This window comes from Eschrichtius robustus, chromosome 21 (genome assembly GCF_028021215.1).
Source record: "Eschrichtius robustus isolate mEscRob2 chromosome 21, mEscRob2.pri, whole genome shotgun sequence".
Taxonomy (NCBI): Eukaryota; Metazoa; Chordata; class Mammalia; order Artiodactyla; family Eschrichtiidae; genus Eschrichtius; species Eschrichtius robustus.
The window spans coordinates 17,654,289-18,193,333 of NC_090844.1; the positions used below are offsets into that span (position 1 = coordinate 17,654,289).

At 40.0% G+C, this 539,045-nt stretch overlaps 6 protein-coding genes, 1 long non-coding RNA gene and 1 other non-coding gene across 14 annotated transcripts; 3 read left to right on the plus strand and 5 right to left on the minus strand.

The window, feature by feature from the left end:
* Positions 1–32,647: 32,647 nt before the first annotated feature.
* MTUS1 (microtubule associated scaffold protein 1) lies at positions 32,648–190,004 on the plus strand. Its single transcript, XM_068532323.1, is given in 18 exon segments — positions 32,648–32,728; positions 40,224–40,337; positions 50,336–50,399; positions 87,499–89,750; positions 94,749–94,944; positions 115,040–115,201; positions 124,201–124,335; positions 126,639–126,677; positions 156,314–156,528; positions 164,617–164,683; positions 180,226–180,440; positions 181,832–181,937; positions 183,371–183,444; positions 183,608–183,703; positions 186,418–186,534; positions 189,071–189,168; positions 189,733–189,930; positions 189,932–190,004. Coding segments are annotated over 15 exon segments (3,873 nt in total). The 5' UTR covers positions 32,648–32,728; positions 40,224–40,337; positions 50,336–50,399; positions 87,499–87,653; the 3' UTR covers positions 189,990–190,004.
* LOC137756137 (U6atac minor spliceosomal RNA) lies at positions 147,431–147,550 on the minus strand. The gene has a single exon (XR_011072193.1). It is a non-coding gene; the product is annotated as a U6atac minor spliceosomal RNA (small nuclear RNA).
* A 2,672-nt stretch (positions 190,005–192,676) lies between the features above and the next one.
* PDGFRL (platelet derived growth factor receptor like) lies at positions 192,677–239,105 on the minus strand. Of its 2 annotated transcripts, none has more exons than XM_068532266.1 (6): positions 238,849–239,102; positions 229,391–229,688; positions 204,453–204,604; positions 199,938–200,231; positions 194,682–194,821; positions 192,677–193,190 (listed from the first exon to the last, which is right to left on the minus strand). In XM_068532266.1, the coding sequence occupies exons 1-6, from the start codon at positions 238,901–238,903 to the stop codon at positions 193,002–193,004; spliced, it is 1,128 nt and encodes a 375-aa protein (XP_068388367.1). In that variant the 5' UTR covers positions 238,904–239,102; the 3' UTR covers positions 192,677–193,001. The 2 variants fall into 2 exon arrangements, with proteins under 2 accessions (XP_068388367.1, XP_068388368.1); XM_068532267.1 differs by having other exon boundaries at positions 193,046–193,213; positions 238,849–239,105.
* Positions 239,106–248,957: 9,852 nt separating this feature from the next.
* On the minus strand, positions 248,958–320,766 carry SLC7A2 (solute carrier family 7 member 2). Of its 4 annotated transcripts, none has more exons than XM_068532392.1 (12): positions 320,583–320,766; positions 278,507–278,897; positions 277,872–278,027; positions 274,503–274,668; positions 273,212–273,345; positions 271,657–271,879; positions 269,681–269,820; positions 260,427–260,529; positions 258,693–258,898; positions 257,506–257,672; positions 256,667–256,775; positions 248,958–254,223 (listed from the first exon to the last, which is right to left on the minus strand). In XM_068532392.1, the coding sequence occupies exons 2-12, from the start codon at positions 278,880–278,882 to the stop codon at positions 254,027–254,029; spliced, it is 1,977 nt and encodes a 658-aa protein (XP_068388493.1). In that variant the 5' UTR covers positions 278,883–278,897; positions 320,583–320,766; the 3' UTR covers positions 248,958–254,026. The 4 variants fall into 4 exon arrangements, with proteins under 4 accessions (XP_068388493.1, XP_068388496.1, XP_068388495.1 ...); XM_068532395.1 differs by lacking the exon at positions 320,583–320,766 and adding an exon at positions 320,111–320,441; XM_068532394.1 differs by lacking the exon at positions 320,583–320,766 and adding an exon at positions 320,102–320,441.
* Positions 320,767–377,041: 56,275 nt separating this feature from the next.
* On the plus strand, positions 377,042–471,562 carry MTMR7 (myotubularin related protein 7). Of its 3 annotated transcripts, XM_068532108.1 has the most exons (14): positions 377,042–377,111; positions 414,096–414,218; positions 415,434–415,596; positions 423,696–423,853; positions 432,811–432,939; positions 439,610–439,744; positions 449,299–449,431; positions 461,229–461,338; positions 462,402–462,527; positions 464,395–464,444; positions 466,541–466,741; positions 468,372–468,512; positions 469,829–469,955; positions 470,669–471,562. In XM_068532108.1, exons 1-14 carry the CDS (start codon positions 377,088–377,090, stop codon positions 471,029–471,031), a joined length of 1,983 nt encoding a protein of 660 aa, XP_068388209.1. In that variant the 5' UTR covers positions 377,042–377,087; the 3' UTR covers positions 471,032–471,562. The 3 variants fall into 3 exon arrangements, with proteins under 3 accessions (XP_068388209.1, XP_068388211.1, XP_068388210.1); XM_068532109.1 differs by lacking the exons at positions 377,042–377,111; positions 415,434–415,596 and adding an exon at positions 412,941–412,984; XM_068532110.1 differs by lacking the exons at positions 414,096–414,218; positions 415,434–415,596 and having other exon boundaries at positions 377,097–377,111.
* A 7,851-nt stretch (positions 471,563–479,413) lies between these two features.
* On the minus strand, positions 479,414–517,953 carry VPS37A (VPS37A subunit of ESCRT-I). Its single transcript, XM_068532102.1, has 12 exons — positions 517,511–517,953; positions 505,188–505,262; positions 503,162–503,276; positions 502,521–502,621; positions 491,931–492,156; positions 490,413–490,483; positions 487,651–487,778; positions 487,512–487,570; positions 487,365–487,433; positions 483,497–483,640; positions 481,600–481,680; positions 479,414–480,010 (listed from the first exon to the last, which is right to left on the minus strand). Exons 1-11 carry the CDS (start codon positions 517,633–517,635, stop codon positions 481,600–481,602), a joined length of 1,194 nt encoding a protein of 397 aa, XP_068388203.1. The 5' UTR covers positions 517,636–517,953; the 3' UTR covers positions 479,414–480,010.
* Positions 517,954–517,984: 31 nt separating this feature from the next.
* CNOT7 (CCR4-NOT transcription complex subunit 7) lies at positions 517,985–533,950 on the plus strand. Its single transcript, XM_068532106.1, has 7 exons — positions 517,985–518,160; positions 519,682–519,892; positions 521,747–521,940; positions 525,263–525,424; positions 528,181–528,325; positions 530,553–530,663; positions 532,307–533,950. Exons 2-7 carry the CDS (start codon positions 519,776–519,778, stop codon positions 532,433–532,435), a joined length of 858 nt encoding a protein of 285 aa, XP_068388207.1. The 5' UTR covers positions 517,985–518,160; positions 519,682–519,775; the 3' UTR covers positions 532,436–533,950.
* On the minus strand, positions 530,325–532,431 carry LOC137755958 (uncharacterized). The gene is made up of 3 exons (XR_011072133.1): positions 532,228–532,431; positions 530,906–531,047; positions 530,325–530,644 (listed from the first exon to the last, which is right to left on the minus strand). It is a non-coding gene; the product is annotated as an uncharacterized lncRNA (long non-coding RNA).
* Positions 533,951–539,045: the final 5,095 nt, after the last annotated feature.

Consider the following 539,045-nt stretch of genomic DNA (forward strand, 5'->3'; position numbering starts at 1 on the left):
GCTCAGCCCTCTACAAATGTCAAGGTTTCATCACATGTAGCTGATTGGGTTTTCAGATTAAGATTTGAACCATGTGTTATTCATTCAATAATGCTGAAATGTATTCCAAATCATCCTGGAGGCCACTTGCTTTTAGCCTCCCATCAAGGGTTATATTGAAACTCCTTTTTGAATTTACTTGTATTCTGTTCTCCCACACTTGGCATGATGTCAGCTCACTTTCGGCTGAAAGACACAGCCATATTCTCCTTCTTTATTCTTTTAGCAATATTGCAATCCTGACACTTGATCTCTGCAAACAATTATCTGGTTTCTTCAATTCTCCTTTTAATATTCTTTAAAGGAGTTGAAACATTTACAATAGCCCTTTGGTCTGTGCCAAAACGTTCCCAGCTGTCTCAAAATATGAACCAAATTATACCAAGGGGCTTATCTTTTTAAAATAAAGTTTTACAGGAGTGATTCTAAATTCCCTAACTTAGAATTCATGGCCTGCAATAGTCTGCTTTTTTTCAGAGATATCTCCCTTAATTGAGCTTTCAGCTCAATAGATTATGTTGTTTTTAGTTTCCTGTATCTTTGTGGTGTATTTCTCCTTCCATGACCTCATGAAGGCCATTACCCATGCTAGCCTTTTGTTTGCAACCCGTATATCAAGGTTTCACCATGCCACTGAGATGCCTTGAACTCTTTTTTTAAAAATAAATTTACTTATTTATTTATCTTTTTTTTGGCTGCGTTGGGTCTTCGTTGCTGCATGCAGGCTTTCTCTAGTTGCGGCGAGCCGGGGCTACTCTTCGTTGCGGTGCACGGGCTTCTCATTGCGGTGGTTTCTCTTGTTGTGGAGCACGGGCTCTAGGCATGTGGGCTTCAGTAGCTGTGGCGTGCAGCCTCAGTTGTTGTGGCTCGCGGGCTCTAGAGCGCAGGCTCAGTAGTTGTGACGCATGGGCTTCGTTGCTCCGTGGCATGTGGGATATCCCCGGACCAGGGCTCGAACCCGTTGGCAGGCGGATTCTTAACCACTGAGCCACTAGGGAAGTCCCCTGCCCTGATACCTTAATGATGCTATTTCTTATTTGTAAGTGGGCATAGTTTATCTTCTTGAACTTTACAACTGCCCTCTGAGATAAAAGGTGTGAGCATCGTTACCCCGTGTTACAAATGAGGAAATTGAGGCTTAGAGGGCTTAATCCTTCTTCTGAACTATTCTGCACTAACAAGATTCTCTACTCACTTGGCACTCACTCTTTACTACCTCCTAATGTTATCTTTTTACATGTGTATGACTTGTTATGACAGCCTAACCTCCTTAAAAGCAGATGGTTTAGGGGCTTCCCTGGTGGCGCAGTGGTTAAGAATCTGCCTGCCAATGCAGGGGACGGGGGTTCGAGCCCTGGTCTGGGAAGATCCCACATGCCGCGGAGCAACTGGGCCCGTGAGCCACAACTACTGAGCCTGCGCGTCTGGAGCCTGTGCTCCGCAACAAGAGAGGCCGCGATAGTGAGAGGCCCGTGCATCGCGATGAAGAGCGGCCCCCGCTTGCCGCAACTAGAGAAAGCCCTGGCGCAGAAACGAAGACCCAACACAGCCAAAAATTAAAAAAAAAAAAAAAAAAAAAAAAGCAGATGGTTTATCTGTTTCTTGTATTCTCCCCCTGTGACTTGAACAGGAAAGGAACTCAGTAAATATTCTTTGTTTGATAAGTTACAATTAGAGAATCATAAAACTTTGAACAAAAAGGGAGCCTTATAGATCACTTAATGAGTGCTTGTGTCTCTTGGGACTTCCCTGGTTGCACAGTGGTTAAGATTCCGCACTTGCAATGCCAAGGGCCCAGGTTTGACCCCTGGTCAAAGAACTAGAGCCCACATGCATGCCTCAACTAAGGAGCCTGCCTGCCACAACTAAGGAGCCCCTGAACCACAACTAAGGAGTCCACCTGCTGCCTGCCACCACTAAAAGAGCCCACATGCTGCAACTAAGGAGCCCGCCTTCCACAACCAAGACCTGACGCAACTAAATAAAAATAAATAGATAAATAAATATATTTTTAAAAAATGAGTACTTGTGTTTCTCAAAAGTTTTGAGGTTTGTATAGCCCAGCAGGTAATAGGTACAATGCCATTCATCTTCATTAGAAGAGTTGAGATAAAAGTTACTTTAGTTTTAAATAAGTGCTGATATATAATGGTGTAGATTGTAAAATTTAAACATGTTTTAAATGAAACATGAAAAAAGTTTTTAAGATGAAACATGAAACAAGTTTTTAAGATGAAACATGAGGGACTTCCCTGGTGGTCCAGTGGTTAAGACTCTATGCTTCCAATGCAGGGGGCATGGGTTCAATCCCTGATCCCACAGGCCGTGTGGCCAAAAAAAAAAAAGGATGAAACATGAAACTACGAAACCAAACTTGGGTTTGCTTGCCTGCTGCACAGCAAAGGCAATCTACCAACACCAGATTGTGGCAAAGGAAAGTACAGCACTTATTTGCAGGCCACCAAGCAAGGAGAATGGGCTGCTCATGCACAAAAGACCCAAACTCCTTCATGGCACATATATATAGATATATATATATGTATGATTTTTTTTTTTTTTTTTTTTGCCACACCACGCAGCATGCAGGGTCCTAGTTCCCCAACCAGGGATCAAACCTGTGCCCCCTGCAGTGGAAGTGTGGAATCTCAACCACTGGACTGCCAGGGAAATCCTGGCAATGGCTTTTATGGGAGGGTTTTTAAAAGGCAACATTTGGAGTGAGGGTTGCAGCTCATGGACTTTCTTCTGATTGGTTTCTGGTGAGGCAACAAGGTGGTGTTTCAGGAATCTTAATCATCAACCTTTTGGTTCTATCCAGTCTGGGGTCTACATGCTTGTTTTCAGCATGTAGTCACCATTCGCCACCTGGAGGGGGGGGTGGTCTTAGTTTCTGCAGAACAACTCAAAGATAAGTGTCATATTGTTATGTATTATCCCTTGAGGAGGGGCTAGAACTCTGTTTTAGCTGCTGACTATTGTTTAAGCTAACATTACTTTTCTTGCTTAACTACTTTTCCTTTGTTTCTGCATTTCTTCACTTCCCTAATTAGTAACTGTTTGAGTCTGTTCTTTGGAACTCAGGGAAGGCCTAGGAAACTAAAGCCTCTTTCTACAAACAAGAAGTGGGGGACATGGAAGGGCTTTTGTACCTGGGAGGGCCCCTCAGGGTCCTGCTTGGTTTCAAAACTTCAAAGAATCTTCAGAGATATATCAGAACTATAATTGGATGCTTCAGGCTACCCCAAACTTCTAGGGGTAATTTTTTTCTTTTTTTTCTCTTCTGCAGTTGATGCTATCTATTGAAAAAGTCGAGAAGCATAAATTGCAATGCTAGTTAACACCTGGAGAGGCTAAGCAAATTGCCTCAAATCGCACATTAGTTCAATCAATATTGATTCAGCATTTGCTACTAATTGTGCAAACACCAGGGCTAAAACAATGAGCAAAACACATAAGGCCACTGACCTTATAAAGTTTGTATGCAAGTGGGGGTGAGGAGAGGAGAGAGTTGTTAAGTTAATATTCAATATGTGTAACCTGTATAAACCAGCCACCATCTTGGTGAGTCTAGCAGAACATATTAAATAAAAGCAACTCAAAGCTTTATTGCAGACTCTGCAGATAATACCCAAGGGTGAGTCCATTCTTATTGCACAATAAAATATCTTTTATTTCCTTTATCTTAAATTCTCAATATGGCACCCAGCCACTAGTACCTGACCAAAATTGATTTTCCCAAATTTCTTCCTGACCCTCAGCTTGAAGATCTCCTAGCTTCTTGGCCTCCCACCCTCTCTCTTTTTCCATCTAGTCTATCCTCAGTACAAATGAAGTTAGCTTCTGGCAAGAGATTTCAGTGATAATGGTAGAAAAAAATCTCATGAATAGATTTTTGTACTTTTTTTTTTCCTTTCCACAGTCATGCAAATGTAAAAGTGCAGAGAACTTGACCTAGGCTGAGGGATTAAGGCAGAACTCTTTGAGAAAGGGACCTATTAAGCTGAGACCAGACTGTTAAATAAGCATTAACCAAGAAAAGGAGGTGCTGACTGGAAAAAAAAAAAAAAGCACAACCTGAAAGTTGAGAATTATATTTTATTCAAGGACATTACTGAGGACTATAGCCTGGGAAGGCAGCCTCTCATATAGCTCTGAGGAACTGTTCCAAAGAAGTAAGGGAAGAGCCAGGATATATAGGAGCTTTTGCTAAAAGCAAAGAAAAACAAAAACAAAAACAACCCTTAAAACCCACAACACATGTAGTTGAACATCAGAAGACTAATGCTAATCACAAAAAACAGACATCTCAAGTCAATGATTTTAGTGCTTTTCTTTTCTTTTTAACTTTTTATTTTATATTGGAGTACAGTTGATTAACAATGTTGTGTTAGTTCCAGATATACAGCAAAGTGATTCAGTTATACATATACATGTGTCTATTCTTTTTCAAATTCTTTTCCCAATGAGGTTGTTAAATAATATTGAGCAGAGTTCCCTGTGCTATACAGTAGGTCTTTGTTGGTTATCCATTTCAAATATAGCAGTGTGTACATGTCAGTCCCAAACTCCCTAACTATCCCTCCTCCCATCCTTCCCCCCCTGGTAACTACAAGTTTGTTCTCTAAGTCTGTGAGTCTGTTTCTGTTTTGTAAATAAGTTCAAAACTTTTTTTTTTCAGATCCCGCATATAAGCAATATCATAGGGTACTTCTCTTTCTCTGTCTGACTGATCACTCAGTATGACAGTCTCTAGGTCCATCCATGTTGCTGCAAATGACATTATTTCATAGGAAGATGCAAGAGTCTGGGCTCATTGAAATTATTCCTTTGATACGTGTCTTAACTATCTAGGGCCAATATCCTGCTTTTCTTCATCCTGAATTCCCCTCAGGGCACACTGTGCAAAGATTTGGTGGGGCCTAGAGCTTTGGGAGATTTGGGGAGAACTTCTAAGTAGACTTCTGTTGAATTGAGATAGGGTCAGAGGAGATGGAAAGACGAGTGAAAATTCAGAAGCTATTTGGTAAGAAATGGTCAGGACTTAGTGCTTGACTGGATATGGGTGCTGAAGGAGAGGTCAAGGATAATGCCCAAGCTTCTGGCTTAAGCAACTGAGTGGATAAGAATGATAGACATGGAGACAGGAAATTCTAGAAGAAGACCAGATTGTGGAGGAATTTTGAAGGTTAAAATGCCCTAAAAATGAGACAGCAAAAAAAAAAAAAAAGAATAGTGATTTTGGTACAGCAGGTCATGATGCTTCAGAATTTTAAATCTATTCTTGCTTTAATTATTTCCTTTTATTCTTTTTTTCCCAACAATGAGAAGCACATAACAAAGCATTTTGAGTTTACTTGGTTATTTTTTTCATTGATTTTAAAGAATGACATACACAGTATCATTTAGCTTGGTAAAATTGATAAGCAGATTTCATTTTAATTTTCACATATTGTATAGTGAAATGTAAGTATAAATATTATCTGTGTTCACAAAATGAGTAGATAAAAGATGTTCATGTTATGTCTCTGTATAACAAATTACTCTAAAACTCAGTGGCTTAAAACAACTCTGTTATTTTGTTTCTATTCCTCATGATTCTGGGGGTTGGTTGGAAGAATGGAGTTATTCTTTAAAGCTTCCTTAGTCTTTTGCCTGCCCGTATCGCTGGGCTTTTGCCTGGAATACCGGCATGATGGAACACATGATCCTCTCCATGTGCCTGAGCTTCCTCATATTATGGGAGCTGGTTTCCAAGAGTGATCTTCCCAAGAGAATGGGGCAGATTCTGTATTGACTTTTATGACCTAACCTCAGAGGTCACATAGCAAAACTACTGCACTCACAGGCCTGCCTAGATTCAGAACAAGGGAATATAATGGGAAGAGTGACAACTTTACACTGTAAGATGAGCAGGTAGGGTTGGAGATTTTGTTGTAACTATCTTGGGAAACACAATCTGCAACAGAAGATAAACGCAGATGGAAAAAGACTCTTCTCCTCTGGCCAATGTCTACAACAGTACTGTACATGGCACTCAATAAATATTTGTTCAACAAATCAATAGGTAATTAGAATAAGATATGCTATCTTCTAAAATGGGTTCATGTTTATTATTTTTCATGATAAACTACTCTTTATAATCTTAAGTGTAGAGAGAACTGAATTAATGGAAAAAATAAGATTAATATTATAAAAGTGATCATTATAAATTTAGCTTTGACAATTTTCTTAAAGATTTTAATTTATAAGAAATAAACTAATTCACATTAAGAGTAAAAGCATAGGCCTAAATTATTATAATTCCAAATTATTCCTAAATTATATAAATATTCCCAAATTAAATTCCTGAATTATTAAAATTCCAAGTATTTCATTTAGTTTTGTGGTGGACAGAGATGGAATAGTTAATCAATATTTTAGGTTTAATAATGGCCCCCCAAGATGTCCATGTTGTAATCCTCAGAACATATGAATTTACCTTATATAGGAAGAAACTTTGCAGATGTGATTGAGGTAAGGATTTGGGGATGAGGAAATTACCTTGAATTATCCCAATAGGCCCTAAATGCAACTGCAAGAGTCCTTACAAGAAGGAGGCAGAGGAACGTGGAACTTCAGTAGAGGAGAAGTCCATGCCACTGAGATTAGAGTGATGGGGCAAGGACACGAGGAATGCAGGCATGAAAAGGAATCTCTCCTGGAGCCTCCAGCTGGAACCAGCCCTGCTGGCACATTGACTTTAGCTCCTTAAGACTTATTTTGCACTTCTGCCCTTCAGACTGTTAGAGAATAAATTTGTGTTGTTTTAAGCCCTTCAGTTTGTGATAATTTGTTACAGCAGCAACAGAAAACTAATACAATCAGTAGAATGATGAAATCAAAGAAAAATGTTTGCATTTCAAATAATTCAAAGCTGTATGTTCTTCTGCTGACATAAAGAGGAGATTGATATGGTGAATAAAAATGCTGAATAAAGATTATAGGTATTGAAATGAGTATATACGGTTATAAAACCCTATGTAATCTATGTTACAAATTTCCCTTTTGAGGCCTGCAGTACAGTAATTAGTCTTCATCTCTTTCAAGTTACAAGTCCCTGCCTTTTAAATCTTAGTTATAGCTTTTGTGAAGTCTTGCCTATGTTCCAGCTCTAAGACCAAGATACATGGGCCCAAGGGTTACATAAATTTAGATGACCACTTTTTGCATAATGTTTTATTTTGATCTAATTCTGAACTTATAGAATGGTGGCAAGAATAATACAAGAAACCTCTGTAATCCTTTACCCACGTTCACCAGTTACACTTTGCACCATTTACACACATGCTCTCCCTCTCTCTCTCTACACACACACACACTAGATTTCTGAAAAATTTGAGAGAGTTGGAGACATTTTTTTCTCTTTATCCCAAATACTCATGTATATTTCCTAAAAATACGGATATTCTCTTGCATAACCACAGTATTAATTTCAAAAAAAAATTTAAACTTTGATAAAATCATCTAACCCCAAAATCCATATTCAAATGTTGACAATTGTCCCCCAAATATCTTATTATCGCTATTGTTTTCTGCCAGTCAAGGATCCAATCCAGTAACACTCATTGCCTTTAGGTGTCATATCTTTTTAGACTTCTTTCCTGTGCAGTTCCTCAGCCTTTCTTTGTCTTCCCAGTCTTTGACACTTCTGAAGAGTGCAGATTAATTACTGTGTAGAATATCCCTCAGACTGGGTTAGTCTGAGGTTTCTTTCTAGTTCAGTTTTGCATGCTTGCGAGACACATGGCACAAAGTACATCAAAAAGTGCATCTCAGGGCATCAAATCAGGAGTACTTTGATGTCAGTTTATCTCAATGTTGGTGATGATCATTTTGATCACCTGCTTAGGGTTATGTATAGGAGGTTTCTCCACAGTCAAGTTATTATTTTTTTCGCCTCTTAAATGAATAAGAAAGTTGTGGGGAGAAACTTGGAGACTCTGTAAGTATCCTTTTCTCACCACACTTTCATTCACAGCATGATGATTTTCTAATTCCACCATTCCCTCAATATTTATTAGTTGGCACAGTAGAAAGCATTTCCTTTTTCTCTTTCTTCCTTTTTTTCTTTCATATATATCAGTGTGGACTCATACTTTGTGTCTACCTTCTTTCTTTCACTCAGCATAATGTCTGAGATTCATCCCTGGTATGGGAAGTATCAGTAGTTCTTTCCTTCTGGATAATTTCCCACTGTTTGAATATACCACAGTTTGCTTTTCCATTCACCTGTTAATGAGCATTTGGGTTGTTCTCAGTTTTTGATGCCTGTGAATGTTCTCATGCCTTTTTGTGGATGTATATTTTCTTTCCTCTTCGGTAAATATTTAGGAGTAGAATTCCTGAGTCATGAGGTAGATGTATGTTTAACTTTATAAGAAATTGCCGCAATGTATGGGAGTTTCATTTCTTCCACCTCTTGGCCAATATTTGGTATTTTCAGTATTTTTCATTTTAGCCATTCTAGTTGGGTATGGAGTAATGTCTCATCATAGTTTTGTGTTTTTTTTTGCTGCACGGCTTGCGGGATCTTAGTTCCTTGACCAGGGATCGAACCAGGCCCACAGCAGTGAGAACACTGTGTCCTAATCACTGGACTGCCAGGGAGTTCCCTCATTGTAGTTTTAATTTGTGTTTCCCTGTTGACTAATAATACTGAGCTCTTTATCGTATGCTTATTGGACGTTCATAAAGCTTCTTTTGCCATGTGTCTCAAAGTTTTTTATCACCTTTTCTTCTTGGATTTGTATCTTTTATTACTGAGTTACAGCAGTTATTTTTTCATTCTGGGTACAAGTCCATTTTCCAGTCTGTGGTTTCCTATTCACTTTCTTAAGTGACTTTTGATGAGAAGTTTTTTAATTTTGAGGAAGTTTAATTTATCAATTTTTTTTCTTCTACGGTTGTTTCTCTCTCTGTTCTATCTAAGAAATCTTTGCCTTTTCCCAGGTTTTGACAGTATACTGATATTTTTCCTTTAGACTCTCTAGAGTTCTAGCCTTTACATTTAGGTCTATGATTTGTCTTGAATTAATGAGGTAGAGGTCACAGTTCTTTTGTTTCCACATGAATATCCAGTTTTCCAGCATAATTTATTAAAGACTTTTGTTTCCTCATTGAATTGCTGTGGTACCTTTGTTACCTTTGTTTGAAATCCGGAAGTGTGGTAACTCCAGCTTTGCTGTTTTATCTTAGGATTGCTTTTGTTTTTCCAGGTCTTTTGTGGTTCCATAGAAATTTTAGGATTGTTTCTTCTATTTCTGTGAGTTGGCATCTTTGCCCAAAATGAAATAAACATATAGGTGTTGGCCTATTTCTGCTCTTTATTCTGTTCCATTGATCTATGTGTCTATTCTGTTGCCAGTATTATACATCTTGATTACTATAATTTTATATTTTAGGTCAGAAACTACATTTTATACTTTGTTTTATACTTTGTACAGTGGATATTTTAGAGTATCTGCACATGGTAAAGCACACAGAGAACATAACATCCATTTAGTAAATATTTTTGGATTAGCTATAATAAAAAGCAAATGAAACACCATAAAGTTACAAACATTATATCAATTATATCTCAATAAAGCTAGGGAAAAGAAAAGAAAATAACTATTATATGTATCCATGTATTTTTTCCATTATAATTGGCCCCTCTTAAATATTTACCACGTCAAATATATAATGAACGTAAAATAAAACTATTTTATTTAAATCCACTTTATGGAAGATAAGACATCGTACACTCAAACCAAAGAGGGGTCTCATAAGAACCTGGATAAATATGTGATAAGTATCCTGTAAAAAGGCACTGAGGCTGCTTGGAAGGATTTTATAAATCACAAGCTCAGGTTTAAACCAGTTTTAAGTAAATCTTGATAAAGGGCCTTCTCAATTAAATAAAACTATTTAGTTATTCCCCAAAGAAGTTAAAAATGTACCTGAAGCCTTTAACTTCAGGGCTCTCTGAAGGCTCCATTCTTCACTGTTTGTATAACTTCCTTTTAAAACAATTGAAATCATGTCTGGAAGTATGCAAAGTGGTCCTGTTTCCTATTTTAATATTTTCGTAAGTAGATAGAGCTCATTTACAGTTCAGTATCATTTAAGGTCTTCATTAATAATGAGAGTATAGACAAGATGAAAAAATAAAGATCTAAGTTCTCAGATTCCATTTTTGAAGTAAGAAGAAAGAAATATATTTGCCAATCACGGAGTAAACCTAAATATCTTTCAAAACTATTGAACCTACTGAAAGCTTTTCCTAAGGACAACCCAGGCAGGAATCAATATAAAGCAGTAAAGTGACTGCTTTGTTTGCCTTCCAAAAAGTGCTGTAGAAAATGAATATTTAATGGTAGATAAACCAATATGCTGAATGGAAGGAATAATGCCTTGGATAGAAGGATATTGTTACACTGGAGGATCAAGTGAATTACAATTAGTCTAATGATGAAACTTTTAAGTCTTTGCTTTATGGCTGTTGTCCTGAAATACTAGTCATGAGTCTGTTATAAATCCTACTTTCATGGTCCACAGAGCTTTACCACATGCATACAGATAACTCATCCTTATAATTATCTGCAGTGGGTCCATGAACTTAAGATTGAATTTACCTATTCCTTTTCCTTGGCTTAGCATTTTTACCTGATAAAACAGAAGATATGTCAACAGTCTACAATGTTTTTAAAAAGCCATTTCAAAGATCTCTTAGTTTCCAGTTCACCTTGGTCTCTCAAAGATAAGGAATAATTCCATTAAGCAGCAACAAAGATGTCTGACAGGTCAGGCTTACCCGGGAAGAGTCAACCTACAAGAAGGTTTGAAATCAAACTAATTGGGAAAATTTCCCCCTTTTAAAGTGATGGATTTGTTAGTCCATTTCCAGAGAGATGAAACGGCCAGTCCTTTTATTCCATGAGGATTTTTTTTCTGGAGGTACTAAACTTTTTCTCAGAGGGAGCCACTTGATTTTCTCAAAGCCTTAGAATTGTTGGGGTCCATTGGGTGTGTCTGTGCAAGTTATTGAGTCAGAGAATGAAGAGGGAGATGACTGTGTGTGTGTGTGTGTGTGTGTGTGTGTGTGTGTCTGTGTGTGTGTGGTGGGGAAGTGGCTATAGAAAAGCCTCTCTTTTGAATCCCAGAATATGTTTACTATATCATTTTTATTTTTATCTCCCTAAATAAACTCTTTTGGGATATGGTTCTATTTTCTCCTTTCCAGTTCTATATTCAAAAATTCATTGTTTCGACTTACTGGAATAGTCTTGAGATTTTCAGTTCTTAATGAATGGGGTTATTGACAAGAGATGGAAGGCCCAAAATTTGGGGGCAAGTTAAAGCAATCAGCTAATAGAAGTCATATAAGCTCTTCTTAAGACACTGTCATTTTGGAACAACTAAGCAAAGCTGTATAACCTAGAGTAAATTATTTCACCACTCTGTGCCTCAAATTCTTCATCCATAAAATGGAACTTAAAAATAGTACCAAGCACATAGGGTTGTTGCAAAGATCAAATAAAATTATTACGGGCTTCCCTGCTGGCGCAGTGGTTGAGAGTCTGCCTGCCAATGCAGGGGACACGGGTTCGAGCCCTGGTCTGGGAGGATCCCACGTGCCGCGGAGCAACTAGGCCCGTGAGCCACAACTACTGAGCCTGCGTGTCTGGAGCCTGTGCTCCGCAACAAGAGAGGCCACGATAGTGAGAGGCCCGCGCACCGCGATGAGGAGTGGCCCCTGCTTGCCGCAGCTAGAGGAGGCCCTGGCACAGAAACGAAGACCCGACAGAGCCAAGGAGGTGGATAAATAAATAAATAATAATTTAAAAAAATAAAAAATAAAAAATAAAATAAAATTATTACATGGGAAAATACTTAGAACAATGCCTAGCACATAGCAAGTATTCTACAAATGTTACACATCATTATTATAATTGCATTTTCTTTAAAAAAAAAAGAAATCTAATGAACCATCTTGTGCCATTTATATCAGTCAAAGTCCTTTTCTGATCTAGATCAATTATATTCCTACATTTCTATATAATTTTGTAATATAATCATGGGTTCAAGTTGTTTTACTTTATTTCATGTAAACGTATTCACTATTACATCCTCCACTTGTCATTTTAATTTGTATATGACAATATATCACGGTTTACTTACTTATTTAAATATTTTGGGGCATTTGAACTGATGCTAATTTTCCCTATTGTAGGTAATGCCTCCCTGACAATTTCAACGTAAGTTAGTTTTCCTCCCTTGAAGAGAAAGAATGCATAATGGGTCAAATAGCATGTTACAGATTATCCTCCAGAAGGATCTAACCATTTTACCACGCATTTCTACCATTAATGTATAAAGTATACCTTCTGCCTCTCCCCAGAGACTAGTCAAGATAGGGTTTTGCAATTTTAAAATTTCTTCCAGTTTAATATGTCTGTAAGGGAGACATGAAGTTGGCTGGATTTGCCTTTTCTTTTTCACTTTTAATACAACTGTGATTTTTTTAAAAAACATGATGATTTAGTCTACATTTTCTTGACTGTATACTTTTTGACCATTTATCAAGTGGAAAGTAGTTATTGACTTACATAATCATTTATTTCCTCATATATTTTGGGAGAAATCTATAATCAGGTTATGTTTATAACATATCTATTCTATATTAGAAATTTTCTCTTATAATACTTTAATTTTATATTTTGTTACATGAAAATTAAAAGTTTTAAAAGCATATTCAATTAATCTATTTTATTCCTGGTAACAACCTTCATTTTTCCAGTGATTAGAAGTATATGTTCTCTCCACATCTGGGATAAAGTTTTTAAAAAATTCTTTTACTCTTTGATACAGCTGGAATTTATTGTAGTGTTTGGGTCTCATGCGTTTATCTAAGTTGATTCTTTCCAACTTGTTAGCCAACTATTTGAAAGACAATGTATTAAGAGGTTATCCCTTGCCCAATATTCGTTTTGTCTCTGTTATAGGTCAGGTTCATATTTCAAACTACATTAATTCAATACCATATGATTTTGATCACTGTGGCAGTGAGTTCAGTTTTCCAAATCTGCTAGGCTGAATCCACCCTTATTACCTGTGAAAATGTTGATATTGTCATTCATTTATTTTCCACTATTAGTTCTCTCAGGAATTTCACTTTTACTGCAAAAAATCTATATATTAAAATAAAAAATATTGATGTCTTTATTTAGTCTCTCTGAAAAAACACATGGCCCAATTCTTTAGTTATGTTTTTAATTTTTTTCCCATTAGGACTTAAGCATAAAAAAAATGTTGCAATTAAATTACTTCCAGGTATCTAATGCATTTGTTGATATGATGAATTCTGTTTTCTAGTTGTGTATAATAACTAATTTTTATTTGACTCCATTGAAATTTTAAGCATGCAGCCATGCAATATGCAAATGTATATTTGTTTACACTCTCTATTTAGTGATGTGGTAACAGAATTACCTCATTATGTTTCTGTTTTTTAAGTAACTTGACTAAGGTGTGACCTGACTCTAGTGTTTCCTCACTAAGAGATCTTTAACAACAGATTATACAATTATTTCTGATCCTTTCATTTAAAACTTACATTTAGTTTTAAGTTGTGTATTATTTTTGAGCTATAGATCTGGGGTTGGAGCACAAAAGTAAATCTAATGGAGAATTATGAAGAGTTATAAAGTACAGTTGTTTGGTGCTTGGAGGTCAGATTGACCTGGGTTTCCATCCTAAACCTGTTATTTATTAGCTATGTGACACTGGGCGTATTTCTAACCAAACTGGGTTTCAATTTTTCATTTATAAAATGGGTAAAATAATACCTACTTAATAGGGTTGCTGTGAGTAATTAAATAACATATGTAAACTATAAAATGCCTATAACAGTGTATGGCACACAATCAAGGTTTGGTATTATTATTTTTATAATCATAATTAATCTTAATGACTCCGAATTTTAACCAAGAAGTTCTTGAATCCATGCTACCTATCAAGCTATCATTTTACTGCTGTTTAATCAGTAACTTCTCAAGTGTATGTCTCTATATTTTCTTTTTTAATTTTTTATTGAAGTATAGTTGGTTTACAATGCTGTGCCAACTTTTCTATATTTTCTGAATTGCCTGCTTTGATAGTAGCATCTCTGTTATTAAATCCACTCCTTTTACATCTTAGTAAACATATTTTTCCTATGCATTTTAATTTTAGTTATGTCATCCTTTGCATTTAAAAGATTTTCATAACCTTACTTCAAGATTCCAACCAAACAACACAGTTTTGACTAAAACAAAAGGATCCTCCAAGGTTCTCTCATGCTGAAGCAGCTATCTCTACTGTCGCATTTTAGTCAATTCCTATTCCTTCACAGAGATTACATTTCTCATAATTACAAATGAAATGAACATGGGGCTTATGAAGACCTGGGTTTAAATTCTATTTCAGAAGATCGTGGTGATGATTAGATTAAAGCAAATGGAAATAACAGATGTGGAAACTACTAGCAAAATGCCTGGCACATAGTAGACTTCAAGTAAAAGCCGGTTGCCTTCTACTCTTTCCCTTTGATTTCTCTATGGATCCCTTTTAGCATCCACAGGGGCTTCTGCCAACCTGTCTGAACATTTCATTCTCTGTGCTGTCAAGAAGTGTCCACCATACAGGGTTTGTGGTGACCAAGAGCTTCTATTTGATAGTCACTGTATCTGCAAGATGGAGGGTCATCAATCTCCCCATAAAAACAGCAGACCACGGATAGCAAAATCAAAACCCATGCAGAGCACCTATAACAGGTTTGTTATAGGTGATAAGGTATTTGCATGAACCCCAAGATATGAGTAATTGAGGAAAGGTACAGCCACAGGAACTGGGTGGTATCTGCAGCTGTACAGTAAAAGCAGAGGGAAACAGTGAGGCATTCATAGATCTGAGAGTCTCAAAACAGCCAAAAAATGCTTACTAGAAAGCTTGCTGGTTCATTTTGAGGATCGTAGCTAAAACTGGAAGAAATTTTGCCCACGCTGATGGCAGGGGTGTGCAAAGTGTCTGGAGGGGCTCAGTGAATGTTCAAAAATAATCAGACAAATTTCCACTCCAGGACAAGCACAGCACAGAAGAGAAACTTCTGGGAAAATAATGCTGAGTATAACAGGGACAATAGAGACAAAGAAAAGAGGAAGTCCAATAAGTGAGGAAGGAGAACAGCTAAAAGATCTCAGAAAGTAAGCTGCTGTATTTTTAAACATTACACAAAACAACAAAAAAGAGAGTAATAGAGCTGTGAAATTGGAAAAGCTATCTCAAATCCTGGCCTCCTTCTAAAAGTTCAGGAAAACATAAAATGAGCAAAAAAAATTATCAAGGTTAAATTCCGTATAAAATCACTGTAAGAAAAAAGAAAATATGAAACTGAATAACATCTCTACAGACAATAACAAAAATGCCTACCTACCAAAAAGAGATAACCATTACCTACTTTTTCAATATGAGCTAAAAACATTAAAGAAATCATACAACATACTTCAAAAACAAACAAACACATAAACTCACAGAAAAAAAAAGATCAGATTTGTGGTTACCAGAGGTGGGGGTTAGTGAGAGTGGGAATTAGATGAAGGGGGCCAAAGTTATAAAATTCTGTTTACAAGAAAAATACATTTATCTTATTTAATAAATACATGTATGTGCAACATGATAAATATAATTAACACTGCTGTATGTTATATAAGACAGTTGTTAAGAGAGTCACACCTAAGAGTTCTCATCACAGGGAAAAAAATTTTTTTTTCCATTTCTTTAATTTTGTATCTATATAAGATTATGGATGTTCACTAAACTTATTGTGGTAATCATTTCATGATGTATGTAACTTAAATCTTTATGCTGTCCACCTTAAACTTATACAGTGCTGTATGTCAATTATATCCTAATAAAACTGGAAGAATATAAAAAATAAAAAATTTTAAATAGTTTTTAAATTAAACAATAATAAAAAGACATTGTACAAGATATGGGACAATAACAAAAATAAGAACTAGAAAACCTCAGAAATGAGGTGATAAATCTCAGGAAAAAGTTAGAAATAGAAACAAAATCAATTCAGAAATGAAGACTAAACTAAAAGTAACTGAAGAATTAGTAAACAAAAACGGGACTTCCCTGGTGGTCCAGTGGTTAAGAATCCGCCTTCCAATGTAGGGGATGTGAGTTCGATCCTTGGTTGGGGAACTAAGATCCCACATTCTACAGGGAAACTAAGCCTGCGTGCCACAACTACTGAGCCTACATGCTCTAGAGCTCACGTGCTGCAAATAGAGGGAAGCCCGTGCACCACAACTAGAGAAACCCGCATGTTGCAATGAAGAGCCCGTGTGCCGCAACGAAAGATCCTACGTGCCACAACTAAGACCCAATGCAGCCAAATAAATAAATTAATAAAAAAAAGAATTAGTAAACACAAGAGGTGTGACTTAAGAAAAATAGAAGATGAAAGAGAAAAAAATTACAAGAAAAAAATAATTGAAGGAAAGATACTGAAAGAATTTGAAAGAGACAAATTTAGAAATAGGCAAAGAAGCTATAACAAATGTTTAATGGGAGTCCCTAAAGAAGAAAACCAAAGCAAGGGACAGAATAACTACAAGAAAACATAATCAAGGACACTTCCTTAAATTTAAAAATATACATATTTGAAACTACATTTGAAAAGTTATACTATATACCTGTAAAAATTGACCCAGAACTAGCAAAATCAATACATATTATAGTAAAATTACTAGATTTTAAAGAACAATATTCTTATGGACTTCCCTGGAAGTCCAGTGGTTAAGACTCCATGCTTCCAATGCAAGGGGCATGGGTTCGATCCCTGGTCAGTGAACTAGGATCCCACATGCTGTGTGGCATGGCAAAGAAAAAAAGAGAAAAAAGAACAACATTCTTTTGGGCATCCAGGCAGAAAGTCCACTTATAAAGGAAAAAAATCAGATTTGTCATCAAACTTTTCAACAGCAGTGATTTAGACAGAACCAAATGGTATAACATACTTAAGATATTTAAAGTAATCAAATGTGAATCAAGGGCTCTTAAGCATAAAGGCTGCATACAAAATGTTATCACTGTGGTGCAAAACTCAGGGAATGTTCCCAGGAGCACTTCCTAAGGAATCTATTTGAGAACCAGCTTCAGACAACCATAATGACAAGAGACGTTCGCATATGGACTGGGGTAAGCATTAAATACACACATACACATATGCATATATATGTATGAATGTATATGTGTATTTGTACCTATGCTAGCACAAATAAGACTAAATAAGGATGTGTGAGGCTACAATCTGCAATGGCAATACACTTGACAATGTAGATAAAATACAGCTATAAAACATGAAAAGATACTGGGGATAGCAAATACAAAAAAAATTTTAGAAGGAACCAAGATGGCGGAGTAGAAGGACGTGCTCTCACTCCCTCTTGTGAGAACGCCAGAGTCACGGCTAGCTGCTGGACAATCATCGACAGGAGGACACTGGAGCTCACCAGAAAGGGTACCCCACATCCAAAGACAAAGGAGAGGCCACAATGAGACGGTAGGAGGGGTGCAATCACTGTAAAATCAAATCCCATAACTGCTGGGTGGGTGATTCACAGACTGGAGAACACTTATACCACAGAACTCCAGCCACTGGAGTGAAGGCTCCGAGCCCCACATCAGGCTTCCCAACCTGGGGGTCCGGCAACGGGAGGAGGAATTCCTAGAGAATCAGACTTTGAAGGCTACTGGGATTTGATTGCAGGACTTCGACAGGACTGGGGGAAACAGAGACTCCACTCTTGGAAGGCACACACAAAGTAGTGTGTGCAGCAGGACCCAGGGGAAGGAGCAGTGACCCCAGGGGAGACTGAGCCAGACCTACCTTCTAGTGTTGGAGGGTCTCCTGCGGAGGCAGGGTGTGGCTGTGGCTCACCGTGGGGACGAGGACACTGGTGGCAGAGGTTCTGGGGGGTGCTCCTTGGCGTGAGCCCTCCCGGAGTCTGTCATTGGCCCCACCAAAGAGCCCAGGTAGGCCTCAGTGTTGGGTTTCCTCAGGCCAAACAACCAACAGGGAGGGAACCCAGCCCCACCCATCAACAGTCAAGCAGATTAAAGTTTTACTGAGCTCTGCCCACCAGAGCAACAGCCAGCTCTACCCACCACCAGTCCCTCCCATCAGGAAACTTACACAAGCATCTTAGATATCCTCATCCACCAGAGGGCAGACAGCAGAAGCAAGAAGAAATATAATCCTGCAACCTGTGGAACAAAAACCACATTCACAGAAATATAGACAAGATGAAAAGGCAGAGGGTTATGTACTAGATGAAGGAACAAGATAAAACCCCAGAAAAACAACTCAATGAAGTGGAGATAGGCAACCTTCCAGAAAAAGAATTCAGAATAATGATAGTGAAGATGATCCAGGAGCTCAGAAAAAGAATGGAGGCAAAGATCGAGAAGATGCAAGAAATGTTTAACAAAGACCTAGAAGAATTAAAGAACAAACAGAGATGAACAATACAATAACTGAAATGAAAACTACACTAGAAGGAATCAACAGCAGAATAATTGAAGCAGAAGAACGGATAAGTGACCTGGAAGACAGAATGGAGGAATTCACTGCTGCGGAACAGAATAAAGAAAAAAGAATGAAAAGAAATGAAGACAGCCTAAGAGACCTCTGGGACAACATTAAACGCAACAACATTCACATTATAGGGGTCCCAGAAGAAGACGAGAGAGAAAGGACCCGAGAAAATATTTGAAGAGACTGTAGTCGAAAACTTCCCTAACGTGGGAAAGGAAATAGCCACCCAAGTCCAGGAAGGGCAGAGAGTCCCATACAGGATAAACCTAAGGAGAAACATGCCGAGACACATAGTAATCAAACTGGCAAAAATTAAAGACAAAGAAGAATTGTTGAAAGCAGCAAGGGAAAAATGATAAATAACATACAAGGGAACTCCCATAAGGTTAACAGCTGATTTCTCAGCAGAAACTCTACAAGCCAGAAGGGAGTGGCATGATATACTTAAAGTGATGAAAGGGAAGAACCTACAACCAAGATTACTCTACCCGACAAGGATCTCATTCAGATTCGATGGAGAAATCAAAAGCTTTACAGACAAGCAAAAGCTAAGAGAATTCAGCACCACCAAACCAGCTCTACAACAAATGCTACAGGACCTTCTCTAAGTGGGAAACACAAGAGAAGAAAAGGACCTACAAAAACAAACCCAAAACAATTAAGAAAATGGTCATAGGAACATACATATCGATAATTACCTTAAACGTGAATGGATTAGATGCTCCAACCAAAAGACACAGGCTTGCTGAATGGATACAAAAACAAGACCCATATATATGCTGTCTACAAGAGACCCACTTCAGACCTAGGGACACACACAGACTGAAAGTAAGGGGATGGAAAAAGATATTCCATGCAAATGGAAATCAAAAGAAAGCTGGAGTAGCTATACCCATATCAGATAAAATAGACTTTAAAATAAAGAATGTTACAAGAGACAACGAAGGACACTACATAATGATGAAAGGATCAATCCAATAAGAAGATATACCAATTATAAATATGTATGCACCCAACATAGGAGCACCTCAATACATAAGGCAACTGCTAACTGCTAACAGCTATAAAAGAGGAAATCGACAGTAACACAATAATAGTGGGGGACTTTAACACACCACTTACACCAATGGACAGATCATCCAAAATGAAAATAAATAAGGAAACAGAAGCTTTAAATGACACAATAGACGAGATAGATTTAATTGATATTTATAGGATATTCCATCCAGAAACAGCAGATTACACTTTCTTCTCAAGTGCGCATGGAACATTCTCCAGGATAGATCGCATCTTGGATCACAAATCAAGCCTCAGTAAATTTAAGAAAATTGAAATCATATCAAGCATCTTTTCTGACCACAAAGCTATGAGATTAGAAATGAATTACAGGGAAAAAAATGTAAAAAACACAAACACATGGATGCTAAACAATACGTTACTAAATAACCAAGAGATCACTGAAGAAATCAAAGAGGAAATCAAAAAATACCTAGAGACAAATGGCAATGAAAACACGACGATCCAAAACCTTTGGGATGCAGCAAAAGAAGTTCTAAGAGGGAAGTTTATAGCTATACAAGCCTACCTCAAGAAACATCTCAAATAAACAATCTAACCTTACACCTAAAGGAACTAGAGAAAGAAGAACAAACAAAACCCAAAGTTAGCAGAAGGAAAGAAATCATAAAGATCAGAGCAGAAATAAATGAAATAGAAACAAAGAAAACAATAGCAAAGATCAATAAAACTAAAAGCTGGTTCTTTGACAAGATAAACAAAATTGATAAACCATTAGCCAGACTCATCAAGAAAAAGAGGGAGAGGACTCAAATCAATAAAATTAGAAATGAAAAAGGAGAAGTTACAACAGACACAGCAGAAATACAGAGCATCCTAAGAGACTACTACAAGCAACTCAATGCCAATAAAATGGACAACCTGGAAGAAATGGACAAATTCTTAGAAAGGTATCACCTTCCAAGACTGAACCAGGAAGAAATAGAAACTATGAACAGACCAATCACAAGTAATGAAATTGAAACTGTGATTAAAAATCTTCCAACAAACAAAAGTCCAGGACCAGGTGGCTTCACAGGTGAATTCTATCAAACATTTAGAGAAGAGCTAACACTCATCCTTCTCAAACTCTTCCAAAAAATTGTGGAGGAAGGAACACTCCCAAACTCATTCTATGAGGCCACCATCGCCCTGATACCAAAACCAGACAAAGATACTACAAAAAAAGAAAATTACAGACCAATATCACTGATGAATATAGATGCAAAAATCCTCAACAAAATACTAGCAAACAGAATCCAACAACGCATTAAAAGGATCATACACCATGATCAAGTGGGATTTATCCCAGGGATGCAAGGATTCTTCAAAATATGCAAATCAATCAATGTGATACACCATATTAACAAATTGAAGAATAAAAACCATATGATCATCTCAATCGATGCAGAAAAAGCTTTTGACAAAATTCAACACCCATTTATGATAAAAACTCTCCAGAAAGTGGGCATAGAGGGAACCTACCTCAACATAATGAAGGCCATCTACAACAAACCCACAGCAAACATCATTCTCAATGGTGAAAAACTGAAAGCATTTCCTCTAAGATCAGGAATGAGACAAGGATGTCCACTCTCACCACTATTATTCAACATAGTTTTGGAAGTCCTAGCCACGGCAATCAGAGAAGAAAAAGAAATAAAAAGAATACAAATCGGAAAATAAGAAAAACTGTCACTGTTTGCAGATGACATGATACTATACATAGAGAATCCTAAAGATGCCACCAGAAAACTACTAGAGCTAATCAATGAATTTGGTAAAGTTGCAGGATACAAAATTAATGCACAGAAATCTCTTGCATTCCTATACGCTAATGATGAAAAATCTGAAAGAGAAATTAAGGAAACACTCCCATTTACCACTGCAACAAAAAGAATAAAATGCCTAGGGATTAACCTACCTAGGGAGACAAAAGACCTGTATGCAGAAAACTATAAGACACTGATGAAAGAAATTAAAGATGATACCAACAGATGGAGAGATATACCATGTTCTTGGACTGGAAGAATCAATATTGTGAAAATGACTATACTACCCAAAGCAACCTACAGATTCAATGCAATCCCTATCAAATTACCAGTGGCATGTTTTACAGAACTAGAACAAAAATTCTTAAAATTTGTATGGAGACAGAAAAGACCCCGAATAGCAAAAGCAGTCTTGAGGGAAAAAAACGGAGCTAGAGGAATCAGACTCCCTGACTTCAGACTATCCTACAAAGCTACAGTAATCAAGACAGTATGGTACTGGCACAAAAAGAGAAATATAGATCAATGGAGCAGCATAGAAAGCCCAGAGATAAACCCACACACCTATGGTCAACTAATCAATGACAAAGGAGGCAAGGATATACAATGGAGAAAAGACAGTCTCTTCAATAAGTGGTGCTGGGAAAACTGGACAGCTACATGCAAAAGAATGAAATTAGAACACTCCCTAACACCAAACACAAAAATAAACTCAAAATGGATTCGAGACCTAAATGTAAGACCGGACACTATAAAACTCTTTGAGGAAAACATAAGAAGAATACTCTTTCACATAAATCACAGCAAGATCTTTTTTGATCCACCTCCTAGAGTAATGGAAATAAAAACAAAAATAAACAAATGGGACCTAGTGAAACTTCAAAGCTTTTACACAGCAAAGGAAACCATAAACAAGACGAAAAGACAGCCCTAAGAATGGGAGAAAATATTTGCAAAGGAATCAACGTACAAAGGATTAATCTCCAAAATATATAAACAGCTCATGCAGCTCAATGTTAAAGAAACAAACAACCCAATCCAAAAATGGGCAGAAGACCTAAATAGACATTTCTCCAAAGAAGACATACAGATGGCCAAGAAGCACATGAAAAGCTGCTCAACATCACTAATTATTAGAGAAATGCAAACAAAACTACAATGAGGTACCACCTCACACCAGTTAGAATGGACATCATCAGAAAATCTACAAACCACAAATGCTGGAGAGGGTGTGGAGAAAAGGGAACCCTCTTGCACTGTTGGTGGGAATGTAAATTGATACAGCCACTATGGAGAACAGTATGGAGGTTCCTTAAAAAAGTAAAAATAGAATTACCATATGACCCAGCAATCCCACTACTGGGCATACACCCAGAGAAAACCATAATTCAAAAAGACACATGCACCCCAATGTTCATTGCAGTACTATTTACAATAGCCAGGTCATGGAGGCAACCTAAATGCCCATCGACAGACGAATGGATAAAGAAGATGTGGTACATATATACAATGGAATATTACTCAGCCATAAAAACGAACGAAATTGGGTCATTTGTTGAGATGTGGATGTATCTAGAGACTGTCATACAGAGCGAAGTAAGTCAGAAAGAGAAAAACGAATATCATATATTAATGCATGTATGTGGAACCTAGAAAAATGGTATAGATGAACTGGTTTGCAGGGCAGAAATAGAGACACAGATGTAGAGAACAAACATATGGACACCAAGGGGGGAAAGCTGTGGGGGGTGGGGATGGTGGTGTGCTGAATTGGGCAATTGGGATTGACGTGTATACACTGATGTGTATAAAACTGATGACTAATAAGAACCTGCTGTATAAAAAATAAATGAAATAAAATTCAAAAATTAAAAAAAAAATTTTAGTTGTTTGCAGTAATCTCATTGGAGTTGGTGATAATGATATTGTGTTCTGGGGCCATTGTGTGGTGTATGTATACTGTGTGATTAAGTAAATAAATAATTACGTAACATTCTAGTTCTATCATCTCCTTTGTCCTTGTAAATCAAGATTATCAGTGTGGAAAATTTATATTTGTTCTAGGTATAGATAGAGACAATAGATAACAGCTATATATTTAGAATATTGCCTAGCTCTGTCCTAGATATAGTGACTAACCCAGCATCGATGAACTTCCTCAGCACCCAGATTGTGATCTAGGAATACCCCTTACCACTAAGAGAAACCAGCTTCTTAGAGAAATGACTAATTCCAAGTCTGGGCTAGGAAATATACAAGATAATCCTGGAAATTATTGTTTTATCACATAGCAAGGAAGTTCTCAAAGGTTTCTAATATCATGTGACAAGGCCTCAGCTAATTTTAAGATGCTCCCAAAGGCCAAAGATGAGAAAATTTGATAATAACTGTAATGGACTGAAACATAAGAGTTTATAATGAAAACAAAAACAGAGACCTGTATGGTTACCTTTGTAGGATTCCAGGGAAATAGCTCATTGTTTTATTAAAGGTGGTAAATATAGGGAAAGAACTGAGTATTTTTCCCCATTTTTCCTATATGACATATTTCACTGGGTAATGAAATATTAGTGGAGAATTATGTTTCTTTTTGTAGAAATATTCCAGTCAATATGTGAGGATGGAACAACTGAATTAGAATATCATTTGCTTTTGCAACCTCTAATGAATTAATGGATGAAGGCATTGATCATCCATGGTTGCTAACATCACAAGAAGTGAGTCAACCAGTCATTTTACGCCTCCTGGTGAAAGAACACAATACCATCAATGAGGTATTCTTCCCTCAACCATGATCAAACCTGAATCTGATCAAGCCTGTAGGCCCAACCACCTGGAGATAGAACAAAGGAACAGGGGTGCATCAGCAAAATCCAGACGGTGGGGAATTGTACAAGTCAAATGATCCCATTTCTTCAGCAAACATATTGCAAAGAGAATGGGGGAGCGGGAGGGAGAGAGAGAGAAAGAGAACATGCAGATTAAAATAAATATTTAAAAGAACAGGCAAAACTAAACTTTACTGTTTCAGAATAGAAAAATAGATGATAAAATTACAAAGAAAAGCAAGGAAGTGATTACCATAAAAATCAAAATGTGTTTACCATTAGGGCTGAAGGAGGGGTCATGATTAGGATGGGTGCTTGGCAACATTCTATCTCTTTCCTTTTTTTTTTTTTTTTGGCAACAATCTAAAACCTAATATTTTTTTCCTTCCAGTTTTATTGAGATATAATTACATACAGCACTGTGTAAGTTGAAGATGTATTCACACGTAATGATTTGACTTACATATATTATGAAATGATTATCACAATAAGTTAGTGAACATCCATCATCCCATTTAGATACAAAATAGAAGAAAAAAATGATTTTTCCTTGTGATGAGAACTCAGGATTCACTCTCTTAACATTCATATATAACGTACAGCAGTGTTAATTATATTTATCATGTTGGACATTACATCCCTCATATTTATTTATCTTACAACTGGAAATTTGTACTTTTTAATTACCTTCATCCAGTTCCCCCTCCCCGTCCCCCTCCATTTATTTCTTGACCGAGGTAGTGGTTTAAATGATGTGTATTTTATAAAATGTACTGTTATGAATTTGTTTCATGCGGTTTTCTGTGTCTGTTATACTTTACAATTAGACTGTGGTGTAATAAGAATTGGATTAGGTCTTTGATCTGGATCCTGGCACAAAGCTCCTTAAAACTCTTGGAATTTCTCAGATAGGAATACCTTCCGTCATTCATAAGGTTGGTGAATGCATCCAGGTCCTGGGAGGGTGGTGCATCCCACTTCCACGGGGGCAGAAATTCCTGTGCTCTGGATCCTTCTGGACCTCACTCTATGTACCTCTTCATCTGGCTATTCTTCCTGTTCTTTACAATATCCTTTATAATAAACTGATAAATGTAAGTCAGTGTTTTTCTGAGTTCTGTGAACCTCTCTAGCAAATTAATCAAACCCAAGGAGGGGGTCATGGGAACCTCCAGTTTATAGGCAGCTGGTCAGAAGCACAGGTAACAACCTGGACTTGAGTCTGGCATCTGAAGTGGGGAAGTCTTGTTGAGACTGAACCCTTAAACTGTGGGATCTGATACTATCGAAGAATTGAGTTAAATTTGTAAGACACCCAGTCAGTGTTCGCTGAGAATTAAATTGCTTTTGTTGGAAAAAATACATTGGAGAAGGTTAAACAAATTCACCCGTATCTTTCTGGACACAAGCTTTGAACTAGTTAAATTCGTATTTAAAGGGTTTCTTCCAGGTACATTCAATTTAGTGGAAACCTGTTGGAGTTTACCTAGAATGCCAAACTGTTAAAAGAGGCAACTCTGGGTATTTACAGTAAAAGTGGCACTTAGTTTTGCCTTTTAACTTGTCAGCAATGGAAAATTCCTCCACACTAAAGACCATTAAGAGGAATGGGGTTGTTTCTTGGCACCAGAGGGTACTTGGTGGGGTATGGAAAGAAAACATGAGAACTTTTATCTAGCTATCTGTCTATTTTTTTTTTTTTTGAAAGAAAACATTTTGATTTCTTTATTGTATATGTAAGGACATCTTTTCAGACTGGGATCTATCTTGTCTATTTTTAAATCTTATCCTTTTCTACTTTTGTGTGTAGTTTATTGCGTATATATCAGTACTCTAATGCTATATATAATTTATAAATAAATAAATGTTAGGCATGCATACTCGGTATAAAATAAACATCATTTAAACAAGGAATGGTGTTGGGGAAGGTAAGTCTTTCCTTAGCCTCAAGTTCACAGGCCAATGGGAAGGGAAATGAGTGATATCAGCAATTCCAAACATGAGCTCACACAATAATCATAAGTACATGAATAATAATATCCTATATTTTGTCCTCACAACAACCCCATGAGATCTAAGGAACTAATTTTATAGAAGAGACACAGATCTCAACAGGTCAAATCAATTAAAACATATCTAGGTATCAAAACTAAGTCCAGTTTTGTCCTCAGTTTTGGAGGGATAATGGTATTTTTATTTTTTATTTTTATTTTTTGTCCATGCCGCATGGCGTGTGGGAGCTCAGTTCCCTGACCAGGGATTGAACCAGTGTTTCCTGCAGTGGAAGCACAGAGTCTTAATCACTGAACAGCCACGAAAGTCCCAGTGGTATTTTTGTTGTTCGTAGTAGATTTATTCTCCTATTTAAGATTTGCAGACAATAAAATTTTTTTTCCCCCTGGCATAAACAACAAATAACAAACACATATATATATGTGTGTGTATATATATATATACATATATATATGATAATTGGATTGTAAATTAGGAGAAATTAACCATAATTTTGTAGGTACTCAAAAAGAGATCAGAAGTATACTTATCCAAAATAGATAAAGCTTTGGTGGTGTTAAATTACCACCCTGGATTATCAACCTGACTTCTCAATGTTCTAGAAACCCAAAGTTAAGATTGTCTTACTTCCTGGTAACTAACCAGGTGCTGACTTGACAATGTTGGCGCAGGGCAAGGCGACTTAGGCCCACATAATGCTAGTGCTACTCACTGTATGGATAAAATAATGATGACAATATTTCCAGTGGCTCTTTCCTGAATTGCCAGCCTATGCCTAGAAAGGTGATTATATTTTGAGGAACGCTTATGTAACAGCATGAGGGCTAATGTCCGTTGTTCATTTAGTACAGGGCTCTTCCTACATCATTATGATTTTCAAACATTTGTTAGAACTTAGAGCACTAGGCCCACTTGACTGCATATCATTTGCAAGGAGGGAGATCTCAGTGTCAAGTACGGATCAGCAACTCTGAATCAAGACCAAAAGGTGCAAAAGAATTGAACCAAAAATCAATCAGTAGATGAGGCCTGGACACAGGGTATCGGTCACAATGAAGCAACACTGAACCCATTAAGCTCCATGGTTTGCACCCTTTGCACTCTTTTTAGGTGATCACTGATCAATTAGAAAGGCCCAAGGGAAAGGGCGGTGAGTTGGAAGGCTGCCCCCAGCTCTCTAAGGGTTTGCATTTGGCCAAGAGCATAAGGCCAGAGGCATAAATTAAAAGCAAATTCAAAAAGTCCAAGTAGACCGTGATAGTCTCGAAGACATGAGACTTCAGAGCTACACACTTGTTATTATATTTGTCATGAAGCAGTAAATACTTTGAAATTGAAAATACATCCACTTTTTAAGGGAAGACTCTGTCAGATCAGAGCAAAGGCTAACCAAGTCCAAGTGTGACACAGTTATGATTGTCAAGAGCGGATTATGAAGAACAGTAGTTTCTTTAGTCATGACATTTTAAGCAGTCAAAGTAAACATTTTCAAAGTGGTTTCATAACAAACTGATGGTGCTATATATTTTTTAATTTCTTCCTAACATGAAGTGGTCAAAAGCAGAATTACAGAACAACTTGTTTGTGTGTGAGCTAAAATAATTTTAGCATCATGCTATAAGAATGATTCCTTCTACAGAGTCTATAAATGGAATAAAAGGACTGTTGAAGATGCCTTCCATGTTATGGGAGGATGGAAAATTTCTCGGATGTTCTCACATCATTTTGATAAGAGAAAGCTATATTTCCTTGTTATTGCTACTGCTCTGGACTTAACAAGAAACTCTTTTCTTTCTTGAGATACTTAACTTGTTAATCTGCAGACTTCTACCCAAGAACATCCCTACTCTGAGAGTCACCCTTCTGGAACATTGAGAGAAGAGTCCACGTGAATCTCCAAGTCCATTAAGAAGAAAAATGGATAATTAGGAACCCAAGAATTATTTATAAATAAATCAAGACCATTCACTGCTCTGATGCTGTTTTCTTGTTGTGCAATCACTGCTACAGCTGGTCAGTGTACATATTTGACCATGCATATGTCATCATCTTGGGATACAAGTAACAAAAGTCATGTGGCAATTTGTAATGTACATTTTTCTCTTAACAAAAATAGGGAAAAAGTCATCTACAATATCACAGAATACCAGCATTCTGGGTCTCTATCACTTCTAATAATTTTTTATCAAGTGGCCAACTAGAAAATTTCTGGAATGTTGTATAAAGCAACTATGTCTATCTCTGAGATGAGGGATGTGTGGAGATGTTAGAATTTGACCATGAGCATATTTGATTTTCTGACGCATATATGAAGGAACTGCTATCCATGCACATCTATTTACAGTCAATCCTTGATCGCACTAGGCTGTTATAAGGTTTGATTGACATTGGCCTGGTCCCTGATTGGGTAAATACCTTTAAGTTGAGTTTTATTATACTTTGGGTTTTATTCAAAGTCACTATAAAAAAATAACCATATAAAGTTCCTTACAGTATTATCAACAATATATTGTTGTTTTCCATTCAGTAGTCTTGATTGGAAACATGAGTGAGAAAAATTTTTCTTTGAATTCAGTGCTAGGAAAAGCTTTGCTTCCACTGAGGAACTATCAGTCCCTTTTGAAAAATGGTGATTATGTAACTGGCTGGGGCACTTGGCTACCAAGAAGCTCACTGGTTTAATTTGTTACTCAGTGGCACGTTTACTCTTACCTGTGTGCTTTTCCTTAGATTCTATTTTATACTTATAAATATTTATTTAAAAATTTTACTGTGCCTGTCTTTGTGAGTTGTTCAAATCCCTTGTTCAATGAAGTGGTGGTATAAGTAAATATAAATTAATACCAAATTTTTAAAGAGATCAAGTTTGGGAATAAAATAAATGACTCCACGGAATTCCCATGGAATTACTTCCTCCCTACTCAAATCAATGGTACTAGAGTTTCCCTCTTGGGAATTAAGGCTGGAATCCTTTTTCCATTTCTGATTGAATGTGACTTTGGGAAAATTAGCTGGAAGCTCTACCCCAGAGAGATGTCAATGTTAATAAAATTCTAAGGTATTTGCTAACTCATCATTTTCACTATAATCACAGCATGTTAGAATTTTGGGTACTAAAGTTTTCCTTTTTAGATAAACTAGAGAACAAATAGTTTGAAAGCATCTGTTGAGCATTTTGTTTTTTTCCCCCATTAATGCATGAGACATTTGATCATTTATTTTATCTATAAGTGAAATTAGTAGGGAGGGAATATGAGCTATTCCTGATGGCAAAACTTGAGGTGGTGAAAAATTTTAAGTTTTAGAATGGGTACTATTATTTACATGGCTCAAAATTCAAAAAATACAAAATTATATCTAGTTCAGTTTATCTTCAAACCCTGCCTTCCAGTTGTCTAGCTCCCTTCCCAAGAAGCAACCAATCTTATCAGTTTCTGGTATATCTTTTCAGAGACATATTATGCTTCTACAAATAAACAACTGTATACAATTTCCCCTTTTTAATAGAAAATAACATACTATTACATAATTGTTTTGCATTTAAAAATTTGTGCACATAATGTATCTTGGAGATCATTTCATGAAAGTTCAAAGAGCTTTCTCATTCTTTTTTTTTAAGCCTTCATAGGATGTCATTTTCTGGCTATATCATAATTTACCAGTCTTTTATTAATGAATGTACTTTTTAAAAAATCTTTTGTTATTAAAAATGCTGAAATGGACAAGCTTACCTGCCATTTCTCACGTGTGTTGTAAGATAAATTCTTATAGGTAGACTTACTGGCTCAAAGGATATGTGCCTTTATAATTTTGTGAGGTATTGTGAATTGCCCTTGATGGAGATCATTCTAATTTACATTCATAATCTGCATTGTGACTGCTTGTTTCTCCACACTTCTGCCAACACACAGTGGTTATCAAACTTTCTAATCTTTGTCAATCTGAGCAGTGAAAAAATGGTTTCTCAGTATAGTTTTAATTTGCAGTTTTCTAATGGAGAAAAAAAATGCTAACTTTTTTTTTTTTTTTTTTTTTTTTAGGACAAAGGACCACAAAGTTATGTTGGGTTATTATCACCCTTAGTATTGTTCCTGGAGTCTGTAGCAGGTCAACATTAGAGTTCAGAGATCAAGAACATGGCAACATGCCCAGAACCAAGATGGAAAAAAAAGTCAGCAGGCCCCATTTCAAGCATATTTGCCTTGTCAGAATCCCAGATGATGTCCCTAGAAGGTAACTTCTGTTTTTATGTGGATGCAATTAGAAGCTAAGTTTCAGATTCCCCAATGGCCCCAAAAGCTGATTCTTAATACTTAGGAGAAAGTTTTGTTTTGTTTTTGTTTTTTCCCTTCAATCTATACCATGGAAAAATGAGGTAAAACAGGTTCTATATTTATAGATATAACTAAGCCACACAATAGAACTTGTGGGGGGTTGGACCAAGTCACCTGGGTCACAGGAGGGTTATAAAGATTAAATGGTACGTTTAACACTGGAGTATTCTGCTTAGGGAGGAGGCATGTTGCTAATTAGCATATTTGCCTGGTGACTTGCAGAAACAATGTTAGTGCTTTGTTTTATTTTGGTTTGTTTTTTGGTGCTTTTGCATAAGGGAGAACCATTCAACGGTGTTTAATGCTGTACCTCTTTAAAAATAATCACAAAGGACTGTCAACATGTAATGGAATGAAAAGATCAGGAGTTAGGTTAGCTGGGTTTGTGCTTGCCCCTCACTAGCTGTGTGACCTTGAGCAAATCGCTTCACCTTTCTGAGCTTCCATTTCCTCACTTGAAAAATGGAGGTAATAATCCGACCTACATACCACTGGATCTTGCTGAAGAACTAATGGAACACTGTGCGCATGAAAAGGCTTTATAACAGTAAATGGCAATACATCTGTTAGTTGATCTGATATTGATAGTATAGAAAACTTTGTCAATTACAGTATCCTCAGCTGAATTCTCAGAAAAAAAACTTACTTCTCTTAAAAATCTTTTGGCAAATCCAAACCAGGTAATTAAACATTTCAAAAAAATTTCGACTCAAGTTGCCCGACATTTAATGGTTCAATAATGTCACATCCCTCGTAGGTGGACTAGCCCCTTTGGAAAAGCTTTGTATTAAAAATATGCCGATAGATGAAAATATTCTATGGGCCTAATAGACAGCTATGGTTGAAATTTGTTCAGTTTAGCAAAAAGGACGTAATTTGTGTTTAGAGAAAAGTGGGTCGGGCCTCGTTTCTGCCCCTGGTGTGCTAGCCTCCTTTCCACTTTTTATTCGAAGATCTAACAGCTGGAGCTCATGGCTTTAACCTTTAATAGGTGTTTGCCGGTAAACCTCTTAGAAGCGCGAAGATAAGACAGCGGGAGTCGGACACTCCGTAGAGACAATCTCTGCTGGTTCCTTGCAAACCTCCGCCCAGATAATTCTGCCACCTTCCCACTCCCTATCCCCACCCCGTCCCGCCCTCGCGGCCCTGCCCCACGGCTAGCGGGAAGCGCGGGAGCTCGCACGGAAAACACAGGTGGCAAGAGGGGGAGTAGGAGGCAAGATCCACTCGGCAGCAGGCCAGGTTTGGGGCCCCAGCTCCGGGCACGGCTGAGCCCCGGTCTCCCGCGGGGACCTGCGTGGTTTCGGACCTGTGAGGTCTCGGGCCTGTGTGGTCTCCGACCTGCGCTTCTACCAGGTGCGCAGGCAGCAGCCCGGGGCGCCGCGTCGCGCGTGGCAACAGGTGCATCGCGGCCCGGAACAGACTCCGCAGGCGTGGGGCGGGTCGGCACTTAGCCCGGGAGCGCGCGCGGCTCCGGGATTGGGACCCGGGAGCGCGAGAGGAGGGAGGGAGCTGGCGGGCGGGCCAGGCCCGCCTACCTGCAGAGCGGAGCCGAGCTGAGCGGAGCGGAGGGCGGCGGGAGCCTCCAGGGCCGGTGTCTCGAGGTACAGCCCCGCGCGTCTTTCAAGTTTCTTGGGGCGCAGCGCCCTTGGCTGCCGCCTGGCCTTTGTCTCCAGCTGCGAGGCGGCGGCGGGCGAGGGGGGCAGAGGGGGCCGCGTTTTGCTATTTACAAGTTTCCTGAGCTCCCCGCCCTGGCTCCACCCCCCGCGGCCGGAGAGGCTGGGAGGTTGGGGCGCCCCGGACTCCGGGTTCCCGCCTGGCAGTTGCAGCGGCGGGCGGGGGCGGGAGTTGGCGACAAGCCGTGTGTCCCCAGGTGCAGGCGCTGCCCGCTGGGCACTGGTGGCACCCGGGCCTCCCGGGTGGGCCTGGCGCGACTCCGCCGAGGGTCCAAAGGGCGCCCGGGCTCGGAGTGCTGGTCTCCCGGCTCCCCGGGGGGCTTGGGGTTGGCTCGAGGCGCTGCGGGTAAGTGCGGAGTTGCGTCGATTGCCGCTGCCCAGCCGGTGCGCAGGGGGGATCGCGGGCGAGCGTGCAGAGCGGACCCCCTGAACGCGACCGTCACAGGGTGCCGGACTGGCTCCGAGGGAGGGGGCGGGTATTCTGGGACCTTGTGTGCCAAAGTTGGGGGAAAGGTGGGGAGGCTGCGGAGGGCTGGTCTCACGGGGTGGGGGGTGGGGGCGGGCAGCGCAGCTCGTGCGGAAGGGACGGATGCGGATCACGTAGCTGTCACCTTGAAAGTGACCGAAGGCATTTACTTTAGAGTTAGTTACGCAGACTGACAAGCTCGCAGCCGGAAGCCGCCTACCAGACACTTGACCCGCCTGGGCCCGTCCGGACCCCCCTGGGCCTGGCACTCAGCCTTCCTGCTGGGCGGTTCGCTTGGGCCCATTCTCAGCATACGCAACCAGGGCTGAAAAGATGGCATTAATGAGGTTGCTGTAATTCCCAAGGTCCTCTCGCCTGTGTCTTATTACTTCCTGCGGTTCACATGTGCTTTTCTAGCTCTTTAGAAAAATCCACTCTTAACTAAGATCACCTGATTGACTACAGTAATTAGTGGACTTAGGTGTTTACCTACCTTAAATAAATCTTTGTCCTTTTTTTTTTTTTTTTCAGAGATAAACTCTTTTCTGCTAAGTTATTTACTGATTCTGACTTGGACTAATTTATTTTGGAGTAAGAATGGAGAGATTAATTCTTCATTTAGCCTGCAGAAGTTTTACATGCCCCATTAACTACTGTTTGTTTCAAGTAGTCAGTGTACTAAGAAAAGAAATCCAGTGTGTTTTGTTTTCTTTGTTTGAATAAGGTCTTAGGCGAAACAGGGGAGATGAAAGCATTTGTGTTTTGCCAGGTGATAGGAATTCAATCGTCTTCACATGAAACCTTGAGCCCTTGGGCTGGAGGGTGAGCGTGTTAGGCATGGAGGGAAGGAGGCAGACCATCTAGGAGGCAGGGGAATTTTAAAAAATGAGAGTAGCTCCTTCCTGGGAACCTATGACCTCCTTAGGGAGTTTAGATTCACTCAGATAACAGTGTGTGGTTAACCCTGAAAGGAATTGCATAGTTGGAATTGCAGTTCTGTAGGCAAACCTATTTTTCAGGGATAATTAGGGCAGGAAATGATGGGCAATTTAAATTGAACCAATGATGTCCTGTTTGTATAGTGCTTTACAATGTATAAAGTGCTTTTATTGATTTTTTTTTTTCCTCCCCTCAAGTACAAAATTCCCTAAGGAAAGTTAGGCTCTAGAGCGCAGGCTCAGTAGTTGTGGCGCACAGGCTTAGTTGCTCCGCGGCATGTGGGATCTTCCCGGACCAGGGCTCGAACCCGTGTGCCCTGCATTGGCAGGCGGATTCTTAACCACTGCGCCACCAGGGAAGTCCCACAGTATTTTCTTTATACTTGCTAACCTATGGCAGATTGACTTATTACAACATATAGTTTATATAAAACTGTATAACTGTAGTTAATACTGTTGCATGATGTTTTCTTTTCTGCTTAACATATCATGAGAAACTTCCCATGTCATTACAGTTCTACATAATATTAGTGACTACATAATACTACACTGTATAGATGTAACAATTTATTGAACCATTTCCTTATAGCTGAACTTTTCATTTATTTCCAATTACTATTATTAAATATATACTGATGCAACAAATATCCTTTATAAAACTTTATATATCTCCTGTATTTCCTTAGGATGGAGTCCTGTGGAATACAGCTGATGGCTCAAAGATCTATCGATACAGAGTGACCACTGCTTTCTAAAAAAAAATGTTTTACCAAAGTTTGTTCCCACCAGTTCCCACTCCATGAGAGTACTTGTGTTACTGTATTTTTGTTAATACAGGGACTCATCCTGCAAAGGAAAAATAATTATTGCCAGCCTTATAGGTGAACAGTGCTATCTCACTATTTAAATTTCATTTCTTTGATTCCAAATGATGTTGAACATAAAAAATCTCTCGTTATTTTCCATTTTTATTCCCTTTTAATTGAATGTAGTGCCCAATTTTTCTCCTGGAGATACTAGTATTTTTCTAGTAATTCATAAGAGCCTTTGATAGTAAACTTTTGCCTTTCGTCATGCAGGTATTCCCCCCCACCCCAATTTTGTCTTTGTCTTACAAACACTTAGCTCATGTTTATAGTAGCTTTGACTTATAGAAGTTCTGTACTTTAATGTAGCCAAATCTGTTGACTTTCTCAAAAACAAAAATTTTAACTCTTCTGAATCATAGCCCAAGAATGATGTATGACCGTGGCACAAGATAACTTTTAAAAGAATTCTCCAGAATTCTGAATTACATTTTTTTCAAATCCATTAGGAGAATCTCCATGTCTTGGAGTAGAGACTGTTGCAAAACAGATTGCTCTGTTGATGAGAGATAGTTGTGCATGGTATGTAACCTTAGGAACAGCATTCTTTGAAATCTGAGAAGAAAGTTTTAAATCCCAGGGAATGAGCCTTTCAGATCTGTTCTGTGATTATGTAAACTGGGCTCACAATCCATTTATCGTCAATAGTTCATTTATAGTATTATCTTGTCACAATTCTTCTTTTTATATTCATTATTGTAGTTTCATACTGAATTGTTTTTTTTTAATGTTAACACTTTTTAAAGAATTTATTTTATTTTTTATTTTTTGGCTGTGTTGGGTCTTCGTTGCTGCGTGCGGGCTTTCTCTCGTTGCGGCGAGCCAGGGCTGCTCTTCGTTGAGGTGCGTGGGCTTCTCATTGCGGGGGCTTCTCTTGGGGCAGCATGGGCTCTAGGCGCGTGGGCTTCAGTAGTTGCAGCACGCAGGCTCAGTAGTTGTGGCTCACAGGCTCTAGAGCGCAGGCTCAGTAGTTGTGGCACACGGGCTTAGTTGCTCCACGGCATGTGGGATCTTCCTGGACCAGGGCTCAAACCCGTGTCCCCTGCATTGGCAGACGGATTCTTTTTTTTTTTTTTTTTTCACACACACACACACACACACACACACACACTGTATTTTATTTTTACAAGAGATAAATTAACTGACACCGAGCATTGTAAATGGATGACCACAACAAAAGCAACAATGATTGCAATTACCAAACACGAAACATACTCTTACTATGTCATAATTCAGTCCAGTAATCCTCCACTGTAACAGCTCCTTTACTTTGCAGTGAAAATTGATTTGTATATTTTTTGCCTCTGAGTCCTTGTGGGATTTTTTTTTTTAATTCAAACAGAAAGTCACAAAAATTATAATCATCCTCATCAGTTCACTCAGTCCCATGTAATTAATTTTTTTTTCATCTTGATCTTTTGTTAGCACTTTTATGAATTCATCAGATTTCCATTAGAGTTCTGAAAATGCTTATTCAGTTCAGCAGTATAGTCAGTTACCAGAAACCTGTACTTGTCAGAGTCTTTTCCATGAATTCGTTGAAGATGAAACCCTTTTATAGGAACATTTTTGCAAAAGCATCAGAGTACACCCAGAACTGTCTGTAAATGACAAAAGACTTAAAAATGACCAGGGTTAAAGTTTTGAAGAAAGTTCATAATAATGCAATTGACAAGGAAATTTAGTTATTTCTGAGATATACATTTTAAAGTAATAACCAGAAATTATGACTTATTATACCAGAACATATAAGATTTTTAGAAATTTCATGTAATGTCTGAAACATTTATATTAACATATTTCCATACAAATAACCCAAAGAAAGTTTAGTATTAGTTGGGTTTTTTTGGTTTGTTTTTTATACAGCAGGTTCTTATTAGTCATCAGTTTTATACACATCAGTGTATACATGTCAATCCCAATCGCCCAGTTCAGCACACCACCCCCCACCCCACCGCGGTTTTCCCCCCTTGGTGTCCATACGTTTGTTCTCTACATCTGTGTCTCAACTTCTGCCCTGCAAACCAGTTCATCTGTACCATTTTTCTAGCAGTAGCCACTGCTCCAGCACGGAAGCTCCATACTGAATTGTTGATATGAGTCTTTTTTTGTTCTTTTCTTTTTTTTTTTGTGAATTATGACTGTTTATTTCACATGTCCCCCCCCTTTGAACAACCACAACATAGACATTCAAGAAAAAGAAGAAAACAGTCTTCAGCTGATTCAAACCAGTGATACCAAAAGACTCACTATCTGTATTTATACACAGGATAGCTATATTCTTAAGTAACCAGAGTTACTCCTACACCTTTCGTTTTCTTTTCCTTACCCATCCTCATCTCTATTTTTTTTTTTTAAACATCTTTATTGGAGTATAATTGCTTTACGAGGGTGTGTTAGTTTCTGCTTTATAACAGAGTGAATCAGCTATACATATACATATATCCCCATATCTCCTCCTTGTTGCGTCTCCCTCCCACCCTCCCCATCCCACCCCTCTAGGTGGTCACAAAGCACTGAGCTGATGTCCCTGTGCTATGCGGCTGCTTCCCACTAGCTATCTGTTTTACATTTGGTAGTGTATATATGTCCATGCCACTCTCTCACTTCATCCCAGCTTACCCTTCCCACTCCCCGTGTCCTCAAGTCCTTTCTCTACATCTGCATCTTTATTCCTGTCCTGCCCCTAGGTTCTTCAGAACCTTTTTTTTTTTTTAGATTCCATATATTTGTGTTAGCATATGATATTTGTTTTTCTCTTTCTGACTTATTTCATTCTGTATGACAGACTCTAGGTCCATCCACCTCACTACAAATAACTCAATTTCGTTTCCTTTTATGGCTGAGTAATATTCCATTGTATATATGTGCCACATCTTTATCCACTCATCTGTTGATGGACACTTAGGTTGCTTCCACGTCCTGGCTATTGTAAATAGTGCTGCAATGAACATTGTGGTACATGACTCTTTTTGAATTATGGTTTTCTCAGGGTATATGCCCAGTAGAGGGATTGCTGGGTCGTATGGTAGTTCTTTTTTTTTTTTTTTTTAATAAATTTATTTAGTTTATTTATTTATTTTTGGCTGCATTGGGTCTTTGTTGTTGTGCACAGGCTTTCTCTAGTTGCGGCGAGCAGGGGCCACTCTTGTTTGCAGTGTGCGGGCTTCTTGTTGTGGTGGCTTCTCTTGTTGCAGAGCAGGGCTCCAGGCGCACGGGCCTCAGTAGTTGTGGCTCGCGGGCTCTAGAGCGCAGACTCAGTAGTTGTGGCACACGGGCTTAGTTGCTCTGCAGCATGTGGAATCCTCCCGGACCAGGGCTTGAACCCGTTTCCCCTGCATTGGCAGGCGGATTCTTAACCACTGTGCCACCAGGGAAGCCCTGTATGGTAGTTCATTTTTTTTGAATTTTTGAATTTTATTTTATTTATTTTTGTATACAGCAGGTTCTTATTAGTTATCCATTTTATACATGTTAGTGTATATATGTCAATCCCAATCTCTCAGTTCATCACCCCCCCCCCCACTTTCCCCTCTTGGTGTCCATACGTTTGTTCTCTACATCTGTGTCTCTATTTCTGCCCTGCAAACCGGTTCATCTGTACCATTTTTCTAGGTTCCACATATATGCGTTAATATACGATATTTGTTTTTCTCTTTCTGACTTACGTCACTCTGTATGATAGTCTCTAGATCCATCCATGTCTCTACAGATGACCCAATTTCGTTCCTTTTTGTGGTTGAGTAATATTCCATTGTATATATGTGCCACATCTTCTTTATCCATTCATGTGTCGATGGGCATTTAGGTTGCTTCCATGACCTGGCTATTGTAAATAGTGCTGCAATGAACATTGTGGTAGATGTTTCTTTTTGAATTATGGCTTTCTTAGGGTATGTGCCCAGTAGTGGGATTGCTGGATCATGTGGTAATTCTATTTTTAGTTTTTTAAGGAACCAGTATGAGTCTTTTCTTGATGTTTGATAAGATATATATGTAATTTAAAATGTTTTCCAAATTAATTTTTAACACTACTCATAAACTATTGATTTGAAGAGGGGGAAAAAAAAAAGCCTTCCAGATTTCTCAAACTTGGGTTATCTTTCCATACGATGGAAGCTTAAATATACCCTGAGGATGTTTAAAGACCTCACTAAGAGTGCTCTCCATAGGAGCCTGAGTTCCTGCCTTTCACTCCCCATCTTTTCTAGCCTAACAATAAGCCATAGGCCCATATATGAGCTGTGAGGATGTGGTTGGTATGTGGTGTGTGTTTGGAGGTACTTAGAAATGGGCCCAGACTCTCTGGAGGTAGGTGAACCTAGGCGGAAGTGACCATCACCACTTAGCTGGCAGGTACTTGGGCAGCAGTGGCTTGTGGCCGCCGCAGGAGATAAAGAGTGACCAAGAATGAGTGATCCTACCCTGCAGGAAAAGAAGGATTAAATGGTTTGGTATGACATTAGCCAGCCTGAAATGTGGTTCAGAAAAGCCTGCTTTGATCAGGGTTCTCCAAACTTGGCTTGGGACAGTCCAATATAACTAGGAACTGAGTTTGCCAACTTCTAACAATTTACTTCTAAACAAGTTTTATAAAAGATTGCCCTAATGGTAGTTTCCTTTTTTTTGGCCGCACCACGCAGCATTCGAGATCTTAGTTCCCCGACCAGGGATCAAATCCGTGCCCCCTGCAGTGGAAGCGGGAGACCACTGGACTGCTAGGGAAGTGCCTGGTAGTTTCCTTTTTAAAATGACTTCAGTGTTCTTTGAAATCAGCAGTTATTACTCTTCTATGTGGGTGGTTATTCATGATATTAATGCATGACTTTTTCTTGTTCACTTGGCTCCAGATGAAAAAGACGTTTCCATTTTGGGGATGACAGATTTGGGGACTAATCTTTACTGTGTAGATAGATACAATAATACTTCATTTTCATATACCATAAGTAAATTTGCAATTTGTGATTGCCCTGATGTCTAACTTTTACACAATCAAGGAAAAAATGGTTTGCTCCACAAATTTATAGAGTGTAAACAAGGTTGAACCTAGTGGTATTTTACTTAGGTAAATAGCTTTCAAGCATTTTAGAAGTACATACTTGCATACAAATCTGATTCCCAAACAGCCTTGTTTGTTCATTAAAGCTAGTAGGTTTTCCTTAGCCTTGTGTTTAAGTCCCATACTGAAGAGAAGTAAAAATGTATTTACTTAAAGATAAACTGTATTTAGGTCTTGCGAGTAGGCCCAGATCTAAATTAATAAATGTTTTTGTGTACACATTACTTACATGAGTAAAAGAAAAACCACACATCCTACCTGTAGTCTAACCTAAAACTTTTGTTTCATTTTGAAGTTGTAAAACTATAGATAGTTTTAAAGGCAGTTAAGGTTTCTTTCAAGGAAACGTTTACTTCTTTAGTAGGGTTGAATAGATTCTTCTTGAGCAGTGAAGGAAGATGAAGAGTGGGTCATAAGTTTCTCAAGCTAGCTGGAAAGGGCAGAGTGGTTGTGAGGAAATTTCTTCCAGGTATTGTCATTTCGTTTGAAATTGTACTGATTTCATGTTTCAGTAAGAGCTGTGCTGAGCTGAAGGGCAGGCCTGGCCATCCCCCTACTGTGTGCACACAGCAAGAGGAAGAGCCGAGACTAGGAAGAAAACAGCTGGGAATGAATCGGTCTTCTAGGTAAGGTGCCATGGAGAGAGGGTTTTAAAGCCCTTAAATTACCTTATCATTCTTTTAATTCGTGCCTTGTCAATTTATATTTAAGTTCAATGCAAAGAAAAGAAAATCAGTGTTTAGTTTGAGGGCGAATCATTCATAATTACCCTGATCTTCTGCAGTTAACCAAAACATTTCAGGACATTTTGTGTCCTCAGTTAGCACTGAGGATGGAACCCCTCTGGGAGAGAGTCACACTTATCAAAAGAGTAGGAAGGAGAGGTGAAAAAATATATTCTTGTGTGAATAAACATATAGCTTAACTAATGTTTATGGCAATGTTCACGTTTGACTGTTGGTTGTTAACTCATCTTCTATGCTTTTTCTGCATTGGAAACTTGGTAATATTTAACTTGGGCATTATTTACGTACACCAGAATTCTGAAGGAAAAGTCAATATTTCTTCACCTTATTTCAGATAAGCAGGTCATATAATGTGTTCAGCAGTGTTCAGTGACAAATGAGAAATTCCCTTTTATATTTATCTTGTAGATTGTCTTGATGGTTGGTAACAATTAATGATTTCAAGTTGAAACTGCATCTTTTAAAAACATAGTTCCCTTGGCTAGCTTCATGGAACAAAAATAGAAGCCAGTATAGATCTAAGCAGTCTAAGATATGACATCCACACATGGACTCACCCCCTTTTCCCAACCTCTGTGTCAAGTTGATTGGGTTGTATTTACCAGAATAGCTACCAGTTAAATCTCCCTCTGCTATAAAAAGTCTTTTTTCTTGTGCAGTAAACTGCTACACTCTAGTCATCTTATTCCTAGGCAGATTATAGAGTTGAACCATGTTTGCACACTTCTACTAACCTAACCTAACCTAATAGTCTATAATTCAGATGAGGATTTCAGATGTCTTGGTGGTGAGAGAGTAAGAAAGATGGGAGAAATGGGTTACAAAGGGTAAATTTTTTTATTTACCAAGAAAAATGCGCTTGTTTTGTTGGGTCTTCAATCTAGACACTATATGTAGAACCAGGCCACTTATACATAGTGTACAGTTAGGATTATGTTTTTATGTTAAGTGATGAATAGAAGGCATGAGTAACAATCCTTGCTGTTGGAATCTTAAGTTTGATTTTCATCCGCCTCAAACCATGTATTGAGCACTTTCTACAGGCCAAAGACTGTGCAGGGTAGATATGGGGAAAAAAAAGGAAAACTGCTCCAGTTCTCAGAGGAGTCAGCCAGAAAAGCCTCCACCGTTGGGAAAAGGGCAGTTTTGGACAGTTAGTAAGTGTGTCCAGGTTACTAGACATATTCTCTTGAGTCGTTACCATTGTGTCATACATTGGAAATTCTGCTTACTACATTGACCAAATTTAGGTAGACATAAAGTTTTTTTGACATTTTTGGTTATCTAAAGACTCCTGATCCTTAATCACTCTTATTCTTTTCCTTCTCACCAAAAGATACTTAGCACTACGGTCTGTGGTTTCACTTACTTTCTCTGGATAAGCTTTTTAGTGACTTTTTCCCAGATCTTTTTATTACTTCTTATGAGCTTCTTGAGGATAGGGTCTAAACCTGATGATGCTGGGTAAGATTGTACTTTGAATAATTATTTGTACCATATGTAGCCTGGAATAAATCATCTAGAGCTCTGAGCTCTGATGGCATGGAAGTTTGAAATTCTTTCTTCAGTTAGTCACAGCTACTAGAGGTCTTTTAAGCCTGAGATATTAATTTCCTCCCTGCTTTTCTCGACTTCCCTCCTTGTCGTCTCCTGGTGCTCCCTCCCCTCCATCCACTGTGATGTACTCAGCAAGCAGCTCAGCCTGTCACTTCATGTCCCTCTGGAAGACTGTACCGTTAGGAGTTAGGGTCCCATAGAGCTGGAAGGCATGAGGCTCCTATTCCTTCGGAGTTATAATTCTGTTTTATTATGAAGTGCCATTCTCAGAACATCTGGCATACCCATGTGCAAATACTTGTACAGAATTAATTCCACTTGTGATCATTTTATTCCATTCTCCATTTAGGCAGACAGTCACAAGTTGACAGTTTCTCGTGAATAGAGACTTGGGCTGTTTCTTGTCTGGGGAAATATGTATTTACATTTTAAAGAGGGATTTAGATGAATTTTCAGTCTGGGATTGTTTCTCTTAATACCTTTAATAAGATTTGTTTCAGAGTAGTTTTGCGTTTCTGTAGAACTTTTTGATGATTCACTAGAATTGCTGGTTATTGAATTTGATGTAGTACTCTCAAGTATTGAATTTTGTGTTTAACGCTTAAAAATTTCTGGCGTTGCTTTATGGAAATATTAAATGACAACTATGCAGAGTGAGTTACTAATTCATTTTAATGCCAGTATAAGAAGAATGGGTCCAGTCAATGAAAAGGGAATGGGGATAGGAAAAATCCTGCATTTCTCTTTTTATAAAAAAAACTTTAAATGATTTTATATTGCAGATGTGACTGTTTTTTCTCTTAGTTGTGACTATTATGTTAGAAAATGTTGGTTACATCTTGTTACGCTGAACATTTAAAATTTATAACCGTATAGGTACATAATCAAATGAAAATTGTTTTCTACTTATATGGTATATGTGGAAGCCTCCAGGGCTGGTTATTGTTTTTTTGTCTCTGCTTGCTCTTGTTTTTATTAAAATTGGAATAATAAAACAAATAGAGGTATTTCAACCTTGAGCTAGATTTTGCTCACCCTGATGTCCATTATGAAACCTTGGGGGCATACTATGTTATAGAACTGGAAAAAATGTTACTGGTATCCAGAACATTTGGCACAAGGATGTACTAGAGAGCGCACAGACTTTGAAGTTAGACCAAATAGGATTCGTGTCTGAGCTCTTCAATGTTAGCTTCGAGGCTTTGGATAAGTTAACTCAATGCCTTTGCGCCCAGTTGCCTCCTCAGGACAGTGGGGATAATACCTGTCTCCTGGAGTTATTCTACCACACTGCCCAATATATGAAAGGTATAAATGCTAAGAATTTCCCTTTGTTTCTTGTTTTAAACCTCTTCTGATTCATGGATAGGAAGTTTCATTAATTTTCTCCACGCAATTTTGGGGGTGTTGCTTGGATCCTCTGGTGCTGTCTGTAGGGAATTAAATTCCAGAAACAGGAGCCTGATAACTTTCCCTCTTCCTTAAAAAGAATTGGTTTATACCAGTACCAGTTGAGATTATTCATTATTTATTCTTCAACTCCACCTTTGTTACCTCTTGGTTTTCTTGGAAGTTTGTGTTTAGTGGAGTTGCTGATTTTTTTTATATTTGAGCTGTATTTTTTTTAAAAATTAAAATAGATACTTTCATCTTTGCTAAAGTCTGTAAATTATGTTGCCAGTTTGCTGTCAGCACATTCTAAAAGCACTCAGAATTGAATCATCACTTTGAATCAGTAAAGCGCTTGTGGATTTTAAAGTACTGCCATCCTCTGTTCTAATTTTTAACCTGTAACTTAGTCCAACAACATTCATATTTGAGAGTTTTGGTTTTAAAATGTTACCATTAATATATATAATTATTGAGGTAATGCTGAATTTTCATCTTTTGGACAAAGTGAAATAAAACAGCACCATATGTTTTTGGAAAGTAACTTGTAAGTACGACATTAAGGACGTTTTCATTCAATTATCACATCAACCCTATGAGGTAAACAGGGCAGGTTGTGAGAGTTCTGTTTTATACATGAGGAAACTGAGAAGCAGAACTCTTTGGATAAATGTTTTGTATTATGATGAGTAAGTTATGGAACCAGGACTAGGACCCAGATCTTCCCTCCTGGTCCATTCCCCACTCCAAATAGGATACTGTTACTTGACTACTTCTAATGCCATAAGAAGTAATAAATTACTGTTGCTAGGATTTTCTTCACATTGCTGCTGCAATGGGATCAAAGGCACATGGTAGTTTGGAAATGTAAAATTTCAAATGACATAGCTTAGAATTATGGTTTGTTGTTTTTCCATTTTCTAGCCACAGAACATAAAGCAGAATGTTAAATCTTGTAAGCCATTATGATTAGTAGCAGAAATGGAAAATTGACAGTTACAGATCATTACAACAGTATCTTACATTTCTATAAGAATTTATAGTTTTCAGACTGCTTTTTCAAAAAGAACCTAATTAGATTCCTTTGAACGATCATCTGAATCATTTGATTATAGAACAATACATTGTAAAGTATACCCATTTTATATATAGTAATGCAAGGTCATGCATGTTGAATAGCGACTAATATTTGTTTTTCTGAAACATTTTTTTTTTCCTATGGAAGTTTTGAATCCTATTTCCTTATTTTAAGCTACATAGAGGCAGGTAATTCTTGGGCAGATGGAGTTAACCCCAGGTAGAAATTTAACTAGGAGGTGAGGCCTGTTGTCAATCAGAACTGGGAAGAGAATGTCCCATAAAACCACAGTTACGCCTTGGGTATCAACCATGGTTTCTAGCCCTAAAGGTCAACAGTTCTTATTACCAAAGTGACTTCTAAGGAATGTCTGCTGTTAGGACTTGGAAAGGAGGCCCCTTCAGGGAGGTTGGCTCTTCCTTGGGCTGCCCCTGTGAGTTACATGTGTACATACATTGACCTTCTGTTTAGGCACTCATATTTGCTGGTGGAAAGCCCAACACAGATAATCATTCTCAAGTAAAGGCTACAGGAAGTCGATGTTTAATGAAGTTTGGGAGATAAAATGTGAGGTGCTGACTTGCGTAACTGCACCCACACATAATGACACACACACACACACAGTGACGTTTTTCAATTGGTCTTGGAGTGATTCAAATGGAAAATTATTTCCTTTTCGCCAAGTGGACTTTGAAAGGATATGGCAAGTGTCTGAAAGAGTCTAAACATGTCCCTGTTCATGATCATTTAACACTTTCAGGAAAAGATTTTATTTTAGCTTTGAACTCTACCCTGCGCACCTGGTCTATGCTTATTTCCCTCAAACAGCCTGGGCTATTTTTTGGGTAATTTCTTTAAGTAGCTGTACATAATTAAGAAATGAAAAGGATGCACAGTTTTTACATCAAATCATTTCTTTAGCCCAGTTGTACAAAGCTTGACAGTGGCCTTTGATAGACACTATGTGTAAATGGTGGTTAGGTTTTAGTTATTTTACTTTCATAGAGACAGTCCCTTCTGTGTTGGCTCAGTACTATCCTGAAACTTTGGCTTACTGTTTTAACTCATTCTTTTTACTGATTTTCATGAAAAGGCTTACTTTTTTATGGGATTCTGAAAATTATCTACACCGTGATGTAATATCCACAAAAGTAAGAATTTAATTTTGTTCACCTCCCTTATCAGGAATACTTAGAAGAGTGCTTTATATTTAGTTGACCCAAAAAATGTTGACGAAATGCTGACTTAGACTGAGAGAGAATATTTTAGATTCTTGGGGGTCTGTTGGTTTGGGTTATAAGCACCTGGTACATGGTCCTGCTGACCCGCTGTTCAAGGTGACTGTTTAGGTCTGAAGCTATAGTGCCCTATAGGGTCATGGCCAGAGACTTACTCCTCTAGGAGGGTCAAGGTGAATATGTTACAGTAAAATGTAAAAATCTCCATAAGTAGAGCAGGTTTGATGTCCATAAGATCAAAGATGGTAGTGGGCATAGTCAGCCTTCAAGGTTTCAGTTGGGTAGGAAGGGTTAGTTGGAATGTAGATTATAGAACAAGAACCAGGAAAAACATCTCCCCCCGCAGCCCCACGGAAAGGCATTTTATTTTAAATATAGCAGTGAGTACATGTCAATCCCAAACTCCCAGTCTATCCCTCCCTCCACCCTTCCCCCCTGGTAACCATAAGTTCATTCTCTAAGTCTGAATCTGTTTCTGTTTTGTAAAGTCATTTGTATCATTTTTTTTTTTTTTAGATTCCACATATGAGTGATATCATATGATATTTGTCTTTCTCTGTCCGACTTACTTCACTTAGTATGATGATCTCCAGGTCCATCCATGTTGCTGCAAATGACATTATTTAATTCTTTTTAATGGCTGAGTAGTATTCCGTTGTATACCATATCTTCTTTATCCATTCATCTGTCAGTGGACATTTAGGTTGCTTCCATGTCTTGGCTATTGTAAACAGTGCTGCAATGAACATTGGGGTGCATGTATCCTTTCGAACCATGTTTTTCTCTTTCTCTGGATATATGCCAAGAGTGGGATTGCTGGATCATATGGTAGCTCTATTTTTAGATTTTTAAGGAACCTCCATACTGTTCTCCATAGTGGCTGTATCAGTTTACATTCCCACCAACAGTGTAGGAGGGTTCCCTTTTCTCCACACCCTCTCCAACATTCGTAGATTTTTTGATGACGGCCATTCTGACTGGTGTGAGGTAATATCTCATTATAGTTTTGATTTGCATTTCTCTAATAATTAGTGATGTTGAGCATCTTTTCACATGCCTCTTGGCCATCTGTATGTCTTCTTTGGAGAAATGTCTCTTTAGGTCTTCTGCCCATTTTTTGATTGGGTTGTTTGCTTTTTTGATATTGAGCTGCATGAGATGTTTGTAGATTTGGAGACTAATCCCTTGTCGGTCTCATCGTTTGCAAATATTTTCTTCCGTTCTGTGGGTTGTCTTTTCATTTTGTTTATGGTTTCCTTTGCTGTGCAAAAGCTTTTGAGTTTAATTAGGCCCCATTTGCTTATTTTTGTTTTTATTTCCATTACTCTAGGAAGTGGATCAAAAAAGATCTTGCTGCAATTTATGTCAGAGAGTGTTCTGCCTATGTTTTCCTCTAAGAGTTTTATAGTGTCCAGTCTTACATTTAGGTCTTTAATCCATTTTGAGTTCATTTTTGTGTATGGTGTTAAAGAATGTTCTAATTTCATTTTTTTTTTTTTTTTTTTTTTACATGTAGCTGCATAAGTAGAGCAGGTTTGATGTCCATGAGATCAGACAAAAATGGTAGTGGGCGTAGTCAGCATTCAGGTTTTCAGTTGAGTAGGAAGGATTAGTTGGAAAGTGGATTGTAGAACAAGAACCAGGAAAAACATCTTTATGTTCCAACCTGAATTAATGGATGTGTTCTGGAATACATAGTGCTGTTTATTAGCCATGTGATCTGTGGAAAAAAAAATTTTTAATTGAAGTAAAATTAAGTAACCTGAAATATGCTTAGCTTAAGTGCACAATTATGAGTTTTGACAAATATGCACGTGTGGAACCAACACAGTAATCGAGGTATAGAACGTGTCCATCACTCCCAGAAAGTGCTTTCAACCATGCGAACAAGTTGCTAAGCTTCGGTCATCAGTAAAGTGAGGATTATAATAACGCTTGCTTTACAAGGTTGTTGCCATTATAACAGTAGCAAATAACAATTGTGTGTGAGTTAGAAAGTTTCCAAAACTTTCATGTAACTCTTAATCCTATGGGATGGAATGTTACTGTCATATCAGTTTTTACAGATGAGGAAAATGAGGCCAAGATTATTTTTGGCTTGATCAAGGTGGGTAACCCAGTTACCGAGTAAATGTGGGAACTCTCCGTGAGTGATGCCTGCCCTCCGTGTCTAGGCAGCTATGGGTCTGTAGCTGTATAGCGCTACCAAATGTTAGTTGATTTTATTTCTGTGAAAAGGCGAGTTCGGAAAGAGATCAAGAGTACACATTTGAACTGAGTTTAATATCCATTGCTATTTATTAACTGTGTCTCTTGGGCAAGGTACTAACTGTCTGGAAACATCAGGTTTAGCATCCAGAAGGGGTGGAGGGATGGGAAGGAGGTGACTGTCATGGGACCTGTCTGTCCCACTGGGCTATCAGCTGAGAGGGTGACTGTGAGAACACTTTGAGGACTTTCAAGTGCTACACGCCTCTGTCGTTGTCGTTACCCGTGGAAGAGGTAGCTGCCTGCTCCCCCGTCCTGGCCTCACACACTGGCTGACTGTGGGCAGACAAGTAGGACTTGACGGTGTGTCAGGGAGAGGCAGTTCCCACTTGTCGGTTTCTCGGTGCCATGAATACTGTGTTTACACAGCGTTTTCTGTCTCAGGTCTTTCTGACATTCAAAAGCCTCAGACAGTTTTTCAGCTATTAGGTCAGCCTCACTCCACAATACTTGCCATTTTATTTGGAAAGTGTCTTTAAAGAGAATTCTATTTTGATTTTCTTTCTGAAAAGTATACCCTTGGTACAAAACAGTATGCGTTGGTTTGAGGTGGGTGAATCCCTAAGTAATCCGAAGAACTGCAGGATGTGTTCTGGCCTGAACAGATTCTCTGGTGCGTGCTTCCGTATTCCTGAAGATGAGCCATTCCCATCCTGTGTTTAAATGCCAGTGATTAAACATAGCCCTTAACTTCAGGACTTAAATTTGGTCCGTGCAAACATCCTCTTCAAGGCTGTTCTCCTAAGGATTGTTTCCCCCCCACCCAGCGCACCCACTCCTGGGATGGTTCTCAGTCCTGGAGGAGCGTTATAGCATCATAACATCACAGCAACGGCTGAGGGTTGTCTGGTCCAGGTGCTGCCTTTCAAGCTGTTGGCCTCTGCAGAGGCAGCTCCTCAGGGTTGGTCTTTAGAAGCCTCTGTCCATGTGTATCCCATGGGGCTTTTTAATTTTTTTTTCTTTTTTAAATAAATTTATTTATTTATTTATGGCTGCATTGGGTCTTTGTTGCTGCGCGTGGCCTTTCTCCAGCTGTGGCGAGCGCGGGCTACTCTTCGTTGCGGTGCGCGGGCTTCTCACTGCGGTGGCTTCTCTTGTCGCGGAGCACGGGCTCCAGGCACAAGGGCCCCAGTAGTTGAGGCTCGTGGGCTCAGTAGTTGTGGCTCGCGGGCTCAATAGTTGTGGCTCACGGGATCTAGAGCTCAGGCTCAGCAGTTGTGGCGCACGGGCCCAGCTGATCCGCGGCACGTGGGATCCTCCCGACCAGGGCTCGAACCCATGTCCCCTGCATTAGCAGGTGGATTCCCAACCACTGCGCCACTAGGGAAACCCCCATGGGGCTTTTTTGTGTGCTGGCTTCTTGGCCTCTGTCTTGGCTTCCAGTGGAGGGGTAGAGCATACGCTGACCCTTCCGTGAGGGGTCCAGGGCCTTTCTGATCCATTGGCGTCTCAGCACTTCCTTTTGTGTGGGTCTTTCTGGCCCCCCTCTTCGACCTTCCTGGAGAGTGGGAAGTAGCTCCCTGTAGCCCAGCCGGCATCCTCGCTACCCTGCCCGCCCTCCTCTTCCTCACTGCCCTTTTCACCTGACTCAGAGGTTCCTTGCGAGAGTTTATGAACCAGGTGTGCTTGGTGACGAAATGTCTACCGTGATATACTGAAGTGGAAAAAAAATGCAATGTACTAAGATTTTCATCAAGCTAATTTATATAATCTAAACTGAAAGAATGTTCTTTACTCTGCAATTATGTACTCCCTTCATTTCTGTGTTAAAATGCCCTTTTATAATGTGTTGGTAGTAGTAAAAAGTTATTTTGTCTGAAGTATCTTTAGTGACAAAATTAAAAGCTGGCTTGCCCAAGTTGTCTCTCTAGATTTTTGGAGGGGAAATTTTACCTGTCTATAAAATCCGAAAGGCTGAGAAGCACTCATTGGCCTGTTGCTCGTCTTCAGCCCGAGCGTCATCTTCTCCAGGGAGCCATGCTTAATCACGCCCTCCAGACCTGCAACAGTGGAGTCCATCCCCTGGGTTCCCTTAGGCTGTGCCACTTCTACTTTTTTTTTTTTAAAATATTTATTTAATTAATTAATATTTTTTTTGGTTGCGCCGGGTTTTAATTGTGGCTTGAGGGCTCCTTAGTTGCGGCACGCGGGCTCCTTAGTTGTGGTACGCAACTCTTAGTTGTGGCATGCATGTGGGATCTAGTTCTCTGACCAGGGATCGAACCTGAGCCCCCTGCATTGGGAGCGTGAGTCTTAACCATTGCGCCACTAGGGAAGTCCCTGTCGCTTCTACTTTTGCAGTTTTTGTAATTATTTATTTGTACTTTCTTGTCTTAACTGAACTACAGGCTCTTTGAAAACAGGGACTGTCTTCACCATTGTGTCCCTAGCAGAGCTGCTGGCACATGGTAGGTGAGTAATGAATTTTGTTGAATGAATGACAGCTCTTTTAGTAAAAGGGCACTTTATTGCAGGGATGAGGAAACAGGCAGGGTGGTGTGTGAAGTAACTGACCCTCACTTAGCTTCTTGGGACTGTTCTAGTGCTCTTGTATGGGTTTTTTGTTTTTTGTTTTTTGTAGCTAATTGGAAGCTTTGAATATAATAAAAATCACATATGGATTATTTCATGCCTTGAAAGTCTCTAGAATTAGGAGAATAGTTCTAAGGAAGTTGGTAAGGCTTAGATGGCTAACTAAAACATCTTACATTTATATGTTGGTGGGGAACAGAGTTATTCTCAACTGTAAATGTGGATTAAGTTAAACCACACTGCCCTCTTGCTTATAACAGCTAAGCTAGGAAGTTAGTATCCTAAAAGAATGGTGTTATTTTATATATTCTGATTAAAATATTTTGTACAGGGGTTACAGCCATGTGGAGAAAGGCATGAGTGGATACTGGAATTCTTCACTTAAAAAAAAAAAACTAGGCTATTGAATTTCACAAATTATTTTGTGAAACAGTCCTCTCCTGTTTTTAAGTACAAATCTTCATTGCATCCATCTCTGCTTTTAAACTCCAAGCCGGCCTGCCTTTGCCATCAGGGCCACAGGTCTGTGTAAAGGGAAGCAGTGGTCCTGGCCTCAGTCAGTTTGGAATTTGTTGACCACAACTGTGCTGCAGGTTGGCGTTGAGGCTGGAGTCTTATTATTGAATTATTTCTGCTGAGAATTTATTGCTGAGAGTAATTATTTAGAGGTTTCTGTCTCAATTGACTTTCATGTACCAATGATTTTAAAGGCTGTCACAGTCAGGCTGTCATTCGATTGGGAGCCAGATTTGGACCATTTTCACGGAGCTAAAAACTTGGCATTAAACACGTTCACTTTAGAAATATAAAGCCAGGGCTTTCCTGGTAGTGCAGTGGTTGAGAATCTGCCTGCCAATGCAGGGGACATGGGTTCGAGCCCTGGTCTGGGAAGATCCCACATGCCGCAGAGCAACTAGGCCCGTGAGGCACAACTACTGAGCCTGCGCGTCTGGAGCCTGTGCTCCGCAACAAGAGAGGCCGCGATAGTGAGAGGCCCGCGCACCGCAATGAAGAGTGGCCCCCGCTTGCCGCAACTAGAGAAAGCCCTCGCACAGAAACGAAGATGCAACACAGCCATAAATAAATTAATTAATTAATTAAAAAAAATAAAAAAGAAATATAAAGGTAAACAGAGTCCAGCTTGTGAATTTCCAAGTTCTTCTATAGCACAACAATCTGCATATTCAAAGTCTTTTTTTTTTTTAATTTCACTGTCCATGCCTCCAAGTCTCTGGAGGACAGAGTCTAAGATCCCATAGGCTTATTCTTCCTACACCCCTATTTGAGAAATGCAAAAAGTAGCCAATTTTGGAGCAATGACCTTTTGTCCTGCTTATGAGGGTAAAGGAGGAGATGTGGCTGTGTTTCTCACTTCCTGAGGTCCATGTTGTATTCCTTTGTTCTCCTGGCACATTTCTATATTTAGCTGTCCTGGAACTCCGGAGTACATGGAGGGGAGGATACCTGACAGAGGGATACTCACCTTCAGGGCCGGAGACCCCCAATAAGATGCTAAATGCCACAGCCAGGACCAGTGAGTGAAACTTCTTTAGTCCTTGGATCTGCGGCTCTGGGTCAAGCCTACCTGTCTTCTTCTCAAATACTAGAGCCTATGTGTTGTTCTTAACGTTTTCATGAGGTCTCCATTTAATGTTGTCAGTAGAAGTCTGGAGAGCAAATATTTGACACTGTAAACTTGTGGGTTCAGAAAACATGTACAATTCTTTGTAACATCCAAGTTGGGGGTGAATGAAAGAGATAAATTTTGATATGGCATGATGTCCTTGAAGGAGAGGTACAAGGTGAAATACATAAATGTATTTTTCCCTATTTTTTTTGTATGTTCTCCCTTGAAATTTCAGTTGTTAAAACATTCAAACCTAATTTGAGGTTCTTATGCTTCATTTTAGCAGTGAGATGGAAAAAGCAAACATTTAACTTGACATTCATGTTACTGTAGCTGTCTTTTATAGAGGTGTAGCAATAGATGGTGCAAACTTTTAACATCAGATATATTTAGTGTTTCTGGTAGGCCTGTTCCAATTGCAGAAGTTATAGTATATGGTTATTTTTATAAACAGCGCAAGGGGATATTTAACTTATTATGGCGTCTTGGTGTGCTATTCTTTTTTTGGAAGGTGACTAAAATTTTCTTTGAATAATTTTATCAATACCTATCTCTTCCCAAGGCTGTTACACAAATCTGAAATCTCAAGGTTGCTGCTGGACATGATACTTCAGGGAAAAAAAACTCATCACTGAGTTGTTTAAAATTTCCTGGCACATGGGTTAAAATTCTCACAAGAGTAGGAAATCTTTCAGCCTTTTTTTTTTTTTTTTAACCCTGATGAAATCATGGGCACTATGGGTTGCATGTTTGGAATGGAAGCACAGCCTTGGTCAGGCCAACTGAGGGCAGTGTGTGTGTGTGTGGGGGGGGGGGGTTGGGCTATAAAGGTCATGACCGTGCTATCCTTGGAGGACATTTGCCTTTGCAGCCCTTAAGAGATTCTTGCTGTGTTAGCAGAGGAGTGTAGCTAATCCTACTGAGACTTGCGTGGCTTCTGAAGAGTTTCTCTCTAAGGACATGATGATCTAGGGCCAAGTTCAGAATCAGAGAGGGGCTGCTGGCCTAAAAATAGTCACAGTTTAGGAGGAGGGCCTGATGGCACAGAGCCACTGCTGCCTTCCTGCTGCCAGAAGATGACCCGGAAAGGAGGCAGTCAAGTGGGGAGGCTGTGTGTCTGAAGACAAGTGTGAAAAGTGTAGGGGAGAGGAGTGTTTTCTTCCTGGCTTGTGTCAGGGGAGGTAACAGTTTTAGTGATTGACTTTTTAAAAACCCCAGAAAAAATAAAAGTAAATATTGGAGGTTATTCTTTTTATGAGGCTGGGCTTGGTGAGATGTATTTCTAGATGTTTCTAATTTGCAAGAAAATATTTTGTATTTAATGTTAGTCACAGTATGTTTGAGGAGTGGAAACAGTAACGTGCCTTGTTTCCTATACTGCCTGGGAACACAAAGCGAAGCATTGTTTGAAAACTTGCAGACAACAGGTCATTTAAACAAAGACCTATACATTTTAAATTGAATTTTCTGGGAGGATTATTCAGCACACGTACTCATAACTCTTTTGGATACATATGGTGCACGTTTTATGACGTGGGCTTGAAGAAACTTCAGTCTCAAAGTGAGACACAAAAGAATCTTTTCAGAAAGGTGGCTGTTTTTGTTTGGGTATAACATATTCAAAACTTCATATTTATTTTAGAGACTTTTTTTTTGTTATTTAAGGTGAAACCAGATCACTTTAGAAACTTAATCAGTGGTCAGAAGGCCAAAAACACCCTTTTCCCTCCCAGCCTTCAGGTAATTGTGGAGGTCTGAGTGGCGAAGAGGTGGAAAGTATTCTGTTTGAACACATACCTATTTTTTTTTTTTAATTTAACTTAATTTATTTTTGGCGGCGTTGGGTCTTTGTTGCTGTGCGCGGGCTTTCTTTTAGTCGCGGTGAGTGGGGATTGCTCTTCGTTGCAGTGCGCGTGTTTCTCATTGCTGTGCCTTCTCTTGTTGTGGAGCACGGGCTCTAGGTGGGCGGGCTTCAGTAGTTGTGGCATGTGGGCTCAGTAGTTGTGCCTCGCGGGCTCTAGAGCGCAGACTCAATAGTTGTGGCGCATGGGCCCAGTTGCTCCGCGGCATGTGGGATCTTCCCAGACCAGGGCTCGAACTCGTGTCCCCTGCATTGGCAGGCGGATTCTTTTTTTTTTTTTTTTTTTTGGATTTTTTTTTTTTTTTAATTCAGACAGAAAGTCACAAAAATTATACTCATCCTCATCAGTTCACTCAGTCCCATGTAATTAAATTTTTTTTTCATCTTGATCTTTTGTTAGCACTTTTATGAGTTCATCAGTTTTTCATTAGAGTTCTGAAAATGCTTATTCATTCAGTTCAGCAGTACAGTCAGTTACCAGAAACCTGTACTTGTCAGAGTCTTTTCCATGAATTTCTTAAAGATGAAACCCTTTTATAGGAACATATTTGCAAAAGCATCAGAGTACACACAGAACTGTCTGTAAATGACAAAAGACTTAAAAATGACCACAGTTAAAAATTTGATGAAAGTTCATAATAATGCAGTTGACAAGAAAATTAGTTATTTCTGAGATATACATTTTAAGGTAATAACTAGGATTATGACTTATAACATTATACCAGAACATATAAGATTTTTAGAAATTTCATGTAATGTCTGAAACATTTATATTAACATATTTCCATACAAATAACCCAATGAAAGTTTAGTATTAGTTGTTTTGTTTGTTTGTTTTTTTATACTGCAGGTTCTTATTAGGCATCAGTTTTATACACATCAGTGTATACATGTCAATCCCAATTGCCCAATTCAGCACAACACCATCCCCACCCCACTGCGGTTTTCCCCCCTTGGTGTCCATATGTCCGTTCTCTACATCTGTGTCTCAACCTCTGCCCTGCAAACTGGCTCATCTGTACCATTTTTCTAGGTTCCACATACATGCGTTAATATACGATATTTGTTTTTCTCTTTCTGACTTACTTCACTCTGTATGACAGTCTCTAGATCCATCCACGTCTCAACAAATGACTCAATTTCGTTCCTTTTTATGGCTGAGTAATATTCCATTGTATATATGTACCACATCTTCTTTATCCATTCGTCTGTCGGTGGGCATTTAGGTTGCTTCCATGACCTGGCTATTGTAAATAGTGCTGCAATGAACATTCGGGTGCATGTGTCTTTTTGAATTACGGTTTTCTCTGGGTATATGCCCAGGAGTGGGATTGCTGGGTCATATGGTAATTCTATTTTTAGTTTTTTAAGGAACCTCCATATTGTTCTCCATAGTGGCTGTATCAATTTACATTCCCACCAACAGTGCAAGAGGGTTCCCTTTTCTCCACACCCTCTCCAGCATTTGTTGTTTGTAGATTTTCTGATGATGCCCATTCTAACAGGAGTGAGGTGATACCTCATTGTAGTTTTGATTTGCATTTCTCTAATAATTAGTGATGTTGAGCATCTTTTCATGTGCTTCGTGGCCGTCTGTATGTCTTCTTTGGAGAAATGTCTATTTAGGTCTTCTGCCCATTTTTGGATTGGGGTGTTTGTTTCTTTAATATTGAGCTGAATGAGCTGTTTATATATTTTGGAGATTAATCCTTTGTCCATTGATTCGTTTGCAAATATTTTCTCCCATTCTGAGGGTTGTCTTTTCGTCTTGTTTGTGGTTTCCTTTGCTGTGCAAAAGCTTTGAAGTTTCATTAGGTCCCATTTGTTTATTTTTGTTTTTATTTCCATTACTCTAGGAGGTGGATCAAAAAAGATCTTGCTGTGATTTATGTCAAAGAGTGTTCTTCCTATGTTTTCCTCTAAGAGTTTTATAGTGTCCAGTCTTACATTTAGGTCTTGAATCCATTTTGAGTTTATTTTTGTGTATGGTGTTAGGGAGTATTCTAATTTCATTCTTTTACATGTAGCTGTCCAGTTTTCCCAGCACCACTTATTGAAGAGACTGTCTTTTCTCCATTGTATATCTTTGCCTCCTTTGTCATAGATTAGTTGACCATAGGTGCGTGGGTTTATCTCTGGGCTTTCTATCTTGTTCCATTGATCTATGTTTCTGTTTTTGTGCCAGTACCATATTGTCTTGATTACTGTAGCTTTGTAGTATAGTCTGAAGTCAGGGAGTCTGATTCCTCCAGCTCCGTTTTTTTCCCTCAAGACTGCTTTGGCTATTCGGGGTCTTTTGTATCTCCATACAAATTTTAAGATGATTTGTTCTAGTTCCGTAAAAAATGCCATTGGTAATTTGATAGGGATTGCATTGAATCTGTAGATTGCTTTGGGTAGTATAGTCATTTTCACAATGTTGATTCTTCCAATCCAAGAACATGGTATATCTCTCCATCTGTTGGTATCATCTTTAATTTCTTTCATCAGTGTCTTATAGTTTTCTGCATACAGGTCTTTTGTCTCCCTAGGTAGGTTTATTCCTAGGTATTTTATTCTTTTTGTTGCAATGGTAAATGGGAGTGTTTCCATAATTTCTCTTTCAGATTTTTCATCATTAGTGTATAGGAATGCAAGAGATTTCTGTGCATTAATTTTGTATCCTGCAACTTTACCATATTCATTAATTAGCTCTAGCAGTTTTCTGGTGGCAGTTTTAGGATTCTCTATGTATAGTATCATGTCATCCGCAAACAGTGACAGTTTTACTTCTTCTTTTCCAATTTGTATTCCTTTTATTTCTTTTTCTTCTCTGATTGCTGTGGCTAAGACTTCCAGAACTATGTTGAATAATAGTGGTGAGAGTGGACATCCTTGTCTTGTTCCTGATCTTAGAGGAAATGCTTTCAGTTTTTCACCATGGAGAATGATGTTTGCTGTGGGTTTGTCATATATGGCCTTTATTACGTTGAGGTAGGTTCCCTTTATGCCCACTTTCTGGAGAGTTTTTATCATAAATGGGTGTTGAATTTTGTCAAAAGCTTTTTCTGCATCTATTGAGATGATCATATGGTTTTTCTTCTTCAGTTTGTTAATATGGTGTATCACATTGATTGATTTGCGTATATTGAAGAATCCTTGCATCCCTGGGATAAATCCCACTTGATCGTGGTGTATGATCCTTTTAATGTGTTGTTGGATTCTGTTTGCTAGTATTTTGTTGAGGATTTTTGCATCTATATTCATCAGTGATATTGGTCTGTAATTTTCTTTCTTTGTAGTGTCTTTGTCCGGTTTTGGTATCAGGGTGATGGTGGCCTCATAGAATGAGTTTGGGAGTGTTCCTTCCTCTGCAATTTTTTGGAAGAGTTTGAGAAGGATAGGTGTTAGCTCTTCTCTAAATGTTTGATAGAATTCACCTGTGAAGCCATCTGGTCCTGGACTTTTGTTTGTTGGAAGATTTTTAATCACAGTTTCAATTTCATTACTTGTGATTGGTCTGTTCATATTTTCTGTTTCTTCCTGGTTCAGTCTTGGAAGGTTATACCTTTCTAAGAATTTGTCCATTTCTTCCAGGTTGTCCATTTTATTGGCATAAAGTTGCTTGTAGTAGTCTCTTAGGATGCTTTGTATTTCTGCAGTGTCTGTTGTAACTTCTCCTTTTTCATTTCTGATTTTATTGATTTGAGTCCTCTCCCTCTTTTTCTTGATGAGTCTGGCTAATGGCTTATCAATTTTGTTTATCTTCTCAAAGAACCAGCTTTTAGTTTCATTGATCTTTGCTATTGTTTTCTTTGTTTCTATTTCATTTATTTCTGCTCTGATCTTTATGATTTCTTTCCTTCTGCTAACTTTGGGTTTTGTTTGTTCTTCTTTCTCTAGTTCCTTTAGGTGCAAGGTTAGATTGTTTATTTGAGATGTTTCTTGTTTCTTGAGGTAGGCTTGTATAGCTATAAACTTCCCTCTTAGAACTGCTTTTGCTGCATCCCATAGGTTTTGGGTTGTCGTGTTTTCATTGTCATTTGTCTCTAGGTATTTTTTGATTTCTTCTTTGATTTCTTCAGTGATCTCTTGGTTATTTAGTAACGTATTGTTTAGCCTCCATGTGTTTGTCTTTTTTACGTTTTTTTCCCTGTAATTCATTTCTAATCTCATAGCATTGTGGTCAGAAAAGATGCTTGATATGATTTCAATTTTCTTAAATTTACTGAGGCTTGATTTGTGACCCAAGATGTGATCTATCCTGGAGAATGTTCCGTGCGCACTTGAGAAGAACGTGTAATCTGCTGTTTTTGGATGGAATGTCCTATAAATATCAATGAAATCTATCTGGTCTATTGTGTCATTTAAAGCTTCTGTTTCCTTATTTATTTTCATTTTGGATGATCTGTCCATTGGTGTAAGTGAGGTGTTAAAGTCCCCCACTATTATTGTGTTACTGTCAATTTCCTCTTTTATGGCTGTTAGCAGTTGCCTTATGTATTGAGGTGCTCCTATGTTGGGTGCATATATATTTATAATTGTTATATCTTCTTCTTGGATTGATCCCTTGATCATTATGTAGTGTCCTTCTTTGTCTCTTGTAACATTCTTTACTTTAAAGTCTATTTTATCTGCTATGAGTATAGCTACTCCAGCTTTCTTTTGATTTCCATTTGCATGGAATATCTTTTTCCATCCCCTCACTTACAGTCTGTATGTGTCCCTAGGTCTAAAGTGGGTCTCTTGTAGACAGCATATATATGGGTCTTGTTTTTGTATCCATTCAGCAAGCCTGTGTCTTTTGGTTGGAGCATTTAATCCATTCACGTTTAAGGTAATTATCGATATGTATGTTCCTATGACCATTTTCTTAATTGTTTTGGGTTTGTTTTTGTAGGTCCTTTTCTTCTCTTGTGTTTCCCACTTAGAGAAGTTCCTTTAGCATTTGTTGTAGAGCTGGTTTGGTGGTGCTGAATTCTTTTAGCTTTTGCTTGTCTGTAAAGCTTTTGATTTCTCCATAGAATCTAAATGAGATCCTTGCCGGGTAGAGTAATCTTGGTTGTAGTTTCTTCCCTTTCATCACTTTAAATATGTCATGCGAGTCCCTTCCGACTTGTAGAATTTCTGCTGAGAAATCAGCTGTTAACCTTATGGGAGTTCCCTTGTATGTTATTTGTCGTTTTTCCCTTGCTGCTTTCAATAATTTTTCTTTGTCTTTAATTTTTGCCATTTTTTTAAAAAATTTATTTATTTATTATTTTTATGGGTGTGTTGGGTCTTCGTTTCTGTGCAAGGGCTTTCTCTAGTTGCGGCAAGCGGGGGCCACTCTTCATCGCGGTGCGCAGGCCTCTCATTATCGCGGCCTCTCTTGTTGCGGAGCACAGGCTCCAGACGCGCAGGCTCAGTAATTGTGGCTCACGGGCCTAGTTGCTCCGCGGCATATGGGATCTTCCCAGACCGGGGCTCGAACCCGTGTCCCCTGCATTGGCAGGCAGATTCTCAACCACTGCGCCACCAGGGAAGCCCCAATTTTTGCCATTTTGATTACTATGTGTCTTGGCGTGTTTCTCCTTGGGTTTATCCTGTATGGGACTCTCTGCACTTCCTGGACTTGGGTGGCTATTTCCTTTCCCATGTTAGGGAAGTTTTCGACTATAATCTCTTCAAATATTTTCTCTGGCCCTTTCTCTCTCTCTTCTCCTTCTGGGACCCCTATAATGTGAATGTTGTTGCGTTTAATGTTGTCCCAGAGGTCTCTTAGGCTGTCTTCATTTCTTTTCATTCTTTTTTCTTTAGTCTGTTCCACAGCAGTGAATTCCTCCATTCTGTCTTCCAGGTCACTTATCCGTTCTTCTGCCTCAATTATTCTGCTATTGATTCCTTCTAGTGTAGTTTTCATTTCAGTTATTGTATTGTTCATCTCTGTTTGCTTGTTCTTTAATTCTTCTAGGTCTTTGTTAATCATTTCTTGCATCTTCTCAATCTTTGCCTCCATTCTTATTCCGAGGTCCTGGATCATCTTCACTATCATTATTCTGAATTCTTTTTCTGGAAGGTTGCCTATCTCCACTTCATTTAGTTGTTTTTCTGGGGTTTTTTCTTGTTCCTTCATCTGATATATAGCCCTCTGCCTTTTCATCTTCTCTATCTTTCTGTAACTGTGGGTTTTGGTCCACAGGCTGCAGGATTGTAGTTTTTCTTGCTTCTGCTGTCTGCCCTCTGGTGGTTGAGGCTATCTAAGAGGCTTGATGGGAGGCTCTGGTGGTGGGTAGAGCTGACTGTTGCTCGAACACATACCTATTGATTTAGGAATGGGTGGTCGTTTATTTTCAAGGATTCTTCCACTGTATCTTAGAGTTGACTATTAAGTTTAAGGAATATCATCTGGTTTGGGGGCCGCAGCGAGGACTCCCTTGCCTTTGAAGATATTTCTTGTCACCTTTAGCACAAAGGCTAATCTGTTGCTCATTGGTGTTCTAGATCAGTGGGTCTTTTTTTTCTCAAAAGTGTGATGAGAGACCATAGAGGGCTTTGGGAGGGGATTTGCGTGAGCTCACAAATTCAGAAGGATCATTCTGGTCGCTGTGTGGAGAATATATTGTAAGGAGACAGGAGGCTAATGATTTGCTCAGTTAGTTCTTCAGGAGAGAGACAGTAGTGGCTTGGACCTGGGGTAATGGTGAAGCTGAGAAATGGCTGCGTTTGGGATGTATTTTGAAGATAGCACCTATTTAGGAGTGGCTATTGGGGTAAGAGGGAAAGAGAGGAATGAAGGCTGACAACTGGGTTTTCGGCATGATCAACTTGGGTACCTGGTGGTACAGGTATTCTCTTTCAGGGAGAATAAGGAACACTGGGGCAAGAAGGAAGCTGGGGGTGTCTAGAAGCCCAGAGTTCTCTTTTAGATGCAGGAAGTGTGAGATACCTATTAGACAAGCAAATGTAGGTGTTGACTGGACAGTTGGGCATTAAAATCTGGAGCTTTAGGGAAAGATCAGGGCTAGAGATATGTTCGTGGGAGTTGTTATTCCAACAGAATGTATTTGTAATAAAACCACGCGTTAGGAAGAGCGGCTGAGCCCCACCTTACTCCCAGCATTGGAAGGTTGGTCAGAGAAAAATCCAGCAGAGGCGTTTGCCAGGAAGCAGCCTATGAGTTTCAGAGGATAAAGATAGAGTAGTGCCTCTGAAGCCATGTGAAGGAGGTGTCTTGGACTTGAACCCTGTAGGGTGGGTGAAGAGTTTTGTTTACCAGACAGAGAACACTTTTGTTCACCTTTTGGTAAGTGTGTGTGTGTGTGTGTGTGTGTAACTGTCATTTAGAATCTTTGATAAGCCTGAGGAAAGCATGGTAGAATTCAGCCAAAGGTAAAAACAAGTACAACAGATTTCTTTAAAACACCAGAATGTGAGATTTAGTTACCCTTAGGCAACCTCATTTCAGAGAAATGTATACATTCTGTTAATCATTTTTGAAATATTGACAGTCAATGGAGGAACCGTAATGCTCTTTGAGGGCCCCTGAGGTCCAAAAACACTTCTTTATATCTGGCCACTGCCCCTAGTGCTGTTTTAAGACCTTGGTTTGTCTGGGCTCTTACTTCAGAGACCCCATTCCACATCACATTAAAATATAGCCACACTTGATATACTTAAACAGTTGAGTTGCTGTTGACTGCTTATAAAACACTACATTTAAAACCTTTCTGTTCTTCGCCTCCTTACCTGCTACTTATAATACTTTTCAGGTCCCAGCTGCACATGTGACTTGCTCAGAGACCCCCCACTCCTGTAATAGCAACCAGAATGCCCCTGCCTTTCTTCATTGACTACAATTTCTGTTTGGACAGTTGTGTTATTTATTTTTTGGTCTATTTTGTTCACCCTATAGTAACACCTAGTAGCATGTTTGGTGTACAGCAGGCACCCGACAAATTGGACGAGTGAATGTCGTTTAGAAAACAGATCTCTTAGAGATGCCTCCATAGCTTTGGTTTCCAAGCTCAGTGTCTTCTTTATTTTAAAGTTAGACTTACTGGGGTATAGTTTATATACAGCATACTTTGCCTTTTTTAGTGGATAGTTCATTGAATTGGGATAAACATAGAGTTGTATAACCACCAACCACAGTTAACAAAAAATAGAAATTTCCATTATCCCCCAAAGTTTCCTTATACCCCTTTCAGTGCTTTCCCCTTACTCTCAGGCAAACACTGACCTCAGTCCTGTCCTCATGGTTTTGCCTTCCAGATAGTATATAAATGGATTTATATACCTTTTGGGTCTGGCATCTTTCCATTTAGCATATGTGTTTGAGATACCTTTCTATTATTTGTTATTTTTTAAATTAATTGATTAATTTATTTTTGGCTGCGTTGGGTCTTTGTGGCTGTGCTCGGGCTTTCTCTAGTTGCGGCGAGCCAGGGCTGCTCTTTGTTGAGGTGCACGGGCTTCTCATTGCAGTGGCTTCTCTTGTTGCTTCAGTAGTTGTGGCTCGCAGGCTCTAGAGCGCATGCTCAGTAGTTGTGGTGCATGGGCTTAGTTGCCCCATGGCATGTGGGATCTTCCCAGACCAGGGTTCAAACCCGTGTCCCCTGCATTGGCAGGCGGATTCTTAACCACTGCGCCACCAGGGAAGTCCTCTTTCTATTGTTTGAATCAGTGGTTTACCTTTTTATTGCTGAGTGCTATTTCATTACATGGATGTACTGCAAAGTTTTTATTCATCCACTAGTGATGGACATTTGTGTTTACTTCTAGTTTTGGGAAATTATTAGATTTTTCTTCCTGGTTTTAATTAATAACACAGACAGGATATTAAACCAGCATCAGTAGCCCATAGCACTGTATCCCCTTTCACATCTAATGTATTCATTTTCTCATGTTCTTTTACTATATATTTTTCATGATTGTAATCATAAAACACAAACATTTTTCCTAGTTGTTTTGTACGCATTGTTTTATATGGTTGTATTTCATTGATACTCTACTGTAATTTTCTAATCAGTCCCTTGTTGGTCACATTTAGATTGTTTTCTAAGCCAGTTGTAGAAAATATGCCGAAAAGCCTCAAGTCTCTCCTGTGAAAAATTCTTGGCCACAGTTTACTTAAGACTCTTAATTTAGAGGTGATAGAAATCAATCCAAGCGAACTGGGGCAAAAACCAGATAGGCGTTATAAGGGTACGGAAAATTGCTCAGAACCCAAGTGTCAAGGAAGTTGTTAGGAACCAAGTCAGGTCAGTCACTTCGCCTCATTGTTTTCACTTCTGCTTCTCTTGGGACATTGGTAGCTGCCTCTTTCTGGAGACGCTTGCTTCCTCCACTTCTGGGCTCGTGGAAGAAGGGGGTTACCTCTACAGGGCTTGGATTGATAGGATTTTCAGTTCTAGGGAATTCCATGGACACACTCTGCCTGACTGTTTCTTTCAAATCCAAGTGCTTGTTCAGAAGAGAGAATCTGACCTCATTTAATGTAGGTGTCTACACCAGGGCTAGTTCATCTAGTGGAGCCACCTCGGGAGTAAAGGGGCTGTTGGCAGAGAAAGGGGGTGTTGTGACCTGAGCCCACCCTCAAAGTTTCCCATTTCACATAAGGTTACATACAAGTCATTTTTATGACTGTTGAAGTTGCTTTCCAAAAGAGCAATAACAATTAGGTCTTAAAAGAGGAGGGGGTTGGGGGTTATCGTATGTATCTATTGTTTTGTATTTGTGTTTAGATATTAAAAAAGTTGTTTACCACTTCTTAGTTTTGATCCGTTACCTGTGAGAGATGTGTAATGGATAGCTAACAAAATCTGATTTACAGTCAACCTTTATTGAATGCTTACTTTGTGTAAGCATTGTGCCTGAGACATCTGTAAAATACGAGTAATTTATTGGAAGCGCTTATTCTCTGAACCGTGCAATCAAGTTGAGATTTGTTTAAACCCTGGAAAAGGAGTTTCTTATTAAGTGGGCCTTGAATGGGACTGTTCCATGTAACAGTAGTTGTGTCAGCCTCGGTCTAGAAATGATATCGACAGTGAGTGGTGCTGGGAATTCCCTGGTGGTCCAGTGGTTAAGAATCCACGCTTTCACTGCCATGGGCCTGGGTTCCATCCCTGGTCGGGGAACTAAGATCCCACAAGCTTCGTGGGGCTGGCAAAACAAAACCAAAACAAAAAAACCCCACAAAAAACAGTGGTGCTGAATGGTTTGGAGGCTCGGTAAGAAGCTAAGCACCTCGCTTGAACTCTGAGATGCCTGCCTAGAAGCCTGTTCCTAAGCTGTGTGATCGGTGCTGGGGTGTGTGTCTTGTGCTCACTTTGAGCTTGAGGCCCTGGCTGGAGTCCCCTAGGCTGACCATGCTGCTTCTCCTGGGGTCCCCACCCAAGCCCCCCAGCGACCAGCCCCGTGTATTGGCCACGGGTCCAGATGCTCATCCAAGTGCCTCCTAATCTCAGATAACCTCGTCTAAAGATCTTTGTCAGCAAACGTGCCCTGGTTGCTATCATAATTTTACTCTTCTCCGAAATCATGTATCTCTTTTATGACTCTTATGTTGATAGAGTGAGAATTTAAATGAAGATTTTAACAACAAAACTTGCACACTTACGGGTGTCTGTTCAAATGGATTGTACAAACGGATTCTTTCTATGTGACTGTCTAGCTCAGAAGAGCTTCTACCTGGTAGCTGTGTGGTGCCACAGTGGTCCGTATGGTGCTGTAGTGTAGACCCTTTGCATTGTGGATTGAACGTTTGAGATCTCAGATATTCATGAGGCAGCCCAGCGTTCTGAGATACGTGGTATAGTATTTTTCTCCTATTTTGTAGATTGGGAAGGTTGAGATAGCAGTGAAATTAAGCCGTTAGTTCTAGTTCTTCTAGTTTGTGGTCTTGTCTTTTTTTTTTTTTTTTAATTATTGTGGTAAAATATACATAACAATTTACCATTTTAACCGTTCTTAAGTATACGATTCGGTGGCACGAAGTACATTCACAATATTGTGTAACCATCATCACTCTCTAGTTCCAGAATTCATCATCCCAAACAGAAACTTTGAAGTCATTAAGGAATAATTTCCCATTCAATTTTTTCACCAGCCCCTGGTAACCTCTGTTCTACCTTCTGTCTCAATGAATTTGCCTATTCTATGTGCCTCATGTAAGAGGAATCATACATATTTGTCCTTTTCTGTCTGTTTTTTTCATATAGCATGTTTTCAAGGTCCATCTATTTGTAGCACTATTAAACTTTCATTTCTTTTTACAGCCTAATAATATTCCATTGTATTTATCTACCACATTTAGTTTACCCATTTATCTATTGATGGATCCTTGGGTTGCTTCCACCTTTTGGTTACTATGAATAATACTGATGTGAACAAGGGTGTACAAATCTCTGTTCAAGTCCCTGCTTTTGGTCCTTTTGAGTATATGCCTAAGGGTGGAACGCAAGATAATTCTGTGGTTAACTTTTTGAAGAACCACCAAACTGTTTTCCACAACCGTTGCAGCATTTTACATACCCCCAAGCAGTGCAAGGGGGTTCTAATTTCTTCACATCCTTGCCAACATTTTGATAATGGCCATGCCAGTGGGTATGATGTGATATCTCATGGTTTTGATTTGTGTTTCCCCAAAGACTAATAATGTTAAGCATCTTTTCATTGGTCATTTGCATATCTTCTTTGGAGAAATGCCTCTTCCAAGTCCTTTGCTTACATGGCATTACACTTTGAATTAAATTTTCTGCTCCTTAATTAATTAATTAATTTATTTTTGGCTGTGTTGGGTCCTCATTGCTGTGTGTGGGCTTTCTCTAGTTGCCGTGAGCGGGGGCTACTCTTCTTTGCGGTGCATGGGCTTCTTATTGAGGTGGCTTCTCTTGCTGCAGAGCACAGGCTTTAGGTGTGCGGGCTTCAGTAGTTGTGGCACACGGGCTCAGTAGTTGTGGCTCACGGGCTTAGTTGCTCCGCGGCATGTGGGATCTTCCCGGACCAGGGCTTGAACCCGTGTCCCCTGTATTGGCAGGCAGATTCTTAACCACCGCGCCACCAGGGAAGTCCCACCTGCTGGGTTTTGATACTACATCAAAGTGCAGCATCTTATCCTAAGTCTCCTTTGTGCACAGAGGCCACCCTGGACTTTCTGAATGGCTTCCAGCAACTCCAGAGTATCTCTGTCTCTACTGACCGTGTGCTGGGATGGCTCTTGCAGACTCTTCTCCACTGCCACACTTGAGTTTAGTGGTCTGAGGCACCACAAAATGTTTTGAAAGTTTGACTCAGAGACATTAATTTCCAGTGATGTTTAAGCCATTATTTTTTCCCTTGGGTTCTGATTTCTAGTCTTTCTGTATAATTTGCAAGGAGGAATAAATTTTCTTCTACCCTTCTACATTCTTCTGGCTGTTCTAAGAATTAAATTGACATGAGACAGATTAACAGGAGAAAATCATGCAGAAGTTTAATAACATGTATGAATGGGAGGGACCCAGGAAAACTGAGTAACTCACCAAAATAGCTGAAATCCTCACCTTAAACACCATCTTCAGCTAAAGACAAAAAAGGATGTTGGGAGTAATGGTTTGGGACCTCAAAGGGGAGGAAGGCAATTGACATGAAGTTGGAAAAGTGAATGTTTGGTAAATAAACGTTTGCTGGGCCCTGCAGAGACAGTGGGACACAGAGAGGAATTTTACAAGCAGACTTTCCTAGGTTCCTCCCTGTCTACACACCTGGTTCATACTAGGTTATCTATGGTGACGCTCCCTTCCTGGAAGAGGTCCTCTATCTACATTCTTTAGACAGTTGGTCAGGGGGAAGGTCCAAGTTTCTTCCTGAGTCTTTTGGGCTTTGATTGTTTTCAGCTTGAAATAATCTGCATGCCGAAGAGATATTTTGGGGTGGCAAATTTTGTTCCCCTATAACTGTATACCTTTATTCCTCTTGGAGCCTTACTGGCGTCTCAGAAAATAAAAAGAACTAGTTCTCAGCCTAAGTAAATTTTTCAAATCAAGTAGGGGAAAGGAGGGAAAATTATGTGCGCATGTTTGTTGCACATGCTTTGAAACTGACAGGATGATTTAGTTTCTAGTAGGTAGTTTTCTCTTTCTTAGGAACATATCTTGGGAGGTTTAATCTCTTTTTGATTGATTCTCTTATATGGATTAAATAGTCTTTTATATAATCTTCACGAAGTTCCTAAGCCACTACTTTTTCATAGACTTGTGTCCATTTCATTTCTCCCTACCTCTTATCCCTCTGTTTCTTTGTGATGCATCACAGGTAGTTGTGTAGTTTCAGAAATTGGAAGAACTACTCTGGTTATTCAGTAAATAATGATCTGAAATGTTTTTACTCAGGGCCTAGATCTTTATCATTGAGTGATACTGGATTACAAAAAAGGTTGAACGTATGGTGTTTAGTTTTTGGCCTAGTTTCTCTTTGTAGAAAAATTTAATCTGTTTTGAGAACAGTACTAAATGTACTGGTTTTCTTATCTTAATTGGCATCAACAGTTGTAGCCAAAAGTACTTCCTTGGTATGACATCAGTACAGATGAAGCTGGCCTCTTGTACTAGCAGGACCAGATAATTTTGTTTTAGCAGATGTGCATGACAGTCGTAATTAAGACTCTCTATTCATCTCCTCTCTGTAGTCAGTGGGAGACTGAGAATGATAGGGATTCAGGTTTGGATAATACAAGTGAAATGTTTACTCTTGCTTTCACCTGTAGCTTTAGGACACAGACTATTTATTTAATATGTTACACTGGTGTAGACCCTCTTTAATATTTTTAAAAAATTGTTTTATTCTTTAGGCTGGTGTCTAGTTTCCGCAGGCTTTTTTTTTCTTTGAAGTGTGTTTGATGTTCTTAATGCAGGATTAGTTTGTGGTACTCATGCTATTTCCCCTAAGGTGGTTAAATGCATAGTGTTAAAGAAGATAAAAATTTGGGATAGGGTTTTATCCTAAATACACCATTAAATTTTCCTCCCACCCTTCCACCCCCCTGCCCATACTTTTATGAGGCAGGATGGTGGTGAGACAAAGGGTCTAGAGATTAGAGTATCTAATCTTTTTTTTAAAATATTTACTTATTTATTTGGTTGCACCAGGTCTTAGTTGCGGCAGGAGGGCTCCTTAGTTGTGGCATGCGAACTCTTAGTTGCAGCAGGCATGTGGGATCTAGTTCCCTGACCAGGGATCGAACCCAGCCCCCTGCATTGGGAGTGTGGAGTCTTCACCATTGTGCCACCAGGGAAGTCCCAAGAATATCTAATCTTGATTTTGTCTCTAAATAGTTGTATGAACTTGGAAGTCGTCAGGGCTGCCTCCTTGCATGATTCTTGCGGCTCCATTACCATCATCATTAATGTAACTGGTACCCCTAGGGTTTCTTTTTCACAGAATATGGTGTGAATGGTGACCTTTAAAGTCATGCAATAGAGACACCACTAGAAGCCATAACTTATTCTCTCTAGACCACAGTCTTCTTACATATAGGATAAGTAGATTGGATTCAGTGAACTCGGATACTTGAGCCAATCATTAGTGTTAGTCAGCCCCTCTTCCGTGAATGGGCCCTGTTTACAGGAGAATAGTAAAATTATCTTTGTTAATAAGAGTACTGTTTTATTTCAAGAGAAGTTCATCTGTTGTAGTGTTTGGCTTCATGTGTAGACTGCCTGCGACAGACTGCTTGGAAAGTGTTTCAGTTGTCTGAATTGGACGGTCTGTTGTTGGAATTTGAAAGACATTTATTTAGGGACTACATTGACTGTTTTGTAAGGTACAGATGTTCTTTGACTTACAGTGATTCGACTTGATGGTGCAATAAAGTGTTACGCTTTCAGTAGAAACCGTATTTTGAATTTGGAACTTTTCCCTGGGATGCACTCCTCCCTCATGACGCTGGGCAGCGGCAGCCACAGCTCCCATCAGCCACGTGATCACGAGGGGAAACAACTGGAACACTCGCAGCCTTTCTGTACCCAGGCAACCATTCTGTTTTTCACCTTCAGTACAGTATTCGGCCATTTACATGAGATATCACTTTATTATAAGCTAGGTTTTGTGTTAGATGATTTTGCTCAACTGCAGGCTAACGGAAGTGTTCTGAGCAGTTTAAGGTAGGCTAGGTAAACTATGATGTTTGGTAGGTTGGGTGTATTAAGTGCATTTTCAGCTTATGCTGTTTTCAATTTGTGATGGGTCTATTAGGACGTAACTCCATCATAAGTCAAGGAAGATCTATAACAGCTTTAATGACACTAGTTATTCATGTTGCAAAGAGCAGATATGCTGGCCCAAGGTTCTGAATAAATGACCTCCAAATCTTTTAATTTAAGTTTCTATGAAAAAAATGTTGATCAAAGAAGTAGTCTGGGGCTTCCCCGGTGACGCAGAGGTTAAGAATCCGCCTGCCAATGCAGGGGACACGGGTTTGATCCCTGGTCTGGGAAGACCCCACATGCCATGGAACAGCTAAGCCCGTGTGCCACAACTACTGAGTCTGCGCTGGGCCCGCAGGCCACACTACTGAGCCCACGTGCCACAACTATTGAAGCCCACGAGCCTAGAGCCCATGCTCCGCAACAAGAGAAGCCACTGCAATGGAGAAGCCCGCTCGCTGCAACTAGAGAAAGACCACGCACAGCAACGAAGACCTAACACAGCTAAAAATAAATAAATAAATTAATTAATTAAAAAAAATACAGTCTGTAAAGAATGTGTTTTATTCCACTGGAGCATCAATATGTCTTTAATATTGAATATGTTGGTATTTAAATAAGATTCCAAAAGTAATTATAAATATTTAAATAATAAAAGAAATGTATAACGCAAATGTATAATGTGGAGATCTCTTCTACACCCCCTGCCCCAACCTAAGGGGATGGTAATGAACTATTGTAATGGTATGGTACTTATCTTTCTAGAACTTTCTCTTACACAAATGTTACTAAGTTGAGAATTTCTGAAATATTCACTTTCTTAAGTTTAAAGGATATGAAATGCCTAAGAATTTATTAGTGTAGGAAATGAGAAGTAAAATTGTAGATAGATTAATAAAGATTATACTTTAAATCTTAGTTTTCCTATTGTGGTATAGATACTTACCATCTTTACTTCAAAAATTTTTTATCCAAGTCACTGGAATATTTTGGTTTCTTTAATCCAGAAGCAGTCACCCAGCAACGGTGAATGCTGATTTAATCTGACAAGTGAAAGTAACTCCTGTTTTCAGAGATGGTCTGGATAGACCAGGAAGTTGCTTACTTTACAGAACATTTCGTTTTTGTTTTGTTTTTGAGTCTTACTGTTAGTGATGTACAGTATAACCAAGAAACACACAAGTTTTCCGTCTGTAAGACTTAAGAAAGATCCTTGATGTTTTTTTGGCAGAGAGTCCAAGGGAAATTCTTTACTTTGGAAAAAAATAAAGTCATTACACTTAATTACACTTAACCGTATTATTGCTGCAAGGCCGAGCTGGTCTTTGAATAACCACGGTCTCTTGAGAGGATTCATTGTACGGTCTGGTGTTTGGATTTCTTTTAGTCTGGTTGTAGTTTCTGCATTGCTGTATGAAGAAGACAATCCCTAAGGCACAACCAAGTATGTTTTTGTTTGTTTGTTTGTTTTTGACAAGTAACTTGAATAAGACATCACTTGCTTATATTGATAGCTGTAAATTTTGATTTCTGAGAAACGTAGGTAAGTTACCTTGACATAATTGATTTGGGGCATTAAGTTAAGCAAAAATGCTAGAGTTAATTATGGTTTAGAAGTGGTACTTTTAAAAAAAAGCTGCTTTTTAAGCCGTATACACGTTTTCATCTCCTTATATTTGTGAGATTTATTGTATTAAAATACCCTTACTTCAGGATAAATTCTAGAATGTGTGAAAATGGAAAGATTATTATGAACAAATGTGAATATACTCTGACCACTTTTTAGAGAGGAAAAGAGATCAGTGTGGTGCTGTGTTTTGCTTTTAAGTTGTTAAGTAAAAATTTCACGTGTTGCCTAGTCAGTTTTTTTAATATAATGTATATAATATTATACATTGTAAATTTTCTATATTGTCACACATGGTCATTTTATGGGTTTTCTACACCTACAATAGCATAGAGTATGGTAGGAAATGATTCCATATATACATTATAATCTGAAGTGCCTAGATCCTTGGTTATTTAGTCAACTTTGCATTGTGATTCTGGTTATAGCTCTGAGCCCGTGTGTGTAAACAAAGAAGGGTGGGAGGGAGGGAGGAAGGAAGGGGTGGAAGAAAGCTAGAACTACTGGAATATTTATGATTTAAAATGCTCTGAGCATGTTTAACCTGGCAATTTGACTTTCACACTATCTTAGCGACAAGATAGGAGAATTGTGGGAGCACAGCTTTGTTATTTATGCTGTTTTATGATATGTTTAAAGAATATAGGATGTCCTGAAACATAGTTATTTGTAAAAGGAAAACATTAAAACATTTTACTTAGTGGAATTACTGACTAAGCTTTCAGGAATGAGGTTTTAAGAGTTTGTGAGCGTGTGGGGTCTTCCACATGCTGGTTTTGAGGTTTTAGGAAATTCTTAAGCCAGAAGGTCTTGGGATAAATGTATATTTTTGGAATAAAGTCCAGGGATCTGAATTCTTGAAGCTCAGGAGGTTGTTAATGGGCTTTTATGTCACATCTTCTAGCATCTTCTTCCTCAGTGGTGGTGTCCTTATTCTAATCAGCCAGGGCTTCACTCTCTCTGCCCCCCGAAAGGCTTTTAATCGCAAGTGTGATTTTTTTCTAAAGAAGACTAACTATGCCATGGTCCCTCCATATCCATGAGGGATTGGTTTCGGGACCCTGCAGATATCAAAATCCATGGATGCTCAAGTCCCTTATATAAAATGGTGTAGTGTTTGCATATAACCTATGCACATGCTCCCATATACTTCAGATCATCTCTAGATTATGTATAATACCGAATACAATGTAAATGCTTTGTAAATAGTTGTAAATAGAATATTAATTCTATGTAAAAAGTTGCTGGTGTGCAGCACATTCAAGTTTTGCTTTTTTGGAACTTTCTGGAATTTTTTCCAGTATTTTTTATCTGCTGTTGATTGACTCCATGGATTTAGAACCCACAGATATGGAGGGCTGACTGTACTGTTATAATAATAAGTATAGAATAAGTCAGTTTTCAAATGTCAATTCTCATTAAAATGCGACCATAGGTTTAAAATTATTTAACCACGAGGCTCAAACAGAATATCAGTTAATTGTTTAGTCTTTATTTATTAGTGTAAAAATGGTTTTTTTCCTTACGATGCTTCTTTTATGTTTCTGGTGTGTTTTACGTCAGTTTTGTGTACTTTGGGATGTCATCTGTCCACCACTGCTGTCACCTGCTGATAGTCTTTAACGGGTTATTTGAGGGGTCTTCTTTTAGGACACTTGGGAATACTAGATTATTCCTATAAACATATCCTAATCAGTGAAATACAGGGTTTTAAAAGTATTTTAAATGCAAACTTCATGTGGTTTTGGGCATGGGTGGGGAATAGAGGTGATATATTTTTGTTGAGATCTTTTTAATTTTATCATGGCATAAACAAAGTTTCTCTGATAGCATTTATTGTTGAGTAGTATTTTCACTTAAAAACTCTAAAGTTGGGGTGTTTTTAAAGAAAGAAGTGAATTACTTTTCCTTGGGTGATTAAACAGTATGGCTCTATGCTTAATATTATTCATTTTAACTTAGATCTTTTATTCATTCTTTGAATCTCTCCTTTATTTGTTGCTTGGAATGGTTAAAAAGCCTTTTAACACTTATTGCACCCAGAATAAGCATCCTAAACTCATATATTAGTTTATTTAAAGAAAAAAGAGAAAGAATATTATAAAACTCTTATAATTTACACTAGAAGCTTAGATCTTTTTTCATAGCTACACAGTACGTGATTATTTGTGCAGCTTTTCTGTACTATTTGCTGTAGCTTCCATCTTAAAATATGAATATAAATGAAGTAGCCTTTTAAAATAACGTTTCTTTCTAGAGTCACATGTTGGGCACTTATTGTGTGCCAAGCTCTCTGTTGCTCGGTGCAGAAAACAGAGAGATGTACTTTTTAAAGCCTCATCTGGCTTTTCGTCTCCTTTCCATCTTGACACTGCTGTGTTAGTGCAGATCCATCCTGATAATTTCCTGCTGTCTGTCTTTCCTCGCTGGGGCATGTTCCACACTCTATCCAAACCAGTATGTTAGTATCCTCTTAACAGCTTTGGCAGACTTGCACTGTTCCCAGAATAGAGTCCAAACTCTGAGCGTCCCCGGGGGCTGCCCTTTACCCTGTCCGTGGCCACTTTGAGCTTCTTACTCTTTCTAGTCATTCCAAACCCTTCACACTTTAGAGCCAGTGGGATTCCTTCTGGCCGCATTGCCTGTCTTTCCATTTCTACTGGATATTTTCTCCTGACTTTGCTAGGCAAACGAATCTCTCCACTGTGGTCTGTTCATTACTTCTGTTGTACATTGATCTTTTCTCTAGGAAGGCACTTATCTCATTGTTACGTCTCATATCCTACACAGGTTCCCCTAATCCAGTCGATAGCAGCCCTGGAACCTAACTGTGCCAGCACATGGTAGACAGGAAATGCATATTTCAAATAGTATCCCTAATTGTATTCATTTTGTGATTTTAGTAGTCTACAACTTTTGATTGAATACAGATTTTAGTCCAAGATCCAAAAGCACAACTGCCATGAATCACAATTAAGAAGTGGACCATGCAAGGGGTTTGATTCATTGAAAAGCAAAACCAGACCGAAAGTTAGCTTGATAGACCATCTTTATGAAAAGGAACTAAAATTTTCAGTTATATCAGAATACTTCAAAGTGATCCACAAACTTTCCTTAAGGTCTCCAAGCCCACCTCCATAGCTGTCAGAACTATCACATCTATGTCATAACGGTGAAGGGACCATCTCTCTCCAAGATCTTCTCCCCCTGAGCCTAGCAAGGTACTTTCAAAAAGGACCTGAGTTTAAGGCCTCCGGGCTTCTAGAACACATGGAGGTCTAAGTACAGACCTGTTCTCTCGTTAGTGAAAGCAGTACCCTGTGGAGTGGAGCATTGGGTCTGTGGTTAAGTGCGGCAGAGACGGCTCTTTGTCCCTAACTCTCTCCTTCTCCCCTCTTCTCTGTTTATAGGATTTTTAGTCAGGTGTGGGTAGCCTGTATTGGTGTCCATGTCCCAGCCTGCCTTGTAGGCAGGTGTGGCTGTGTGATCAGGCATCAGTGTGGTGCGTTATATTATATGGAGGTGGCTTCCCTCTTTGTTGCCTCTTGACCCTTCTACCCTGTTCAAGGAAACACAGATAATGCCATTTTGGGCCATAGGCTGAGGTCTTGCACAGCAAAGGAACGAGAAAGGTGGAGCCCAGGTCCCTGAGAGCTGGATCCCTTAATCCTGAACAACCCAGACTTTTGCCCGAGACAGAAATAAACTTGTCTTTTGCCACTTATCTGAGGTTTTCTGTCTCCTGTGGCTAGAGTTTTGAATTCCAAATACTATCATATACTTTATGGCTTTGGACAGGGAGTGTTTAGATGGGGGGAGGTAGGAACTGCCAAGAACCATTGTACTTTCTCTGGAGGGGCAGGGATTTGGTTGATTACAGTCTTCGACGATTTAAATGTCAGATTAGTGTTGAGATTCCATAGATCACTTTTGAGGTCTCTTCTAACCCTGAGAGTCAGTGACTTTGAAGTGTTGAGCTTTGCTTTAATAAATTATGGTATTTCATCATTTGTAAGACACACGTTTTCACATTTTAATGTTTCTGATACAAGCATGTGTTTTACAAGACAGCCTCTTAGCTTTGACATGTAATTAGAGCAGAATTTGACATTTGACCTTGGTCCATAGGTATCCTTCACAGTGGCTAGTGTTAGCAGGAAAATGTTGAAGCATGAATACTGGTTTAAAGTGGGCAGGGTCACTACCAGGATAGAGCAGCAGCTGAATAAGTCACTAGTTTTAGGTTCAGGAAAAGGCCCCTTGCAGCTCAAGTTTGTGTTTCTTCGTGAAGCCTGTCTGTGGTCTTACTGGCTTCTCCCAGGGCTCAGCCTCAGAAGAGCTAAGCTGTTGAGGGTTTTAACAGGAACTAAGACAACAGCCTCATTTGATAAGAGGCTTCTTAATGGAAGGAGAAAACAAGATAAATAGAAAAGGTTCAAAGTAATCCTTTTACATAATTCCTTAATTTTTATCATATGTTCAGAGTTTAAGAAGATAAGTAGTGCTAAAAGGATTATATGAAAGAACAGCCCACTCTTTTCTCAGAGGCAATCATGTTTCTTCCCTCTTCACTATTTCTTTTATTTACTTCCATCTTTTAAATCAAAATATGACTGTGAATAATATCTCTGTGATCCAAGTGGTGTGTTATGATGAAGTTTCTTTCTTGTACAACTATTTTTTTCTGTTTACTTTTTTTTTTTTTTTAATATCTGGCAGAAACAGCTCACATCCTTCAAAAGCACTCTCAGATTTCTCTCAGTTCAGTTTTTCAATTGGTTAAAACTTCCCAGTATTGATTAGCTCTGTGTGTTTTCCTGGAGACATCCTTGTTGGACCTCTGACTTCCTGCTGCCATCCAGGTGTAGGACACAGCTGTCACCCAGGCATTTCTGGGGATTCCTTTCTCTTTTCTCCTATTGGATTCTCTGTTTCCTAGATAATAATCCTCCTTGGTTTCTTTCCTCACATTGGCAGTGTTCATAGATTCCCAAGAAAGCATGTAGGAGAGGTAAGTGTGATGCTTTCTGTGCCTAAGAACCCCTTTATCCACACTCATGTTTGATTCGTGGTTTGGCAGGATTGGAATTCCAGTTTGAAAATTTCTCTCAGAAATTTGAAGATATCGCTTCACTTTTCTTCTAGCTCTCAGTATTAATATAGTAAAGTCTGTCATTCTGATACCTGGTCTTTCGTAAGTCCTTTTCTTCGCGTAGGAGTGAAAAGGTGGGCACGACACCAGACTGCTTAGCGTTGCTACCTTCTAACTACATGACCACAGCAAGTTTTTTAACTCTCTGTGCCTCAGTTTCTTCATGTGTGAAATGAGGATAATCGTACTTTATGCCTCTGAATGCTTGTTTGTGGATTGTACAAGAAGTCATGTATATCGCTTAGAACAGCTCTTTGTGTGTAACAGTTGTATATTGGCTGCTATTCGTCACTATAATCTAGCTTTTCTAAACTGTCATTGACATAACAGTGGTCAAATCTTGTTCATTTACTGTGTAGAACAAACAATGCACCTCTTCAGTCTCGAGGCTTTAGTTTGTCAGCTGTAGGAAGAACTTGTATTATTTCTTTGATTATATTTTATTACAAAATTTTTTCTTTTCCCTTTCTGATAACACTATGAGTTGAATACTGAATCGCCTGGATGAATCCTTAATTTTTTTTTAAAAAAATCCTTTTTCACTTTTGTGCGTGTCTTTTGCTTAAATTTCTGAGCTAGTTTCTTAAACTTTTTCTTCTAAAAATTTTAATTATGGCTTTCACATTAATTTCTGAGCATTCTTATATCCTGCTTATATTTTTTTAAATATCACATTTTTTGCATGAGTATGATGTATACTTCAGGCTATTAATTACTGATTTTCTAACTTTTCTTCTCTTGCCTGCATTGCCTCAATTTCCTCTGAGAATTTTTTTTTCTTATTTGTTTTTCTTTTATATCAGAGAATGTCTTCAAATATTGGGTTGATGCTTGGCTTCCTTTTTAAGGTTGAGCATCTAGAATTCTAAGGAAACTCTGTGTTGGGGGTAGGGTTTACCCCCCAGTGGGCGGCACGGTAATGTGAGACCTCTAGTGTCAGTTTCTGTAGGTCTTGTCTCTGGACTTTGTTTCTGCAAAGAAAGATCCTATCATTGTTTGCATGGGGCCTCTAAGCCTGGTGATTATAAGCTTCTTATGGAGCTGAGCCCAGGAAGTGGGCTGGCAGTCCCACCACTCAATTGGAAGAATTTCACTGTTTGCACCCGCATGCCTCACCCGCAACTTCTTTTGGGTCTGCTAGCTCTAAATTTGGAGTGTGTCACCAGTTTCTTCTAAGATTATATGGCTGTTTCCAGAGTCGGGATAGTTGTCTAAATGTATAGGGTTCAGGTAGGTACCTGGGGGAAGGAGGTGTTTAGTGGATCCTTACAGAGAATTACGAGGCCCCCCCCAGCTCCCTTCTGTTGTTTGTGTGTCTAATTCCTGGGTCACTCTGGGCTTCTGCAGCCTGTCCTGCCCTGCACCCTGCGGTATGTTCTCTGAAACCTTGTTTCACCTCTCTGTGCTCTAGTAAGTCGGTTCTGCCTTCAGATATTGAGGTTTGTGATTAAAGTGTCACATAATAGTGAATTTTTGTTGTCGTTCTCATTTTCTTCTATGACTGTGTTAGTTCCTGTTACACAACATAGTGATTCAGTTTTCCTATACATTTCAAAATGATCACCACAGTAAGTCTAGTTACCATGCAAACACAATAAATCCTAAGGACCCAGGTCACCTATGGATGTTCTTAGATTCCATGGAAAATCAGGGCCTCTGTGACTGGCTTAGACCTGTCAGAATTTGCCCCTGAGCTGGGATGGCATCTTTTCCTAAGTTATATGGGGCAAGGTGGATGTCAGTACAAGCTGAGGGTTCTGCTGGCAGGGAAGAAGGGCAGGATGAATAGCGGGTAAGCACCTACCGTAAGTAGTAGTTATAGACACAGGAGCCCAGGAAAGGCTGGAGCAACAGGAAGAGACCCAGTGAAGGGATGGGACTAGTACGTGGCCTTTAGGATGGGTGGGATTGATGCACTTTCCCATTTCTTCAGAGTCTAATCAAGGATGGTGGTGGTACTCTGTGGACATTGAATTACCAGATTTCTGATCTTGTCCTTAAAATTGCATTGACACTGATAGGATTTGTTTTGACTAATAGAATGTGCTTTCAGATTTATTGTCTTGACAGCTATGTCAAAGTTGAACTTGTTGACAAAAATTCACTAAATGGGCACCCAGTGTCAACTAGTCTTTTTTTTTTTTTTTTTAATTTATTTATTTGTTTATTTATGTATTTTTTGGCTGCGTCGGGTCTTCATTGCTGCACGCGGGCTTTCTCTAGTTGCTGCGAGCGGAGGCTACTCTTCGTTGCGGTGCGCGGTCTTCTCATTGTGGTGGCTTCTCTTGTTGCAGGGCATGGGCTCTAGGCATGTGGGCTTCAGTAGTTGTGGCGGTCAGGCTCAGTAGTTGTGGCGCTCAGGCTCAGTAGTTGTGGCTCACAGGCTCAGTTGCTCCACAGCATGTGGGATCTTCCCGGACCAGGGCTCGAACCCGTGTCCCCTGCATTGGCAGGCGGATTCTTCACCACTACGCCACCAGGGAAGCCCCCTTTGGGTACTTTTCTAGCACCTCTGGGCAGGTGACAGTTTGAAGGCTCTGACGGGTGCGTTAATTATATTAACTCTGGCCACTCTGTGCCCGGGGCTTAATTTTACTTTCCTCATTGTGGTCTCAGATGATATACAGCCATGTTGTCCCACAAAGTACAGTGAGATCCAATGGCAAAGTTAAGTTGCCAGTAACATAGTGATGCCTAAATATGAATATAAACCTCTACCACTGTCATGTTCCCAGGGGAAAATTGTAGGACTGCCTAACCTTGCAAGTTAAAATCCAAATATGTTAAAGAAGTTAAAGTCCAAAATCAAATTCTCTTGGCCCTTTCATACATTCATTAATTCAACAACTGTTTATTAAAAAACCACTCTGTGTACTCTTCCAAGTGTTGGAGATATTTAAAGGGAAATAAACCAGACCAGAGGGGGGGAAAAAATCCTGCCCTTCTGGAGCTGACTTTCTGCAGACTTTGAGTTAAAAGGCCAGAATTAAATTTCAATAAGCATCCTTACTGGTATCTTAGTCTGGTCCTGTCAGGCTAGAGTGGTCTTGAAACCTAGGCGGAGTTCATGTTCTCTCGGCGGCCATTGTCTGGGCTGCTTCACGGGAAGAGGTGCCATTACTGCAAAATTGTGCTAGTTCAGCAGCCAATGTGTGAAGAACACACCGGCGGGCACAGAACTATCTTGTTCCCTTTTTTCTCCCCCGCTCTTCCCAAACTACCACATTTTGAAAACAGCCCAATCCCCTAACCCTGAAATAGTCATGCAGGGAGTGTTATATCTGAGCAATAGTTTCTAAAACAGTTTTTGGTGTTTCCGAAGGTCATCGTGCTACACCAGGACAGCCCCGTCTAGGACACACCTTTCCCTCTCTTCTAAGCAGTCATTTTCACGTTTGTGCCATAGAGCTATTTCTACTGTCTCTTTCTCTGGATTTACTTAAATCTAAGAAGCCTGAGTCTTAGGGAAGACTTACCCCTAGTATTTAATTATCCAATCTAGTGCTAATTGGAAGCACTTTGTTTTGGGGGGGGTGTGACTTGAGACTGTGGAAGAGCCACGTGGATTCTAGCTCACCCCCATCCACTTTCCCCCCCTGGTCTTTGAATACAGAGTGGCATTCGGGATAAGTTGTCTAGCATTACCTGCCAGGTCTGTTGTTAACAGTTGAAAGCTGGAAACATTCTAGGAACACAGGAACACACAGGAACCTTCTGCTTTGCCATTCTAACGCCGTGAATGTATTCCGTAGACCACCGGTGTCTGAAAGGGCCTGTCGCGACTCTCTTCCCTGCGGTTGTGGTTGAGCCTCACCCGAGCTGCCGATCGGCTCGCTGCTGCCTTGCTGTGCCCTCCGAAGCCTCTGCTTTCCACACACGCCTGCCAGGGGTGGTCCAAGGTGCAGCTGTGTGCCTTGCACGGGGGGGCGGCCTGCTAACAGCCTGCCCTGGTGCCGGGACTCAGGCGGCTTTGTGTTGGATGTGCGTCCCAGGCCTTGTTCTCCTCAGGTTGTGGACCTGGGCAGTTGCCTTCCATGGAGACAGTCACCCACCCAAGGACAGTGCTGCTGTGAGCTGGAGTTTCTCACTCAGGTCAAAAGAATGTATGGTCTCAGGCTTAAAGCCTCTCGCCCGCTCTGTGTTATTTTAAAACCAGCATCCCAGCTGAAAAAGGGAGCCGCCAGTGCGCTAGAACCTCTGGCCGATGCCTTGAACCTAAGCACGTCCACCTTGGCCGCGGTAGAAGCCCCAGTTACCCCACGTGTGTTTTGTTCCTGCACACTTTACCCCTTGTTTATTTCTCATGGTTTGTTGCCTAGTGTAACACATTTGCGGTTTTGAGAGGGCCCAATAAATAATACCTTGCTTCCGTGACTGCTCTTCAGAGCTGCTGAGCTGGGGGTTACAGTACGCACGGTCTCCTGCAGTGGTTGGCGTAGATCCGCAGCCCAAAGCCCCGTGAGCTTCCTTGGGTTGCCGCAGCAACGGTAGCCCTTCCTGGGGGATTCTGTGGTGCCCCCCCCCTTCAGCAACTGAAGGTAAATGTCTGGCTCTCAGGGGCCTCGCCTCCTGGACTTTGTTCCAGAGTGTGTCCAACACGTGGTCAGGGTTGGCTGTTGATTCTTGGGTATTATTCTTGCCTTCCTCCTCTCTCTGGTTATGAACCATTCGAGGAATAAGAAACACAGCAAGGTGGATAGATGATTATAGACGAATTATAATTACAGACTATAATTATAGAATTTCATCTGTAATTATAGATTAGTTACAGATGAAAGTGAGTTTGAGGGACAGAACTGCGTTTGAGAGACACTTCCCCCGGGTCACTAGGCGCAGATGACAGGGCAGGCCTCCCACCCTCACTGTCCCCTTTCCACTGTAGGGGCGGGGCCTGTTCCTGGTAGGGGTGGGGAACAGAAGAGAGCTTGTGTTCTCTGTGGGCAGCGGGGCTGGGACTAGGGTGAAGAGAGTAAGGCCAGCAAAACCTTAGTGCTTTAAATGTTGTTTATCTCGATCGCTATTTTTAAAAATCAGAATTCATGTTAAAAAATCCACGATGAATAAAATCTCAAAAATTTAAAGGAAAGACAGTGTCAGTGTTACTGACTTTTCTCTTGCCTCAGGCTCCGGTGGGGACTGTTACTGAGACGGTCTTATATTTAGTGCCCACGGCAGATGGTACCCTCACCTCATCCTAGTTCTTGCCCAGCTAGTTCTTCCTGAATTTACAGAATCCAGTTAAGTCACTCTCTTGCTTCTGGATGGAGTGAGTAAAAGGACAGAAAAAGGGCAGGAATGTTACACTCACTGAACTCCCTCCACATGGAAGGAATAAACTCAAGTAGGATTTAGAAGCAACATTTTCCACGACTATAAAAATTTTTCAGTTATTTTCCATAGAGGGAGTATTAGCTATCTGAGAGGAAAGTGCAAAAGCATAAATTAAGGCTTCAAAAGTAAGGGGCGTCCGTTTCCAGTTAGAGAACATATTATAAAGTTGGATGTGAGGGTAACTAGCTCTGACAGTACAGTTATTCTGTTGATCTGGTTGGCCAGGTGGGCGATCTTTTCCCAGAGCTCCCTGCTACATCCTTGCTACTCCAGGGATGGTCCATGGGCCAAAAGCTTCACCATCACCAGGGAGCTGGATAGAAATGCAGAATCTCAGGCCCCACCCATGACCTACTGACTCAATCTGCATTTTTTCAGAAGCAGCCAGTTGATTTGTACTTGTTTTGTAAATTATTTAAAGTTCAACTTTGTTGTGGAACGTCCGTAGCCTTCATTTATAAATTCATTAAACCGACTCTAGATTTCCCCCTACTTAAATGGCTTCACTGGAAATCGTTATGCTCTTAGGAAACCAACAACTAGGTATGCTTGTACCAGTACTTTGTTCCTAGGTGTAAGATGTACTTTACTAAGCTCAGTGCTTGAGGAAGTTGAGTTTGTCAAAAGGTAGGTTGCAGGAGCTAATTTAGGGCTTTAACCCTGAATTGTGAAAAAAGTAATATGATGAGGCTTAGGTGTAAAATTATTAGCCACCTTGAATGGTTTTAACAGGAGGTAGAGCTTTATGAATTTATTAGTAACACATGCAGGTGACTTTTTGTTCAACTGCTTTGTTTTTGACTTTAGAATAAAATTTGTAGTTTAGGTATTGTGCATGTGTCTTTTTGTTTTACAGTACATTGAAGATTAGGTAATATTTTGGGCTTTAAAGCCTCGAGAGCTGAACTACAGTTGTGATTAGTGAGTTCTTAAAAACTTAAGACGACTGACATGATTCTGTGATTTAAAGCTGTAAGTCATGATTGTATTAAACAACTGGTATGCCATATATTGACATAAATAAGGAGTAAAATTAAAGTTGTTTATGGCTTCAGAGAAATGTGACTTGTGGAAACAAATTCTTTTATTTCATACTTATCATATGGGATAGCAAGTTTAGCTGTGTTAAGTTCAAATTATTGGGTTAGACATTACATGTAATAGGAAGATGTAGAAAATACCTACTGATGTGTAAGCCTCTACTGGGTTTATAGTTCAGTTGACAAATAAGGCACATAACTATTGTATAATCTAACAGTAAGCTGCCATTAGCAACTAATTTGGTCCAGCCATGGAGTTTATTTCTTAGAAGTGGTTTCCTCATTTTACAAATGAGGAAATTTGAATTGGATCTCTAAAATGTCTTTCAGTATTAATGACAATGTTAATGAATTCACTTATATGATAATGGATTTTTATCTGTGGGGAACAGTCATTCTTCTCAAGCTAAGATTTAGAAACTAACCTTATTTTTTCCCAAAGGTGTTGAAATAGCTCAAATCTTGCACTAGTAGTGCTTTTCATTGACAATTTCTTTTAGTACATATCTATCAATTTTTAACCTTACAAATCATTATAGAAATACATATTCTGCTAATCTTTTTATTCAAGAGGAGCTACCTTCTCATATTCCCAAATCTTAATAAGTAGGGAAATTGTTCTCTCTCGTACAAATTGTTCTCTGAAAAAGATCTCTTTATTTTCCCAAATGGCTCTCTTAAAAAGGAAATTTAATCATTCTACTTTGTTCTGATAGATGATGGTACTGAACGACAACTTGAGAAATTAACCCTTTGGGTGAGAATGATTTAGTCCAACCTTCTCTCTTTTTCTCTTCTTTAAACATCTTTGATTTTTTTTTTAATAATTTATTTTTATTATTTATTTATTTATTTTTGGCTGTGTTGGGTCTTCGTTGCTGCGTGCTGGCTTTGTCTAGTTGCGGCGAGCGGGTGCTACTCTTCGTGCGGTGCGCGGGCTTCTCATTGCGGTGGCTTCTCTTGTTGCCGAGCACAGGCTCTAGGTGCGTGGGCTTCAGTAGTTGTGGCACACAGGCTAGTTGCTCCACGGCATGTGGGATCTTCCCGGACCAGGGCTCAAACCCGTGTCCCCTGCATTAGCAGGCGGATTCTTAACCACCGGACCACCAGGGAAGTCCAACATCTTTGATTTTGCTTTAGTAAAAAACGTTCCCAAGATAGTAACTTTGAAGGCTTTACAAATTACATTGTAATCGTAGAAATATAAAGACATTGCGTCATGGGTCAGGTGAGATTAAGTCAAAGAATATGAGTCCAGCACGTGGTAGAAATTTAGGTGCTATTCTTATATCAGGAGAGGAGTGAGAGTGGCCATAAGACAACAAGGCTAAATTTTAATTTTTTTGACAGAATTCCTGAGGGAAGGCTGGTCATCCCTTTCCTGCCCATGGCTTTATGTCTGTAGTGATGAGACGGAGACTTGAAGCTATTTTTTTTCCTTAGTGAATGTTGAGGTTGATCTTCCAACTAATCCTGGAACTGATAAGCTTAACTTCAGAATTTGTTTGGTATCCAAATCTCTGTACCTCTAATTCTTTACTCTTATCTACAGAAGTAGCAAAGACTTCAGTAAATTTATTTCATACCAAAATTCTCCTTAAGTATTTCTTCAGAATACATTTTTGTGTGTGGGTTTTTTTTTTTTTTTTTGGCAGAGCTGCGTGGCTTGCGGGATCTTAGGACCCGGACCAGGGATTGAACCCTGGGGCCCGGCAGTGAAAGCACCAAGTCCTAACCACTGGACTGCTAGGGAACTCCCTGTGGTATTATTATTTTTTTTTTTTGATAGCTTTGCTCATCGAGTTTGGGATTTCTTTTTTTCTTTGGATGTGTGAATTAAAAAAAATTATAAACCCAAGTGTGCTAAGCAGTCATGTGAAGGCTGATGGTTTCTTTACTTTCCTATTTCTCTTTGTAATCTACTGAATTATTTTTAATTTTTTTAAAATTTATTTTATTTTATTATTATTATTATTATTTTTTGGCTGTGTTGGGTCTTTGTTGCTCCGCGCGGGCTTTCTCTACCTGCGGTGCGGGGGCTACTCTTCGTTGAGGTGAGCGGGCTTCTCGTTGTGGTGGCTTCTCTTGTTGTGGGGCACGGGCTCTAGACGCGTGGGCTTCATTAGTTGCAGCACGGGGGCTCAGTAGTTGTGGCTCACGGGTTCTAGAGCGCAGGCTCAGTAGTTGTGGCACACGGGCTTAGTTGCTCCGTGGCATGTGGGATCTTCCCAGACCAGGGCTCGAACCCGTGTCCCCTGCATTGGCAGGCGGATTCTTAACCACTGTGCCACCAGGGAAGCCCTTTAATTTTTTTTTTAATATTTTTATTTATTTGGCTGCATCGGGTCTTAGTTGCAGCACACGGGCTCTTTAGTTGTGGTGTGTGGGCTTAGTTTGCCCCGTGGCATGTGGGATCTTAGTTCCCGGACCAGGGGTCGAACCCGCATCCCCTGCATTGGAAGGCGGATTCTTAACTGGACCATCAGGGAAGTCCCAATCTATTGACTTATAAATCTAAAACATTTATCCTTAACTTTAGTGGAATTTCACAGTTGTTAGAAATGTTTTTGTATTACAGTAGCTTGGGAAAGTTCTTGGGAGACAATGCTGAACAAAATGCACAAGCTTTAAAAGAAAACTCAGGTTATATACGTTTATTAATATATACATTGTTAATAATCCTGCCTTTTTATTCTATTAATGATTTGACAGACTATATTAAGAGCCTTCAAAAATCGTCATTTGACTCAGTAATGCTTTTATTTCCAGGAAGTTTTTCCAAAGGCAACAATCAGAGGTAGTCAAAGATTGCAAAGATATTTAGTGCAGTGCTGTTTATAAATAAATAATACTTAATAATAAATAAATCTAGAAACAACCTAAGCATAGAAGGACATGGAACTGGTGGTGTAAATTATCCTATTATACGTTTATTTAAAAAATAACTTGAGATGCTTTGACATACGAACCATTTTCTTTACTTTTTTTCAGTTTTTTTAAAATCATATTTTGTATACTTTGAAAGAGGGAGCTCAGGAAGTAAAGCTCCGTCAATTGAATTTAATGACTCTCTTTATACAGGCAAACAACTTCTACGATTTATGTTAAATGCTTTCTGTTTGCAGTGCTCCTATCTGCTTATACCAGGATCTCGTAAATGAATATTGGCCTTATGGAAGCATAAAGGTGTAGCATATTTCGTGCTTTGTGAAATTATACCCACCCCCCACGTAACTCTAAAAAATGAATAAATGGACTCTCTGATTTAAACATTTAGCTCTAACCTGTTTTATACCCAAGGATTAAAAATATAATTTGTGTTTCATAAAAACTTTTATTAAGGTGCTAGCCAAAATCTGTTATTTCAGTTATTTCTTTATTACCTAAAGAGCTATGGTGGGGAAAAAGAGACTAATTTAAATTTTCTACCAGCATATAAATCCTATAGCACTTATTTTGGGATCAGAATCTCTTGTATGCGTGTGCCTGCGTGCTGTTGACATAAACATTGCAGCCTTTCTTCTTGCCCCTGGTACAAGCTGGTTTCAGGATGCATGGCTGGAAGTCCAGAGCACTGTTAGCAAAGATACTGATCCTTTGAGTTCTTCCATCATTCCTCTTCTCCTCATTGTATTTAGGTCACTGAAGTATGTTTGAATACAGAGAAAAGATTGCAAAATAGAAAAATGAGATCTACTCTTAACTTACAAATTTCTAGGTTACAGAATGTCATTTTTTTCCTCATGGATATTTTATTTCTTCAGAACAGAACCATGATACCTGGTTGACATTAAATATCAAGATTAGAAAGTCAGTTCAAGCGAATGTATATCTATATGAGGTATTTGCAGTCCTAGCTTGAATATTTGGGCCTTTCTTAAGCACTTCAGTATAATCAAAAGCATAATAAAATTTTAGTTTTTTGCAAAAATCCTTGGATTTGAAAGCTTTCATGGGTTGTTTTTAATGATTTTTTAAAAGTGTACAATTCAATAATTTTAGTATATTTATAGCTCTGTGCAACCATCACCATAATCATAACCCTTAGAGCATTTTTATTACCCTCAAAATAAACACATTCCAATCAGCAGCCACTCCTCACTCCCTTCCCTCGCACCCCTTCTCAGCCCTAGAGAACCACTCATCTACTTTCTATAGATTTGCCTATTCTGGACATTTCATGTAAATAGTATCCCATAATATGTAGTCTTTTGTGAGTGGCTTCTTTTACTTATATATTTTTTTTACTTTTGCTCATAATATTCTTTTATTTATATTTTAAGTCATAACATTGTATCCATGTTGTAGCATGCATCAATACTCCATTTGTTTCTCTTGCTGAAAAATATATTCCGTTGTATGGGTACACAACATTTTGTTATCTGTTTACCAGTTAATGGACACTTGGGTTGCTTCCACTTTTGAGCTGTTATGAATAATGCTTCTATTACACATCATGTACACTTTTTTTTTTCTTGGTGACCCGTAGGGAGACCGAACCATGTACATTTGTGTACAAGTTTTTGGATGTATTCCTTTCGTTTTAGTAGATACCTAAGAGGAGAATTGCTGTGTCGTACAGGAACTGTGTTCAACATTTTTAGGTACTTTCAGTAGAATACCACTTTAACTATGAAGAAGCAACAGCTTTTCTTTTTTTCAACTTTGAAATGGAGTGTGTTTGAGAAAGGCAATGAAAACGGGAAAGAGAAACGCTAGTGCCCTAAATCTTCATTGATCTTTAGCTTATGTGCTGTGCCTGCTTAATCTGTCTGGAAGTCATTCTTCATGGAAACAATAGGGGACTCTTCTGAAAATAAAAAGGGCATTATTTCTAATTATGTTGGGACAACAGGCATAAATTGGGACCGTCCTAGGCAAATTAGGACCAAAAGTCACTCTGTCAACCAAAAAGAAGGAAAGGCTATTGTCAGATTTGGCTTCCTTCTCTATTATGGTGAGTAAGGGCAGAGGCATCTCAGATGGGAGGGGGCAGTTTTAGCAGCCCATTCTGCCCATTTCCTCAAATGAAAAAGTATGTTTGAAAAGAGGGTGATTCTTTAGCTAATATCTTAATCACCCCTGTCCATAGTTGTAGGTTCTTTAAATGTAAAAAGAAAGCAATTGAAATTAATCAAGTGATGACTTGTTAATTTTCTAATATTTACTTGAGTGAAACATTTTATTTCTTCCAGGGAACAACAAATCATTTCAAGTTCAAGACAACTTAGACTAAGAAACTTTCAACTGTGCTGAAAAACTTAGGAGATGGACAAATTTTCCTTCCCTCTCATTTGAAAGGTTTTAAAGAAGAAATAAAATGGCAGAGGTTTAAAGTTAATATTTCAGGATGAATGATGATAATTCAGATGACAAGACAGAAGAGGAACTGCAGTCCTTATTTATCAGTGATAAAAATGGAAACACATACGCATACAACCAAAAATCACCATGTACCCAAAACTCTTCAACCAATAATGTGAGTTGGAATTCTGCCAACCCAGATGACATGGTGGTTGATTATGAAACCAACTCTGCTGTGGTCATTGGTGAAAATATTTCTTTAAACCCTCAGTGTGTTGAAGTACTTGAACACCAAAAGTCTTCAAGTGATTTTGTTAGTAAGGAGATGTTAGATATGCACAAGGATTCCACATGTCTGTCTTTTGCACATGTTGTAAATACAGAGGAACCCAAAGATTTGCATAGCAGTTGTCATTCCCTAGAATCATTTCAGGACCAGAGCGTTGAGACATCTCTGCCTTTTGTGTGGAATCCTAACGATGATGATTTGAACTGTACAGAAAACCCTACTGCCTTGGCGCTAAACCAGACATTTGACATGAAAGTGGATAATTGTAACTGTACCTTCATAACACATGACACCACCGGAAAGAGTCAGTCTTTGCCTACCACTGCAAGCCTGCAGCCAACCAGCGTGAGAAGTAGAAATACATCTTCATCCTGTTCCATTCCTCCATCTTCCCATTCTGATAGGATATATGTGAGAGAAATGAGTTATGATAGAGACAGCTTCGAAAACCCTCAAGCTACAGCATCACAGGCCCAAGACACAACTTACACAGCGTTTTCTGACATGGTGATGCAAACTGATGTTGTTCTTCCAGATACTGCAAATCACTGTCACTGTTCTTCGGGAAAGGTCACCAGTGAGTACCCAGATGGGGCACAGCAAAGATTAGGCGGAGAAAAGGAGATACAAGCTCTAACACCAGTTTCTCATGGTATGGACGTTCCCAATGGGTCTGTATTACAAGAGTTCTTTTGTTCGTCTAAAGATGAACCAAATAGTGAGAGACATTCACAGAGCTCATATGGGCAAAAGGAAGTGGGCCAAAATGTAAGAGAAACAGTGTCCAATTGTCTTGTAGATGATGAATGCCCTTTACTGGTGCCAGCTTTTGATAAAAGCAAAACCCAAGTGCTGGACCCAGAACATCAAGTCACTGTGGCTAAAGACACACCAGTTGCCTCTAATGAAAAGGATTTGGGAACCCGAAATCATACCGTAGAATTGATACCGAATAGCCCCCCAGGACAAAGGGTGGCTTCATCATTTGAACTGACTTGGGATGCAGATGATATGGTCATTAGTACAAATAACATAGTTTGCATGTCCACGCCAGTCCTAGAACCCACAAACGCAACCTTTTCTATCTCACCTATTGAAGGGACGGAGAAATGGAGTAAAGTGCAGAAGAGTAATCGAGAGCTTAGACGTCTACCAAACTTGAAGGGGGCACCGATGAACATGTCTAAACCTAATCTAGGAAAATCAACCACCAAAACGAATAGCCCCCTAGGCAGCAAAGTTAGAAAAACTGAAATTATAAGTTACCCAAGACCAAACTTCAAGAACGTCAAAGCAAAAGTTGTATCCAGACCAGTGCTACAGTCCAAGGACCCTGCTCTATCAAAGGCTGCACCCCGACCTCAGTTAACTGGGGTCTCATCACCCTCATCCGTGTCTTCCTCAAGACCGTTGACAGCTTTGAGAAAAACACCAACATCTGACTTGAATGCAGACACAAAAGCAGAAATCCTAATTAACAAGACACATAAGCAGCAATTTAACAAACTCCTTACGAGCCAGGCTGTGCATGTTACAACTCACTCTAAAAATGCTTCACACAAAGTTGTAAGAACAACATCTGCCACGAAATCGAACCAGGAAGATGTTGACAAAGCAAGTTCTTCCAATTCAGCGTGTGAGACTGGGTCCGTGGCTGCCGTTTTTCAGAAGATCAAAGGTGAACTCCCTATTAAAATGGAAAGCACAGAATGTTTGCAAATGTCCTGTACTTCCAACATCGATAGGATTAGCCCTGAAAACAAGGGTGAAGAAGAAGATGGAACACTGATGGCAAAACAAGAGCTAAAAAAGGAAGTTATGAATGAGACCTTTGACTATGGTTCTTTGTTTTTGGTAAGTGAAATTTTTGCCCGCGTCAGGAAATGGTGGTGGAAACGGAGAGATGTATTAGCAATTGCTTATCCACCGATAGTCAATAATACTGCTGAACTAGGTGTGCAGATTTGCTTTCAGGTATGGCTGTGTTATTCAGTAATTCTTCGTCTTGTCAGTCAGTACATTTTAGAGTGTTAATTGGTTACCTGCATATTGGGGGGAAAAAAACCCCAAAAACCCTCAAGTCCAGTATTTTGTATTGAGTATCAACATTCCTTTTAATGGTAAGCTGAAAGAACAGGTTACTTTAGTAGTTTAGTGTAATTAGTTATTTGAAGTCAAGCATCTGATTATATTTTATATTTATGAAAAACTCAACGCTTTGTTTATGAATTTAACAAACGTATTGGGCCACATGTGAGAAATGGCTAGGCAGTGCTGGTAAAGAGTATCAACATGAAAATAACTCCTGGTCTCCTGTTGAGGAAGCCGCTACAGGTAGTGGAGCCCTGTCCTGTGAACAAGAGGATTCTGGATTCTGCCTCTGATTAGCTAAGGTGACTCTGGGCAAGTAACCTTTTGAGACGCAGAGGTGAAAGGATTGGGCTAGTCGATGTCTGAGGTCTCTTGCAGTCCTCATGTATTGATTCCCGGTACTAAAATAAAACCCATTAATATTCATGTATAGTGAAAAGGCAGTATGTTTTATACAGTACCTGGCAGATATTTAGGGGTTCCATTTAAACAAGAATTCACATGCAGTTCAAAGATTTTTTTTTTCTTTCTCCGGCATGGATATAGCTTTGACCCTAGCATGAAGAAACTAGCTTTCTGAGCGTTGGAAGCATTTGGGAGGCTACTCTGGGCTTTGTGTGTTCATCCCCAGTGCTGTTTCGGCAGTGGGGGCGTGCATGCATCTCTAGCCCCACATAGGCGTTTCCTGGGCGTCTGTCCTCTGGGCCAGGAGTGGAGGCCGGTGCCAGGGTGGGAAGGCAGATGGAAGTCATCTGTGTGGAGGGCTCGTGTCTGAGAGGAACGAAACGTGTAGTTCGGTGAAGTGTTAAAAGGCTGTTTTAAGTGTTTTGAGGGCGCATAGGGAATTGTTAGGTCCTTTTAGGAAGATATTCTTGAGCTAGTTCAGTTTAGAGATGCTTTGGCGTTTATAGTAAATCTTCTTTTTAGGAAGAACGGTCCACCGCAATGACGTCTAAGCTACTGAGACTGTCCATTATTTCAAAACTCAGATTTTTATTTTTAAGTCCTTTTGAAGTCAGACTTAGGAAACTCATTTTATACAATTTTTAATTAGATACTTTGTTAAATTAAATAACAACCTCTGGTAATTCTAAGCAACATTCTTAGTTTGGTGTTTATAGATACATATACATGAAAAGAATACATTTATTCCTCCTTGATTTACGGGAGACTTTTACTGTGCACTGATCTCCAACTGCCAGAAAACCTAGCATAAAGTTTCTTTAAATAACATTTGCCTTGCATATAAATTGGCTGTGTAATTTTGAAATTAAAAGTTTTTCTGATATGTGCATTGAGAGTAAGTCTTAGCTTTCTGTTTCCCACGTGCGGAATGGAAGCCTGTCTTTCAGGCTTACGGTGTGATGCTGAAGTAAGGTGATAGAATTAGAATCATCACGTTGAAGTGGATCCCAGTACTGGAGAAGAAGCACTTTTCATCTTAGGAATCTTGCAGTTAGGATTTCCATATTTTCAGTACTGACACTTTTACTTGTTGATGAGTATTAAAAACTCATTTTTCCCATGATAATGTTTCATGTGCAATTCCCTCTAATATCACTATTCACCTCTTAACACATTTCCGTGTATCATGGGTAAGGGGCCCAGCAAACCGTCACTGGCCACAGGCTTTGTGTTTATTGTAGAGGGTTGAATGAGTGAGCCTTTGCGTCGTGTTGTAGGCAAACCCCTATGTTTCTTAGTCATTTCAGCAGCACCCAAAGGCTCTGAATCTGCCTCGTTCTGTGATGAGACAGTGCTGGAGAAATGTGCATTTTCAATGTGCTCTGTTGGTCTTGAGACAAATTAGGCCTTGAGTTCACTGAATCCTTAGGTTGCCTGCAACCTCCCAGCTGTTTGGTTGGGGTTTACCTGAAACTTCAGAAAGCTTCTTCTGTTGGAGAAGGAATTTGACTTTAATTTGATGCAGGTTGAGTATAGCTCCCCGTTATAGAGGTTATATATTGGTGATAGTATGTTAGATAAAAGGAATGGTGACTTATCTAAATGGAAAGAAATTGATATTTTTTTCGTTGACTGCTCTGGGCCAAACCCTTTGCTCAGGTGCTTTATGTATATTATGTCGTTTAATTTTCTCAGAAATGTTCAGGTGCTTTATACACTGTCATTTACTCTTGCCAGTAACAATGGGAAATTTGTTAGCTACAGTTTAAAGCTTCATAAGTGGTTACTTAGCACACACACATAGCTGGTAAGTTGTCAAATTGAGATTCAAACTCAGGTCCTCTGACTTGAATCCTGGCCCTTCCGGCTCCACACACCGCAGGCTTTCAAAATTCTATGGAATGTTGGTTCTGAAAGGCAGAACAAATCTAATTTGTTAAAGAGTCACTTTGTAAGTTGGTTAAAAGTTTGGTTTACTTTTTCAAAGGTTTTTCTGGGGGATTACCTTAGCCGGTTTTATGGTGGAGGGAGAAGATCTTTGTGTCCATCGCCTGCTTTTTTTGGCCAATTTTAGGTTGCTTTCCAGTGTTCTCTTAGGATATTGCCCTATTTAATTTAGTTTTTAATACACCTAGTGTATGTCATCAACATGGGGCTTTACGTATCTCTAGGGGAAATTATCCACTTATGACTTTTATAAAAAATAAATTTATTTATTTATTTTTGGCTACATTGGGTCTTCGTTGCTGCACGTGGTCTTTTCTCTAGTTGCGGAGAGCCAGGGCTACTCTTTGTTGTGGTGCACGGGCTTCTCCTTCAAGTGGCTTCTCTTGTTGTAGAGCACGGGCTCTAGGCACGCGGGCCTCGGTAGTTGTGGCATGTGGGCTCAGTAGTTGTGGCTTGTGGGCTCTAGAGCACAGGCTCAGTAGTTGTGGTGCACGGGCTTCATTGCTCCGCGGCATGTGGAATCTTCCCGGACCAGGGTTCGAACCTGTGTCCCCTGCATTGGCAGGCGGATTCCTAACCACTGCGCCACCAGGGAAGTCCTGCACTTATGACTTATTAAGCAAAGAAAGAATGGTCCTGGTGGGCAATAGGCAACGTATAGGTTAGGAACATCAATTTTGGAGTTTGATATGGTTTCACATTGTAGCTCCATCCATTCACTGGCAAAATGACCCCAGGCAAGTTACTTAGTCTCTGTGAGGCTCAATTTTTCTTTAATGGGAGAATACAAATTATAGCTTATGGTGTTGAACTTTGTTCTTTGAGCAAATCTCAGGCTCTCATTTCCTACATGTAGAATGAGAACCTTTATTGGGTGCTGACTTTGTGCTCTATATGACGGTGATTGTTGGGATTTAGAGACGGAAAGACACAGCCCCTGGCCAAACCTAGTGCCTAGTAGAGTGGGTAGTATTAGAAGGTGAACAAAAAGGGACCGTTAAGTCCTCAGTTGGGAGTGTGTATAGACTCCCTGTCCTGCTCATGGCAGAGTAGGGTGGTGGCGATGGGGAGAGTTGTCAAGGAAGGGAAGGCTTCTAGGGGAGAGAGCATGTTAGTCACTAGCTGAAGCTTAAAGATCAAGGATGAACGGAAGGGTATCCTGGGTGGAAGGAATAACATGTACAAAGATGAAGAAACATTCTCATTTAGGGGACGCGGGGTAGTGAGTATCATGGGAGCTGGGGGTGCAGAACCATGAACAGTAAGGAGCAAGGTGAAGAGGGTGGCAGGGCGGCCACATCCAAAAGGCCTTATTTGGAAGAGTCGACTTTATCTGGGAGACGGAGGGAAGCCTCCTAGCCCAGTTTGGACTTTAGAGAGATCGCCTTAGCAGTGGGCTGAGAGGTGAATTGGATATGGTTCCAGGCATCCCAGAAATGACGCAGCCTGTACTAAGGCAGATGGAGAAGGGTGAGAATGACATCCAGAGGGGCTTAGGAGGTAAGAAAGGAAGCCCCTAGAAATAGCTTTCATTGTGTAAGTTGGGTGCCTGGGCACATGGTGGCGAATATGAGAAGAGCTGAGTTTTGAGATGGACGGGTAAAATTAATCTGATTTTTAGAAACTGCTTCACGTTCTTCTGCTGTGAAATGCGGTATGATGAAAGTATCAACCTTGTAGGGTTATTAGGATTAAATGAATTGATACGTGCATTTCGAACTTATTTTTCATTCTGTAAGGGCTGTATGTTGATCAGTAAAAACAACAATAATATTATTGTCAACATTGTTAGGTCGAGGTGCCTGGTGGACGCTAAGTGAAGCAGAGGAAGAAAGAAACTGAATATATGGGGAACTCGGGAGAGAGTGTTGGCCTGGACATGAGGACTTGGGATACAGCGGTGTTTAGGTGGCAGTGGAAAGAGTGGACAGGATCACGTGGGGAGAGTATATGGTGAGAAAGCTTACAGGGCCAAGTTGAGGACCCTTGTGATGACCAGCATTTGAAGGTATAGAAGAGCAGGACCCAGAAATGGAATAACCAGACAGATAGAAGGGAAACCAGGAGAGAGCTCTGTGGGAGAAACCAAAGAACGATGATGGAATCATCGGCATTGGAGACCATGTAGAGGGCCTCTAGGAAAATGACTGAGAGCTGTAGCTTGAATTTAATTTGTGGCATCAGTCACCTTGGGAACAGTTTCCCTGATGGGGACAAAAGGCAGATCATGACAAATCAAAGAGTAAACTATGAAGAGTTTAAATTTCTTTATAGTAAAAATGAGAATTAAATGTCCATCTGGCATATCTGCTTAGGCAGAAATTGTGCCTTTCTGCGTACCTGACGCCACCAGGAAGTGGTGTGGGGAAGGTATGATCTGGACTGAAACCTTCATTATTTTTTCCACAGGGTTCTGCTTCGAAAACTGCAACCATCTCAGGTAGGAGTCTAGCCAAGCCCAACTGCTCCATTTTGAGGAAAGCACCTGGTCCGAAAGCCAAAGTGGGGCCTTCTGTTTCTTGTTTGAGGCGGAATAGTGACAGTAGAGATCTCAACTCTGATCGAGCCGTATCTCCGCAGAGGATAAGGCGTGTGTCCAGTTCTGGTAAGCATAAAATAACTCAGTTGTGTTTTATAGCAGCTTATGAATTATTTGAATGTAAAATTAGTCCTATCAGGAAGCAGAGAGACAGGTTTTGGTTATAGAACTCTAATGCATTGTGTCACTAAAGCATTTAGCCTTTTGTGGACCAACATCTTGCACAGGGAAGACTGAAAAAGAAGTCTAAGACACAGCCCTGATCCTTGAGTGACATAAAGGCTTGTTGGGGGGAGAGAGATGTGCATAAAGCAACGTGAAAGCTATTCAGAAGCATGCATACACACACACACACACACACACACACACACACACACAAAATTGGGCACTGGTTATATATGAGTCACTTCACTTTTTTTTTTTTTAAGTTATTTCTGAGATATACATTTTAAAGTAATAACTAGAATTATGACTTATAACGTTATACCAGAACATATAAGATTTTAGAAATTTCATGTAATGTCTATCATTTCACTTTTTAAAAAAATATTTATTTATTTATTTATTTTTGGCTGTGTTGGGTCTTCGTTTCTGCGCCAGGGCTTTCTCTAGTTGCGGCAAGCGGGGGCCACTCTTCATCGCGGTGCACGGGCCTCTCACTATCGCGGCCTCTCTTGTTGCGGAGCACAGGCTCCAGACGCGCAGGCTCAGTAGTTGTGGCTCACGGGCCCGGTTGCTCCGCGGCATGTGGGATCTTCCCAGACCAGGGCTCGAACCCGTGTCCCCTGCATTGGCAGGCAGATTCTCAACCACTGCGCCACCAGGGAAGCCCTGTCATTTCACTCTTAAATGTTTTACAGGTGGTTAACTGCTTAATAATACTGGTGTGTGATATACTAGTTTCATAATGTGCCCTCATCATGTTTGAGGAGACTAGTTTTTTTCTTGAATTTTACGGAAAGGTGTATTATAAAATCTTCAGGGATGTGAGGGTGACTAAAAAGTTAAACTTTTCTAATACGAACTTTGATTTATGTTGGTTTGTATATTAGAAGTAGTAAAGTCATGTTCGATTTATAAAATTTGAGAGCTTCCAAAGTAGCTGTTAAGTGTCTTCCTAAACTGGCAGAGGTTTGCGTTTCTCTGTGTTAAAATAAGAACAGGAAATGGGAAAGGCAGCCCTTTTCACAGGGACTAAGACAAAAAGCCTGCTGGCCATTCCAGTTGAGCAAGAGCACTCTGCAGGGAATGCCCCTCACTTGAGCAGGTACAACACTGAGCAAATGAAAGGCATGCCAGACAGATTTAGAAGTAAGTTCCCATATAAAAATAGTGACTGCTGTTGAATGGTCTGGGGGAAAAAAACAGTGCCTCAAGACTTATGTGTTCACACATGTGAGAACGTTTTGCAGAAACTAACAAAACCAACTAAATCCTCAGGGGATCTCTTTACCTGTCTACACCTTAGTATTTTTAGGTTTTATTTTCCAATCCTGTTATGAAGCTGTCGTGTGAGAAGCTTATAACACTCAGACGTGTCTTAAGGGTGATTTACTTAGGTTCAGGCCTAAATAAATCAGGCCTTGTGCATCAAGGTCTTGAGGGTCCTGAGGAGCAAACCCAGGAAGAGGTATGGCTGGCAGAAGAGGGGTTTGCACGCATTTCCATTTCTCTCCCCAGAGGAGCTGAGTGGGAAGAAGGAATTTGTCAGCCCCAAGTGTTCATCCTTTGGGAGGAAAACAGAAGAGACGCTAAAGACATCGGGAGAAGCAACAATCCTTATTTTGGATGTTGCCACAGTTTGGGGAGTTGGGGCATAAGTGAGATCAAAGCTTCGGTTCTTACTGTCGCTGCCGTACAAGGCTTATGGATTTTCCAGATGACGGGGAGCCCCTTCCTGCTTGGGTGTCAGCAGCACCTGTGGCTTGGCGGCCCAGAGGGCCCTGGCCGCTGGCATCCTGGCCTGTTGTTAGGAGTTCTGCGTTCTAGCACCGCCATGGCCCCAGGGAGGTGCACGAGCTAGTCGTTTCCGCTCCCTGGGCTTCTGTGAAGTAGGAGGGTTGGAGAATGTCAGGCTCCATCAGCTTTTGCAGTCCTTATCTTTCTAGGGGCAGTTTGGAGCTCACCTAATTTCCTGAGCAGTGGCTGCTGCTAGTGTGATTCTCTGGACCACATGGTGCTCGAATCCCAGAAACCCTGAAGCGCACACTTTTAAGAAATTAGGCCAGTACCCAGGATGTATTGTAAATGATGGGATTCTTTTATGTAGGTGATCCCACCAAGGAGTGACACAGTTTTGAAGTCCCTTTACTGTATGCTACATAATGCCATGCCTTAAAGAGGGGAAACTAGGTCTGCTTCGTCTTAATGAAAAGACAGGAAATTTATTGAGCTTTTATTAACTTGTGTAAATAAGCTTAGTAACTAAGCTATGCATTCAGAGTTTTCAATCCAAGTTAAAAACTAAATTATCTCTTACCTGGTGATTTTCCATATATAAATGGAAAAAAAATCAGTGTAACCAGAAATTTTGTGGATTTGCATTTGAGTTTTTTTATTTTAATGGTTGGAAGACTAACTTGATTATGCTGTGTTATGTTTTTGAAATATTAATAGCAACTAACTTGTTTGGACGCTCACAATAGATTGAGAGGTGTTTTGTCGTGGAGAGCAGGAAACTTAATCGTCACAGAGTTAAAAGTAGAACAGAAAATCAAGAAGCAAAAACAATGTGCTTTTGGATCATTGAGCGCATATTGCCATTTACTGTACAATGAAGTGTTTGTGTCTTAGAAAATTGAAACCAAATGGATATCCTCTGTGCTCACACAAAGTTAGTCTCCTGAAAGGTAACCAGCAGGAATGTTCCAGCCAACTTGGGGTTTTCAATAAATCCTTTCAGAGAACTAAGTAGAAAACCAGACCTGGAGTTGAAATTGCCATTTTCTTGAAGCTTTGAAATGAATATGAGAAAGAATTGTAATTAAACCCAATGGCACTTTTCCATTTCACTTGTCAAAGTCTGGCAGTTCTAGTGTACAGCATGATGACTGTAGTTACCTCTGCTGTGTAATATATAGGAAAGTTGTTAAGAGAGTAGATCCTAAGAGTAAATCTCATTATGAGGGAAAAAAATGTTTTCTAATTGCATCTAAATGAGGTGATAGATGTTAACTAAACTTACTGCGGTAATCCACTTCACAATACACGTCAAGTCAAATCATCATGCTGTACACCTTAAACTTACACAGTGATGCATGTCAGTCATCTCATTAAAACTGGAAATAAAAAAGTAACTTAAAAAAATCTGGAAGTTTATCTGAAACCAGATTATAAGTGATTATAACAAACCAGATCCAAACTATCTTTGTTTCTTTGGAGTATGTATGTGTTTCAACCACTTAATTAAATAAGATGAGATAAGCAAGGAAAACTATTTCTAATAATAATTATAATGCCAGTGATAGAAGCTAACACTTATTAAATGCTTACCAAGTTCCAGGCTTTGTCTTTATCATTTCACCTATAAATTCATTTAATCTCATAAGAGTTCTGTGAGGCTTATCTGCATTTTATAGAAGAGGAAGCCATCACAGTGAGGTTAAATAATTTGTCAAGGTTATGCAGCTAGAAAGTGGCAGAGGTAAGTACATTCAGACCAGGTAACAGGACTCTGGAGTCCATGCTCGTAACCTTCACGTTATTAGTCTAAAGAAAACACTTTCAGTCTGACCGTGAGTTTTGGAAAAATTCAAATTCTTATGCTCAGATGGATACTTCGGAAACTGTGGCATGTCTCTTTGTCGGGCTCTTGGCTTAACATTCGATATCAACTTACCATGATGTAAACGATTTTACATGGTCATTGCAGATTAATGCTGCTGAATAAATAACTGCTTAGGAAATACTTGGAGATCCAGTCAGGCACCTGCAGAGAGCGCCTGCCACCCTCTTTCAGAGGGAATACCAGTTCTTACCAGGTTTTAGATTATAAATGTGTGTGTTCCTTCATGCACACATGTGATTGACCTGCCAGTGACCAGCCTGAGCCAGGTAGGATTACGGAAATAGAACAAAATATACCCCCCGCCCTGGGGCTCCTTTAAACTGCCTGGGGAGGGTGAATGCATGTTCCTGCAGCAACCGAAGAACAGCACAAAGGGATCCGTAAGGGGTGTGGAAAAGGCCCTTAAGCGCTTTAGGATTTGGAGGAAAAGAATGTTCAGGGGCCCATCTGATCATAGCAGAGCCTGAAGAAAGGCCTCATGAAAGAGATGTTTCTCTAGAAGAAAACTGAAGACCATTTCAAAAGGGTAAACCTTCGTGTTAATTCACTTTATTGTGGGTTAGTAAAATAAATTCCTCTCAAACCAGGAGTACATCCCAAACCTGTAATGACTTGCCTACCCTTATAGGTTTCTCTTCTTTCCTGCTCAGTTGTTTTTGTAAACTGATTTCTTGTTTATTTAGTGTTAGATTGATTTTAAAATCATTTCAATTTACTTTTGTATCATTTTGGCCTTTCTAGGCAAGAGTTTGAGAGACAGCAAGCAGAATTATGAGAAATGTATTCACTCTTGCAGAAGTTAATTATTAAAACCCAGAAATGATCATCTAATAACTATTTCTAAAAGCCAACTTTAATGTGTTGCTTATAGATGTTTCTGTATTTGTATGTAGTTAAACCACGTGTTAAAGAATGTATCTCAGTGTTTCTTGCCATAGGAAAAGTAACACTAGTAAGATGTTTTGAATGCTAATGAAAGCTGTGCTAAGTTTTCTGAATGTATAAATCTCACAACTCAAGAAGTATACGTACTGTGATTATTCCCATTCTACAAATGAGGATTTTGAGGTTTTGAAAGTTTAAGCAATTTGCCCAAAGTTACAAAGTTAATAATTGGTGGAGACAGGGAACGGGCCCGACAGCCTGGTCCCAGGGTCTATGCTTCTGACCTCCGTCCATTGCGTACACGCGGTAGTTCTGACACACTCACTTCGTCATTTAACAAGGATCTATTGAGTGCCTGCTTGTGCTGGGAACTGTTCTAAGTGCTGGGCATGAAGAGGTGCACAAAAGAGACAAATTCTTGCCCTTGTGGAGCTTAAATTCTGGTCGGAAAATCAAACACGTGGATAAAGTGTTTAGTGTGTAAGATAAGTGCTAAGGAGAAAAACAAAGCAGGGAAGGGAGTTAGATCTTTAAATAGGGTGACATTTGAGCCAACACATGAAGGAGGTGAAGGAGGGCAATATTTGGCTCTCAGGTGGAGGGAACAGCAAGTGCGAAGATCAAGGTGAGGCAGTGGAGGGTGGAACCTGAGGACCAGTGAGCTGCCCTGTGTGTGTGCGGGGGGTGGGGGGGAGGGCCAGGGACTGGGCATGAGGCCAACCACGGAGGGTCTTAGAGGCACCTGGGAGACAAGCGTCTTCTCTCTTCTTCCTCATTAACATAGTCACTGTGAATTCTTGATCGTTTTGCAGGCATTCCACACAATTCTCACTTGGTAAGTAATTCTGAGAAGACTGTTCCAGATATGGAATGACTCATAAACTGTGCGGTCTGTCTTATTTGTCCATTCAAGAGATGCTTTGAGCGCCTGCTGTGTGCTGGGCAGCCTACTAGATCCTGAGAACATACACGTGACTTATAGGCCCTTTTAATGAGCTCACTAGTTGGAGGGTGAGGTGAAAGGTGTGTGGCTTCGGAAAACCATTGGAGGGCAACCTCTTCATTCTTCAAACCCCAGCTGAACTGTCCTGTTCTCTGTGATACTTTGCATTTATTACACTGTGCTATAATTATTTCCTTCCATATCTGGAAGATATCCATAAGGATGGAGCCCAGGTCTTAGTTATTTTTATATTTTCCAGCTCTCAGCACAGTGTACCTCTTACACAACAGGTGTAAAATGTTGTCTGGCTTGATTTGAATGGAAACTTGTATGAAGTACTATGTGTCCACAGTAAAGGAAACACCACTAACTCAGCCCAAAGGAAGGCTGGAGAAGGGTGGTGACATTGAACTGGCCTTGGAATGTGCCCATAGGGGTTTGCCAGGCATGGAAGGTTGCTGGCTTTCCCTGGGGTGCAAATGTAGCCTTATGAAAGACCTGGAGTGTTTGGGGAACATGGTGGAGGGCAGGGTCAACATGCCTTGAGTAGGCTGTGTGTTGGGGTAAGTGATGGGTGAACCCCAAGGAAGGTCGAGGCAGATTAGTTCTAATAGTTTAGGCACAAACTTGTAAGAGTTACACCAGTATTTGGTAATAGAAAGTAGAGTGAGGGACTTCCCTGGTGGCACAGTGGTTAAGACTCCGCACTCCCAGTGCGGGGGGCCCAGGTTCGATCCCTGGTCTGGGAACTAGATCCCACACGCATGCCGCAACTAAGAGTTAGCATGCCACGACTAAAGAGCTGGCGAGCCGCAACTACGGAGCCCGCCTGCTGCAACTAAGACCCGACGCACCCAAATAAATAAATAAATATTTTTTAAAAAGAAAAAAAGCAGAGTGAAAATGTTAAAAATGTTTTGGAGGACAAGGGTCTGGTCAGCTTCGCTGGTGGTGAACAGTCCCAAGTGTCTCCTCAGCTTTCTTGTCTGGGTGGCCATGGCGTGAAATAGGAACTAGAGCAGCAAGAAGAAGTTGTCGGAAAGAGAATGATGGGATAGTTTGCGGCATGTTGAACTTGAAGAGACTGAAGACTTGAGAAAGCGCCTCAAAGGCGCGTGTGCATGTTTGAGGCTTAAGACTGTAAAACACGTGGAGGGTGAGGAAGCCTGTGGGAAAAGAGCTGGTAAAGAGATGAAGGACGCGGATGAGTGGTAGCCGGGCGATGGGGCATCGAGTGTGTCCAGGGCACAGGCAAGGTAGTCTCTGAAACAGACACGGGGGTGCAGAGGGTGCAGATATAAATCCATTTGGAGATTAAATAGTGGGAGTTAAGAGTGCAGATTCAGACTAGCACCTGTGGAGAATGGACAGCTTCCTCTTTCAGATTTTCTGGCTCATTTTTATGAGGTTGGGTGATTTCTTTCAGGGGAGTTTGTGCAGATTTTATTGATTTATTTTTGTAGCCTTAGAAAGGGAAATAAGCTGAAGACAGTGTTCAGTTTTGAGTCTCAGTGACCTCGTTGTTCAAAGTAGCTCTGTTCGTGAACCTTGGCTTCTGATGAGGCAGGAGGCTCCCCAGGTGCCCACCTCGGTTCATATTAGGAGTTTTCAGTGTGAGTGCCAGGTGAGCTCACTCACGACCAAGTCAGTGCATTTGCCGATGAACATGTGAAGAACCTTGCTCATCTTTGTGGTACCTGGGAAAGGATGCAACCTAAGCCTTTGACTTACTACACCCTTAGTTGCGGGACACATGTTCCCAGGCCCGTGACTCAGGAAGTTATTTTTGTTTAATCTCCACCTGAAGCAGCAGACACCTTGTGAACATACTTGTAGAAACAGGTACTGACGGTATCACCGTGAACACTATGCTTCTGTGTAATTCGAGTCATCATGAGAACCTTGTTTTGTGGGATGCTCTTTTTTCTCTGTCAAATTACTGCCCTCTTAAGAGAGACTTGCTGTGTTTCTCTTGTGACTCACCTGTACTGCCATGACTTTATCTTTTGAGTTTACTCTCGAATCTAAGCAAATGGTGATGGTTATGCAGAGTACAGTTTCTTGTACCCTACTGATACAATATTGCCTTAGCTAACTCAAGAATGTGACTGAAGTCACATTTTGCAATATATAAACGTAGAATATATACTACTGGAATTCTGCATTTTGGAAGGTAATTTGTTCCCTTAGCAGACTGAAAGTGTAAACTGTGCAAGCCATACTCCAGAGCCTGAGGAATCGTGGGATAAGTAAGACATGATTCGTGGCCTCAAGGTACCAGCCAAGATGGGGCAATGGCAAGTTCATCCCTCATCACATCTGTCCTTATAGTACTATAAAAAAAGAGCTGTAGGATTTCAGATGAGGGTAAGATTACAAATATCAAATTTTGTTGAAATTCTTCTTTGGAATAATAATGTAGGTAATTCTGTAATATAGTAGAGGTACACCTTTATTTTACAGAAGGGCCAGTCTTGGTATAGTATTGATGCTCTCTGCTGTTTAATTTTTGACACTGAAACCCCAGAATTAAAAATAAGAAGAATACATGTGGATTGAGGTGTTTTTGAGGACTTGGCTGGTACACTAGGAAGTAGAAATGAAGGCACAGTTGAGGTTCAGATTATGGAATATAAGGATTGAGGACAGTCAGTACAGGATGTATGAACATACAGAGGTGGGCAGGTGGGCAATTAGGATGTGATGCATTGGTGTGCAGGCAGTCAGCAAAGAGAAGAGGTTCCAACAGAGCCCAGGTCTGTCCGTGTCAAGAAAGGAATGTGGGAGGCATTGTCCCAAGCAAGGGGAACCTTACTCTGCCCCTCTCGTATCTTGAATTTAACCAGTTAATTTGAATGTCACATCAGGTTTCCAATGTCCCCTTCCCAGCAGGCTATTTAAAAAGTATAGCACTTTAGAAGTGGGAAGGGGTAGCGGGGGAGAGAACATCCGTAATCTCGTCAATGCCCAATAGTCTCTAACTTCACAATTTATAGCTATTCAATGCCTTTTCTTTTTGCATATTCTCATGCACGTATGCTTACATATTTCTAATGGGGACAAACAGTTCCTACTGTTTTAAAAACCCCATACCTAACAGTCAGTAGGCACTTCCTTAGTTGATTGAATTTTCTTTTTCATTTTAAAAGGTGTGGTGCCTATTTTCCTAGATTCTTAAATTTTTAAATATTCTTTAAAAATGTGGTTTAAAAGGACTGTAGTCATCATCTCAATGTGCTGTGATTTATTTCTTCAGACTTCTTTGAACATTAGGTTGTTTCCAGTGTTTTTCAGTATGTTAAACAACTCTACACTGAAGAACTTTGTATATCAGTACTTACGCTGGTCAGGTAAATTACTGAGATACATTCCTTTAGGTGGAATCAGAGGGTGTGAGCATTTTTAAGACTTCTGGTACACGTTGCCAAGTTGCTCTTCAAAAATAGTGTGCAAGTCTGTGCTCCTACTCCGAGTATATAAGCGTGTTTCCCAACACCCTAGCCAATGTGTATTTTTTTAATTTCTTTTTTTTTTTTTTAACTTTGGGTTTATTTATTTATTTATTTATTTTTTATGGCTGTGTTGGGTCTTCGTTTCTGTGCGAGGGCTTTCTCTAGTTGCGGCACGTGGGGGCCATTCTTCATCGCGGTGCGCGGGCCTCTCATTATCGCGGCCTTGTTGCGGAGCACAGGCTCCAGATGCACAGGCTCAGTAATTGTGGCTCACGGGCCTAGTTGCTCCGCGGCATGTGGGATCTTCCCAGACCAGGGCTCGAACCCGTGTCCCCTGCATTGGCAGGCAGATTCTCAACCACTGCGCTACCAGGGAAGCCCTAATTTCTTTTTTTTATTGAAGTATAGTTGCTGTACAATATTATATAAGTTACAGGTGTATAATATAATGATTCACAATTTTTAAAGGTTATACTCCATTTATAGTTTTTATAAAATATTGGCTATATTCCCCGTGTTGACATTTCTAACACTCTTGCCAAATATTCACTGTGTAGGAAAGTGCAAAATGGTATCTTATTTTAATTGGAATATGCTTGGCACTCAAATATTTGTTGGATAAATGTAGATATAAGGGTCACAGTGCTGAGGTACAGAGTGAGTGCAAGATCAAAACGTGCCCTCTGTGAAGTTACATTCTGGTGGGAGAGACAGGCTATTCATAAGTAAATAAAGTATAAAGGATGCTTGACAGCGTACAGTACTAAAGAGAAAAGATACTAACGCAGAATGGGGGGTGTGAAATGTTGGGGTGTATGGGCATGGGAGAGAGAGAGGTAGCTTTTGAGTAAAGGCCTGCGGGGAGCCAGCTGTATGAACATCTGGAAGAAAATCACACCAGTCAGAGGAAAGAGCAAGTGGAAAGACCCTGAGGTGGAACTTAACTGACAGCTCTTAGGAGTAGCAAGGAATGAAGTAAGGAAAAGTGAAATAGGAGATGAGGTTTGACAGGTAGTGGAGAGCCAGATCATATACAGTCTTGAAAATCATAAGGACTTCGGCTCTTAACCAAAGTGATTTTAATTTTAACAGAATCACTATTACAGCTGTGTAGAGAATAGACTCAGCAGAAACATCCAAGAGGAAGCATGGCTATAATCATGGCAGGAGACTGTGGCTCCACAGGGTTGTGGAAGGGTTGGGTGGGGGGATGAGAGGGGGGCCAGGTTTAGATATACGTGTTGAAAATAAAGACAACAGGATTTGCTGTTGGAATGAGGGTTGAGAGTAAAAGAGAGGAATCAGAGGTAACCCTCAACATTTCGGTGTGAGCCGAAACTGAGTTCGCCGTGAACTGAGATGGGGAAGGATGATGGAGACACGGACGTTGGGAGGTGGGTATCGGGATCTCAGTTGTACCGACATCACGTTGAGAAAAATAATAGGTACACACGTGAAGGTGTAGAGTAGAAAGTTGGATTTACAAGTCTAGAGTGCACAGGAGAAGTCTGGTAGAGGGAGATCAGTTTGGGATTCATCAACAGTTAGCTGGTATGTAAAGCCACTAGACTGGATGAGATTGCCCAGAGAGGACGTGTAGAAAGAGGACAGGTCAAGGGCACCTTTGGGGAATTGCATGTAGTCTCTGAAGTACCTCTGGGGTCCTCTTCAGCTTTAAAGGGCTAGAGAGTGGGGGAGGAATCACAAAGGAGACCAAGAAGGAACAGCCAGGAAGGTAGGAGGGAAGTCAGTGGAGAGTGGTGTCCTGGAGGCCAAGTAAAGAAAGCCTCTTAAGGAGAGAGGAGGAGTCAACTGCACCAAATGCTGTGGACAGGAGCATGTGTGTAAGACACAGACTGTTTTAAACCAGAAGGCTGTGCGTTTACTTAACAGGAAGCTAGAGGGAGGCAGTTCCTGGGTTGGTGGTTCAATTATGTCATCTTTCTGTCCTTCCACTCATCCTGCCTCAGCACTCGTCCTGCTTTTGTCTGTGACTTTTCAGTTAAAGTATGGTCGCTAGGAGTTCCAAGTGCTAAGTCCTGCTGCTGTGCACAGAGGCTGGGAGCGAAGGACCTTTCTCCTGACATGCCTGCCTACCTTTATCAGGGAGGGAAAGTCTTACTCAGCACCTTACCCTCTGGCACCCTTATCTTTAAGTCTTATTGGCACAAACCGGATCACACCCCTAATTTGAAGAAAGGTTAGGACCGCAAGTATTTGGCTTTTTAAACCCTTCTATAGGATGTGAGCAAGGGAAATGGGGATTAGGAGTGACAGTTGGGGAGCCAGGAAAGATGTGAGCCACGATAAGGCTAAATTGAAAAAAAATTGTATTGACTATTTTAATTTATTCTTGTTTAGAGCTTTTGCTTACTTATACTGTTGGGGTATATGATTCTTCGTTATTGATTTGATATTATCTGTTGTCCTTTGTCCTGTGTTTTACTGTATGACTTTTTATTTTGTATACAGTGATTTAAAAATTTTTCCATTTTTATAGTCATATGCATCTTTTAAGTTTTCCTATATTTTTATGATTCACAAAACCTCTACTAAAAGAGAAGATTGATCTGTATTTTATTATGCTTAATTTGTATGGTTTTGGTTTCCTTTTTAATCCAATTTTAATATCTTCTTGGTGTATGATGAGAACTAGTAGCTAATATTTATATGTCACTTACTATGTGCCAGGTGCTGTTCTAAGCATTTAAAAATACACTCATTTAACTCTCACATGCACCTATGAAGTAAGTACCACTATAAACTATAATCACCCCCATTCTTACATATGAGGACAAAAAAAAAAAAGGTCATGAAGAACCTAGGGGCAAGATGGGAATAAAGACACAAACCTACTAGAGAATGGACTTGAGGATACGGGGAGGGGGAAGGGTAAGCTGGGACGAAGTGAGAGAGTGGCATGGACATATATACACTACCAAACGTAAAATAGATAGCTAGTGGGAAGCAGCCGCATAGCACAGGGGGATCAGCTCGGTGCTTTGTGACCACCTAGAGGGGTGGGATAGGGAGGGTGGGAGGGAGGGAGACGCAAGAGGGAAGAGATATGGGAACATATGTATATGTATAACTGATTCACTTTGTTATAAAGCAGAAACTAACACATCATTGTAAAGCAATTATACTCCAATAAAGATGTTTAAAAAAAAAAAAAAAGAATAAATAGAATCCTTTCAAAAAAAAAAAAAGAAGGCTGCCTCCAGCCTGTGTTGGCGGAGCTGGGTTTAAACCTAGGCAGTCAGGCTCTAGATTGTTGACTTTTAACTGCTACACCATGCTGCTTCTCACATTTTAATTTTTTAAAAATTCAGCTATCTTATCACAAATAAATGTCTTCACTGATTTGAAATACCTCCACTATCTTATTCTGAATTTTTGTATTTCTGAGATTGATATATACCAGTTTATTAATCTGTCAATATAATTTTTTACCATTAATAGACTGTTTTACTATTTTATAATATACTATAATAACTAGTAGCACAAACTCCTTCTAACTTTTTAAACTTTAAAAAATTGTAGTAAAATATATATTACATAAAATTTACCCTTTTAACAACTTAAGCGTACAATTCAGTGGTATGAAGTCCATTCCCATTGTTGTACAGCCCGTGCCACCCTCCCATATCCAGAACTTTCCATCTTCTCCACCTGAAACTGTCCACTGAACATGGACTCCTTATTGTCCCCTTCCCTCAACTCCTGGCAACCACCATTCTATTCTTCTGTTTCTATGAATTTGACTACTGTAGGTAACCTATATAAGAGGAGTCATACAATATTTGTCCTTTTGTGACCGGCTTATTTCACTTAGCATAATGTCTTTAGGTCCATCTATGTTGTAACCTGTGTCAGAATTTCCTTCTTTTTTAAAGGCTGAATAAATATTTCATGGTATGTATATGCCACGTTTTGTTTATCCAGGCATCTACTGATGGGCACTTCGATTGCTTCCACCCTTTGGCTATTATGAATAATGTTGCTGTGAACCTGGTATTCAGATATCTCTTGAAGATCCTGCTTTCAATTTTTTGGGGTGAATACCCGGAAGTTGAATTGCTGGATCATAAGGTAGTTCTATTTTTAATTTTTTGAGGAACCCAACATACCATTTTCCACAGCAACTACACCATTTTACTATTCTCGCACCAATGCACAGGGTTCTAATTTCTTCACATTCTTGCTGACATTTAATTATTTTCTGTCTTGTTTTTATAATAGCCATCCTAATAGATGTGAAGTGGTACCTTATTGTGGTTTTGATTTGCATTTCCCTAATGGCTCATGATTTGGAGAAATTTTTCATGTGCTTCTTGGCCATTGTATATCTTCTTTGGAGGAAGGTCTATTCAGGTCCTTTGCCCATTTTTTTTTTTTTTTAAGTCTTTATTGAATTTGTTACACTATTGCTTCTGTTTTATGTTTTGGCTTTTTGGCCCTGAGGCATGTGGGATCTTAGCTCCCTGACCAGGGATCAAACCCGCACCCCTTGCATTGGAAGGCAAAGTCTTAACCACTGGACCGCCAGGGAAGCCCCTTTGCCCATTTTTAAATCATTTTTTGTTGTTGCTCTTGGTGTTGAGTTATAATCCTCATTTTTATGTTCTAAAATTTTTTGACTATTCTTACTTATTCTTGACTAGTTTAAATTGTTTTTTAAAAAAACTCTCCCAATTTCCCCTTTAAAAATAATCACATATGATTTAGATAGGAATAGTAATCAATTAATATGTTAATTCAGGGAAGAATGAACATGTACGTCCCACTTATTCAAATCTTTTATGCCCCCATTTTTGTAATTTTTCATCATACTAGCACTATTTGATACATTTATCCATAGAAATAGTGTGTGTGCATGTACATGTCTGTGTGTGCAACTACTTTTTGTTGCTAAAGCAAAGGATCTTTCTCCTTTTTTTTCCTGGTCCATCAGAAAGCTGTCGATTGTTGCACAGTACTTATTTTGTAAGCAGCTTATCAGGTCTATTTAAATAATTTTTAGACAACAGTACTCTACCATTAAAGCAAAATTTTTAAACATCTACATTAGCGTTAACGAGAGAATTTGGTCCTTCCAGGTTGAGAGTGAATCTGCAGCCACAGTTTCACATGTGTATGATTTGTTTCTCCCGTAACTTATTGTTGATATTTTTATCCCTTTGGGTAGCTTTATTTTCATTTCATAATAATAATTCGTAGTTACCATAGATAATTACTCCAAAGGTCACTTCCTCTATATAGCTGTATTTAAAGAGTTATAATTATATTGGGTTAGCCAAAATGTGCCTTTTCGGTTTTTAAGTAAAAATAAAAGACACATTTTTCGTTTTCACCAAGAACTTTATTAAACGATGTATTCACCCTTTTGTTCCACTACCTTCTGCCATTTTTCAGGCAACTTCATAATTCCATCTTCCCCAAACTTCTTATCTTTTTGAGCAAAGAACTGTCCCAGGTGCCTTTTATGGTCTTCCAGGGAATTGAAATTTTTTCCATTAAGAGAATTTTGTAAAGACCTAAATAAATGGAAATCCGAAGATGCAATGTCTGATGAATACAGCAAATGAATCGGAACTTCCCAAGTTGTAACAGTATTTGCCTGGTCATCAAAGAAACATGCAGTCTTGCATTATCCTTATGGAAGATGCGTTTTCTGTTGACTAATTCTGGATGCTTTTCATCGAGTGCTGCTTTCAGTTGGCCTAACTGGGAGCAGTACTTGTTGGAATTAATCATTTGGTTTTCTGGAAGGAGCTCATAATAGAGGACTCCCTTCCAATCCCACCGTATACACAATATCACCTTCTTTGGATGAAGACCAGCCTTTGGTGTGATTGGTGGTGGTACATTTCTCTTGCCCCACGATCTCTTCCGTTCCACATATTGCACAGTATCCACTTTTCATCACTTGTCACAATTTGTTTTATTTATTTTTAAAATAAATTTATTTATTTATTTATTTTTGGCTGTGTTGGGTCTTCATTGCTGTGTGCAGGCTTTCTCTAGTTGCAGCGAGCGGGGGCTACTCTTCGTTGCGGTACGTGGGCTTCTTATTGCGGTGGCTTCTCTTGTTGCGGAGCCCGGGCTCTAGGCGTGCAAGTTTCAGTAGTTGTGGCCCACGGGCTCTAGAGCGCAGGCTCAGTAGTTGTGGCGCACGGGCTTAGTTGCTCTGCAGCATGCGGGATCTTCCCAGACCAGGGATTGAACCAATGTCCCCTGCATTGGCAGGCGGATTCTTAACCACTGCGCCACCAGGGAGGCCCCACAATTTGTTTTAAAAACGGAACATTTTCGTTACGTTTAAGTAGAGACTCACCTGTGGAAATACGGTCAAGAAGGTTTTTTTCACTTATGTGGAACCCAAACATCAAAGCAATTAATATAACCAAGCTGGTGCAAATGAGTTCATTCTTTGGCTTTAATTTCAAGTCCAAGGAAACATCCCATTATGGTATCATGAAGAATTTTCCAGCAGTAAAGTGACTTTTCATCATGGCCTATAAAAGTATCAATTTAAGGCATTGACTTCTTTTTTCTTTTTCTTAGTAAAATTAAAAGAATTAAAGAATACCTAATGCTTACAGATGTATAGGAATAAGAATATTAGAATCTACTTACTTTAATTATTGATCCAATTTATCTGTTTTTAGTTTTTTAATCTGTTTTGTCTTGAGTATCTTTTATCTGATTAAATGTTTGACCACATTGACTTTAATAATATTTTTTAGTTTTATAAAAGTAGGCTTATCGTTAAAAAAAAATTCACATGGAGTGTATAAAGTATGAAGGGAAAATTCCCCCTTTCTGTCCCTTTCCTTCTCTTTTCCCCCATGTCCCACTGTGCTCTATGCTATAAGAGGCCCATAAAAAATTTGCTATATCCTTCTGGAATTTTTCAATATATAGATAAGTATAAACTTAAAGAGATAGGGTAATATTAACATTGTCCTTTTTTTTTTGACTTAATCTTTCTTATGGATTTTCAGTTTTGTAAGGTATTCCTTAATGATTTTTTGTTGTTGAATAACAGTGCATTTAATTGGATTTTCCAAGGTGGTTTTCTGAGTAAATGGTTTGTTTGATGAAGGTATGCTTCAAATCCAGTAGAATCTCTGTGTTAGACTATATAAGGCAAAGTGAAGATGTTATTCTTTCCAGATTTTTCCCTAGACAAAAGATGATTATAATTACAGAATCAGAACAAATGCGTTGTCTGTATGTAGGGTTATGCTAACAGCATGAGCTTAAAATAAACCACTAAGGTCAATACTATCTCTGCAGGTAGATCTTAAAACGGTTATGATTCACATCTGGGATAAGTTACATGGTGTGAAGTAAACTGGTAAATGTCATCTTTTCAGAACTTGTAAGAGCAGTCCTGTATTGATTTCATTGTTGAAGAATTTTGTGTTTAGGTTTCTCAGAGATGCTCAGCCCAGGGTTGCAATGTCTTACTTTTAATACTGCTTATGATGTGTATGTTTTACTGCTTCTTTATGTAAAGTCCAGTCACAGGTACTTTAGGTCAACTCTGCTACGAAGTTAAACATTAGGACCGTTCGTGAAGCAGCTAAGTACCTTTGTTGTGGTCCCACAGTTTTAGCATTCACTACAGGAGCACCTTCCTAGCAAGAGGGGTTCAGGCTGGCCCCCAAGCCTGGCATGTCTGTCCACGGCACAGTAGAGGGAACAGTGGGCAGGTGGTAAGTTGCCTGCATTCTAGGCCCTCTGTCACTGGTTATAGGTGTGCGACCTAAGTAAGCCGTTTAACCACTTACGTAGGTTGCTCATCTGTAAAGTGGGGATGGTAATAGTAATGCACTGTTAAGATTCTTCTCCGTTTCAAAGGAGTAATCCTTTGGTGAAGTGGGCATCATTCTGTGTCCTCAGTGACCGCTCGTCAAGAGTGATGGTAGAACAGGGAAGACTTTGGCTGGGGCACAAATTGCCATTAGATGGAAGGGGTGGGGCTGGATGGGGGTGACAGTGAGACTTGTGAAAATGGGAAGGGCCAGTTCAGGGGAATGATAATTGGGTTTGGGGTAAGCTTGCTTCCGGTGCCAGGCTGTGTGTTGGAATCAGAGAGGATACAGGTGTGTAGTAATTCTGAGGCACACTGAGAAATGTCTCTAAACCTACGATGCTTTCAGAAACAAAGCTATGAGATATCCCTTTCTGAAAAAAAGTTAATTTTCCAAACGTACTGAGCCTTGGCTGCCTTGTGGCTCTGACACACAAATTTTCATCCATCCCTTGCCCAGCCTTGCTCATTGTTTCCAATGATGACGACTCATCAGAATGTTTTTGCCGAAGGAGCAGCAATTTGGTAAATTTAAATTCTAAAAATCTGTTTATCCCTCCAAGAGCAGGTAAAACCAGTGGCCAAATATAAATTAAAAAATCAAATGGTTACTTGAATATTGGTTATATTTGCTAATTATTATAAGGAATGTAAAGAAAAATGTCTCCCTTTAATTGATAGACTGAAGAGTCTATTAACAAAGGACAAATAAGCTTGTAAAATTTGGTTAAGTGTTGAATGCTTCAATGTAGATGATGAGAGAAAACATTATCAAAATTTGTCCTTCACTCTTGGCCTTTAAAATTTTTTAAATAGCTCTATTACTGTTATTATAATTCTGTGTATAGTTTTCGGTTTCATTGAGGTATAATTGACAATTGTAAGATATTTGATTTATTTACATATACATTGTGAAAGGATTTACACCATCTAGTTAATAAACATGTTATCACCTCACATATTTATCGTGTGTATGTAAGAACATTTAAGTTCTACTCTCATAGCAAATTTCAATACAGTGATAACGCTGTGTATCACCTCTAGTTCCCGTGTCTTACATTATCCTCAGACCTTATGCATCTGAGAGCTGACAGTCTATCTATACCCTTTTCCAACCTCTCCTTATTTCCCCCATCCTACTTTTGGCCTCAAAAGAAAAATTCATTCATTCAGCAAACATTAAGTCTCACACCACGCTAGACACTTTGCTAGGTCCTCAGGGATGGAATTGAATCAGGTTCTCTTCCTGTTCTCAGGGGCTGTAGAGACTAGTCTGAGAGGCATATTGAAACAGATGCCATGACAGAAGGAAGTATGGGTCCGAGCATAAAAGAAAGTATGGTCCATGGCACTCAGCAGGGAATGTCCTGGAAGGAAAGGCTTTACAAAAAGAGGTTGGGATTCTCAACTGTACTTCTCAGACTTAATGTGTATTTAAATTACCAGGGGATCTTGTTAAAAGGGAGACTGTGATTCAGTAAACCTGGGGTGATGCAGCAAGGACTTAAAAGAGAATCATCAACTCACTTTGTACTCACTGGGCAGAGTTTGAGGACTGGAGGGAAAGAAGGCCATTGCATTCACAGGGTTGGGCAGAGCAGAAGAATAGAGTAAAACATCCTGGAAAAATAAAAAGAAGGGGTGTGTGTGTGTGTGTGTGTGTGTGTGTGTGTACGCACAGAGAGGTAGGGGCATGGCGAAGTATAAGGGGGAAGAATTGGGTAGGAATCAACCAACCCTAGGGCTGCCTTTTATGTCTTTAAAATTAAATATTGATTAAGAGGCTTAAAAATAATGTCATCCTGCAGATAATGGGGAATCACAGATTATAGATTGGGTCATGACCTTAGTTTTCACATTCAGATCAACATGATGGAGCTGGAAAGGATCGAAAGAAAGAACTTTGGGGTCTAATACAGTTATTCAGGCAACGCGTAAGAGGGTGAATAAGGATTTGTAGCATTTGAATTGAGGGGAGGAACACCTCTTTGAAAAGAAATGATGTACCTTGTGAATTGAAATAGCACATCCTGGTGTCAGGGAGAAAAAGAGAAAATGGGTGATTGGAGCAGGGCTCACACTAATGTACAAGATTCAGTACAGGGTGAGGCTGCAGACAGGAGAACTTTAGATGCCAGGCCTAAGGCACTTCAGCTCTTTTTCTCTATTAAGATGAGATTTTTATAAGTGAAATAACTGGGACAAAGCAGTGAGCATTACTTTTTAGAAACCCTACTTTACTCCCTTATGGTGCCATTAGTAATATGCGACACTATCATTTGCAGGTAAGGTCCTTTTCAACTCTTGATATTCTTCACTTATATGATCCAGGTGGCATTGAGAAACTTAATGTTAGATTAAATGAGACTGATGGGGGAAGAAAGATGATTCCAATGTTTTGGGGCTGGGAAAAAGGAAAATTTAATTATGGTTAGCATCAGTAGGTAGGAGGTTGTCTAATTGTCCGAGTTGGAAATGTTCAACAAGAAATTGAAAATGTGAGTGGCATTGGGATTCAGGAAGACAGAGCTGCAGATGAGAATTTGGGATTCATCCCTATAAGGCAATGGTTAGAGTAAAGTAGATAAAATGGACTCTCCTGGAGAGATGGATATGAAGAAAGTTGGAGCAAAGGCATGGACGTGCGAAATGCCCATGTTCAGGCGTGAGCGTCAGAATGGTGTGGTTTCAAAGATGACAGGGAAGGGGAAGCATCCGTACATGTTTTGCTGTTAGGTGGAAACACTTTTGCTGCAAGCCAAGAGTTAGGAGTTTGAGTGAGGACCATTTAAGTTTGGCAAATAAAGAGTAAAGATGAAAAGGTAAGATGAAAAAGATGCTAATAATATAGCAGCACCTGCTGTTAGACATTAGGCATTTTAAAATTGTTTTTCTCAAATTAACTTTTTCTTCCTTCCTGTTTTGGTTGTTTTTTAATTTTCACCTATTTTTTATATGGTAGCCTGGTGTGTGAATGCACTAATGTGTTTACTTTTTAATCAATGATATGGGGGGAAGTCATGTCAGTTTGTTTATTCCTTGATTTCGACTTTGCTAAAAGCTTCTGTCTCAAATGGCTCTTCTGGTCTCTGTGTCACAGAAGACGTGAGTTAATTACTTCAGGATTACAGGAACCCCTCCTGCGGGATTCTGAATATTCATTTTACTTTTTGACTCACTTGTTCATGTAGGAGTTCAGGTTTACAAGCTTAAAGCTTTTGGAGTGAATAGCAGTGGAAACTTTTTTTTTTTTTTTTTTTTTAACCCCCAAGGAAAACCTGCATCCTTGAAAACTGCACCGCCGTCTTGGGTGAATTTGCCTAGACCACTTCCTAAATCCAAAGCATCTCTGAAAATTTCTGCGCTGTGGAGGACGGGAAGCACCTCCTCTGTTGCCAGCACCCACACTGATCTGAGCACTTACAGCAATAACTGTAAGTCAGTCTTATGTCAGACTTTGGGGCTTGTTGAAACTGTAGTTGTAAGAGAAATCTAATGCGCTACAAATTATCAGAATTTTTGGTTCTGTGATTTAGGGGAAAATATGCATCTTGCTTCTCCCTTGGAATTGCTCTAAAAGTTTGGCAGGAAAAACAAATTCTTTCAACGATATTCTCTTTTGATGAATGTGCTATGAAACACAGAAATATTTGTCTGTTGAAGGCACCTCGTATTTTTTTGCATGAAGGATTCTTAAGTGTATAATTTGAAGATGGTGGGTTTTTTTGGCTTGTTTAAGGAAAGAAAGCAATCTAGGGGCTATTGGAACCCAACTGGAAGTCAGAAAAAAAGATAACTTCAGTTTCATTTATTTTGTAAGCGGCTATATTTTGTACATGTGTTTTTTCTAATCTTAAACTTTGGATGCTAGATTCAGTGTATTAAGAGTAGTATAGGGCTTCCCTTGTGGCGCAGTGGTTGAGAATCTGCCTGCCAATGCAGGGGACACGGGTTCGAGCCCTGGTCTGGGAAGATCCCACATGCCGCGGAGCAACTAGGCCCGTGAGCCACAACTACTGAGCCTGCGCGTCTGGAGCCTGTGCTCAGCAACAAGAGAGGCCGCGATAGTGAGAGGCCCGCGCACCGCGATGAAGAGTGGCCCCCGCTTGCCGCAGCTGGGGAAAGCCCTCGCACAGAAACGAAGACCCAGCACAGCCAATAAATAAATAAATAAATTTAAATAAATTTAAATGAATGAATGAATTAAAAAAAAAAAGAGTAGTATATTATAACTTCAAGCCTAGTTTTAAGTAATTTAAATGGGGTATATTTTGGGGGTTTTCAGTTAGTGTGAATTCAGTTTGCTGTGTATAAAATGAGTGAATTGAGTTATCCCTTTTGTTCAAAAGATGTATTTGGCCTTAGTCTTTATTTGCTCATTTCCTTTTTAATTTCTTTCACAAAATTTATGGATTAACTAATTTGAACAATTTTGGAGTGTCTACTGTGTACAGGCACCACTGTAGATGCTGTGAAGGGTATGAGATATCAAAGAAATGGTCCCTATTCTAAAAGGTAGTTGAGAAAGAAGATATTTACATGGATAACTAGAATATCAGATAAAACAAGATATAAGGGAGTGGTGGGGAGGAGGGGAGTTCTCTCTGCTTTAAGGGGGGATCGGTTTCTACCTTCCGGTGAGGGGGCAGGGGCAAAGTGGAGTCATGGTTATGAACCTTCTGGGTGTGGGGCACTGTGTAAGGTTACCATACATTCTTTCTTTCGTTTCCTCGCAAATAACTTCTGTTACCCTCATTCTATATGCAAGGTAATTGAGGCCCAGAGAGGTTGTCGCTCGTCCAAGGGCACTCAGCCAGCATGTGACAGAATTGAGGATGTGTTTGTGGAGGGTAAGGCACTGAATTAATGACCAGATTAATGAGCATGTTTCCGAGAGGGCACTTAGCAGCAGAAGCTGGTCTCCTCTGAGAGTCAGCTGTATACGGGACCTTTAGGAGCACTGAAATTTGTTACTTGAAATTAAATGGGACTGTTATCCGCTTATGATTTGAATTTTGAAGTTGTGGCATAAGATCAGAAGGGTTTGCATGTATCCGTTGATTCTTGATGATTTGAAAAGGTAATTCACACGTGTATTCTTTTAAGGTCATTTCACTTGCAGCGTTCCCTGTTTGTAATGGGAAGTTTTGAAAACATTCTGCCAAGACGGAAGCACCAAGGTGCTCTCGGGGGCTGGAGGGCTGTGTAGCGCTGGCACTCGTGGCCCTGGCAGGAGGCACGTCCCGTGGAGCCACTGCCCAGCGTCCCTGCCGACGGCCATGTTGCGGTGGCCCCATTCAGGACCGTGTCTGACACTCCTAAGGAGGGTGTCAAATGCTTTTGTCCATTCCTTTTTGTCTTTTAACAAAGGGGCTTCCCGTGTACCCACAGAGCCTGTCTAGGGGCTGTGCGTCTCTGTCGCAGATGAAGCATTCAAATTAATGTCTCTTTCTTAGTTGGATTTGCTAGCTGGTTTAATCTGTTCTGTGTAGTGCCTTGGAGCTTACAGATTTTTTTCCTTCTCCATTCTAATTCACTGAGAGCAAGCATGAGGGATAGGAGAGTGAACATGGCTGCAGTTTTTCCTGCCTAAGCTTGCTTTGATCCTTTTAAATGACTATACCAGGAGGATTTCGCAGTTGTACAGAAACGGATACTTCTTCGAAAATATTTATCAATTCTACACTCACCCCACCGACTGGCTCAGAGAGGCACTATGATGCTACCTTATTGACTCTGCTGGTTCTGGGATCCTACAGCCTTTGTATAGTTCCTTTGTTAGCCACGTTTACTGGGAAAAGAAGTAGGTCGACGATTTCTGGTTTGATTCTTTCTTTGTAAGCATGTTTAAATTTTATTCAATAAATTGATTTAGCATCTCTTGATTGCTATCTTTATAACTTGTCATTTGTTAATTGTATTTCTTGGGCATGTTTATATTTAAGTTGTGAATGATTCTGTCTACCAATTTATTGTGTGTTTTATGTGTTTTGAGACTCGGACTAAATATAATTCAGCAGCGTTGTCGAAGTTCGTTGCACATGAAATTATTTTATAAAAGCCTAGTTAATGGTCTCATTTTTGATTAAATAACTGGTTGTTTTTGTGTGTGTACCTAATCGTTGTACGAGGATAGAAGAATGCTTTCCTAGAATTAAAATGAAAACATCACATTTTATTTTACTCACATTATATCTAAAAATATTTAAAATGTGCACTTTTTAAAGGTTACCTTAAAACATGAAAAAAATCATTTTGAGCTGCAGTTTTCCTATTTCTGATAATGATGGGTCCTGTTAGGAAATAACTTAATCTTTTGATCAGTGTTTTAAATTCATATTGGGTTAAGCCTTTGAACGCTTTTAAAGCATGTTTTCTTGCTTTGTCCATTCCTTTCTTTGTGACGCGATGCTGTCGGTGTAATCACTTTTGAGACTGCAGAGTGCTGTTGTAAAATTAGCATCTGGTTCTCCGTGCTTAGGGATGCTATAGAAATAACATGACCAAGTTTTAAAGTGACTGAATCAAGATATATAAGACAATAAATCTTTCTTATTTGGGGGTTTCAGCAGGTTCTTTGTGTGTGTTCTTTTCAGCATAGAAAATTTTTAAGTTACAGTATTGATTTTTTTTTAATATTAGCATGAAACATTGCACAGTAGTTTCTATATCAAATGTGCTCATTTTTAGAGGTTAATTGTTGTAAGCTCTTCCAGACTCAGATAGCTAAGGTCCAGTCTTTAAGATCATTGGATAAAAATGTTATATATATATATATGTCTTGAAAAGAGTTGAAGCTTTGAGGACCTTTGTGTGAGTGTAGAAGAAGGTCTCAGGAGAGCTTGTAATTTTGCCATATTAGCAAATAGGAAGTCCAAGCACTTCCTACTCCTACCAGTTTGGCCACAAAAACGTAAGCATATTTATTTTTGAGAGACAGGTGGTGAGGGGAAAGAAAAGGATGCACACCAAAGCTCCTTGCACCGTCTGAGAGATAGAACAGGCGGAGGTTAACTGAAGAAACGGAGCTTTCTCTTCCCTCACCTTCACGGCCAGCCCTGGCATCAACAGTGTGATACAATAGAAAAGGGTGTTCATCTCGGACTCAGTCCTAGCCAGTCTTACTAAGTCACTGACGTTGGACAATCTTACACTCTCTCAACCTCAGTGTTCTCACCTGGTGAACGGGCAGGGAGGCTTAGATCATCTTCAATATCCTTGCAGCAGCAAAGGTTTCTGACCACCTTTATTTTCTTCACAACAATAAGTTGGTGCCTAACAGTTTGGAAGGAGGGTGTTTTGAGTCAAAGGGATCAAGGTGATAGAAGGATTAGTCTTATTCACCTTCAGTCCCGTCCTCATCGCAGGATGGCAAGTAGGTATTGTGTCGCCTGTCAACACTGGTCAGTTGGTGAGAATCACCTGGAGAACAGTGTTGAACGGTTTTCTGGCTGCTTCCAGGTTCAGAGCAAAAATGTGTGCTTTACTAGTGAGGCCTGCAGGGGGTGAGGAAGGGGTGAAAGACAGGCGGTACCTATTCTGACCCCATATTGCAAAACATGCTCAGTACTTACGCACGTCTGAATGGACTATTTAATAAGAAAGTACTATTATCCAGACTGGTATTAATTTCGTTTTCATTCTTTTAATGTTTTTCTAGGATATATATGAGACATTCTTGTTATTACAAGGTTGGGTAATTTTGCTTTTGGAATTTGAAAGCTTAGACTTAAGCAGTGATTTGATTTTAAGCCAGGTGGCAGATGATCTGGCAGAGTGGGGAGTGTTAAGCTGATTCACGGAAAGTTCAGGAAATGAGCAGAACATTGGCTCCGTGTGTGTGTATATACATATTTGTTAAACAAAACAAAAACCAGTGTTGACTAGGTGCTAGAGTGTAATGTGAAGTGTTAGTTTGCAAATAAAAGTCTGGAACAGCGAGAAGCCTTTCTCTAACAGGAAAATCTTTTCTCCTGCTTGGGCTGCTCTGAGCATCTCTCTTCATTTTCTCTGTAGACTCAGTCATCTGTCATTTCACTTGAACCGCACTTTGACCGTGGGGAAATGAAAAAGAAGGATTCTAGAGCATCTATTATTCTGGCTTAATCGAGGCAGCTAGGACCGAGGATGACAACAGCATGGGGGCAGTTTTAAAACTGTATGTTAGAACTGGCTGAGACGTGGGCAACCGCTTGTGGGATTTCACACATTGATTGTGCAAACCAGCCATCATGGAGTGGTTGTACCTCCTGAACCACTGGGTTTAGGAGAATTCTGAGGGTGTGTTCGGCCTCAGTGGGACCGAGCACCATAATCAGTGAGTGGGGACCCTGTGACACCATATGCGCTGTCTGTTTCCACACTTGGTGTTCAAACCCTCTCATGCACAGAGAGGTGAAGTGATTCAGCACAGCTAGGCAGTGGCCCAGTCAGGACCAGAACTCACATATTATAGGTTCCATTCCATTCCATTCCTTGAAGCTAACGTGCTTCTCTTATTATATTGGAGCTTGTGCCACTGAAGAGTTTATCATTTGCATATAATAACTCTAGAAGAGAGATCGTCAGGATCCCCGACCGGCTGCCCCATTAGGAACTGAAATAGAGGGCAGGAGAAATACTTGAAGGGCACCACGCCTCGTAGTAAAGTACCTCCTTCAAGTTAGGGTCAGCCTAGAGCAGAGCCTTTAGAAACCGAAGGATGTGGGAGTGTTGGTCATAAAACTGTGTGCTGCTCAGCACACTTTGTCTCCACCATTAGTAAAGCGGGGAAGAATGAAGGGGGAAGTGTGTATAATAGATGATCAGAGAGAGAGTGTGTGTGTGTGTTTATATGAGCCTGTGCATATGTGTGTATATATATATATATGTGTATATATGTCACATATAAATGTAAATGTGTGTGTGTGTTTGTACCCTGGGTCAAACTCATTTTATCCTTGAAATATGGATTTTGACCCTCGTGTGTAACAAATTGATGCGAGAAGGGCGGCAGTGAGACAGTTTGTTTCCAGGACAGCACCTCCGTTCTGAGTGTGACAGAGCCAACAAGACAGGAATATTGTGCCTCGTGAGAAATGTGTCTTTTGCCTTAGCGAGAAATCCTTTCACTGAGTCCTTTGGAAACTGAAGGTCTTTGTGTTTAAAGCTTAGAAATGAAAAGCATGGATTTAGGATCATACAGATTCATAATAGGTCTGTAAATTAAACTCAATTCAGTTTTTCAAAATCTATGTAGGTGACTTATTTGCTGCTGAGTATAATTTTTTAAATATGTCAAGAAAAGTAAGACTCAAATGCAGATTATTTTATTTTATTTATAAGCTTTTTAAAATAAATTTATTTATTTATTATTTATTTTTGGCTGCGTTGGGTCTTAGTTGCTGCGCACGGACTTTCTCTAGTTGTGGCGAGCGGGGGCTACTCTTCGTTGCGGTGCATGGGCTTCTCATTGCGGTGGCTTCTCTTGTTGCGGAGCCCAGGCTCTAGGCACGCAGGCTCAGTAGTTGTGACTCACGGGCTCTAGAGCGCAGGCTCAGTAGTTGTGGCACATGGGCTTAGTTGCTCCGCGGCATGTGGAATCTTCCCAGACCAGGGCTCGAACCCGTGTCCCCTGCATTGGCAGGCGGATTCTTAACCTCTGCGCCACCAGGGAAGTCCCCAGATTGTTATAATACATGGTTGAGACTAATAACATCATGTACTTCCTTTCTTGGATTTTGATTTAGCATAAGTTGAAATGTTGATTGAAACCCTCTACCATTTTACATGAAAATCTAAAAAACCTGCTCTATGACATTTTGGTTCCATTTCTTTAAGACTCTGAAGTCATTCCCCATCCATCCTTTAAAAAGTTATGTTGAATTTTATAGTAGTAGTATCTTCAGTATTTATCATTTACGTTAGCTCCCTGTCAACTTGGGAGAAACCAAGTCTCCAGGTTCTGGGGAAAGAGGGAATTGGAAAGAAGGATAGGAAATTGGCAGAAACTTGTCAGCAGGAGGGAAGGCTCTGTGTGGATTTGGCCTAATATTGGAAGTGTTATCTGGCACAGGAAGAACTAATAGGTGGCCCCTTGTAGGGGGACTTGACGTAGATCAGGGGAGAATGACAGCATGTCTTTACAAGGTTTAAATGTGACATCTGTAAGCACTGCTGTAGGAGTTGGGACAGTTTAGCCTAGAGAAAAATTTCTAGCTGTCTTCAAATTTATAAATATTTGTAAATAATGTTGACAACTCACCCCTTTCTAGAAATGTGAGGTGAAGAAAGGGATCAAGGTTGGTAATAAAGAAATGTGTGATTATTAAGTGTTGATTATTAGAATGGAATTGGATGGTTAGAATTGGGTGTTGAAGATTATTTAGAAAAAAATTATAAAAAAATCCAATCTGGGTTGGTGGAGGGGAAATTAAGCCTGGAAACCAGGTAGTGAGAATGAATGAACCTCCAGATTTCCCTCTGGCCCAGTAAGTATATGGTGACATAAATATACTAGTGGTTTGTGTGGCTAGCAAGGGGAGATAGATAAAAAGGTTAACTTTTATGGGAATAGAGAACCATAAAACTTTCAAAGTATTCTTGTTAGGATTTTTTCCTCCCAAGTTATGGAGAGAAAAGGGCAAAGTGCTGTGTTTACACTCTTCAGTGTTGTGTATAACATGATAATCTCTTAGGAAGAGCCAAGCAGTGCTGTTAAATTCCTCGTAGGAGCTAAGCTTCTGGACACTGTACTTTTTCAAAGATTACTCAATTATGGAGAACTAAAAGGAGAAGTTTAGAATGATAAGGAAATACTGATTTTTTTAATCTTTAATTAGATCTCTGCTGCTACTCTCCTCACCCTCCTTTTTTGTTATCACTTAATAAAATTTGAAACAGCTTTCTATGTTGTTATCTTTACATGCGGGTACTATTTTTTTCTTTTCAAGCCTTTCGTTTAAGGTTTTGGACCCTTAGGAGATTTTAAAATGTAGATACCCTCAGCCGAAAACAGTGCAATAAGTGATGGTGATGCTGGTTAAATTCCCAATACAGAATCCTCTCAACTGTACCAGAGCCGGGAACACTATTTCATAGGACCTTGTTATGGACCCGATACACCTTTAGCAAAAATATAATGTGAAAATGCATTCTCGTTTTGAATTCAGGGCACAGGACACAGGCCCTGCTCTTTCTTTTCCCTCTGCCTTTCCCCTGTCCCATACAAATCTTAAGGATACAGTAGAAGAATTGGGTTATTTTTTTTTAAATCCAATGAGAAGCCATACATGTGAAGAGGAAGTTCACAGTTTACAAAGAACCTATATAAACATATATAGGTTTATATAGTCTACATAGTTGTCTTATGCAACTGAAAGATATTGAGTTTTTTGATGCCGAGGGCTTCAGTCATTATTGGGCAAAAGAAGAAACAAGAGTAAGCAAGACATCTACAGAAGGCTTTGTCTAAATGTTTCTCTGTGGTTTCAGATTTTCCTTCTGGTAGAAAATCAACAAGTTACAAATTATCACTATTTTTTTAAAGCTGTGTTCTTTATTTCAAAGTGTCACTGTCTTTTGATATGCTAGGATTGTCTTTAGATTCCCAGTGAGGAAAGAGAAGCAAAATCAGAGACTAGCAAAATAGCAGATGCCCTTTCCAGGACCCGTTGACATATTATACCTAAAATATAGTATTTGCTCACCTTCACTCTGACCTTTTCCCAGGAAATAGTGTAGGTCTGCTTCTGTGGGAGCCCCCTTTGCCTAGTTAACTGTCGTGGACTCAGAATTATACCACAGCCTAAGCACAATTGTGCTTTCTTCAAAAAGTCCTTTCTTCCAAAAGGACTTCCAAAAGTCCTTTCTTCAATTCTTTTAGTGCCTGGAAACTTTTCTTCCCCCCAGAGATGATTCCTGTGTGAGTGAGAGAGGGAAGGTTTACGTGTAATATAAAAGATGGTTTTTATTATTTAGGTGGAATTCCCTTTTATATTTTAGCTTTGGGGCTTAGGTGCCTTTGTTCTAGGCCAGATGTTGGAGTTTCAGCTTCTTGCAGTGGCAGAGAAGGATCAGAACCAGATCTCATCTTTCAGCTACCAAGGAGCTTGTACATTATAGTCGTCCCTTGGTACCCACAGGGGATTGGTTCCAGGACCCGCAAGGGTACCAAAATATCTCCCAACTTTTATCTGGGATGGAAGCTGCCCTGGACAAGAGGCATAAACTTGGGCTGTGCCAGGATGTACGGTCACCATGGTTACCGTTCACCCTGCATCCCTGAGGACGGGAACTACCGATTATCCATCTTTGTATTCCCAACATACAGTAACGACTGGCACGTGGTAGGTGCTTAGTGAGCACTTGTTGATTCAAAGAGGAAAGATAGGTCGTGGAAGACTCATACTGTGTTTATCTGTAAAATAAAATGTACTTTTCTGTTTTATTCCAGCTGGTAATAATGCTGTCATCAAATATGAGGAAAAACCTCCAAAACCAGCATTTCAGAATGGTTCCTCAGGATCCTTATATTTGAAGCCTTTGGTACCCAGAGCTCATGCGCACTTACTAAAAACTCCTCCAAAAGGTATGGACCTCACTGTGGAGAGAAGAGGAAGGCAAGGCTTTTTAAGTCCTTGGCTTATAGGAGGTTAAATTTTGGCATTTAGGTTCATGGTATATTGAATATTTATTTACAAAAAGTCTGGTGAATAAAGACATAATACATTTTTACACTGATGGAGCTATTCTTGTTCTGAGAGTCTGTAGGTCCTATAGCTAAAACTTGATACATATAAATCAGCAGATAGAGCAAAGGTATAAGGTGAAAATAAATGAAACTTCTGGAGTTAAATTATGCGAAGGTGGTGATCTAGAATAATGAGATAGAAATGCATGGTTTACTTCACACTTTGGGTCCAACCATGTCCCCCTGCGCCCCACCCCCATGTTCTTTATCTCTTCTTCTCTGTATCGCCCACTTCGTGATTGCTACAGCTATGAAGGTTAACTTTCAAGTTTACAACATATGTGGTATATACTTCATATGGAATGTTTTCATGCAGCTTTATCACAGTGGAGCTGAAGCACATTAGCAGTTGTTGCTTAGTGAATTGAAAGATTGCTTAACTGAAAGAATAATTGTGAATGAGAAGCTTGAGCTGTAATATGTGATGCATATTTATATTAGAGGGTTTAAAAAGCGCAGAAACCTACAGCATCCTCCTTCATCCCGTCAACCATGAATAACTGTTGCCTTTCCTCCTTTTCTTTCCCTCTGCATATATAATAGCTTTGTTTTTGTTTCAAGAAAACTCAGGGCATAATATGTACGTTCTCTTGTGTCTTGCTTTTTATTAATTTAATAGTATATCATGAGAGTGTCTTCATTTTAAATGGCTATGAAATAGTCTCCTGTTTTCCAATTCCCTGGTTCCTGGACAATTTCTGACTTTCACCATGGCACGTGATACTGAGATGAACATCTTTGAATGTGAATACTGTTCATTGCTTCAGGTTCTAGTTACTTCCGTGGGGTATTCCTAAAAGAGGAACCACTGGGTTAAACTGTGTGAATCTTTGTGAAATTATCATATTACTAAATAACTTTCCAGAAATGTGTTAGTCTCTCAAAGCAGTGTGTGTCTGTTGCTCTGTGTCCTTCTCAACATTTGTGTGTATGTGTTACATATGTATGTAAAGGATCACGTGGTAACTTGAGGTTAATTACCTAGTGAATGTTTATCAACACTGTCTTTTCTACTGAATTCAAGAGAGAATAGGCATAGATATTGGCAAAAAGATTCTTCTGGGTACCAGCAGGTTCTCATCTTCCAGGGTTTTAAACAAATTTCTGATGCATCAAATTTACCCCTCGGTGGGATGACATCAGTATATGAATCTATGGTTTTTATTGATAATGATACACATACACCAGTAACTGGAAAGAAATGTCGAACTTTGATACTAAGATAACTTTCAGAGAGTTAGAACGGCATGATTTCTCTGATACGTTTGCAGAACAGAGAACCCCAATATTCTAAAATGTCTTGCCGTTGAATTTGTAAGCTTTTGTATCACAGAGGTTTTACTCGACTGGGAATCAATGCTGTCCATTTATAACAGCCACATATTTTAAGAGATTGTCATCTCTGTAAAATTCCACAGAATGTGGCAGCTGTTCTAACTAAATAATCTGCAGGTGACTTGCCCTAGAAATGACTCTGTCATGTCAGGAAGACGTGCTCATAGTCTTCTAGTGGCTTATCTTTGTAGCTCTGTACCTGTTACCACTCCTGGTTGAATTTATTTTTCAGCTTTATTGATGTATAATTGACAATTAAAATTATATTTGATTTAATACACATATACATTGTGAAAGAATTCCCCTGGTTGTGTTTTATATTGTATCAGTTTGGAGGAAAAGCTTAAGTATGTTTTCCTTCATAGCTGAATAGCAAGAGAACTGGATTTAATACTTGGCAATTTTAGAAATCACACCCTAGTAGCTGTGTTTTGTAGTCTGGGCCTTTTTGCTCTGTCAGCAGTGGAATAGCATAAAGTGTGTAATACATGTATAAATTTAGTACTGTTAACATTTGAATTTCAGCAGTTCTTGAACTGAAAAAATACTGTAGTTTGTCCTAGCATATTTAATTTTGACAATGAATAATATCACCCTTAAACTACTATTTTGATGTTATTTGGAATATTTTATCCTTAGATATTCTAAATATAAACTCAATAAAGTTGATTAAATCTCAGTGGAATTTCCCATCTGGAACCTAAAATTTAGGTGTTAATGGATTGTTTCTGGAAAAAAAACCTTAGTTTTTAAATGGTTTATTTTTGTATGATATTTTCTATAAAACATAAATATTTCTATTTTAGGTCCTTCAAGAAAAGGTCTATATACAGCTTTGAATGTGGGTAAGTGACACCTTAAATATGGATGGAGAAAAAGAATCTTTTTGTAAAGTTATATTATCATTACAAGTATTCAAGTGTATTTGCAGTGATTTTTTTCACTAGTGTGCTTATAAATATAATTTCAGGTTTGTAGCATAAACATAACTGCTTATGACCTTGATCAGCATAGGGTTAAAACTTGGTGGGCACAATTGCCAAGCCATCTGATGCAGAAGGACGTTTTATTAATCACAGATAATTTGTTTTTTAAATAATGATTTTTTTTCAAATATGGAGCATATTTAATAGTTAAAATGTGGAGATGTAGAGAATATACTTTTTTTTTTTTTTTACAAGAAATAGGCTATTTAAAAATTGGATAGTCTTTGATTGCTAAATAATCTCAAGATCCGGTTTTAACACCTTTAATAGTTCAGCCATTTAACATTTTTCTTTTCTTTTTTATACTTCTATTGAACAAAGTCACATCCATCTCTTAAGACAGCCTGCAGCCTCACTCACTGAACCTTTGAACGTCAACTGGAAATCAAAAAACTTTGTCTCTTGAGAAGCCATAGAAGATTCATTAAAATATAGAAGTTTCTATATTTTCTCTATAGCTGCTTAGGTCCCCATCCACTACTTGAATTCTCTTCTTTAATATGCGGTTATAGGACAGTTGTATGGCTTCTAAATCCACTGAGGATTAGAACAGCAAATCAAAGGGGAGAAGGGTATTATTATAACACACTGACTACAGATTATCGTGCATCGTGACAGTGTTGGCTGCTAAGGTTATAAAGGTTTGCCCAAAACGAGCAAGGACCTTGTCTCAGAAAGCTTACAAGAAAGTCAAAGGACTGCACAAACAAATATAAAATCACAATTGCAATAAGTTTTAGGAAGGAGGGTTACTTGTTCCTATGAGAGGCCTGGGTAAAGGCTATGATCTAGTGAGGGAAGCCTGGGCAGGAAGTATAAATTTGTGACCCCCTGTATATAGATAGTAATTAAAGAAAATGGGGTGGGTAACCTTAAATACGGAATAATTAATATCCTTGAGGCTCCCAAGACATGTTTGGTTTCCTTAGCTTAATAAGGCAGGGAAGTGTGACCTATTATAGGCTCTTAAAGCTAGAGAGGGCCCAGCCATGCAGAGCGATTTAAATTCTAAAGGTTCGCAAGAGCCTGAGTTTGAACATATATGTTTACCAAACTAATTTTAAAAGCCAAAAGAACTATTCTGCACACTGAGATTTTCATTTTCTTTCATTTTAAATTTCCAGTGCATCCTAATATTTAGGCGAAAAGGATAACTAGTATGCTATAAACGACTATATGTTAGAAAATCAGATAACCTTTATCTGAAAGCTAGATGATATGATAATTCTGTGTTTAACTGAGAAACTTCCAGAGTGTCTTCCAAAGTGGCTGCACCATTTTACATTTCCACCAGCAATGTATGAGGGGTCTAGTTTCTCCACATCCTTGTCAACATTTGCTTTTGTCTGCCTTTTTTATTATAGCCATTCTAATGGGTATGAAGTGGTATCTCATTGTGTTTTCAGTTTGCATTTCTCTGATGTCTCATCAGATGTTGAGCACCTTTCAGAAGCTTATTGGCCATTTGTATACCTTCTTTGGGGAAACATTTATTCAAATCCTTTGCCTATTTTAAAATTATTTGTATTATTATTGTTGAATTATAGGAGTTCTTTATATATTCTGAATATTAGGCCCTTATCAGATATGATTTGCAAATAATTTTCTCCCATTCTGTAGTCTGTCTTTTCACTTTTTGATAGTACCCTTTAAGGCATATTTTTAATTTTGATGAGGTCCAGTTTATCTATTTTTTTCTTATGTTGTGTATCTATTTGGCATTATATCTAAGAAGCCATTGCTTAGATACAAGGTCATAAAGACTTATGCCTATGTTTTCTTCTAAGAGTTTTATACTTTTAGCTCTTACACTTGGGTCTTTGATCCATTTTTGAGTTAATTTTTGCATTTGATGTGAGGTAGGGGATCCGACTTAATTCTTCTGCATGTAGATTTCCTGCTGTCCCAGTACCATTTGTTGAAAACACTATTCTTTCTTCCATTGGAATGTCTTGTCACCTTTGTTAAAAACAGTTGGCTGTAAATGTGAGGCTATGTTTCTGGACTCTCTCTTCATGGATCTATGTGTCAATGCCACATTGTTTTGATTACTGTGGTGTAATAAGTTCTGAAATCAGGAAGTATGAGTCCTCTAACTTGTTCTTCTTTTTCAAGATTGTTTTGGCTATTCTGAGTCCCTTGAATTTCCATATGAACTTTAGGGTCAACTTTTCAATTTCCATAAAAAAGTCAGCTAGGAGTTTGATAGAGATTGCATTGAATCTGTAGATGAATTTCTGGAGTATTGCCATCTTTACAATATGAAGTATTTTGATTCATGAGTATAGGATGGCTTCCTTTTTAGTTAGGTCTCCTTTAATTTCTTGCAACAATTTTTTTGTAGTTTTCAAAATACAAGTTTTGCAGTTTTGGGGGGAAGTATTTGTGTGTGACATTTTTGTGCTTTGGAAACTGCCATTGATATTGGTCACAGTAAAGGGGCTGGTTAAATAAGTCTAATATGCCTGTTTTATGAAACTTGGAAAGGCAGTCTTAATACATGTCTCAAGTGTATGATTATATGAAATATTGTAAAGGATATTTGTTTTCACAGGCATAGTACAAATAATCTCCAATATATATCTTCTTTCTACACACGGAAAAACTATTAGCATTAGGTATTTTCCTTTGGCACCTTGTGGGACTGACATGATATCTTGTTTCCAAAGCCTATCACTGACCCTCAACATATCAGTGACCCTTGATAGGTAAGGTTACCAGAATGGCAAATTAGCAACTGATTGAGAAAAGAAATGAACAGTATGAATCTCGCTGTGACTTTGCTTGGCAAAGCCTCTAACCATGGAGTAGAAATGGGGCATATGACAGAGTTTGAGAATGCCTTCCTTCAATTCACCCTGAGTAATCAATGCTCTAATAATTGCAGTGGAAAAAGATGTATTTTAAGGGGGTCAGCATGGTGATTTAATCTAGATTACGGGGTATGAACATGTATTTTCCAAAAATCATAAACTTCTAGTTGATGGGGAGTTATCATTACTTAAGACTAACCTAGTATTATGATGAGCCCACTGAAGAAAAGTCACAGTGTGTTGCCCTTTGGAGGAACAGCTTGGTTGCTAAGAAGTGGTGTCCAAGCAGCCAGTGACTTTGGGTGGGTCATGTAACCTCTTAATATTAGCTCTCTTTTCTGTGTAATTGAAATGATTGATCACTAAGGTTTCTCCCCGCTCTGATAGCCTATGACTGCAAAGCACCTTGGCTTTCTTTATATTCTGCTTGCAATGGTCATCTTTTAGATGGTACAGAAGACGTTGCCTCCACATACAAACATGTTCCTCTGAGCATTAAATTTTGTGGCTTTCAGATAGGTTTTTTTTTTTCTTTTTTTAAGCAACAAACTGGTGGAGATTAAAGTTGACCAACTTCATATGTTTTCATTAGAGTACAATAATCACTTTTTAGCGATTTGCTAAGTTCTAAAAACTTTAGCATGTAGAGGTTTAGAAATCACCCTTTAGTTTTTTTTTAATTTGTGATTTTAAATAAAATTCAGATAACTTTATATCCTGTTGTCACTTAACATAAGTAATCACTCTTTAATGACTATTGCATTTAGCATATGCCGCAGCATTTAACTACTCCTCTAATATTTGGGGTGCTTCTGTATCACATTCACAGATGATTCTCTGATGAACATCTTTACAGTTATCACCTTCAAAGTTTAGGGAAGTTTTTTTGTGATAGATTCTTAAAAGTAGTATAAACAAATCAAAACATATGCATATTTATAGCCACTTCATTCAACCAAATTGCTTTCCCAAAGCTTCATATCCATTTATACAATGACTGACAACATAAAAGAGTGCTGGCATCACCATACTCTGGTCGACGTTGGGTATTATTATTTTTTTTAATTTGACTAGTTTAATAGTTGAAAATTCTGTATCATTGTTTTAGTTTTAACCTTTAATCAGTAATTGCAAAGACAGTTCCATTATCTCGTAAGACAATGAAGAGGAACAGAAGGAGAATGAACTTTTCAGGCATTGACTATTGGTTGACATCTTGGGATTGCCGCATTCCACTTGTGTCCTGACCTTGGGCTAGTTGCTAAGCCTCTCCAAAGCCTCAGATTTCTCATTTGGAAACGTGAGAATATTTTGGGAAAAAATCCCAGTATAGAAGTAATTTTGACGTCACAGAGTTGTTATATAAAAAGCTCTCCAATGATAGCTGCTTCTGCTACTGGGGGCAGTGATGAGGATAATCCTTTTCATTGTTCTTATGGTTCCAGTGGCTTTACTTCTGGCGCTCTTTTCCAGGAGGCTGAATTATTTTAAATCTTTCAAGCAGGAAAAACCAGTGAAAGTCAAGAACCATCCTCATGGGGTCTAGCTGTTGTAATTTATTTAAAGATTATGGTGCTGTAAGAGTCTAGCCAACATTGGCTCTAAATAAAACTTGGCTTACTGTTTATAAGGAAGATGCCACACATATCATTACTATTATTGCCATGGTTCTACCACACATGAAAGCTCTTAGGAATACCAGAGCACCAGAGTTGTATTTACCCTGCCCCTTGATTTTTTTTACACAAGATCATCAGTCTCAGGTGCTGTGGTGTCTGCCCTAGAAAGTAGGAAATGCACTGCTCCTTCCTTCCCCACCACTAAATCCAGCACAGGAGGATAGGGTTGCTTTCTGTACCCCCTCTTCCAGGTGTTGGGAGATGGTTGAGAGTTGCACACCTGCTCTGAAGAGGTAATACCGGTGTGACCAGCGCTTTCTCCGGGGAGAGTAAGGGTGAGGCTGTCTCTCTGTGTTGGTTTATGATTATAACTCTCCTCTCACACTTAAAAAGTAAATGCTGTTTTGGCATGTGTTAAATTTAGTGTTCAAATCAGGGGAAAGTATGGATTGTTTAGTAAATCTTGTTGGAACAAGGACTATCTTTTTATCAGGAGCTAGAGTCCTACTTCATATACTACATGCAAATATATTCCAAACTGAAGTTTTAAACAAAAATTAGAATGATAAGAACACTAAGAGTATATATAGACTTGTATAGAAAAGGCCTTTCCACGAATGTCACAATGAAAGAATGGGTTACTAATTATGACAACAAAAGTTTTAGACCTCCCGTTTGTCAAAAACATTCTAAGCATGGTGATGGGTGTTAACTATAACTAGACTTGTTGTGGTGATCATTTCACAATAGAGACAAATACAGGCATACGTCAGAGATACTGTGGGTTCAGTTCCAGACCACCACAGTAAAGCGAGTCACATGAATTTTTGGTTTCCCAGTACATATAATAGTTATGTTTCCACTATAGTGTAGTCTATTAACTGTGCAATAATAGCATTATGTCTAAAAAAGGTACATATCTTAATTTAAAAATACAAAACAAAAAACAATTACAGGGCTTCCCTGGTGGCGCAGTGGTGGAGAATCCGCCTGCCAATGCAGAGGACACGGGTTCGAGCCCTGGTCCGGGAAGATCCCACATGCCACGGAGCAAGTAAGCCCGTGAGCCACAACTACTGAGCTCACACGCCTAGAGCCCGTGCTCTGCAACAGGAGAAGCCACCGCAATGAGAAGCCCACGCACCGCAACAAAGAGTAGCCCCTGCTCACCGCAACTAGAGAAAGCCCGCGCACAGCAACAAAGACCCAACACAGCCAAAAGTAAATAAATAAAATAAATAAATTTATTTAAAAAAAACAACAAAACAATTACAGTAGTAACATCAAAGATCACCAATCACCATAACAAATATAATAATAATGAAAACGTTTGAAATATTGCAAGAATTACCAAAATGTGACATAGACACATGAAGTGACCAAATGCTGTTGGAAAAATGGTGCCAATAGTCTTGCTCAACGCAAGGTTGCCACAAACCTTTACTTTGTAAAAATACAATATCTATGAAGTGCAATAAAACGAGGTTATGCTTGTTTCGAATCAAAAAAAGACAAATACTGTGGAATCTAAAAGATAGAATGAATGAATATAACACAACAGAAACAGGTTCACAGATAACAAACTAGTGGTTACCAGTGGGGAGAGGATAGGGAAGCGGGACAATATCATAGAAGGGGATTAAGAGGTACAAACTATCAGGTATAAGATGAGATACAAGGATGGAATGTACAGCACAGGGAGTATAACCAATATTTTATAATAATTTAAAATGGAGTTTATAAAATATGAAATCATATTTTGTACACTTGAAACTAACATAACATTGCAAATCAACTATACTTCATTAAAAGGTGGGAAAAGAAAAAATTAGACACAAAAAAAGAAATATGAGGGTCTAAGACATGAGAAAAGTTTACGAACGTCAATTAAAATAATGTGCTGTCAGTTCTTGTCTATTTTTAAGAGTAATACCCACTATTGGTGAATGCGTGAGGACCAGGTGCCTCATACATGCCACTGAAGGGGTATAAATTACTACAGCCTTTCTGGACAGAGACACTTCGGTGACATGTAACGAAAGCCTTCTACCCTGGAATTCCATTTATCAGAATTGATTCTAGGAAAATAGCTGATTGACTTATTTATTGCTTTTCAGAAATGTTTAGAAGGGGGAAAATTGGAAACAGTATGAATGGTTTAAACAACAGGTGTTGTTTATGTTCACCGACATTTTAATGACATTTTTGAAGCCATTAAAATAACAACATAGAGGATTATTTAATGCCATGGAAAGATAAATGTGAAATTTTTAAGTTTAAGAAAACTGGTTACAGAGCACTATGATGTACAGGTAATTTAACTTTTTTTTTTAATAATTTTTTAAATTTGTTTTTATTTTTGGCTGTGTTGGGCCCTCGTTGCTGTGTGGGGGCTTTCTCTAGTTGTGGCGAGCGGGGGCTACTCTTCGTTGCGCTGAGCAGGCTTCTCATTGTGGTGGCTTCTCTTGTTGCAGAGCACGGGCTCTAGGCACGTGGGTTTCAGTAGTTGTGGCACACGGGCTCAGTAGTTGTGGCTTGCGGGCTCTACAGCGCAGGCTCAGTAGGTGTGGCGCACGGGCTTAGTTGCTCCGCGACATGTGGGATCGTCCAGGCCAGGGATCAAACCCGTGTCCCCTGCATTGGCAGGCGGATTCTTAACCACTGTGCCACCAAGGAAGCCCCTAATTTAACTTTTATTTTTTTTAAAATTATACACTGAACATGTTTTTTTTCTTAGTTTTTAAAAACAAACATTGTACATGGATAAAACATTACTGCTCTTATTTTGGGAGACCAAAGAAATAGAAGGCAGTGCCACTGATCTTGAAAAACTTATAATCTTAAGGGTGGGTGGAGGTTGAAATTTTTTCTAATTGTTTTATGTGAATTTTTGGACAGTTATTCACAATATATCTTAGACATTCTTTTCCCTACTAAGGAAGAGGACATTATGGAAAAATTGGACTCTTGAGTTGAAGTTTCTACCATTGGAATAGAGATTTGAACTTAAAAATTATGATGCATAAAAATGAAGAAAATGTGGCAATTAGTGTTGTGTTAGGCAGAGGAAGGAGGTAAACGTTAAGACTGATACTCCATGTTGGAGTTCTGGGGAAGATTGGTTGGATAGAGATGCTTGAATCCCTGGTTTAAATATTAATCTCCAGATTCTTGAAGATCATTAACAACAACAAATAAATCTGTCCTAGTTGGATGTATTTCCTAGCATCTAAGCAACCCTGCACAGCATATGCTAGAATCATAACATCATTGTTTTCTAAAGTCCAGTCACTAATGAAATGCACATATTTCTACACAGACTGCAATGGGATCTGTGATTCTTGTTTGAACCTACTGTGATATAACACATTGACCTGCCAAACACTTATATCATCCATAACATACCTTCTTTAGTTTTTTAAGCCTTACCAAAGACCTTATACAATTATTTATTCATTGTTTTTGTTTGTATCATTAATAGAAACTCAGTCCATATCATGTGCTTTTAAGAAAGGTATTCTGTCACTTAAACTTTTTAAAAACTTTATTTTTCTGACTCTGTGATCTCTGTTTAAAAAAAATTGGGAAAATACAGAAACATAAAGCAAGGGAATTAAATATATGCCTACCCCAACTCCCAGAGTATTGCTGATATTTTGGTATATTTGCTCCAGTATTTGTTATTCTTTTTGTTTAAAGTTGACATCCTAATACACATACAAATTTAAATCATGGTTTTATTTTCCCACTTGACATCCTAACACAGGCTTTGCTGTACTTCATAAAAATGCATCTTATTCCTAATATTTAATAACTGTAATTACATTTTTCTCTTAGGTACCAAAAGTTCCTTAAATTTTTCCTTACTGTCCTTGGTGATCCTTATGTTCTCTTAATTCAAATTAAGACTTTGTATAATAACAAAGATGAACACTTTCTTAAATTTGGGTACTTCTGTATTTAGTATAACTAAAGAAACTACAGTGTGCGCACAAGTGGTAACAGCTGATCAAATAAGTAATCAAGGAAACGTTTTGAGCCAGTTTTAAAATCTGTGCTTCCCCAAGCCCCTGAAGTATATATATTATAAAAGTAATTGGAACTATACAATAATTGCTTATTCGATTATTTAAAAGAGTGCATACATATAAAGTGTTCAGGAGTGTGCTTGGTGTGTAGTTATTGTATGAGTTGGCTGTTAACGCTTTTGCTTTGGTGCACTTGTGCTCAACTGCCACCAGGGGGCAGACTGTGTTTGGGAAAGAATGGAAACCCAGCTTGAGCTGTTCTTAGTCTTTCATCTCAGACATCTTTTCCCGTGTGTGTGTGTGCGCGCGCGCGCGCGCGTGTGTGTACACTTTGCTGTACAAATAAGAACTACTCCTCTGACTTTTGACTTTTCCTTCTGACTGGCACTGCTTGTCTTTAGTCTTGTAGTTCCTTGCTGTGCTGTTTTTTGTTTTGTTTTTTTTTTTTTCTTTGTTTTTTGCCTTTGAAGGAAGAGTTCCCCAGAGGATGGGAGACACTGCAGGCCACAGTCACACAGGGCCACGCAGGGTCACTCACAGGGAGAAGCAGGGAGCCTTGCTGTGCTGTTTACAGAGATCCTTAGCGACATTACTGTTACTCTGTGTGGTGTAGCTTAGGGTAGTTCAAGTAGACTTTCTAATGAGTATGAAGAATTGGTGGCATGTTGCTAATTTCTTCTTTTGGGTAGTCTAGGCTAAAGGATTTCCCCTTTAACCAGAATACGTTAGAGTTTACTGTTACTTAACTAACAAAACTAAATAAACAAAAAAACTTAACAAAACAGAAAACATCCTACAGGGGGTGGTGTTCTATCTTTAATAATATCAGTGTTTAGTCTTCTATTTATAATTTTAATGCTGATTTTTATCTTAGTTTTTTAAAACTTTTTATGGGGGTGTAGTTGTTTTACAGTGTTGTGTTCATCTTAGTTTTTACAAGCTTTTTTTCTTTTCTTGGTGCGGGCGGGGAGGAGAGGTGGTTTATGGCAAATTAATTTGCGGAATCCAGAAAAAAGGTTGCTGTTTAATAATAACAAATTGTGATAGAGTGAAAAGGCACCACCTAAATGTAGCTTTTCTAGACTTCAATTCCTTGATTATTTGTGCTTTTGTGGCCATGGGTGCAATATTTACAAAACACCTTGTCTGTGTAGGAACAGGTTGTAATTTTCCCACAGCTAACCCCTGGCAGGTTATTGGCTTGGTCTCTCGACAACGTCTAAAGTGGCAGGCTGTGGGGTGAGTGAAAAGGGAGAAGGAATTACTCAAAATTTCCTTTCCTGCCTGTCTCCTTCCCTCTTCACACTCTAAATGCTCTACAGAATTTCTTGAAGAGTAACTGTTTCCTGCACATTCTCATAGCATTTAATAGTTATTTATGGTTAACAGTTAACTACATTCATTTCTGTTACTGAGTCTTGGAAACACACATCGATCATTTTTCACACATTGTTTTCTTGTGCTTTTTTAACATTAAAAGAGTTGGACTCTTCCTGGTTTAATAATATTAGCTTTACTTAAGCGATCATTTTGCAGGTGCAGTTTTCTTATGTCCATGCCTTTATCTTTTCAACCTCTTTTGGTTTTTTTGCCACCATATTTTAATGTGCTTTTACAAAGGACACTACTCAAACATTTACCAGATCTCAGTTCTTACTGATAAACAAAAATCACACCTTCCTGATGTTCCTAGTCTCAAAACATTACTATCTTGAGAGGTCACCTGATTTTCTATAAATGCAATTAGTCAAGCAATAAGTGGAGTCCTTAGAATACTAACTAATTTTTATTCCTCTGGAACTATTATATTACATCTGGTAGAGAGATTGCATTAACCCTTTATTGCTGGCTATTAGTAAAGTCCTCAGAATATGAGTGTTAAGTGTTGAATTTTAACCTTTTATCAATCCGTCATTAGTGTATTATAGTAAAAACATTTTTTTGAAGTATAACTGACCTACAACACTATGTTAGTTCCAGGTGTTATAGTAAGAATTTTATTTAAAATTGTAATTGAGAACATTTATTGCTTGAAGCCATTAAAAATTTTTTTGTCCAGGGTATCAGGTTTATATATAGGTTTACATGTAAAATATCTGAAAAAAATGCCCAGTGCTACTGGGCATATTCACGCTAGTAGCGTGAATATAATTACAATTTAAAAAATCAGAACACAGATTACTTTAATGAAGTCTTAATTTTTTCTAATTACTACATAAATATTAGGCACTCCTCGAAGTAGTTATTTCGCCTTAAGGATCCTTCAAGTCATTACAGAACCTGTGACATTATTGGTTGTTATATAAAGCGCCTAAGACCACCCACTTTCTCCTCCCCTTCACCATCTCTGATGAAAACCATAACAACCCCATAAGCACGTTTGGTGTGATGTCATTCGGAGGCTGCTGACTGCGGGGTCTGCTAGGAGGAGATTTTATTCAGAGGAAGAGCATTGTTTTGGCAACATCTGGGAGTAGAAACGGAAGCCAGAAGCACTTGGATAGCTCTGGGGTTTTTCTTTTGTGCGTGTACGGTGGAGTGACGTCTGGCATGTAGGCATGTTTCCTCTCGCTGTATTTCTTGGCCTCGAAGAAGGGTGCTGAGTTTAAAAAGACAGTATGTGAGAATCCACGGAGCTGGTTCTTCTGTGAAATCTTCCCACCTGCTCTGAAGACATGTTGTTGTCTCCCAAGTTCTCTTTGTCCACCATTCACGTTCGACTCACTGCCAAAGGATTGCTGCGAAATCTTCGACTCCCTTCAGGGTTTAGGAGAAGCACTGTCATTTTCCACGCAGGTTTGTCTCGCGCAGATCTCTCTTTACCGTTACGCGGGGGGCATCTTGATTAACCTGCAGGTGTTTATCAGAAATTTTCTAAGGGGATAGATAACTGGCGAAAGAAAGCTCTAATGAGAGAACGAGGCGTAATTTGGAAGAATAAGCGGTTTTCTCTTATGCTTCAACACATGTGTATAGTACTTTTACTGTCTGCAAGCTGCTGTGTGCTCGGTTTGTTTGTTGAAAGCAGAACTGTTGCCTGGGGGGCTCCCAGCTCTTTGCTCTGACACCAGCTGAATCTGGAAAAATCAACACCTGTTCAATTACATTTTCCTTCCCATGATTTTGGAAATAGGACACAGGTAAACTAAGACAAACAGTTCTCTTTCCTTTAAAGAAGGAGATGAAATGAGAGGGTTTCTGTAGGTTTTCATTACGTAGTTCCTCACTGAGATTGGGCAAGGCTGGTTTGGTATGCTAAAAGATTTCCACGTTCTAAACATTTCTGAAATAAAACATCGTAATGGCCGTGGAGAGGTAGGAAATGAACCACAAATTAAGTTTTCCAAGCTCCACGGTGGAAACGTTTGCAGTCACAAAAGACTGCCTCTGATCTTAATGCTTGTATCTGCTTTTTATCTTCTGTGCCTGAGATGGAAATAAATGTAGGGTATATTTTAGGCACATGTAAACCTGTGTGCCCACTTTTAGAGGATTCATTTGCCTACTGTTGCTACCTCTTATTTAGATATAATTGCAACTGTGGTAAATTAAGTTGATTCTATGCTATAGAAACTGGAGTCCTATTATATTGAATTCGGGCTGGTTAGTGGTGTCTGTGCTAGGATCATGAGTATGTAAATAGATGATTTATTGTTTCCTGTGAATGCCAGCCCTTCTGGGTCTTGTTTTCCATCTCTGTCCCCAGTGATTTTTTCCAGCTGACTGCTTTTAGTTTTCCCAGGGGCATCTCCCTGCTCTGTGGGATAACTCTTCCTCATGTTTCATAACTCCCCTTGACCTGTCACTGGGAGTCTGCCAGCCTTTCCCTCTCGATCTGAGCTGACAGCTGAAGGTAAATGGAGTAAGTCAGGAGGGAAACAGTGGCTCTGTCTCTCCCAGCCTAAATGCCACTGTCACTTTTTCAACCTGAAAGAATAAAAAGGTGAAAAATAAAAATAAAAGGGTGCAATAATAAAATATTTGCAATAATTTGTGTAATCTAAAATAGCTCCAAATGCCTTTTAACTTTTTTTGACTTTAAAAATTATATTTCTATGTTTTAATCAAAACCAGTAACATTCATTTAGATTTTATATTCATATATTTGTTTTCCATTAACAAGAATTTTAAAAATCTTGCAAGACATGTAAGTTTTGTTTAAATAGAATAACGGAGACGCCTCTGGTGGTTCTTGACCCACGGCACTTTAAAACATTCATACAAAGTTGTCCAGCATTTTGTCATGGCTTTTAATTTTAACTTAAGAAAAAAAAATCAATCCACGCTCCAAGTTAAAAAGAGAATCAAACAGTACAGAAGGTTGTACAATTCCAAGTGAGCCTCTTTCTTACCCAGGCCCTGCATCCTTCCACAGAGGAAGCACCCTTCCACTCTCATGGGTGCTTGTTTATCCTTCCGGTAATTTGCTAGTCATATATAAGCCTATGCAGGTTTTCCTATATCCCTTTTTGTTTTACAGAAATGGAAGCTTACCATATATACTCTTCTATAGCTTACTTTTAAACATTAATATATCTTCGATTTTCAGGTTAACACACTTACCTACCACATTCTTTTTAGTAGTCTTGTAACATCCCGTTGTTGGATGAGCCATGGTTTATTTAACCAGTCTTCCATTAGTGAACATTTTAGGTTGTTTGTACCATTTTTGTGAAGCAGATAGCTTTCCAAGGCAACTTAAGCAAAAGGCACAAGGCTTTTATTACCAGAGTTTGACTAACTAATAGTGATATTTTGGGTACACTTTACTTTTTAAATTTACATAAAAATATTTTGAAACATTCATTTGATTGCAGTTATAATTTTTAGAGCTAGAGTGTACTTAGAGGTGCCCTAGTTTACCTGATTTTACACCAGGAAGTCAGAGGCCCAGAGAAGTGAATTAACTTGCCCAAGGACACACAGTCAGTGGCAGGGATGGAACTAAGACCTGGGACGTCTGTTAAGAATTTTTGGTTTTTTTAGATTTTTCCAGCTGTGAATTTTGCTGTAATTCTGTTAGATCTAGTGAATAGCAGTGATGGAAAAAAAGAGTTTCGTGTGTGAGAAGCATTTTAAAATTATGTGAAGAATATAATTCTACTTACCCCAGTAAGAACCTTTTGTGAGCTTATCCATATTACATAACTTGAGGGTCTGAGGAATCTTCCAATAAAATAGATATCGAAGTCATCGCATTTCTTCTCATCCGCATGGGCTGCGAGCAGTAGCTTGTGTTTGTATTCTTAATAAAAGAAGTGGTGTTGGTGGCTGCAGGGGCAGTGGAGCCGGTCTGGATACCGAGAGCCCAGGGTTGTAGCCTTGGTTCTGCTAGTAACCAAGTCATCGACCTTGATCGCATAACCAAACAAGGCTACAAAATAAAGGAATCAGATGAGATGATTTCCGAGGTCTCTTCAACCTCAAATTCTGTGAATTTTCTGGCTACAGATTTAAAAATCCTGGATGTGTTACTGAAGATTCTTCTTATCTAAACTAATTCTCTCCTTATTTCCCAAACTCAGTGGATACTCCTGATTTCTTTCTCTTCACAACACCACTGTTTGCCCCCTATTCTGTCCTCACACCTCGGTACCCTTTGAATCATTGTTCTTCCTCATTTATCCACAATTAATTGGTTGCAAGAATCTAAGACTCTATCCTTTGAAACCACTATTGTTTTTACCCTCTGCCTACTGTAGTTCAGGCTTTATTTTTAGATTGAAGAATTTGAAAATGCTCTTCTTAGAGGTAGAAAATGGTCAAATATTGACAGTTTCATATCACCCAATCTAATACTTCGGGACTTTTTGAAGGATTTTATATTTTTGGTCTTTGCCACCAACCAGTCTTTCCCTTGCTTCCAAAATGTCTTTCACATTGCAGGATTAAGTCATTCGTTTCATAAACAAATATGTATTAGACATGTACTATGTGGCAGGTGCAGTGCTAGATGCTGAAAATGTAGCCAGGACTGAGTCACTCGTGGCCTCCTGCCTTCACACAGCCCACAGTTTTTAAATTTTGGCCGTACCACATGGCTGGTGGGGTCTTAGTTCCCCAACCAGGGATTGAACCTGGGCCACAGCAGTGATAGTGCCTAATGCTAACCTACGATCACCAGGGAACTCCCCTGCGCAGCCCACAGTTTACCAGGGAGACAAGCAGAGAACATGAGGCAGTCGTGGTAGGGCACGGACTAGGTACACAGGCAGCGCCCAGCAGGTGAGGCTGGCTTTATCCAGGTCCTCCAGAAGCGCCATTTAAGCTGGGACCCCGGGATAGGAGGAAGTAGCCAAGAAACAAAAAGCGTTCCAGGCAGAGAAAACAGCCTGCGAAAGCCTGGAGGTGAGGGAGAGTTTGGCTCCTTTAAGGAAACAAAAGAATTTTAATATGTCCGAGCATAGAATGTGGAGAGAGAGGTGCCAGCAATAGGATAGTGGTTATATGGAGCCAGACAGAACAGGCCCTTTGACCAGCCCTTGCACAGGACACTGTGCACTGTAGTATATTGACAAAGTGTGTTGTCCCGTCCAGGATGTAATTTCCTCTGTAAATAGGGGCAAGGAAAGAGAGTGACTTTGTCAGGGTTTTGGGTAACGTAGCAGCATGTCAGGCATGAATGAAGATCTCAGCATCAGAAGAGTGCTACATCTTCTAAGAAGTCCAGAAGTGATCTCACTGACTTACCAAAGCTTTCAGTTCAGTCTAGTTCAGAATTCTGCCTCATATTTTGGAACCTATTCGTTTCAATTTTATGAGTCAGCGGAGGGAAAAGAATCTTCCACGTAGAACTATTCCTTGCCTCTAGGTTTATTGGAATTCAGGTTTTCTATGAAGCTGGAGATGAGATACTTGTATTAATTATTATGAAAAGCGTCATTTTGAACCTCAGAGTTAATATTCTCATTGATTCAAGTGAAGGCAATTCACTGCACTAAGAGAGAATTCTTTTTGCTGAGCTAATAAGATTAAAAGCAATTACTCTAGCAAAGGAGAGGGGTGTATGTACATATATTTTGAGGAAAGGCAGGAGAAGTATTATTAATAGAACAAAATATTTTCATTTACTTGAAGCTGCGCTAAAGAGAACCATTTTGCCTAGCTATTTGGTAAGAGTGAGGCAGAATGCAAATAAGTTTGTTTAATTAGAATGAAAATCACCAAGTTACGTGCTTATGTTTGGTATTCATTTTTCAGACTGTCAAGAAGAACTCCTTTTAGCTGCAGTTTCAGATAGTTTAACTAAGGAGGAGCTTATTTGTCTCTCTTAGAAAGCAGCAGCTCTGACGTTCAGAGGCTCAGTAACGTCAGGATCAACACCTGTGCTATTTTCTTGGCCTTTTCCTCATGACTGTTGCCTCATGACCTCACAATGCCTGCTGCAGGCAGGAAAAACAAGACCCAGGGAAGGGGTGGTGCTTACATCTCATTGGCTAAATCTCAGTCACATGGCTGTTTCTACCTTCAAGGGAAGCTAGGAAATTGAGTGTTTGACTTCTCCAATCACTGTAGTACATGCAGGTATAAGAGGGATTAGAACCCTATTATAGAGACTGCCACAGAGAAGGCAAAACGGTTATTTCTCAAAAGCTAACTCTGGCAGCTTATAAATAAGGGAAGTATATCAGTCAACAAGTTGAATCTTGCAACAGACGTCATTGTTTCTTCTCTTTTATGATATGAATTTTTTTTTTTTTTTTTTTTTTTTGGCTGTGTTGGGTCTTCGTTTCTGCGCGAGGGCTTTCTCTAGTTGCGGCGAGCGGGGGCCACTCTTCGTCGCGGTGCGCGGGCCTCTCACTATGGCGGCCTCTCCTGCCGCGGAGCACAGGCTCCAGACGCGCAGGCTCAGTAATTGTGGCTCACGGGCCCAGTTGCTCTGTGGCATGTGGGATCTTCCCAGACCAGGGCTCGAACCCGTGTCCCCTGCATTGGCAGGCAGATTCTCAACCACCACGCCACCAGGGAAGCCCGATATGAATGTTTTTTCGTAATGATTACCTATTTTGTAAATGTGTCAATTAAACACTTTCAAGTCATTTTGTTGTTTGGACATAGAGGTTAATATTTGATTTGGATCTCTTGAATTAATTTTTAGTTACAAAATAATGCTTATACTGAGAAAGAATGTTCTCAACCTTATGTGGTTTGTATATATTTAAAATGTGTTAACAAGAGATGAATATTAGCAGTGCATTTATGGTGGGGATCCTAGTCGTGCATTAACGTGATGCTAAATAAACCTCGATTTCTCTTGTGTTTCTCACATTGCAAAATATAGAAGCCAGTGAAAGCATTTTAGAAAGCTTTCATAAAAAACTATATATATTAGAATTTTTTGGTAAAAAGTGTAAAAATATTCAGTCATTTGTAGAATGCAAAAGGACCAAATTCAAGAACAACAGATGAGAGATGTGGCCTTCCACCACCCCTTTGTTATCTCACTGTGAATCCACATTTCTTCTTTTTAGCTTCCTTGAAAGCAGTCTTGAAAGTTTCTCTGGCCTCTTGCTACATTGATAAACGTTTACTAAGAACTGGTGTTGTGAATGGCATTATGCTAAAAATGTTGATACTGAGCTCATGTAGCTATGGCAGTCTTAACCGCTTCAGCTTTGCTATGACATTAAAATGTGCCCTTTCATAGTTATAGCAGTCTATTTAAGAGAACAGTTATGTGTTAAATGAATTTTCACTCATAATGGATAATATTTTTGATAAGTCTTTAAAAGTTAGATGTTGAGAGAGAAAGTTAGTGTATCTTAATCTCACAAGTTTCACATAGCTAGTCTTACTGTGCTAAATTGTGTTTTAATGTAGTGTCTGTTTTCACACAAACATGGAAAATAAACCATACATTATAGCCGGGAGTTGGATTCAGGATGGGAAGTATAGCAGTGTTTTTCATGAGGAGAAAATGGAAGAATAAGGCAAGTAAAACATATATAGTAAATGCTTATTTAATTAGAACCACTGAAATATTCGGGTTAACTGAGTTTTGGATAGTAGAGAATCACCCTATACATGAAATAATATAGGTTACGATACTTTTTATTAGCTCTAAAGCATGTTTTAGAGCTAAAAATAGTATTTTATTAATAGTATATGCATATTACTGTTATCTTAGGTAAAAAGACAACAGGTGTGGTTTTAAATGTATGTAAAATTGAACATCACTTTTCTGTATTTGGCTTAGGTGATACTTTGGATTATTTTAGTACATGAGGGTCCTTTATAAAAGGCATCAATTATATAGCTCTGGGGAAAATTAAGACTAATAGAGCCTTCTTTGGGGTGAGAGACTAGGCTTTTTCCTATTGTTCCCTGGTGGCCTGAGTTTTAGGCATCTCTCACTCAAATTGCTTTTCCTTAACTGGTTAATGTTTTGAGAATGACATTCTCTTTTTATTTATTGTTTGTGTTATGGAAACTCCTAATGTTGAATGTTTTAATTGGCTATTCTAATTTTTGTTTCTACTGTCTATTAAAGATAGTCTATTGTCTTAAATTTGCAATAAGGACATTTTTGACCCGCTTTGGTGAATTTTGGGGACTCCCCCCTGCCCCAGGTCTTTTGTCTTCACATGTCTTGTTTCAGCCATGCTGCTTTGCTGGGGGCCCTGCTTGACAAAGAGCATGTGATTGCTCATGGCTGCGATGGTTAGGGACACCACCTGTGGCTGTGGAGCACTGACCCACAGGGCCTGGCCTCGCTGGCACAATGGTGACATCCCCTGAGCTGGCTAGCCCATGGTGGAAAAGTCCAGAAGAAACAGCTTTTAAAATTCTAAAATGGTACATGTGCTTGAAGTAGATACTGCAAGAAGGGCCTTGTAGACTTTTTGTTTTTGTTTTGGAATTGGTTCCTAGTGGTGACAATGTTATTCTTGGTACTGTGTTCTTCCACGTGGTAAATTAAAAGGGACATCTTGGTGTATGTCATCATCACTGAAATCAAAAACACTGCTTGCCTTTGTGATGCCAGGCATCTTTTTAGGTACCTATTAAATTGGTTAATTCAAAATGATCGTTAAGGCAAAAACAAAAATATGAAAGTCCACATGAAGGCTAGCATTTAATATTTTAGGTAACTTGCTTAATAACAAAGGGGAAAAAGCCAGTTCCAGGGATGCTGTCTTGTGAAACAGCACCTCAGTCACATCCGTGAACTTGGTGGGTATATATATATATATATATATATATATACTTTTTTTTTTTTTTTTTAATTTTTGGCTGTTTTGCTACGCGCGGGCTTGCTCTTATTGTGGCGATCGGGGGCTTCTCTTGTTGCGGAGCATGGGCTCTAGTCGTGCGGGCTTCAGTAGTTGTGGCTCACGGGCTCTAGAGTACAGGCTCAGTAGTTGTGGCGCATGGGCTTAGTTGCTCCACAGCATGTGGGATCTTCCCGGACCAGGGCTCGAACCCGTGTCCCCTGCATTGGCAGGCGAATTCTTAACCACTGTGCCACCAGGGAAGCCCCGGTGGGTATATATTTTATCCCTTTCCTTATGCTCTGAGAAAAGACCTATCCAATTTGTTCATATACAGTGTGAACAAGTATAACAAAAGCTACTTTTTCCTATTTTAAGTTGAAATAAAAATTCAGATCTTTTTTCTCTACTAAAATAATGAAAGTTTTGCTTGTTAGATGACTAAAATAAAAATATTTTCATTTGACATCTGCAGAATTTTTAATGATACAGGCATGAAATTGCATTACTTGCAAATTTTTATAGTATGTTCTTTTAGTCTGGAAACAAATCCATAAACTATTTTTTTTTTTTGCTCTAATCCTTTTTTTTTTTTTTTTTAATTTATTTATTTATCTTTGGCTGCGTTAGGTCTTCACTGCTGCACGTGGGCTTTCTCTAGTTGTGGTGAGCGGGGGCTACTCTTTGTTGCAGAACGCGGGCTTCTCTTTGCGGTGGCTTCTCTTGTTGCGGAGCATGGGCTCTAGGCGCGAGGGCTTCAGTAGTTGTGGCGTGTGGACTCAGTAGTTGTGGCTCTTGGGCTCTAGAGCGCAGGCTCAGTAGTTGTGGCGCACGGGCTTAGTTGCTCCAGTGGCATGTGGGATCTTCCCGGACCAGGGCTCGAACCCATGTCTCCTGCATTGGCAGGCAGATTCTTAACCATTGCGCCACCAGGGAAGTCCCACAAATCCGTAAACTTTTAGCACATTAAGGTGGACTTTTAGATTATTTAGAAAGCCAACAAATTGGCAGATGTGATACCTTCTTAAAAGTATTTCTCAATGTAATGAATTTCTATTAACTTTCCTTTACAGTTAGTAGTCCATTTTAAGAACATAAGTGATCTGCTTTATTCCCTGCCAGCCACATGGAAAATGTCTATGGTCAATTTTGGATTGTTTTGCAGGAAAAATTGTCTAAGCAATAGTTATCTGAAATAGGTATATTTAATATGAATATGCCTTCTATTCTGTAATCTGCTTTTGAAATTAAGAAAGTAAAACCACTGGGGCTTCCCTGGTGGTGCAGTGGTTGAGAATCTGCCTGCCAATGCAGGGGACACGGGTTCGAGCCCTGGTCTGGGAAGATCCCACATGCCGCGGAGCAACTAGGCCTGTGAGCCACAATTGCTGAGCCTGCGCGTCTGGAGCCTGTGCTCCACAACAAGAGAGGCCGCTACAGTGAGAGGCCCGCGCACCGCGATGAAGAGTGGCCCCCACTTGCAGCAACTAGAGAAAGCCCTAGCACAGAAACGAAGACCCAACACAGCCATAAATGAATGAATAAATAAATAAATGAATAAATTTAAAAAAAAAAAAAAAAAAAAAAAAAAAAAAAAAAAAAGAAAGTAAAACCACTGTATATATAATACAAATCATTGCAGCACTTCCAAAAATACAATACTGTAAAATTTTAATAGGTGTCCTAAAGTAGCCCTCCCCAGCCACCTCCAAAAGAATTAGCTTGGGTAATGTTAAAAGTCTAAACACTGTGCTTTGCTGAGCTTGAAATGTTCCATAGTCAGCAAATGCCATACTTACCCAGAAAAAGAAAAATATTATATGTGGCTCCTAATTATGACTATTAACTTTTCTAGAGCAAACACATAATGAAAGGAACCCTGAAAAGGTTTATATAAATTTAAGCTAATAATTGATAACACGAACATGTTCGTTTGTTTGTTTAAAATGATGGTTAGATGCCATGAAGTAGTTCTCAGTGCCTTAACTGTGTGCCTGTTGTCAGGCCTGAGGGCCTCTTCCATCCTTGTCAAGGGGAGTGCTTTCTCCTTTCATACAACACTGAATAATAATTCAAAAAAAAGATCTTGGTAAGATTGTCTAGATTTCTGTGGGTGTGCAGTTCAATTGATCAAGCTGGGAAAGTGTGTTAATAGGCTTGTGTTAGGGGCTGCATTCAGGACAATGGGAAATAAAGAGCTGATTTGCTCCCCAGGAAAATGCCCCTGCAGACGATTCAGTTTGGAGAGCATGATGGAGCAGGTGAGGATAGAATAGAGTCTCTTTGGAGAATAAGGAGCAGAGTGTTAGAGAATGTCAGTACACTTCCCCGCGGGTCCCACGCCACACGCCGCCTCCCTCTGCCCTCTCTCTCATTCTCACGTGCTCATCTGCTTCTCTTTGTGCTATCTCCAAGCTGGAAACTGCGACTTATCCTTGATAAGTCTTGATCCAACTGGTCCAGAAGTCTTCCTGTTCTGCCTCATAAACATTCATCATCTCCTGCCTGTTCTCACTGCCCCGACCACCAGTTCCCCGCCCTGGGCCTCCCTCTTGACCACTCTGCTCACCAATTCAGATCTTCTTTCACTGTGTCTCCAGACCCCTGCTTGGCACCATTCTGTATCTCCTACGAGAGAGAGAAAACCTTGTACAGCACACACGTCTTGCCCCTGTTTATGCTTCCAGCCACGTCATCTTACTTTAATTTCAGGAGAGCTTTGCTGTCAGCACTGAATACCAGGACCTCCGGGGCCTCCCATACCTCTATGCCTTGGTGTTTTCTGGCCTTTTCTGTTTATCTGTCTGCCAAACATGCAAATGTCCATCCAAACTCTGTCTCTAGAACCCTTTCTTGACAGCCCCAGATCTAGGTGTTTCTCCACCTGTACTCTCACCACACTGTGTACATAATTCTGTTACCCAATTATCAAATCATATGGCCATTGGTGATGGCCTGTTTTGGTCTCTGCTGCATAAAAAAAGTTCCTTGAGAACAAGAACCAATGTGTTAGAAGCACATCCAACAGACGTTTACTGAGTGTACAGTGGTCATGTGGGTGATCGTTTCATAACTGGATACTCCCTCTTATCAGAACACATATTTCCTGGTAGTTCATGTTTAAGGCTTTCTTGTCATGGAATATCCCAGGGTAAGCACCCATAAATACCCATCAAATCCTGAGGAAACACTGACGGAAAGAACTTGTGTAAAGATAGGTGTCCCTAGGAAGGGCTTTAGATGTGTAGGTTCAGATTAAGGCAGAAAGACGGGAATCAGTTGTCTGTCCAGGCTGCTGGTAGAGCCCATTAGCTCATTACTTACATTTTATTAACCCACAAGCATTAGTTTTCAATGCAGTATGTAGTAGAAAGCATATAAGAGCCAATGACTGTCACCTTCACAGATAGGTGAATATGTGAGAGTCGAACAGGAAGAGATTAATACCGTAGAAACAAGGTGTCTTCATGCATCCTTGTAGAACACCACCTTCTTCTACGTGTCTCCACCGCCCCCAAAACACGAGTCTGGTCCACCTGCCCCACAGCAAAGCCACGTGGTAGATTTTGATAAATATTTGGCGAGTGAGTGAATAATAAGTCAATAGGTACATAAAACACTAGGCAAACATTAGTTACTGAATGCTATGTATAGTTTTGTGTTTCATTCAAGTTAAGGCAAGCTCTCCTAGTAAGTCTTGTTTCTTAACTTGATTTTAATATTCAGAAAGCCAGCGGATTTCTGAATATTAAAGTGGCTTGTTTTGCCTTAGGATGGATGTGTCCTCAGCAGCTAATAGGTTAGTCCCTGTCTGAATTGTTAAGTCTCTCCCACAAAAATTGTGTTTAGCCTTGAGGTGGGGATCTGTATGCCTGAGTGACTTGAGCCTGAAACATGGGCTTATTCTTCTTTCCCCAACGATTTTCTTTAAGAAGATGATAAATAACTTCATTAGTCTAGTTTTAAATTTTATTAAATTGAGGTTTCTGAGTAGAAAGAACAAAGACAGTAAACAGTGCTATCCAGCTATTTTTCAAGTGAGCAAATGTCTTGGATTCAGGACTTTTACTTTCCTGATGGAGGTTTCAGTTTCATTGGAATGAACCTCAGGAATGTCAGACCAGACATGACAGTGGTAAGTATCTTGTCAACACGCATCCGAATCTATGTAGAAGTTAACATTTAATTTTTTTTTTTTTTTATAATTATTGTTTTGAGACATGGTCCCAGGTCTTTTTTTTTTTTTTTTTTTTTTTTTAAGAAATTCACGTTCTTTTATTTATTTACTTATGGCTGTGTTGGGTCTTCGTTTCTGTGCGAGGGCTTTCTCTAGTTGTGGCAAGTGGGGACCACTCTTCATCGCGGTGCGCAGGCCTCTCACCATCGCGGCCTCTCTTGTTGCAGAGCACAGGCTCCAGACGCGCAGGCTCAGTAATTGTGGCTCACGGGCCCAGTTGCTCCGTGGCATGTGGGATCTTCCCAGACCAGGGCTCGAACCCGTGTCCCCTGCATTGGCAGGCAGATTCTCAACCACTGCGCCACCAGGGAAGCCCTAACATTTAATTTTAAGGTTTCTGAGTAAGTTGATTCTTTGAAATTAGACAGCCTGTTAATAGGTATAATAAACAAAATATTTTATAGTTTTAAATACAGCTGCATTATCAAAACAGTAACGTTAATAAATGGAACACAAGGGCAAAGTTTGGTTCGTATTAAGCTAATTTCCTACAAGTAATGAATTTTGTAGAATTTAAGGGAAACTTGTTTTTTGGCATTATGAGGTACTCTGTTTATGAGCATTAGGGCTTTGAACGTCACTGGAGATTCTTGCATCATCTCTGTTCTTCCGCTGGGCCAGGAGTGAGGAGGAAGGGAAAGATGCTCAGACTGGATCATCAGCTACCACGTGGTCCAGTTTTGTCCTCAGGGAGCCCGGTATGTGGAGCGGAAGATTGAGGTCACAGTGTGCTTTTCCAGCTCTAGGTAGAGTGCAGGCTGTTTGCTTATTTGCTCTTAGGTTGAAATTTGAAGACGTCTAAATCTATTTTAAGAATTCACATTCAACAGAAGCTGCGTTATTTAGATTTCTGTCCAGATTCCCCATGGAAGAAACATGGATTGACTTATGTTTGCTTGATGGTGAAGTGTTAAAGATTGAAGCTCACAATTCATTTTAACCATCTTTAAAAAATGTTACCTTCTAATTTTGAATAGGTAATGTATTTACCCTGTGGTTAAAAAATATTTAAAAATGCATTAAAACACCTTATGTCTATCTGGTTCTTATTTCCTTCTCTGAAAAGGTAAACGTTGTTAGTACTTTCATATGTATTATACGTTAGTTTTGTTATGAATTTATAAGCAAAAAAAAATGTGTTTATATTCCCATCATCTTGACACAATGGGGCACATCATCTACATTGTTCTTCACTATGTTTTTTATTTACCACAGAGAGCTTCCTAGTTCTGTTACAGCTGTGACATTTCACTATATAAATGTACCATACATTTATTTAACCAGACCTCTACTTATGGACATTTGGGGTTTTTTTTTTTATCTTTTCTTTGCAAACAAGTTTGCAGTGAAACCCCTTCTATAGGTGTTATTTTACTCCTGTGTAGGATTCATGATAGAATAAATTCTTGCTTACCAGCTGTGAGTCCAACAGTTTGTGTGAGGGTGTGTTAGAGAAGGCTTATCACCAAATTTTATGTTCTTAAACATCAATTTGGGTGTATGACACTATGCAGACAGACAGACATCAGAATTGTTTTAAATGTTTGAATGAGATTCTCCGTGGGTAGCATTGAAAACTGCATCGTGATGTACATGATGATTTCAGATGATTTCTATTCTATTACTTCCTGAGGCAGAGAGGTGTTTGAGTTCTAGGTGTGGTGTTTGGGGTTTCCATGGCTGGACACTTAGGAACTGATGTTGATGTGTGAGATTCCAGTTCTCCAGCTATTAAGAAAGCCTGAGAGAAAAAGAAGGTGGTACCGTCTTGAGTCTTCTTGACAGCTTGACTTTTCCTGAAGCAATAGCTTTTTCTCCCCTACTTCTCTAGTTAGATGGAGTTCACACCCTAACACTTAACTGCAAATGATGGTGAAACTAACCGGTCAAAGCACAAATGAGAAAGCAGCTAAGAACCAGGAGACATGCATGATTGGAATGCAATCAAACTTGGACAGTTGATGTTTTCCAGGGTGTACCTTAGCAAAAAACTGCTTAAGTTCATTCTCGAGTGATCTTAGCAGCGTTCCTAATATAGTATTAGGTCCTAGAGAATTTTCTAAACTTTCAAAAAGTAGATATGCCTTGACACAGTTAACAGTTACAAAATGTGGAGAATAGGACTTTTATAAGCACAAATGCCATTTTGTTACCAAAAGCTAATGCAACCAAAATGTAATAAAGGAAATGTATAGATACTAACTCACTTGTGGATCTAAGCCATCTGAATTCTCAGCAGCAAACTGGGGAGTAGCTTACACTGTTACACTGACAGATTTGAAAAAACTAAGTGTTGGTTGGGCCTGGGGGACAAGGCATGAAATGGGGGAAGGGGGTCAAAAGGTACAAACTCCTAGTTATAAAATAAATAAGTCATGGGGATGTAATGTACAGCATGGTGACTAAAGTTGATAATTCTGTATTGCATATTTCAAAGTAGCTGAGAGAGTATATCTTGTTCTCATCACAAGAATAAAATTTTGTAACTATGTATGGTGACAGATGTTAACTAGACTTATTGTGTTCATTTTGCAGTATATACAAATAGTGAATCGTGTTGCACACCTGAAACTAATATAATGTTATATGTCAGTTATACTGCAATAAAAACATGTCAAATTACATTTCAGATGGTAAAAAAAAAAAGTTTGTCTCGGGAATTTGAAGCCACAATTGCATAAGAAGAGCCTTTAACTAAATTTATTGAAGTAAAATAAAAACCATCATAATGGTTTCAGAGGACTAATTCAACGCTTATTTTTTACAATTTTTTATACACTTTTTCAAAAAGTATTGACAGATTCTTAACATTATATAAATATATTATTTTAAAATCAACTTTATGTCCACGGAGAAACACTAGCGTTAATCTCTTTTAAACCAAGAAAAGATAGAGAGACTTATCTTTAAAATAACGTTAGAGGATGGGGCTTCCCTGATGGCGCAGTGGTTGGAAATCTGCCTGCCAATGCAGGGGACACGGGTTCGAGCCCTGGTCTGGGAAGATCCCACATGCCGCGGAGCAACTAGGCCCGTGAGCCACAATTGCTGAGCCTGCGCGTCTGGAGCCTGTGCTCCGCAACAAGAGAGGCCACGATGGTGAGAGGTCCGTGCACCGCGATGAAGAGTGGCCCCCGCTTGCCGCAACTAGAGAAAACCCTCGCACAGAAACGAAGACCCAACACAGCCATAAAATAAAAATAAATAAATAAATAAAGTAATATTTAAAAAATAAAATAAAAAAAAATAACATTAGAGGTGGAATCAACCATTCAATAAGAAAAACAGATAAAGGAAGGTATATTATATACATATAATCAAGGAGTTTAGCCAAACAATATTACTAAGCAAATAATTTCCGTAGACTTGTAAGTTCAAAAAGACTTGATGATAATCCAGTGAAAAAATTTTAGTTTATAAAGGAACCAAACATAAATACTTAGCTGCTGCCTGACTTTGGCATAAGAGATAATTTGAAGGAAAAAAAATTTTGATGTTACAAAAAGAGTACCTATATTCTGAATGTGAGTGTAAAAAGCAATGCTTAATAAGTTAATTTACATTTGATTTAATATATTTCCTTAGAAATAACTTATTAGAACATGACTAGTTAATACTAAAATGCATCTGAGAGACTAGGCAAGAAACTTAAAGAATGTTTTCTCCAAAAATGTTAATATAAAAGATTCATTTCTCAGATTTTGTAAATAATTATAACCTAACAGTTTAAAAACTGATATTGTGGTAAATAATAAAACTGATTAACATAGAAATTCTAGGAAGAGAATGGAAAGTTGTTAAGGATTCAAGAAATGGTAACTTCAGAGCAATGAATAATAAATGAATACATATTTCAATAAGTATTGGTAGGACATACAGTGGTGATATCGGTCAGGAAAGTGAACCTGTACCTACATATGCTGCAGTAAATTCTAGATGGTCAAAGAGTTAGAAGACGTTTGTTGCTCTTCTGTTTGTATAAAATCATATAAAACACTATATAAAAGGTAGGTATTTATCCATAAGTAGGTTTATTGAAATGAATAGTTAGCAGATAATGGGCTTGGATGAATTAAAGTAACATTTTGTTAAGATTATTGCATAAATGTTTATTTTTAATTATATAATATATTACATCCCCACCCCATCTCCACTTTCCAGAATGGGTGGGAACAGAAGCCTAGGTTCTGACTTGGAGTCTGTCCTGTAGAAGCTGTCTATGCCCCGGGCTAGGCCCTTCACATCCTTGAACTTCACCTTCCTTACGGAGGGTTACTGGGCGGACCACAGAGAGGGAAAGTGAGAAAACACTATAAACAGTAAAACAGTATAATTATTATATGTTATATGACAAATATAATTCCTGGGAACATTTTATTTGTTTACTTGTTATTTATTTGTTTGTTTATTTATTTTTATTTTTTGGCCACGCTGTGTGGCATGTGGGATCTTAATTCCCTGATCAGAGATCAAACCCGCACCCTCTGCAGTGGAAGCGCAGAGTCTTTTTTTTTTTTTTTTAATAATTTGTTTTATTTATTTATTTATTTATTTTTGGCTGTGTTGGATCTTCGTTGCTGTGCGCAGGCTTTCTCTAGTTGCGGCGAGCAGGGGCTACTCTTTGTTGCAGTACGCGGGCTTCTCATTGCGGTGGCTTCTCTTGTTACGGAGCACAGGCTCTAGGCGCACGGGCTTCAGTAGTTGCGGCTCATGGGCTCAGTAGTTGTGGCACATGGGCTCTAGAGCACAGGCTCAATAGTTGTGGTGCACGGGCTTAGTTGCTCCGTGGCATGTGGGATCTTCCCGGACCAGGGCTTGAACCCATATGCCCCGCATTGGCAGGCGGATTCTTAACCACTGTGCCACCAGGGAAGCCCGAAGCACAGAGTCTTGACCACTGGACTGCCAGGGAAGTCCTTGGGAACATTTTAAATTTTAGAAAATGACATAGAGGAATACTAATCTCAGATATTTGGATAAATTGTAAAATATTTAGATTATTTTTCATCGATATGTGACTCTATAAAGTTCTCCTTTCAGGACTTTAATGTTATGACTGTGAAATTGGTCACTGTCTCTGTCTGCTTTGGAAGTGGCAATTATTGCTAAGCAGTGAATAATGATTACTAACAAAGACTAATGCATACTTTCCCTTCTCTTTAAGTATTTTTAAAACACAATAAATATTTTAGTCATTTTAGAACTGAGAATTATCAAATATTAATACAAATATTGAGTTGTTTAACCATGGAAAGCTACCATAGAAAATGAGAGCCCTTTTCCTGTTTTTTTTGTTTGTTTTTGTTTGTTTGTTTTTTTAACTTAAAGAATATATTGAGTGTATTTTGCCATTGCTTCTTGGAACATGAATACTGAGGTTTCATTCTCCTTCAAGAAATTGCTGTTTTCTTCCCTCTAAAAAATTAGAGAAAATAATTACTGTTTATAAAATTGTCTTAAGTTTGTTTGTCACCATAGAATGTGGATGCCATAGGGAATGACTTTGAGAATAAGGAAACATTTATTTTTTTAGTTTCTTGTCTTTTTTTCCCCTAGGTTTAGATTTGTCTTGGTTATTCAGCCTACTTATTTTAAGAAACTAAGCAGCTTGTTTCCTGTTTTTCCAATTCTGTTTGACATTTAAAGTGACTGAGACATTTGGAATGGTTCCAAAATGGAACAGTTTTTTTCATGTAAAATAGAGTAGAGTAATTCCCAGGGCACCATGACAGAAAGTGAGAAATCACTTAGCATGGCATCTTAAATGGATTTGGAGTATTAGCGTGTGCTTTAAAATAAAAAATTTTTAAGCCATATTACCGCTTGAAGGGGGAAAAGAAACAACAAAGCTTGTATTTGATAGAAAATGGCAGAGTGTAGTCAAGAGTATAATACTCTTACTGAATCACTTTGCTGTACACCTGAAACTGACACAACATTGTAAATCAACTCTAGTCTAATATAAAATAAAAATTTTTTAAAAAGAGTATAATACTCTTAGCAATGAATTTAAAGATCAGGGGTTAAATAGGAGTAGATTTTCAATGTATATGTGGTGATTTATCAGGAATTAGGAAGTGATTCATTTAGAGTATAAATCTTTGTAAGGACCAGGCCATCAGCAGGGAGAGGACAGGAAGTTGGTACGAAACGTATAAGAAGAGGGAAAGGCATTTAAAGTCCAATCATTCGTGTGGTTTTTTTCAGCCTGTGTGATCAGAATGGACAGTCAGGGTTCTTGTCACAGACAGATTTCTGTACCAATTTACCTGGAAAATTAGAAACTATGAAATCAACGTTATTTTGCACGCAATTTTCATGTTTCTGGATTGGTAAATCTGTTTGTTTCATGCCCCCTAGTTCTCTGCCCCATATATAACTTATGTCAGAATTAAAGCCGTCGTCTGTGTTTCTGAGTTCCAGAAATCTTGATATTTGATTAATCCCTGTTCTCATCCATATGCTTTCCTTATGTAAACATAACTTAAGTGCATTTCTGTGGCTTCTCTAGTTGTTTGTGAAGCCAGATGGTGGTAGTTATAAAAAAAAGTCACATATTTCCCTACCTATATTCATTCCTTTTGCAGTTGAAAAGGGCAGACAGAAGAGTCCCAGAAGTTTATGTATCCAGACCCAGACATCTCCAGATGTGCTCTCCTCAGAAAAAACACTTGAGTTGGCTCAGTATAAAACAAAATGTGAAAACCAAAGTGGATTTATCCTGCAGCTCAAGCAGCTTCTTTCCCGTGGTAATACCAAGTTTGAAGCATTAACAGTTGTGATTCAGCACCTACTGTCTGAGGTAAGGATGTGTACCCTCTAAACAGCCTTCTCACTAAGGTAGGGGCGGGCGGGGGGATGGGCAATGCTCGTACTCCTGTCTTGTGAATATCTTTAAGTTAATGATTGGTAAGATCACATATAATTCACCCAATTATGCTTTTGTCAACTCACTTGATACCTGAGTCACTCTCTAGAAATCTGGGATTGAAACGTTTCTTAGTACTTCTCTTTCTCCTCTGGGGTCTGTTAGACCAACGACAGTGAAAACGTAGTTGCCTGTTAAACTTCTATATACCTCTAGACTATATTAGCATTGCCAATTAAACAAAATTAATCAGTCGATCTAAGAAAGAAATGCAAAATTTTATTTGAGCCAAATTGAGGATTTTAACCTGGGAACAGCATCTCAGAAAGCTCTGAGAATTGCTCCACCCCTTAGAAGTCAAGGCACAGTTATGTATAAGTTTTTTGGGATGCGGGCGACACATTATTAACAGTTTACACAATCCAGATCTGCAAGTACAAAGTGGTTGGTCATGTGACCCCTTACAGGATCTAGAGGGAATGTTATCTTTAAGGAGTTGGCTTGGTGCTAGGAGAATGTTGTTCTTTATGGTTGAGTAGGTATTTCTCCTGATGGGGGAGGTCTGGTCAATGTATAATGCAGATACACAATGCACAGTAGAAGGGAGAGAGGAGGCCAAAGGGCAGAGAAAATTTTTTTATGTTTAAATTTTTCTTGCCATAAAATATGAATTTTATTTCACAGCATTAATTTTTTTTCACTTAATTTTTTTATCTATGTGTAGTTTTCCATATCACACTGAACTTAATGCTTTGAAAAATGAGGTTGATTATATTTATGGGTCAAAGAACACTTTTGAGATAACTCCCAGTAGTGGTCTAGGGAGTCTTCAGAATTTCCATCCATTCCTAAAATAGTTTGTGGTACAACAAACATGAAACAGATTTTCTTTGCTTACTTACTCTTCCCTGATATTCTACAAGGACGTTAATTCAGGAATTAGTTAAAATTCATTGAGAAAACCAAGTTTCTATGAACGTATGCTACTGGCATAGCAACAAAAAGTGTAATTATTTAAGGGGAAATACTGGCTTGAGAATGTAGCTTGAGCTCTCTAGATATTTTTAAATCACTGTTTTAAAGATGAGGATACCTGACATCTCAAGAAGAATACTGTTCAATCTGCTTGTTCTGTAGTTCAGTTCAATCCAACAAACCTATACTCATTTCTTACAGAGGCTGCTCTAATGTGGTTGCCCGTCTGGGGCAAAGGGAGATGCAGGTGAATGAGACTTGGTCTGTGCCTTTGACGAGCTGCTAAGCTAGTAGCCAGTTTAAATCAGTATTTGGTGACCATTTTACAGCTTTGTTCGAATGAACTTTTTTGAGGGGGAGATGCAGACATTTACCTAGTTTTTAAATTACAGTAGCATACAGTATTTTTGTTTTTCTTTATTATATAAGAAAGGAATTTTGAGAGTTGGTTTATGTAACCAAGTAAGCTAAATTGGAAACTACATAACGTCAAATGTAGGGAACAATTAGTTTGTCTATTTAGTGATAAACCAATTATTTATTTTACTATATCTAGCCTAACAACCCCATGTTCAACTCTTTTCTCTCCTTTATCTCCCACATGAAAGCAATCAAGTCTGGTGAGTTCTCATCCCACAGTGTTTCTCCCCTTCCTTCATCTCCTCTTTTCCGTCTCTACTGATGCCAAACCTGTTTAAGCCCTGGATAACTGTCTCCTGGATTATGATAATAACTTCTTAACCAGTCTTGAGGCTTGCACTCTCTCCTCTGTAATCCATCCCAATCACTGCATCCCAAAGCATTCCACTGTACTGATTACCTTCAGTGGTTCTCCATTGTCTACAGCCGATTTGCCCAGTATGGTAGCCACTAGCCTTCTGAAGCTATTGAGCATTTGAAGTGTAGCTAGGCTGAACTGAGATATGCGGTAAGTGTAGAATACACACAGATTTCGAAGACGGTATGAAAAAAGGACGTGAAATATCTCACTAATAACTTTTCTATTGACTGTATGTTGAAATGATAATTTGGACATACTGGGTTGAATAAAATATATTGTCAAATTAATTTAATCTTTAAAAAATGTGGCTACTTGGAAATTAAAATTACATACATGGCTCACATTATATTTCTCTTGGATGACTCTGGTGTGTAACTTGGAATATAAGACTCTCTGTAATCTGGCACCAACTGCCCCTTTTAACCTTCCCCTCACTGCCGGTATGCTCCAGCTGTATAATCAGGAAGGTAAAGGAGAAGCAAGAGGGGTTTAACATTTGTTGAATATTTACTAAGTACCAGACGTTCTTACTTAATAAAATCCTCTCCAAAATGCAAGTTGGAGTTCACAAATAAGAAAATTGATGCATAGGGCTGTTAACTACTTGACTATCATCAGATAGCTGATAAGAGGAGGACCAGGACTTGAACTCAGGTCTAGGACACTCTGAACTCAGAATCCCCTATAAACTTCCTGTACTTTTTCATCTTTTGCTCAAATACCATTATTGGGCTACCACCCTTCTCCCTAATACCTACGTGTTCAGATCTTTCTTATATTAGCATCACATTACTACCTGGATTTAATTTACTTGGATTCATTATACAAACCGCCAAAGTTAAAAATGCAAATTAAATAGATGAGGCCGTCCTGCCTTCCATGCCTGTCAGTGAGCAAAGGCCCAGGAGTGGACGTGAGGTGGGCAACAGGAGTCTTGCTTCAGCTGTATTCTCCATCCCTCGGTACCCCGTGTGGCATGACCCTTCCACGCTCCATGTGGTCCTAGTGTTTAAAGATACTTTCCTTCCATACGACTTGGCCCTTAAACACAAACTAAACATTTTATCAAGTGATCAATTGGAGAAAGATTAGGTCCAACACTAGAGAAAATATTTCACTGGGTCGGGCACACTGAGAGATGCTTCAGTCCACTGGCAGGGCAGACTCTTAATGAGTTTCATGGATTCTTGTATCGCATGTGAGTTTCATCTTACACCCAATTTAGATCAGCTCAAAAACGCCCTCTTTTACGAAAACTTTCCTGGTCCTTCTAGCTCTCTGTTTTATCTACTCTCTGGATTCTAGGAGCACCTATATTTCTCTGTCACTCTCTACCTGATAGGTAACCATTTCAAAGTTGTTTTTACTTTTTAAGACAGTCAGCTCACTGAGAGCTGGATCTGTTTCTGGTGCTTTCTAAGGAAACCACCCCAGCTGCTATGGCAGTGCCTTGTACATAATAGACACGCAGTGTGTATCTGAATGAACAAATGGATCAATAAAGAGGACGGAATCCCAGATGTAAGATGAACATATAAAGTCTTTATGTAAATGTTCTTTGCTCTTTTCTAGCTCTTTGTAATCAATCAGCAAATATTTACTGATTGCCTAATGTGTACAGGGCACTGTTAAAAAAACAGTTGGAAAGGAAAGATATAACCAAGGGAAAAGTTAAGCAATTTTTTCAAAATTTTTACTTAACCCTTTGGTTCTCTCATACCCATTATAGAAGTGATTGATATATAGATAGGTAGATATAGATTGTAGATCTATACTGATCTATATATACATATATATCTCGTTATTGCTAATTTTTCCTAAACCGTTTCAGAGCATTAAATTTTAGGTAAAAATCATTGATTATAGGGAATCCTGGAACTGTCACTTATCCTTTTGTTGCAAGTCTATTTAATAACTACAACTTTACCACTTTAGTGGTAGACATCATTCATCACAGAGCAGAAGTTCTAACGCATGTCTCATGAATCTGGAAACCAATACCACACTTTCTCAGAGGACGCGCTCTTGTTACTTTTAGTTCTGATTGTTGGTTTATCCTTGCATAGCTGTACAGTGTTCTGTGCAGGCAGACCGAGTGCCAGACGGTGTTGATGGTAGTGATCCCAGTTTCTTCGTGAAAGTTTCTGCGTACCCCACCCCAGCCTCTGACCAGTTATTCAGTGTGCCTCCAATTCTGTTTTTGATAGTGGAATCTAACCTAAAGTAGCATCTAAACACAGATGAATTTTGAATGACACTAGCAGTCTATAAATAAAAATGTCTCAGACCAAAAAAAAGTGGACACGATTCATCGTGTGGTAGTGGGGATGGAGGAGGTCAGAGAGAGCATACATCTGAGCCATCCGACGTGGCTCTTTCCTGCAAAATCCCCTGTGCTTCTGACACTCTCCCAAGCTAGCAAATTGAGGCTCACCGATGGGATGACAGCCAGAGACTTAAGCGCCTGTGTCCCAGGGACTCCTAATTAAATTATGGTGAGTCCATTTTTTTCTTGGAGCACTTCATATATTTAATGTATGAGTATAAAAACATTTTTCCCAACCAGATTCCCACTTCCCTCTTTTTTTTTTTTTTTTTTTTTTCCTTCGCATTGTGTGGAACTCTGCATGTTACAATACAAAGAAAATTAAATAAACTTGTTATCTGGACCATGAAGAGTTTATCATCTAAGACAGAAACACTGATACAGGAGCAGCTAAATAAAAAGAAACAGGCAGTCAGTATCTAAGTGACAAAATGCATTTTGTCATCTACAGAGAAAGGGTAAATGTCTTTAAAGGGCAAGCTACCAGGAGAGTCAGGTAGAAAGTAACACTGAGTATGTGCCTATTATGATATGGGCGCTGTGGTCGGCATTTCACATAGGATCATATTTAAAGCCCTTGGTTTTTCCATTATCCTGTACTGCTTCCCCTCAGATGAGGTCATCTGCCTTGAGTTACTGGGCCTGGATGTCTTAGTCCTACCTAGGTCCCAAGCTTCTTGAAGCAGGAACCATGTCTTAAATTTTTTCCATATTTTCCCCAGCATCTGGAATGGTACTTGGTAAGCTGGTACTGAGTAATAACTTGCCAACCAATTCCGAAGGATAAATGTCCTCTCTAGGTGTGTGGGGGAAGGGAGTAGTATCTATGATTGACAGTTAGTAGTCCCTGAAGGCTTATAGAATGGGTCAGGTACAGAAAACCAAGTATTCCGGCTTGTGGAGGTGGGACATGCATGGCAAGCATGACTTGGACAGAAGAGGAGTAGGGTGTCTAAACAGGAGCTGGGTGATTGAGGTTCATGGAAGTTTATTTTCTATGCACTCAATGGAAGACTCTTGTTGAGCAAGGGCATTTATTTGTACCCAGAATATGGGATAAAAATCTACCAATCCTCTGCAAAATAGTGTGGAGGGAGGCTTTCCATAGTTCAGGAATGGGGTTGGCGAGGATGAGGACTAGGGTGGAGGCATCACTAATAGAAAAAGTGCAGTGGATTCAAGACACGTTAGGAGGGAAGAACTGATCGACTGTGGCACAACCCATTAGACAAGGAAGAGTCCAAAACGATCCCATGGTTTTCCTGTCGCTGCCACTAGGATTGACAGAGGTTGGAAGACATTGATGGCTTCTGGGCACTGAGGAAGGCTGAGTGCAGTGGAGCTGGGGGCAGTGTCCCCATGCATACAGTCGGCCCTTGGTACCTGTGGGGACTGATTCCAGGACGCCCCCCGCCCCAACAGCAGGTACCAGAATCTGTGGATGCTCAAGGCCCTCATATAAAGTGACGGAGTACAGGTGGTCCTCCACGCCCACAGGTTCCACATCAGGGATTCAACCAACCTTGGATTTCAACTGTACTGAAATTGCTTGTCCGCAAAGTCCCTTTAATAAGCAAAAAGACTGCCTTGTAGATACTTGTGATAGGATGTAAAAGTTCACAGAATCTCTCCTGGAAACTTTATACCAACTTAATTTTTCAATTTTCCATATTTAAGGATTTCTGTAAATTTGAAAAGTGATTTAACTCCTTGCCAGCTTTTCCTTCTATTAAGGATTTAGCTCTTAGAAAAGAGTGAATTTTAAGCAAGGTCACCGAATGTGTTACAGGACTGCTTGCGTGTATCTAGCAAAACAGTCTTCTGGGTCTCTTGTCACTCGAGTGACAAAACTTGCTGATACTTAACTTGAACTAGATCACAAAGGCTTAAATTTGAGATTAAGAGAAGTATAGAGTGTATATATATTTTTATTCGCTTTTTTCCCCAATTTTATCCGGGTTGGTTTTCCTCAAACTTTAATTTCTACATTAGAAAACTCATTGCTTGTTCACTTAAAAAAACTGGACTTACTGATTTGTGATTTCAGAACAACCTAATACTGCGTTTTAAAAATCAAGCATTTAGAATATCATTAGGGCCAAAATGTACTCATTGAGGAAGTGTTCCTTAAATTCCAGTCACTGTTAAATGTCCAGGACAGTGCTCGTGTATTGTTAACTTCCCTAGCTCTTTCGTGAGAGACTATTACAAAGTAGAAGGTAAAAACCATAACATATATCTGATCTCCAACTCTCAATTCAGCAGGTCACACTTCTTAAAATGCCAGGGAACCACGTTGTAAGCCTTCAAATGAATTTTTCCGGAAAACATCATTCATTTTATAATGTCATGTTAAATTCTACGTCACAACACACACGTTTCACCGTTCCTCACCTCGTTCATAACTCACTTAGCACACAGGTTTGGGAGAATAAATTTCCTTTTTCTATTAGCAAGTATGCTCATCTAATGACCCCTAATTAGAGAAGGGAATAAAAAGGTTCACAAGTCTAAAAATAACTCCATTATCCACGCGGAGGCGGCCGGTTTTTCTTTCCCCTGTACCAGCCGATATTTGAAAGTAAGTGGCAATCGATCAGTCTAAGCGCTGGCTCTCGTTTTTCATAAATGAAGGGCTGTGGCTTTAAGCAGTCGCAGGCAGCCTGTGCCAAAGGCAGAAGCTGCAGCCTCAGCTCCTGTGAGGAGGGAGGCGTCCCAGGCACACGCTAACCTGCGGGACGCGAAGTGAGGCCAACCGAGGACCAATGGCGCTCCTCCTGGTGGAGCTTTGAGTGTAGACCGACCGGACCGGTGGCTGGCGTGGCCACCTGCGCGGGGGCGGGAGGGGGGACTTGGAGACAGAAGCTGGAAAATGGGCTGCTCCGGCAGCAAAGTGTGCCTCTATTCTCCATGTGCAGCAACGAGGGTAATTAGCATTTGTTTCTAGTGCTTTTCTGGAAGAACGCCAAGGGCGAAGGCAGAGGTGGTCTGGCGTGATGGGGAAACGCTCTGAATGACAAGCAACTCTCGCCTGCAAAGGCCGGTCTCATGATCTCCCGTCCGCAACGCTGCGACCCAGCTGCGGTGGGAGCTCTGTCCGGGGCGATCCCAGGGAGGGCATTTCCAGAGAGCTTTGAATCCTGCCTTTTCCTTCCTTACACGCTGGTGGGAGGGAAACTGCCGCGTAAGAAACTGTATCTAATTGCTGTGTTTGTACAAGCATGTGTGTCTGTGTGCTTGCGGATGAGTTGCGGGTAACTTGGAAATGGTTCTTGGCAAGATTGATAATTGCTTTTTTGATGCTGAAACAGCTGCCTGATTGTCTTTGATTCATTTCTCTAACATCTCCTTAGAATGATAGCTGCTCCAACATATTTTCATCCTTAGAAAATAACGTGTAGCTGAGTAAAATTAATTTCGTTTTGTTTTTAAAGGATTATTTTTTTCGCCGTGGCTTTGTAAGAGACTTTCGCGTCTTCCTTTTAGAAGGATTAGTCTCCTAAGGAAACTTTTCTATTTGCAAATATAGGACAAAGTTCATATAAGTGCATGTGTTCAGAACATTAAACGTTTATCTTAGACTGATTAGGCCTTTATTGCCCTTGGAGGAGGAGAATGCATTACGTCTTAAGTATGCCTTAGCTGAAAGATTCTGGGATCAGTAGTGAAGCATAGCTCAAAGTAAATATTTTTAAACGGGCCATTCAGTGCCTCAAATGAATGTTTCACGAGGACCTGAGAAAATGCGGATTTTTGAAATGTGAATTTCCTTAACAACTAAGGGACATCTGTGTTTTTTAACAACACGAACTGTTAGCCTAAATGATTCATATCTTGGCTTCTCGATTCTGAGTCTCATTTTCCTGGTGATAACAAATGTGTGCTTTACTGAAAGGGACCCTCTTGAAAACATTAGTAACTTGATGTGTGTTTTCCACAGCGGGAGGAAGCCCTGAAACAACACAAAACCCTATCTCAAGAGCTTGTTAACCTCCGGGGCGAGCTAGGTAAGAGCTTTTTTTTTTTTTTTTTTTTTTTTTCCCCCCTTCTTCCAAGTTTTTCCGGTGGTGGAGGGGAAAATTGTCAACGTTGGTTTTCCTCTCTGCGTGGTGTCTGGAGCTGCATGCTGGCAGTGTTAGCCACTCACTCCAGTATCTGTGCAAACACTGACTATCGACGTTTCTGTTGAATCTTGGCAGTTTGACCTCAAGTTCACAGAATTCTGGGCACTGATCTGACTAAGCCTAGCAGAGTTTCTGATGACCAAAACATTTCTTTTCCCGAAGAGAAGGACGGAATGGTTTTTGTAATTGTGTGGATTCCTGTTAGATAATCCCATCAGGTTGTTTTCTTTCCGGAACCATCTTTCATATGAAAGAGTGGTGAGAAAATTCCCTCTCCAGTGGCAGTGATTATATTACACTTCCTTGGGGGGGGGGGGGGTCTGTGAGTAGTGGGTATGGCATTAGAAGGCACACTCTGTGCTGATCTTCCAGCTGGTCTGGCAGTGAGTAAGGGCCCAGCTCCACAGGAAGCCAGGTGTCTCTCCTGTCTGTGGCGCTCACCCCCCGGGGCTGCTGTTTCCAGGCCGAACTCTCTTCTAGTTCTTGTCTTTCCTGGAAGAGCCCTGGGTTCGTGCAGCAGAGACGACGCTGCCTTTCCTACCTCAGCCTGGCGTGTTGGAGTCAGCTGACCGCCTTGGGAGCCCCATGCGGTGTAGGCTTCACGGCCCTAGACAGTCAGCTTCCTGCTGTAGCTTCAGCCAGGTCTGGAGCAGTTCATTGCAAGGCTGCCTTCCTTGCCCTTTGCGGCTTTCTGTGTGTGCTGAAAGCGTGTGTAGGTACGTGTATAAATAATGCAAAGGCAACGGCCAGAGTTGAAAATGATGTTCGTCTAGTTCCAGGAGAAACTGCTCGTGTTTCTTTGGACAACACCAGAGTTTAAATACTGTCAGTATAATTTGCTGGACTTGAACCCTCTTAAGTCCCCCTCCCCTGCCATGCCAGGGCAAAGATCAAGTAGCCATGAACGTGGGGTGAAGACTTCCTTCTATATTCCTCTTCTCTTTTCACTCCCCGAAGCAGGGCAGTGCCAGACTCCTGACTCGCCCTAATACCTCGCCCTGGGCATCATTTTCTCCTGATCTTAGGAAGGACTCTTTTGGGAAGAGTAATTGTAAGACAGATGGAACTTCAGGACCCCAAAGACTTGAGAGTTCTAGGAGAACAGTTCAAGGAAACCACAGATAAGAAACAGCCTGGCTCCCAGGGACGTTTAAGGCTCTCTGCCAGGTTACTGAACGTGACTGGTGTCCTTTTGGTTACCCGGATGACCAACTTAACTCGCTTTTGTCTGCGCCTTAAGCAATGTAATGGATATAGGGTTAGCAGATCGGGAGAGAGGTCTCCTTTGTGTGTTTCAGGGTTCGCTCTAAGCCGGTAGAGGTGGAGAGGAGCCTCCCTGGGGGTTCACGTTTCAGCCCCCACCCCACCCCCCCAGGACGAGGCAGACACGCCAAGGGAACACTTTGCTCATTCAGTCAGTTTGAATGGGGGAGTCCTCTGTCCACCTTTCCGTGGATAGCGCGATTCAGTGATCTCAACGGGACCCAGGGACTCAACACCCCCCGTTGGTTACTTAGCCCGACAGGAAATAGCTCTAGCCGTTGGCACCCACTCTCACCTTCCCATCTGTGATAAGGAGCCGGTGCCCCAGTGTGGCTTCACTGCTGCTCTCGGAGTGTCAGTATGCAGTGGTTGGCCCGGCCATATCATCCGGTCACCCGAGGCTACACTCTCAGGAAGTGTGGCATTACTGCTGGTGAATCAGATCGAATTGTTCACGTAACAGCGTAGAGCATTTGGGGGAAGGTTTTTGGTTCCATGAGGGGAAGGGAGAGAAGCCTTCTTCTGATGGAACAGTCCGGGAAGAATGTTCTCAGAGCTGCCGGTTTGATTGATTGTGCGTGAGCTGCAATAGAAATAAGTTCACACCGCAAAGTTTACAGCTCAGTTGTAAAATGTGAGGCAGTGGTACAAAGCGGTTAGACCGTGTGGTCATACTATCCAGGTTCAGATCTTTGGTAGCTGGGTGACCTCGGGCGGGGGTGACAGAGCACACGCCTTCTGTCCCAACTTCATTCTTTGTGAAATGGCGGCAGTGTCTGCCTCAAGGGTGGCCACGAGGATTACATGAGGTAACTTGTCGCAAAGCGTCTACCACCAAGTATTAACTGCTATTAAATAGTAGTTGTTAAGATGCATGCAGTCGACAGCTGTGTAGTAACTGCATTTGCTATTTTGCGAGGGCAGAGACTCTGCCGCAGAAAGGAATAGTAATTCGACTAAATATTATGAGAAATGCCTTAGGACAGGTTATTTTTGCTCTTCACGTACAAATGGAAAGGTGAGACGTGATGGATCCCTTCCTGATATGTTAGAAGCGCTTGGGGTGCGGAGTCCACCGTCTGGGTTTTTGTCCTTCCACTCCTGGTCAGAAGTTACCTGACTTCTTGGAGCACAGTTTCCTCACTGGTGATAGGAAGTTAATATGCATTTTGCTGGATTGTTTTGGAGTTTGGATAAGATGGTAGTACCTGTGAAGTGACTGGCATAGTGATTGGTCCATCACAGGCAACTCAAGAAAAGAGAGCCGCCACCATCAGTGCCATCAAAGTACCCACCTTTCCCCTCTGACATAATGGGACATCGTTGGTGTCGCTTTCCCACTGAGTAGTTTTTCTGTACCTCCTCTATGAAAATTGAGGCAAGGTTCCCAAACTGCTAAGAACTGCAAAGAATAAAGGACAACTCATAAGCTCAGGGGCACTGAAACCCAAGTAAAGTCTGCACTTCTGATCGTCAGACCTCACTGCCTCCGATGATCTCCTCCCCTGACTGACCTGCCCACTGTGGTCTCACTTGTTTCCTGACAGGTGCCCTCTGCTCCCAGGTTAACCCAGCTTATTACCTCCCGCACAGCCTGTGTGTATCCGCGTCTGAGCCACGCCTGCTTTGTGGAACAACGTACCATTTGCTTCTGCACAAAACTCTTTAAAAACCCCCTCTCAGTCTCCTCAGAACCAAAGCATGAGGCTCCCTTTGCTCCAGAGAGCCCTTGATATTTTGCATTTGTGTATATACTATATCTTGTGTTTTCCTATTGTCTTTAGACAGTAAACTCTTTTTTTTGGGGGGGGGGGTCTTTGTTGCTGTGCACGGGCTTTCGCTAATTGCGGCAAGCGGGGGCTACTCTTCGTTGCGGTGCGTGGGCTTCTCATCTCAGTGGCTTCTCTCGTTGCGGAGCACGGGCTCTAGGCACACAGGCTTCAGTAGCTGTGGCATGCAGGCTCTAGAGCGCAGGCTCAGTAGTTGTGGCTCGCGGGCTCTAGAGCATAGGCTCAGTAGTTGTGGTGCACGGGCTTAGTTGCTCCGCGGCATGTGGGATCTTCCCGGACCAGGACTCGAGCCCATGTCCCCTGCATTGGCAGGCAGATTCTTAACCACTGCACCACCAGAGAAGTCCCCAGACAGTAAACTCTTTAATTGCAGAGATCCATTCCTGCTTCCTCTGAAAAAAAAATATATGCTTTCCATTTTCACGGGTAATTGATAAATATTTATGGGCATTTTAGGTTTTAAAGTTTCTTTTCTTTTTTTTTGGCTGTGCCACGTGGCTTGTGGGATCTTAGTTCCCCCACCAGGAATCGAACCTGGGCCCCTGGCCGTGAAAGCATGGGGTCCTAACCACTGGACCGCCAGGGAATTCCCTAAAGTTTCTTTTTATTGAAGAACAATGTGTGAAAATTAACGAAAATTGTGGAGTGAGGGGTAAATAGCCCATAGCTCCATATTTTGGCATATTCCTTTGTTTATATGAATATATACCACTTTGCACTCTTTTATTATTATTATTATTACTAAGGTATAATTTACATGCAGCGGGATGCTTATTGTTCCATCAGTTTGACAAACACACACACACTCATGTAACCTACACCTTTAGGTTACGTTTCCAGTAGACCCTCTTCCCCTAGAAGCAAACACTGACCTTATTTTTATCACTCGAGGTTAGTTTTGTCCATTCTACAATAGAGTTTCATGTAAATGGAAACACACAATAAATTCTCTTTGTGTCTGGCTTCTTTCACACATAATGTTTTTGAGATCCTTCCATTTTATTGTAGATACTCTGATTTTTAAACTTATGTCAAGCACTTTCCCATTTTGCCTCATGGTCTTCATACGCTCGTGTTTAATGATCATGGTAATGCCTTTTGAGTGGATGTAGCATAATTTCACTTACCCCTTAAATAATGTCATCGTAAGGCTTTCATCGTCGGCTGTTTTCCTTACCCATTCCCATGGTTTCAACTACAACCTATAGGGTGACGACTCACAGATTTATTTTTCTAGTCCCCTCCTTCCCAAGCTGTAAATACTTTTTTCCCAGTGAAGAGCTGCCTCTGGATGAGCCAGTCCAGTGTAATGAGACCTTCCTGACTCCCCAGCCCCTTGCTTCCGGAATACTCTGCAGTGTCTCCTCATTCAGACCTATTCCTCAAAGTCTGTTCATCACCTTCTGCACTGGATTATTATTCACTTCCCACCCAGGCTGCCAACTAAGGTCATAACCCTCTTCCTCCATCCTCCACATGATACCAGTCTGTGTTCTGAATGTCTCCCAGATCCATCTCTCTTCAGCATTCTGGCTGCTACTGTCCTAATTTAAGTCCTGTAATATCTCACCTGCAGTATATCCCAGTGGCCACCCAACAGGTCACCTTGCCTCCAGGCCTGCTTCTCTCTTCTCCAAGTGCTACCAGGACTATACATGTAATAAATCTCATGTGTGTCCTCTACTGGACACCTTTAACAAACATAAGTGACTCCATTTTGGCTTTGGGAAGAAGTCCAAGCATACTAAAGGCACCGTGTATGATGTGTCTGTAACCTTCCGGTGTAGCTTCATGGTGTCTGACCCTCGTTCCCCTCTCTGCACACCTCCTTTTCCCTCCCAAGGTCCCAGGCAAAGGCTCATTCATGCCTCGTTTGTACCTCCTCTCTGTTTGAAAGGCTGTCTCCTCTTCCCACTATCTTTCTATTTTTGCCTCTCAAACTCCTTCTTCTTCTCGTTACTTATTTTTAAAGTCTTAGCTAAAATACCTTGTCTTCAATTCAGTTTCACCCAAATCCTTCAGACAAGTGAACTGCACCTTCTACTATACCCTTCAAGTACCTTGCTCTTATAGGTATTTGTTTATAGACCTCTTTTCACAGTGCAGAGCTGTGAGCACTTCAAGGGCAAGGCCAGTATGTCCTTCATCTTTGTAGCTCTACCAGCTAGTACCTTGGGCCTGGCAGTTAGTACTTCTGATGCTTAGTACTTCAGAGAATGAATGAATGATTTTACTGCTGAGGATGGTAGCTAGGGAAAGTTGGTTTTATCCTTATAATATGCTTCTACTTGATGGTTTCTGTACACAGATATTTTCCTATAAACTGTTAAAAATAAGTAATAAAGTAAGATGAGCTATAATTCTCTTGAAGACATTTTACATTGTGCCTGACAATCGCAGTTAATCAGGTCATTTTGAAAATGTCAGCCCTCAGAATAAATGACAGTTCAATTTAATGTTCTACATAATCCACAGCAAACATTTGACCTCTGAGATGTGGAATAAATGTGTCATTCTGATTCTTTCTTAGGGTCATGTTGGTGTAATGGAGAGCCATAATTATGATCTTTTAGGGTTCCTACTGTATTTTTATTAATCTTAATCATTGGAATAACATTTTTTCATCTAAATTAACGAAGAAAAAGGTAGTTTGTATTTCACAATTATTTTCTAGCCATCAGAATTAATAGCTAACTCACATCTTTTTATACATTTGTCCTGATTGTTCCTATGTCATGATACAAATGAGATTTTAACCCTTTATTCACTAAAAATTCCTGGAATTCCCATAATAATGATTCAAAAGACTAGTTGATTTTGCCCTCTGTATGTAAAAATGATGGGTATGGCAGCAACATTTATTGAGTGCCTACTGTTTCCTAACATCAGTGTTCATCTCTAAGTCTACTGGTTTGCATTGTGTAGGAAGGGAGGGAGGGAGGGAGGGAAGAATTGAGGCTTAAAAGTTATGTAACTTTCTTAAGGTCAATAGGCTAGAAAAGCAAAGCACCTGGATAAAAACCTAGGATGGCCAGACCACCAAACTCCTGTTAATTACAAAAAAAAAAAAAAAGAAACCATGGTGAAACTGTTGGAAAGATGGGGGAATCATTTGATATAAACACTAGTTTGCATTGATAACTACTTTTGGGATCTTTTTATTCAAGTCAAGAGTTCAAGAAGTATTATTAGATTAAAATATCTTGTTATTATGTACTCGGAAAAAGTGACTTGGCTCTGCCTAAAGCGGCGTACACATTGTCTAATCAACACTTGACTGTGTCTGTGAACTAACCTCCCTTCACACCTTTATGGAATGTGTTAATTCTTTCACTAGTTTTGTGTACAGTTGTGGTTTAACAAGGTTGTATATTTAGAGTAATTTTAAAACTCTTTACAGTTAAGCCACTTTTGAGTTGCAGAATTCCAGAAGTGATTTTTGAAGTGGGCTTTAATGAAAAATCTATTAATATGTAATGAATACCAACCGTATGCCAAAACAATTCTTCATCTCACTGAGTTGATTGAAGATGGAGTTGATTCCGTCTTAAACTTGGCTTGTTCTTTTTCTATCCTTGCCTGTCTGTCCTAAATTTAGACTTTGGCTGGCTGTCTCTATAAGTGAAAGGTTGGGTTCTTTCACCTGTACAGATGCACAATATTACCAAGCGTGTCTGTTCTGAAAGCCTGTTGAGTCTTCTTCCTTGTCCTGGTCTTTTTCCTCACTTGTCCGTGTCCACTTTTGATATGTTCGGTTTTTCCTGATTTAATGTAATTTGTCTAGAACGGTGGTTCTCAGACTTCACTGTGTAATAAAGTAGGCCAGATTAAAGCTGCAGATCCCCGGTTCTGACTCGGGTGGCTTGGGATGGAGGAGTCCACTCGTAATGATCATCCAGGTGACTCGGATGCAGGTGCTGCCTGGGCCACACTTCAGCAGCACACTAGCTGTCCAGAATGTTGTTCATTTAATGTAAAAAATACATGTAAGACTTAAGTGAGCAGAGTAAGAGAATAATACCAAATAGCTCTAACTGAACTGAGTCCATTCTTGTACATAGGCATCCAAATCATAGGCATACCAGTAACTTTGGGTTTTTTTTGTTGTTTGTTTTGTTTTTTATAAATCCCAGGTGGGTTTTTTAAAATTAATTCATTAATCTGGTTGCATCAGGTCTTAGTTGCAGCTCTAGGGCTCCTTAGTTGTGGCTCACCGGCTCCTTAGTTGCAGCTTGCCGGCTCCTTAGTTGTGGCATGCAAACTCTTGTGGCATGCAAACTCTTGCGGCATGCGTGTGGGATCTAGTTCCTGGGCGGATCAAACTGGGGCCCCCTGCATTGGGAGCGTGGAGTCTTAACCGCTGCACCACCAGGGAGGTCCCTGCCTACCAGTAACTTTGACCTGCCCTTTTGAACCTTGCCCCCTAAAAATGAATCATCAGGGAGGAGACACAGAATAGTATCAGACTCACCTGTTCATTAATATTAAATTTATTCTTTTGATTGAAATGTGATTTCCTTAAAGTCTTAACTTGCTTTCCTCAGGCCTGAAGCTTAGAACATTTATGCCGGTTATTCAGCCAGGCTTTTGACTCAGATCCACTTTCCAGCCTAAGTGTTTTGATTGGTCCATGGAACGTTTGCTGTTGTGACTATGAGAGCATCTGTTTTGCAGCATGTTGTTGGCCAGTGACTAAGCTGAAAAACAGCAAAGCCTTTGCAGACTTTTATTGGCAGGGAGAACCCGGGGCTCTGTGGAGGCCCAGCTGGCACCTTTGTACTAAGATCTGTGACTGGACCAGACCGTCATCCCGCATGTGAATAAGATTTCATCAGGACTAATCAGTGTAGGGAGAAAAAAGGTCATTCTTTTACCTGCCTTACTTTGCAGTCTCTCTAGCTTGCACAAGAGAATTAAGCCCTATTATTCTGAGGCGTCCATTGTATGAATGCATGAACTTCTCTCTTAATGCATCTCAAGTTGAGAAAACAGCCACTCGGATCCGGTTCCGTGTTCTGTGCTATAGAACCTGCACTGAAAAGGGCTGAGCGGATTGAGTTCTAGACCCAGTTCTGCCACGTCCGTTCCCTCTGTAGTCTAGTAAAGTGAGATTTAAGATAATAGCTATGTCATTAACTCAAGACATGACTATATTCTATTACATGGAATAATAAATATGAGAGCACTTTGTAAAGTATGAACTGAGTTTTAAAGGGAAGGTGGTATTATTTATGGGAGAATGGATTTGACGGTGCTGGAGGTTTGTGAAAGTAAATTCCTAGTAAGTTGTGATTAGTGGAAGGCTTTTGAAATCAGTTCTTGTCAATTCATATAATGCCCAAGAGCAATCTGAAAGCTATTTGTAGCTAATTTCGAAATTCAGAAAGAGACCTTTGTCTCTCTCGCATGTCTGCCAAATTTCTTGGTCTTGTGAAAAAGCAGTACCTTTGGGGAGCAAAACCTGGGGCTTTTCTGAGTAGATGATCATTCCACAGAGAGTCTGTGAAGACTCACTCTACATAATAGAGCACTCTTTCACTTTATCCTCACCAAACTGTAAGGTTAGCAGAGCAGGTGGTATTTAGTCCTACCTGGCGTATCAGGAAACTGATCTGCAGAAGTTGGAAATGCTTGTTGTTGATAGTCTAGGTCCCTGCCCTTCTGTCGTTCTTTGGGCACCAGCCTCTCCACAAAGTAGCATTTTACTTTTTAAAAAGGGCTTCTTGGTTACTTTGTTCAGGTATATTATCTCCAATTTGAAGCAGATTAGACCCCAGTTTAAGAGAGTAACCAACATGGTCTCTTGCCCTGGAAGTGTGTCACCAGCAGATTTCCCTTCAGAGAATAATACTATGAAATAATCGTGCTACTATGATAGAAGGTTATGTCCCCATTTATGGTTCTGGGGCTGGGGTACAAGAGAAGTAACGTAAGATAGATATTTGTTTCCCCTTCCTTTTTATACACAGGTGGCAGAGTATTATACATGCTGTTCTGCACCTTGTTTTCTGCTTAGCATTTCTTAAAGATCAATACACAAAGAACTTCCTCAATATTTTTTTAAACAGCTGTAAAATTATTTTTTGGAAACTATTCCATTATATAGATATACCATAATTAATTTAACCAGTTTCTTCATGGTGGACATTCGGCTGTTTGTAATGTTTTGCTCTTACAAAAAATGCTCTAGTGAATAGCTTCGTATGTCCCTCATTTTATATGTGTGGGAGTATGTCCCACACATATATTCTTAACAGTGGAATTTCTGGGTCAGAGGAGTATGCAGAGAAAATGTCAGACAAACCCAAATTGAGGGACATTCTGTAAAATGCCTGACTTCAAAATTGTCAAGATGGTGAAAAGCAAGGAAAGACACATTCACAGATTAGAGAAGACGAAGGAAATTTGATGAGTAAATGCAGGTCGCTATCTTGGGTTGGAGCCTAGAACAGAAAGAAAGTTAAAGTTAAAGTTAGGGGAAACTGGGAGAGAGGTATCCAGGAACTATTCTATCCTTACGAGTTTTATGAAAATCTAAAATTATTCTAAAAAAGTTTATTCTTAAAAAAAGGGGGGCATTAGTAGAAAAACTGGTGAAATTGGAATAAAGTCTGTAGTAGAGTTAATAGTATTGCTTCAATGTTAAAACCTTCGTATTGACAAATGTCCTGGCTTTACATAACATGGTAACATCCGGGGAACCTAGGTGAAGGGTATACGGGAGCTCTTGGTACTGTCTCTTTGTACCTTTTCTATCAATCTAAAATTATTCCATAATTATAAGTTGTTTTTTTAAAAAGCATGTCTGCCCTGAGAAGTGTGTGCTGTTAAAGGAAGGAGTGGAGAGGTGCCCAGAAATAAAAGCAGGTGAGGTGGCCAGAGAGAGAGACTGAGAGAGACCCAGAGGAGGCAGGAGAGGCTGGACCAGACACCTCATTGCCCTCCTGGATGGTGCGGAGAAGGGAACCCTGCTCAAGGAAGGGCTGGCACCCACAGCAGGCCTGCTGGAAGCGTCTAGGGAGAGTGTGGGTGTACAGCTGGGGAATGAAGTCATCTTGCTTTCCTGTTTGTCTCTTCTTTCGGTCACGAACTCTTGTGTGGCATCGTGAAACTTTGCATGATCTTCTGAGTGACCTTACCTCCCTAGTTTTCTTTTTCTTTTTTCTCTTTTCATATTTTATGTCCAATTTAGATAAAATTACCTAAAAGTTGGGGAAATTCTATTGCATATAATGTCAAGAACAGTAGTATTAGAAAGTGAAGCTTTGGGGTGGATGTGTACCCTATCCTCGTGTGTGTGTGTGTGTGTGTGTGTGTGTGTGTGTGTTTACCTTCTTTGAATACTAGACGAGCAGTGCATCTTTGTAACTGTCACATTGTGTCATGGACACCCCTCCCCCCCAAGCATGACTTTTAGGACTCTTCGGACACATCTGAAGGTGGACTTTGGCAAAGCTAGCAATAATAACAGTAACATTTGTTGCATACTTAACTCTGGTCAGGCACCGGCCAAGCGCTTCACATATATTCTATTTAATCCTGCAGGGAAGGCACTAATATTAGCACCATTTTAAAAATAAGGAAGTTCAGGCTTAGAAAGCTTAAGTCATTTGCTCAAATCACATAGCAGGTAAGTGGTGTGGCTGAGATTTGAACCTAAGTATTTAGCTCTATTCTGTTAAGACATTTATTTATGTTCCTGAGAATTAAAGTATTTCCAGTTGTCTCAATGATGAAACCTGCTACTCAGATATAAAAATTAAGAAAGCCGTGTATCGTTTCAAAAGAATACTAACAATTTAGGGCCATGGTTGTGTAATGTTTTTCATTGTAAACAGTACATTTATCAGTCACCAAAGGGAAATTGGTCTCCATGAGATGGAAATAACAAAAATCTGACCTCTTCCTCTTAGGAAAGGCCACCAGGACCAGTTAGGTAATGGCTGTACTTCACTCCTGGGGAAAACTGCTGAAGGACCCAGGACGAAGCCAGTTCTCTTCTCAAGGTTACATTTGATTCTGGCATTGGGCCTTCTGTAGATGTCATCCAAATAATCGAAAAGGAAAAATTTCAAGCATTTCACCACTTCTGAAATATTTTTCCCTTGCTTAGTTATCCATGTTTTAAATTGTCAGGGGAGTGTCCCTCTGTTTTTCCTGTTCTGTCCTTGGCCTCGAATTCTTCTAAGGCCTGGTTCATCTCAGGTTGAAATGTCAACTTCCAGCTTGTAATGTGGCCTTATGTTTTAGGGCTGATCTTGTAAATGAGTTGGTTTCTTTCTTTTGCTTCTTAATTCTGAAAACTCTGTTTCTCATTTTAATTAATAGATTGCTGGAGAGGACTTCTGCATTTTACCAATATGGGCACAAAAATGATAATCCATCAATTTTTCTGCAGGCAGTGGTCTCTTTGGTGTCCTTTATCACAGACATGCTTTTAAAAATTGCCCAATAGAATGATTAAAACAGCAAGGACAAAAGGACTACTTTGTACTCTGTGGATTTTGCATCTGTGCCCTAACTTCATGAAAACAGTATCGCCCAACACTGTGCGAAAACTCCTTGCTTAGTCCGAATTCTGAAAGATTCGTGTTTGATTTTGGCTGTCTTGGGTGTTTGATTAATTGACTGAGAGTGAGTGGAATTCTGGAGAATAAGCAAGGAAGAGACAAAACTGAGAACAGGAGTAAGAGCCCAGGTGGCATAGAAATCGCTCCTAAATTGAAATAAGTACAAGGAAAAGTCCAGGACTGCAGCCCCGGGCTGGCGTCCCTGATTCTCCCCACGAGTGTGTCCAGCCAACAGGGGTACTGAGAACCCTTGATACAGCGTTGACATGTGTGTCCCTTAGAAAAGTATTTCATGCGTCTTTATGCCAGATAAGTGCTTCCCCAGGAGCCCAGGCCCGTTAACTCAACGTAGAGCCATTTGTGTGAGGGATCACTTCAGCCCAGCTGTTCCTGCACAGCTGCAGGCTGATGTCACCACCTGGGGCCGGGCCTGCCCTGGGACTGTTGTCCTAACAGCAGTAACCACCGCTCCCCCGTCCGACCCATTTTTTTTTTCCCTGTACCCTTCCTTCCCTCCTGTCCTCCCTTTACCTCCGCACAGTGGCCAACAAAATCAAACACTATTTAAGCTTCTTTAAAAAAAAAAATAAAGAGGAAACACCTTGTCCGGCCGCCAATGTGAGAGGATTTCCATCTATCCTTTTTGATTTGAAAGTTATACAGTTACCCATTCAGACTGACAGTCTTTGATTACAAGAAGATGTGTTGAAATCCGGCAGGTGTAGCATACTGCTAACTTCCACACGGAAGCTCTTCTAGTTTTTGGTTCACTTAGACATTTTATCTCAAATATGAGCATTCAGATGAGCTAGAATTTTTTGTTTGTTTTGTTTTTTACTTTGCTGTTATCTGAAATCCTGAGGGAATTAAGTCAGAAACCTGTGTGAAATCAAGATTTCTCTGACTAGAAAAGCTATTTTGATTCCTTTATTGACTGCTCGCAAATAGTTTTCTACTGCCTTCTTTCATATAGAGCTGTAACATGGAATTCACACAAGGAGGCTTGTGGCCCTATAATTTTATTTGTATTATTTTGGAAAGGCAGTGGAAGCGAATACGTTTACTTCTTTGGCTAACATTTGCCTTCGTGAATCACTGTTTCCTCCTTTGATAAATAAGTAGTGATATGAGGAGGGTATTCTGTAGCAATCGGCCTGGCCATCATCTTTTAATAAATTCTTTTAAAGAAAAAAATAACTTCCCAAACAGAGTCCCAAAGGCCTGAGCTGTCGGTGATGTTGATGATCTCTATAATCTCGCCTACATCTGCCTTGTTGAGTCTTCTCCCCAACTTTTCTGCCTTGGGAATGTTCTAGTTCCCAAGGTGCACTGTGCCGGCTCCCCATTGCTCATCGTGGAATACAGTTCTTACCCTCGATATCAGGGTAGTAGTTCTTGCTTTGTTTTTGCCTTTACTGTTAGTTCAGTAAACATTTGTGGGTTTATTTGAATTTTAAGGGTTCTCTTTAGCAGACACTATGCTTGTCATTATTTCAATATGACTTATTTTACTTCTGAAGGAATACTGATATGGGACAAGTGTGGGCTGGTATTTCTACTGCCATGTGGCATATTCCCAAGAAAACAAGTCTACGTCATTGCCCGAAATTCATCCCAGGAGCCAGCCAATTTCCCACTACTTAGGTCAGAATAATCATTGATCTAAACTATCCTCTTCTCCTCCCTAAAACAATCTTTTTCCTTCCACTACTCCAGAAATACATATTCCTTACCAAACGAGACATAAGGATTACTTTATAATAAACAGACTTACCAGTACCCATTTTGCATGAATCCATGGGCACTCTGGGGTGTTGAGAACATGCATCCTCCTTACAGACAGAGTAGCACTCCTTTCCCCCATATCTAACATCAGTACAGGAAGGCTGCAAAAGTCCAAAGTCAGGCTTCCCAAGAAATGATAGAGCTCTTTCAGGATTTTAAAAAAATTTTTATTGGCATATAGTTGATTTACAATGTTGTGTTAGTTTCCGGTGTACAGCAGAGTGAATCAGTTATATATATACATATATCCACTCTTTTTTAGATTATTTTCCCATGTAGGCCATTCCAGAGTATTGAGTAGAGTCCCCTGTGCTATACAGCAGGTTCTTATTAGTTATCTATTTTACATATAGTAGTGTGTATATGTCAGTCCCAATCTCCCAATTTATCCTTCCCCCACCATCCCGATAACCATAGATTTTTTTTCTACATCTGTGACTCTACTTCTGTTTTGTAAGTTCATTTGTACCCATTTTCTTTTTAACATTCCACATATAAGCGATATCATATGATATTTATCTTTCTGTGTCTGACTTACTTCACTCAGTATGACAATCTCTAGGTCCATCCATGTTGCTGCAGATGGCATTATGTCATTCTTTCTTATTGCTGAGTAATATTCCATTGTATATATGTACCACATCTTCTTTATCCATTCCTCTGTTGATGGACACTTAGGTTGCTTCCATGTCTTGGCTATTGTAAATAGTGCTGCAGTGAACATTGGGGTGCATGTATCTTTTTGAATGGTGGTTTTCTCCAGGTATATGCCCAGGAGTGGGGTTACTGGGTCATATGGTAGTTCTATATTTAGTTGGTTTTTTTTTAATTATTTATTTTATTTTTGGCTGCCTTGGGTCTTCGTTGCTGCGTGTGGGCTTTCTTTAGTTGTGGTGAGCGGGGGCTACTCTTTGTTGCGCTGCGCGTGCTTCTCATTGCAGTGGCTTCTCTTGTGGCAGAGACTGGGCTGTAGGCGCATGGGCTTCAGTAGTTGCTCAGTAGTTGTGGCTTACGGGCTCTAGAGCGCAAGCTCAGTAGTTGTGGCTCACAGGCTTAGTTGCTCCAAAGCATGTGGGATCTTCCCGGACCAGGGCTCAAACCCGTGTCCCCTGCATTGGCAGGTGGATTCTTAACCACTGCGCCACCAGGGAAGTCCCCTTCCGCCCATTTTTTGATTGGGTTATTTGGGTACTTTTGATATTGAGCTGCATGAGCTGTTTGTATATTTTGGAGATTAATCCCTTGTCGGTTGCTTCATTTGCATATATTTTGTCCCATTTCTTTCAGGATTTATTATAGTGTGTGTGGGTATGTGTTTATGTGCAAGTTCTGCAAGGTATTGTTAGTACTTCTGTTTTTGGTAGTGGTACTGAAGAGTTAGGATGCTCTGATTTTATGTTTATCAAATTACTTTGCCTTTTAAAAATGTTAACCTTTCAATATATTTACATTATATTGTAGCTTCTCAATGTACTTTTCCTAAAGTTTTTATGTTCTGGTGATTTGTGTTCAATATATTCTAGTGTTTTGTTTTTATTACTGTATTTTTGAAGTAACGAGTCTAAATTCGCTTCAACTGCGTACAAGCTTAAAGTCTATTTATTGCTTCTCTCTGGTCTTACCTGTTCCTTCTACATCTCAGCTGCCTCCTCTAGTGGCTGGCCCGCCTTAGAGATGCCTCGGCCAATCAGAGCTTCCTCTCGTTACAGCCCCTGCACTGATTGGTCACCATGTGAAAGGGTGCTCTTCACTTGGGAACCTGGCTCTGCTCAAGGACTTCTCTTACTGCTTGATAGACAATTGGCTTTTTGCTGTCAGAGACCATTTCCTCTCATTCCCTTTTATCGTTCACCTCTATACTATTATGTTTGAAAATCTGGTCCTAAGAGAATCGAGTACTCTGAGAGCCCTGTGTTTATGCTTCCAGAGTCATCACATCTGTGTGTGAATGTTATGAATTTAGGACATTTAGCAGGTTAAGTGTCATTTTCCCTTTTCTTTTTCCATCTCTTTTCAGTCACTGCTTCAACCACCTGTGAGAAGTTAGAAAAAGCCAGGAATGAGTTGCAAATAGCTTATGAAGGATTTGTCCAGAAGCTAAACCAGCAGCACCAGACTGATATAACAGAGCTGGAGAATCGGCTTAAAGAATTTTACACCGGGGAGTGTGAAAAGCTTCAGAATATCTACATCGAAGAAGCAGAGAAGTACAAAACTCAGTTACAGGAGCAGGTCTGTGCTTTCAGAACCTGAGCATGTGCTTGGCCATGGCTATTAATTTGAATTCTAACTGTTGTCTGATGATGGCCTTCCTTTGATGACCTTCTCTTTGTTGGACATCCCTTGATGAACTTCTTTAAAATTTAAATAAATGAAAAGTTTAAATTAAATTTTTTATGATCAAAGCAATGTACGTACGTTGAGCGAAAGATCAGAAGAAAAAAAGATAAAATTTAAAACCCTTTAAAAAAATTTTTTTAATTGAAGTATAGCTGTACAAGATTATATGTTACAGGTGTATGATATAGTGATTCACAGTTTTTAAAGATTATAACTCTATTTATAGTTATTATAAAATATTGGCTGTGCTCCCCATGTTGTACAATATCCTTGTAGCTTGTTTTATACCTAATAGTTTGTACCTCTTACTCCTCTACCCCTATCTTGCCCCTCCCCCTTCCCTCTCCACACTGGTAACCACTAGTTTGTTCTCTATATCTGTGAGTCTGCTTCTTTTTTATGTTCACTGGTTTGTTGTATTTTTTAAATTCCACGTATAAGTGATATCATACAGTATTTGTCTTTCTCTGTCTTATTTCACTTAGCATAATGGCTCTCCAAGTCTATCCATTTTGCTGCAAATGGAAAATGTCATTCTTTTTTATGGCTGAGTAGTGGTCCATATATATATAGTGTATCACATTTTCTTTATCCGTTCATCTGTTGATGGACATTTAGGTTGCTTCCATATGTTGACAATTACAAATAATGCTATGAACATTGGGGTGCATGTATCTTTTCAAATTAGCGTTTTTGTTTCTTTTCGGGTATACTTTAAAAAATAAAATAAAACATCCCTTTATCCTACTACCTAGAAATAATCCCTTTGCAAACATTCTGGTGCTGCTAAAACATTGGCTTGCATTTCTTCTTCTTTTTGAAAATGGCTCTTGTTTAATAACTCGTATTTTTCACTTAATAGTATATCCTAAACCTCTCTTTAATTTCCTTGTTCCCATTTAAAATCAGTTTTTCATTTAGCTGATATTTACACAGCGCCGACTATATGCCAGGCATGTGCTAGGGACCGAGAATATAGAGGCCAGCATGACAGGCGTAGAGCTTGTATGGTCCCGTCACCGTGGAACGTATCCTCGTTCCGTATGGTGGACTCAGCCCTTTCCATCCATGAACCCTGGAGAGCTGCGTGTCGTGTTCCTGAGGCAGGGTGGAGTGGGGCATGGGGGCTGGCAAACCCCAATGGGTTGTTCTTTACGTGTGTCCGGTAGGCCTTCGACTTGAATGCAGGCTCAGGTGTCGGATTTCCTAATGCTGCTGCTTGTTATTCACCTTAGGACTTTTTACTGGTAAACTATTGTCTTGTTTTGGTTTTTTTCTTATAGTTTGACAACTTAAGTGCTGCCCATGAAACCTCAAAGTTGGAAATTGAAGCAAGCCACTCAGAGAAAATAGACTTGCTGAAGAAGGCCTATGAAACCTCCCTTTCAGGCAAGAATGCTTTTTTCTATTGAAGTAGAATAAGAGCTAGTGGAACAGCGTGATATGTTTTAAAACGGAAAAGATTCATAACTTTCCCCTCTGGAGAATACCCTGTGGTATTCAGTTTGGAGTGTTTTTTGGTTTCTTTTCGCATTGTTCATTGTGAGGAGATCCCCTTTCCCCTAAGGATGCAAATAATAGTTTGTTACAAATGCCAGCCTTTTAGGAAATATAGTTTTGTTTTGGTTTTTTTTAATGTATTTTTTGGCTGTGTTGGGTCTTCGTTGCTGCACGTGGGCTTTCTCTAGTTGTGGTGAGCAGGGGCTACTCTTTGTTGCAGCGTGCGGGCTTCTCATTGCGGTGGCTTCTCTTGTTGCGGAGCACGGGCTCTAGGTACACGGGCTTCAGTAGTTGTGGCACGTGGGCTCAGTAGTTGTGGCTCGCGGGCTCTAGAGCACAGGCTCAGTAGTTGTGGCGCACGGGCTCAGTTGCTCCGTGGCATGTGGGATCTTCCCGGACCAGGGCTTGAACCCGTGTCCCCCTGCACTGGCAGGCAGATTCTTAACCATTGTGCCACCAGGGAAGTCCCCCTTTTAGGAAATAGAATGAACTTTTAAGGAACTTTAAGGCCCTTCTGGTAATAGTTGTGCTTGACCACTTCAGATCCTGGGAAGTTGAAAGTGTCAGTTTATATCCTGACCATGGTGAAGGATCCGTGCCAGGCACTTCTGCATACCAGCACTGCTGTGAAATGTAGATGGCATTTGTTGAATAAAAAGATGTGTTTTATTATTTCATCATGATTGGAAGGGTTGAAATAAAAGAATAAGAAGCCATTTTTTTACAGAAGATAAGTGCCCATGTAGCTGAAGTTGTTACACCGAACCCATTGCATCTACAGAGAAACATATGGACATGTGGTGAGAACTGACCCTGTGAACTTTGTCAAGGGCCTTCTCATCAGAAAAACAGACTTGTTGTGTGAGGTCAGAGATGAGAACATGTAAAAGTGACTGGCCCAGGGTAGATGTTGGGTAAACGTTGTTTTTCTTCCTTCCTGCTGGAGATGGGTTTAATTTGAGACTTCTGATGGTTCGTGAAGGGCAACTGGAACAGAGCACAGAGCCTTCTGCCCAGGAGTCTGAAGGCCAGTGTCTGACCGCCTCCATCCCCATTCCCCCCAGGCGTGCTCTTTGTTCCCTGAGGTCTTTTGGCCTCTCTGGGCCTCTATGTTCTCATTCATGAAATGGGAATTATCTGCCCTACTCACCTCATGGGCTAATTTGAGAACAAGTAGTTTAATTTGTACAAAAGTACCATACAAATATAAAGTAACGTAGGCTCAGTGCCTCATAATCAACTGTTGAATCCATGTGCTTTAATGACTGTAGAATACAGTGATCTTGTTGGATGTTATTGACTCAAAAAAATATCACTTCCAGAGATCAAGAAAAGCCATGAAATGGAAAAGAAGTCACTTGAGGATTTGCTTTACGAGAAGCAGGAATCACTAGAGGTAGGTAAATCTCAATCACCACCACCCCTCCTGCCCACCCCCCCCATCATCATTCTCGAGGCTTGTGTGGTTTTGGTATTTTGGTACGTTTCTGTGCACATTTGCAATGTTTCTGGTGCCCGATTGTTTACTTATGTTCCACATTTCACTGTTTGTGTTTTAGAAACAAATCAATGGTTTGAAGAGTGAAAATGACACTTTAAATGAAAAGTTGAAATCAGAAGAACAAAAAAGAATATCAAGAGAGAAAGCAAATTTAGTAAGTTGTGTATGCTCCCCCATCACTAATGAATTTTTCTTCTGCTTAGCTGTCTTTTAGAGTCAGTTAAGTGTTCAGCAGCTAGAGAAATAGTATGGGTTTGGAATCTTTTTCATATCTTGCAGTATGATTTTTAAACCATATAAAGTGGCTGCTACTGGTGTCTTTTTTTTTTAATTCTAAAAACTGACATAACAGCTGAAATCCAATATATTGCAAGTGATCTAAGCTAATACCTACAGGAAGACAGGAAAACTATCAATTAGGGTCAAGGTTTTATGTAAAGACTTCATTTTTTAATTAACTTGCTATATTGAGATATAATTTACATACCACGATATTCACCCTTGTAAAATATACAATTCAGCAGTTCACAGGTTATACCTTGGTCACCAGGATCTAATTACAGAACACTTTTATCACCTCCCCCCCCAAAAAACACCCTGCACCCTTTAGCGGTCATTCCCCATTTCCCACCCCCCCCCCCCCCCAAACTCCCTAACCCTACGGGATCACCAGTCTCCTTTCTGTTTCTATCCATGTACCTGTTCTAGAGATTTCATTGACATGAAATTGTGCTATATGCGGCTTTTTGTGTCAGCTTCTTTCCCTCAGCTTATGTTCTCAAGTTTCGTGCATATTGTAGCAGGTACAGACATTTCATTCCTTTTTATGGCTGAACAATATTTCATTGTATGAATAATCCTCACTTTTTAAAAACCTTGTTTATTTTTGGCTGTGTTGGGTCTTCGTTGCTGTGCATGGGCTTTCTCTAGCTGCGGCGAGCGGGGGCTACTCTTCGTTGTGGTGCGCGGCCTTCTCGTTGCGGAGCACGGGCTCTAGGCGTGCAGGCTTCAGTAGTTGTGGGCTTCAGTAGTTGTGGTGCACGGGCTTAGTTGCTCCACGGCATGTGGGATCTTCCCGGACCAGGGCTCGAACCTGTGTCCCCTGCATTGGAAGGCGGATTCTTAACCACTGTGCCGCCAGGGAAGTCCAGTCCTCACTTTGGAAAACGACAAATTTCTCTGGTAAACTCAACTTTCTCTTGCAACTTGTATCCTTACTCCTCTGCATCCCCCCAACTTTTTTTGGCGGGGGGATGGGGGCTGCTTCTGTCTTTTCATTCCATGTATTTGTGTCTGGGGCTGCAGAAGCAGAGCTTTTGTGCCATTTAAGACCTGTCGCAACTCTCGAAGTACCTGGGTCCCTCAGTGAGCTCTTTTGCTGATATGTCATTGAGAGACCCTCTAGACATTTGAATGCAATTGGATGAGGTCCTATTCAATGAAATTTCAAAGCTATTTATTCTGGAAGATTCTTAGAAAAATTCGATTGCAAAAGAAATCTATAGACTTCACATGCAGGGTGTAAATCTTGGGTTCAGGGAAAGCTTTTAAAGAGCTTCCTGATCCTGCAGAAGCTCCTGAAAAAGTTCAGAAGGGAAACAGGTTGAGGAAAGCAGGACTGTCTCTTGCCTTACCCCACCTAAGCCTGCCCAGGTTGTGGGAAAAGAGCGTGTATGAGAGTGAGGGAGAAAGGGCCAGGTGGGCAGAGAAGTAGGAAAAGGTGCAGTGGGAGCGAGGCTGCATGCGCTCTGACTTTAAAAATCAGCAAGATGGGATTTGCTCTCTTTATGGTTTAAAAAAATCATATGTAAAAGGATCACAGTATATGAAATGTAGAAAGTTTTTGGAAGAGCCCTGGAGTTGAGGATCGGGGGTTGGTCGCCACCCCAGCACTTTCGGGCCCTGAGCAGGTAGGTCGCTTGAGCTGTGGAATTCTGTCTCCTTCTGCGAAGTGAGGGGTTTAAGTGATCCCCCAAGGGCACCTTCCCTGATTCTCCCTGAGGGTTGCTCCAGAGCGTTAACCACTGTCTGGGAGGATAGTTTTGATGATCAACCCCACTGACTCTTGTCTGAGAAATTCCCTCGCTGAACCCCAGATCAATAGATTTTGTGCCTTTAGCTTGTGTCATGCATTTTGGAAGGTTCACTTGAATTTCAGTAATTAAAGCAAGGAGTTGGGGAATCCACCCTGGTCTCGTGCTCTCAGAGGATGATCTCCCCTTACATAGTGTTTATCTTGCATAGACTTTTCGTAGTGCACGTGCTCTGTGCCATGGAGGTGTTCGGGTGTCACAAAATGATGGGGTGTTAATCCTGCTCTAGGAGTATGGCCGGGCCAACCTTGTCCCATCGTAGCGAACGTCCAAAAGACTCAGCACGTGATTGCCATTCCTCTTGTTTTCCAGAGAGCCCAGTAAACGCACTGCCCGTTCATTCCTCATGAGTTACTGACTTTGGATAGAGAGAACTATTGTTCCCTTTCTCCCCCCAGACACCTGTCCAAGACTTGGAATTGCGTACTCTCTAGCCAGAGTTCTGTTTTGTATTGTAAACTGTGGTTTTTATCTTACTTCCAATAAAATATTTGGTGCTACCAATGTTTTTTCCATATTAAGTTCCTGATAAGTCAGTGAAATGTTTGTTTTCAAATGTGAAATGTTTTATTTCATTCTTAAGACCAAAGACTTTGAAGTTAAAAATATCTTAACCCTTCTTTTCACCTTTCTTTGAAACTGCTGTAAGAAGGTTGATGTCTCTTGCTACTTGTTTAATTTCTAAATCTAATCAAATGTCTTTATATTAAGAGTTTGAACCATGTGATTGTGTTAAATGATCAGTCACAGCCATATTCTGCTGTGTGTTTTCCAGAAAAACCCTCAGATCATGTATCTGGAGCAAGAGTTAGAAAGCCTGAAAGCTGTTTTAGAGATCAAGAATGAGAAGCTGCACCAACAGGACATCAAGTTAATGAAAATGGAGAAGCTGGTACATTTCATTCAGAACCTTAAACGGGGTAATACCTGAGGCACAGGAACCGGCCTCTGAACTAGACCTGTGGAATTGTCTTAATTGCTATTTAAAGATAGGAAACATAGGAGAGGTAGAAGAGGTTAAACTTTCTTTTCCATGTCAGCTTAAGGCTTATTCATTGCTACCTTCTAGAACATTCTTTTCAAGGAACGTGTAAGGTAGCATTCAGTGTTTGGAAAAATGACAGCAGGCAAGTGTCTCCCGTTTCAGTGGTCTGGGAATATCCACCTGCGTAAGAAGAATTTTTAAATAATGTAAAAGCTGTCCTTTAATATACCACCACCTCTGGGTGGGTTTCTTTTGCTCAAAACTGTTGAGTACATAAATTAATTCCATCAGAGCAATTGAATCTTGCTATCTAAATTCTTCATCTTGCTTCGTGTGAATTAGACTGTGATAAAAGAATTGCCCTTTTATGAAATTAATCCGGTTGTACAAGTAGCCAGCACTATGCACAATATGAATAAAGTTTAGTTTGCGGCCTCTAGGACAGAACTGACGTTAGCAGACGTTAGCATGTGACGAGTCCATCCAGGACTGCGTGTGTGAGCAGCGAGCCCAGTGCTGTGTGAGCCTTGGTCCAGCCCTGGAACACGACTGCTGAGAGCCAGGAGTCTAGCCAAGCCTGCAGGGTTTGCCGCGGCAGCACAGGTGTTCCCAGCCACTGCTGTACTTTGTGCACCACTTGTGACTGTGCCAGGCCCCTCGCACTGCTTGTCCATTCTCCCCCTAATTCTGGGCAACTCAGGGTTGAGTAAGTACCTCAATTCAAACCCAAACCAGCCCTGGACAGTAGGGGGGCATGGAAGTCACTCATCATTAGTTTGTTTGTTTGGGTTTTGGTGTTTGGTTTTCTTCTAGAGACTATTACCTATCAAGGGAGGTAAGAGCTAAGCCCCCATGTGGATAGATGGGCACTTTGAATGACCAGGTAGTTTTGTTTTTGTAAAGGAGGGAAAGGACTCATGGTCTATTAATGGGCCCAACCTAGTATATACACCAGTTCCTGCCAAAGGTCATCCTGTTGTATCAGGTCTCATGACTGCCAACGTGGCCATCAACAGTGACTCAGATAATCCTGTTAATAATTGGTTGCCCCGTATGCCATGCACACATCAAAACTCTTCAAACCATCAGGTGCAGTAAGAACAGACTCTGCTGTAAAATTACTCATATGTCTTGACCTTTGTTGATGCACAAGTATTTCTGTCCCTTGCCATGCCCAAGAGATTAGTCAGCATGGCATGGTGTATATGCAGAAGAAGGGGTTAATACGGCGACAGGTAAACCCACTGTTACCTTATTTGTAAGCTCCAGGCCTTTGTTGAAAATAAGACACTTAGAAAGCAAGGAGGCTTTCTCAGTGTAAAAACTAGCTCTGCTGATAATTAGCTCTAAGAGCGAACTTCCAGGGCTAGTTTCCTCTCCAGTAAAATGAGGAATTGGATGAGATTAATATTTTAAGGCTAATTCCTACCCACAGTCTTTAATTCCAGATTTTCCCACCTCATGTTTTTATCTTGAATTCCTTTATACTTCCTGGAAATTCCAATGCCCCCTTTTTCTTACACGCTAGTCACATTTTTTTTTTTGGATATTTCACTTGGTTGGCTTGGCCTAAGCTTTTTCTGGATAATAAGATGTTAAGAACAGTAGGACTGCAAACTAAGAGCCAGAGTGACAGTAGCTTAGTCACGGGCAGCAGTGACAGGGACTTAGAATGAATTCTGACAGAGCTGTGCTGTTGCCTCCGAGCAAGTAATAAAATCTTACCTTTAGAAAGTAAGCAGGGATGTAACTGGCAATTCATCAACTGATTCAATGTCTTCTGGGCTTTTATCCTTCAATCTGTCAACTGATCAGTTTGAAAGTTTAGCCTGGGCAAGCCATAGGCAAACAAACGTATCTTTAGTTCGACTAAAGAGGAATGCTTTCTGTAGTGTCACTTGTTTATTTTAAGGCTCTATAGAGCTTTGTGGATTGCTTTATGTGGCCACTCGGAGGTAAACGCTGAAGAGTAACCGGGAGACCATGATTAAAGTCATATTAAACATTGCCACAAACTGAATTTTCATCAAACGTGGGATTCTTTTTTCCTTTCAGAATTTACCACAAGAAGCTGTAGTGCCTCTGATAAAGAAAACGGCCGCTAGGCAGCCAGTGTTTATCACCTTGAAACTGAAAGAGGCACAGCCCCCAGGGTTGCCAAAGGCAGGGCACCAATTCTTGGGAATTCTAAAACCATGTGAACTTGAACAAATCACTAACCCCCTGGGTTTGTCCATTTTCACGTGGCCTGGCAGACCTTTAAAAAGTAATATCCACGTGCTCTGTTTTGCTGCGCGTCAGTGTAGAGACAGTCAACATACTATTCAACTTTCCCGAATTAAGTCTCTCCAGTGTGTGCTGGTGTCAGAAAGGTACCTTAGGGAAATAAGGGGCTTTATGTAATCTATAATGTGTAAATGTTGGTCCTCTTGTTGACACCAAGGTGGACAACAACACAGCACTGGTGGACAAACTGAAGCGGTTCCAGCAGGAGAATGAAGAACTAAAAGCGCGGATGGACAAGCACATGGCAATTTCAAGGTAAGAGTAAAACTGTCCTATTTTCCCCGAGCTCCTCCCTTCCTCGAACATCGAGTGTTACTGTCTCACCACACTCCACCCATGCCCCTCCTGGAAATGCAACAGAAGCGGGTAGTTAATGAGGTTCTGATTTCTATCCGGAAAAATACGATTGTAGCATTTAGTGCCTTTACCACAGTGGCCTGGACCAAAGGCTGAGTCCTCAGCGGGCAAGCCTTCCCTTCCCTTCCCTTTCAGAGAAAGAGCACCACAAGACCAAAGAGGAAACAGACCAACACGAACGAGGCTCTTAAGACATGCAGCATAGCTGTGGGAGCGTCACTCACCCTACTATGAAATTGCCCCAAAGTGCAGCTTTCTCTTTGGCTCTAGGTCACACTTCCCGGGTTTCTCTGCCAGCCCAGTACCCACGCATAGTAGCTCCTTTTATTCCAAAGAGATCATTTGGGGCTCTCAAATTTAAAATAGTAAGATTTTTTTCAACCTTTAAAAAAAAAAGAAAAAAGCAATTCAGAGTCACAGGATTTCTGGCTTTTTTTTTTTTTTTTTTTTTTTGTCTTCCAGGCAACTTTCCACGGAGCAGGCTGTCTTGCAAGAGTCGCTGGAGAAGGAGTCCAAAGTCAACAAGCGCCTCTCCATGGAGAACGAGGAGCTGCTGTGGAAGCTGCACAACGGGGACCTGTGCAGCCCCAAGAGGTCCCCCACGTCACCCGCCATCCCCTTCCAGTCGCCGCGGAACTCCGGCTCCTTCCCCAGCCCCAGCATCTCACCCAGATGACCTTCCTGGGAGCTGGAGACAGACTGCGTTTCTGCAGTACTGACCCACCCACGATCGTGGCAGTGGGGGGCTGAAGCCACCTTCGCTGACACGCACAGCCTGCCCTAGAACTGGAAAGTCATGGCCCAAACCGGCCCCTTCCAGACAAGACCAGAACTCTGGAGGAAGGCTTCCGACTCGGTCCGGGAGACCCCCTCCCCCAGCGATGCCGTCGGAATGGATCTCCGTGGACGCTGTTGCACAAAGCACTTACGGAACGAGAAGATCTTGTTCGTTGCCTTTTTCACCTACGCGGAAAGGGGAAAACTCTCAGGGGCCTGTTAAGATGATAAAGATTTATATAACCTTTGTAACGTTCTTCACCACAGACACCTTCTTGTGATTTACATTTTGGTCTGACTGGGGATGTGTGAATGAAGTGGATGTAACCGAGTGTCACGTGTCTGATGCTGCCTCCTTTGCCGAGTCTGTCTGGAGATGTGCTAATCGAACAATAGTCAGCGTATGCATCTCTGCCAAAGCCATAGAAGAGCGAGCAATAGTTGCTAGAACGAGGATTCTTTACCACCAACCCCGCTCAGCCCTTTGCCGTGGGGGGAGAGGGAGAGACAGAAAGGGCTCTGTCTTGCCCGCGTCTGTTCATGCTTTGCATCCTTTTGGAGTAACTTGTTGGCAGCCTTTCAGTGTTCAGCCATGTCACCTGAAACTAGCTAGATTTTTTAAACTTACCCATGTGGACGTAAAATACTACAATCCATTTTCTCAGGCTATGAGCAAATGTAGAACCCTAATTTTGCTTAAAAAGAAATCTGTATAAGGAAAGGGCAGTACCAATGGATTGCTTTCTGCCTTATTTTTATCTTGATCTGAGCCATCCTCAGTGATTTCAACTGGCTGCTTCTCTTCCACTATCCCCATTCCCCCCTCTCCTTTCTCCCCCATCCAGAGCCACAAAAGCAAACCTTCTACCTCCTTCCTACTTTTCTCTGGGACAAGGAATATGCTTTTCCAGAGCCAGCTCATCTTCGAGGTGCTGAACCACGTTCCAAATAAACCAAGGCCTGGATCCGATAGTACAAATTTTGGGAAATCCTAGAGAGATTAAAGAATGAAAAAGAGTCATTGGCTAGCAGAACTAAGAAAGATAGGACTCAGTGCTTATGGATGAATAGGAGCACCTTGATAATAGAACAAAACAGTCTCTGGAGATAATGCTAAACTTCCACGTACCTTTGAGGAATCCTTCTGTCCTTGGGAAGGTAGCAGAATGACCAGCTGATGAGAGAAGAATGTGGCTTGTACAATTCTTCTCCAATTTGCATTTCAATTTCTTTTCTAAACTTCACTTATTACCTCCCCCACTTCTACTACTTTGGGGGAGGTGGAAGGAAGAACTGTGGCTTTTTTCTCTGTCTCCCTGCATGTGTCAAGCTTGTGCTGTCAGTATTTACTAATCAGCATTACTGATGTTTGATGGCTGTACAAATAAGCCCTATAGTAAGAACAGATTCAGGCTACTAGAGGTGGACCTTTGAGTTGACATTTACACATACACTACAAAGCAGATTGATATTCATGATGCATGTTTTGTTTTTGTTTTTGTTTTACTAGTGATCGTGTCTGAAGTTTTTAACCTCCAACCGTTGATTATGTGTGTACCCTTCCATATTTGTTTCTGATAAATGGGAACGTAGGTTCACTGCCACCTCCTGGAATCTCTCTGCTCGCATTTCCAAGTTGTTCTCAATGTCCTTAGCCAAAGTTGGGTTTGCCGTCCATTCCCTGCACATGGTAAATCTCGTGCTGTTCCCTGCTGTGCTCCATGCCATTTAGGTGTCTGGGGAAAATGATCCTTACACAATTAATGTAAAATGTCTTCAGAGAATGGGAGACAACAGGAGAGAAGATAGGAAACAAAACACGGAACTGTAAAATTATCTTCAAACCAAATGTGATCACTTAGGATGCAAAATGTTGGCACGTCATAAAAATACGGATGTGTAAACAACTGTAGTTGTGCTCAGTTTGTAGTGATGGAAAGTATTTTACTTTGATCGAATAAATAATGCTGGAATATTCAATAGAAGAATTGAATCCTCTGACATACTTCACTCTCCAAGGTGTTACCCAGTTTATAGCAGCATAGGAATTGACATCGTGTCTCCTCTTAACCTATTTCCCAGGAATTTCCAATGCAACCACAAAATTGGTCATGGGCTGAAATTTGGCTCACAGAGCCAGACTTAGAGCTTTTCTTTTCTATATTCAAAGCTATGTGTATTTGAGAAATAAACTTTTACTGGTTTTAATAATAAGTTCTGCTGTATAACGTAAGAAAATTGGAACAGCTACAGTCTAAATATTTTTGAAGATGGTAAAAAAAAAAAAAAAAAAAAAAAAGCCTAAATGAAGTTGAATCTTCCTTGATCTGTGCATCTATTTTACATCAAAAGTTAAACTTTTAAAAACACATGCTGTGGTTCTTATAGAATGTCTTATCTAGAACTAGTACTTTTGAGTGCAGCAGTTAAAAGGTTTACATATTTTTTGATACCTTCATATCATACAATAGTTCACGTATAGTTGAACTATATATTACTCCATTTTTAGATTCTCATATTTTGTGGTGGTTATATCAAAGAGAATATTAGGTATTGACTCAGACATTGCTGCCAAAAAAATCCTTCTGGATGTACTTCAAGCCAACTTAAAAAACGAGCACTTAGCCCATTTTTTGTTTTTTAGAAAAACTTGCTCGTTTAATAGAAATGATTATATAAAGTTGTTTACATATAGGCCTTCTTAGTATAAACACTAGAAACCCATATACGTAGGTCAGCAGTCAGAATACATGCTTTCTGTTAGAATTAACACTTCTATAATTAGACCGGGTGACTTCCTTTTAGTTTGGAGGTCTGGGTCTGACTTACAAGGCAGGGCCTGGGGTTTGGCGCTTGACATCAGCCTCTGGCAAAGCGCTCGTCAAAAGAACCCTGGAGCTGGTTGTGTACACAAGTGGGCTTTCCATCAATTCATTTATACTTCGTCTTCCAAGTCAGGAAGACTCCACAGTGGTAGCTACTGAGGTCTGTCCTCGGAGATTCTGAGCGGTGCAAATGTAATAACCTGCGTCAACCGTCTCAAAGTCTTCAAGGATCAGAACGCTCTGGGAGATCCTCGTGGTGTGGCCCAGTCCTCTCTGGATCAGCCGCCAAGTGTCTTGAATCGTCACGGGCCTTTCATCCTGTTGAACGACACCCGCAGGGGCTGAAGCACAAACCACAAGCTGCTGTAAACAGCTCCCATTCATCCTCCGCTGTTGAGTATCCCTTTCAAAGTGCAAAACACATGCTTCTAAAAAGACTATTTGGTATGCGCAGCTCATGGGAGCTCTGACACACTGTCTAGTCAGTTTAGGCTGCATTTTTTCCAAGCAGAGTCTTGAATTTCATTATGCTGTTTGGCTTTCTCTTTCTGCCCTTTTCATCAATGTTTCTACTTAATATAAATTTTATTCTTTTGGAACTCCAAGAATGTGGGACTGGTATTAGGCATAAGAATACAGATAAAACTTTCCACTGCTCTCCTGTTGACACTCCCCACGTTCACCCTTTCGCGCAGGGGTTCTTATTCACAGAACTTAAAGTCAAAAAGAAGCCCGAAGCACTCACCGTGTAAATGAATACGAGCTCCTAATTGTTCAGACTGGGAGAGGGAGACATAAGATTAGTCAAATGTGCCGTAGGACTACAGTGGGAGAGAAGTTGTACCGAGGATGGATAACGTGATACCCTAGGTGACTTAACTTCGTCTTTCTAGAAAGTGAGATGGTCACTTTTGAGATGCTTCATCCAACTTTGGTGATAAGTGGTGTTTTCTGGATTAGTTTAAAATAATTGTAATATTTATAGTATTACTAAATTAATACCCTTTCTGCTAATAATTAGCAACGTAAAAAAAACCCACCTCTAATGAAAATTATTAATGTCTTCTAAATGGAACAACACTTTTTAAAAACAAGTACCTAGTACTAGAAAAGTACCATTCTCCAGGGGGAGTTATTTTCCACCAATCACAGCCCTTAAACCAGAAGTGTATTGGCTACCGAGTACATCTTAGGAGGCCAAATCTCTCCTGGCAACAAAGGGATTATTCCATGTTGGTAGCAAAGCTGTTTATTTTTGTGAGCAGAACAGGCCCAGAGGCTACATGTGCTGGAGTTGTTTTTATGGGAAGTCTATTTTAAAATGATCTCGGCCTCACAGCACCTTTTTGAAGGCCTGGGTTTATATGCCAACTTGGTGGTTGTCTGTTTAGAGCTCCTTGCCCTGGGGCCCAGCTTTTATAGGGGAGAATACTGAAGGATTCCAGAAGGAGGTTAGACTGGCCTCCAATCGACCCAGAATTAAGATTGAAGATTGAGGTTGCGGGTGAAGGAAGGAGGCCCTCCTTTCCTGTTCATGCCCTGTCCCCTTCCTTAAGGGTCATGAAGAAAAATAACATGGAGTACATTGACTGAATTGCCTAAGGGAACCCAGTAACTTTTTTCCTGTACTTAAAAAAAAGCCATTTGTAAATATACTGAAACATCTTAGGAGAAAACAAGTGAGCCTTAGCCCTACCATAGCTGCACACGTCTCTCATACGTCTTAAGTTATGGTCCATATCAATGAGTTGGGGGTGGGTAGGGAACAAAACAAGTAAGGTGGCTGGCTGAGGCCCGGGGTATGCTTACCTTCTGCCCTGGGTAGATCCACCTGAATTCCACCTCCACATCCGGCTCCCCGAGGACCGTGCAGAGGATGCTGATGTCATCCCCACCCTTCACTTTGTTCGCAGATGCCAAGATGGTTGTTGATGGAGGACCACTGGGAACTGGAAGTGAGCAGGGGACAGGGGACGTGAGATGAAATCCATGGGGCATGGCAGAGACAAACCAACAGACGTGTTCTCTTCTTTGGGCAGGTATGGAACATTCCTGCCTTTCTTCAGCTCCCCAGCTAGCATCGGGCCTAACCTCTCCACCACTTCTGGTTTCCTCTGACACCTCCTCTTTCTCTACCTTGGGGGTCCAGAACGGGGTGGTCATCCAGAAGTCCCCAGGTCCAGGCATTACACTTGTAATGAGGAGAAGAGCCCAGAAGGTCTGCCAGGAGCTCACGTGAAGGGAATAAAAAGGTAGAGGGAGAAGAAGGGAATAAAAAGGTAGAGGGAGAAGAAGGGAATAAAAAGGCAGAGGGAGAAGGGGATTGGGGGCAGAGCAAGTAGAAGGGAGAGAAGGCAGCCTGGAGGGAGAGCCACTGACGGGTGAAGACGGACAGGTGTGCGGCCTCAGGAAGTAGAGGAGAGAGTCTGAATCTACCAAAGGGAGAGACATTTGTAGGAAGGGCGCGTGATGTTTCTACTTCACAGCATTTCAGAGACAAAATTCTTCATTAGGCTCAGTCCACTCGAGTAAGTTTGACAGCAGCGTTGAGCAAGGCAACGTGCTGGGAGTGGAGGCTATGGCAGCGAACCAGACAGACGTGGTCTCTGAGCCCCGGGGCCTCTATTCTAGTGGGAGAGGCAGACACTCAGCAGGTCACTGTGTGGTTGGTTTAGAACCTGAGTTGTGGGAAGAACTTGAAGGAGAAGCCCAGAGAGCTGGGGAGGTTCAGGATGGTCTGAGAAGCAGGAAAGGCTTCCTTAAGGGATGTGTGAACTAAAATCTGAAGGAAAAAGGGGAGGCACCAGCAGACAGGCCCGGAGGGGAGGTGGGGGAAGCCTGGGAGAGGGCAGAGGCCGGCCATGCAAGAAGACTTTCAGGCCACGGGGAAGGTTTTGACTTTGGTTCTAGGAAAAGCAGAAACCCACTGAATGGTTTTAACTGGAGCTATAATCAGCTACAGTGTGGAAGATGGACAAAGCATGGGCACAGAAAAGACCAGATGGAAAGGTATTCATATTGGCCCAAGGAAGAGATGATGATAGTTGAACTCTTTGCAGTAGGATGGAGAGAAACAGCAGAATTTGGGGGACTTGATGGAATAAGTCAAAAGGACTGGGAGGAGCCGGGAGTGTTTCGGGCTCCTGCACCCTGGAACTGCAGTGCCATCACTGGGGTGAGGAAAGCTGGAGAACCAGACCTGGGAGGAAGGCCCAGAGTTCAGGGAAGGGCCTGTGAAGCATCTCAGCACAGATGTTAGGGAGAGAATTGGATACACGAAGCTGGCACTCCCAGATCCGGGCCACATACATTCCCCTGGGAGTGATTAGTGAATAGATATGCAGCAGAGCACAGCTATGGTTGAGACCACCCAGGAAGAGGATGAGGACAGACAAAGAAGGTGCCTTGGGGAACTCCCAACATTTAAAACCTGGGAGAGGCAGCTCAGCTCATTCTATGAGGCCACCATCACCCTGGTACCAAAACCAGACAAAGATACCACAAAAAAAGAAAATTACAGGCCAATATCACTGATGAACATAGATGCAAAAATCCTCAACAAAATACTAGCAAACCGAATCCAACAACACATTAAGAGGATCATACACCATGATCAAGTGGGATTTATCCCAGGGATGTGAGGATTCTTCAATATATGCAAAGCAATCAATGTGATATGATACACCACATTAACAAACTGAAGAGTAAAAACGATATGATCATCTCAACAGATGCAGAAAAAGCTTTTGACAAAATTCAACACCCATTTATGATAAACTCTCCAGAAAGTGGGCATAGAGGGAACCTACTGCAATGTAATAAAGGCCATATATGACAAACCCACAGCTAACATCATTCTCAACAGTGAAAAGCTGAAAGCATTTCCTCTAAGATCAGGTACAAGTTAAGGATGTCCACTCTTGCCACATTTATTCAGCACAGTTTTGGAAGTCCTAGCCATGGCAATCAAAGAAAAAGAAATAAAAGGAATACAAATTGGAAAAGAAGAAGTAAAACTATCACTGTTTGCAGATGACATGATACTATATGCAGAAAATCCTAAAGACGCTACCAGAAAACTACTAGAGCTCATCAGTAAATTTGGTAAAGTTGCAGGGTACAAAATTTAATACACAGAAATCTCTTGCTTTCCTATACACTAACAACAAAAGATCAGAAAGAGAAATTAAGGAAACAATCCCATTTACCATCACGTCAAAAAGAATAAAATACCTAGGAATAAACCTACCTAAGGAGGCCAAAGACCTGTACTCAAAAAACTGTAAGATGCTGATGAAAGAAATCAAAGATGACACAAACAGATGGAGAGATATACCACGTCATTGTCAAAATGATTATACTACCCAAAGCAATCTACAGATTCAGTGCAATCCCTATCAAATTACCAATGGCATTTTTCACAGAATTAGAACAAAAAAATTTTACAGTCTGCATGGAAACACAAAAGACCCCAAATAGCCAAAGCAATCTTGAGAAAGAAAAATGGAGCTGGAGGAATCAGACTCCCTGACTTCAGACTATAGAAAGCTACAGTAATCAAAACAATATGGTACTGGCACAAAAAACAGAAATATAGATCAATGGAACAGGATAGAAGGTCCAGAGATAAACCGAAGCACCTATGGTACCCTAATCTATGACAAAGGAGGCAAGGATATGCAATGGAGAAAAGACAGTCTCTTCAATAAGTGGTGCTGGGAAAACTGGACAGGTACATGTAAAAGAATGAAATTAGAAAACTCCCTAACACCATACACAAAAATAAACTCAAAATGGATTAGAGACCTAAATGTAAGGCCAGATACTATATAACTCTTAGAGGAGAGCATAGGCAGAACACTCTCACATAAATCACAGCAAGATCTTTTCTGATTCACCTCCTAGAGTAATAAAAATAAAAACAAAAATAAATAAATGGGACTTAATGAAACTTCAAAGCTTTTGCGCAGCAAAGGAAACCATAAACAAAATGAGAAAACAACCCACAGAATGGGAGAAAATATTTGTAAATGAATTGACCAATAAGGGATTAATCTCCAAAATATACAAACAGCTCATGCAGCTCAATATCAAAAAACAAAGAACCCAATCAAAAAATGGTCAGAAGATCTAAATAGACATTTCTCCAAAGAAGACATTCTGATGGCCAAAAAGCACATAAAAAGATGCTCAACATCACTAATTATCAGAGAAATGCAAATCAAAACTACCATGAGGTATCACCTCACACCAGTCAGAATGGCCATCATCAAAAAGTCTACAAACAATAAACGCTGGAGAGGGTGTGGAGAAACAGAAACCCTCCTACACTGTTGGTGGGAATGTAAATTGGTACAACCACTATGGAGAACAGTATGGAGGTTCCTTAAAAAACTATAGACCTACTGTATGACCCAGCAATCACACTTCTGGGCACATATCCAGAGAAAACCATAATTCAAAAAGATACACGCACCCTGATGTTCATTGCAGCACTATTTACAATAGCCAAGACATGGAAGCAACATAAGTGTCCATCGACAGAAGAATGGATAAAGAAGATGTGATACACATATATATATAACGGAATGTTACTCAGCCATTAAAAAGAATAAAATAATGCCATTTGCAGCAACATGGATGGACCTAGAGATTGTCATACTGAGTGAAGTAAGTCAGACACAGATAAGACAAATATCAATGATAGCGCTTATATATGTGGAATCTAAAAACTGGGCACAAATGAACTTATTTACAAAACAGAAATAGAATCATAGATGTAAAAAACAAACCTATGGTTACCAGGGGAAAAGCAAGGGGAGGGATAAATTGGGAGATTGGGATTGAGATATATACACTACTATATATAAAACAGATAACTAATAAGGATCTACTGTATAGCACAGGGAACTCTACTCAGTACTCTGTAATGGCCTATATGGGAAAAGAATCTTAAAAAGAGTGGATATATGTATATGTATAACTGATTCACTTTGCTGTACACCTGAAACTAATACAACATTGTCAATCAACTATACTCCAATAAAATTTTTTTTAAAAAAATTAAAGAGCTGGCAAAGCAGAATGAGAAGGCCGTGGGGAAAGCAGGAAAAAAAAATGGGACCGGGGAGAGAGGGTTTCATGTAGGCGAAGTAGAATCTAGAAGGACAAGGACAGAAACTTGTCTGCTGGACTTAATGGCCTGGGAGGGCCTTTAGCCAAGGCTGCTTTGGTGGAGCTTAGGGGAGAAAGCTGAGGAGCATGTGGGAGGGAAGAGGACGGATGGGGACCGGGAGGGCTCTTTCAGGGAGTTTGGCTGTGATGGAGGAGAGAGATGGCTGCAGTGGAGGGTGGTGAATGGAGGGCTGAGAGGGTTATTTGGTAGCAGAATGTTGGAGATCGTGGCCTTGTGAATAAGTCTCACGGCTGAGAACAAGGGGCATGAAGGAGCCTAAATTCTCATCTCAGAGAGCAGCTAGCTCTGGGGCCACTCACCCCATCACAGGGTCCCTGAGCAGGACCACTCCACCCCACACGCAGACCACTCACCGGGCTCATGTCAGAGTTCCTCAGAGGGGGAACAGTCATCAGTGAGGGACCAGAGTGCAGGAAGAGGAGCTACCTCCACTCCTCCCTCACAGGGCTGGTGGGGGTGCTTTCTCTCCTGCAAGTCGGGGGAGGGAGGCCCGAGAGAACCACTTGTCAAGGAAGGGGAGGTGACGTGTGGTGCTGTAGTAGGAGAGCTGCTTGCTGGCTGACCGTGTGCCCGAAGCTCAGGCTGGAGAGCACAGGAGGGTGACACGGGGATCTGGGATCCCCATGATCAATCACACGGAGGCAGGACCAGAGTGAATGTTGCAAGGACTTGAAGAGAAGGGAGTTGGGGGGAGTTGGGTTGGGGTCACGGGCAAGGAGGTAGAACGTTCTAGAAATGGCACTGCTGCAGAGGAGCCTTTAAGAACAGCATTCTGTGCCTAATTTCCCTCCATAATTGGGAAGAGCAGAACCTGATGCTGACCAGCTGGAAGTGACTCAAATCTCGGCCCCGGAGGGGAGCGGGCTTACCTTCTGCATAGAGCAGCTGGTACTTGACAGAGATCTGAGACTTGCCCCCGACCTCCGCCTTGCAGTAGACCACCCCCTGGTGGTCGGAGTGAGGTTGCAGATACACAAAGCCTCTCTTCATATCGTAAACGATGTCTGTTCCGTTGGCCTGGATCTCCTTGGCCGGGAACTCCCTGTGGAGCGTGACTTTGGCCGACAGGACAGTCACTCGACAAGGAACCACAGCCTGTCTGTCCGGGTTCAAGTAGACGACATCAAAGTAACTGGGAGAAGGTACAAAGAGTTCTCCTTTCTCTGCAAAGGGAAAGACACAGGCTCATTTATTCTGGAGAAACAAGGTAAGAGCACTTAAAGGGATTCCTATATTCAGGGCACAAAGATGAGGGCGGATTGGCAATATACTCGGATCATGGAGTCCTTCTGAATTGAAAAGGCTATTTTTAAAAATGCTTTTCCTTTTTTGGAAGAAGGATGTTACTTCCCATCTTCTTAAAGGAAATAAAATAGGTATTACTTCAAGCCCAAATCAGGCCCATTGGATCGTCCCACTGAGGAAGCAGGGAAGGAGGCCGATTTCCTTGTGTTAAGAGCAGTTTTAACACCTGTGAACAATCTGCCGTGTGTCTAGAGAAGTCAGCCCCACAGTCCTTGCTTAGTATCTGCCCATTGGGAGGAATTTCCTGGCTCAGCAGAACCTCTCTGAGACGGGCCCAGTGAGGGTGCTGGTGTCCTCACAGCCCAGAGGACTCGTTCCTGGCAAGGTCAATGGAAAGGGAATCAAGCAGGGACAGATGAGGAACCCGCTGGTCTCAGGCTCTGGGCTCTGCTTGGCTGCCACTCGGCTGGGGACCTTCAGCCATTTGCTTACACTCCTGTTGCCTTTGAAATCACTCTGCATGTTCTTTAAGCTCTAGATGATGGCATTTTTATCTTACAGAAATGAGGACTGGTTTATCCATACGTTCCTCAGGACAGTCAAGGGACTCTGGATTGGGTTTGGGGGGTTTTGTTTTTTGTTTTGGGCACGGCACATTAAATACTTTGTTTTCTGGATCATTCTGTGAGAGATTACACAAGCGTCTAAGAGAAATCTTTGACTTGAATCACACCTCAACATTTATTAAATTGTTTCCCATGTTTTCCTACAATATTCCCGAAACAATTATTCTTGGCTTTCTTCACTAGCCTTTGTGCCCCAGTTGTATGATTTTTTTTGTTTTTTAGGTTGGGGACAGAATTCCTGGACACAGTAGCAAAATGTCTTCACGGGCCAAGAGTTCTTTGGCTCTGAGTGCCAGCCTCTGTAACATGGAATCATGGCTTCCTGAGTCTCCATTTTTGCAAGACTTTCCATCAGTCTGGGTGACTTGTGCCACTTCATGATAAACTGACTTTCAGGCTCAGGCAAGGGCACCTTGATCAACGTCGTACCTAACAGCCCTGTGTTCACACAGAATAAGTCCGTGTGGCCTTGAATGTGTCACTTCATCTCTCTGTGCTTCAACATCCCCATTTGTAAAGAGGAGAATCTGGAGCAGATAGTATTAAAGATCTCTTTTTAGCAAACATATTTAAGGAATGTATGATTGTCAGGTTCAGAAACAACTTTTGTTTTAAGGTTTTATGGAGGAATCTGAACCAACGAGCAAAGCCAGTAGAAGAAGTGAACAATCTGAACTTGAGAACACAAAAATGAGGTCTTACTTCCTGTACTATAATCCATGCTTTGAAAGAAGTGACCACAGCAGTTGCTTTAACAAACAGAAAAAAAATATGTATTTGCCAAGTGAATGGAGTAAGCAAGGCTGCAGGAAGAATATATGAATGAGTAAACAAATTATTATCTATAAATTAAATCTGTCAAATTTTCATATATTCATCACTTGACATTTATTAAGCATGTACTACCTAAAATATTAATTCATTTGATTATTGTAACTTGAAAAATAATAATACTGAATTTCCTTTAAAATAAAAAAAATATTTGCCATCAGTAGATTCCATCTACCAAAAAAAAGTATGTTCAAGTTTATATTTAAAATTATAGATCACATATGCCCCCCCACTCAAAAAAATTAGTTAATAGGCTATAAGCTAAAATCCAAATTATAACAAACTCCACGTTTGGTAAAGTGCTTGTTAATGTGGTTTTACTACATTTGTAAACTGGAGCCCATGGCCTTTTACTATGAAGAAGCCCTACTGCTGGTAATCTCCTCCTCCTTGATCTGGGTAGTGGTTACATATGTACAGTTCCCTTGAGGATCATGCACTGAGCTGTAGAGTCATGATTTGTGTATTTACCTTTGTATATATTATACTTCAATATAAAGTTAGAGAGGGGGGAAAAAACCCTCTGAGAGCCTCCTGGATGCAGATTAAATATAACATGTGGCAGTTGCTTAATCAAAAATTGCACAAATTAACCACAGTCAAAAGAAGCTTCACAGTGTTTGCAATCAAACCGTAGGAAACATAAAAACATAATGAATGCCAGACGTTTCTGTGTGGGTGGTAGGGAAGCATATGTTCTGAAAGACTCCAGAGCCAACAGCCTCCATTACAGCCCATCTTGGTTTTCCAAACCCACCCAATGCCTGAAAAGACACATCGCTAAACCTTATACCGAAAATCCAACTGGACTCCTAGTGCTGAGGAATAAGAAAACGATACAACGCTTTAGGTCACGTCCCTGATCCAGGTTTCTTGAAGGTTGAAATAAATATTGATTTTGTTCAGCCTTCCTTTGATGCACAAAAGGGCTTCCGTAAGTTAAGAAAGAGGATCTACCTCCAGAACTCAGAGAACCTATGACCCTAGTGAGATAGTCTGCTCGAGGCAGGTCTTCAGTTCAAAACCTCAGCTCCAAAAACCACTATTTGGGGAAGACATGACAGTGCTAATCACGGCAAAGAATTTTCATTCTGCAATTTGAAATATGGTATCAGTCCTTGTCCAGAACAACAGGCTCTGTTAGTCTTCGTTAGTTGCCTTTTCCACTGCTGCTTCCTGGTGTCGTATCATACTAAGGGCACATGGGCACTTCTGGGTGGCACATTCCAGAATGAGGCTCAGAAGTGATGGCCCATGAACAACTGTCAGCAATTCTGACAACACCATTTATGCTAGCTCGTGTGTGCCTGTCAATCTGTGCATCACCTTGTCTTAAAAGTGGATTAAGGCAGTAAGAACATTGGATCCTGGATCAGAAAAACGGGGTTTGACTCTTTACTCCGCCACCTGAAGTCATGGAACGTGGAACAAATCACCTTGCCCTGTTGCGTCTCAGCATCAACATTATTATTTCTAAAACAGATAAATTAAGTAGTTCCTACTTACTTCCTCATGGTATTGTGGAAATGAAATGAGAGGCATGGGTTTCCAGGATTGCAGAGCACTCACCTGCTTGCCAGAGAGGAGCTGTTTGGGTAGGAGGGGAGAATGTATGAGATTTTGCTAAAGCATTCATTAATGGCCAGAGACAAAGGTCATTTGAGTTGTAGACCTAAGTCACTGCGGCAGCCCCTGCCCAGACACTAAGAAAGCCTCCTGGCTTCACCTGAAATGCCTTGGACAACAGCAGCACTAGGGCATAGCGTTTGAAAGATTCCTGAAAGCTGTTCCTGACCTCTGAGCCTTGCTGGAGAACGTCTTCCTCCAAAGTTTAGAATTTAGAGATCTCAGCAGAGGAAGGAGGCTGGCAAGCTACTCTGCAGGGCCCATTTCTCCAAGTGCAAGTTCCACCTGGCAAACCCAGATCTGACCCTGCAGGGGAGAAGGTCTGCATATTTTCAGGCACCTCACTTGGATTCAGGCATCAGGATTGGAGCCACACAGGCTGCAGCCGTTGGGAACACTGCCCCAAACCTCAGCTCATAGCACTCACAAAGACAAACGCGAGGAGGCCTTTAGCCAGGCACCCTATGACTACGGAGCTTCCAGAAAGGAGCTCATCGGAGATTCTGAGAGCACAGTGACCGAAAGTCTACAGCAACGCTGTGCAATAGAGCTTTCTGTGATGATGGGTGGTCCTCTGTCCCCACCGTCCATTAGGACAGCTACAGCCACATGTGCCAGTGGAGCACTTGAAGCGTGGCAAGTGCCACCGAGGAACTGAGCTTTTAGCTTTAATGTTAACTAATCCCCATTTACATTTAAAGTCACACATGTCTAGTGGCTACCATATTGGACAATGCGGTACAGACTCTGGAACCAGACAGTTCTGGGTGCAAATCCTGGTTCAGCCACTTACTTGCAGTCTGACCTGAAGGACTTACTTAATCTCTCTAAACCTTAACTTTCCCATTGGAAAAAAAAGAAATGATATTAGTACTGACCCTGAAGGGTTCTTGTGAGACTTACATGAAATAATTGATGTAAAGCATTGAGCCCAGAGCCTGGCAAACAGTGAGCGCTCTGATTGTACTTATTTGATGATCAGCAGACAGTGGGAACCTTCAATATGGACTAAGTCCAGAGGTCTGAAGAGTTCCACTAACGCAGCCAACCTTTTACCTGTAAAAATGATGTAGGTGGAGCCCGTTTTGGCCTCGTCCCTCCTGCAGATGTAGCCGTTGCAGAGCTGCCCCCAGCAGCTGAATTCACCCGTGTCGGCCGCAGTGGAGTTGACCAGGGTCAGCTGGCCGTAGCGTTCGTGCTGCTTCACACTGTCAACAAGAGCAAAGCCGGGTCGCGGTGGGGCTGGGGCCTCGCGCCCATCTCTCCCTGCTCCATCATCCTCGCAGATAAAGCCCCAGCGGCTCCAGGCAGAGCGCTCTTTCTCAGATGGCCCTGACTAATAAAAGAGTGTACTTGGGGAAAAGTGTGTTGGGGCGGGGGTAGATGGCGGAGGCAGAGAGAAAGGCCTTTCCTAGAAGGAAGTCACGTTTTCTAAGGAGAAGACATTCTCTTCAACCTCAGGACTGGGGTTTCCTTAAGTAAAATCACTGGTGCATTGCAACGCAGCCTCACAAGTTCAGCCACAAAGCCTCGGGCAGGCGTCTTGCTTTCAGCTTTTGTTTCTCATGAGTTTATTTAAATAGCAGTCAACAGGAATGAAAGCACATAGCACTATCCAGGATGCAAAACCTCTTTGATCAATAAGAATAAGGCTCTGAATACAAGCTTGGAATCTTTGAGATGCTACACTATGAAAAATAAAAACTTCCCTTTCAGGAAAAAGTGCATTGGTTGCTGAGATGCGGAGCCCCTATCATGCACCCACCTCTGGTCAAGTATTTAGAGCTTTTGGGCACGTCTCCTCTGGCCTCACACTATTATTTCTACTTTTAATTTCTCATTTTTTAATCTCTTGTATTTTTATCTTGTTGCATGTGAATATATTTGCAAACCCCTTCAGGTCCTTTTAGAAATGAGGAGAGATAAATATTTATTATTATTAAACACTGGTGTTAGCCGACTGTCATGGTAATTAATTGTATTTTATTATGTGAGGAACCCAGATGTGTCATCCTCAGGATGGATGCCCCCCCCCTCCACGACCGTGGCCTTGGCATGTGAGGATGCCAAAATAAATGGTTTCAACCTGAGGATGCACCTCAGATCCCCTCTGGGATCCACATACTTTTCTGATGTGGGTGAGATCCTCCTGTGACGGGTTGCAGTAACGCCAGCACAGTCGCCACTTTGAATTTAGCACACAGCAGAATGGCTCGCTGGTTGGTCTATCAACACAGCCTGTTCTGGTCTCCGCTGAGTAGCTGCTTTGCCCACCCGTTCTGCCAGGAGTTGCTCTGTACTCCCACTCCCTCCACTGCCTCCTTTCAACTGAACGGAAATCTCTCCTCCTTCAGGAAGCTTCTAATGAGAACCAACTCAGAAATCTCCCTGCTTTCTCCCAGTGATGTAATTGGCTCTGTCCTCTCACCCCTCCGATACCTCTGGCTTCCTGTTATTACAATGGATGGTGAAAACTTTGGGGGCAGGAATAGTGCCCTATTTGTTTTATATTCTCTAAGCAACAAATCTGTGCACGGTATAAAGTTTCTCTAGAAACAAGGGGACTGAAATGAAATTGAACATCAGTGTTGGAACTGGAAAGAAACTTAAAAAGCAGGAATCCAGTTCCCAATTTTGCATATGAGGAAACTGAGTGTCAGAAAGCAGAAGGGACTCCCCTGAGACCCACAGCTGGAGAACAGCTGAACAAAACTGTCTTCCTTAACTCAATTAAGTGTGTACCTAATACGCATTCATTAGATGATAAAATGCATACAAAGTACTTCATGCCATGCCTGGTTCACTGTATTTTCCTAATTATATCTTAATTACATATAACTGCAGTTTAGTAGTAGTTATTTTGAATACTGCTACAACAATGAAAAATATGCACAGCCAACATTGGGGATGGCTAGCACCGCAAATAAAAACCAGTAGCCCAGGACTTCCCTGGTGGCGCAGTGGTTAAGAATCCGCCTGCCAGTGCAGGCGACATGGGTTCGAGCCCTGGTTCGGGAAGATCGAATATGCCGTGGAGCAGCTAAGCCCGTGCACCACAACTACTGAGCCTGCGCTCTAGAGCCCACGAGCCACAACTACTGAGCCCACGAGCCACAACTACTGAAGCCCGCGCACCTAGAGCCCGTGCTCCGCAACAAGAGAAGCCACCGCAGTGAGAAGCCCACGCACTTCAACTTAGAGTAGCCCCCGCTCGCTGCAACTAGAGAAAGCCCGCGCACAGCAGCGAAGACCCAATGCAGCCAAAAATAAATAAATTTATTTAAAAAAAAAAACAAAAACCAATAGCCCTCAAGGATATGACAATCCAGCTGGGGAGCTAAAACTAATATACATGAAAAGATCAGAGAGTATGCTCAGAGCAAGAGCAGGAGGAACTCTGAGAAGGGGTGCATCACCGTGGGTGGAAGAGGTGGAAGGCAGCTTAGAGGCGGCGGCAGGACAAGCTGGACTTGGAAAGGTGGAGGTGGGGGGACAGCAGGGGCTGAGAGACAGCGAGTTTGCTGGCTCCGGAGAACACAGCCCCACGGGGCTGGGAGGGACCTGCTCTGCTCCTTTCACTGCCGTGTCCCCAGTGCGTGGTGGGTAGAAGGCACTCAGTGATGATTTGGGGATTTAATCCATTAATTACAGAAGGAGATGGAGGGAGGGGGTTGGAGTCACAGGGCATGTGGTTGAGAACGGCGAGAGGGGTACACATTTCACTCACCAGGCAGCAGGGACCACCCTCGGTTTTGGAGGTGGGAAGCGCCGGGCCCACCTTAGCCAGGGTACGAGTGGAGAGAACAGGCATGGGGGAGGCAGGAGGAGGAAGAGGGAGAGGCCGTTACTGGGGTGAACAGCAAGCACTGGGGCCCGGCTGGGTGTTGGCGGTGGAATGGAAGTGAATACAAGGCTTGTTTTCTTGGGGAAGATTTACGACAGACTGGGTATAAGAGGTGGAAGAAAGACACATGAAGAATGACCACTTGATTTGTGTTTCCATGCGATGGAAAGAATGAGGTTTAACTGACTAAGATGGAAGCGCTGAGAAGAGAAAGGAGATGCGGGTGACCAAATAACAGATTCACTACTGGAGAGTTTGAATTTGTGATAAAATGTGGGTCAAGTAAGTGTGGACGTCGTGTGGTGTCATTGGAAATACAGGCTGGGCACAGAGGAGGTAAAACAGCTCTAGATTTGTATCTGGGGGAATCGTCTACAGTGGGTACAAGCAGGAGCTAAAGGAATGAATGAACTCAACAAGGAAAAGTGTAGAGAAGAAAGAGAAGGCTGAGGACAAAATCTAGAGCCAAATCAGGGGGCGCATAGGAAAAGAAGAGGTAGGTGGAGGGGAAAAGTAGAATCAGCAATGAAAGAAGATTCAGGAAAGGGGATCATCAAGGAGAAAGATTCAAGAAATTGATGGTTAATGCCTTTCAGAGAGATTCATGACCACATACCCACACACTTCATCTGGCAGAATGAAAGTCTTTGGCAACCAAAATAGTAATTTCAGTTGTGAGGATGGAGCTTCATTTCAGCAGATAAAAGATGAAAAGGTAGACAGAAAATGAAGGTGAAAGTCTTCCCAGGTGGACCATAACATCCGGCCACATTCCCTATAGAGCTCAGACCCCAGGGTGCAAAATCAGTAAGTGATCAATAAATGTATTGAGCACCTTCTGTGGGCCCAGCATGTACTAGCACGGTGGTGATAGAAATTGTAAGATGCCATTCCTACCAGGAAAGAAACTGCGCACATAAAAATGTAGCACTTGGGGCTAACCCCACCACCATGCTGTATCTTTAGCAGGATTGGGGGTGGAAGGAAGGAAATGCACTGGAAAACATTTCTGGATTTTTCCACCCCCTCTTCTCTGTAAACAATGTAAAACAGGAAGCAAATTATTTAGCAGGATTACAGTTTAAATGCCTGGATTTAAAATGTCCATTTCTACTAATGGGCTCACATAGTCCAAGCAGCAGGCTACCCAAGGGGTTGGGATGTGACCTCAGGCCTCTGGGGGTAGAGTCTCCACCACGAGGTGAAGACGGGGATTCACTGAGCCCTGCAGAGCCCGGTCCCAAGATGCTTCAACCGTAGACCCTCCCTCCTCCTGTAACTACTTCACAGATCCCTGGGGATGGAAGAAGTGCAAGATGTGAAGTTTGAGTGGAGCTTTGAAAAAAAAAGGTGCTGCAACAAAAACAGACTCACAGACATAGAGGACAGACTTGTGGTTGCCAAGGGGGGGGGTGGGTAGGGGAGGGAAGGATTGGGAGTTTGGGATTAGCAGAGGCAAACTATTATACATAGAATGGATAAACAACAAGGTCCTACTATATAGCACAGGGAACTATATTCAATATCCTGGAATAAACCATAATGGAAAAGAATATGAAAAAGAATATATATATATATATATATATATATATATATATATAACTGAGTCACCTTGCTATACAGAATTAACACAACATTGTAAATCAACTATACTTCAATAGATTAAAAAAAAAACTAGAGAATCACTCTGAAAAAAATAAAAATAGTAAAAAGAGGTGCTGCAACAAATTGCCCCCCCCAAAAAAGTAAAGTTAAGCAGAATTTACATTAATTGGAGGCAGCTCTGAACACCCCAGCACATCAGCTGACCCCAGACATTTTTATTCCAAACCAGCACTTCCAGACCTGACCCACAGTGAACTCTGATGGACAAGTCCAGGTTTCAAAGAGTATTTGTCCAAAATTTAGAACTGTGTGTATGTGTGTCTTCCAATGGGCTACCCTGGCCTTCACATACACAGCGTCCGTTCCCATCGGTGGAGGCTGGAAACTTCGTGTATGTAGCCCAGCCTGCTCTTTTCTGGAGGGGACCATGTCATGGGATGGCACAGAGGAGGGGACTGATGGCTCCCAAAGTCAGGGCCCACTGTGCGTCTCACCTGGGGAAGTGACCAGGTGACAATGGTGGGGTCATCCACGCTCCTCTCCTTCCCCCAGACTCTATAAGACAAGCGTGGGAGGTGAGCCCTGGGTTCCAAGATAATCAATTCATTGGTTCCCTAAATAGTGAATTAGTGCAAATGAAATGGGAGTATCGGGAGGAGAGAGGCAGGGACACAATGATGTCTGAAGAGTTCCCTGCTCTCAAGTTCCTTCATGCAAAGTGCCCTGGGCATTTCAAGGAGGGTGAACAGGACAAGCTTCAAGACAGAGAGTTTCAACATGCACCAAATAGAGGGTGTGTGTTCCCCGGGAAGGAGGTCCCTGAAAGGAGACCAAAGGCAGGTTCAATTCGTAACAAAGAGGGTTGGGCTGGAAGGCAGGTGGCCAGAGGACCGTGGTGACAGTCAGCAGGCACATGAGGTATAAGATCATGGACTTTGGAGCCACACTGACAGGATTCAAATCCCAGCTCCACCATGACCTTCAGACTCCTTATCTAGAGCTCATGCCTTCCAGTCTGGCTACACCTACAGACTCCTAGTGACAACAACAATAAAACCTAACACATATGGAGGGCATCAGGCTAAGCTCTTCAAGTTCGCTCAAGACTTAGATCACAGCCTGGCACAGAGTAAGAGCTCAATATATTTTAGACGTTGTTACTGTGATGGGCCTCACGACCACATTAGGATGGAGGTACTATTTTCCCCCTTTTATGATGAAGACACTGAAACTTACAAAGTACTTTATCCAAAGTCTCCCAACTCTAAGTGGTAGAGCTTCTAATCTAGTGTCATATAGACTCAGGTTACGAATGTTTGTAAATGAAAAGGACATGGATTTCCATCCTACTGAAATGAAAGGAAGGAATTTTGACTGAGAAATGGTGCCTCTATCTAGCTTGTAAATCTTGTTAAATATTGTCACACACACACACCCCCAAAAAACTCCTCAAACCTGGAAGATCTGATTAAATTAGTTCAGTATTATTCATGATACCCCATTTTCTATTTAAATGGACAATTAGCCATTCAGCAAGTTGTTGAAGGAAACAAGGGCAGCAAAACAACCAGTTATTACCATTATAACTGACAGCACCCAAGGTACACGTTACTCTTTCTCAATCCCATGGGATGGTGATGACGAAACTATGACTCATAATTAAAATCTAAGTAGTGCTTAACACGTGGTAAGTACTGTTTTAAGCCCTTTGCACATTTGGACTGATTTCATCCTCAGAACAGCCCTGAGAGTTAGGTGCTATTATTATACCCATCGTCATAGGTGAGCAAACTGAGGTTAGGTAACTTTCCCAAGTCAGTGTTGGAGTCCCAGGAGGAGTAGTTGAAGGTCAATTTAAATGACTTTCCTAGGGCCACCCAACTATATGATCCCAGATGTTCTGCCTTGGGAGACTCTGTGATGACTTCACTGCATAAAACAGAAAGGTAAGGAGGAAGGTGAAAAGATGTAATCAAACCTAGAGACCGTCATACAGAGTGAAGTAAGTCAGAAAGAGAAAAACAAATACCGTATGCTAACACATATATATGGAATCTAAAAAAGAAAAGAAAAGAAAAGAAAAAAAATGGTCAGAAGAACCTAGGGGCAAGACGGGAATAAAGATGCAGACCTACTAGAGAATGGACTTGAGGATACGGGGAGAGGGAAGGGTAAGCTGGGACAAAGTGAGACAGTGGCATGGACATATATACACTACCAAACGTAAAATAGCTAGCTAGTGGGAAGCAGCCGCATAGCACAGGGAGATCAGCTCGGTGCTTTGTGACCACCTAGAGGGGTGGGATGGGGAGGGTGGGAGGGAGGGAGATGCAAGAGGGAAGAGATATGGGGACATATGTATATGTATAACTGATTCACTTTGTTATAAAGCAGAAGCTAACACACCATTGTAAAGCAATTATAGTCCAATAAAGATGTTAAAAAAATAAAATAAAATAAAGATGGCTTCCAAAAAAAAGATGTAATCAAATATCCTCCTTATTCAAATAACATTCATTTCAGAATTGTAAATTATTTATTAGCTTCTACTACATACAAGGAACGGTGCCAAGCATCAAGGGAGATAAAGATTAGTGAGTATTTGCTTGTCATGTTTCAAGTGTGTATACAGGGCCTGTGTTTACTCTAAAGGCTCCTTTTAAGAATGTGTCAGAAAATAATTGCTCCACCATATGCTGGGAGCGGAGCCACATCAACAGAGTACAAATCTTGGGTAAAATATATCAAAGCTCCACAGTTTATGACCAAAAAAAAAAAAGATGAAAAGAAATATGTATGAGGAACTAGTAGAGAGCCAAATATGTAAACTGAGGAACTTCAAAGTGAATATAGTTCCAATATCAGAAATTAATCTGAAATACATCTATCTATCTATCTATCTATCTATCTATCTATCTATCTATCTATCTATCTATCTGCATATCTGAATCCTATCCAAGGACCTACTCAAAACCCTGGCAATATAACTACAGTATTTCTATCCCAACAACAGCTTATGTGAATGTATATGAAATGTGACTTGGGTCTTTTCTATTACAATGACTTATGCCAGATTCCTCTGTGCTATTTAAAAAGAAGTTATAGTAGGCATTTTTCAACTGCTTCACAGGAGCTCACATTCGTGATGTCCCTCCAGCCCTGCCAGCCTCTCTCTCATTCTCCAGGTCCTTTCCTGGACACCCACCCCACTCTGACCGCTGTACTGGAATGTTCCCTTTCTCTTCTCACCCCACCTCTTCCAGCCTGCTGGCGGCATCTCTCCTTTTTGCCTCTCTTGCCAACCCATCTGGCTTCTTTACAAAGGAAAAGTTCCTCTTCCTCCTTCAGAGATTTCCCAGATCTTAAGAAAACAAGGCGTGGATATCCCTTTGACACCACAAGCCCACACCAGGCCTGATACACCAGAGGTTAACCAAACAGAAAACCCTGTCAGGCCGCCTAGAATAATGTGCATAGCCACATGCTATAAAGGCAACACAACATAAAACTCACCTCCAGATTTTTAAAGTACCAATGAGCCATCCCTGATTATACATTTGCAGAGCATCCATTCTGCAGTTTTTTAAGCAGTTTAACTTGCTTTGCTTTTCTTACAGTTTTTCTTCTCTTATGACAAAGTAATACGTGCTCATTTAATTTAGAAACCCCATGGATCAGTTAAAAAAAAAAAAAAGGAAGAGGTCACTGAAAATCTCAAGACACACTGTCAACACTCTAAGTGGGGAATGTTCCAGTTTTATCTAGATCTTGATGTCAACATCGACTCTACGTCTCTTTTCCATTCCTTATGTTCTATGAGCCTATAAATCGATCCTTCTAGAAGAATGTTTCAGATGCTCTACAAAACCATCAGATTACTTTCCTAAGAACCATCTTATTATCTCCTCCAGCTTTACAACACGAGCAGCTCCCAGTGTGCACAGAATCGAATGCCACCGTCTTTGCCTGGAATCCAAGGCTCCTATGCTCTCCCAACACCTCCATCGTGGACCCTCCTCTCCATCCAGCCCAACTCCTCACCCACCCAGACACATCCGTTCGTTTCCATCCCAGCCCTCCAGCCATCTCTTTACCTCTGAAAGGCTCTCTTCTTTTTCCATCTGACCTAAACCTCATTATTCTTTCAAGTTCTATTCTTGGGAAGACCTTTTACGGTTGGTGGTATTTGTAAAATGGCGGTTAAGAGCATACACTGAGTCAGATTTCCTTGGTTCGATCCTGCCTCCACTACTTACTGGCTCTGTGACCATGAACACGTTATTTAACTTCACTGTGCTCAGTTTCCTCATCTGAGGCAGGGAGATTAATCGTCCTTACCTTCCAGGGTTGTTATGAGAATTAAGTTAGTTAATAAATGTACAAGATCCTGGAAAGATGCTGGCACAGAATACGTGCTCACAAATTTTAGGTGCTATTGGGGTTGCCCTAGTACACCCCGATCTAAGCTTCTTCTCACTCTGCACTTGATCCCTTTATCACTATATGCGTGTGTATACACACACACACACACACACACACTGCTTAGTATGTAGCCTTTTCAACTTCCTATTATATTTCTCTAGTGAAATGATCCTTTTTAAGCAGGAATCAGGAACACATCTCACACTTGCCTGTGTCACTCACAGCCTTCTACATGGCATGATGTGATGCAGACAGCAGTTACAGGTGACCATGTGCAGAATGGAATAGAATTCACATGGGCTGAATTCTTGTCCAAGGGTCCTAACTCCTTGGCCCCCATATCATCTAACTCATGTTAGATTAAGTACAAGTTCCAAGGGTCATTTTGGAACCAGAAGGGACCTTAGAGATCATCTGGTTGAATCCCTCATTTCACAGAGATCCAGTGACTCACCCAAGGTCACAGAGCCAGTAGTCAGAGCTGGGAATGGAATCCTTGGGAAGTCCTGGAAAAGAATCTGCCATGCTTCCCACTGTGCATTGGAAAGGAAGCATGTGTCTATTATTTCAAATACCTAACCAAATCCTGACCAAATGAGTGACGTAGAGGAAGTGTGCGGTGCTGGCAAAAGATAACTTAGCAGATGTGTGAGCTCCATGTAGAGAACTCATAGAAATAACAAGTAAAGCATTGTTGTCATGTAATTTTGGTGAGGTCAAATTTTAAACCTGGCCCCCATATGATTCTGTGTATAGGGGTTATTTATGTGAACAACTTCCATTATTACATTTCTGGTAATTCTAATTTCACTGTGTAGAATAAGCCCATCAGCACTTCTTTGGCAGGAGGTCACATGAAAAAAGATCTTCCAGCTCTGCTGAGCTGAATGCTCATGGCCACGCCTTCAGGGAAGAATAGGCCCAGGAAGAGGAGAGACCAGAGACAATGGAGCAAGCCTCCACCACCCTTGTCAGGAAAACAAGCTGTGGGTTACTAATGGGCTGGCATTCGGCCACAATGAGCGCATTGTGGCCAAGTTATAATAGTGAATGCAGAGGCTGTGGGCCGACCTCATTCGTACCTGGCACAGTGGATTCACAGCCCAGAGAGTGATGCACCAAATCTCCCACCTTGTCAATGTATTCAAGGTGCCCACTCATCCTGAGGCCACTCGGATGGCATATCTTCTGAGCAAACATCAGAAATGTAAGAAATAGACAGCTTTCTTGGTGTAAAGACTAGAGGGGTCTTGGGAATTAAGTTCAAGTCTAATTTACTTTCACTAAAAGCTGTGCAAACTTGAGAAAGCCCCTAGCCTCTGGGGGGGGTCTAACCTAATCCCTTATAAAATGCAGGGTCCAGACCAGATCGCTGGTCCCCAAGCTGGCTGCATGGCACCGTCCCTTGGGGAGGTCTATGCTCTTCTTCTTGGCGCTTCTTTCTGCATCTCCTCATCTTATCTTCAAGGCCTGGGCTCCTGCAGTTAGGTAACCGATCAACTCAGTGAATCAACCTGCCTGTCCAGCCCATGCTGACAGCTGCCTTCTCCCCTCCCGTCGTCCCCGCACACTCACACTTGACCACAGGCTGTAACTGTATCTGGTATGTATGTCATTTATTCCACTAGTTCATAAGCTGCTTGTGGTCAGGGCCACTTCTGGTTTTCTTTTCACATACACCTTCCTGACTTCGTGGACTGTCTTTATGTGTAAATTAGGCTAACTATAACTCGGCCTATTAATCTCAAGCTGTGACACACCCTGCAGCCACCCCTTCCGCTTTTATACGGATACGTCCTGTCCTCAACCTCTTCCTCCACGATGCCCACCAGCCGATGCCACATCACAGGCCATTCCGTGAGCCACCTCTGTAAACTAAATGCATGAGAGCATGTTCTCCTGTATCAACTTTGGTTGGTACCCAGGGTCCATCACCCCTGCCTTGTCCTAGTGACTAAGTCAAGTTCATAAAGAAGAGCAGGGCTGTTACAGGGAAGGGTGAGCTTGCGCTGTGTGATCTCCCCTCTGCGGCAGGTGGGCCATCAGATGGAAGCTGAGCTCTAAATGGTGGGTGGGGTTACGAGCCCGGCAGTAAGTAGCACGTGCTCTGAAAGGCAGAGTTCAGGGCAAAATTAGGATCCAGTACCAAAGGCAATCTGAACAGAGGATCTGATCACTAAAGCACCAAACAAGAGGAGATAGCAGGATCCTGAGGCCCCTGGGCAGAGCGAACAGGTCGGGAACGTGGGATGTACCTGGCAGATTCCCAAGGGCAGCAACTTCACGCCTGCCTCCGTGGGTGGTTGTCTCTGTTAAGGCAGCCAAGCCCAGAGACTAGAGGCCAAGCTCTGACATCTTAGTTTTGCTGTTTTTTTTCTTTTCCTTATAAAGTACCATCCTCTACAGCTGTATACCAGGGGACATAGAACTTCCCATATCTTATCCTTTATTCCTCTTTGCTTGCCTCCTCCTCTGACATACCTCACAAAATGGTTTTATTTACATTTTGCCTATTTAGATACTTGGCAGAAAATTATCATGCTACGGCAACTTCCATTTTCACTTTTGCGCGTTAAATCCTAGACCTCACTCATATCTATACACATTTTTTAAGGCAGGGTTTCACTCGTAAAATACATGCAATCACTTCATGGTATACTGTAAACAATGTTGCATTTTGCAACAGTCTCCAAAATTACCATCACATATAATTCGTGGTATTCCTGTAGTGTTTTCGGTTTGATGCATTAACTTGACTTTACGATCATCATCTTACTGTATTTTAATGCAGTGCAGCACATCTGGGATAATCAAACCTGGACTTAACCAGAACACTCAAGAAATTGAATGTTTTGGTTTCTTTTAAGATAAGATCAGAAAACACTTCCCCCCCCAAACTGAATCATGTACTTCAACCCATTTCCCCACCTTGATGACTAGTAGACTGAGGACAGCTGGAGTATCACAGGACCACGCGTCTGGATACGAGTACGCACTCCGTGGCATCATGGATGTCTAGAGTTTGCATGAGACTGAAATACATGTCTGAAACAATTTTTAAAAACAAACTTCCTGAAAACCTGGCTGTTTCCTTGTGACTCACCTCCTTTGGGTACAATCTTGTGAATAAAAATAACTCACCTTTATTGAGATGACTTAGTGGTGTGCCAATGCTTTACTTGCATGACCTCATTCTATCCTGACAACTACAAGGCTGGTTCTACAATTGCTCCCCCTCCCACCACTCATGTCTGGATGGAACAGGCCGTGTTTTTCTGCAACCTGAACACTGTCGGAACATCTAGTACACCTGGCGCTGGTGCCACTGAGTCCGGGAAGAGGAAGCTCGACCTTCAGGGCAGGATAAGTCATTTATTTTGAACCCCACTGTTTTCTGGGGGTAGACATCCATCTGAAGGTAAATATCAGGGTTTGGCTGAAGCGGTAGACTTTCAATCTCCCACAGCAAATTGGACCCAAAGGGCACCTCCAGGTAAGTAGGAAAGCAAAGGGAGGGTGCCAAGATTTTCATGGGACCTCATCATCTTTGTTTGTCCTGCTCAGAAAATGAAGTGAAACGAGCTTTGAAGGAAAGTGAGTTTGAATTAAAAAGACACCTGCACGACAATATGAACATACACACTGCCCCTGAATGGTACACTTAAAAATGGTTAAAGTGGTAGAGTTTGTGTTTACCAAACATAAACATCAAATTATGTTTGGCAAACGTAGAATAATAAAATTAAATAAATTGAAGGAAAAAACCGAACTAAAATAAAATAAATTGAAGGAAAAAAAATAAAGACCTCTTCCTTAGTACAGCACCAGAGTACGAAGGATAATATTTACCAAAGTCTGTGCAGATTCTTTCTTGACAGTGGGATTTTTCTGTTTACAAACACTTCCTAACATCGTTCTCTTTTTCTTTTGAAATGCCCCCAGACCACCCCTCCCGGAGGCAGGACTAGACTGGCCCGGAGCCCACTGTCTGCTTCCTCGGCCCACCCTCCCTTTGTGCTGTCTGTGGGTGGATAAACCATTGCCAAGTGCGGCCAAACGGACACCCAGATGCCCTCCCTTCTCTCTAGAAGCTATTTATTGTTTTCAAAGGAACCAGCCGTCAAAGAGATCTCCTGTGCCCCTCCTCCGAACTTCCAGCTCTTGATTGAAAAATGCTAACATCCGACCAGACACCACAGAAACATCCTGAAAGACGACGTCTGGACCTGATTTTCCAGAGAGCAGCCCGGGCTGTCTTTATGAGCACATCAGCCAGCTTGTTCTCACTGCTGTGACACTGCTGACTGTCTAGCTTAAATCTCCAGCGCCTCCCTGTTCTTCCCCAGCACTGATTTATACTTCAGCCGTCATCCAGGCCACTGATTCTAAGTTGCTTCTTTCTTTTCTTCCTTGGCTCAATATTGCGCCAAGAATTCCCCGGCTCTAAATTCTGCGAGTGTGTTCTGCTGAGACTGAAGAAGCAAAATGTTTCCAGAGAAGATGGAAATGGATGGTGTTGATCACTCAACCAGAGGTTTGATCATATAGTCCAGAACATTCTTCTATGAATGTTTTTTATACTATCAACAAAATGAAAGCAAAAATGAAAAAAATATATATATATATGGTGAAAAAATTGTTAGGTCCAAGGATATGTCTATAGACCCCAGTTTGTGGAAAACAGGTACAGGGTGTTTGGAGGGAGATTGGGTCCACCTGAGGCTGGGAAGTGATGCTGTCTTTTCTTAAAGACGGTGAGGAGTAGTAGCCTTCACACTGTGCAGTGTAGCCCTCTGTACTTTCTAACTGTGTCATTTATAAAGGCTTTAAGTCAACGGCTCACAAGTGCCCTTAGATTTCACTCTAAATTCCTCAGTATGGCTGACAAGACCCTCCCTGGTCTGACTCCCGCTAACCTTCCAGCATCCTCTCTCCTTGCTCACCTCCTTTCTCCTCCCCTGCCCAGAGCTACCCTGTTTCCCCACTCCACACCCTCAGTGCTCCAGGGGCTGTACTCTTTCTCAGCTAGAGGAAGCTCCTCGTGCTGGTCCCTCCTTCTGGAACTTTCTGATATTCCTTTCCTAGCCCTTTCGTTACCTGGTTAACTCTCAGCTCTCACATATCAGCCTGAGTTTTTTCCTCCTGGATCCTGTACTTCTGCTAGCGAGGCACTCACACAGCTGCATATTAAAATTGCTTATTTAATAGTCTGTCTTCTCATAAAAGTAAAAGCTCTGTGGGTATAGCGGTTGTATCTATCTTGCTCACTATCATATCTCCAGCTTCTACCTAGCACAGGACCTTGAACATCATAGATGCAAAAAAAAAAAAAAAAAATTGTTGGAAGAGAGGAACAGAATTAATTAAGGGAGGACAGAGGTGGGAGGATGGATGGAAAGCAGGAGAGCAGGAAGGGGTGAGGCAGAAGAGTCAGAAAACAGAGCAAAATGGTAACAACTATTGTCAAAAAAAACCTTTGCTGTTTCTGATCTCAAAAGAGAGTGGAGATCTATGTGATTGGGATGGACTGAGTCAGGAATTAAAATCTGAATCAGTTTCAGCACCTGGAAATACAGAATCTTCAGCACGTTCCTCAAACTCAGATGGACTTAGAGTCAATGCATTTATCCTGGTGTGGGCATATAATTACAAATGCCCACCCCTCTTTTTATTTGTTTGTTGGAAAACTGAATTCTTTATTGTTTAAGATATAACTTGAAACTGTGACTGCTGAGTTGCCTAAAAGGATGAAAGAACTTGTGTGAAAGCACAACGTGTGCAATTATTTTAACCAATCGGTCCACATTTGAGACGTTTCTTTTACTGGTGAAAGGAAGACAATTGTAGCGCAGCTCAAACCTGCCATCTAGTGGACCTTCCAGTGACCTGCGTTTGCCAATCCTAAGGAATCACTGCAGAATAGGAGACCCAGAGGAACACACATCCATCCTCTGGGGTGATCAAAGTCCGCCTTTTAGGATGAGGCGTGATTTGTGGTTCTCTGACAGAGTTCTCCTTTCTAAATAGCCCAGTGTAATGTTTTAACATTCTGATATCCAAAAAGTTATCCTAAATCAATGTGAAATTTCAATCACTTTCAATTCGAAGCTATCCCAGCAAGAAACCAATGCACCACTCTGAAAAAGTGTATCCTTTTCATTTCTGTTTTGAATCTTAACTTTGTAAATCAGATGTGTTAGTCTAGTATCCAAAGAGCTAAAAAAGGAAGGAAGGGAGGGAGGGAGGGAGGAAGAAAAAGAAAAGTAGACAACAAATCTATCTCCTCTGAAGCTACTACTTCATTAAACCACGAGTGTCCTTCGGTCTAAGTGCCTACCACCAGACGTGCCTTGGCGCACTTGAGCAGGGCAGCAGTTCAACGTCGGGAACCGAGAGGCCAGGGTTTAGACTCACACTGCCATCCACCACTTTGTTGCTCTGGACCAGCCATCTATCATCTTTGTCCGTTTCCTCATTTGTTACAAAGATGAGGCTTAAGCATGATAACCGCTAAGGTCCCTTTCGGCTCTAAAGTTCGGAGCTTGTCCCCAGAGTTGCAGGTCTCGCGATCACGGGGGCCTGACTTGACACCCCCTCTAGGCTCAGTGTCCGCACATCCCCTAGGCACACCCCTCTAGGCTTCAGTGTCTCACTGAAATACTTGTGGAGGAGTTACAGGGTGCCAGGCCCTGAACTGGCTGCTAGGGAAGCACCAGCAAATAAACAGACACGGCCTTTGCCAAGTTTACAGCCTCGCAAGGGACACAAACATAAATTAAATGGTCAGGGAAATGGTAACTGCGCCACTGGTGATAAGGGCTGCAGTGAGGATGTGTAACTGGGGCCTAGTGGCAGGGGCTGAGAGCAAGGAAGGCTCCCTGAGGAAGTGAGAGGCCTGGATCTGAAGGATGGTAAGCAGCTAATCCAGGGCGTGCATTACAGGCAGAAGGACCCAAATGGGCCAAGGCCCCAGGGAGGAAGGAGTTTGCACAACTGGGGATCAGAAAAAGTCCGTGGAGTCTGGAGTGTGGACAACAAGGGAGTGGAGTGAAAGGGGAGGGAAGCAGAGGGAAAAGCAGGGGCCAGATTATGCACGGGCTTGTGGGCCGTGTCAGGAGTTTCATCTTTATTCTAAGAGCAACAGAATCGCTCTCCTGAAGGGCTTGAAGTAGGAAAGCAACGTGGCCGGATGTGCTTCTGCGAAAGATCTGACTGCCATGTGGAAGACTGAGGTCAAGTTCAAGATTGGGTACACAAAGGCAAGTTGTGTGATTCCTGCTGTGAGCGAGAGCCTTGGGGGTGACGCTGCTGCGGCGGGAAGAAGATTCCAGAAATAACGAAACAGTAGCATCATTAGGGCACGGGAACTGGTTGGATGCGGAAGTAAAAGGGAAGCGTCCAAGGTGATTCCTAGGCCTCTGGTCAAGGGCAACCGGAGGGAATTCATGCTGTTCACTGAACTGAAGGACACAGGAAGATGGCCAGGTGTGGAGAAAGATCAGGAGCTCAGTTATAGGCGGTTATGTTTCAAGGAAGCCTCAGGAAAGATCCAGGCAGGTGAGCAGGCAGTTGGGGACCCAGAGCTCGGAAGAAAACATGCAACCTAATCTATGATAAATGGGGGGATCTGGCAGCACGTGGGGAGAAGAGGCACAGCACCAACTTCGAATGTCTGGAAGAAAAGAGGATGCAGAGCCGGTGAAGGAAACCCCAAGGAGGGGCCCGTGACGTGAAAGAAAATGGGCAGAATATGGCGTTGAGGAAGCCAAGAGGAGGGCATTCTCTTCTGCTGGATGGACATGGTGGGCCAGCCACATGGGGGTTGAAAGGAGGACTCTGGACTGAGCGACCTTGACCTTGGTGATAAAATGCACGTGGAGTCCTCCGCAGGAGTCACGTGGAGTGGTTGAAGAGTGAACAGGAGAAGAAAGTGGAGACAGTTGTGTAGAGAGAGGCCCCTCCAGGAGGTTTGGCTGCGAAGGTAAGAAGAGAGAGGAGGGTGGCCAGAAGGTACGTGAGGGCCAAGGCGGGCCTTCTTCATCTGGAGACTTAGGGAAAGGAACTCTTCGAGAAGCGGGGTTGAAGACTCAGAACAAGGAGGCAATAATGGATGTCTTAAGGCTCCTGGAAGGCTTATAAGGATGAGATCCAGGGCACAGATGCAGCTTTGGCCTTCGTCAAGAGGAGAGAGCCTTCCCCACTATAACTGTAAGTGCAGGGAAGGAGGAAATGTGACGAGGACATTAAGGCAATTCTAGGGCTCCAATTTCTCAGTGAATTGTGTGAGAACTGCACTAGCTGGAAGTGAGAGAGATGGAGAAGATCAGAGGTTCAGGAAGAGAGAAAACATGAGCTCACTAGAGAAACAGATTCAGCTTTGCCAGGCACGTATGAGGGGACCACAGACTCACGGCACCCGTCGGGCCAGCTGTGCGGTTTCCTCCAGCTGTGCTCTGGGTCCACGTGCCGACAAGGGAAGGGAGGTGAACAGGTTTGTCTGGGGTTGGAAGTTTCCAACTGGGAGTGAAGGAAAAGCAGAGGGCAAAATAACTTACTTAGGACGCACTCAAGAGTTTAGTAGACATGACAGGCTCTGGATTCTAAGATAAAGAGAGAAGCAAAGACAGAGGGGGCAGGGTGGATAAAGAGGGAGAAGGTAGAGGGAGAAAACTGACTAATGACTCCTGAGGTCAACATGCAACAAATGCCCTGAGGTAACCGGGCTGGATCCCAGTGGCTTGGCGTCCTCAATATAAAATATATTCATGCTTTGTTGTTACCTACCCAGGACAGTGCACACATAACAGGACACACATCAGCACTAAGTGTAACAATCTTAATGTTCCAGCATGACTGGAAACTGACCTCTGTCATGCTCACTAAACCCCTGGGGAAACCAAACAATATTTCCTGATTTCTGGTATATGTCCGGCACTGTTCTAGGTGCTAGGAATCTGACGAACCCATCAGATGTGGTATTTACCCTCAACGGGCTTATGCTTTCATGGGAGAAGAGGAACACAGGCCCAGATTTCAAAGAATTGCTCAATTAAATGAAAGTGGGAAAGGGATGTGCAAACTTTCTTGGATCCTCTATATCAGAAGCCATGTTGGCTGTGCACAATTCCCTGATTTATGTGAGTCCTGGTCAGAATGAACTGTCCACAAAGATCACTTGGATTATTGTACTTGAGAAATATGCACTGCCTAGTAACAATTAGGTTCAATTTATTGAACATTTACCATCGGCCAGACAGCATTTACCAAAGATAATATTATTTCCATACTCCAGACAAGGAGACTGGGTTCGAGGGTAATTATTCATCAAAGACCTACTTTGCAGGTTAGGATTCCAACCTAGCTGTGCCTCAGCCTAACCTGTCTGTTCCATAACATGCTCCCTCTTCTGGTCAGAAGATTACATGTGGACAAACGTGGTAGGCATACAAACTTAGTTCCAGAAAGCTACCCAGATTGGTTAACATGACCAGGCTTTCAGAACCCCATCAGCACACTGGAAAGAACTCATTCCACGGGAAAAGAAAACACAGGATGAATACCTCTCTATCCAAAGGCACCACATTCCGGGAAAGATGTCAAAAACCAATTAGTCGAATCTCTGGTGTCAAAGAAATTGTGATTTTTGTTGTTGTTGTTTGATATAGAGTTATGACTAGATCTTTTTTCACATTTTTCCATAAAGTCCTTGGGGGCCCACATCTGTCTTTACTTTCTTATAAAGCCCTAACTGTGCTTTGAAATGAATCCTATTTAATGCTAAGTCAAAACAGTTTTTTTCAGCTCCAGGATATTTCTCTTCGATTCAGATTCATATTTACTTCACTTTGAGTCCTTAAGATATTTTCAAACAGATTCTGGCTAATATAACTTTGAAAATACTCCTAGAAAATATGAAATATTCAAGGGCTAAATCATCTAGGTTTAGGATAGTTTGTCTAAGTCAAAGACTGACTGTTCAGAATAAGTTAAATCAGCTCAATTCTCATTTAAAAAAAAAAGTGTGTGAATTTGACTTTGGTAAATTAAGTCATTTAAAAGGATAACAGTAGTAAATCTTGCCAGATTTGTTCCAAGCAATAGCTACACACACGTATACACATACACACGTCAAGTATGGAGATGAAAATGGGAAAAACTATCATATTCTCTCACCTTCTACTCCTCATCCAACCCAATAATGCTTCAGCAAAAAACTATACACTGTCACATCACATGAAGCCAGAAGGGTATCTTCAGAATAAAACGTAAAAGACGACTTAATACAAGAGGTTAGATAGACAGAGAGATATTTCTTATATGCATATATTATTTATTCTCCAAGGTATGTGTGAGCAAGAAGGGGAAGATTGTTATTCAGTTATTCAGTAGATTAAAGCTAAATGTGAAGCATTCAGCTAAGTCCTGGTGAAAAATACAGATTTAAAAAAAAAAAAAAAAGGAGTTACAAGTATGTAGAGTGCTCAAAAAAGGATGCACCAGGGGCCATGAGGATGCAAATCTAGGGAGGCCTGACACGAGCTTCCCAGAGAAAGTGACCCTGAGGCTGAAGTCAGCCAGGCGAAGAGGGGCCCAGAGTGGTCTAGACCATGAAAGCAGCAAGTTTTAAGGCTCCAAGAGCTTGGTGCATTTGACGATGTCACAGGAACCCAGGCCAATGAAAGCAGACACACTAATCTAGACACCAGGGGTGATCAGGGAGAGTCCCAAAGAGTCGCATGAGGATGTTGAACTTCCTTACCAATGGAGACCCACTGAGTGTTAAGCAGGGGATTGACACAATCAGACCTGCATTTTTTAAGCGTCACTCTGGCTTCATTGAGGAGGATGGAGGAGGACAAGCCTGGGTGTGGTTACTGCAGTACTGGTGGTGATGAGGGGTAACGTGCCTGGGACTGGTGTAGCAACACCAGCGATGGAAAGAGGACAGGTTTATGGCTCTTAAGAAAGTTGAAGTATTTCAAGTATCTTCTCTGACCACAACAGCATGAGACTGGAAATCAACAACAGGAAAATAAATGAGAAAAAAACGATTACCTGGAGGCTAAACAACATGCTACTAAGAAACCAATGGGTCAACAAGGAAATCAAAAAGGAAATTAAAAAATACTTTGAGACATGGGACTTCCCTGGTGGTCCAGTGATAAAGAATCCACCTTACAGTGCAGGGGACGCAGGTTCAATCCCTGTTCAGGGAACTAAGATCCCACATGCCGCGGGGCAACTAAGCCCACATGCCACAACTACTGAGCTCGCACGCCTCAACTTGAGAGCTCACGTGCCGCAAACTACAGAGCCCATGCACTCTGGAACCTGCATGCCACAACTACAGAGCCCACATGCCCTGGAGCCTGCTTGCCACAACTAGAGAAGAGAAAAACCTGCATGCCACAACTAGAGAGAAGCCCACGTGCTGCAACGAAGAGCCCTCAAACCTCAATGAAAGATCTCGCGTGCCACAACTAAGACCCAGCACAGCCAAAAATAAATTAAATAATTAATAAAATAAATCTTAAAAAAAAAAATCTATGGATGCAGCAAAAGCAGTTCTTAGAGGGAAGTTCACAGTCATACAGGCCTGCAAAAAACAAGAAAAATCTCAAATAAACAACCTAACCTACCACTTAAAAGAGTTAGAAAAAGAACCAACAAAACCTAAAGTCAGCAGAAGGAAAGAAATAATAAAGAGCAGGGAGGAAATAAACAAAATAGAGATTAAAAAAACAATAGAAAAAATCAATAAAAACAAGAGCTGGTTTTCTGAAAGGGTAAACAAAATTGACAAACCTCTGGCCAGGCTCACCAAGAAGAAAAGAGAGAGAACCCAAATAAACAAAATCAGAAATGAAAAAGGAGAAATCTCAAATGATACTGCAGAAATACAAAAAAACTTAAGAGAATACTATGAACAATTATATATATGCCAACAAATTTGACAACCTAGAAGAAATGGACAACTTCCTAGAAATATACAGCCCACCAAAATTTAATCAAGAAGAAATAGATAATTTGAACAGAGCAATCACTGTAAGTGAAATGGAATGTGTAATAATAATAAAAAAAAAAACTCCCTACATACAAAAATCCAGGACTAGATGGCTTCACAGGTGAATTCTACAAAAAATACAAAAAAATAAAAAATACAAAGAACTTATCCCAATTCTTCTCAAACTCTTCCAAAAGACTGAAGAGGATGGAATACTCCCAAAGACATTTTATGAAGCCATCATCACCCTGATACCAAAACCAGATAAAGATACCACCAAAAAAGAAAATTACAGGTCAATATCGTTGATGAATATAGATGCAAAAATTCTCAACAAAATATTAGCAAATCAAATCCAACAACACATAGAAAAGATCATACATCACAACCAAGTGGGATTCATCCCAAGTTCACAAGGATGGTTCAACATACACAGATCAATCGATGTAATACACCATATTAACAAAAGAAAAGTCAAAAACCACATGATTGTCTCAATAGATGCAGAAAAACCATTTGACAAAATTCAACATCTATTCTTGATAAAAAAGAAATCTCTCACCAAAGTGGGTATAGAGGGAACATATCTCAACATAATAAAAGCCATTTATGACAAACCCACAGCCAATATAATACTCAATGGTGAAAAGCTGAAAGCCTTCCTGCTAAAATCTGGAACAAGACAAGGATGCCCACTCTCACCACTTCTATTCAACACAACAATCAGACAAGAAAAAGAAATAAAAGTTATCCAAATTGGAAGGGAAGAGGTAAAATTGTCACCATATGCAGATGACATGATACTATACACAGAAAAACCTAAGGACTCCACACAAAAACTGCTAGACCTAATAAATGAATTCAGCAAAGTATTAGGATACAAGATTAACATTCGGAAATTGGTTGCATTTCTTTACACTAACTATGAAATATCAGAAAGGGAATGTAAAAAACAATACCTTTTAAAATCACACACACAAAAATAAAATAGCTAGGAATAAACCTGACCAAGGAGGTGAAAGACTTATACACTGAGAACTATAAGACATTAATAAAGGAAATTAAAGAGGATTCAAAGAAATGGAAAGATATCCCATTCTCTTGGATTGGAAGAATTGATATTGTTAAAATAGCAATACTACCCAAAGAAATCTACAGATTTAATGCGATCCCCATCAAATTACCCATGCATTTTTCACAGAACTAGAACAAATAATCCAAAAATTTATATGGAATCATAAAAGATCCAGAATTGACAAAACAATCCTAAGGGAAAAAACAAAGCAGGAGGCATAAGTCTCCCAGACTTCAGACAATACTACAAAGCTACAGTAATCAAAACAGTGTGGTACTGGTACAAAAACAGACATACAGATCAATGGAAAAGAATAGAGAGCCCAGAAAAAAACCCACACACGTATGGTCAATTAATCTTCAGCAAAGGAGGCAAGAGTATAAAATGGGAAAAAGATAGTCTCTTCAGCAAGTAGTGCTGGAAAAGTTGGACAGTTGCATGTCTATCAATTAAGTTAGAACACACCTTCACACCATGCAGAAAAATAAACTCAAAATGGCATAAACACTTAAACATAAGATGACACCATAAAACTCCTAGAAGAGAGCATAGGCAAAACATTCTCTGATATAAATTGTACAAATGTTTTCTTAGGTCAGCCTCCCAAGGCAATAGAAATAAAAAGAACAAACGGGACCTAATCAAACTTATGAGCTTTTGCACAGCAAAGGAAATCATAAAAAAAAAAAAAAGAAAGAAAAGCCAACCTACGGAATGGGAGAAAATATTTGCAAATGATGTGACTGACAAGGGCTTAATCTCCAATATATACAAGCAGGTCACACAACTCAACAGCAAAAAAACCAAACAACCCAACTGAAAAATGGGCAGAAGACAGTAGACATTTCTCCAAAGAAGACATACAGATGGCCAGTAGGCACATGAAAAGATGCTCAACATCACTAATTATTAGGGAAATGCAAATCAAAACTACAATGGGCATGAACTTATATATACTACCAAATGTAAAACAGATAGCTAGTGGGAAGCAGCCGCATAGCACAGGGAGATCAGCTCAGTGCTTTGTGACCACCTAGAGGGGTGGGATAGGGAGGGTGGGAGGGAGACGCAAGAGAGAGGAGATATGGGGATATGTGTATATGTATAGCTGATTCACTTTGTTATAAACAGAAACTAAAAACACCATTGTAAAGCAATTATACTCCAATAAAGATGTTAAAAAAAAAAAAACTACAATGGGGGTATCACCTCACACCGGTCAGAATGGCTATCATTAAAAAGTCTACAAATAACAAATGCTGGAGGGTGCGTGGAGAAAAGGGAACCCTCCTACACTGTTCGTGGGAATGTTAGTGCAGCCACTATGGAAAACAGTATGGAGGTTCCTCAGAAAACTAAAAATAGAATTACCATATGATCCAGCAATCCCACTCCAGGGCATGTACCCGGAAAAAACTACAATTCAAAAAGATACATCCACCCCTATGTTCATAGCAGCACTATTCACAATAGTCAAAACATGGAAACAACCTAAACGCTCATCGACAGATGAATGGATAAAGAAGATGTGGTACATACATACAATGGAATACTTACTACTCAGCCATAAAAAAATGAAATAATGCCATTTGCAGCAACATGGATGCAACTAGAGATCATCATACTAAGTGAAGTTAAGTCAGAAAGAGAAAGACAAATACCATATGATATCACTTATATGTGGAATCTAAAATATGGCACAAATGAACCTATCTACAAAACAAACAGACTCACAGACATAGAGATCAGACTTAGGGTTGCCAAGAGGGAGTGGGGAGAGAGAGGGATGCACTGGGAGTGTGGGTTTGGTAGGTGCAAACTATTACGTTTAGAATGGATAAACAACAAGGTCCTACTGTACAGCACAGGAAACTATATCCAATCTCTTGGGATAAACCATAATGGAAAAGAATTTTTAAAAAGAATGTCTCTATGTGTATAACTGAGTCAATCTGCTGTACAGCAGAGAGTGGCACAACCTTGTAAATCAACTCTACTTCAACAAAAATGGAAGGAAGGAAGGGAGGAAGGGAAGTTGAAGTGACTGAACTTGGTGACCGATTGGATGTGGGGAGTGAGGGAGAGAGGGAGAAGGCAAGGATGCTCCCGGTTTTCAGGCTGAGCAGCTGAGTGGGTGGTGGTGTCCTTGAGGGAGATGAAGATCCAAGGAGGTGGAGTGTGTGCGTGGAAATATGACTCTCTTTTGAACATGCAGCATTTGGGCTGGATGCCTGAGATCCACGTTCTTTCTCCTCCCCGTTCCAATCATCCCAAACAGACCATCTCCTCTGTTTCTCTATCCAGAATCGTATGCAGAATATCCTGACCTTTCATATGAAGAAAGGTCTAGAAAGAATCTTAGGAAGCACATAGACCAATCCCCTTCATTCTTTGCCAGAGGAAACTGAGGGAGGGAGTTTAGGGGGCTTCCCCAAAGATACGCAGGAAAACACCCCCTAACGCCATAGGCCCTTTCTGGCACCCTCTAAAACATGCTCTGCTTTCTTGCCTTTCATAGTTTACATAATCGTCATCTTAACCACTTTTCCTGAAGGTACTCATTCAAACATGAGGAATCTTTAGCCTTCTTACCAACGGATGCCTCTGAATATAAAAGCCATATACTTGGAAAAGTAAAAATAAATCCAGAAGTTGAAAAGGTCAAAAGCAATTCATCTCTGGTCAAGTTGCTCATAGGAATCTCCCATTAGTCAGTTTTCATTACAATTACTTAAAAAATGACATAAAGCATTGAGTCCATTATTTTTTACAGTATTAATTCTTAAATCTCTACCTCTATACATCACAGTTTTAATTTTCTGTCATATGGCTTCCTTTAACAGTTCACTGTTTAAACAATGTTGGTAGGATTTGCAATAATTTTTTTTAACTGTGTGAAGCAATAAAACCAATGGCTTTTGCTCAATGAGCTTCCATTTTTATAATCTGCTAAAGTAAAATGGTAGATGTCAGACACAATGTGATATTAAGCAAGGGTATGAAACCAAATCCTTGACCCAACACAAGTAAAAGAAAAGGCTTACCTGAGGCGGGTGTCCTTTAAGGTGTCAAGGTATGCGGGATAGCTCCATCTGATTTTATTCCCTTTACATCGAAGCTCTAGAGTTTGCCCTGCCATCAGGCTCAGAGTTGCAGCGGGTTTCTGAAGGCGACCTTTATCCATCATTTGCATCATTATAGACTGTGTCTTTGGTGTTGAATCAGCGGAGTGTCTGTCCTTTATTTTATGTATTTTGGGTTTCACCTTTTTGTTGGTAGGCTTGATTCTGTTCTCTCCGGGCTCCTTTGGATGCTTGTTCTTGGGAGGATGTTGACCAGCAACTGGTACAAACATGAGAGAACAATGGGCTTTGGTGGTTAACATACCCAGAGTCTTCAACCCCTGAAACAGATCGTTTTTAATATCCCTCTCCTCCTATGTCAAAGTTATTTTCAGGAATGATCATTATTTTCTTGGTTCATTCTTTAGCTTTAAACCAATTAGTAACTGAAAGGGAATCAATTTCAGCTTCCAAGATTTTGTTCAAACTCAGCAAAATATCTCACGTATGAGCTAACGTTCGCACTTCCCAAACAAAACAACTTTTTCTTGTGGTTCACACTCAGTCTCACCAGCTCTAAGGTGGTACCCAGAATGGTGGACCTGAAACCTCTCAAGGTCTGTTTCTGGTCCTTGCCATCTCAGTGCTGTCATTGTTCATTTTGAACCAACTGTTTAAACCCAGGAATATGTAGTCCCCAGGGAGTGGAGACACAGACTACACTGCAAGCACACTCAGAAGATTTCAAACCATCACAAACTTTCTCCCAGATGAGTACGTACTGTGGCACCTGTGTGTGTCAGGGCGGACAACATCCATGCAGGATACAAGGCTTAGGAAGAAATAAGTACTAACCCTGTGTTCATTTAAAGCATACATATACATTATTAAAACTCAATGGTAACTTTAGCAAAGGTTTAGAATTTAGCCAACAAAATACATTGGGGGGAGGAGTATTTTATCACCAACATTTTTGAGAATTGCTGACAAATGGTGGTAAGAACTGACGACCTTTAAGTCCATTTTCTTACTGCTGTTTTTCCCTTCTCTACAGACAATGCTGCCCTGCCCTTGGAATACCTCTGGGTTCCAGAAATCTCAGCTGTCCACCCAGCCCACATGGCCATGTGCTGTGTCCACCCAGCAAAGAGGAGGAGACTTGGCAATTCATTTGCTCCACTGTCTGCATCAGCTCCAAGGTGACCTTGATATAAGCCCACAGAATTATAAAACATCCAGACTTATAGGATCCTGAGAGATCATTTAAGGTCCTCATGTTATATATACATTTTAAAAAATAATAAAGGAGGCCTTAAAAGTTAAATTGCACAAAGCTGGCTAGTGACAGGATGTGAAAGTAAAACTCAGGTCTCCTGACCCCCATTTCACTACATGCAGATCAACAGCCTGTAGATATTTTGAATAGATAACTACACAAGTCTTGGCCAGTTGAGGGAATTACAGGGCATTTGCATAAAATGGGGAAATGTGATAAATCAGGAGAAAATTTTTTTCCCTCTTTGATGTTCGTATTTATTTACCTAATGTTACCTTGGTGTATAAAGGGCTCGGGTGGTCAAGAGTACAGAGACACTGAAATTGGGATCAAGAGACAGAAAAAGGCAAGTGTTGCAAGCTCTCACACCAGCAGACCAGGCTGGTGACAAAATGAGGTGAGGCAGGTGGGCCTGGAGAGGCCACGCCCTCCCGAAGGGACAGCTGCCTGGAGCGAGCGAGTGTCCAGGGTTACAGGATCTGATTTCTCACAGGATGGCAGAAGCGCAGGTTTCCTGATTTATAAATGTTAGAAACTTGATTTTTTAGAAACTTCAGGTCTGAATCTCTGAGGTGAGGAGTCAGGCGGTGGTTTTCCTAAGAAGGATGGCAGAAACGCAGGTTTCCTGATTTATAAATGTTAGAAGCTTGATTTTTTAGAAACTTCAGGTCTGAATCTCTGAGGTGAGGAGTCAGGCGGTGGTTTTCCTACGAGGGATGGGGATGACCCAGGAGGGGACGGGAGAGGGACTGCCAGGACCGTTCTGTCTTGATCTGGGCTGTTCACATGGTGTGTGTGCAGTTGGCGAGCGTTTCTTGGAGCCGTAGTCTGATGATTTGTACCAAAAACTCAGCTGTCGTGGACTCAACTGTGTAATGATGAACTTGGCTTCTTTTGCGTGTTGCGCTTTGAAACAGGAGCCATTTGGCCTCCACTCTTGGTTCAGCCCTGCCCAGACCCTGGAACCAACCCCACTGTGAGCTCAGTATCAACACCAAGTCCTTGGCTCGCGGCCTTCTTTGGGTGTGGCTGCGTCGCTCCTGAGCCCCGCGAGCCTTTCCATGACTCCAGGTCCATTTGTGACCTCTCCTTTCCCGGGGTCTGAGTCTCTTCTTATCTCCCATCCTTCCTCTACTCTGGTTCCTCTGGGTCACGGGCCCTGCTGAGCTTTCTCAGTCTTTCCAGGGAGCAGGGCTGTGCCCTTGAGCCCTAGTCTCCAAGGCGAGTCCCAATACGTGCTGTTTGTCAAGACTTCCCCAGACCCTGCACATTTGGTTTATTTACGCCCAGGGTTCTAATGACAGATGGGGGTGGGTAGGGGTGCCCATGCACACATTTCCGCAACCTCCCAGAAGGAAAAGCATTGTAATTGTTGGGAACATATTAGACCCACAGAAATATTCTAATCCAGCAACATCAATTGTGAAGCATAAGCCTCATTGTTACAACAGGTAAAAGTCACTGTCTTTTTCTTAAGGCAGAAATTAAAAGCCTACCATGATGCTGTCCAAGTCATCTGTGCCCTGCAAGCATTTCGGTCAAACTATGCCTGTGAGAGTCATGGACCTCTGGATTGATGTCTAATTTGGTGTTTTTTCTTCATCATGAACAGGAATTCAAGCTATTGGAAATGACAACAACTGTTTGTAAATCCTAGGGAATTTAGGCAGCCCACGCAGTTTGCCTGATTCTAAGCTCTCAGATCCCGTGTGGCAATGCCACTCAGGAACATTCGATTAACTAGTTATGGATTTAACGCCTTCAAACATGTGTTATCATCCCTGAGAAATCATTTGACATTTTGACCGAATAGGCCCATCAGTCGGTCCAGCTGCCTGACCATGGAACTGGTCCATGGTTTGACAGTGATGACACAAAGTTCAAGGAGCCAGACCAGTGGTCCCACGGACAAGTCCTAGGACTGAGCGACTCCCAAATCCCATGTCTATCTTTTTAAAAGAATGACTCTTCGGGCTAACTAAGTAAATTAGTTATTTTCCAAAGGCCTAAAAAAATACAAGAATTTACAATGTAGATATACAAAAGTGAAAGTCCATTACCATTGCATTTTTGAGATTATGGCACAGTATATTTTATAGAGAAATAAATGATAAAATTCACAAACCATTAAATGTCATTACAGACTTTAGGTCCTGAAGTCATTGTTGACTTACTGTGTGACCTTGGGAAGTTACCCTCTCTCTTACTGTCCTCATCTGTAGATTGAGAATTATATGGTAATAATGACTATCTCATGGATTGCTGTGGGGATTAAACGAGTTAATATGTTTAAAATGCTGAGACCAGTGTCTGACCCACAGTAAGTAAGCGCGAGCGAGGTGCTGCTTGTTTTGGGGGTTGTCTCGTAATGTCTCAGGGTGATCTCCATGATCAACTCGTGATGGAGGTAAAGCAGCTCATTATTTTTCCTAATTTACAGGTGGAAAATTGAGACCACAGATGCCAAGTAGCTCACCCAAGGTTACTAAGGCGGCAGTGAAAAACCAGATCTAGAGTCTTTTCTAGTTCGTCTTGCTGCTTTCAATTCACTCAAGATCAGCATTTCACTTTATTTGCATGGATCTCAGGCACAGCACCATTATCTAAGTGGTTTCTTTGTTTGGTAGGTCACGGGCTTTGACAAGGAGTTCCAAGTCAAACAGAACTTGATGCCCGGGATGAGGGCACAACCTTCCTGGAAGGGCTGGAGATGCTTTTCCAAGGCATACATTACAATCCCCAAGTGAAGAGATGCTGGTCAAAAAACATCTCCAAAATGAATGAGTAAATGTTGCACAGCCAGAAGCACATAGGGCAAAGGACTGTAATTCTCCAGCATCAGCTGGGGATTGATTGCAATCAAAGCTTATTCAATAAAGTTGACCTGACTAGTAACCTCTCTAATTCTATCAGACTGTGTGGGAGGAGAAAATAAATCCATTAGAAGAATCACCACCGACAGCTGCTTAGATGCGGACTCCCTGTAAACACAGCCATTCACATCAAAGACCTGAAGCTGTTCGCTTTTTTCTCTCCATGGGCAGTTAAGGGGAAAGATCTGACCTGAGAACAGCATCTAAATATCCACACTAGAAATTTGCTGGGTAGCTCAGGGGTTCCCCTAACCAGTTGTATAAACTGGGACACCTCACTCTCGTTTTTCCATTCCTCATGAAACACCCCATAGGAACACATATACTTTTCCAAGAACAAACATGAGAAGTTGAGAAAGCAATGACAGTAGGGAGGTAAAAATGTAGAATGATGAGAGCCTCTTTTCCCTACCCCCTCTGGAACCCCACTCCAAAATACCCTCAATATCATTGCCTAAAGTATCATTTTCTTAAAAGAGCAACTTCTAAGATTATACTTCTATTTCAGGATAAAGACCTTAGATTGATACATTTTTTTTTCCAAAGCGTCCATCAGAACACAGTTCATCACGCTTTTTTTTTGAGATGTAATTGACAGCTCAACTAACATATTAGTTTCAGGTGAACAACATAATGATCCCATATTTATATATACTGCAAAATGACCACGCTCTCTTGAAACACTTTATTCGCTTGGCTTCCAGGACATGGCACTGTCTCGGTTCTCGGTCCGTTTGGCAGCCTTCCTCATCTTCCTTTCCTGCCTGAGTCCAAAGGGCTGAATCCTCGCAACTCCTCTCCGTCTCTAAGCGGCCTCGCCAGTCCCCTTGGCACTAACAGCATTTATATGCTGAGACCTGCCTTGTTCCTGTCCTCACTTTGCCTCTAAATCCAGATCTGAATATTCTGTTGCTTACTCAGCACTGCCACTTGGAAGGCTAGGAGGCATCTCAAATTGGACGCGTCCACACTGAACTCTAGATGCCCTTTCAAATCAGCTCCTTCCCCGGTGTCCCTTTATCGGCAAATGGCAACTCTATTCACCCAGTTGCTCAGAACATAAACCTCTGAGTCACACAGGATTCTTTTCTTTCTTTCCAAAGCCACGTCCAATCCAGCAGCAAACCCTCTTGGCTTTGCCCTCAAAACAGACCCCGAACCCAGGCTCTACTCCCTACATCCGCGGCAACCACTTTCACCTAGACTATTAAAAGAGTTCCCTATGCAGGCTCCTGGCTTCTACCTAAGCACGCCTACCTTTGAAAATATAAATTAGACCATGGGCACTCCTCCGCTGGAGACCCTCCAGTGACTTTCATCTAATTTAGAGTAAAGTCCGAAGTCTTCCTACACCCGACAGGGCATTGCCAACTCCCGTCTCACTTCTCATGCTCCTTCAGCCACAGTGACCACCAGGACACCTTGAAGCTCATGCCCTTGGCTTCGTGGCTCTTCTTTCAGACAAGCAGCACCTGCTTCCTCCCCCTCAGCTGGCCCCTGACTCTCCTATCCAAACCCCACGCACACTGCCCTCGGCAGCCCTCTCCATCCTCTTACCCTATCTTATAGGTTCAGCTGTGTCTCCAAAAAGATACATTGAAGTCCTAACCCCTGCAACTGGTGAATGTAACCTTATCTGGAAATAGGATCTTTGCAGACATAATCAAGTTAAGATGAGGTCATTAGGTACGGATACCAAGGGGGAAAGGGGGGGTTGGGATGAATTGGGAGATTGGGATTGACATATATGCACTATTGATACTATGTATAAAATAGATAACTAATGAGAATCTACTGTATAGCACAGGGAACTCTACTCAATGCTCTGTGGTGACCTAAATGGAAAGGAAATCCAAAAAAGGGGGGATATATGTACATGTATAGCTGATTCACTCTGCTGTACAGTAGAAACACTATACTCCAATAAAAATTTAAAAAAAAAAGATGGGGTCATTAGGATGGGCTCTAATCCAATAAGCCAGTGTCCTTATACGGAGACCCACACACAGAGGAAAATGCCAGATGAAGACACACACAGAGGGAGAAGATGGCCAAGTGACAACAGAGGCAGAGATTGGGGTGATACAGCTGTAAGCCAAGGAACACTAAGAATCGCCGGCCGCCAGCCAAAGCTAGAAAGAGGCAAGGAGGGATTCGGCCCCGGGTCCCAGCAGCAGCAGGGCCCTGCTGACACCTTGATTTGACTCCTATCCGCCAGAACTGTGCGAGAACTAAGAACTTGTAGTATCTTAGTTTGTGCTTGGTTACAGCAGTTCTAGAAAACTAATACATCCTGATTATTGATTTTTCATGCCGCTTATCAGCTCCTGAAATGCTATCTGTACTTGTTTGTTACCTGTCCTCTCCATTAGACTATGAGCACCGCAAGGGCAGGGCTTTACAACCTTGTACAGGGGCAGCCATCAGTCCTCAGAACTTCTCTCACTGCTCTGGCTGGCACGCTGCCGGTCTCTCTGTTGCCCCTAAACTTTCCTCTTTTTCAGCTCTAAGGATCAGAGATGATTTTGTATGTCAAACATACAGACCAAGATCCTAAATGCTTCAAAACATTCATTATTTGCATGTGTGAACAATGAGAGTTTTTACAATTTTTTCATTATAAGGTTTTCGGAACTAATTTTTATCCTTTTTCCAAGGAATAAACTGAGTCACAATAGTGACACAGAGTACTGGTTAGAGACTCATTTTCAGTGTCACTCCCCTTACCTTCTTAGAGATCAGGCTGTTTTGCCCTCACATCATAATGAATCTCTTTAGTTTTCCCAGAAAGGAAACCTTCACAGGACCGAAAATAAGCCCACGTTAGACTGAAGATCAAATTAGTATTGATCAAGGGTCTGGCGTGAGACTGACAAAACAGCAGTAACAAATCAATATTTATACTTCATCATTTGCTCTCAACACTGGGTAAAAATATGTAGATAACAAAAGCTGGTAAGGACCTGTGATGTTGTACTCTTTTATGTAAAAATAGCGGCACCGTATCAACAAACACAGTGGCATGTATTCCATACACATGCTGAAAATCAGGTGCTGTGAGCCACGTCTGGCTCTAAGTGGCATCTTGGGCCTTTTATTAACTGTTTTCGTGCCTCACTTTCATGCCACAAGAGTGGCATGCCCTTCCAACTCCCACTCTTCATGAGAAGAAATAACATTACTTCTAAAAATTTAAAGCATTTTAGAGTGAAGCCAGGCAAACTTTGCTGGGTTAGAGCAGATGTACACCCAGTATATGCTTACAGGGAATTCTTTTACTGTTAGAAAGCCTCTCCTAGAAGTGATCAGAAAGATGGAAAGGCAGTGGGAGAAGTTGAGTCATGGGCCGGTGTCTGCAGTTCGTGCTTTGGGATGACCCAGGAATGCACCATATTCCGACTTGTTAATCAGAGGCTGGCACTGAAAGGGCACCCCACCTAAGCCACTCTCAGTTCCTGGTCCCAGCCAGCCACATGATATAACTCAAACCCGAGAAAACATTCTTAATAGGTTTAGAAAAACATATACTTTACTGAAGCAGATGTACTTTTCTAATTATGTGTTCAATATTTTATTCACAAATAGTTTATACTATATATTTTACTTCTATTTTTTACTTTTAAAAACAAAGCCACAGTGCTATTATCACATCTAAAATTTATCAATTATTTCTTAGAAAATATTCAATCTGTGTTCAACTTTCTGATTGTCTCATAAATCTATACTGTTTGTATAAATTACATTTGACAAACAGATGCTAATTGATTCAGACAGCTGTTTGTAATCATGGTCTGGGCACACATTAGCTGGGAGAGATTCAGGAGGCAGAGGCTGAGGCCGCCTCCCGAGCCCCTGAGGCAGGCATCTTGGGTGAACTGTGTAACCAAGCGAATGGACCACTTGAAATTATTTTGTCTGACGTCTCTTGCCCTATTCAAAAAGTGATACCAAATACTACATTTCCATCACTTCAGCGATCACATACGAGGACTTGCCAAGAGCAATTTAATATTGTATTTTACACCGTGAACTCACGCCAACTGTTCCCTAGGCAAAGAGGACCTGTTCCTCCCCGCCCCTCCCCAGGAGAAGCACTGACTACACTTCATCCAGCAAGGCTCTAGGCTTAAGGAGCCTCACATTCAACTTCAAGTCCCACAACCATTTTGGACTTTGCAGACCAGAATGTGGTCTTTTTCTGGCAAATGCTTCTAGTTTCATGGGAAAGAAGGAAGGAACTGGTCAGGACTGAGTAGTGGATAAAAGATGTGAGCCAGTGTGAGCTGGCTCCAGCGGGAGGTTGCATAACAGCAAAAGCTGCTTTTCAACCAAAACCAGCAAAAATAGTGACGGTAGAGCAGAATTCCAAGGGAGATTTCAGGATACCAGGATGTAACAGATGCAAAATACACTGCACGAATAACACCAAGCGAAAAATAACGGAGCCAACCAAACAGTTAAATGCCAACAGAAATATAGATAATAGACAGAGAAATACAACAATACGCGCGCACACACACACGCACAGTAAAGTCTGGCCCTGTGGTTGTGAGTCTACACAACAGGGTGGGCCCAGGACAGGCACACATTCAAAAAAGTTCAGCGGCACAAGGGCCCCCATATGGTGTACGAAAGTCCATGTCCTTCATCTTCCACCCTCCCACCACATAAGAAGTGTAACAGCTGTGGGGTTTTGAGTCGTTTGGAGAAGGTCTGATACCCAGAAATATCTGGCCTAAGACTTAGACCAGATAGGCACATCTCGCAGGATTCAAGCCCACGCTGGTTTATGAAACGAATCTAGGACCGCAGATGGGGGAGGAGGACTCTTCGAATCTTGCAAAAGGCTCAGTTTAGGTGGCACCCGCCCCCACGAGCGGAGACCCGGGGCGAACGCCGCGCGGAGGTGGCAAGGATCCGCCGCCCTGCGCCACCTCCCAGACCGACACGTTGACACTGGGGGCTGGACCAGGGGCTGCCTGGGGTTGTTCCGTTTGCCGGCAGCCGAGAGCTTTCCAGGAGCGCAGGAGCGCTTCTGGTGGGGATCCTAAGGGTCAGAGCAGCTGCCACCGTCCCAGGGGCTCCCAGGGGAGGTGGAGAGAGGGAGGTAAGAAGACCCTCCTGGGGAGGGGGGGCAGGTGCACGGAGTAGGGAGCGGCTCCAGGGCTGGGCCTCGGAAGGTCTAAAGTTAGAAGACGACCTGGAGGACGACGAGGGCTGTTGGGGGGGGGTGGGGTCCGGGATCAAGTCAGGGCACAAGCCGGGTAGCCCCCCCACGCAGAGTAACTCACCGTCCTCCAGCGCTTCGTGCACCAGCAAAAGACCCAGCAGCAGCCAGACCTTCATCTTCAGGGCAAGGGGTGGGGCAGAGGTGCGGGGCACAGCAGGTCCGAGGCGCGCGGAAAGCGCCGGGCGAGGGCAGGGGCGCCGGGGGAGGCGGCGGGCGACGGGCGGGCGCCTGGGACGCCGCAGCTGGAGGATTCGGTTTCACGAGGAAGAACAGATTTGGGGGGAAAGTTTGGGGATTTTTCTTTTTTTAATTCTGTGTAATGTAACCTCTCCTGCCCCCTGGCGGAGCCGTGAAGCGCTGCGCTTTTCCCCGGCGCCGAGCGCGAGGGCTGAGGGTGAAATGTCAATTATAGCAGCCCCTCATCGAGTTCCCCCAACGCTCGGCGTTTCACGCAATTTACCAACTTCAAGCAGGCCCCGCGCAATCCTGCGGGTACTGATGGGGTCACATTTAACTGTAGCTGTCCAAATGTCACCAGCGCTCTCCCCACCAGCTCAAGTACAGCCATAATGCTCTGTAAAAAGCGCCCCCTAAGTATTTCTCTCCATTCCCAGCAGGTCTCTCACTTGCTCTCACTAACAAGACCACTGCCCTCGGTTGTCCCGGCTCTGCAGCCAGCCCTGTACCTGCTGGACACGGCGTCTCTCTTGCAGCTGAGACGTGAGAGCCCTGGGGCTTCACCGGGGAAGGAGCTGCTCTGCCTTCAGAGGGGCCCACTGCAGGCCAGCTCCTTCCCCGGTGCCTGGCGGAGGTTTTGGAGAAATTTCTCCTTCCTCTTTTATTCAGAAGTCCCATTGCCCTACATACGACTCAATTAAGCGTTCAGCAGGGACTGTGCCAGAAAACAGATCCAAGTAACAGCATCAGGGGCCCCTCCGGACTCCGAGAAACTGACACCTTGGCTTTCGCTCTCGCGCTGGGGCCTGGCGTTCCGTCTACACCTCCTCTGCCTCACTCCACACGCCCCCACGTCCTGCGGGCTCTCCCTGCCGCCTCTGCGTCAAGGCCGCCGCACGTTGCCAACGTCCCTCCCTCCCTGCCCCGCTCACGATGTTACCGTCTGTCATCAGCAAGGGGCCACAGCCTCCTGCTTGGTCTCCCTGCCCCTCCTTCTTGCGCCTCAACCCATTCTTTCTCCAGCTATTAGACTGATCTTCAAATGCAACTGTCAAAAAACTCTAACCCAACTAAAAACCCTTCCAAGGTTCTCCAGCAAGCCTCCTGCTCCGGAGTTCCCCGGCCCGGGGTTGGGGGGTGGAGGCATCTACAGCCCCGCCGCCTGCTCGCCGTCTGGCCCTTCACGCCAACAGCACGCTCCCAGCGCCCTTGGCGCAGTGACCGCGGGGGTCCACTGCTCCCGCGGCCCCCTCTGCCGCCAAGAGTCCCCTTCCCCCTTCCACCACCTGCCTGCCCTCTCGCCACCCCCAGCCCCTGGCCGAGCTCACCCTACAAGGCTCAGCTCAGACCTCGCCTGCTCCAGGCTGGACTAAGCGCTTCCCTCGTACAAATACCTCATGGTAGCAGCTACGACAAAATGCAGGACTCAGCGGTGAATCTGGTTGTGCGTCTTTCTCCTGCACTCTCCTGAGTTCAAGGGCAAAAAATGCGTCTTATTAAATTTTGCATTCTACCACTAGTTTCTGGAAAGTAATACTCATTAATTAGGAACTTACCGTGTTCCACACAGAGCATAAAACCCTCAACATGCGTTTCTTGTTCCTTGTATCAACAACAAACCTGCAAGGGAGGCTGTGTGGTTAGTTTCGGCCCCATTTTATCGATGAGGCGGCCCAAAGGCAAACTGGTAGGAAGTCTTAATCCAGGTTTTGTCTGACACCCATGTCTCTGGGTCGAACCCTCACGCTACCGGTTAAACTGAGCTGTTGAAATCACTAGAAGTGAAAGCTTTCCGACAGGGCCCTCCCGACCGTAAAGTCACTCCTCAGAAACTCCCAAGACTGGAGGCAAGTACTTTGTGACTTACCTGATAGGCTTGATAACAGACAGCTAAGATGGCAAGACAACCAGATGGACGGAGTTGCAACCCATTCCACGGAGAGAGGGAACACACGGTCTGTTCTACCCTTTGAAGGAGTCGGGAGGAGGAGGTGGCTGCCGTAGAAGTAGCCATGAAAAGAAAACAGCTAAACTTGTAATGAGTCCTTAAAAGCTGAATGCAGGCTGGCGTGAACATTTCGAATCCTTGGGAGCCTCAGACACAAGGAGAGCCCAGAATCCTTCAGCAGCTCTTTCCCACAAGCGTCTGCTGGTTGTTCACTAGAGAAAAAGAGACCAAAAGGCAACACATGTGAAGAGAGTTGCCATTAATGAGGGTTGCACTCAGCTACTCCACCTGTGTTTTCTTTTATTTCAAAAAGAACTTTTTTTCAAAATTAATTAATCCATTAAAAAATATTTTAAACCACCACAGAATTATATAGGACAGGGAATGATAAAAATAATAAAAATACCCTTTCATGTCCCCGACCCTTCTAGCTATAAAGTATTTCATAGTAAAGATGCACGATAGTTTAAATTTTGCTCCTGTTTATAGATACTTTGGTTGTTTTAAAAAACTCCTTTACAAAAAAATGCTGCAATAACTGTCCTTATCCAAATAGCTTTATGCCCATGAGTATTTCTATAACACAGATACATAGATAAAAGTGAAATTATTCAGCCAAAGGCCATGATATTTAGCAATTTTGATTAATGCTGCCAATTCAACAAAGCTGTTCCTATTTATAGCCAATTCTACTTTCTTTGGGAGCCCATGAGCCTACGCATTTCTTCCCACCCACCAGTCCTGGACGTGACTAATCTATTCAATTTTTACAACCTGGGAGGGGGGATCTCATTATGCTCTTTCAATTCCTATTCTTTTTATTACTATTGAGGATGGGCATCTAATGTTTTTATTAGCCATCTGTATTTGAAAATTGAGTTCTTTTTCTTATTGCCTTACTATAGTAGAATCTTAATATGTTCTGGATAATAAGCTCTCGGGTGTTATACATACTGCAGACATTTTCTTCTAATCCTTTGCTTGTGTTTTAGTTTTGCTAATGGTGCCTTTCTTTAAGAAATACAACAAATGTTTAGCAATTACATTTTTCAGTAATTTTTTTCATGGCATCTGGGTTTTATATCCCCTTAGATGGACCTTCTCTGCCTCAAATCAGCAAATTACGTGTTTTATATTTTCATCTAAAACTTTTATAATTTTGTTGGTCTGTTTAGTCTTTAAATTAATTAATTAATTAATTAATTTATTTATTTATTTATTTATTTATGGCTGTGTTGGGTCTTCGTTTCTGTGCGAGGGCTTTCTCTAGTTGCGGCAAGCGGGGGCCACTCTTCATCGCTGTACACGGGCCTCTCACTGTCGCGGCCTCTCTTGTTGCGGAGCACAGGCTCCAGACGCGCAGGCTCAGTAATTGTGGCTCATGGGCCTAGCTGCTCTGCGGCATGTGGGATCTTCCCAGACCAGGGCTCGAACCCGTGTCCCCTGCATTAGCAGGCAGAATCTCAACCACCGCGCCACCAAGGAAGCCCCTGTTTAGTCTTTAAATCCATCTATCATTTTTTAGTTTTGGTATCACAAATTACAAATCTAATTTTATGTTTATGTTTCCAGTTGGATGATCAGTGTCACGTTATCATTTGTTAAATGATTGGTTCTTTTCCCATCTTTCTGAATTGATTTTTAGTGTGTATTAAATTACACATGTACATAGGTCTGTTTCAGTTTTGTCTATTTTATTCTATTGATCTTTTTATCTATACCTATAGAAACACCACAATGCATTAATTGGTACCGATTTATAGTATGTTTTGTTATTTGTTTGGGCAAGGGATGCCCCCATTATTGATCTTATGTTAATTATGCTTGTACATTTTCTCTTCCAGATGAAGTTTGAAATCACTTTGTTAACCTCCATAAAAACTTTGTGTTTTGATTATGATTGCATCGAATTTATATTTGGGGGAAGAATGGTCATATTTACAATATTAAGTCTTCCTATCCCAGAATGTGTCATAAAGTTATATATATTTCCATTTGTTCAAGTCTATTTTTATGTCCCCATTATATTCTATAATTGGTGAATGCTGGTATTAGGACAACAATTTTGAAATTCTGTAATCCCAAGCCTGCATTCTTAAGTGTATTTTGTGTCAAATACACTTTAGCTAAATTTGGGCTACCTATGTGTGTGTGTGTATGTGTATATACGTGTGTGTGTAGTTATATAGTTAAGCACTTATACAGTAATAAACACATAGTTATATTTTTTTCCATGTAAGTCTTTTTTTTTTTTTTAAACATCTTTATTGAAGTATAATTGCCTTACAATGGTGTGTTAGCTTCTGCTTTATAACAAAGTGAATCAGTTATACATATACAATATGTTCCCATTTCTCTTCCCTCTTGCATCTCCCTCCCTCCCACCCTCCCCATCCCACCCCTCTAGGTGGTCACAAAGCACCGAGCTGATCTCCCTGTGCTATGCGGCTGCTTCCCACTAGTTATCTATTTTACATTTGGTAGTGTATATATGTCCATGACACTCTCTTACCCTGTCACATCTCACCCCACCCCCTCCCCATATCCTCAAGTCCATTCTCTAGTAGGTCTGTGTCTTTATTCCCGTCTTGCCACTAGGTTCTTCATGGCCTTTTTTTTTTTTTTTTTCCTTAGATTCCGTATATATGTGTTAGCATACTGTATTTGTTTTTCTCTTTCTGACTTACTTCACTCTGTATGACAGACTCTAACTCCATCCACCTCATTACAAATACCTCCATTTCATTTCTTTTTATGGCTGAGTAATATTCCATTGTATATATGTGCCACATCTTCTTTATCCATTCATCTGTCGATGGACATTTAGGTTGCTTCCATGTCCTGGCTATTGTAAATAGAGCTGCAATGAACATTTTGGTACATGACTCTTTTTGACCTATGGTTTTCTCAGGGTATATGCCCAGTAGTGGGATTGCTGGGTCGTATGGTAGTTCTATTTGTAGTTTTTTCAGGAACCTCCATACTGTTCTCCATAGTGGCTGTATCAATTTACATTCCCACCAACAGTGCAAGAGTGTTCCCTTTCCTCCACACCCTCTCCAGCATTTATTGTTTCTAGATTTTTTGATGATGGCCATTCTGACCGGTGTGAGATGATATCTCATTGTAGTTTTGATTTGCATTTCTCTAATGATTAATGATGTTGAGCATTCTTTCATGTGTCTGTAGGCCATCTGTATATCTTCTTTGGAGAAATGTCTATTTAGGTCTTCTGCCCATTTTTGGATTGGGTTGTTGGTTTTTTTGTTATTGAGCTGCATGAGCTGCTTGTAAATCTTGGAGATTAATCCTTTGTCAGTTGCTTCATTTGCAAATATTTTCTCCCATTCTGATGGTTGTCTTTTGGTCTTGTTTATGGTTTCCTTTGCTGTGCAAAAGCTTTTAAGTTTCATTAGGTCCCATTTGTTTATTTGTGTTCTTATTTCCATTTCTCTGGGAGCTGGGTCAAAAAGAATCTTGCTGTGATGTATGTCATAGAGTGTTCTGCCTATGTTTTCCTCTAAGAGTTTGATAGTGTCTGCCCTTACACTTAGGTCTTTAATCCATTTTGAGTTTATTTTTGTGCATGGTGTCAGGGAGTGTTCTAATTTCATACTTTTACATGTACCTGTCCAATTCTCCTCCATGTAAGTCTTACTTGTTAATTGTTAAACTTAGTTCTTATTTTTACTCGCTTATGTATTTGTTTTGCTATTATGAATGAAATTTTCCCCCATTACATTTTCAAATTGGCTAACTGGTATATAGAAAATAATTTTGGAATTGTATTTTCCCAAACCTCTGTCACATATACTTTAGCTAAATTTACGTGTCTAAACTTATCCTAGGTCTGTGTTATGGTCTGAGTTGTGTCCCCCCACTTCCCCCCAAATTTAAATGTTGAAGTCCCTCACGGACATAGAGAACAGACTTGTGGTTGTCACGGGGGAGGTGGGTGGGGGAGGGATGGAGTGGGAGTTTGGGATTAGCAGGTGCAAACTATTACATATAGGATGGATAAACAATAGGTCCAACTGTATAACACAGGGAACTATATTCAATATCCTGGGATAAACCATAATAGAAAAGAATATAAAAAAGGATGTACATATATATATAACTGAATCACTTTGCTGTACAGCAGAAATTAACACAACACTGTAAATCAAATATACTGCAATAAAAAAAATTGATGTTGAAGTCTGAACCTCTAGTACTTTAGAATGTGGTAAATTAAAGAGGTAATTAAATAAAGGTAATTGAAGAGGTAATTAAATAAAATGAGGTCATTAGGGAGGACCCTAAACCAGTATCACTGGTATTCTTATTTATAAGAAGAGGAAACTTGGATATAGACACACACACAGAGGGAAGATCGTGTGAAGATTCAGGGAGAAGACAGCCATCACAGGCCAAGGATCTGGGCCTCAGGAGACGCCAACCCTGCTGACATCTTAATCTCTGACTTCTAGCTTCCAGAACTGTGAGTAAATACATTTCTGTTGTTTAAGCCGCACAGTCTGTGGTACTTCGTTATGGCAGCCCTAGGAAGTAATGCAGTCTGTTAGGATGGGAGCGAGGGTTACAAGAGATATAGGGGCTTTCCAAGACATGTAGCTGATAGTCACAAGGTTTACTATCCTTGAATGAGACAATCACAACATGACTCCAAATCTGAAAAATAAAACTGCCAAAGTTGTATTTTTTATAGGTTGTATTTCACTGAAAAAACCCATCTGCTTTGTCTCTAGGGTGAGAAGGAATTTTATTATTAGATTCTCTGTTTGCATTCATCTTCTCCATTCTTTCTCCAACAATTGCTGTAATATTGGCCAATTAAAATAAGCATTGCCTTACAGCTCTAAGTCAAATACAGCTTGAAGCCTGGTTTCCTAAGGCATCATCACTTTTTGTATGTTTGTGTTTGGTCACCGTAATGGACCCTCTATTTAGTCTAAATAGTTTTCAGTTGACCTCTTGGGTTTTTAGATAAACGATCATATTACTTGCAACAGCCAGCTTTTCTTTCTTTCTTAGCTGATGCCTGTCTGCTCCCTCCACCACACTCTTACACCGGCCTCTAGTGTTTGCAGCCCACTGACCCCCCAACCTCATGAAGCGTGGGGTGGCTCAGCGATGGAACAAAGCAGGGGGTCCAAGCCTCCCCTGAATCGTCAGCCACTTCCTGATGCTGGAAAAGAGGAGCCTGACGACACAGAATCAGCCTCCTAAAAACAGCCTTTAAGTGTTGAATCATTATGTTGTATACCTGAAACGGACATAATAGTGTGCGTCAAAAAAAAAAAATAATTAAAAATGAAAATAAAACTCTGTCCAGGGAACCACTGTCGTACTTGGGAGGGCACAGCTTTATCCGAGCGACTGTGCGTTATCCCCTCTCTCCAAAGAGCAAGGGCAGCAGCCCCTGGCATTGGCTTAACAAACGGAGACTTGGAGAGAAAAGGGGAAAATAGCAGAAGGAGAAACAGAAATCAGGAAATGGGAGAGCGAGAGAGGTAAGTGTGATCCAGGGGTGGGGAACAGGCCGCACTTATAGACTTGGGTCTGTAGAAGCACATTTCTTTCAAGGTTCTTTAGAAGCACAGGTTGATACACAGTGTGTATCTGATGGATGTTCAGAAGCATCTACCAAAGGCTGAAGTGCAATTTCAGTGCTTCCATCATGATGTTCTTATTTGCGAGCTCTTTCATATGTAGCATTTTCATTACAAACCGTAATTAATGGTAATTGTTTATGACTGCTTTGTTCTGAAAAATCTCCCCACTCCTCTGCTTCCTCTTACTCCCACCCCCTTCAAAGTGGTGAATAACATCAGGCATTTGTTAGGTAAGCTAAAAAAAAAAATCAGCCTATATTTTGGACATCTACCCCCCCCACCCCCAAAATGAGGATATTTCACTTCTCTAACTAGTCCTCATTAACTATAGTAATACCACTAAGATGATTTTTTTAAATTAGTGTTTTAAGCTTTGAGCAGGAGCTAACTTTAGTGGTTTTAAATATAGCTCTGAGAATCTCATTCTAATATAAATGCTAGACATTTTCGATGCTCCCAGAGCCACTCATCAAGAGACACCATGGGGTAAGGTAAGGATCCCAGAAACCTGGTCTACTTAAAATGGGGCAAGAGAAATTACTCTCCTAGCTCCAGGATATGGCATGTTGTAAAGATGTTCCACCTGTTGGCTAGTTACGAGCGCCTCTAAATGGCTAGGGGAAGACAGACAACTATCAGCTAAAATGTAAATGACTCAAAAACCTCCATCCTCTCCTTTCTTTACTCAGTGGTGCCCTCCTTCCTACTTCAGCAGTCCTTTGCCTATTTGCTTTCTCCTGCTTACTTGCTCTAAATGCTCACTTTTTGAAAAGCATCTGCTGTCAGTCATTTACAACTTGGGCCAATTTAAGTCAATGTTCCAAGAATACTGACATTTTCAGTCTGATTTCTTCCAGGGCAGTGAAGCTCTTGGTTTTTGCTAGAAGAAATATCAGGCATTAGTGAGTGGATGGGGGAAGATCCTGGAGACCTGGAGACTCAGCCTTTGGGGAACCCCAGAAACCTGAATCATGACAATGCTGTGGTCCTTGTAGGTTAGGGAATGCAGAGCCCAGAAATGAGCTTGCTCTCCATCATGGAGATTTGGCCCTACCCTGAGCTGTACGGTTCTCCTGGGTAGGGAAGTCTCTATCTTGTGTTTCTATCTTCATGTTGACTGCTCCAGTCTTAGTAGAGAGTAACAGGGATTCTTTACCAGAGACTATGACTTTTGGACTCTCTGATACCTAAAAATATCTAAGAGTTGGCTATGAATCTGTTACTAAGAAAGGTTCAGGTAAGTACATCAGTATTGAGCTGAGTTTCTTTCTAGATAGTTTCACCCATACTTTGACCTACTTTAAAAGACAAGTCGAGATAATGTGATAATGGTTATTTTGTCCTTTGAGAATTTTTTGGAGATATTTTATGGGATGAAATGAATCACTCTTTCCACACAGACAGATGGGGACTTATCAGCACAGTCTCTCAGCAATCTACTGGCTTCCTAAAATGGAATTCTATCAGTGGCCTTCTTTAAAGAACACTAAGGAGATGGTGGTCCTATCTCCAGGAGTTCCTGGCTGGACCCACAGCCCGAAAACTGGGGTCTTGTCATCCCAAGACCCCACTCAACAGAGGTAGCTATAGTTGCTCACACTTTGCAGCTGATCCCATGGTGCCAGCACAGAGGCGGGGCCTCAAAACCTAGTTAACAATACTAATCAAGCCAACAATTAGCTAAATTAGGTTTTAGGCTTCTATTTGGGAAATACTTTGCTGTGTTAGCTTGGTTTTCAATGCAGGCTAAATTGATACTAAAGTTTATTCAATTCACCATGGTGTTCCCTCCAATTTATAAAAACCAATAGCAATTAAGTGTGTACACAATGACATTTCAAAATTAAACAAGCTAATTTAGGAGATGTGCAATTTTAAGTAACTTAGAGCCATGTTAGAAAACTCTTTGACTCCTCCCTCCCCATCAAAGGGTAAAGAGGGCTGAAGTTAGTAAATATTTATTCACTATACTGTAAAAAATTTCTGTTAGTTATACATAACTGATCACCAATTACTAAAAGCTATGATTTGGTCGGAAGAATATCAAGGAGCTTCTTGCAGACAAAAGCAATGTCAAAGAGATTAGTCCATTAAATAAATGGCAGTTGAGGTGGTAGGATCTCAGATGTGTGGTCCTGGGGTGGCATGCTTCAGGCGCAACTGATATTATTTGGACTGTGCCATGAGGATTGAGTATACGTGAAGACATCTCTTTTATCTTACAGGACTTGGTATTCATACCGTAGGCTGCCAGGTGAATATTCTCAACAGTAGATTTGTCTCCATTTAGACTGTACTATTGATATATTTCTGAGCTGTAAAGCTTCCTAAATAAAAAGGCAGTTTAAATCAGGTAAGTGTGAAATGTATGCTTTTGGTAGGTGTGATACATATGCATACTACACTATTATAAGTCGTAGTAAAATTTATTTTAAAAATACATGGTCATGTTAGAAAGCATATTTTACAGTGGTAAAGCAGCAGCAGTTTTTATTCATTACAAATTCTAAAAAAGAATCCAACTTTATAAGTAATAAGGAACACTGATTATCATTAAAGACATTTAAATTTAAAATTACCTACTACACAAAAAAATCTCTATATTTGCATAAGACCAATGTCTCTGTTGGTTTTTACAGACATAGAATTTCTGCAGGGTTTTAGGCCCTATCAACAGCTTCTATTAAGTACAGTGATAACAAAATAAAGCAATGAAACAATTGGGCACCAAAGATGAAGAGCCTGTCAACCAGGCACGGGCCAGAGAAACCTGTCCTGCTGGCAACACGAGGTTTCTTACCAACTGAGCCGAGGCCCACGCGCTTTCCTGCCCAAGGCTATTAGTGCTGGTGCAGAAACTGCAGTGGGCCAGGACCTATGGTGCCAGTTCCAGGAAGCAGCCGTCCTTTCCATGAGTCATAGAGGTTCCTTGGTCCTTATCATTTACCTTGTACTCATGGGCTATTTGGGGCTGAAATTAAGGACCCCAAACTACCTTAGTTTCATGTGAAGTCTTTCACTTCATATCCTACCCTGTCATCACAAGCCCCCACCAACGGGGTAGCTATAGACGCTCACACTTTGCAGCCTGCCTGACCCAGGGCCCTGGTTATGACCCCCATGGAGCTGCTGTCAGTGGTCAGTGAAGGCTCTTTAAGGCCAGAGATTACGGCAGTGGCTTCAGCCGTGATGAATAAAAGCTAAGATAGTGCTCCCAGCAAACAGGGCTGCCAATTGGGTTGAGCCATAACAAAATGCATTTGAAATGAACATGACTGAACTGGGTACATATAAACAATAATGAAGTTACGAAACCCAACCACTAAACCAACAACCACAACAATAACAGATCAGGCCTCTCAAAATTCAGAAACCAGAAAGCCATTAAAAAATGTTTAAATATGATCATACAAGGAGATAAAAACAAAAAACAAAACTCAGCTAAACAACAAAGTCAAGCAACCTCATTTTCACATCTACGTGTCTGAAAAATGACCTGTGCTGGCATTAGTTCCTACATGAACTTTGGTACTTTTTCCCTTGATGTTTTAGGACAAGTTAGAAAACGTAGGTAGAAAGCATATAGAGAAGGCACTATTTTGGCACTAGTCAAAAACCAAAAACAAACCAAAAAAACCCAGTTAATCACAACCCCCCAAGAAATTCACACTAATCATGTGAATATTAATATTCCATGATGCACACTCTAAACCCAATCCTTTAAAATTCTGTGGACATCGTGCTTTTAGTTTGAATTGGACTGTCGCTTGAAGCACATCAGGAGAAACCCAGACAGGGAACATCAGAAGCAAGATCACAGGTAAGTAAGAGCTGGAATCTTGGCACAATTTTATCATGTGGTTTATAATCTCAGAATATGCTGATCTAAGAGGAAAAAAAGCTAAGACTAATCTGCTCCCTCGGGCAGTATCAGCATTGGCGATGACTTTTCCGTATTCTCCCTGCATTCAAATACGTTTTGAAAATAGTTTGGTAAATATAAATTCTAATTCGAAAGATTTTAACATCTACCTGTAAATACCCAGGACTTAGAAGATATTATGGCTAATATTTAAAATAAAAAAAGTTTAAAAATCTTTTATTCAGAAAAATTTGAAGAAGACAGGCCCTTGTCTTTTAAAGGAAGGTAATTCTGAAACATATTTTCTATCAACTGTGGTTGATAACAGTAAAGTTTTATAGATATCATCATTTGTTTTTCGTTAATGTATATCTCTCAAATGATGTTTTGGTCTTTTCCTGATACTCATCTCTGGGGAAAATGTGATTAAGCAGTACTCTGTGTTTCAGTATACATCAAAAGTTCTAAATTTTCTCATAAATAGTTTTTAAACTTGGATTTGCATAGCTACCTAGTTAAATGTAGGGTAGGCATGGCCTTTGTATGGTTATTCACAAATCATCTTTCTTTTTTAAGAGTATAAAATAAAGGTGCTATTATTAAAGTTTCTCACTGAGAATGTTCAGAGAGCATATTTCCTAGTGCAAAAAAGAAAGGTAATTCAAGCTGTTTTTACTCAGTCACAATTAAGAGAATGTATATGTATTTTTTAATTTCTGGAAAGGACTTTATATAAGTGTGACTGATTACTAGTAAAAGCTGTACAGAACATTTTGGCAATCCTAGGAAAGTAAAAACAACATTTTGTTCAAAAGGTTATAAATTCAAATGCAGAAACAGAGAGGTGATAAAAGGCCTGGTAGTACTGGCTTTCCCTAATAAGCACAAACCAAGACAGAAATGTCAGAAAAGGTGCAGCAGAAACAATAAACAGAAGTCCCCTAATGCCCCCGCCCCCAACTCCATTTCAGATTATAAAGCACCTGGTATAATGTACCAGACTTCAGTGATTTCATATTAGAAACATTATAAATATATCTTTCTTAAAGAATCTATCTATAGAAAATATTATACATATAAAATCGCTATATATTTCAAAATAGTTTAAAACCTAAAAATTTTGCATAAGCATACCTATCAATATAAAACATTATTTTTTCTCCATCAGTTGGGTTTTTAAAATCTAGACAACAGTATTATTTCCAAACCCCATCCTAAACCCAGCTGACTTCTACACTGACGTTTGAAATATACACACACATATATATACGTGTATATATACACACTCACACATACGTACGAACATACATTTGAGTTTTCACAGGAAAAAAGCATAGTCACGGACAAAGCATCTTTTCATAGACATTTGTATTTGTAAAGTGTTTCAAGGTAGAAAAATAATGTTTAACTAAATTCTGCTCCTAATTGAACACAGTGGGCATAATAGTTTTAGCTGCCTGTCATGTTCTAAACAAATTTCTTGATATTGTTACAGTAAAAGTTTTAATATTCACATATGAAATTCTTCATGTTCCCTGTGTGAAGGGCCTGTTCTAGAATGATTTCAGAAAAAAAAGGGCTTCTCAGTATACTGCAATAACAGCAAGGACTTATGATTAGGCCCACAGTGCTTACAGAAATACTTTACGCCTTGCATAGCCAACTCTTCCTCTCCAGTAAAACATGCAGCTTAAAAGAATTCTGGGCTTCAGATTTTACCGTGTGCACCCTGGAAATTGTGGAATGTTAGTACTGAGTTCTATGTCAGAGATGCTACAACACTAGCAGCCAGAAACCCAGGCCTTCTACCTGTTTATTGGATACTTAATCACAATAAACTCCTCAACAATCATAACTTGCTTTTTAATGAAAAAAATAAAGTGACATCTCTTGGAAAAGCTGTCAGAAAATAAATGTTTTCCTTGCCTTTGGATTAAGCTGGTCACCTGGGCTTGATAATGTTCTTCCTGGAAATATAACCCATACATATGTAAGTGTTTAGACTCAGTCTCATCTAGTGAACCATATAATTATTTGTAAGAAAAATAATTCATGAGAAGCAAAACACACTGCAGATAAGTAGTCCACTATTAGAGAACCCTATAAAGTAAAATACAGTAATTAGAGAATCTTACATTTAAAAACAAATTATTTACTCATACAAAGGTTATTGTGTTTCTATGGCTTTAATTCAATTTGGTTAATTTTTCAGCTTGACATTTTAAACAATCGTGTATTTTACCAAAGTATTCTATTCCCCAACCACTGATGGGTTTTTGTAGAATACTAGAGCTTGTATCAATAGCTTTAGTGTGGTCATTTAAAAATAAATGAAATAAAAAGTGCTAAACAATTTATGGGATGGGGGAAGAAAAACATCCCTGTTTCCAAAAGAAACATCGGAGGCAAATTAGATCTGAACCCCTAAAATTGGGTCAAATGCCCTTTAATAACTGAATAGGCACTTTAAAATCAGAATAGGGGAATTTTCTTTTCTTGTATCCCTTCATTTTTTCCTTTTTTTTTTTTGCGTGTAGTAGAAAGAGAATTCGCTACTGAGTTAGAAAAAAAAGTTGAACTGTGATTATTTATTAAGCTATGGAAAAAAGTATGAATCATTCCACCAATTGTGTGATCTGGGAGATTCTACTGGCTTATTTTAACTGACTTTTAAAACAGGGGTGCTTGGGGTCTACTTGTCCAAGCACATGTCTACTCTGATCCTCAAACATATCCCCATCTTTGCCACTTACATGAGCTTCCTGCCCATGGGGACCACATTCACTTTCTAGCACAAAGGGTCCCAAGTAGATCACACTACCTCTCTCAAGCCCCTGACTGAACTGGGACAGGGCAGGGGGCAATATATCATTCACAGAAGGTGAAGGCCTCACATTTAAGGACCACTGTTCTCAAAGAAGACAGCAGTTCAAAGGGGTGCCTGACATCTGATGACACAGAGGGCCACTCCTGCCCTGCGCAGTACGGCAGACACGAACACTCCTATTGGCGAAGGTTTTAGCAAACTGTCACACCTCACGGAAGAAAAATCTGTACTAAACCCACTGCTGGCATTTATAAGTTGTAGAAAAGGCTCATTTCCTATCCCCTCCTCTTACTCCAGACCAATGACAGACACTGTGATGGGTAAATGCATTTTTAGCATGTTCTAACTTGATATTAATAAAGCCTAATAAGGAAAAGCAACAGCTATTTCCCCAACCATGCCCAGCACATACAAAATATTTTTCTATTCCGTGATTACCTCCATTTCAGTATGTGCAGTATATGCTACCGATTAATGACAACACTGGAAAAATGCAATACAATAATAGTAAAACACCAACAACTTTTAACATTGATATTCCCCAACATATACAAACATATACACACACACTCCCACGATCCCACTATCTGGGGGATATTCATCACTGAGGAGCGAGCTCAGGGTGCTTTCCCTGGATGCATAATTCACCATCTGAGGAGGTGCTGTCCAGGCGAGTAAGTATAAATTAGGGTGAACTGTGTCTGCAGCAAACCGATGACAACCTAGCACGATGATGACATCCGTCACGGTTCACTCCAGGTAGGACATGTACGTGAAGACTGTGGACCAGCTCTGCTCCTGCAGGTACTAGCATTCACTTGTCTTTTCATGGAATATGAAAGGTAAACTCAGGTTTCTTTGGTGATGGTCATTTGCTTGAATGGCAGATTTTTCTTCTGTCTCTGCATTAATGTTGTCTGAATAAATATCTTCATCATCATCTTCATCCCTCGAATTACCCTCCAGGCTGTGTCTAATGCCATAAGCGAAGTAAATCAGGAAACCTTTTAGAGAAAAAAAATCAGTGTTTTAGGTGTGTCAGAAAATGGCTGTTTGTATGTGGAAGATTTAATACAGAACTTAATAGTGCCTTTTGCCTTCTCTTTCTGTGCTGTTTTAGAAGGACGGAATGCAAGTACAGGATATCCCATAAAAGGTCCCTGACAAACATTTTCCCAGTAGAATGTGCTTCTTCCTTTTTAACCTGCAATCTTTATATGTGTGTTTTTTTCAATAAATATTTTTCAGATGTTTATGTAGAAAAAAAATTTTTTTACTTTCTCAACACTCAACACTATACTTTAAACAAAAGGATATGTGGGGGAAAATCTCATATACATCCCCAAAACAAGTGGTGGGTTAACAAAGACACAGTCAGATATTTTGGAAAGCATGCCCTGTGTGAACAGGGGACATGGGTGTGCCTGACACACGTTACTGTCACCAGGAGAGGATGAAAAACTGTGTACTAAGCCAACTGTTTATCAACAGCCATGCTGACTGGGGATCAGAGGGAAATGTTTTAAGTATTCTCGCAAGATATGTAGGCATTTTGCTGTATTTTAGCTATATTTTAAAAAATTGGTTGAGCATTTTGGGTTGATGTGAAATGCATTATAATTTTCCCATGTAAAATCATGGGAAGCAGGCTACCAATGAGTATTTTGGTATGTCCAGTTATTAGGAATGATTCTATTTCCTCTCATGTCCTTAGAGGTTTGAAGATCCAGCCTTCCCTGTCCTCAAATGAAGGTACTGTTATCACCATTTTACAAAGAAACTGAGGCACAGAAGCAGGGGTATAACACGGCCTAGGTGACACAGCTAATAAATGGCAGGGGTGGATTGAAACGTGGAGAGTCTGGCTCTGTAGTTCATGCTCTTCCCCAAGGTCAAGTACATGATTAAACCTCAGTGAGCTACAACTTGAGGAAAGAAGCAGTGGCTTTTGGAAAGGCAGGAAGGGTAGAGAAGCTCTCCACCAGATTACAAAGAGATCCTTCTGGGCTCAGAGTAGGGGAGAGAGTTCTATGGTCCTGTTCCCCGGGGGTTTGGGCTCAGCTTCCTGGCAGCACCTGGGGAGGTGGCGGGATCACAAAGGAATGGCTTTGTGGTACATTATGTAGGGCAGAGCCGACTGGCAAGCGATTCCCGTCAGGATCCTGGCCCTGATGCAACAGAGCCACCTATCAGAAGTGGCCACAGTGACAGAGAGAATACTCTAGAGTAACCTGCGTGGAGGGATAACCTTTGATGCACCCCAATTCCTTGACACAGTGTCAGATCCCCCAAATATGGGCAAAACTCTAGTGTGGGTATGGGGGGGATGGGCAAAACTGACTAGGTTAAATCTCCTATCAACTCAAGTGGGTTGGTGGCTTGAGACTGAAATTAAGTTAATTTACAGCCACAAAAGAGATTCATTCATTCATAAGAGATTCATTCTTTTTTTTTTTTTTTAATTATTATTTATTTATTTGTTTATGGCTGTGTTGGGTCTTCGTTTCTGTGCGAGGGCTTTCTCTAGTTGTGGCAAGCGGGGGCCACTCTTCATCGCGGTGCGCGGGCCTCTCACTATCGCGGCCTCTCTTGTTGCGGAGCACAGGCTCCAGACGCGCAGGCTCAGTAGTTGTGGCTCACGGGCTCAGTTGCTCCGCGGCATGTGGGATCTTCCCAGACCAGGGCTCGAACCCTTGTCCCCTGCATTGGCAGGCAGATTCTCAACCACTGCGCCACCAGGGAAGCCCCTAAGAGATTCATTCATATTAAGCCAATGGGAGGACTGTCAAAAAGCATCAACTCTCAAACTCCTCAGGCCACCAAAACCAGTACAGACTTAGCTCTCATCTCTCACTGCTTCACCTTTCAGCCACTTCACTTCATCTTTTTAAAGACAGTTGGTACTCAGTGCTTTAGTTACAACAAAGTTAAACTCTTCATTTCTAAGTCAATTTTCACATAGGAAACTGAAGAAGTCATGATGAAAAACAGTGCAGAATAGATATAAATAAGCTCACTCATGTTATGTAATGCCAAATTCCACCCCAAGGCATTTTGATATCAGAAAAGAAATTTCTTGATATAAGCACATTCAAAACGTTGCCAGAAATCCACTGGTACTCTGGAAGGAACTGGCTTTGGAATCAGACTCTAGGGCTGCCATTTGCAAATTAGATCCTTTGACTTTTAGGGGCTTCATTTTTCTCACTCAAGAAGTTAGAAAAAATAGGACCTATAGAGTTTTACAGGGCTACTGGGAGAACTGAATTTTTAAAAAGTATCTGGAAAAGTAAGCACTCAGATGTTCTAAAATTTGGGAAGGGAAGAAACCGGAAAAAAAAGCCTTTATTTCTAGGAAGGGGGAGTGGATGCATTTCTGTAATCACAGTGCATGACATTGGAAAAGGAGAGCCCACGTTCAGAAAGCAAAAACATTAAAAGACCTACCAAGCGCCATCCAAATGCTAAATCTGATCCAGGTGTCTGCACTCAACTGGACCATCAAGTAAATGTTCACCAGGATGCTGAAGGCTGGCAAAAACGGTAAGAATGGAACCTAAGGGGGGAAATATCTTCTTAAATATACTCAAATTTTGAAAGCACGTTCCCCAAATTATTTCGACATGGTGGCAACTAATTTGACATACATACTTTCACACTGTGTCAGTAAGTTTATATTCTCACAAAAAGGACAACCTGAATAAAACCCACTCATCTTGAGAATACTAAAAGTAGCACCGTATTTCACATTGTTTACTGCAGCCCAAAGCAGCAGAGGATTTATCCAGCCCGCTAACACCTGCATCACCACCAAGATGCAACTGGTTTCAGGGTTTAGTTTAGTTTAGGGTTTACTGGTTTAGTTCAGATATCAACAGGGCATGCCTCTGGAACTCGGGCTACTCATGGTATCTCAGGTGGATCCTCCTCTTAGTTCAAATGGGACAAGATCATTTCACTTGCAGTGGAAGGGCTTTTGGTGGAAATAATCTTCCTGGGAGGGTACTGAATTTCTAAAATAAAATATTCTAGTTATTCTTCTGATACTTCAGAATATCGGACAAGAAATTTGTTTACTATTATATAGAATAACGTGATAGGAGCACATTCAAGTTTTTGAAAAGTATACTTTAGACAAAAAGGAGCATCTCAGAGAATTGTGACACTCTTGTTCATTGGTTAACGTCATCAGAAGTGCTTTTTTTTAAAAGAAACAATTCACAAAAACTAATGGACAAGAGAAAATGTGCATAATATTTAGGATCTCCAATCCTCATGACACGTACCATGAAGGCTACTTTTTGCTGATTCTGAGGCTGCCTCCAAATGATGAGCACAATGGCAACGCAGAGAACAAGCAACAGCGCCAGAAGACCGAGGCTCCACGCTTCCAGCCTGGCAATAGTGTGGACTCCGTGCGTGGTCAGAATACTCAGGCCCAAAATGAGAAATGCTGCAAAGGTGACAGGTTCGCGAAACAAAATCAGAGCACGCCCTTCACTCAGACTCCTATGTTCAAACAGTCTGTTTTGATAAGATATCAAGTTCTTTATAGATCTGCTCTGCCAAATACTAAGATTCTTCATTTTTATTCTGGGAAGAAATGGCTAATTTCCCTGATTTAAGAAGCACGGCTCGCTTACTCATGACTGTCTCCCCTGAGAAGCCAGCCTTCCCCCTGGGCACTACCGTCTTGCCTTTCGGCTCATGGGCTACAGTCCCAGATGAGATCACATGGATTGATGGGATGTTGTCCGGGGTGGCTACTTCCCCTTTTTCAAATGGGAAAAGCAGGTCTGTTCATGTTCAGCTGTTGTAAACACTGACTGTTTATGTAAACAGATAATATATGATCTGCACCTTTTCTCCCTATTTCAGAGAGTGACATCACCGCCCACCCACCCTTCTCTGACCATCAAGTCTGCATTAGGGCTCCCTCCTATGTGCTCTCAGAGAAACCTGTACTGCTCTTAGCTTGTCACCAACAGTCCTGTTCTGCAAAGCCCAGTGAGAGCAAGGACCATCCCTCTTGATATCCCAAGTACCCAGCAGAGTTCCTGCCACACTGATGATGTTCAATAAGTGTTGCTGAAAATATGCCCAATTACGTAACTGTGGGTGAGCAAACAGGATCTGCTATATCGCCTCGCAGTCTCCTTGGGTCTCTGTTCAGTTATTGTCAGGTGTACTTTGCTTCACACAGGAAGCACCCTCACAGCTGACAAAATGGACCAATTTTGTACTTCTGCCACTCTCACCTTAGGGAATTTCTTCCTTTCTTCTTCAATTACCAAGATATAATCAATTTATCCTGCTAATATAGAGATGATCTCAATGACCAGTGACCAGTTAGGTTCAAATCTCAGGACCGAGGGTAGTGCTAACATATTCTTTCATCCTCTTTCACATCATACCTGCTCCACCTACATATACCTGCCGGGTCTTTATAATGTACACAGTGAAGGGGACTTACCGAGGAATCCTACAAGAAAGCTCACGAGAGAGGCCGACTGTTTTGTGGGCAGAAGCGAGGGGCTGAAGAGGGTTCGCAGGCTGAAGCCCTGTCCTGGCAGCACAGTGACCTGGGACTCGCTTTTGGAGGCAGTGTTGGCACACGATCTCAGAGCTTCTTTCTCAGGACAATATTTGGGTTGCTCGTAAGATAAGCCAGGCTGGTACCTATTCCCAAATAAAGGCATGTGTCTTTATTCTCAACGGACACTTGGTCCAAATGAAACGAGCATCTGAGACTCTAAGCGAGACATTTCCATTCACAGCTGGTGCAGTAAATCCACATGTCTTGTGGCTGCAGCCCCAGAATGTACTGAGCCAAGCCACACATCTGCTCAGTAGAATATCTGTAGCAACTCTGAATTTCCTCTGATAGCCACTTGATTAGAAAGTTATGTACGTTAGATGCCAAAGAGAGTTACATTGTAAAGCGAGGCAAGTGTGACAATAGGATGATTACTCTGGAAATATCTATGTCCAAAGGAGATGCAGTTCACAAAAACAGCACAGAAACTCTGGCTAAATATCAGCTACAGAGTAACATACAGCCTTCAGTTTGGCCTTCAAAGGCCTCACTGCAACCTGTCTCTCTGGCCTCATCTCCCTCATCTCACACAGCCACCTCCCACCCATTCTCCTCTATTACCGATCCTCTTCCTCTTCAGCTGGCATCAAGATATCAGCCTGCTTCAATTCCTAGTATCTGCCCAGTCTCCCCAGTGTGGTCTTTTCCCTCTGAGCAGCCTTTGGTTAAACTTAAAAGTAACAGTTGTCCCCCATCTGAAGAAGAAATATGCTCACTGAGAAAAAAAAATACACAAAAAGGGGGGTACGCAGAAGAAACCTGAAGTCACCCATTACACCACTACTCAGTATGAATTGCTGCTAGCATGTTGGTACAATTTCAGCCCGGTATAAATGTAAATATGTGTATATGTACGCAAAAATCATTTCTTCGTGTAAATGTATGTTACTATTTAAACAAATTCAGATGTTACATATAGCTTTGCATCCAGAAACTGATACATTTCCCCATATAATTAAATATCATTTTATTTGCTGTTAGAAGAGTCCACTGAAAAAATGTACCCTTCCTTATTTAACTATTCTATTTTTTTTTTTTTTATTGACGTATAGTTGATTTACAATGTTGTGTTAGTTTCTGGTATACAGCTAAGTGTCTGTTTATATATATATATATATATTCTTTTTCATATTCTTTTCCATTATGGTTATTTTAGGATATTGAATATAGTTCCCTGTGCTATACAGTAGGACCTTGTTGATTATCTATTTTATTAACTATTCTACTATTGATATTCAGCTTAGTTCAATTTTTTCACTATTGCATATATCTGTGTGTGCCTCTTCGATTGAATCTTTAGCATAAAAGCTTAGCAGCTGGATCACTGGGACTAAAAATATAGTATTCTTAAGTGTTTTTATACATTATGAGAACTTGTTGTTCACATAGATTAGGCCTACCTTTGGTAATTATCAATTTTAGTTGATTCTTTGCTTAAGGACCAAGTATGCTAATTATCCTTTGTACTAATGTTTGTACGTCTATGGCCTCTCACCTCTGTGAGACAACTAGCTCCTTGAAAGCAAGGTCAGTGAGCCCTAATTTTCTTTATTTCCCGGGCCCCACATGACACACAGTCTCCAGAACCATCTGGCAATGAGGGCAACTCACCTGAGGATGAGAACACAGGCTGCGACCAGAGAGTAGGCCAGAAGGGTGCCGATGGACATCATGTCCACGAGGGCCTTCAGGTCAAAAAGAAATGCCATCACAGCTATTGGGAAAAGAAAGAACAGTGAAGAAAACAGCCTGTGAGAAAACTCCACACAGCTGATAACTTTCAAGTCAGGGATAAGTGATGGGCACTTTTTTGTTTTAGTGCCAATGATAAGTCAATGAGAAAGGGTATTTCTCACAGTTAATAAGATGTTCTTTAGGTCATACAAACTGCTAATAAAACTTCAAAAACCCTCAGCTGTCTATCTAACAAAACACATCTACTTTGATTACTTAAAAAATATTGGCCTGACAAAGAGTGAAAATATTATATGACAGAATACTCTCCTTTGATGTTTCAGAAGAAAAACACTGCTAGGAAATATTGGCTGGCTCCTTTTTAAAAAAACATAAAAGAATTCGAACAGAAGAGGTTTCATTATAGATGTTACATAATCATTTTAATTCCCATCTGCATTCTGAGTTATATCTTCTACAGAATAAAATAATGTCCAATTAAATTATGTTTCTGATAGAGGCTAAATTCTACTCTGATTAAAACCACACAATCTGACTAAATTTGAGCGATCTGTGGCCCGTCCCCAGGCCCCAATAATGTTAAGAGGCAAAGTATAATTTATACAGTTGAATAGTCAACTTGCACTTAGCAATGTTTTTTCTCCACTGAAACATCAAAATAGTGATGATATTAGCTTGAATTTACCAAATAGTTGTCCCTATCATAATAAGTAGAAAACACCACATTCCACTCATGGGGTGTTCCAAACACCTCAGCAAGCTTTCTATCTCTATGATCTCCATTTACCTTCAATTCAATAATCCTATGAGACAGGGGAAATTATTTAGATTCAGCTTTATAGCGCAGTATTTGTTTTTAAACAAAACCCCAGCAATTTCACATGGTTTAACTTAACAGGATTATTGTCCTCTTTTTTATAGACAGGCTAACTTAACAAGGTTACAACTAGTAGGTAGAAGCGGGGTTCCAGCTAAACCAACATGCCTGTGCCCCTTCTACAATAGCACATTGTTTCTTTAAATACACCCCATGCCTTACTTTGAAAAATCTACGTTGCTAGTATAGTTATACATCAGATTAAAATTTTAATATGTTTTGTAAGAACCACAGATAACCAAAACAAGGTAGCCAAAACAGAAGAAAATGATTAATTATCCATACAAGCTCTCTGATTTAAGTTAAAAACAAGCAAAGCAAGATGTGGGACTACAAAATAACAAAATATAATATTTTAGAGCATTAAAAATGCTACAATTATCTTCTTTTAATTATTAATTTCAATATCTTATTATGCTGTCAAATTAAATTCTTCCTGAAGGAAGAAGAGTACATTTTAAAAAATTCTGAATACATAGTGAGAATTAATGGGCAAGATTTTACTGGGAAAAAAAAGCTTTTATGGAGTAAATAAAATATGTTGTCCTTTGTCAAGATTTATGAACTGTCTTTAATATCATAATGCACTGTTTAATCATAAAGTGGGCCTTAAATCATCAGTGCAAGCTTCATTTTATGGGGGCAGAAATCTAAGCACTGAGAAAATAAGTGATTTGACCTCCCAACATACATCTAATAAAGTGCCAAATTTATTACAAAACATTTATAAAGTGCAGTTGTTACTTTCTGACTCTGAAAGAATCCCATTTCATACATAATTAAGCATTAGTATTCTCTAATCTAATTTCCCCAAAATTCAGAGCCTCAACAAAATTATCATTTTTTGGTTTGAATTTCTACTACCAAGAGTATTTATTGTTTTATCTATAAAGCTGGCTAAAGTCTTTCTCTTCCTCCATATAACACGGGCTATAAGGCCATTCTCTTGATCTGTAAAATCTCTTTGAAAATTTCCACATGGAATAAGAATCTGGACAACTAGGGTGCCTGCTGGATGCTGGTGGGAGACCTTGACGCCCAAGGAGATGGGAGGAACCCCCAAGTGAACCGGTAGGATGTGGGGGGACTGAGGGAGGAGGAGAAGTGGAGGCCAGACAGGACCAGTGCCCTGGAGGGGTGGCTGGAAAGGGGGAGGGGTTCCCACACCTGGAGGGACCCTCGGGGACTCAGATCAAGGGGGAATGCGCTGAGCATTTCCCCTGCCCAATTGGCCCGGCTCTCAGGCAGGTCCTACACCCTCAGAGGCCCCCTCCAGGCCGTGTTACTCCTGGGGGCTAGGAGGGAGCTCGGGGGAGAACAGGAGAGGCAGGCGGGAGGGGCCCTCCAGGACCGGAGGAGCAGGAGAGGAGCGGAGAGTGTTTGCCCCTCCCACTTGGACCAGGAAGCCTGCTGTGCTCTTAGGCTGGGTCCCCCACCCTCTGAGACCAGAGGCACAGCCAGGACCCCTTCTGTCGAGCCTAAGCTCCACACCCCCACCAGGGCCTTTTCCAGCCCTGTGGGTCCTAAGCATAGGCCCCACCCACCACCAAAACCCCACCCCTGCCTAAGTCCCGCCCCCACAGCCAAGGCCTTTTCCACCTTTTTTTTTCTCCTCTTTTTTACTATTGTGGTTCTGTTTTACCTTCCAAAAGTTGTTTCATCTATATTTTTATTTTTATATTCTTTCTAACATATCTGTTAGTTTCCTAGTCTAATTTTATTTTTTACTCTTTGTTATTGTTCTCCTTTTTTTTTTTTTGCCACCCCATGCGGCTTGTGGGGTCTTGGCTCATGAGCGGGGGTTGGGCTGAAGCTCCTGTGGTGGGAGCTCCAAGTCCGAACCACTGAACTAACAGAGAACCTCAGACCCCAGGGAATAGTCATCAGAGTGAGGTCTCCCAGAGGTCCTCATCTCAGCACAAAGACCCAGCTCTACCCAACAGCCTACAAACTCCAGTGCTGGAAGCTTCAGGCCAAACAACCAGTAAGACAGGAACACAATCCCATCCATCCAAAAAAAAAAAAAAAAAAAAAAGATGGCAAAAAAATATGCCACAGATGAAGGAGCAGGGTAAAAACCTACAGGACCAAATAAATGAAGAGGAAATAGGCAATCTACTTGAAAAAGAATTCAGAGTAATGAGAGTAAAGATGATCCAGAATCTCAGAAATAGAATGGAGGCACGGATTGAGAAAATACAAGAAACGTTTAACAAAGATCTAGAAGAACTAAAGAACAAACAAACAGCGATGAACAATACAATAACTGAAATGAAAAATACACTAGAAGGAATCAATAACAGAATAACAAGCAGAAGAATGAATAAGTGAGCTTGAAGACAGAATGGTGGAAATAACTGCTGAGGAGCAGAATAAAGAAAAAAGAAGGAAAAGAATTGAAGACAATCTCAGAGACCTCTGGGACAACACTAAACGCACCAATATTCAAATTATAGGGGTCCCAGAAGAAGAAGAAAAAAAGAAAGGGTCTGAGAAAGTATTTGAAGAGATTATAATGGAAAACTTCCCTAACGTAGGAAAGGAAATAGTCACCCAAGTCCAGGAAGCACAGAGAGTCCCATACAGGATAAACCCTAGGAGAAACACACCAAGACACATATTAATCAAACTGACAGAAATTAAATTCAAAGAAAAAATATTAAAAGCAGCAAGGGAAAAGCAAAAAATAACATACAAAGGAATCCCCATAAGGTTATCAGCTGATTTTTCAGCAGAAACTCTGCAGTCCAGAAGGGAGTGGCAGGATATACTTAAAGTGATGAAACAGAAAAACCTACAACCAAGATTACTCTACCCAGGAATCATTCAGATTGAATGGAGAAATCAAAAGCTTTTCAGACAAGCAAAAGCTAAGAGAATTCAGCACCACCAAACCAGCTTTACAACAAATGCTAAAGAAACTTCTGTAGGTGGGAAAGACAAGAAAAGAAAAAGACCCACAAAAACAAACCCAAAGCAATTAAGAAAATGGTAATAGGAACATACATATCGATAATAACCTTGAATGTAAATGGATTAAATGCCCCAACCAAAAGACACAGACTGGCTGAATGGATACAAAAACAAGACCCATATATATGCTGTCTACAAGAGACCCACTTCAGACCTAGGGACACACACAGAGTGAAAGTGAAAGGATGGAAAATGATATTCCATGCAAATGGAAATCAAACGAAAGCTGGAGTAGCAATACTCATATCAGATAAAATAGACTTTAAAATAAAGACTGTTATAAGAGATAAGGAAGGACACTGAATAATGATCAAGGGATCAATCCAAGAAGAAGATATAACAATTATAAATGTTTATGGACCCAACATAGGAGCACCTCAATACATAAGGCAAATGCTAACAACCATGAAAGAGGAAATCGACAGTAACACAATAATAGTAGTGGACTTTAACGCCTCCCACTTACACCAATGGACAGATCATCCAAACAGAAAATAACTATGGAAACACAAGCTTTAAATGACACAATAGACCAGATAGATTGAATTGATATTTATAGAACATTCCACCCAAAAGTGGTAGAGTACATTTTCTTCTCAAGTGTACATGGAATATTCTCCAGGATAGATCGTATCTTGGGTCACAAATCAAGCCTTGGAAAATTTAAGAAAATTGAAATCATATCAAGCATCTTTTCTGACCACAATACTATGAGATTGGAAATCAATTACAGGAAAAAAACTGTAAAAAACACAAATACATGGAGGCTAAACAGTGCACTACTAAATAACCAAGAGATCACTGAAGAAATCAAAGAAGATATAAAAAAATATATAGAAACAAATGACAATGAAAACACGATGACTCAAAACCTATGGGATGCAGCAAAAGCAGTTCTAAGAGGAAGTCTATAGCAATTCAATCTCACCTCAAGAAACAAGAAAAATCTCAAATAAACAACCTAACCCTACACCTAAAGCAACTAGAGAAAGAAGAACAAAGAAAACGCAGTCAGTAGAAGGAAAGAAATCATAAAGACCAGAGCAGAAATAAATGGAATAGAAACGAAGAAAACGATAACAAAGATCAATAAAACTGAAAGCTGGTTCTTTGAGAAGATAAACAAAATTGATAAACCCTTAGCAGAGCCATCAAGAAAGAAAGGGAGAGGACACAAATCAATAAAATTAGAAATGAAAAAGGAGAAATCACAATTGACACTGCAGAAATACAAAGGACTATAAGAGACTACTACAAACAACTATATGCCAATAAAATGGGCAACCACGAAGAAATGGACAAATTCTTGGAAAGGTACTGAACCAGGAAGAATTAGAAACTATAAACAGACCTATCACAAGTAATGAAATTGAAACTGTAATTAAAAATCTTCCAACAAACAAAAGTCCAGGACCAGATGGCTTCACGGGTGAATTCTATTAAACATTTAGAGAAGAGCTAACACCGATCTTTCTCAAGTTCTTCCAAAAAATTGCAGAGGGAGGAACACTCCCAAATTCTTTCTATGAAGCCACCATAACCCTGATACCAAAACCAGAAAAAGATATCACAGAAAAAGAAAATTATAGAGCAATATCACTGATGAACATAGATGCAAAAATCTGGAACAAAATACTAGCAAACAGAATCCAACAACATATTAAAAGGATCATACACCATGATCAAGTGGGATTTATCCCAGAAATGCAAGGATTTTTCAATATACGCAAATCAATCAATGGGATACACCACATTAACAAATTAAGGAACAAAAACCATATGATCATTTCAATAGATGCAGAAAAAGCTTTTGACAAAATTCAACACCCATTTATGATAAAAACTCTCCAGAAAATGGGCATAGCGGGAACCTACCTCAACATAATAAAGGCCAAAACCCACAGCAAACATCACACTCAATGGTGAAAAACTGAAAACATTTCCACTAAGATCAGGAACAAGACAAAGATGTCCACTCTTGCTACTCTTATTCAACATAGTTTTGGAAGTCCTAGCCACAGCAAGCAGAGAAAAAAAGAAATAAAAGAAATACAAATTGGAAAAGAAGAAGTAAAACTGTCACTGTTTGCAGATGACATGATACTATACATAGAAAATCCTAAAGATGCCACCAGAAAACTACTAGAACTAATCAATGAATCTGGTAAGGTTGCAGGATACAAAATTAATGCACAGAAATCTCTGGCATTCCTATACACTAACAACAAAAAATCAGAAAGAGAAATTAAGGAAACAATCCCATTTACCATCACAACAAAAAGAATAAAATACCTAGGAATCAACCTACCTAAGGAGGCAAAAGACTTGTACTCAGAAAACTATAAAACACTGATGAAAGAAACAAAGATGACATAAACAGATGGAGAAATATACCATGTTCTTGGGTTGGAAGAATCAATATTGTGAAAATGACTATACTACCCAAAGCAACCTACAGATTCAATGCAATCCCTATCAAACTACCGATGTCATTCTTTGCAGAATTAGAACAAAAAATTTTACAATTTGTATGGAAACACAAAAGACCCCAAATAGCCAAAGCAATCTGGAGAAAGAAAAACGGAGCTGGAGGAATCAGGCTCCCTGTCTTCGAACTATACTACAAAGCTACAGTAATCAAGACAGTATGGTACTGGCACAAAAACAGAAATATAGATCAGGATAGAAAGCCCAGAGGTAAACCTATGCAAATATGGTCACCTAATTTACGACAAAGGAGACAAGAACATACAATGGAGAGAAGGCAGCCTCTTCAATAAGTGGTGCTTGGAAAACTGGACAGCCACATGTAAAAGAATGAAATTAGAATGCTCCCTAACACCATACACAAAAATAAACTCAAAATGGATTAAAGACCTAAATGTAAGACCAGACACTATAAAACTCTTAGAGGAAAACATAGGAAAAACACTCTTTAACATAAAGCACAGCAAGATCTTTTTTGACCCACCTCCTAGAATAATGGAAATAAAAACAAAAATAAATAAATGGGACCTAATGAAACCTAAAAGCTTTTGCACAGCAAAGGAAACCACAAACAAGACAAAAAGACAACCCTCAGAATGGGAGAAAATAAGTGCAAATGAAACAACAGACAAAGGATTAATCTCCAAAATATACAAACAGTTCATGGAGTTCAATATCAAAAAAACAAACAACCCAATTAAAAAATGGGCAGAAGACCTAAACAGACATTTCATCAAAGAAGACATACAGATGGCCAAGAGGCATGTGAAAAGATGCTCAACACTAATTATTAGAGAAATGCAAATAAAAACTACAATGAGGTATCACCTCACACCAGTCAGAATGGCCATTATCAAAAAATCTAGAAACAATAAATGCTGGAAAGGATGTGGTGAAAAGGGAACCCTCCTGCACTGTTGGTGGGAATGTAAATTGATACAATCACTATGGAGAACAGTAAGGAGGTTCCTTAAAAAACTAAAAATAGAACTACCATACGACCCAGCAATCCCACTACTGGGCATATACCCTGAGAAAACCATAATTCAAAAAGAGTCATGTACCACAATGTTCATCGCAGCACTATTTACAATAACCAGGACATGGAAGCAACCTAAATGTCCACCAACAGATGAATGGATAAAGAAGATGGGGCACATATATACAATGGAATATTACTCAGCTATAAAAAGAAACGAAATTGTGTTATTTGTAGTGAGGTGGATGGATCTAGAGTCTGTCATACAGAGTGAAGTAAGTCAGAAAGAGAAAAACATATACTGTATGCTAATGCATGTATATGGACACTTAAAAAAAAAATGGTCCTGATGAACCTAGTGGCAGGGCAGGAATAAAGACACAGACACAGAGAATGGACTTGAGGACACGGGGAGGGGGGAAACTGGGGTGAAGTGAGAGAAGCATCGACATATATACACTACCAAATGTAAAATAGATAGCTAGTGGGAAGCAGCAGCATAGCACAGAGAGGTCAGCTCGGTGCTTTGCGAGTACCTAGAGGGGTGGGATAGGGAGGGTGGGAAGGAGGCTCAAGAGGGAGGGAATACGGGGATATATGTATGCATATGGCTGATTCACTCTGTTGTACAACAGAAACTAACACAGTATTGTGAAGCAATTATACTCCAACAAAGATGTATTAAAAAAATTTTTAAAAACTGTGAGAAAAAAAAAGAATCTGTCCAAAAGCATTTTACATGGATATTATGACATGCCAAAAGGTAGGCAAATGGAGTTTGTTGTTGTTTTTTTTTTAACATGACTTAATATCAAAACTGTTGAAAGGAAAAATAGATTCCTAATGGGGTTTATGACCGTATAGGTATTAGTAACTCTTAGAGAACCATGACGGCCCAGGAAGTGGGGTTAGCCACCATACTGAGGGCGGTGATAACAATGACCAAGTATAAATTATCTCTGACATTTCTTATATTTAATTAAGAATGGGTAAACTTTAGCTTTTCAAAAATCCTATGGTCGTTTAGCAATGTTCAACTTAAATCCTGGACGAAAAAGAAAATATTGAATCATTATTTTTAATTAACAATTCAAGTATTAAGTAATCATTCTTTAATTAACATTTTGTGTGTCAATAAATAATTTTATGTGGTCTTTCATCGATCTGAAAAGCATTTGATAGCTGATATATGGTGAAGAACCATTACAAACCTTTGCGCATTTGTTAGAAGCCCCAAAGGTTAAGATAATGAAATAGGACCAAATCCCAAAGGGTCAGTTATGAATTTTGGGAGAGCACCACCACCACAATTTGCAGATGTGATTCCAATGTTCATACCCTAATTTATCAGTGATTTTGTTCTTAACTTACATGCACAGCAAGCAGACCCTCTTTATAAGTCCATGCATGCGCATAAAATGCTCAAGTCCAATGTTGAAGAATCCTATGTTTGTAAAGCTTACCAGAGATGACCCCTGCAGTCAATGTGGCAGCTACTGGTGACTGCCTCTTACTCACTCTGGCAAGAAATCTAAACAGTAAACCATCCCGGGCCATGGCAAACAGAATTCGGGGCAAAGGAAACATGGAACCCAGAAGACTAGAACAGAAAAATTCATAATCCACATGTGAGTTATTACAAGTATTATTCTAGATGAGTATATACTGGTAAAGACTGGACACACTAAAGTACAGAACCTATAGCAAAAAAAATTTCAAAATCGGAAATAATCACAAAAAAGTTATTAATCTTTATATATATCAAAACAGAAAACGACCTAATTTTCCATTTCTCTTCCAGAATCCTCGATGAAAAAAGATCCCCCTTTACTTAATAAAAGTCAACTCTCTCACCTGCCACCGCACCCGATGATAAAGTAGCAATTATTGGTGTCTTCGTTTTGGAATTGATTTGAGCTAGACATTTGAAAAGCAACCCATCCTCCGCCATAGCATAGATTACACGAGGCATTGGGAAAATGGATCCAAGAAGACTGAATAAAAAGCAAACACATGCAGTATGGCAAACACATTCATGCAAGATTACACCCCAGAACTGAAATTAAGTAATCGTATAAAACTCAGCATCACAGCTGTGATTATGAAGTCTTGTTATTTTTAAAATGTATTATGATTGGGCATTTAAAAATAGATACCAATTAACCATTGTGCTACTTATTATTCTCTTACAGATATTTGCCCAGCACAGTTATCAGACTAAAAACAATACTGCAAATAATTGTGCAGGCCCATGATTACTACTAAATTAAAACTAAGGAATTAAGACTTAAAAAAAACCCCAATTGTATCATTAAGACATTTTTAACTTAGAAAATAAAATTTATAAATTGATATGTAATTACAGAAAAGATTAAGTAATTTGATTTTATAGTATAGTCACTTCATTTATTCAATAACTACACATTTTTCATATTTATTTTACCATTATTTTTCCTCATATAGTGTGATCTTTGATCAAATTAATAATTCTTAGCATCATAAGATAATCAAGACAGAAAAAGACAAAAACAAAATCAACTCACTGTAAATTTAGTACATAAAAACAGCCGCAATTAAACGTTAGTAACAGTGCAGTTAAAGAAAATGATTTTTGCTTTAGATGTTTTGAATTACTTGTGCGTTTACTGGCTGCATCATTCTGTACATGAATTAGTTGTAAAAAATAACCATTTAAAGAGAAAGTAAGTAAAATATAATTTTTAAATCTGTCTTCTTTATCTTTTAATAAAGCTGGGTTGAGCTTGGCCACAAATAAATCTTTGTCCATCTCTCTTCTAAGACCATGGTGGCAAGGTATCACCACAGTTCAGATTTTTGAAACTGTTTGAAACTATTTAGAATAAACCTCAACACTGGCAGATGGCTAAGAAACCAACAGGGGTAATTTCTAATTGCTGCTTAATATTATCTTGAATACAAAATAAAAGAGAGTGTGAGGGGAAAAACAGCTAGGCTGATGAATTATACAAAAAAATTTCTTTTTCCGATTTCAGACTTTTAGAAAATTATTTTCACTTCAAAAAATTAGTAATCAAGCAGAGATTAATTTTTCTCTTTGTAAGAATGCTCTAAGTATAGCACAATATAAAACTCAAATGAAATATCTTATGATCACATGTTAAATTAAAATGAGTAGCTCAGGAAACTTGAGAAATGAATCGTAAAATATTAAAATAAGCAGCTACTGAAAATCTGAATACTTGAGATTCAACTATTCTTTTCGCATAGATTTATGCAAATTTCCACCATTAATTTGAGAACAGTAATTTCCATTTCTACACCAAGTTCACTCTGATCAGTGCTGAGAGGAAAAAGTCTCAGTGCTTCATAATAAAAAGCATATTATACTTAACAATGCCACAGCATATAGCTTCCACTCATTACAGACTTGATATTATTTTAAAAGACGGCAGAAAATGTCAAGTCTGCACATAAGGTCTCAATTGTCTGTAGCACTACAAGTAACACCAAAGCCAGCAGGGAAACATACTAGTATAAGCATTGTAAAGTTTTACAGTACATATATATATGAATATGTATGAAATATATAAATGTGTATAAATGCCATATATATCCACAGAAGCTTGGATCATCATTATCTTGAAAAACTGACTTTTAACTGACGGGGGAAATGTTTTTATCACTTAAGATTTTGATATGGCAATTTGGGCGAACTATTCAGAGAATACAGTTGTATAATGTGTTCCTCCTATTAGGATTATTTTTAAAACATACAAAAGCAATTCTTTAGGCACTGACTACCTTTGCAGTAGCCCAGACAGCCCTGCCCCAAACGCAGTGCAATGTACCTTGTTGACAAAGCACAGAGGGAGCCTGCTGCAACGACATATTTGGCTGGACCCCATCCAACATACTCAAACGCTACAGGAAGCGGGCTTTTCTCATCGAGGAGGTAGTATGGCATCATCAGTGTTAAAGCTGCTGAGACCCCAAAATAGGCCATAAAGCAAACGAGCAGAGAAGTCACAATTCCAATAGGAATAGCTTTCTGAGGATTCCGGACTTCCTCACCTAAGGAAACATAAACAAAAGATTTGCATATTTAATAAAACATGAATAGGTAAAACATGAATTCTTCTTCTCCTTCATAGTAATTCTACTTGGCTCTGTCCCTTCTGTTTTCTCAGCTTGCTCCGTCTATGCTACATGACGTTTCTTCTCTTCTTGAGGGTCCTGTGCTGTCACATAAAGATCAAAGCCCAGAGGCAAGAAGAGAAAGCAAGAAATCCTGCAAGTCAGTTTCCCATTTCCGAAAGAAAAAATATGCTATCCCATCACTATTAAATGTTTAGAGAGAGAACAGAGTCTTTTTTTTTTTTTTTTAATTTATTTCTGACTGTGTTGGGTCTTCGTTTCTGTGCGAGGGCTTTCTCTAGTTGTGGCGAGCGGGGGCCACTCTTCACCGCGGTGCGCGGGCCTTTCACTGTCGCGGCCTCCCGCTGCGGAGCACAGGCTCCAGACGCGCAGGCTCAGCAATTGTGGCTCACGGGCCCAGTTGCTCTGCGGCATGTGGGATCTTCCCAGACCAGGGCTCGAACCCGTGTCCCCTGCATTGGCAGGCAGATTCTCAACCACTGCGCCACCAGGGAAGCCCGAGAACAGAAGTCTTAATCCATTTGGAAAATGATTCCTCCACAGAGATTACACATCATGGCATTCTGCAGGCCCTTAATTATGAAGGCTTCCATATATATGAAGACAAACTTCTACTCAGTGCATTGATTTATATTAAATGTTAGTTTTAATACAAAACAGCACTTTTTCAATCTTTCTAATACGATTTGGCATTTGAAACACCCAAAATATGGTCAATTATAAGGCCATGCAATAATGTGAACCCAGAGGAAGCATTTAGGGACTAATTAATTGTAGCATGATTACTTTGTTGTACAGGATAAAGAGAAAAGAATTACCACAACATATTTTGTCCTGTTAAAGAAGAAGCAATTTAAGAGCATGGTCATTGTTGTTACTCACGGTGATAGACCAAAGGTTAAGGGTAGTAATTATGACCGACACTTATAAGGTAGTTGACAACTTGCAAAGTATCTTTCATAATCTTAGGTACCCTTCATAACATCTGAGAGGTAGGCATTGCAGGTAACCTCCATAACATCTGAGAGGTAGGTACTGCTCTCCTGATTTTACCAATATGGAAACCAAAGCTCAGAGAGTTTCACTAATTTTCTTTTTATACAGCAGGTGTTACTTCTGGGTCTGGAACCAGCCCTTATTATCCCAAATTCCACTCTCTTCCCTTGAACCTCTGCTGTCACCTATGGGTACTCATGTGGTTCAAAGAACAATTTTTCCTTCGACATAGAGCCAAGAGTCTGCTCTTACCAGTTGTTGCAATGCAGTCAAATCCCACAAAGGCATAAAAGCAGGTTGCAGCCCCAGCCAAAGTTCCTGCAAAGCCATAAGGCATAAAGCCACCAGCCCCATAGATACTTGTTCCATTTTCAGAAGGTGGCTCCCTAAGGAAGAGGAGAAGCACATTGGAAAGTCATTTTCCTAGAAAACTGCTTCTTCAAGCAATTTGTCTCAAACTACAGCCTCGGAAGGTTATTGTGTTCACCAGCCCTTGGAAGCTGATGTGTACAAAACTGAAGGTAAACTCTGATTTTTTTCACCCTATCCTAGCGGATGTGGTGGTGTTCTCAATAGTGGCACCCCTCTCTGGTTACCAGCACTCAACTAGAGGCTGATCATTAGCATAAGCAGAAGACTCAGATCCACTCTGGCTGGAACTCATAGCCAGGCAGGATTTTGAGAACAGAGACCCCATATATGGGCCATGATCTGAAATAAAGACAAGAAACTTTCTCTTCTCGTGGACAGTGGGGCAGACTGCACATCTGAAAAATTTACTAAGAGGACTTTTGACGAGGTGAAATAAAATTCTCTAATCTTGATTAATAATACTGAAGTTGAATATTCTATTACATGTTTCAAATTATATAAAACCAGAGGATACTAAATTTTTGCCTCAACAGAATGGCTACAAACAGCATATGTAAAGAAAAACAGGTACATGTACATCACTTCATGTAATAGACATTTTTGTAATCTTATTTACACATAGGAATATTATGCTTAAATAAATCTTAGGATGAAACCTTTCACGTATAATTAATTTAATATTTGAGATGATCAGGTTTAAAGTGAAATGCATAGACAGTTCTGCTTATGCAATCAATAACATTCTCCAAAAAATCAGCAGGCCTGAAAATTACTACATGGTTGAAAGAATGCAATGGAACCAAATAGTGTCCCCAAAGGAAAAACTAAAGGATGCATGACTCAAAAATGCTCATGGTTATTTTGAGGTGATAAATCTTTGGAGGGAAAAAACCATCCTTCCAATGGTTAGGACCTCTCCTTGCTCCTCCTTAAAACTGGAGCCACGCTTGAGGTTAAGAACCAGCAACTACATGGCTTTAAACAGCTGCTCAGTAGTGAGCACACCTATGCATTCAGGAAGAACAGTCTTGAAATAGAACAAACCTTCAGAAAGCTCTCTGCAGCAAAAAGTTTGAGAACAGTTGTTCTAGAGGAAAATGTAACATAAGACAAAAGCAAGCAAATATTTTTAAAAACTCAAAATAGGAGGGGAAAAACCCGAATATTTTACCTGGCACTTGCAGATATATTTTTGAGAAACTCTTCACTAATCTTCCAGTTTGCCACGTTTCCTTTCACAAACCCAGCGACCATAACAAAGAGAAGGACCAGGATATTAATGGCTGTGAAGACTTTATTCACCCAAGCAGACTCTTTTACTCCAAAAGATAAAAGACCTATGGAAAAAGAGAGAGTATTTTAATGTTTACCTAACCTTTAGGAAAAGGCAACAGCATTTTGAGACAGTTACAAGCTTTAGGATATCATTTCACCAGCATTCATATATTTAACTGACATTTATCCCTTTCTATTGAGAGTTCTTAGTCACCTAACTGTGAATAAAACTAACTTGATTTCAGAATGCAGACTGTGCTCATAGCCAGGAGATCCCAAACTCTCCCATAAATGAATAAATTTAGTAACTGGCTTTTATTATCAATGGGTAGGTAAAGTAACTTAATTTTAATGAAATGCTGTTCTAAAAAGCCATTTCAAGGTTAATGGCTGAAAAATTTTTAAAGTAAAAACTAATCATACTGTCTGCCTCATATTTACAGAATACATTAAACAAAATAATTATTCAATTGTCATGACAAAAAATATTTTGTTAAATCCATATTCATTTTAATAGCTTTATTTTTATATTCGGATTGTAAATGCAATCAATTTCCTATTCAAGTAACTTGGAGATACAGAAAAGAAAAAAAAAGAAAGGAAATAAAGATCAAGTGTAATTTTCTTTCCAGAATTTTGCACACACACACACACAAAGACACACAGGCACACATTTACGTGTCAACAAACATATAACCTCATTTTTAACAGTCACATACTCTTCTACTGTATGGAGACACTACATTTTACTCCTATATTTACAGACAATCAGGTTACTGTTAGCTTCTTACAACTATAAACAGTACTGACCTAATCATCCTTTTATAAATATCTTTTTACACTTTCTAATTATTTCTTTACAATAATTTCCTATAAGGTAATACCATATCAACGGTATACACTTTATATAAGACTTTTGGTTCATACCATCAAAACAGTCTCCAGAAAGTTTGGCCCAGTTTAAATTGTCCATTTTTTCCCATTAGGCTATTCTTATTCATATTGATTTATAAGACTTATTTATATACTAATGCTATAAGCTCTCTCACTGTATATGTATATAGCATGTTTTCCCCAATTTATCATGTACTTTTAATCTTAGTGTTGATTAAACATGTAAGAAAGTTTTAGAATATAAATTTTTCCTCTTTAGTTTCTACCTCTAGAAAGATTTTCCCTAATATTAACCCCAAAACATTCACCTTTGTTTCCTTCCAGTACTTTCATGATTATATCTATCATATCTATATCTTTAATACATCTTGTATAAGATATGAATTATGGATCAAAGAAAGTTTACTTTTTACTCTTGGGGAAATAACTGTGACGAAAGGCTTATATCACGTACATACTTGCTTCTTCCCTGTATCAGTACCACCCATGATCAAATAAGCAAAATTATCCAATTAGAGATGAGAAAAGCTGAATTTCATTCTCCTACCTGTATAATTCCCAGAATTATATGAGAATACAACTATATTAATATAAAGGAAAACTATGGTCAGTACAGTTATTGACTCTGTCAGTACAATTACTGACTCTGTAACTATCTGTCAGATTAGGAAACACTACACAACTCTACACCTTGGAAATATACACTATACTACTATACATTTGGGAAAATAACAAAGCCACTGCCAAGTTTTATAAAAGTTTCCCAATACCCCAAGTGCACTCTCCATTCTGAGATCCCCAGCTCCCACCAGTAAATTAGCCTTCTCATCTAAATGCTGCATACACTTCCCTTGTATCTTTAATAAAACAACAGCCTCAGTTGACAAGACATTTGGCATTACAATATGAATAAAGATAACAGCAGGAGGTGTTTCGGTCTTTGAAGTTTCTAAGAACAAAGTTATCATGTAATCTTAGCCTGTCCTGAAAGAAAAGACATGATGGTTGATGAACACGGGACATAAGATGCAGGCCAAGGCCTGAGTCTTGCCATGGAATTTAATGACTGAAACTGTGTCATAACTACATGCTTCTCATCGTTTAGAGATTAAAGCTGAATATTTAAGGTCACTGAAACCATCCTTAAATAAAATGTGATGTAACTAATTTAATATTAGCTAGGCGTTTGAGAAACCAAAACAAATAAAACCTATCACCTGTTGAAAAACAATTCATGCAATTTTTCTTGACATTAGAAGGAAAATGCCAAATAACTTGGACCTATAAATTTTGTTCATGTCCCTAACCATATCCCTACCTAAAACATTAAATTAGTGGCTAACATTTTAAAGGGTAAAGTTATTTTTTTAATTATGTAATTTTATAAGGAAAAATTATAGAAAGATAGGGAGAAAGTAGCTAGTGATAAGATTGGACAGGAAAGCAAGGGTCTATCAGGCAGGAAATGGGAACAAACGTGGACTTTATTCTTAGTGCAATCCTTGATGGATCTAAGCAGGAGTGCCAGGTAGGATGACAATCAAAATTGAAAATGCTCAAATAATTAAAACAAATATCAGGGGACAGCAGGGATGAGCTATGCTTACAAAATAAAACTACCTGCCATCTAAGTGCTTACTATGCATCAAGCAAAAAGCCTGCACAAGATAAACACTGAAGTCCTCATTTTATGGATGAACAGACTGAGTCATGGAAAGATTAAGTCACTCAGTGTTCTAAAGATAGGAAGTGGCAGAGTAGAACTGAAAACCTGGTCACTCTAATTCCTATGCCTTTCTAAACTGTTATGCTACACAACTGATGAAAACAGGAAAATTCCAGTATCAAGTATGTTTGTCTCCATAATGTCTACATTAAAAAAAATGACGGGTGGTTTGAATATGCTCCCTTTTCAACCAGATGTCTACGTTATATAGGCATAAATAGAAAGAATTTCTTCTAGAAACAGTATGCTTGCAAATATCCTTAGTTGTAACTAACAAGATGAAATAATGTCAAAAATTTTATATCCTTCCTTATTGAAGCTCTGTTGCCATTCCTGCAAATCTCCAATTAGTATTATAAAATTTATGTACCTTATCTGATTATTTAGTGCATTCCAGGTATCATTGACTCAGAAGTACTATTTCTACCGTTCCATGTAATTTAGATTTATTTTTGAAACATACTTATCACAGAAGATAAAATGTGATTCTAGCTAGTCACAAAGCCCACAGATGTCCAATAGTAACTTATGTCTGTAAATATGCTGCCTAGCCTTGGAACTCAGGTCCCAAATTCAGTGGTAACCTATTTTCCTGGGACAACTAGTCCGGCTCATCTCAGCGAGAAGTGTAATTAGTTTTCTTACCTGCTAGAAGTAATATAAGGCATACAGCAAAAAAGTCAGGATACTCTGCAAGGCCAGTATAATTCATTTTGAAGTATGTCCTGAAAAACTGACCAATCTGTTTGCTAAGAAGTTCATCAAAGGTGCCACTCCAAGCCCTTGCAACACTTGATGTTCCTTCCAAAACATAGAACGTTCAGTGAATACAAAGTCAGTGGGAGAAAATTAACATAACATCTTTTGCTACTCTATTCTAGGATAAACATGGGTTAGTTCAGACAGAATTGAACATTTTAATCACATATAAAATTATCTTGATAACTTTATAATTATACAATAGCAATCAAATGCTCAAGTCCATAACTGTGGAATCATGTAATTTTATTTGCATTAAAGAACTATCGTTTTTTAAGAAAGGTTGTCAAACCCACTAAGAGATGGCATATTCAGAGATGAAGCAGAATCACCGAATTTTGCAATTAGAAGGAGACACTTTATTTAGAGATGAGAAAAATGAGACACGCAGGGATCAATAGATACACTCTGATCACCTAGTCGCTAATTAATGCAGACCTATCACGGAACCCTAAGGCCGCTGACTCAGGAGTGCCATTTCTACCATTTTACCCAATCAGGTTGATTTTTTGGAAACATACCTATCACATAAGATAAAATGAGATTCCAGCCAGTGATGAAGGCCCACAGTTCTCCGACAGTAACGTAAGTGTACAAATAGGCAGACCCAGTCTTGGGAACTCGGGCCCCAAATTCAGCATAGCAGAGGCCTGCCATCACGGAAGCCAGCGCAGCGATGAGGAAGGAGACCACGATGCTGGGGCCAGAATCCGCTTTGGCAACCTCGCCAGCGAGGACATAAACCCCGGCACCCAGAGTGCTTCCAACGCCCAGGGCAATGAGGTCCATGGTGGATAAGCAGCGGCACAGTTTGGTATCTTCTAGACTGTCCAGAGTGACGATTTTTCTCCGGATCAGACATCGCGCAAAAGACAGCGCTGCTCTGCAGGGAATCATTCTGAAGATGGCAACCTGAAGGAGAGAAGGGAGGGGATTAAAAGCTGATCTGGAACCGTCATCCATCCAGTTACCCGCCCAGCTTCTCCGCACAGCTGTGGCACCTGATTGCTTTTACTCCTTGCTGGAGGTGCGGCCCGGAGCAATCAGAAGGAGGGTTGAATGAGCCAAAGCTGTGATTTTCTCAGAGCTCACTCTGACGTGGCCTTTTAGAAGGATCTGCCACAAATGACTTATTTGGGGAGCAAAGGAATAGGAGCCTTGGGCGATTAAAAAGATTTGCCATTTTTGTTTGTTGTTGCAATTTTTAAGGATATGCCGATAGAAATATATTCCAAGAGATGGCTTATTTGTCGTTGCTTCAAGCAAAGGGGTAAATCACCTCATCTTTCTGGTTCTCTGTCTCTTTTCTTCAATCATTCCTTGAACTCATATTTTTTTAGGCCTTATTACACGCCAGGGATTGTGCCAAGATTATGTCTAGAATGGTGTGGAACGCTGGTATGGCCTCCAGCTTTACCAGACTTACGTTCTAGGTATTGCCTAAAAGCAGGTAAAAACGCCATCATTATGTGGTCTACAGCTTTATCAAATATGTGTGAGCTCTGCTTTCATTTCATTCTGTTTCATTTTAATGTGGAGCCACTTGAACCTTTTAGAATTAAAAAAATTCCCCCCAAAACATGCTTAGAGTTTTCTAAATAAAACTGCTATTCACTTATGCTTTAAGTATGAATTTGTAATAAAACACACATGCTTATTCATATTTACTTGCAATTTCTAAATAAATAAAGTCAAAGTCCATGCCAAGTATGATATGTTCTTTTTTAAATGGAATGAATAAGGTAGACAGAAGGTCTCACTCCCCATACCTTACAGGCCCAAACAACCTAACACTGAAAAAAAAAATGGTCAGGTTATAAAACATGGACTTAGTAAGGAAAAAAATACACATATTACAGCAAAACGTCTGAAGCAAAATATACCAAAATATTAACAGTAATATTGGTAGTGTACAATATATATTATATAGCTAATATGTTTCTAAATTTACCTCCAATGACTATGTACAACTTATATACAAAAGAAATATAAAAATTAAAAGGCACTATATGGCCTTGACTATGGAGACATATAACTCAGAAGACTAAGAAATAACTGAGGAATAGGGAATATAATAGTACATGCAGCTTCTCAGTCAATAAAGTTAAATGTATTTAACTTTTAGAAGTTCAGAGTCATGTTTACCCTGATTGCACAATGATCTACAGAGGCTGAATATTATCCCTTCAATCTTGTTATACGCATTATCAATAACTTAAACTCATGAGATCACAGCTTGACATCTTCTCTGAAGAACTTAGAGCTTTCTATCCTATGAAATAAAGCCTTGAATATTTCTCAACCTTAATCTCTATGAAAGAAAACTATTATTAAAACTTAATTTAAAAATAGTAGTATAATAAATTTTCTATACTGAATCTCAATGACTTGTTGCTCATAAGAGAAAAACATTTCTGGGATATGAATAATCCAGTTTCATGTTAACCCTAGTATATAAAGCTAACTCACTCAACATTATTCACACATCAATATAAATGCAAGTCCTTGATGTTGAAAGCAGCTGATTCAAAGAATCTAGAGAAAAATCCTAAAGAAAAATGAAAATGAGTGAAAAGTTCCTTGATAATAAAAATAAAGTTTTATACATCAGTATCTTCCACACCACCTGGCACAGTGCCAAGCATGGCACTTCACAAATACTTGTTGAAAAATCGGCAAAAACAGATGACATCTCCCATTTTGCCCATACTTGCACTTCCAAAGTCAAAATCTATCAAACTTCCATAAATCAAATGTGTATCAATTTCTACCCTTACCTAGCCCTTAAATAGCTATTTTTCATATAACACATCTAGAAGATAAGGGAGAGAAGTGTTTTGCTTAAAAAAGAATCAAGTGAAAATTTGGAGTTATACAAAGGCCAACTGAGGTGGGAGGATGGCAATTGAAGGGATTTATAAATACTGACCTTCAATAATATTTAAGCATTTTTATACAACAGAGATGTGCAAAGATCGAGAACTGCCAACTGAAAATTGCTAAGAAATGAAGACCCACTGAATTTTAGTAATGATTTAAGATCACAGGAAAATGGGACATGTCATACACAACTTTAGGAAACAACTGATATACAGAATGAGGCACACCTGTTAGTCATTAATTAAATGAAACACTCTTGATAAAGTGATTGATTAACCTCACATGTTATGAATAAAAGACAAATTCTACAACTATTGCAAAGGAATCTGGAAGGAAGCAAGGAAAACTAAGAAGAAAGGAGAGTGATACGACTGTGGGTGAGCTTTTTATTCTTTTAACCCTTTTTTTGGTAATATGGTCACACACAAACACAAGATAGCATAAAAATAAAAAAGAATAAGCAAGCCAACTGATAAACAACCTTCTTTGAAATGCTAAAAATAGTGAAAAGTTTTATTAGTAACAATTACCCAAAATGGATAAATGAGTGACCCTCATCTTGTCAATAGAAAAGTGAATTTAATTCACTCCAGATTACATGGGAAGCAGAACTGTTTACAGAAACATACAGCTTTAATCAGAGAAGGTCTGATTGCTACTGCCTCTTTCCTATTAAAAATGGAAAGTATTTCATGTTCAGTTTTTCTGCGTTGCCCTGAGCAAATAAGACAAAGCTGTCACTTGTCAAGCATTCATTTGCTTTTGAGTAACAGAAATGCAGACGTCAGAAACTCTTCTCTGAATTGACAGGTTAGGCAATGTCCTTGGCAAACAGTCTTAACTACGCACAACTGATAAAATACTGATTGCAAAAGCTATGATACAAAACCGACTTTGCAGAAATATAACGAGATGGGAAAAAGCAATGTAAAAACATGCTGGGTCAATTTAATGAATCGTTGTTAAATAAACATTTATTAAATCCTAGCAGGTGTATCATATAGTCAATAAAGAGAAAAGAATCCCGTGCTTTTGTTAAATATGTTTTTGTGGAGATACACTGATATATGGAAGTAGAGTGGCAACAGGAGAATGAGAAAAAATAAGATATTTGTGTCTAATGTAATATAATTTGATATTTACTTTTGTAAAATTTAGTAACTTTTCCTTTAAAGCATTGAAAAAGATATGTTCCTTATGTAAATGGTTATGACAACCTTACTCTCATTTCTAGAAGGTTCTTTCATTGCTGAAAAAAATCCACTCATACTTATTCTTTGACACATGTCTGCATTTACTGTCCCTGCCTGGGCTCTGGTGTGTTGTCTCATCAGCAAACGACTATGCAGTGAAAATATGCAAGGATTTTGAAGGTGATTCTATTTGGTCTGGAGGACAGAGACTGTTTTTCCAAGAGCAGACAATGATCCAAACCATCATACCCACTGTCAGCTGTTTCCACCATGACCAAGGATTGGTACTGAGTATGAACCCTACATAAATGTAAGTAAAGGACAATGATGTTAGACTTTGGGAAGAGGCCCATGCAACGCTCATACCCATGACCTGAACCTTAAAATATAAAACTCTAATCAACATTCCTATGAGGTCACAAATGATTCTGGTGATACTAGAAACAGATACGTATCTTTTTTCAATAAACAGTTATTTTACTAATTGCTAAGACAGTGGCCTCTCTACTGAGGCGTAAAATATGCACACATTAGCTTAGATCTGAAAATGTAATTAGCCAACAGAAAGCCTCGGAGGGATCTGCAACAGCTCAGGCAGCAGTAAAGTCTGTGAGTGGATTTAATGAGTCTGGTGATAGTCAGATCTTCCTGAGTCCCTTCCCCCATCCCCAACCCTAAGTATAACAGTTTCAAGACATCTAACTCCCCGATGGAGCCCTTATTAATTCTTGCCAGAAAGCTAAATTCCCTCCTCGGCAACTTGGAATTATCCCCTTCTCAAACGTCTTCAATCCAGGTTGTAAACTTGACCATGTAGAGTTTTAGGTCAAATAAATCCCTAGGCCTGATGATATAACAACACTATAGAGCAGACCTCTTTTCCACTAACCACAGAAATCTTGCAAAATCTGCTAATTACAGTCAAAAGTTGATCCTGGATTTTCACTTCGGTTTGAAAGTTTGACGTAGCATTTAGCTGCACAGAAATGCAGCTTCTCCCCTACATAAAGGCTGAAATTTCAAACTTAATCCTCGGTATCAGTATCACAGGCCCTGACAACAAATCTTACGGGAGAGAGGAGCTGTGGGGGCAGGCATTCCAACAAATCCTCACCGAATGAGCTCCTCCGAACCCTAACCAACTTTCCTTCCTCACGTGATTGCTGGTTTCATGGTGAGATATTTGCACTTTCTGTTTTGGGACTGATAGGGAAAAAGGAATTAAACCATGTAAGCCTGGGAACTTTGCCCCATTGTGTGTGTGTGTTTTCTCTGAACTAGAGCTTTGGGGTTTGCAACCTCCAAACTCAACATCAATTACATTTCTATAACTTTTTTTTTTTTAACATCTTTATTGGAGTATAATTGCTTTACAAGGGTGTGTTAGTTGCTGCCGTATAACAAAGTGAATCAGTTATACATAAACATATATCCCCATATCTCCTCCCTCTTGCGTCTCCCTCCCTCCCACCCTCCCTATCCCACCCCTCTAGGTGGTCACAAAGCACGGAGCTGATCTCCCTGTGCTATGCGGCTGCTTCCCACCAGCTATCTGTTTTACATTTGGTAGTGTATATATGTCCATGCCACTCCCTCACTTCCTCCCAGCTTACCCTTCCCCCTCCCCATGTCCTCAAGTCCATTCTCTACGTCTGTGTCTTTATTCCTGTCCTGCCCCTAGGTTCTTCAGAACCATTTTTTTAGATTCCATATATATGTGTCAGCATATGGTATTTGTTTTTCTCTTTCTGACCTACTTCACTCTGTATGACAGACTCTAGGTCCATCCACCTCACTACAAATAAATCAACTTCGTTTCTTTTTATGGCTGAGTAATATTCCATTGTATATATGTTCCACATCTTCTTTATCCATTCATCTGTCGATGGACACATAGGTTGCTTCCATGTCCTGGCTATTGTAAATAGAGCTGCAATGACATTTCTATAACTTTAAAGTTCAGAAAATATTTTCAAATTTTACTGTAGGCTAAATAATTTAGTGAAAGGGGAAAAAAAGATATGGACATAATACCATGGAATTATTGATCTTTCTTTCATTCCTCTTACTTTTAAGAGATTAATTTCTCATAAAATACACCAGAAGGACAATGCAGGATAAAAGATAATCAGAAATGGTAACTGTTCACTTTGGTAGGTAAAAAACAAAAACAAACAACAACAACAAACTTTTGCATTCAAACCTAAAACCTTTATTTTTCTGGAAAACAAAATACCCTTTCACATACATTTCACTTATATTTGGTCCAAAACTTATCTTTTCACCAAAGCAAAATTTATGAACAGTTTCATCCTCCAAAGTTTTCCCCAGATAGGCGAACACAAATGCAGAAATAAGTAAAACTGAAGCACACAACTGAGACCACTATAAAGTCACAATCATTGTGGCAATAATATTTATGTTTTCTCCCCTTTTATATCAAATCGGTACTATCAGGAAGTTAAACTATTTTGAGATTTCTGACACAGAATCCAGACACAGACAAGCATCTTTCTAAGGACATCCGAAGCAAACAGCTGATGGAGAATTCTAGTTTGTACAGGCAGCTGGTGCTTCAAAACACATCAATCCATTTAGCTTTATTAAAGTCCAAATTACAGGAATAAGGCATACCTAGCTGTCTCATTCAAATAGCTGCAGAGCAATTTAAAAAATAAAGTGTCCAACTTTTGTTTTAGGGTTGGAGAAGAGAGGAAGTAAAAAAAAAAAAAAAAAGAAAAAGAAAAAAGAAAAGAAGAAACAGAGCCCCCAGCACCTGGGTAATCAGAGTATCTGCCCCGTCAGCGACCCACTCACAGTCAAGGATCTTGGTGGCTCGCTTCAGCCCTGGGCAGACGCCCGTTCCCATTTAGGCTGAGCAATCTCCGGCTAATAAATCACTCCAAATGCCAGAGGGTACCACCTGTTACCATTCCCCAAGCAGCCACTGAAGGAAGTGTCCTTGGCTAAGCCCCTTTACATGCCATTTCAAACATCAAGAGATACCCTTTGCAGAGGTATTTCACGCCCGTCACTACCCTAGGAAGTGCTAGGCTAATAAAGATGGCTAATGTTTGTTGAGCACTTACTGTGTGCTTACTAAGCCCCTTTAATTTATTCTTTTATGAACCTTCACAATATCCCTATAAGATCAGGACTCTCATAGTATCGATGAGGAAACTGAGGCAGACAGAGGTCAGCCAATATCACAGGTAGACGTGGAGCCAGGGGTGAACCCAGCAGGCGTGACTTTGCATCCTTTCTCCACAGCCACTAGGTTGAGCTGCCATCTCGCCAGACAGCCTAGTCATCGCCCACCTGCCCACACCTCCTTGCAAGAGAATCTGCTCTCCTCACAGCACTGTCCTTCCGTCCCCCAAGCCACAGGTAACCGGACCAGACACCTGACTCTGGGTTAAATATCCAAAGGCCGGGTACACTCATTCAATAGTCTTGAAAATCTGAATGACACCATTGAATGGGTCAGGCCCTCCTGTCCTTCCTGATGTTGAGTGTGTGAGCCCTCTGTATCCATTCAACAAACTTCCTGTTCACTTACTCTATTTTGAGTGATCTCTGTTCCCTGAAACCAGAGGCAACTGATGAAGGTCAAGGTGGTATCAGTAGAGCTGGCTCCAGCAACCTTACTCCTGATTTCAACCCTTCAAATCTTCTGCTACTTCCTGCCATGTCTGGTGGGTTTCCTGATAATTCCTCTTCTTTCCTAGAGCAGGTGTCCTGATGGAATAACTTGAATTTGTTTAGATATTTCTCCAATAAGGTATTCATAGAGTTTAATATGCATTAGATCTGTCCTTTATGCACACGCACAGACATATATACCCTCTACCTGAAAAATGTAACTTTATATAGGGCAGAGAAAATCTATTCTTAGACATACAGCCAACCTGGGTTCCTGGTACCACTATTTCTCCAATGTCCACTACTGAGCCAGGAACATCCTCTACCTTGTCAAAGTCCCAGAAATAGCAAACAAGGGCTCTACAGCACTTACTAAAGATGTTTCAAACGTTTTGTTCACCAATGAATTATAGTAGTAAACCAGTAGCAGAGCCATTATTCACCTAATGAAGGGAGGGAGAATGAAGGAAGTACTGGAGATATTTTATCATACTCGAGAGGGTTTTTAAGAGTTTCCTGAGTCAGAGAAGAGAAGTTTCTCAACACCCCTGCCTTAAGACCTTAATGTTAGTGGGTTATTTTTTGTTAAAAATTGCAGATTTCCTAAAAGCACTTTCCACCCTTTTATTAGTTCCACAAATACTTCAGTGCACACCACTAGACACTGAAACAGCCATGAACATGCTGCCAAAATTTCTCCCCTCACGGCACTTACAGTGGAGCAGCCAGCACAGACAGCGGCCAGTTCAATATCATGAAGCAAATGCTTCTGCACAAGGGAAGGCCAGAGGGGCCCACAGTGAAACCACACAACTCAGATTGGGACTTGGACCCAGCTAGAATTCAGATTGAGACTTGAACTCACGGTCTTTTAATTGAGATCACACACCTCATCTTAGGACTTACTGAAGCTCAGGTTCTTGACGTCTCATCGCAGAAAGAATTCAGTGAAAGACAAAGTGGTAGATAAGAAGTGGATCTATTTAGAGAGATACACATTCCATAGAGAGAATGCAGCCTGTCTCAAAAGGTGAGAACGGCCTTGGGAGAAACACACTCCACAGACAGAGCGTGGGCCATTTTCATCTCAGAAGGCAAGAGAGCCTGAAATATGGGTGGTTAGTTTTTATGGACTGGGTAATTTCATAGGCTAATGAGTGGGAGATTATTCCAACTATTTTGGGGAACGGGAGGGGATTTCCAGGAATTGGGCCACCGCCCACTTTTTGCCCTTTTCTGGTTGGCCTTGGAACTGTCATGGCGCTGGTGGGTGTGTCATTTGGCTAGTGTATTACAACGAGCATATAATGATGCTCAAGGTCCACTGGAAGTCAAATCTTCTGTCATCTTGGACCTAGTTGGTTCTAACCCATTTATGTCACATCCTCAAGGGCTATGTCATTCTTTTAAACGTTTTGCCCTGCCCCCTTCCCTCTCGTTTCAACAGGAGGGCCTCCTCACTCAGACTCTGACTGGGGTTCAGGTGGTCAGAGGAACTTTCCTAGAGAGAGCTATGTCTAGTCTGAGACCTGTGAAAGGATGAGTTGGATTTAGCCATCTGAAGGTGCAACGGGAAGGAGGCTGGGGGGAGTGGGGGTGATGAGGAGTGCTCTGAGCAGAGGCACAGAAAGTAGTTTCATACACACAGAGCTCAGGGGCTGGGGGAGAAGCTAGAGGGAAGTAGCGGTAAGTGGAGGGGTCCCCAGGCCATGCAGGGAGCTTGGACTTGACCCTGAGGGCAGTGGAGAATCATTGAAGGACTTTAAACCAGATACACAACTTGAAAATTATTGTTCTGATTGTGTTATACGGAAGGGATGAGAAAGATCAAGACTGGAGTTAATGGGAAGGGTAAACCGGCTACTGGGATAATCTAGGCACGAGGGAGTGTGACCTTTACCCTTTACTAGGGTAAAGGCAGTGGGGTGAAGAGAAATGGATGGGCTACAGTGCCCTTTAGGAGGTGGAGGATATAGAGTTGGTGACTGTGTGGATCTGGGACCCAGAGCTGCTAGATGGTTTGTGTGCCTTTCATTTATATGAGGAATTAGCAAGAAGGAGGTTCTTTCTGACCACTCTGATTTTAAGGAATGTGTGGAATTGCCATGTGGTTTCAGCAAAGCTCAGGAGAGCACAGAAGACAGGAGATCTGAGAATGATCAGCATAGAGATGATAGTTAAACAGACAGTATCACCCAGGGAGAGACTGTACAGGAGAAGGGAAGGAAAGGAAATACCAAAGATGCACACATTTAAGGAATGGGAAGGAAGAGGAGGAGTGGGAGGGGGAAGGGGAGGGGGAGGGGGTGGAGGGAAGGGGAGGGGAGGAGGGAAGGAGGTGAAGGAGGAGAGGAGGAGGGGAAGAAGAAGAATAAGAAGAAGAAGAAGAGGAAGAGGAAGAGGAAGAAGAGGAAGAAGAGGAAGAGGAAGAGGAGGAAGAGGAAGAGGAAGAGGAAGAAGAAGAAGAAGGAGGAGGAGGAGGAGGAGGAGGAGGAGGAGGAGAAGGAGAAGGAGGGGAAGGAGGAGTAGAAGGAGAAGGAGAAGAACCACTACCACCGCCCACAGAGGAGCTGGAAAGGAGAGGCAGGAGTGATAGAAGGAACCAGGAAAAGTTCTGACCCAAAAAAGGAGTGAGCTTTCAAGAAAGAAGGAGTGGTCATCAGTGTCAGATGGTGCTCAAAATGAAAGGAAAATGTTTGACCTTGGAATGTTGTGGCAAAGAAGCCTTTGGTGACCTTGACAGGTGAGTTTTCTGTGGGCGGTGGGGTGTAAGCCAGGTTGCAGGGGCTGCAAAATTATGGGCAGTGAGGAAATGAAAGCAATACGTTCAGGTGCCTTTTTCAAGCCAATGCCCTGAGGGGTCCATGGAATCAAGGAAGAGCGTTTTATACAGAAGAAACTTAATCTGTTTAGATACCAATGGGAAAGTGCCAAGAGAGATAGAGAGGTTGAAAACCCAAAAGGGAGAATGGATAAAGCAAGGTTCTTGAGATGTGGAAGACTGAGATCAGTGCTGGGTTGTAGAGCTGAAATTAGGTAGAAGGGGAAATGGCATCTCCACCTTAAGAGTCAAGAAGGAGAACAGTGCAGGATGGGCCAGACAAGTTTGTAGGCTAGGTGATCGACTGCTGAGCTCTTATTCTGTTTGCAAGCTCCAAAAATCCAAACCTTATGAGGCATGTATTTTATAGATAACAATAAGAAGGGATGAAGAAATAATGTCAGAATGACTTCAGTATAACTTTATACAAGCACAGTTTTGTTTTTGTTTTCACCATTTAAAACTTTCACTCCCATTCTAAACACACAAAAAATAAACAGATAGTAACTTTAAATATATGCTTCTGGGCTTCCCTGGTGGTGCAGTGGTTGAGAATCTGCCTGCCAATGCAGGGGACACGGGTTCTGAGCCCTGGTCTGGGAAGATCCCACATGCCGCGGAGCGGCTGGACCCGTGAGCCACAATTACTGAGCCTGCGCGTCTGGAGTCTGTGCTCCGCAACAAGAGAGGCCGCGTTAGTGAGAGGCCCGCGCACCGCGATGAAGAGTGGCCCCCGCTTGCCACGACTAGAGAAAGCCCTCGCACAGAAACAAAGACCCAACACAGCCATAAATAAAATAAATAAATAAAATTTAAATATATGCTTCTACAATGTAGTTAAAATTTCCATGTCAATCTCTTTGATCTGTCAGAAAACTAAACACAGGAGTTTTTGGCATGACGTTTTCACGAAACAAGGTATTCTAGATGAATGGGCTCTCTAGATTACTGACGTTTAAATCTGTATGATGATTGTTGATCAAATCTTGCCACAATTCAGTGATCCTCCTAAACGCTACTGAATTTGATGGTGACTGTCTGCTACGGTACCAGGCATCCAAGCTGCCCATCTTTACAGGAAGGTGACTCATTCCGTATCACTTCTCAAAAAACTGTTTAATAAGACAAAAACAAACAAACAAACAAATACTCACTATTACCTTAATTCCAATTTTAATCCTCTGTCCACACAAATTAGAATCAACTCAAGGATGCCAAGGAAATCCAGATGACCTGGACGAACCCATGCTCCTGTCAACAAAGAGCCACTGCTCAAGAAGTTTATTTTTACTTATTTCTGAATTAGTAGCTGAATTTCAGATTAAAGATGCTAAAAGTACATTCATGGACTAGGAGGTGTGTTAAAGTACAAGAAAGCTCTTTTTGTCTGAAGGCAAAAACTGAGAAGTCCTTTAGAACACTCTGATTTCTTCTAATCATTCTCTTTCCAGAGCCAAAGTATCCCTCTTAATTCACTTACTCCACACCCTCCTCAAAAGGCTACCTAATTTAGTTGTTAGAATGCAGCCACTTTTGTTTCAATGCTAGGCAAAATTCCTTCCATCAAACTGTGGCAGAAAAGGAATTCAACCAGAATTCACATTCGTTTTTAATTCATGTTCAAGAAATTTAGATGGATACCATGTCGAGTATACTTATGGTTTATGGTTTTGCTGTGAAGTCATTTCTTGAAAAATAGTCATTTTTGAAACTATATTTTCAGTTTTGAAAAGCATGTTCTGATTTGGTACTTCTTAAAATACAGAAACAATATATCACCAGAGATTTTTATCCTTAGCATCTTGGCAGATTGTTGAAACACTGTAATTGGCTGAGAGGTTTGGAAATTCATGTTGGCTTCCAATAAATCTGAATGAAACTTTTCTATTATGTGCTCAGAGAAAGTAATTAAAACAGTAATTAAATCATCATCATGATTCAGAGCCTCTAAATTCAAGTTTAGAATATGCAAACTAAGAAGAATTTTAAAAATTAAAATAACTTGAAATGGCGAGGTCCTTAAAACTGAAGTCTGATAGTCTTGTCACATTTATATTCTACTTATTAGTATGCAGTAACTACAAACAACTTCTCCAACTTAAGTTTTCACCAGATTTTTCTATTTTTATATTATGGCATAGACTGAACTCAACTGATCAGTTGTTTAATGACTGTCAATTTCTCTAAAAAAAGCAAGCCTTAGAAATTTAAAAAAAAAAAGGGAAATGGTCTAAAGGCAATTTCTAAACAATATTCCAGGGGGCAGGGGAGATACAGGCAGAGGGAGAAAGACAAATACAACAGACCATTATCACATAGTGCACCTGTGGGTAAGGGAAGTCCAGGGCACTACCAGAACACACAGAAGGGAGTGTGCCCTGGTCAGGGGGCTGGGGTGGGTGTCAGCGGGGGAGTCTTCCTGGGGAAGCCATGACTGATCTGATTCCTTATCCATTCTTCCATTCCAGAATTTATTTTTTTTAAAAAAGGCTGAATACCACTTAAGGAGTCCTTAGAACAAAGAATACAAATATGAAAATCAATATTGAATTTTTCTAATAAAGAAGCAGTATCCAAAATCTTTAATATTCATTTTGAAATTGACAATTTATACAATCAGCCATTTCTTAAAATCAGTTATTTAAAACTTCAATTTTTCTTCTCTTACTTTATTTGAAAAAACCCTTTTGGTGGGTGGGAGGGATAAATTAGGAGTTTGAGATTAACAGATACACACTACTATATGTAAAACAGATAAACAAGGACCTACTATGTAGTACACGGAACTATATTCAATATCTTATAATAACCTATAATGGAAAAGAATCTGAAAAAGAATATACATATAACTGAATCACTTTGCTGTACACCTGAAACTAACACAACATTGTAAACCAACTACACTTCAATAAAAAAATTTTAAAAACAAAAAAAAATTTCTTGGAAAAAGATACTGAATTTTATATAAATATTTAATAACAACTAAAGTTATTTCCCTAATAAATAGTAACCAATCCTTAAAATAATCATATTAATTTGCAAATTCTTAATCAGAAGTTCCTGGAAATATCTTGATTTTTAATTTTGAATAGCAATACCTTAAATTACTATATAATTTAATATTCCTACTATTTCATAATCTTCTAAAAACTCTAGTTGGTAATTAATGATTAATAAGAGTTTTCTAAACAAAGTATTTAAATAATGTGTGAAGAATGGGCTCTATAAGGAATAGGATTTATAAAAACAAAAAGTATAAAGCATTGTAAAACCTGCTGCTATTTAAGCAGAAATTTAAAATATGTATACACATATAACTACTACTCATCCAGTTTCTCAAATTTTGTTTTTCCTTTAAAGAAAAAGAAAAAAAATATGTTCTCCTTGTGACGCGAACTCTTAGGATTTACTCTCAGCAACTTTCAGATATTAATCATGTTGTACATCACATCCCTAGCACTCATCTAAAACATTCACCTTTAATCTTTTTGTTACTCAAAAATAAAACTGTAACTTGGCCTTCTCACCTCTGAAACCTCTCTAATGGCTCTGTAGTACAATCTGGCAATGGTGTACCCGAAGTATTAAAATAAGAAGAAAGCACACTCCTGCTGCTTCTTTGCAAAGCAAAGAGCTGTTTCATCTGATCTTCAGAGTATTCAGCACCAAGATGCAGAGAGAGAAATATCTCCTGTGGGGCTCTGATTCCAGCTCTATCCAGGAACCCAGCACTGTTATTTCCCAACCCTGACTTTAAATGAAACCATGCCATGCAGAGACTTGTAGATGAATGATTTTGGTCAATCAGGGCTTAGTATCCGTAATTTTAAAATATGCTTGGAAAGGTTTATAAGTATCAGCACACTCCTAAGTAACAGAGAATTATGAAATATGCAGAATGAGCTAAATGTTAATGCTTCAAACCTATCATACTTAATCTATCGTATCTAATTGGCCTCCTGCCAATTTCTCCAACTCGAACAATCCAGCCTGCGTTTCAAAACCACCCCTCTGTCATCTGATCTCAGCCTGCCTTCCTAGCCTTATCCTTTGCTATCCTCCACATGAATACTGTAATCCAATTTGTCCATCAACTGCCCCTAAAATACTGCCCTCTTGTCCACACATAGGTGACAAGATTTATTGACCCGTCTGATTCTGGTTGCCCCCTTGTCCTCTAGGCAGGGTTTGGTTCCCAGGCCTTCTGAGCTACTGCAGGGACAGCAGGAAGGTTCTTTCTTGCCCCTCTGCCAGCTCCTGAGCTTTCCTTTGACTCAAGGAAGAAAAAAACCCACCTTATGCTTAGCAAATGTAAAGCCAAGAAGCAGGATGATTTATATAATAGAGGGCTGGGGGTAAGAGAAGAATCCACAGCCTAGAGAGAATCCACCTGGCAGAGAGAAGTGGGGAGGAGAGGAAAGGGGGATTTTGAGAAGTGCTGGTATGGAGTATGAGTTGGATGTCCTTCCGGAGATACAAGTGAATGTGGAAATTCCTTTTAAATATACTTTGGGCAGCTGGTCAGCGTTTCTTTGAATATGACTGACCTCCCCCGCAAAAGAGAATGGCTCCCGTGGCACTTGGGTAGGATGGGCACTTGGTTTATGCTATGTGCCCTCCTATGTGCCCTCCTGCTCCCTCCCCGCCAGAGAAGGTAAAATTGCTGGTTTGGTATAAAACAAAATGTACACATTTACATACCATCACTTCTAAATAGGATTTATTCAGCTTAACAGAAATGACTGGCAATTGATCCCTAGAAACAAGTTTAATAGAACAAGTCAAGTAAGGGCAGCTGAGAGAACGTCAGAAAAGGAATGAGAGAGTTGTACCAAAGATGTGAGGTTAAGGATAATTGCTGCAATTACAGCAGAGGGTCCGGAAAGACAAATGCATCTAAATAATTCTGCAAAGTCTTCTTTGAGATATAACTGACATATAACATTGTATTACAAAGACGTTTTAAATGAATTCAGTTACTTAGTAATCTCCCAATGATATGTAATTTTAAAGCCCTTTTAATGCTCTTATTTTTTAATTATAAAGTACAAGGAAATGTGTTTCAGAAATCTTAACATCACATTTGAACCCCTAGTCGATACTTCACTGGGTTTCCTTTTAATGTCTTCAGAGCTCCTGGTCTCTCACCGCCTCCCGGCTTCCTGCACAGAGGACCTTAGAGGCAAACACTCCTCACTTCAAGGTCACTGCAGTAGCCCTTGCATCTCGGATGGGTGGCCATCCTCCACGGGCGAATACTTCTCAAGGCTCCTGCTCTCAACTTGTGTAGTTCCCACTGCTAGAAGACCCTTCTTTTCCAGAGCCCTCCTGTAACTCCTACCCATTGGCCTAATTCTGCCCTAAGAATAAAGGCAGAAAGTCTTGCCATTCAAATAATTCCAAATGGCTATCATCCCAAGATTTCTCTCCACGCAGATAAATACATTAATTCAAAGTACAACACTCATAAACACTAACTTAAAATATGACACTCCCAACAAGTCAAAGCATTCCACATGTGGTCAAGCAAGTATAGAGTCTAATTTATCACCTTCTCCATTCTATATACTTCTATTATTCTTTTTGTTTTGTTTTCATTAGTCGCATCAAACCATGGCAACACAGCGCGCAGAGCTCCTCTGGGTCTGGCGCCTAGCTATCTCCTCAGCACGTCTTCTACCTCTTCCTCAGACCCCTGTGCTGCACGGGGCTTCCTTTTAGTGTCCTCAGAACTCTGAGCCCCTTTACTGCCTCCAGGCTTTCTGCATAGTTGCTGCTCCTTTCTGGAAAGTTACTCCTTCTCGTCTTCACCTGGAGAGCTCCCAATCCTCCCTGACACCCTCCCACAAGCTAAATGAGGTCACGCTATTGCTTATGCTCACAGCACTCCGTATTTTTTTTTTTTAACTTTTATTGGAGTATAGTTGCTTTACAATGCTGTGTTAGTTTCTGCTGTACAGCAAAGTGAATCAGCTATACGTATACATATATCCCCTCTTTTTTGGATTTCCTTTCCATTTAGGTCACCACAGAGCACTGAGTTGAGTTCCCTGTGCTATACAGTAGGTTCTCATTAGTTATCTATTTTATACATAGTATCAATAGTGTACATATGTCAATCCCAATCTCCCAATTCATCCCACCCCACCCCTTTCCCCCTTGGTATCCATACGTTTGTCTCTATGTCTGTGTCTCTATCTCTGCTTTGTAAATAAGATCGTCTATACGAATTTTTTCAGATTCCACATACATGCGTTAATATACGGTATCTGTTTTTCTCTTTCTGACTTACTTAATGTAAGGCCAGACACTATAAAACTCTTAAAGGAAAACATAGGCAGAACACTCTTTGACATAAATTGCAGCAAGATCTTTTTTGACTCACCTCCTAGAGTAATGAGAATAAAAACAAAAATAAATGAATGGGACCTAATTAAACTTGAGAGCTTTTGCGCAGCAAAGGAAACCATAAGCACTCTGTACTTTTACGACACTTTTTCTTTATCATAATCATACTCAACTACCTGGATGAACATGTTTTACTCCTTGTTATGGGTTGAACTATGCTTAACCCATTTAAAAAAAGAGAGAGAGATGCTGAAGTCCTAAACCCTCGTACCTTATTTGGCGACATTATTTGGAAACAGGGTCTTTGCTGGTGTTACCAGATTAAGATTAGATCATCAGGGTGAGTCTTAATCTCATATGACCGGTGTCCTTATAAGAAGAGGAAAATGCTGTGTGAAGACACAGACAGATGGGAAGAATGCCGTGTGATGACAGAGGCAGAAACTGGAGTGACGTAGCTGCAAGCCAAGAAACACCTACAATTGAGGGCCACCACCAGCAGCCAGAGGGGGCAAGGAGGGATTTTTCCCTCCACGCTTCAGAGGAACATGGCCCTGCTGCCACCTTGATTTTGGGTTTCTAAGTTTCCAGAGCGGTGAGACGATACATTTTTGTTATTTTAAGCCACCCAGTTTGTGGTACTTTTGTAATGGCAACCCTCGGAAATGAATACACTCCTTTACTCTAAGTTTCTGGAAAGGAAGGTCTATAATTTCTTCATTTGCTGCGTTCTCAGTGTACTCATGGTGATTAAAATATAGAGAGGAGTGCAGTACACATTTGTTCCGTGAATGAATGACTCATACTTGGTTTCTAGATAACTAAAACCTTCAGGTCTTTTTTTTCTCAAAGACATCAACATAGACTGGTCTTCTTGATTCCATTTTATTTCACTGATTATTTTCAAACCTAAATTCAGAATTTTAAGTTTCATATTATTTGGGATTATGTGTAACATAAATCCATCCATCAGTGTATTAAGCATCTTACCTATCTTTATGTCACTGCAAATTTAACAAGAATGACTTCTACCTTAATCCAAGTAAATGTTAAAAACGTGACAGGGCAAAGGACAGAGTACCATGGCATGCCACCAAGAATGTCCCTCCAAGCTGGTATCGACCCATTAATCAACACTCTCAGTATATCGTGCAAACAGCTAGAGATCCACATTTCTCTCCTGCTTATCCCAAGGTTATCACAACACATGGTATTAAATGCTTTGCCGAAATGCTACTTGTTATGTTTAAACTTTTGAATTCCACCATTCTGATAACTATGTAACAAAGAGGGTACAGAGTTTGTTGGGCATAACTGTTCCTGATGAACTCACGATGCCTTTTGGGGACTGGTCACTTCTTCTCCAACCCACACACCACACAGTCCTAGAATTTTGCTGGTGAACTGTATCCAGCCCCCTGATCTGTGGTTTCCAGGATCTACATTGGCCTCCGTTTTGAAGACAAGGGTTACTGTCTCTTTCTTGCTGTTCCCTTTCTTGTACTTCAGGGCACCTCCAAGATGACAGATGGTCCCACTACACTCATATCTACAAATTATTTTAATATTGTGAGATGTAATTCATCCAGGCCTGAAATTGTGAGATAGTTTAAAGCAGTTGCATTCTCTCTCACCAATTTGGGCCTCAGCTTCCCTTTCAGTTATGTGTTCTATCCTTCTGGTCAGAGAGCCACCCTTCTCCTAAATACAAGAGCAGCTCTGCCTTCCCTCAGTCATCTATTGTTACCACTCTAAGGTCCCCCTTATTTCTCCTTCCTGATTAAATATTTCATAAAGATTCAACTCAAACATTCCTTTGCTCCTTTTAATAGATTCATACTTTATTCTTCCACCTTTGAAGTCTGAGTCCCTCAAATGAATTCCTGTGACAGCCACAGTGAACCTTTCTGGTGTGTGCCCTTCTCATTCCGCACTCTGAGCATTCACTATCTGGTTAGGATTTTGATTACACAATCGTCCCTCGGTATCCGCGGGGGATTGGTTCCAGGACCGGCCATGGTTACCCAAATCCACTGATGCGCAAGCCCCATAATCAGCCCTACGTATTCACAGGTTCCCTATTTGCGGGTTCCGCATCCGCGGACACAGAGGGCCAACTCTATTTGTCTTTTCTTCTTTCCAAACATTATTACCTTTTAGGGTTACATACAGTCCATGAAATTATATCCATATTTTCTCGGAGTATTTAAAAGTCTAACTTTTAAAAATCTAGAGTACGTAGACTGAGTCTGCCAGACGGCCGTTAGGGAACATTCTAAGGTTTAAACAAATAATTTCCTTGTCACCAAGAGACAAACATTTTGTGAATATCCCCAAAAAGTAGAGCTTGTGCAAATTCGGTGAACTGCCTACGCTCCTACTTGGCCTCCCTATTTCATTTATCTTTGGTCAACAAAGACCAAGTTTGTTTAAGAATCTTTCACAGGAAGGTTTCAACGAATCCCGCTTGCGGGAGGGTCGTTGTTTGCAAGCAGCAGAACAATGTTTCATCATCTACGGCCCTCACACCATCCAGTTGCTTAATGTACTCTGAGCGTAAGCTCACAGGCACCCAGCCACGAACAGAGGTGTAGAAGGCAGGATTCTACCGTGGTCATTTGAAGGTAAGCAGCTCATTGTCGAATTAAAACTCTGGCAAACAAACCCTCCTGGATTATCACTTGTGCCTCCCTCAGGACTTGCCTACAGTTCTCCAAACCCGTATCTGTGTAGTGTCTTGTTTCTAGGACAGCTTTCTGGGAGTGTAAAGATAATTTACTAACAATTACAATTACAACTATGATTTTTGGCCACTTTCTTGCTTCATATTACAGAGCTTACTTACTTGGTTTTCTAAAAGACTTCTAAATACTTCCTTTTTCTTCAAATAGAGGAATACTTATAAGCAAAATGTTATTTCTAATGGGGCAGACTAAGGGCCCAGAACATTTAGGACACCCAGTGAAGGATATTATTCAACTTGAAAAGTCAAGGCAAACTTCTCTGGTGGGCTGAAAGGATAATAACACAACTGTAGCAAAAATATGGGGAAAATACATAGAAACATGGTTCCACGCTGGATTACAACTTTATCTAGGTGCAGGGATAGAGTCTAGTTCTGAGTCATCTTTGACTCTTGCCCCAATCAATAATTTTTGGTAATTTCTCCACTTCCAAAAGTTAAAGTACTATCACTGTGCACAGCCGAGGAAGCACAGGGCAACTAACCATGTGTGCTAAGAACTTGTTTCTAGTGGCATATTGTGGCTCTGTATTTTTCCCTGCTACAAACAAACTAGAAAAAAAAAAGTCAGGACTAGATGTGAACGTCACAACTATGTACATAAATGCATAAACACTTTAGCCAATTATTGTACTCATTCCTGAAGCAGGGATTGAAGGGAGAAGGGGCAGACAAAATGCTTTTCATTTGCCTCTTTTCAATGGCAATAACCACAAAACAACAACTAGGCTCCCACCCTTCCGGGCATCAAATAGAAAGTTGAGATTATTTTGCCCTCATGTAAAATTAAACACTTTAAAAATTCTAATGAGAATCAAGTGTAATGATAATATTACCATCCACGCTCATTTGATCCTATAGCTAAGTGACAAAAGCAGACTCCTAAAAACCACCCAGAGGGAAGACCTTGGGGTTTTAGAGGCAGGTGGACCAGTGTTTACTTCTTAGCCCTCATCTCCTCTCTGGTAAAATGAAGATATTCTCATAAGGTGGTTTTGAGATCAAATGAGATAATGCATGTGAAGGACCCACTACAGAGCAGGCACTCAGTGGATGTCAGAGGCTGTTGTTAATTTATTATTATAATATAAATGAAGGACCCAAAGACATGTGTTTGACATTCATGTCTTGGAACACCAAAAAGAGTCCGTTTATAAAAGCCACTTATTTTTATTTTAAAATATTTGTAGGTACATAGAAATTAGGATTTAGAATGAAACTGATTGCCAGTCCAGTGCTCTAGATTTAAAGGAGAAAACTGAGGCCCAAGGACTTTTTTCTGGGCACACAGATAGCTAAGGAGACTGGCTCAGGCCTCCCCATTCCACCCTACCTCTTGGGTAGGACAAAGGGAGTTAAAGTAGCCCAGCTCAGTAGCAGTTTTATGCACCTAATCAAATAGTCTCCTAGCTTATTTGTATATATAAATGCAAATCATTTCCAAAGGAAAACCCACCCTGTTTACGTCTTCAGGGTTCTCACAGATTAAATTCAACATAATATGTGTTCACAATCAAAAATTTCCCAGTACATGCAATAAAATAAACCACTACTTTTTTTTGGGGGGGGGGTGGTTCAAACAACAGAAATTTATTTTTTCACAATTGTGGAGACTAGAATTCCAAGAGCAAAGTGCCAGCAGGTTTAAACCACTACTTTTAATAGTCAATGAAAACAACCAACAGATTTAACCCCCCTAAGTCTTCAGATACTGGAAATACCAGACAAGCGTATGGAATAACTATGCAGAAAAAGTTTAAAACATTAAAAGATTAAATTTTTAAAATGACTCAAAACAAGAGACCACCAAAATAAAAAGGCAGATTTTTGAAAGAACTAAATAAAACTTACATAAATAAAAATATAATCGTAGAAATTAAAAACTCAGCATATGAGTTAAACAGCATATTAGAGAGAGAAAGAATTAGCAAAAGAGAGAATTCATGAACTAAAATGCAAGGCAATAATTACATGTAAGTTGTAGATCATAAATTCTAAGTTTTTTGTATTATTAGGGAAGAGATCTGGGAGACTTTTTAAAAGTATGCATGGTAAAATTTCATATGGTCTACACTAAAAGAACAGAAATAGAGTGCATATCATCTAAATAAGTAGAGGAAATAAACGGAATAACAAATAAAAATCCCCCAAATGCAAGAAATAATAAAAAATATAAAACACATATAAAACATAAATTAAGATGATAGAAACATGTCTAAAAGACCAAGAATTTATAGTAAATATGATTGACTAATTTTACAGTTAAAGTCAAAGAGTATCAGATTGGATTTTTAAAATTCCAGTAATATGTGTTATCACAGAGATACATCAAATCAAAAGAACCTGGAAGTGTTGAAAGTAGACAGAGAAAGAACAACCATGCAAGTGCCAATAATAAATAGAGACAGAAAAACCAAGCAAATAAATACTAGTAAAAAAGAAAGCCAACGTAGTTACATTAACATAAGATACAATAAACATTAAGACTAAAAGCCTTATTAGGGCCATTACACAATGTGAATAGATTCAATTGACTAGGGAGAAGTTATTTTAAATTTGTATACACTAATGAAATAGCCTCAAAATACATGAAGCAAAAATGGAGAGAACTATAGAGAGAAATTGAAAAATGCACACCTTTGGTAGGAGATTTCAACTTACCTCCGTCAATTATTGATGTTAGATATACAAAAAAAAATGATCCATACTACAAATGATTTGAACGTCACAATTAATTTGACTTAATTAACATATAAACTGTAATCAGAATCTGCTAAGTGTCAGCCACTGCTCTAGGCACCGGAGAAAGAGCCGTGAACAAAATACAGTCCTTACCCTGATGGAAAGCACAACTTAGATGGGGAGACAAACAATAAAAAATACAGAAAGACATGTAGGGTACTCATACACACAGAACACTCCATCTAACAAGTAGAGAATCCATACTCTTTTCAAGTCCATAAGAAACATATATAAAAACTGATATAACTTAGACCCTAAAGTAAATCTCAACAAATTTCAAAGAAAACCAAATCGTACAAGTCTGACCACAATGCAGATTGGTCAGTTAAATCAATCACAAAGCCATTTCAAACCCCAAACTTATGAAATTTAACAGTATACTGAAGAAATTTAGAATAAAACTTTATAGCTTTCATAGAACTACAGGTTTAGAAAAATCTTCCAACTATCAAATGTCCCACTTCTATGCAAAAGAACTACATATAAGCTACTCTAGTATAATTGGACTGAATTTTAAAATATCTTCATCCCAGAACTTACCAGTTCCTTCTAGGTTTTTTTCTGTTTTTATAACACTCTTCACCATTAAAACAAAAAGAAAAACTATCCTATGTTGAAATTTTAAATCTCTTTTGCCTGTCTTCATTTCTACTTCTACTACCATAAAGTCCCTATATTCATTATGATTTAGGTTCAGCTGGCAGTGACAGAAAACCCCAGATAACAATGGTTTGGACCAGAAGCTCATTTCACTGTTGTGTATAGTAGGTCTACAGGCTGACTGCCTGGGCCCCACTGGATCAAGGGCACAAGCTGCTTCTAGCTTGTTCCCCTGGCATCCTTGCTATACAGCACTCACCTCATGGTCTAAAGGCGATCATCAAACTCCAGCTGCCACATCTGCCTTCTAGTCAGTGAGAAGTAGGAAGTGCGAAGTGTCCCAGTCAGCTTGGGCTGCATACCAAAAATACCATAGACTGGATGGCTTACACAACAAACATTTCTTTCTCACAGTCTGGAGGCTGGGAGGTCTAAGATCAAGGTGTCTGCAGATTCGGTGTCTGGTGAGGGATTCCAGCCTTCTGATTCATCCATGGCCATCTCCTTGCTGTGCCCTCACGTGGCAGAAGGGACAAGGGAGCTCTCTGGAGACTCTTCTATAAGGGCATTAATCCCATTCGTAAAGGTTCCACCCTCATGACCTCATCACCTTCCAAAGGCCCACTTCCTAATACCATCACCTTGGGGGTTAGGTTCTCAACATATGAATTTTGGTGGGGGGCACAAACATTCTGCCCATAGCAGAAGGGGTGAAGAGAGAACCCTTTTTTAAAGGATACCTCCTAGAAGTCACAGAGGTCGCTTTTCCTTACTTGATATTAGCTAGAATTAGTCCAACGCCACAGAATGCTTCAAGAGAAGCTGAGAACAGTCTTTATTTCAGGTGTTCATGTATGGGTCCATGTATGGGAAGTAGATGTTGAGGACAAACATCTGAGAAAATGTGATAAGATACAGTAAGAATCCTGCCCAGTCCTCCTCTCGGCCAGCTACCAGGGTGGTCAAATGAGTGCACGGTGCACGTGGGTCCCAGGCCACACGCTCAGCCCTGCTTCTCTGTGGCCAGTAAGGTTTTTAGTCTCTTAGGCCCCAAGTATATCCTGGATCATTTTCCTCCCCTTGCCTAAGAGGTTGTGCTGCTGCAGCCATGATAGTCTTTAGGGCACAGTCTCAATGATATTCTGAGGCTTCAGTTAAAAGAAATTCCAAATACAATTTCCTGAGCATGGCCACTGGGTCATATCTCCCTAAAGAAGTTGCCTGACAGAAAATTTTAAAGTGGGAAATGAAAGCATTAAGAAACTTGCCCTCACGTTTGGGTTTGATTTCTTCCTTTCATAACTGGCTACATGCTAGCAGTGCATCATTCTGGGCAGGGACACAAGTAAAAAGCTAGGCTTTCTTCAAGGCTTCTCCTCAAGTTTTCCTCCTTAGCACCCTATGCTAATGAGAGACATGCTGCCAGAAAGCCAAAAAGAGGCCCCTTCTTCCTACTGGCACCACCTCTGGTCTGGGTGTCGCCACGGCTGTCTTCACAGCGAGCGAGGTCTGACCCAGGATTCCAGAAGCACCGGATGGACAGCAATTCCATGTGGGCCAGACAGCAGAATTCCCTCCGTGTAAGTCCTTAACCAAGAAGGTTACCCAAACTAACAGGATGGAAACAATGTGCCTAGAGTTAAACATCAAGAAACGATCGGCATCCTGCCAAATTAACCTGATATAAATTATTCCAGTCCTACACTATCCCTTTCCCATCAATCACAAAGAACAAACACAGGCCATTTACAAGCTCTTTTGTGTGTGGGAAAAACACAAAGCATGCCAAATGTTGCCTAGATTCTAAGGGGATTTCTCTGCACTTTTTCTGAAGTGTAAACATGTCTTTGACCTCCCTCTATCAAAATATACAATTTCATCTTTGGAATATATTTTTCCTAGAAGGCAAGTACTGTAAAAGCTCAAGGAGTACAAAAAAGATGAATAGGGGAAAAAATGTAGTTACCTGGCATATATTAGCCTAATCAATAATGTCAACAAACCAGCAAGAGTAAATATCATTATGGTACTATGTGTTTTCTTTCAAAATCAAATTGTATCTGAAAAACACCAAGCCTGAAATAGGTTTACAGAAGATCATTTCAGTAACATGCATTTTGGCTCAAGGTTAAAAATTTAAGTAACCTTGAGGCAGGTAACAGAATTGACTTGCTTTTAAGATACAAATAGCAGTTCTGCGGTCACAAATCAATAATGGAGTATAAAATAAACTAACATCCTACTCTACTAAAAAATAGATCCTCTTTTTTTGAAGACTTGGAATTTGCAAATATGAAAACACTAACACTGCTGCCCATGGGAACTAATACGCCCAGTTACCTCAGTTAAAACTTCCTGTGAATACCCTTCTTATTGCTGTAACCTCAGTTCATCCATGGTCCTCACTTCGCAGGAGCTCAGTTATTCCTTGTGGCAATCCAGACTCCTCACTGCCAACCGAATGACACACTCATGACCTCATCATCCAAAGTCTGAACTATGACCCAATCTGTGCCTCCGGCCTTCTCTTCCTTAGGATTAAATCAGTTAATGCAAGTAAAGTGCTTAAAACAATGCCTGGCACATAGCAGGTACTCCATAAACATTAGCTATTACTATTACTCCTCTTCTCTTCCCCCTCCCTTACCCTCCCTCCAATTCCCTTACATTCCACCTTACTTTGGTCAAAGAGAAGCGTGTGCTCTTTTGCCAACAGGTCTCATACTTTTCAGGGTCCTTTGCTCACACTGTTTCCCCATCAAGAATGTCTTTTAAACCTCAATCTCTATTTGTAGATACCTCTTTACTCCTTTTTCAAGATCCTTTTCAAATCCTACCTTCTCCATGAAACTTCCGCATGATCCCTCAAACAGAACCCACACCTCTGGATGGCATTCCTCACCTATGCCCTGGACTGGAGCGTCACATATATTTGGCTTATCACCCCGTCCCCAAAACATATGTATCTGATAAGCCTGCAAGGCAGAAACTTTGTTCAATGTGTCATCATATAACCCCTTTGGATATAATCACACACCCTTGAACGGAAAAAGACGCTAAAATATGTTTAATTTTTTGAGGTGAAAGTAATTTTTGTGTAGAAAAAGTACTGGCCTTTTTACTTAAAGAACTAAAGGATGTGTGTGTGTGTGTGTGTGTGTGTGTGTATTATCTATTAGAGCCAAAAATACATTCTCATAAATCCCTAAGCTTGATATGACTCAGCTTTGAAATATATTTTGATGGAATGTATGCCACAAGAAGAAACTTTCTACTACTGATGATTCTTTGCTAAAACACATTTACTGTTTTTTACACAAAATGTGTTTAAGATTTGAAACATATTTGTCATTTATCATAGTCTCAGAAAGTCCCAAATTCTAAAATCAGTGCCAAATAGCATTCAAAACTAAATATACTGCAGCTTTAATATATGTGTTTCACTATAATAATCATTAATAATTTCTTCTTATAGAAAACTCTTCTTTTCCCCTATTCACTGTTGGAGAATAAGATGTTTCAATCTATCAGATGCTCTGCTGGTAGACAGTGATGACGGATCCATTACCAAGGCTCATAGAAGAAGCAGGGTGCTCTTCCTGGACCAGTCTAGAAGGCCTTATAGAGAAGAGGAAGAAGAGAATATTTTAAGCAATCAGAAAGAGTCAGCTTGGCAAAGTAAGTGTGAACGCTGGTTTCAGGAACCTGGCCACCCTTATTCAGAAGACATGAGAAACTCACATGTTCTTTATATAAGTGACCTTTGAATGAATGAAGGGTACAAGATGGAGCGGCAGAGGGAAAAGTAAGAGAGACAGTGTGAAGGGTATGACACAAAGCTTAGAAATCCACAAGGCAATCAGAAACAAGCACCTACATACAAGGCGGCGTCAGAGGCAAAAGAAGAGCCCATAACTCCACAGCCCCCATGGAGGCTGGCCTGGGGGCACAGAGCTGGAGGAAACAGGATTCAGAGACAGGCAACTTGGAATTATCCAGGGAAGAGAAAACGCAGCAAGAATAAAAAAGAAGAGCGAGACTTTCTTAAAGATACTTCTTTAAGATATTGCTTAAAGACAGTTCAACCATCAATTTAAAATTTAAGAAGAGTTCTGGGAATTCCTGAAATGAGATATGTTCATAAAATATACACAAATAAACCACCACCACTAAGACTTTTTCTTTTGCTGCTACTACTGAGAGCTAACGTTTATCAAAACACCCTAGGTTTTAGGAGGTAGGCTAAGCGCATTACATACATTAACCCAAATAAATTACCCAACAACCCAATTAGGTACGTACTATTCCTATCCCTAGCCTACACATGAGAAAACCAAAGCTTAGAGAGGTGAAGTATTAGCTAGTAGTATCAAGGTCAGGACACAAAATCGAGTCTGACTCACAACAGTAAGATATGATACGGGCATTGACCTTTTAGAAGCAATGGAATGAAGTCTCACAATGTTTCTATTTTGTTACAGTCACTGAAGGTTTTTACTGGTTTGTGCCGTCTAAAGATACAAGCGTGAAGTGTATCTTTCAGAGTTCAGCGTTCCTGTAATGAACCCTGGACCAAGGAGACAGCGCCTGGACGAGCAAAGCGCTCACCACCACGTCCTGCAAGTGAAGCACAGGCAGTTCTTTGCCAATAAACAGTCCGGTTATGAAGTACAGATTCTAAACTGAGATGAAATACTATCCAGAGCATGCCTTGAGGAAAGAAACTTGTCGCCACAGCTTGGTTCAAAGCCAATGTTCGCTAACAATTACATCATGTAGCTCAAGATAGCTTGCCGAAGAGAAACTCAGAATCAACAGAGCTGCAGGATACTGTTCCTTTAGTTTTGGATATGGTGGGGGGAAAAAAGAAAGAAAGAAAAAAGGAATAAATATTTGAGACTATTCTCTGGGGAGAAAAAAACAACTGAAAGAGGATTCCACTCATAAGCAAGGCCATTTACCACAGGCTTCGGGATATGAAAATAAAAAGTAATCATTGGGGTCATTCATTGCTCTTGTATTATGTTCTGGGCACTGGATATACATTATTTAATCCTCACAACCACCTCAGCGGAAATGTTGTCCAACCCTCAGTTGACAAAACTGAGGCTCAGAGATGTTAGGGAACTTGCTCAAAATCACAGACCTACATTTGAACCCAAGGTCTGTGTAGCTTCAAAGTCCATGCCCTTTCCTCTATGCCCTTTCCTCTATAACCATTTCAGCGCAAAGAAATGCAGAATTCTAGCTGTTCCCAGGCTCCTGGCAGCCCATCTAAGACCCAGCTGATGATGAAGGGCATCACGCAGAGACCAAAAATATACTAGGCAGACTTTGGAATTTTAAAACCTCATCTGCAATAGAGTCTCACCTTCCAAATTCATGAACCACTATTACCTTAAGATTGAAAGTATAATAGTTATTAAAATATAAGCAATGGGGAAATTTTTAAGGACCAATTAATTAACTAGATAAGTATCATAACTTATGTCTGTATTAAAAATTCTAACATATATTAAAACTCATTTCTTCTAGCTACAAAAATTTTAAACAATTTCATAAAAGAAGGCTTCCTGCAATAAAAAACTGAACACTTTTACTACTTTTACAAAAACATATACCATTTTCTGAAACACTGTATTCACTTCACAATTTATCTAGTTCATTCCTTATCCATCTCTTGGGTTCTCAAATATCTCGTATTCTCAGTCCTCCCCACATGTCTGAATTTAAAACATATCCCAGAACAAATAAAGTCTTGGGCCCAGCAAATCACATCTTTCATGCTTTCATTTTGCTTAGATTTTATTTCAAGTGGCTTCTGATAATATCAGAGACCTTTCTCTTCTATTACCAAAAGTTTTTCTGTGGCCTCATTTTGTGCCTGGAAATAAATTGTTATAATTCAATAGAAGTCAGCATTATTCTCTCAATCCACAGAAGGAATCTGTTTGAAGGGATGAAAAGGGGGAAATCAGCAGAGATATTATATTTTTTAATACATCATTTTAAGTTTTCGTATAGAATTCCCATCTTAACTTTTTTTTTTTTTTTTTTGGTTGTACCAGGTCTTAGTTGCAGCAGGCGGGCTCCTTAGTTGTGGCATGGGAACTCTTAGTTGTGGCATGCATGTGGGATCTATCTCCTTGACCAGGGATCGAACCCGGGCCCCCTGCACTGGGAGCGCAGAGTCTTATCCACTGTGCCACCAGGGAAGTCCCCCATCTTAACTTCTTAAGAGCACAGAACCCGCTACTCCAATTCTTCAGTCTGCTGTTTCAAACTCCTCTTGGGTGTTGCTGTGGGGGAAGGGGTCTGAGCCCTGTTGGAAACACTCCGAATGTAAGCTTCATGAGGGCAAGAACTTCGTTTGACTGCTTTGTTTACTGGTGTATCCCAAATACCTAGAGAATGTCTGGCACATAGCAGCCACTCAAATATTTCCTGAATGGATGGATGCTTGGCTGTAGCTGCCATCTTTTTCTTAAATGCTGACCAAGTATGTCCAGTAAAGAGTGACCAGGGTAAGGTGAGGGGCCTGGAAGCCATGTCATGACTTGAAGGCAATTAAAGACAATGCAGGTGTTCAGGTATGATAAGCAGGGATGTAGCTGGGCCCCAGAGAGGGAATCCTGCTCTGAGTCTAGCCAATTAGCTCTGAGGGTTACCGGCCATGTGTCTGGGCAAGTCACTGGACTCTCAGTCTTCCCATCTTGGAAAGAGATGTTACAGAAGTGATATAAGGGTTAAGTGAATAAGAAAAGTGCTGGGCAAAGAGCTTTAGAAAGATAAGTTGCTCATATTTCTACATTTTGCTTCTTTTCACTCTTGGGGTGGGGGAAAGCCTTAGAGAAGAGATGATAGCTTTCTTTAAATATGTGAATGGCAATGTGTAAGAAGACAATGACTCCATATTATACTAGAAGACAAAACTACAAAAAAAGGATATAATATAAAAAAGAGTAAGACACTGACCCAATACAATGCAGCACACCCTAATAAAGAGTGTTCCTGTCCATTAGAAGCTGCCTTCCAAGAAAGGTGTTAGATTTCTGTCATTTTAAAGAGAGGACAGGTGATTCAGAATGATTCAGAAATGTGAGGAACCAGGTCTAGTTAAAAGGGTATTAGCTAAATTATCTGCCAGCTCAGATTCTATGATTTAATGATACAACTTCTTTTTTGTGGCTGATAAACTAAGTTTGTCATGATTCTCTGCAGATACAAACCAATAGTCAGAGAATAGGTAGTTAGTTTACACCAAAGTCCATATTGCAAAAAACCGCCCACCCCACTCAACTTCCTCATCTTCCCAAAAAAGTGATAATCATGTAAGTTCACGGTGACTAGAAAATTTTAAAAACCCACAAGGTATGTCCTCATGATATTGATGACTTGGAAAAATGTCAAGGGGTATTACACCATTACATATCCCCTATTCAGATCAAATAAATATTGATTTGGTAAACCTTTCTCAAGTTTAAAGGTTCACCTTACGCAACAAGTCTATTTTAGTGTTCGCAGCTGTAATTCCTCTGTCTCTCCCCTTCCCCATGTACCCCTGTATGGAATATTTAACTCTGAGTAGCGGGTAATAAAAACCTCTACCAATGTACCTACCTATCACACATAAAACAATCTTCCACAAGAGCAGAAAAGAAAAGCTCTATCATTCACCCACATAGCCTAGAAAATCACAATAGTAAATGCTGGGAATATTCCAATCACACACAAACAGGAGATTTTATCTTTCTCATTTCAGCAAAATTTATCAGTCTCCACCGCCTTTATCCTCACTACTGTATGCTTCCAAGACTTAAGGAAGTTGTGATTCATAATTTGAAAAAGTAGAACTGTTTGGAGATGAGGCTTTAGTTGATCATTTTTACAAGAGGACATTTTTGGCTGAATGAAAGGATAATGAAGCTAGCCTAAGAGACAAATATGAACTCTAAGAAGCAGGAAAAGGACATTCTACCAAGATTGAATTTTGCTTCCGCTCAGAGTATCTTTAAGATAATAGGGAAATCTGGAAAACCTGAAAATTGATGGGAGTCAACTCCCATCAATAGCTACTATATGGATATTTCCCAACCTCTTTCTTTCTATGTGTCTTTTTAAGAAGGGAAAATAGATTTGGAATTGCTTCATTTGCCAGTGTGTTCTGACATATTTAAAGAGATCTAGGATACAAATATGGGTTTTCTGGGCTGCAGTCTCATTCCACAACGTGACATTCTCACAATGGCAGGAACTCTGCTTGGTTCTGTATAAATGTTTTATCAGTCACTCTTCCCAACTCCCAGTGTATGTTTTTGGGACACACAGTATTTTTAAAATTGATTGCTCTCTGGTTCACCACAGTTCCCAACCATTCCTTACTATTTTGCACTAACCTGTTTCACTCATTTGTATCACATGCCTGTACCCAGGGAATTGGGACCAAATCAACGGGAGACTCTGTGAGGTAAAGGAAGCCTCATGAATGTGCTCAGCTACTTTGCTCCCAAGCAATCCTGTAAGGGCAGAGCGTGTACTCTTGCAGGGAAGAATCAAGATTATTATGTGTCTTTGATATTTACATGCTCTTTGTGGGTTGAGAGAAGCCCAGGATTTTCCTTTTTGACTTACACTGTTACATAGACGTTTTGGGATTAAGAAATTAAGGACAAAATGCTGATTGTTTTCTTCAGTTATAGATAGTCTCAACATTTTGTTTTTAAATATGAAAATATTATTATTTATGATCCTAGTTAGGAAATTTTGACTTTCCTGCAGCTATGTCTGCACATGTACAATCTCCAGCTCACTCTTACATAGTACACACACCTATGAGGAATGGTTAGGCATGGTTCTGCTTAAAATGAAATATATAGGCTTCTTCTGAGCCTAGAATCTCATGATTTATTAAACTAGCAATGCCATATATTATGCCTTTAAAGACATGGAAAATCCAATTCAGAAAATAATTGCAGTAGAAGTTCTGTTGACAAGAATACTAGAGAAAAATTACTTTCTCTGCCTGAAAACATTATTCTACACACATCATTTTTGGGAGGGCAAAAAAATAAAGATTTTTGCATTCTTTTTTCCCCTTTTATTTCACTCAACAGAAATTATACTTAGTTCAATAAAATGAGCACCTTTCTTCCAATTCTTGAAAACAGTCTGAATTCTGATTCATGCATACAAAATTAGAAGTGAAATTATATAGCTCCACTTTACTGATTTCTCTGGTCTAATATGTAATGAATTAAAATTGTATGTGATGAAGTAAAGCCCCATTCCTAAAACAAAAGACTCTTGAGCTTTCAATTACCATTGGTACCAACTACTACAGCTGCTACCTGCACTCCTCACTAGTCAAGTTACCACCACTTCGGTAATACCATCCTGCCCACCTTAGGCCACCATCACGTACACATTTCCCACCACACACAAGCATCGACCAACAACTATGAACAGGCCGGTGATGGTGAATCAATAGAAAGTCAAATATTGGATTGCAACTCTACTAAATTCTTTTAAAATTGGGATTAGCAAAATGATGTGGGTTCTTGAAACTTTAAGGCTTAAAACCCTTATAAAAATTAATTTACTACCAGTTCTAGTAGTTCAATGAGATAAATAGTGCCTTATGCTTTCAAAGTCACTGGAACAATTTTTTGCAAGCAGCGCATGGAACATACCCAGCATTAGCAATGCAGTAAGAATAGAAAAATACTTTAATTCAGCAGAATAACTTTTAAAATGATAATGCTAGGCTGTTTGTCCTTCACATTTCTTTCTTACTCTGTAGCAAAAAAGATCAGAATAATGTAAATATGCTATTCATTATTCAGAAAGTTCATATGATCCATTTCAGTGAGATAAAATGCACTATCAACAGAAATTTTATGCAAAGTCTGTTCTTTTTTTGTTTGGTTCACTGAACTAAGTGCAAACCATCTGTTAGCTATGATAATCAGAAAAAGTAAAAATTCAAACAGCTTTTTTTTGAAAGATAGCACAACAGCACTCCAAACAGAACTAGTTTAAAAGCACCACTTACGAGGTATAAATCCTAATGACTTTAGATGGCTTAGAATCCATATGTAAAGTCTTTTTATTTTTAGGTTAAGATTACATTTTTCCATTTTGGGGCTAAAATATGCTATTTAATAAAAACTGTTCACATCACGAGCTTGTCGCTATTACTAAAATGTCTTATTCAAATATGTTAATTTCTAAGAAATTTTAAAATTAAAAACTTTCAAGTTAAAATTGTATTTTGATCCCCACTTATAAAATTCCTACCACCTAAGTAGTGTATTATAGTGATTATGATTTGCTTTTACAAAAACGGAATGGCCTGATATAAATCAGCGCTTTTGCTAAGTCAAAAAGCTTGAAATCAAGTCTTCACTCTGCTCCTAGCTGTCTTGACCTCAGATGAGTTACAACTCTTAAGATCTCACTTTCTTAACTATTAAAAGAGAGCTCTAAAATGTCATTCTCAGGAGCTTACTTCCCTTCCAAACCTGCCTAGCACCGTGCTTGGTACATACTTAGAGCCAAGAACTCAGTAACTGTCCATGACCACGGGGGCTGGAGGCGAAAGCTTCCAAACTTCAGAAATTGCCCACAAGACAGCTTTCGGTATATTGTTAAGTTTAGAGAATGGAATACAAAACCTGCTATCACAACAGTGTCTCACCATTTTTACAATGGTAGAACCAAATTTCCAGGCTGCAGTGCCTTATTCATGTACTGTCATCTAATGAAAAAATGATTTTGTTTTAAAGGTGGAATTCTAAGTTTCAGGAGAGTTTACAACAGGCACGTTTTCAAAGCTCTAGTACTACAAATTTTATCAACACCCGCTATTGTTTCTCCATGGCCTGTAAATGTGCTTTGTGCTATTTTCTTGATGAATACTGCACACACATCCTACTCCACCTACACAACCACTATGTCACAAATGTAATGCATGTAAAAGAGGGCCTTTTTGCAACAAAACCTTACAGATCTTAACCACTTACAAAGCAAGTTTGGCAATGGATAAGAATTTCAGTAGAGAAACCAACTTAAAAATTCTTCACTCTGCTTTGCTATTATTCATTAGGCATGTTATTAAACAAACATGACAAGTAAAAGGAAAAGCTTTCAGTTAGTTATTTTATACTTTGAAAACCGACAAGGCTCTGCGGTGATGCTTACGTCTTTATTATGACCTCTTTAGTTCTATTAAACTATAAGTTTATTACATTTCAGAGATTTCTACAAGAAGATCCATGCCAGACTGACATTGAGCCATAAGGTTGGATTTCTAATGTCACTCGAAAGGTATTCCAATTTTAGATAAGGAAAGAGAGCATGGATTATTCTTATCCATTCTTTCTTTTTCTTCCCATTTGTGTATATATTATACATACTCAATGATCTCAGCTTAACGTAGAATCAAATTTATTTCCTGGAACATAGGTAGACATAGACATCTGTGAATCTCAGAATTTGGAGGAAAGAATTCTGAGAATTTTGGAGGAATTTGATGCTGGTGACAATTAAAGTCCAAAGTGTCCCTTCAAGGCCAGGGAACTGCTTCCACCACGGCACAAATGGGAATGGTCATCACCGCGTTACTGTCCAAGCTCTTTAACTCGGAGCATCTCACTGCCCCACCCACCTCTGAGCCCGTTCTCAGCCCCTCCTCGGAGGCCACAAGCAATGTGATATCAACAAGGGGAAAGGACGTATGACCGGGAAGGCCCCATCCTGCCCCAAAGTGTTCTCTCCTAAGACAGTTTTCCCACGGGTTGAAATGTCTTCTGAATTGCAGGGTTCTTTCTTATTCTGGGTTCCAGAAACCCTAGGTGTCCACTGGTTGGAATTCAGGGATTCTTGAACTCCCATGGGGTAGGGGCATTTTACATGCATATGTGTGGTTCTTCTTTCTTCTACTGAAGTATAGACATTATTAGAATCAAAAGAACTTGACATCTTTGATATTTTGGATATCAAAGAATTCTAAGTACTATAGTACTTATACCAAAGAACTGTAAGTGCCATTAGTTCAAATACAGTTGATCAAAACTGTATGAAGCTTGTCATGAAGCCTTTCATTAGAAAAGACATATGTCAATGTAATCTTTTCTTTTTCAACCTGAATCTCTTTAGTTCTCCCACCTGATTCACTTGTCCAGTCTTTTAGGAGGTACACAGCTACATTTCAGGGACCGCTTAAACAGCATGGACCTCATGTTGTAAACATTAATATGATTCTACGAAAAAGAATATGACCTTGAATTTCTCCTCCAAATATGTCTATGTAAATTCATAGTATAGGTTAAAAAGCCAAAGAGAGGAAACTATTCACTCTGAACACCATGAAGTTCCATAGAGACTAAAGTGGGAGCCCCACCGGCCTCTCTCCTTCACCTCTTCAGACACATGCTCACACGGCACGGAGCTGGTGCTCAATACTTACTCCAAATGCTGAGACGCACTAAAAACTCAGCAGTGCCCTTTAATTTCAAAGGGATGAAAAACTGAACTCTCAGTAAGTTTTACACTTGGATGAAGGTTGTTAGTCCTTCTGTCAACTCCTTCCTGAAAGTCCAGATCACCGCAAAACGTCAAAAACTAAAAGCTGAAACAGCAATCTCACTTTGCCTGATTAATCATAGTCAATTTGACTTCGTTTTCTAGCATGCGCTGCCTTGGAACAAAGGTAAATTCCTAATGTCGCCCAAACACTCTAGAATGTTAATAAGCCCTCAGGATGGAGTGTCAAAGCTCACCCCAGGCTCCTTCTAAGTCTCACGAAAATATCTCCCAAACAATTGCTCAGATTACAACGGAATTAAATAAACCACTTAAATCTTTGTGTTGGATTGAAATACAAGTAGAAAATTGTGTTCTTTAATATGATAATTAAAGCACATAAAAAAATCTATACAGAGTAGCCTGAATTTTTTTGGACATAGGCTTTTCCCAGAGGAATTCATGTCCAAGTTGATACAAACTATAAGGAAGTTTTCATTTGGATTTTTATCAGGACAAGCACCTAAGCAAATTGCAAATATCCTGTGGACTATGAACCCCATTGAAAAATAGTAAGTATCCTTTGCTTCAAGATACCAGGAATGTTATGGAAGTGAATATAAAGGAATTTTAGGAGGAAAAAAAAAATCACTGTCTAAAGAAAGCTGTCCTTCTGAACGAAAGGAAAATTTCATTCAGTACAGATGTTCTCTACTTGAAGGAAAAACACAAAGGAGACATTGTGGAAATTTTATTTACTAATTTATTTAGGGGAAATTTTAAATTTTATTTATTCATATATCATTTTAAAATCATAATACAGTGAATATCCACCCACCACCCAACCCAAGAATCTAAAATGGGTAATATTTATTGGCCATACATGAGCCAATAATGGCATGACAAAGTGTACTGCAAACAAAGAATTATGATTAAAGGAATTCTGAGCATCTGAGGTCCAGTAAACAAACACCCTATGAAGTGATTTTTACCTAGTAGAAATGGATTCACCCCAGGATTCCTTTAAATAAAGATTTGCCTATTACACTGAGAATGTAAATCAATTGCCTGTTCCCCCCCAACACACACACCACCTCTTGGGAACAATTATCAGATTTTTTTTTTTAAAGGTACATTCACAAGAGCCTGAAACCTGGAAGGTGAAGCAGTGATACCCAGTTCCATGTCTTCATTAAAAACCCTCCTTGTACAATAGAAGAGCTATGTTGAAGATGGCAGTAAATATATTTTTGGTTATATAATTTCTTTTAGAACATTTTTTTCTTCTTCTAGGTCAATGGTAGGAACTGAACTGAATGGTTTTCCTTCTAACAAAAGAACTCTTCCCTCTCTAACAAGTAATAGAAAAGTATCTCTTCAGCAACCAGCATTTTTTATCAGTCCTTTGTCCATTCTAAACTGAAAGCCAAGACTGGAACCAACACTAAACTGTAGCTGGGACTGCTTTCCTGGATTTCAGAGGGACTCCTGCAGGAGAAGCAAAAGTGGGAGGGATGGCTGAAGACCTCTTACGATTTTTATATTCCTGACCAGGCCCCTTATGGGTTTTAAACTCACTAAGTTTGTATAAATGCACTAAACTTAACCAACGTAACACTCAACTGTCAGAGTGAGAAGTTAAGATAATCTCATGTTCTTAATTTGACTGCACTTTTGGAATGACTTTATTCTTCAAGTTTTCCACCTAAAATATGATCTCCTAATGTGTTTTAACTTTCCTCCAAGACCTTTCAGAATAGTTTGAATTCTCAGTTAAACATCATAATTTTCTTGAGTGTCAGGGTAATAAATGACAGACAGTTCTGCCAAATGTTTAATAAGTATTATTGCCCCCTCCCAAATGCAAATTTTTGTGAATAAATGCTCAGCCAGAACTCAAGTCTAAGTGACCCAAGTTTCACCAAAGAGCAAATGGAGGAAGAGTGATAGTGGTTTTAACAGCAATAATAGTAACTGTAATGGTGATGACAATAGTACCTTAAATTTATGGAACATTTAGTCTATGTCAGGAACACAACACACATTATAAAAAAGAGAAGTTTAGAACAGACTGTTACCTCTCCTCCTGATACCTTCAGCTTTGTGTATGGCTCAATCAAATGGCAGCCTTATCATTCTCTTCCTACTGTGTGTGTACTTGTTGACTCCTTCACTGGTGGTCAAAGCCCACAGAGACCAAGTCATTGATTTATTCTTCGCTTCTCTACAGACTCTCGATCTGGGCTGTATATATTTATAACACATATTCATCCAAAATGGATTATCTAACCTCCGATCATGGAAGACTCCAAATGAATCATCTCCTAGGATATTCTTAGAATCAAAGTCATATCTCCTATTCCAAGGGAATCCCAATGTATCAAAACAGTATTCAGTAATCTGTTTGCACATACAATTGCTAAAAACTATGATTTCGCATGCTAGTTTCACAAAAATCAAATCCAGCTGTTTCCACCAAATGGATGCATTTTTTTTTTTTTTTTTTTAAGAAACCAGCAGGATGAATGGGGGCCGGTGAGGGAGATAATCCAAAGGATACACATACTTTGGAAAAATACAGTTTGCATGTGATACAGAGATGACCTCCCATCCCACCACTCAAATATATTTCAAATTCTAGAGATTTTAGTGTGATTATTTTAAAGTAGAAATTGAATTGCATTCTGAAAAATCTTCCCCGAGTTCACATTGAGAAAGTAAACAAATAAGGCTGAACATGCCAAGAGAACCAATTTTTTCCTTATGGTTCAATATATAATAACTGTTAATTCCGCTAGTGACTATCATCATTATCATCATTTACCAGATGACAGCTGGATATCCAGAGCCAAGTGAAGAAAAGACCCTAACCCGTCAACTTTTATCTTCTAATTATGATAAGTTACCAACTCAGATAACATCTTTCTGCCCACAAAGGAGTAGAATGAATAAAAAGTGAGCTTGAAGGTTTATGTTAAACTTGACTTTTTGAAAAGACAAGCATCTGTTTTTAAATGGAAAGATCCATTAAAATCAAAAAAACGATGGGCAACAGTGGAAGTATAAAATGAGAGCATCTTAATGACAGTATCGTCCAGCATCCCTGGCGACATCAAGCTCTATCCACGGTGAGCACTAGGTCTCCACTGGAAGGAAGTGGGCTTTGATGGCATAAACAGCATTGTATTAGGTATGACTGTATGAAGACTTAAAAGCCTTGATGAAACCAGAGTGGGCGAAGGAAAGAAAAGAATTTTCCCCACAACTGTGGGAAAAACTAGCAAGAATCAACAAGGAACATAAAAATTCTTTGTTGTGTATTGTTCATAAAATATTCCAAAAATGAATATAACATAGTCAGGGCTTTTTTTTTTTTTTTAAACTCCTAGAAGAAAGGTTATGAAATGTTCTTATCTCATCCACCTCACTGCCGAATCCCAGATGATACAAGTTCTGAAGAGAGGCGCTAGTTAGTATGCAGCACTAGAATAGGTGTGAACGTATGGGTTTTGTTTTTGTATTTTTTATTTTATTTATGTAGTGGGATAAGGAGAAGGCATAAAATTAAATACATGACATTTGCAGTACTAAGCCATCACATAGGACACCCCAGCTGATGTTTCAATCCTGGACGTAAGAAACTTCAAGATTTTCAACAAACCATTCATGTTCGTACACACCCAGAAAAACCGAGAACCACAGACTTTTCTGAGGAGAGATATTGTAAGTAAAAGTCTAAATATGAACAGAAGAGATGTGACCCACATATTCAAATCCAGACTTTTAAACAAAAACCACATTAACTCAAATCTTAAGTCAACACTAATTGTACTTACCAATGAGAAGGTTAACAATGGCAGCAGAGGCCATTCTCAGAAACATTTAAGGTTTAAAAGAGTCCACAAGCACTTGAAAAATAATAGCATACTGCTTGTTTCCACAGATTAATATATAACAGTTATTTTTACTAAATTGGACAAAAAAAATTAATAGGTAAATCATGCTCTGATTATCTGAACTCAGCTAGTTAGAGCTTGATCAACTAGAGTCTGGTGGAAATGAACCCCCAGTTGTTGCTTTGGTTTTGTCCATAGCATCTACAACATTTCCACAGACACCACTTCTTAGAAAATAGCCAGAAATGCAATGAAAGGAAAATATAAGAGTCAGGACAAATTTGTTACTACCAGTAAAACAAAAACGCCAAAGCACGTGTGCTTTTGACGATGGAACAGAAAGTAACATCATCTTCATATTTCAGAGAATGTGTTCCTTGTTTGCTTCCCGGTGTAGAGAGTACTAAAGTCATCTGTTTATAGGTGTTGTTACTTTACATAAAATTACAACAAAATAAATAACTACTCTTAAAATCCATCAATGGAGGGTTTCCGGAATATAAAAATAACTGTAGAATCTCTCCAAAATTGGAGCTGCACACTACTTTTCGATGTCTAATGCTGAGTACAGAGTAGGGACTCAGTACTTTCCAATGAAGGAATATACCTTTGAAGACAGACATAACACCTTTTTTTAAAGTATTAAAATCAGTGGCATTCACTCAACAATAAGGAGCACATGTTATGTGCCAGACATTGTGTTAGGCTGTAGAATGAAAAGCTATTAAAACAGAAAACAATGAAAAGAACAATATCATTATTTTTTTTCTTATCCAGGCTATATTTACATGGTTTTGAATATTCAGATAAAGGTGTAGGACTAAGTTAACCACTTAAGTCCTCAAAATCATTTAGACAAGAGGTATCATGTAACTGAAATCTTAGTTAACTGAGTTTTTCAGTATTCAGTTGGGTGCCAAAACATCCAAATGGGCACCTTACTAAGTATGTGAATATTCAGAAATATACTCAACTGAAAATGTTGCTTTTGTTCTAAATGTCTGACATGCAGTAAGTAGTCTACAAGAAGCCAGTCCATGAAATCAGTGGGTTCATATCCTGTTTGGGGAAATAATAAAACAAATAGCAACCTACCGGTATCTTCAAGGTTCTGTTTTGAAAGTTGGTCACTGAAGGGCATCAGAATAAAACCAGCAGATGGCTCTGAACACTTAAAAAATACATACATGTATAGAGAGACAGATATGGGTATATGGAACAGCGAGCAAATATAACAAAACAGAAGGGAAGACAGAAACTAAGCTAAATAGAGAAGTCACAAAGGAAGACTATGAGGGAGAGTCCATTTGAAAAAGCAGGGCCAAAAAACAGAAGGAATGGCCACAGACAAGGGCTCCAGGTCTGGCCAGAAGAGCCAGGAGAACCCATGATAAATTAAGCAAGGCAGCCTGAGAAGAGAACAAGGTGGGCCACCTAGAAAGGAGACTAGGCACCTCCACTCTGAGAAGGTGAGCAGGTTTGCAGTAGAAAGCAAGAAACATGAACTTTAAAATCCTTCAGACACATATGTCCCAATAACAAAAACACATGAGCGTACAAGACGAAAAACTCCAGAGTATTTTCAGACTTTTAAAACTCCAACAGGTACCATGTCTTCCCTTCCAGCCTCTAAATCCAGGGATAATGATTAGAGACTTTGGAATCAAACGGGCTTTAGTAACAGGTTAAGCTAAACGAGGCCAAGGATTCTGCAAATTGAATCCTTGCAGATACCATGCAGAGTTTTACTCTGGTCTCCAAGGCCACGGCACACCCAAAAAGACTAAGGTAAATGACATTCCCCTAATCAAGGCACAGTGCAGAAACCAAATGAGGGGCAACGGAGGAAACTTGAAAACTCCTAATAAATAATGTGGCTTCCAGAGTCATCCAGAGTAGCTAACTAGCAACTTTTCAAGAAGAAATAAAAATGCATATGTTCTATTTCACTAAAAAATCATTCCATGTCCAGCTTTAGTGCGATTAAAAGAAAAAAGGATTTAATATTACAAAAAGGAAAAAGCAACCATAAACATATAATTAGCATATTTTTACCCTGTACATCTTCTAGAAGAAGATCACAAGCACAAATGTTTGCAATTTCCTGAGGAAATAATTACTATTAATGCTGAGGGGGAAGAGAAGTGACAGAAGTTCTAAAGACTGCCTAGGGCAAGCATAAAAAAGCATCAAGTCAGAGGCCACAGACACATTAACTTCGTATCTCAAGTCCCCGACGGGATTCAGATAGCTCTGCTTGAATAAAATCCGACGATATCCCCTAGTTAAAAGGATGAGTGTTTCTGTAGAAACGACTAGATAAATCTTATCACCAGTCGTAAACGCTTTTTTAGGCAGTTCTGCATACATATTTGAGAGTTGGAATATTTGAACATTTTTACTCCTGAAATCTGGGTACTGTTTGCACTTCAAAAGACTTATATAACTCTGTGAGTGGATTTCTTTTCAATATCTTTAAGATACAATCCCTGAAAATGTTAGTCCTTGGATGGGATATACGCATACCCAGAAGTTGCAAAGCTCTCCGGAGGAACGGGTACTGTGGGGTTGACCGGCAGAGCTCCTAAACGTCAAGAATGGTATTTGGAGTTCAAGGTTGAAGGCGGCATGAAATAGGCTTGAAAGAGTATAGCCCATCTCAAAAGGGTTTAAAACTGCACCTTTACTTAAGAAATACCCCAAACAGACAGCACGACGGGCCCTTTTACCTGTCCTACCAGTGCCGGGCAGGTCAGGGTGTGGAAAGACTTCCAGAGCTCCGAGCGGTGTCCTATATGTAACCCAAGAGCCTCAAGAGAGCGGCAGGCGACTTCGGGGACCCGCCAGTGCGCACGCAGGGCGGGGGCGGAGGCCCGGCCGGTCCTCCCGCACGAGGGTGCCCAGGGCCCCTCGGGACCAGGGCGGCCAAAGGGACCCGCGGCGTCGCCGTGCCAGGCCGCCTACCGGCCCCCGCGACCCGCACGGCGGCCGCGGATCCCGACTTCCTGGGCGCCGCACGGGGCGAGGCGAAGCCCGGAGCGCGGCCCCGGGACTCTCCGTCTCCGAGGGGCCGGAGCGCGGCCTCCGGGCAGCTGCGCGCAGCTGGACGCGGCCCCGGGCGCCTCCGCCCCAGCCCTTCCCCTCCGGCTCGGCGCCCAGGCCGCCCCTCGCCTGCGGCCCCTCCGCGCCGCCCGACCCTCGGCAACTTACTGCGGCAGCGCGAGGGCCGCGACGAGGGGCCGTGGGTGGGCGAGCGGCTGGAGAGTGTCGGGGCCCGCGGCTCGGGGAGGCTGCTGGAGCGGCCGCCGCCTCGCTGGTCCGCGCCGAGACGAGCGCCGGGGCCGCCGCGCTGCAGAAGGCGGGCTGGGCAGGTGGGCGCCGCTTGTGTAGCCGCGCCGGGGGCGGGGCCTGGCCGGGGGGCACCGCCTCCCCCGCCCCCCTTCCTCCCCCCACCAGCCCCCGCGCTCGCCGACCCCCCACCCGAGCCCGCCTCCCGCGCCGACAGTCCAGGCCAAGCTGGCCAGCCCTCGGGGTAGGAGGGTCGGGCTGCAGCGCCGCGGAGTCTGTCTACGGCCCGGTGCCCTTGGCCGTGCGCTCGGCCGGGGTTAGGCCCGTGGGCGCCGGCGCGCGGGGGAGGCCGAGCTCTGCCGGGCGGCGAATTCTTGCTTTCCCTGGAGGTCCCAGCCTCAGGGGCATCTCCGAGGCTGCTTCTAAGTAGAGTTCCTCTAAGTGGGAGTTCTGCCCCCGATTTATTTTTTATTCTGAGAAGAATTTGCAAGTGAGAAAGTAATGATAATAAAATATGTCAAGGACCGTAATAAATAGAACCCAGATGGGCGTGCTTTGTCAAATAGTACTACTTCACCAGTAAAAACCGTAAACCGTTTATTACAATGTTTAGTTGCTAGTTTGAAAATCCCGGTAATGTGAATAGGTAGTCCTGATGATTTAGGGGTGGGCTTATAAGAAAGTGACATTTGCTGTTTCTGAGAGAGTAGTAAGAGTTACATAACCAAGGTTTCTCATGCTGTGCTGTTGTTTACTTTAGGGGTCTCTGATAAGATTAAAGACACAGTATGAAACTGTTCATTTCAATCCAAAAGGAGGCCAACACTGGCACTGAATTGAACAGTGAGTGTATATTATTGGGTTTTTTTAAAATTTTATTTATTTATTTATTTATTTATTTTTGGCTGTGTTGGGTCTTCGTTTCTGCGCGAGGGCTTTCTCTAGTTGCGGCGAGCGGGGGCCACTCTTCATCGCGGTGCGCGGGCCTCTCACTATCGCGGCCCCTCCCGTTGCGGAGCACAGGCTCCAGACGCGCAGGCTCAGCAATTGTGGCACATGGGCCCAGTTGCTCCGCGGCATGTGGGATCCTCCCAGACCAGGGCTCGAACCCGTGTCCCCTGCATTGGCAGGCAGATTCTCAACCACTGTGCCACCAGGGAAGCCCTGTATTATTGTTTTTGTTTGATGGAAAGATCTACCTTATTTTGTTGAGTAGCGTGGTAAACATCTTTATTCATCTACCAGTAATGCTCTTCCCTTTGGCAAAGTGCCAAATTCATATTGCGGAATTATATGTACATTTTTCATGTGGTGTTCTAAATCATTCTTAACTTCTCTAATAAGACATGTGTTCCCAAGAGAATCTGATTAAAGATTTGGGGCTTCACTCCAGAAACTGGACCATGTACAAAATCTCAATGACTATTTCAGAAGCGCATGTACCTCATGAAGCCATTAAGAACCCCATTAAAGAACTGGAAATCTAAATAGCAACATGGCTACAAGAGTATTATCTGTTCTAGTAAATGTCCTAAGTCATAGAGACACTGTTAATATAAACTTACTTTTATAGTATAAAACGGATTCCTTATGCAAATAATTATTAATGACATGGAGGAAAATGATACGTATAGACTCTGACACCAAATTCATTCAGTCCCACAAAGGCTAAGAGGCATTGTACAGGGGGGTGAAGACTCAAGACTCAAGAGTATTAGTCTAATTTCTAAAGGTTAAGAACATAATCTAAATTTTTTTACCTGTTATTTTTTCTTTAATAGAGATTGCTATTTTTTAATTTATGAGATTATTTCCCCGCATATTTTTATTTAAACATTGTGAAGGGACAGTCTGTAATTAGGTTGCAGAACAATGACTGGGGATAAACTAATCTACTTGACGTTTAGAAACTGCTAATTTAGTCAAAATACCAATCTTTGAGTTTATCTAGTAATCTGCCCATCTGATTTTGGTACTTCCTGAAACAATACATGTGTCCATGTGTGTGAATAATAAAAGCTATTTCATCTCTAAGCAAAAACGAACAAGTCCTTTCTAACAAGCACAATGTTTGATGAATATCTTGACACAGTAGAAGTTTTTCTCTTTAATTAATTTATTTTATTTTTGTCTGCGTTGGGTCTTCGTTGCTACGCGTGGGCTTTCTCTAGTTGCAGCGAGCAGGGGCTACTCTTCATTGTGGTGCGCAGGCTTCTCATTGAGGTGGCTTCTCTTGTTGTGGAGCCCAGGCTCTAGGTGCGTGGGCTTCAGTAGTTGTGGCTCGTGGGCTCAGTTGTTGTGGCTCGCGGGCTCTAGAGCACAGGCTCAGTAGTTGTGGTGCACGGGCTTAGTTGCTCCACGGCATGTGGGATCTTCCTGGACCAGGGATCGAACCAATGTCCCCGGCATTGGCAGGCGGATTCTTAACAACTGTGCCACCAAGAAAGTCCCACACTAAAAGTTTTGATTTATATATTCCTTTTCCTGTTTGCAATTATTTGTTAACTGTGAACCCCGTATCTCATCTTTGGTTATTACTCAAATGTTAAAATGTATTTAGATGTAGAAAGAATAGAAGATCCACAGATCTAGTATGAGTCTTTAAGACTGACTCTGAGAGACAAAGGATATTAGAATAGAACATTTAGAAATAAAATGTTTGACATGGACTAAGCTATTTTGACATCTTCATTTGCATTTCCTTTAGCACTACTCTATTCCTGCTACAGAAACGGAATTATTGTCTTCTCCCTATTTGATTAATCCTTTCACCCACCTTCTGCCTCACCTGTGTGGAGTACTGTACAGTAATCACTTTTCATTTTCATCTGTCAAACTTCCTGCTTAGAAATGAAACAGAGGGGGCTTCCCTGGTGGCTCAGTGGTTGAGAATCTGCCTGCTAATGAAGGGGACACGAGTTCGAGCCCTTGTCTGGGAAGATCCCACATGCCGCGGAGCAACTGGGCCCGTGAGCCACAACTACTGAGCCTGCGCGTCTGGAGCCTGTGCTCCGCAACAAGAGAGGCCGCGATAGTGAGAGGCCCGCGCACCGCGATGAAGAGTGGCCCCCGCTTGCCACAACTAGAGAAAGCCCTCGCACAGAAACGAAGACCCAACACAGCCAAAAAAATAAATAAAATAATAATTAAAGGTGCTAATAATTAAAAAAAAAAAAGTTAAAAAAAAAAAAAAAAGAAACGAAACAGAAAATCCAAGTTAGTCATTTTCAGCAGAAGGAGTAATCTAGGTTGTTGTCTTCCAAAGATTTCAGAAACATTTGTGCATGTCTGAACTCCTAAGGTTTTATGAAATTACAGGAAAGTTCAAGGGACTTTTGTAGCTCAATAAATTCCACACCCTGTACTCCTACACTTGCCAAATACAACCCAGAGTAAGTCTCATATCCACGAATAAGGGATTTACTTTAACTATCAAGGCTGAATGAGTTGATTCTTATTAGTTCTAATTTTGACTCCATTATCCCCAAGCTATTTCAGCAAAGACAAAGCTAAAATCCCCCAGTTTTTAAAAAATGGTTGGATACTAGATATTGAAGCTTGTTTTATAATTGAATAAATAGGCTTGAAGGAGAAAAAAATATTGGATCAGAGTTCAGACCACTAGAGTTTCAAGTGCTTTCAGGCCACTGTTGTTCTCCATTTCCCTTTCAAAAACATGTAAAAAATTAAAGGTGACTTTCCACACATTCCATATTTACCCATCCCTTAAGATAAACAATAAAATATTGAAAAAAATACAATAAGCCCTTATAAGACAAATTATCTTTTAAATTTGTATTTTTCTACTTGTCTTTTAACAAAGACCAAATAATGGTTTCGCAATGGTTTTCAGTTCTGCACTGCTCCCCCTATGAATTTCCCTACATCCTGCCACTCTGCTTGTTTCTGGGTTTTCTTTACATTGGCCATTAATCAAGAATCGCCCAGAGCTCCACCCGTTCCGTGCTGGTCTCTGTTTCCTTCGGCCAGGATTCCTGCTGGGACTGTATCTGCTGAAAAAAGTCAGCCTTCTCAATCCAAACATCTTCAGTCATCCCGTTGCTCTAAGGACTGAAAACCAGGGAGGGGGTCAGGAGAGAGCTCAGCTGATGTAAATCCTTCTCTGTCCCTCCACCTTGTCAAAGGTTCTCACTGCTCCAGAGATGGCTTCCTAACCATGTCCAGTGGACTTTTCTCAGTTTTCAACTGCCTCAAATTCTCTCTGGCTTTCTATCCTTTTGTCTTGAAATTGTTTTCCCCCTTGGCTTTCGTGATCTCTTCATTTTCTTCCTACCATCCTTACAACTTTTTGTCCTCCTTGCTAACTATGGAACCCCTAAGAATAAATTCTTGAATCATTTAATCTTCATCCACCTTCACAATCTTAGTTGTTATCCATTCCTAAGGCTCAGCCAACTTGATGGCATCTCTCCCAAAAGCTACTTTGTTAGACCTTGTCTTTGCTCCAAACTGTGTCTCTGGGGAGATAAACTTGCAAGTACTTGAAATTATATGATTGAAGAAAAATCCATCTCTTCCTTAGACTGATACCTCTCTCCAACTTTCTTCTTACTATTCTTCTGGTACTCTTTAAGTTATACATTCTCCTGGTAGTAACCTTAAATTGTTATTTACAGCTCTCTCCTCTACTTTTTTTTATGTTCCATCAGTCACGAAGTGCTGCTACTCTTCCTCCGTTGATTCTGTATTAGAGAAACAATTCTTTCTCTTGATTTCTAATCTCCGTCTCCCTAATCTCTATCCTTATCATGTTTTTTTTTAACATCTTTATTGGAGTATAATTGCTTTACAGTGGTGTGTTGGCTTCTGCTGTATAACAAAGTGAATCAGCTATACCTATACATATATCCCTATACCTCCTCCTTCTTATGTCTCCCTCCCACCCTCCCTATCCCACCCCTCTAGGTGGTCACAAAGCACGGAGCTGATCTCCCTGTGCTCTGCGGCTGCTTCCCACTAGCTGTCTATTTTACATTTGGTAGTCTGTATATGTCCATGCCACTCTCTCACTTCGTCCCAGCTTCCCCTTCCCCATCCCTGTGTCCTCAAGTCCACTCTCTATGTCTGTGTCTTTACTCCTGTCCTGCCCCTAGGTTCTTCAGAACCTTTTTCTTTTTTTTAGGTTCCATATTATCCTTATCATGTTAAGACAAGTTACTGCAGTCTTCTCAACAACTCATGGTGTCTTCTCATCGATTATAGAATCAAACTAAACTCCTATCTTGTACAGACCCCATCAGTATATCTTCTTGACTTATCATGTGTCCAAGATGGTAGCCGCTTGCCACGTGCACCTCTTGAGCGCTTGATTCATGACTAACCTGAACTGAGATGTGCTGAAGAGTAAAATATACCCTGAATTTCAAAGACCGTACAATCAAAGTCATGTAAAAATGGCTCACTAATAATTCTTTCACATGGATTACATGTTGAAGTAATGTTTGGGCTAGGCCATATACATCATTGGAATTATTTTCACCTGTTTCTTTTGACTTCTTTTCTATGTGACTGCTAGAAAATGTTAAGTTACAAACGTGGCTCACCTTGTATTTTACTGGACAGCGCTGCTTTAGACAATCAACAAGCCTGTTCTGGGCTAAGCAAGATGCAACAAATGTTTCAAAAAGCACGAATAATCCACCCCTTCACAACCCAGCTAGGGGGATAAGACATTGAAAATCAATTATTGACACAACCGGTAGGAAAATGTCAAATGACTGAAGAAGAAAATTAGCCCTGTGGAAGCTTAAAGGAGAGAAGTGGTCAGGAAGCCTTTTCTGAAGAAGTGGAATTTCAAAAGATCCTTGAAGGACAGATAGATTGCTTTTCTGCAGCTGTGGAAGAAAGATAAAGCCATTCTGGGACAGAGGAGGTGGGAAAGCACTGAGGAGGCTCGGGGTAAATGTGTAGACCATTGGCTGGGGTGAGTGCCATGCCCTGGAAGGGACTCGGGTCGACACATTTCCTGTGCCTCTGTGGGCTCAATCACCTCTAGGATGACTTCTTGCCTGCTTTTCATCATTCTCTGTCCCATTGCTTTCTTCCAGGCTTTACCATACTCAGGACCTGAAGCTAGGATAAAAGGTACATGCATGTTGCCAGCCAGATCTTTACCCTGCTTCTGATGAAGTTTCCAGAAAGCGTGCTCCAATGTATGCTCCCAGACAGTGGCACCACATGGTGTTTTTGCTGAGGAAATATTCTCCCGCACTGGGGAAACCTTTGAATGGAGGGTCCGACCCAAGTAAAGAACAGAACTCAGTATTTATTTAAATTGCCACCTATCTACGTTGGCCAACCATTCTGATTTGCCCAGGAGTATTCCAGTTTTAGCACAAAAAGTCCCATGTCCCAGGAAACCCTTCAGTCCCAGGGAAACTGGGATGGTTGGTTCGTTTTACTTACTCTGCCATGTTCCAGGTTCTGACTTTCTTTTTCCTTTTTAGTCACTACTGTGATTTCTAAGACAAAATGACAGATAGTACAATTGTGTTGAAAAGAAGTGTGGTTGCTTTCTCTGGTCACAGCAGTGCTGACTTGACAGCATTTTTTCTCAGCCTTGGTTTTGTGATGTCCTAGGGGGGGTCACAGTTCTTCATGTTAAATTCATTCAACTTCCATTTTAAAAATATGTCACTGGATACACTCAATCAAATAGAAGGGGGACACTTCAGTTCTAAAAATTGGGAATAGATGGAGTCCTACCTGCAAGTAACCTTACCTCTTCACTGGAACCTAATCATCCCCGTCAGTTCCCTGGTACTTCCTCCTGAGCCTCTTTCTGGGCCCTGGGAAGCCATGCTCCTCTTGTAAGTCCCATTCTTGTTCCCAAGGCCTGATAGCTAAAGGACGTCATCAATATGAAGAGAAAACACCTAGATGAGAAATTCGAGAAGCAGATGCAATTCCAAGTTCTGGCCAGAAAAGTGTTACCTGATTAAGAAGTCTCCTCGTCCCAAAGGAATGAAGCAACAATGGTGAATGGGTAGGTGATAGGTTTGGACTTTTAAGATACTGACCTGAAACCTTTCAGATCATACCATCTACACCATATATTCATAAAGCTTAGTTGCAGTAGAATCACTTACTCAAAAGTTCTTGCCCAAGTCTGAAAAAATATCCAAATTCCAATTTCCACTTAGCAACCACCTCTTGCACGGTGCTGTGAATTCCAAGTTGCAAAACTTGGGTCTCAAAATACTCATGTGGAAAATGTTACTATCTACCGCCTTCCAGGGCTTCTGTGTAGCCTCGTCAAAAAATTAAATACTTGGGGGTCAAACAATGACAAGCAAATTAACCTCTGGTGGTGGGGGGAAGGGAGAGGGACAGACGGTTCCTTGCTTAGCATGACTTTGATGTTTTACTGTCTGGCTTGGGCTCCATCCCTTAAAAGATCCATCCCTTAAAAAGCTCTATGAGTTGGTAACCTGTCCTAAAGTCCTCAGGGGATGAGAGCTTCAGAGAGTATACTTTTAAAGCTCCCACCTCTTTTACTTTTATATTTGGATTGGCACGAATTGGTGCCTCTCAGCAAATTAAGCAGTCTTTTGTGCCTTTTGTATCCTAGACAGAGAGGCAGAGTCTGTTTTAATGATGAGCAGTCTGGTACGCCGAGTTTCTTCATACAAGTCAATGTTGGTTTACTCCGTCCCAGGGAGAACACCTGAGTTCTTCCTCGGTTACATAGAAGAGTTCAGAGTGCTGGCTCTCATGTGGCTTGTTCCCTAGTCTCTACTATCAAATGTGACCGCACTAGAAACTGCGTGCATTTTCTCCAGAAGCTTTAGGGGAAATTGCCCTTTTGTGCTTTTGGATCTGGAGAGAGAGCTTGTACAGCCAGGCTGAACCTGAGTAGGATCCTGGCCTAATTTGGAAGGCACTTCAGTTCTGCCTGGGTTTTCATTTTCATCTTTCCCAAAATTTAATTCTGAGGAAGAAATCATGAACTAAAAAGATACAATTACGTACAGATGTGCAGTAAAAAAAACACAAACTAATCCTACTGGTTGCTAAGTTAGCTAAATGTATGATTTTGAGCAAAAAGTTCTCAACTGCATTTTTTTCACTTTCTTTTTCCTGTGAAGTGAGGATAATAATACTTCCTTTAACTTCTCCAAAAGATTGTGAGGGTGATACACAGGTAAGCAAAAACGCTGTGAACAAGTTAAGTCACTCATTAAGGTTTGGCATGGTTCATACCCCATCAGTCTAAAATTCAGTTCCAAATACAATTTAAAGTTAAAAATCTAACTCATTTCTCAGGCTATGCGTGTAAACCACGTAATGTAGCATTATCTTTAACATTACATTGAAACGAATAAAATAAAGTTTTAAATAACTGATACTTTTAAGCCAGGTTGATCTGTCCAAACAATCTTCCAACAATAGTTCTATCTTTAGGGTCATCTTCCCTGAGTCAGCAGCAGTCATCGCCAGAGTGTGACCCATGACCTGTTACCTGGCCGAAAGGACCTCAGTCTGATGATCATACTGCTTTCCTTTCTGTTGGCCCCTGTGTTGACCTTCTTTCTAGCCTTCTTACAGTTCATGGAAACTTAGAGCAAAAAATAACTAGCAGAAGAAAAATAGGAGAGAAGAAAAAAATCTTGAAACTACAACATTTTAATTTTAAATTCTCAGTCATTTCACAGCCTATGTAGGTAAGTGGTAATTATTAAAAGTATACAAAAATACGTTCCCATTTATTATTAAATGCATCTAAGGATGAGTCTTAGGAAAATCTACTGGGACTCCACTTCTAACGCTGCAATCTCAGCCTCCCAGCAAGGCCAGGCAGGTAACATCAAACTTTGAGGCTAGCTGGGCATCAGACGATAGTGGGGTGGGGGGAAGGAGGCTATAGAACTGAGAAAACATTCAAATACAAAAATTTAAACACTGAGCCAGATAGGCAACACACAAATACAGGCTGAATTAGTCCCCAGGCAGGGCTGCCAATTTTCCACATCTGTTCTAAAGGTTACTCATATAACCGTGCAGTCAACTGAAATTATTTATTAAAGTTATTTTTTAAACCACACTCGCTATAGGCATAGTGGATATTTAATTGTCTGTACTATTCTAGTACGTTATTCCGTTTAAGGTACAGTTTCACTTTTTTTTTTTTAAGGAAATACGAAGTTTAGTGTAAATTTCTTTCAAAAAGTTACATAAGCAAATTTCCCATGAGAAACTCCACTTGTTCGTGTGGGAAACTATACACAGGAGTTTATTAGCAATAAGGCTCTGCATGATCATCAGAATAGCAAAGTAATCATTTTTAACTGAGTGCATATTCTAATCCTCCTGTATGAATTATGTGAATAAAATCTTTGAAGAATTGTTGAGGAGGCAATCTTGGCTAAATTGAATTTGACAGTGCCCCTTTATCTAGTTCCAATGTGATTAGACTATGGGGTGCATATAGACTCATAGAGGATACTGCTTTAAAATATGGTGCAATGAGTACATTCCAGCATTAGATAAAGCAACTCAGGACAGTGAACACTGCATTGAATAAAAGTAACTTCAACATCCACAGTGTAACATTTCCTTTTTGGGGGGAGGGGTTCAATTTGATAGGCTGTTTCACATCATTTTATATATATATATATATTTTTTTTAATTATTAATTTATTTATTTTTGGCTGTGTTGGGTCTTCATTTCTGTGCACGGGCTTTCTCTAGTTGTGGCAAGTGGGGGCCACTCTTCATCGCGGTGCGCGGGCCTCTTACTGTCGCGGCCTCTCTTGTTGCGGAGCACAGGCTCCAGACGCGCAGGCTCAGTAGTTGTGGCTCACAGGCCTAGTTGCTCCGCGGCATGTGGGATCCTCCCAGACCAGGGCTCGAACCCGTATCCCCTGCATTGGCAGGCAGATTCTCAACCACTGCACCACCAGGGAAGCCCCACATCATTTTATTTTTATGAAAGTTTGACAGTAATATCCAAGGGGGTAAACATTCATTTTACAACTGGGTATGTTTTATACCCTTAAGTTCCAGCCGGTTGTGCCCTGCATGACCCCAGGAGGTGCCATTCTTGTGGACAACAATGTGAAAAGCATCCCTGGGATTCAGGCAAAGTACAATTTACACAGACTTAAAGCAACCTCGCTGAAGATTCAAGGGGTAAACAAGCTGTTCTGCATAGGCATGTTTCTCAAAGAGCAGAAATTTGTCCACTTGAGTACCCAAATTTAAAACATCTGTGTGTATGTACATAATTGTAAATAAGCACTTTAACTGGTTTTTTAAATGAGTGTACAACTTCCTGGATTCTTAAAGAGATGATGCAGATGAAATTTTCTTGTACCTTTGGGTCACGATTATGAGGGTGCAAATAATGAGAACACTGTAATGTGTGTTACCCCATGGCTATTGATGTGTGCATGGTATTTTTTAAATGTTATGAATATGTCTTTAAAGAAAAGACAATTTTCAAGGACTCTATCTTAGCTTGGATTTCCCCAGAAACCAACATGAGACAAGGATTTGACTGCAAGAAATTTATATGGGAGGAATAAGGAGATAGGGAATTAAGATGGGGGAGGGAAGGAAACTAATAAAGGGTGTTATCAAAAGCATCATGTTGACAAGTGGCGCTTAACCCTTTGGGAGACAGTGTAGATGATGTGTCTCAGAATTCTCTCATTGAGGGAGAGGGAAATGGGACACTTACACATCAATTCCATCACCTTTGATGCAGGGCTTCTCCTGGGGGCTATTAACTCTCCTCGAACATGGACAAACAGGCTGAAATAGCCAGAGAAAGCCCTACAAAGGCACATGAAGGACCTTGTCATCTCCATCCTCATTATGTCATAGCAGCCCTGGATCCTCGCGTTAATCAGAACTTCTTTCTTTGCTTATTGGTCACCTGGAAGAAGAAGCTGAAAATGCCAAGGGAGAAGATGTAACTTAAGGTTCAGTGGAACCTTGCTCTGTCCCCTTATAGAAGGATCCCTCTCCCTCCCAGGAACCAGGACCCAGCATAGGCAAAGTGGTGGGAATGGGAAGCACAGATTTCCAAGTCATTCCCTGACCCATGTATTTTAAACACGAACACTGTTGCAGGCTAACTTGTTAAATTAAATTAGGGTATATCGGGGCTCACAGCCCCTGCATCCTACAATTCAGTTCAAGATATGACGTGGTTCTTGATTTCTTACCATGGCCAGTAGAGGCATTTTCAGGAGACTTCCATTTGGCCTTTCTTAACAGATGATTTACTCTGCAGGTCAAAGAACCTGTGCGGGGTGAGGTTTTGCCAGCTCTAAGAATAGTCATTTTGATTATGCCCTTGGGCAACACAGACATTTCTACTTGGTTGTCCATAGATGCACTGGATCTCCTGTCAGATGAACTTGGGCCAGGACTCCAGACTCCACTTATTCTCTAGCCTCTGAGTAGCCCCGACTCTAAAAAGGGGCCACGATGTCGGCTTACGTCCACCAGGGTGAGTATCCTGCATCTTACAACTGGAACTTAATTCTGCTGAGGAAATACAGGAGTACACACTACAGTTCCATCTATTCTTCCATTCAGTGTGTTTATGCCCCCAATTAAGCATGAGACAGGGGCTGTGAGTCTGTTTGTCATTCCTTAGCTGCTTTCAGATCCCACGTCATCTGTTGTTCCACTGCACCAGTTACGACTCTGTGATTTGAAGGTACATATACTTTGTACGACATGGTCTCTAAATGCAATCCGTAACTCATCCAATGCCAAGCAAAGTAGCGATCTGTTCCAGTGCTGGAGGAAAACCAATTGTGAAATAAGTAAGAGATAGTTTGCCTCCTATGAGGTGACTCTTGGCATCCACCACCATCCTAAGAGATTTCCAAGGGTCATGCTTTTCCTTTGCCTTCACGCTACCCTATTTAACCTAACCCCTGAATAAGATACAGTGCCTTTGTAATATTTGCCCTTCACTGGTGTCATTTAGTAAAGAGATTTGGGGGAGGAGCTAATTCTGTTTTCTCTTTGAGTGTAATATTTACCTTTAATTTTGTAGCTGGTTTGCTACGCTTGTTGACGTATCTCTGAGGCTTGCCTATTTTTTTCTCTCTAAGAAGTACAACTTTTAATATCTTTTATTTTGTTCTCTTCTCTGTCTTTAGCAATAAAACGAATCAATTTTATACTAGAAGGTATTATTTTGTGCTTGTTCTGGAAATAGGTTCACCAGAAGTGTTATTGCACTTTTTCTTTTTTTTTTTTAATGGTATGAGAGTTTCCATGGCTTTCTTTTACTCTTTGGCAATGTTTTATGATAAACAGTGTCCTGGGCACTAGTGGTGATGGGATTGCTGGTCTAATAAAAGCATTTTCAGATATTCTTCAGTATCTTTCTTATTTCCTTCTCTTTTGTAGCTGCTTATACAAAATCACCTTTCAGATTCATTTGTCCCAACACATACTGGTTGATATTCCATATTCATGTTCGTGTGTTGTGTTCCCTTTCTACGCTTATGGCTTGCAATTAGATGTTTTGCTTATTTTATTTTTAAATAAATCATTCTTGGGCAGTCAATCCATTTTTAGGATCGATTGTGAGAAGAAATAAAATCATCAAAGAAGAAAAACCTATATGCGCATTTTTATCTGACCCATACTCTCCCATAGAACTTCACTGGTGATAAAACAAATGACATCTGCAGCATTTTCAATGTGCTTACAAGTATGTGCTTACAAGTGTGTGAGAAGGTGAGTGGATATTCCCAAGCATGAGTTAGATAACATCTTAAGATTATTTTTATGCTATGGTTCTACTATTACCTCCAGGAAAAGAAAGCAAATGCAACCAAATGTATTATAGGACAGTGGAGAACCTGGGATTTATATTTTTGCTCTTCAGTGCTCTTTCTTTCCATTGGTAAATTATATTGTTGTCATAGAACCATTGAAAGCTAGAGTTGAAGTGGGTTTCTGGCATGACCCAGCACAGCTATTCCATTCTTCACAAAAGAGGGGACCTAAGTAATTTAAATGTCTTTTCCTAAAGTCATAGCCCTAGTTAGTGGTAGAGCTGGGGGTGGGGAGATACCCAAACTGAATGTTATAATTTTTTCGCTATCATTTTGCTTCTCAAAGCAAATCCCATGACTCTGACTATATGTAATGTAGGAAAATTCTCTGGAATTTCCCCGGTCAACTGGACGTCTTGACTTCAGGGAAGAATGTAAATGTCAGGAGAGGTCCACCACCAATGCATCACTGCTCTTGTAATAAAGGGGGCAGGTGTCCTGTGGGTCAAGGCTGAAGCAGTTGGCAGGAGAGTAGTACTTGCCTCAAACACGCTTCACCACTAGACAAATACAGGATTTCAATACTTAGGACAACTTGCCCTGTAACCTTGTGATTTCAAACAGAGATGTGAGTGGAAGTGTAGGTAGAGAGACAGAAAGGCAATGACTAGGCATTTGCCAAAACCATGTGTCAACTAAATGAAATGTGTCAAAAACCTGTACAAACACAAAAGATAAAGCACATGGCGTACGTTATTAGAAAAGACAAATTTTCGAACATTGCTTTATCTATCTCCAATGTACTGCTTAATTTTTCTCTAAGGGATTAAAACGATGTCTTCTCAATGGTTGGGAGAGGTTAGGTTATGTCTCTATGGTTAGGTGAGGTTAACAGAGAATATTATACAAAAGGCAAAGCTTTTAATACAACTTAGGTGAAAATAAAGCAAGGCTGAATTGTTGGCTCATCTTTCCCATCTGGCAGCCCTGTGATTAGTGGTATCAGGGGGTGTGCGGAGGGGGTGTGTGGAGGGGTGTAGCTGGAGAGCTGCAATCATTGCTTTCTCTCTGGTGTTGACGTAGGTGTCAAAAACTGGTTGACATGCTTGATATGTTGGGCAATTCTTGTGATAACTTAGTTCAAGCTTCTGCTCTTAGGCAAACACCTAAGTGAAAAACAGACAGTAAATGTCCACTAGTTGGAATGACCAGAGGCTAATCTGGTTTTCCTCCATGTACAGTATACACTTCATCCCAGCAGATGGTCACGATGGGGTGGTGCAGGGTGATACATGCTTTCTTTTTTTTTTTTTTTTTTTGCCAATATTGTATACTAACTTTATTTTATTATTTTTTCACACACACACACTGTATTTTATTTTTACAAGAGACAAATAGACTGACACCAAGCATTGTAAATGGATGACCACAACAAAAGCAACAATGATTGCAATTACCAAACACGAAACACGCTCATACTATGTCATAATATTGACATTCAGTCCAGTAATCCTCCACTGTAACAGCTCCTTTACTTTGCAGTGAAAATTGATTGATACATGCTTTCTTATGCAGAGACCCACTCATGACAAATTCTCTCCTTTACACCGTTAGCTCTAGTTTAATGAGATCCTGAAAATAAATGTTAGGCTAACATCAAATAATGTTTCTAGGGAAATATATAAGGGGCTAAACCACTTTCCTTAAATTAAATCTTAATAGTGGTAACTTGATTTTGTGAGTGCAAAAGGGAATGCTATGACACCTCTACATGGGTTTGAATATAAAAATTATGTTTAACCTGCTGTTACCATAGATTTAGCTATAAAAATCGTTTCAAGGACATTGTGTTTTGATGTAATGTACAACATGACAAATATAATTAACACAGCTGTATGTTACATATGGAAGTTGAGACTAGTAAATCCTGAGTTCTCATCACAGAAAAAAATATTCTATCTCTTTAATTTAGAACCTATATGAGATGATGGATATTCACTAGATTTATTGTGATAATCACTTTATGATGTATGTAAATCAAATCATTATGCTGTACACCTTAAATTTACATACACCTATGTATGTAAATCAAATCATTATGCTGTACACCTTAATATAGCGCTGAATATCAATTATATCTCAATAAAACTGAAAAGAAAAAGAACACTGTGTTCTTACACTTCTCTGGGAAAAAAGTAGACCTTTCTAAAAATAATAAAGGATACACACACAGGCAAATCTTTTCCTTTTAGTTAATAAAAAGGAGTAACACTATGCAATTTTGAAGCACAGCTGACATATATTTGGCACTTAATAAAACAAACTTTGTAATAAATGAATAATTATTTGAGCTTTGAGGGGTTTTTTTCCCTTCAGTAAGCCTTATAATGCTTTGAAAATTCTCTTAATACAATTGCATTGGTCATCATCCAGTTCATAGAGAAATATGGAGCTTCTTAAACACCATATAAGCAGATAAAATGTACACAGTCCGCTTTCCAAGAGCTTTCAGTTGGAAAGAATAGTCAATTAAATCAATATGTACGAAAAATTCAGGTATGTAAGTGTACAGCAAACTTAGGGATAATATAGCAAAATCCACATTACTGAACCTCCTTTTTTCAACACAATAGTTGATTTTATATAAATAAAATTTTATTTTCCCACCCACCCATTAACCCCTAAATGAAATATAGTCAACTTCACTTCCACATAAATTAGCAAATCTGAGCACAGAATCTTTTTATTAGTTTCATGTATTCAGTAGAAAATCATAAGCAATGCAATAGTCATCCATAAAGCCCAAAGTTTAAAATAAGGGATATCCTCAAATGAGACATTAAAAAGGGGAAAAATAAAATTCAGTGCTGTGCCACGTTTTTCGTAGAATTCATTAAGAATACAAATGAAAAGAATTTCACCGGGTTTGGTTGAGAGAAACACTGTACCAAGTTCTTCCCAGAACATGTTTTGACAACCATGGTTGCACTTGGTTTTTGAGCTCATATGCATTACAAAGCAAATGAAATCCGTATGTTTCTGATTCACTTACACTCAACTCATCAAAATGTAGTTGTAGGAGCTTCTTGATGTCTGAGCAGCTTATAAACCATACTTTGCCCTTATGAAATAGAACTCAAAGACAGAATTGGTTTGCATTTAACATATAATTATCTAAAAACTATCTGAGGAATTTCGTTCAACCCATGTGGCTTAGTACATATTGTGCTATCTCTTGGAAATGAACAAGCAGTACAAGATGTTTAGCCAAATAAATCCTTACTACCCCTTCTTCCCATTGCCTTTTTGCTTCCATTGGTTTTCAAGGGAAACAGAAGGAATTTAGCCTGCCAAGAGAAATCTGTTCTCTCCTCAAGGAACATAATATATTCGATTAATTTTCTCTGTAATTCTTCACGTAAACAATAATGAAAAGAAAACAAGAAAAAGAAAAAGAAAAAGGACTTCCATGGTGGTCCAGTGGTTAAGAATCCGCCTTCCAATGCAGGGCACAAGGGTTCGACCCCTGATCGGGGAACTCAGATCCCACATGCCGAGGGGCAACTAAGCCACAGTTAGAGAACCCCACGCGCTGCAATGAAGAGCACTCTCACTGCAACGAAGACACAGCACAGCCCCCCCAAAAAATGTTTGTCAACCATGGAGTTAAGTAATTCTCATTCCTAGTTCTTGGTTGGACTTTTTTTTTTTTTTTTTTTTTTTTTTTATTTATTTTTGGCTGCACTGGGCCTTCGTTGCTGCGCACGGGCTTTCTCTAGTTGCGGTGAGCGGGGGCTACTCTTCATTGTGGTGCTCAGGCTTCTCATTGCAGTGGCTTCTCGTTGCGGAGCACGGGCTCTAGGTGGGAGGCTTCAGTAGTTGCAGCACTTTGGGCTCAACAGTTGTGGCTCGCGGGCTCTGGAGCACAGGCTCGGTAGTTGTGGTGCACTCGGTTAGTGGCTCCGCGGCATGTGGGATCTTCCCGGACCAGGGCTCGAACCCGAGTCCCCTGCATTGGTAGGCAGATTCTTAACCACTGCGCCACCAGGGAAGCCCTCTTGGTTGGACTTTTATTCAGGGAATTTTGATCAGAGTTTGATTATTGTTTATAACGACTTGGAGTGTTAGCTCCACAAAGACAGTGACTGTGTTCTTTAGCCTTGCGTTCCCACATCTGGCACAACACCTGACACAGAAGACTTTGTTGAAGGAATGAGCATGGCAGGTCTTGTCGAGGCAACTGGTCCTTTCCTTGTTCCTTAATAGAGTATCAGGGGCACTACAATCAATTTATTTTACGGAGATGTGCTTGGGGATAATATAGAGATGTAACAGTGAATCTGATATTGGGTTTTGCAGAAGATTTGAAATATTTTAGCTGCTCAGATCATCAAGAATTCTTCAGGCAGCCTTTAAAGCTGCTATGTTATAACCAAAATGGGATTCAGGAGAGTCGCCAAACAAAAAATCCAGTGGACAACTTTACTGTGGGGTCAGTAACATTCCGTGCTACCCCATGAGAGAAGGTCTTCTCCGAAGACAGTGCTTCTAGGGCTATGGGTTTCTCTGTCACTTCTTCACCTACCTGGTGGGGTTGGAGTGCAGCCTCAGCACAGCAACTGGTCCCCTGATACGTGGACCTTGTAGGCAAGGACTTCGTAAAATATATATTTACTAGTTTGGTCTCTTTTCTCCATTAAGCTTATTCCACAGATGACCCTGCAATTATTTTCCGGTCCCTTCTAAAGGGGATTTTGTCATTACATCCTCTCCTCTCAGCAGAGCTTAAGGTGCAGTGAGATATAGAAAAAAAAAAGTATTTAAGGTCAACAAACCTTAAACTGTGTAACCCTGGGTAAGTGGTTCAACCTCTCTGAACTTCAGTTTGGTTATTTCAAAAGCAATTATAATAACTAGCTTGAGGATTGTAATAAGAATTATACACAGTGCCTAGCACATAACTGGTTCTTATAAATATTCGTTTTTTCCTCTCTACTCTGATAGCCTGAAGAATATCATACCTACTTGTACCCTCACATTTATTATTTCAGCTCATATTCATCAGGTACCATGAGCTAGGCAGCCTGTTAAGTAACTTGGCCATTGGAGTGAAGGAAAGGGATGTGACCACGTCCTCTTGGGGTTTCAAATTGAGTGGGAGGGAGACATTAAACAATTACACAGATGAAGATGTATTTACAAATTGCAACATTCTGTGAAGCAAAAGTAGAGTACTGCAGGCACTGATCCTGCCAGACACCCATTCCTAGTCAACCGACTTGTTTCCAGGCAAATATCGAGATTTATAACACCCAGTGAATTTTCATGGTCCTAGCTGCAGTCACATGTGATGCTTTCCAATTGTATTTGATTTTTATGGCATTGGGAGGGATCAATACTTGTGTTTATCAGACATATAAAAACACATAGAAAAGAGTGTGGGATTCATGTTAAAGCATTAATATAAAGAGAGGCTAACATTATCATTAATGTTTATTTATTATAAATCATCAGTAGATTTGCATCCAGAAGACTGTATGACACATCTGCTTACACTAGGGATATCCTATAGGCAAGATTCTTATTGCCAACATAGAACAGAAAGTAGCCATCATATGTTATTGCCCAGGAAAAGGAGTGCTCTATTCTCTTTTTTTTCAATTTCTTGAGGTTACTTTACATATTAAAAATTGCACATATTTAATGTATACATTTTAATGAGTTTGGACATATGCATACACTTGTGATACCATCACTACAACCAAGATAATAAACATAGCCATCACCTCCAAAAGATTTCTTGTGTCCCCTTGCTTGTTTTTTGTTTGTTTCATTTTGTTTTGTTTGGTGGTAGTAAGAACACTTAGCAAGAGATCTGCCTTCTTAATAAGTTTTTAAGTGCACAGCACCATATGTTAAGCATAGGCACTAGGATGTAGAGCAGATCTCCAGAATTTATTCATCTTAATGTAACTAAAAGTTTGTACCCATTGAACAACTTCCCATTTCCCATCCCCTACCCCGTCGCCTTTTTATTCTCTGCTTCTATGAATTTGACTATTTAGATACTTCATATGGTGGCATTATCATTATTTGTCTTCCTGTGACTGACTTATTTCACTTAGCTTAACGTCCTCCATGCTGTTGCAAATGGTAGGATTTCCTTTTTTAAGGCTGAATAAGATTCCGTTGTATGTATATACCATTTCCCTTATCTATTCATCTGTTGAGGGATATTTGTGTTGTTTCCATATCTTTGCTATTGTAAAAAATGCTGCAATGAACATGGGGATGTAGATATACCTTATACCTTCGAGATAGTGAATCATCTCCTTAGGATATATACCCAGAAGTGGGATTGCTGGATCATGTGGTAGTTCTATTTTCAATTTTTTGAGGAAGCGCTATACTGTTTTCCATAGTGGTTACACCATTTTACATTCCCATCAACAGTGTTACAAAGATTCTTTCCGATTTTGTTGACAGTGATTTAGAATTCAGAAACAATGTAATGAGTGACGATTAGGGACCCAGACCAGCTCACATGGCATAGATTACCCATTGCATAGCTGAATCATGATTTTTAATAGCTGTAAATTGAGTTCTGAGCCCTGTGAAATGAGAAGTAGAAGATAGAATCTTCCTTCTGATGTAGGCCTGATCCCAGACCAAATTTAAAAACAGGCAACTGCGAAAGGTGCACTTTCCAGCTTGCCCCCTCTACTCCTCCTACCAAGCACCCAGAGCCGTGGTGTTATCCAAAAACTATGCACTTGAGCTTGCTCTAAGTGATAAATAGTCTAAAAATTGGGGGTGGGTGGAATTTTATTTGTTTATTTTGAGTTAAAAAAAAACACTATATTTTAAAAGCATAGAAAATACAGAAAAGCAAAAAGTCCCAAATTTTCATCATACCAACATATATATCATTCTTATATATTTCCATTTCCTTTTTTTTTTTTTGCATAAATGTAATGCATACTATTTGGCATCCTGATTTTGTCCTTTTTATTAACTTATATGCATTTTTCCTTTTGCTGCTTTGTATTTTTAACCATCACATTTAATGCACTTAATGACAGGTGTTAGTTCACTGGTTAGATGGCCACTCTTGATGTCATTAATCCTTCCACTTGTGCTGGAAAATTAGATTGCAGCTGATTTTTTTTTTTTTTTTGGTGGCTTAAAACAACACAAATTTATTATTGTGTTGTTGTATAGGTTAAAAGTCCAACACAGGTTTTACTGTTCTAGTGGTGAAACAAGGAGATGGGATGGGTCCGTCTCCTTGCTTTTTCTAGCTTCTAGAGGTCACCCACATTTCATAGCTTGTGACACCTTACCTCCATCTTTGAAGCTAGCAACGTCACATCTCGCTGACCGTTCTCCTGTGGTTACACCTCCCTCTGATTCTGACCTCTTCTTCCTTCCTCTCTTGCTTTTAAATCATCATTAGATTGTGCACACCTGAGTGATCCAGGCTACTCACCTATTTTAAGGTCCACTGATTAGCTAATTTAATTCTATGTGAAAACTCAATTCTCTCGTCATATAACTTATATTCACAGGTTCTGGGGACTACAACGTGGACATCTTTGGGTGCATTATTCTGCCTACCATAGTTTCCTCATAAAAACACGCTTGAATCTTTCTCTTCCTTCTACATCCTCAAGCATCTTGATTCGGCTCTCACATTTCCACTGCAACTGCTTGCACTAAGATCACCAATGACTTCAAAGACCACATTCAGAAGACACTCTTTCACCCTCATATCGTTTTATGCACCTGCAACATGTGAAGGAAGGAATTCAAAAAAATTTTTTTAACTTCCTAATTGAAACTGTCTCCTACCTTGCTTTCTGTGGAAAGTCTTCCCTGGTTCTTTTACCAACACCCAATATTTTTTGTTACTACAAGTTAACACCATGAAAAATTTCTTCTTGTGTATAGTTTTTTTCTTATTTAAGATGATCTCCTTAGAGGTCCCAAAATGGAGACTTCTAGGTAAAAGTTTTGGGAAAGAATGTGCCAAGTTGTTTTCCAAAAAGATTGTATCTCTTTAAACTGCCCTCGAAATGGTGTGAAAGCACCAGTTACACTTATTTCTTGCCCATCTTGCCTATTACTTTTTTTAAACTTTTTATTTTGAAATATATATACATTCAAAGGAATTTGCAAGGAAATGGACAGAGAAGTCCTGTGAAACCTTCATCCAACTTCCAATGTAAACATCTTGAATAACTACAGCAAGTTTTTATATGAGCATAATATCAAAACCAGGAAATTGACATTCATATAATCCACAAATTTTATTCGAGCTAAACATGCAGGTATTTGTGTGTGTGTGTGTGTGTATGTGTGTGGTGCTATACAATTTGATCACGTGTATAGCTCCATGTAGCCACCACCACAATCAAAATACTTTACTATCTGTATGTCAACTATATTTCAAAAAAGAAGAAGAGGAAGAAAGAGGAGGAGAAAGAAGGGGAGGAGGAGGTGAAGAGAAAGGGGAAGAGGAAGGGGAAGGGGAAGAAGATACTTTACTATCACCACAAGACTCCCTTATATTACCCCTTTATGGCCACACCTATCTTTCCTCCCCCATCCCTAATCCCTGGTGACTCCAAATTTGTTCTCCATCTCTACAGTTATATTATTTCCCCAATGTTACATAAACAGTATCTTACAATATGTATCCTTTTGAGATTTTTTTCCACTCTGCAAAACTTCTTTGAAGTTCATCCAACTTACTTCATGTATCAATAGTTTATAACTTTTATTTCATGGCATGCATGTACCAGTTTGTTTACCCATTCAGTCAGTGAAGGACATTTGGTTAATTTCCAGCTTTTGACTACTATGAATAAAACTGCTGTAAACATGTTTGAAGTTCTTCGTGAAAATAAGTTTCTGTTCTTGAGAATAATTGCTGGCCTGCAGGGTATTTGCATGATTAGTTTTATAAAACACTGACAAACAGTTTTCCAGAGTGGCTGTGGCATTTAACTTTTCCATCAGCAATGTACGAGTGATACAGTGTCTCTGCGTCCTCTCCAGAATTTTGTGTTATCACCATTGAAAAATTTTAGCGTTTCTGCTGAGTGATATCTCATTATGGTTTTATTTTGCATTTTTCTAATGAGTAATAATATTGAACATCTTTTCATGTGCTTATTTGCCATCTGTATATCCTCTTTGGTGAAATGTCTAGTTATTTCTTTTGCCCATTTTCTAATTGGATTTTTTTAATGTTCAGTTTTGAGAGTTACTTATTCTAGATGCAAGTCCTTTGTTGGATGTGTGATTAGAAATACTTTCTCCAGTTGATAATTTTTATTTCTCATCTTTTTAACAGAGTCTGTCACAGAAGAAAAAATTTTAATTTTGATGAGGTCCAACTTATTAATTTTCCTTTTATGAATTATGCATTTATTATTTAGTCTAGAACTCTTCATCTAGTCCTCATTCCCAAAGTTTGCCTTTTCTCCCCCTTGGAAGTGTTATAGTTTTACATTTTACATTTAACTCCATACTGAGTCAAATTCTGTACAAGGTGTGAGGTTTAAGATATAGGCTTTTTAATTTGTTTTGTTTTTTTGCCTATGGGTGTCCAACTGCTCCAGTACCATTTATTGAAAAGGCTATATCTCCTCCATTGAATCGTTCTTTCCCCTTCGTCAAAAATAAATTGAATCCATATTTGTGTAGATCTATTTCTGGGTCTTTATTCTGTCCCACTGATTTATATGTGCCTTTGTATCTGCCAGTACCACAGTCTTGGTTACTGTAGCTATGTAGTAAGCCTTAATCTTGGGAAGTTATTTCTCCCAATATGTTCTTTTTTCTCAAAATTGTTTTGGCCATTCTAGGGCTTTTCCCCTTTCCATGTAAATTTTAGAATAAGCTTCTCTATGTCTATAAGAAACCTTGCTGAGATTTTGATAGGCATTGTGTTGAACCTATAGGTCAATTTGTAAGAAATGACATCTTTATTACTTTGAGTCTTCCAATCTTTGAACATGTATGTCTCTCCAAGTACTGAAGTCTCCCTTGATTTCTTTATTCAGCATTTTGTAATTTTCATTATCTAGATCTAATACATGTTTTCTTAGACTTATACCTAAGTATTTCATTTTGGGGGGTACAATTGTAAACGGTATTGCATTTTTTAGTTTAGTTTTCACTTGTTCGTTGTTAGTGTATAGAAACAATTTCTGTATGTTGATTTGTATCATGTGACTACTTAACTCACTTTTAAGTTCTAGGAGTTTTTTTGTAGAATCCTTGGCATTTTCTATGTAGACAATTCTGTTGTCTACAAATAGAGATAGTTTCATTTCTTCACTTCTAATCTGCTTCCTTTTATTCCTCTTACTTGTATTATTATCATAGCTAGAACTTCCAGTACAATGTGGAGGAACAATGGCGAGAGTGTGCATCCTTGCCTTGTTCTTGATCTTATAGGGAAAGCAATCGGTCTTTCATCATTAAATATAATGTTAGCTGTAGACTTCTTGCAGAGGCTCCTTATGAGGTTGAGGAAGTTTCCCTCTATTCTCATTGTACTGAGAATTTTTACCATGAGTCAAAGTTGAATTTTGTCAAATGATTTTTTTTTGCATCAGTTAATACGACCATATGATTTTTCTTCTTTAGCTTATTGATATGGTAGGTTACATTGATTGATTTTTGAGTATTGAACCAGCTTTATGTTCCTGGAATTAATTCTACTTAGTCTTGGTGTATTAGTCTTTTTATACCTTGTTGAATTGCTAAAATTATGTTGAGGATTTTTGCATCTAACTGCATAAGAACTATTTGTCTGCAGTTGTGTGTGTGTTGTCTTTATCTGGTTTGAGTATCAGAGTAATAATGGCCTTGTAAAAGGAGTTGGGAAGTATTCCCTCCTCTTTCTGAAAGAGATTGTATAAAGTCAGTGTTCATTATTTGAATGTTTGGTAAAATTTTACAGTGAAAATATCTGGGTCTGGATAGTTCTTTCTCAGGAGGACTAAAATTACAAATTCAATTTCTTGAATACTTACAGCATTATTCAGGTTACCTGAATAATTCAGCATTATTCATGCATTCACCTTGCATGAATTTTGGTAGTTTGTGGAGTGCAGAAAGGGGGAAGGGGAAAGTATTTGGGTAAAGACAGTGTTACCACAGTGTAAGGCAAACTACACCTGAAAGCCAGCCCAAAGCTAAATACTCCCTAACAGATACTACTTGTTACTTTTCTCACTAATAGAGCTCCCAAGCTCACAGACTTTCTAAAGGATCCAGCTTTGATTTATTGTTTTAACAGCACATGCAACTTGTTTAGAGCGGGTAACTGTGGCAGTAGCTATTAGTCTCTATGTGTAGTTCAGAAGTCAGTATCCATTTTTACAAGTATAATATGTGCTGATTCAGGCCCACTACTGGTTTTGTGGCAGTACACACTCCAAGGCACATGTAAACTGAGTCATATACAGACACGGGGCAGTGACAGAACACGCAAGCACCTGCGACACAATGAGTTAAGGTAGAGCAACCCCAAATGCCTTTGAAACAAATACATGCCTTAAAAACCAACTCTAGCATAAATGCTCTTTATTTTCAATTTGAGAATATTGATTATGAACAAAAAGAAAAAAACGTTTAAATTTATTTCTCAGAGAAACTGATCTAAATGTTAAGGAAACTGCTGCTAAGTATGGGGAGAAGCAAGTCCCTGTTCTGTTTCCTCCTTCCAGCAGTGTCAGAGATCGTGGACAAGTTTCTTAGCACCACGCCCTAGGAACCATGACTGGGGCTTTTCCAACGTCTCCAGTCTCTATGGCACCCGTATTCTATAAACAGAGTTTAGTCACTCAAACCTGTGGCTTTTTAATCATATAGTTGGCAAGGTTGCTATTGGCTGCTCACAAAGAATTCTGTCTTTCTGAAAAGCACATCTGTTGACTTAGGATGGTCTTTTCATGTGGATTTTCATGTTTATCACTTTTTAGCAAATAGTCACAGCATGGGTACCCCCTTCAAAAACAGATCTGAACATTCACGAGGAATCAATTTGTTAAGTCTGCTGGAAGGACACAAGACCTGAGGATGTTAACCAAATCCCCAGGCCTGGTTAGGAGTGGTCATTAGACCATCAAATAATCAGGGACCCTAGATGATCACAAATACAAGCCAGAAACATCCCAAAGTTATCCTGACTCATATTACAACCATCTACCCATTACTAATCCAGTTCTTGGCCAGAATATCTTTAAGAACAGACTCTAACTTTCCTAGGTCACCATAACGGAGATTTATTTTTTCAGTTTCAGAAGAATAAGACACAGATGAGTACTGTAACTCCAGACTACACATATTGTAGGATTTTTATCCTATAAAGTTTCACATTATAGGGATTTGGTCATCATCTGAAAATTACCGGTCTCTTAAAGCACGTATTTTATTTACGTTTCTGCTGTTGTATTTAAGAAATAAGAATACTTAAATCAGAGTTTCACTTCTAACATTTTTATTTAGACAATCTTTTGTTCTTTTCTGGACAGACGGATTATAGGCATACCTCATTTTATTGTACTTTGCTTTACTGTGTTTCACAGATATTGCTTTTTTTCTTCTTTTTTTTTCTTTTTTTAGAAATTGAAGGCTTGTGGCAACCCTGAGTCAAGCAAGTCTATCAGTGCCATCTTTTCAATAGCCTTTGCTCACTTCATGTCTCTGTGTCACATTTTGGTAATTTTTGCACTATTTCAAACTTTTTCATTGTTATTATATTTTTTTATAATGATCTGTGATCAGTGATCTTTGATGTTACTATTGCAAAAAGATTATGACCCACTGAAGGCCCAGATGATAGCATTTTTTAGCAATAATGTATTTTTTAAATTAAAGAATGCACATTGTTTTTTTAGACAATGCTATTCCGTACTTAATAGACTACCGTATAGTGTAAACATAACTTTTATATGAACTGGGAAACCAAAAATTCATGCGACTCGCTTTATTGCGGTGGTCTGGAACTGAACCCACAATATCTCCGAGGTATGCCTGCTTGTATTTTGGTATTGTTTTATAAAATGAAAGTGAAAACAGTGAGACATATGTCATCTAATTTTTTGAATAAATTTTATCAAATAAGCTTACAACAACTTAAAGTATTAAAAATATGTAGGGGTGATGACATGATAACATTGCATTCACTTCATTTTGCAGAATATGACAACTGGAAAGAGACACTGTGGGTGCAAACCCCATGATTACAGCTGCTTAAGCCCCAAACTGCAAGGAAATGGTCCCAATTTCTTCTTCCATGAAAACGTGTAGCTTGTTATCGTCCTTCATTTTGAACTTCCTGAACCTTTTTCAAGTCTGCCCTTCTGTCCGTATTGTGATGCCTTTCTATTTCATGCTGAGAAGCAATAAGATGTGGAGTGGAAAGATGCCTCTGATTTCCCCAGGTGAGAGAACACGCCAATGACAAAGGTTGTTCTGGTGTTTTATTTTCCCCTAAATCAGTGCTTCCCAACGTCTATGAGGATAACGGTGACCAAGGCACTTGTTAAAAATACTAATTCTCAACCTTTGCCTTTGAAGAGTCTAATTCAGTAGGCTTAGGGTGGGACCCAGGGAGCTCTCATTTTAATAAGTTCCCAGGATGCTGTTACTATCAGGGCAGTTTAGGAAATGTTGAATTAAAGTAGGTTTTTTTGCACATTGCATTTCAAGGACCCCCTTTAAAGAATCAGGGCCACTGAAGGAGGCTGTGTAATTTGTTCTCCACCAGCCCTGCTGGCTAGGAGGTGCTCTCTGGCAGGAGTGTGTGGGATCTGGGGAAGGAGAGCTTGTTAAATTTGTCCACACAGAGGAGGCGCTTTTTTCTAATTGGCACCACATTGCACCTGTGCTAGCAGCTGACTCTCGTCAGAATGGCCGAGAATGCTGGTTATATTTACAGATTCCTGGATTCTTACCTAATATCTATTGAAAAAGGATCTCTGGATTGGGTTGTATTTTAAACAAGCTCCCCCACGTCCCACCACTTTGACTCTAGTACGTATAAAAGTTGGAGAACCACCAACAGCTTAGACCCAAACTCAAATAGCAATCTCTTTGATAGATGTGGCTCTGTATTCTTTAATCTCTAATCTTTGAGGACCTCAGCTCCTTGGCCCAAAGGCTCTCTACCAACTCCTAATACCTTTGAATCTGGAGCCAACTTATAATAAACACTGCACACCCAAATTATGATTTCCATCACTGGAGCTCAACCACCGCTACCCTGACCTGCATTGCTGTGTTAACCCAACGCCTGTGTCACCCTCATTTTCCTCTTAGTTTCCACGCTTTATTGGACTCTATCCTTCATGTTTCAGTCATACTGCAACTCATTTGAAAATTTGTCTCTATTCTCTATAAATTTTGCAAGGTCCCTGAACCCGGTCTCCTCTGATATTTCATCTGATTCCTGCCGTGTTGCTTTCCAGTCCTTGATTCTCTGCAGCTCTTCCTTCTCACCCTGCTCACTTCTCCCCACCTGATTGGCTGTTATCCACCCACAGTGCTCAGCCTCATGCAAACTCAGCACCAGAGAAGTTCCCTCTGGACGTGCTAGTTTCCTTCCTGTGGGATGAACCAAACAGCTTCTTTGGATACCCACAATCGATCAAGCTGGTAGGAGCTACTCAGGTTTGGATGTCTGGGAACAGATGTTATTGAATTGGTTTTTATTTACTTTTTTATTTAGTCCTGTGATTTGGCTGCTGTTGCACTAATTTTAGTCCACTGCATTTCACAAGGTAGTCTCTGATTTAAAGCTTAGTGAAATGATACACGGGAGAAAGGACGAAATGAAAATCACCACAAAGCTTAATCAACTTCCCCAGTCCTTATTTATCTTATAACTACAAGTTTGTACATTTGACCACCTTCATCAAATTCCCCCACCCTCTACCTTAGGTAACCACAAATCTGATCTCTTTTTCTGAGTTTTGTTTTTTGCTTTGTTTTGGGTTTTCTCCCCAATTTTATTTATTTATTTATTTATTTATTTATTTATTTATTGACCATCACAGGTGGTATCTATTTTTATATTTTTATTTTTAAGTTTTTTGAATTTTTAAATTAAATTAAATTAAATTTTTTTATACAGCAGGTTCTTATTCGTTATCCATTTTATACACATCAGTGTATACATGTCAATCCCAATCTCCCAATTCATCCCACCACCACCCCTCCCCCGCCGCTTTCCCCCCTTGGTGTCCATACGTTTGTTCTCTACAACTGTGTCTCTATTTCTGCCCTGCAAACCGGTTCTGTTTTGTTTTTTTTAAGAGTCCATATGTAAGTGAGATCATACAGTATTTGTCTTTCTCTGTCTGACTTATTTCACTAAGCATAATGCCCCCAAGGTTCACCTATAGTTAACCCTGCTATATGGCATATTTGAAAGTTGCTAGGAGAGTAGACCTTAAAAGTTCTCAGGACAAGGAAAAAAAATCTTTCTTTTTGGTAACAATATGAGGTAATGGATGTTAATGAAAACTATCGTGGTGATCATTTCATAGAATATGTAAGTCAAATCTTCATGCTGTACACCTTAAATTTGTACACTGTCATATGTCAATTATATCTCAATAAATCTGAAAAAACTTAAGCAACTTCATATTTGCCGGTAAACCTTGCATAGTGATTTAAATTCTGCTTCCCCCTTTCTTAGAATATTTTCTAATGTTAGAATTTTTAAAAATCTGTATCCGAGGGGCTTCCCTGGTGGCGCAGTGGTTGGGGATCCGCCTGCCGGTGCAGGGGACGCGGGTTTGATCCCCGGTCCGGGGGGATCCCGCATGCCGCGGGGCTGCTGGGCCCGTGCGCCACAGCTGCTGAAGCCCGCGCGCCTGGAGCCCGTACTCCGCAGCAGGAGAGACCACCGCTCACCACGGCTGGGGAGGGCCCGCGTGCAGCAACGGAGACACAATGCAGCCAAGGATATAAATAAATAAATAAATAATAAATAAATAAATAGATGCAAGTTCCTGCTCTTCGGGAAAAAAAAAAAATCTGTATCCGAATATTTTTTCTTGATCCCTGCCTTCTGAAGCAGTGAATGCCTATAGGTGCCAGTAAGTCTACCCACTTCAAGACACAGTGAGGGGTGTCTTTCCTAGTCTCAGATTCCTTCTCTGTATTATTGGTTACTACCGCTGCCATGGTAACCAGGCTCCTCCCACTCCAGAGTTCAGATGATTCTATTAGATGAGTCCGGGAAGGAAGACCCTTCACTTACTAAGGGGGATGGTCTTTAATGTGGTTTCGCTTGACTTCACATAACAAGAGTCATAAATAACATTGTAGCAGATCAAAAATCACCATTTTTTAAGCTTTAAAAAATAGCTTCCCAAGGGGTAAAAGAACTTTGATTTGGGGGAAATCGTTGATTGGGAGGCAAAAAACACAACTGAAACCAATTTTTCCTAAAAGCTAATATCGTGCCACAAGGATTAGATCCATCTATGACTTGTTGTTAGTCTATGATCATTAGAAAATGACCAGTTCTGAAAGTGAAAGGATACTCATTTTATTTATGAAATGTTATTAATGAAGTGCACCATTTTATTTAATAATACAAAGTGAAGTTTTAGTCTTATAAAGCAATTCATTTCCCCCTAGAATTTGCCCCCAGAAAACTGGGTTATGGATGCATGACTGCTGATTTTCCATGTGACTTGACTGGGCTTGAGTCATCATTGCAAACTCTACTTAACGATGTCAAACATCTTGTGGTACAAATGTCCTAAAAATGTTTGCTAATGATGCACTTTCAGTGGCCTTGGGCATGGAAATCAATAAAGTGAAATCTCTTCTTGAAACAAAACCATCTGATGGTAGGCAACGTTCCACACATGGTAAAGTAACTGACTCACATGACGGGAATGACACACCAGCTAGGTGGTGACTTCACAGAGGGAGAGGAAGCTTAGGCTATGTCCAGACAAGCTGTGTCATTGTCATCAAAGGAAGGGGACAGACTTACGCCAATTGCCAAATGGTGTTTTATCTCCAGGCACTATTTTCCTGTCTACCTGCCTCCTTGTATTTAAAGCTACCCAAAGAACACTTCCGGTTGAAAAAGAATTTCTCTTTTACTTCCAAAACCAAATCTGTATCTATATCTCCTTCTCTTACTCAGATAATTTGGAAAATATTTAATTGCTATCGCCCACTGTGGCAGCCTGGGTTAAGTGAGCAAGAGCAGCAGAAGGCTAGAGATCTGACGTAGATAATACAGAGCCTGGTTCCTGGTGTTTTCCCTCAGCCCTAGTGTTCTGTCCTGGAGAGAAAGTAAATCAGGGCTCTAATAATAAAAGCAATTTCCCAAAGAGCTGAATTCATAAGGACCTAATATTTGCAAACGAGGGTTTATATTCTGAAAGCTTTAGAAAGTGTTCTGGTGCCTTTCTTTGGTGGTTTAGAGAGAAGGTGAGGAGATCGACGGGAGGGTGTTGGTCAAGGGTTTTGCTGGGGTAACAGGCCCCCCGACCCCCTCCCCCGTGCTTTTTTAAGTTCAAGGTATGAAGACATCATCTCAAACCTTAGCGGGTGGGGGTGGGGAGGCATGAAATAATGGTGAGTCCGTGCTTAGTGTCAGGGTTCAGATAATATTTCAAAGTTTATAATAAGTTCATAAACATCTGGAATCTCCCAAACTGGCCTGGCTTGGTCGCAAGAAAGGCTCTCACGAGATTTTTCAGAGTTACTTCCTGCTCTAATCAGGACGTACATGTATAAATATCTTTTCCCAGTACGTCTCCACTTTTGTTTCCAGGTGAAATCGGATGTGTAGATGTGATCAGAATGCAAAATGAGAAAACATACTTCACATATTTTATTAATAGAGGATTGTTTCCATAGCTTCTATCATAGGTCTTTAGTAGTCAATAAGATCTATCTGGTAATTTGTTTAAAATGTAATTTTAGTAGATCTCTCTATTTATGTCTATATTTGTACATATATATGTATGTGTGTATTTACACACATATATATATATATACATATATAAACACGCATATATACACACAAACACACATATTTACTTGTTTGTTTATGAAAAATAGGAGAGCAAAGCATGGCGTTCTGGTGTTCAGAGATATAGATACACAAGTGCTACAATCCTTTTTTGTGTTTCAGGAGAAAAATGTGGTAGCACAATGTATGAGGAAATATGATTTTATCTTTAGTAAAAGCTCTCTATAGGAAATTATAAGGCAAATTTTAAAGACTATTTTTCCTCTGTACCCAAAAACCAAATATATCAACTGGCTTAATAGAGGAAAAAGTAGATAAAAATAACATTTTAAATTTCTGTATTTTTCTGTAGTAGGGAGCAAATGCTTAGAACTATAGGAAATTGCAAATTCTAATATTTGCAGTTTACAGGGAAAGTTCAAAACTTATACTGGAAGTTTCAAAGCCCAACTTCTGAGTGCTGAGCCTTTGCCAATATACAACATTTATTTTTGGCTCCATGTGTGCTTACAGAGTTTGCTTATACCAAGTTTTATGTAGCCTTTGATTTTTATCCAAAAGATTTGTTCAACACCCCTAATGAGCTTCCTTTTCAGACAGGTTAGTGGCCTTTCTATAGGGGCTGAAATGTTTGCACCAATTTGGCTCATTTTAAATAAACATATAAAACCAATGATGGTAATGGAGAGAATACACAGGAACCCAGTGCTGGGACCTCATGTCACAGCAGGAATGATTCATCAGTAAGGCAGTCAGAGTTCCCAGGGTAAATAATTTCCGTTTTACCACTGGACTAGAAGATAAGGATAGAGCTGACTTTTTAAAAAATTAAGTTTAAAATTTCTGACATCTTTTATTTGGTAATATCTTAGAAATACATATGTATTAAACTCTATTCTTCCTAGTCCCTAAAATACTTGGGGTAGGGGGAGATCTTACAAGTAAAAGAAAACTCCCCAGGGCCAAACATGAGGATAAGAGATTACAAAAACTCGATTACGAAGCCTAATCATATCTAGTTAATGGAGGACAAAGAAATTTCTTACAAAAAGGCGAAAATAATCAAGCTCTAATTTTATTTGATTTTAAATTTGCTGAGTCCAGTGATTCAATTTTTCTAGGGCGACGTCTAAAAGACCCTTTACTTCTTGAATTCAATGAATAGTATGTTGTGGTTAATAATTTATTCAACAAATATATCAAAGAAGTTTGAAAACAAGCAACCGTGCTAATTTAGTTTATTATCCAAAAAGTGTGGGGTTCAGTATTCAAGTAATGCTTTCAATTTAGCTAAGAATCAGATCTGAGAAAGTGTAAGCCATCTACTAGAGGTGAAGGGAGCTGCACAGAGGTTCCGGCCAATCATTCGATCATCAGCTATTAGTTATCTATTTCTGTGGCAAGTACCATGCTAGGCAATGGATATATAGAAATGAAGAATCAAAACTGAGTCACTCATGGTCCAGTGAGTATCTGAACGTGTAACAGATTATTGTAATACACCATGACAAGGGCCATGTCACTCTGGGCACTCTAAGAAAACATGGGGGTCATAAGACAGCGAGCGATTGCCTCTCAGAACTGGGAAAGGCTTCAAGGATGAGGTGACCTCTGAGTTGGGTCTTGGAGGACGATCAGGTGTGTTTCTGATGAGGGAGGAGCTGGTCATTCCAGGCAAGGGAACTGCCTGTACCAAGATGCAGAGTCCTAAATTTAGCAGATCTTTTAGGAAAGCTGAATGTTACTGGAGTGTTTTGAGCTTGTACATGAGTACAAGGGCAGGGTATAGGATACATGGGTAAATTCTCCCATGGTTTTCCTGTATCATCCTTGCCTGTTCATCCAGTTTATAAAATAAGACTGAATGATCCTTAAGGTTTGAAATTTTATGATCTTATGAAAGGGAAAAAAAAATCTGATCTGAGTTGGAAAAAAGAGCGTGGAGGTGAACAAGGGTGTGGGATTGTTTCTATGAAAGTGAAGATTTGCAGCTGCTTCACACAAGTTACACTGAGTAAAGAGAAAAAAGAAAAAGAAAAAAAGACTTTTTTTTTCTATTCTTAGTACGTTTTGACATGTGCCTCTAGCACTATTTGGAATGAAGATGACAATTTTTCTTCCCAATAACAAATACTTCTTTTTTCATTTTCTTTTATTAGACTCCCTCGGCAAATGGAAAGTTTTTGTCCTGGTCTTGTTCTTAGACAGAAAAGCATGTATTTTAAAAGTAGGCAATCTACGTCTAAGAACCAGTTTGTTGTCATCTACAGATAGGCACATGTGCAGGGAACCAGGGTCTAAGTTCTGGGCAGAGCTGCCCTGTAACAGTGTTCTTCGCATACTTCAGACACCAAAACTGAACCTCAGGTTACTGGAATGAGAGAAACAACCTGTAAACCTGATAGGCTGTTGACAAATGAAAGAGAAACAGAAAACTATTTCCCATGTGGTACATAATCTCAATTAAAAACATAGAAGTTGAAAACATATGGTGGCTTATAAAAGACAAAGACATGGGATTTTTCTCACACATTCTATTGAAAATTACCATGAGCATTTATATTCATGGGGAAAGAAATGAATCTGTTGTTTATTTAAATAACTGAAATTTAACTCAAAAACACAGAAACTTAGTTTAAATTTAAACACTAGGAAAGGATAATTACTTTTCCAAATGATACTCTCTGAGAGTGTAGTTTTACAAGTAAAGGAAATCAGAAAAAAATTTTTCTGGTTTTTTTAAAGCTTGAATTTTAGCTAATTTCTTTTATTTTAATATCCAAAGTCCTAAAGAGTACTTGAGCGGTTTTGCTACTTTGAGATTGGTAATTAAAGACTACTGATTGCTCTGACATAAGTAGCTTGGCCCCAATACCCTTGTACTCTCAGACAGGAAACCTTTGTATTTCCCTGTTCTCATGCCTTTCAGAGTAGCCTTCCTTCACACCTTCATCCACCCAAAGCTTAGCCACTTTTAAGATCAAATTCAAACCATCTCCCCTGTAAGATGTCCATTTGATCATCTCTGCTTGAATAGTTGCTTTCTGCTCAGAAATTCTTCACAACCTATTGCCTATCACTTAACTGGCAATTAATCCCGTGCTAGCTCTTTCATTATTATCCTGAATCTTGTATTGTTGACTCTCAGTACGAGCAGGTGTTTGTGCCTAACCTCCTCAACAAGATCATTGCTCCTTGAGGACAGAGACCTTTTCTTCTTGGCGTCTTTACAGAGTTGAGTTCAGTAAATATTTGGTGATTTGAGTAATTGGTTAATTCAACAAACATTTACGAGGCAGGCACCATGTGAAATGAACTAACATAGACCCCGTGTCATGAAAGCTAACAGTAAATCCAGAGTCAATAAAATGTAAGAATCTTTAGCCCATCTTTAGATGAGTCGCTAATTTCTATAAGTTATTAAGTCAGGGTCCAGACTTCTTTTTCGTTGGTGACTCCCTTGGGCCTCACATGGACCCTCCAAGTTCACATTATTCTAATTTCCCAGCAGTCCTGCTGACATTAGCAGTCTTTTCTCTACAGTCCCTACAAAAATCTCATTTCACTTGGTTGCTTCTGATTGGATGATGAGAAAGTTTCAACCCTCCCCCCGCCCAACCCCCGGCCCCATGTATGAGTGATGGGACAGGATGAAAGTGGATGGGTTAGGGTGGTGTTGACAGAAAAATAAACCACTGTTCTGTTGACAGGAAAACAAACCATTGTTCTGTTACCAGGACAAATGTAAGTGAATGTTGAGTAACAAAAGAACATATATCGGCTGTAACTTTCTTGCTCACTATATAAAAGTTGATAGAAACTGGGCTTCCCTGGTGGCGCAGTCGTTGAGAATCTGCCTGCTAATGCAGGCGACACGGGTTCGAGCCCTGGTCTGGGAAGATCCCACATGCCGCGGGGCAACTAGGCCCGTGAGCCACAACTACTGAGCCTGCGCGTCTGGAGCCTGTGCTCCGCAACAAGAGAGGCCGCGATAATGAGAGGCCCGCGCACCACGATGAAGAGTGGCCCCCGCTTGCCGCAACTAGAGGAAGCCCTCGCACAGAAACGAAGACCCAACACAGCCAAATAAATAAATAAATAAATAATAATTAAAGGTGCTAATAATTTAAAAAAAAAGATGACACAACCTTTAAAAAAAAAAGTTGATAGAAACTAATGTAATGAAATTGATTTCCTTTAAAAAAGAATTTTCTTTTCTAAATTTTTGTCTTAGTACTCACCAAAAAATCCCACAACAGGAATGAAAAAAAATGTGCCAGTTTTGAGATGCTCTCAAATACAGAATACAAAAATATTGGTGCTTCTTTTTGTAGCAATTTAATTTGTTTCTTAAACTTCACTCAGGGCAACACTACCACCAATGGAAATGCAGATTGTTTCAGGATAGGTTAAAAAATAAAATTTGATACCATAGCCATTAGCCACATGTTACTATTCAAATTAAAATTAAATACAGTTAAAAATTCAATAACATTCACATTTGTCACAATGCAGGTGTTCAGTGGTCACGTGTGGCTAACAGGTTGGACAGTGCAGATGAAGACTGTTTCCATGGTGACAGGACATTCTATGTGCAGCAATGATTTAAACTATGATATTTATTTCCAGAATTTTATCACAGATCAGATTTTTGAAACCCTCTCATGTAGGACAACTTAATTAGACAGGTAAAAGCAAATTCTGAGGGAGTTACAAAGAAAGCCTCATGATTTTTCACCTTTCTGTCCTTAATGTCTAGATGACTCCCAGTTTTATGAGGTTGGCTGGATGCCCTTCAGTGGCTATTGTTAACTGTCCCATCCCAGTGCGACAGTTGAGTCCTTCGTGGTAGACCCTAGAGTCTCCAGTGAGCTGTCCGTATTCGGTCAGCTCCGTCTCCTACTGGGATAGAACGTGCCCTCAGCCTCATTGCGGTTACTCATCTGCTTGCTGCAGCTGCCCTTTTGCACATGTCTGGCTGGAGCCAAAGCAGTTTGCTCCTTCCCGCTGCCCCCATGGCCAGCACAACCTTCCCATTGAATCTTTTTCTTTTTTATTGAGATATAATTCACATACAACATTGTGCAAGTTTAAGGTGTACAAAGTGCTGATTTGATACATTTCTCTATTGCAATATGATGACCACCAGCCTTAGCTCTCACCTCTATCATGTGACATAATTATCAGTTTTTTTTCTGGTGGAGACAATTAAGATCTAGTCTCTTAGCAAATTTGAAGTTTATAATACAGTGTTGTTGACTATAACACTTAGAATCTTTTTTGAAATTGGCAGAAACAGAAAAATCAGGCCCAGAACACACCCTTGGATCACTTTGGTCCCCTTTGCGCTTCTGGGCTTTTCAGGGGATGAGGAACACCAGGGATCTCTGTATGGCTTTTCATGCCCCAGAGCAGGATTTTGTGTTTGCCTTCCCACAAGTGAGAAAGAAGAACCAAGCGAGCACACACTTTGTCAGAGAGCGTCCCTTCTTGTTTGCCTGGGTAGGTGAGGGCTGGCTGAGGAGTGCAGTCAACCCCAGAAAGACTTGGAGCACATTTCTGTGGTCAGCCTGGTGCCTGTACTTTCCCCATCCCAAGAGTCCAAGCTATCAGTTCTGTGTTCTCCTACGTCAGCTTTTCCTTAGGAGTCCAACATTTCTGGGACAGTCAAATCTCCTGAGTCCCTAAAGACAAAGTCTTTGCACACTTCGCCTATAGCACTCTATATGGCACCTGGTGACACTGAACCACTTGGTATCATTTGCTCACACAAATTTGCCTTTGAGAGGTCTCACTGTGCAGTTTTACATTTTCAGTCATACCATTCAAATGTGTAAATGTTCTTATAAAGTGATTGCTTGAAACATTTCCAAAAGTAACTTAACTTTTTAAATTTTAAAATATAGGATATGGAAAAAAGTCAGATTTTCTTTAATTGAGTAAATTAAAATCATTTATAAGGGTTTTGTGTAACAGCTTTCCCGAGCTGTAATAGACATGTACTACTGTCATGTTTCAAGTATACAATTGGATAGGTTTTGACATATATGAAAACTTCACCACAATCAAGATAATGAATCACCACCAAAAGTTTCCTTGTGCGCTTCATAATCCCTTACTCTTTTCCTCTCCACCCACTCCAACTAACCCCCTCCCAATCCCCAGGCAACCACTGATCTGCTTTCTGTCAGTATAAATTAGTTTGTATTTTCTAGAATTTTATATAAATAGAATTATACAGTGTCTACTCTTTGTGTGTGTGTGTGTTGCGGGGGGAGAGTCTGGCTTCTTTCATTCAGCATAAGTATTCTGACATTCATGCATGTTGCATGAATTAATAGCTCTTTTTTTTTTTATTGCTGAGTAGTATTCAGTTGTATGGTTATACCACAATTTGTATATCCATTCACCTGGCAATGAACATTTGGGTTGTTTGGATTGTTTACAGTTTTTGTGTCATAAATAAGCGTGCTATGAGCATTCATGTACAAATCTTTGTATAGACGTATGCTTTTGTTTCTTTTGGATGAATACCTGGGAGCAGAAAGCCTGAGTCAAATGGAAGGAATACGTTTAACCATTTAAGAAATCGCCAAACAGTTTTCCAGAGTGTTTGCTCCATTTTATATCCCCATCTGCAGTGTATAAGAATTCCAGTTGCTCGACACCTTTGCCGACATACGGTATGGTTAATCTTTTTACTTTTAGCCATTTTTATAGGTGTGAGGTGATATCTCATTACAGCTTAATTTGCATTTCTCTATTGATGAATCATGTTGAGCATATTTTTATGTGCTTATTTGCCATTCATGTATCTCCTTTGGTGAAGTGCCTGTTCAAATTTTTTGCCCATTTTAAATTTAAGTTTTTTTCCAGTTTTATTGAAATATAATTGACATGTAACATTGTGTTAGTTTAAGGTGTTCAATGTGATGATTCGCTCCATGCCTATATTGTGAAATGCTTACCATTATAAGGATAGTTAACATATTCCTTACCTCACATAATTACCATCTTGTTGTCACAGTGAGAATATTAAAGCTCTCCTCTCACAGCAACTTTCAAGTATGCAATACAGTGCTGTTAGCTATAGCTACCAAGCTGTAACTTAGACACACAGAACTTGCTCGTCTTATAACCAGAAGTATGTGCCGTTTGACTAACATCTCCCCATTTCTCCACCCTTCAGCTCCTGGCAACTACTCTTTGTTTCTATGAGTTTGATGTTTTTGATTTCACAAAGAAGTGAGATCATACAGTATTTGTCTTTTTCTGTCTGACTTATTTCACTTACTATAATGCCCTCAAGGTCCATCTATGTTGTCTCAAATGGCAGGATTTCCTTCTTTATTATAGATGAGTAATATTCTACTGTGTCTATGTACCACATTTCCTTTACCTATTCATTTGTGAATGGACATTTAGGTTGTTTCCATGTCTTGTCTGCCCATTTAAAAAAATTGCTTGGTTTGTTCTCATAGTACTGAGTTTTGAGAGTATCTTATATAGACGTCCTAGATACAAATCCTTTAACAGATATGTGATTTGTAAATATTTTCTTCCAGTCAGTGGCTTGTCTTTTCACTCTCTTGAGATGTCTTTCAATGAGCAGAAGTTTCTTGATTTTTGATAAAGTCCAATTTATGTTTTTTTTAATGGTTTTGCATTTAAATCTATGATCCATTTTGAGGTGAATGATGTGAAATATGAATCACAGTTTATTTTTGCATGTGGACATCCAATTTTTCTAGCACCGATTATTGACGATTATCCTTTTGCCACTGAATTGCTTTTGTTCTTTTGTTGAAAATCAACTGACTATATATGTGTGGGTCTATTTCTGGACCCTGTATTTTGTTTACTCTATTTGTCTATTCTTAAACTGATACTACATTGTCTTGATTACTTGTAGTTTTACAATTTTGAAGTTAAATACTACAAATCCTCCAAACTGGTTCTTATTTTTTAAAATTGTTTTGGCTGCTCTAGATCCTTTGCATTTCCATGTGAATTGTAAAAGCAGTTTGTGAATTATACAAAAACATCCTGCTAGAATTTTGACTGGGATTGCTCTGAATCTATAAATACATTTGGGGAGAAACATTATAATAATATCAAGTCCTCCAATCCATGAAGACAGTATAACCCTCCATTTATCTAGGTCTTCTTTAATTTCCTTTGGCAATGTTTATAGTTCACAGTGTACAGGGGTTGCACATTTTTTTGGTTAGATTTATCCCTATTTAACATTTTAAATGTTATTGTAAATGGTATTATTTTAAATTTCCAATTATTGGTTGCCAGCATGTAGAAATACAATTGAGTTTTGTATTGATCTTCTATCCTTGCTAAGGATATTTGTACTAAGTACCCTTAGCATCATTGCTAAGCTTACTTGTTAGTTCTTATAGTTTTGTGTAGCTTCCATAGGATTTTCTGTGTATAAAATCATGTTGGTTGCAAATAAAGAAGTTAACTTCTTCCTTTTCAATCTGGGCATCTTTGAATTCTTCTCCTTGCCTTATTGCACTGGCTAGAATCTCTAGTACAATGGTGGGCAACAGTGGTGAGAGTGAACATCCTTGACTTGCTTCTGATCTTAGGGAGAAAGCTTTCAGTCTTTCATCATCAAGTATGACATTAGCTGTAGTTTTTTGTAGATGCCCTTTGTCAAATGGAGGAAGTTCCCTTCCATTTCCAGTTTGCTGAGAGTTTTGTTTTTTTAAAATCAGGAATGGATGTTGGTTTTTGTCAGATGACTTTTCTGTATCTATTGAGATGATTATATGAGTTTTTTTCTAATAATATGGTAAGTTACATTGATTTTTGATTGTTAAAAAAACTTGCCTACCTGGGGAAAATAGGGTTTTTATTTTTTTGCTTATTTTTAATTTAATTTTTATTTTCTATTCGAGTATAGTTGATAAATAGGGTTTTTAAAACAGAGAAATCAAGTTGGATTTGAGTTTAATCTACTTGACTGCCTAGTTATCATAGCACAGTTTATTAACTTATGAAAGATTACTTTTCTAACTATGATTGTTTTCAAAAACTCTCAAAAATTGTTAATTTTCAGAGTGAAATGATCTTGAAATAGATAAAATTTGTAATGATAATTGGATTACCAAGGTTAAATGCAATGTGTTCTATTCTTTAGTCTTTTTAGAAATGAGAAAATATTTGAAGTGTCTACTTTTCATGAGCGGTTAGGCATTTCCAAACACATTATTTTTCAATGGAGGGTGAAGTGTTTTGTGTGGTTCCATCCATTTACACAACTCTCTTTTCCCCCCTCTATTTTGAGAGAACATCGGTTGGGAACTAGCATAAATCAACTCCCTTTTGGAGTCATTTCCCTCAGAGGAGGTTGCAGGAACACTGCTCCGGGTGACCCTGGTAGTCCACAGAGGGGGACATGAAAGAATTAAACAATAATACCACCCATCAGCTACTGCTCCCAGAGAGATGCACAGGAAATGTTCCTGATCAAATTTCAGTTGAAACTCAGAGCAGGAAATGACTGTTCCCATCAGAGGGGAATTCAAAGATTCCCTCAGGCCTCAAAGGCAGTGAGGTTGATTGTACCACTGAGTAAGTTGCCAAAGTGAGAAGGCAGATAATGAGCTCTCTGGCTGGAGACACAGAGCCCATCTGTCGTTTCATTAACCAGTAAATCAGGTGGAGCAGGCTGGAAGGGATCCAAGCCTTTGGAAGAAATGGCGTGATCAAGACTTCATCCTCAAGGAAGTTAAACAACTTCTTAAGCAAAGACTAGGAATATTGGCAATACAATGGCAGGATTTCAGAACAGGGAAGCAGGGTGCAAATATTGCCCGTACAATTTCTGACCTATGTTTCCTTCTATTTTCTTTCTGAGCCTCCTTCAGTTTTCTTGTGTTATCGTTAGGTGACATACATAAGGCAACTAGCTCGTTACTGGTACATAGTTGTAAAAGGAGAAAGATGCCATTCATAACCTAAGTGACTTCTAGGGACGGATTTTGCTCCATGGAAAGATGCTTCATGTTACCTGAGACTTAACTGGTTTGTGTGTGATGAGATTAGGAGCTGGTGTTGACTTGCTCTGCACATTGTGGAAGCAGAACTTGGAGTTCCCAAGGCAAACTGGGTGGAAAGGAGCAGAGAAGTGAATGTGAGTAGAGAAATCCAGAAGGAAGAAGAAAGGCTGGGTGAAGGGCCAGTGAGAAACCCCAGAGTGAATGCCATGGCACTTTAACAGCAGGAATGCCTGATTTTTGAGTAAAAATTGTACACACCTTCCTCATATATTGCACAGATATGCAAAATTGGAACTTTCTTCATTTCTCTATAATTGAACTAAATTTTGAGTCCCCTTTTTAATGGGTAGTGACAAAATAATCTTCTGATTCAGTGTTAGCTCAGATACTTAGGGTTGAAACTCCATAGATTATGGCTATCACTTCAATCATTTCCTATTCTTCCTCAACTCTTTCCTCCTTTCTGCCCAGGAGGTAACCTAAGTTCCAGAATGAAGTGACTTTAACCATCATCCAGGTCAGGGGAAGAGGATGCCTGGTCTTCAGTCATCCCGTATCCATCTCTGGCAGCCTCTGAGCTGCACCTTCTCCCACTAGCCTCTGGATGCATGTCCTGCTGCTTGTGCTGAAGTGACCACTGTCCTCCCAATAACCCTCCTGATGATCTGTTCAACGCAGGCCACTCTGGGTCCTGCTCACTGGGGCGTAGATCCCAGATTCCTTCACGTCCCCTGGCCTGAGTGTCATTCCCACCCCCCTTTCAGGGGCCACAGTAAATTTGTGTTGCTGTCCCCATATCACCCTGGCGGCCCCCTGAGGCTGCCCTTGGGCCAGCTGTCTGGACATTTTTCAGATTTTGCTGGTGCCCGTTTCTCTAAGAGACTCGCAGACTTCCCATATTATGCTTTGAGAGGGAAGATCTAGTCCTCTCCTGCCTTGGGTTCTCTAAACCCATCTTGGATTTCCAGTTGTCTTCTCCACCTGGACTCAACCTAGGCAGGGAGCGAGGCCAGGGTCCAGGAGCACCAAATACTCACAAACTCACACTCCTGATCTTCTCTCCCCTTTGAAGTTCTTTCCCTCGACAAGAAAAGTCTTTCATCCTCTTCTTGTGTGGCTGAATATGGACTCTTCATCTTTCTCCTCCCCATATATTGTTTGAGGGTAAACTTTATGTCTTCGTCCCTCAGGCTTTGGATCTTAATAATTAAAGCTGAGTTTTTGGAATTGAGAAAACATTTTTTTTCCCCCAGGTATTGTGGCTGTCAGCTCAACTCTCTACTACTCAAGGGCTTTTGGGGTCTAGCTTTTATCCGACCTCCTCTTAAGAGCACGTGAAAGATATTATAGCTGCTTGAGTAGTCGGAAGAAAGATAATGGTAAAAGGAAATGTGAGGAAAGGGAACTTCAATTCATATTTCAAATAATATTCACTACACTAATAGGTGTTTTCAAATTGGTAGTACTGTGCTGGGTGATGTGACATAAGCAATCCTAAAAATTAAAAAAATATATATCCTCAGTATTATCTACATATTCTCAAATATTTGGTTTGAGTTGTTTTATGTAGAAATACAGGAAAAACTGAGTTGTAAGTCTAAGATGACAAACCATGGAAGAGAGGCAACAGGATCCTAGAACCTGTGTTGACTTTCCTCCTCGTGTAAAACTCTGCAGAAATGTGGACTTTCATGGGGCTTGGACTGTGGGTTCAAGCTAATTTCATCTCAGAGAGTGAGTATATCCCAGCTGACATCTGGGTGAAAGAGGAAACAGTCAGTAAAGGTTAGCTAATTACAGTTGCGGTGGAATTAGAAATCGTGGTGGTAGGAATGTTCTTGAAGAAGCAGATACCCCTGTGCCAGTTGGGTGGGGAAAGAACAACAGGTGCAAGGTCAGAGCAGTGGGTATCCCCTTAGCTTGTTTAGAGTCCTACGTGAGAGAAACCGAGACTGATACCCTAACCCACCTTGTATCTCCTACGAATCATTACCTACTACATAAAATAGTGCTCCAGAGGGACTTAGCATGGTCATCAATCAATGCTGGTTTGCTGACCTTGCAAGCAGGTGCTGTCTCTCTCTGAGCATCTGTTTAAGTTGCTATGATCAAGTACTTTTGGGTTGTCTGTAAGCTGGTAAGTGTATTAGTCATGGTTCTTCAGAGAAACAGAATCAATAGGAGATATATACAGAAAATATATAGAAGACATCATAGGCTATAGATATCTATAATTATATATTTATTTTATCATCCTAATATCCTATATATATATTCTATTATCCTCTATCCTATTATCCTGTTAGGGCATTATATTATCCTATATGTATTCTATGTATCTATTTCATATCTATATCTATCTTCTCTCTATTTTTAGATCTAGATATGGATTGATTTATTTTGAGGAATTGGCTCATGTGATCATGGGGGCTAGAAGTCCAAAATCTGCAGGGCAGGCCAGCAGGCTGTAAATTCCAGCAGGAGTCGTTGTAGTCTTGAGTTCAAAGACAGCCTGGAGGCAGAATTCCTTCCTCTTTAGGGACCTCAGTCTTTCCTCTGAAGGTTTTCAATTAATTGGATGGACCCACCCACATTACAGAGAGTAATCTGCTTTACTCAAAGTCTACTGTTAACCACAGCTAAAAAAAAAAATTGCCTTCACAGCAACAAGTAGGCTCGTGTTTGACCTCACAACTGGGCAACTTAGCCTGGTCAAGCTGACACATAAAGTTAACCACCAAAATAAGGGGATTTGCTTTTGTTTTCTTTAGAGGCAAGGACAGTGGAAATATTGACTGACACATTGTTTCATCAGACAGGTTTGAGCACCAGTGGAAAGATGGGTGAGCCACTAACTAAAGGAGTTCATGAGAAATTCTGTGGACTCTGGACTCAAACAGAGCTGCTTTGCAATTCAGAAAAATGTGACCCAGAGCTGGGGAGAGAAGCATCCTGCCCACCTGTGTGAGAAACCCAGCATGGTTCCTGCCCTTCAAAATGGTCAGCCTGGAAGTGCCAGGAAACAACTCCCTTGGCATGATGTTAACCTTCTCATTGACGGTAGCAGTGGTGATGAGGAGGTATCCCCCAGGTGGGGTTTTCATAAGACAGAAGCCGGAGTGGAGCTTGAGGAGAACAGGTGTTCCTGGGTGTATCCAGTAAGCCTCTAGGAATGTCTAGACATGCCTGAGGGTAACATTTCTGGAGACAGGAATTTCTGTCTGGGCAAATGGAGACGGGGAGCCCATGGAAGTCATATCCACAGGCTAGAAAGACCCAGAGACTTCTGGCTTATATTCTTTTTACTTTACAGACTGAGAATTCAATTAGTCTTGACACACTTTTTGTGGATTTCATAGGAATTCTTACAGGTATTGTTATCTATATCTGTCTACAAACTGTTTGAACTCTACCTGATCATTAAAGTCAAGAGTCCAGGGCTCAAGATGAGCAAAACCATCTCTGTTCAAGGTCTACCGTATAGACATAAACATGAGTGCATTAACGTTGCATAAAATCTGGTCTTGGTCAAACTGGTGGTGCTCTCTGAGGGTCAGCTGACTTAGTTGTCTTAAAGCAGTAAGCTATCCAGCTGTTGAACAAGAGCACAAGATATGGGGTAAGAGAACCATGAATTCAAATTCTGATACCACCTTGACACGTCTGTGATCCAGATTAGTTATTTAATGTTTAAGTCCTCATTCCTTCCTCTCCTTATGGATCTGTTATAAGCTTTAGCACATAGTAAGGACTCAACAAACTGTAGTTGTTAATGTTACTGTTGTCAGTTTCATCTACCATCCTTTCCATATTTTCCCCTTAAACTTCAGCTGACATCTGTGAAAGTAAGTGGTATCTACTGTGGTTCTTAACCCAGGTGGGCATTTGGAACGAGGGGGCATTTGTAAATATTGCTGGGGAGGGGCACCGTGTTTGGATGTCACAATGACTGGGCGTTCCGCGGGCATTTGGTGCCCAGAGATCAAGGACAACAAACGCTCTGTGGGTCAGTCTTGCATCATGAATTAATTGTCCCACTCCAAATACCCCTATAGTGCCCATTAGTGAGAAATGCTGTGTTTTCCTTTCTGCCTATTTTGAGTTAAGAAAGAGAAATGAAGTGGATGAGGAGCTGGGCCCAAGAAGAGGGGTTTCCGAGGGCTTACAGGTGAGAGGCACTGTTCCAATTGCTTTGAATTCACTACTCCCTGATTCCTCACAACAACCCAGTCATTAATTCCCATTTTACAGGTGAGGAAACTGAGGCACAGAGAGGTTAAGCATAGGAAGTGCTTATTCCCCTGGTAAGTGGAGAGCCTGAATTCAAGCCCAGGCGGGCTGGCCCTAGAGGCCCATGCTCTTAAGCACCCCATTATCATGCCTCTCGATAAGGTAAAAGAAAGCAAAACCAGGGCTTCCCTGGTGGCGCAGTGGTTGAGAATCCGCCTGCCAATGCAGAGGACACGGGTTCAAGCCCTGGTCTGGGAAGATCCCACATGCCGCGGAGCAGCTGGGCCCGTGAGCCACAATTACTGAGCCTGCGTGTCTGGAGCCTGTGCTCCGCAACAAGAGAGGCCGCAATAGTGAGAGGCCTGCGCACCGCGATGAAGAGTGGCCCCCGCTTGCCACAACTAGAGAAAGCCCTCGCACAGAAACGAAGACCCAACACAGCCATAAATAAATAAAATTAAAAAAAAAAAAAGAAAGCAAAACCAAATTAAGCAAAAATAATCAAACAATACAAAACACTAGCGGTGCGTATAATTGGTTTTAGAGTTTCCTATGCTAACTGAAAATTCTTTCTATTTTAAGCTCAAAAAGATTAAAATGAAGTGATTTTCTTGGGTAGTGCCTCCCATTATGTTGTAGGAGAAACAATTTGAGGAAAGTATTAATAATCTCAGTGGCACCAAATGCACTTCTCTACAATTGGAAGTGAGCCCTCTTGGTGCAGAGAACACGTGTGTGCGTGTGTGTGTGTGTGTGTGTGTGTACGTATATTTTTCTATCTTCTATTTATAGAGATAAATTTATATTGAGGTATTATTCACTCTCCGTAGTATTCGAATGAAAAGTTTGACATTAAATTTTTTTCAGAAAATAGAATTATACTTTGTTACTTAAAGGATGAGGTGAAGGAGTAAAGAGAATACCTTGACTTAAAAATAACCTACATGACTTTAAACAACCTGTACTTTTGTATATTCCATAATGATGACCCCAAGTTTCAGACTGTAAACTTTTCCTTATTGAGTGATGAACACACACTTAAAGGTGTCTCATGCTGACCCTGCTTGCCAGTCGGCATAGTATTTTAAACTATGTTGTTTTCTTGGTTTGTCCAGGAGAGTTTGTACAATTATTTGAATATTTAATACATTTTGCCATTATTTTAAATAATTAGTGATAGAAAAATGATACTAGTGATATGACAATTGCAGCAGATGTAAATAACTAGTCATGGTCAGGTGTTTAGCTTGAGTTAGAAACACGGACTTTTGAAGTTAAGCCTATCAAGTATGTATTAAATAGTGAGTGAAAATGTAAAGAAACAAAATGTACAAAATGCTAGAAATAGGTTGTTGAAGCTCAGGACTGACAGTTGAAGGGCACTAATGGTAGAAATGGAAAATCTTTAAAATTAAAGATTGGAAATTAGATTGGAGACACTCCAGAGATCCGAAGGCCTAGGGAAGTTCCCAGAGCTTCTGCCAGCTGTTTCCTCCTTCAAAGCACAAAGGAGTCAGGTGTTCAGTTTTCACTCAATAAATACTTCAGTAGAGTCAACAAGCATCGTCACATTCTCTTGCTCAATCCTATGCGATTTTTTTCCTAGTACGCTTCTCTTCCTAAGAATAAAAGAAATTGCTTTTGTTCCATGTTGATGCCACTTCAAGTAACTCTAGCAAACTAGAATTGAGATAAGAATTACTTAAAAATTTTTTTTAGTCTCTATGTACTTGTCCAGCTTTTTGGTGTTTAGCGTATGCGTTATGTATCCTGAAAAGAGACGAATGATATCCATTTATACCACAATTAGGGAATTTTGTGATTTTTAAAACTTTCTAGTCAGGGAAGCTCTATTGTTTAGTCAATTGTGAGTCTGTGTCCTGCTTTGGTTTTCAGGGATCCTGGGCATACAAAGGTGGTCATTAATATAAGGTCATGGGAAATCATTGTTGAGTCAGTCCCTATCTCTCTCAACTCTCCTTTGTTCTTTAATTCAGACTTTTAGAGTTTAAACAGTGCTTTCAAAAGTTGGACCAGGATACCATCAGTTAAAATAGAATAAGATCAATCTTTCTCAATTTTCAGGAAAAGGAATTATCTCTTGAAATTTTTTCTCCTATAAATGTTCTTAAAATCTTTTGTGTTTGCTATTTCCAAGACCAAAATGAATGAACAAATTGTTAACAAACATGACCATAAAATTTGGGAGCATCCTACAAAGCAGATCTTTTATTGACACATTATCGTGGTTGAGATATTCTATATATGACTGCAAAAATAGTCAGACATACAGTTATATATATGTAATCCTCTATCTATCCTGGTGGAATACTGTTTCATAGTCTGCAAAGACCACAGAACCTAAAGAGCTTTATGACTTCCAGGTGCTCTTTAACCTAATAATGTAGAGAGGAAAGAGTTGAGATATTGGTCTTCAAGAGAAGTCACTTCCATTGGCACCCCATCACTTAAGGCTGCTCTGGGGCTTGTGGAAGTGTCCCCTGTGTACCCTCCTGCTTCTAAGGTGGAGGGAGGAGGTCTATTTCTAAAATGCAATGTTCCTTATGCGTTTTGATGTAAAGTCATACGTGGGAATTCAGTACAGTGTAAGTAGCAGGATGACTAGTACCATTGTTTGCAGACCCTTCTGAGGAATGGCCCAGAAACATAGTCATCGTTTGTGAAATCTGAGAACCAAACAACCTTCTTACAATGCGACTTTTGGACTATAATTCATTCCTAAGTTGGCGATTATTCATGCAGACTCCCTGAAAAACGACCAAATGATCAGGAACAAAACACTGAAAATAAATGTGATCTATTCTACCTGCAGATGATGGGGTTCCCTATCTTGTGCCGTGTTCAAACTCTTTAGGCTTGTCTTTGTCGTGGCAAGACAGTCAATCACGTCTGCCAAATCCAAATGCAAACATAGGTGGTTCTCAGCAAGTTAGAGCCAGATCAAATCCTTGTTTAGTTCACCATCTTGCACAAATCTTGTTCACTGATTTTGTTTACAAAAATATTCTCTCTGCCAAAGAAGAGATGGAAAAATTCCCTTGCAGAGCCAGCATTCAAAATTACTCATTATCTCCACAAGAAACCCTAATGTAACCCAAGAACAACTTTTACATCTGTTTATTAAGAGTCTCAAATTGTCCTGGCTATGAGATCTATGTTCATATGTATTTTGCCAATACTTAGCATCTGCATCTAAATTTTAAAAAGAAGGGGATTAAGATAAGGTTTTATTAATTACATATGACCCAAACACCAAAGATACATCTCAGATTTTTTACTAAAAGTTAAAGTCAGTTAAGTAAATTTTTATAGAACATTGTCTTTGAAGCACAGAACATTCCTCCAAGCCTGATTGTACTTCATACAAAAATCTTTGGGGTTTCTGTTTTTTTTTTGGTTGTAAAAACAGCATTGCCAAAATCCTTATAACTCAGGAGGGAGCGCCCTCCTTTTTTCTTTTTCCAGCTATTGTTACACACTTGGGATATTATTTTTATTATTTCCTTATGGAAAATAAGCTGGATTTTATCCTTGAAAAATGATTACTTTTCAGAAGGAGTATTTTTGACCTGAAATTTTAGGAAGTATACACTTAAAATTCTCTCAACTCTTCAGTAGTTTTTAAAAAAAAACAAAATAAATGTTTTCTCCACAAAAATATTTGCTTTGACTCTTGACACTATGATGTGATTACTGATTATTACTTGTTTCTATTTGAAATTACCTTTTTAAAGTACGCATTCTTTGTAATTATTAAAATGTTCAATGTAAATATTTGTAAAATATAAAAAAAACAAAATTATAATCACCCACAAATCTACACCCAGATGTAATTGTTATGCCTGTGTCTTTTTCTTCTATTTTTTCTCTCTTTACTTTCACATACACACACACACACATTTTGAAACACAACTCAGATCACACTGTATATACAGGTTAGTATCTGGCTTTTTGGCTTAAAATTTTGTTATGAGCATCTTTCTATGTCATTAAGTATCCTTTGGGAAAAAAACTTTCAAGCTCATACAGTATTTCATATACAGCCACACCACATTTTATTTTAAAATTCTATTTATTTTAAAAGTTAATTAATTAATTTATTTATTTATTTATTTTTGGCTGCGTTGGGTCTTCATTGCTGCGCGCAGGCATTCTCTAGTTGCAGCGAGCGGGGGCTACTCTTCGTTGCGGTGCGCGGGCTTCTCATTGCGGTGGCTTCTCTTGTTGCGGACCACGGGCTCTAGGGGCACGGGCTTCAGTAGTTGTGGCACAGGGGCTCAGTAGTGTGGTGCGCTGGCTTAGTTGCTCCGTGGCACGTGGGATCTTCCCAGGCCAGGGCTCGAACCCGTGCCTCCTGCACTGGCAGGTGGATTCTTAACCACTGAGCCACCAGGAAGTCCAAAATTCTATTTATTTTTGATATTTATTGCTTCTAATGTTTCACCAACCAAAGCGTGACAGGGAGTCTTGGGTGAACTGCAGCTAGGGCTCAGATGCTTCCAGATTGTTGGATTAGGCAGAATCCTGTCCCCCAGGGGTCCGTTGGAATACTGTTATTTTCATGGGAGCTGAAGAACATCCTGAACTTACGAAAACTTGAATGCTGCACAGATATTTGCGAAAATCTGACGAATTAGGGAGCCTGTGATGATATCAACCTGCCCCACAAAACCTAACTCCATCCAAAGAGAGAGAAATTCATCACGACTGAAAATGGGATCAAAATGAAAGGTACGTCCTAGCATCAGGGCTTGATGTCGGAAAGGGAGTGTGGTGGTTCTGCGTCCAAGGTTCTGACTGATCTCAGCAACATTCCGTTTCTGCGCCTGGTGGACAACGGCAATGTCCACGTATTGACAGATTGTGAACTCTGACACTTGGCAACCCGGGAGCTCTGCTTTGGACAAACCCTAAATGAGCTTCATGAGAAGGTCTTACCTTTCATTTCACAAGAATATCTGCCGTGGGCAGATGTCCCGCGCTGGAGCGTGACGGCGGCTTCACAATCTCACAAACTTTGAGAAGAGCCTGTTTGCAGCAGTGTAGGTGTCGATGACCACAGAGTAGCAGTGTTGACAGTGGCAGCGACGGACCACAATAGGACGAAGTCTCAGCTGAGTATTGGCACTGAATGAAGCTGTCAAAGACCCAGAGTGGAACAATGGTGGGGAAAGGAAAAAACTCTCATACTCTGGGATACTGAACATCTCTGATGTGAGAAATCCTCCAAACTGAGTGCAAGTTTGATTTTTGAATCAGAAGATAGAGGCAGCATTTCAGCTTCCCTGGCATCGAGAACAGCAGATTTCCAGCAGGTGAAGAGCAGCAGCATATTTTGCCTCTCACTGTGTCTGCTGCAGCAGGATCCTGCCCTGGCTAGCAATGCAGCAGGGGGCCACCAGGACTGGCTGTGTATACACATTGGTTCCTCTGGAAGTATTAGGAAGAAGAGGACTCTATATAATGAAGATGGAGGCTTAGGGCTGTTGAGATTTTAGGTATTAATGTTCATGTGATTGCCTTTATATTCCTAAGTTTCTGAAGCCTGAAATATTTACATTTCATAAATTATGTTGTTCTAAATATCTGTATCAAGTTGGGATCAGTGCAAACCACTCTAGGTATTTGTATTCATCAGCTTGAGTTGCCATAACAAAATACCACAGACTGAGTGGCTTGAACAACAGAAATTTATTTTTCATAGTTCTGGAGGCTGGGAAGTCCAAGATCAAGGTCCCCCAAGGTTCAGTTTTTGGTGAGAGCTCTCTTTCCTGACTTGCAGATGACTGCCTTCTTGCTGTATCCTCATATGATAGAGAGGGAGAGAGAGAGAGAGAGAGAGAGAGTGAGAGAGAGAGAGAGATCGCTTCCTCTTCTTAAAATGGCACCAGTTCTATTGGACTAGAGCCCCACCCTTATGACCTCATTTAATGTTTATCACCTCCTCATATTTGGATCTGCTGGGGTCAAAAAGCCACTGTCATAGATCTGTTTCCACCACAACTCAAATCAGCTAGAGACCCTTTTCTTACCCAAGGCCCCACTCAGAGCTGGTGGGCCTGACGGCCAACTCAGTAATAGGCTAGAGGGCTGCAAAGCAAAGCAACTTGCCTTTCATGCTGGAGAAGCTATTTCACCACTGCGGATGCCTAGAAACTTCACTGAGATGGCAGGACCCTGAATTTCCCCAGAAGGTATCTCCTATCCTCTGACACATGTGTGCTTTTCTTGGGCATCTTGGACCCCTGCAACTTTCTGTTCATTCCATCCGACCAGCGTGACATTGTCAGTGTAGTGACCCAGCGTGGTTCTTGGAACAGGGGACTGATTAAGGTCCCCTGTGGACAAGTTGTGACAGAGATGCATAAAATTACACTTCCAGATGAAAATAAACTGCTTATGACGATCTCTGCTTATTGGAATGAACAGACAAGAGTTATTTTGGAAGAACTGCATTTGGAGGGAATGTTGAAGTGAATCTTGAAATGAACCTAGGGGATTTGATACACAAGAATAGTATGAACAAAGACATAAAGGTAAGTAAATGCAGGATATAGAAAGTGATTGGTTGACTAAGTGATACATTCAAAAAATATTTATTGAGCACCTACTAAGTGCCAGTGACTTAACTTTGCTGAGTTTGTAAACGAGAAAGAGAAAGGTAGGATGTGACTGGGCCTTAAATGACAGAATCAGGAGATGGTACTTAATTAAAAGGCAATTGTAAACCACCTGAAAGTTTTTAAGATGGAGAGCGATGATTAGAGTTGCTTTTCATGAAGACTGATCTGGCAGCAGAGGCTAATATTCCAGCCGGGAAGAAGAAATGAGGATCTTAGAGCAATGGCAGTGGGAAAGGAAGGGGAAGGGTCAGCTGAGGAAAAGTTGTGGATGAGGAATCCTCATCTGTCTGGGTATGGGGGCCAGTGAGGGACATCAGCCAGAACAAACTCAAAGGTTCTGAACTTGAGCGATTGAGATTAACAAAAGAAGTAATGACTTCAAGAGGAGGTTTGGTATCAGGTAGAAGGTAATGATAATAATAATAGGAGCTGATATTATTAGACAGAAGCACCTTGAGGGCAGGACTGTGTTTGCTTTGGTTCACACTTTATCCTCGGTGCTTGGCTCACAGAGAACACTCAATAAATATTAGTCACAGAATATATGCTTGATCTCACTGAATCGTCACATCCATCCTAAGAAGGAGGTGTAATTATGCCCCATTTTCTGCTATCAATTTTATTTTTTATTTTGGACTACCTCAGGCATATACAAATAAACAGGAAATAATGTAATAAACATCCATATATATATAGATATCTACTCCTCAGCTTGAGAAAAAGAAAGTAATAGAGATATTATCGTTATCTCCATTTTACAGGTAAGAAACCTGAGGCTGAGAGGGGTCAAAAACTTGTTCAAGGTCACACAGCTAGCACATGCTGGAGCTGTGACTTGAATATAGGCCTGTCTGTCATACCTAGTTGGTGACATTGATGGGACATCCATGTGGAGGTACTCAACAGGTGGATGGAAATATAATATGTGAGGTACGGAGAGAATTTAGGATCGGAAATATTGACATGGGAATTGTCTGCATCAAAATGATGGTTGAAGGGACAGCAGTGGGAAGGGAATAAACAGTAAGTGCTCTGAGGATACAGACTTGTGTCTGAGTGATGTGCCTTCCTGGAGGGAGAACAAAATATGCGAGTCTATTTTAAAACCTTGCCTGTTCATAGAGTAAGAGCTCCTTTTATGCTGGTCCAGAGTGTCCCCTTTGGTTTCTAGAAAAAGGGCAGAGCTGCCTGCAGTCCACAGGGTGCTTCATCTCTATGCCTGGCACAGGGCAAGGCCAAAGAAGACACTGGTATTTGGCATCATTGGCTTTAGAAAAATCCTGGAGGTGAGGATGTTATTTTTTTCTAGGCAGAACCCCAAATGCAGCTCTAACCCTATCCTGTTGGGTATCTAGCCTGCTTCTAGCTGAGGCTCAGCTTGTATAGAGATGGGTGCCCTCCTCCACTCATATCCTCATGGACCGCTGAGGCTTGGTAGTGCTGAATAGGATTTTACTGAGTTTGTAATCATTAGCAATACTACCCTCCTGAGGAAAGAGTTCTTGGCTTCACTCCAAATCAGAAGTTTTAGTTGCCTCAGGAGAAATGTAAGAATTCTGGAAAAAGTCTTGCAAGTGTTTGATAAGCATCCAACTCTCCTCACGCCACTGAAGATCACAGCATTTGGGGAAGTTTCCAGTGAATATCAAGTTTGGATTTAAAAATTCCTATAGTAATATTATTTGCAACTAGACTATCCGTGTGATACAAATTTCTTAAGGAGAGGTTCTGCAGAAGAAGTTTGGAAATGCACAATAAAGTTGAGGTCTTGGCAGATGACATGTGTCATCAGATCTCTTTAATGACATTATCAACCCCCTTGAAAAAAGATCAGAGACACAGAAGGTATATTATTTTGACTCTCAGAGTCCCTTCTCTAGAATGTCAGGATAGGCGAGGGTAGGTACAAAACTTAACCTCTAAATCTCAGTGGCTTCATGCAACGACCAGCACTACAAAAAGCTGTTCTTTTCACTCAAAAGAATCTGCTGTGACACTTCAGAGCAGCTCCCTTCCAAGTAATGACTTGGAGAAACAGCTTATTTTTCTCTTCATGTCAATCTAATGCTGAATAGTTTGTGGCCACAGTCACATTATATACTCAGAGTGAACTTATCATCATTATTTTCTCTATAATTTCAAGATAAGATCTCCAAATAACAAGACAAGGGAAGAGAAAGCTGGAGGGCCACACAGGTTTTGCAGAACTTTGGCTTCAAAGTGACACAGGTCACTTTCCACAGCCCTGGTCCATGGTCCCATCCAACAGTAATAGAGTGGGGAAGCATAGTCTCCTGTGTGCCCGTGAAGGAAAGGAGAATTAAGTATCTACCATTTTCACAGAGGTAGAAAAGCACTGAAACATGAGCACTAAAGATAAAATGAGGACAACTATATTGTGTGTTGTCAAGGGAAGAAGTAGTTTGATGAATATGCAGGTAACTAGGTCTTAACCCTATTGTCTGATATTTTGCTTGATGGCGAAAATAGTTTTGTTGAATTTTCCATTCAGGATTCACAAATGCTAGCTTAAAAAATAATAGCCATTTCCCAACCTACTGGGCAAAGTGCATCTGTAGTGTAAAAAGTAAACTGATGTAGTATAAATCTGGATGTGGATCCCTCTGCAAATTATGTAGTGTTAGAAGAATACATTTTTTCTACCCTTCCTACTTCTTGGTTCTGGGGCCAGATGGAGAGATTTCTGCTCTGTGAACACTCAGAGGTGCAACATTTATCCAAATGACCCATGGCTCATAACAAATGCAACAGTAGCAAACTTTAGGAATTAAGTATATTATCCGGAGTTCACCTATTATTTCCCATATAATTAACATGGAAAATGTAGAAAGTAGGTCAATCTCCTTGAGGCTACTTTTGGCATTTCCACATGCTCTGTTGCCATCTTACTGGTCTACTTTTCACTTCCTTGGTGTTATCCATATCACTGTTATGGAACTTGGTATCCTCCTCCTCTGGGTCTCCCTTCAGTTTCCCAGTATCTGCCATGATACCTTGTGCATGACCATCAGTAAATTAATACCAGTGTTTCTTAACTAAATGAATGCCTGGTTTCACTTTCTGCCCTACTTAGGATCAACATAGTCAGCCATTTCAATGATGTATTCTAGCTCCTCTCACTCCACTGCCCTCCAACTCTTGCTGCTTTGTTCAATCTCTTCTGCCCCACTGGGTGGTGGTTCAGAGAAGCAGTGAAACATGGGGGCATGAGGCAGTGCAGAGAAAGTGAGAAAGAGCAGAGTGGCTGTCTGGGGTCAACACAGCTTGTGATCTAATAAGCTGGATAGCGATCGGGGCTGGGGGTCAAGTCCAGGAGGATTCCTCAGAGAACTGTTAGATCAAACCCAAATGTTTACTTACAGAGATTTCTTTCCCTATTGTTATTTTATTTCTAGCTTATTCTATGTTAACTTATCCTAATAAGTGGAATGAGGTCAGAGGCTGAATTGGAACCAGAGTGCTCCTGACGCTATTCCTGGTGTTTTTTAGTAACAAGAAATTATACTCTGGGTCAATTTTGCCACATGCAAACATCAGTTTACTGAACTTGTCCTAATTGCCTCCCAGAGTGGAAGGAGGATGAAATGATAAAAGATATGTGAAGGGGACATGGAAATTAAAAAAAATGCAATACTGTATTGATTAAGTAAACATTTATTTGGAAGGTTGCAATGTGCCTACCATACACTGGACAAAAAGAGATAAAAAAAACCAATGTCTTATAGACAAAGAATTTACAATCCAGGTAAAAGAGAGATGAGTAAGAGCTAGGAAAAAATTGGATAGATATTATTCTAAGAACTATGAACAGTTTTATGAAATAATTAATTATGGTAAACCTTTACACACAGGTTTGCAAGAAAAAAAGGCGGGGGTGGGTGGCGCGCATTTCTTCCCTTTGGCTTTTCCAAATGGCTTAATACTAACAGTGGCAACAACTACTCTTAATATCATAAATGGAAGAATGATGCTTTATAATGGATGCTTTGTTATCTATATCTTCCAGTTCAGTTAGTGAGAGCTAAGTGAAGATGTCAAATGAGCACCCAATACGGTGCCAAGGGAAAGTGTCTCTTCCAAGGGTACAGTCACAGGTTGATGTGAGATGCCTGTCTTCCCAGCACTTTCTACGGCGCTAACACTGTTGCTATTTCCACCTTCATCCCAAACGCTCTGCCGCCTGTGCTGAAATATACAGACAGGGCTCAACAGGCCACACTGGATCTGGAGTGTTTGTGGCGGCCTTTTTCTTGCCCCACCCTGAAGTCCCACCTATCCTGGGACCCTCTGGAAGGAAGCCCATGGGAGGTGTGGAGCAGCGCTTAGTCCCATCTCTCCTCCAAAAGGCCACACCCAACGCAAGGCCCTCATTGTGTCTCGGGGAACAGTAACCCCACAGTCTTACGCTGGCTGCCCTTCTTCAGAGGAAGCGAGCGGCTCTGGCTCTCGCGACCCCAGCCAGGCAAGGGGCGGGGCGGCGACAGGCGGTGCAGGTGGCAGTAGCTCAGAGACGCGCGCGCTAGGGCCGCGCGGGCGCCCCGGGCCCCCGCACGCCTGCCTCGCGCGGGCGCCGCCGCACCTGAGGGCGGAGCCAAGCCCGAGGCCCGCCCGCTCCCGGGCGCGAAGCCCCCTCCCCGCGTCCCTCCCGCCGCGCTGCAGACGCGCGCAGGTGCGTGAGGCCTCGCCCGCCTGGGACCTGCAGACGCGGGCTCGCCATGGAGCACATCCGCACGCCCAAGGTTGGTGCTACGCGCGCGGGCGGAGGAGGGAGAGCGGGAGCAAGAGGAGGGATGCTGAGCCAGCTGGAGGCCCGGCTTCCCTGTCCGGCGCAGACCGAACTGGCACCGCGAGCGAGCGAGGGAGGCGGCGCCGGAGCCTCTGCCGCTTCGCCGGGAGGCTGGGCTTCTCTTGCTGCCTCACAGGCCTAGCCTTGGCTGCTGCTGAATCTAATCTCTTGTCCTTGGGGATGCTCAGTGGACAGAGGGCTGGACGGGAGGGAACCCTAACTGTAGGGTAATGGGGCTGCTGATAGGCTGATAAACGCTCCCTTCTGGTCTAGCACTAGGTTGCTGCTTTAAAAATTTTGTTTTTTCTGTTGGCTGCTCTGAGCAGCTGAAAGAGAAACAAGCCTTCCAATTAACAGGTGTAGGGAAACGAGTTACGTGCAGGTGCGTTGAATGCACTCGGGGAAGCTTGTTGAATCTAAGGGTTCAGACCCGCCCAACTCGCCCTGCTGCTTCTTGGTCCTCAGGCTATCAGCTGCAGTGGACCTTGCACCGAGCAGATGATCAGTGTTCGCTGTAGGCTGAATATTATCAATCCTTCCATCTTCTTGCCTTTTCCAGTGGGTTGCAGCTTATAGATTCGTCCACTGGTCTGTTTTAAACAACACCAGCTCTTGCCAACTCAACAAAAGCGACTGGTCCCAGATCATTTCAGTTAAATAACACTGGAAGCGTTGACCCCTGTACCAAACCTTACTATTCATGGTTGTACTAGTAATAAAATTTAGAGCAAAAAAGGTGATCGACATTCCTGATAAAAACCCTAAACTAGTGACAAAACCTATTTCAGGAACCTATTGGCTGTCTCTTGTTACTACCACTACAGCGCCTTGCGTTTCTGGGATGATCTCCTGTTCAAAATCTAGGTCCTGACAGTGAAGTCAAAGCTGGAACTTAGGAGGCCCCAGGGATCGTATTCATCTCATGGGGCCATTCCTGTGCAGTAAGTCTAGTAAGAAAAATTCATTCCTAAGTTCTGGAATGGTTCCTAAGTGCCTCTTTATAAAGGCAGCTTTACAATTGTCTCATGTCAGTGGAAGAATAAAATCTTTTAGTTTGCCACATAACGTGAGTTCCAACGGTAAAGTTAAGTTGTATTGATTTTGCACTATGGAATTAAATTGTTGCTTCACAATCGGGAAATTGTACACGTAGAGGAGAGTGCCATAAACCGCAAGATAGGTGGCTCAGAGCTTTCAGGGTTTAAGTGGTGCTAAATAATTTATTCTGGAATGAGGAATTTAACTCATGAACTCCCTCTGCCCTTGCCAGGGGCATCCTTTCTTTGTCTTGAAGAAGGGGGCTCTTGATAAAAATGATGTCTGATGTGAATATCAGCAGTGATAGGGTGACATGACACTGAGTGCTTTTCTTCCTATGGAATATGAATTTTGGGAGTAAAGGCCTTTTCTCATCCTTATTCAAACTCATTCTCTACAAAGCCATGTGTGCAAACCTGAACATCAAGCAATATTCTCACTTGTTCTTAAAACCCGTTTTCATAAACACCCTGTACCATAAATCTTCTATCAGGAAACAGAAAGAAATGGGGGGAAATGGCTAATTGTCTGAAATTTCATTGAGTTGAGAGTCATGAACATTTAGGATAATGCAGGTGGAAAAAATTAAACACTACAGAGGTTGGGGGGGGAGGATCCAGTCCATTTATTCCTTCATTTCATTCCACAAGCATTGGAGAACCTTTCCTGTGAGAAGCTCTGTGTTAGGTCCTGGGAGCACCGAGCACCAGGGAGCTCCTGGTCTGGAACGGAGGCAGTTGTAAATCTGGAGAGAGATGTGTACAAGGGACAGTGGGCAGAGAGGGCGATGGATGGAGGATCAGCTCTACCGTAAAGGGGGAGGGAAGGCTTCTTAGAAGAGCTGAGTCTTAACACGCAAGGAGGACCAGGAGCATTGGAGATGCTGTCAGGCGGTTGTGTAAATATGATGTATTGTAATAAATCATTACTACCTCAAAGATGCTGAAAGCCTTAACAGCGATAAAGATAGAAATGATGACATGACATGATTCCTTGAGGTTAAATAGTATCATTTTATTTTACATTTTTAAAACAAAAAATTTTTATTTATCTTTTTTTTAAAATATAAATTTATTTATTTATTTATTTATTTTTGGCTGTGTTGGGTCTTCGTTTCTGTGCGAGGGCTTTCTGTAGTTGTGGCAAGCGGGGGCCACTCATCATCGCTGTGCGCGGGCCTCTCACTATCGCGGCCTCTCCTGTTGCGGAGCACCGGCTCCAGACGCGCAGGCTCAGCAGTTGTGGCTCACGGGCCCAGCCGCCCCGCGGCACCTGGGATCCTCCCAGACCAGGGCTCGAACCCGTGTCCCCTGCATTGGCAGGCAGACTCTCAACCACTGCGCCACCAGGGAAACCCTATCTTTATTTCTTACTTCCAGTTTTATTGAGATAGAATCGACAGACAGCACTAGATAAGTTTAAGGTGTACAGCATAATGATTTGACTACATACATCATAAAATGATTGCCACAATAAATTAATGACCATTCATCATCATTTAGAAAGAAAATTAAAGAAATAGAAAAAAATTTTTTCTTGTGATGGGAACTCTTAGAATTTATTATCTTAACTTTCATGTATAACATACAGCAGTGTAAATTATATTTATCATGTTACACATTCCATCCCTAGTACTTATCTTCTAACTGGAAGTTTGTACCTTTTGACCACCTTCCTCCAGCCTGCCCCCCGGTAATCACAAATTGGGTCTCTCTTTCTATGAGTTTATTTGTTTTGAGGTGTAATTGCCCTACATCACTGTGTTAGTTCTTGTTACCCAACATAGTGATTCGATATTTTAAACAATTTCATTTTACATTTTTAAGTGCAGTACTAATTTTCACAGTATAAATGAAAAGGGACCGTACTACTTACAGAGCTTGTGTTGTAAAATGTATAATTTTTGATGGTCATATTCGTCTTTGTTTTGGGCTTCCATTATATTCTGGGGGGGTGCTGAATAGATAGCTTGTCTTATATTGTACGATTTCATGTCTTAGGTGGCTTGTGAGGGGTATACACTCAAGTTTGAAGTGTATTTACCATGTGGCTGGCAGGGGTTTATTTTAAGAGGAAAGGAAATGCATGTATAATGTACAGTTGTTTTTCTATTACAATGAAGTCATTCATTTATTCTTTGTAAGCTGTGCGATATCCATCACAGCCTCTGTACTCTGCTTCAGTCTCTGGAGTGCAGTGTAAGGAGACGGATACCCATGAATAATCTGGATGCTTTGCACATCTTTCTTGCTGGGGTGTGTGTGTGTGTGTGTGTGTGTGTGTGTGTGTGTAACAGAAGCCTTTAACAGAGCGTATACTAAGCAGGGTGTTTCTCTCCTGGAATGGTTCCTGTATAAGAAAAAAAAAAAAAGTTCCAAGGAGGAGCTACTTTGCATTTGGGTTTAAGTTAGGACACCAAGCGTTACCTGTATTGCATCACAGTGAACTTCTTGTTTCTACTTCTCTGTCTGGTTTTCTCTGCCACTCTGAAAACTTGCTGGTAAGAAAAAACCCTGCAAGAAGCTTAGGGATAATTTGGGTTCAAGTGTTACTTAGTTATATATAAAGCCTTCAGGGCTTTTAGAAGTAACTTGAAGTGTTTTGCAGGGTTTGGGTTAGTATCGGATAGATGCTAATGTGTCTAGGAGCCTGGTGAAGTAATCTCTACTTTTTATGCTTTGGTCTTTCTGGAAGACATTTTTTTCCCACACATGTAAATTTGAGTTGTAAAATAGAATATGTGATGACCTCCAAAACTCCAAATAGACCTTGAAAATGCCTTTTGTTCCTTTCCACCTCCATCCCTGGTCTGAGACATTACTCTCACAGCCTCCTAACTGGTTCCTCTTTGCTTTTCTCCAATCCCTCCTCCACAGAGGGAGCCTGGGTGATGCTTTTATGACACAAATTGGTCATGTTACTTCCCTGCTGAAGTTCTTGGGTGGCTTCCCTTTGTACCCAGGATATAGAGTGAGAATCCCCAGAGTGGCCTGCCTGGACGGACCCATGTTTACTTCTCAGCCTCATTCTGTGACAGTCGTCTTCTTACTCACCACCCTCTGATCACAACTAGCCTTCGTGGGTTTCTCACATGGGACAGGTTCTTTTCTGCCTCAGGACTTCTGCACTGCTGTTCCATCCGGAGGATACTCTTATCCCCGCTCTTCACCTGCCTAAATCTCTCATCTTCATAGTTTCAGATTAAATATAATTTCCTCAGGAAGGTATTGCCCAATTCTCCATCTAAATCAGGGCTGCCTGTTATTGATGTATTCAGTCATGGAACCCATATTTCACCTTATGCCCCTTGTTACATACATGTTTTATATATATGCCAGTGATTATTTGTTTCATGTCAAGCTCCCCTTTTAGACCAGGAGCCCCGTGAAGGTGAGGATCACATCTTGTTCACCCCTGTATCCACAGCACCTAACATAGTTTCTGGCGCCAAGTAAGCACACAGTAAATAAATTAAGAATTGGATAATAGAAGGAATGAGTAATTCTTAATTTCAGCCCTTCAGTTTTTAATATTTTCTTTAGTAATCCAGGCCTTTTGTGCATTGTACCCATGCTAGGTACCATATTGTCAGTCTTCTAATAGTATTAAGTACTTGTGGATGTCAATATATTTTATAAAATATATAGCATATATATAATGATAAGTATTTTGTCATTATATATTGTTTTAATGAGACAGAATTAAAATAACATAAAATTCACGATTTAGCCATTTTAAAGTGTACATTTCAGTGTTTTTTGGTATATTTATATGTTGTGTACCTCTCACCACTATCTAATTGGGAACATTTTCATCACTCCCAAAGAAACCTAGTACCTATTAGTAGTCAGTCCTCATTCCCTACTCCAGCCCTTGGCAGCCACTAGTCTACTTCCTGTCTCTATTAGATTTGCCTATTCTGGACATTTCATATAGATGAGTAATATAATTTGTGGCCATTTGTGACTTGCTTCATTAAGCATAACCCTTTCTAGGTTCATCCAACTTGTAGTAGGTGTTGGTGCTTCATTCCTTTTTTATTGCAGAATAATATTACGTTTTGTGGATATACCGCATTCTCTTTATCCTTTCATCAGTGGATGGGCATTTGGGTTATTTCCACTTTTTTGTTTATTATGAATAGCACTGCTATGAACACTCATACACTTGTTTTTTGGGAGAGCGTAACTTTCCAGTTCTCTTGGGTATATCTCTAGAAGTGGAATTACTGGGTCATATAGTAACTTTAATTTTTGAGGAAACTATGAGTACATCTTACATATTATACAACTAGATCTTTTTTCTTCATATATACATCTAATAATCTAGAATGATTTATGTAGTATTCAGAACCTAGGTACTTTGGGACTAATTGTTTAAATGGGTGAAGAGATAGGTTTACATCAAAAGGGAGTATAGATTTTTATTGTTGTACATTTAAACAATTTCTTAGAAAAACAACCTAATGAGATGAAGTTGTATTTACATCACTCCAAATTCACTTCTAATTTGTGATAATATGCCCATTTTATATAGTTGAAAATAGCATGCTCTATCTCTCTTATTGAATTTTTTGCCCACCATTATTTTGTATATATATTTTATATTCAGATGTCATCTCCCTATTTATTGTTTTAATGGTTGCATATTATTCATTTGAGTAGGGTTTGCTTAAACTGTATCCACTCATAGGGATGTGGGTTTTGTGCCCCTAGGAAAATACCTGGTACAGTTTTCTTTTTTTTTTTAAGGGAACACTATTTATTTATTTATTTATTTTGGCTGTGTTGGGTCTTCGTTTCTGTGCGAGGGCTTTCTCTAGTTGTGGAAAGTGGGGGCCACTCTTCATCGCGGTGCGCTGGCCTCTCACTGTCACGGCCTCTCTTGTTGCAGAGCACAGGCTCCAGACGCGCGGGCTCAGTAGTTGTGGCTCACGGGCCCAGTTGCTCCGCGGCATGTGGGATCTTCCCAGACCAGGGATCGAACCCATGTCCCCTGCATTGGCAGGCGGATTCTCAACCACTGTGCCACCAGGGAAGCCCCCCAGTTTTCTTAATTTATTATTGCCCAGAGTGGAATGATGAGAGTAGGAACAGTCTTTATAAGGATTCTCATTACGTGGTATCTTTCAGTATTGGAAAGCTTCTTTATGGTTCAGGGTTTAGAAAAACTCTTTATAGTCCCAGTGAGCAGAAATGAAGGGACTGCGGAGGAGAAGGTCTTGGCTGCATATAGAGAAGTTCTTTACCACAATTACACCTGTTATAGAAAAGAAATTAGTTTATCTCTTGAAGGATTACAGGTGTCTTAAGCAGAGTCTGGATGACTCTTGTTAGCAAAGACATGAAGGTGTTTCAGGCATCTGAGGGGAGAATAGACTAGAATCCTGTTTGAATTTCCTCTGAGCCCAGTGCCCAGCTAGCCCGAGCTCCCTGCTTCTGACGCTGAGAACTTGCTGTGTCCCTTGGCAATCCACGATGACCATGGACAGCTCTAGCCATTAGGAAGTTTTCCTTACATTGAGTCAAAATCTGGCTCCCTGTAGTTTTTAGTAATTGTGTCTAGCTCTGTCCCCTGGGATGTTCCCCAATATATCAACCCTCCTTCCAGGAAATGGCCCTTTGAGGATTTCCTAGGATGCCACCACCTCCATAACCCTTCCCTCTCACCTAAGTAGTTGGCTTAGCGCTGCTTTTCTGGCAACCAACCAGTGGCTTGGTTTTATGTCCCTTTATATCCTGGTTACTTTACTCAATGAGTTAAAAATAATATATATGATTACTTTAGGTTTTGTTGAACTGGGAGAGAGTAAAGTTTGCTAACTATTTTTTAAATTTAAATATCATCGAGCCACAGCTCAGTGGCCTTCTGGTGAGCTGACTGTGGAAGAGAGCCCTGAAGTGGTCTCCACACATTGAGCTGTGAAGTCAAGTCTCCCCTGCCTTTTCCTTGAATGATAGTATCTTACACTTAGCTTTGTTGAATGTTATCTCATTGGATTTAGCTTCTTGCTTAATCCCTGACACTGTTTTTGGTTCCTGATACACATCTGCTATTCCTCTCTGTCGGGTACCATCCACTATTTAACAGCCTTGCCCTCTGTTATTACCTCATCCATGATCTTATCCAGGGAAGAAACTAAATTAGGCAGATGTGACTTCTTAGTAGCTTAAGTGTGCCCTTATCTCTCAGGTTCTCCATCCTGATAACAGATAACACTAGTTCCCTCAGCTTGGTGCCATTTACCGTTTGATAAACTTGGCTTCCATCACCTCTCCAAATAGCTCATCAAAGAAAAAACTGAAGTAGTCTGCGAATGACTGAGTGAATCCTTCTGCTGATTGATAGTTTCCTTTTCTAGGTTCATACAAAATTCCATTAAAGAAGCCGTTTTAGAATCTTGCCTAGATTTAATGTCAAACTCACCAGCTTATAATTCAACATTCCATACCCCCATTTGAAAATAGTGATGTCATTTGCAAGACCTCTTTGTGATAGAGATCAATAGAGTCATGAGAAGATTGGCTTTCTCTGTGTCATTCACTGTCATTATACCATCGGCACTAAGTGTTATCTCTTTCATCTTTACGTTAAAAAGTATACATTTTCAGGTTATAAAAGTGTATTTACTTTTGATTCCTTAATAGGAAAAATATGGAAATTAATCACTGTTAATATGTGAGTATATTTCCTTCTGATATTTTTTTTCTTTGCATGAATACTCACACTTTTTATTTGCTTGTTTAGAAATTTAGGATCACCCAATTCAATTTTGTAGTATGCTTCTTTTCATTTACCTTATTGTGGTCTTTGAAAACATGCTTTTAGAAGACTATGTGATTTTTTTATCCTATGGAAATGTCATTATCACATTAACCATTTCCCCATAAGGCTGTTCCAATAATATAATGAAGAATATCTTATTAATTAATTATTGCATATAGGCTAGAGCCCTAGATGGAATTACCGTGTCATGGAAGATGAACAATTTTATGGTTGATATATGTTGCCTAATGACTTTCCAAAAATATTATATCAATTTTCAGAAATAGGGCATAGTGTCTTTCTCACTGTACCATTAATTATTTTAAAACTATTTGTTAAAGGGGGGATAGCACTGTGTTATTTCATGGTACATTTTTTTAATTTCTAGTGAGGTTGAAGCATTTTCAAAAATATGTTTATTGACTATTTTATTACTTTTCTCAATTATCTATTTATATCTTTCTCCATTTCAATAATTGTTGTTTTTTTGTGTGTGTATAGTATGTATATATATTTGTATATATATTTAACTGCCAGACTGTTTTCTGGAAGTGACTGCACCATTTTAAGATCCCACCAACAATGTGTGAAGGTTCCAGTTTTTTCGTATCCCTGCCAACACTTGTTATTGTCTGTCTCTTTTATTCATCCTAGTGGGTGTGAAGTGGTATTGATCATGGTTTTGGTTTGCATTTCCCTAATGACTAATTATGTTGAGCATCTTTTCCTATGCTTAATGACCATTTGTATATTTTCTTTGGAGAGCTCTCTATTCAGATCCTTTGTTCATTTTTTAATTGGGTTATTTGTCTTTTTTAATTATCGAGTTGCAAAAGTTCTTCTATATTATGGATATAAGTCCCTAATCAGATATATGACTTGCAAATGTCTTCTCCCGTTCTGTCAGGTTTTTTTTTCACTGTCTTCATGGTGTCCTTTGAAACACAGAAGTTTTGAATTTTGATGAAGTCCATCTTACCCAGTTTTTCTTTTGTCACTTGTGTTTTTGATGTCATATCCATGTATATTTTTTAAAAAGCCTTTTTTTTCTGATTATAAAGGTAATACATTACAGAAAATTTAGTTCAAAAAAGCAGAAAGAAAATAAAAGCCATGCATAATCTCAGTACCCAAGAAGAACTGCTGTTAACTTTGTTTTTTTTTTTCTTTTTTTGGAAGGGGTGAGGGAGCAGTCTGGGGCCTCTTTTTTTTTTTTAAATTAATCAATTAATTAATTAATTAATTTTTGGCTGTGTTGGGTCTTTGTTTCTGTGAGGGCTTTCTCTAGTTGTGGCAAGCGGGGGCCACTCCTCGTCGCGGTGCGCGGGCCTCTCACTATCGCGGCCTCTCCTGTTGCGGAGCACAGGCTCCAGACGCGCAGGCTCAGTAGTTGTGGCTCACGGGCCCAGCTGCTCTGCGGCATGTGGGATCTTCCCAGACCAGGGCTCGAACCCGTGTCCCCTGCATTAGCAGGCAGACTCTCAACCACTGCGCCACCAGGTTAACTTTGTATATTTTGAGCCCTTTTCTTTATATAAAAATGGAAAAGTGATATAAAACAAAGTTACATTTGTTTTCCCTCTCTCTTTCTCTTTCTGTCTCTCTGTGCCTGTGTGTGTGTGCGTGTAATTTGGGGGGTGACAGTCTGTGTTTTGTATGTCATAGTATACCATAAATATTTTTCTCACTTTATTAAACATTCTTCTGAAAAGTGATTTGTTGAAACTACATGGCCTCACATGGTGTGGATGCATTATAAGTTATTTAGTGTTGGGAGGCAGTTAATTCTCCGTGGGTCGTAAACATTTCTGTTCTTTTGTCCTGAAATTATCTTTTCAAGGGTGATTTTATAGTAAACAGCCTTGGAAGAGAGAAATAGTTTCTCCCTTGGGCAAAGGGCAGATTCGTTTGCTGTCCGGGTAATAAAGACAGCATTTTCCTCGGGGCCAAAGGTTGGCCAGCGTTGCTAGCAGCCCTCTTGTAAGATTGGCGTGTGTGGTGCCCTAAGCTCTGAGTTTGCTCATCTGGGACACAGAGCTACTCTGAGTGCAGCATCCGCTGGGCTGCGGTTTCCCCTCAGACTGGGGAGGTGGGGAGGGGTGGGTGCAGGCACCTGGTGCAGACACGGATCTCCTGCTTCCTGGTGTGCAGAGAGCAATGAAGTCCTTTGTTTCTGACCCGGGAGTCTTGTGTCTTCCCTCAGCAGCCATGAAACTGCGGCAGGCTAACTTGTTAGGTTGCAAGCAGATTAAAATTTCAGACGTTTTACAGCTTTTAACTAAGTTGATTATCACTTAATATTTGATATTTAATTTGCTTCCATTTTGTCACTAGAACAAATAACTGTGATAAACATCAGTGAATTTAAATTGTTGGGCAGATCTCTCTGTTGCCTCAGATTAAATTTCTAAAGTGTGTTTTTGGGTTCCATTTCTATACATATCTTAAAGATTTTTGATATCTTCTGCTAGATTTTCCTCTAGAGTTGTGTCTGCTTTACCAGTGTAGCAGAGGAACTTTTTCCCTTTATTCTTATGAGAATGATATGTGAAATGTGGTTTCTCATTAATTTATGTACTATAGCTTTGCTTATTGGTGAGATTGAATATACTTTTGGTGGCTGTTTGTAACAGTAGCAATATAATAATAGTACTGGTGAAAGAAAATCCTTCAGTAGCACTTGCTGTGTGCTAGGCACTCAATTCATTAGTCCCTGAAATAACTCTATTAGATGTAAGTATTATTATTATCCCCATTTTACGTATGAGGAAATGGAGGTGAAATAACTTACAAGGGACACGGTGAGGGTGCAGAACCAGACAGTATAGCCGCAGAGTTTGTTTTCTCAGCAGCTACGCTATCTTGTGTTTGGATGTTGAGAGTGGGAGAGAATGTGGTCTGGGTTTTCACTCCAGTCTGGCTTTACACTCCCAGGGCGAGGCCTTCTGTAGCCCTGCTCACATTCTTGCCTTGAGGCTCCCTCTGGATTATTAAACATGCCCCTTGTTTTTTCTTATTATTGCAGTTTGGTTTTATCGAAAGAACCAAGGTCAGCATTTTGTTTTGATTTAAGACAGATTATTGCCCAATTGTTAAAGTCTCTTCCGTTGCCCAATATTTGACAATATTGGGGAGGTAGTCTGTGTAATCAAATACACTATCTCACTTCAAAAGCAAGGCTGATAAGTTCGTTACAGTGAAACACGCCACTAGCGTGTAACGGCGGCAGTTACATTTTCTTTAGTTTTCCAAGTTGTGGTTAAGCAGGAGTTTTTTAAGCATTCCTCAAAACCACCTGCATTTCTTGAAATCCTCACGTCTAGTAGGTTTAGCAAAAGTTTAGATGAAGTCTGGTTGTTTGGGTGCGAGTTGGGTGTGGGTACAGAACGCATGGTGTGTCATAGACCTTAAGAATCCCTATTCATTCTATAGTGTATAAATGCAGGTAGCTGCCAGGTAGCTTTCTAATTAGGGGATATACACTGTGTGTGTGTGTGTGTGTATGTGTGTGTGTGTGATGGAGAAAATTCTATGAAGAAAAATAGCAAAATACAAGGAGAGGGATGTTGGTGGTTAGGGTGGTTATCTGATATATGCTTGATAGTACAGCCTTCCTGATAAAATGACATTTGAGCAGAGACCTAGAAGTGAGGGAGCAAGGCATCCGCTCACCTAAGGACAGCAGAGGGTCTGGAAGTAGGAGTGTGCTTGGAGTCTTCAAGGAGGAGCAGGAAGACAGAGTGGGTGAGGGGCAGGGATGGGGCAGTTGTGGGCAATGAGCTTTGAGGGGGAGCAGGGACAGAGAATGTACGGACTTTCACTCTGGCTGTGAGGAGATCCACAGGAGGGATCCGAGCTCGGACTTACATTTAGCAGGATATTGGGCAAAAATAAACTGGGTGGAGGTAGGAGGGTAGGCAAAGCAGGAAGGGGAGTGGTGGGTAGCAGTGGAAGTGGAAATAAACAATATATTTAAAAGTAGAGTGCTAAGGATTTACTGACAGAGTAGAGATGAGAGGAGAGAAAAAGAGGAGTTAAGGACAGCGCCAAGGTTGTTTGCCCCCCGCCCTGGAAGGGTGGATTGCTGAGACAGGAACAGCTACAGGAGGGGAAGATGGGAAGTGAGGTGAGAGGGAACCCAGGCCTCAGTTTTGGACACACTGAGTTTGAGATGCCTGTTAGACATACAAGCGATTTCCTTAATAGGATCAGGGAACCCCCTTAAGGAACTACAGAATGGCAATACAAGAGTGGCATACTTTTTTAATAGGACTGTTTCTTTTTTCTTTTTTATCACTTTATAAAGGTCTCAAATCCTTTTGAAAATAGTCTGATGTAAATAAATTCAGTCAATAAATACATATTCTGGAAAATTTTCTCATAAGCCATATGCTTGTATGTAAGGTCAGGGTTCCCTATGGATCTCGTTGTTTTTAAGGAGTAATTAACACTGAATTATTCTCAGTTGAATATTGAATTTTCTATCTTGTACATAAATAATATATTTACTCCCAATAGTTTAATTTTTGTTCTTTTCCACCTTCGCCTATCATTTATCAAGATGGACAGTAAACAAATACATTTCCCAGCATGAGAGCAGTATAATATTTAAAGGTATGCTAGATTGTTCCTTTGTAATATGAAAGATTCTGCTTTGCTTTCTCTGGTTTCATCTGTTTTCAGAAAGCAAACTAATACACTTATAACTCAACAATAACAAAAAAATCAAGGAGCTCAATTAAAAAGTGGGCAAGGACTTGAGTAGACATTTCTCCAAAGAAGATATACAAATGAAAGCATATGAAAAGATGTCCAACATCACTAGCTATTAGGGAAATGCAAATCAAAACCACTCTGGACTACCACTTCATACCCATTAGGATGGCTATTGTTTAAAAAAAATAAATAAAAATAACAAGTGTTGGCAAGGATGTAGAGAAATTGGAACTCTCAGACGTGGCTGGTGAGAATGTTAAATGGTGCAGCTGCTATGGAAAACAGTTTGGCAGTCCCTCAACTACTTAAACATAGAATTACTGTATGATCTAGCAATTCCGCTCCTAGATACATGCCCAAAAGTATTAAAAAGGGGGACACAAACAGATACTTGTATTCCTGTGTTCATAACTGCATTATTCACAATAGACAAAGAATGGAAACAATCCAAGTGTCCAGCAGTAGAATGGATAAAATGTGGTATATACATATAATGGAATATTATGTAGCCATTAAAAGGAACAAAGTTCTGATATATAGCACAGCACGCATGAACCCTTGAGACATTTTGCTGAGTGAAATAAGGCAGACAAAAAGCTTCAAATATTGGGTGATTCCACTTCTATGAGATATCTAGAATGGGCAACTTCTTAGAGACAGAGGTAGGATAAAGGTTAACAGGGGCTAGGGTAAGGGAAAATGAAAGTTATTACTTAATAGATGTAAAGTCACCATTTCAAGTGATGAAAAAGTTTGGGGATAACGGTGGTGGTTACACAACACTTTGAACGTACTTAATGCCACTGAATTGTACACTTTAAAATGGTTAAAATGGTAAATTTTATGTTATGTGTATTTTGCCACAATAAAAAAAAAAAAAAACAAGCAAAAACATTCCCTAACACATAACCAGTGCTGAATAAATAGTGAGTGAATTTGTTGAATGAATGAATGAATTCCAGCTATGCTTAATTTGACAAATGAACATCAGCTCTTAGCATGGTAGTGGAGGGGGTGACAGTGTGGCTCTGAAGTCAAGTGACCACCGTTTCAATTCTTACTCTGCCACTTCCTTATTAGCTATATGATTTTTTTTAACTTTAGGCATAATTTTTAAAAGTGAGAAGTAATTCACATAACCATAAACGTCACACTTTTAAAGCATACAATTCAGTGGGTTTTGTTATATTCACAGTGTTATGTAACCATTATTACTGTCTATCTAATTTCAGAACATTTTCATCACCCCCAAGAGAAACTTCATACCCATTATGAATAACCAGCTTCATACCCATCAATTCCAGTTTCTCTGTCCCCGCACTCCTGCAAACACTAATGTACTTTTTCTTTCTACAGATTTGCCTATTCTGGACATTGTATATAAATGGAATGTTATAGTATATAGTCCATTATGACTGGCTTCTTTCACTTAGCATAACATTTTCAAGATTCATCCATGTTGTAGCCTGTATCAGTATGTCATTCCTTTTTATTGCTGAATAATATTCCATTGTGTATATTCACCCACATTTATTTATCCATTCATCAGTTGATAAATATTTGGGTTGTTTCCACTTTTTGTTTATTATGAATAATGCTGCTGTGAACACTTATTTATATACAAGATTTTTTGTGTATGTTTTCAGTTCTCTTTGGTATATACCTAGGACTAGAATTATTGGGTCACATGGTAACTATATGTTTAATCTTTTGAGACTGTTTTCCAGAGAGGCTGCACCATTTTATAGTCCCAACAGCATTGTGTGAGGGTTCCAGTTTCTCTGCATCCTCACCAGCACTTGTTATTGTCTGTCTTTTTGATTATAACTATCCTAGTGGGTGTGAAATGGTCTCATATTGTTGTTTGATTTGCATTTCCTTGATGGCTAATGATGTTGAGCATCTTTTTATGCGCTTATTGGCTATTTGTGTATCTTCCTTGGAGCGATATCTATTCACATTCTTTCCTTTTTTAATAACTTTTTTTTTTTTTTTGGTGCAGGTTTAGGTTCACAGCAATATTGAGCAGAAAGTACAGAGATTTTTCTTATACCCCTCCCCCACCCATGCATAGCCTCCCCCGTAATCAGTATCCCTCTTGTTATAATTGATAAACCTATATTGACACATCATTATCATCCAAAGCCCATAGGTTATTAGGGTTCAGTCTTGGTGTTGTACATTCTGTGGGTTTGCACAGATTTATAATGACATGTATCCCTCAATGTAATATCATCCAGAATAGCTTCACTGCCCTAAAAATCCTCCGTGTCCCACCTATCTGTCCCTCCCTTCCCAACCCTTGGCCACCTCTGTTATTTTTGTGTCTCCGTAATTTTATCTTTTTCAGAATGTCATATGGTTGAAATCATACATTAGGTAGCCTTTTCAGATTGGCTTCTTTCACTTAAAATATGCATTTAAGTTTCCTCCATATCTTTTCATAGCTTGATAGCTCATTTCTCTTTAGTGCTGAATAATATGCCATTGTGTGGATGTATCAGAATTTATTCACTCACTTACTGAAGGACATCTTAGTTGCTTCCAAGTTTTGGCAATCAGGAATAAAGCTGTTATAGACACTTGTGTACAAGTTTTCAACTCCTTTGAATAAATCCCAAAGAAAGTAATTGCTGGATTACATACTAAGAGTGTGTTTAGTTTTGTAAGAAGCTGCCAAACTTAACTTCCAAAGCGACTGTACCATTTTGTACTCCCACCAGCAATGAATGAGAGAGTTCCAGTTGCTTCACATCCTTGTCAGCATTTGGTGTTGTCAGTGTTTGGCTTTTAGCTGTTCTTGTCAGTGTGTAGTGGTAAATCATTGCTGTTTTAATTTGCATTTCCCTGATGACACATGATATAGAGCATATGCTTATTTTGCCATCTGTATGTGTTTGGTGAGGTGTCTGTTAAGGTCTTTGGCTCATTTTTTAATCGAGTTGTTTTTATCAGAAATGTCTTTTGCAAATGTTTTCTCCCAATCTGTGGCTTGTCTTTTCATTTTTTTGACTGTATTTTGCAAAGCAGAAGTTTTTAATTTTAATTAAGTCTAGCTAATCAGTTCTTTCTTTTGTAGATCACGCTTTTGCTGTTGTAGTTAAAAAGTCATTGCCAAACCCATGATCATCAAGATTTTCTTCTGTGTTATATTATAGGTCTTTGTTCATTTTTAATTGTGCCATCTGTAAGGGACCTCCTTCGTGGTCCAGTGGTTAAGACTCCACACTTCCACTGCAGGGGGCATGGGTTCGATCCCTGGCTGGGGAGCTAAGATCCTGCATGCCTGGTGCCGTGTGGCCAAAAAAAAAAAGCATACGTGCCATCTATATTTTTATTGTTGAGTTGTAAGTCTTTGTATATTCTGAATACCAGATCTTTCTCAGATATATGACTTGCCGATATTTGCTTCCATTCTGTGGGTCTTTTTTTCATTTTCTTGTTGTTCTTAGAAGCACAAAAGTTTTTAACTGTGATGAAGTCCAATTTATCTGTTTTTTCTTTGGTTGCTTGTACATTAGGTGCTATATCTAAGAAACCATCGCCTAATCCAAGATCACAAAGATTTTCACTGTGTAGGTCTTTGATCCATTTTGAGTTAATTTTTGTATATGGTGTGAGATAGCGGTCTGCATTCATTCTTTTGCATATGGGATTCCAGTTGTCCCAGCATCCTTTATTGAAGGACTTATCTTATACCCTTTAATTATCTCCACAACCTTGTGGAAAATTAATTCACTATAGTTGCACGGACCGTAGATGCCTGGGTTTCTTACCGGCCTCTCAGTTCTATTCCTTTGATCTCCATATTTATCCTTAATTAGTACCACACAATCTTGATTACTGTAGCAACGTACGTGATCTTGAATGAGTCACTTGAGGTCTCCCAAAGCCTTGATTTTCTCATCTGTAACTCATTAGGAGACTAAACGAGAGAATACATTTAAAACACTTAATAATGTGACATTTAGTAAACTTCAGCTGTTTTTCTTAATTTTATTATCATCATCATTGCAAAAGGAGGTGGTCACCGGTTTGTATGCTGGAAGAACTTCTATGAAATGTGAGAATAAAAATTTTTTTCTTTATCCAGACATTTCATTTGATTTACTCATCCACTTCCTCATGTTACAGTGGGGTTGACTAGTTTTTCCTCTGAAGGCACTCTACAAAGAGTCCCTTCCTGTCACCCAACTCTAATTCACACCCATACTTGAGAGCATATTTTTCTTTCATAAAAAGTTAATTTCGTCAAACGCGTGAATTCTAGGTAAGGTGTCAAGTTTTGCTCAGGAAGCCTCTGTTGTGGCCTCCCTTCCCTGGAGAAGAAGCCTCAGTGACATGGTCCAGGATTCCAGAGGGAGAGTCTTGTTGGAGTGAATGTGTGGGGAAGAAACTGAGAAAACACTCTGATTTTTTTTTTTTCTCTTTTAGTGGATGAAAGTAACATGGTAACATTGGTGTCTGCATTAAAGCTTTCAAAAGGGATACCATTAAGACATTATATACCTTGAAATATTTGAATGCTTGTGAGGAATGATCAAGACATGAACGTGTAACCTCCTGCATATGTCCACTTTGGACATTTATTTATTTATTCGTGAGTTTCAACATTTCTCACTTGAACTCACATTATTGACTGATTTGGTTTAGTTATCACTTCTGTCGTATCTCCACAGGCACACAGTGTCTGGAATGCTTGTTTTCACAGAACAGATGTGCATGTATTTTCTCATCCTTATTTAAAGTTTATTTTTATTGGTTTTTCCATTCTGAACGGGACAAGCTGTGAAGTATGCATGAAATTAAACCTCTTGACCACACACCCAGGGTTCCAGGACTCTGTCCCGTGTGATGGTTCCGTGTTGTATTCTTCTGGTGCACTCAGAGGGAGGCCGAGAAGCTCATTTTGTACCATATTTCTTAGGCCAGGAACAGTGTAAACTATTTTCTTCTGGTGCCCTTTCCCCTGGTGGACAGCTAGTGGGCAGCTAGTTGAAGCCTTTGGGAGTTAAAGTGCTTCCCAGGACACAGGCCCAGCCCTTCCTCCCTCAGCCATTTAAAATAGTTTAAAAATAACCCCACTTAACGTTTTGTGGCAGGCTGTGACAACTTTATAAAAATCGTGTGTTTACTTTTCTCCTCTTTTTCATGTATTAAAACACTGTTTATCACAGATTCCCGGAGAAAGAAATTTACTGCCAAGCTCTAAAAGAAAAGTTTCATTCCTCAGGGCATGTAGCAAAGCACAGATTATTTCGAGTGTTCAAGGTGGAGTTGACTTCCACGTGGAAGTGAGCTGCTCAGCCTGCATGAGTAGTGGTGGTTTACCAAAGGGGTTCTGCCTTCTTGAGCTAAGCGGATCGATTCAAAGACCCTATTCATGCATGTATTCTTTCACTTGGACCTTCAGCAGCTCTTCCTTGAGTGCTTTCTGTAGGCCAGGTGCTGCTGTAGGCCTTGGAGATCCATCCAGTGGTGAACAAGACAGGCTCCTTAGTGGAACCTGTGATGCAACTTACGTTGTAGGGAAGAATCAAGCAAACAAAAAATATTCCAATATTGCAATATAGATATAATCACGGTAAGCCAAGACCTTGGAAAATCGTCCACTTTTAGAAGGTTTATCTGCCAAATCCTGCTACCTTTCTTCCCCTGTAAACCTTCCAGTGTGGGGTTCTCAGCCCACTCAGAGTGAAAGGCAGTGTCCTAGCATCCTCTTGGAAGGCCTGACAGATGGCCCTGGCTGCCTGTGGCAACTCGTCCCCACTGTACACCAGCTCTGGTCCAGACGTCCCACCTCTTTATAACCCCTTGAATTATTCAAAGATCTTCCTGCTCAAGGTCTTGCAGTGGTTCCTTTTGCCCGGAATGCTGTTTTCCCAGATTTCCTTGTGGCCGTCTCTCTCACTTCCTTTGGTCTCTACTGAAATGTCCAATCATTTTATAGGAGAGGAAGTCCCTGGACATGCTGATGCCCCCCCCCCCCCCCCACGCAACTGCTTATCTTGCCTCCGTTTCCTCCCTGGCACCTTCTGCCATGCGTATATGTTTGTTTGTTTGCTTTGCTTGCTTATTTGTCATTGCCTGTTCCCTTGCCCCCCCGATCAATGCAAGCTCCCTGTGGGCAGTGACTTTGTCTTGTGCACCGCTGTAGCTGCAGCATCCAGAACACCCTGTGCCTGGCACAGAGTAAAGGTGCACGGTGAAGATTCCTTGAATGAATGAATCAAGGAAATGGTTTAATGTGACTGGGTCCAAGCTTCACTATCTTTCAACAGCCTTCTTTCTTCTTCTTTTTTTTTTTTTTTGAAAAAATTTTTAATTGAGGAGTAAGAGACATATAGCAGTATTATTAGTTTCAGGTATACAACATAGCAATTCAATATTTGTATACATTGTAAAATGATCACAATAAGTCTAGTTAACATCTGTCTTATTTTTTTTTTTATAAAGTGTTGCACTTTATTTTTTTTTTTAATTTTTACACTTTATTTATTTTTGGCTATGTTGGGTCTTCATTTCTGTGCGAGGGCTTTCTCCAGCTGTGGCGAGCGGGGGCCACTCTTCATCGCGGTGCGCGGGCCTCTCACTGTCGCGGCCTCTCCCGTTGCAGAGCACAGGCTTCAAACGCGCAGGCTCAGTACTTGTGGCTCACGGGCCTAGTTCCTCCACGGCACGCGGGATCTTCCCAGACCAGGGCACGAACCCGTGTCCCCTGCATTGGCAGGCAGATTCTCAACCACTAAGCCACCAGGGAAGCCCCAACATCTGTCTTATTTTTTAACACAATTAAGCCAGTGTTCCCCAGTCGTCTAGTGGTTAGGGTTCGGTGCTCTCACATTTATGCTAATATTTTATTAATTCAAAAGTACTTTACAAGAAAATACAAATATGGCTTCCAAAAAAAATGTTATACCTGGATATAGTACCAAGTTCACAGATTTTCATTTTGCAAGGACTGTCAGGCTCTAAAAAGTGAAGCAACATTGTAACGAAAACTTTAACCCCAAGGAGTCTCGCAAAACATTACAAATGACAGCACGAAAAAAATCTTGCGTAGTAACTCCAAATTTAGTTCTACAGTGTACCCAGAAACTGGCAAGACATGGTGTCTTGCACAGTCTCAACTTTTCAAATAAAGAATGTTACAAAGAGCTATATAATCACAGCAATCACATAAAGAGTTTATGACCTAAAGCAAAATGACCTAAAATTTCTTGAAACTTGTCAGCTTCTATACCACCTGGGTAACGTCTTCCCAGTGTGAAGACTAGTTTTTTGTTGTTTTTTTGTTTTTTTTAAAAATCTCTAATCTAGTTTAATGGTGCAGCTTTTGTTTTTACCTGCTGGCTTGTGTTCACAGCAGCTTTTGAAGACTGCTTGTTCAACCATAGCTGCATCCTATACCCCAGCTATGGAGAAAAAGGTAAAACCTCTTAGTCCCATGGCACTTAGTTTTTTGGGTTTTTTTAAGAAATTGCATTACTCCATTTTAATTAATTAATTTTTAAATTTATTTATGGCTGTGTTGGGTCTTCGTTTCTGTGCGAGGGCTTTCTCCAGTTGCGGCAAGCGGGGCCACTCTTCATCGCGGTGCGCGGGCCTCTCACTGTCACGGCCTCTCTTGCTGTGGAGCACAGGCTCCAGACGCGCAGGCTCAGTAGCTGTGGCTCACGGGCCTAGTTGCCCCGCGGCATGTGGGATCTTCCCAGACCAGGGCTCGAACGCGTGTCCCCTGCATTGGCAGGCGGATTCTCAACCACTGCGCCAGCAGGGAAGCCCGGCACTTAGTTTTAGTTTTCACCTTCACAGATGAAGTTTGGTGTTTTGTTTTGTTTTTTTGTTTGTCTTTATTCCTTGTTTCTTGTCCTTGCAACATCTTCCATCACTGAATATTACTTACCTTGTCTGAAAATTCAAATTCAATAATAGAGCATTCCTGGTTAATCATACCTGAATCTACCTATAAGCCCTCACATGCTTTGTTTTTACCATAGTGCTGTTAACTTTCAGTCACTGGACATGCGTGTGCTAAGCATTAGGGCACAAAGATGAAAAACACATAGTGTGCCCGTCCTCAAGGAGCCTCTCATCGAGGGGTTGCAGTGTTGCTCTGATGTCATTGTAATGGTCCATCATTTCAGGATGCCAGTAAGCCAAGGACTGCATCTCCTTTTTCCTTCTTCCCACAGTTCTAATGTAAGTGTGGGCCTGCATTGTTCATGGTGTTGCAGGGAATATTGGAAATAAAAGAACCTTCCTTGAGAATATGCATTCTGGGAAACAATTAGAATGGTTCAGTAAAAATAGCATGTAATAAGGCAGTGTAGAATAAATGGGAGATAAATAGTATTGACCAGAAGTGCCACAGCAATTCAAATAGTAATGACCAGAAGTGCCACAGCAATTCCCAGTCACAGAGAGGATGATCTCTGTGGACTGAGATGGTCACAGAGAGGCAGTACTGAGGAGGCGGGTCTTGGGTGTTAGGCTGGAGGGGACACGCTGTGCTGGGTGAGTGACGTCCTCATGCTCCTGGGGACCTCAGAGCTCTGTGTGACAGGGCAGTTGTGCAGTCTTTCTAATTGGCCCTCAGAAGAGGTTTCCACATCTTTGTGTCTGCACGGCATTCTGCTGTAAACTCACTTCCCAGAATGGGAATGATGGGCTCCCAAGGGGTGTCCTGTAAGATGAGAAAGGGGGAAATGTGGTGCCGATTATAGCGTTTGTCCTTGGGGGCTCGGAGCCCGGGGTGAGGCATGGGAATGTGTAAATGGGCTGGAAACTGGCCGTGCCCACGTGGACAGGCTGTACCCCTTAGCCCTCTGGCACCGACACTTGTCAGGAGATGGTGGGAGGGGCAGGGGTGTATACCACTCGGTTCTCTCTGTGCCCAGGCTGTCTCCTCTCTTTGGACGAACAATGAGTTCCATTTGGCACAGTTTGCCCTTGGAAAACTGGTTTTCCATAGTTTCCAAAGAGCTATATAAGTAGATGGTTTAGTTCTTTGCTAGCGGTGCCTTTGTCAAAAATATGTCAACTTCAGAAGCGTTTTAGAATTTTAGAAATATTTTTAGAGGAATATCATCATCATAAAATAAGCCTTTGCTTTCTATATTGCTTCCTAGCTAGGTCTTATTCCCCCAATATTATTTTATTTTTCAAAATGACTATTGTTTTTAAGCCAGCTATCTTTAATAGGTTGTTCCATAGGTTTATTCTTTGAGTCACAATGGGCCCAGCATCTGTTCTTCATTTATTTTCCTCTTAATCTCTTTCTTCCTCTTTTTCTCTTATTTATGCTTGTTGAAAATGGTATTTTTGGTTGAGGTTATTTTAAGGTGGTGTTGAAATAAATCCTGAGACTGTCCTCTTGTTCAACAGCGCATGTTCTTTTAAGCCTACACATCCAGGGTCATCCTACTAAAATAAATTATATGGGCCCTGTGCAGATCTCTCTAGTGCCTGACTTTATTTATGAGCTTGGCTGCTGGCATAACGTTTATAGTTTCCCCTGAGCAAAAATGGGCTCCCTTTTCTTTTCTCTGTCTTTTCCAAGAATTGCTAGCAATCTCATTTCTTAAGTAGCTATAGGTCTGTGTCACTTACTATTTTAGCTTTATTATCCCTCTCAGGGAATTTTTAAAATTTAGTTGAATGTCAGTCAAATCAACTGTTTTATTTATTTATTTGTTTATTTATTTATCTTTGGCTGCACTGGGTCTTCGTTGCTGTGCGCGGGCTTTCTCTAGTTGTGGTGAATGGGGGCTGCTCTTCGTTGCGGTGCACGGGCTCTAGGCGCGCGGGCTTCAGTAATTGTGGCACATGGGCTCAGTAGTTGTGGCTTGCAGGCTCAAGAGCGCAGGCTCAGTAGTTGTGGCGCACGGGCTTAGTTGCTTCATAGCATGTGGGATCTTCCCGGACCAGGGCTCGAACCCGTGTCCCCCTGCATTGGCAGGTGGATTCTTAACCGCTGCGCCACCAGGGAAGTACCAAATCAACTGTTTTAACAATTGTATAGGTAGATGGAACTCAACACTGTGCCCATTTATAGGCATTCAGGGCTATCTGAAATCATCAAGACATTTCCTTTACCTTGGCTTAAGCTGGTTAAAAATATCCTTTTCTTTTTATTTTTTTAAAACAAAAAATTTTTTTGATTTTGGCCGTGTCACGCGGCTTGTGGGATCTTAGTTCCCCAACTAGAGGTCGAACCTGGACATGCAGTGAAAGGGCCGAGTCCTAACCACTGGACCACCAGGGGATTCCCCAAAACATCCTTTTCTATATAGGAAAGTTGACTGACTTGTTTCTTCTTTTAAAAGCAGATTTCCCACAACTTATATTTTTCAGAGTATAACCTTATTTATTGGAATTATTTGGAGATTTGTAGATCTGTAGAAATAAGTGTGTCAAGTACCTATTTCTTGTGTGGAGAAAGGTCTTAAATTTTCCAGCCAATTGGGGAAATGTGTAGATTCTTCACTTTGAAAGCTGACACACTAAACATCCTTATAACATGCATACAATTCAGAATCTTTATTTTCACTGTCCTTTTGTGCAACTAGCATAAGAGAATATTCTGGATAAACCCATTCATTCTTTTACCTCTTACTTTTGAAAATTAGATCAAGATTACCGGAATGAACTTTTCTACCAATAGCTACCCATGGGTGAGTCTACACTCCTTGGATTTTGAGTCTGTTTCAAACTGGGTTTTAGTCTTTCCAGATCTGAACCCTCCTACTTCAGTTAACCTGCCTGATACTGGCTCTGTCCGGACAGAAGTTGGTGCTTGAGGGGTAAGATTGAAGAGGCGGGCTCTGTAGGCTAGTATAGGCTGCCGGAGGAAGCCGCAGAATGGGGGTTATCTGTGCATGCGCAGATTCTGGTAGCTCAGTATGTCTTTGGAGAATAATCAGTGGCCTCTATTATATGATTTTGGCGATGGTTTTGGGTATTAAAAAAGGAACCTGCTGAAAAGGTAAGGTGCTGCCAGGCTGTGGGAGGCCCTGATCAGTAGTACTGGGAGCACTGAGGCTTTGAACAGCGAGTGATGGGACAAAGGCGTGAAGTAGGATGACAAGCTGGGAACAGAGGGTGTGGTAGCCGTGCGCCGGGCTCTGGCTGCTCGCCGTGCATTCTCCCGGGCTCACTGAGGGCGCACGCCTGTTCTGCCCACAGTTTGTGCGCTTTTGTGTAGCTCACGCCGGGCCACTCATCAGGTCACTCCTGTGACCACTGTGACTGGCTTAAGTGTACGCGTAGGACCCAGTGAAATGCAGCGAGACTGCATGGGCTGCGGGGAACGCATCCGGTGAGGCTGGGTTTCTGGAGCCATCGTGAGCAGAGAGCCGAGAGCCAGCAGAGAGGGAGGGGCCCTTGCCGAGAGATGGGGGGGCGCTGGGGGCTTTGAATCCCTGGCCAGTCTGATCGTTATGGTTAAATGCTTCATTAAAATCCCTTTTGGCTGCAACCATATGAAGTTGAGACTTCTGTCTCTTGCTCCTGGAAGAGTCCTGACAGGTGGAGTCAGATAATCTGCGGGCAGTGTTAACTAATTAGGAGTCTTTGGGTAACTGGTCTGGGTCCCTGGCACAGAATAGATACTCAACAAATTAATAACATGAGTTAATAAATTAATTACATTAACAAAGGTTAAACTGATGGGTGGCAGCCGTCTCAGGGATTTTTAATAGGTGCCTTGCTTTGTAGTATATCTGACTGTATTGACTAAGTTTTAGAGAATAATTTGGCTTCATAGCGGGATACATTTTTAAAAGACTTAATTTTTCAGGCAGCTTGAAAATAGGATTATTTTCATGCAGTCTGAATGTATGTATCCTACCCGCATCTCTCTCTGTGTTATGTCAAAGATATTTTATAAATTTTATGAAGGGCAGGATGTCTTAAGTATTTCTTCTGGTTACATGCCATATATTTTCTTGGATTGCGCTTTGTGATTTTTGCCTTTCCCTCATTTCTTCTCCAATATCTGACCTCTGAATAAAATGGTCCTGGGAAAAGACTTTCATTAGTTTTATAGTTTTAAACAGATTAAATCTGCCTTTTGGGAGAAGGATTGGTGTTTCTGATTTTTCTACCAAACGGCTGGATTAGAAAACTCCTGAAGCTTCCTGACTACCCCCGTTTTTTTAAAAATAAATTTATTTATTTACTTATTTTTGGCTGCGTTGGGTCTTCGTTGCTGTGTGTGGGCTTTCTCTAGTTGCAGCGAGCGGGGGCTACTCTTCGTTGCGGTGCGCGGGCTTCTCATGGCGGTGGCTTCTCTTGTTGCGGAGCACGGGCTCTAGGCGCGTGGGCTTCAGTAGTTGGCGAGAGGGCTCAGTAGTTGTGGCTCACGGGCTTAGTTGCTCCACGGCATGTGGGATCTTCCCGGACCAGGGCTCGAACCCATGTCCCCTGCATTGGCAGGCGGATTCTTAACCACTGCGCCACCAGGGAAGTCCCTGACTACCCCCTTTTATGAGTTCAAGCAACTTTATGCAACTAGGAAAAACGTGTATCTCTTAATTTCTTTAATTAAAAATTTTTTTGCAAACCAGTCTATTATATGACATTTTACCATGTGATTTTATTTTATTTTTTTGATGTGGATCATTTTTAAAGTCTTTATTGAATTTGTTACAGTATTGCGTCTGTTTTATGTTTTGGTTTTTTGGCCGCGAGGCACGTGGGATCTTAGCTCCCCGATCAGGGATCCAACCACACCCCCTGCATTGGAAGGCGAAGTCTTAACTGCTGGACCGCCAGGGAAGTCCCTACCATGTGATTTTATTTTTCCAGTTTTATTGAGATATAATTGACATAGAACATTGTATTGGTTTAAGGTATGCAGTATAATGATTTGATATATGTGTATATTGCAAAATGATTACCACAGTATTAGCACTCATCACCTCATATAGTTAACAGTTTTTTTCTTGTGATGGAAATTTTTAAGATATACTCGCTTAGCAACTTTCAAATATACAATACAGTATTGAAAGTACTTCTTTTTAAATTGGAAAAATCAGATGCTTTTTTTCCCTATTATAAGAGATTATGACAATTCCAAGTGGTCTGAAGAATGTTTTATTGCTTCATTTTTTTCTTTATCTATGTCAAAATATTCTGCAACTATCACTGAGTAGCCCGTCTTTTTTGCAAACTGTCGGTACCACTACTGTAACAGGGGAAATGGAATCACAGACACGAGGTGAGCATTCAGTGGGAGCAAGAATGAAATCTCTGAAGTCTCTGTTATGAACTTGTTTGTCAGTAATTACTGTTTATTCATAACTACAGAGATGGACGGCTTTTCTCTTTCTCTCTCACACGTGTAGTTACTCGCAGGTGGAATCATTCATTGTCCAGGAGCTCTGCGTTCAAACTTAAAACATCCTACTTGGCCTTCCCTGGTGGCGCATTGGTTAAGAATCCACCTGCCAATGCAGGGGACACGGGTTCGATCCCTGGTCCGGGAAGATCCCGCATGCCACGGAACAACTAAGCCCACAAGCCACAGCTACTGAGCCCTTGTGCCACAACTACTGAAGCCCGTGCGCCTAGAGCCTGTGCTCCACAAGAGAAGCCACTGCAACGAGAAGCCCATGCACCGCAACGAAGAGTAGCCCCCGCTCGCCGCAATGAGAGAAAGCCCGCGCGCAGCAACGAAGACCCGATGCAGCCAAAAATAAATAAATAAAATAAATAAATTTATTAAAAAAATAATCCTACTTAGTGCCACAGGGACACCTACCATAAATGAAGCATTTCTGTAATTGATGCGTGGCTGGTGAGAAGTGCACCTTGATTGCTGACATGGTTCTCCTGCTGCCAGAAGGTCATGGCACCTTATGACGTGAAACAGGCCAGAGCACCTGTCATGACTCTGGCCAGCAGGTCCTGGGACCACGTGGGAGCCAGGCTCTCCAGGCCACCTCAGTACCATGGCGGGCATGCACCCCTCCAGACCAGTGAAGTGAATAGACGGCGTTAACGTGGCCATTTTAACTTAATGCTCTACACCGAGTTATCAGTGCTTTAGCTTTAGTCAGAACTTTTTACGTGTTAACCGTGTAACTCTGTCATTGAAATTTTAGGGAAAATGGAGGATTTACAACGTTAAGCTTGGACCGAGGGGGTAAAGTATGGGGGCACATCTAGGGAACGGGTGTGGGCGTCAGACACTTCTGGTCTGAAATCTGGCTCTGCCGCTTTCTAGCTGAGGGGCCTTGGGCAGTAGGTCTACAGGCTGCGTGTGTATTTTATCATTTGCTCAGTGGGACCACTATGTCTAGTTTTCAGCCAGGGTTAGAAATAGTGTGCGGACAACACTTAGTACAATACCTGGCACTCAGCAGTTGCTCAGTTAATGTGAGTGTTGTTGTTGTTATTATTACCCTTCCTTCTTTCGTCCCTTCTGCTCAAGGGAGAAGTTGAGAGGAATCTTCCTCAACGGTGCTTCCTTCTTTACCTTCAGCTTTTCTGGAAAAGTCCTGGATTGGCCTGATTGTGATTCTCAGCAGCTAGTGAGTGAGTGAGCAGGTAGTGGGCGCTGCTTGAAGCCAGCACAGCCTCCGTACCCAAGACTGTGGATACCTGAGGCCGGGCTCTGTCCTCGGGGGCTTCTCTCCGTTGGGCCCCGAACACTGGGCTGCAGTGCAGCCCCTGGGCCACTTTCAGAGAGTGTTGTGGCATCTGCCGTGGCCGAGGCTGGTGCTTCCTTTCCTTGGGAAATCGCGAGAGCTTTGTTGGCCAACCACAGTACCGAGGGGCTAAATTTCTTGAGATTTAGTATTGAGTCATTATCGTGTGTATTTTCACAACTGCTGTTTTCTGGGTTTTCTAACGTCTCTCTGAAGCACCTCTGAGTTAACCTGTGCAAGTGTGGGAAGGCACTAAATACCTGTAGGTCCTTTTCAGGAGTCAGAACCCAGACAGAGTCGCTCAGCTGCCTGCACCCAACGGTTCCCTTTCAAAACCAGAACCAGAACCAGAGTCGAGGCCTCCTGACTCGCAGACAAATATTTTACTTTTCATGTTGCTGGACTTAGAAAATGTCATGATACCAAATTTAGCACGACAAACTATTTATCTAGTTGCTTTTCTTAGATTAGAACATAAACTTGTCTTCGGTTTTGGCCGCTGCAGACATTTTGATTTCTCCCTGGTCGGCAGCCTCTGGATCTCTTCCCCCGGATGCCTGGCCGTGACCCTCAGCCTACTTTACACGGGTTAGAGGACTCATCTTCAGCCCAAGCAAAACCGGTGGTCAGTGCCGTTCATTTTCCTTTCTTTCATTAAAAGGTAACCCTACACTGCACTTCGGACTCCCTGTCCTACAGAGCAGCTTTTCTTTTCCAGATAGTCAGAGATGATTGTAGAATCCCAAAATGTTCAGTAGTCCAGTATGCAACCTGCAGGGTAGGAAGTAAAGACTTCTGTTCTATTTAGATTGAAATTAGAAGGTGGTGCAATGGAGAATGGCTGAGGAGAGGCTGTGTCTCCCTGTGATGGATGGGGGAAGGACCCAGCCGTACTTGTGTCCTGTTTCAGGCCTGGCAGTGCCCTGGAGGGGCCCCGTGTTTTCACTGAGGCTTTTCAGCCTCGGCCTAGAAAAGCTGATGAAAGCGTTTTTTCCCTCAATCTAACCTCAGCAGAGCAGGGATGGGAATGAAAAGGCTATTAAACTGGGGCACAGCCTTCTCCATTGAATCTGTAAGATTCTTCAGGTTGGACAAAGACTCCATCCTATTCAGCCTTTTGTTCTTCCCAGAACCTAACACCGTGCTACACAAAGGCATTTTGTTGAGTGGAATTGGATGTTTACTGTTCTTTCTTTCAGTTCTGAGAATCCTGAACGTCTCCTCGTGCCAACATTCGGGTTCCCGTAGCCCATTCCCAGGCCTTTTGTCTTTGGGTTTATCTCAAAGAATGTTCCCATAGTGGTTTGTGAATATAGTTTTACAATATAATTTTCTCCTAAATCATTGTTTTTTTTAAAAAATTAATTAATTAATTAATTAATTTTTGGCTGCGTTGGGTCTTTGTTGCTGTGCGCAGGCTTTCTCTAGTTGCGGCGAGCGGGGGCTACTCTTCGTTGTGGTGCGCAGGCTTCTCATTGCGGTGGCTTCTCTTGTTGTGGAGCACGGGCTCTAGGTGCGCAGGGTTCAGTAATTGTGGCACCTGGGCTCAGTAGTTATGGGTCACGGGCTCTAGAGCGCAGGCTCAGTAGTTGTGGCGCACAGGCTTAGTTGCTCCGCAGCATGTGGGATCTTCCCAGACCAGGGCTCGAATCTGTGTCCCCTGCATTGGCAGGCGGACTCTTAACCACTGCGCCACCAGGGAAATACCAGCATTCTGTTTTCAAATACTAATTTCATGTATAAAGTTGCTTAAAATAATTGTTAACTGGTTATCCTAAACATATTAATTTTGGGTAACAGAACTAGAATGACCTCATAGGCATTCACCAGGGTCCACAGCCTCGGTGACCTGTGACCTTGGCCTTTGGAGCTGGATAGACCTTAGCTCCAAGCTGAGCCTTCCCACGTACTGCCTGTGTGACCTGGGAAGATTTGTCGGGTCTCTAAACATAGCAGTGAAATGAGGATTATGTGAGGACCTAACTCATGGGGTTATTGTGGGGATTAACTGAGGTCAGATATGCAGTGACAGCACAGTGCATGGCAGAGAGTAAGTTCTCCAAAAATGTTTAATTGTTGTTTTTATTATTATTATTTTGGTAATTTTTACATAAGGCAACTGACGGCTGGGATTGGCCTGACCCATGCCATGTTGGTAGTATTTTGAACACCTCCATTCTATTCCCTTCAGAATTCCAAAGCTCTTCCCAGAATTTCTGCTGGTTCCCTCGGATGTTTGCATTTTCACAGTCTCCTCTAGCATAATCTGATCCCACTGAATTAGTTCAGGTTATAGATTGTTTCACCATCCATTAGGCACCTCTGGTCCATGACTCAGCTGTGTTGTATTAAACCCGCCTCTTACTTAATTACACAGCCCTTGTCCAACCCATCAAGGCAGTACGGTATACAACCTACCCTCCTGAAGATTTGGGGCAAAAGAAAGGTTCAGTAAAGCAAAGGCAGAGATTAGATTTTTCCTCCCCATCCCTGGGTTTCTTTCCCCTGGCACTTTGCCACGTAATCAAAAAATGCTTAAAATAAGGTATACATATTTTCTAAAATACACCAAAAGATTCACAGTGCTTGTGGTTTTTTAAAAAATTTATTTTATTTATTTATTTTTGGCTGAGTTGGGTCTTCGTCGTGGTGAGTGGGCTTCTCATTGCGGTGGCTTCTCTTGTTGCAGAGCACGGGCTCTAGGCGCATGGGCTTCAGGTGCTGTGGCACGTGGGCTCAGTAGTTGCGGCTCACGGGCTCTAGAGTGCAGGCTCAGTAGTTGTGGCCTACGGGCTTAGTTGTTCTGCGGCACGTGGGATCTTCCTGGACCAGGGATCGAACCCGTGTCCCCTGCATTGGCAGGCGGATTCTTAACCACTGCGCCCAGGGAAGTCCCAGTGCTTGTGTTTCAATTATGGGACTAGGGTGATTTTCTTTCCTTCTTCTGTATTTCTGAATCTTTAAACATTGCATAAATAAGCATGTTTCTTAATTTTTAAAAAGACCAGTTTTAAAAGCTGGAGGAGAAGCTTTGTAGGACTGGGGAGACTTCAGTACAAGCAGGATAAACACATCCTTGCCCAGTGTTCCTCATCTCCTTTTTCTAATCCTTTAAAACATGTTTCTCACGGTTTCCTCCGAATGGGAGTTATTTTATTTCCTGTGTGCATCACAGTGTGAGACGCCCCCTGGTTGGCAACGCTCGTAGGCTTCTTTGTCTTGACGTGCCTGTTGCTTCTGGAAAGCTCTTTGCATGCTTTGGTCTTTTGCTGCTCCGGGATGGAGTTCGAGTGGTCAGGTTCCCAGCTCTGGCTTCTGCCCTCACTTCCACAAAGAGTAGAATCTCCACTTTCTCAGCTCTGATGAGTTCACTCCTCCAGCCGTTGTCTTATGGCTTCTGACCCCAGGGCTCCCACGACCCCTTCTGCATCTTCCGTGTTGCTGAGTCCAAAGGGCATTTTACAGTTCTTGCCTTACTTGATTTCTCAGCAGCATTCGGCATAAACATTCTCCTTTTAAACCACTCCCTCTGCACCCTCTCCCCTGACAGCACGCTCTCCGGATTTTCCTCCTAACTGGCCATTCCACCAGGTTTGCTTTTCTGATTCCTCCTCTTCCCTCAGAGCTTTAAATGTTGGATGCCCTCAGATCTTTCCTCTTGTCACTCTGCATGCTCTCCCGAGGTAACCTCTTTCAGTTCCATGATTTCAAATATAATTTATATGCCAGTGACTAAAAACTTAACTGCATTTCAGCAAACCTAAGACATCAGTGACTGTAAGATGCACTGAGATTTTATTTACCGCAAAGAAAAAAAAGTACTGCCAGTTAAATGCCACAGTGGCTTCTTACCACATTAATCATAAGATACATTCCATTTTTGGAAATGTCAGAAAGTGAAAAATGTACACTCAAGAGTTAATGATAATAGTGTAATATCTTTTGCATAGATGAATTGCCATTTGCAGAGCATGAATGCCAAGTGTGTCTTAAGCGTGGTGTTCCCAGGAACATGCAAATGAATTGCAATAACTTTGTCTTAAGAAGCTGGTGATTTCCTGGGCTTCCCTGGTGGTGCACTGGTTAAGAATCCACCTGCCAATGCAGGGGACACGGGTTCAAGCCCTGGTCCAGGAAGATCCCATATGCCATGGAACAACTAAGCCCGTGCACCACAACTCCTGAACCCGCATGCCACAACTACAGAAGCCCGCGAGCCTGGAGCCTGTGCTCCACAACAAGAGAAGCCACTGCAATGAGAAACCCACACACCGCAACGAAGAGTAGCCCCACTCGCCACAACTAGAGAAAGCCTGTGCGCAGCAACGAAGACCCAACGCAGCCAAAAATAAATAAATAAAATAAATTTATAAAAAAAAAAAAAGCTGGTGGTTTCCTAAGAGTCAGTATCTCTCCAAGTATGAAAGAAGCCTTATTACCATATGGTTTATTACATGTGTAGATGAGGTAGAATTAAGTTAGCCCGACAGTGAAGCAGAGTTATGGAACCAATGGGTCTTCATGATGGCACCCAAACTCTTGAGATTTATTTCATTTTTTCTAGAATTGACTGACTCTAGCATCACAGTCAAGAATGTTCTGGCTGCCTTAGTGTAAACCACGTGGTGGTCCCTGCACAGTGCTCCCCATCTTCACAGAATTTCTCAGATAACGGGATTTTAATTTTTATTACTCATTTCTTTTATTACATCACTGGGAAATCATGCTGTTGGTGTTTCCCTCATTGTTTTTTATTTTTTCCCTCCCTCTCCTTCAGCATTACTTTTGACAGCTGTGAGACCTGTGAGAACGATCGCCAGATCTTGAAATGTAATTTTCCTGCAACAGCATCCAAAGTTAACAAAAAGACATGGAAAAATCTCATTAAGTGTTCTAACCTACCACCATCTGCAAACCTTGTTCTGTTCCACTGAGGTTTTCTAAAAATAATCTAAGTGGTATAGCTTTCTTCACTTCTATAGGGAGAATAATTCATACTAAATACTTTGGCTTCAGAATACTATCTTATGTTCAATATGGTTACCCTAATAAAGTTTTGTTTCATTGGTTCTAAGTGCAGAGAAAATTATTTACATTCTGCTTTTAGATATTTTTAATTGGTATATCAACCCTGGACCTCTGGTTAATTTAGCTAGGCACACTTCAGCATGCAAATGAGTTTTTCCCCATAGAAATGTCCTAAAAATAATATATCCCCTTGCTTTTCTCCTCCCACAGTCTCTTCCATGATATCTTTCTCATAGTCACTTCAAAATAGAATGTTTAATGACAAAAATTTAAATACCATAATCCGATCGTGTGGGAATTGAAAAATATTCTCTTTAAAAACTCTAGGGTCAAAGAAGAAATAAAAACTGCCATTATAAACGATCTAGAAAGTAATAAGAATGATAATATTGCAAACAAAACTCTTAAGATGCAGCCAAAGATTTACCTGGAGGAAAATGATTGGACTTAAAGCTTGTTATTAATCAAAAAGAATGAAAATTGATGAGCTATTAAACCCAAGAATTAAAAAATGAGCAAAGAGGGACTCCCCTGGTGGTCCAGTGGTTAAGACTCCACGCTTCCATGGCAGGGGACGCAGGTTTGATCCCTGGTCGGAGAACTAAGATCCCACATGCCTCATGGCACAGCCAAAAAGAAAAAAAAAAAATTATAAAAAAAATTAAAATGAACAAAGAAACAAAAACCACATGATATACTCAAGGAAAGCATGTTAAAACATTTATTAACAAACACAAGCAGAAAGTAACGGTTGGAAAAGAGAAAAATTAAGTTGATAAATCCAAGACCTGTTACTTAGAAGAAAAACATATGCATATCTAATCACAAAGAAATAAGAACATAGTTCACAATATTAGGAATGAGAGAAGGGGTAAGGAGAGAGGGATTTACCCACAGACAAGAATTAAAAGATTGTAAAGAATTTGAAAATCGGCAATAAGAAGATAATTTGAAAAGAAAATAGATGTCAAAATGAGATTTAGTAAAAAATAGAAACATTGAACAGATCTATAATTGCACAAAAAATTGAATGAATTATTAAAGTATTGTTTCTGTATAAAGAAGTGCCCATATTTGTTTCAAATACTAAATAATTTGTATGTTGAAAGCTTCCTAATTAATTTATGTAATTTTAACTGTGATGATTTCTTAAAAGCATAGATGCAAAGAAACCAAAAAGGAAAACAAGAATAAAACAATTATAGCAGATAAAATATAAGGAATATTGAAACATTAACACACCGATTCCAAGTTGGTCATATACCAAGATCCAAGACTTCTTTAAGGATTAAGAAATCTATTACTATTATTAATAGCACAGGACTAAAATAAAAAAGTAAATATTCATCCAAATATATATTTAAAAGGCATGATGTTCATTCCTCATTTTCAAAAATCAAAACTCTTATTAAACTAGGAGTAGGTCACTTCCACTATGTGATTTTTAAAAAAATCAACATCAAACTCAAGGGTGAAATATAGGAAGTGTTCCCATTAAAAACAGATGTGCACATGAAAAGATGTTAACCGTTAACCATTAGGGAAATGCAACTAAAAGTCACAAGATACTATCTCATACCTACTAGGATGGCTATGATCAAAAAAAAGAAATTATTTAACAAGTGTTAGCAAAGACATGGAGAAATTAGAACCCTTATAGATTGGTGGTGGGAATGTAAAATGGTACAACCACATTGGATTTGGAAAAAAGTCTGGGAGTTCCTCAAAAGGTTAAACAAAGAGTTACATATGAACCGGCACAATTCCACTCCTACGTATATATACACCCAACGTATGTCGTCATAAAAACTTGTATGAGAAAAAACTTGTATAAGAATGTTCATAGCAGCATTATTAATAATAACCACGGCTTCCCTGGTGGCACAGTGGTTGACAATCTGCCTGCCAATGCAGGCGACACGGGTTCGAGCTCTGATCTGGGAAGATCCCACATGCCGCAGAGCAACTAGGCCCGTGAGCCACAACTACTGAGCCTGCGCATTTGGAGCCTGTGCTCCGCAACAAGAGAGGCCGCGATGGTGAGAGGCCCGCGCACCGCGATGAAGAGTGGTCCCCGCTTGCCGCAACTAGAGGAAGCCCTCGCACAGAAGCGAAGACCCAACACCGCCAAAAATAAATAAATAAATAAATAAATAAATAAATAAATAAATTAATTAATTAATTAAAAAAAAAATAATAATAACCAAAAGGTAGAAACAACCCTAATGTCCATCAACTGACAGATAAATAAAAATGTGGTATATCCATATAATGGAATATTTTTGACAGTAAAAATAAATGAAGTACTGACACATTCTACAAATGGGTGAACTTCGATTGAAACACGGATTGAAAACATGATGCTAAGTGAAATAAACCAGTCACAGAGTACAACAGACTGTACGATTCAGTTCATATGAAATGTCCAGAATAGGCAAATGCATAGAGACAGAAAGTAGATTGATGGTTGCCTAGTGCTGAGGCGGTTAGTGGGGAAAGAGGGCTGACTGCTACTGGGAACAGGGTTTCCTTCTCGGGTGATGAAAATGCTTTAACATTGACCGTAGTAGTGGTTGCACAATGATCTACACAATGCTGTGAATATACTAAAAAGCATTGAGTCGTATACTTTTAATGGATGAATTGTATGGTATCTGAATTCTGTCTCAATAAAACTGTTATTAAACCAATGAAAAGCAACACAAGAGTGTTGTTACCACTGTTATTTACTGTTATTCTGCAGGTTCTAGTGAATGCCATTAAACAAGGGGAATGAAGATATAAATATTGGAAAGGAAGAGATAAATTATTACAGAAAATATTCCTGTCTACTCAGAACATCCAAGAGACTTTAGTGAAAAAATTATTAGAACTAGTAAAAGAGTTTGGTAAAGAGGCAGTTATAAAACATACAAATAAAAATTAAGCCATAGGCTACTATCCTTACTATATAAACAGTTTTCATGAATGCATAAGAAATGATGACCACCTGGTATGAAAGTAAACCAATGATGTGAGGACCGTTTATGAAAGAGACAGACTGATGAATAACCATGTGAAAGAATGTGGAGCACTGTAGTAACAAAAGAAGTATTTTTTAAAACCGTAAGCTGGTAGGTTAAGAACACTGCTGTTGAATAACCATTCTTGATACACATAGACATTCACAAGGCCTCAGGAATGATGCAGCCACCCCCCGCATAAATTGTATGCCCCCCAAGTATAGTAAATACCTAATTCTTTATTTGCCTCATTAGATCCCTGGAAATTGGGAAGAAGTGGGACAAGACCCTCAAGTACTATTCCCAGAAGGCTGGTTTGGTTCTAAGGGCTCAGAGGAAACTGAGGCAGTGGAATGTGTGGAGTGATGTTTGCCCTTGGAGTTGTCCTGACGATCCTGAGGGGTGTCCATTCAGTCAGCTGTCCCCGCAGGGCTTCCTGGAGTGATTGAGAAGCCTTGGGCTCTCCAACTGCATCAGCACAACAGCTTCTATATTAGACTGAAGAATGGAGCACATATGATTCACTCGTCTCTCAGCTGCCTCATGGAAGCAAGTCACCATCCTGATTTGAGGGATGAGGGTTGAGCCAGTGTCTTTTTGTAGACGGTTGATCCTTGGCAGTAGTAAGTAGCATTGCTAAGCACTGCCATCCTTACGAGAATGTTCATCGAGTGTTTGGGGTGGCTCTGCCTTATTGGAGTCGTCGTTGCTGCTTTTTTCGTTTGCCCTGTAGAAACTGTCCTGTCATTTCCTTTACATTTCATATTGAAATGATCCCGAAGCACATATTCTTGAAATTACTCTACATTTCAGAGATGTATGCTTGATAAAAGTTGTTTCCAGAAGTCTCCTGTAGCAGTTTGAATTTTAGCTCAGGGGTGAGAATTCTATTTATTAGAAAGATTTTATTATAAATATTAGCATCTTAATTTGGTAGATTTTCTTGGTAAGCATGCAGAACATCTTCTGATACTTTTTGCTCCTACTAGTTTATATGGAAGCAGATAACCTTGGGGCCATTTCTACAACTGAGAAACACATAGGAAAATACATTATTTTTTTTAATAGAATGTGATTCATATATAGTTAATGTGTAAACTCAACTTTCATGTGTATGCTTCCTGCCTTAAAATTACATAATTACAGTGAAGTAAAAATGTTGACCTATTTAAAACACAGAAAGGGTATTCTTAAAGAATAGGATCTATACATGGGGAGGGGGAAGGGTAAGCTGGGACAAAGTGAGAGAGTGGCATGGACATATATACACTACCAAATGTAGAATAGATAGCTAGTGGGAAGCAGCCGCATAGCACAGGGAGATCAGCTCGGTGCTTTGTGACCACCTAGAGGGGTGGGATAGGGAGGAGGGGAGAGAGATGCAAGAGGGAGGGGATATGGGGATATATGTATATATATAGCTGATTCACTTTGTTAAACAACACAAACTAACACAACATTGTAAAGCAATTATACTCCAATAAAGATCTTAAAAAAAAATAGGGTCTATAACTCTTTTGTGGTACATTTAAGGTTATATTTAAGGAATTGGTGAATTTTTATCTTTTGATATACAGAATCATTGTGAGATCTAATTAAGAGGGCAAGTTTTGGTTTTTATTATTGGGAGAATTTTCAAAATCATATTTGGATTAAGCTCGAGATTACTTACTGATTGTTTTTTGTGAATAGCTTTTTTGCTCTACTATAACCCTGTCACATTGATTTCTCTAGGTTGAAAATGTCCGCTTGGTAGATGGAATATCTTCTAAAAAGGCAGCCCTTGGTACTTTGTATTTGACGGCTACTCATGTCATATTTGTGGAAAATGCATCTGACACAAGGAAAGAAACATGGGTATGCATTCCTTATTGTTGGCTTTATGTGTTTTCCACTGTTTTAAGTAACAGGTTTTGACCCTCTATTTTTTTGTTTGTCCTCAGGGTGAGGAGGGTGGGATTTGGCGTTTGGGTGTTCAGAGGACTCATTTTGGAACGTGGGTTTTTCCTTTTTTCTGTAAAGGGTCACATCCACTTGATCTATTTACTCATTTTAAGCACTAATTATTTGAACATCATCAAAGATAGACATAGAAATAGCCAGAGCTATAAGTGCTGCGTGTCACAGCTGTCAAGTAGACATTCAGTAATGTTAGTGTACCAGATACAGCATCTACACAGTGCTTTACTTGCAATCCACTTTATTTGTAGCCTCCTGTAATGCAGGCCATTTAGTTATTTTATTATGTTGTCTGCAGTTTTCTCTTAATTTAAAAAAGAAAAAAAAATCTAGGGAACAGTCCCATCATCAGGTATTTCTGCTACATAATAATGAGACCATTAGATAGTTCTTATTTTATATAGCCACCCAACCATGACATTATGACCAGAACCAGAGTCCCTGAGTGGTAGATTTTGCCTTTTCTGTAGTCTGTAGACTTTATCTTTTCAGCAGAAGGTGACAGGCACTACTTAGTGGAGAGGAATTTAAAGAATGAAGTGCTGCCGCTGAGGGCTGAGCAGAGAGAGACCCTCCTGAAACGCCAGAGCACTTCAGCATGATTTCCTTTCAAATAAATCTCTTCTGCAGCCTGCCTGACCACCAAGAGCTTCGAGAACAACAATCTCACGTTGCTGTTGAACTTGAGAGCATTCCATGTGGAATTAAGGAGCATGGTGGCACCTCCCAGCGGAGCTGTCTCTAACTTTTGTTGATTGCAAGGCTTATTTTACTAACTTCTCATGACCTTATTTAATTTTAGCTACTCCGTGCATTTCAACATTTGACGGCCCAAATGTTCCCTTACCTGGACCTGTGCAGAATTGTATGCCGAATAGTTTGCTTCATATAATTAGCTTGGATATCAGAAAGCTTGGCATTGAAAAATAAAATGATAAATTCAGACAGTTGGCTCTTACCCCAAACACGTAGTTTCTTGTCATCTGAGTGCAAGCCAGCTGAAGGTCAGGGAGTGTTTCTTGTCTATGCGTGTGGCTCAGAGATCTGTGTTACTTTTTGTCCTGTGTATCTGTTATTTGTGCTTAGTTTACCCACATTAACTTTTGGTGGTAGATTCTTCACAGTCAGATTTCCACCATCGAGAAACAGGCGACAACGGCTACTGGGTGTCCTCTGCTCGTTCGCTGCAAGAATTTTCAGCTCTTACAGCTCGTCATCCCTCAGGAAAGGGACTGCCATGACGTTTACATCTCTCTCCTCCGCCTTGCAAGGCCAGGTAGGGCAGAGCGGCTCGGCATTCAGCGTGGGACCCACTCTTAAGACATTCACAGATTGTGTTGAAGAAATATGGAGAATACTTCATAATTACAGTACTTTAGGAATTATCCCAGCCTTCAGATGAGGCCAAGAAATCTGACTGATAGAGTTCCTTGTCTTTTGGGGGGGGGGGGGCCTCTGTCTGAGTTACTTACTCTATGAGCTTCTTTCATTATTCATAGTTTTTATCTTGGAGGGGGTTATAGTTGTGCTTCACTTTCGGGGTGAAATCATCCCAAAGTATGCCCTTCTGATACTGTGGTAGTCAAGCCACCTTGACTGAGCCCTAAGACAAAACCCACAAATTGTTTTGTGTGGAAAACATTGATATCAAACAGGTCTAGTGCAGTTTTCCCTATCTGGGGGCTTTTAAGGTTTGGTTTCTGTTGCTTTTTGATATTAATATGTATTTCCCAAGGTTGGCATAACTAGACCTTTGTTAGCATCAGTGAATGTCCGGGGTATGTATATGTTGATTCTCCTAAACAAAACCTCCTAAACTGTTGTGGGAAGAATGGCTGATTTGAAAAATATATGCTATCAGTTACTCTCTGGTTACATATCCCTCATCTTAGGGTCTTTAGAATTACAGCTTATTATGCTTTAAGTCTAAGAAATTTATAGCTTACTATGCTATAAATGTATGAAAATCTACACAGGTGTTTCTTGTGTATGTGGCTTGTGTGAACTGTGGGCTTCCTTTGTTCAGTGTCTTGGAAGTATACAGTGAAAGGAGGTCATTTGTGTAACAGTAACATCCATGGTAGTGTTTACCCAGAAGTCATTAATAAGGGAGATAGGACATGCGCTTATAGTTACTTTACTAAATGCTTTTTGATTCAGGACAAGAAGTTTGATTGTAAATTCTTCAAAGCATTTGGTTGGGTCCTCAGATTCTTATGATACGACTGTATTGTCTGTTGAGAGCTAAGAGCTGAAGTTACGTGATGGGAACGTCAGAATCTGATCATTTTGTCTTGACTTTGCTCCCCTTTCACGTCAGCCCGTTGAGGCTTTTTCATCTCAGTGTGTTGAAAAGAACTGCCGAGTTAGCCAGAAAAGCAGTTGAACTTTTTTGGAGGGCGCACTATAATTGGAACAGAAGTTCTGGGAAGATGTACGTGAGGTTGCATGCAGCAGAGAATGAGAGGGGAATTGCGCGCCAGCAGTTTCTGTGTCACTGATTAATGGATGCACCGGATGATAAATGTGCTCTGACCGGATTAATGGGAATTAGGAATAGCCCAGAGAACTGGGAGAGGGCTGAGGCACTGGAAGAGCAGATCACAGTGGCGGTGAGGGCTCTGGCCCCAGATGACAGTGAGTGCCCAGATTCACATTGCGAGGGTCCCCAGGGAGGAACATCACTGTGTTCCCCTGCTTTTAAAAATATACACTTTTTCTTAAAGATGAAGTTTTGGGAGTTCAGTATTCGTTGTAGCCAGAGACCAAAGAAAGAAATTATAGTCATTAATTGAATTAAAGCCATTACCGTAGAAGATTTTTTAAAAAGCCACCAGCATTGTGAAACATTGGAATTAGAAATGCCGGTTTATGTAAAACATAGTACTTTAATGAGTATGGGAAGAGGAAATAGAATCCAAGCAGCTTCACAGTTTAATGCTAAAGGCAGTGCTAAAATTAGGGCATATTACAGCCTGTCACCTTGGAAGCAGGGTGTTGAATCTGGGTGGAGGTGAGGCAAGGTGGAGGGAGTTTCCGCCAGGGGTGGGGTGGCTTCTCAGACCATCCCAGGACCTTTTACAAATTACACCTTTGCACTTCTCAAGGTATTTCAGAAGAGGGGTGTGTGTGTGTGTGTGTGTGTGTGTGTGTGTGTGTGTGTGTGTGTGTGTGTGTGTTTGGTGGGGAAATGACTTTGAATTCCAGCAACACAATATCCGTCTCTGGGGTTATTGTGGTTGGTCACCAACACAAATCATGTGTTTTCACCTCCCCTTATGGGCACAGCTAAGGTCCTATAGAGGACACTTTTTTTTTTTTTAACAAAAGAAGAAATGTTTGGGAGTCCATTTCAGTCAAGGCCTATGAAGGAGATAGCTTCAAAGCTCTTGAGAGTCTGTCTTCACTGAATTACAATTTCTGGGATAAGGGTAAATCAGATGACTAAAAAATTTGTCTAGATTTTTTTTTTTTTTTTTTAATCAGTGGATTTTTTTTTTTTTTAATTTTTTAAATTAATTATTTATTTATTTTGGCTGTGCTGGGTCTTCGTCTCTGTGCGAGGGCTCTCTCCAGTTGCGGCGAGCGGGGGCCACTCCTCATCGCGGTGCGCGGGTCTCTCACCATCGCGGCCTCTCTTGTTGCGGAGCACAGGCTCCAGACGCGCAGGCTCAGTAATTGTGGCTCACGGGCTTAGTTGCTCCGCGGCACGTGGGATCCTCCCAGACCAGGGCTCGAACCCGTGGCCCCTGCACTGGCAGGCAGATTCCCAACCACTGCACCACCAGGGAAGCCCCTAGATTTTATTGGTTTGTCTTTCATATGAATTCAAATTGGTCAGGATTTGGTCATGGACTCTAAAAGATCCCAGCAAAAAAATAACGTAGCCAAATCCAGTAAGCTCTAATTCTTCGTAAAGAAATAAGTTAAAATAGGGCTGTGGCCCAAATGAGAAAATAAATTAATGCTGTAGGTCTGATGTACTAATAAGGTTATACATTTTTCTGATTTGAAGACCCCTATTTCTCAGAGGGCTTCCATTTTTCCCATGTTCTTTCTTTTCTCCTCCCTCTAATTAGCCTCCTGCTGTTTATTTTTTTGTTATCAATTATCTTTCCCTCTGTAATGTTCTTGGGCCCTTTAATATTTAAGCCATCTCTTTTGTTTATTTTCCCATTTTTTATTAAATTGCAGTATTTTTTCAGCCCATCTTAGTCCCTAATTCTTCAGCATGTTTACTATGATTTTTAAAAATCTCAGGATTGGGCTTCCCTGGTGGCGCAGTGGTTAAGAATCTGCCTGCCAATGCAGGGGACACGGGTTCAAGCCCTGGTCTGGGCAGATCCCACATGCCGCGGAGCAACTAAGCCCGTGAGCCACAACTGCTGAGCCTGCGCGTCTGGAGCCTGTGCTCCGCAACAAGAGAGGCCACGATAGTGAGAGGCCCGCGCACCGCGATGAAGAGTGGCCCCCGCTCGCCGCAACTAGAGAAAGCCCTCACACAGAAACGAAGACCCAACACAGCCAAAAATAAATAAATAAATAAATAAATTTATTAAAAAAAAAAAATCTCAGGATTGATATAGTCTAATTTGCTTAATTTAACTTTTTACTGTTCTTATCTAAGTCAGTGCCACTCAAGCAATTTTTGCAGTAACAATTTTCTTTTTATTGATGATACTAATCTCTGGGTCCAGTAGCCCTTTTTTCCTAAGTGTTAACTTCCACAATCCTGATGTTTAATTCGAGCACTTGTTTGTTCAAAATAGACAAGAAAGTTCTCATTTTTTTTTTAATATGCAAAATCCAATTAATAGCTGTGTTATCTTCTCACCCCTCTTTAAATGGTTTTTCAACTACGTTTATTTTCAGTTGCCTGAATTCAATAGGGCATGTAGAGCAATTTAACTTTCCTTACTTTGGGTTCTAAAACCTCTGTGTCCTTCCAGTGACTGCTGGTGACTTTTCCCTTTCCTACCTCATCCTTCACATTGTGCTGATGCTAATTCATGTTTGTGTTTCCTTTCGATTTTTAAAAAATTTGCATAACAATCAATAATGTAATTGTATTATTCAGGTTTTACATTGGTTGTTACAAGTTTCCTTTCGATTTTTAAAGTACTTTTGATTTTAGTATAAATTACCTTCGGTTTTTCCCAGTTAGTCAATAATAAGAGAGAATGCCCCCATGTTTTTTTTTTCTGTTTTCCTAACTGCTTTGTTCTGCCCAAAGGCTCTCTTATTTGGTGGAATGAACACCCTTTCCTTTCTTATGGGAGGAAGGGGCAGAGGTTAGATGCCGAGACAAGGCCATTTGTAGGCTTGGTGCTTCCAGGTTGAAAGAGTTTCCACTTGATGGCCCGTATCTTCTCCAGGAGTAGAAAGTGGGATTATCTGAGCGGGAAGGAGTTGACGAGAGCAGTAGGTATCCAATCGATTGCAGCCACACATGCTTCCCTGTGTTAAGGCGTGCGCTGAGCAATCATGCTAAAATAAGATAAAGTCAGTCCCATCTGTGTGTCTCTGTGCTTGGGTGGAGCTCATGCCGTCTACTTAGTCCTGAAACACTGACTTGGCCTTCTTAGAACCATAGACAAAATGCTACTCATTCTTAGTTTAATGTAGTATTTGAGAAATTGCCATTTTTCTTTCTAAATAGAAGTCTGCCGTTGTTTAGCAATTATATGATTTAGGTAGGTAAATAAAGTAAGTGCTAGAATGATTTCCACATAAGCTTTTCTGAAAATTTTTTTAATTAGAGGTGCACATTCAGTTTACTCCCCCCGTCCAAAGGCATGCTGAGGGTTTGCTTCTTGTTGGAGGAGCCCTTGTGCCCTCCTAGTCCTGAGGCCCCAAGGGGCGAAGGCTTCAATGCATCCCCTGTTGAAGGTGCCAGGCCACGAGCAGCAAAAGACATTTTATGTTGGATGTGATGGCCTAGACTTTGCGATGTGAAAAGCCAGTGGAGTATTTAACGTGTTTGTTTTAAGAGTGGGTGGAAAATCAGGGATTTGGCCTTCCCAAAGCACATAAGTATTTTCTCTCAGTTCAGATTCTGTAAAGACCAGAGATTTCTCAAAGCCCTACTTTGGTTGTTGTTGGTTTTAATTTACCTACCTTACTTATCTTAATAAGGTTGATTACTAAACATTCTGCTATGTATTTTGCAAGAGATGGAGATGAGGGAACAAAACATTATGAATGGGAAATATTCAGTAAAATTTACATCTTTGTTAATGGTATTTTTTAATTTCTCAGAGTAGGCAGTTCTTAGCTGAGGGCTTCTCCTGGGCTGGCTTCTGGGTAAGAAGCTTGCCCACATTAACAAGACTGAGCTTTGACTGACAAAAATGTGTTTCTCTGCCCGCATGTAGAATTTTAGGTAAATTGGGCCAAAGGTATGGTTGATCACCCTTTTCCTTAAAAATAACTGAAAGAAAATTTCATTATTTCAGTGGCAGTCCATTCTGATGTCTCCTAATTCAAGAGTGATCTTCTTAATGTCGGTGACAAGTTATTCTTGCATTAATTTATGAGCAGTTTCCTCACCTCCTCCCAATGACAGCAAGAATGAGCCCATACCTAGAAAACTATCAGTAGTCATAGAATGGTTTTCTTCTTCTACCTTTAAACCTATTTGTAGGCATTTAGCAAATGGAATTTAACTTCCATTATTACCCCATCTTCCTTAGATCTTCTTTCACTGAAGGAACTGAGGCTTTCTCAAGAGATTCTTTTGGCATCTTAAACAAATTGCATTTGTGGTTAACATTATGATATCAGAAGCCTGAGTCATGAAAATGGTACTTAGAGATGGAAAACATATGTCGGTGTCGAGCCGACCGTTCCCAGAACAGGATGTCAATTTTATATGCTGTCTGCTCAATTGGCTAAGATGACAAGAAACCGTTTTTACTGGAAGTGTCTGTGCTGTGTGTGTGTGTGTGTGTGTGTGCATGTACCTGTATGTGTGCATTTTCTTTGTTGAAATCTCAGTATGCTCAATTTTCAAATTTAGAAATATAACATCGAGAGAGACTGAAATAGCCATAGCTTATCTCACTGATAAACCCCAGTCTTCTTGCTTCTTTTTTACAAGAAATAGTGCATGTCTAATTCAAAAGTCTGGTACTTAAAATATGACCCTTATCTTATCATCCTTGTAGATGAGTCATTTCAGTAGTAATCAAAAGAAGCTGGAAACTTGAGTTTTGACCTTAGGCTGCCTGTGTATTTTTGCGGCCTTTTGCTGGCGGTGAGATGCTTTGTTGGGCCTCCAGACACACATTTAGGAGCATTAAAGTGTCCACGCTGAACACCATTGACAGATGAAGGAACAAATGGGATGATCTAAGAAAACTGTAAGGAGAAAGAATTCTGTTGAAAAAAAAAAAAAGATTAGGGGGATGGTTGGAAAGAAAATATACAAAAGCGGCCCATCTGGGGAGAAGAGAGAAGGGTCTGCCTTGTGGTGGGGGGCAGAGTGCCTGGTGGTGAAAGCCAGACTCCCTACCTCCTAGCTGTGTGACCCTGGGGACGCTGCAAAACATCCCTTTGCCTCGGATTTCTCATCTGTGCAAGGAGACCTGTCATGATGCTTACTAGATGGGTCAGTACATTTAATCAGAACAGAATCTGGAATGAAACAAGGATTCACTGAGTATCAACCATGATTTATTCTCACCAGAAATGCTTTGATTTGCACTGTCCAGTAGGTAGCTCCTAGCCACACGGGGCTATCGAGGGCTTAAAATGTGGCTGGTCTGAACCAGGATGTGCTGTTTGGTGAGAAATACACATGGAATTTCAAAGACAGTACAAAGCAAAATGTATAAAATATTAATAAGTTTTGTATTCCGTTTATGTTGAACGATATTTTGGGTATACTGGGCTAAATAAAATATTTTGTGAAAATTGATTTCACTTTCTTTTTACGATTTTAATGTGGCCACAAGGACATTTTACATGACATACGTGGCTTACACTGTATTTCTGTTGGACAGCGCTGGCCTAGTTGCTTCCCTCAATGTGGCAAGGCCAGAGCAAGAAAACCAAATCCTTGATCTTGCTGGGGATAGCTGTCGGGCCTGGCCTCACAAGCATAAAAGGTGATGCGTGAAGTCAGAGACACCCTGGCACAACTGAAAGAAGTCTGTCATCACATATCCTTCAACTTGCGCCTCATGAACAGGGTGCCGTGTACTATGAATGGATATTTTTTAATGAATCCTGTAAATACTGTATGAATAGTACAATTATGACATTTATGTAGTTGTTAAAAGTTCAGGTGTTTCAAGTGCAAACATTTAAATGTATTCCACAGTTTTTTCAACTGTTTTGTCATTTAACACTGTTTAAGCATCAGAACATGGCAGTGGCCTGACCTCTGTGTATCTCTGAGAGGCCATCCCAAATTTGAGCTCGACATACATAAACAAATTTGAGTTCTGGTTTTCTAAGGAATATATATGTTCTTTTTTTAAAAAGTTGAACTATAGTCAATTTACAATATTGTGTTAGTTTCAGGAGTTCAGCAAAGTTATGCATATATATTCTTTTTCAGATTCTTTTCCATTATAGCTTATTACAAGATATTGAGTATGGTTCCCCGTGCTATGCAGTAAATCCTTATTGTTTATTTTATATATAGTGGTGTGTATCTGTTAATCCCATACTCCTAATTTCTGCACCCCCCCTTCACCTTTGGTAACCATAAGTTTGTTTTCTATGTCTGTTTCTGTTTAGAAATAAGTTAATTTGTATTATTTTTTAGAATTCACATAAAAGTGATATCATATATTTGTCTTTCTCTATCTGACTTATTCACTTAGTATGGTAATCTCTAGGTCCATCCATGTTGCTGCAAATGGCAATATTTCATTCTTTCTTATGGCTGAGTAATACTCTATTTTATATATATATATATATATATATATATATACACACACACACACATATATATATCTCACATCTTCTTTATCCATTCATCTGTTGATGGACACTTAGGTTACTTCTGTGTCTTAGCTATTGTAAGTACACATATATTCTTAATTACTTTTTAATCTCCATATTTTATGTGGTCTGAAAATATATTCAGTTTCAAAAGCAACTCAAAAAAAAAAACAAGATGGGGAAGGCCATGCTCCTGAAAGAAAAGAAGTTCTTGCAAAGTTGAGTTCGGTTGTCCTGAGGTCTTGTCGTTGTTGGGAAGAGGTGGGTGAACCCACCTCAGAGACAGGGTACCCCTGGGAGAGCCCTGAGGGGTGAGGAGCTAGGCTGGCCTCTCCAGCCCAGACAGAATGCATTTGGGAAAATTTGATTCTGGCTTTGACTTGGCTTGATTTGGCTTTATTCTCCCCTTTTCTTTTTTTGCAGTGAAATATGAGGAGTTATACTGCTTTTCATTCAACCCCAAGCTGGATAGAGAAGAAAGGGAACAAGGCTGGATGCTGATCGATCTCAGTGAAGAATACAAGCGAATGGGCCTCCCTAATAATTATTGGCAGCTCAGCGATGTGAATAGAGATTACAGAGTGAGTGGAGGCATTTGGTGAAATGCAGATACTTAATCCAAATGAAACCGTGATTTCACATAGTTTAGCAAGACTTCTGTTTGATCTCCTTCAATTTTGATAGCTCCTTGTGGGTACAGATATGTGGATTTCCAAGTCTCCCTTGGTTATTGCCGGCTCTGTTTCCTACTTGCACCTAGAACCAGAAAGTTTGAACAGGGCCACCTCAGAGACCATCCCCTGTAACGGATGAGGGAGTGGAAACCCGGAGAGGCCCAGCGGTGGGCCTCAGGGCCAGCACCTCCCTTCTCCCAGCCAGTCTTTTTATAGCTCAGTGAGTGACGGCTGGGGAGTCACAGAGGCTCTGCTGGCAGCTTGGCATGAGCTCCTTTCTGTGCTCACTGAACTCTTGATTGGTACACAAGGTCACCAAGAGCCTTCCCTAGAGAAATGAGGAGAAATATGTCTGCACTTACAGAAGGGAATGGGCGATGCAGGGAAGCAGGAGGGGCAGAGCCAATTCCATATTCTCCCTGAGGGTGGGCTTACGAATCAGTGTTGGTTTCCCTGTTAATTTTTAAAGTGTTTTCAGTAGTAAAAGTACATAAGAACATTGCAGAGAAGTTACAAAAGAGAAAAGAGCCGGCATCCCATTGTCCTAACATTCTTCTAGAAGGTTTTAGATTTTTTCTTAATTTTTTTCTCATCTGCATAGTTCAATAACTTTTTTCTTACATGAGTAATGCATTTCATTGTTTACAATTGGAAAATGTCAGGGCAGAGGAGCCATTCAAATATATACAACAAAAGTGGAATCATACTACATATGCCTTGTGTTTTGCTTTTCTTCACATAGCATATTGTGAGTATTATCCTGTCAATAAATATATTTTATATCATTTTAAAACATTATATAATATGACATAGTATGGCTATATCATATTCTATCTGTCTGATCTCTAATTTTTAGACATTTAGGTTATTATTATTTTTCACTATTTTAAATAACATAGTGAGAACATTCTGGTAACTGTACCTTTGCCCATGTTAAAAGTCTTTTTTTTAAAGACAGATTCCTAAAGGTGGAATTTGTATGTCAAAAGGTTTACTCAAATTTGTGTACATATTATCAAAAAGAACTGCAGAAAGATTGTACCAATTTATATAAATTCTCAACAGTTGTGTCGGAGAATGCTTGAGTCTTTGTACCTTGACCATTAAAGAGTTTATTTCTTAAAAATCTTTTGACAGCTTGATAGTGGGATAAATGATTTCTCAATTTAATCTTCACGCCTTAATCTCTTGAATTGTAGTTTCGTACATGCTGACCATTTATATCTTGTCCACTCTTAATTGACCATTTCTGGCTGCATATTTTGAATCCTGATTACTTTCTTCACCTTACCATATGGATTTTCTATATTGTGACAGTATTCATATCAGTAATTAAATGACTGTGTAACATTGCATCAAATGAATGTACCATAATATACTTAAATATTTCCCTATTATTAGACATTTAGATTACTCATAATTGTTGCCATATGAATAGTTCCGGGAGTAATATCTTTGTTCATATGATTTTCCCCATATTTTAAATTACTTTCTAAGGATAAATTCCCAGGACTAATTACAAGGCATAAGAGGCTTAAATCTTATTTTTTTTAGATTTCAAGCAGGCAGGCCATTGATGTTTTTGCTTTTGATCAGTATTTGGTTGTTAATTTCTGTTCCCTTGTATAGCAAGCAGTATATGTGACCTGTAAGATTTGAACTTTGGGGATTTTTTGAAGATTTATGTCTTCATAAAATACCCAATATTTGATTAATTATCAATATTTGATTTTATCAATGTTTTGGGTCTGGAAAAAATGTATATTCTCTGTTATTTGGATATAAAATTCTGTCTCCATCTAAATTAAGTTTCTTATGTTATTTTGGTCCCTTTGTTCACTTGATTTCTGACAGAGGTATGTAAAAATTTCCCATTATGATTGTTGACTGGACGTTTTCTCCTTACATTTCTAAAGTGTTTGCAGTATATATTTTTGAAGTTATGTTGTCCAGCACATAATGGTTTAGGACATCTGCTTGGTGTGCTTTTTATCAACTTAAAATATCCTTTTTTCCTGTGAATGCTTTGAATTCTATTTTGTATTATTATGTTTCTACCGTTTTCTTCTTTTTGTGAGAATTTGCCTGGTAGAGCTCTACTTATCCCGTTACTTTCAGTGACCCTATATGAATGTTTTGTCCTTTTAAAAAATATCTAACAGTGGGAATTCCCTGGCGGTCCAGTGGTTAGGACTTGGCGCTTTAACTGCTGAGGCCCAGGTTCAGTCCCTGGTCAGGGAACTAAGATCCCGCATGCCGCAGGAAAATAATAATAATAATAACTATTAAAAATAATAATCTAACAGTCATTATCTTTGGGTTGTGAGGGTGGAATGTTTTGTTTTTTCTCAAATTAGGTATGGTTAGATTTTGATTTGGCAGTAACTGATATCTATGACATTGTTCTAGATACTATGCTTTGTGGTTTTACTAGTCATGTTTTTCCCCTTTTCATATCTACAGCTAGATAGTTTTTTTCTTGTATTTGCCTGTAATAATTTTGGAAATATACATCGTACTGCTTTCTTCCATTGATTATTCTTCATTTTAAAACAGCTGTTTATTTATTATGCCACTCTTCCAACATACACAAAACTTTGAAAAATAATGAAATGAACAGCAGGGACCTGCATACTATGTAAGAACAAACATGGCCAATGCTGTTAAACCTCCTTAATATTCCCTCCAAATCACTTCCTGCTCCAGGGTCACTGATGCAATTTGGTGGTGTCATTCCTTTCTATTTATAACGTTTCTACGTTTGTAAGTAGCAGCATGTAGTATTTTTTCGTGTGTTTTTTTACACTTTCTGTATGCAGTATCATGCTGAATGTTGCTTACTGAAACTTGACTTTTCACTCAAGTTGCATTTGTGAGATTCATTGCATTTAACAGACACCTGTATAATAGTTACCACATGCCAGGCTGTGTCCTAGAAACTTAACAAATGTCAGCAGTCCTGTGTGGTAGGTGTTGTTATTATCCCTGCTTTCAAATGGAGAAACTCAGGCAGAGACAGATTAAGTAACTGTCCAAGATGTAAAGAAGTTAGTAACTGTTGAAACCTGTAGCTCTTGTTTACTCATTCTTCACTATTGTATTATACTCCATTTTACAAATATACCATAGTTTAAACTTTTATTTATTCTTTTTCTTTTATTTCTCTCTTTTGTTTTACCATCTCAAATAAAGCCGTTATCTGGCTTATATATGACTCATAGTACACTTTGAGTTTCTACCTAGGAGTAGAATTTCTGAGTTAGAGGGTATGTGGATTTTAGCCTTACTAGATCTTACCAGATTCTTTTTTATTTTTAAAGATTTTTTTTTTTTTTGATGTGGACCATTTTTAAAGTCTTTATTGAATATGTTACAATATTGCTTCCGTTGTATGTTTTGGTCCTTTGGCCGCGACGCGTGCGGGATCCTAGCTCCCTGACCAGGGATTGAACCTGGTCTCCCCACATTGGAAGCTGGAGTCTTAAGCACGGGACCGCCAGGGAAGTCCCATTATTGCCAGATTCTTTTCCAAAGTATTTGCATGGACTTACACATCTAAGATATGATTTCTCATTACCCCACAGACTTACCAACAGTTGGTATTTACAGTGTTTGGCGGTATCCCTACTTATTGACCCAACAGTCTTCTGGGAATTTCTTCTAAAGAGTTAGCATAAACGCACAGTGACATACACAGTTATTTATTGTAGCATTGTTTATCAAAGCATGTATTAGAAGAAACCCAAATTTCTTTAATAGAGGACCAGTTAAATAATTTTGGGTCTATTCGTATAATTAAATTAGTGTGTAGCCATTAAAAACATGTAGAGTATTTCCATGTACTGATAAGGAAGGATCGCTAGAGTATATTGTTAGGTTCAAAAAAGCAAGGCACAGTATCGTGAATATAGTGTGATACCTTTTATTTTAAAAAAGAGGGAGAAAAATAAGACTTGTTCATATGGATGTGTAATTGCCCCAAAGTGATAACCTAGAAAGTAGGTGGGAATGTGATGAATAGAACACAAGGGTGAGGATGTGCACCTTTTTGTATTGTTTTATTTTTATAACCATGTGAATTTATTAACTAATCAAAAAGTTAAATTTGAGAAAATGCCAGTTGAATTGGTGTGAAATAGATCTCAGTGTGGTTTTCTTTACATTGCCCTGTTGTCATTTTTAGCTGTTGCAAATATCTCCTCTTAGGAGATATTTATGTACTGTGCCCAGAGTATCTTTTAATCCTCAGAAGTTTTGAGTTGTCAGTGTTTCCTATTTTGTTTCATGGTTTTAGCCTATTGTTTAAGAAAAAATCCTGGCCTATTCGCTAACCTTTGTCCCAATTTACACTGTATAATTTCCATAGTTACATTTTCACTAATTATGATTATTATAGCTTTATAGTAAATCTTGATATTCTACAAGTCAGGTCCTTCCACATCCTTCTTCTGGATATATTGAATGTACAGATTATTTGGGATAGAATGGCCACTTTCATGATACTGAATTTTCTTTGTAATTACTCTTAAATCTAAGAATCATAATCTTACACTGTGAGTGGACATTTGGGTCCTTTTTGTCTCAATCATTATAAAGTATCTGGCTAATGTAATAGTTTGTTCCCATGCTAAAGCCAACCTTTGCAGTGAATTTTTAGCCTTGAAATTGAAAGGCAGGAAAATCCAAGTTTAGTAAAGAAAATTGGATATCCTTTTAAAATTAAAAAAAAATATGACACACCCTTGGGTGAGGAAGAAAATGATGCTAAGGCACATCTTGTGGAATAATATTTTCTTGAAACACAGGTTCTTGTTATTTTTGATGAGGTTTCCTTCTAGACTTAACACCACAAACATGACTCACATTTAGTCACTTAAGTCCTACAGTATAGAGACTGCAAAACATGAGTTACTCAGCATTTTTTTCCCAAAAGTAGTATATAGCAAACCCAAACTAACAATCAACAAACTGTGTTGAAACAGAAAAGGTGAAAACCTAGGGGATTTTCTGATTTTACAAATATCATTGAAATAGGGAGAAAGATGATGAACCCTCATTTGTTACCAGTTTAAAAATATAATAAAAGCTGGTTCTATCAAAATATTTCTGACTGTTAGTCCATTGGGAAGATTATGTCATCATCCGTTACTTTTGCTTTTAACCTCATCGTTGAGAAAAACCTCTACTTTTTCCTCCCTTCTTTTATAAGAGTTATTTCTTTCTTTTCACAAGTTATTTGATGTAAGTGGGGCTAGTGATGTCATCTGATGGAGAAGAAGCTTTTGTCCATGGTGGAAATAACACCATACATAGCGCACAGAGACTTAGGTTCCAGAACCGGCGCTGCCCTTTTCTCTCCATGTGGTCTTGGGCAGGCTAATTATTATTATCATCATCACCTCTATCAGCACTGCTATTATCCCTGTTTATAAGACACTTTCTTCTGGTAATCTAACTCTCTAAGCTAAGATTTCCTTTCTGTAACCTAACTCTTAAAATTGTCTTTCTTTAAGTAAAATAATTGGCATTCATTACTAGGTTAAAATTTTAATCTATTTCTCTTGGAATAAAATTGAAAGTATAACCCAAACCAGTAATTTTTAAAAATCTTATTTATTTCAGTTCTCTACAGCTATAGTTTATATATTATGTATTATTTTATGTATATATAAATCATTTCATGCTGCTCATACCCCTTTTCTTCTCCCCATTACATCATAAATTCCTTGAAATAAATTTTAGGTCTTAAATGTTGAAGAAGACCGTTGTCTTTATAGATATATCTCAGTTCCTGACAACTAAGCCTCACCCTAAAATGCTCAACTGAGTGATGGGTCCTCAATAAATACAGAGCCTTGGCTGGCCCTCAGATGGATACTATTCTGCAGTGGTAAATACATGTATTGGGAGGTTGTAACCAGGGCAACAGAGATCAAAGATTCCTGGGAATGTGAACTCCTTGAGACCAGTAAATCTTTTGTTATTCATCACTGCTCTAGCACCTAACCTAATGCCTGACACATAATAAGGATTCAGTAAAAATTTGTTGATAGACACCAGTATTCTATGATAATCATCACACTTCTAAGAAACTAGAACTTAATGATTCCAGCCACTAAAAAGAAAGGATTATGTAACATGAGAGAGGTGCTAATTGTCACTACAACAGCAATTGTATTACAATGTACAAATGTATCAAATTAATATGTTTTACACTTTAAATTATACAGTGTTATATGTTAAATATATTTCAGTTAAAAAAAAAAACAACAACTTGTTGAATGAATGAAAAAATTACCAAAAAAGATTCCTCTTGGCCAGGCGAAGCTAGACATGCAGGCACTCCAGGCAGGCTTATTTAGCGGAGGACAAAGAAAATTGTTCCCTTATTAATTAAAAAAAAAATTACGCAGGAATTGTCTTAACTTAATCCCCTTCAGTTGGCTAAGGTTTCGGAATCTGGTGGCATAAATTGCACTGCGCTGTGCATTATTTGTTGTCAGAGTTTTAACTGCAACTGTGTGAGCTTGCTGCAAAAGTGATAGCCATCAGTGCTCTCCAGGACTGTTGTTTTAATTTCCGCTGCAAAGTGCCGTCTACTTTCAGGAAAGCAGGATGAATTTACTTTTGTCCAGCTTGGTTAAGAAGTGGTATCTTGAAACTCCGTTAACTAGCGCTGTGAGTTTATTTCCCGAAACACCGATTCTTGGCGTCTCTGGGGGCGCAGGAGTCCCTGTACTGGTGACATTCTGTTCCCTGCAGGGAGGCCGTGGAAGCTGGTGCAGCCTGACCGCCTTGGACAGGGCTCAGGTTGTTGAGCTCCTGGTCCTCGCACATGCCAGCCCCGCAGCTGTACGTTTCCTGCTCTGTGGAGAGGGAGAGCCGTGGTGCTCTGAGAGGGTGGGAGGGTCTTCCCTGCTCTCCATGGGCAGAGGAAGGACCCTGAGTGGATAGAGCACATTTAGGTCCTTGAGTCGGTTGGGGATGAGGGTATCAGGGAGAGTGGGCTCTGAGCGTTTACTCTCTTGGCCCCATACCAGGGAGGGTGCACATGGGGCCGTGACTGAGCCAAGTTGGGCACCTTTGACCTTGGGAGGCCGTACATGGACACGGCATTTACCATCCCACTTACTCTGTGCTATTCAGAAAGGCCAAGGGCCTATGCAGTAAACATGTTGGGAAATCTCAGCCATGACTTAATTATTCTTATTTCATTTAATCATAAATAACTTTGTGATTCCTTAGTGCTGTTAAAGAAAGTAGGTAATTCCCAACTTACTGAAAACCTACCAATGTCCTTTTTAAAACTGCTATTTTAAGAAAACGTTGTTAAGTCTGGTGCAATGACTACATGTCTCTTGAACTCAGACGCGCAGGTGTGGTCTGTGTAGTAATGTTCTGGCTGCCTGACTCCAGAGAGGTCCTGACACCAGATTTGCAGGGAAGCAAGTGTAGTGTCTGTGGGCAGTAATTCCAGTAAAATCTCAGGTTCCAAGTAGGTTGGACCATCTGTTCTTGGTCTGGGATTTTTGTCTCAGTGCCAGAGCCCACGTTGACGTCTTTGGTAATCTTTCCTAAAATGCCTTTGGGGAAATGCTTTGGGCCTGGGAACGTCACTTCTGTGGCCCATCTGTCTCCTGCTCAATGTGGTGCCCAGGCTGGAAGCAGGCAAGGTAGGCAGGAGGGCAGGCGAGGGAGGCGTCGTCACAGAACAACTGATGTGAGCTTTGTGACGGGTTCTCGTGCCCTTCGGTCCCGTGGTTCAGAGTGGTCAGGGCGGGCGGGATGGTTAGAGGACGTGCAGACACACATTTCCCCTGCTGCTATACCTGCTCGAGGACTCTACTTGAAGCGCCCCAGAAGGTGCTTGACTTCTAGGAAATAAACAAAGGTCAGGAACTGCCATCTAAACGGTCCTCGTGTTGCAAAAGGATGGATTGGCTGCCATCAAAGCAAAATATGTGTCGAGCAACAAGTCGACTACTATTACTGTTGCCACCATTCCCACTTCTGTCAGAATTAATGGTTGATGAAGAGCCTTGTCACGGGTGTCCTTGTATCAGCCCCGGGGGATGTCATTTCTGTTCCGTGTCACTTTTAGAGAATAGCAAGTGCTCAGTAGTTTGACTTCTTGAAGGTCATGAAGTTGGCAAGTTGGAGCTAGGATTTAAACCCCTGATTTCTGACAGAATTGCCAGACCATTCCAAGGCACCAGAGCTTCCACTGGGGGAATCACTGCCAGAGATGCACAGAAAGGGTAAATCATTTCTTACCACTTCTAAAATCGTCACGTAAGAAACAAAAAGTTGTTATAATGTATGGTGAAGGGTGGGAGCGCAGGGGAGAGGAATTGGGTCGGCCCCTGAAGAGTGGGTGGGCTTTGGGAAGATGTCTGGGGAGGGTGTTGGCTTGACTGTCACCTCAGATAGGAGCGCACAGAGGGTGTGCCAGGGACAGAAAGGTGCCCTGAGGAGGTCACCACTGGTGCTGGCATTTTAGGACATTGTCTTCCAGTGTCAGGCTATCTTAAACAGGCAGCTAAGGTTTTGTCAGTTGCCAGGATGCAGAATTGCAGCTTGTCCCTTTTCGATGAAAGAAATGCTCGTTTGTCACTGTCTTACCTCCCACAAAGAGCCCTTGGAGAGAAGGGGCAACGCCTGAGGGCAGGATGTTAAAGAGTGTCTTGCTTTGCTTCACTGTGATTTCTTAGCACCAGCACTTCATTTCTCTGAAGTGGCTCTGTTAACTTGGTTAAGAAAACTTAAATATGCAACCTGTAAGCCCAGTGAAATGGAATTTCTGGTGGCAGTTTGCAAAGCATGACTAGATTGCCTAAAATATCCCCTTGTGCTTTCCACAACAGGTTTGTGATTCTTACCCTACTCAACTGTACGTTCCCAAGTCGGCCACGGCACACATCATAGTGGGGAGTTCCAAATTCCGGAGCAGACGGCGATTTCCTGCCCTTTCTTACTACTATAAAGATAACCACGTAAGTCTCAAGGCATGCTTTTGTTTCATGCTTTGCTTTCCTTCTTTTATCATAAACAGGCCTTTTCCAGGGGCTTCTGCTGTGTGTGGGGGTTTGAATTCTTTTTAAAGAATGTGGATATTGCTGTGTGTGTGGTACGACATGACACAACACAACTGTGCTTAAACCCTTATCTCCTGTAGAAGTTGACCTTCCATGTTTATTTGACAATAAAGGAATGGGAAAGAGTCACAACACACCTAACCTTAATCGTCCGAGTGAGCGCCGTCCTCTCTTCTAACTGCTCACCTTGGGAGGCTCTGTACTGAAGAGCCTTCGGAATGCCTATTTTAGAAAAGCCCCTAAAAGCCGTGGCACATTCTTTTTCCTTCTTTTTTTAAATGGAACATAAATATGTTTTTTCTGTATCTTCAGTATAAGAAATCTTTCTTTATGGAGAGTGAGTTTCATTTTTTAAAATAATATTGGTAAAAGCTAGAACTAGGTTTGTCTGCAACTAAGAGAGACCATAAGTAACTGTGGCTTAAATAGGGTAGAATTTTATTTTCTCTCATATAAAACTGCCCAGGTCGGCAGTCAGGGCCTGGTGTCCTGGTTCTGCTCTACTCAGCCCTCAGGGACCCGAGCTCCTTGCACCTTTCTGCTTTGCCAGCCCTGGGGTGTCGCCCTCATCACGTGGTGTGAGAGGTGACTTTAGTACCAGCGGTGACCTCCACGCGGCAGCAGGTGGAAGGGGGCCCCGTGGTGCCCTCACTGCTTTCGGAGGAAGGCTCCCCAAACTGCCATGTGACAGTACTGCTCTCATCCTATTGATCAGAACTGCACAGGGCAGGTGGGAAAAGACAGTCCTGTGGGTAACCGTGTAAATCACAGCTATTCCATTTCTGTGGAGGATGAGAAAATAAATTCGGGGAGACAAGAATGATCTTCGTTACCTGCTTTAGAGGTCATGTGACTTTAGCCAGGCGAAAACGTTTGATTTTCAAGTGAGATAACATAGCCTCATTTGACTTTAATCCCAAACTATAAACAATTGCAACAGATGTGTGTGAGTGTGTGTGCCGTGCATGCACCTATAGGCAGGGCGTGGGGCAGGACCTATGTCCGCTCTTAAAAGGAGGCTTCCAAGAATACACTGAGCCGTGCCAGCTTGGCCAGAGTAAAGCATATCGCCTTCTGTGGCGCCTACTTTGAAGGGAGATATTCACTCAGCAGTGTAAGGTCGGTTCATTGAAAGGATATAAATGGTCTTATTTTCAGTTACACTCACGGCTCTGAAATGGCCTAAAGAAGACAGATATTTCATTAATGTCCTGTATTATTTGACTCCAAATATATCTCAACCTACACAGAGCTGGCCCAATGGTGAGAGGCAAAGGAAGATGTGAATCTCTTTTTTTAAAAAAAAATGATGGGATGAAAAGGGATGTGGAATTTCATGATGTTGTATTTGAATTTAGGATGCCAGTAACATTTACTTTTTTTGTAGCATCCATTGATAAAGAAGTAAGAGAGGAGAGGGAGGGAGAATCATTTATTGTTGTGTCAGAGGTGGGGATGGACCGGGTGTTTAAAAAGTGAGCTTAGTCCTTATCCTACTTCTTTTCCTTCTGTTTTGATTTTCTTGAGAAAAGGGATTTTTTGTCAGTGTGAGTATTATAAAGGGCAAACACGTAATGTCTGAGGATAGGATAGAATTTTTAGCAGTTAGGCCACAGAGGCCAGCTTCTTTGCCTCTTGACGTCGGACCCTCATCACCCCATTCCCGCTCTCGCGCGCTGTTCTTTACTGGATCTCCAAGCCCGGAAATGAACTCACACAGCCATCAGTTATAGTTAAAAATAATTGATTTCCTGTACTTAAAATTTTAAAGCAAACAGTACTTTAAGTTTTAGCTCTTCTTACAAGATGAAAATAGAGAAGGTTTCTAAGCATTGCTAAAGTATCTGATTGCCCAGGGAAATACTTCACGTACATGCATGCCCACTCTCCCACCCCCGCGACCTAAAATCTATGCTGCAGGTAGAATACGATCAAATTTTTGGTATTGTAACAATGCTCAGGTTTTAATATCCAGGTTAATTATGTAAATGCTTCCAAGGTGACCAGGGATTTTTATAGCGGGAAATAGCATTAGCGAAGGTGGATTTCTGTGGTTTGGTGGGAGACACAGGAAATATCAGTGCAGTATTTCATGCTATTTTTGCTCAGAAAAACCCACACATAAACCAGGCATCTTCCGTGAAAAGTAAACAACTATAAAGTACCTAAGTTTGCAGACCTTTCTTTCTTCCTTTTTGTGATTTTAGACTTTTTAGACTTGAGTATGTATTCCTACCCCAGTAGAACTCAGGCTTGGGAATAAGAATATCACATTTTCTAGTTAAATTCTGTTCCTCACATAGCCCCTTGTTCCCAAGGAGCACTGAAGATTTTGGTGGTGAGATGAGTTGGCCGGTGTTGGGTAGTGGGAATTGGTGATTAGATTAAGAAAAAGCTTGACATGTACCTCATGTCATGAACAGGAAGCCCCGTTGAGACTCGTTTCATATAAATCCCCCCGCTGATGGTACATAATTACCTTTGGACCGGCTTTTATCATACATGGTGTTGTAATCACTTCCTGTTCACCCGTTGATGAGGTCAGGATTCCTGCCCTAGGGTTACTGGGCTGGCTGAACACATGACATCTGACACTGGACAAATGAGGTTGACAGCAGCTTATTAGTTACATATGGCCACTGCCCAGGGGAGGAAGGCACTGCATGCCAGGCAGGGCTGTAGGAAGGTTGCGCTCAGGAATAGAGTGAACCAGCAGAGATGGTGTGAGACAGGCTTTGTAGTATCAGGAGGATGAGTTGACCCCTGGTTCCCAGGAGAGCATGTGATTGGCTGGTTTGAGTAATTCCATGGGCTGGCAGGGAACGAAACCCACTACTCGGGGATGAGAAGGAGGTGCATCTGGTCCTTTGGGAGGAGGGTTGCTTAGCTGGGGACTTTATCCACGGAAGCAGAGTATGGAGGGGAGCTTGCTGCTGGCCGTTTGAGGCCCTCCCAATTTTACCAGCTGTTAGGGGCAGCACTTAATGTTAATTTCAGGCCTGAAACCACGCATGAGTTATATAGAGCCATCCAGAATCCTTCTGGATATCAAACCGTCCGACAGCTTTGTAGATCACAGTTAGAGTTGTATCAGTGTCACTCGTGTTTGGAAGCTGCTGTGTCCTTTGTTCTTTCTTACTAAATATTTTAATTATTTTTAAGAAAGCAGTTCTGCTTCAAATCATTTATAGCATGGTATCCCCACATCACAGTACAAACCTCTGGGAAACCCAAGTCTGAAAGATTTCCAAAGAGGCAATTTTCCTTAAGAAAAATATAGACCTTCTTGCCCTTCTTTTATAAATAATGTTTATTGAAACTTACTGTGTGTTAGGCATAGTTCTAGGAGTGTTATATACCTCATCACATTCTGTAGTTTTGGTATTATTATTATCCCTGTATTAAAGATGAGAAAAACCAAGGTTCAGAGATGATAGGTAAATTACCTAAGATTATATAGGAAGTGAGAACACACCTTGGATTAAAAGCCAGATCTTTTTGGATCCTGCCTCTTAATTCTGTCTCATGCTTCTTGACTTATTTACACACATGGGCGCTGTATCATGTTGGTTCAGAATCCAGGTTCAGGAAATATTTTGCTTGGATTCAACTCCTAGCTCTGTGACATTGGGCAAGTTCCTTTACCTCTCTGTGCTGTGGTTGTCTCATCTATAAAATGGAGCAAATAATAGATCTTACCGTATATGGTAGTTGGGAAGATTAAATAAAAATACACAGAGTTCTTCTAATAGTGCCTACCACATAGTAAGCGTTCAAAAAATATTGGCTATTTTAATTATCAGTAGCCTTTATAAATGAGGCTCTCATGACAGTTTACCATTGAGGAGTCTTATCTCTGCTCTCAGGAGGCTGACATCAGTAAGAAATGCTGCCAGGTCATGGTGCAGTTCTCTCAACAGTCTGACTCTCTGCGGTGTGTATAGGGTGGACGGAGCACTTAGAGACTACTCACCACTCTTTACAAAGCGGACAGCTCTATGCCAGCAATCACTGAGTCAGTGACGAATTCTGTTTGGAGCCTGTCTATAGATTATTAAGAAAATGTAACTACAAGATATTAACATGGGCCTTCCATGGTGGCGCAGTGGTTGAGAATCTGCCTGCCAGTGCAGGGGACACGGGTTCAAGCTCTGGTCTGGGAAGATCCCACATGCCGCGGAGCAACTAGGCCTGTGAACCACAACTACTGAGCCTGTGCGTCTGGAGCCTGTGTTCCGCAACAAGAGAGGCCACGACGGTGAGAGGCCCGCGCACCGCGATGAAGAGTGGCCCCCGCTCGCTGCAACTAGAGAAAGCGCTCGCACAGAAACGAAGACCCAACACAGCCAAAAATAAATAAATAAATAAATAAATAAAAATTAAAAAAAAAAAAATTAACATGTAGTCTGTTTAATATATCTGGTTTAACTTATCAACTACATTTCATAGTATAACTCTGTTCTGACTTAACCCTTCACTGAAAACTGCTCTCAGCCTGAAGGTAAGTAGTAATAGTTGTCACTAATTGGCTTCATTTCATGATTGGACCTCCACTAGTTGAGTGAGTTTAGGTGCGCCGTATGCTTCCTTGGACAAATTCTCCCCATTGAGATATGTTCTCTTCCCCGTCTAGCTCTTCTGATACAATCTAAGAAACTGCCTGATGGTAGCTGTCCTTAATTAGTATTTCTCTAGGCCAGACAAAGCCAGCTCAGAATTGTTTTCTCTGCAGTCAGAGCGGCTGACCTGGCCCCTCTGCCCATCACAGGAGCCTGGATGAGCGCAGGAGAGCCACCTGCGGTGCTTCACTCTGCATCCGGTGCAGCTTGCCTGCTGTCCCCAAGCCCCCTCTGGCCCCTGCCGTCACTTTGCCTTGCTCCTGGCCGTCCCCTCGCTGGCCGGCCTCCCGTCCACGGTCACACCCCCGGGGCCCTTTCTCCTCCACTCTGTGGTTGGACTTCTGCTGCCAACAGCTCGAGAATTCAGCAGCCCTGGAGCCGCTCTCTTGCCCCTTTGCTTTGCTTCCCACTCTGTGGGCACCGGTCCCCTGAATTCTGGCTGCAGGCACAGAGTTCCTGGAGCCCCTCAGTAATTGCCCCTCTCTGTCACAGAAGGTACTGGAACCCTCGGGCGGTTGCCCGGTTACTTGTCTGCAGTTCTTGGTCCTGCCAGGAGGTTCTCTGCTGGAGGATCATATAGCTAGTAAGAACCATCCCTGCCTTCTCCAGCGAGGAGTGCCAAAGCTCACCTTTTCTGGAGAAACCCAAACCCTGGCTAAGGAGTGCTGGCGTGGGCTTTAAGGACAGTTAAGCTGTGCTTGGACTCAGAGCTGGAGTGGCTTCCAGGATGAAGCCCTGCATGCGGGCGCCCTGAACGGGCTGGGCCACGGCTGTTTTCAGGCGAGGTTTCCCTGCTCAGCCTGCCCCGAGACAGGGGGCTGCCTGCATCCTCTCACACAGCGGGCGCCTGGGCTCTGTGTACGTTCTTCAGAAAAGTCATTCCTAGATTGTATTTGGTGATTTGAGTTCAATTTAAAAGTTAAAATAAATCTAAATCCATAAAAAGTACTTTGCCACAAAAGTGTTAAGTTTTACAGCTGTGAGGTTGTGGCTATACTCACCTATTAATAACTCAGGGAAATGTTTATGCTGTTATGTATATTGTTTATGCTGTTGTGTATATATATTTTTAATTAATTTATTTATTTTTGGCTGCGTTGGGTCTTCGTTGCTGCACGCGGGCTTCTCATCGCGGTGGCTTCTCTCGTTGCGGAACACGGGCTCTAGGTGCGCGGGCTTCAGTAGTTGTAGCACGTGGGATCAGTAGTTGTGGCGCACGGGCCCAGCCGCTCCGCGGCATGTGGGATCTTCCCGGACCAGGGCTCGAACCCGTGTCCCCTGCGTTGGCAGGCGGATTCTCAACCACTGCGTCACCAGGGCAGTGGTGTGGTGTACTCTTAGAACCGCAGAGTAGGGAAATCGAAGAATAGAACGCAGATCAGTTCCCCAGAAAGACCTTGCTTCCAGCTTAGCTGGTCAGCCCAGGTCCACGCCTGCTGTCCTTAGAGGCTAGCAGCTGCCTGGGCTTCGTCACCGTGAGAACTCCCCCATTTAGGGTTAGAATTGGTTTTCGGTATTTGTGATGTTTCTAAATGAGCTAGTAAATGACGGAAACACTGAAGAAGTCACTTTTATAATTTTCATAAATTTTAGGAGAATAGTTACTTACTTTATATTTCTACTTTGGCAGGAAGAGGAAACAGTAGCGGTGAAGAGGAAAGTAGGATATTTAACTGGCTTTACGTTTCATAATTTGGGTCCCACCTGAACATCCTTACACATTCCTAATTTCTTACACAGGGAGACTTTTTGCACTGCTTGCCCATGTAGCGGTTTCTTGACTTGAATTAGAAAGAAGGCAACCTCGGTCTCCAGAAGGCACTGATAACTTTTACGAGCTAGTGGTGGGCGTCAGTGAGCTTTGGGGCCTTGCTGTGGGGATGGTCTCGAGGGTTCCGGGGAGGTGTCGTCGCACTGCTGCCTGATGCTGCCGCCTTGCTTCCCCCCAGGTCTCCATCTGCCGGAGCAGCCAGCCCCTGTCTGGCTTCAGTGCCCGGTGCCTGGAAGACGAGCAGATGCTCCAGGCCATCAGGAAGGCCAGCCCGGGAAGCGACTTCATTTACGTCGTGGACACTCGGCCTAAAGTAGGTGTCACCACGCTGATGTGTGTCTTTGCCGCTCTGAGTCATGGAATGCGAGATAAGGCCATGCTCCCTGACCCGCTCAGGGAGCCCCATCTGCAGGGGGGCTGTTTCCCTTTGTACAGCCGTGCGTAGCTGCCCTGCTCAGCTGCCTTCTGGGGCCCCGGAGCTCCTGGAGGGCCTGACGTCGGCAGGTACTTTGGATATTTCCCCTGCTCTGAGCATTGTGCTTGGTACATAGCGCACACGATGAAAGTGTGGTTTCGTGTTGGAGATGACCCTCCTAAACATACCAAATTATTTTTTTGGTTTGTTTATAAAAGGACCTTTTCTTCTCTGTGGAATTCCTACAGTTCAGTTTTTGTGAGATATTCACCTCTTCTATTGCAAATTCCACTTGTAGTGCTCTGTAGCTATGACTTGGGAAGATTTACAAAATGTAATGTTAAGTAAAAAAAGAAAAGTCACAAATTAATATGTGTACTACTGTGTCTATGGAAAAAAACGAACTATAGGTAGGTAAAAATGTAAATTAAAATAGAAAAAGATCTGGAAGGATAAACACTAACCTATTAAAATTGCATGGAGAAGGTGGGGAGGCTTGGGGGAGGTAGAGAACTTTCTACTTACCTCGTTTGAAAATATTATTTTATAATTATGCAGGTATTCGTATATTAATTTTATAATTTAATAGAACAACCAACAGGAAATAATCTAGTTATCAACGGGTAGACCAAGTCTATCTTACACTTACCACCCACTCAGCTTGATATGTTCTTGACACTAGTCAGGGTTAGGTCAAGTATAATTTGTAATTTCACTCCTCAGACCCATTTCTTTGTAAACCAGCCAACACATGGAGTCCTCAGAGGGACGTGCCATTGAATACATGGAAACAAAATCACCTACAAGGGCATGGAACATATGGGACAAAATGAGGTGACAGAGAGAAATGGCCTTTATTCAACATATTTGGCACAGGAATTCCTTGCCAGTTATGAAAATATACCTGGGCCTGTGACTGTGAGAGAGGGCTGCATGTTGTTTCTCCACGTGGGTGTGGAACAGGTCCAGGATATACCGTGAAGCAGCAATAGTGAGCTACAGGAAGTCTGTAATGCCATGTATGGAATAATAATTAAATTATACAAATTATACGTTGTTCTATAGTTTTTTTCATTGAAAAAAATTTGAGGGTATGTGTAGTAAACTGTTAGCAGCGGCTTTTCTTGTGAGGTGAGAGGAGGATTTTAAGAAACCTTTATTTTGTAAATTACAGTGTGAAAGAATTTTTAATCATAAAAAGGTTGAAAGAACATAAGGACTTCAAAATGTTACACATAAAAGTTACCATGTGACCCAGTAATTACACTCCTAATTTAAGAAAAATGAAAACATATGTCCACACAGAAACTTCTAAGTGAATATTCATTGTTAATAATAGCCCCAAAGTAGAAACAACCAAATTCTATCAGCTGAGAATGGATTAATAAAATATGGTATATCCATTCCCTGGAATATTTGTTGGCTATTATTACTAAAGGAATGAAGTACTGATAAGTGCTACAACATGGATGAACCTTGAAAGTGTTAGGCTAAGTGAAAGAAGTCAGTCACAGAGGATCACATATTGTACGATTCCATTTATATGAATGTCTCTATGACAAATCCGTAGAGACATCAGGCAGGGTGGTGGTTGCCTAGGGCTAGGGGAATGGGAGGAAATGGGAGGCGACACCTGAGGGGTAGAGGGTTTCTTTTTGGGGTGATGAAAATGTTCTAAAAATAGATTGTGGTGACGTGGTATATTCACAGTTCTGTGAATATACCAAACACCATTGAATTGTATACTTTACATGGATAGATTGTATGGCATGTGAATTCTATGTCAAAGAAGCTATCAAAAAAAAAAAAAGAACATAAGGACATAGAAACATTAGAACAGGAAGGAGGAAATATGACCAACGGCCCAAGTCACTTCAAAGTCTACACTGATGTTAGGAGTGGGTAATTACAGACAGGGTCTATACTCGTGGCCAATAAGAGAAATCATGGAAACTGGATACTATCCATTGTGTAGCCACTCAGACCCTAGCAATTTCGCTGCTTCTCTGAGCCCCATTTCATTAAATATTATGATTCACGGTCTCGATCACTAAGTTTGATGTCTTCCTAGTGTAAGATCACTCACATCGCTGCCCTCAGAACAGTCCCTTCCTCTCTAACGGGAGGGTAGCTGTGGGATGGCCGTGGAGGGGTGGGCAGTGAGGATGAGTTACTCTCAGATGCCAGATCAGCAGACCAACCTTGCAGGCCAAGGGCAAAACATGTTGCAGCTGGATCACATTCTAGTAGATGACAGGTAAAGGATTCCCTTGCTTTTGGACAGATTTTCAAAGCACAGCAGGGAAGAGCTTCACACTGGGAAAGAAATAGTTTCTCTGCTTGAAGGTTTTCACTCGAAAGATGCCATGCTCTGACTTTTACTGCTCTCTTTCGATTTGTGCTTTCTCTCTGCTTCATCCTTCTCGCATTGACTCTTTCCCTCCCGTCATTGTGCCTTTTGCGTCAGGACAGTGGAGCTGCTCTGAATTTCCTAACAGCCGGAGACAACTGAATGAATGCCTGTCTTAGACACACGTACTGAAGACGAGATAAGAAAAGGATGGAAAGACAGGGCCTTTAAAGTGAATTGGGGTGCCCTTCTCCGATCCCATTTTCCTAGATTTAAATAGAGGCAGACAGGTTCGCCTGCTGCTTTAAGGGCCAACGACCCAAGCGTGTACTACGCTATGCAAACCTTCCGGGAAATGTGGCAGCTGTTGAGCCAGGCATAGTCCAGATGTAAAATAAATTAATCCAGAGGATTTGATGTGAAGGGTATATTTAGCACTGAGTGCGTTTGCTCTTGACGATAAGAAGTTGGATGCTGATCCCTTAAAGAAAATTGGGGTCTCATACAGGTCGTGCCCTCTTCCTATTTCCCCAGGCACACACACCTTCACAGGGGTCTTCACCTGTTTACTTAGAGCTCTCACTCTTTTAAAGATCACGTCCGTCGATTTTTATTCCTCGGTAGCCAGGAGACCAGGTCCATGTTTGCTGTGGGTGGTGGACAGACAGACGGGCCCTGGCCAGGTTTGCTCACAGGTTTACTGAAAAGGAGAAAGGCTAGAAGTCATTCTTGTCCTTGGAGCAAGGCTCGCCCCAGATGCTGCCTGTTCAGATGAAAGCTTCTGCATTGCTTGTTGGTATTAAAATCTCAGGAGGCAAAGGCAGTGAGGGCCTCAGCATGAACTGAGTATCTGTTAAGAAAAAACATACCCTCGAGGTCATATGTTGCTGCTAGAATGTGGTGCATTAAGAAGATAGGAGATCATGTTGATGCCATAGTTGTTGGATTTTAAAATGATATCGAACTCCTTCTGTCTCAGCCTCGCTCATGGCTTTAATATTACTTTGTTCTAGGACTTTGCTGAGCTTGTAAAAATGCCAGGCACGTTCCCATTCAATTCTTATAATACTCCTGTAAATTAGGAGCTGTTCTTTTCTTTTTATGGGTAAGGTCTCAGATTGAGAGAGGCTCAGTCATGCATCCAAGGTCAAGCCGTTCAAATCTAGGCTTATCTGACGCCCGAGCCCACGCTGCTTCTGTTTGATCACGGTCTGTGGACAGCAATATCCAGGGGAGCCTTGGGTCCACCGTCAGGTTCCACAGGGTTGCCCCTTCCGAGCACATCTGCAGTGAGGCTGGAGACTCGGAGCTGAAGGAACAACCACAGGCTCGTACACGCTCAGGCCGGGGCAGGAGGTGTGAGCCGGGCTCTGACGCCGGCGGCCTGGGAGGGGTGCCGGGCGGTGGAGGGAAGGGGCGAGCAGGCCGGCCAGGGGCTCAGCTAACGCCCGGCCCCTTGTCCTGGCTCCTTCTCCAAAGACAGCTTTGTGGTGAAATGGCCTCTGATTTCACCTTGTGAGCCATTCTTTAGCTGTGAAACAGGAGGTCATGTTGGAAGTTTTTCTGTGTCTCTGGAATCAGTAAGTAGGTGGTTTCCTCTCACTGAATCCTGTGAGGAGGGGATCTGGGAGCATCTGTTGCAGAGATCAGGGTGCGTGACAGAGGGGCAGCTAGGAGGTCACTTCCGCGTGGGACGTGTGGCCGACTAGTTCCACTGTGGCAGTGAGCAGGGGAAGGGGAGTGACTGCGGCGTTTAGTGGCAGTGGGGCATCTGCTCCCCCTTTTTGGCAGGACAGGGATGGAGGGGGGACCTGTGGGTCCAGCGGACACTGAGAAAGAAAGTTGTACGTGAGCCGTCTTGCGGAGGCCCGGCCCCCACCCCCCAGCTGGAGGTTCCCAGCTGCGGCTGATTGTGGGGTACGTGCTGGGGAGGGAAGCCGGGGGCCTCGGAACAGGCTCAAGCCAAGGTGGGTCTCCATGTCAGCGAGCTGTGTGCCTCCTCCTCCCAGGAGCCCACAGACTTGCCCCAGGATTTGGACACTTAATGCCAGAGAGGGCAGCGCTGGTCAGCAAGTGTTAACCGGAAAAGCAGTGACGACCAATGGAGAGAGAACAGCAGTCTCGTCCAGCTTTGCAAAGAGATATCTACCTCCTCTTTTATCCCCCTCTCTCCCTCCCCCTCCCCATATAAAGATAGAGCCTAGAAGAAGGAGGAAAAGGAAGGTACCAAAGCAGACCCCTCACCAGTCCAAACGACCTCTAATAAGAGAAGGAGAAAATTCTGCATCATATATGGGGTTGGGATTTTCAGTTGAGCTGGACGGTGATTTCCTATCTGATTGTATTCCAAAAGTTATTAATTCTTCCTTCGGGGGTAGGAAAGGAGGATTTTGATTAGCACAGTTGTAGACAGTAGTTGCAAGAAGTAAAATCATCTCTTATTTTCATGTTTATATCACAAGATAAGATTCTTCATTTCACCAGATACAGATGCAGGGAGAGAAAAGGACCATTAATTGACACTGCAGGCTAGACCATGGTCCAGTCCTCCTGCCAAGATCAACTTCAATTCTCATTTTCCAGCCACGTCAGATCAGGTCCTGTCATTCAGGTACAGAATGTGCTCTGCTGAAATAGACTCCGAGGCTGAGATGGTGACCAGGCTGACCTTTAACTTGATATGCAGATTATGGTTGACTGAGTTTCCATGATTTTGATGTGTTTGATTGATGATTTAAGACCGGGGGGGGGGGGGAAAGAATCTGATTCAGTTCTTTTTTTAACATTCTTGGCCTGTTCACCTCTCAACCTCACTCTGTTACGCATTTATTTGGTCGGTCAGCCCGTCAGTAAATCTTCACTGAGTGCCTGCTCTGTGCCAGCTTGATGCATAGGGTTCTGGCCATAAATGAGATCAGCCACCTTTCTGCGGAGCTCACGTCCTCTGCCCCACTCCAGTGGATCTTCTCTGTCATGGATACTAAATCTCAAATGTTTCAATTAAGCCTGCTCGGAAGCCTTCAGTGGCTCTCTACTGCCACAGATAAAGTTAGAACTTCTTAATTTAGCTTGTGTGTAGGGGACCCTAATAATTTCTAGCCTCCTTTCTTGCTGCTGCCGCCAGACTTGAACCTTCCGCTATGCTCGCACTGGTTGATTCACTGATACCCACCTGCTTCTTTGATTTGGTCCCCTACCTCTTCCCTTTCTCATCGCTTCATCTGGGATGCCCCCCCCCCTTTCTCTCCATGCTTCCTGGTTATTAAAGCCCATCTCAAGTCCTCCCATCATGAAACGTTACCCCTGATGCCCTAGGCCACGTGGGGCTGTTCCAAATTCTAACTACTGCCACCGCCTCTACCAGGCTCTCAGCTCCTGCCCAGTCCTGGTGGGTATTATCTGTCGTTATTTGGTGCTGTGTGCTTGCACTTCCACACTTGATGATAAGCTTGTGGTGGCTGGAACCACTTCTTATTCACGTTTTTATTCCATTCAGTGCCTGGCACACAGTAGGTGTTCGTTAAGTGTTTGTTGAGAGTGAGTGAATTTTTTTGTTTCACTTATGAGCTTTTTTGCACCCAAAGATGCTGAGATGATCAAATAGCAGAGTGACCTTGGATTAGAAAACAGGGCACTTTTTCCAGTACCACTTTTCAGTTGTCTGTTGTGTTCTTTAAGCATAGGTTGAAACTGGAATGCAGTTATACCTCCATTGTTTTATCTGTTTGAGAATTTTTTTTTTTTAATTAGACTTTCTATTTTGAGATAATTGTAGATTCACATGCAGTTGTAGGAAATAATACAGAAGGATGCCTTGTACATTTTACCCACTTTCCCCCAGTGATAACATCTTGCAAAGCTGTGTACAGTATTGCAACCAGGATATTGACATTGATAAAATCCACCAATCTTGTTCCGATTTTCCCAGTTTTACTGTAGTCGTATGTGTGTGTGTGTGTGTGTGTGTGTGTGTTCAGCTCTGTAAAGTCTTATCACATATGTATGTTTGTATATCCAGTACCACAGTCAAGATACAGAACAATTACATCACCACAAATAACCACTAATCTGTTCTCCACCTCTGTAAGTTTGTCATTTCAAGAACGTTCTGTAATTGAAAACATGTAGTATGTGACCTTTTGAGGTTGTTTTTTTCCCACTATTTGAGAACTTTTAGGAGCTGAAATGAACAGCTTGTTTCTTGCCTGTGAAATGGAGTTCTCAGCCTAAGGGACAGGGCACCAAACTAGACTTAGTGTTTTATTTATATAAGAGATACTCTATCTGAATGAATATACATATAGGTCCAAGATAGCTTCTGAATTTTTTATTAATTATGAAACTGTATTTCCCGCTTTGAAGGGTCAGCTGGTGCCCCATTATCCTGACAGGGCCTGTAAAATGTGTGGAAACCTTGAGAAAGTACACTTTGGATGGTAGATTAAATATTGCCACCTTCTGTTCATCCTGAGAAGTACCGTTGACTTTTAAGAGGCCATCTTTTGTGGCTCCAGACTTTTTTTTTTTTTTTTTTTTTTTTTAAATTTTTTTTTTTATTTATGGCTGTGTTGGGTCTTCGTTTCTCTGCGAGGGCTTTCTCTAGTTGCGGCAAGCGGGGGCCACTCTTCATCGCGGTGCGCGGGCCTCTCACTATCGCGGCCTCTCTTGTTGCGGAGCACAGGCTCCAGACGCGCAGGCTCAGTAGTTGTGGCTCACGGGCCCAGTTGCTCCGCGGCATGTGGGATCTTCCCAGACCAGGGCTCGAGCCCCTGTCCCCTGCATTGGCAGGCAGATTCTCAACCACTGCGCCACCAGGGAAGCCCAGTACCGTTGACTTTTAAGAGGCCATCTTTTGTGGCTCCTTTGCTTTTAAAGAAGACCATCGATAAATTCTCCAAGGTCATAGGTAATCAACTACTAAAAATGTGAACATAGGGTCCTAATTATAGATTAAAGTAATAATAGTGTTCTGGTTTTTATTCACTGCACTGTTTAAAAAGCGTATGGTATGAGGTGAGAAGGCTTAACTTGGATTATTCAAGATACAGAATAAACGTAAGGTTCATGTAACATAAAGATACTTACACGTATCCTATTAACCATTTTATTTATGAAGCTTGTGAAGAACAAGCCAGCAACTTTGGAAAATAATTATACAAGCCAGTGATATTTTTATAATAGTATGTTTCAGAAGAACAATGTCTATAGGTAATTTTAGAAAAATTTTCCTCTTAAAATATTTTTAAAATTTAAAGCACGAGCATCAGTTGTCTTAAAAATAACACTATTTTTATATTTTTTTCTTTACTGAGACCAAACCCTTTATCCTTCTCATAGCATGCCTGGGAGAAAAAGGGGACGATCTTTTCGTAAATGGGAAACAGGGTAGTGGGGCGTGCCCCAGCTGATGTCACGTGAGCTGAATCACGGAGCAGGAAAGTGAGGGGCCTGCCATATGTTTTTTTTCTGTTGCTTAAGTTACAAACCCACTATATCTGGTTTGTAGCAAAGCCTGGAGGAGCATCTGGAGTAGTATTGGTAGCCGCTCCCCACACGTGCCACCTCTGTCTGTCTGCTGCAACAGCTGCTAAATTGGTATAGCCTTCCATTCATTTCTGTTCTGCTTAACCCAGCATGCATAACCGTAAACGCATGTCTGTAGGTCGGCTTGTTTTACAAAAAATGGGAGAATCGTATGAATATTATTCTGGAGCTTACTCTTTTCACTTCACATGTCATGGCCCAGTGTCTCCTCTCTTCTCCCCTCCCTCCCCTCTCCTCTTTTTTGTCTTTCCCTCCTCCCTCCCTCCCCTCGCCATATCTAGACATCTATATATCTGTCTATCTCTATCTCTGTGTCTCTACTTGAGCCTATTAGAAGTCCAGGGTATGAATATACCATAATTCATCCAATCATGGCCCTATGGAGATATTCATAGGTTTTCCATTTTTTTACTCTCAACTATTATTAAAAAAAAAAAAAAGATTGCAGTAAACATCCTTGGACGTCTGTCTTTATGTGCTGGTATTTTAATAGTGTCAGACTCTCACACATAGGCAATCTGGGTCAAAAAATATGTATGCTTTTAACTTAACTTGGCTTTTTTAAGCTTAGATTTTTGAAAAGTATGACTATCCCCCGAGTGCTGCATTGTGGTCCTAAAAACTGATATTTTTTTGGTGGTGAGTGCTCTGCCTGGGCTAGCCCTCCTGCCCTTTGTGGGCAGAGGAAGAGAATGGTCAGTGAATATTGATGTCTAGGATGTGATGACCCGCTTAGCTGAACAGCAAGAATGGAGTATTCACAATAATACATTCATTCTAGAAATCTGTGTATTTCTTAGCTAAGGCAGGACTTGTCCCCTTCTTGATTTTAGTTACACAGGAATAAGGCAGAAGTTTGCATATCATAAATTTCTTCTTCAAAGTCCATTACCATTTAACCCAGTTTGCACTAGGAACCGTGACTTTTTATGTATGAAATTATGATAATGAATGTGGTAGAAAAAAATCCTCTCTGGAGATTTAAATAGGGTGGCCGGAGGAAATGTCTCTGGAGGCTTAGCACCTGCTTGCCCTCTCTCTGTTTTGTTCAGCGATTCCTGCTCAAGGTTGAATTGGGTACCTGAGGGATTCTTGTAGGCAGATTAGAATGACGTAACTATTCCTATACGTTGATGTGTTTATTGGCATTCTAATACTGGAAGATATAATAATTTAACTTACAGAGCTTTATGTTGCCGACTGTATCTGCTGATATTCTTCTGCCAACCTAAGGCTGTCATGTTTGGTATTAAATTGGGGCGACTTGGCTCTGTACAGAATCCCACATTGGATTTGGCATCCCTGACAGGGAACGCCTCCAAAAGGGCTTATCTATAGGATGCTTCCAGCTCAGAAAATGTGCCCACATCAACAAACTGATGTTGTTGAATTGTAAGCTCAGCACGAGTGTCTGTAGCTACCTAGCCCAGCACAATGTTCCCGGGATTTAAAGCATGTTTCTCTGCATCATGTTGCGTGTTCTTATGGAGAGCCGTGAGGTGTTGTGATTGTTTCATGACTATCACTGGTGACTGTTCTGTTTTGCTGCCCACTGCAGCTTAATGCGATGGCAAATCGTGCTGCAGGGAAAGGCTATGAGAACGAAGACAATTATTCCAATATCAAGTTCCAGTTTATCGGGATAGAGAACATCCACGTCATGAGGAACAGTCTGCAAAAAATGCTGGAAGGTAAACCATTTCCTTATGCACAGCATTTAAAAAATGCAGTTAAATGTGTTAATGCCAAGATGGAGTAAGATGGTGTCTTGATGTGAAAATTGTGCTTTACTGTGATGTTGTTTGCAGGGGTGGGATCATTTGGGAAGAGTATCAAAATGCAGGGACTCTTGAAACATTTAACAGCTTTTCTCTTCTTTTTTTGTGTCATCGTGGAGTGGTTTTGTCATGTGGTATTGGCTGCCAGGCTCTCTCCGGTGGCACCTAACACCGAAGATAAAAGTGCACGGGGATAGTTTTTCTTTCTCTCTCATAATAGTAGTTTGACCCATATTCAGGACCATTTGGAGATGAAGCAGTCCTACATCGAAAGCAGCCGCCAGCTGTTCACGTGTGGACATGAGGTTCATAAGCTGAATCCGAGCGGCTGAATGGCCATTAGGAGGATGTTGGGGGGTCCTGGTTCTCCCTTCCATCAGCAGCAAGTGCTGCAGTGCGCTCCCCCCACCTACCCCACCCAGCGAGCACCACGAGATGCGTACGGCCAGGCTTCGGTACTCACAGGGAGAGGAAGTCGCAGAGCCGGGTTATGCAACATAGAGGAGTTATTCATGTGGCCACACCAGCCGTAAATGAACTGCCAGAAATCGTATATTCCAAGCAAAACCAGCTTCGTTTCCTGCTTCTGCTCTTGCGCTTGTCAAGGCCCAAGGAGCAGTCTGTTGTCAGGTCCACCGCTTCTCCCTCCTGTGGGAGCCGAAGAGAAAGAGGGCTTAACCCAGGGCTTCGTGCCTCTGGGCCAGGGGAGGCTGTAAATGCTGGGCTCGCGCTTCGGGGGGGGGAAGCCCTGGGGAGGCGGCGCTGTGTGCCAGGGAAGCGGGCGGTCCGGTCTGCACGGAAATGCGGGGTCTGCAGTGAAGAGGGACAAAGAAAGGGCCGAATTCCCTTTTCCTCGGGATACACGTTTGCTCTCAGTAACTCGTGCAGTTCAGTGCTTAATCAGAGCAGGATGTAGTGAGAAGCTCGCGGTGGGGCTGGAGGGACTTGAGTGTCACAGACAAGCCTGATTTCCATTCTCCTTCCTGGATTCCCGGGGTCATCTCAGTCATTATGAGACCTTGAACACGTCATGTACCTTCTTTGGGGCTCTGTTAACCTGCTGTAAATGGAGAGGATTGGACTAATAATGTCTGTGGACCCATCCAGCCCTGACAGTCTGCAAGTCCACACTTTGATGCCCCTGATTGCAAATAGTTTAAAATTGAGGGTTTGAATGGTTAGACGAAACCTCTTCCTGCATCTTAAAAAAAAAAAAATAACGGCCCCAGAGCTATCTATCTCCATCTTACCTCCACGTGAAATTTGCCATGTCTCAGGTGACAGGAGCATGCCTTGGGCATTGAACTTCGTAAACTTTGGGAGATTATCATGGGCGGTGTGGCTCTCCCTGTTATAAGCTGTGCTTTTCACACAATGAAAAACTGGACTAGCTTGGTACTGTAATTGAACGGGTAGTCTAGTTTTAGTGTGAAGAGTGTTCATTATCAGGATCATTAAAAACATTTGTATGCTTTATATTTTTCATTTAGTAATTTCATAAGCTGACTTTTGAGAATATATATTTTCTTCTATGCAGAAGGTGGCCCCCAGGAGTGCTTGTAACATGGCGATTTGGCTTTTGTTTTAAAATGAGCATTTACTTGGTTTCTTATTAGGAACCATGTCTCCTGCCCTCATACCTTTGGTCTGACTCGCTATTTCTGAAGGACCAGCGAACTGACCGAGTTCCAGAGGGAGGGCAGCCCGTGTTTCATAAGGGATCATGGTTCTTCTGCATCACTTTTTCAGCTCTGTGTCAGTGCAATAAGCAAGGACAACTTTCTGGATGCCTTTCAGGGGACTTGACCAATGTTTGACTATCTGTTCTTACCAAGTAAATTATAAACTGCTCGTGGAAGCTCAGCTGATGAACTGATGCAATCAGACCCACTTTTTGAGGCTTTTATCCTTCAAACAGCTGTCATGGCATCAAAGAGATCGGAAGGTTTGTACTGCTGGTCACTTGGTAGGAAGCGGAATAATGCATTTCCTTCATGATTATTATTTTTTTTCAAAATTTCTCTTATCAGGGATATTGATATTATCAGGATAGATTCTGAATAACAGAAGTGAAAAATCGTTTGCGTTCTGGCCCGAAATAGCCCTGTCTGTGAGCAAGAGCTGCAGGGTATTTCATCAGAAACTGAAATCTAGGACCAAGTTCACATCCGATGTAGGTCCTTTTATGGAGCTGATTGATTGCATGTTAACTTTGGTTTCTAAGTTCTAAACCAAACTATTTTGTGACATTCGCACCTCCCAGTGAGATAATAATGAAGCCTTTCAGTTATGTAGCAATTGTGTGATTTATTAAGTGCTTTCCACAGAGCCTTTCCTCTTGATCATATAAATAATGGCTTTTCCCTCAAATAATAAAAGGATGCCCTATATTTTCTTTCTTTTGTTGTTGTTGAAACAGGCAGTAGAAGAACCTGGAATAGGCTCTTTCCGTGGCTGAGGAAATTGTTATCAGATGTGGAAATAAAAACCTCCTAGGGCATCCTTGATTTGGGGGGAGGAAATCAGTGAGAGGGAGGGAGAGAGGGGCACATGGAATTACCTCACATCCGGGCTTTGAAATTGAGCCGCACTATCGCGCCGCTTCGTAAATAAATACCTGTTTTCAAGGTAGGCGGGTGTTTATGGGAAAGACATGATGGCAGTGACACCTTCCTGTTTTTCAGTCAACATGTTCCACCTTTTGTATGTTGCCCAGAAAATTGACCTTTCTCCCCACCACTAGTTTCGGCGTGCCTGGATTCTACATGAATCTTAGATTAATATTGTTGGCCACAGTGTAGTTCTGTATAACTGACCCCTTATTCATTGATTTGTGCATTTAACTAAAAACAGAGCACCTGCTACGTGCCAGGCTTCCTCAGTATTTTTACTTAAATGATTCACGAATGGGCAGACCTTGAAGATATCGCAGGTTCGGTTCCAGACCACCTCAGTAAAATGAATATCGCTATAAAGTGAGTCACACGGATTTTTTGGTTTCCCAGGGCATGTGAAAGTTACGTTTACCCTATCCTGTAGTCTATGCAGTGTGCAATAGCATTATATCTAAAAAAGCAATGTATGTACCTTAATTTAAAAATATTTTATTGCTTAAAAGATGTAACCATCATCTGAGCTTTCAGAGAGTTGTAATCTTTTCACTGGTGGAGGGTTTGAAATATTTCGAGAATTACCAAAATGTGATACAGAGGTATGACGCGAGCAAATGCTGTTGGGAGAATGGTGCCGATAGACTTGCTTGATGCAGGGTTGCCACAGACCTTCAACCTATAAAAAACACAATATCTGTGAAGTACAGTAAAATGAGGTCTGCCTGTATTTGATTTCACAGCAATAGTGTGCTGTACGTACTATTATCTGCACTTTATAGATGAAGAAGGTGTCTCAGTGAAGTTAGGCAACTCAATCTAAGATAATTCTTTAAAGAAAAATAAGTTGAAATAAATAAACATAGAAAAACATTTAAACTTGCTCTGATAATTAAAGAAATGTAGTTAAAACCTCAAAGTACCATTTTTCTCTTAAAAATTTTTTAAATTTAAATAAAATTGAATTTATTTAAATATTTAAATTTAAATACATTAAAATATTCAATACTGAAAAGAATGTGGTAAAACTAGTACTTTAAATATTTCTAGTATCATTGAAATTGGCAAGAGATACCTAATATATTTTGTTCTGAGATACATATTTTTACCAGATTAATTCCCCTTAGGGACTAATCCAAAATATGGTTTAAAAAAAGAAAGACATATAATGCCTGTTTTGATAGTAGTGTTTTATTTATAATAATGGAATTTTGGAAGCCTCAGGAATGTTCAACAATAGTAGACTGACTAAACACTCTACCTTTCGATAGAAAATTTTGCATCCATTAAAAATGATAAATGTGAAAAATACATTACTAACATGGGAGAACGTGTATAATGTAAGTGAGAAATTCAGGTTGTAAAATTGTACACATACTCTGATTCACTATACAGTAAACCATATTTATGAAGAATTTCCAGAATGATAATTGGATTAGAATGAGAGGACGATGGGTGAATTTTTCCTTTTTCCTTCTTTATTTACAAAGTTGTCTATGGTTGGTATGTTACATGGAACACAAAGGATACACACTAATCAGGTCACAGTTTCTGAGGGTCACGAGTCTGGGCATTTCTCACGTGTCAATGGGAAGCCAGGAACCCTCTGCCCAGGATCTTACAAGGCTGCAGTCAAGGTGCTAGCTGGACTGTGTCCTCATCTGGAAACCTGGATGGGGCAGAACCTGCTTCCAGGCTGATGCAGGTTATTGGCTGCATTCAGCTGAGGGCCCTGAGCGCTGTCAGCTGGCGGTCACCCTTAGGTCCTAGAGTTCTCTGCCATGTTGGACCTCCACATCAGCTCTTCACAACACGACAGGTTATTCTTCAAGACCAGTAGGAGCGCCTCTCTCCAGTTACAAAGTCTGGTGTATTACATTTTTAATTAAAAAGTTTTTAAAGACATACCCTTGTTGGTATCACATAACAAAGCAAGAATTGAGCCTAGTACTTTCCATCATTTCACCGTGATCCTCGTTGATTTGTGGTTCTTTTATTGGACAGGCTCACAGATAACCACCCACATGGTAATGATGATATAACATTTATGGGGTGATTATTATGTACTGGACACTTAATTTTTTTTAATATACTTATTTTTTGGCTGCGTTGGGTCTTCGTTGCTGCGCGCAGGCTTTCTCTAGTTGTGGCGAGCGGGGGCTGCTCATTGCTGTGGCTTCTCTTGTTGCGGAGCCCGGGCTCTAGGCGCACGGGCTTCAGTAGTCGTGGCACGTGGGCTCAGTAGTTGCTCTGTGGCATGTGGGATCTTCCCGGGCCGGGGCTCGAACCTGTGTCCCCTGCATAGGCAGGAGGATTCTTAACCACTGTGCCACCAGGGAAGCCCCAGACACCATACTCTTAACCACTTTGCTTTACAGTCTCTCTAGGTGGTGGCTTGGGTAGAAAGTGCCCTGGCCTAAGTGTCTGAAGATCTGGGTTTGGGTTCTTGCCTTAGTCTCTGAGTAAACGTGAACAAACCTCATTTCCTGTATTTGTAAAACAATGTAAGCAATATATCATTGCTGTCTAACTCACAGATTTGTTAAAAAAGATTCCTTGCAAACTGTAAAGTGCTTTCCAGTATAAGGTGCATTATGCTTTTTCTTGGGAAGCAGTACTGTAGTTTAAAATAAGCCCTGCGTAAAATGGACAAGCTAATGGGCTGTATTTTAATTCAGGCAGCTAGGCAGGTATTTGATAGGTCCCCTGCTTTCTTATGGGTGGCTTTTCTTAATTTTTTTCTTCAAGAGACGTGGAGTAAGCACAATTTCAGAGGCATGGAAGTGCTTGCCTTGTGATACGGTCTGTGTCCACTCAGCACAAGTTCATCGAAAATAATTTAATAAACCCCATGCCGGGCCCGGTGGATGTTTTCTCAGCAAGTTGTCTGACAGAGATACAGACCTCAGCCTGACAGCAGATCAGATGGGAGCAGGTCCAGAGCACAGGAACAAAGGCCCAGTGCCCATTCAGCAGTTTGGACAATACTGTAGTGAAGGGCTGTTTGTAAGATTCAACTGAAAAGATTGGAATCTTTTTAGCAGGCCCCAAGTGGTAACCACTTTTATCGTTTCCCCTAGAATTGGGGACAGTGATGATGGAGAAAGTTTTGTGGTAAAGTCAGGTGGCCCCAGAGATACGTGACCTGTGCTTGTGTGTGAAGGTTGTGAGGCCTGATTGTTCAGAACCTTTGTTGGGTGTAGCAGCGACAGGTGAAAGCAGAGAACTTCGAGTGTGTCATGGGAGGCACCACGGCCGTGGGTGCTGTGCTCGTGTGACGACTCCCTGCTCTGGCGTCCCTGCCCGGTGTTCTCGGGTGCACCAGGGTCTAGAAGGGGACAGTCCCTAACACACCCGGCTGCGAGGTTCCCACGAAGTATTTTTCTCTGATCAGAGGTAAGGTTGTAACTCTCAGTCCCGGTGTCCTTTTTATTTGATGCTTTCTTCCTCACCTCGTTACCTTATGTGGTGATGGCTACGTAAGCCTGGAAGAAATGGAAGAGGTCAACCCTTTATAGTCACATTTAAGTTTTTCATTTCAAAGTATTTCCTGTAACATGGCCTACAAGTTTATGCTATGAAGTTCTACCAGCTATGAGCTAATGAAAAGCTGTAAAGGTTGATCTTTTTTCAGTTCTCGATCTTCTGACTTTCCCCATTATTAATTGCCTGAGATTACTAACCTATTAGACGAGACAGCCAATAAGACCTGGCTGAAAATCTGGTCACTCTCCCTCAAGATTTAGCAATGTGGCATGGGTTTCCGCACAGAAAACCTACTTTCCCATTAAAGTGAACTGCATAGCTCCACCCAGCGGTACGGTTTTTTAATAAGTGTTCTGCTAGAGCAACAGGTCTCTTCGTCAGGCTCCACTAGTTATCAATTCGTGGTCACTTGGAAGAAAGAAATGCATCAAGGGTGTGTACCTGGCTCTCTCTGTGTTGTAAGAGGATGTAAAATGTGGCTGGATGGTGTCGCCCGACCTAGACTGCGATCTAATGCTCTAAGCACTGAGGCAGAGAGGAAAGAGCGTGAGCTTTGGGGCGTACGTGTTGTGGCCGGGACTCCAGCTCAGTTATTTGCTGGCCGAGTAACCATGGATGACTTAGTAAACTCTTTAAGCCACACTTGCTAATCTGAAAATTGGGAGTAAATATATGTTGTATGGTAGATAACGGATGTAGAGGAAATCACTAGGAGCTACATAGTTATTTCAGACAATCATCTGTACATCAGACAGTTGTTGAGAGTTTTCTATACGCTGGGCATTGCATAGAAAAAAGCTTCATTTATTAATACAAAGTGACGTTACTGATTTTGATGTAGGGCAGAAAATCGTGGCGGGAAGAGAAGATGTTGCTTTCTCAGAAGTGATCTTCCTGAGGGCTGTCCTTGGGTAGATCAGATGGTTGAATGTTTTAACTGGATGTCAAAGCCAAAGACTTCATCTCTGGGTGATTTTAGCCAAGGAGAGGACAAGAGAAAACAAAGATTTAATGGGAGAAGAATGGCTATTTTTTATCCTAATTACGCTGTATCTTGATGTTCCTTGGGACAATTCAAAGATCAAAAAATTTCAGAATTATTGTTTTCATTTTATTAATCATGACAGCTAGCTTTTGGATAACTAGGACATTTACAAAAAGAGCACTTATAGAAGAACGTATCTCCCATAAAACTAAAGGTAGACATGACTCATATTAGCCACAAGGCGAGCAGTTTTTCCATAAGGCTGCAGGTGGGATGGGGCAGTTCAGTGTCTGCTTGCCAGTGACAATGTGGCCTCAGGTTCGATGGGTGCATTGGTCCTGCAGCTTTGCTCAGCCGGTGTGATGAGCGTGGAATGCTTTTCCACCAGTTAACGTCCCCAGCTACGTGTACTGCTTATTTCACCACTTCTGTTATTTGCTGCCAACATCTTAATCTCAGATGGTTTTCGGCCTTCTCTCCAGCATTTACCACTGATATCTTACATCCACCCCGACTTCACAGGCTCTCAGCACCCCTTCCTTCTCGCAGACTAGACTTCTCTATTTTCATCTGCCTTACGTTTCCTATTTAGACTTGCTCAGTCCTTAAGCCCTGTCTTTGGTTGAGTTCCTGTTCACTGAGAGAAAATGACCAAATCCCAAGCCTTATATATGGTAAATGTAACATAAATGGGCATATGTATTTTAAAATTTATTTGTGGCAAATTGTGTCTTTAGACACAAAATTCATATGCAAAGCTAATAAATGCTAATAGGGCATTCTTTTGTGAACCAGCTGCTTGATTTTCTTTAGGTCAATGGTAATTAGTATTACTGGAATGTGTGTGTGTATACATGCATTTACACACACATACATGCGCAAGCGGTGCTAGCACAGGTGTACAGAATTTAGGCTGGATCGCAACTTGCCATTTTCTGTTAGCATCGAATTCTTTAGAGGAGGACAACGCTATTCAAAAATGGCTTTCTTGGCATTGTTAATTGTGTGGCGATTCCAGGAAATAGCATCCTAAGCAAAGCTGGAATCTTATTGGTGTCCAGTAACATACAGAGAATCTAATACACAGATCTCTCCAATTAATGGAAAGGCCTCTATAAAGAGGGTCCATGTCAGTTGGGAGGGGTGGGGAGGAGAGCACCACTGACATTAATAGGCCGAGTACACTTCACTGCAGAGTTGATTCTGTCACCAGGGTGGGCTCTAGGTAAAAAAGGGAGACGACAGGGCAGGCTTTACCAAACACTTCTGTTGTACGGGCCATAATTAAGTCCTCTTTGAATGGTATCACCTGCTGGGATGTTCAGTTGAGGGAGATTACCATCATTTTGCTAGTTCTTTGAAGGCTGTTTCCTTGGGCTTGGGTTTTTGACTCCAAAATGGGAAGGAGACAAATCAAACATTAGGAGAGCTCAGGTATGTGTCTGGCTGGTAAGTAAGGGAGGGCCATGTACCTTCCAACTTTAGATCTTAGACACAAGGAAGACCAACCCCACAGGGTTCAGGTGGAGACTCTGCACCCTCACTGGTCCCCACCCAGTCACTGTGTAGGAAGAAATGAGCTTGGTATAGGAAATAGCTAAGGAAGATCATGGAAGGTTAATTTTCTTCCAAATAAATTTCCTATTTCCTAAGGTGCCATAATTATCGATCTTTTTTTAAGTGTTGTTTTTATGTGTTTGTGGGATATAGTTGCCCTGTTATGTAAAACAAATGTCACTAGACCCAGGCACTAAACTCCAGGTTAGTACAATAAGTCTGGTTCTCTGTGATCTGTGGCTGACGCCTCTGAGGTCAGCTGGAATGAACTTTGTTCAGCAAAATGGTTTGTAAATATTGGTTCAGCTTTGGCAACAGGGGTGAACCGATCAGTATTTCTGTCTTATCCTGAGTTTATCCAAACAAGCCCATCAGTTTTATATTTAAAAATCCAGGCGCTAATTCTTGGAGTCTCAAGTGTACCCCCATCTGTCCAGGTGTATTAATCACCTGTGGGCTGATGGCTCTTAACCATCGCCGCTCAGCATGTGAGGGGAAACACTCTCTCAGCCGCTCCCTTGCGTGAAACCTCGGGAGGCTATTTTATTGAATGTACCCAGTTTTAATGTTCCCGAAAGCAGATGTGTTAAACAAGGAGCCATCCTCCGCGTGGAAGGAAAGGAGCTGACCTGGGAGAGATGCGGCAGCTGGTCCCCTGGGCCGTGAGCCAGTGACGAGGGTGGCCTGGGCATCCTCTCCACAGCACCTTTTAGGGCCTTGCTCTGTGAGCTGGCCGGTCCCCTCTTGCCACTGGCACAGGCCACCTCCCGGTTAGCTGGACAGCCTGGCGTCTTTATTTTTAAACTTGCTGTCATTTCCACACCTGGTGGGAAGAGAAGGCAAAAGGGATCATTTGTTCTTGGACTGAGCTTCAGAGCTTGGATGCCAAGATATCCCTCTAGCTCCCTGGACTTTTTGAAATGAAGGAGGATGCCAGCTAGCCCTGAAGCCGATCGTGACCACCGGAAATTTGGGCTAGTTCAGTGGAAAAAAAAAAAAACAAAACCCACAAAAAACAAAAAACCGTTTGCAAGTCAGTGTTATCTGCAGAAGATTTAAAGGACTCAGTGGGTCCAGAGACTCTACGTGGTGGAATGTGTGTATTTTAGGATTAAGTTGAACGGTCTGGGTCACGGCCGGGGTTGGACAGAAAAGACCAAACAGCGGGCGCCCGCCGGAGAGGCCGCAGCACGGAGGGTGCGGGGATTGCGTCATGCGCGCTGCACGGAGGGCCTGGGCGGCGCTGCGGCCAGCCCGGCCCCGTCCGCGTGCCCGAGGACAGAGCCACGCCCGGCCCCGTTTCTCCCCGGGGCTGGCGTTTTCCAGTTGCAGCAGATTCAGCGTCTGTCTCCACACTTGAGTACGTACACCCCGAGGTCACGGGAAGATTTTCCCAGGGGCGCCCTGGCTGGATTGCTTTATGGCACTGACTTCCGCACGTGCTCCTTCCGAAAACTGCCTCGCCTGCCTTAGAGATGCTCTTCCGTCCAGGTGTGAACCATCCGTCCTTTCCCTCCTCCCCTGACGAACTGCCCTTTTGCCACCTTACAGACGGCGAACACACCTTCAGTCTTATTATGGTGCGTTATTCCAGGGTGCCTGAGAGGGTACACCGTTTTAAAAATCAGAGGCGGGGCACACGTGCAAAAACCTTTGAAGACTGCAAATCAGGTTAATCTTCCTGGAACAATCTAAATCGCTGCTGGTGGGGAGCTGGCAGCAGTGCGACCTCAAAGGGACAGTGTCCTGAACCAGGGCGATGCTGGAGAGCTCACTTCTCCAGCTGGGCTTCCAGCTCAGGGCAAGCTTTTGGAAGGAGGAGTTTGGACTCTTGCCTGAACGTATTCATAATACGGTTTTTTTCTGAAGAAGGGCCTTAAAAGCTGGGAATCTCGGTGTTATTTTCTTCCTCACTGCTACCGTCTGTGACTCAGAATTTAACTACTTGTGCTTTTTTTGTGTGGCTCTTACGTTGTGGGAAATACGAGTGAACCCTCTGCTATCTGGCATATTTGAGGGAAGGGCATCTGATAAATTAAGCATTGTTAACTGTTTTTATGTATTGCAAATGTGCGATGCTTTCATAGACTTAAAGTTGAATCTGGGAGTTTAGAGTTGGAAGGGCATTTAGATATAATTTAGTACACCTTCCCTGTTTTAAACATGAAGAAATCAAGGCCCAAAGAAATACACTTTAAACAAACAAAATCTATGGAACATTATTTAATTTTCATTAATTTATAAGATTCCTCAAAAGGGCTTTTATAGGTATGAACCCCATGAACTTTGGAATGTCATATTTGTGATATGTAGTCAGAACGCTGAGCCCTAAAGTTTTTTCATGCTTCATGTTAACTAAAAGATAAGCTCTTGAGATGAAATTGTTTGTGATAATATTATAGAAGTGTTTACACACCTGCCTTAGTTTTGTAAAATATAGGTATCATTGGAATCCTGGATTATCTTCATTTTCAACCAAAGGGAAAACCCCTAACCTGATGCTCTAGAAGCATTCAGAAGTGCAGGGTCTCATATTTAAGTTTACACGCTTTACTCCCTTTGGGTAGGGTTGTTGGTAGGAGGAGTTCGATCATTTCCATTTAAGACTTCTAGGACAGTTCTGTTTTGTATTTTTACTGCAGTCCGCAACTGAAGTGCTTGGATGATGGAGTTCTAGTTGGGAAAGTGCTGGAGTTCGTTATAGGAGTCTTTTCCTCCAGGGCATTCTTACTCAAGTGCTTCTTGGTGGCACATTTTGAATATCTTTGCTGGAAGAATAAATAAATCTTCTCTTATTTTTACTATGGTAACATTCAATGATTTTCATTTATTAGGGTTTAAACTTTACCAATATAATACTCCTGAACAGATGTGTCCCCTGTGACCAAAGAAGACAGAAAAGCCTTACTTGGAACTGTTCAGTAGAATGAGTAAGCTTGGGCATTTATCTTGACTCAAGTCTTCCAGAAAATACTACAGTGAAGGAATCATTAACAAACTGCCTGCAAATATGATCACATGTAAAATGAGAGATTTTCTGTATTTTTTTTCTGTAACACAATTTATCTTGCAGTGTGTGAACTTAAATCTCCCTCCATGAGTGATTTTCTTTGGGGACTGGAGAACTCTGGCTGGTTGAGGCATATTAAGGCCATCATGGATGCAGGAATCTTCATTGCAAAGGTATGCGAATGCAGAGAACATAAATTATGGGGCAGAGCGGCCAGTGTACTCTGACTTCGGAATGGAGATCTTGTTCCCTCGCATGAGCTCCTCTGTACTAAACTGGGTGATACCAAAGCTGGCTTTGCAGACCTCCATGAAGTTTGCCCTCTGAAGATGGGATTTTGTGAAAGAGAGGATGGTGTTCAGTTGATAATATATCATCAAGGCGATCAAGTGGTAAAATACTTTCAGAATGGTCTCTCTTCAACTAGGCTTGGTCCTGGGTGGAGGGAATAATTTTCTATAGGAGGGTACATCCCAATGTGAGTCACTTGAGTGACCGAGGCCTGAAGCTTCCACCTTAGCAAACAGCTCCCCCTTTTCAGTGACGGCAGAAGCAAGTCATGTTCCTGAACCTGGCAGGTAGATTCTGTTCTGCCAGAGGAAGATTTTGCTGCAACTGCTTTTGAATGCATTGTCTTATTTTGTTGTTCAGTGCGTTTTTTTTTTAAAAATAAATTCCCCTCAGATTTATACCTAAAGACAACCATATCTTTTCTGATGACATGGTATGCTCCCCTTTATTAGATAATTCATTTAACAAATATTTATTCAGTGCTGGGCACTTTTACTTGGCTCTTATCCTTTTATCTCTAATTTCATAGTTTTACAATTTATAATTTTTGTCTTTTTCTTTTTGAAAATGATTGCAGCCAGCAGCAGCTCCAGAATTTCATTTGGAAAGGCTTAAGGTGGAAACCCGGCGGGGAGGAAGAGAGGGTTGAAGGTGGGCTAGGAGACGTTCACACAGGAAGCCTGCTTGTATATGGTACAGAAGCCGGGCTCGTGGCTTCTGGATATAAGGGAAGGGAAGTGACGCTTCAGTTACCGGCACCAAACCTCTCCTTGGCTCCGCCCTAACTACACGGGGGCGTGAACACTCAATAAATGAAGGAACAGGTTTTGGTATTGATTTTCTGCCTGTAAATCTTTTTTTGATTCTTTCTGTGAGTACAAAACCAAAGCTAATTCTGATGATTTTTCCTGTTGATAGCCATCCTTTGCCCATCCTGTTTTTCAGGCAGTTTCAGAGGAAGGGGCAAGTGTGCTTGTTCATTGTTCCGATGGCTGGGACAGGACTGCTCAGGTGTGCTCGGTGGCCAGCCTCCTGCTGGACCCTCACTACCGGACTCTGAAGGGCTTCATGGTGAGTGTGGCCGCTTGGCCACTGTCCCACGCACGCAGCGCCTGGACAGAATGGACCTCTCTTCTGACAACTGTTGGCAACTTTTTCCCCTCCTCGTCAACATTATTTTTCTCTTGGTAGATCAGCATGATTAATTAAAGGGGAAAAGGTGAAATAGGCTTGGAATAAGAAGGTGAATTTCTGAGATTTTTGGAACCAATTCAAATCAATGCTATTAAAGGTGAATTTGGGGGCAAATATAAAATATCTATTTAGCAGTTTGTAAAATAGTTTTATACATCATTTGTATAAATATATTTCAAGTTTGATATATATTTTCAAGTTTGAGGTAACATGACTATAAAACAGAAAACACTCTCCAGAAAAAATATTTGGAGAAAAACCTTTCTATAGGAAAAAGTGTTTTCACGTACTGCTTTTATATTTTAAATTGTCCTTCACAACTCTGGATGAGAATATTGAAAACTTTACAGTGTTTTTGCATTCTTTGAAGTTATGGGTACATCCTCTCCTAGATTTTGCACCTCTCAGATGTGCATCAAAACTTGACATGTTGCTTCCAACTGCAGAATATTTGTGTTAGTTGCCTGGAAGGGTGAAGCTTTGGCTAAGCCAGAACCAGAATCTTAAAATGACTGCAGGGACTTCCTAGCGGCTGGGAGATTACCTGGTTCCTGCCTCTTGAACCATGATTTGGTAGAAAGTGCTTCAGAGGATCCTGAATCCATGCTTGGGGTAGATGCTGAGCCAGGAAGCCTGATGGGGTAGCTCTATTGCTAGGTCTCCTTTATCGAGTATTATCAGCTGACACTCTGGGGACAAGAGAGAAGTGGCAGGTGTCCACTCTTGGGCTTTTTCTTTCCTTTTGTGTTGAATGTGTCAGAGAACTTCCTATCACCTGTGACAGCGCCGAGACTTCAGAGTGACATTCCTGCTTCAGACCCCTCCCCTGGACTGAGGTTAGGGGCTGGAGTCCTTCGTTTATGTCTGGAGAGTGGGGAGGCTGAGTTGCACACCACCGGGGGCCTCTCTCCTTCACCACCATTGGCTCTATTTGATTCCTCCCCATTAAACTTAGGAGTTGTCAAGGCCAAACTTCAACCAGTCCTTACTTTTTTTAAGGGAAAAGCTCTGGCTGTTTTAGAGCATTGGTGATATTGATGGTACTATCCTATAGTATTTGATTAAAAAGTTTTTGTTTTTTTTTTTTAAATCCAGACAACTTGAGAGTATAAAAACTCATGTTACCCCTAACTCCAAAGCAGGGCTGAAACTTCTCATATGTTCCAGACCCTCATCATTCTAGAATTCTTCTAAAGTATACTAAAGATCGCTGGAAAGCATCCCTAATTGTTTCTTGTAAAACGGTTAGTATTTGCTATTATATTGACAAGCAGCATTGCCTGTCGGTTGAGAGATGGGCTAGATGGGCTGTGGTGGCTTCTGGAACTCGGTTACAAGGTGGCATCAACTACTTCTCAGTAGCATGATCTTCGGTGAGTATTTAACCTCTCTTTCAGTTTCCCCCTCTCTAAAATGAGAGTGATAATACCTACCCCACAATGAAACGAGATCATACATGAAGCAGTATGAACAGTGTGCATTGAAAGCACTCTGTGGGTAGTGGCATTACATTTTCATGTGTCCACTCCTGTTTATTTTTCCTATGGAAGGCTTTCAACTTTGCCTTCTGACATGCATCTCTATAGGGGTGGATAGTGAGTGCTCGTTCATTTGCAGGTTACGGAGGAGAGTGACTTCTGCTCCAAGAACCTTTGAATTCAGAATCCTTCAGAATTATTGGTGCTGGTCTCTTATTTTCCTTCATTTGCTTCTCTCCATGATATTTATATTCTATCTTGTGTAGGTATTAATTGAAAAGGACTGGATTTCCTTTGGTCATAAGTTTAATCACAGGTAAGAAATATTTTAAAATCTGTTGTAGTGAATGTTTAGGATAAAAAAAATAATCTGTTTCTGAAGTTCTCAATTGAGTGGGGGAAAATAGCCTTGTTTTCAGAGTTTCCTTGTGTATCTTATCAGGAAGTTAAAATTTTGTTGAATATGTTGTATCACAGATAAAGAAGTTCTAACTCGAGAACGGTTGGTATTGACTGAGCAGAACTAACTAACGTTAAGTTCTTCCAGAAGAGACAGAAGCTTGTTCATTAATCGACCTAGAAAGGATGGACTCTCCCTTCCTGCCACACACATTTGATTTACTAAATTATTCCATTTTTGAAGTGCAAACATTCATTTTAAGCTGCACGTTGTGAAATGCCTGTGGAAGTTTCTCTTTGATCTTCCACAAGGGAGTTAAATTGGGCTTATCCTGCGGCATTTGTGTCCCAAGCGTCTCTGGAGAGCTAATGTAGGACAGCGGCCCAGGCTTTGAGCCCAACAGATCCAGCCTCAAATCCAGGCTGTGGCATTTACTGTGTGGCCTTGGGCATCTGTCCTCTCTGAGCATTCGCCTCCCATCTGTTTAAAGGGGAGACCCTCCCTAATCCACGGGGTTATAGCAAGGCTTTTAAAACCGTATATGTGAATAGCCCAGCTCCTTGCCTACTGGCCCATCTACTGGGCTTTCAATAAACAGAAGCTACTGGCCTCATTTGATTAGTGTGGATGGTAACGTCTGACTGGTGTTCTGGTGTCTCTAATCCCTGAATGTTACGTGTTGTAGCTGGTATGGTCTCGTCTTTTAGAGGTAAAATTTAAATTTAGGCAGCGTGCTGATAATAATTTAGAGATTTTGATATACATTTTTGATTGAATGTTTTCCTAAATTAAATTCTGAATTTATGGAGCTGCCCATATTTATTTTTGTAAGTTTTTGCATTTAGCATTAGTTGAGCATTTATTATGTGGTTTTCTGGAATTCTGTTTTTATAATTAATTATCTTTCCCGGAAAGCACAGTGATTCGATTTTACAAATGAGAAAATTAAAGCCCCCAAACAATTAAGTAACCTTAAGATCAATTGTTATTTTCAGTTTTGGGGGTTCCACCGACTGTCTGCTAGGCACTTAGGATCTCTGAGGTAGAGGATCTGTGGCAGAAAGAATATAGAAATGGCTAATAAATATGTGTCCTGTGAGGAAAGAACATATTGGGCAACCCCTTTTTAAAGCGACCAAAGGTGAGTGGGACTAAACCTTTTGAGAGGTTTCCAGGCAGTTTCTAATGTTTCCACCCTGGAAAAAACTACTAAACCGATCCTTGCTCATTCCTATTCCTCAAGTTGATTATCCATGTCTGAGAAGGTGAGGTTCTATATTGTTATTCTGTATTTGATGGCACCCAAATCACCCTTTTGGATTCTTTCTAAAATTCACATAATAGTGTAAAGGATGAGGCAGTGTTCGTTTAAAAAGCAATACAAACATGAGGGAGGAGATTCCTGATGTACTCTTGAGAACAATGATACGAGAGATATAAAGGTATATGGGAATCTGTGGTCACATGGAAATAAATTACTGACAAATTTTAACACTGGTCTAGAAATGGAAATACCCCTAGCAACTTGGGGAGCCAGTTTTTTAAAGCTGTCTCTCTTCCTCTTTTCTTCCCAACAAAACCATGCAAAAATGAAAAACTCTGAAGTTGCTTAGGCATTTCTTCCCATTCTCCCCCTGGTCACTAATTAAAGTGGAAGATTTATTTCAGAAGTTCTGATGTACTTAGCACGTTTGAATGAAAGGTTGCTCTCTCCATGGAAAGACTCCTTGAATTCTATCTCTAGCACTAACACTTTTCTTTTGTAATTATAACGTCAACATATCCCTTCTCTGCCCAGACCTTCACTACAAAAGTTTCTCTTGACATTAGAATTTAAAAAGTTATGTTTTTCCACTTCTTCTGCATTCCAGGTTTATAAGGTAAGATCTGTTTAGGAACTAGGGTTGCTTCTATGATTGTTTTTGCATTTATAGCTTTCGAGTTTAAAAAACAAACAAAAAAAGAAACCCCAAAAAACCTTGCCGTCATCTCTCTCACACTTTGTTTGACAGATATGGCAACCTAGACGGTGATCCCAGAGAAATCTCTCCAGTTATTGACCAGTTCATTGAGTGCGTCTGGCAGTTAATGGAACAATTCCCCTGTGCCTTTGAGTTTAATGAGAGGTTTTTGATTCATATTCAACACCACATCTATTCCTGCCAGTTTGGAAACTTCCTATGTAACAGCCAGAAGGAGAGACAGGAACTCAAGTAAGTGTTTCAGCGTTTAATTTTTATCGAAAGAGTTTGTGACTGAGAATTTCAGATGGCCTTTCACAGTTTTGAAGACTGTTTTAGCCACACATCTATACTGACAGAGTAAAGTTATTTTCTTTTTCCTGACATCACTTTAACAGTTTAATACCATCAGCTGACAAAGATAGGTACAAGTCCATTTTGCCCAGTTCCTGCCTAACGTCCACAGACAGGTAGGTAGACTTCACGTACTGATAATGGAAAGGAAGCTTCTTGGAGTCAGAGAAAGCGATTTTTGCATTTATAAAAGGAAAGAGTTAAGACATCTTTGGCGGATATACTGTCATAAGAATTGCAAGTACAGTAGCACCCCTTATCCATGGTTTCAATTTCCATAATTTCAGTTATGCAAGGTCAACTGTGGTCCGAAAATATTAAATGGAAAATTCCAGAAGGAAAACGATTCATAAGTTTTAAATGGTGGGCCATTCTGAGTAGCACAATGAAATCTTGTGCTGCCCCTCTCCATCCTGCCCAGGACCACCTGTTACTTACTTAGTAGCTGTCTTGGTTATCTGATTGACTGTCGAGGTTAACACAATGCTTGCGTTCCCAAGTAACCCCTATTTTACTTAATAATGGCCCCAAAGTTCAAGAGTAGTGATGCTGGCATTTTGGATATTCTTACTATGCCTAATTTATAAATGAAACTTTATCATAGGTATGTACGTATAGGAATACACAGGGTTCAGTACTGTCCACAGTTTCAGGCATCCACTGGGGGTCTTGGAACATATATCCCATGGATAAAGGTGGACTACTGTATAACTGGGAAAGTAAATTAGAAACTCAGGTCACTCTGTTATTCAGATTAAAACTGGATTGCTTTTATTGAGAGGGAAAAAGTAGATGAAATGTGGACTTCTTATAAAGTCAAAAACTTAACACAAAGTGACTTAAGAACTGCAAAGGAAAGAACATTTTTGAAATTTTTATAAAATAAAATGATTTTAAGTGTGGTATATTATAGTATCGGATTTAATTTTGGAAATGATCAGTTCAAATAAAATAGACTCTCTTACTAGTTTTACAGTGCCTGAATGGAAAGAAAAGGACTTTTTCCAGTAGGTACTAGTTTATGTTTTCTCCAAGGAACTTTAATTCCAATAAATCGTAATGATTTAAAAGTAGCAGAAAAAAAAAAAAAAGTAGCAGAGTACATCCTTTAAGCTCACCTGTTTTCCTAGATAGTTTTGTGATTTGTTGGGCTAGTTTAGCAAAAGGGGCAAATGTCATAGGAATTCAGTGAGGATTATATGAGAGAAAATATGTGAAGCATTTAAATAGTACCTGGCAAATTATAAAAATCCAATGACTATTTGGGGAAAAATTCTTGTGGTTTTATTTTACACTCAGAGGGATTAAGCATCTTGCTGAGGCCAGTATGGAGAACAGCGGAATCGAGACTGTTACAGAGCTCTCCTGCTGTACCATGAAGACACAGATTGCAAATGTCCCTGCTAGGGAACAGGGACACCTGATGTTCAGATAACAGTTTTTGATCCCTTTCCAGCTTTACTATTACATGCCTGCTGTTTGTAAGAATGAAGATAAGCTGTATTCAGGCTTATTTTCTTTATAACAGAATTCAAGAAAGAACCTACTCTTTATGGGCTCACCTGTGGAAGAATCGGGGGGACTACCTGAACCCTCTATTTAGAGATGATTCCAGTCAGACCCAGGGAACCCTCCGTCTCCCCACGCCGCCATGCAACTTCATGTACAAGTATGTAAACCTCTAGGACCTTAACAATTATGGTTATGAACTTAGATTCTGGCACTGTTTACCATTTGGAAGTTGAAGTGTATGAGCTTCAAAGCTTTTTTGAATGCAAACACACTGAAGGAAGATGCTTAAATATCTCATCTGGCATTTTTGCCAGTGTCTCCTCTCCCTCTCTTTTTCCCCCTAAATGTGGAATTCTCTTTAGAAGTCAATGTTTTGTAGTAATGATATCCTAAAAATGTAAGTTCCAGTCTATTTAAAAGTGAAGGAGGAAGGGAGGGAGGGAGGACCTTAGAAGTTAAATGTGGAATCACAGGTTTAGATTGTGATCATGACACAGCTTACCTTCAGAAATACTGTGGCTTTGGTTCCCGACCACTGCGAGAGAGTGACTATCGCAATAACGAGTCACATCAATTTTTTAGTTTCCCAGTGCATATAAAAGTTATGTTTACACTATACTGTAGTCTATTAAGTGTGCAACAGCATTACATCTAAAAAACAATGTAACCATGTTATATACCTTAATTTAAAAACACTTTATTGCTAAAAAATGCTAACCATCATCTGAGCCTTCAGTGAGTAGTAGTAGTAACATCAAAGATCACTGATCACCATAGCAAACAAAATAATAATGAAAAGTCTTGAAATATTCTGAGAATTACCCAGATGTGACACAGAGACACACAATGAGCAAATGCTGTTAGAGAAATTGTGCTGATAGACTTGCTTGACACAAGGTTGCCACAAACCTCCAATTTGTAAAAAACACCATCTCCACAAACCACAGTAAAGCAAAGTGCACCTGTATTCTCATTTGCATTCCAGTATGCTTTACTGTGTAGGATAAAAAAGGGAGGATTTATTGCAAGTGTAAATTTTTGGTGGTTGTGATACAAAGTTAAAAGACTCCCTTTGTGGCTGAAAGATTCTGCATGTTAATACAAACACTCATTTTTCAAGTTGACTTGCAAACTAACGGCCCTTTTCTTAAGCCGAAAAAAGAAAGAAAACGGTAACACGTACTACCTTTAGTCTATTTTAGAAAAATATGTTATGTGCCTACTAATTCAGTACCATCTATACAAGTAGACTCTTCATGAATTTATTCTCCCCAAAAGAAGTCTACTGATTCGAGAAAATGAAATCAACATGAAATTATCGCCTTAAGTAAGTGGCTTTTCTGAGCCTGTGCTTTGCATTTGGTTATTATCAGGACGGTGGGACTGTGGTTTGAAAGATTCCTTAGAAGACCTGAGGATGTGGATGTACAGATTGTGACCTGGTGTTTCACGAAGTGCTGCTGTCCTCTCTAGGTTTTGGAGTGGAATGTATAACCGCTTTGAAAAGGGGCTGCAGCCCCGACAGTCGGTCACGGATTACCTTATGGCTGTGAAGGAGGAAACCCAGCAGCTGGAGGAAGAACTCGAGGCCCTAGAAGAAGTAAGACACACTCGCTCTTGTTAACCTTATTTTGTGACGATCACTGCTCTGCGAAAGCCTCTCATGACTCGGGATGTGTGAAATGTAGCAACAGAGCCATTTCACATGTTTAGCCGGTGGGTAACAAGAAACACAGCCCCCACGAGGTGAGCACTTACCTAGGCACGTAATACGTTGCAGACATCTGGCTTGGCTCGCTTCCTTGGTTTGCTTCGGGGATGATGAAAATATTAGGGAACTAGATGGTAGTGAATGGTTGTGTACCCTTGTGAATATACTAAAAACCACTGAATTGTACACTTTAAGAGGGTGAGCTACTTATATCTTAATTTAAAAAATTAGATAATGAACACCTCACTCCTAATTTAAAAAAATATATATTTTGAGTTCACAGGGTGAAAATCATTATGTAAAACCAGACAGGTACAGAAAGAAGGATGCCAGGTACTCTACCCATGCTACGTTTTCTGCATTTTATAGAAAACCTGTGCTAAGGCAGTGCCGTCCTTACATTAGAGATGAGGAAAGCAAGCCTCACAGAATCTAATTATTCTGTCCAAAGTCATGAAGTCTAGTTTTCAACCCAAGTCCGTCTAAATCCCATGTTCTTAACATTATACCCAGCTGGAAGGTAACGAATCCCTTTAGGCATGCATATACAAAAAAGATACATGATTTATGATCGTTCCCTGAAATTGTTGTTTCTTTTTTAGAGGCTGGAAAGAATTCAGAAAGTCCAGTTAAATCGCACTCAAGTGAAGAGTAAGCAAAATGAACCCAGCAAACACTCAGGGTTTTCTACCTCAGACAACAGCACAGCCAACACTCCCCAGGATTACAGCGGGAATATGAAATCATTTCCATCCAGGAGCCCTTCACAGGGCGATGAAGATTCTGCTTTGATTCTAACCCAGGACAATTTGAAAAGCTCAGACCCAGATCTGTCAGCCAACAGTGATCAAGAGTCCGGGGTAGAAGATCTGAGCTGCCGCTCCCCCAGCGGGGGGGAGTGTGTGCCGGGTGAGGACAGCGGCAAGGACCGCGATTCCGACGAGGCCGTGTTTCTCACAGCCTGAAGGTCCCCCGTGGGGTTCCCAAGTAAAGGACGCACACAAACACGCTCCAGAAATAAGGGAACAGTGCAATCTCAAATGACAGAGTAGCCCAGCAAATGATACAGGTCCTTGAGAATTATAAAATGTAGCAGTGAAGAGAAAAAAGCCCAGCTTGTAGTTCCTTCAGGTGTTGAAGAACAGGAAGTAGCCATTTCTTTTATCAAACAAGTATAAGGAAAATGATTCCCCATTTTGAAAATCATTCTAGACTGTGGAAGAAGTTTTATTCACTACAGAGCAGTGACCTCTACCATCACCTGAGGTTATCAGTTCAAATCTTCCTTGATAGCCTGCAGCTGGTCAGAAAGTGCCCCGACCTCTTTCCTTCACACTGATCACTTCAGTCTTCCCCCTTAGTTCACTTCCAGATGCATATTTTGTTTCCTAAAATATTTTATGTTACCTTCCTTCCTGACTCTGTTATCAGTATTTCTAATAATGGAACACATTATGTTTAATAGACATATTTCTGTAACTGATGAGCTTTGTAACTGTGCTTAAGCTTCTCTTTCAGATTTATTCACTTTAACTTTTCCTTAGGTAATATATTTTAAATGGTTATAATAACTGCGTTGCCTTTTCCTGGAATTTCATATTGCTCCTTATTTAAAAAACGCTAAGACTTACAACACACTCTTCTCTAACAAACACCAGTGTACCACCTAATAAAGTAGAAACATTTACTCTCTGGTTCTTAAATATGAATTTGGATCATATTAGCTTTTTGAATAACAACCTTTGATTACTACTCCAGAGACTACATCACCAGGACGGCGTGGGTCAACCACCAGCCTGATCCCTGAAGCATGACTGTGTAAAGTCACAGGGTACCATTTCAATGAGAGAAGATGGCACGTTAAGAACTAGAGAATTTGGTTTTCATGTCCGTTTACCACGTGGAGTAAGTTCTGTCATTTGTTACCTTAGGAACCGTGTGACTGGTTAGTATTGTTTGATCGACGTTCTGTCTGCAGAGCGCACAAAGCTGTCTCAGCCAGCAGCCCGTTCATCGACAGGGTCCGGTCGGTCAGTGGTGCAGTCTGACCAGAGAATGCGACAGGGCGCAGGTTTGCCTAGCTCAGGCTCCCGAGGGGACGTGCTGCTGGCCCTGGAGTCCAGTCTGCCCACGTCCAGGCAGAAGAAGAGCTGAGCCACGGCGCCACTGCTGCAGACTGTGGCTCCCGGCCCCTACTGACCAGAAAGCCTGTTCAGGAAGATTTGGGAGCTGCCTGAATGGGCCTTCTCAGTCCTCCCCAGGCAGGAGACAGAGAGCCCCACCCACTGCAGAGCGTGGCTCCAGCCCCACCTGATAGGGAGGGGTGGCGAGAACACCTGGAAGCTGCGTACCCCAGCAGCGCTTGAGCTGAGAAGCAGGTGGGCAGAGCTGACTGCCCTGGGAGCAAAGCCAGTGGCCCTGTTTGGCCAGGGAACCTGGGGCACAGGTTGACTTAAGACCACGAACAAACAGCGTTAGTGACCTTCGAGCTGCTTCTCCCACGGTGCCTGAGCAGGGAAACTCACTCATCTGTAGCCCCACTTACTGCTGAAAACACGCATCAGCCCGCCTGACCAGGGAGCTTTACCAGAACACACGGGAAAGTGCATAACCCATCCAACAGCCCCGTTTACAGTGGCAGTTGAACAGAGAGCGCAGCCTGTGACTTGCCCTGTCTGCAGAGCAAGACTGGTGGCCTGCACCTTCAGTGCACACCCCTGCCTGATTCAGGTCCCCAAACAATGAGCTGTGCAGGCCTTGTGTCCCATCCTGCTGCACCACCAGGGCAGGGAAGCTAAGTTCAAAGCCCCACCTAATGCTGAGTATAGTATCCAGTCCCAACTGTCTAGTAACATCACAGAATCCAGGCAACCATGAAGCCCATCCTACAGCCTCACTTGGGTGGGTGGGGAACCAAGCCAGCAGTCCTACCCAGCTATCTCAGCCAATGACCCTCCCCTCCCCTCCCCTCCCCCTCAGTGCTCAAACAGATGCCTTGCCCAAAAATAGACCACCTAAGTACATAAAGCAAAAACTAGCAGAGCTAAAAGGAGAAATAAAAGCAATAAAATAATAGTTGGGGACTTTAACACCCCACTCTAGACAATGGATAGATCGTCCAGGGAGAGAATCAATAAGGAAACAGCAAATTTGAACCACAGACGTATACAGAACATTCTGTACATCAACAGCAGAATACACATTCTTCTCAAGTGCACATGAACATTTTCTAGGATACACCATATGTTAGGCCACAGAACAAGCCAGTAAATTCAAGAAGATTGAAATCATACCAGGTATCTTCTCTGACCACAATGGTATGAAACTAGAAATCAATAACAAGAGGAAAACTGGAAAAGTCACAAACATATGGAATTAAAACTCTCCTGAACAACCAATGGATCAAAGAAGAAATTAAAGGGGACATAAAAAGTATCTTGAGACAAATGAAAATGGAAACACGACAAAACTTATGGGATGCATCAAAAGCAATTCTAAGGAAAGTTCACAGCAATAAATGCCTACATTAAGAAGCAAGAAAGATCCCATATAAACATCCTAACGCTACGCTTTAGGGAACTAGAAAAAGAAGAGCTGAGCCTAAAGTTAGCAGAAGGAAATAGCAAAGATTAGAGCAGAAATAAATGAAATAGAGAACAGGAAAACAACAGAGAAGATTAACCAAACTAAGAGTTGGTTCTTTGAAAAGGTAAACCAAGGAAAAAAGAAAGGACCCAAATCAACAAAATTGTAAATGAAAAAGGAGACATTACAACTGATAGCACAGAAATAAAGAATTGTAAGAGGCTACTATGAAAAACTATATGCCAACAAACTGGAAACCCTAGAAGAAATGCAAAATTCTTAGAAACATACTATCAAGAGTGAATCAGGACAAAATAGAAAGTCTGAATAGACCAATTACTAGTAAAGAGATTGAATTAGTAATCAAAAATCTCTCACGGAGGAAAAGCCCAGGACCAGAGGGCTTCAACTGGTGAACTTCACAAAACATCTTAAGAAAAATTAATGCCAGTCTTTCCCAAAAAGTAGAAGAGGAGGGAACACTCCCAAAACTCATTTTATGAGGCCAGCATCACCCTGATAGCAAAGCTGCAAAAGAACATTACCAAAAAAGGAAACTATAGACCAATATCCCTGATGAATAGAGATGTAAAAATTTGCAGTAAAATACTAGCAAATTGAAATCAGCAGCACATTAAAAGTATCATTCACCATGATCAACTGGGATATAGACCTGGCATGCAAGGATGGTTCAACATACACAAATCAATGTGATAAATCATATTAATCAAATGAAGGAAAAAAACATTATCTGATTAGATGCAGAAAAAGCATTTGACAAAGTTCAATATTCATTCATGATAAAAACTCTCAACAAATTAGGTATACAAGGGATGTACTTCAACATAATAAAGGCCAAAAGGGATAAGCCCACAGCTAATATCATACTCACTGTTGAAAGGCTGAAAGCTTTTCCACTAAGATCAGGAACAAGATAAGGGTGCCCACTCTGACCACTTCTACTCAACAAAGACCACAAAGTAGACCAAAGTAGAAGGAAAAGAAACAAAAGGTATCAGAATGGGAAAGGATGAAGTAAAACTGTTTCTATATGTAGATGACATGTTTTTATACATAGAAAATTCTAAAGATGCCACGAAAAAAATCTGTTAGATCTAATCAACAAATTCAGTAAAGTTGTAGGATACAAAAGTAACATAAAAGTCAATGGCATTTCTATAAACTAACAATGAAATTATCTGAAAAAGAAATAAAATGATCCCATTTACAACAGCATCCAAAACAATAAAATACTTAGGAATAAACCTAACCAAGGAGGTGAAACATCTCTACTCTGAAAACTACAAGACACTGATGAAAGAAATCGAAGACATAAATAAATGGAAAGGCATCCTGTGTTCTTGGATTGGAAGAATATCATTAAAATGATCATACTACCAAAAGCCATTTATATATTCAGTGCAATTCCCATCAAGATTCCAGTGGCATTTTTTAAAGTAGTAAAAACAATCCTAAAATTTATATGGAACCACAAAAGACACGGAATAACCAAAGCAATACTGAGAAAGGAGAACAAAGTGGGCGGCATCACACTTCCCGATTTCAAGCTATGCTATAAAGCTATAGTAATCAAAACTGTATGGTACTGGTATAAAAACAAATAGATCAGTGGAACAAAATTATGAGCCCAGAAATGAACCCAAGCATATATGGTCAACTAATATGTGACAAGGGAACCAAGAATACTCAGTGGAGAAAAGATGGTCTCTTCCATAAATGGTGCTGCAAAAATTGCATAGTCATATGTAAAAGAATGAAACGACCACTGTCTTATACCACTCCCCAAAATGAACTCAAAATGATTAAGACTTAAATGTACAACCTGAAACCATGAAACTCCTAGAAGAAAACAGAAAAAAGGCTCACTGGCATGTGTCCTGGCAGTGATTTTTGGATATGACATCTAAAGCACAAGCAACAAAATAAAAAATAAGTAAGTAGAACTACATCACACTAAAAAGCTTCTGCACAGCCAAAGAATAATTGACAAAGTGAAAAGACAACCTATGGAATGGAAAAACATATTTGCAAACCATATATCTGACAAACGGTTAATATTCAAACTACATAAAGAACTCATACAATTCTACAGCAAAAAAAAAAAAAAAAAAAACAACAAAAAAACATTCCAATTAAAAATTGGGTAAAAGACTTGAGTAGACATTTTTCTCAAAGAAGATATATAAAAGGGTCAACCAGTATATGGAAAGATGCCCAGCATCACTGGTCATTAGGGAAATGCAAACCAAAACCAAACCATAATGAGATATCACCTCACATATGGTAGGATGGCCAACATCAAAAAGACAAGCAATACGAAATGCTGGTGATAATGTGAATTTAAGAGAACTCTTGTGTACCGTTAATGGGATCATAAACTGGTACAGCTACTATGGAAAACAGTATGGAGGACCCTCAAAAAATTAAAAATAAAACTACCATATGATCCAGAAATTCTACTTGTGGGAATACAAAGGAAATGAAAACACTAATTCGAAAAGGTAATCTGTACCCCTTCATGTTCATAGCAGCATTATTTAAAATAGCCAAGACATGGAAACAACCTAACTGTCCACCAGCAGATGAATGAATAAAGAAGCACACACACCATGGAATAGTATTCAGACATAAAAAATGAGGAAATTCTGCCTTTTGTGACAATATGAATGGACCTTGAGGGCATTATGCTAAGTGATGTAAGTCAGAGAAAAACAAATACTGTATGATTTCACTTATATGTGCAATCTAAAACAAACAAATGAACAAACCACAGTTAGAGAAAAAGAGATCAGATTTGTGGTTAACCTGAGGTGGAGGTGGGGTTGGGGAATTGGAGAAAGGTGGTCAAAAGGTACAAACTTTCTGTAGCAGGGAATACCTTGTTAATGATACTTGGGATAAGTTGTAATGGCTTTTGCATTTTTATAACATAACTCACTTCATACGACTCTTGCAGTTGATTATCAACTCAGAAACTTCTTTGCCTCATGTTGAGGATGAGACTTTAATTTCTTCCATTTGGCAGTATACATCTACAAAAATAAATAACAAATTTTTAAAAAAGGACGCAGTAACTGTACCAAACAGAACTATGCATTTATTTTGAAAAGCAAATACTATAAATCTTTGATATTTTAAAATTTAGTTCTTTAATGTGATGTCTTCCACATCAGGCACAAAACTTTTTTTCAGCCCCACACCAAATATTTTACAAAACATAATTTAAGCGTATGTTCATTTAGACTACTTATAAGTTAACCTAACACTGAAAATTATTTAAAAAAGGTTACCTTTATTGCTTATTAAAACTTTATTGTGCTGGACAGAGCCTTAAAAGAGCATGGCCAATCCAACAACGCTAAAATCTCTTAACAGTACATTCTCATTTTAAATCAAACATCAATCAAGGAAGTTTTATTTAGAGCAGTTGGTTTAAACCAATGTAAAACTGACTCAAGACAGATTACTTCCCAACTAGTAATATTTAGAGCTCAAGTGATTTTCTGGAAAATTTAATAATATGAAGTAGGTAAGCATTTTGATTATGACTCAGCAATCAACAAAGGAACTTTTTTAGAATAAAGGAAGGTGAAGAGAAGGGAAACCCTGGCATAGGTTTTTATTCTTTAAGAGCACATGATTAGTTTACTTTTTTTCCCTAAAAATGAATCTGAGCTGTCCTTCAATTTAAGCACATATGAATTATGATCACTTACCTGTCAATCTCTATTTCAATATAAATTTCCTAGTCTAGAATTATTCCTAGAAAATCTTCCAACTTTGAAACATTATGTTTAGCATGTATCACATTTATTTAGAAAACTTTCTTCTATTTTTGAGATGTTAGCCTTTAAATTTCTACCCATGACAAACCCCTACTCTGAATAATCTAATAACTCCTAAGTTTTTCTCTACTATTGTGACTTCCATCTAGTTTTCTATTATGTGTTAAAGTAAAATAAGAATCTCTGCTTTGGCAGGCTTTTTTTTTTTTTCTTCCTCTGGCACTGTTTCTCCAATATAGCCAATTTTAAGAAGAAAATAATATAGCCATAAAGTTATAGAAAAGTCACTAAAATTTTTATTGTAGTAACAGAACCAAAATTCATACATATTCAAATGCAGACTATTGTCCATCCTGGATGACTTATATGACTTATTATCTGAACTGATTTGTCGGTTAAATGTAGGTAATGATGATCAGACTCCTCTTATTAATGACTGGGTTGTAAGGAGGTTATCTAAAAAATTAATTTTAAAAGGAGAAACCAAGGTATGTTAACTGGTACAGAATGAAACTGGGATAGTTCAAGTTTAAAGAATAAAAAACATTGAGATGAATTACTTATGTGATTATGTAGAAGAGATCTACTATATAAGAAAATGACTTTTTTTTTTTTCCACTGGAGGAAAAGGGGGATAAGTACCTAAACACCTAGACCATGTTTGAGTCATCGTTGTATAGTATTTCCACAGTGCCTCATTCTTAGTAGGGGCTTAATAAAATTAGTAGATCAAATGAATTAATGGCTGTGGTCTGCTGGCCTCTTGTTCTGGGCTCTGCCTGGTTTCTCAGAAAGCTTCCTGACTGTTTGCAGAAGATTGGGACTACCGTGTCCTCCATTGTGGTGACTGCTGGGAAAGCTGAAGCTTCTGTGACCACTACAGTAAGGAAACGTTCCTGAATACCCAGAAGACTCTGCCACAAATTTGAGACACTTACCTCAGTTATCTCATCTACACATCCAGAATAATAATACCTTCCTCGTCTGGTCATTTTGAAGATTAAATGGCATGCCCTTAGCACAGTACCAGGAAGACAGGTGATTAAAAAAAGTTAATTTCTTTACCCAAATTATATCTTTATAGTCCGTGTGAATACCTGCCCTTCCACACACATAGACTAAGTATTAAGTATTATTCAAGTCTAAGAAAATAATTTTGTTTTTCCTAAAGTTCTATTGCTAAAAACGTGTATAGAAAGAAGAAAAAAGAAAAGAAAAAAACGGTACTGTATGCTGGTGTTTGGAATGGCAATCATACTGTGATGAAGTTTAAATAAAAATTGTCATTAGGTTGTTTTGTGATTTGGATACTACTTTACCAAGCCTCAGATATCTAGTTCAAGATTATCTACTTAATTAGCTTTCACAGCTACCCATAAAATATGTTCATTCTGTAACGTAGTATAAAAGCAAACTGTTTAACACAGTACAAGTTAAAGCAAAAATCCAATTAAATTAATTAAAAACTAGACTGCCTAAAAATTAATATTAATTTTATTTATTATTAAAGCTTTTCTGTTATGAAAAGCCAACACAGTAAAGGTCAGAAAAATTCACTGACTTTTTTGTATTTAAATTTACTATTTATTAACAAAAATATTGTTTTAAACTTCAATATGAGGAACTTAGAGAGCATATCCTTATCTAACCACAAACCCAGCAGATACTTATATTTACAAAGTTAGCATGAGGCAACCCCCTGGTGGTCCAGTGGTTAGGACTCCGCGCTTTCACTGCTGAGGATGCGGGTTCAATCCCTGATTGGGGAACTAAGATCCTGCAAGCCGCGCAGTGTGGCCAAAAAAAAAAAAAAAAAAAAAGTTAGTATTAAAGTTTATGTTGGACTAGTTTAAATGAAACGCAGTTTTTTCTATTAGGTAAAATATTTATTTACCTGTATTGCCTCTTAAGTGCAACTTTAATTTTAAAAATAAAACAACAATAGGTAAAAACCGCTGGTTTACTCTTTTGATTTATTGTATGAATTAAAAGTTACTTCCTTGAGATAGCACATTGGCAGGTTTGGTGTTTCCTGACACTGTGAATATTTAAAAACAAATTATTTTTGAAAGTTTTATCATACAGAAAGAAACAGAAAGAATAACAGTTTTTCTACAGTTGAAATGGTAATTTTTCAAAAAAGGTTGAGAGGAAAAAATTGAAACCATTCTTGATAAAGCAATGAGGCAGTTTCAAATTAAAATTACAAATTTAAATGAAGTAATTTTATAAAATATTGAAACTAGCTAAAATTACATGCATAGGTATTTAATCAACAGTAAGAGAGGAACAGCAGTGGAACTTAAATATGATAGGATTTATCAACAACAAATAAACATTTTTAGTGCAAATAGTGCAGAAAAATTTCTCAAAGCAAAGATCATAGCAATCATTCTAATCTGTACAAAATCAGTCTCAGTTCTGTATACAATCTATATAGTGTATCTGTGAATTCAGCCACTGTAATGAAATGCCAATTTGCAAATCATAAATATAAATGTGCTTAGTTTTGTGTCCCATTCCTCTCTTGGCAGTTCATGTTTTCAGGAAAATCTGAAAAGAAAGGAAAATCAAAACCTAAGATTTAATTTAAGATGATAAACTAAGATTTACCTGTAAGAAGATAATCTGACTATGAGGGAAAAGAGGTAGGGAAAGGATGCTAGCATGCTCAAGTCAATAAGCGATTACTCAGTGCCCACTTACTTCTCAACCTTGAGAAATGCATACTTGATATTAAAAATCAACCCTTACCCTCAGGGATTAACAGTCTGATTTGTAAAATAAAACAATTCAATGTTGCTACTGATGTTAAGGACAACTAGATTGAGAAAAGGGGCAGATGAGGTTGAACGGGGGTTGAGAGATGCCTGTCACTTCCCTCCCTGTCGCCTGATCCCGTTTAAGGGAACCTCCCATGCTCCCTTCTCAAAGTCTACTCCTTTAGCCCAGCAGAGCGGGCAGATGAACACATGACACCAATTTCTAGGTCAAACTGCTGAGGTCAGGATGGACACTGTCTATGCCAGGCCAGTCTCCTTCCCTGAATTGGTGGTGAGACCCTTGTCAGTCTCCACTGGCTGTTTGGACTGTCAGGATATGATCAGGCCTGTGGGTGGCACTGGTTGAATGACGTGAGGTGCAGCAAAGAAAGCTCTCTGAGGAGCCAGCGAGAAAGCACATGGGAGCGAGAGGCAGAAATGAGAAACAAGCGGCCTTGGGAAGGGTCTGAGAAGGAGGAGCGGCTTTGGTTACTGATGGCCGCGTGTCGTGTTGTCACTCCCAGGTGACTAAGGTGTACTCTTCTGCATTTTGGCTCTGTTTCCCTGCGTTATCCAGTAACACGAGCTTTTAAAGTTGTTGAGGTGGGAGCTAGTCTTTGCCACCAGATCATTCCTAAAACAAGATAGGTGGAGAGGAAAACAGAAGAGTGTCCTGAGATCAGGTGAGAGAATGAACAAAGACACGGTGGTAGAAAAAAGAACATGACATGAGAGAACATAAGGGGAAAATGGAAAATTAAAATGGATGATCTAAAATAGAAGCCAGATTACAGAAGGCTTAAAACCAGAGAGAGAAATTTGGCATTTCTCATCCCTAGGGGTTCATTGCAGGTCCTGGAGCAGAGAAATGTTATCACAGAGTGGTATTTTAGGAAGATCATTCTGTCAGTGCTGAGCAGGAAGGAGAAACCCTGAAGTCAGAGGACTGGTCAGAAAGTTACTGGAATAATCCTCATGTGAGATGGAAAAGAGAGAGAGCGGAAATTCATTTTAAAGGAAGAAATGACAAAAGAGACTACTGAGAAATGTATCAACTAAGTAATATGGTATACTCCCCACACCAGCTGAGAGAAAGGAACTAATTACAGCTTAAACTCTACATAAGTAGCTATCAAATACTGAAAAAAAATTCATTTAAGCCAATATCATACTGAGAAAATATGCAAACAATTTCTACTGGTTATATGCTTAGGTATAAAACATTATGCTTAATATAAAGTATTCTACATGTTATATAGCACAATAGCTATAACGACAGTATTATGCTTAAAGCTGGCTGAACAAACACTGGTAAGAACACTTCATTAAAAATAGCCATGCAATAGCCTTAAGACTCAAACCTTCTAGAATACAATTTACCTATAGTGGAGCATGAAATTGGCTGTGCATTGCTATCACTTGTTGAAGTTTCTCTTCCTTGGCTCTTCTACAGTGGCAAATCTAGAAGACAAATTATTTAAAATACCAGTCACTTCTCCAATAATCTTCCTGCTACTAGCTAAATTTGACAGAATTCTAAGTAAGAATCTTTTAAGTTGTTGACATTATTTAAATTGTGGATGTCTAAGGTAGAGCGGAATTTAAGAATCAAAAAGAAAAAAATTTTAATTTTGTTTGGAAGATAATCTTTCTAAACTTCCAGAATGTAAAACACACTCTGATCCTTTATACCAGTTCTCTGATTATATAATTTCAAATATCTGTGTTTTAAAAATATGAAAATAAATCCTACTGTTGTTACCCAGGAAGCTTAACAAATAAAAACTTCAGGGCTTCCCTGGTGGCACAGTGGTTAAGAATCCGCCTCCCAGTGCAGGGGACACGGGCTTGAGCCCTGGTCCGGGAAGATCCCATGTGCCGCCAAGCAACTAAGCCCGTGAACCACAACTATTGAGCCTGCGCTCTAGAGCCCGTGACCCACAACTACTGAAGCCTGCGTGCCTAGAGCCCGTGCTCCGCAACGAAGAGTAGCCCCGCTTGCCACAACTAGAGAAAGCCTCCGCACAGGAACGAAGACCCAACGCAGCTAAAAATAAATAAAACAATAACAAAAAAAACTTCAAGATACAGTTATATACTACCGAAGAAAAATGGACCCAAAATCGATGCTTCACTAATGCTATAACCATAGTCATTAATGTCCCTGTACTTCAAATTTTCTCATGGAAAACGGGGATAATAAAATCTGCCACACTTTCCTTAACAGTTCATGTATATATATGGCACATCTGTTTTATAACGTTTATTAACAAAAGGTTATTTTTAAACTGTGATGTTTCAGAGAAATTAGGTAAATATTTAGGACTCTATCAAAGGACAAGATACTGCTAAGCAGACTTAAAATTTTTTTCTTTAAATATAATGGAAATACTAGAACAGAAATTATCCCCAGAATGTTCTCAGTAATATTAAAAACAAAAAAATTTAAAAAATCTGTATAGGGAATTCCCTGGTGGTGCAGTTGTTAGGACTCGGCACTTTCACAGTGGTGGCCTGGGTTCAAACCCTGGTCAGTGAACTAAGATCCTGCAAGCCGTGCGGCACAGCCAAACAAACACACTATATAGGTTATTCTCTTTTTTTATTTTTTATTTTTTTAATGCTATTCTTGTCTGCTTACATTCTTTTTATGTATGTATGTATGCATGGCTGTGTTGGGTCTTCGTTTCTGTGCGAGGGCTTTCTCTAGTTGTGGCAAGCGGGGGCCACTCTTCATCGCGGTGCGCGGGCCTCTCACTATCGCGGCCTCTCATTGCCGAGCACAGGCTCCAGACGCGCAGGCTCAGTAGTTGTGGCTCACGGGCCGAGTTGCTCCGCGGCATGTGGGATCTTCCCAGACCAGGGCTCGAACCCGCGTCCCCTGCATTGGCAGGCAGATTCTCAACCACTGCGCCCCCAGGGAAGCCCCGGTTATTCTCTTTTTAAACAACTTGTGAAACAGGTTATTCAGGAGTATATTACAAGTATTAAGACTAGACTTAAGCTAATTTACTAGCCTTACTACAGAACGATACAGATACTATCATTTCTGAAACAGAACCATTATGTGATTTACCTGCTTGTGTACTCACAACAAGCAGGTTTAAAGTGATAGCAGGATGTTGCTATCGTTCTCAATAGAGGCTCTTCAGTTTCCTCTCACGGCACTCAAACTCCAGCTCAGTAATGTGCTAATAAGGTTTTTTTTACTCATGAATATACATAAGTTATTTGATATTATGCTGTCACTTGTCCTCAACTGAAGAGTATTACATACTGTTCTCTTTTCCATGAAGCTACTGAGAAAATCATCTATATCAGTTTTTCCCTCCAAGAAATCTTCTGCAATATTATCAGAGTCTTCCTCAGCTTCATGTGCAGCTACTTTCAATCTTGCCTGTAGGGCACTCGCACTACAGCTCTGAAAAAGAAAATCAAGTATATTAGTTTCTAATGCTCAGAAAAACTCCTTAGAGGGAAGGAAAATGGAGTAGAGGTAGAGGTAGGGAGAAGCAATTCATTATGTGCCTTACATAGCCTCTTTTTGAGGAAATGTGGTCCCATCTAAGTCCTCACCTTTTGGATATGAGATGGCTACCTAACACAATAGAAACGAATCCATTGCCTGCAAACTATTAAGTGAGAGAAACTGGGCAGATCACTGTCCTCTCTTGGGAATTTAGGAATCAGATCATTGTGGTAGGCACCCTCTAAGATGATCCCCAATGATCCTCCTCTCCTGGTATTCCTGCACTTGTATAATCCCCTCCCCTTGAGTGTGGTCTGGACGTAGTGACTTGCTTCTAATGAACAGAATATGGCAAAGGTGATGCCATAAATTTAACCAAATAAAATTTAAATTAAATTTAACCAAAGTGGTGAAGGACTTGTACACCGAAAACTACAAAACACTGCTGAAAGAAATTAAAGACATAAATAAGTAGAAAGACACCCTGTGTTCATGGATCAGAAAACTTAATACTGTTAAGACAATACTACCCAAAGTGATCTCCAGAGTCTATGTAATCCCTATCAAAATGTCAACAGCACTTTTTGCAGAAATAGAAAAATCCACCCTAAAATTCATAGAGAATCTCAAGAGACCCCCAAATAGTCAAAACGATCTTGAAAAAGAACAAAGTTGGAGGATTCATACTTCCTGATTTCAAAACTTACTATAAAGCTACAGTAATCAAAACAGTATGGTACTGGCAATCAGAAGAGACATATAGATCAATGAAATAACAAACACTCATACATATGGCCAAATATTTTCAAAACTGTGCCGAGACCCTTCAATCGGGAAAGGACAGTCTTGGACAACTATTGCTAGGAAAACTGGATATCCACGTTCAGAATTAAGTTGCACCCTTACCTTACCTCATACACAAAATTTAACTCAAAATGGATCAAAGATCTAAATGTAGGAACTAAACCTGTTTTTATTAATAGTCATCCTAGTGGGTGTGAGATGGTATCTCATTGTGATACATCACATACAGGGATATATAGAAATACACCATTTTTAATCACCTTTACCTACACTGGTTATCTATCTTTACAAGTCTCGTTCACACAGATAATGTAATTTTGCTTATTAGTGTAAGGTTGAGCATCTTTTCAAATGTTTCCATTTACTTACTCATTAAATACTTATTGAGTACCTACCATGTGCCAAGCACTGGACCAATGTATTGGGTATACAGGGGGAAAAAAACAGGACAGGTTCCTGCACTAATGGCACCAACAGTCTAGTGAAGTGGTTTCCATACTTTAGAGTATAGAAGAGTCATCATCTTCAGAGGTTCTGAGTGAGCACATCTATAGAGACAATCCTAGGAATCAAGGATTTTTTTAAACATTTCAAGAAGTCAGAATAATTGCTATATCAGAATGTTTATTGGACCTTCATATTTCTCCTTTTGTGAGTTTCCTGTTCTTCCCTTTGCCTGTATGTAAGGTTTCTTTATGGACCATTGGCATTAATATTTGTTATATCTGCTACAAATATTTGTCCCCTTTACTTCACTTTTGATTTTATGATCTTCAATCAAAGTTTAAATTTATATATAGCTTAAATCGTCAGTTTTTTATTTTATGCTTCTGCCTATTGTCATAATGCTTAGAAAGGATTTTCCCATCATAATCCTAAAAAAAAAACTCTAGCAGATAGTTGTCTCTCATAATTTTATGGTTTCCACCTAAATACTTACTCTATCTAGAGTATCTTTCTGTGTATGCTATGATATAGGGATCTAACTTTTTTCTAAATGGACTGCCTTTATTAAATTCTCATTTTTTTCTAACCAATTACTCATATATATGTCTGTTTCTGAACTGCAGAATCTGTTCCACAGAACTATTTTTCGCTTCCTACAAGGCTACTCTACTGTTTTAAATAAAGAGCTTTTATAGTGTATTTTGATACTGGGAAAGGGTTTCTTTTTGCTCAAGCTCTTCTTGACTACTTTAACCTGTTTAGTTTTTCAGAAGAACTTTAGAATAAATCTGTTTAAATTTAAAAAAAAATACTCTTGGGATTTTGATTGGAAGTATAGAAGATTTTTAAGTTATTTTGGGAAGAATGAAATCTTTATAATACTGTATCTTTCAGTCCATGAATATTCTGTTACTCTATTTCTTCAAGTCTTCTTTTGTGTCATTCAGTAAAGTTTCCTAACTTACTTCATTAGGTTCAGTTCTAAATTTTTTACAGTTTTGTTTATATTGTAAATGAGTTTTTTTCTTCTACTTCATTTTGCACTGGTAGTTGCTAGATATCTAGAGGAAAACCTTCTCAATTTGCTAGGATTTTTACTTGTTTGGTTTTGGTTAACAACCGTTTCATCTTTTCTTTTACATTATACCTCTCTTCCTTTTCTTGTCTTCTTACAGTGGCCAGAACCTCCCAAGCAATGTTAAATAGCAGTGATACTGGGGCATCACTGTCTCATTCCTAACATTAAAGGGATCCTGGAAATGTTGAGTCATTAGGTGTGATGTTTGCTGTTGGTTTCCTTATTAAATTAAGGAATTAATTTTATCTTAGTTTACTAAGAGTTTGTCTAAGGAATGATGCTGATTATTGTGAAAAGCTTCTTCAGCATCTACTAAGCTTTAATAAGCATCTAAAGGTATTTTAGTTGACTCTGTCAGATTTTCCAGTTAAGAGTGAGGGAGGACTGCTTACATGTGACTCCTGACTCTGACACTTTCTATCTACATAACCTCAGGGATGTTATTTAATATCCATGTGCCTCAGTTTCCTTATCTGCAAAATGGAAAACCGGTAACAACATCTACCTCATAGAGTTTTGGGTGGAATAATGGGCAATATATGTAAATAGCTTAGTGCAATGCAAAAGATACAACAATTGTACAATGTCAGCTACTATTATTTTATTCTAAAGAATGATCATCTGAAATCTATTATAAATTTATATCCGCCTTTACCATCATTTTTTTTGCTGTTGTCTTATTTCTACTTTATGTTTTACTAAATTGGCTTTACCTTCTAGAATTCCTGATTTTAAAGGAAACAGAATATTATGATTGGGTTATTGACATGAGATATAAAGATTATATCCTCTTCTCTTTCATTTATTTTAATTTTTTAAATAATTTTTGCCCTTTTTATTTTTAAAGATTTGTTTTTTCAGGAACATGGGTTGAATTTTATAAAGTTTTTGATTTTCACATATTTCTAGCATAAAATCTATTATTTGTGGTGAATTATACTTTATACTTTTTATATATTATATTTTTCAATTTGCTAACTTTTCATTTGAGATACTTGTATATAGGCTTACAAGTAGTCTAAAATTAAAATTTTTGTTGGTAGCTTTTATTAGAACAGTTAAACTGCCTTTATAATAACTCTCCCAGAAGAGTTCTTTATGGGGCTTTTTATATTTTTCTATTTTGGAACCAAATGCTCTTGCATGAGCACAAATGATTTACAATGGCTTATAACTGACAGCTGTTCATCTGCATAACTTAGAGCTGTTTATCATGACTTATAAACAGATAAGATAAACTCAGATACCTAATAAATGCTTTCTAGTAATAATGAATTTAAGAATGTGGCACATGCACATTAAGATTAAAAATTCTTATGGTAAAAGAAAAGAGCTAAACAATCTTACCTCGCTAAGTTCATGCTGCCTTTGCATCTTCTTTTCAAAAGTTGATTTCATTTGTGTAAGTAATTCATACTAAAAGAGAAAATTAAAATGCTATTTAATTCTATTTTAAAATTGTATGGATTTCTTAAAAAATGATAACTAACTCACCTTATCTAAAACAGTTTGCCTTTTGGCTTCCAAGCTGGGCTCCAAAAGGAGATTTTTTCCTGTAAGATAAATTTCTAGTTTATTGCTAGGTAAAGATCACATTTTTCTTAGGAAATTTAATAAGTAAGGAAAGACATACTTGCTAGCTCCTCAATACTTTTCATTAAGTCATCCTTGTCAGTAATAATTTGTTTTAGTTGAGGCAAAGTCAGAAACTGTTCTAGTAATACCTCCTCTTGATCATTCATATCTGTAAGTTGTGATACACTAGAAACACAACAGAAAAAATACGTTAATGAATATCAGTCATCTAGTTTTTTTCATGATAAATATTCACCATTTTTCAGTTTCATTCAGCTGAGAGTTCTAAATAATTTTTGACATACATATTTTTATATAGACACAGAAGAAGGCAAATTATAACCTTAAAAGCAAATAAAACATCAATCACTCTAGAACAAAAAGTACTCTAAATACAGTACAGGGTCAAGTTACTACAGGACTATGAAGACGAGGGTTTATGAACAGCCCTAATAACCTACTAATTTTAACCTCTGAGCCTATTTACCTAATAGGTATGTGGCTGTCCCAATAAATGATACATGTATATGTGTCTGTGTACATATAGTCCTAAAAATGTTTTTAAAAAGCAATCGTGGAAGGCTAATCCCAGAACAAAAATCATATCCAGAGAGTGAAAGAGGGAACTGGATGGGTGGGATAGGGAGGGAGGGAAACCTTTCTGAACCTAACTTTCAGTTTTGACTACATATAGATCCATATAAATGCATTATATAATTAAAAAACAAAATTAAAACAGAAAAAGCAGTCTAAAATTCAAAGCAAATGGAAATAAATGAACCTGGTTTTCTTTTCTAAGTTATATAATCATCCAGAGAAATTTTACTGAAAAGACTTTAAAAAATAGTATTTGGCTGTACATCTCTGGTGTGCTATATCCTAAAGACAAAAGAAGTGTAAAAAACAAGACAAATAAACAAAAACTTATCCTGCTTTCATAATCACTACTGATATTGTTATTTTATTGGTATTGTTATTTTGAAAAAGAACAAGTGCCTTTCAGAGAAATGGCTGGCTTCAGGTCAGGGAAAAAAAATGTTCATGTTGAGCCCATGACATCTTTGTTTTGCCAGAGTTTCCTATTGACTAAAGATAGAACTGTTTAAGCAGCAAAAAGAATAATGTTTGAATGGACTGAAACACAAATTTCTTTTTTAATTTATGAGTTTATAATAACTCAAAAACAACTATAAAAAAACAAAAAACACCTCGCCTAACAGAACTTTTGCAGCTAGCTTATGCATCAACTCATTATTCTGAAAATTAATAAATTAAGAGGAAAAAAATCAAGCATATATCTTGTCTTTCTGTATGAAGTATAACTGTATATCTTGTCTTTCTGTATGAAGTCTTTCTGTATTTCAATATAACTAAACTTTCCTCTTCTATGAAGGAAAGTCTTCATAGACTTCTGGCTAATTCTGGCAGTAGGAAATCACATTTGCAATCCTTAATGAAATAATGCATAGTCAGTGATTTCAAGTGTTTCAACCTGTTTCAATCCTGATGTCACTAAAAATAAGGCAACCAGACATCATTGCTGCCGTATGTGATGTAATAGGAAATATGCACTAACTATGATGTAAATATTCTTGCCAAAAGAATTAAACCTAAATTTTTTCCCCCAGCTTTCTTGAGACATTGTGTAAGTTTAAGGTGTACAATGTAATGATTTGATAAAAAAATTGAACCTACATCTAATCAAAACTCTCTATCTAGCCACCAGTAGAAGGAAGTATGAGAAATAGAGGAACACCCTCAATGGAACCACAAAGATGCAATCAGGCAACAACAGGGTATGGGAAATTCTATAGGACAAATAACCAGTTTCTTACATAAATATTTAATAATATGTGTATAATTTACTCTATATGTATTTATATGTGTATGTATATATATTTGTGTGTATATGTATGCATGCATATGTGTGTGTGTATATGTGTGTATATGTACATACATATTAATAAACGTGGGAGAAATGGTTCATGATTAAAAGAACTATAAAAGATAACAGTATTCAAATGCAATAGGTAGATCTTTTTTTTTTTCAATAGGTAGGTCTTATTTTGAACCCTGATTCAAATAAACTACCAACCAAAAGATTTAATTATTAAGACCCTGGGGAAGTAAGATAATATCAAAGAATTGAAGAATTAGCATCCATATTCTGAGGTATGATGATGACGTGGATTGGGATTATGGCAAAGAAAAAGTCTTTACCTGGTGGAGAAATTTAGTGAAGAACGTATAGGTAAAAATAACATAATATTTGGGATTTGGTTTAAAATAATCCTGACCTATACCCATACTTCCTGAAAAAAGCTGGAAGAAGGTGGCAAAGAGGTTCACCTTTTTGTATTTTTGACGTTTTCATAGTAATGTTTTTAAAGGGAAGGAAGAAAGGAAAGGAGGAGGAGAATACTCTACAACACGGCAACAATAACAGTCCCTACTTCACGGGTTGCTGCAAGCATTACTCCGCGTATGACTGCTTTAACGTGTACGTGCTGCGGGTAAACTTCATTATTAGCAGAGAAGAACACATCACCACTTCCTACAAGTGACTGTAAAACACTGGATCAAATAAAGCTAAACTTTTTTTAACTGTAGGATTTCTCACAGACCAGTAACTCAATAAATATAACCTACAAGACAGACGACTGATTCATAGAACTTTCCCACTAAGACATCCACAATACAGGAAGAGTGATGATTTAAAAATGTTTTTTAACTTAATATGGATATGAAAATGATGATGTGGTTTCTATTTACAAATTAAATAGACAACAAACACCAATGTTACTCTCCTAGTTTTTTTACCTTAGTTCTGAGAGTTCTGGAAATACATCAGGGATATCAGGCATCTTGTAACCAAAACCATTTTGGCTTATCTAAAGAGAGTTTGAAATGGTGTTAAATTTCAGCCATCTTTTTGACTGCTCCTATTTGGTTATAAAAGTAATTTTTAATGTACTGCGTCCCATAACTGTTTCATTATCACACTTAATCTTTGCACTTCACATTTTCCTTACCCTCCCCTTCTTTCTTCATTGTTTTTTTCAGTGTATCTTTATACATATAGGGTTACTTTTTTTTTTTTTTTTGATGGGGATCACGTGAGTACCTGTGTTTAGCTCTTGGACAAGTATATGGTTGTAAAATAAATCTCCTAAGTGTATCTGTGACAAATGTGGAGAATTATCTGTGGGTTTCATTGATGTATATGAATGTTTGTCTCAAGTGTAAGGCATTAAGTATAGAGAAATTAGTAAATTGGCAAAAATCTGAATAGTTACCTAAGTTCCATGAGAGAGTAGGGTAGGTAAGGAATAGACTATACATTGTTTGAATACAGATGACATTTTAAAATCAAGGACCCATGAAAAGTTCTCTTGTAATTTTATTTATACTACTAATTATAATTTGTCCATAATATTCATTAATACAATGATGAAAGGTTTTGGAAAAACGAAGTCCACTTGGGTCTATATTCTAAATTATTACAAACACTGAAATTAGTAAAGTTGATTATGATAATTTTTTAATATTTGAGTATTACTATGGGTGATATTCACTAAGGGTTAAAAATGAAGGTTTTTAAATCCCTTTAATATGTTTAATGCACAGTCTCTCCCTCGGTAACATCCCACATGGCAGCAGATACCAGCTTAATTTAAGAACACACAATTTTTTACACCAATGAGACACTGGATTAAAAGTCCTCAGTATGCTAGAGCAGACCCTCCATAATCTGATACATGCTTCTCCTATACAATCCTTCTCCTATCTTTGCCTGTCCTATATGACAACCAGAGGGCTCTATAACAGGCAGCTTCACAAAGATGCCATCTGGTTTATGCTCCCAAATATTTGTCAATGCTGTTGCCTCTTCACAGAATTGCCTTATGTGACCCCTTATCATCCTGGCAAATTCATTACCATCTATCAAAATTTGGCCTCAAGTGTGAATTCATTCATTCATCTGCCTCATTTTGAATGAGCACCTACTATATGCATCAGGCATGCTTTGAGGCACCAAGGATAAAGTGGTTTAAGAAAAAGAATTGCATCTTCTATAAAGGTATCTTTCTAGCTCTACGATGGTCCCTGGGAGCACTGACTATTCCCGTAACTGTGTCTTTGCCGTAGCTCTAGCCTACCTCTTCTACTTACAATCATTTAATTATTTGCTGGTTACCTCTTTGACATTGTTACTTAAGTTGAAAATGTGATTTAATCTTTTTATCTTTTGTGCCATGGTGGCTGGCACACTGGAGGGATATAATGTTTGTTGACTGAATATTTCAAGGGTACAAACTACAGATATCTGATACCAACCGGTGCTGCAGTGTCTGTTGTGGGAACAGGCAATGGCAGATTTGAAAGGACACCAAACGAAGGAGCAGCAGGTTTGGCTGCTGTATGACTTGTCGCCGAAGAAGAAACAGTGTCAGCAACAGATAAAGAACCGACAGTCCTGGAAGCTTCTTGTGGGGGATATGGAGGAAGAAATGGAAAACCCGGAGAAGCACAAGGAGGCGTCCCACCCGCTTTACTGTACAGGCTAAAGAGAAAGAGAGAAAAACATGAGGTTAGATTTTAGGTAAGTTTGTAAAAGTATTCCTAAATTGTTCTAAAAAACAGTAGTTATGCACTACAGATGGCAGGTGCCATTAGTTATTATAATTATATAAGTGAATCAGATATCATATAAATTGATAAAATATGAACACCCCTCAAGAGAAAATTTTCGTTTCTTTCCATGAAAAAGAAAAATGTTTTAGAAAATATACAATTCAACTGGTCACACTGGAAGTGAACAGAATGCTCAAAACTCAAATATGGCCTTTCTGCTGGCATCAATGAGTATCTTCATAGAAGAAATGGAGAACATTTAAGTCCAGGAAATTTATTCAAGTGTAGCTTGAATAAATTCATAGCTTTCATTATATCTGGCAAAATCTGACTGCAAGTCAAGACTGCTTTTCCAGAAAATTTCAAAGAAAAATTAAATGTATAGATGAGCTGCTAAAAATGTTAAAACATAAAAAAGATGCGTATAAAAACTATGTATCTATTAGAAAAGTGGCACAGCAGTATGTGCTCAAGATATAATCAGAAAATAATTTATTTTTGCAAGGTAATAAATATTGGGTTCTGGATCAAGATGGTGACATAGGAAGATCCTGAATTCACCTTCTCCCACAGAAATACTGAATCAACAGCTACACAGGGAACAATTTCCTCTGAAAAAAACCCTAAAAACTAGCTGAGCGGCTCCTACACGTTGGGCAAACAAGAAGAAAATGACATCTAAGCGGGTAGGAGAGGCTGAGACACAATCTCACCATAAACCCCACCCTCAGCAGGACAACCCACAAGCTGGAGAAAACTCAAAACCCAGAGCTTTTCCTGAGAGACAAGCCCCCAAAACATCTAGCTCTGAAGACCAAAAGAGCTCATGTCCCCGAGACTCACAAGGCTACAGCGAACTAAGAAACAATTCTTACAGGGCTCGTACTCTTGGACTCCCCTGCCTCAGGGCCAAATGCAGAAGAGGACCTGACTTAACGTGAAAGAGGCTCATTTGCCAATCTTAAAGCATCAGCTCGAGGCAGCGGCAGGCATCTAACTTAACACACATCTAGGGGTCCGCTGGGACGCTTTCTGGGGATGGTGGCTGGTGGGTGACATCTTGTTTCCCATCTGCTGCGCTCCAGAGACCCAGTATCACCCAGAGGGAGCTCCTATATGCATCTGGTGCTCTGGTTTCTGCAGCTGCTGCCCAGGGAATATCCCTTGATTGCTTGACTCTGGATGCCAGGCAGGCTAAGATTCCTGGGTCCCGTAGGATTGTAACAGTCAGAGAGCCAGTTGTTGGTAGATTATGACCCCCAGGACACTGCATAGACAGCAGACAGAAGCAACCCCCCGTCTTCCTGTGAAAGAGGCCTACGTGCTCGTCCAGGGGCTTGGCCATCTAGGCACCCATGGAGGTGCTCTCAGGGAATGGAGGCCAGTGGACGCCCTCGCCGCACTCGCGCCCTGCCTCACTCCAGCTCACCACTATCTTAGAGAACGGAGCTTATGCCCTTGTTTTCGCAGTGGCAACCAGAGGACACCACAACGCTGTCTGAATCTGACAGCCAGCGGGGCTCACACTCACAGAAATGGAGAAGAAGTTCTTAATCAGCCACCCCCCCAGGGGAACAGCATGGGACAACAGGAGCTCAGTCTTTCTGTTGAAAGAGGCCTATTAGCTTATTATCATAGCTATAGCCTGAGGGGCAGGCTTCTAATTAAACACAACTCCAAGGACCGAATGTAATCCTTCCATAGACTCCAGAGGGCGGGCTCTACTATCTTTGTGCTCTCCCTCTGCATGTTCCAGAACGCCAGCATGTCTTGGAGGGGAGATCTTACATGTGTCTGGGGTCCCGGTTTTGTATTTGGTGCTCTGGTTTTTGCGGCTGCCAACCAGGAATGCCCCTTACTTACCTGGCTCTGGCGGCCAGGGGGGCTGACATTCCTGGGTCCCACGAAACTGTAACAGTTGTAGACAGTTCTTGGCAGGCTACCACACCAGGGCACTGCAGATAGCAGACTTAAACACACCCACAGTCTTAATGTGAAACAGGCCTATTTGCTTATCCTGAAGCTTCAGTCTGAGGGGTGGGCTTCAGGCTTGGAACCCATGTATGTGAAGGCCTACGGAGGCGCCTTCAGGGAACAGAGGCCAATGGACACCATGTTTTCATTCTCATCACCTGGCTCAGGTGGCCAGCAGGACTTAATAAGCTTGTGGTCCCACAGAACTGTATATATTTGCATACATTAAAAGCTGCTGCCTGAGGGTCTTGCTTCCAATCAGCCTAAATCTAGGTATGGCTATCCTCCCCTGTGGGGCAATGACAGGTCTTGGCACACCCTTAATTCCTGGGAGCTATTAAAAAAATAATAGGTTGCTTGGACAATCACAAAGGCTTGAGAGACAGTCAAGAGCCAGGGTAGGGTTGAATGATAAGGTTCATCTCCTAGTCCCGTCCTCAAAACTGGGAGAGGAGACTGTTTTATCTTACACAGAGTCAAGCAAAAGGAAGAAACAAAGAAATACATTCCAAATAAAATACAGCATAAAACCTCAGGAAAAAAACCTTAATGAAATGAAGATACATAATTTACCTGATAAAGAGTTCAAAGTAAAGGTCATAAAGATGCTCCCTGAACACAGAAAGAACCTCAACAAAGAGAAAGAAAATACAAGAAAGAATCAAGGCTGGAGAATACAACAACTGAACTGAAAAATATTCTAGAGGGATTCAACAGCAGACGGGATGAGGCAGAGTGAGAAATGGAATATTTCCTGCCATATCAGTAAACAAAGGATGTCACAGTCATCGGCCAGAAGAAATGATCGGTGAACTCAAGACAGAGCAGTGGAACTCACATAATCAGAGCAGAGAAAAAAAAGGAAAAAAAGTGAAGATAGCTTAAGGGACTTACGGTTTGTATTATAGGGGTACCAGAAGGAGAAGAGACAGAGAAAGGGGCAGAAAACTTATCTGAAGACATAATGGCTGAAAACTTCTCTAACCTAGGGAAGGAAACGGGCATCCAGATCCAGGAAAGCCAGGAAGTCCCAAACAAGATGAACCGAGACACATTTTAATTAAAATGTCAAAAGTTAAAGACAAGGCAAGGATCTTAAAAGCAGCAACAGAAAAACAACTTGTTAGGTACAAGGGAACCCCCATAAAACTACCAGCAGATTTTTCAGCTGAAACTTTGCAGGCCAGAAGGCAGAGGAATGACATATTTAGAGTACTAAAAGAAAAACACTTTCAAGAATACTCTACATAGCAAAGTTCTCATTCAGAATTGAAGCAGAGGCAGAGTTTTCCAGACAAGCAAAAGCTAAAGTAGTTATCACCACTAAACCGACCTTACAAGAAATGTTGAAGGGACTTCTTTATGCTGATGTTACATGCAAATAGAAACCAAAAGAAAGCTGGGGTAGCTATACTTATATCAGACAAAACAGACTTTAAAACAAAGACTGTAATAAGAGACAGAGAAGGGCGTTACATAATGGTAAAGGGGTCAATCCAACAAGAGGATATAACAATTATAAATATTTATGCACCCAAGTTACGAGCACCTAAATATATAAAGCAAATATAAACAGACCTAAAATGATAAATAGAGAGCAATAAAATGAGAATAGGGGACTTGGGACTTCCCTGGTGGTGCAGTGATTAAGAATCTGCCTGTCAGTACAGGGGTTCGATCCCTGATCCGGGAAGATCTCACGTGCCGCGGAGCAACTAAGCCTGTGCGCCACAACTACTGAGCCTGCGTTCTAGAGCCCACTTACTACAACTACTGAGCCCACATGCCACAACTACCGAAGCCTGCGTGCCTAGAGCCCGTGCTCCGCAAGAGAAGCCACCGCAATGAGAAGCCCACACACTGCAACGAAGACCCAACGCAGCCGGAAATACATACATATATTTATTAAAAAAAAAAAAAAATAGGGGACTTTAATACCTCACTTACAAAACTAAACAAATGGGACTACATCAAACTAAAAAGCTTCTGCACAGCAAAGGAAACCATCAACAAAATGAAGAGGCAACCTACGGAATGGGAGAAAATATTTGCAAACCATTTATCTGACAAGGGATTAATATCCAAAATATATAAAGAACTCATACAACTCAACAGCAAAAAAACAAATAATCTGATTTAAAAATGGGAATCTGAATAGACATTTTTCCAAAGAAGACATACAGATGGCCAACAGGTACAAGAAAAGATGCTAGTTCTTTGATAATTAGATTACTAACTGTCAAAATTGTTGGAATGACTATTATCAAAAAGATAAGAAATAACAAGCATTGGTGAGGCTACGGAGAAAAGTGAATGCTGTACACCTGCTGGTGGAAATGTAAACTGGTGCTGCCACGATGGAAAACAGGATGGAGGCTCCTCAAAACAGAACTACCACATGATCCAGCAATTCCACTTCTGGGTATTTATGCGAAGAAAATGAAGACACTAACTCGAAAAGATGTCTGCTCCCCTATGTTCACTGCAGCATTATTTACAATAGACAAGAGATGGAAACAACCTAGTGTCCATCAGTAGATGATGAGATAAAGAAAAGGTGGTGTATATATACACTGAAATATTATTCAGCCATAAAAACAAAGAAAATCTTGCCATTCCAAACAATATGGATGGACCCTGAGGGTATTATGCTATGTGAAATATGTCAGACAGAGAAAGGCAAATACCATACGCTCTCACTTATGTGTAGAATTTAAAAACGAAAAACAAAAACAAAAAGCACTGAGCTCATAAATACAGCAAAGAGATTGGTGTTTGCCAGAGGCAGGTGATGGGCAGCAGTGGGCAAAATGTGTGAACATGGTCAAAAGGTACAGACTTTCAGTTATAAAATGAGTAAGTCCTGGGGAGGTGATGCACAGTATCATTATGGTTAATAACACTACACTGCATATCCGAAAGCTGCTGAGAGTAAATCTTAAACATTCTCATCACAGGAAAAAATTCTGTAACTATGCATGGCGATGGGTGTTAACTAGACTTATTGTGGTGATCATTTCGTAATATAAATTACTATTGAATCATTCTGTGGTACACGTTACATGTCAATTACACCTAAAAAAGATAATATTTTACATTTAATATTTTTTTTCTCTTAGAGCAGTTCAAAGAGAACCACGCTCTAAAATAAGTAGTGTAATTTAGGCCTAAATGCAGATGAGAATTATCTAAATACCACTACTTAAATTAATATAGTTAAGTTTAAATGGGTCAGTCACTCTTGTATAAAAGATAAAAAGACTTTTTTAAAACATAGGATACTAAATACTTTACTTTGTATTTGTGGTATAATAAGAAACATATTTTGTCTTTGACCAGGTTCTAGGCAAAGTGCTCCTAAAATCCTGGTAAGTTCTTAAATGATAGGACCCTTTTTTGTTATTTGTAACATCTGAGTTTATGCTAATGAGGTGACTTAGGCTGAGTCCCTGTATAGTCTGAGGGCGGGGTTGGTCACCAAAAAGACCAAGTGACAGAAAGTTGGAACTTTCAGCCCCACCCATCGATCTCAGGGAAGAGGGGGGCTGCTGAATAATCTCTATAAAAACCCTTGAACAATAAGATTTGACAAGCTTCGTGTTGATGAATGCATCCACATGGCAGGAGGGTGGTGCACCGCAGTTCATGGGGACAAAAGCTCCTGTGCTTGGGGCTCTCCTAGACCTTGCCCTGCCCTATGTACCTCTTCATCTGGCTATTCATCTGTATCTTTTATAATATCCTTTATAATCAACTAGTAAACATAAGTAAATTTATTTTGGAGTTCCATGAGCCACTTAACAAACTACTCAAACCTGAGGTGGAGGTCATGGGAACCTGGGATTTATAGCACAGGTAACAATCTATACATTTTCAATTGGTATGTGAAATGGAGCAGCCTGTGAGACTGAGCCCTTAATCTGTGGGATCTGACACCATCTCCCGGTGGATAGCATCAGAATTAAGTTAAATTCGTAGGAAACAGTCAGTGTCTGGTGAGAACTGGAGAATTACTTGGTGGTGTTGGAAAAAAAAAACGGGTATCAGAGTACTGAAATGTTCCAAAATATATCAAGCTTAAACAATTTTTTTAAACGGGAGTGCTATTGTTTCATGACATAATTTAATGTCATATTTAATGACATAAGTTAACATAAATTGGAATTGTGTTGGAAGAAAACATTTGTCACAGATTTTGAAATTATAATACTAAAGCTAATATAGAAAAATACATAAGAATATAGAGAAAAGTACCTGAAAAAGGAGGGTAAAGAGAGATTAACCCTGCCATATAGCAAAACACATTAGAAAACCTTAATAATTAAAAAAAAAAAACACAAAACTTTTTTAAAGCATAACACTGGCAATGGATAGGTAGATCAATGGAACTGAATACAAAATCCAGAAAAATCACAAAGCTATATGGCAATTAAGATATAATAAAAAGAATCTCAAATTAGTAAAAAAAAAAAAAAAAAGATAGATAGGTCAATAAATAGCATTGGGACATCTGGAAAAAATTAAATTGGAGCCAAGCCCTCATACCTATAGTAAAATAAAAACCAAATGTATCAAATTTAAAATGTTTTTTGGATTTTTTTTTTAAATCTTAAAAGAACTGGAAGAAATCACTGGGAAATTAAAAACTTGGGGTGGTAAAGGACTTTCTGTGATCCCAAATTCAAAAGTCATAAGAGAAAATAATGATAAATCCCATGATCTAAAAAACAAAACACAACAAAACAACAAAGAAAACCCCTCTACATGACAAAGCCCATTATAAATAAAGACAAATAACAAATTGGGGGAAAACATCTGAAACATGTCATAGGAAAATGGATAATTTCTCTAATATGTAAAGAATTTCTCCAAATTAATAAAAGACTAACAACCCAATAGCAAAATGGAGAATAGGATAGAATACACAGGTTCAAGGAAAGGAAAAAAAAATCTCTAAATCATAGGAAAAAATTGTCAACTTCACTGTAAGATAAATACAAATAAAGTTATACTAACACATTTTCCGCTTATAAATTAGCAAAGATCCATTTTGATAATTTACTATGTCAGCAAAGGGAATAAGCACTGCGTATAGGAGTAGAAACAACTTACTCTGTAGGGCAATCCTGCAGTACTAGTCAAAATTACAAATATGTATACCACTTTGAGAATGTATCTAACAAATAAACTTACACTTGGGTAAAATATTATTTTTAATGTTATTCACTGCATCACTGAGGGCAAAGAAGGATGGGCCTTTTAGGAAAGATTGGAAACAACAAAAATGTCCATTAATAGGAGTTTTGTTAAGTTATGCTATATCCATAAAACAAGTACTTTGTGGTCATAAAGAAGAATGAGGAAGTGCTTTAGTAACCAACATGGAAAGCTCTCTGAACCATACCATTTAGTGAGGGAAAAAAAAAAAAAAAAGGGCAAGGGAATAGTTTGCTACCATTTGTGTGAAAAAAGAGGGAATAAAATACTATGTGTACATATTTCCTTGTATATGCATAAAATATCTCAGGAATTCTATACATATGCACCCAAATGAAAAACTTTGGATACCAATAAGAAGAAAAAGTAAACCGCAAGGGAAAAAGTGGAAGGAGACTTTTCGCCCCATACCCTTTTATCGTTTTAAAATTTTAGAGCCAAGTGAATATATGATTGAAAAAATTAAGTTTAAAAAAGTTCTCTAAAAAGCTTGTTTATTTCAAAGTATGGCTCACCTTTATCTTAAAGGTTTACTTTTATGTAAAGGTATATTATTAACAGGTATGTAAATATAACATAAGTTATTTAGAAAGAATATGTTCAATGTGAGGGAATATTTGTACTATCCTTGAAATAAAGTCTTAAGAATTCTGAACCAATCTGCTTTATTTTAATCTCAGTAGCAGGTACAACCTATAAAATAATCTAAGAAGTGTATCAAACTTGCTTTTTAACAATGTGTACTGTATCACAGTTGTTGGCTTATATCTTCAAATAAGGTGAATGAGATATATTTAACTCTTTCCTGACAGAAGATAGGAAATCCAGTTCTTAGATAAAGAATATCAGCGAGGCTTATGACTCCAGGACAAAGACACAGGAGGGCAAAGATGATGGCTGGGACTGATATACCCAATGAATGGGATAATCTAGCCTAAGCAGATTTCCAGGCAGTGTTAAAGATGCCACCTGACTTCTGAACAACAAAAAGTTCTTGGAAATTAAGTAGAAGAACTGGGTAATTAAGCCAAGAGATATTACAGGAAGAGGAAGTAAAGACTGTAAGAAGTTGTATCATCATGCAATTTCAGAATATCTGAGATAAAAAGTTACAAAGGATCAGGGACTTCCCTGTGGCACAGTGGTTAAGAATCTGCCTGCCAATGCAGACAGGGGACACGGGTTCAAGCCCTGGTCCGGGAAGATCCCACATGCCGTGGAGCAACTAAGCCCGTGCTCCACAACTACTGAGCCTGCACTCTAGAGCCCGTGAGCCACAACTACTGAGCCCATGAGCCTAGAACCCGTGCTCCGCAACAAGAGAAGCCACTGCAATGAGAAACCCGCACACTGCAACGAAGAGTAACCCCCACTTGCTGCAACTAGAGAAAGCCCACGTGCAGCAATGAAGACCCAACACAGCCAAAAATAAATAAATAAATAAAATAAGTTAAAAAAAACAAAAAAAGGTTACAAAGGATCAGAAATCAAAATGGCACTGGACATCTTGGCAACAGAAGCCTATATATAGACAACAGAGGAATGCCTTCAAAATTCTCAGTGGAAAACCACTTCAACATAGAATTTGAACTCTACCAACTTTTAAGTGTGAGGGTATATTAAAGACATTTGCAAGTTAAAAAAAAAAAAAAAAAGAAGAAAAGAAGTCTCAAAATTATTCTTCCAAGCATCTTGTGGCATACTGTATTTTCCAAAAATGGCCACAGCACTATTTCCGGTCCCATATACTCTTCTAGAACCCTGCCACTCCACCATAAAGAGGAAGAGCCTATTTTCTTCCCCTTGAATCTGATCAGGACTTCTTGATTGCCTCAACAAACTGAATGAAGCAGAAGCAGAATGAAGCAGAACAAACTGCATGACTTCAGTAGCTATGTCAGAGAAGGCGAATATGACTTTCTCATAACTCGTTTGGGATGTTCACCCCAGGAGCCCAGCCGTTATGATGTGAGGAAGCCCAGGCTGCATCTAGGTATTCTAGTTGACCTCCCCAGGTAAGGCCTCTGATGAGAGCCCACTGATGATGAGTAGAGCAGACAAGAGCTCTCCCTGATGAACCCTTCCTGAACTGAAGATCGGTGAGCAAAATCAATGTGTTCATTGTTCTAAGCCACGCCAGCTGATGCAAAAGGTGGAGCACAAACAAGCTCTCTCTATTAGTCCCTAACCAAACGGCAGATTCACAAGGAAAATAAATGTTGTCACTATTTTAACCACAAGTTTTAGGATAATTTGTCATTCATCCTTAGCAACTGGAACATGCCGTTACTTAGGAAGCTATAGGGAGGCAGTAATGCAAGAAACTAGGAAATAGCCTGAGAAAGAAAAAAACATAGGATGCAGGAAAAGGAGAATCCAACACAGGAGAGTGGGAAAGGGAAATCCCAGGATGACAGCTTTATAGCAGTTGTAGAGTAACTAATTCAGAATGGAGGGGGAAAATGAAGCAATGTCTGCAAAGAGAAAATACCGGAACCTAGAGATTACCTGACAGGTTTGATGATGTGAAAAAATGATTTGAAAGGTATTTTTCAGAGCTGCTAAAAGATGTGGAAAATTAAAAAGATCAAAGAAAATAAAACCAATGGAAAAATCGAAGTAATTAACTCCAGAGAAAAGCAGAAAGTTATACCATCAGGGAAATATAATCATTATAAAGTACTAGGCTCAGCAGCAAGGAATATTTAGAGAGTCAATGTAATGAAAGTACCAAACATGAGTTTAAGTAAAAATCAAAAATTTCTCAGAGGATGAGGGAAAAGGAAGGTTTGTGAAAGATAAGTAAAATCCTCATCAATCCATAATAGGAAGTCAATAGATAGTATCTAAACTGAAAGAATCAAGAGATAGCAGTATGTATATATTATTCAGAAAGATGAAGGTAAATATTTGAGAAGCAGCTTAAAATAGAAAAACACAGTTGCCTCTGAAAAGTATGAATGTATCTGTGTGTGAAGGTGGGGATGTGGAAAGCAGAGGACTGCCTTTTAACATTATTTGAATTTTTAAACTATATTTTGATTACTTAGATCAAAAGTAAATAAATGTATATACAAACTCTTTTGATATAAATATACTTACTATGGGAAAGCTGTTGAAGCAGGAGCTAAAGCTGGAGGATTCTTCCAAAACTCATCCAACAGACTCTGAATAATTTTCCCAAGATCTGAGTGCATTGTAAACTAAAAGTAACAGTAATACACGGTGATCAAATTCATTGTCAGAAAAAGATTATAAAGTCTCATTAGGATAATTTAACTGTAAAACTCAATCTTAAATCCATTTTTGCAAGTCAAAAATTAAATGAAAAGCAAAGGATATTATGTCAATTGAACATATCCGCAATCCACAACTTACAATATTTTCTTATACAATCAATACCATAAATGAGGTTAAAAGTTTAGTTAGTCAATAATGGAGCTGAAATATTTCCACATTTCACTATTGACAATAATTTGAAGGTTCAAAGGTAAATACTGAGTACATTTAAGTTACAGTCCTTCACATTAATCAATCATATATATACATATATATATATATATATCCTAAGAAATTTAAGGCATATTTGAATTTTATCCCTTCCTAACCACTATAAAAGATCTACTATGAACCAAAGTTCTTAACATCAACAGGTCCTCACCACTGAAAAACAAATAACCTTCAAATCAGGATTATCTATTAAATAGTGAACATTTTTGAAATAAATTATACCATATACATACATTGTTTACTAATGGAGAGGTAACATACACTCCTTGTTTATCCACTAAGTGATGTCGTATTGGTGGATAAACACTGATCACTGGTTTTTCCTGAGGAAATTGTGGAGGAAGCAATCTGGTAAAGGTAGGACAGGTTAAAAAACAAAAACAAAGACAAAAAATGTGATATTATACAGTCATAATCCTAAAACAAAATTACTTAAAAGCAAATAAAATTTTCATACTTTCATTTAGATTATTCAGTAATCAGTGCTCTACTATGGTTGTTGAGTTGATCGAAAGTATACAAAAAGATACACTTTGGCAACAAGACTATAAAGTAATTCAGTATAGTAAAACATTCTTAATGTGGAATAAGGATACCGTGAATTATAGACTATTCTTCACACCATGCCAATTAATTGCTTTCAAACACAATATACCAAGCTATCCAAAATCTCAGCTAAAATTAGACCAGGCATTTTTATCAGGTGAACCCTAGTTTAACCCAGTCTGGCTATTTAGTGGACCACAGGTTCTGGCCATATACTTTTCTTATGGCTTTCCTACTTTTGAAATACTGCCAAGAATTATTTCATTATATACTGAATTTTTTAAAGAGTTAAGTGGATAAAATGGGAAGCGCTAGGATTGGAACAGTGTAGCTGTCATCATGCCTTGCTTCTATAGAGCTCTCTTCTAAATGTCTCAATTAACACATCTCTCCCAACTTTGAGGTCAATCACATGGTTTCAAGTAAATAACAGTAAATTCTCAATACAAAAAATAAAGAGTAAAAATCTTAACCTTTTTTGAACTACTACACATTTAAAATTAGGGAGTAAAGTCTTTAAAAATGAGAGTTTACTGGACATGGAACCATTTTCCAAATCTCTAAAACTCAGACCAGTATGTCCCTTTAAACTGCCACTCTGTTCCCCTTCTGGCTCAGAAAACTATTTGTTGGCAACACTGTCAAGAAGAAAACTGGGTCCTTGTCGGCTTCTCCTACTCAGCTCTACCTAAGGCATGTGATGAGCGATAAAACTACTTCATTTATATAGTTGAAGATGTTAAACTAGTTTGGTAAAAAAAGGCGATGTATGGCCTTTGGACCCCAACCAATCTGGATTTCTCTCCCCACTACACTATTCACTACCTATTTGTCTGTAATTTGTTCCAATTTGCAGGGCTGCTGTGATGATTCAGAAACTCCCATATATCAAGATAACACAGCATAATGGTTGTCACTGTTATATAGTCATGCTTTAATCCACTCATTCAACTAGGATTTAACAAGGCCTCCTATGTGCAGGCACCATGCTGGGCAATGAGGATAGGACGATGAACAAGTGTGGTTCCTATCTTCAAGTTAAGCGCCTTTTTGCCTCACCCAAACACTCACTCCAGTCGCTAGCCACCTGAGGCAATCTGAGGTAATAACTTAATTCTTTCATGCTGAAGACTAATAACTGCACTTAAGGCTAAATGAGTACTTCAGCAATCACTTTGTCCAAACTTTCCTCTTTATAACTTAATAACCTCATGATTACCTTTTCAACTTTTAATTTTTTTTTCTTTAAAAATAATCAGCAGATCAAATTCAGTCTTGAACTTTCTGGTTGAAAGTAGTATATGTTGCCGAAAACTAGAATATTTTCACTTATTTCTGATGTAAAAGTGCCTATATCTCTAATGGTTTTCCACACATGATCCCTTCGAGCGTTTGTCATTATCATTCTTACTCTTTCAGCCTACCTCCAGCTTAGACTTTAGTGCAAAACAACAAAAACGATTACGTCTTTTTATTACATTTCCTCTTTTACAGTTTCTTAAAGCAATATCTATTACAAGGATGTCTTTAAAAATTTTTTATTTCACAAAATTTTAAGTTTAATAAACTATAGTTACTAGAAAGGGAAATAAATACTAGAAAGGGAATAAATTCACTTTTAAACAGTTTACTTCTAATAATAGCTGAGAAACAAAATAATAAAAAGATTTTAAAGTCCTATTGAACGAAAAAATAGGATACAATTCTACTCACATATTAATGTTAATTGTCAGGTTGTTTACGGTGAATGGCAACCTGTATTCCACATCTTTCTGTATTTCAGCTATACTGTAGGAGAAAATTTGAGAAAAAAAATTTATCTAAAGTTATAAAAACCATTAATGTTAAAGACAAATGTTAAGTATTTTTAGAGGCTACTAAAACTACTTTATTTTAATAATAGAATTTAGATAGCCAATATAACTTGTATCTTGAGGGGAAAATGATCATGTTTATCGAATAAGCAGGAAATTCTATTCTGAGATATGGGCGGGGTGGTTGCTGAGAGGGGGAGTTAGATGGTGAGGTAAAGAGACAAAGAAAAACTCTTTGTATTAGTGCTAGATCGATTTACTATCACTTTATCTAATTCATCCTTAGTAGAAGCAATTGTGAGCCCTCTAGTTAAAACAGGTCAGCAAGATATCTGGCTTCTGATTATAATTCTGCTATTGCCCAGCTGTATAGACAGCTGGGGAAGCCTGGGCCTTAAGAGCTTAAACTTAGAAGTCTGGATGAGATGAGATGTCTCCTACAGTCTTATGATAGAGACCGCTGGCTGCTTTTCAAAACCAAATATTCCCCTTCTTCCTAAATAAGAGAAGCCTGATTTTATTCTGAGTAGCAATGTTCTAACTTTTCTTGCAGCAAGTTGTTGCTATAGACTTAAGTTCCAGTCAATAAAACACAGAAAAGTTGTGAGGTGGCATTTCCAGGAAAGCATCTTAAAAGAGAACAAAAAAACTGGTATGAGTCCATTTGCCCTTCCAGCCTGGCCCTGACAGCTGAACTTCTAACAGCCATATTGGACCAGGAGTGACCCTGAGAGTGGGAGCCACACACTAGGGAGAGCTCAGCAGGAAGAAGTAGCTTGGGTCCTTGATGGCTATGGAATTGTCAAACTGAATTTCTTGTATGCAGAGAAAAAGAAACTTTTATCACATTTAAGTTACTATTTTGGGAGTCTTTGTTACTAGCAGCTGAATATAAATGCCATCTCGTTTAAGTCCCATATACTTTAACATTCTACATTTAGAATTTTATTTTTAATTGCAGGTATGCAATTATTACAGTTATAATCTACCAACCAAACCTTCTGGGGCATCACTTGGAATGCTAACCAACATTCATAATCTTTCCAAAGGGAAAAATGTTAAGTAGTGTTAATGAGTTAACGCTGAAAGGAAGCCTAATATCCAAACGGACGTGAAACTTTTTCAAGCATAAATACCTTTGAAAGATCTAGCAATTATGTAATTTACTTTTTGTTCTTTTGGTTGCTTCAATTAGTAGCTTTAGAAAACCTCTTATTTTCCTCATTTTCTTTTTTGGACTATGACTTTTTTTTGCCTTCTGATAAAAATCTAGCCTCTCAAAAATATGTAAATTTTAGGTAACTTGAAAGGTTGAAAAGTGTTGGGATGGAGTTATGGAGAAATCATAGATGTCTCCTCTGACATCCCATGGAATGAGGTTATGACTGAAGAGAAGAAATGGCTGAGAAAAGACTCAAGAAGATATTCAATATTAGGACTAACACAATTTTTATGAAAGTTTCTCTTTGGGGATCAAGTTTGGACTAGGATACCAACAGCCTTCTCAGTTGTATAAACATTATGTAATCAATAAAATGGCTTAAGTTTTTTATTCCTCCTTGTTATCTTAGGACCCTAAGGTGTCCAATGCTTTAAGGGAATACTGATCACAAAAGTATCCACCAGTTCAAAGCCAAGTGGAGCATCTTAGTGATTAAGAGCACGACCTCTTAAATTAAGCTTCTGGGATCAAATCCTCTACCATTCACTTGTGTGATCATGGACGACTTACTTAATCTGTCTAAGCCTTATCTCTCACATGGTAAATGCGGATGTTAAAAATACCCATCTACCTAAAAGAGTTGTTAGATTATGTGAGATAATGCATGTAAAGCCCTCCCCACATAATACCATAATAATTGTTCAATATGTTAGCTATTATTAAATAAGCATTTAGAACACACATCTAAATTGGAGCCTGTCTAAATTTGTAATACTAAAGTTTTAACTCATTTTTTCAGACACTGTATATAGAAAATTTTTATAGAAAACAAAGTGAATTTGATTAAATTGATTTTTACTTAAATCATTGGCTAGAAGTGTTCAATTCACTGTTCCCATAATTATGTTCTTGACATTTATTAAAATTTTTGACAAGTTTCCTCCACAAATGAGGTATCAAAAATAACTAAAGGTAAAACAAAACAAAAAAAAACTAAAGGTAATATTTGTAATATTAATGAGAGCTAAACCATCATTAACAAATTCCAAAACAACAGGTTAATCATGGCAATTGATGGGGTTCAGGACATGCTACCCCTAAATGTGGCACCTTGGCATCTTGAATATTTTAAGCTGAAGGAGTATGAGAAAATAGCAGAAACAGGAAGGTTACTCTGACCTCCTCCCCCCTCACCCTTCTTCCCTGAAACAGGTCATAAAACCTCATTAAGAGGTGCCCTCCCCATGCCAAGAGGAAAAGAGCATCCTTATCTCAGAAGACATAGGGACACCAAGAAGAATCCTAACAAACCGGCCTTGCTATGTCATCATTGTACCCTGCAACCACATGCCCCCTGCCCCGTTTAGTTTACTACAATTACAGGCATACTTCACTTTATTGTGCTTCATAGATATTGCCTGTTTCTTTTATTTTTCCTTTTTTTTTTTTTTTTTTACAAATTGAAGGATGGTGGCAATCCTGCATAGAGCCAAGTCTATTGGTGCCATTCTTCCAATAGCATTTGCTCGCTTCATGTTTCTGTGTCACATACTGGTAATTCTTGCAATATTTTAAACCCTCCACCAGCAGAAAGACTGCGACTCGCTGAAGGCTCAGATGACAGCATTTTTTAGCAATAAAGTATTTTTAATTAAAATATATACATTGTTTTTTAGACATAATGCTATTGCACACTTAACAGACTACAGTATAGTGTAAAGATAACTTTTATATGCACTGGGAAACCAAAAAATTCATGTGACATGCTTTACTGCGATATTTGCTTTATTGAGGTGGTCTGTCACTGAACCCGCAATATCTCCAAGACGTGCCTCATACCCCTTAACCCATCGTATTCCTCCACGACTGTCCACTCTTCATCAAACCCAGCATAAAACACTCAGGTCTGTTTCTTTGGGTCTTCATTTCCTTTTGAAGGCCCCCCTGATATGTAAAACTCACATTAATTAAATTTCTATGCTTTTCTCCTGTTAATCTGTCTTTGTCAGTTTAATTTTCAGACCCAGCCAAGGACCCTAAGAGCATCAAGGAAAGCTTTTTCCTCCTCTACACTAGCTGTGTTAGACAAAACGGCAGATATTTGTTCTACTTAATTAAAACAAGAATCATTCCCTGAATCTTTATCACAAATTTATTTTGAATTTTTTGCTATTTTCAAATAACTCTAAAAAAGTTATTCCAAAAATAATTCATTCTCATTTGAAAAAACATTATTTTTCCAAATCAGCAAATGTTATTTTACAATATTTTTAAATGGCTGCATAATGTTCTAGTATATTGTTAAACTACTCTGTACTATTAGGTATTGAAACTGAGCAGAACCCTGTGGGGCTCCTGGGCATGGAAGCCTTTCTGTGTCCACCGTTTCTTGTTTGTAGGGAATAGACTCCAGCCTCCATTACCTTCCCTGAATTCTAAAGGGCAGATTTGAACAGTTGCTAATCAGGGAAGGGAGGGGATGCAGAGACAAGGGAGGAGACCACCTGAGGCCAAATTAAAGGAGTGCAGGCCCTGAACACACCCTGATCCTTATTAGCAACTCAGCCCTTGAACCATTGCTATAAAACTCTTCACCAAATCCTCTCAGGTTGGGACACAGTCTCTCAGGGCATGAGCCTGCTGTGCCCCCATTTGCCTGGCAAAGCAATAGAGCTATTCTTTTCTACTTCTTCCAAAACTCTGCCTCCGAGATTTGATTTGGCACTGGTGCACAGAGGCTGAGTTTTTGGCATCAATATTTAGATTGTTTCCAAGTTTTACTACTATAAACCATACTTTGATAAACATTCTTACAGCCATATAGCCATATCTTTATGCTGGCAGGTAAGTACTCTTTGGATGTAAACACACATACACACACACTTTGAAGTAATACTGTAATCACACCAGAGAAAATTTAAATAGCCTTTCATTAATAATTTTATTTTCTAGGTTCTCTGAGAGCAGTGAATTACTATGGCTTTACTTCAGTGGCTCTGAATCAGTTTGGGACTAAAGAAAGCTGAAACAACAGAAAACTGTCAGAATGTGTGATTAACTGGCATCCACATTTCTTTAATAGTCCCTAAAACTGTAAACAAACAGATCTTGAAATGCAAGAGAGGCACTAGTTATGGTTAAAAGATTCCTTTTATACAACAATCATTTATCTCCTTACTTTGGATCTTGTGTAAACTTGTATTTTGTACCTAAGACTAGGTTCAACTGAACAGCTACCATATATCCAGCATCTTCCAAGGAAATGGAAATAGTGTGGTCTTTGCTCTGATGGGGCACACAGCACATCAAGTGACTGAAAAAGAGCAATTCAAGATACTGATTTCATGCATCTCCGGCAGGGTTGGGTAGCTCAAGGGAGGGTTTTTAGGTGATCCTTTCCAATAAAGGGTTTAGATGCTTCAAGACAGTAGATGAAGGTTAGACAATTTCTCTTTCCCATCCCATTTTCTCCAGGAAATATCAAAACTGACTTTTAAAAAGCAAATCTGTAACAGTGCTGGAAAGCAAATAGTACCATAAACTGACAAGAAACTTTGAGGAATCTTAGAAAGATAAAAAAAAGATGGGATTAGATTTAAGGAAAAGATCAGTGTTAAAAAAAAAAGAAAAGAAAAGAAATACAGGAACTAATGACGACCCAAAACATAAGACCAGAGCAAAGTAGGAGCAGTCTGAAGGTCCTCCAAGCCCTTGAACAGATTCAACGCAAACCAGAGGGTGGAGGGTGGGGCAGAAGCGCCTCTCAGGGCGGAGTGCGGGGACACGTGGACCAGCAGGAAGCTAGAGCACTCTCCTGGTGCCCTGCTTGTTCCAACCAGCGGGCAGCAGTAACATCTGCCCCCTGAATAACACGGGATGTAGCCTCTAAGGTAGCAGTGCCTTAGGAAACTACTGACTCCCAGGAAGCCTCCATTTCCAAAAGACAGCTATCAGCTCGGCCCATAACAAAGCGAGTCATTCTTTTTCACCTATCACCTGAGGCAGGCTATGAGAAACAGAATTAAATATCTACAAACAAGTCAACCAGGAATCTCAAATACAGAAAAGGTTTGAACAAAACAAAACCATGCAAGGCATGCACCAAACTCAACAAGCCCCAAACACAAAACTTCAAGGAAACAGAGTTAAATGAGCCAACAGAAGACTCTCAATTTGTATAATATCCTCAGAGGAACAAAAGAAATAGCCCTTGTGTTACGGAGTCCAAGCTCGAACTCCGCGCTGCACAACAAGCCAGTAAGTTGAGAGACGAGTTGTTGGCGTAAGGAATAGCGACTTCATTTGGAAGGCCAGCAGATCAAGAAGGTGGTGCCCCCAAAGAACCATCCTGCCTGAGTTAGAATTCGGGCTTCTTTTATACTAAAAGGGGAGGGAGTAAGGCCAAACATTTCCTGTTTCAGGTCAGCCTCCGGAGGGGATGTGTTAATTTCTTCTTCCCTGCAGCCATTCACAGATGGGCCTGTCAAGATGTTTCCCGTGAGCTAAACAAAGGTATTTTAGCTTAATGCTCTTAACCTGGGAGGCAGGGCTCCCAGAGATGTGCCATTACTTATAATTGCAGCTAATAGGCAACATCCATTTAGTGATTAACTTGTAATGGAATACAAAGGTTCTTCCTTATTAACACTTGCATTCACTCACACACTCATTCACACACACACACACTGGTTGATATGAAAATGAATAATTAACTGGAAATTTAAAATAAATAGCTAAATAGCTCAAATAGATGGTTCAGTGCTCTGCTTGGAAGACGCTTCATACTGTATCCTTCTCTTGGAGAATACTGACGCACTTTAGCATATTAAAGGCTTTTAGAAATTCTAGAGTACTCGATTTTGTTTTCTATGTCTGTTTGACATGGACCACTTATTTTACAGTATTTGTTGAACAGTGTTCTGTAGAAGACATTGGATCATGACAGAGACGTGCAAAGAGCTATAGGAACACAGAGGAAAGAACCTAACGTAAACAGGGATGGGGGTGGTGGGGTATTCGGGGTAAAAAACAGTATCTGAGCTACATTGAAAAGTCAAGTAAGAGTTAACCTCAGGAAAGAGAATCGGGGAAATGAAGTGTACATTCTAGACAGAGGAAACACAATTAGGAAAGCTTCAGTAGGAAATAATAACTCTAAGAGTCTCCGTATCCTTTGCCCTACAGAAACTTTACATTGTGTCTGCAGACACGTTTCCATCAGTCACGTCACCACCTTGTGTGACAACCAGGCTTTAAGCTAAGGAGGCTGGCAAGAGTTAGGAAGCTACTAAAAGGAATAACATGGTCAAATTCAAATTTTAAAAAGATGACTCTGGCACCCATGTGGAAGAAAAAAGTAAGGGAACAAGACTGCAGGCAGAGAGAATAGTTACAGCCCAGGGGCAGCAGGGATGACTAAGTGAGAACAGGATGACCAGGCTTTTGGCGCAGGTGAGCAGGCAGTGGAGACAGCTTGGAAGGAGCTCAGAGGGAGGAGGGGAGGAGGGGAGGAGGGGAGGAGGAGATGTGGTTGGATTCACCTGGCAATGGAGAAATGATGACCTGGGTGGTAACGTTTTTTAAAAAGCAGGTATGGACTGATATGACTAGAGGGAAAATTACCTAGAGACACAGCCCTTGAGTGTTACGATCTATTTAGGAAAAATTTTAAATGGTAACATGCTTTATTGTGTCATATACTCTGCAATTATAACTTTTAATCACTGGTTAGAGACTATATGATTTAATGTATCAAATTAAAATTCACTTAATTATGGGACCGTTTGATATACATAGCTTTTAAGTTCACTATAAGAGTTCAAACTTATAGAGTCAAAATATTGACATTTTGTAGGTTTCTGTAGCTTCAACAGGCTAAGGCACAGCAGATTCTGATAGAATTTTTTATTGCAACAAGTCAAGGTGATTTTCTTCCACAAGAAAACTTTACTCTCAAATACCTTTAAGAGTCAGAAAGGTACATGAATGAAGGCAGTTGCTTGTAGTACAAAAGGGTGTGATTGCGAACTGGTAAAACGGAGAAGGGCGGCCCAGTAAATAGGACAGCTACTCTTAAGCTGAAAGCAAGCACTGTTATGTGGGAACTGTTGCCAGATCTTTCTATTTTAAAAGAAAAGTTGGAGAGGGCAAAGGCTATATGGGAAATCTCTGTACCTGCTGCTCAACTTTGCTGTGAACCTAAAACTGCTCTAAATAATAAAAACTATTTTTTAAAAGTTGGGAATTTGGATATTTTAATGAAAAATCTCAAATTATGTTGACAACAGATCCATTAAAAAAAAAGTACAACACTAGACAGGTTAAAACATATACACATATCCTCTCATTACAAACTTTCTGTGTTATCAAGTTTGCATGTGAGTCCTTATGAGCTGACAGTAAAAACTACAGAAAGAAAGGTTTGGAATCTAGGCTTACTAAGAAACCCATGAGTTTACAGGAGACAGCCTTATACCTGGGAGCAGGGGGTTAAACTTGACAGCTATAGGGTAGAAAATTATACAATAGCAGACTCTCCAAAGATGTTATAAGGTTTTTTAAAAAAATTTGGGTAATCAGAAAGAATATCCAAGGACTGGCAACAAAAGAAGATTTCAAAACAATTTTTAAAAACTATGAGGTTGGCACTATTATATTTAAGACACAAAAATAAAGTAATTGGCATTTACAGAGTACTTACTGTGTGTCAGATAACATTCTAGTTTCTTTACATGGATTGTCTGAAATCTTTCAAAATGAAATCTTACATTTCATTTGTGAAGAAAAGAACTCTCTGGAATGGACTTGCTTTCTGAATGGAAAGTCAGAAGTAGTCCTGCCAGAGGCAAATGAGCTGTAGGCTTGTGAGCAATTCATAAACAATAAGCTGGCTAGATCCATGTAGGCTAAGAGGCAAAGGTTCCAGGCACACTGATTCTATGCAGTGGAAAGAAGGAATACAATCTGTTGCCTGTTTACTGTGTGTCAGATACTCTAATAAATGTTTATATATATTACTTAAATACCAACAATCCTGCAGAATAAAAATCACAATTCCTGATTCTACAGATGGGAATTGGAACTCAGTTCACCTAAGTCATGTTGCTTTTCCCAATGTCAATAATTTTTGCTTGTTTGCATTTATGTTCCTCAAATTCATTTTGTCTACTATCTCATACCAGAGTGAAAAAGAAAGCAATTCTGATAAAAATAACTCCCAAATTAGATTTTCTGATTAAATATAAAATAAAAATAGCACCAGAATTACCACATAACTGATTATTAAAATGGAGAAGTCCTTTACTTGAGAGAGTTGATCTCCCTAAGTAAAAGGTAACAAAGAAAGAGTACTATTAGTATAACTTTGAATTTATATAGTTAATTACAGATAACAATTACCATTTACAACACAGCTCCAGGTTGTTCCTTCAGAGCTAAGGAAATAAAATAATAAAGAAGCTAATTAACTGTAGATACTGTGAGAGTTAAAAGCAGGATAGTGAGGATGGTAACTGTTGAGCTACCATCAGATTTTAGTATTTTCTGATTGCAGGTTCAATGCAGGGAGATACTTAACAGCTTCACTTCTGAAGAATCTTTAAATACTGGGATTAGTGAGTATCACTTGGGGTAGTTTCAGCTGCAAGTATCAATAACTGAAAAACCAGGCCGAAAGTGTCTTAAACAGTGAGGGGTTATTTGTATGTATAATACAAATGTATATGTATCGTATGATCTTATACAGCAAGAAGTCCGGAGGAAGTTTCCAGATCTGGTTAATTCAGCATCACAATATTATCACAGACTTTCCATCTTCCTACTCTACCACATTCAGTAGTCAGTCTGCTTCCTTCATGATCCAAGCAGTTCTAGATGTCCCATGTAACACAACAATATCCAAAACACAAAGAAGCACTTCCTCTTAGACACTTCTATTACTAAGAAAATGTTTTGAGCAGCTCCCCAGCAGACTTCTTCTTCAACCCCAATGACTAAGATTAGGTCAAGTGTCTTGCTTCCACAATAACTAGCAGTGGGAATGAGACCATCATCATTGGCGTAAACAATCATTATTTACCTAAGCAGGTTGAAAGAGCACAGCCTCCATTAAATAATTGGTCTCGCAGACCAGGAACCCATATAAAAACAATGTTCTTCCAAGAAATCAGAAGAAATGGATTTAGATGGGAAATCAACAGTGTCTCTTAGAGTGAGCTTCTTTAGGAAGTAAAAGAAACAACAGAATTAGTTCTACTCCTGCCCATAAAGTCAGGAATTTTAGTGGTAAATTGAATACTGTGATGACTGAAGGTGGAATAAAATTCTTGAGCCTAGTAATCTACATAACTTTGTTTCCATTTTCGTAGCAGACAAACGTGTTATTATATATTGGGTAAACACTTTTTTGGTCATCATTATGACAGTGTCCCACTTGCCCTGCCTTACCAGTAAGACTTAGATGAGGAATAAAAACACATAAAATTCAGCTAACCTTTAGGAGAGGCCTGAGGAAGATGAGGAGGTAGGAATTTCTTAAGGTAAAAAAGCAGCTTACATTAATTAGAGAAAGGGAATTAAAGAGACCCTTTCCTGAAGTGGGATTTTTTTTAAATTATAAGGAGTTGGAAGGTAGATGAGAGAATGGGGTGGGGAAAGGTTATTGAGGAGACGAAAAGAAGTCAGACGCTTTCACGGCCAAGAAAGAGCTACTGACCCTATATTTGGAGAAGGGATAGAGTATTAAACATGAGGCAGGCGGGCAGCATGCAACAAGATATTAATACTCATAACTGAGGAAGTTTTGTATTATTCATTAAAATACCGTTCGAAACATTCTTTGAACTTTTACAAAGTGCACCTTCAGAATAACCAATCGCAGTGTCTTTTTGTACAAAAATCTTTAAGCATAAGTTGTAGTACTGAATTTGGTTACTCAAGCAACATATTGTCAGATACTGCACACATACATCATTTTTACCAGCTAGTTTTAAAATGTATGTCATGAGTTAAAAGGGCAGACTTAACAAGAATAGGTAGATGACATTTTTTCTGGGATCGTACCATTCTTTGAAAAATGGAAGTACATGACCTCCTTAACTGTCACCAGAATTATCCAAGTATAGTTTATAAATGTGAACTATTTCAATAAAAACTTCAAATATTTTTATAAAAGAACTTAAAAGAATCAAGTACTTAAAGTTTGCTGTTCATAAAACACTACAAATATGTAGATAATATCACATGTCTGATTATGTCCATAATTTCTGGCTCAAAAAATAACAAATAAAATACATCCCTTCAAAAAAAAAAAAAAAATACATCCCTTCTGCATTTGACTCAGAGTATTTACCGATCCTCTTAAGCCAATTCCAGAACTCCTTAGATTAGCAATTCCTGCCTTAGAATCTCACCTTATTTGGAAGGCCAAAAAAATAAACAATAAATTTCACATCAATCGCTTTCCTTATTTACCAGCCTTAGCAGCAAGGGACTTTGGAATATTTGAAAAATTCAGCTCCAACCTCAAAGAATAAAAATTTACCAGCAGTGAGAATATCTAACAGAATACACTAAAGGCTTAAAAGCAATTAATTCCAAAAGTATGGTTCTAAAAAGTATTTTGGCAATAGTAGTACTAGCATAGTATACAAACAGTCTTCCAAGGTGATGCCTTCTAAAGGAGACAAACTTCCGTTGTTTGTTAAAAAGGAGTCACCTTATTTCATAAGCATATTTTGTAAAAGTAGCTCTTACAGGTTAGTAGAGAACACTATTTGGACTAAGATTGACTTGTAAGAACTCTATGAACTTAATTTTCCAAAAAGAAAGCCACCATTAAATCAAATACCATGCCATTCTTTCCTGTTTAATACCACAAATTCTCACCTTTCTAAAGTTCTCAACAAGCAGAACAATTGAGACAAAGAACCAAGAAACACCTGAAGTTCAATCAGTAACAGGCCTCATTTTAGCCAAACTCATTTTGCAGTGATTTTTTCTTTTAACACTATATCTAATTTAAAACTATTCTACACTATAACTTGCTTGGGAAAAAATCCTTAGTGTAACAGATAAAATGGCTCCCAGTAGTTCCTTCCACAGGAATTAATCAATTTTAATATCTCTGAATATATATATTTCAAATGTATGAAAAGTCTATTAAGATGTTGACACCTTTACATTAAAATGTGCTGACACTCATGTAAATATACTTGCATGATTCATATAATAAAAAGAGGCAGTTCTAATTTTTGAAAACCACTAGAGGTCACAGATTTTTGCAATATAACGGACTGCAGCAAACCAGTTTACAATAAAAACAGTTGAATTCATTTGAATTGCAAAATATTTCTAATCTGACCACGCTGAAAATGAACAACTCATACAACGCCAAGAGAACAATCAAGATGACTCTAAGGCAATTCCTGAGTGTGGGAACAAGAATAACAAAGTGAGAAATGAACAGAGACTGATAGTTGCCAGCTCGGGGGAGATGGTTAGAACAGGGTAAATCTTCTATTAGAGACTTCAGAGGATTGAGTATGTCACTCCCAGAGAAGAACTCACTGGTGAAAACTGTCTTCCCTTTTCTTTAATGTTGAAAGTTTTTTTTTTTTTTCAAAAATGGTCCACTATTTGTGAAACTTGGAGATTACTCTTCACGATTCTTTTTACCCAAGTACAGAATTTTAACAATTCTGCCAACGCGGCAAACAGGTGGGCAAAGGGAAAGATTAGTGAGGAAGCCGGGCAAAGCAAGGCATATTGGAGACAGACTATGAGACAGATTACAGTCAGCAGCGCTGGGTCAGGAGGGACGAGCAAATCGGAATCAGAGGAGCTGAGCGGTGGTGGGGCGGGACGGAGGGAAGGAGGGCCCGGAAGAAAATCCTGAACGTGGCTCAGGGATGGGAGAGCAAGCGTGAGAGCCAGGACGAAGGGAGGTAGGTCAAAAGGCGGCAGCTGGCGGGAGTCGGCCTGAGGAGCTGCGAGTGTGGTTAGGACCAGCCCGCCCTCCCGCCCTACTTTTTCTTGCTGTCGGAGAGGCAGCGACCAGTCACCTGGAGTGTGAGTTCCGGAGGGACTCGATCAGCCGCTGCTTCTGCTGTTGGAGGCTGGTGAGACCACCGGGGGACCCAGCCGCGGAGGAGGAGGCGCTCTTGGTCAGGGGAAAGAGCCAGCTCATCCTCCACGGGTCCCCGGGCCCGAGGCCCTAGAAGGCTCTGGCCTGCTTCTCCCAGCTGCTCAGCCCGGCGGTTCTCCAGCGACAGAGGAGGAGAGGGCAGGGACGCCCCAGCCCAAGTGCTGGGGAGCCGCGTCTTCTCTAAGCAATCCCGACCGGGGGTCCTCGGGGTCAGGCGGGCATGCTCTGACTGCGGACAGCTGGAGACAGGAAACTCGCCGCCCGGGACCAGCAGTCCTACCTTCACGGCCCTGACGCCCCAACCAGCCAGTCAGGACGCCTGACCGCCCAGCTCTCCACCACCCCAGCTTCCGTCACCTGCGTGCCCCGCCCTCTCTGCGTGCCGCGTCATCATCTGGCGCCCCCGCCCGGACGTGCGAGAAGCGACGGTGCAGCGCGGTGCAGCGCAGCTCCGGCTCCCCTTTCCCCCTTGCCGGGCGAGAGGTGTCTATGGGGCACCCGCCGCCGCCGCTGGGTGCTGTCTCTATGGCGAGGAGGAGGAGGAGGAGCGCGAGCTCAGCGACACAAGTAGATCTTGCCACAGACTTGCGGGGGGAGGGGCGGGTTGGAGAAGTAGGAAGGGGGCGGGAATGACGAACCTAAGCGGGTGCGCGATGGCGCCAGCTGGAGCGCGGCTGGCGAAGGAAGAGGCTGGGCGGCGGGTGGAGGGGGGAGGGTAACTGGGGCTGGGGGGTATGTCAAGGGGGTGGCGCGGAGTGATGACGCGAAGGCTTTGTACCTGGGGCTTCGATGCTGTGGGGCGGAAATTGGGAGTGGAGGGCGGTGGCCTAGATCCTTAGCTTCTCGTATGCGGTGCTTGGGAGTCCATCCGGCTCCGGTCAATGGTTATCAGCACCTTCTCTCTGGCTCTCTGCCAGGGAAGAGAGTTATCTGTGACTTGAGTGTGTCTGTACTGTCCTCGCGTTGGGAACCCGCTGTTCGGAGATGCTACCTCCAGTAATGAGAAGGCCTCTGATGCCTCTTCGGGGCTTCTGGAACTGTAGTAGAGAGAGGTGGAGGAAAGCAATGTTCAACTACAGGGTCTTTCCGCTGTGTGTGTGTGTGTTTGTGTTTAGCGAAGAGGCTTTTAAAGGAAGGGGCCCTGGATCTTTCCACTGTGTGTGTGTGTTTAGCGAAGAGGGTTATAAAGGAAGGGGCCCCTGGATCTTTGGTTTCTGTTCTTAGAGCACTCGAGGTTACATTTGTGACTGCAGAGCTTAGAAGGGGAGGTCATAATTCCCTTTTTTACACTTTATGTTATGAATTTTTTCAAAGTTGTGTGAAAAATGAAAGCGCATCTGGAATTTCCCTGCTCAAGAATCAAAATGTTGGTCTGTACTGTTATCATTATATACCATGAAACCTGTGTTTAGGGACCAGAAACGTGACATGTGTGTTTGGTAACCAGGGAAAATGCTCTGGTTTTTAGGAAATTAGAAACAATTTGAAATGCAGATCCTCTATTGCTTTTTTTCTTTCTCCATCCACAGTTACAGACATGGAAACAGTTTCTGTGGCTGTTATTTATTGCTCAGAAGAACTTTTTTTTTTAAAATTGGTTTACTTTTGGCCCCTCCAATCTGACTTGAATAAATTCCAGTAGATTTTGTAGTTAAATCAGACTTTGACTGTTCAGTTAATGAGGAATAAAAGCAAATACTATCTTTGCCCTAGTAACATCTGATCTGATCTTTTCACATGTATATCAGCATGTCACTTTTCCTTTTTTTTTCTGGAAAGGAATGTCTTTATAAAGTTTAATTCAGAGAGTGAGTTGAATTCAGAGCAATTTTTAAGTAATGAAAAATTTTAAAAAATGGTTAGTATGTACACAAAAAACACTGTTTTTACATAACATATTAGAACCAGGAAACCTGTGTTGTAGTCCTTTTTATCCTACTGATTAGCTGTGTGACTTTAGACAAGTCACTTTCTAAACTTTGATTTTCTTATAAAGCAAGGACTGTGAATAGATAATCTCTTAGGTTTCTGTCAACTCAATTATTCTGTGATTCAGATTCCTCATATAGCTGGTTCTTATTTTGACAGGTACATAAATAAAGGATAAAGTATTTTACGAAACAAATCTTCAATCAAGTATAACATTTTGATGCTTGGCAGCTAGACTCCTTGTGCCCTCACTATGCCAGCAGCAACTGTAGATCATAGCCAAAGAATTTGTGAAGTTTGGGCTTGCAACCTGGATGAAGAGATGAAGAAAATTCGTCAAGTTATCCGAAAATATAATTACGTTGCTATGGTATGCCTATGAGCAAAATCCTTAAAATGCTTTTTATGCAAGAGGAAAGGGGATTTTAAACATCTTGAATTCAACCCTTCTGGCTGATTTTTTTTAGTGATTAATTTAATTATAAAAAGAGAATTTTGTCAATGACCTCCAACTAAAGACCACCAAGAACACACCTGCAATATGACAAGTTGGGTTTCTTACTCATTGCACTGAGGGAAAATGCATTCTTAGAACCATGGGGCATTTGAATAAGAGAGTGTTAGGACTTTTAGGATTTGGGCTTGTGGCAGGTGGTTTTAGGAAAGGAGTAAGGAAGCAGGGCTTTGCTCTGAACTGGATGCTGTTAGTAAGCTCGGGTAATTCCATGATAGGGTATCTTACTGAGTCTCAACTAGAATGAGGGAAGACTGGAGTGAGGCTAAAGCTATAAAGAAGCAACAGTCACTCAGCCAAGATAGAAAGATGTTTGGTCATTTTTGTGGTTTGGACAAATGTCTGTGTTTTTGCTTATGTTCAGTCATGATTACAGACTGGCCTTGTCTGATGTTATAGTGTGAAACTGTTTATATTCAGCAGAAGAATGCTAGGACCTAGCTGTGAGTGCCAGGTCTGCTCCTAGCAACATTAAGGCCTAATATTAATACCAGATGGAACTCCTGAATGTCTTTCTCAAACAAAAAAACTCACATCTCCCAGTGAAGCATTGTTGATCTGCAGTTTTTGTTTGTTTTTTAATTACCAGTGGAGTTCCATGGACACACAGTACTGTTAAGCATTTCTACTTTTGCATATACTGTTCAATCTGCCTAGCTTGTCTACTCAGTTAATTATTTTGCTTCTTTACTATTGTGTTTTGGCTTCTCTACTGTTTTCTAGATTATTAGCTTCGAGAAGTAAGAGATTAGTGTCTTAATCATCCTTTCTTCCCCGACACTTAGCATAACACATAGCATCCAATAAAGCGGTTGTTGAGTTGGACTGAATTTAGAAAAATTTTAATTTCTTTACTGCTTCATATGAGTTGGTATTTAGGTTTTGTTCTTAGTTTCCTAATTTGAACTTTAATACTAAACTGATACACTATTTTCTTAGTATATTTAATACAAATGAATTTATACTCTTTTTTTGGGAGGGGCAGGTTGATTGGTTAAAATATGAATATTTGAGTGTACATAGATAATGTCCTATTTAATAGATGTACTTAAAATTAGAATGAAATTGTTTTTTTCTAGTAGGAATTCATAGTGATCATTTCTTTCTCAGATGATAAGGAGTGACAACATTAGAGATGTGCTTAACATTCTACAGGAATGAGTGGTGGCATGCAGTTTTTAGCAGTTTTTAAGGATGTGCTTTCTCTGGACTGTAGAGAGAGTACTGTTTTAGCCTAAGAAATTAGGAGGGTTTTGGTGTTTAGATAAACCTTACTTCAGAAAAGCAATCGGAAAGTATGGTGCATTTTCCATTCTTTTTAACCAGTTCTTCATTGGTTTTAACATTAGAATACAGTGAGCATAGTTTCACACACCTGTTGAGAAACATGAATTTGTGACTTTTTCCCCCTTCCTTGGGAATAGAGTACTCAGTTGCATTATTATGTGTATCTAATACATAGTAGTTTTTTACTAATATGATATTTAAAGTAAGAAGAAGTCATTAAGTTTGCAGAGTTTTATTTTATGGTTCTAAAAAGTAATGCTCTTCCTAGTTAAAAGGTACTTTGCAATTGACCGTGAATTGTGTAGAATATCACCTATAACAGGATTCTTCGACTTGTACCCCAAATTAATTATTTATTCTAGGAATTTGTGGATTGTGGTTTCGACCATTTAGTAAATAATGAACCTTAAAACTATTTTACAGGACACCGAGTTTCCAGGTGTGGTTGCAAGGCCCATTGGAGAATTCAGGAGCAACGCTGACTATCAGTACCAACTGCTGCGGTGTAACGTGGACTTGTTGAAGATAATTCAGCTAGGGCTGACCTTTATGAATGAGCAAGGAGAGTACCCTCCGGGAACTTCAACTTGGCAGTTTAATTTTAAATTTAATTTGACGTAAGTGGGGAATAAATCTAACCCAAACTTTTTTTTTTAGTTTAATTTTAGGAATTAATTTCCCTCAAGTATGACAAATGAAATTCTAACTGAATTTGATGTCATTATCCCGGAAATATTTAAAACCTAAAATTTCAAAAGTTTACACTTCTTTTTATCATGGGACAAAAAAATTAGGATAAAGAAGACTTAAATGCAAATACTTTGAGTTTTAGAGATGTTATTTGAAAAGTATGACTGCCACTATTTTGAAATTTGGAAAACTGGGTATTGAAAATACTTCTTGATAGAAAAAATAATCTTACAACATTAATTTTGCTTTCAAACTTTGAGTGCAATTTGAAATATATATGTTTTTGTTGTAATAGTTATCCTTCTTGTGAAGAGATTTTTATTACGGTCATACTCCAGTGTATGAGTAGATTACATGTCACAGGTGGTAAGATAGTTCTTGGAAACTTGGGTGCATTTTCCTTTTAAATCAATATTATATAATGTGTATATTCTCAGGTCAGTCCACAAAACCTTTTTGTAAGTTACATATGGGAGAAGTAATAGTATCTTTGAGCCTGGTGTTTCTTTTAGAAACAATTCAGAATCTGAATTCTAACTCAAGCCCTGGGTCAAAACCCAGTTTCTTTACACACAATACTTCTATATCATTGGTACGAGTAGTCTTGATAGCTTAGGGAAGTTTCCAGTGTTTGGGGGTAAGGGCACATTGTTTACAAACTGACTGTAAGATGGGGAAATGTTTAATACATTTTGAGTATATTACTGTACTGCACTGTCCTTCTATTTGACAGCCTCTGATTGTTTCATATGATCTAACATCCGATTTGGAAAATTGTAAAAGAAGCTGTAGGACAATTAATGGTAGTGCCACATAAGAACCTCTATTCTCTGTAATGTGATACTTAGCATATAAGATCTAAAGAAAAGCAGGGCTGATGAATTCAGAGGGTAGTGTTGTCAGTGGTGCAATAGTATGGCTTCTAATTGTATTATGTTTAGCCTGACTCTTTGTTTTTACTCTATTGAATTTAATAATATACACTCCAGAACTTGGTAGAGGGTGAAAGGTACTCATCTCTATTAAAACTGATAATAACCATTTATAAGTACTTTAGTTCCGAAAATTCCCTTTTATCCTTCTCCCAAAAGATAACCCTTTTTAAAATCAGTTCTTTACCATTTCATTTGTTCCGTGTTACCTTTTTTCCAAGCTGATCGTTAGAACGTTGGTCTTTACTGAGATACTGCTGTGATCGCATTACGTGAGTAGGTGACCATTAAGTGTCTCAGTTTTGGTAAAGTTGACAATCTCTGAAAGACGTTTTTGTCTTATACAGAGAGGGCTACTGTAGTTTTGCTACCATTCATACTAATGTTAATATCTTAAGAGATGTTTAAGGTTACAGTGAAGAATATTATTTAAGTAGAAAGGGTCAGTTGGAAGATAAAACCGGTTCTACCTAATGTGGAGAAAGAGCACCATGAATCTTGGATATTTTGAAGAAAGATGAAAATTGACTTTTTTATTGAGTGCCTAGAATGAATGTGTCAGCAGCTGTGCTAAGCCCCAGGGACATAATGTTGAGGAAAGTTGGTCATAGTCATTTAACTTAGTGTTCCTATAACTCTTCTGTCTGCTCTCTATTGCCAAAGTCCAATGTTTGGGAATTTGCTCTAAACTGAATTTGGAGTTGATATGTACATGAAAATTAAAGTATAATTTGATACTTGATCATAAAACACCAGAGGTACTCATCCAGGTCTGTCTCCTGGAGGTTGTGATCCAGTAGGTCCAGGTGTGGGACTTGGGAATCCATATTGTTGCTGAGTTCTCTGAGTGATTGTTATCATCGGGCAGGTTTGGGAAATACTGATTTCAATAGTGCAGTACTCCTTGGTGATACAACATTGAACAAAACAGACAAAAATCATTGCCCTCTTCAAGCTTAAGTTCTGATTGAGAGCGAGATAATAAACTAAAATAAAAGTAAAGTGAACATATGGCCCAGAATAAACGTGTGCCTGGAAAGAATCTGGATGCCTTTGGTTGGTTGTAGTTGCTAAAGCGTGTCTCTTAGCACTGGGGCACGATGAGTGAGATTCTACTTGTTCAAGGTACATATTTTAGTATAATAAGGACAATAATACCTGTTGTGTAATGAAAAAACGTGGACTTATTCAGTCCCCTTCTGTAACAAGCGTTTTCCAGGGACATTTTCCAGGGAAGTTTGACAGTGATCGTTGTGGTTCCTCTGTTTTTAAATATTTCAGTTGCTAGTTTTGTTATTTTTCAAAGACATTTAATAGTAAATTGATTTCCAGAGAGTAGACCATAAGGATACTTTTTGGCCTAAGTGTAATGTTCCTTTTGGTTTTGTTTTATTAAAGCTTTTATAGAATTTTCTTTTGCTAAGTGGTAAAAACCAGTATTCTCACAATTTTAAAAGTAAATAAAAGGAAGCATCCAGTGGGCAATGCATGAAATACTTTTCATTCTCAGAAACATACTTCCACTTTGATCACTTTTTTGATTTAATATAATGTTTTGGATACCTGTGGGTTTGTGCTTACAAATTAGAGATGGCTTTCTTTTCGGCTTAAGTAAAATCTTGAAAGATTGGTTTTATATTTAGATTTCCTGGCTTGATTTTTGGGAGGTAATCTTCTAGGAGTAAGGTTGTTAGAAGAAGAAATTAATGCTATTCTAGCAGAGCCCTTCATTTTAAACAGTTTACTACCTATCAGAGCTATTTGAAAGGCTCATCATTAGTGAGAGGAGGCATCTCCTTTTTCTTTAAGACGGAATGTGGTTTAACTCAGCCACAGCAGATGTTTTCTGCTCAGTCTCTTTCCTGCTGAGAGCCTGGGAGGTAGACACAGGCCTTCACGCCCGGGGCTGCAGCTCCATTTGGCAGCATTAAACGGGCTGCTGAGACCGAAAGCCCCCAATAAGAACACATCTCTTACTTTGTGGTGGTAGCTGCTGGTGAGAAGAAGACCCTTTGTTTCAAACCCAGCTAAATTCACTTAACTTGTGAAAGGCTAATGAAATTGATAGTAAAGATGAAAATCTCACCATTGGACTGTTGTGAATGATTATTTACTATATGAACATTTTTCTAAAATACTAAATGACCTTTGTATTTAAGTTGTATTTTCCTTCCATATATGTGAAGCATTGGAATAAATGGACCCAAGCCCATTCTCTCTCTTGATATTTCTGGCGCTGTAGTTGTAGATATAAGTGGGAGAAAAACAGTTTGAAGTATGGCACTTTTGAATGTTGTCTTTCTTTTTCTTCTGCCAGGGAGGACATGTATGCCCAAGACTCTATAGAGCTACTAACAACATCTGGTATCCAGTTTAAAAAACATGAGGAGGAAGGAATTGAGACCCAGTACTTTGCAGAACTTCTTATGACATCAGGAGTAGTCCTCTGTGAAGGGGTCAAATGGTTATCATTTCATAGGTAAAAAGATTACATTGAAAATGGCATTTGTGTTATTACCATTTCCTGGCTGCTTCACACTTCACTTGGGTCACTGTGTCAGCAATTTCGGGCTTAGTTACAAAAAATTGGCTGCCATATAGCAGTCTCCTAACTCTTCACAGGCTAATGTTGGTCTACTTAAAGATGAATTTAATGATATGGGATCCATTTTAGACTAAGAGACAGTATTGCATGTGGAAAGAGTACAGGCTGGAAAAATAGATCTTGGTTTAAATCCAGCAGTGCCATTTGGAATCTGTGTTACCTAGGGTTATTTAACATTTCTAAGCCTTAGAATGAAAACATTTATTCATTTTTTTAAAAAGTTATTTATTATCTACCATATGCCAAGCGCTGTGGTAAGATTCTAGGCATTAAGCTACGAACAAAATAGAGTAAAATCTTTCATTTCATGGAGTTTACATTCTGGTGGGAGTAGGCAGACAATTTTTTAAAATGATGAGATGTATATTGTGGTTTGTTAGATAGTGATTAAGTGCTATGGAAAAAAAAAATGGCAAAGAAAGCTAGGGGTGGGTCTCTGTGGTGGATTTTAATGTTTTTTTTTAATAGAGTGTCAGGAAGAAATCACTTAGAAGAATTATCTTACAGAATTGTTTTAATGGTCGATAATAACATATTTAAAGCATCTAGTAAAGTGCTTTACACACAGTAAATTCTCAATAAGTGGTAGTTTTAAATTCTTATCATAAAATAAAACCAGATTGTTGAAGAGAATTTCTGGAAAGGAAATTAATTCCATTTTGTAAATATAGACTTTTAGGTAAGAGAAAGAATTTTCCTAAGTAAACTAAATTAAATCGGCAGCCCAGGGACTAATAGTGACCTTGGGAAGTTTATTTGGCCTCTTGTTATCTTTTTAAAAAGCACTGCATTTTGCATATATTAATGTTCTTATACTTGGTCCACCTCACACATTTTTAAAAAAAATAAGAGTTTCTGCGTGCTTTAGAATTTCCAGTGCTGGCCTGTGTAATGAATGAGAATAGTGAAGGACTGTTCATATTGTCAGCTTCAAGGCAGTACTAAGCAGTAATTTTTGAGTTGGAGTATTGAACATACTAATTTCCACCTATCATCTTTTTTCTCTATTCTCCATTTGAGCGTATACCTCAGGAGATGAGGCTTAAGTCTCTGGTAATTTCAGGAATGTTTTTTGAGCTCTTTTTTTTTACTTTCCTGGTCATGAAGATACAAAAGAACTGGAAAGCATAGGCCTGTTTTTTATTACTATGTATGACAGGTTCTTTCTTTCAAAAAAATACCCTGAGCAAATACCATGTGCTAGGTACTAGGATAAGATGAACAAAAACAGAAAGGGGTCATGTCTTCTTATAGTTTAGAGTCTGGATTAGACTCTGATATATTTGAGTATTTGTCAAGATATGTTAAGATTTTATTCTACTAAATGTCATTAAATATTTTCTTCATATTCTAATCTATTTCTAGTAGATAAAGACTAGTTGAAGAACTTTATAAATCCTAAACTCTAATATGATCTTCCTTTTACTAGTATTGATGCTAAGCAAATATATTGACATATTTTAGGTAGACAGCAAAGTTAGTTACTTCCTTGTTAGCTACCAGAAATTTAAAGGTTTCTGCTGTTTATTGTTTATTCCTTGATATTCCTTAATGGTCTTCAATGTAAAAACATTTTTTTCTCTTTTTAAAGTAAGAAGTAAAATTCTAAACATTGAATAGAAATTTTATTTGTAATCTCCCCTTGAAAGATATGTTAAATAGCATCTCTCATCAAATATTTGAGTCCCAACTATGTGCCATAAGGAAAAAAAAAATTTGAAGATGTGACACCTACCCTTTAAACATGTGGAGAAAACAATACATGGACTTTAAAGGGAAGTACAAGAAAACAGCTTGTCTGAGAAATCTGTGGGAGCTGAGCTCTTGAGGGAAGGCATCCTGTGGGAGGTCCTTAAAGTAAAGGTAGACAGGGAAAAGAAGGGGGTGTGATTGTGGCAGGGGAGTGTAGAGAGGTATTGATATAAAGCTGTGGAAAAGCCAAACAGTAGGGAGAGGAGGTGTTGATTTGAGAGTGTGGGAGTTGGTTTTTTATTTTCTAGATACTAGTTCTCAGCCTTTACTACCTTCGCTTCAAGGTTCAACATTACCATTAGTATCTCTTGGGGATTGAGACAGGAACAAAATTTTGAGGGAAGAGAGTATTATTAATAAAATCACTTACGGGAAGTGAAGATACTTTGTTAGGGAATTAACTGTTTGGGTTTTTGAAGTGTATGACCTTGTTATGTAAATGATGGGGAAATTTGCATTATTTTTGCCTTCTGAATGCCAGTTTTCCTGCATCATTTGACATTTTTGCCAAGTTTCCTTTCATCTTTTATTTTTTGAGATATCTGCTATGGACAGTTTGATACTCTTTAGAGAGTTCTCTATTTATTCAAGGATTAGCAAAATAGTAGTTTAGTGACTACACGCTTAGGAGGGTAGTAGAGATCTCTGTATATTGGTATCCCTGAATGATGAAATGACACTGTAAAAGATGGCATTTTCCCATTATAATTGTAAACATGTTTATTTTCTCTTTTCTTCTGTGTACTTTTTTCTGGTTCATTCTTTTTTTTTTTTTCTGCCTACAGTGTGACTCACTTAAAAGTTGTATCAGAAAAAAATATCTTTTCATTTCTGTGGTATTTATGGTCCCTCTTCTTTATTCTTTAACCCTTTTGTAGTGGTTATGACTTTGGCTACTTAATCAAAATCCTGACCAATTCTAACTTGCCTGAAGAAGAACTTGACTTTTTTGAGATCCTTCGATTGTTTTTTCCTGTCATTTATGATGTGAAGTACCTCATGAAGAGCTGCAAAAATCTCAAAGTAAGGCTTCGAATGGCTTTATCTGTAATCAGCACGGTATTCAGAATGGGTGACTGACTTATAAGGTGCTGGGTTGGGATGTTGATTTAAGCCCTATTTTTAAGTTTTATGTTAAATGAAGTTACATTATCTGATCATTTGATTCCTTTTTTGCATAAATAATTTATAGGAAATCCTTTTTCAGAGCTTCAGTATATATTGGCAGAATAAATTTTCAACAAGATTTAAACAAAAGATCAGATTTTTGTCATTGCTTGCCGGATTGAACATAAACTAGCACAGAATCTGAGTCTCTCAGGCACAGAAGTGCAAGTTCTCACTCTCTTGCAACACGCACATCTTTCCACGCAAGATAAAGTCTGAAGTGGCCGGCAATGTGCAGATATAGTCAGTCGTGTAGCAAAAAGAGTTTCCCCTTCAGCTTACCTTCGTGAGAGATTATTTCCTTGGGTCTAGTCATAGGGTCATGTTACTAGGAGTAAATTACATAGCTAAAAGGGTTTTTTTTCCTCCCCTGGCCCATAGATGTCAGCTTGTTAGTAGTAAGTGCTAGTAATTGGGTAGGTCCTGTCTAGACAGCAGCTTACATTCTGACACTGCTTACCATGTGTGTAATGATTTGTTACTTCTGAACATTAATTCTTTCAAAAAGAAAAGAAAATGTCTTTATTAAGGAAAAGTGCTCCTTTAGTCTTAGAATGAATTCACTATGGGGGTACAGACTCCTCTAAGGAATATAGTGGTTTTGTTTTTTCTGGTGTGTTTGTGTTTAAGCTGTAATTCAAGAAAAACATTTATGTAAAGTGGTTGCTTCATAGAACTTACATCAAGGTTGATCAAGTTTTCTCCTCACCAACTTTTTAGAAGTGCAAGGAAGGTTATACTTTTAGGAGATGGTAAAAACTTTGAGTTTTACTTTTATGCAGAAAGAAATAATTTCGGAGTTGAATAAGGAAACTTTGCTTTTGACAGATGAACTGAAAATCGTGAGAGTGGTCTTTTGTCCAGGGTTTGCTTGCCTCATTACAGGATATAGCATATAACCAGGGAAATTTTTAAGAAACAAAGGATACCCCCTGAAAGTATTGTGTGCTGAGAATCCAAGGCATAAATGTTTTAATCTGGCTGTGGAAATGCTTTTTAAAATTGACATGTCTGTACAGTGACAGTTTTGGGGAACAGAGAACCGAATTATTGTTCATTATGTGTACGTTGTTGAAAAATTTCTAAGCATATTAGATATTGTGAATATGCCCCGAGTTACCGGCAGTGTTAAAATTTAGGTTAATGACAAAGGTACTTTTTGACCTATAGTCAGTGGTACTGAATGGCTCTATTCTGTTGCTCTCCTAAGCAGCTGCTAATGATACCTAATCCTTGTGCTATTTTTAGCGCTGAAGCAGCTGCTGTGCAAAGCACTGTTTCAAGCTGTGATGTAGAGAAGGGCTAGTTTGCTGGTAGAGGCCTTAACAATTTAGAGAAATTTCTTTGTGTTTTGTCCTTGGTCCTGATGTTTCTTTCCTTTCTCTCCTCCCATTTTCCCCCCCTTTATTCTACTTTCCTCACTCCCTCTCTCCTTCTTTTCTTGTATTCTTTCTCTTCCTTTCAATCTCATTATCTTTTTTTTAACCCTAGCAATATTTAAATAGGGGGGTGTTTAGCAGACCCTTCTAAGGAGTTGTATTCTTATAACTTTTTTAAACTAACAAAACCATAGTTAAGCACTTAGTGAATTCTTATGGATTTGATTAATCATAACAGCTTTGTTTTGTGCAAATTATTTAGATGAAACTATTTAGAGATAGATTGATGTGAAGCTTAAGAAAATTTAAAGTAACTGCCTACAGTCAGTTTTATAATAATTGATGGGTGGATAGAGGGACTGTGAATGTACTTGGTAAATGTTACCCTGTGTACCTGTTACCTTATATATGATCTGCTTCCCCCATATCTTCAGCAAAGTTATTTGCCTGCCACACGCCTTAAAGAGTATGATGAAGATAAATTTTCCCAATTAGGATCTCATTTTTTATTAAATTATAAACATCTCCCACATTCAACAAATACATCAGTAATTCACATTCTCTGTTTTTTGCTGATCTTCATAAGGTCCATCTTTACATACTGAAGTTCATTTCTATTTTGGTCATTGTCTAAGGTATGTAATTTGTGAATTCGAGTGTTGCAATGTTTCTTTCTTTTGACAAGCAATTTTTCTTTCTTGTAGGGTGGTTTACAGGAAGTTGCTGAACAGTTAGAGCTGGAACGGATAGGACCACAACATCAGGCAGGATCTGACTCATTGCTCACAGGAATGGCCTTTTTCAAAATGAGAGAAGTATGAAGACATGAGTGCATTTTTCTCAGTTGGTTGTTAGGTTGAGAACATTAAAATCTAATGGCAAAAGTTTTGGGGCAATAAGTACATATTAAGTGAAGATATGATTATAGGTACCATGTAAGTCATACTCACTACACTTGAATGAAAGTAATCAAAAGTCATCATAAGTCATCTTGAAATGTAGTTCAGAAGGCAATGAAAAAAAATAAGTTCTTTGTAGAATAAAAAATTTAAACTACCTTAGAAGTCATGTAGGTCCAACCATATTATTTCTTAGGTGAGGAAACGGAGGCCAGATGCAGGTAGCCTTTATCCAAGGTCATACACATTACTAATGGGAGAACTCCAGAGGACTCTCTGTTGGCCACATCAGTGTTGCTTCTGTCAAGTCAAGGAATCCATATGTTAAGTTTCCCCTGGCATTGGCTTCTCTTAGGTATTAAACTGCTGCTGAAAATACTGTTTGCTCTTGCCATTCTTCAGTTCTTTGAGGATTTACAGAGTAGGACTCATGCTTTTTAGTAGATTCTTACAAAGAGGTTTTGAATTCTAAAGGGGTTAAATCTGAAATAGTTACATCAAAAATCATGTTGGGCAGACACTCCTTAAGTGGCAAAAGGCAGAGATAAGTTCTTCAAATATAAAGAAGTTAGGTATGGAAGAATGAAATTTAATGAACCCAGGTCTACTCTTAGGTTAAGTGACAGGTATAACTTCACTGTAGCTAAATGCAAAGAAAAGAAAGCCAGTTGTGCAGAAACAAAACAGAACGGACTTTTTTGCTTACAAAAAAGTTTTCCTTCTTGCAAAATATTCACTGTAGAATTCTTTTGAGTATATCCTCTTAGACATTAAAGAAGTGACTGAGAATACTTATGGGAATTTAAAACTTTTTGTAGGAATGTGTTAATAATACATACAATAGAAAGCATATAGCTATTTTGCCAAGTGGTATTGATTCAGAAGTGATTTGGACTGTTCATGACAAGTAAATATTTTGTTTTGTTACTTCTTCCCAGTGCTTCATTAGAGAATTAAGACAACCTTCTGAGTTTTCAGTTTTGCATTTTAAAAATGCCTTAATGGTTCAAATAATGGTGGATTCTCTGCTACTAATTCGTTATCTTTATTTTTCTTGGCTTTATTAAGGATAATAACCTAATCTGAATGTTCAGGGTTTGCTGTCCAGACATGTTCGGGGTTTGATTGTTTTCAGCCAACTTAGCTTTGCACATAGACTCAAGGCTACTTATAAACCTAAACTTCCCCTCCCCTGCCCATTATTGGCTATTTTTATTCATTCTCATGATTAAGTATTATTAAATTAATGGAATAAAAATGCCTGCCATTTTTCCATTACAAATTCTCATAAAAATGGTCTGAGTGTTAATAGGAAAGGCGTTGTGTTCATACATTTTTTGGGTAGTCTTTTTCTTTGGTTTCTTTTGAGCTCTGTACTTCTTGAGAAAGTCAGTCTTATACGTCTAATTTAAATGTGTGGCTTCAGAGGAGCACCGCAGAAAAGAGCTGTCATTATAGTTAATGAACAGTCAGTACTTACATTGCTGAAATATAAATTACCAGTGGTACCTTTTGGTTAAAATTATCTTTTTTGTTTTTCTTCCAAAATTCCTTTTTAGATGTTCTTTGAAGATCATATTGATGATGCCAAATATTGTGGTCATTTGTACGGCCTTGGTTCTGGTTCATCCTATGTACAGAATGGCACAGGGAGTGCGTATGAAGAGGAGGCCAACAAGCAGTCATGACATGAAATGGTTCTTTTATTTTTACTTTATTTGAGCTACACACATGCTTGTATATAGGTTTTATCTCTGGTTGAATCCCTTGAACAACAGACATTACTTTTTTTTCCTTTCATAGCTCATTTTATTTTCTGCCTTTCAGTACTAAGTGTGACCATTCCTATCTCAGATCTTAATAAATAGAAAAGCATTCAGGTTAAATCTGGCCTTAATATACTTGTTAGTAGGCATGTGTGACAGAGAGTGGGGAAAGCTATTCAGTACATCATATTGAATACTTTGATAAACATTACTTACTTGAGCTTGGTTTTTTCCCTTTCCTAAATTAACTAGCACTGACTGTAATTTATTTCCCTGTTTCATGTCTCCCTTCCATTCTGCAGGAGTTTTAGCTATTTGAGATTGTGGACCATCAATTTTGCACTTTAGAGAGTGATTCTGACTCAAATCCTGTTTTATCAGCAGTTTTGGCTTTTCTTGCTCTTAGCTGGAAAAATGACCATCTGCCAACTTTATACAGTATTTACTTGCTTTTGACCCACAGAATATAGAACATGCATTGTGCAAATGGTTGATTCAGCAAGACTACAAAAAAAAAAGACAAAAAACTACTGAGGAGCTTAGTAACTGCTGTTTCTGTACGTAGTACTTAATCTCCCAAGCACATCTAGTGTCTGTCAGTTTCTAATTGGCATGTGTAGGCTGCTCTGTGACTGAAGAATTTTTCAAACCAGCTTTACACCCTTCAGGAAAAATCCTTTGTGATTGGATGTTTAGTGTCTGCCCGGAAACTGGTATCCAACATGTTGAAGCTGCAGTTATTTTATGATAGCACACTTCCCTTGATCTGCTTCTGTTTATTCCATCGCTATTTACCCTTATTTTTAATTTTTTAAGATTTTATAGCCATACTTAATGATGCTCTTGATTTGTTTACACAAATCAATTTCATTAAAACCCAAAGATTGCAAGTCTTTAGGTACATTTTGTACCAGATTAAATTAGAAGACAAAAAGTTTGTGCTTTCATAGTTGCTACAAAGATAAATAATGGAGAGATTTGGAGCAAAACAACAAAATACAAAAAATATTAAATTTATTAGCTATATACAGTGTAACTAATAAAATTACCTGAGGAGTGTAATGCTTGTTTATTTTTTTGTGTATATCTTTGCAATCTATTTTATATATATTGACAAAAGAGACTGTGAAATATTTAGCCATGCAGAATATGTGACCAGATCAGAGCATGTGTAGGAAGACACTTCGGTAATCATTAACTCTCTGCCCTGAAATGATGGACTACAAGTTATGATGTGTGTTATCTGCACTTCAATCAGTAGTAGTAGCAAATCTCCAAATGTTAGCCACATTGGTTTGTTTCCCTTGTACATTCTTTATTCATGATACTTCCATGCTGTAACTGGGTGGTCCTTTTTAAACAAAACATTTGTGAAACAGAGGGATTATTTGTTTTTAAAGCTTTTGTAAATAAAGGCTTCAGAAATGTTTTATTATATGTTGATGACTGGTAATTTTGTTTTAGAAATATTTGGGGGCTATTGTGGGTCGTTTTCTTTTTTTTTTTTTTTTTTTTTTTAATTTGGGCAACTGAACAGAACTCAGTAACTTTAGTAACTTCATTAACTAGCTGATTTTTAATCTCTTAATTGAAAAAATCAACCTGCGCCTTCTACATTTCAACAGTGTTGGCTTATTTTTTATGCATACCTCAACTAGTTGTTAAGACTTCTGTCTTCCCATTTATTCTGAAAGATGTACAAAGTAAATGCATTTGGTATAACTTAACTGTGGCTTCTTTTAAAGTCAGCACAATATAGCAGGTATCCAATTGGTTTCTTTTTCTTTTGATCTTTTATAAAGATTGCCTTCTGAATAGCCATGTAGTTGGCTGAATTTCAGTTTGTAGTTGCTGAATTTCAGAGTTTGTATCAATTTTTTGGTTTTGGTTTCTGTCTCCAAGAACTAATATATTTTATAACTTCTGAAAGAGGAACATTATAACCTTTACTAAACCTAGCTTTTGGATAAAAGATGTTTGATCATTTTTAAATGTTCCTAAGCCATTAATTCTGGACTCACCATATTCTGTTAAATCTAGAGCAAGAATCAGCAAATTATGGCCTACTGATCAAAACCAGCCTGCTGCCTGTACTTTGTATGGCCAGTGACATGAGAATGGATTTTACAGTTTTTAAATGGTTGGGGGGAAAAAAGAGCGTCTCCTGACATGTGAAAATTATGAAATTCAGCTTTTAGTGTCCATAAATAAAGTTTTATTGGATTGCAGCCACAACATTTATGTACCGTCTATGGCTATCTTTGCACTACAATGGGAAAGTTGAGTAGCTGCTACAGAAACTGCCTATGGCGTTCTCATCATTTCATGTTTCTGCTTGGTATGCTACAAAATCAGTGATGGAAATGATGACCCGACAGCAGTTGTGCCATGTATATCTCTGAACCACAACATTTTATTATTTGTTTATGTTACCAATTCATACCCACTGTGTCAAAACAAGAAAAGTGCACTTTGGTGTGCTTTTAAGGCACGTTGGAGTGTGAATTATATTATCAAATTATAATAAACTGTGACACTATAACTGTGCTAAAAAAATACAACGTATGTTGACATAACTAGACTAAGCCCTCATCACAGTATTCCCAACTCATGGGAAAGCAACAGTCAGGAGAATTAGCAATTTTAAAATGGAGTATCTCATCACAGCATAATTTCTTCACGAAGATAAGGCCGCAGCCAAAGTATGTTTACAAGTGGCCCATTTGTTAGCCAAGCAAAGCTGTTTACTGATGGTGAGTTATATATCATGTCTGAACGCAGTAGCCCAAAGAATTGTATCCAAAGAAAACTTAAGCTTTGTGTGCAGCTTTCTGATGAGAACAGCTGGCTTAAAGAGTGGGGCACAACATCAGCAGCTAATTATGGAACAAGACAAATGATTTTGAATGTTTTTCTTTGGCTCTTAATGAGTCAGATGTTATCAGTGCCAGCTGTTCTTTATTTTTGAGAAATCAGTGCTGAGTTTGAGTAAAGAAGAAATAACTACAGGTGAGAATATTTTCAAAGAAGCTGAGAAACCACTAAGTCAGTACAACCTGAAGTGGAATCTACTAGGATGTGATATAACTGATGGTGGTAAAAGTATGCATGGAGCAGGAAAAAGTTTAAGCAAATTTTAAAACTTGTGGAAATGTTAAGGTGTTTGGTTTGGTGGGGACCCATTTCACTTGTGTCATACACCTTTGTTTTGTTTTTTTCCTAACAAGAATTAACATTGTTTACTGATAGCTGGTGTCTTATACCACTGCAAAGACCATGTAGAAAGAGCATAAACCAAAAAAAACAACAAAAAAAAATCATACCTGAAGTATACACATTTGTATACAGACTGTCCTTCTGTTGATTCTTTCTAGCCATTACTCCAGGGCTCATCCATATTCTCTACTTCTTGCCTAAGTATATTTTTTAAAGAACTTTAAAACATGTTTGTATGTTACACTAAGATTAGTGTATAATCAAGGTTGCTTTTTTAAAACATTCAAGTTTCACATTATAAATGTTTGATTAGGGCATTTAAGGTACTTTCAATACTAGGCTTTAGGGGCTATACATACTGACAGAAAAAGACACAAACCTAAATTCTGACAATAGTCTTAGTTTCAGCTGAATAAAAAACAACAGAACTGAAGCTTTCCATGGTAACAGTTCTTTAATTCAGCATCCACAGAACTCTACTTTGGGGCATTATGTTTTTTTCTTAATTTGATTAAGCACCTTAATCTGTCAAACAAGAAACATTAAGTATTAAATTCAGGTCAGGATTGAACTTAACATTGTTAAATCTTCCCTGGAAGATGCAACATAAATCAGTTTGTTTTCATGAATCATAAAATAATATGTCCTTTCTGAGCAATAAGGAGCTGCTTTGGCATAAACCAGAGCTTAAAATCACTTATCAAAAGGCCCCCTTTGGTTTAACTGGTACTCAGAAATAAGTCAACACAAAAGATGAATAATATTAACACATTTTCCCCCCAACTGTAAACCAACAGTACAGAAATACCGAATGTTGGCTCTATGAACAGGAACATCCCAAGATCTATGTTTGGGCGTTGTCAACATTTTGTTTCTGCTGTCACTCTCCTGCAGTGAGAGGGCTGCAAGTGATTTAAAGTTGTCTTTATTGGCATTGGCCAGACTTTCATTTGACCTTTTTGTTGGTAAAGAGCAATTCAAGGGTGTCAGAGACTGAGCTCTTAACAACCTAGACTGCATTATGGAGAAGTATCCTCTTTACTTACATCCTTTTTTTTGGAAGATGGAAAAAACATCCTATTTCAGAGCCTCCTGCTATACTGAACATCGTGCTGAGAGATACTTCGTAGTTTGTGATCCACAGGAGTTCCTTTGAAACAAGCCTACTTGAACTCATCCCTTCAGTGATGTCCACTTGATACAAATCGGGACACTACTGTAAAAGAAGAACAAATCCATCATGGCAAAGACAAAAGGGTGCACAGGTTTGGACCATTATAAAGTCTAACACAGTTGCCTGTGTTCTGTAACAAAGTAAGATATTTTGGTAGTAAATTCTAAATCTAGTGGAGGAAGAGATTGCTCAGTTTTAAAATCAAGACTTCTCTAATGTTGGAATGTATTTAATGTTTTTAGTAAGTGACATGATCTAATTGCTAAAGTATTAATAAAAATTAGAATCTATGAATTTTTACCAAGGTAAAAAAATTCCAGTGGTATCTTTGTAAAAGAGTAACAAATACTTAAGGTGTGTAACACAATTTGCTCCCACAGGTAAGAGGAAATACTTCTAAGTTGGCTAAGTATGTGGAAAAGGAGTGCAGGCTGTTAAAAAAACATTTGGGGTTACTTAGAACAGTTTTCCACAGAAGGATCTTACCCAGAGATGTATGTTACCAGTGAAAATCCATTGTTGAAATGCATCACTTCAGATAAAATGTTAGCAGATCAGAATTTGTAGTCTGTGGAAGGGGGATGGTCGTACTGGAGGATACCTTCATCACAGTTTACAGTGTAAGTGGATTCGCGTTTAAGTTTTATGAGGTTTGAATATACGTGGTGGTTTTTCATCGTAGTATCAAAACTATCATTTTAAAAGTAAATATGTGACAATAATCGTGTACCACAGTATACAGTATAACTTAAGAATCAGCCCAGCAGGTTTACATGTACTATTTCAAAATAGGGAAAATTTGCTAGTTTATAAGGGAGTAACAGCTTTTTCACAGGTTGTTTTCTTGAAGCATGAATCACATTACTAGCTTAATTTTTTATGAACATGGTTTATAAGACCTTTGTGTATGATCTTCCTAGTGAAGATGGTTTTTTGTCAAACATATGCCGTATTTCCAACAGTTATCTACTGATTACAGCACGCCCGAATGTTAGTCTTTTTCTAATTGTCCTCAGACTCCTTTAACTACTAATGGGCAATCCCCTCATCCTGTCATCCTCTTCTTCTCCAAAGACCTATGTTATAACCAGGATGTAGACATGAATCTTGCCTGCAGGAGCTTTGGTAGATGATTAGGAAAAGTATATCTTTAAAGCAATTTAGATTGTTAGTGCAAAGGCAATTTCATATAGACAGCTAACAAAGGTGATCAACCAGACTTTATTATGGTATAACAGGAGGGAATTCATAGATAAGCACTTACTTGAATGTCTCATCATTGTATTCAGATGCAGTTTTTATCTTTGAAAAAAACAAATCTTTCACTGCACAATGGCAAATAGCTAATGTATATGAAGCATTTGTACAATATTTTTAAATGAAAAAATTCTTAAATATTGATACCTATATGATATAATCTCTAAAAACAGGAAAAATCAAAATTATTTAATGGACTGTCAGGACTTATACTTCAAGTGTCTTCAAGTTTGAGTTAACCAATTAAATTTTTTAAAGGAAAGTGTTTAAAGTGTTTTTAAGGTACATTTTATAAGTATATACAAAACGTAGGTCTATTTGATGCTCTGTTCACTCAGATAAAATTTATACTGCAAATCTAATGAGATATGCCATCATCTCCAAAAATTATAACCCCTTAGAGTTAAAAACAAAACTAAACAAAAAACACTTTAAAGATTAGTCACTGTATGAAACCAAAAAGGGAACCATTACAACTTAATGAAAAAAACTTTATTTTAAAGAATGTTTTCATCTGATTCTAATGTGTATTGACTTATGTATTTGAATAATTACATGAAAGAGCTAAAGGGGGGGGGAATTAACAGTACTCTAGCAAGGTAAAGAATAAAAATCCCTCTTTTTCCCCTAATTTCTAGTTAGACAGGAGGGGACACCCAACAGAATCCTGTCTGTAAAAACAGCTCTAGTACTGTGCTTTGAAAAACATCTGGCTGCACATAATTCTTAATACATTATGTGATGCTCTTGCCCTTAAGACTTCTAACAGTAGCTATAGGTTCCAACCTGGCACTTCAGGTAATGAAAATGATGACCTAACAATGCTTTAAGATAAAAGTAAGAATGTATCGTATCTTCTGAGTTTTCTTGAAGTAGATTGTCAGA

Coding starts and splice junctions, on each gene's coding strand:
- PDGFRL (XM_068532266.1), bottom strand. CDS start 238,903: ATGAAGGTCTGGCTGCTGCTGGGTCTTTTGCTGGTGCACGAAGCGCTG. Junction 200,232..204,452: donor CACCTACATCATTTTTACAG/GTAAAAGGTTGG, acceptor TTCCCTTTGCAG/AGAAAGGAGAACTCTTTGTA. Junction 194,822..199,937: donor CCAGCTGCTCTATGCAGAAG/GTAAGCCCGCTC, acceptor GCTCACTTCCAG/TTCCCAGTGGTCCTCCATCA.
- SLC7A2 (XM_068532392.1), bottom strand. CDS start 278,882: ATGATTCCCTGCAGAGCAGCGCTGTCTTTTGCGCGATGTCTGATCCGG. Junction 273,346..274,502: donor AATATATCTGCAAGTGCCAG/GTAAAATATTCG, acceptor CCTCTTCCTTAG/GGAGCCACCTTCTGAAAATG. Junction 258,899..260,426: donor GCCTGTGTTCTCATCCTCAG/GTGAGTTGCCCT, acceptor ATTTGGGAATAG/GTACCAGCCTGGCTTATCTT.
- MTMR7 (XM_068532108.1), top strand. CDS start 377,088: ATGGAGCACATCCGCACGCCCAAG. Junction 414,219..415,433: donor ACACAAGGAAAGAAACATGG/GTATGCATTCCT, acceptor TTTTGGTGGTAG/ATTCTTCACAGTCAGATTTC. Junction 432,940..439,609: donor ACTACTATAAAGATAACCAC/GTAAGTCTCAAG, acceptor GCTTCCCCCCAG/GTCTCCATCTGCCGGAGCAG.
- VPS37A (XM_068532102.1), bottom strand. CDS start 517,635: ATGAGCTGGCTCTTTCCCCTGACCAAGAGCGCCTCCTCCTCCGCGGCT. Junction 492,157..502,520: donor GCTTCAACAGCTTTCCCATA/GTAAGTATATTT, acceptor CTTTCTCTTTAG/CCTGTACAGTAAAGCGGGTG. Junction 481,681..483,496: donor GCTTCATGGAAAAGAGAACA/GTATGTAATACT, acceptor TTTGTCTTCTAG/ATTTGCCACTGTAGAAGAGC.
- CNOT7 (XM_068532106.1), top strand. CDS start 519,776: ATGCCAGCAGCAACTGTAGATCATAGCCAAAGAATTTGTGAAGTTTGG. Junction 519,893..521,746: donor AATATAATTACGTTGCTATG/GTATGCCTATGA, acceptor ACTATTTTACAG/GACACCGAGTTTCCAGGTGT. Junction 525,425..528,180: donor AAATGGTTATCATTTCATAG/GTAAAAAGATTA, acceptor ACCCTTTTGTAG/TGGTTATGACTTTGGCTACT.